Source organism: Cervus elaphus, chromosome 20, assembly GCF_910594005.1.
Source record: "Cervus elaphus chromosome 20, mCerEla1.1, whole genome shotgun sequence".
Classification (NCBI taxonomy): Eukaryota; Metazoa; Chordata; class Mammalia; order Artiodactyla; family Cervidae; genus Cervus; species Cervus elaphus.
In genome coordinates this window covers 104,924,336-105,469,622 of record NC_057834.1, presented here as the reverse complement: position 1 = coordinate 105,469,622, position 545,287 = coordinate 104,924,336, and the positions used below count along the sequence as shown (strand labels likewise).

Sequence of the window (545,287 nt, the reverse complement as noted above, 5' to 3'; positions counted from 1 at the left end):
CAGTGAGTTCAGACCCCAGAAACTTGGTGCAACCACAGAAGAGAAGGAGGCCACCACAGATCAGAATGTACAGGGAGGCAATGAAACAGGGTCAGGTCCCTGCAGCAGGAGCAGTTGGGTCTCCTTGGAGCTGCCAGGCTGTCACAGGAACTGGATTTTATTCTAAGTAAGAGCAGAAGCGTTGCCATGCCCTCTTCCAGGGGAATCTTCCTGACCCAGGGATTGGACCCAGGTCGCCTGCATTGCATGCAGATTCCTTACCATCTGAGCCATCAGGGGAAAAGATGCTCAACATCACTCATTATTAGAGAAATGCAAATCAAAACCACAATGAGGTATCATCTAATGCCAGTCAGGATGGCCATCATTAAAAAGTCTACAAACAATAAATGCTGGAGAGGGTGTGGAGAAAAGGGAACCCTCTTACACTGTTGGTGGTAAACCAAACTGGTACAACCTCTATGGAGAACAGTGTGGAGATTCCTTAAAAAACTGAGAACAGAACTTCCATACAGCCCAGTAATCCCACTGCTGGGCATACACCCCAAAGAAACCAGAATTAAGAGACACATACCTCAGTGTTCATTGCAGCACTATTTACAATAGCTAGAAGCAACCTAGATGTCCATCGGCAGATGAATGGATAAGGAAGTTATGAGACATGTACACAATGGAATATTACTCAGCTATAAAAAGAAATGCATTTGAGTCAGTTCTAATGAGGTGGATGAAACTGGAGCCTATTGTACAAAGTGAAGTAAGTCAGAAAGAGAAAGACAAATATTGTATATTAATGTATATATATGGAATTTAGAAAGACAGTAACGACATGAAGGGCAGCAAAGGAGACACAGACATAAAGACCAGACTTTTGGACTCAGTGGGAAAAGGCGATTGTGGGATGATTTGAGAGAATAGCACTAAAACATGTATATTACCATATGAAAAATAGATGACCAGTGCAAGTTCGATGCATGAGGCAGGGCACCCAAAGCCGATGCTCTGGGACAACCCAGAGGGATGGGGTGGGGAGGGAGGTGAGAGGGAGTTCAGGATGGGGGGCATGTGTATACTGTGGCTGATTCGTGTTGATGTATGGCAAAAACCATCACAAAGTTGTAAAGAAATTAACCTCCAATTAAAATAAATACTATAGCACAGGGAACTCTACTCATTGCTCTGCGGTGACCTAAGTGGGAAGGAAATACAAAAACAAGAGGATACCTGTATGCGCATGGCTGATTCATTTTGCTGTACAGAAGAAACTAACACAGCATTGTAAAGCAGCTAGATTATTTAAAATAAATCAATTAAAATTATTTGCACCTTCAAAACATAATTTTGGCTGATATTGGATGAAGACATAAGAGGATTCAGGGAGACAAGTGGGAAGCCATAGCAGGAATCCTACTGGAGCAGGAATGTGGCTCGGATTTGGTGTAAATAGGAGAAGTAAAGAAGTGAGTACATTCTGGGACTTCCCTGGTGGCCCAGTGGTTAAGGCTCTGTTCTTCCAATTCTGGAGACATCAGTTTGATCCCTGATCAGGGAACTAAGATCCCACAGTGTAGCCAAATAATTTAAAAAGAGGGGGGAGGGCATCTTGAATACATTTTAAGGGATGAGCAGGCCTCACTTGCCACCTTGCACTTTTTCCTACATGGAATAAAGCTGCTACTTTCTTGACATCCCAGATGGTGGCCCCTGCCCACTGCTCTCATTTTGATTTGACTGGATTTTGCCAAGTGAGACTATGAAAACTCAAAGAACAGAATGAGATGCCATCATTGCCTCTGCTCACCCCAGGAGAGGGTTTTATGAAGTCTCACCAAAACACAATGCCTGCCAGGAAGCCAGAAAGCTCCCCTGACTGCTGCTCACAGTGGCCCAGATACAGAGGAAAACCACTGGTGGAGCGCACCCTGCATTTCTAAACCTCAGTGATGGTTTGTCCTGTCTGCTGTGGTCAAAGTGACAGTCACCTCAGAAGAAATAGACAACAAGCTGAGCGAGAAGAAACCTGAGGTCACCTCGAGGGCCACCTCATCCATCTGAAAGCACCTGGGGAATGCTGATTTTCCTCACTGCACGTTGCTGAAAACACGAGGAAGGGCTGTGTACCACCCACAGGTTTAAGTTCCCACTCTACTAATCAGGGGAAACTCATCTGAAGGGTAACGAGGAATGTGACAGGCAGCGTCCTTGTGTCATATTCTCAGGAGGGGAGACAGTCAGTGACATATAAGTGTCTGCAGGTCTGACTCCAGGAAACGGAATGTTGGGCACAAGGTGAACTGTCAGGAGAAAAAAAATCAAGGGAACCCTGAAGAGTTGTACATAACTCATCTGACAGAGCACTGCCCACTCCATCATGGCAGCTGAAATACTACCCCTCACCTATAGGGGAGTACATTTGCATTTAAGCATCCCAGACTGCATCTATTAAGGAAAGTGCTCAAGCAGGAAAGATAACATGGCTCTCTGTCTGAGCCAGTGATTTTGGAAACCCAAGCACCATGGATCAGGTGCATCAGGATTAAAAAGACACATACCTTGACTTCCCTATCCAGTGGTTAAGAATCCACCTGCCAATGCAGGGGACAAGGGTTCGATCCCTGGTCCAGGAAGATCTCACATGCCATAGGGCAACTAAGTCATGTACCACACTACTGAGCCTGCACTCTAGAGCCCGTGCATCACAAGAGAAGCCATCGCAGTGAGAAGCCCATGCACTGCAGCTAGAGAGCAGGAGAGAAAGCCTGTGCCCAGCAACGAAGATCCAGCACAGCCAAAAATAAATAAAAATTAAAAAAAAAAAAAGGTACATACCTAACTCTAGTCTAAATTAAAAGGAAGCTTATTCATCAAATTAGGGAAGGGAGTAAGGGGCTTAGGACAACTGCCATTCCTGACTTTAGGTTGGTTAATTATATTCAGAGAAAAAATGCCATCCATTCTGGGGGTCTTCACACGAAGTGGTCCTATAATTATTCTTGGCTACTTGGCTTTGCTTTCTTCCTAAGGGTAGAATAGGAGATGTTCACCATTTCATCAATAGATATTTATTTAGTACCTACCATTTGTTCCCCTTTCTAGGAGGAACAACATTAAATAAGACAGAACATCATCTCTGACCTCATGAACTTTATAATTCAATCCATTTTTAGGCCTTTCTAGATATTAGGCATGTGTGTGACAGAGGGTTAAATTCAATTTGGTTCAACAAACGTGTTGAGTTCTTATTCTGAGCAAAGTAATATAAGGACAACTTAAGAATTATTCATTCAACAAATATTAAGAAAACAACATGTAGGATATACTAGATTAGCTGTTTGGGGAGAGATGTAGTTGATTTTGATCTAAGATAACTGCCTCAGGGAACCTGATGTGTGGGAGCCATGATAAAACTTGTACATAGATAACTGTCCATAGATAGACATTTAAAAAATGATAAATGTTGTTGAAAAAGAGAAGTGCAGATAAAGAACTTTAACAGGAAGGATGAGGGGATGACCAGCTTTGGGAGCTGGGCAAAACCTATTCTCTGCTTCAATTTCCTAATTCATTCATTTGGTCATTTACTCAACAAACACAGCTTGAATTCTTGCCACATTCTAGATGTTATGAAGGCCTAGGATGAAGATCAAATGAGAAAGGAGAGAGATGCCAGTTCCCTGGCATAAATACCTTGGTAAACACTTCCTAGTCCGGAGGAGATGTGGTGCAGAAGAGATGAGGCAACTTCTACAGTGGCTCGTGGTGGGAGATAGTTAGGAAAGGAAGGCTTTACCAAGTAAATGAGCTTTCATTGGGTGTGAAAGAAAAGTAAACATCTCAGGAGAAAGAAGAAGGAAGACACAACACTCTAGGCTCTAGGGTGATGACAAAGTCTCTCAAGGGAGCGCTGCAGAGAGATGGGAGGCTGTACGCAGGAAGCAGGGAAGGCGGCTGAAGGTGGAAGCTGAGGGCGGAGGCTGAGGGGCCTCTGCAGGTGTCCCAGTGCTGAGGAGACTGGAACGGCAGGTTCTGATCTGGAATTTAAAAAGATGGTAACAATAACCCTATATGCGAAACAGAAAAAGAGACACAGATGTATAGAACAGACTTTGGGACTCTGTGGGAGAAGGCGAGGGTGGGATGTTCTGAGAGAATAGCATTGAAACAAGTATACTATCAAGTGTGAAATAGATCTCCAGCCCAGTTTGGATGCATGAGACAAGTGCTCAGGGCTGGTGCACTGGGAACACCCAGAGGGATGGGATGGGGAGGGAGGGGGGAGGGGGGATCGGGATGGGGAACACATGTAAATCCGTGACTGATTCATGTCAATGTGTGGCAAAAACCACTACAATATTGTAAAGTAATTATCCTCCAACTAATAAAAAATTAAAAAAAAAAAAAGAAAAGAAAATGAGAGAAGATACTACCAAAGAACAAGCAAAACTTTCCTGGCAGTCAAGTGGTTAAGAATTCACCTGCCAGTGCAGAGGACACAGGTTAGATCCCTGGTCCTAGAAGATTCCACATGCCATGTGCCAGCCACAACTACTGAAGCATGCCTAGAGCCCGCACTCCCCAACAAAAGAAGCCACCAAAATAAGAAACCTACTTACTGCAATTAGAGAAAGTCCTCGGGCAGCAACAAAGACACAGCACAGCCAAAAAGGAGAATAAGAAAAAGGCAGCTCTAGGGACTTCCCTGACAGTCCAGTGGTTAAGACTTTGCCTTCCAATGTAGGTGGTACAGGTTCAATCACTGATTGGGGAGGTAAGATCCCACATGCCTCATAGCCAAAACCCCTTATACAGAGTGAAGTAAGCCAGAAAGATAAAGAACATTACAGCATACTAACACATATATATGGAATTTAGAAAGATGGTAACGATGACCCTATATGCAAGGAGGAAAAAGAGACACAGAAATACAGAACAGACTTTTGAACTCTGTGGGAGAATGTGAGGGTGGGATATTTCAAAAGAACAGCATGTATACTATTTATGGTGAAACAGATCACCAGCCCAGGTGGGATGCATGAGACAAGTGCTCGGGCCTGGTGCACTGGGAAGACCCAGAGGAATCGGGTGGAGAGGGAGGTGGGAGGGGGGATCAGGATGGGGAATATGTGTAAATCTATGGCTGATTCATATCAATGTATGACCAAAAAAAAATAAATTTAAAAAAAAAAGAGAAAAAATAAAAAATAAAAAAACAGAAAACACAAGCAATACTGTAACAAAGTCAGTAAAGACTTTAAAAATGGTTCACATCCAAAAAAGAAAGAAAAGAAAAAAGAGGGGAAAAAAAAGAAAAGGCAGCTCTGAAGGCAAAAGATGAAGCATAAGTACTTTGTGGCATAAATCCACATAGGAACCCAGAACATTCCAACAGCACTGAGAAGTCTGAGTTTAAGAGTGGAGGGAGTGCTTCACTGGACAGACGCAGCAAGTGCGTGTTCCAGGGAACCAGGGATGCTCTGTAAAGCTGAGATGACCGACCACGGGGTCTGGCCTCATAGACTGAAACAAAAAGGGTCAAGCTGTTGGAGCTGGCATATCAAATAGATTTCATCTGAGATGTCAACTCCAATTGATAGAATCCTGGATTCCAAAGTTACCTCTGTGCTCCACAGGACAGGATGGCACCATCAGTCAGGAATGTCCTCTAAGGGCATAGACAGGGTGGCAATAGCCAAGCCAGGTATCAGCCATCTCTGGACTAGCGGCCAGATGAGTCTGTGAGAGTGAAGGAGTGAGAGAGCTGAAACAAAATGAGATGGTGGGCAGAGAAGCTACCAGAACTTGAGTTCCAAGAGAGAATTCTCACAGCAGATGGCCAGGCCTGACGCAAGGTCATGGGACAATCTGGCTGAATAGAAGACAAGGCACAATCTAGTGTTTAGATGCCCAAGTGCTGCCGAGTGTCTTGCTGAAGAAGAGACAGGTCTTCAGAAGAGAAAGACACTTGTGACTTAAGAGGAGGAAGGTGGAAAAAGCACTGGGCCATTACCAGAGGGATGGAAGAAAGCATGAGAAGCCCTTATTCCTCCACCCATCGTCATCAGCCTCCCGTGCTTCGCTGCAGACCTGGACTCCCTCCAGACTCGTGGCGCAGACCAACCCCCCTGAACTCTGCTGGAAGGATCAGCCACTGACGGTTTCCTCCAGCAGAGTGGGCAGGGGGCCAGCCAGCAACCTCTCCTCCCATGACCTGATTTCATGACATTTTTTCCTACTTGAGGCAAGAACGCAACTTGAGGTCTACCCTCGTAACAAGTGTTTAAGTGTAAAAATACAGTATTATTGACTACAGTAGAATGTTGTACAGCAGACCCCTAGAACTTACTTATCTTACTTAACCGAACCTTTATACCCTCTGATTAGTAAATTTATTTTCTCCCCTTCCCCCAGTCACTGGCAACCACCATGCTGTTGTTTGATTCTATGAATGTGACAGTTTTAGATACCTCATGTAAGTGGAATCCTGTAATATTTATCTTTCTGTGAGTGCCTTATGTCATTTTAGCATAATGCCCCCAGGTTTCCTCTATGTTGTCACATATGGCAGAATTGTCTTCCTTTTTAAAGTTGAATAATATTCCAGTGTGGGAATAAACCACATTTTCATTAGATATCCATCTGTCAAGGGACACTCAGGTTGTTTCTACAGCTTGGCTGTTGTGAATAAGGCTGCAATGAACATGGGAGTCTTACTATCTCTTTCAAATCCTGATTTCAATTTTTTTGGATAAATACCCAGAAGTGGAATTGCTGGATCATATGGTAGCTCCACTTTTTTTATTTTTTGAGGAGCCTCTATACTGTTTTCTATAGTGACTGCACCATTTTTCATTCCTGCTAAGAGAGCACAGGGACTCCATTTTCCCCACATCCTCAGCCAGATCTCTCTCTGGGTTCTGGAGTGACAGTGTCTCAGGAGTTTAGCAGGGAAAACACCACAACCTCCTCCTCATTCGGTGCCGTGGTGGAGGGCTGAGCTCATCGTTCTCCAAGCTGCCCCTTTTGCCAGCTTGCCCCATGGATAAATGCAGAGATAGGCCAGAGGGGTGAATTCACGGCCCTGCAGAGCATGTCTAAAAGTGTTTGTCAAAAAAAGAGTTAATGACTGCTTCTCTGCGGGAAGCCCGAAAGAAATGAGTGTTCTGAAGTGTAGAACATTGCTTTTACGGTAGGTGGTGTTATTGTTACATGTTCATACAGACAGTGCTAATTAACAATCCTAAAGGCCACATCATTAAATTATTTCTCGGCTTAAAACCCTGCAATGTTTAAAGCACCCAGCAATTCAATTACATCCAAAACACTAGCCCGAACGCCAAGGCATTCTTCTGCCACTGACAAAATGCAATTCGCTCTTAAGAGCAGGTGAGCCTTAAAAAAAGAAAGAGAAACATTTGACACGCTGCCTCTCTCTGTCCCTCTCCCCCACACACATCCTAAATATTAAAAACAACAGTAATCTTCAAAGAAAATTTAAAGGGAACCTTACCTTTGCCGGACAGACAATGAAATATACACTCTACTGATTTTCCTGTATGTGCAGATAGGAAGACTATGATTAAGATTTCCTTAAAGATCTCACCTGAAAAATCAAATCATTGCCCTCAAATCTGTTTAAGATCCTTTGGGTTTCGCTGTTTTTCCTCTGGGTCCTGCCACCCATCCTTTGTCATTTCTAACCACTGTAAGTTGCATTTGGGGTTTCAACCAGCGGCAATGTCATGGCTTTGGGCTGGGTTTTTCGTGGATGTGTATCACAGTCAGCACAGAGCACTCTGAAGAACACACAAAGCCCCTTTGTCTCCCACCTAGTGAAACATCACAAGAAAAGAGTGCAGGGAGAGAGGGCTTCCACGCAGCTTAAACACACACACACACATACACACCCCAGGCTCTGGCTCTTCTGGGCTTCCCCCAGCCTGATCGTCTCTGCAAAGGGTAAGACAGTTCTGCTCACAGGCACAGAGCCCTGATCAGCTGGCCAAGTGGCCTCAGTCCTCTGGACAAGATTTGGCAGGTGACACCATGACAGAACCTCCCACTTGGAAAGTGCTGGTGCCGGGGCCACATCTGGGAGCAGCAGACATGTGATTCCACTGGTTTTCACACAAAGAGGCAGTTTGTGCCAGTGGCCAGCTGGCCAGCTGCTCACTTCTCTGCAGCCATGGAAAGCAAGGGTGGGAAAGCAACCCACCTGATTCTCTTTTTCGTGGTCTCCCCAAACATTCAGTCTCTGCATAAACCATCTCATCACTCTTCTCTCTAATACTTTCCCAAGAGTACCCTTCAAGGAGGTCCCACTCAACTCTACGGGGCCAGGGGACTTATGTATCTCCCTAGATCTATATTATACAGCACAGTTCCTTACACAGAGCACACTCTGCCTAAAGCTTTTCTGGATGCTAAATGGATGATGGGTGAATTATGGATGAACAGATGTGTGGATGGATGGATGGATGGATGGATGGATGAATGGAAGAATAAAGCAACTGAAGATGCTGCTCTGCCTTTCTGAAAGAACTGAGTCCTCCCAATGACAGCCTCAATCTGGACTTTAGATCTACAGAGAGGTAGCACAGGCTGGTGTTAGCAGGGCCATCAATGCACTTGTAGTGCTGCCAAGCCCCATTCGCTCACCCACAGCAGATATCACTAACCAGCCACAGTGTTATTGCCAACAGATTTAAGACTTTTCCTCAATATCTTCTCCAGTAGTGCTCCAGGCAGGTACTCTTTATCATCAAACAAGATGCAACCAATTTTCTTTCCCAGGGTTAGGACATGGGTTTTGGGGCCTAACAGACCATTTTTTAGATCCTGATTCAATCATTTTTTTTACTGTTGCGACCTGGACAAAGCTACTGAATATAAGATACCACAAAACTAAGCCTTTAGCTTTTCTACTTATATAAAGGAAGATAAAGAACTGAATGCTTAGACTTACTGTGTTGATTAATGAGAAAATTTACCTAGTATAGTAAGTGTTTAATAAAAGTTCACTGTTTTTATCCAGAGACTGTTTATGGATTGCGTCGTTTGTTTCTGCGAAAGGTCCTTTCCATCACTGTCACACTTATTGCTCAGTTGCATCTCTCCCAAAGTGATGACAGAGAAAAGACATCACGCTGGCTTTGGTCTGATGAAACTCAGACTGGACTTGGTACCACAAAAGACAGCATCAGTATGGACAGAGGAACCACAGTCTCTAATTGAACTATGATCAGGTCAGGCATTGTTTGGAGACAGAATAGTAAACTGAAAGATCTAGAAGAGAGGAGACTGGGTTCTAGTCAAAGTCTAGCTTGAGAAACAGGGAGAGGTCACCTCTCTCCTACGGTCCCAGATGTCTTCTATGAAAAAAGGCCACTGGGTTCTATAGATACTTCAACCCCCAATTCTACAAGTCTACCTGATCAACATCTTCTCACTCTCCACTAAAGCCTTTCCTGATCTTTCCCATGGGACGTAAATTCTCTCCCTGTGAGACTTTGTAACACTTGTCTGTGCTGAGAATCTGGAAGTTAGTCCATGTCCTGATCCCCTTATAACAATGATACAGTCAGATTATACTAACTGCAGGACCACAGGTGGTTCTAAGGTACACACACACACACACACACACATGCGTGCATTCTAAGTCGCTTCAGTTCATGTCTGACTCTGACAGACTCAGGCTACAGTCCCGTGGACTGTAGCCCTCCAGGCTCTTCTGTCCATGGGATTCTCCAAGCAAGAATACTGGAGTGGGTTGCCACACCCTCCTTTAGGGGATCTTCCCAACCCAGGGATAGAACCTGCATCTCTTATGTCTCCTGCATTGGCAGGCAGGTTCTTACCCACTGGTGCCACCTGGGAAGCCCTACACACACACACATACACACACAGCTCTCTAACTCTGAGGTAAGTAATAGCCCATTTTGCAGATAAAAAGCTGATACAAAAAAAGTAACTTGACCAAAGTCAAATAGTTCTAAATGCTGGGTCAAGTATTTGAACCCAGGCAGTAAAGACCCGCTGTCTGGAGGCTATATATATATATAATAGCTATCTTTGTTGTTTAGCATCTCTCTTCCATCCCCAGGAGCCTCCCTGAGGCAGTGTGTGCAATGGCTAGGAAAGGATCTCTAACCAAGCCTGCTCGTATCTGAACCCCAGCTCTATTTAACTGATTCATGCCTCCATTTCCCAATGCATTATATGAGGACAATAACTGTACTTCCTCATAAGGTTGCTATGAGAATTATATGAGTTACTCTAAGTAAAGCATTCAGAGCAGGGTCTGGTCCACAGTGAGTGCTGGTCAGGCATTTGCTGTCACTGTGTCCACGGACCTAGTCCAGAGCCTCTCCACTAGCCTTGTGCCTAGTAAGTGCTTTTGTGGTGATTCAGTTGATTTAGCTGAATAGCTCAAAATCATGGTATTAGGAGGCAAATAGACCAGATCCAGTCCCAGCTCAACCACAAATTAACTCTGTGACCTTGAGCATATCAAGTAAGTTCTTCTGAGTTTATTTTCTCAGTTTATAAAATGGGAATCCTGTGGGCTGCCCTGTGGATCCCTGAGAATTGCTGTGCTGCTCAATTCAACAAGACTGATGCATGCATAATGCAGACTACTGGATACATGAAAGGGATGTAGTTTGGGTTAGTCTTGAAGAAACCACCTCCTGATGGCCTCTGATGTCCTCTGCTTGAGGGTCATTCTCACCCTGTTGCAAAAGCAGAAGAGAAAATTCTCTCCAGAAGAACCATTTTCAGAACTTTTGCTAAGCCAGATAACCTTATTATAAAGCATACTGCAGAGGAGGTATGGGAGACTTGATCTTGTCACACTGAAGGAACCACGTCTCTATGTCCAAGATGGGCCAAGTCATGAGTTTTCTGACATATATAGATGTTCTCTGAGACATCCAAAGAATTTTGCCATCAGTGAAATATAGATACCCATTCAGATTGTTGGAAGTCAGGCAGAACATGATATTACAGACCAGACAATATTCTGAAGGAGGCATTTATTTCTGTTGTTATTTCCTTGTGGAGTTAGACACATCTATGTTTCACTACCAGTTCAATCGCTTACAAGCTATGTAACCTATTTAATCTCTTTCAGCCTCTCCTAGGACAGGAGTCAGGATTAGAGACCTAGCTGAGACCCTGACACATAAGACAGGCTCTATGAATTTAATAGTCGTTATTGTTTTCATATTCCTCTTTATTTAGTTGTTTCAGTCTGAATTCAGGGATTCAAGAGTCCTCCAGTTCTGCCTTACCTGTTCCTTCAACCATTGTAGACAACCCGAGTTCCATGGTCTGAACCTTTCTTGACAACTGCCAATAAACACCCTTTTGTCTCCTTCCCATCAGATAGGCCAGTTCTTGCTAAGATGTGTGCCTTCTAATGTGTTCCCCACCCAGGTAACATTTGCTAAAAGACACTAACTCATGCCCCCTGCAGTGGAAGCTCGAAGTCTTAACCACAGGGCCACTGGGGAAGTCCCTATGACGGGTCATAAAGACTCCAATTATGCTTATTAATCACATGGCTATGGCTCCCAATCCTTTATAATAGAAAGCTTTCCCTGGTTATTACCAAAGTACTAAAAAGTTTTCTCATGAGCACTCAGCAGGTCAGGCCACAGCCCAAGGTAAAACCCTAGCAGATTAAAGAACAGAAACAGCATCATATAAAAGAAAAATCACAGATTTTCAAATCCAAGAGATCTCTGTCCCTTAGGCAGCTCTTGACCTGAACACTTGCTTCCTACTCCATGAAGTGGGGATGATGATAGCATGTACCTGATGAGCTTATCACAATAACTCAAGAAGATTATGTATCAGTTAGCCTTTGCTGTCCAACAAATCTCCCAGAAACTTAATGCTTTATAATAACAAGTGCTCATTTAACTCACAAGTCTGCAGGTTTGCAATTTGGGCTGGTTTCAGCTGGACAGTCCTGCTGGGCTCCACTGGGCTCTTGAGATCTGGGCTCAGAACTCACACATCATCCTTCCCACCACATTCAACTTGTCCAAACAAATCACATGACCAGCCCAGATCGAGACAGTAGGAAAACATGCTGCCTTTTGACGTGACTTGCTTCAAGTGGCAGTATTGAACTCTACCGTAGGTCATAAATAGAAAATACCTGGCCTTCAAACTGAGTTAATAGATTTCTAGCATATTTTTGGTTCAGAAATTCTTGCAGTGGTCTTTTATATGAAACTTTAAAAAAAATATTTATTAAGCCTTTACTATTCACATTGCGCTAGATATTGGAGAGGAAGGGAGGATTTAAAATATGTTTATGATGGTCTCTGCCTTTAAGGTGCTTATAAATCTAATTGGGGGCAAGGAATGACATGCATACATTGGATTGGCCATAAAGTTCATTTGAATTTTTCTGTAAGATGCTATGGAAAAACCAGAATTAACTTTTTGGCCAACCTAATACAAAGATAAATTACAAGACCAGCGTGAAATATCAGTGCGAAGGATCAGTTGTTGAGGAGAGAGAATGAGACAGAGATAGACATGTATAGAGTCATTGAGAAGCTTATCAAAGGAGACGGGACTTAAGCTGGGTCTTGAAAGATGGTTAAAGCACCAAACTGAAGTGACTCTCGCTGACATTCACTTTCTATCCAGGCTCCCTTTCTAAGGGCCCTTTCCCAGAAAGAACCCTCTGTATCCATCGCTTACATGATGAAGCTGTTTCCAGCTCTGTAGGGGGGAAAGGAGAAAGCCTAATCCTCAGAGCCATTAGTCAAACAAAAGACCTTTATTGGTGATCCACAGAATGACATAGTGGAAAGATTGTGGATTTTTTTAGTTCCAAAAGTTGGCAATGTATATTTGCATGTCTTCTCGAAAGACTTCATTTCTTCATCTTTTATTTCTAATAGGAATTGTTCCTACCACAGTACATGAAACATCACAGAGTATTTGAATACAATGTTTCTGGCATATAGTAGACAATAAATAAAATTTAGTCCCTCTTCAATGCTTCTCCATTGCCTCTGCCATTACATCTAACTTAGTTATTAAATGTTCCATAAAGAGTAATAATAAATATCACAGCAAAAGCACTAGGTTTTCACTATAGTAGTTGGGCAGACTTCCCAGGTGGTGCTAGTGGTAAAGAATCCACCTGACAATGCAAGAGACAAAAGAGATGCAGGTTTGATTTCCTGGGTCAGGAAGATCCCCTGGAGGAGGGCATGGCAACCCACTCCAGCATTCTTACCTGAAGAATTCCATGGACATAGGAGTGTGACAGGCTACAGTCCATGGGATCACAAAGAGTTGGACACAACTGAAGCTACTTAGCATGTATGCATAGTAGTGTGGCAAAACTCATTCCAGAAGACCCAGGTAGAGCACCTGGGTGTTCAGTAAATATTTGTTCCTCTTGTTTGCAGTTCCTGAATCTCATCATGCTCTCTTACATCTCTGCAACTTGCCTACATTGCTCTATCTTTCTGAAATAGCGTTCTCCCACCCCAGCCACCAACCCAGCCAAAGAGCTAACTCCATTCCTCTTAGGCATCCACTTTCTCCTCCAGGAAGTCTTTCCTGCCACTACTTCCCACCCATCCCCACTCTGCTTTAGGTATCTCTCCCCATGCTCCTATAGAAGTAAATGGAACAATATGGGATTTCAGAAAATGGTTATTGGATGGATGGCTGAATAGAAGGATGATTCACTGAGGTATTCCAAATAGAAATCAATCTGCCAAAAGCTCCTTTCACATTTTTGAGCCAGCATATGGGGCCTCTTATGATGCATAAATTTCTTGAATCAGAGATAGAAGCTAAACTTTCTATAAAGAGGTAGGGGTCAATGATTAAGGCTCAGTCTCATAGAATAATAGACCTGACATGGGAAATTCCTGCTCAGCATGTACACACTTTAATACTCACAGGAAACAGCAGGTAAGCACCATAATTAGAAGGATATGCATAAACCCAAGGGAAAAAAAGCCAAGCCATTCCCCCTGAAAGTTTTCAGGGGCAAACTTATGACAAAGTCATTGGAGATGAGATTCTTTACCATCAGATTCAGTAAGCAGAAGACCCCAAGCTTGACATATTTGGGAGGGAAATGCTTTTGTCCAAAGAGACTGAAGTTAGTTATTCTGAGATCCCTAACAGAAATCATTTTCATTTTGTCAAGGGCTTCAGCAAGCCATGGAGCCAGGAGACCCCAACTCTCAGCTTCCTAATCTCTGCTTTCTCTCTCACCCTCCACAAAAGCCTCAGCATCCTTCTCTTCCACCTCATCATGCAAAATTTTCTAAGTGTTTTAAGATTAGAGGAACATAAATATTGTTTATCTAGCTTGCAATGACCATAAAGCTTTTCTCTTTAAAAACTTGTACAACAAAACAAAACAAAGCAATTGATTCAAATGTGAAAGCCATGAAGCACCATCTGAATTTAATAAAACAAAATGTGTATCATCAGTATATGATGTCTGTATACTTCCTCCTCCTCTTTTCTTCTTTCCTTCTTGAAATACACACACACACACTCACACAACATTTATGGATTGCCATGTGCCAGGAAGTCTGCTAGCCCTACTGATGGAAAATGAAAAGGGCACGATTGTTTCCCACAGTCTAGAAGAGACAGGGCAAGTAATGCAGTCACCGTATAGTGTGAGGAGTGTAATGAGAGACATAAGAGGTCGCCAAGAAGAAACGTGCAAATCCATCTAATGGATCACCAAAGCCTTCCCAGAGGAAACCAGTCTGGAGGATAAAGGTGATTTTAAGTATAAAGAGGGATATTCCAAGCAAAAAGAAAGAAAAACAGGATTCAGGTTTCACACAGCGAGAATGGCAGAGAAGGCAGAGTAATGAATGGGCATGTACAGAAGTATCGGTCACTTCATTATGACTATAGGAGTGGGATAGATGAAGCTAAAGAGATACAGAGGAGTCAGATCATGAAATATCTTGTGTGCAAAGATGAATTTGTGTTTTATTCTAAAAGCTAAGGAAGCTAATGGGAGCTAACGAAGGGTGGTAAGCAGCAAGGCTATAATCTGATTCCCATCTAGAAAAGTGACTCCATCATAGAATGGAGGGTGGATAATAGGAAAATGAAACTGGGGGCAGAAAGACCGCCTCGTAAGTACTGGAGTTAACTTCTTAAGAAATGATTAAGCCCTGGTGGCCAAAGCAATGGACCTAGGAAAGGTAGTTGAGGGTCCTTTAATTTTGGATGGAACCTTGTATTTGGGTTCTTTTATTTTTATTTTATAATGGAGTATAGTTGATAAACAATGTTGTGTCGGTTTCAGATGAACAGCAAAGTAATTCAGTTATACATGGACATGGATTTATTCTTTTTCAAGTTCTTTTCGCATTTAGGGTATTACAGAATATTGAGCAGAGTTCCCTGTGCCATACAGTAGGTCTCTGTTGGTTATCCATTTTAAATATAGCAGTGTGTACATATCTTCCCCAATTTCCCTTATATTTTTGGGTGAAACTTCCCAGCAAATAATATACTGTGGTAACAGGCATTACCTGTGGTTCCCTTTGCATTCATTTTCTATTTGCTTTCCATAAGTTTCTGGATTAGGAAAAATATGTCTTTGCAGTTACTGTGATCAGAAACCCATGTTCTTATCCCATCCCAATCACTTGCCAGCTGTCTTCACTTGTTCTCTCGGTGACTCAGTTTCTTTAATAATAAAACAAGACTATAAAGCTTATCTCCTAACCCTGTATGACAATTAAACTACAATAACTCAATATATTATTGTTTAGCCAAATAAGTCTCAAAAGTGCAGTAAATCGTCACATACTGTACTGCATTAGGAATATTCTGGATGCAGAAAAGCTAACCTAAATTGACTCAAGCTAGAAAAATGGACGTCCTGGAAAGTCTTTGAGCAGATTTGGCTTCAGACACAGTTTGACTCAGGCTCAGATGAGGTCACCCAGACCCAGAAATCTTGGCTCTGCTCCTCCCATGATGGCTCCATGCTCAGGCTGACATTGTAGACCCCTTCTCTACTGCCAGCAGCTTCAGACACACATCATACCACCCAACTCTGTCTCTCCTGGTAGGTTCTTCATAAGCTTCTCTCATTGATCTGAACTGGATCATATGCCCTTCCCTGTGGCCAGAAGATGGAATGCATATATTGATTTATGCCCACATCGGGGATTCTACCCGTGGAGGCATCCAAATGTTCAGAACTGAAACTGAGGGAGAGAAAGTTCTTCCAAAACAACAGTGTCCACACTCAAGGCCTCTGGTTGCTAAGCAGCTGCATAGAGATGAACCAACCTTGCTGTTGCCACCACCATTCAGAGATGGAGTACTAAAGAGATGTGGCCCTTCTTTCCACTTATGTCATAATCAGAAAAACGGTTATTTATTGTTAAGCTTTGAAGTATTCTTCCAAATGATCTCATAACACCTACGAGCTATTCGGGGATCACCAGGTTTCCACACAACTCATTTAAGAGGCCCTTCTACTGGTAATGGGAAGCAGAGGGCAAGAGAGTGCTTCTAGCAACAAGAGAGCATAATGGGCAGGAATCAGATAAAAGAATCTGACAGTAATCAATATTTGTATTGTATTTATAATACAATTACAGTTAGTAATTGTATTTATAATACAATTACAGTTAGTAATTGTATTTATAAGAGACATCCTCTTCCTCCTTGGAAAGTTCCTTCTAGCCCATGGGGACTTACCCATCTCTATAAGCTTTAAATCATTTCACCAATCTTTTGCATCCAGCCTCCTTGTGAGTGGACCCCAAGATTGTGTTTCCATTGTGCCCTCCATGGGACAGCATTCAAGGTCAGAGAAACAAAACCAACAACTGCCTGGCCATCAAGAGAGGTGACCATCAGTACTATCTTTCTCAGTTCAGTTCAGTCACTCAGTCATGTCTGACTCTTTGCAACCCCATGGACTGCAGCACGCTAGGCTTCCCTGTCCTTCACCATCTCCCGAAGCTGACTCAAACTTGTGTCCATTGAGTCGGTGATGCCATCCAACTGTCTCATCCTCTGTCATTCCCTTCTCATCCTGCCTTCAATCTTTCTCAGCATCAGGGTCTTTTCCAATAAATCAGCTCTTCTCATCATGTGCCCAAAGTATTGGAGCTTCAGCTTCAGCATCAGTCCTTCCAATGAATATTCAGGACTGATTTCCTTTAGGATGGACTGGTTTGATCTCCTTGCAGTCCAAGGGACTCTCAAGAGTCTTCTCCAACACCACAATTCAAAAACATCAATTCTTTAGAACTCAGCTTTCTTTATGGTCCAACTGTCACATCCATACATGACTACTAGAAAAACCATAGCATTGACTAGATAGGCCTCTGTTGACAAAGTAATATCTCTGCTTTTTAATAGGCTGTCTAGGTTTGTCATAGCTTTTCTTCCAAGGAGCAAGCATCTTTTCATTTCATGGCTGCAGTCACCATCTGCAGTGATTTTGAAACCCAAGAAAATAAAGTCACTCACTGTTTCCATTGTTTCCCCATCTATTTCCCATGAAGTGATGGTACTGGATGCCATGATCTTAGCTTTTTGAATGTTGAGTTTTAAACCAGCCTTTTCACTCTCCTCTTTCACCTTCATCAAGAGGCTCTTTAGTTCTTCTTCACTTTCTGCCATAAGGGTGGTGTCATCTGCATATCTGAGGTTATTGATATTTCTCCTAGCAATCTTGATTCCAGCTTGTGCTTCATCCAGCCCAGCATTTCAAATGATGTACTCTGCATATAATTTAAATAAGCCGGGTGACAATATACAGCCTTGTCATACTCCTATCCCAATTTTCAACCAGTCAGTTGTTCCATGTCTTTCTAGATTCCATATATATTGTTTGATTTGATAGAATAGCATTGAAACATATATATTACCATATGCGAAATAGATAGCCAATGGGAGTTTGATATAAGATGTAGGGAACCCAAAGCCAGTGCTTTGTGACAACCTTGAGGGGTGGCAAGGGAAGGGAGGTGGGAGGGGGTTTCAAGTGTTAGGGGACATGTGTATACTTATGGCCAATTCATGTTGATGTATGGCAAAAACCATCACAATATTGTATAGTAAATATTCTCTAATTTAAAAAAAATTTTAATGTAAAAAAAGATAACTATCAACAGCTTGGAAGTTGGATCCCATCATTTCCTAACTCTAGGAGAACACAGAGGAGATGAAGCTTTTTCTACCCTGGAAGAGGCAACATTCACAAACAGGATTCCCTCTTAAAGAGTAAATCTCATATCCTTTAACTTTATTCCCAGATATGTCTGTAGTGCGTTTCCGTGTTCAAAAGCCAGATTCTCATGAGGAGCAGCCATATCTTTTTCATGTCTTAACCCAACATTTACCACTAGAATTGAGCCATAGTAAGGGTTTCATAAATGTGTATAGAAACAAAAAATTCACTTTGCTAGGCACTGGCAAATTCAAAGATATAAAAGACAGGTTAGTCCTTAAAAGTCTCAAAGCCTGGTTGGGCAAAAAATGAGAATATAATGGATTTGAAATAAGACAAGGTATACTAGCTGTATGGTACCCATGCAAGGACCTTTCCTGTTTGTGAAGCACTAAATCAAATCCAGCTTTTATTTGATTTTCAGGACATCTAATGATATTAGCATAGTAGATTTGCTAGTTTCATTCTGCAAACATAAAATCAGACATAAAAATTACTTGTGATGCACAGGATAGAAAGATTTAAGTTACATAATTATTAATGACAGAGCTTGGACTGGCTCTGAACCCCAGGTCTGGGCTCTTCCTATGACATCTTTGCAGTGTTCCAGGATGAATACTGCTAGCATGTTCAACTCTGAACACCATAGGTGGTAAAACAGACTAAACTGGTTAAAAAAAAAAATGCTTTCTCATTCTCTCTTCTAATCACAACACTGAATTTGTGTAACAAGTTTAAACATAAAAGAATAGAGAGAGCTTATAGGTGTCTCAAGTTTAGACAAATGTAAAGTTAGTCAGTGACTAGAGTCCCCTGGACTGCAAGGAGATCCAACCAGTCCATCCTAAAGGAGATCAGTCCTGGGTATTCATTGGAAGGAATGATGCTGAGGCTGAAACTCCAATATTTTGGGCACCTCATGTGAAGAGTTGACTCATTGGAAAAGACCCTGATGCTGGGAGGGATTGGGGGCAAGAGGAGAAGGGGACGACAGAGGATGAGATGGCTGGATGGCATCACTGACTCGATGCACATGAGTTTGGGTGAACTCCAGGAGTTGGTGATGGACAGGGAGGCCTGGTGTGCTGCGATTCATGGGGTCGCAAAGAGTCTGACACGACTGAGCGACTGAACTGAACTGAAGTTACAGCTAGAATCTAAGACTCCTTGGTTACCACTCCCCCTTTTGCCTTCTCTCTGGCCCTAAAAAAAATGACAGTCATAACATCCTTGGATAGTAAGAATAAAAGAAACCTTACATGGTGTACATTTCCACCCATGCAAATAGCTTTTCCTTATACACCTCCAATGAAAATATACCACTTCCCACACTGAAATGCAGGTCATTCAATATTACCTACTATTGGTCTTTATGTCATAAACAAAGAGAACTATGATTCCCTGGTATGTCCACTCATTGGTTCTGCATTGGTTCGATTATATTCTGTTTTCCTGGGTACCTGACAGATGCCAAGCACCTCATAGATAGGCACTATTGTTACACTCATTTTGCAAACAAAGAAACTGGGCCTTTGAGAGGTTAGAAAACTTGTTCAAGGTCATATCTGGGAAGAGACAAGACCAGTTCTACTGTTCTTAAATATCAGTACAGTGCTGTCTGTGGCTGGCACTTAAGAGACACACAGAGAAAACGCAAGCCTTCCTCCAGACAGAGCAGACAAGACCAGTTTTGCAGACATGGTTCCCTCTATACCACTCTCCTGTTTGACAAGTCTGTAAATGTTCAGGAGCTCTCAATCCAACATATGAGGTTAATTAATAATATGTAAAAGTTTATAGTTTATACAGTATAATCTCATAAACATTTATTAGTATGCTAATAGAGAATAATGGCCATGTGAGCATAAAATGAGATGGGGGCTGAAGTGATGGAGCAAAAGAGCTGTCAGAAATTCCGTGTTATCATTTTCTCCAGCAAGGGTATTACAGAGGTGATCTCCCAACAGATTCATTTTCCTGATTGCACCTCTGGAAGACCGTGATAGGGTTGAAAAGATGCTGGACTTGGGTTCCGTTAATCTGGGTTCTAGTCCCGAATCTGTCCTTAAAGAAGGAAAGGGAATTGACCTTTATTGAAACCTACTCTTTGCCAGTGTTCTACTAGGCACTTCCCCAGTGATTTCTCCAACTATTCCACCTGGGTGAGCTCAAGCAATTATTTGGCACATTACAAATATTCAAACATATTTATTCAATTATGCTGAGTTGAAATCACTCCCGTTCTCTGGGCTGTTTTCTCACTCTGTCTCTAAGACTCCAAGAAAGTCTTCCACCATCTCTCCCAAATACATTAGGCAAGTGACAAAATTTAAATCATTCCACTTTTTTGAAATCTAATACAGGCTGGTTTAATGCAAGAGACAGGACAGCTAGAGTCTTGTCAACTACTGCCCTCATTGGCCACAGGCAAGTCACGTGATACAATGTACTACAGTCAGTTTCCTCATGGAAAGTAGAGATAAAGATGTCAAGACAGAGAAAGTCATGAACTATGTGGAAGTGTTTAGAAACACAATACGTGCATTTGTCTCTCTGCACAACAACTGACTGAGTACCAATTATAAGCAAGCTCTCAGGCTGGGACGTTGGGGACAAAAACATGACTAAGACCAGATTTCTATATTTAAGATGTTCATAATGTACATGTGATAGAGATGGAAGGGTGTGAAGTAACCCTTAAACAAATAAAGTTATAAATAAATTTCTATAGAAAAGTATAATTCACTTCATTTGGATGGGATTTTTTTCAGAGAACAGTTCATTACAGAGAAGGATTATATTTTTAATTTAGCCATGGAAGATGAGCAGGCCATTTTGCAACGTGACTATTTTTTTAATCTCACCTTATGATTACAATGCATTTAGAGGTTGTCTATTTTAACTACCGTACAGCATCTCATTTTATGAAACCACAGCATATTTTGATTTACAAAGGGACAATTAAGCTGTTACCATTTTGCACTATTAGGTTGACTGTCCCGATCCATGCCTCAACCACATTGGAGCTCTTTCCCTACCATAGACAATTAGGAGTGGAATGACTGACTGGTATGTGTTACTTACCAAGTATTGCCAAATGGCTCCCCAGTGGATATGGGCAGATTAATACAATTATGCAAAATATAAAATCACATAAACAGTGTTGTGTATTATTTGTGGATACATTTAAATATAATAAAATTGCATTGGAAATGATTATATACCAGCTTCACCACCGTGCTTACCTCCAGGGTAAGGGCAAGGAAAAAGAAAAGGATTTTTGCAAATGCCAACCTCTCTTGAGTTTCTGGTAAAGAAATTCTGTATTTTTCTGGATGGAAATCTGAACTAGTTCATAATTAATCCTATTTAAATTAGAAGAGCCACATCAAGGTGAGAAGTGGGGTGTAGTAGGCTTTCTAGGCTGAGGAAATGACACCCCCAGGAGCAAAGAATAATGTAAGCATAGCCGGTCCCAGGAGTGGTCCCAGGTGTAGCAGAAACATCACTGTGACTGGAGTGAAAGATGCTGCGCTGGGAAAGAGAACGTGACAGGTCAGTGGGATTCAGCCACTCCAAGGTGTCTGGACCATGTTCGGAAATCAATAGAGAACCACTGAAGCTATTTGCGACCCGTAAGCCTGCGTGCTTCTAGCCGGTCTCTGGCATTATCTGGACAGCACCAAGGTCGCCCACCACCCACCCCTCCGCCCCTCCCCGCCTCACCCCCTCCCCTCCTCACCCCCTCCCCTCCTCACTCATCTTCTGACGTCTCGCGAGATCCTGCGGTCAGAGCCAGAGAGCCAGGCGCTTGGGAGCCGGCGGGGCCCCCTCCGTGGCAGCCTTTAGAGATGAGTCAGCTCAAGGCTGCTAACGTGGAAAATGCACATTGTCTCATGCACAGGTGTGAGAATTGGAGGAGCTCTGAGCCAGAGCCGTCCTAAGCTCGATGAGAGTTCAAACAATCCCCAAAGCCGGCGAGAAGAAAATTGTCTCATAAAACTTCCCATTGATTTTAGTTGGATCCTTATATTTAAATTCCCGTGGGGCCAGATTGTTTTTAGCATGATTAATACCCCTGCCTTCCCTGATGCTCCTTCTTGCTTGCTCGCTCTCTCCCTGTAACACACATACACAGACACACTGCACACTCACAGCCTCTGACACATTCAGCCCTCCTCTCCAATGAGGACGTGAACACACAGACCCAGCATCTCTGCCTGAGTGCTTCTCACACTCCTTCTACAGGGGGTTAAATGTTTCCCTTGTCAGGAAACTTCCAGTCGGTTTCCTTTTGTAATGTATTTTTCACACTTATCTCAAATCTGGCTAGGCTTTGCCTTATGACCAAAATTTTCCCTTGAAAACACCCCGGCTTTTCTTAACCCAGAGCACAGGCCCTGCATCAATCATGGAGCCGATGACTGGTGGGTCGGCTCCACGAACCAAAACAATCCACTCAGCAGCTTGTACTCGGCCCTGCCAGGACTCTCCAGGGTTCACAAGGGGAAGAAGACATCTTGCACCCACCCAACCGGGTGCAAACCTAGGGGCCTGAGGCAGGAGGGGGCTTCTCAGACTTACAAAGGATCCCACACAGTGCCCAGGGAAACGCTGGGAACCAGGAGGGGCGGGGTTACCTGGCACGCCCTGCAGCTGGGAGCAAACTCCAAATGAACTTACATGCGGAAAATGGTCCCTGAGGATCCAGTTTCCCAGCAGACATCAGCCTTCAGGACTTGTTATTTTGGGGGGAAATTAGTAGATGTAATAAGAAGGGAAAACATCCATAATCATTCTCTTTCAAAGGCGCCCAGCTTAGCACAGACATTAGCTCACGTTTACTACCATGCGAGAAATCCACTTCTCAGTCAAGGCACCCTCTCTGCCAGGTAACACATACTGCTGCTCCTCAAGCCTTCTCCCACCCCCAAGGCTTCCCATCCTCTCTTCCAATTCTTAGTCTTTACCTAAACCTACCAAAAGAAGAGAGATTCCAGGGGGTAAGAGAGTACTGTGGAAAAGGCCACAGTGTCCAGAAATGATACAGGATCCCTTGAGCAGTAGAAACCAAAGGCCAAGAAGAAGAGTTGGCAAGAGTTGACTTAATGGAGTCATGTAGAGGAGTGGGGCTCCATCCATCCCATGGCACTTTGGAAGATGTGAGCCCAAGCTCCATCAGGCCTTCACCTACCACGGGGATGGCCATGGCCTCTCCACCTCAGCATTCCTATAGCTCATTCCAAACACCTGTGTCCTTACTGACCTTTCCTTCTACAGAGATCCTTTCTCCCCATATGGGGTCGATGGAATTTGAAAGCCCAAACTTTTCTTCCATCATCCCCGCAGCTCCAAGCACAGTTCCCAGCACATGGTAAATGCTTAGTAAATTGTTTGATGGGTTGAAGTGCTTTGGAAATGAGGTGCGAACAAAAAGATGGTCCTGGGATGTTTGCTCTGTCTGAAAGGGTCTTATAAAGCATACAGTCCAGAGTTGGGTTGTGTCAATGAGCTAATCCCCCATTGCAGTAGATCAGATCCAAACATGGTGACCCAGGGTGGACCTTCTCTTGCGTCAGTGATGCCCCTGAGAATGCCATTGAACATCTGAGGGTCTTTAATGCACCATCTCTTGCAAAGCAGAGTGGTTAAGAGCAGGGATAATGGGTGTCAGGCTGCTTTGGGTTCAGATTCCAGCTTTACCTCCTACCAATTGAGTAACCTTGGGGCTCACCTATCTCATTGCTAAAATGGAGTGATGAAGAGTTTGTACCTCATAAGGCTAATGTGAAATTAGGTGCCTTGTTACATTTAAATCTGTAAATAAATATGTGGGTATTCATATATATTCATATGTATGTGAATATGATATATATATATGAATAGTGGCTGGCATAACCTGACAATAAATATCTACCATATACCAGGCACTGCTCTAATTGTTCAAAATACAGCAAGGAATAAAAACAACAGACAAAAAAAATCCATGTCCTCATGAAGCTGATAGTCTATTGAGGACATCACCCTAAAGCATTATCAGTGACCCTCTTGATTAGTTTTTTTTTTTTCTTGATTAGTTTTTATGATTATTTCTATAGCATCACACTTTGTCTCCCCTACTGGCCTGTATCTCCAGACCTGGCAAGGTTCTAGGCACACAATGGTTACTCAGTAACCAACTTTCAAATAGGCAGTGACTAGGGGAATCCATAATTAGCATATTGCCATAGTTGTGTTAGTTTCAAAATTATATTAGGCAACAAGTACTGAGCCTTGGTCTAGGGATTTAAACTAATTGAGGACTCAGGCCTCACAGCAAACCTACAAGGCCAGGACTATTATTATCCCTATTATACAGATGAGAAGACAGACAGACATAAACTAGAAACATTGCTCAAGACCACCTAGCCAGAGCTCACACTAGTAGGCTCAGGCCAACCTGCTTCTCAGTAGAACAGAATAGGCCAGGTTTTTTAAATGCACGGTAGACGCTCTTCCTGTGACTAGGAGGAACCAGCCAGCACTTGGACAGTTGTAGCCACTGAACTCACCTGCCTGGCCTTGGTCCTACCCCACCCGCGCAAAGTAGCCAGAGATGACCACCCTGAGTGACAGAACTGATCTAGTCACCTGGTCATGTCCATGTTTGAACACCCATCACCACCACCACCCTGAGTGACAGAACTGATCTAGTCACCTGGTCATGTCCATGTTTGAACACCCATCACCACCACCGTCCCTGTGAGTCTTTGTTGTCTTTAAAGTGTTTTTCAGACTTTTTATAAAAAATATTTATATGTTTGTTTGTTTGTTTGTTTGGCTGTGCCAGGTCTTAGTTGTAGGACTTGAGGTCTTAAGTTGCAGCACGCAAACTCTTAGTTGTGGGATATGGGACCTAGCTCCCAGACCAGGGATCCCCCTGCGCTGGGAACTGGGAGTCTTAGCCACTGGACCACCAGAGAAGTCCCTAGATATTTTTTTACCTTTATCCACAGTAAGAAATGCATTTCACATGGTAACTCAGTACATGTGCTGTGTGCTCAGGCGCTTAGTCGTGACTCTTTGTGACCCCAAGGACTATAGCCCACCAGGCTCCTCTGTCCATGGGATTCTCCAGAGAAGAATAGTAGGTTGCCACTTCCTTCTCCAGAGGATCTTCCAGACCCAGGGATCAAACTGGCATCTCTTATGTCTCCTGAATTGAAAGGTGAATCCTTTACCCCTAGTGCCACCTGGGAAACCCCAACCCAGCCCTACCCCAACGTACAAATGAAATAAAAGCTTCTCCAAACAGTACCTGGCCCTCTTTTGGCCATGTATCTTAGGCTGGGTATTTGCATTTTCTCTTTCAGACCCCCTCTGCCCTCTCCATCCTGCCCTGCTCTGGCTTGAAAAGCCTATCCCAACAACTTAGTGGCATGTGACCTTGGGCAAGTTATTTAACCTCTCAAAGCCTCAGTTTTCTTCCCTGGTTTAAAAAAAAAAATGGGGATGGTAATAATAACACCCAGCATAGAAGACAAAATGAAATGTTACATAAATTCTTAGAATATGCCAGAATATAGCCACACTCAGAGAAATGTTAGCAAGGGCTATAATTATTTTGAGTAGACACAACCATAAATGTGCATTAATTTTCATGAAGTTGCTTTAGTGCCTTGCTCTGATTTAGCGAAGAGGCCTCAGACACAGGCTGCTGTGTCCACAGTCTTAGAGCCACATGATCAAAATGACCGTTTTAGAAAAAAAGCCACCATGTTGTTTGAGCCCATTTTTAAAACAGATTCAGATCGATTGCCTCACAGATCCCAGGGGTCCCCAGCTGCTTGTTGGAAAATGACTGAAGAGCAGTTTCTTCTCTGGCAGTGTCTCACTGTCCCCAGAGTCAGAAATCTAAGCCAGTGATAATCCTAACAGACTCACCTGATGACGTGTTTCGGGGTCCTGGGGAGCGAGGCACCCGTAACATGGTCTCCTGTGTGAGACGTGCTTCTGCAAGAACACAAGCAAGGGCTTTTTATTCTCCAGAATTTGGGTTTATTCCCCAAAGGCAGACACCCAGGTTAACAGCCAAGTTCCAAAAGGTGCCAAAACAGACTATTAGGAAAAAAGAAAAATCCCAGGTTACAAGTCACTTGGAAGGCAGTTTAATTATAAAATGTGTGAAGCTGAGTTTTAAATGTGAAGGTTCATATGGGCTGTTTCCTAGGACTCTTTGAAAAGTGTTAACTAGTTATCGTTACATGAAATTTATGAATGTACACACCCCAGGGCTGTATGTTATTTCCTAGGCCCTTCAAAAATTTGCAGTAACAAGGAGCTGGTATTCACTATTTAGACATTTCAATGCCGGCATCAAATTCAACACAAAGACCCTGAATGCAAACATTTATATCAACAGTCTGATCACCAAAAAACTCTTCTAACTTTGGACAGTGCTTAGCATCCTTAAATAATATTTACAGCCACCTTCTTACCAGACCAACAGTGTGAACTTTCTTCCTATCTACCCAGCACACACACACAAACCCAATTCCATTTTGAAAAGATAATTTTTGCTAATGGAAACTGCCGGGCCCAAGATGCATTGGTGCAGAAGATTAGCCACCAAGTGTCCTGAAAAACTCCACCCCAACCGAAAACCAACTCCCTCCAGTCACAATAGTGAGGATGGGATTACAGCCCTTGCCGTCACTCACCCTCTCACCACCTGCCACCCTGTGAGATCAAGGGAAAGGGCCAGGAAACTTTGGCAGATGGTACCAGAGCCCACCTTTCTGTAAACCCACATGTGAGTTTTCATCCCGCAAATAGTCTGGAGGCAGGGCAGCACAGCAGAAGGGGTGGGGAGAGAGAGTGTGGGCATCAAAGATGAATAGATACTGGTCCCAACCCTCAACCTGGTCACCAAGCAATAAAAGGGACAAATTAAGGCTCCTCCAGGGGAGAAGCCCTAATTTTTTGTTGTTGTTGTTTTGTGTGTTGTTTAGTCACTAAGTCAGGTCTGACTCTTTGCGACCCCAGGGACTGCAGCGTGCCACGCTTTCCTGTCTTTCACTGTCTCCCACAGTTGTTCAAACTCATGTCCATTGAGTCAGTGATGCCATCCAACTGTCTCATCCTCTGTCACCCCCTTCTCCTCCTGCCCTCAGTCTTTCCCAGCATCAGGGTCTTTTCCACATCAGGTGGCGAAAGTATTGGAGCTTCAGTTTCAGCATCATCCCTTTTAATGAATATTCAGAAGTTGATCTCCTTTAGGATTTGTCGCTCTTGCCAATTTCCATCATGTAAATACTCCCACTATGACCAATTTCAAGCTGCCAACATGACATCCCAGAACAGAGAGTTGGGCAAAGATGCTCAGTGGCACCCCAGGACGTGGTACCTCCACCATACAGGTGCAATAACCTCAAGACTATAGATCTTAATAAATGTAAGCAGGGCAGTTTCTCAGATTTCTGTGGCACATGGTAAAATGTAATAAAATAATTTGGAAGCAATGAATTTTGAGTACTTATTAACTCTAAGTGTTGTATATCTGATTGCAAATTGAGATGATTTAAGTTTTAAAGGTGGTTATGTTTAACAACCAGCACACAAAATTCCTGCAACCTTTAACAATTGGCTTTTATGGGTGGTAGCACTCTACTCCAGCCCATTGCTGGATGGACCTCACCAGGGCAGAGGGTTGACCAGGATGCCTCAGGGCCAGGGCAGGGATTCAAGAGGCCAGATGTGAGCAGAGAACTTACCTGAAGCCATCTGAAGTGCAACAGCTAGGAGTGCAGTCCAAGCCAAATTTTACAGAGCAGAAAGCCAGACATAGAGGAGACAAAGTACTAACAGCAGACCAAAAGAGCCAGAGGCCAGCTCCACAAAGAGGGTGCAGAGCAGAGTTGACTTGGGGCCAAAACTTGGTCGGACAGAGAACAAAGAGAATGATTTGGGAACAAGTGAGGAGGTTTTTGGAATGCAAAAGGAACTCTTGAGAGATGGTGCCGCTCACATTTATTAATGAAGGCTCTTGATCATCATTCATGAGCACTTTGTAATCATTATGGGGCCCTTCACATAGACAAGGTGTTGGTGTAAGTGCTTGGCATGTTTTATCTCACTTCTGATAGCCCCATTTCACAGATGAGACAGACAGCCCAACTCCAGAGTCTGTGGTGGCCCCTCCAATGCTCTGCAGCTGCACGGGTGTGCTAGGCTTCTTTAAAATGTTCTTCGGAAAAACAAACAGTACGTGGAAGAAACACTAAAAGTAGAACAAATATGTGTTTTCCAGCCTGTGTTCAAATGGGTGGTGGTGCTTTAGTTGGTAAGTCAAGTCCAACTGTTTGCAACCCCCATGGACTGTCTCCCGCCAGGCTCCTCTGTCCAGCAGATTTCCCAGGCAAGAATACTGGAGTAGGTTGCCATTTCCTTCTCCAGGGGATCTTCCCGATCCAGGGATCAAACCCATATCTCCTGCATTGCAAGCAGATTCTTTACTGCTGAGCCCCCAGGGAAGCCCCCTGTGTTCAAATAGTTGGTTCAGTATAATATCTGTGTACGGCGGTATCACCACACATTGCCAGTGGGTGAGGAGGAGGATTAAATTAAGCAGTGGTTGATCTTGCCTTTTGGTGAACCAGAGGCACTGTGAGTACTCTGCAGGGAGGGGTGTCAAATATAGTTCCTGCCCTCCTGAAGCTCCAGTCTTTACTCCTTCACTCACACTTTCAGCCCCTTGGATTTGACACCATTAGCAGTCCTTGCTTCCTGAGGCTCCTTTCTCCAAACACAACAACTTTGGTTCCTCTTGCTCCAAGGCCCAGTGCATACAAGTCAGCCCACCTTGCAGTCTGGGCCCACTTTGCAGCCCAGACTGGGAAGACCCTGGGTCCTAGTCCCAGAGGGGAAATTCTAGTTTGTGAGCATCTTGAGACTGTACAGATTTTTTCCAGAGGACCTAGCAAAATGCCCGGGACCATAAATAGGTGCTGAACTGAATACAAGGCTGCTGAAATAGAGGGAAGACATTACCACAATGCCTTCTCATTTTATGAGTCATTGCATGGGACATGGGCCAATGGCCCCTCTTCCCTTAGGAAGTAACCTTCTACTAGAATGACACAGTACTGCACATTCCCCACTGGGAACCGCAGAGGCTTCACAAGTGTCTCAGTCTGGCTTGAAGCATTATACTGAGTCTCAAGCAGAGTTTTCCCTGCTTTTGTCTTTGACTGATGGGGCCACGTGAGAAAGAGCTATCAGGAAGGGCCAGGATCCCACATGCAGGGCTTCAGGGAAGTTCACGATTGGGTCTCACCCGCTGACCTGGGAAAGCCTCCATGAATTCATTTTCCTCTCACCCTCAATGATGCTCCACTGGCAAACCCAGATGAGGGAAGAAGTCTGTTTTCAATTAGGGCTTCTCAAAAATGTGTTTTTAAATAGCCTGTAAAAATAATCCGATTGAGGCCGTAGAGGTGTGAGCTGTTGTCATCATCCTGTTTGGAAAACGTCACTCAGAATACACCCCAGAGCCAAGGAGGGGGGTTGTGACGCCTTCAGAAATTTAATTTGTGAAAGGAACCTGCCGGATTAGTTGTGCCCCTTTGTGCCAGCTTTAATGTGTCCTCCACCAGGGAAATCCAAGGCTTTGGATGATTAGCCAGGTTAGATCACATTACCCTGTTTGGCTCTGCAGAAATCACACTTTTCATTTTGCCTTTAATCCTAAAGGTCACCGGGAAGGTTAGCCCCCAACACAAATGATACTTTGTGGTCTTACTTTCAGACAATTATCAACTCATAAATCTTGGTCAGACAGTAATGAGAGTGTGAGAAATAATTGAATTCAGTCCAGATGAGCGGGATTGGAGGGAGGAGAGGACTGAGTGGAGGTGAAAGACAGAAGGAGGGGGTCCAAGACCCGGGAGCCAGAAAGTCTCTGTTGACTCCTGCTTGTCTTTGTGGAATCACTGCATTTGGAGGCTTGCATGGATATGAGTAAGGACATTAAAGATGGTGATGGTCCAGTGGGAGCTCAGAAAATAGAGAGTAAGATCTAAACAAGATCACTACTGGCTCTAAAGGTAGCCAGTAAGAGAGAGAATGGAAAAGGAACCAGGCACTAGGGAGCTGAGAGTTCCAGTTCAGTAAATATCCATGCTGTGTGGCCCAGGGAGAACCATTTGACCTCTCGGTGTTGGAAATGGGGCTTTCAACCCATCTTACATCACAAGAATGTCATAAGGATCACATGAGATAACACACTGAAACATGTTTAAAAACCCTCAATAGAGACCATATTCTTAAGGCAAGTTAACACAGTTTAGTCAACAATGATTTGGAGACAATCCTGTTGATTCTACATTCCAAGAATGTCTAGAACTGACCTATTTTTTACCCATTCCACTGGTCCCATCTGGATCCAACCCAGCATCTTCTTTTCCCTGGATTATTAGAAAAGTCCTCAATAGTCTTTCTCTCCATGAGTTCCCCTTCTCCAAAATTCATTCTTTATCCATCATCTAGTCATGATTCTTTGAAATATGTCATGTTACTCTTCTGATCAAAACCCTCCAGTGGTTCTTCATTCCACATGAGTGTCTTAGTGGTGAAGGAGAGGAAGCTTTGCACCATAGTGCCTTCCTAACCAGCCTGGCTTCCACCACTGTAAACCTGCTGCAAATACCTACAAAGCTGGCAGCACCCATAAGAGAAAGGGAAGGAATCAAATTTGGCTTGAAATAACCAGTATTTTTGTTTTCAACACCAAGTGCTGCCAGTAATTAACTAGGATATAAAGGTTGCTGGGTTATTTAACAAGATTATATATATATAATATATATATATAATATATATATATATATATATATATATATATATGGCACCTGACACAAGGAGAATGCTCAATAAACCTGTATGATTCTATTATTCTGAATGAGGACAGGGTCATAGATTCAAGTTACATGGGCCACCAGGGTCTATACCATTCCAGGGACTTGGTCCATAAGCTTCACTCAGCTGGTGATGCCAGTCAGAATCATACGGTAGGGAGAACTAAGAGTAGACATGGCCTGATTTGGGCTTTGCCACTAACCTAGTCTGTGACCTTAGTCTGTGACCTCATTGCTATGTCTCAGAGTTTCCCATATATTAAATGATAGTTCAAAAAACTCCACATGTGTGTGTATGGCTGAGTCCCTTCATTGTTCCCCTGAAACTATCACAATATTGTTGTTGGGCTATGAAAGTGAAAGTGTTAGTCACTCAGTCGTGTCTGACTCTTTGTGACTCCATGGACTAGAGCCCACCAGGCTCCCCTGTCCATAGGATTCTTCAGGCAAGAATACTGGAGTGGGTTGCCATTTCCTTCTCCAGGTATGTTCCCAACCCAGGGATCAAACCCAGGTCTCCTGCGTTGCAGGAAGATTCTTTACCATCCGAGTTGATTGGCTATACCACAGTACAAAATTAAAAGTTCTTTAAAAATTAGATAAACTGAATGCAAATAATAAAATAAAATAAATAAATAACCTTTTCACCTACCTCCTAAAATTATGAGAATCAAATGACATCAAGTATCTGAATTGACTTTGCAAGGGTGATATAACTTATTAACTACAAATGAAATATCACATTGATGAAAAAGGGACCTTTCAGAATGATGGCTAACATTTTGTAGAGCTCTGCTCTATGCCCAACACTGTTCCAGGGCTTTTCCAGGAATTAATTAACTTGCCTAATCCCTAAAACAATCTTTTGAAGCCTGAATTATTATTATCTCTGTTTTTCAAATACAGAACTGAGTACAAGGAGATTAAGTAATTTCCCAAGGTCATGTGACTGGTAAGAGGTAGAACCAGGTCTCAGGCCCAAGTTTCCCTGGCTCTAGAGCTGGTGCTCTCCACCTCTAGCTGTGTCCAGCTTACCCCCATTTTGCAGATGAGAAGACTCACAAGACCACACACATAAGACAGCGGGAGGCAATGACATGTAGCAGGAGAGGACCGTGTGAGAGGCCAGTCCTCATGCTTCCCATGTGCTCTGTTACTACTCACGGTAATCCCGTGAGGCAGGAACCACACCCATGTTACTGCTGGGGAAACACAAAGCATTTAATTAACACAATTAACTTGCCTAAAGTCACCAGCTTAGTAAATCATAAAACTAGGATTTGAGCCCAGTCCCTTCTGACACCAAAATCCCTGGTCTTTCCACATACCATGCCCGGGTAAAATTTACCCTGATGCCAAGAATAATTTACACACACAACATATTGATGCGGTACACTTATACCAATGGGTTCTAAGTCTCTTCTGATATTAAAGGGGCAGCTTATTTTTGGCCCCTCAGACCAGAGATTTGCTGACACACTGCCAAATACTTCTTTTAGCCACTGAGCAGGGACAGGCCAATGCAATGATGAGTTACACATCACAGAAAGACAAAGCCCTTAATGACGATGCTGGCATGGTCAGCCCTGGTGGAATATACTAAGAGCAGGTGGTGCTGAAACAAGAGAGTAACTGGGAAGCAGGGGAAATTGTGGCATACTTCATTTGCACTGATAGGCAATTTTGGGTCCACTCCCATGGAAATCACTTGGGGATAACCTAGCAGTTATTAAATGCACCAGGCTTGTGGAAAGACCCATTCATTACTGAGTCCCTGCACCAGAGCTCCTGCTTAGCAAAATGTCGACATCACAGAGCCTGATTTAAACCTAATGCAAGGGGCCACGGTAAATCCTGTCACTTAGCAAAAGGCAAGAGAAGACAGCACCTTCTGAGAGATATAGTGGGGCTGTGGATGCGGCCCGCAGGTGCCCGGAAATATCTAAATATGGAAAATAGACTGAAGTGACTTAGTTACTCGTATTTTCCAGAAATGAAGGCTTCCTGTAATGAAATTGCAAATCTTCGACCCTGCGGTGGGAGCCGCAGGGCCATGACGCCACTCCCCAAGCATCCCCTGAATCTCCTGGGTCTCTCCATTCATCCCCTTGACACCCCACACTTAATGCAAAGTCTGCCAGGGACACTGACAAGCAGGTTATAGACGCAGAAGTCTTGCTCACATCAGTCAGTGGCAACCCTGCCATTCTACTGCACGGGCCATAAACCTGGGAGCCATCCCTGGCTCCTCTCTTTTCTCACAATCCACATCCAATACAGCAGGAAATTCTATTACCTCTACTCCTAAATATGCCCCAAATCCAACCACTTCTGCCACTCTCACCCGCATTCAAGCTGCCATCATCTCCCACCTGAATTAGGCAAAAGCCTCCTAACTAGTCTCCCTGCTTTCATCCCCGCCACTCTACAGTTTTTTCTCAACACTGCAGTTGGCATGATCCTATTAAAACCTTAATCAGATTATGTCATGTCTGTGTTTAAACCCTCCAATGACTCTCCATCTCAATTAAAGTGCAAGGTCAAGTTCTTTCCCTGGCCCATGGCGCCCCTCATGGCATGCCCTTTGTCTCCTTCCCTACCGTGGATCCTAACTCCCCTCCTCCCACTCTCTCTGGACCCACTCCCTTGTTTGCCTGCTGTCCCTCAGATGGCCCGGGAGTAGTGGGCCCCAGGAGCAGAGCCCATGAATGGGCTCCGAATGGGCAGAGTATCTCATGGAACTGCAGGAAGTTCAGTCTAGTGGGTGGGACCCGATTTGACTGGAGTATATGCAGAATGAGAAGACGGCACGTTTTTAGAGAGCAGGGGGTTGAGCACAAGTTCAGGTCTCAGCAAGCCTGAGTGGGCCACACTGAAAGGTGATAATAAGCGTGCCCATCTCCTACTGGCTCTGCATCTAACTTTTAATCCCCTAGCTCAGCACACAAGGCCCCCCGTGTTCTCTCCCCTACCTTCTAGTTTAGGCTGCCATGCCCTCCTAAGTCCCTCCCGTGTCCCCTGACTCCAAACCAGGCTGCTAAGAGTTACGAAGACTGTCATGCTGTTCCACACTGGAGAATCTTCACCTTTGCGATTTCCCCAAACTTTCCTCCCTCTCTGCATGTCTCCCTCACCCCCGGTCCACATACATTAGCCTGCACACACACACATACACACTCCATGTGACCTCAGGAGTCTTCTCTGCTGCTACAATGCCACATGCTCACACTACCACACCACTTCATCCTCTGTACTGTAATTGCACATTTGTCTCATGCCTGCCGGATTGTGAGTTCTTTGTTGGGAGGGACCAATTGTTGTGCATTTCTGCATCCCCAACATCTAACACGGTGCCAGGCACATGGTATTGCCCTCTCAGCTCCACAGACCAGCACTGAATGAATGGAGGGATGAAAGCTGGTGTCCCATCCACATAGAGAGGTTTGACAGCAATAAAGAACAAGACCCATTCACAGGTCTGGAGATCTGAGTCAAGCCCCCAGCATTTGGGAGGCTGGAGAAAGCAAAGCAAGGGTTAGTCTCACAGGAGGTAGAACATAGATCGTCAAAGTGGACCTTTGAGTACAGGAAGAAGTCAGAGACTTGAGTGCCAAAGGTGGACGAGAAGAGATCTTCTCGCAAGGGCAGGACAAAAGACCCCAAGATACGGAATATTTCTGATAGCTGATGGAGCTGCTGAGCTAGTAGACTGAAGACAGAAGTAGTAGACAGAAAAGAAGTCAAATGTTCCTGTTAATGAGAACAAAGGGTGCAGGAAGCCTGGTTGCTCCGTACATGGCAGTTTCCATGGTGTCTTGATCACCCTTCACGCTCCAAACCCAGTGGCACAACCAACCGGGACATCCCTTGGCACAAACTAAAATAGGTACCATAGTATTCCCACATTTCACCTTAACAGCTCCCTCCCTCTTTTCATCACTTCCTTCCCCAAAGTACAGGTGAAAAAATTCAATCACCACATTCACATTTAGCAGTTTTGAGTCAGATTGCCGGAGTTTAAATCCCAGCTGTGCCATTTGCTCCCTATGTGGTCTTCAGGAAGCGGTGTGCTTAGCTTTCTCTTCTATGAGATGGGGATGGTCATCATAGTACATACCTCACAGGGTTAGGAGAGGAGGAAATGAGGTGCATGAAAAGTGTTAATCGTAGTGCCTGGTGTCCAGTATTCAGTGACTGTGCATCAGTATTTTTTAAAGTCTTTATTGAATTTGTTACAACATTGCTTCTGTTGTTTATGTTCTGGTTTTTTGGCCTTCGGGAATGTAGGATCTCAGCTCCGCCCCCCCCCCAATCAGGGATTGAACCCACATCCCCTGCCATTGGACCATCAGGGAAGTCCCCATGCATAACTACTGTAATTCATGTTGTGCTGTTATTGATAGCATAGTGACTATGAACACGAACTACAGAACCAGACCTTTGGGTTCAAAATCCGTCTCCACCTCTCACTAGCCCTGGGACCTCAGACAAGTTACTTACTTCAGGCACTTACTTCAATTTCTTCATCTGTACCATGGAGATAATAGCAGACATACCTCAGGGGGCTATAAAGTAGTCAATAGCTATAAAGCACTTAGAACAGTGCTGGAGTTATATAACAAGTGCTTTCTAAAAATTTGTAGAATAAGTACCTTATTATTTTTAGGAACCAGTGTTTCACTGTTTCCCCTCTCCTGAGATGCAGTGGGGCCTCAGTATCTGAGGATATGAAACCCACGGATGTGGAGGACCAACTGTATTAATTGAACTGCAGCATTTTTTAATGCTTTGGGATTGTCAGAAGCCTTATTTTTCACCACATGGACCAGAAGAACACTGGAAGCCAGTCTGGGGCTGTGCGGGGGGTTGGGGGCATGACAATGTCAGAGCAGGGCAGGGGACAGAATGAAAGAGACAGGCAAAAAGTAAGAGAGATGAGAAGTGGAGAGAGAACCTAATGGCTTTTGTGTTACAGCATTTTATATAAGGGACTTGAACATCCTTGGAATGGCTCTTGGAACCAATCCCCCATGGATACTGAGGGATGACTGTACTTGCAATTTTTCAAACAATCTTAAGGGAAAGAAACCTTACGTGTCAGCGGCCAAGACCAATGACTATGGGCAAAGGTAATGCTGGAGCTTCCTGGCATCTCCCAAGTGTCCTGAGAGTGCCGGCCCTTTCTCTCTGCTATACATCTGGCTTCACAAGACCCAAAGCAGTCCCAGACCTGCTGGGAAGGTCCCCCGAGTCCTGACAACATATGACAAAGTGGTGGGAGGGAGTGGAGCGCCTGCAGAAAACAGCTGACCCAGTGGACTGGCTGCTGCCACTGGATCTATTTCCCAGCGTCTCGAAAGTTGCTGACTTCAGCCTTTCCAGAGTAAAGCACCGTCCATGGTCAGAGACAGCGCCGAGGCGAACACGCAGCACAGCCGTAAATCTGCAAGCCATATTATTTAAGAGACCTGACTTTCTTGTGTTGCGATATTAAAGCAAATCTGCCTCCTGCTCATAAATCAGCAGGGCTATTTCCATCCTCAGCCACTCTGCTCAGCCATCTCGAGATGCACACAGCATACATTTCTCTCACTTGGGAGGTGCAGGTTGAGAAAGAAAAGGAAGATATGTATTTACACCCTCCCAAAACTCTGTCCTCACGACCCTACCTACGGCTCCTTCCCCACCCTAGGAGCTTAGACCCCCAGCACCCACTGGAGAGTCACAAAAAACACAGCATGAGCCCCTGGATATTGACGCAGGTTACTCTCCCAGCACTCTGGGTAGATAGGGCGGGTGCAGTTAATCCCAATTTAGAGGTCATGAAACTGAGTATCAGAGATATTAAGTGACTCTCTTGCAATCACGTAGTGAATAGAAGCATATATGTGTACTAAATTGCTTCAGTCGTGTCCAACTCTTTGCAACCCCATGGACTGTAGCCTGCCAGGCTACTCTGTCCATGGGATTCTCTAGGCAAGAATACTGGAGTTGGTTGCCATGCTCTCCTCCAGGGGATTTCACAAACCCAGGTATCAAACCTGAATCTCTTATATCTCCTGCATTGGTAGGCAGGTTCTTTACCACTAGCGCCACCTGGGAAACCTAGTGAGTAGAGGAGCCTGGGCTAAGTCAAGTCTCCCAACTCCTGGTTCAGTGCTGTTTCTACAGCGTTAAATGTCTCATCATGAATCACTTCACATGCATCAAGCACAGATGTGCAGGGACTCTCCTGGGAAACAGAGAAAATGATGTCAGTTCAAAATTGTAAATGAACGTTGATTGAGAGTCAGCTATGTGCCAGGTACTTTCCAACACATCAGCAAACCTTATCACTATACCAGACCTTTCTGTGGCTTCCCATCACCCAGAATGCAGCCCAGGTTCTTAGCATAATAGCCAAAGGTGCTGTGATTTTGGTTTCCTCCCCAAAGCACAGGACACTGCCTTCACTTCATCTTTCTGTCTTCCAGGAAGTCAGTTTTGACCCTCCCCACCCCCACGCCCTGGCTGGGCTGGGGCTCTTCCTCCTCAGCCCTCCAGCACCTGTGCTTGCTCTCACTGCAACGCTTTCCACATTCCATCACCAGGCTCTGTTTATTTCTGACTCTTCCTCAGATTCTGAACTCCTTCAAGGCAAAGATACTGCATAGTTCCAGGTGAGATGGTGGGTGTGCAACCAATGTTCCTGGACTGAATCCTCACCATCATCCTACCCAATGTACATAGTTATCTTCATTTGACAAATGAGGAAACAGACATTCAGACACACTGCCTGACTGTTTGGCATCAGCCTTTAGGAGAGTCCCCAGCTGGGCCTAACACTCATCCATGCCCTGGTCCCCTTCCCCTCCCTGCCTTATTCAGCCTTAGATGGTTCAACTGACTTCTCTTTTTTAATATTTATTTATTTGGCTGTGCTGGGTCTTAGCTGTGGCACACGGGATCCTCAATCTTTGTTGCAGCATACAGGATCTTTAATTGCAGCATGCAGCATCTTTTTTTTTAGTTGTGGCATGTGAAGTCTTAGTGGCAGGATGTGGGATCTAGTTCCCTGACCTGGGATCGAACCCAGGACCCCTGTGTTGGGAATGAAGTCTTAGTCATTGGACCACCAGGGATGTCCTGCTTCAATTGATTTCTGCTTTTCCATCCAGAGAAAGTCCACAGAACAAGCCCTGCCATTCACGGCCATCAAGGCAGAAGGGAGAAAGCATGTGTGCTGGCTTCTCCCTCCTCCAGTCAGCATGGCTCAAATATCCCTTGAAAAAAAGGCCTTCATGGGTCACCTTGGAAGGAATGTTGTCCTGTGGGCTTCCACACATGGCTGACCAGGACCCATGGGTGAAAACCAGAGGGTAGAATATTCACATAGTTCACAAACATGGAGCACTCACTCTGGGTCAAGCATTTCTCAATAACTAGGTCTATCAGAAACGAGGAGAGACCATTGACCAGGACTGGAGGGGGCACCTAGAGTCAGGATGAACTCTCAGGAGCAATGTTACAAGCAGAGACAGAAGCATTTGCTGTGGGTGGGGGTAACCTGAGCTGACTCCCATAATCTCTTAATGTGGAACCCTGAGCCCATAGGCCTGGGGTCCCTCTCAACCCCAGCCCCTCCCCAACTCTTCGAAGCACTATAAAAAGCCAAGGCTTAGGAAATGTAACTAAACTAATTTTGTGAAAGATTCTAAAATGTTCTTTAAGTATGGCTCTAAATGATTTTGTTTCCAATACTTCCTGGCAGAAAAATATTACCCCTGCATTTCAATGCAGAGGAAATAAGCAGGCTGCATTTGGCCAAATTCATTTATTTAAGTTATTTCCTAAAATGAGTGTAATTTGGAAATCACTGGTATTATTTTCTCCCAGTACAGGTTAATGCCTTATCCGTGGCCTCTGGAAGGGACACTTCTTGCAAAGAGAGTTATTAGTTTTTTATTTAGAATGTACTGTATGGGTGATTTGTGGGTGTAACAAACCTGAATAATTTAAAGTAGTCTTTATTTGCTGAGAACTGCAGTTTTTTTTTTTTAAGTAGATTTTAAATCTTTAAACTTTCAGAGATTAAGAGAGATCGGCCAGGGGATTTATTTGTAGCAGGAATTCCTTTTTCTTATGCTTGCGTCTTTCCCAGCACCCATTCTTCTCTCCTGCCTCCATCTAGAATCATGTAATGTCAGCGATAAAGGAGATAGTAGATGGCCATCTTTTAGAGCGGTAGGTTTCAGACTCCTTTTATGGCCAAATCCTTTATGCAAAGAAAAATTTTAGCCCCTCTAGCAATAAAACAGGGAAAAGCTGAGCTGCTCTGGTGGGGCTTGGGGGTGGGAATCATCCTTCTCAGCTGACCAGTCCATCTGCATGCCAAGACTCACAGAACTCCTAGGAATACACTTTGAAAACGAAGACCCCTCATTTCATAGTAAGAGAACAGAGGCCAGAGGGTAGGGAATGACTTATCCAAGGTCACTCAGCAAGGACAAGGCAGAGTCAGAATTAAAACAGTGTCTCCCGTTCCCTGGTAGTTCAGATGGTAAAGAGTCTGCCTGCAGTGCAGGAGACCCAGGTTCCACCCCTGGATGGGAAAGATCCCCTGGAGAAGCAAATGGCAATCCACTCCAGTACCCTTGCCTAGAGAAATTCCTGCTACAAATAAATCCCCTGACCCCAGACCATGGGGTCGCAAAGAGTCAGACACAACTGAGCAACTAACACATGCTTGCTTGCTCCTGACCCAACATATGTGCATCCCATCAGATCCAGCTGCCTCCTGCACCAGGCTTTGCTGTTTGCGCAGAGATCTGTCAACCATCTTCCAAATCCCCATCTCTTGGTGGAAGTGATAAGAAGCAACTCAGCCCAGGAGCACAGCACAGAATCACACTCATGCATGTTAGCGGCAGTCGTAACGGTGGTCCCAGGCCACATCCTCCTGACGTGTGCACTTAGCAGCCATCCTCTGCCTCCAGCAAGGCTTGGTGGCTCATCATTTCTAAGCAGGGCACGTTTTTCTGCGGTCCCCTTTCCAAAGAGCAAATGGTGACAGCAGCCGGGAATGCAGAGTCAGCAGAAAGGGAGCCGCTTTGCCTGCAGAGGCCCCACAGCGACCCCGCACTCTGTGCCAGTTTTCCTTATACCTGGAAACCCAGACCGTCTTCCTGGGGTCTGGGGCACCCTGTGCCAGCCAACACTCACCAAAGACCTCATCTCAGTCCCATACCCAACCCAGATTCCAAATGAACCAAGGGCAATTTTTGTTTGCCTTTCTGCTTTTTATTTCTAAGGAGAAAAGCATCTTGCTACATAAAAGGTCTTTTGTTCTGCTAAGGATCTTAGTGAGTATAGGTGTGAATTTAGCAAGTAGAGGCTTAAGAGAGTTTAACTTCACTGCATAAAGAAAGAGACAAGTTCATTTTGTTTGCTAGAGATGCTGGAGTGGACAGGAGAGAGATGGAGTGGGCCTGGCAGGCTCTGCCACCTGGCAAGAAGCTGGAGTCCAGTTTGCCACAAGGACTAGAGGGATTTCAAAAGCAAAAATCTGTAACATGAAATTTTAAGTTATCTGTGCTGCTGCAGTCAAAATCCCTCCCCTTCCTCTGCTTTCGGGAAGCCGTCTCTAAACTCAAATGCCTTGTTGTAAGTGGCTTTCCTGAAGGAAATCAGGAGAATGAACTGAGTTCATATCTCAGTTGGTGAGGTAGAGAACCAGACATGTGAGTGGAACAGTGAGAAAATCCCTATAGGCAGTGATTGAATTAAAACTGGAACTCAAAACCAGAGCTGAATCACAAAAACAGAAGGTTCTGGGCAATGCTTCATCATCTTGGGGAGAGTTTACTACTTACACACTCCATGAAATGGGCATCCAAGTCTGTCTTGCTTTCATTTTAATTCATGGGAAGATACCATCTGATGTTCAATTTATATGTCAGGCAGCCAGCACATCTAACACTGTAGAAACACAGATTTTGCCTGTTGCTGTCAGGGCACCTGGTGAGTTAAGATATAGTAACAGTTGTTAATTCAAGCCGGTAACATTTGCTGACTCTAGTTGAGAGTAACTTTCTTTCTGTTTGGTGTATTTGTCCTTGCCTGGGTTTGAATACTACCAGAAATCCTTTAGTCCCACCTCCACAAGCTCTCGCAGAGCCACATGAGATTAAGGCAGTCATGAGGTTGAGGCAGAATGATTGCTTCATTCCAAAGCAAAAAGCATAAAAGAGGTTCACAGAGTATTTAGCCTTTGCACTTTCTAGTGATCGAGAACAATAAGACAAGCATTCTCACTCTTCAAAAAAGGTCATCTGAGGTGCTGGAAAGTCCTAGAGACAGACACAGATCACTGCTGAGTGTGAATAAATTAGATCAGATCTGAAAGGTAAGGGAGAATTTGAGGACACCCAGGAATTTGGGGAAACAGAGAAAGGACCTTGGTGTTCATTTCCAATGTCCTTCAAGTTGGGAGAGAAAAGTCTTCCCTGAGGAGGAAACCTTAGGCTAGAGGTGGAGAGGGGCTAAGCAGGTGGCTGGGATGAGGGTCAGGGAGGGACATTTTCTCTGGGAAGATCAAAGGAATGAGCGTGTTTAACCAAGCAGGTAGGTTCTCAAAGTGTGGCTAGTTTGGAGCATCCCAAACTTTAACCCTTTGTATCACAAGGTTTCTTCCAATAGGAATCCAGTTTCCCTTCCCACTAAACCACATCCCTGACTTGCCATGAGCAGCCCAGGGCCAAGACTAGAATACTAGCTTAGACCCCAGAGGTTTGGATTTCAGCCTCAACTCTGGCCTTTTTGCATTGTAAGTCAGCTACCCAAGCGTCAGCTGGGGCATTATTAAATCATGAGGTGTCGAGTGCTTTCTATTTCAAGGAGCAGAACACTTTCTTCAAACAAAATCTTATTCAGTAGCTCAATAGACAAAAGAGATCAAAGCAGAGTTGTCTAGAAGAGAGTGAAGGTGACTGTGGCCCCCCAAGGGACCCTCAGACACACGGTGCTGTGGACATCGCCTTCACCTAGCAGATCACGTGGAAGGTGCCCGGACTGTGCGCTGGAGCAGTACTAAGGGCTCCACAGAACACAGTTCAAGCGATCACAGGACAACCTAATCCCCTTCCAGTTCCCACAGACTATGGGGATCCACTTTCTCCAAAATAGACCGGTCACAGGGCTAACCCCAGTTCTTTGTCTTTGTCCCAACTCAGCCTGCTTGCACCCCAGGAGCCTGGAGGCTGGGGAATTAGAGATGATAAAGGAGGAGAAAGGCAGAAGTGGAGAGAAAAAAACAAAACAGTGCCCACTTAAGCAGAAGTGTATACGAAAAGTGAAAGTATAATTGCTCAGTTATGTCCAACTCTTTGTGACCCCATGGACAGTAGCCTGCCAGGCTCCTCTGTCCGTGGAATTCTCTAGGAAAGAATACTGGAGTGGGTTGCCATTCCCTTCTCTGGGGATCTTCCTGACCCAGGAACCGAACCTGGGTTTCCCGCATTGCAAGCGGATTCTTTACCTTCTGAGCCACAAGACCTCCATCTAACTGTAAAACACACTGAAGAAGGAAGTTACCATTATGAATAGAGTGAATCTTGAACCAGAGTCGTGGGGTCTGATTTCTCGAGCCAATTCCGTCACTTCCTAGCTGTGCAACCTCTGACAACTTATCTGAGAGAAGGGAGAGAAACAAATGCCTGCCATACATGTCTGTTTTGAGGAACCGAAGAGAAATATGTGTTAAAATACATGTAAACTATAACATGTATGTAATTTAAGATATTATTATTGCCTTATTAGTTTAACACCTTTGTGGGCTTCTCCTGCCTGGGAGCCACAGGAGCCACAGGAGACTTGGGTTCGATCTGCAGGTGGGGAAGATCCCCTGGAGGAGGGCATAGCAACCCACTCCAGTATTCTTGCCTGGGAAATCCCATGGTCAGAGGAGCCTGGCAGGCTACAGTCCATGGGGTTGCAAAAAGTTGGACATGACTGAAGCAACTTAGCACATCCAGCACCTTTTAAGCTGTGCTGGAGATTTTAGCCCAATCCTTTATACCACTGAATCTCAAACTGTGATTCAGTTCATGTTTTAGGAATTCTGCAAATAATGGAATCACATTTCAATTCTGTAATAAATTTGAATATTTTTAAACTGATTCAGTGTTAGAAAAGAAAATTACAAGATGCCTGGAGAACATTTAGGAGCTTGGGATTGGTGGAGTGAGGAAGATTTACTGAAGAAAGTTATGTTTGGGAGTTAAAGGATGCAGAGGTGTGGGGAGACCAAGGGAACAACGTGAATGGAGATCCTACAACAGGAAAAAACATGGGGTAACTAATGATGTGAAAGAGGGAATTCCCTGGTGCTCCGGTGTTAAGGACTTTGTACTTCCACTTCTGGGGGCATGGGTTTGATCCCTGGTGGGGGAACTAAGATCCCGCAAGCCATGCAAATGGCCAATAAATAAACAAATATACTTTTAAAATACAGAACTGGAAGAAAGAAGGCCCGTGTGGCTGGTGGGAAAGGACAATGGTGAGAGTCATGAGATGAGGTTAGTGAGGGGAGGTAAGCAGGGACCAGACCAAGCTTTTATGATCAAGCTAAATCTTATATAGAATTCAGAAAAATGTTTATAATTTTATTTACTTATTTTTGGCTGTGCTGGGTCTTCACTGCTACACAGGCTTTTCTCTAGTTACAGTGGCTACTCTCAAGCTCTGGTGCACTGGCTTCTCATTGTTGCAGAGCGCAGGGTCTAGGGCGGGCAGGCTCCAGCAGTTTTGGCTCCTGGGCTCTAAAGCACAGGCTCCATAGTTGTGGCACATGGGCTTAATTGCTCTGCGGCATGTGAGATCTTCCCAGACCAGGAATCAAACCCATGTCTCCTGCATTGGCAGGCAGATTCTTTACCACTAAGCCACCAGGGAAGCCAGGATTCAGAAAATTTTGCTCATTTTTTTTTTCTCATTACCAAATGTATTTTCATTTGGACACTCATCAGGATAAGAAATAAAAAATATCAAGATACCGAGGCACACTGGCCAGCCTGACTAAGAACGGTCACAGGGCAGGACATGAGGAGGACCCAGCACATCAGGAAGTGGCTGAAACCCTAGTTACATGAATGAATGACTGAAAGAATAAACAAATGACCTTCAGTTTAACCATTCATTTATCAACAAGTATGCCCAAAGAACTGGAAACTAATTCATCAGATCCTTAGCTGGGGCCTAGACCTTCATCCACTGAGAACTACCCACCCCATCCCATCCTCCACAGCAGAAACTAGATTCCTAGACTTTAGTTTTTGTTTTAACTTCCTGCCATACATCGTGCAAACACCCAGAAAATCTTCCTAAATCATAAGAGGCTTTTTAAAAGCACATTGTCTAAAGCCTTCAGCCTCCCCTCTCAGATCCCATACTTGAATCTCTTTACTCTCCGTACCTACAGATCTCTGCTCTCTTCTAACAGCTCCTCCTGCTGTGGGCATCTTTTTGCCCCTCAAACAACTGTAAATGTGAAAATGATTCTTCTGAAAGCCAAAACCTATCTCCCTGACGCATTCATTCATGATTTTATTTCTTCTACTCTTTGAGGATATATAGATTAAAGCTACCTCCATTTTCAAGTAAGAGCCTCTCATAAATGTCTTTCCTCCATTTGTTCCATAGAAATCATGTCACCGTTTTAGATCAGAAAAGCAAAATTCTGTGCCCACTGAAGACTCTAACCTAGCAGGGTCATGGACACAAAACCCAGCACTTGTAGGTGGTGTCTCCACGTCCTTGTTATGTCCTTGTTATGTGCTTTGGGTCTTCACATGGGGAGTTCAGGAAGATAAACATCAGGGCTTTGGCAACTAGGGCTAAAGATTGAGCTCAATTTGAAGTCTCCTGTGAAATATGTTGGTGGCTTGAACTCTGACACTTGTGAGTATTAGCTCACACAGTAAAACTATCATGACTAATTCAGCCCAACTGGAGGAAGTTATTGGCGGGATGCAGGGTAGCTGGGGTGACTTAAGGCGTTGCTTTTTGAGAAAGGAAACTTGCATGAATGAAGACTGAATGATTTGTTAACCCCCAGAGAAGGTGTTACATATAGGTCAAACCTGAGTTCATTGCTAGGGCAGCTGTGCTAAAGGGCTCTGGCTATAAATTCACCTTATTTCAGCATTTATAACAATAGGTTTAAGAACTTCGAAGAGTGTCCAGAATAATTTAATAAAGCTTATTTTTGTTATATGGGTCTACTTGAAATAGGGCCATGATCTTTATCTTTTTTTTTTTATGACTAACCACTACATAGAACAATTCCTTGCCTTTATTGTCAGAAGTAAGAACCTCCTCATTCTCTCAAGTGGACATTCATGGAGCAAGGGAGGGAATTCCATGACCCCTGGAAGGCTTTGGTCAGCAGTGTAGCACACCATGGCAGTAATCTCTGGGCCACCATTTGGCTTAATGAATCCTCTTGACTTTAATTGAAACCCAGATGTAATCTTTTATAGCTCAATGATTTTTTTTCTCCCAGGCACTCTGATGAAATATAAACAGTTCCCTAGTATCCAGTGAAAATAGTTTCTATTCCTCATTCCTGTTTCTAATTAATTGTTGAGCAATTAGATTGAACCTTGATCTGTAGCAGTCACTATAAAATTGCACCATGGCAGAGAGTCTTAATAATCATAGGCATCACCACAAAAGTAAGATGTTCTGGAGGTAAAAAAAAAAAAGAGGAAAAATGTTTCGAGGGCCTTAATTCACTCAATTAAAAATATAATAAAATTTATAATTATATATTTATATATATATATTATATAATTATAAATTTATAATTAAAAATATAATAAAATTAACCTGAAAGAATATCTATCGCCTGAACTAACGAGGTCTTTCAGCACCCTGGTGAATGAGACAGATACAGAAAGATAATGGAAAAATGCTGAGTTTAAGTGACTAGCTGGTGGCTGACACGATGGAAAACCACGGCAGAACTCAGCAGGGGACCCCTCCTGCTAACCATCATAGACCAGAGCCAATAGTCACAATCTAAATTAAACACCCCTAGCCCAAGAGAGTCGCAGAGATGTCACGATCATACCGGAAAAATTACAACCAGGGCTTGCCTCAAAATTCCAAACGTGTATCAGAGGAAAAGCATACTGTTCCCCCACCCCACTCCAATTTCCTCCCTTGGAAAAATGACGGCAGTGCCATTTCTAATTCAGTGTTATGCTGGGAAGGTTGCAAATTAATTACAATTATGCCTTCTTTGTGCCAAGTGATAATTTACTGCAATTAATTATCAAAAGATCTACTGCTGTCAATTATGATACTTGCTCTTGAGGGGGGAGGAGCTATTTGTGAGCCTCTGAAATCTGTAAGCAAGTTATGTTTTGCCCTTTTTCTTTTCCATTTCCAATTAAGCTATTATAATTTGTTTTCATTATGCCAAACACAATGGAAAAACTAACAATGTTACTCTAACCTTTTTCTTAATCTAAACATTATCTAGACTTTCATTGAGTCAACATGCCTATTGTTACACCTGCAAGTCGTACATGGAGGGAGGCATACTTCAGAATTAATGAGCGCAGCTGCGGTCTCTCTTACATTCAGCACTTGTAAAATAGACCTCTTTAAAGTGCCATTATCACAATATTGATAGAGTTATTTATAGCATTGCAAACGCTCCCAGTCATAACAGAGGACTTGTTATCCACAGCGAGTTCATGCTGCTGTCATCCCCTGGCCTCTATCCAGAGCTGGGGAGCAGGCACCAGGTGGACCATCTTTCAAAAATGAACTCTAAAAGACGTCCAAAAAACTTGTTCTTAAAGTGAATCTGATCGCCAGCAGTAATTCCAGTGACGGAGTGACTACCTGTAGCAAACATCGTAAGTGGGCCAGAGCCCATGCACATAAGATATGGCACCTATGGCCCAACCCAGCACAGTTCTGCAGGGAAATGGGAAAGCTGAGGTACAAGGCTTGTGCCATTTCTTCATAAATCAAAGAGGTAAAAAAAAAATAAAATAAAAAAAATTAAAAAATAAATAAATAAATCAAAGAGGTGCCCGTGCAGGAGGGCAATGTCAGGAGAAATTGTCTGTTTCCACACCCTGGCTTGTGCTCTTCCATTCAATAGTGGATGATCACCCTTTCTTTTATTCTGTGAATGAACCTCCTTATTTGCATCTTCTCCCCATAAAGTTTAAGTGCTTTGTGGATTAAGCATGCACCTTATTTGTGTCCTGATTAGCCCAGTGGGAAAGTACTATACTCTGTAATTAGCACCCTGTAAATTTATTTGAGGCTCCTTTGTCAGACACCAAACCCTGTGTCAAGCACAGTATTGGCCCTGTAAAGCAGTACAGGTCCTAGATAAGCCATCATTTCTTCCCTTAAGAATGTCATCGTCTGGGACAAGGGTCCTTTACCTTTCTTTGAAGTTATAAGATCCTTCATTAATCTGCGGAAGTAAACACTTCAGGATCTGTCTGGGGAGAAAGCAAGATGTCCCTCAAATAGACGCCAGGACCATGGCTCTTAACAGAGGCTGCCTCAGAAGCCATCTGTCAGCACAAGGTAGAGGGCACTGAACTCATATATCCAGACCTTTTTATAAGAGTTGAAGATCCCCTCCAGATGTCCTTGGATGTGTATGGGGGGACTGAGGCAGGGGACCAGGAGTGACTTACAAAGCCTCTGTAAAGTAAGTGACTGTCTGCCAGGGACCCTCTGAGAAAGTGACAAGCTTCTCTGCAACAGATGGCCCGATTCCCTGTCACCTTTCAGGGTGCCTGTGTGGGTGAGAAATCTCTAGGTAGTGCACCTAATTTTAGCAAGTCACAGCCTTATAAAGCCCATCCAGGGACCACCCTCACCCCCACACTCACCCCCTACCTCATTCCATCCTGTGACTAGTGGCAATGAATTACAAGAGTTGTATGCTGGCTGGGCAAGCGCACGCTTTGCCTGGGAAAAAAGACTGTTTATCAGCCTTCCTCCCAGAAGCACATTCTTCCTAAACAGGTTGGCCTGGCTTGCTTGAATAGTGAGGGCCAGTCAGTTATCCCAATTTTTGTAAGTTTATGTTTGGACAAGTAGATCTGATTTCTTTTTCCTATCTGTATTCTGATTGAATCCACCCACCTCCCCCACCCCACCCACATGCTAGACGCTCTCCTTGCTGGCGGTGAAGATGAGCACGTGTTGATCAAACCTGCCAAGCGAATAGGTCAGCCCCTCTGCCAGCCTCCACCAGAGAGCCCTGGGATAACAGAAACCCAGCTGAGAGGGAGAGATAAGCCCTAATGCATAATCTTCCCCACCCATCCACATCTGAGTTTGCAAATAGACATTCAGAAGTGACCCTGGCTCCCAGGGTTTTCACCATGTTCTGTTCTCGCCAGCCAAACCCTGCCCTGAGCTCCATTCCACAGACACCCATCTCTCACCTGCATGGACGTGCTAAAGGGAGACAGGTCACATGGCCATCCCATGGGAGTAGCCTGTCACTTATCTTGGGGCACAAGACCAAACTATCACATAGCTCGCAGAGACCTTTCCCTCTGAATCCCTTCACCTGCATTTATTGCTCCTAAAGGGAACTTTTCCCTTTGCACAGGTAGCTGGAGATGGCTGCTTCATGCAGCCTGAGTGCGCTATGTTCACAAAGCACTTCTCTGAGAGGCAGCCCCTGTCATAGGAAGAGCCTGGTGAAGTAGGGACCCCAAGATACTAATCCTAGCTCTGCTGTGTTATAGTCACTTTTCCCTTCAAGTCTTCACTTCCTCATCAAAGGAAGGAATCAGCCTAAATCAGAGGCTGCAACCTCAACCACCCTCTTGGACCAAGAAGGTCACATAGATGACGGTAGCTGCCAACAGGTGGTGTTCAGAGCCATGGTGAACAGAGAAGGCCTGCCCCACCTATAAAGGCATTTTTTTTTTCTAAAATTGTTAAATGCGCTTGAACAGTAAAATATTCTGCATTCAAAATTCGTCCTATGACTACAAGTTGTGAGCGTGGGCTGTTGCTTGCAGTCAAAGCAAAATGATACTATTGGTATTTCAGAACTTGTTTTTAGTGGATCTCAGAAGTATTTAAGAGCTTTTAAATAGAATCAGTGAAATTAAATAGATTTCAAATATGAAATTTTAGGAACTTCCCTGGTGATCCAGTGGTTAAGACTTCGCCTTCAATGCAGGAGGTAGAGGTTCAATCCATGGTCAGGAAGCCGAGATCCCACATGCCTGGAGGCCAAAAAACCAAAACATAAAACAGAAGCAATATTGTAACAAATTCAACAAAGACTTTAAAAATGGTCTATATTAAAAAAAAAAAAAAACTTAAAAAAAATTAAGAAATTTTAGCTGAATCTTCCTTGGCCATTACTGGTTCTGTTGCTGTCTTTGACATTAGTCCGTTCTGCCTGGGGCAACTTAGAGAAACTGTGGGTGATGAGTCAGTCCAGGTGGGTTCCAAAGTCTCCTGCAGGGTCTAGTTCCTAAAAGCGACCTTTAGGACCACTGCTACTCTGGGCAGCTCTTCTGCTTTGTCCACGAGTTCCTAACTGCAGCACTCCTTCTCTCCCCCCCATCTGTCCAGGAGAAATGACCCTGCCTGCAGCCCACCCTTCTCTTCTCATGTAGGACAGGAGGTAGGCAGAGGGGCAGAGTTCCACGCAAAGCTAGCTATCCTGAGGGAAAATTGTTCATGATGTTATTCACTTTCTCCCCATCCCCTGTGGAGGAAAGAAGGATGCTCCCCTGCTCCAGGCTCCTCTGGCTGCACCTGTGCTTACCTCTGTCACTACACTTTTCTGCTGTATTACTTTTTTATATCATTCACATGTCTGTTTCTCCCACTAAATCTGTAAGGTCCTTGAAGGTATTTTTGTGTCCCCGGTATCTGGCACAGTGTCTGACATACAGTAGATTCCATATATTTTTTATATTATTCCTTACTTCTTATTTATTGCAAGGATGTTGAATTTATACAAACAAAATAAAGAAGATAGGGCACTCTGGGCTTGGGGGAGCATAAACATAATCTATCATTATTTGTATTTCTTCATAATGTCTGCCTTTTCTACTCCATTGCATTGCCAGAACCTAGGGCAACCCCTGACATATAGTATGTGCTGGATTAATATTGTCTAAATGAATGAATGAATGAGGGGAGAAAAGCCATTTGCACAATTTCTATTTCCATCAGCCTTCCTGGAAAAATTGCTTTTCTTCCTTGCTTTCCTGAAGCCACATACCAGACTCTCCCCTCTTAAGCCATGTGTTGATAATTTACATCTTTGCATTGGTTGAGGGTCTCGAAATCTTGAAAGAAAACCCTATACAGAGCTCATGTTCATACACGATAAACCAGACTGACAGTTAAATCAGAAAGGCTGTTTCATAATTTAATTAAACTCCCTTAAATGTAGACATTAGTCAAGGACAACTTTATTGATTGAGTCTAATTGCATATATTTTCTTATACTTTTACTGAGGCCTATTTTTCAAGTCACTTGAAAGACTACTCCCATTTTTGAAAGAGGATACGACAAAGTGAAGTTTTAATTCATTACCTTTTGGACGTACTGTCATTCCCTGGCTATAGCACCAATCCGTTACAGAATGTGATAGTGTAATTACTTATAGGACTCCTAATCCACCTTTTTACAAGTCTTAGCTTTAGAAAATGCTGAAGATCTGTCTGACTTTCATTCATTTAATCAGTCAATCAGTCATTTTACAAACATTTATTGACATTGTGCTATCTAAATAAATAGTATTTATTCTATTGTGCTAGAAATACAGAGATGAATGAGGCACAAAACTACTCTCCAGGAACAACCAGTTTGATGGAGGAGGCTGATAAATAAATAGTTAATTTACTATAATATGCGCAGTGAACTAAGAGATTTGCATAAGACACCAGGTGCCCCAGAGAAGGATGGGGTGACTCATGAGAGAGAGGTCAGAGAAGGCTTCACAAAGTCATGTGGGAGCTGGGTTTCATTAAACCTTATATAATAAAGGCATTAGGAGTGCTTTAGACAAATAAAGTGGGGTAAGGACATCCCAGGCAACGTCACCACTAGAGCAGATGTATCCACAAGAGGAAGTAAGGAGCAACTAAAGCACTGAATGCCTGAGGTGGAGGAGGAGCAAGTCACCCTAGAGAAGGAGCTGGGGGTCAGGATGAAAAGTTTTTCTGAAGACTGGGGGCATGACCAGCTTGACACTGCAGAAAGATGACCCTAAGCAGTTGCATAGAAAATAAACCACAGAACAGTAGGTTTCATGCTTCTAGCTGAAGTCACCCTGTCCAGCACCTCCTCCCCCAACTTTCTATAGACCAGCAGTGAGAATCCATTCCTTGCCTGTTCTGGAAGGCTACCTATAGCCCTTGGTTCCTGGTTCCTTTCTCCATCTTCAAGGTCAGCAGCATTACTTGTGTCTGATTGTACTTTCATCCCCATATCTTCTCTGACTCTCCTCTTCAGCCTCCCACTTCCACTTTTAAGGACTTTCGTTTATACACTGGATCTACCTGGATAATCTAGGATCATCTCCCCATCTTAAAGTCAGCTGATTATCAACCTTAACCCCCCCTCTTGCCATGTCAGGTGATCTATTCACAAGTTTCAAGGCCTGTGACATGGTCATCTTTGAGGGGCCATTATTTTGCCATTACAAGGAGGAAACAGACAGAATGAGACAGGTTTGCAACATTTGTGAGGAGGAAAGCACCTAGTGTGATGGAAAGAGCCCTTTCCACTGTGGCTTTGAAACTAGAGACCTAGGTTACATCAACAACTCATCCGCATGCTCACCCATGAATTAGAACAATTCAGTTGATATTTCTGAGTCTCAATACCTTCATCTATCAAGTGAGGATAACCATAACTACCTCCCAAAAAAACTGAGGGAATAAAATTTTCTTTAAAATTAAGGAAGCAGTGCTTGGCCAAGAGTAAGTACTCAGAAAATGAGGAGGAAGAGTAAAAAGTTGGTTCCAGCGAAACTATTAGGAGCTAGCAGAGGAGTAAAAAGAAGACAGGGCTGGACAAGTAAGCAGAATCCATACCATAAAGAGCCTAGAATGCCAGAATTTGACTATGAAACGCTATCGAAGACGCTGACTAGAACAATGAATGGCCAGAATATTCACCAAGCAAACAAGAGTGTCAGATGAATTAGAATGAGTAGCTTTGGCATGAAGAGTCCCTCAGGACAGGTAGGCTAGGCTCCCACACAGCTAGACAGCACATTTTAAGCCAATAAGCAGAAAATAAATCCCCCTTTCTGCTGCTGCCCATGGTGAACAGTGTGTTGCCCTCTAAGTGCTCAGTTCATGTTCGCACATAATTTTAAGTCTGCTTTAACCTCAGATTCATAGATTTCCAATTTACCCAACATCTGGAACACCAAGGACACTGGAAAAGCCACTCTGGGAGCCTGCCGTTTAGACAGTGGTGCCTCAGTAAACATTTGTTGATCAAAAACTGCAAACATAGGAGAAAGAAGATTTGGAAACCAAAACCAGGTCTTTTGAAGTGGAACAGAATTTGAAAAGTTTTACCTGTGACATATTGAAAAACATATTTTGCACATAAGCAATTGGGGGAAATTATCATCTAAAGTCAGCAAAAACATCCAAGGGAGAAAAAAGAGAATCTAGAATATTTGTGCATGTGAAGGGAACATTTTGGACTTATTTTCCTTTTTGTCCAAATCATATGCATACACACACTCACAACCTGGGGCAATGCCTAATTGCAATCATCAAGCAGTAACTTTGAACATTCAGGAAGATTCTTCTAAGTTCCTATGACTATTATACCATTAGATATCCCTGACTAATATTTGTTAATTAGCAATAAGAATTTGTTTTGTAAAATTTTTCTGCAATCGACAATATACTTTGTATGGCTTTTCTAGTTGATTAGCTAGTTAGGTAGTTCTATATAAATTGATATACTTCTGATAATAAAAATAATATTTTTTGAATGACTGTTTTCCTCTTGATTATAGGCTAACAAATGAACACTGTGCTTACTGCACTGATCTCTGCCAATAATATGAATCATTTTAGGACATGTGTAGTGAGTTCCAAATGTGTCAACTTTGGCTTCCTGATTTAGAATACTTGTCAGAGCATTCATCGTAGACCAATGTCACCATGTCTCCAGAAGTGTCCTTTTAAAACATAGATTTGTTCAGTGGCACTAGTGGTTAAAAAAAAGAAAGAAAGAAAGAAAGAAAACCATCTGCCAATGCAGGAGACACAAGAGAAGTGGGTTTGATCCCTGGGTTGGGAATATCGCTCCCCTGGAGGCAATCTAATCCAGTATTCTTGCCTAGAGAATCCCTTGGACAGAGGAGTCTGGCAGGCTGTAGTCCATGGCGTCACAAAGAGTCGGACATGACTGAAGTGACTTAGCATGCAGCATGCACACAAGGCAAGTGAAGCAGAACTAATATTTGTAGAACTCCTCTCTAAGCTTTTTCATGGACATTATTTCACTTAGTCCCCACAGCAACCCTGTGGTGAGCAATTATGAGTCCCATTTTATAGATGAGAGGGTGAACCTCAGAGTTTAATGTCTTGCCAAAGATCTTTCCACCAATAAGTGGCAGAATTAGGATTTAGACCCAGTTTTCTCAGCCAGCTTTACTTCCAGCTGCCAAGACAATTGGAAAGTTAAAGCAAAAGTCACTGATGAACCAGAACAGATGCTGAAACCTCTTCCTAGAGGCCTGAAAAAGAGTCACCCTGACTCTTTGACTTATGTTAAAGAAAACCTCACTTAACTAGGAACTACTAATTTGTCCCTAAGAAGAAGCCAAGAAAGATTTCAGTCAATAAATCATCCCTGGATGGCAGTTGAAAGCAAGGCAGATAATAACAGCTATAGTCATAATAATATTTATTCATTCATTTATACCTACTCTATGCTAGGCGTTCTTCTAACACCTTAGAGATACAAACTCTTAATCTTACAACATCTCTGTGAGGTTGGTACAGTTGTCATTCCATTTTATTGATGAGGAAGTAGAAGCACAAAAGACCACAAGGTAAGTGACAGTTAAGAATCAACCCAGGCAAGTCTGGTCTCAGCACCCACAGTCTTGTCCACTAAACTTCACTGCCTCCATAAAGGAGATATAATATCAATGAACACAGAATCACACTGATACCAGAGGGTTTTTAGCCACAGAAGTAATGATGGATGCATGTTTATAAGCTTTGCAATTTATAAAAGCAGCTTATTCATTATCATTCATACCATTCATTCACTGTTATCTCAACTGATTCTCTTAAAAAGAGACTGAAAGTATATTTTTTTTTATCCACACTGTACTGATCCTTTCATTCATTCAACAAATTTATATAAAGTGAACACTTGTCTTGAACAAGCTTTGGAGATAGAGAAGTACTCAAAAAGAATCTCTTCTTTGCCTTTATGGAGTTTACAATACAGTAGACAGGATATTCTTTAATAAATAATCATGCGAGTATGAAATTACAAATGGTGCTAAGAGCTTTGCACAAAAAGTATTGGGGATTATGAGAGCATATAATAGAAGATGACCTAGGTATTCAAAGACTTGCTAATAGATCTAGGCTGGAAGACATCCCTGAGGAAGTTAATTTGAGCTAAATTCTAAGAAATATTGAGAATTAATTTAAATTTTACCTTGTAAGTAAAGACTTCCTCCCTATTCAAAATAGCAAGCGCTTTTCATAGACCTTACTCCTCTCTAATCTTCTCTATCAATTATCATCCCCTAACAAACAATTTACTTATTTATTATGTTTCTTTTTGGTCTGAGTACCACCTAACACCCAGCTACAATATGAGTTCTATGGGGATGGTGAATCAGTTTCATTCACTCAAGTCTTTGGCAAACATAGGACCTCAATAAATATAACAAAGGAACTACTGAAAGGGGCTTGGGGATGTCATAACTTACAATAAAGGGGGAACATTTCTCAGTAGATACATCCCTCTCTCAAAGGACCTGGGGTAGGAGGGTGTGTCAGTTTTATTTTTTGGCCATACCACATGGCAAGTAGAAATCTTAGTTTCCTGACCAGGGATTGAACCCGTGACCCCAGGAGTGGAAGCTCAGAGTCTTAACCACTGGACTGTGAGGAAAGTCTCCATATCGATTTTGAAAGAACTCAAGAAGGCCATCAAGCATGTTGAGCAAGGAAGAGAGTGGCAGAAAATGAGATGGAAAGGGCAGATCAGACCATGTTGTGAGAAAAAGGAAATTCAGAGTGAATGATTCCCCCTCACCAAAGAAAAGGAGCCATATGTGTATTTCAAGTAAGATCTAGCCTACTTTGTCATCTCTTAAAATTCTCTAAGAGGAGTAGAGAACTACATGCTCTTCACACAAAAATGTGTGAAGCTTAAGCAGATGACATGAACAATGACAAAGAATGCTCAGATTGGGAAAATAATTAATAGATGGTTAAAATATGGTCATTTAACATGCCTGAGGCAGAAAAGCTTGATGGATGTGGTTGATTTATGAGCAACTGGATATTAATGCACGGGATGTCAAAGTGTGTGAATTTTGTAGAGTTTCCTAATTCTGCTTTGTTAGAACATAATATTAAAAAAGTGGTATCCTAGATCATTACTGTCTCAGCTAGAGATAATTGATATTGTGGCAGATAGCCAGCATTGTTGAAGGAAAGAGAACGTTTCAGGAGGCCAGCAACACCAGACATTCTAGGACCCATGGAGATTCCTACTTGCCTGCCCCAAGGCACCATTGACCTCTTACAGGAAGGAATGTCTTAAGGAAGTCTTCCTTAGGACAAGATGGCAGAGGGGGGACTCCTTTATGTCCCTCCCCCTGGTTCAGAAGAGAGAGATTTGTGTCTTTTAATTAAAGTGCATCTTTGTCAAACTAGTGTTCTTACTGCTAAACTAGTGTTCTGACTGGAAGCTCATTTCATACAGACTCTGTGGTAGGACTCTTGAAACCCTGTGGCACAGTATTACAGGAGGAGCTTGGGGCTTGATTCTGTCAAACAAATTAAATGTCTGCACTTCATACGCTAACAAAGCCAAATTAAACACTCATCAAAAGGGAGATACCTTTTAATGTGCAATGTCTGCAGCCTCCTTGACACCAGCTAGCTTTCTCAACAAATCCCAGACTGTCTTCACTGGATGCATGAAGATGGCATTTTATTTCCAAGGTAGTTTTTTCTAAGATTTGTCTTCCCTAAAAGGATGATTCTTATTCCAGCTACTCTGAAAGTCTAGTTAGTACAGGAAAGAGTTTAACCACCACAGATAATTTGTTCTCACAAATAAACATTGCCATAGGTGTCAGCTATTTATTTTGCCCAGAAGGTAATTTATAGTAAATTAAACGGGACCACCATTCCACTGACCCTTCCTAGAACTTTAAGAATGGCTATTTACAAATTGAACTATGATAACTTACTCTGTGATTCCATTCTCTGACATGGTCACTGCCAATTCTTTGGCTGCTGTAAGCTAGAGATATGCAGCACCTCGTTTAGATGAAAATCTAGTTAAAACCTAACATAAGCATGTCTGGCTGTGGTTTTGTCAGGCAGCTATTGACCTGGGAAGCGCTTTAAAGAAGTAGAACCTTGCTCCAAGTTATTTTCTCATCTTTCCCAGTCTCTATATTCATTCTGGAATGTTACATGTTGAAAGCTAAAAGAGACCTTGAAAGAATATTTGGCCAAGTAATTCTCAAAAAAAAGTCAGCTAAACAGCTGCATTAGGATTAACTGAGGTGCTTATTAAAAATACATTTTTCCAGGTTCCACCCCAGACCTGCTTGAACAAAGGCTGTGGTTGTGGAACCTAGGGATCCAGGTTAGCAATAAGTCCCTCAAGGGATCTAGGGGCGCTTCCCAGGTGACTCAGTGGTAAAGAATCCACCTGCCAATTCAGGAGACACAGGAAACTCAGGTTCGATCCCTGGGTCGGGACAATCCCTTGGAGGAGGAAATGGCAACCCACTCAGTATTCTTGCCTGGAGAATGCCATGGACAGAGGAGCCTGGGATCTGGGGGACTGCAGTCCATGGGGTCACAAAGAGTCGGGCATGACTCAGCATGCAAGAGATTTTGTTCCTTAACCACTACGTTTGGAAACCAGAGTTATATTCCTCTCTTCACCCCATAATCAGACTACATAACCCTCTTAGCAGATGAGATCTTATATAGAGAAATGACAAATATTTCCCATGTACACTTTTTATTATTATTAGGAACAGAGAAAGGCCTCAAGTTATCAACACGAATCTCACATTTTCATCCTATTATCTGGGTTGGTTAGGATACTGCATTATAAAGAAGAGTCTAGCAAGTGGGTTACAGTGGCCAGAGTTTCCAGGTGAGGTTATAATCAACATCAAGGACCTGCTACATCTGGTTGGAGTAGGACTTCCACAAGTAGCTGCTCTAATAGGAAATCCAAGACCATCACGGGAGGGGATCAACTCCAAGACCATCACAGAAGGGGATCAACCAAGGTTGGATGAGGACTCAAATCAAGCACTTTTCATACATTAAATTATTTAATCTGACAGTGACCCTCCTACACAGACCCTCCTATTATTAATACCATTTTAACAAGTGAGAAAATTAAGCACAGATAGGGTAAGTCACTTGCCCAAGGTCACACAGCTAGTGAGTGGCTTCAGAACCAGGCAAGGTGGCTATAGAATCCACATCTTTAAACATTAAACACACTGCTTCTTCAGAAGGCCAATAATAAGGAGTATGCTCTAATCAACAGAGAAGTGGAATACTCACTCAGTAGGCAAGACAGCCAGAGCTTGGCTGTAGCACAGGTCAGCCTACCAGTCATTAAAAAAAAAAATAAACTTAAAAACTTTTGCACTGCAAAGGAAACTATAAGCAAGGTGACAAGACAACCCTCAGAATGGGAGAAAATAATAGCAAATGAAACAACTGACAAAGGATTAATTTCCAAAATATACAAACAGCTCATACAACTCAATATCAGAAAAACAAACACCCCAATCAGAAAGTGGGGAAAAGACTAAACAAACATTTCTCCAAGGAAGACATTCAGATGACTAACAAATACATGAAAAGATGCTCAAAATCACTCATTATTATAGAAATGCAAATCAAAACTGCAACGAGATATCACGTCACACCAGAACGGCCATCATCAAAAAGTCTACAGACAATAAATGCTGGAGAGGGTATGGAGAAAAGGGAATACTCTTGCACTGTTGGTGGGAATGTAAATTGATACAGCCACTATGGAAGACGGTATGGAGATTCCTTAAAAAATTAAAAATAAAACCACCATATGACCCAGCAATCCTACTCCTAGGCAAATACCCTGAGGAAACCAAAATTGAAAAGGACACGTATCCCATTGTTCATTGCAACACTATTTACAATAGCTACAACATGGAAGCAACCTAGATGTCCATTAACAGATGAATGGATAAATAAGTTGTGGTACATATACACAGTGGACTATTACTCAGCCATAAAAAAGGAACACATTTGAGTCAGTTCTAATGATGTGGATGAACCAAGAACCTATTATAAAGAGTGAAGTAAGTCAGAAAGAGAAAGATAAATATTGTATTCTAACACATACATATAGAATCTAGAAAAATGGTACTGAAGAATTTATTTACAGGGCAGCAATGGAAAAACAGATATAAGAGAATAGAGATATAAGAGATATCTCTATATATCTTATATATATATCTTATATATATCTTATATCTATATAAACAGATATAAGAGAATAGACTTATGGACATGGGGAGAGGGGAGGAGAGGGTGAGATGTATGGGAAGAGAAACATGGAAACTTACATTACCATATGTAAAATAGATAGCCAAGGGGCATTTGCTGTGTGGCTCAGGAAACTCAACCAGGGGCTCTGTATCAACCTAGAGGGGTGGGATGGGAGGGAGACGGGAGGGAGGTTCAAAAGGGAGGGGATATATGTATACCTGTGGCTGATTCATGTTGAGGTTTGACAGAACACAACAAAATTCTATAAAGCAGTTATCCTTCAGTAAAAAAAAAAAGTAAATTAATTTTAAAAAAAGATGATATAAATTCAATACTAATTTACATGAATTACATTAGAAAGAATATTCTTTGGATTTCAATCATAGAAATCTTGAAGAGAAAAAAAGTTTTCCAAATTCAATTCAAAGGTGTACAATGTTAAATAAATCTGTTCCTATTGTAAAAAGATAAAAAATGAAAGCTGCATCTTAGTGGCCATCAGCACAGTTCAGGCACAATGACTTCTAGACTGTACAGCAGCCGGATTAATTCCAACCAACCTCACCTCCAGGGATGGTGTAGGGGCACCTCCTGTTATCTCTGCTCTAGAGGGAACCAGCTTAGGAGAGCAGGGTGTTGGGCATTGCCTTGCCTCCCGGGCTGCCATAACAGCACGCCTTAGACGGCTTAAACAGCAGAGATGTACTCTTGCAGTTATGGAGGTAGGAAGTCTGAGATCAGGGTGCCAGCATGGGTGGTCTCTTGTAAGTCTTCTCTTTCTGGCTTGCAGGCAGCCTCTTTCTCTCTGGGCTCACATGGCCTTTCCTTGGTTTCTCTGTATGAAGAGAAAGAAGACTCTCTTTGCCTCTTTTTAGAAGGTCACCAGTCCTGGGACTTCCCTGGCTAATCCAATGGTTAAGACTGAGGATCTGACCCCTGGTTGGGGAACTAAGATCCCGCATGCTGTGCCTAGTGGTCAAAAATGCATACATATATGTGTACAGAAAATAAAAGATCAGCAGTCCTATCAGATTAGGACCCCAACCTTATGATCTCATATAACCTTAGTTTCTTCCTAAAAGCTCAATCTCCAAATACAGTCTCATTGAGGGGAAGAGGGGCTAGAGCTTCAACATATGAATTTTGGGGAACACAATTCAGTCCACAGAAATCACTTAGATATTATGGGAAAAGGCAGATCCAACACCAGTAATGACGATATTGATTTCTGCCACTGAGGGTCTCCCATGTGCCAGACTCTGAGTTAAGCACGTCCTGTATGTTACCTCATTTAATCAGTGCCCTAGAAGCTCAGGAGTAATAAACGCAGTTTTTAGATGAGAAAACCCAAAAGATCAGAGATTTGGGGAACTTCAGATTTAACTAGTGGCAGAGCCAGGCTCTGACTCTGTTCAGTCTGACTCTCAATCCCTATGCCAGAAACGACACTCTGGATCACGGATCCTTTGGAAAGTCTAAATCAAGTTATAAACCCTTTCCCTAGGAAAAAACACACAAACACAAAATTTGCATATAATTTTAGGGAGCCTCCCAGCAATCCAGATGTTAAAGGAAGTGAAAGGATAGAATAAACAAGGGTTTTATTTTTCTGGAGAATCAGAATCTCAAGTGTGTGCTACATGCATGCTCAGTTGTATTCACCTCTTGCGACCTCATGGACCAAAGCCCATCCATAGGATTCTCCAGGCAAGAATACTGAAGTGGGTTGTCATTTTCTCCCTCAGGGGATCTTCCTGATCCAGGGATCGAATCTGAGTCTCCTGCATTGACAGGTGGATTCTTTACTGTTGCACCACCTGGTAGCCATATTATAGAGCAAAGGCAACTTTTGCATAAATTTCTAAGCTAAAGTATATACATCAGAGAAACTTACATGCTACACGGGCTGCAATGGGCTTAGCCTCAGGACAACAAGACCACCATCACCTGACTGGAAGTAACAAGGCAGCACCAGGCTCCCTCTTTCTTTTTCTGGGAACAGATTTGATGCAGGGAGAGGGAAATGTCTCTTTATGATGTACCAAAGAAGCAAGCTAAGGTCACGTGAGAGCAGGAGGCCAGGGATCAACAGATAATAGAGACTGAAGCAGATCTGGTATGATAGAGCAAGCAGCACTCATCCTAAGGGGCTACCCCACAGCAGCCTCTGTCTGCCTTCTCCATGAAGAGTGTAGGTTCAGTCGGGACACATCTTTATTTTCTTAAAGCAAAAACTCCAAATTTTTATGTAAAATCTCCCCATTTTCAAATGTCAACTCTTACAGGACATGCGGCCTTAGAATAATCTCATTCTTCATAGCTTATAGTTTCTCCTGTTGGTAACATGAGATCTGTAGTAAGATTAGTCTCAGGGGATTTTTTTCAAAGATCAAATGAAATAAGGTATATAAAAATGCTTTATAAACTATAAAGTGCTATATAGGTGTTAACAAAGAAACCTGTAAAAAGCAATTTCTCTCCAGCGGTAGTGATAGTATATTTAATAGCTGGGCATCACACACCTATAGAGTCTGAGCTATAGCAGAAGGGACCTTTTAAAAATGTAAATCAGATTATATCCTCCCTCGGTTAAACTCTCATCCCACTTAAAGTAAAATCAAAGCTCTGTATGGTCTGGGTACTGTCAACCTGTCTAACCCAATCCCTGACCTTCCCCTCACTTAGGATGCTCTAGCCACAGCTTGTTTCTATTCCTCAACCACAGGAGGATTCTCCTCTTAGAGTCTTGGCAAGAGGCTCCTCGACTAGCACACTGTGTCCCTGACCTTCTGCACGGTGGACTCATCATTTAACTCTCAGATCAACAACCCCTTCTGAGGGTGGCATTCCAGTCCAAAAGAGCCACCTGATCACCCTCAGCAACCACACTTGACCTTATTCTTAGCCCTTCTCACTATTCGATATGGTTCTTGATTTTTATTGGTTTCCTTTTTTAACAAATGCGTCCTCCCATGAGACACAAGCTCCAGTTAGAAAGGTCCTAAATAATCTTTTTGTTTATTTGCTTTTTATATTTTGTAAAATTTACTCTTAATTGGAGGATAATTGCTTTACAAGTTTATGTTGGTTTTTGCTGTATGTCAGGGGCTTCCCTCATAGCTCAGTTGGTAAATCATCTGCCTGCAATGCAGGAGACCTGGGTTCAATTCCTGGGTTGGGAAGATCCCCTGGAGAAGGAAATGGCAACCCACTCCAGTATTCTTGCCTGGAGCATCCTTAGTAAACACCTTAGATGGGTGATTCTGGTGCAGGTGACCTCAGAACACAATTTTTTTTAATACAGGATTTAGAGGACAAAGACTGAGTTCTAGAGCCTACTTATTTTGCAGGGTGTTCATGAGGCCTCAAAAAATAACACAGCAGGTAAAGCTCTTTGCCTACACCCAGACTTGGAGAAACACAGGCTTTTCTTCCCTGGCCTTGCTGTCAGGGGCCTGCAAGGTCCACATTCAGGGATAGAAGCTTGCTGTGCCCTCAGGCAGCTCCCTCTTTTCATGGACCTGAGCAAGCTCTATGCCCTCCTCCACGAGGTACATCTTTAAGGATTGAAGACAACTCTACCAGCTTCCTTTAGCATTTCTAGCTTGTTAGCCATTCTCAGACCTTAGCAACCTGGATATATTTCAGCTTGTCTATGCCATTTTTAGAGTGTAAATTTTTCTAAATTAATGAAATAGTCCTCTACAGTCTGTTCAGTATAGCTACATGATAAGAATATTATTTTTTAAATGACTGGAGTTATAAGGTCAAACATTCAGGAATTTGACTTTTTTTTCTCAGCTTATTAAAAACAAAGCAGACTTTTATAGAAAGAATCATCTGCAGAATCTCACAAAAGACTGATGGGGAAACAAAAACCCAGAGTATCAACCTACAATGAAGAGGAAAATATAATAGTAATAACTAACACATAAGAGCCCCAACTCAAGCCCAGCATCATCACACACTCATTTCATATGCATAACCCTATAAGGAAGCATCGTGACTCTTCCCCTTTCAGAGATGAGAATTGTCCAGCATGAGTAACTTGCCCCAAATGACATAATTAGATCTTCGCATACTTGGTATAAGAGCCCAGGCAGCTGGTTGACCCCAGAACCATATACTTATCTGCTGACTATGCCCTGTGAAAATGTCTCTTCTGACACCAGACCAGTCAGTCTGCTCTTGCTTTTTATTTTCTATGCCTCACTCTAACCAACCAGTTCTTCTTACTGACACCTCTCTTTCTAGAACAGTACCATGGATGATACCACAATCAAACTCCATTGGCTTTTCCATTTTCTCCTCTTGAGGGTATTTCTGCAGCCATTATCCATTATATGTTGATTTTGTAATTTAAGTCTTTGAATTTGGATGGAGGGAGAATTCCTTACTGATGCCTGTAACTTCCTTTAATGACCAACTAAAACTTCTAAATATTTTTCCAGACTACTGGTCTAAAGCTAGGCTTGTATACTTGCGCCACTGATTTTTTTCCAACCCAAATACAGGACTTTGCATATCTACCTGTGGGATTTCATCTTGTGGTTTGGGGCCATTGTTGCAGCTTGTCAAGATTATTTTAAATCTTGATTCTATCATTTGTGGCATCAGCTACTCCTCCCAGCTTTATGTCATCTGTAGACTTTATTAAATGAAGCATCTATTCCTCAGGCAAGTAAGTGATAGAAATGTTGAACGGCACAAAGCCAAGCATAGATAGTATGACAGGAGGGATTTTTAAAAATGAGTATTGGTATTGTGCTGGACTGAGCATGAAGATGAACATTTCGTCACTAAATTTAACCCTCAGATGCACTATTGAAGAGAATGTAGTTTCAGCTTTCTCCCAGTCTTCTCCACAATGCCACATTCTGGAAGTCATACAAATAGCATGATCATCACTTTTGATGTACCTTTTCATATACTTCCTTACCCTTTATAATTTATTGCCTTGATGAAGTAAAAAGCTCTGTGCATATGTGCTTTGGTTACAAAAATGAGGAAAATAAACAATTAAGTTGATCATCTGGGCTCTTAAACCAAGTGTGCAAAGTTCTAATTATGTCATTTAGGGCAAATTACTACTGCTTTGGCAATTTTCATTTCTAAAATAGGGAGAAAATTGTGATCCTTTCTTACAGACTTCTGTGTATGAAATGAGATAGTGTGTGATGGTTCTTGGCCCTGAGTTAGAGTTCATGTGTATTAATTATTACTATTTTTCTCTTCACTGTAGGTTGACACCCTGTTTTTTTTTTTTCTCATTAGCCTTTTTTTGGAGGGGGGCCACTCCATAGGGCATGCAGGATCTTAGTTCCCCAACCAGGAATAGAACCTGTGCCCCCTGTAGTGGAAGCACTGAGTCCTAACCACTGGGCCACAAGGGAAGTCCTCTTCATCAATCTTTTGAGAGATTCTGCAGGTGATTCTTTCTACAAAGTCTGCTTTAGTTTTGACAAATTGGGTGGGAGGGGGTGGAAAATCAAATTCCTGAATGTTTGACACTGGAAGTCCAGTCATTTTTTTTTAAATAATATTAACATCACAGGGCTTCCCTGGTGGCTTAGTGGTAAAGAGTTTGCCAGCTGATAGAGGAGACATGAGTTTGATCCCTGATCTGTGAGGATCCCATATGCCACGGAGTAACCAAGCCTCTGCACCACAACTATCAAGTCTGTGCTCTAGAGCCCAGAAGCCACAACTACTGAAGCCCGCATGCCCTAGGTCTTGTGTTCTGCAACAAGGGAAGCACCACAATGTGAAGCCCATGCAGCAATGAACCCAGCACAGCCAAAAACAAATAAAATTATTTTTAAATGATATTAATATCATGTAACTATTATGAACAGACCATGGTGGACTATTTCATTGGAGAGATGATATGGGAGAAAAAGAGGAAGACACATTTCTATGATGAGAGATCAAGAAAGGCTCCCTAAAGGAAAGGGTGTCTGGGTTAAATCTGAAGTTCAAACGTGGATTGGCCAAAAAAGGTTTGGATATGGAGTGGTTGTCATGAGCTAAGTTCACAAAGCATCTATGCCATCTTAGAAGACTGGATTTTATATTAATAACATTAAAAACTTTCATTGTAGTTTCTGCCCAAGAAGTCTCCCCCATACACTTCAACTGTTTCCAATCCCTCCTGCCTTGAAAATCCTACCAACGTTTTTCTCCAACCCAGGAGCAGGTTGCCCTTTAACATATACTCATATTTTTACCTCAATAATGTGTACATGTATCTTTCATTCCCCAAATCATGGCAGGGCATTGAAAACTAAAACTATGGCTCACATCCTCATTCTGTCCACAGTTTAAAGCACCAAGATGGTAGTGAACAAATTCTTGATCAATAGAGGCAGCAGAGATGAAAGGCTAACAACAGCAGGGGGAGATCAGGCAAGAGGCTGATAACCAGGTGAAATGGCACAGATAGTGAGGATGCCTGGAAAACTGGGGCGGAAACTCTGCACAGACAGGGATCATGTTTGTGATGTTCCCTCTTTGTGCCAGGTGACCAGTGGAGCGCCTGACTTTATCTTTGGATAAAATAAACCAATGAAAAGTGTTACATTCTTCTCAGAACTATGTCATATTTATGATTTGTATGTTCAGTCCTACTTTACAAGGACAGCATATGGCATTGGTATCCTTTGTAAAGGTTCCTGAGTCTGTAAGGTGGTATTAAATTTTTTCTTTTCTATTACAATCTATTACAGGATATTGAAAATGGTACCCTATACTATACAGTAGGACCTTGTTTTTTCTCCATCCTATACATAATAGTTTGCATCTGCTAGTACTGAATTCCCAATCTACTCCCCCTCTTCTGGCAACCATAAGTCTGTTCTCTATGCTTGTGAGTCTGTTACTGTGTCACAGATAAGTTCATTTGTGTCATATTTCAGATTCTACATGTAAATGATATCATATGATATTTGTCTTTCTTTCTGATTTCACTTGGTACGAAAATCTTAGGCACAATTTCATTATACATGTCAAGATATAGTGAGATTTTGGAGGGTATGCCAAGCTCACATACAAGCTTTTACCTTATCTGATAAGTCAGGATAAATTGACAACAGGTGGAAAATAGATTGGAACATCCATGACCAGTCAGGTTGGTTGAGAATGGCTGTCTGGGCTCAATGGGAAAACAAGGCCTAAGCTATTGATCATGTCTGTTGGCCATGGGTAAAGGATGTGGTGATTGGAAAACACAAGGGCCATACATATGCCAATCCCTGATAGGTATTGTCTTTAATGTGGCTTTCTTAAGTATTTTTGGCACAATCTAAATGGTCAGTGTCATCTTTCACCTTATCAACTGGTGTGCATGTGACTCTAGCCTTTTCTTTAACCTTATTACTATGAAATAAAATATATCTAAATAATTTATCAATCCAAAAACACATTACTAAAAAAAATTTTTTTTAATTACTAAAAAAAAAAATTACTAAACAAAAATATATATAAAATACACCTAAACAGTTCAAAAATTTGTCAAGAGTGAACATGTGTTACCACTACCCAGGACAAGAAATAGAACATGCTCAGTCTCTTGCAAACCCCCTCTCTTTTGCTCTCTCCAGGACGCTACCCACCATTGTCCTGATTTATAAGGATATCAGTTTCTTGCTCTCTTTCATAGTTTTATCACCCAAGTATATTTCCCTAGGCACCATAGTTTGGTTTTGCTCTGCTTCTTTTTCTTTTTGGTGCATGTGCGCTAAGTCATTTCAGTCATATCCGACTCTGTGCAACACTATGGGCTGCAGCCTGCCAGGCTCCTCCGTCCTCTGCAGACCTAAGAGACACAGGTTTGATCCCTGGGTCAGGAAGATCCCCTGGAGGAGAGCATGGCAACCCACGCCAGTATTCTTGTCTGGAGAATCCCATGGACAGTGGAGCAAGGAAATAGTACCTTAAAAATCAGGACAGTGGTGGGTAGTATCAAATCATACACTATGCTTTCTTTTGTGTTTTTTTAACTGGTATTAGGGGTGTGAGCTTGATTTTGCTTCAGGTAGCTGTGGCTCATTTATTTTTAATTTATTTTTACTGTAGTATAAAAAAGTGTGACTGCATGACAGTTTTTTTAATCCAATCCACAGGCGAAGGGTATTTAGATTGTTACCAATTTTTAACTAGTCTGAATAATGTTGGTATGAACTTTCTTATGTACATTTCTTGGAGCACATATTTCTGTTGGATTTATGCCTAGAGAGTAATTGTTGGGTCATAAGGTGTTCATATGTTCAATGTTAATAGATAATGCAAACTGCTTTTCATAGTCACTGCATCAATTTCACTTCCACCAGAGATGCATGAGAATTTTAGACCTGATATGTGTGTGATATTTTATTGTGGTTTTAATTTTTATTCCCTGATGACTAGTGGGCATCTTTTATATATATTTTGACCATTTGAATACCCTCTTTGGTGAAGTGCCTTTTCAGGCCCATGTATAAGATTTGCCATTTTCTTTTATAGGAGTTATTTTTATCTATTCTGGACACAAGCCTTTATCAGTTATACCTATTACAAATATATTCTATTTGGTGGCTTTCTTTCCACTCTCCTAATGGTTTCTTTGGAGGAAAAGTAGTTATAAATATCATACAGTTCATATTATTCAACATTTCTCTTTATAGCTCATGCATTATTTTGTCCAATTTATGAAAGTTTTGCCTAGTTCAAGATTGTGAAGATATGTTACATTATCATCTAGAGCAAGGGTCCCCAATCTCTAGGATCTAACGCTCACGATCTGAGGTGTAGCTAACATAATAACAATAGAAATAAAGTACACAATAAATGTAGTGTACTTGAATCATCCTGAAACCATCTTTTTGTGTGGTCTGGTGCAGAGAAGTAAGTCATTTCATTTTTTCCAGAATGATCAGCAACTGATGCAGTTTTAAAAAAAAAAAAAAACTGCTCTGAAGCAATATCTTTGTTTTGAGTTATGTTCGTATATGCATGAATCTCTTTCCAAAATCCCTATTTTATCCTTATTCAGGTAGCAATACCAAACCAACTTCTGCAGCCGTCACATCCAGTGCAGTAAATCCTGCCACTATTCTTCATCAAGTATCTTGGCTATTCTTGGCCACTTGAATTAACATATGCATTTAGGATAATCTTTTCAAGTTTCATTTAAAAAATCTTGCTGGGATTTTAACTGGGAATACATGAATCTATAGATCATTTTGGAGAGAAATAACATATCTATAATAATGTATTGTCCAATAGGAACATGGTATGTCCCTACTTTTATCTAGGCAGTTATATAAAATATTTTTTTTCTTAAGGTTTATTCCTAAGTATTTGACAGTTTTGACATTATTTTAAAAACATGCTTTTTCAATTTTATTTTATAATTGTTTGAGACTAGAATATAGAAATGTAATGTTTTGTGTATTGATCTTGTATGCAGTGGTCCACTAAACTCACTTATTAATTCCAACAATTCATACGTATTTTGGATTTTCTACATAACCAACCATAGCATATACAAATAATCAGAGTTGATTACTTCCCTTCCAATCCTGATAGACTTTGTTTCTTTTGTTGCCTTGCTATACTAACTGGGATCAATACGATACTGAATAGAAATAGTGATAGAAGTCACCCTGCATGTTGATCCCAATCTCAAAGCTTTCAACATTTTGCCATTAAATATGGTGCTTGCTGCTGGCTCTTGGTAGCTACTCTAGTCCTGATTAAGGAAGTTATTTTGTATTCTTAATTGTATAGAGTTTTTAAAATCACCAATGGATATTGAATTTTATCAGATTTTTTTCTGCATGTATTTAGATAAGCATATGATTTTGTCTCCTTTACTCAGTTAATGCAGCATATTGTTGGGTTCTGAATATCAAGCCAACTTTGAGTTCCTGGAAGAAAGCCACATTGGTCATGACTTATTATCCTTTTATACATGTCCAATTTTTATTTAGAATTTTTACATCTATGTTCACAACAGAGAATAGGATATACTTCTATAAACTGTCCTCACCAAGCTTTGGTATTAAGGTTGTGCTGATCCCATAAATCAAATAGGTAATACTCCTCCTTTTTCTATTCTCTGGAAGAGTTTTTGGAAGATTGGCAACATTTCTTCTTCAAAAGATAGGTAGAACTTACTATGAAAGACATGTAGTTCAAGTTTTCCTTTATAAAAAGGTTTTTAAGTATAGATTCAATTTCTCTAATATTTACCAAATTATTCATACTTTCCCTTTCTACTTTTATCCATTTTGGAAGTTTTTTTTTTTTTTTTAGAGAATTTATGTATTTCATCCACATTGTCAAATATATTTGCAGGAAGTTACTCATACTATCTTTTCATCAAATGTTTTTAATGTGCATAGTATCTGGAATCATGTCCCTTTTCCATTTGTAACATTGGTAATTTGTGTTCACTATTTTCTTTTCTTTTTCTCCTTTGACCAACCTCATGAGGGATTTATCAACTTTATTAACTTTTCCAAATTAACTTTTGGATTTGCTCATCCTTTCTACTCTATGTTTATTTTCTATTTGATTTGTTTCTGCTCTTATTTTATTGCTTCCTACCTTATATTTCATTCAATCTTATTTTCAGCTCTGTCTTTAAATTATTAGAACAGGTGATTATCTCATTGATTTTCAGCCTTTCTTCTTTTATAATATATGCATCTGAAGCTATAGATTTCCCTGTATACATGGCTTCCATTGTATCTTATTAAGACTTTTTTTTTCATTAAGTCTTGATACATATTTTTCATCATTTTTCAGTTTATTTTCTGAGTTTCATTGCCATTTCTTCTTTGAACTATGAGTATATATATTTCCTAATTTCTAGTTTTTAGGGTTTTCCAGTTATCTTTCTGTTATTGATTTCTAGCTTAATTGTATAGAGAGAATTTTTTTGAAAAGTTTTGATCCTTTATGGTATAGAAGTTCTATATGTGCTTAACAAAAAAATATGTACTTGGCCATTATTGGTTGTCGTACTCTACATATGTCTATTAGATCAAATGTGACCATAACATTGCTCAAATTCTCTATCAGTTCAGTTCAGTTCAGTCGCTCAGTCATGTCCGACTCTTGGCAACCCATGAACCGCAGCATGCCAGGCCTCCCTGCCCATCACCAACTCCCAGAACTGAACTGAACTGAGAATTTGAGCAATGTTATGGTCACATTTGATTTAATAGACATATGTAGGATAAGACAACCAATAATGGCCAAGTACATTTTTTTTTTTATATTCTGACTGATTTTTGATCGCAGGCTTTGTTAGATATTGCAAGTGACTATTAAAATTTCCTGTTATGTTAGTCTATTTCACATTCTAATTTTGTCAATCTTTGCTTTATATATTTTTTGTGTCTGCTATTAGGAATAAACAAATTTCCTGTGAATTAAATATTTTATCAGTGTTAAGTGTCTCTCTTCATTAATAGTGTTTTATAAGCATTTAAAGTATGTAACAGTTAAGTTTGGCTAGTACTTGTTTATGTACATTTTTACTCTCCTTCCAATTTCTATATTTTTATGCTTAGGCATGCCTTTTAAAAATATGTTAAGCACTGTAATTTAAAGTTTGTGTTTCATGACTCCTCTGTTTGGAATTCCCATAGGTCTGTCTCTTTTGCCCACTGGATTTGTTAGTTTTCATTCCTGTTATCTGGTCACCTCGTATTCTTATTTCTTTCCTTATTACATGATGGTCATTGTGTTCAACAATGTGTTTATAGAATTAATTTGAGGCCTAAGATGAGGTTATCTTCCCCAGAGAGGATTTACATTTGTCTCTGGCCCTCAAGCCATAATCACTTCAATTCAATTTAAAGATGATTCAGAAATGGTCTTAGTCCTTCCTGGGCCTGTTTCTGGTCCACCCACTCCCAGGACTCATAACCTTTCTAGGGTCACAGCCAGCACTCCCAACCTGGGTAAATCCTGATGTCCAATCTCTCCCTCTCTTGAGAAAAATGGGCCCAAATGCTGAGCTCACCTATTGGGCCTCACTCTCTTCTTGACCCTAGCTAGGTCATTCTTCAGTACTTAGTTATCCAGTGCCTTAAAGCTGATATTTTTATATTTTCACCAGTTTTTCTTATTGTCCTCAGAGACATAAATAGTCCAAATTACCCAATCCACCATAATTAGATAAATGTACATGTCTGCTCTCCATTTGTTTTTTAATGTTTAGTGATTTACATTATTTTCTTGTTATGCTTTCTTTCTTTTTATTTTTTTGCCACATGGTTTGTGGGATCTTAGCTCCCAGACTGGGGACTGAATCCTTGCCCTCTGCAGGAAAACTCTGAGCACAGAGTCCTAACCACTGGATTGCTAGAGAATGTCCTTATTATGCTTTCTTATCATGGTTGCTTTTTTATTCCGAAAGTTGTACATTTCCACTGTCAAAAATTTAGAAAATACAAACACAAGAAGGAAGAAAATTTAAAAATCACTTAAAATTTCACCATTTCCTATTTATCTTTTTTCTCATATATATAGACATTTTTAACAAAAATGAGATCACACTGTAGTTATTTTAGAATAGAATGTATTCATTTAATAGATCACAACATCTTGACAGCTTTATGGTATTCTAGTATATGTATATACCATAATTAATTTAAACAGATCTTTAGAATTGGATATAAAATTTTTCCAATTATAAAATCACTATCACAACATTATTTTATCAAATATTCTAACAGTTCATGATATTTTTCTTAGGATAAATTCCTAAAAATGGAGTTGCTGGTCAGAATATGCATGGCACTGTATATATAGCCAAGTTGTCCTCCAGAAGAGTATTACCAATGTACACATCTACCAGCAATGTGGGAGAATGATAGTGCTCAACTCCTAAAATCAGATTAGAACTTCTGAGCAATTATTTCCTTACCAACATAGGTGAGATGTATCATTTTTAAAACAAGTAAAAAGCATTTTAAATGCTTTCTATCCTGCTTTTGCCATCATTGTGACTTTGATTTCTTCCTAGGTATATAAAATAAGCCACTAGCTTGGGGATTGGAGGATTTAGGGGCTTAGCACTGGAGATCAAACATTTCCTCTGCAGAGGGGTCCAGGGCCGGGAGGGGAGAAGAGGGAGGTCTGTATAAAAGCTGGTTCACTGAGGATCACCAGGGATGACCACTGACATTTAGCCGAGTGGCCAAAGTAGGGCTCCTCCTTCTGGTTGATAACCTCATACCTTCTATTAAAAACCAAAGTAAATGAGTATAAAACTTCTTTCTGGTAATCCAGAAACTAAGCAGTACTAAAATAGACAAGCTTTGAATTCCCCTGTACTAAAGAAGTCCAAACTCTTTAGCAGACTTTTTGAGGTCTGATCTGTTCCCCACCTCTCCTGTCTATTCTTTCTCCTTCCTGACTTTACACCTTAATAGCCAGCAATGCTGACTTCCCCTAGGTTCCCAGACAGAGTCATGCTTTCTCTCTTCTTCTCCCCTTTACCATGGATACAGTGTCCTTTGCATGGAATTCCCTTCTTCTTGTCTCTATCAAGTCCAATTTATCCTTCAAAATTCATCTCAAGGGAATCTCCCATGACTCCCACATCCTGGCTAGGAGTAACTCCTATCTTATAGCATTTTGCATTAATCTCTGTCACAGAACCTATCAGTCTGCTCTGTACTCCTCTGTTTACTTGTCAGGGTCGCCTGCTATCTTTAGAACTTGTGATGTCAGGGACTATTTCTTATTTCTCTTTACACTCTCAGCACTGCACCTAGAAAATGCTCCTTAAATTAAGTCTTCCCTTCACCTACAGATATTCTTTCATTTACTCCCCAAATCCAGGACTTTGTTTTTATAAAAGATAATACAACTTAAACATCTCATTCCCACTAAGGTAATAGTAGGATGTAGTTGCATAACATTCTAGAATGATAAAACAGGGAGGGATGTAGGTAATCATAAGCCATGTTCTCTATTTTTATGGCAAAGGAACTGAATTTCAGGGAGACAGAGTGACCTGTCCAAGATTATATTGCAAGTTCATGGTCAAACTACACTGCCAATGCCAGTCTTTTGATTTCTAAGTCAATATGCTTCCCACTAAATCAAGGAGCTTAAGAGCAGAATCTTAGAGGAGATGGTCCTTAACTCACAGAAAAGAATCTATACTTGTGGGATTTCAGATGGTAAGGCTTCCATAGGAGGGAAACAACTCTTGGTGTCTCTCATCTTATGCCACCTACATCTACCCAAAGTGAGGAAAGGGGAATTTCACAATATTAACATGGAGAAAAAAACTATATTTCACTGTATACTTAATAAGGAGGATTTTATGTTCATTATTGTATATCCTCTTCAAGGTGTTGTAAAATCTTTCTGAAGATGAAGAAATAGAAACATGAAGCCACACATGTTTTTTAAACTAAGCCTTGATGTAGTCAAAACCAAGTTTCAAAGGTTTATTTTGCTTGACTTATTTACTGTTCTGATACCACGTTATGGAAAATAGCAGGTATCTATTTCTGAAATGCATTATGACTTAAACTGATAAGCTAAAATCAATTATGCTATTTTAGTTTTATTCCTAATTATTATTAGAACATAAAATAGTAAGAAACATTGTTACAAAGCCCTAGTTTAGCCCATGGGGCAGTATAACATGGTGGTAAACAGCATAGGCTCTGGAGCCAAACTGAGTTTGGATTAGTGAGTTCTAACTAACTTCGAGCAAATTACTTAGCATCTCTACCTGAGCTTTTTCATCTCGAAAATGGGGATGTAAATAGACACATTTCAGATGGCTATTTTGAGGATTAAATGAGATAATAACTGTAAAGTGCTTAGAAAAATGCCAGGCGCATGGTAAGACTTAGAAATAGTTATTACAGCAGGGGCTCTGTAAAGAAATGTTAAGTTGAAAATAATCAACAGATCCATAGCGGGGGAGGCAGGGGTGTTACCTACTCCTGCCCCAAAATGCAAAGCTCATGCTTCTGGAAATAATTTTAGCGAATGGAACATATCCCCATTGACTCTCTATAATATTATGCTACGGGAAGTCCATGAAAGAAAACTCGATAAAATACAAGCAGTAAATGTTATCCGGTAACTATTCAAAATTTCTGGATTTTCACAAAGCAGTTCTTCTGAATCGTAATTAAGGGTTTGAAAGTCAAATGATTTAAATGCTAGTTTTAATTACCGCTTGGTGAACTTTAGTGTGTTAGAATTGTCACAACTTTCCTTAAGGATTACTCTGAAGCCAGGCGATACAGTGGGAAATTATTAACTCCTACTTTGGTACAGCAATTATCTGCATTACAAGGTTTATGCAATTAGCTGTTTAAGATGTCATTATATTTTGCCATCTGGTACACAGGAGTTTATGCATATGAACAGGCACGTGTTGAAGTGATTTTCACTATATGACTTGTTCTCAACCCAAGTCATCTCTCTAATGAGGGGAAGTTACCGTGCACCGTACATTAGTGGCAGGTGCACACTATCAAGCTTCATTTTCATCGAAGACCTTCATTTTTCCATTTTAAAGTATTCTGCACAAGTGCTGGAAAATTAATTAGTCGTTTGCCATTGAACGACGCCTGCAGACGTGTTCCTTAACAGTCAGACGTGGGGCACGGCTTCAGTTAGGAGCCGCTCCTCCGCACCCAGACGGCTGCGAGGAACCCGCGTTGGGTGAAAAAAGCCAGGGCGTGAACCACCACAGTAGACGGCCTCTCGGGACCTGGGAATGGGGGTAGGGGTGGCTGGCGGCGGGGTCCCCAGCCCCAGCCCGGCTTTCCACCCAAGAGGGGGCGCGCCGGGCTGGGGGCGGTGCGGCGGCTTTCAGTCCGCAGCTCCAGCGGGGCCACGCGGGTCCCGACCGACGCGCATTGGAAGGGCGCCCTCTGCCGTCGGCTCGCGGCCGCCGGGTAAGAGGAGAGGCTTGGAGCGGTCGGCTTAACTTTACACGCGTTTCGCACGCGGAAAGCCCGGCTCTCCGAAGGGGCTTGCAACCCTGCGCACGCGCGGTGCGCGGACCGCCCCCCGCAGTCGGGCGCGCTCGGGTCGCGCGAGGACTCGGCCCCGCGCCCCCGGGGCTGGCCTGGGCGCCAAAGGCCAGGAAAGAGAAACCCCAGGGCGGGACGGCGGTGGGGCGCGGGACAGCCGGAGATCCGGCACCTGTTCCGGAAGGTGGCCCTGCGCCGCCCGCCGCAAGGCCTTTGTTGGTTGGTTCCGTCTGAATCGCCGCGGGGCCCAGCCGTCCCGCAGAGGCGCGCGGGCACCTCGCCGAGGCTGGCCCCGCGCTGCCACTGAAACGTGACACTGACGAACGAGCTGGGCCCGCGGCTTTCTTTGGGAGAATTAGGAGTCGCCCGTCGCGGAGAATGTGGATCTCTGGTTCCCTGGGAAACGTTCTGCCTCCTCGGCTGCTGCCATCTTCCGTCTCCCCGCGAATGCCGCCGCAGCACGCACGTGTTTCCTCTTTCCCAGTCCGCGTGCTAGGAGGAGAGTCCAAGTTCAGCTCCGAGAGTTGAGCAGGGAAGGACTCTGCTGAACACGGGGAAGTGGGGTTTGATGGGGGCCCAGGCAAGAAGGTAGTTCCTTGAGCCTTTTGTTTTAGGGCGCTGACTGCATGTGTGCTCAGTCGTGTCCGACTCTGCGACCCCGTGGACTGTAGCCCACCAGGCTCCTCTGTCCATGGGATTTTACAGCAAGAATACTGGAGTGACGGAGGAGACTTTGGCCTTTTGGAGGAGGATGGCAAGGGGACTTAGGGAGAAGACCCTGGCTGAAACTGTCTCCCCTACCCTTTTGTCACGTGTCTGCACCAACCTATGGGGGGAGCAGGGCGGGGGGAGTGAGGAGTTCCTTATTTAGTTATCTATTTCCAGATAGACAACAATGTGTGAAGCACTGAACCAGGAATTAGCAGTTATTTAGAATCAAAATGGGAATTTGCAAGCTGATTAAAGAATAAAATTCATAAAAGGGGGGATAAAATGGTCTCATTAAAAATTAAAATGGTGCAGCCAGGCTGAGTGTACAACTGAAGGGTGGGTAAAATTAGAATTGGCTGTTGGAATCTCAGAACTTATGTACCTGGGCGACCCTGCAAGTAAACTGGTCAGAGTTGATTCAGTGTCCTCACAGCACGGGAAACAGACAATAAAGATGGAGGTGGTGGTGGCGAGAAAAAGCCAATCATTCGCGCTGGAAGAGAAAGTTGGACAAGTAAATCAAGGCCAGATTGGAGAAGGCTGACGGGCCTGGGATTGAGTGGATAGAGTAGGAAAACCTTGTGCTTGAGGGCCAGCCTAGACTAAGTCTAAATCTCCTTTATGCCTCTTAGAAGTTGTAATTAGAAGCCTCTGTTCACCTCTGTGAGGCATTAATTATGCCTCAATGCTATGAGGATTATACAGGGTTATATGAGATAATGTTCTTGGCCCTAATACAGTTAGTATTGATATAACCCTTTCAACTATTTCAAATGTTGCCATGATCTCTAGGCTTCTTCAAGGCATCTATAAGGTTATTTAAACAACCATGTCTGTGCTCTTCTTAAGTCCAGTCAGCTCTGTTGCCTCCAGACACTAAGGAGTCCATGCTATACCGCTGTGTTTTATAGCGTCTAAATTATTTGAAAATGTTTAATTTCTACCATAAGCTTCTAGTATAATCAACTTTCTGAGCAACTATCCCATCAGATTGGTCCATCTGATGCCAGTCACACATAACATGGGTTTATTAGACCCTCACCAGTGGTTTTGGCTGAAAATTCAATTCTTCATGAACAGGAGCAGCAGTTCAGTTTCTCAAACAACCTGTGTGGGCCTGCAGCCCACATTCAGAAGCTCTGAGACTGCAACTTAGGAAGGTCAGGCTGTGATTCACCATAGGTGATATGAAGAATACTAATGAGTTTCAAAGTGACATATAGACTGGATCCCCACTCTGTCCTTTCATTACTAAAAAGAGCCCTGGATTGCTCACTATTGCTATTGGGCAAAGGTACCAAAAAAGAAGTAGCTAAGATCTCCAGATACATGCCCAACACACCCCAACCAATATGTGTTCCCATGATACAGAAGCACAATTACACATCAGAGAATAAAACAAATGTCTCCAAAGTACAATGCTATCTGTTATAAAATCCCATTATAAAATGAGGCCATAAGCTATAGTTCCCACTTGTCTAAAGTCTTCAACATTCACTCTTTTCTCTAACCATACCTGAAGATGATGAAATTTGTAACTGAAATTCTAGGATGAAGATAGTAATTTCAGAAGAGAAACATGTCAGCTTAATGTATGAGGTGGAGTCTGTGTTCTCCAAACATTAACCCCATCACTTTATTATGATAGAACTAAGACATGGACCTAGGAGTGGGAGAGAGCAAGAAGTTTCTACGTTGAAGTTTAGAATGTAAATCTCAAGAGAAATACTCGTGCATGTCTTCATATTCCTGCTAGCACTCAGAACAAGGTGGAACACACAAAATAAATTCCATGAGTAGGTACTGGTTTCAGATCGTTTTTCTTCACAAAGCCCTCTTACCTAAGTACCAAACTGGTCCCCAAAAGCTGACCATCCAAAGCCATCTGACCTTATATTTGATAAATTTATGGTGTTAGTTACACAGTGGGGTTTTTTCTGCTAATGAAGCTCCTGTGGCATCTGTTTTTAAAAATGAAAATCTATTACATTATTAGAAATACTCTCAGGGTACAGAATCTGTATAGAAGCGAAATGCAGTTAAGGTCTGAGCTTTTGACATCTCATTGGCAAGCAGAAGCACCAAGACTGGACCCAGTTAAAAAAAAAAAAATAGAAGAAAGTAGAATGCACACATTTACATCCAATACCCCAACCCAAAGCTTCTTTAACTTCCCTTTTGCTATATTTGCGTGCGTGCAAAGTCGCTTCAGTCATGGCGGACTCTTTGTGACCCTATGTACTCTAGCTGACCAGGCTCCTCTGTCTGTGGGGATTCTCCAGGCAAGAAATGTTTGCTACATTTAGTTATTCTCAAAAGTGAAAAGGGGGTATTCTGGGTAGGAATGCACCATCTTCTACCACACCTTCAACATGGTTTGATTTGGTGCTTAGGTAGATAAGAAGAAGGGGAACTAATGAGTAATTGTTGTACAATTTGAAAAAACAAAAGCACTGAAAGGAGTATAGTTTTCCTGCCAAATAATCCAGTCCTTTCATCATGAACTGTTACTATTTCATGGATGCAGATATCAGCAAAAATATTTAATGTTCAAAATTACTTATTGTAAATGATTTTTGTAACCAAATCAACAAAGGACCATCACTATAGGTCAGATGCCAGGATTTTGCCATAGCCATATTATACAAAAATTTTCAGTGTGATAGCATGCTATAAAGAGATTTGGTTGGTTTGGTTATTAAATACATTATTCATATTTATTTAAGTATAGATCAACTCATTGTTTGGTTTCTCCCATGCACACATGCCACCTTCCTCCACCATCAGTATTTCCTTATGAAATGTTGTAATACTGGACCATTGCTAAAGGCTATAAACACCATCTTATACCACACCTTCAACATGGCAAAACCACCAAGGTGCCTCTTCTCCAGGTGACCTTTTCCAATAACTTGTAGCAGAGTACCAAAGCTAGTTGGAGCTATACTAAGTTATGGTACAACAGAAGTCACCTGGATGTATAATCAGAAGAGCTGGGCTCTCCATGACCTGGCTCCACCACTTTGCTGAAGGATTTTAAGTGACCCCCTGTTCTCCCACCCTCCCACCCCCCAACCCCCATCGACCTGAACCAAGGTCTCCTCTTCTATGAAGAGTAAACTTGAAGTCCTACTTCATGGAAGTGTTATGAAATCACATGCACATAGTAGATGCTTAATAACTTGATGTTAAAGGTAGATTCTGAAATACAGATCTGAGTTGTTGACATAGGAAAATTGCTTGTATCCTCTTGTCTTTATTTCCTCATATTCAAAATGAGAATAACATAAACAATGAAAGGTGATAAAAATTAAATGAGGTAATAGTGTGTGTGTGTGTGTGTGCTCAGTTGTGTCTGACTCTTTGTGACCCTATAGATTGAAGCCCACTAGGCTACTCTGGCCATGGGATTCTCCAGACAAGAATAACAGAGTGGTTTGCCATGCCCTCCTCCAGGGGATCTTCCCAACCCAGGAATCGAACCTGTGTCTCTCTTTAGTCTCCTGCATTGGCAGGCAGGTTCTTTACCACTAGTGTCGCCTGGGAAGCCCCAAAATAGCAATAGTAAGTTATCCATATTAGAATGTTATTATTTGTCTATGAGGAGGGGATTAGCTAGAGAAGTTATCACAACTTCTACTAACGGGTCCTTCTAATCAGACACTCATCTCCCTCTGGCTCTCTCTACCCTCTTCTAAGGCCCTAATCTTACAAAAACAGAAAACAGTAGACAAGGGCTTATAAGTTAGATTTGTTAGAGTAAAAGACAGTTTTTTCTTATTAAAGATCGCTGAAAGCTCCCTCTAGAAGGCATCTCATAGTACGCCACCGTTTAACTCTAGAAAGGATCCTGTCAGGTATCACTATTCCCCTTTTTAAAGGATGAAGAAATCAAGATTCAGATAGATCAAGTAACTTGTCCAAGGTCACACGGCCACTTAGTGAAACAAACTGCACTCCCTCGGACTAGTCTGGAGGAGGGATTTCTTTGATCCACGAATTCCCGGATTCCTGTATTTACTATCCCAATTCCCCACTCCCCCAAAGTTCATTCTCAGTGCCCTCGGGACTCCCGCTTCTTCTAACAGATCCGTAATTCTGGAGCTCAGAATTCAGACTCAGGAGCAGAGAGACGGCCCCCTGGACAAAACCGGGCCCTGCTTCTTCCCTTGGGTCGCTTTTCTTGACCGGCAGTTTCTCCCCTTCTCGCTTCTGCAATCTGGAACTCGCCTGTAGGTGGCGCCCTGACTCGCTCGGGGAACTTGGAGGGCGAGGACACCGGTCACCAGCGACCTCCCCTCAAGGCCATTTTAAATAGTCCCTTGGCTGGCGCCCGGCACAGGAACCCTGGTAATGTGGACATGCCCCCCGCCCCCGCCCGCTCTCTCTTCCTCTCCCCCACCTCGGCCCTCCCCTCCCACCCCCTCCCCCTCGGGCTGGTGCGGCGCGGGAGCTGAGTGTCTGCGCTTCCTCCGAGGTCGGCACGGGGAGCGGATCTCCAAGCGCTCTAGGCCGAGCCTGGCGCCCGAGGTGGTGCTCCGACCCCGGAGCCTCCGCCGGCCCGCCCCCTTCCCCACCCCCCACACCCGGTGCTGCAGCTGTAGCGGGGGTGGAGGGATCGGGGGAAGAGTGTGACCCGTGAATGCTGGGCGGGGCGGGGCAGCTTGAAAAACTTCTGAAAGGCCACGTTCAAAGCCTCCAGGGACCGAACTTGGGCCGGAAGGCGGTTTCCACCGAGGGGGCCTAAAAGGGGGCGGAGGGTGCACCTGCAGGGCCGGGAGCGCGCTGCTTGGGAAGAGGGTCTGGGTACCCGGGAACCCTGAAGCCCGGGCCCGGCACTCGCCACCTGGCCCCAGCCTCCTCCGCCCCAAGCCCTCGCCCCCTCGGGGAGCCAGCGGCCCCTCCCGGGACCTTGCTTTCATCCTCCCCGCAGGATGGCAGTGGGGCGGGGTGGGAGCCTCTTTGGGCCGCGTGTTCCCTGCGGGGTCTTCCTTCCCTCCGGCCCCTCCTTAAGAACCAGAGGTTTCGCAGCAAAGTTGAATTCCCGGATTTTAATTCCAATCCACCCGGGTGGGAGACGGCTGAGGAAGCGGGCATCGCGATGGAGGAAACGTTACCATTTTACTTCCTACCCCCATAAAAATCACTGGGGAGGGTGAGAAGGAAGATAAAACGGGAGGAGGGGGCCCATGCTGGGGGTGGGGAGGAGGCTAGAGGGTGGCCAGGGTCGCATAGTGGCGAATCGGATAGTGGTCCGGGCGGGCGGCGTCTGTGCGCCCCGGCTGTGCCCCATCTGGGGGCACATCGGGAGGGGCAGCCGCTGGTCAGGGCCGATCTTGGACAGACAGCTGACGCGGTCCCTCGCGGGGCAGAGGAGGACTAAAGGGATTTTCACTAGCATGAGGATCTCCAGGCCCAAAGTCCTTCCTATAGAGGCTCTTGAATGAATTAGGTAAATGATTTCCTCCATTGGTAGTTTCTGAAGAAGACATTTTCTTGTATCTTCTGAAATTGAGCGCTTTAGTCGGGGAGCAAATACAGGAAGGGTCCCCTTAGGACGGTGTCCACTCCTGTGGTCTCTCGGGGTGTGAACTGATGGGTGGATTAGTGGGAGCACTTGGGGATACGTGGACATGGAATTGAACAAAGCTCGTGACTTAGTTATGGAAGAAAAAGAGCTACAGAAAATAGAGTCGCTTGAAAATAAACAACCTAAAGTTTATTATTTTGCTTGGAGTCCTTTTCCTTGATCTGAGAAAGTAAAATAAGTGAGAGTTCTGTTTTTTTTCCCCCCAATTAGCATTTATTACATTTTCTCAAAGGCTTTGAAAGAATTATTTTAGTAAATTTTAAGAACAACAGTGCTGGCATTACAGAGATGAGGCGAACCGATCGCTAGACTCCAGGAGAGTTTAGCTGCAACACTAACTCTTCAAATTTAGTGTCAACTTTATGTATTTTTTTAAAAAATAGGGCAATGTTTTTATTAACTCATAACTTTAGGAGGTAGGGAACACTAAGAAGGAAAGAGACCTAAGGAAAAATAAAGCAATGGAAAGAAAAAAGAAACGAGGTTAATTGTAACAGTCTGATCTTCATTGAGTTCCAAGTTGGCATTCTAATACAGTGCTTATTTCTGGTAGCCTAAACTTTACCCGGAATATTGGTGGGCCCGGTCTCTACGTGCTTCCTAAGAAAGAACAAGCTTAAGCAAAACGTGTTTTCTTTTGTGAAGGTCTAGCACTTACTTAATGAAGTTGCTCCAACAGAAAAAGGGGTCCTCCTGCTCTCGGGTTCCCTGAGCCGATTTCACTGCTGTAAAATCGGCAGGTGTGTGCAGCATCCGCAGCGCAAGAGCCTGGACCTGGTGAGCCAGAGAAACAGATGACCGGAGTACCTTGCCCTGGCGTTTTAGCAGACAAGAACTGGCACGTTGAAACTGTCCATGTGATGGACAGAGATCGAGTTTGCTACAGACAGTGCCCACTTTGCAGTCCAACATTCTCCTGTATACAGGGTGAAAGCAACATTTTTATCCCTTAGGACTAAAATGTAACCTTTAAGACAAGTTGAAAGCATAGTCAAGGGCTCAAAGGCAAGCCTGTATTCCACACAGGTCAAGTGCAACTTATCTGGTTAAGAGCAAGAAGCTTTGTAAAAGTTGGAATTGCCAGTCAAAGAGATAGTTTAAGATGCTACAAAATAGCCTGGTCACCACAAGAGAACTAGAAATACTTGGGGGTGCATTTGTGTTTGTGAAGGGGGCGGGTAATTGAGACTTGTTTTGCTATTGTTTGAATGATTTGAGATTTACGGAAAGCAGACTTCACTCTCATGAAGCTGGAAGGCTATACTTTCTGGGCAAAATACTCTTGGTGATTTCACCCTCAGAGTTGTAGGGTCTAAGACCTTTGCAAGCACCCTTGACCGGAGAAATCACACATCTAGCAAACTGCAACTTTTCTCTTGAGTTCATTATACAAAATGCACAAACCTTGATTGCTAAATAATTTAGGTGGTGTTTTCTCTCAGAAAGAAAACTCAAGGGAGAATATCTGGAGATAAGGGCTGCATTAGAGCCCATTCCTTAGCAGTGGGGCAGGGGGTCAGACAACATACTGGCACAAACACACATCTTTGCCTGAACCGGCACCCACATTCCCACCCTGGGTGCACACACTGCCAGCTGAAGAACAAGAGTTTATCCACCCCAAGTGGATAAGGAGTAAGGCTTGACACCGAGTTCAAACACATGTCCACAAAACACTAAAGGCTTAACTCTGAGTGTTATGAAGGGTTACCTCCAAGAAGCCAGGGACTTCTAGCAAGCAGTGAAAAAGAGCCCCAGAGGTCTGCAACCTGTCAGCTCCAGGGGTAGTCCCACCAGCCCCACAATATCAGTGCTGTGGTTCAAAAGTTGGAAACTGCGGTTTTTAATTGAGTCTGGGTCCTGCCTCCCCCTTTCCTCTAAAGCGGCTCCTCTCTGTAAGCGGATTTGCTTTTCCATGCATCGCTGGCAAGTCGCTTTTAGGAAACCTAGCTTCTGCGAAACGTTTTAAACATGATAATATATTGCAGCCTTATGAAATCCCCCTCCAGAAGTGCGTGAAAGAGGTTCTGTTTTCCTGAAGGATTTGGGATCTTTACTATCTGAGCAAAGGCTGGCTCAGAATCCAAGGAAGGCTTGGATTCACTTCACATCCACTTACGTGAAGGCAGCGTATTTTGTTTTTTGGTTTTGTTGTTTTGTTTGGTTCTTAACACCTAGAAGATTTTAAAAATCACATAATACTCCCTCGAAAAGAGGTGGGGGGCGGGGGGAGCATTGAACGTGTTTCCTTCTCTCCTAGATACCCTAGAAGGTATCTGTCTGAGAGAAGCGGTGCTGAGCTGGTGGAACCACCAATTAATATGGAGAACTAGGCCATCTGGGCCAAGTTCCCCAGGCATGGAGACGCGGAGGGGAGGGGACAAAAGTCTCTCACAAGTCGCCACTAGGAAAGAGGGTGGCAGAGCAGAGAGCCCCTTCAAAAGTTCAGCTGTGCTGGGCGTCTGATCTTCCTTCCAAGACCGCTCGCCAGGGAGCCCCGCGGGTTTCAGCTTCCACTCAAAAGTAAGGGTTGGTTCTGCGGCGTCGCCCCCCTCCTACTCCTAGGGACCTGCCAGGCCGGTGACCGAGACCCGAGCGGCGCGGGGTCAGCCCCGGGGCCAGAGGGCGGCGCCGGCCGCTGCGCGCCTCGGTCAGCAGCCTGGCGGTCGTGACCTTGTCGGTCAGCTCCTGCGACTCCCGCTCGGTCCCTCCGCCCGCCCTCGCCCCCGCCCCCTTCCAGGACCCGGAGCGGGGGATCCTCGACCTGTCGTTCCGAGCGGTGAGGACCGAGGGTGGAGCTGAAGGGATTTATTCTCAAATTCCCCCAATATCTCTGCAACAGGGGAAGTCCGCGGGCCACTGGGGACCGTGATCCGTGAGGTCCTCGCGGGGACTCCGTGGAGGTCTCCGAAAACTATGCGAGGCCAGGCGCCGGCGGCTCCTGGGGCCAAGTTGCTGCGGAGGCGCGGAGGAATGAAATTCGCCAAGGTTCCCACCTTTGCCTCCGGAAAAATTTTAAAGCATATAAGTCCCTATATACTTTATATATATGCAGGGACCTTGGGTTTCCTTTCGGCACCTTACAGCGCCTCTTTAGAGGGAGTGTGTCCATGATGGAGAGAGTGGGAGTCCCCACGGCAGAAAAGGAGGGGGGCAAACAGGTGTTATGAAAGGCAGCACACCCTCTTGTATTGATTTATTTATTTAGGAGATTGTGTTAATCAGATTGACAAAGTGGAGTCGAGCACGCACTAGCTAGCGCTCGGAACACAACTTTTGTTCATGCGCTTTCAGCAAGACGTCGTCTGGCTAACGGAGACCTGAACCCGGCGCGTACAGCCCCCTCAACTTGAAGTTGGACTTCACCCCCGGTGCCCCGGGTCTGCCAGCCCTGGATGGGGCGGTCTCTTCCCGGCTCCTGGTAGAACAGTTAGTGCACCTGGGGCTTCAGGTGCCACGGGAAGAAAGAAGTGGGACCTTACTTTCCAATATGCAGTGACCGACGCCTGCCAGCTTCCACCTGGTTCTGGAAACACCTAATCTCCACTTCCTCTATAAAGCTTAACTACAGCTCGCCTCCAATCCCCAAATGCAAACACTATCGGGATTGCTCCCTTAAGCATTGCTTGCCTGTGACCCTTCCTAAAGCCTGGTTCAAGTCTGCACTCTAGGGGGTCATTAAGAGAGGAGAAAAAGTCAAAATGTTGCTTTTCCCCTTTAAACTAATAATGACACGCAGGGAGCACGCCAGAGATTTGCAATTGTTTTGACCCCATAATTCAATGACAGAGACTAGGCCTGAGGTAACAAATTGTGTAGGAAAGAAAGTATCACAACAGAACAGGCAGGAACTGATTCCCTGCAAACTTCTACCCAAAGAAAATCTTGGCCTCCTACCACCTGGACAGTCAAGACACTCAACATACAGACCCAATATTACACATTTGCATTGACCTGGTCAAGTGGAGAATTCTCCAACTTCACCACTATTGAATGCATGGGAATGGAGTTTGGTAGGGAATGTTTTGGTTTATTCTTAATAAAGACTGCTGTGCTCCCTGCTTTAAGCTGACATCATAAAAGCCTGATAAAGTGCTTAGAGGCCTTAGGTGAAAATCAGGAGCAGTTCAAAGATCCCTCTATTATATCCCTTGCTTTCCCTGTATTTACACTGGAGTAATAATAACCTCTAACATTTATTGAGCTGTTGGTTACATGTGCCATGCTCTGTTCCCAGCACTTTAATATGATAACTCATTTATCCTGACAACAGCCCTATGAATTAGTTGCTATTATAATCCCCATTTTATAATGTGGGAAACTGAGGAACAACTAAACTAAGCAATTTGGCTGTGATTACTCAGCTGGTGCCTGTGAAAATTAGTTAGTGGTCTGGCCCTAGCACCAACACTCCTGACCACTCATAACACAGACAAGAGGAATGTCAAAGAGTGGTCTCTGCCTGCAACCCTGCTTGGAGTTGTTTTCCGAAACAGTAGACAGAGTAATTAATCTCCTTAATTCAGTCAATCTTGACAGCCAATATGGCACAGAAGAACTCTTAGACCTACTAAAAACTTATTTTCTCTAAATTATCCAAGTAATTTAATGCAATTTCACAAACAGATTATAAACAAGAATGTTGAAAATTGTTCCAATCCCAAAATTATTTTGGCTGATCCTTGAAAATAGTCTCTACCCCAAAAAATATAATTACAAGATTACAATGTCATTCTCAAAGAGCATTCATTATATATTATCTATACTTCAGAGCTGGGACAATAGCAGTTCTTAATATAGACACAATCTTTATTGTTAAGGACTCAGGCATACTGGACTCATCACTTTCATCACCACTAGTTTAAATAGATGCCACCTGAAGAATGTGACCTCTTTTTCTCTCTACATTAAAACTTCTTCCTCATACCCCATCATTATTCCCTCCTAGCTAGAATCATGTTAGTGCAGAAAAAAATATCTTAGAAAGCATATCATTTACCCTCTGCGATTTTACAGACGAGAAAAGAGGGCCACAGCAAAAGAGACCTGCTCAAGTTCACAGACCATGGCAATGTCTGGAACCCAGGACTCCACTCCCAGTTCAATCCTTCTCCCAACCCGAATTCATCTTGAGAGTTCATAAAGGTATTTTCACTAACAGCATACTTAAAAAAAAAAAAAAAAGTTTTAACAACTCTTTTTGACCCACAATATATAAAGAAGGGGCTGTCTTACGCCTTTCTTCCTTTCAGATGTGTTCCTGGAATGTCTTCACCAGATGTTTACCCAAGAAATTACAGTTGCAGAGTCTTCAACATGTGCGTGCATTTTGATAGCAGCATTTAAGATCTGAACTCAATTAATGATCTTCTTGTCCTTCTTTTATTAAAAAAATGAAAGGGTGGGGGCATGTTAGTTTTGCCTGCAAGTGAGTCTTTACCGAGTCTGCGTTAACGTCACTCACTCACTCTGCGACGTGCTAGTCTCACAGTCTAGTTTTGTTCAGACTTTATTTTGCTCCAAGCTGCCTTACAAGCCACTTGTCCACGCTGCAAAAGGTGGGGGTAGTGGTTGGGGTGAGGGGCTCTTTGGCTCTTTTTTCCCCCGGTTCCTATATGTGATGCAATCTGGAATCATTTCACTTGCCCTCCGCGCGCGCAGAGACGCGCGCGCGCACACACGCACACACGTGTACCATGCATGTGTGGGCCCCTATAGAACGGTGTAGACGCGCGTTTGTGATTTAAAGTGGCAGCACCGAGAGCCGGACTGAAGTCGTGAATTATTTTGCGTGATCAATCAGCCCGATCGTCTGCATACTGTACTGGCATTATTCACCCGAGTGCTCGGCGGTTACGGCGGACGTGCACTGCGGCAAAAACGTCCTCGGAGCCGCTAATTTTGTGGCCACTGCGGCGGCCGCGGCGGCGGCTTGGGGGCGCGAGCACGGATTGATTTTTCAAGATCACGTCTCCTTCAGTGCGGGTCGCCAAATCGAATCGAGTTGAAGCCTCTCTGGATGCATGCGGATTAGGTTTTGTACCTGAGATTGTTAAAATCCTTTTTTTTTTTTTTCCTGTAGAAAGACGAACAGAGGCGTTAGTGCAGGAAAGGAGATATACCTTTTCTGTTTTATTTTCCTTTTACGTTTAGGGGGGAAAAAAATGAAAATGGCTACCACCGCTTCTTGAGCACAGGGGAGGCCAGACCTTTGCAGACTGGGAGATGATGCTCGAAATCCTCTTTCTTCCTTCCATCCCTCCCTCCCTAGCCCCCATCCTCTGTCTGCTCTGAGACAGCCTCGGGAGAAAAATGGTCATATGCACTTGCGCGGGTCATTTGTCCTCGCTCTCACTCTTTTCTTTCGACAAGTAGTTACCTTTTTTGTTTTGCTTTTTCTTTTGACAAACTGACCCTTTTTATCTTATCTGGTTTCAAATTTTTAATAAAACGTATCCGGAACATGTTTGATTTGTCTTCTGCTTAGACACCCAGCCTTGCAATGGTTGCACAGCGGCAGGGTGGGGGTGGGGGCAATCTCCGACCCGACCTGTAGAGCTCACCTGGGCTGCAGACACTGCCCAGTGGTTACCCAGACTTTTGCGGAGGGGAAGGCGGGTGGGAAGGCTAATTAATAAATTAGTTACCAGATATGCACGGATGCCTGGGAGTTTTTAAAAAGCACATCCAGAATTTCACGTGCTCGTGACTGTATTGCTCTTCCGAGCATATGGATCACCCCAGACCAATCATTTACATTTAAAATGTGGGGTTCGAAAGACTTGAGAGACGGTTTGGCGTCCCACTTTGTTTGCAGGATAAAACCTAAGTATCTCTCCAGAGGGTGGGAAACCTTTTCCATTCCTGAAGGTGGCATGGACCTATTTATCCCGGATTTTTACTTTCCCCTGAAGCTGCAAAGCGGGTCGTATTTGCCAAATTGGGAAAATAATTGCGGTGTCGATGTGTAATCACACAATGTTGCATAATAATAACTTAAGCAACTGTGTTTTTGTTTACGATGATGTAACTTTCCCAAAGTTTGCTTGTAGCTTTAAAGGGTTTAAGTGCAGAGCAGAATGCCAGTGAGCAGCTGCCCTGAAGAAAGTGAGCGTGAGTCAGCCCTCCGGTTTGGGATCTGCAGTTCCCATCTTTAGCTGCAATCCCAACTTGTGGGTCCCGGGAGCAGGGTGGAAGGCAGAGGCAAAGCGGAAGACTTGGCTTTACCTGATAAAGTCTGCCTGAATTGTCCACGACTTGGAAGAATACTCCTGTTCAAAGCAAATCAAAAAGTCAGAGGCAGCAGTGCTGAGAAAATCCAGCTCAGTTAAATGGGAGCATATAACATAGTTGAAATACAGCTTTTTAATGAGCGTGTCTCAAGTAGTAAAAATGAGTGCAAATGAATTCAAAACCAACCACCCCATTTGCTCCAACATTTCAAACATACTGAGTCTGTCATGTGTTCCGGCTGCTGTTTCACAGCCCATGATGTGTAGACAGTGCACAGTTTCTACGTTATAATGACTTGGAGATAAATGAGTGTTTTAATTCAGTCGTTAGAGACAAATGAAAGTAGGTTATACATCTAGGTCCACAGAAAAGCGGCCTAGCAACCCAGAGGAAGCCCACACTCTCCCAGGCAGCAACACCGCCACTGTCCTTTTTTCTTAAAGACCCGGATTTTGGGGCCTCTGAGTTGGGCATGAGTCTGATTTATAACTATAAAAGTGATAGACCAAAATGTATTGGTTCACACATGGACATGGATGTATGAAAACTAACAAATAAAGAAGTCTTTGTTAGCCATTAGGCAGGGCTGTAAACTTGGGAAATGCATCCCTAAAGTTTATCTTAATTAATACTTTTTGTGATTAATATTCTTCTGTACAACCTTGATTCGCATTTACAGAGACCCTATTCAGGCAGGAGAGTTAGCTTTTTAGAACTTTTGTGGTATCAAACTTTTAAAATTTTTTTCTAAAGGGGAAAAATCACAAATCAAGCTCTCTTATATGTTATAGGAAAAATTAATAAAATTCTTAATGTGTTGCTGCTTTAGAACTAAAGTCAACAGGCACCTCCTTTGATGAAAATAGTAAATACCTGAACACTATTTGCATTAATTATGGTGTTTTCTTAGTTGATCATGTTTTTATTTTCAAAGCAACTATTTCTGATTGTGAAAAACTTCAGATTTTCTCATAATGGGACTGTGGGATTGCTCTATCAGTGAAGTGCTTTTTAATTTTCAATTTAGATTGTTATGTTAAACTTTCATATCATGAACTATGAGAACAGAAAGTTTTTTTTGTCTGTTTTTGTTTTTAATGTCAAAATTAATTCTAACTATTTTATCTACAGTTCATGGAAGTCTATTACTATTGTACCTAGCATATTCATTAAGACAAATAGTAAGTAATGTTATATCATACATTTCTTTTAAGAAAAATTAAAGCAAAGGACATGAGCAAATTGAGACAACTGGAGTGATCAAGTAACAATATCACAGCAATAACAATACTTGTTAAATTATGTATTTGAGTCATTATTTACATTCAAATTTACAAAAGAAAAACAAGGAGGATGAGTTTTTATAAGCCTTTCCAATTAACACTTAGCTGGGGAAATAACAGGTGTCTGTGTCACTGTTATCCACTGAGAAAAACTGTTTTCCTGGTCACACTACACCCTCCCCCCAAATTCAAATAGTATTTTAACAAGTACTGATATTGACCTTGCAATGAGTCTTTCTTTCAACTATCTGTAATATAAAATCCAACTGTATTCTCAAATTTTGACTTTGAGAAACTAAACTGAACATGAATTGTTATGTTTTTAATACACTTTGAAGCAAGTGTCATGCATATTATGTTTTCAGGACTTACTCAAATACTATGCTTCCACATAAGAATGTAGGGTTTACTGCAATCTGATATTCAAATAGAGGCTTTCAAAAGTTAGTTCTACTAACATAAGGATTAGGTTTGGAAGGAGAGCAGTGAGGTAGGATGTGCTTTGTTATTTGGTACAATGTCATGTGTCATATGATTTGAATGACCTGGAGAAGGTATTCTGCTCTGGCCTTCTGGCAAATAAAGTAACCCAGTCTTGCCAAGAGTCACTTGCCTCTTTGAAGACCAGATCATCACTTACTTGTCCTGAGTTCCTAGAACATAACAGAGTGCCAGGATACCGTGGCATCCCATAAATGTTTCCCAACCTTGAATTTATTTGATAACTCTTAATTTTTGACAGTAAGTGTAAATTTGGGGAGTGGATAGGGTTAGTAGAAATACTTCGGCAGAAAATAATTTGTTTCTATGTGCTATCTCGTGACAAAATATATTTGATTTATTGTTAACTTCATAGCTCTTGGGTGGGCTAGCAAACTAACAGGAATAATGTTAAAACCAGAAACACTTACCATTCTTTGGCTTCTTTCTTGAAGCACTTCTTTTTTCAATATACCAAAAACATACCACGTACCATACAAACTTTAATTTCTCGGCTCTTGGCCTGGCCCTGCTTGCTACAAGCTGGCCATTTCAAGCATCCTCGCCAGACTAAAGCACTCTTTATAATTGGTTCTCCTTGCTCTCATTTTGGTTTTCTTTAACACAAAGTAAAAATTATGCCAAACTGCCAAAATTTATTGAAGGCAAATGCCATTCTTTCCAGCATTACTTTACTAAACAAGGCATGAGTGATTGAATGAATCTTAATATCTGCAGTAAACCAAGGCATTATTCTTGCATATTAAAACTCAGAGAATTTTACCAAACAATTTGTTTTGCATTTGTGTGATCTAAGATAGAACTAAGATCTAAGAACTCCTTTTCTTCACCCATTAAAAATAATGGCCTTCAGGGATCATTCGTTGTCTTCATAGGTATATAATCTGCTGATGCAGCACAACATATAACTTTCAGAGTGAAGAAAATGAGGTATATAAAAAAAGGAAAACAGCATCACTGTGTATTTTTATGATTTTAGAATACTACATTATTTATATAAAGAATATTATGTAAAGCCAGAAGTAGACTATTTGCATCCCAATTAAGGAAAAACTCCACTTAATTAAATATGAGTTTTCTAAAGTTTTCTCATGAAATATACGAGCGATATTAATATGGTGATATTTAATTTTTTTAACATTGTAGATAAAAGGATAATAATTCCTGATCAGAACATCTTTAAAAATTTCTTTAATGTCATAGTCCTATCGTATTAATTGGCAAGCTAATGACCTGAAGACACTACATGATGAGTAGTTTTCATGGTTCAGGGGAAACAGTGGACAAATACTTTTCAGTGCAAGAAGTTCAGTACAGTATTGTTTACCAGGATGAAATAAGTTTGATCTAAATGTCTTTTGTTCCAAATTAGGTTCTAGGACATCTTGACTAATTTTCCCACTGTCAAAGAAAAACACAACAAAGAAGAGAAAGAATAGGTAACTTGTTTTGAACACCTATAGTCCATTCTCCACATTGTTATTGGTCAGTGTGATTTTCTAAAACAAAGACTGATCTTGTTACTGCCTTCTTTAAATCCTTCAATAGCTCCCCATTAATGTCAGGATAAAGTGCAAAATCTTAAAATTCGGTCATTCTGCCTAAAGAGTTCTGACCCATATTTACCCCTTCAGCCTTCTCTTGGTACCTGCCTTTCCACTAGTTCACAGTCCATTTTATTTCTTCTTTCAACTATTACCCCAGCCTCCCTTCTCCCCATTCCCATTCCCCTTGGATAACTCCTATTTATCTTTCAGAGACAGAGAGAGGAAAAAAACCCAAACAAACCTGCTCTGACATTCAAAAAGCATTTCCAAAATGAATGAAGAAAGGAATGGATGAACTCATATACCAAAGAGAATATGCAGAATTAGAGACTTTTAGAATTTCAAAGGACCTTAGATATCAACTAATTTAAAAAACATCTTTTTTCAAATGAGCAAACTGAGAGTGGTACTGAAAATTCAAGAGACTTTAAAGATTACATAGCTAATAGGAGAAGTGAGAACAGAATCCAAGATTCGTGATGCTCATGAAAGCAACTCTGTAAATGAACTGTCATTAAATAATTTGTTCAATTTTTCCCCAAAGACAAACTAAAATTCCCATTTCCTCCTCAAAAAATTAAAAATAGAATTACTATATGATTCAACAATTCTGAGTATATACCCAAAAGCATGGAAAGCAGGGACTCAAACAGAAATTTATACACCATGTTCTCAGCAGCATTATACACAAAAACCAAAAGGTGGAAACAATCCAAGTTTCCATCGATGGATGAATAGATAAACAAAATATGGTACATACTTACAGTGGAATATTATTCAGCCTGAAACAGGAAGGAAAATCTTATACATGCAGGACCACGCATGAATTTTAAAGACATTATGCTAAGTGAAAGAAGCCACTCACAAACGTACAAAAACTGAATCATTATTCTTATATAAGACTCCTAGAGTAGTCAAGTTCATAGAGGCAGAAAGTAAAACAGTGCTTGTAAGGGACTGTGGGGAGAAGGAAATAGGGAGTTACTATTCAACGGATACACACCTTCAGTTTGGAATGATGAAAAAATCCTAGCGATGTATAATGATAAGGGTTGCACGATAATGTGCATATACTTAATGCTACTGAACTGTACATTATAAAATGGATAAAATGATAAATGTTATATGTTTTACCACAATTACCTTTTAAAAAAGATTGCCATTTTCCTAAGGGACATACCAGTACAGTGTCAGATTGTACCCTATCTCCCTACCCTTGATGCACACAGGCTTTTTTTTTTTTTCTGTGATGTTTTTGGTTAATTCATAATCCTGATTCTTGGCCTATTAACTGCACTTTGAAGCAAGTCACCTACTTATTACTGCTAGTGTATCCAACATAATAACAACAACCCCAACTCTATACATTTCTTTGCTGGAGTTCCCTTTGCTGATCCCAGTTTTAAGTCACTTTATGAAAGAGAAAGAAAGGTCAAGAGAGGCTGGAGAGCTCTGCAGGGACAGAGGATGGAAGGGAGAGTGAACTCAGTGTCCATGCCAACTGGATTGTCCAGTTTCTATTTCCTTCCTATCCATACTATCCTGGGGGGGAATGGGATGTTATCTTAACAGCAAGTGTAAAAAACCCTAGGGTTAGGACTTCCCTGGTGGTCCACTGCAGGGGATGTGGGGAGAAGGAAATGACAACCCACTCCAGTATCCTTGCCTGAAGAATTCCATGGACAGAGGAGCCTGGTGGGCTACAGTCCATGGGGTCACAAAGAATCAGACATGACTGAATGACTTTCACTCACTTTGGAGATATATATATATATATATTACTATATGTGTGTGTGTCTACATATAATTAGACAGAGATAAATAGACAGAGATACACACACACATCCCCACTCAAAAACATTTCTGAATAGAGTCAGGATAAATACGACCAACTACATATCCATGTTCTTTATTCTGTGCTATATGATAAACCACTGTAGGTGGTACAGGGCCTTCATAGAACAGAAACCTAAATTTTTGTACAGTTTCACACTCATGATTTCATTGAATCCTCACAAAACTTCAATGTGTAAGCAGGGCTGGTGATACTTACACATTTTCAGAGAAGGAAGCCAGAGGGAGAGGTTGAACTGTCTAAGGCCACAAAGAGCAGAGACTAGAGAACCAGATCCATTCATAGCTCTTCACACGAATTTGCAGTTCTAAACAGCTGCTCTCACCCCACCCGCGTTTATTTTTCCTGAAAATTATCACTGAACTGTCTGAACACGTTTAGGTAAATCTTTTAGGTACCCGCCTGGATTTTATAGTCGTCCATTCGATTTAGATAATTAACCATTTTCTTTCTCCTATCAGATTCAAGAGCAGTATTTCTTCACTTTCCCAGGCCTCTTTTCAACTTTGATATCAGAGCTAGTTATTCACTCCTTTCCCATTCCTGCAAAATATCCTTTGCATGATGTAATGAAACTGGCACTGAACTGGGGATGAATTCTTTACCAGCTCTAAGACTATGAGCTTCACTCGGCTGGTTTCAGTTTTATCATCTGTAAAGCGTGGTGGCTGGAGACTTCTGAGTCCCCCTTCACCTCTCCTTCTGTGAACTGGGGACTTTGCTACCTTCACTTTAGTTATGACACAGATTTCCTCTCTCTGGCTAGCCTAGCAGCTCAACTGTGTGACATCATCTTTGGTAGTGGGGGATTTCTGCAGTTTATCACGGTGTGTATCCGTGGTGCTCAATTGCATGTGTGCTCAACTGCTCAGTCATGTCCAACTCCTTGGCAACCCCACAGGCTGTAGCCTGCCAGGCTCCTCTGTCCATAGGATTCCCTAGGCAAGAGTACTGGAGTGGGTTGCCATGTTCCTCCTCCAGGGGATCCTCCCAACCCAGGGATTGAACCTGTGTCTCCTTGCCTTGGCAGGGAGACTGTACCACTGAGCCACCCGGGAATAAGAAGGGTGGGTCTAGGGTGGGGGAAAAGAGGAGCTGTTATTCAGTGGGCGTTAAGTTTCAGCTATGGTAGACGAATACGTTCTAGAGATTTGTACAATACAGTGCATATAGTTAACAATACTGTACTGTGCTCTTCAAGATTTAAGAGGTTAGACCTCAAAGTAAATGTTCATACCACAAACAAAAGTGGGGGGGGACAAGGAAACTCTGAGAGGTGTCGGATATATCTATTACCTTGATTGTGGTGATCGATCATGGGTGTTGGTATATGTCCAAGCTCATCAAACTGTATACATTAAATATGTGCAGTTCTTTGTATATCAATTATATCTCAATAAAGCTTTTTTATTTTTTTAACAATGGATCCACGTGTTTGCCTTTGATTACGATTAGAGCCCACTAGTACTTAAAAAAAATTGAAGCCTGAACTTTTTCCTAAGTTAGAAAACATAGCTAGAGCTTTGGGGAAGAATGGTAAATGAATTGCACTGTTTTCAACCACTCGCAGTGTGAATGACCTTGAGTAACCTCTATAGTTTCCTGAGCCTTAGTCTCCTCAGTTGTGTGGTTAGAATGACAATGGCTGCCCCAGCCAGGAAGAATGATAAAGGTGAGAATATGTGTGGAAGGTCTGTGATAAGCAAACTCAATGTCCTACTATTTTATTATTTAAAATTTCCATCCAGTGATAATGCCATGTTCTGTATCAGCCATGCTCCTGACCTTGTGTTTTATCAGACTGAAAGGTTGGAATGCTAACCATTTGTTCATCTGTTCATTCACATGTGAATTCGCCCAACATTCATTGAGGATCTACTATGGCACTTTGCTTATAGGAATCCAAGAAGGTATGAAGTCGTCGCACTTCCAAGGAGCTCATAGTCTAGCAGACAAACAGACAAATAAATAATTGATATACAAACTGATGGGTCTTCCTTGGTGGCTCAGACAGTAAACAATCTGCCTGCAATTTGGGAGACCCGGGTTCAATCCCTGGGTCTGGAAGATTCCCCAGAGAAGGTAATGGCTACCCACTCCAATACTGTTGCCTGTAGAATTCCATGGTTAGATGAATCTGGTGAGCTATAGTTCTTGAAATGCAAAGAGTCAGACATGACTGAGTGACTAACACTTTTATACAAATTTATATACAATGTGAAGAGAGCTGTCCTAAAAATGAGTATAAGACACTGGAGATCATGCTGGAGGGATGCATGGATTCTGCCAGGGGGATTAGGAAGTAGAATTTGGTTCTTGAAAAAACGAGTAAAACTCATTTTTTAAGGGATTTCTGGACAGAAAAAAAGCACACAGACAAAGGAAGAGAGGAATGAACATGTATGCTGTGTTCAGAAAATGATGAGAGGAGACGAGTTGTTCAGTGTGTATGGGATGAGCAGGTCACAGAGAGAGTTGAGGCAGGAGGAGAGTCTGGAAAAGAAGGCTGATAATAAAAACAAATGTAATCTGTACTAAATTGGGGAAAAACCATAACATCTTTATAGAGAAAATTATCCAAAGATCTCATGAGATTATTTTATAATCTTGATTATTAGTTGTAGTAAATGCTAGGCTGCTATATCAGAGTCCTCAGAACCAGAAGTTTAAATACGATCTAGGCTGCAGGAGCAACTTTGCTCCCTGAGATCACTTAGGGACCAAGGTCCTTCCATCTTGCCACTCTCTTGTCTCCGAGGGCTCAGTCCTGGTCTTTGTCATTGAAGTTTGGTCTCTAACATGGCTTCATGGAAGCCCTTAGAAAGGCCAAAAATTTAAAACAAATTTCTTTTAAGCAAGTAACATGGAACTTGCACTCAGCTATCCTGCTTCCATCCTATTGAGAAGAACTTAATATGTGTCATGCCCATCGGAAATGGAGGCTGGAAAATATAGACTCCAATTGTTCATCTATGTATCCAAAAGTAGAGAACAGATTTAGCCGGGGGAGAGTAGACTGCCACAACTTGCTTATTTGGAAGCCTCTTCAAATCCTAGATTTAAATTTGCTTCTAGTATTTATCCTTTATACTGCTGTGTTATTTATTATCCTTTACATTGCCATGTTAGACCTCTAAATGCCAGTGTTCATTACTTACCCTAAAAAGTTCTTTGGATGATCTAGGATTTACCCAAGCAAATCAAGAAAATGTGAAGTATACCTTTGTGTTCAACATTCAATTTAGTACAGAAATTTAAAGTTATTATTAGAAAAATATAGTGATTCTGAATTATGTTTCTATTCTGTAAGACTGATGTTCTAGTCTCCATATCAATGCCCTGCAAGAGGATTAGGTTTTTTATTTGGGTCAACAAAGCAAAATTCCTGGAAGAGCCTACTATTTTCAAGGCATAAAGCCAGCCTATGTGGAAACATGAGGCTCTAAAATGGGTTGATAACTCAAAACCACCCTATTTAATGTACAGCTGTTTTTCAATGGGGCTGAAGTTACTAGAATCCAAATTCAGGGAGTGGAAAGAGCTAATAGAGAATAAACAGTCAATCTATGTGAGCTATTAGTATGGTTACTGTTATTATTTTTAAATTATTTAATATTGTAGGTTTAAGGATATAGAAGTGGCAGTTTGCGGAGCAAGAAGAGCTTCTTTCACTAACAGATCTTATTATACATAATGTGGATATCTGGACTTTGGGAAGAGTGTGGAAACACTGCACTCTTATGTTGTTCCTATTGATCAAAGTCCCTGAAATGAAAGTCAATGATGTGTCTCTCCCTTGCTTCCACGCCTCTCTCCTACCCTCTTCTCTTCCTTCCTTTTTTCTCTTGCTCATTCATTTCTGCTGTGCTATAATTCAAGACTTCATCTTCTCTCACCTTGTTTTAACTGGTCTCTTTGCCTCCACTGCTACCATGATCTTTCTAACTTGCACGTCTTATCTTGCCTATCTTTTGGTTAAATACCTTTGAGGCCTCCCCAGTCCCTCAAGCAAAACTCATAATGCTCTCCACCATCTTGCCTCAGTCTGCTTTACCAACTACATCTCTAGTTACTGTAACACAAGCTAACACTAGCTAGTGCAATGAGTCACAGTCGAACCTCACCCCATTCTCTGGCCCATTGCATACACTGATATCACCATGCTTTCCTAGACAGGAGTACTCTGCCCCTCAATTGTTCACCTGACAAATGCATACTTTTAGCCCAACACTAATGTCACTTTTTTTTAGCTTTTTAATCTGTACATCCAAACAAGATCAGTCATCTGTATTCCTACTGTCCTTTATGTATATCTAAGTTAGAGATAGCACTTACTATATTGTTATTTACCTTTATGTCTTGTCTCTGCCATTGGACAGAAAGCTTCTTGGAGGCAGGGATAATATCTTATTCTCTGTTTCCTTAGCTTTTAGCACATTCAGTGTACCTAGAATGTGTGTGTGTGTGTGTGTGTGTGTGTGTGTGAGTGTGTGTGTGCACACACTCAGTCATGTTTGACTCTTTGCAACCCTATGAACCGTAGCCCGTCAGGTTCCTGTGTCCATGGGATTTCCCAGGCAAAAATCCTGGAGTAGGTTTCCATTTCCTCCTCCAGGAAATCTTCCTGTCCCAGGGATCGAACTTGTCTCTCCTGCATCTCCTGCATTCGCAGGCAGACTCTTTACCACTGAGCCACCTGGAAAGCTCACCTAGGACATTATACATATTAAACAGTAATAGTATTATTATAGCTATCTTTATTGACTACACATAGTGTACTCAGTAATTTACACATGTTATCTGAATATGTACCATTTTTCAAAGGCAGGATCTAAAGCTTACTGACATTAAATAATGTGCCTGGAGTCACATAGTAGGAACTTACCTGGTGGCTCAGTGGTAAAGAATCCACTTGCATTGCAGGAGACTGCCTGCAACTCAGGAGATGCAGGTTCAATCCCTGGGTCAGGAAGATCCCCTAGAAGAGAAAATGGCAGCCCACTTCAGTATTCTTACCTGAGAAATCCCATGGACAGAGGAGTTTGGTGGGCTGCACTTCCCGGGTCACAGAGTCAGATATAACTTAGCAACTGAACCACCACCACCACACATAGTAGGACCAACATTAACACCTAAATTGGATTCCAAAGCCTATACTGTGTTGTTGTTGACTAGACGAAGATATAAAAGGTTACTTTGGGACTGGTGCTAACCTACCACATTAGACCAAGTTAATGAAGTAGAGACATTATACAAAACTCAAAACTCACAAAACTACACAAAACTCATTGTTACCACCTACTGACAAGGCCTGGTTTGCTTAGTATTAGGAATTATTCAGGCCACAGCATCTACAGAGCAATGCAATACAAGTTGATACCTCTTGTGCATTTCAAAGGCTCTTAGCTCTTGACAAAACAGTCCTCCATTCTCACAATAAGTCCATGTCCTATTTTATAGGTGTTATGTAATTGTCTCAAGATCACATAGCCTAGCACCAGCCAAACTAGGCCTAGAAATTTTTTGATTACTTAAAAAATTATTTTTTCTTTTTACTTAAGCCACTATATCTCATCAAGTGTGTTTCTAAGGTGAAAGTGGTACGCCAAGTGGAAATGCTCAGTGGATTAAATGCCACAGACTTTCCAGAGCTAGACAATATTTGAATCTATCAGTCAGACCAGAACAGCAAATCCTGCGTAATACCAAGGGCAGCCACAGTACTTTACCTCCCAGCAATGCTTCATCAGTTAGCTAGTTGTAAAGTGTTTAAGTCTAAAGCCAAAAATGTGGTTCAAAATAAAATAGGAAATTTCTCTAACCTCTAATTTAACTGTGCAAGGTCCTGTTATTAATTAATTAGGTAACTTCACCAAGCACAGTTAAGAAAATCAGACAACTGCCAGGTTGCTTCCTATTCCTCTTGACTTCTTATTGGATAAATTTTATCAAGCAAGCTAAGCACACAGTAACTCAGTTATTCAGCAAAAAATGTATTAAGCTACTTAACTGATGCTAAGCAAACACATTTAAAACAAAAATAATAATAATAATAGCCCAGTTGTGAAGCTTTCCACTTAAAGGGACACCCCACCCCATACACACACCGCCACTGAACCAATGGCTTGTTTGTTGCTTGAAACAAACACATAAAAGATTGACATTGAAATAACCTGATTACATGATCTTAAAGAGTCGGGATTAATGATATAAGATGGATCAGTAAGACGGAGGACTTAATAATCCAATAACTGTGTTTTAACGCCCCTCCCCTTTAAATATGAAATGTCTTTCAGCTCTTCTTTTGGGGGGGGGATGGGGGGTGGAGGGGTGTATTAAGCTTTGTGGAACCCCCCCCTTTTTAAAGGATATTGACAAATTAGACCCTTGCAATTAAGTTAGAATTTCACTGCATCTCTTGCTTTAAAGGAACAGCTTTATTCTTGAGGGAGCCCACCTAACAATTTTATGTTCAGCCATCTGCAGGGCTGAGCCAATGCCTTTTTCTTTCTGAATCTGGAGTGGAAGCTTTATTTCATTGCGAGTTCTCTGTGACATTTTGCACTCTCTTGATTTAATGAACCAAAGAGGATCTTTAGCTCTTGGTCTACACCAGTGCAAATAAAGGTTAAATCTCTCACTAACCATCCTGAACTAGCCTAATAACTCACGAGAGACTACAGAAAAAGAAACCGAGAAGGCAGGTGTGCAGACTTGATTAAAACGTGCGAAACCCGCACAACCGCAGGCAAAGGTACTATATCGTCACAACTCCCGAGTACCAGCTGCGAGGTCCTCAAGCGGGGGAACTCCTACTGCGCCAAAAACACCATCCCGAGAGCCGGGCCTAGTAACACAGGGGCTTTCTTCCGAACGGTGTCCCGACCGGAGCTTGCGCTGAATGCCGGGACTCCTATTGGCCACACGCCGTGGGGGAGGAGGAGACTGGAGGGGAGAGAGACAGGAGGAGGGGAGAAGGGGGCAAGGCCTTTTCCCTGCCCCCTCCCGGCCCCCTCCGCCGCCTCGTGCGTGGTTACTATGCAAATTGCAGCGATTGCGGAAATAAACAAGGGGGTAGGGAGAGGATAGAGGGACTGCGAATCGATTGCAACTTCTGCAAAGTCTCGTACAATCCAAAGCACACAAGGCAAAACCAGAGAGAATCTGAGAACCAGCCAGCCAGGGTTGGATCGCTTTCAAAAGAGGAGAGAGAGACAGTGAGAGAGGCAGAAAGCGCGCATTGCAATTGCAAAAGCCTCCTGATTTGGAGTTAAAAAAAAAAATTCTCCAAGAAGCCTGCAATTGGCTAACAGCTTTAAAAAAAAATCTCTTCCGGGTTTTCAACGGTTCCAAGTTTATTTAGATGTCTTTTTTAATGCAAAAAAAGGGGGACAACTAATGAAGCAATTCGTCTGAACATTTTAAAGTTTCTCAGTTTCTCACGTACTCTTTTTACATTGCAATGGTACGTGGTTCAGCTTTAAACTTTCTATTTTGCGTTTATATGCTACGCGTTTTATAAACAACAATAATGGTAGAATGATTTTGTTTAATGGCTAAGACTTTAAAATTTCTCTAGCTTGCATATGCATTGGAGTGATTGCTGGGTAAATGTCTATTGTGATGGTTTTGTTTTAAAGATGTAGCTTTGTGGATGGCTTTTTTTCTTTTTTTGTTATGTACATCAAGGACCGGGTTTCCTTTTTTTTTCTCCCCGAGATTTGAAAAAATTGCTGAGCTTGACAGATTTTTTTTTTTTTCCTCCTAGCGCTTGCTCGGTTCCAGAAAGGGGGAAAAAAAAAATCCTGTACGTGCTCTGTTCTGTAAAAAGACGTCTGGCCTCAGCAGTCAACCTAACCCGAAAAGAAATGTCTGGACCGGGAGAATAATTGACGATTCGATCCTCTAATCAATGGGACTACAGGGGAGATTGACAAAAGGTTTACCCAATCATATCCAAGCTTGGGTGTACAATGGTTCGCAGTAGCCAGAGGGGGCGGGACAGAGAAGATCTGAAGTTCTCTGCGGCTCTGAAGGGGATGGTGTGGTTCAAGCTGTCAAAGCTACAAGCTCTTCCGGATTTAGCAAGCACAATAGGAAAGAGTTTTTGAATTTTAGAAGAAAAAAAGAACCTAATTAACGTGGGGGGTTTTTTGTTTTGTTTTGCGTGAATCGTAAGCCTTCATTGCCTTTTAGAAAAAGTTAGAAAAAATCTTTAACTTTGCATGAATGATTATTTGTAAATTCAGGGAAGTTGTTAACGGTTCTGGAAGATGAGGTTCAACTTTTAAAAATGTGTGGCTGATAAACCATGGGATTGTAGTGAGCTTTGGAAAGTAATGTATTGCATGCTTAGCAGGGCAAAACGTCTTTCTCTGTTTATCTTAGAAGCTTTGGCTTTTCAGGTACTTTGAAGGAATAGGCAAGCCTCTCTTCTGGAACTCTACACAACAGTTTAAAGGAGAGAGACTGTTTCACAGGTGGACAGACAGCTGTTTTGTACATTTGAAAGGAAGAAGGGGAGAGTGTTTTTCTTGACTTTTCTTGAATTCTGTTTAATATATGGTCAGTAGCAAATAGGATATTGAGACTGGCCAAGTGCACATTTCTTCTTGTTACCACAACAACCCCTGTGGAGGGTGTGTGTGGAAGATTGCTGACTTGCTAACTCTCTGCTGGAGTCTGGCCTCTTGAACAAGTCTTTGACACCAATCCCGTGGAAACCAACGGCAGCAGCTTGTCTTGGAGACAGTAACTGGCAGCCTCTGACTAAAATATATCCATTTTTCCTTCCCTCTGAGCAGTGTAGACACCTAATTCTGTAGGGAAGTGAATGGAAAATAATAGAGGCTCTTTCCCATCTTTGGCTTAAACTCCCATCCAGCTATTTCCCAAGGCTTTAGGCCTTCTAATCAAATCTGGCCTGGAAATCTGATGTAAGAATCTGCTTAGATGCTCAGCTCAGCAACATGATTCAATTTAGGAATATATGCATATAAGAAAAATCTGCACACAAGTGACTGCGGGTCAAAAAACTAGAGAAGGAAAACCTTGGGAAATGTGAGTAATAAAGTTAGTCTTGGTAAGAACTATAGTAAATGGCATTGTCACTTCTGAACCCCAATTTTATCTTCACTGCTTTATACATTAAAATCTAAATCATATTAACAAGATCTTCCTATTAAGTAACCTCCAAAATGAGAGGTATTCGAGATGTACATATAAGTGAATCCTTATTGACGTAATTTATATATCTAAGAGGATTTCACTAAAACTGGCAAGGTAACATTTCTGCAAATAAAACACAGCAAATGCAAGGCTGGGCTCTGTGCCAGGAAGAATATGGATAGCAGAGAGCATGACAGGAGCCTCCTTTGCACAGAGACAATCCCATTTCAAGGCAGCCTCCTAGCACTTGCAAAATAAATGATTGGAGTGGTTATTTCCAATAAGGGGTTTATCCTTCCTAACAATGGGTCATTTATATGATTGCAGTAAACTAGTTTCTGTACTTCACCTGTGTTTTCTATACTGTTCTCTCCACTATCCTTTCTTCCTTCCCTTCACCCTTCATCCCTGTTCTCTTTCAAGGGTCTCAGTATCTTTGTGAACTCTGGACAAGGATTTACTTTTGTAACTTGGGACCAGGGGAGAGAGTTGGAAATGTTTTTTACCCCCAGACTGCCCTTTGAGGAACATCTGTTTCTTTGTGTGTGTGTTTAAATTTATGCCTGTTGGAGAGAAAGTTACCAGAAGCCTCTCTGTAACTGTAACTCTTCTACTGTATTTTTCTCGGTCCGGTTTCCAAAGGCTGTCGTTGGAGCTGTGCTTTGTAGAGCTTCCCCCGCCTCTCCACCCCACCCCCCTCCCCGCGGGGGAGGGAGCGGGAGCTGGCGGAGATAGGAGAGAAAGCAGGAGCGGATGTGAAGGGCTTTGGTGCTGAACTTGGATCCAGCCCTTGCCTAGAGGGCGCAAACAATCGTCCCATATCCAAAAGTCTTACGAAGGGCGCCAAAAGTTACTTAAGATAATATTGCTAACCGCAGAAAGCTGGAAATCGCGGGCACATCCATTGCTGCAACAAAAGAAGTTTTTAAAGTAGAAATATCAGCATTAAATTACTTTTCCCCATTAAAAAACAACAACAACAACAACAAAAACCAGGGCGACGTGCCAGTGCTTTTTAAAAAAAAAAACCCTTTTCCTTTTTCTTGAGATGCAATTAAAAGTCAGAATCTTTGCTGTTTTGGGAAGTGGCAGATGTGAGGTCTATCTTTTAATACACCAAAAGAAAGATTTTAATCTTCTCTGGAAGAGAGCTTCCCAAGAGTACACACTCGGAACAATAACTTCTCACTGTGCCTCAGTTACATGTTGGAACTGTCAGCCAGAAACTTCTATCGAGGAAACTTGGAGCGCGTTGAAGTTATAGATCCCAGCAAGGGTTCTCGTGGCCAGGAATGTTGTCTCTGTAACTCGGCTTGCCTTTTAGGACGTTTTTCTCCTACTGAAATCTAAGAGGAAGCAAGGGAAAAAAGCAGTTGTGTCGTTTGGGGAAACGGGGCTCTTTCATTAAGGTTTTAAGTCATTATTTCCCCTCACCCCTTAATAAATAACCTGAGAGATTTCCAAGGATATTTAGAAGCGGGGGAGTGTGAAAATGGTCTCCTGAAAAGCCAGGAATTATTTTGGCTATTAAGTAACTGGAGAAAAAGCATAAAATCACGTTAGAAAGATGCAGATTGTTTGAGGACTTCATTTTCTTTTCTCCAGGAGCATATTTCTTGCCCCTTACTTTAAAAAAAAAAAAAAAAAGAGAGTGGGGTGGGGGAAGAGTCTGAATGAGGGTGGCCTTAACAGGTCATCTCATCCACACATGCAGAGTGGGCATTGCTACAGGAATTTCCTCTTTTCAGAGGCTCTCTAGATGGGCAACCTCCACCAAGGTGCACATTCCCCTGTGTGCTAGAGCCTTTCATCGTCATATAGTCGTCTTCCCTTTTGGAATTTTGAGGACTAGAAAACGCAGAAGGCTGCAAACTAGAGTGAGGGAGATGAGAAGAGATGGCATGGGGGTTTGGAGGAAGGAGGTATACCTTTTTCCCCCCCCTTTCCCAGCAGTGAGGAGAGCCTAGAGAGAAAATATGAGGTTTAAAAAAAAAAAAACAAACTGGAAAAGCAGGCTTATTGGCAACTTGCCAAACCCTAAAAACCACCCCCCTTTTCTGCCAAAACAATACTTTAGCAAACCTAAAATAATTGCAGGAAGCTCTTTTCCATTTTAAGAACTATTACCTGGGGGAGGGAAAAAGAGGGGATTCTTAAAAGGCACCCTTCCAGAGGTGTCCCGGGAACAGGGACGGTAATGACAGGCCTGCGTCCAGTTCTGGGCACGCGTTTGTGGACGAGAATATCTCCCTTCCCTGAGGGGACATCCCTTTCACGTTTTTTTTCTCCCTCCTAAAAAGAAAAAGATGTCACAGCTAAACCACTGTTGTTTCTGAACGTGATAGAACTTTTTCTATGGCGTCTGTGTTCAAACCCACTAGTTTCACAGTCCTGGGAGGGAGAATGCTCGTTAATCTCCGCCTCCCTTTCTCCAGACAACCCCCCCACCCCAGCCCCCAAATCCGGTGAATCTTCCTTGTGAAAATTCCCCCCACCGTCCCCGGTTCTGGAGGCCATAGGACTGAAGCTGCACAAAGTTTGCAGGATTTTGTGCATAATTACCTCTGCCGACGATCTATTCCCACAAAAAGCTTCGTTGGAGAGATTACAATGCTTTGAGCCGTACCGCATTTCAGAAGGGAAAAAAAGTTACCTAGGAGGTCTGATTCTTTTAAATTTGCATACATGCAAATCTGTTGCCCCCCTCCCCCCACCCCGCTCGGCTTTCTCCGCGGTTCTCTGCGTGCCCACGCAGTGAATCGAGGGGTGCAGGGCAACCTGGCAAAGTTGCCCAAGTCCTCCACCGAGGTCCGCGAAGGTCTGCGGCGGGGGTTGGGGGATGGGGACGAGGAAAAGTAGTTTTGTTTGCTTAAGCACATCCTGTGGCAGCCTATAGCTGCCCGGGAGTACAGACTGTAACTGCTCCTCACTGCGTTACCCAGTAATGCGCTGAGCGGGGACGGGGGGCGGCGAGGGGGGGCCGAGCGAGCGAGCGAGCCAGGGAGCGAGAGAGGGAGCGAGCGAGGAGCGAGCGCGAGCGGCCGCGGAGGCTCGGGACCCGGCTGGCCGCGCGGCGCCGCAGCCGCCCCCTCCCCCACGCCCCCCCTCCACACCGGCGGCGGCGCGAGCGGGCGGCGGCCGTGCGGTGCGGTGCAGAGCGGAGGCGGAGGCGGGCGCGCGGGCAGCTCGCGGGCACCCGGCCGGCGGGCGCGGGAGCGGGAAAGGGTGCGCTATGCCTTTAACGCCCGCGTACAGTAGACATGTATAGTGGAGTGTAGGGAAACTCTAGGCGGGGTTAAAGTTCAGCTCATGGAGCGGCAATAGCGCTGGCTGGCTGCAGTTGAGCCGAGTTGGAAATGTGAACGCAAGAAGCAGGCTTGATTTTTTTTTTCTCCCCCCTTCTCTCTCTCTCCTCCTCTCTCCCTCTTTCTCCTTTCTCACCCGCACTCACGCACACCTCCAAACCGCACACACCAGACGCACACGCACACCCCACCGCCCGGCAGTGATGTATTCTCCGCTCTGTCTCACCCAGGTAAGCAGCTGTTTGGATGCGGAGGGGGGGTCGGGATGGCTGGGGCAGACCTGGGGCCGGGCCGGGGGTGCCGGGGACCCCGCGCTAGCAGGGCCCGGGGCATGTGTCCCGGGGTGTGCCCATATCTGCGCGTGTTTCTGTGTGTGTGTGTGTATGTGTGCGCGCGTGTGCTCGTTGGCGGGGGGGGGGGGGGCGGAGAAATACAGCTTTAAGAAAGTAACTTTGTTTCCATGCGGGTGCATTCCTCTTGCACGGCCATTTGTGTGGGCACATGGCTAATGGCGCCCTCTTATTAATGCGTTAATTAATATCGGGGCGATTGACTGCGGAACGGTGGTGTTTTCGGACGCCCCGCACGTGTTTCGGCAGGGTTGCAGCCCATGTCACGCTGAAATCTGGACTCAGCGTTTCTGCAGGCGCGAGGCCGGTTTCTGTAGTTCCGCGGCGCCCGGGGAGGGGGCCGCCGACGGAGCCCCCCGCACGCCCCGCACGTTCGGGGCCGCTGCACCCCCGGCTGCGGGAGAACTTGGGTCCCCGCGCCCGCGGCCCGCCCGCGGAGCCCGCGCCGCCGCAGCCGCCCCAAACTCTTACTTTTGTTTATTCTTTGTCAGCCTTTGGGGTCCGGCCGCGGGAAGGACGCGGGCCAGCGCCCCGGGCCCCGGCCGGGACAGCGCCCCTCGGACCCGGGCGGGCGGCGGCGAGCCGGCCCCGGGGATCCGCGGAGCGGGACTGCGGGGCTGCGGGGCCGCGCGTCCCACCGCGTCGGCCGGGTGGAGCCTGCGTCCTCGCCGCCTGTCGCCCGCTGGCTTTCCCGAGCGAAAGTTTCCGTGCCGGGAGGAGCCCACGCTGCGCAGGACGGCGAGCAGCCGAGGCCGCGAGCCGCGGGCCGGGGCGCGCCGGGCGGAGTTGGGCTCCCAGCCGCGAGCCCGAGCGGCGGCCCGGCCGGACGCGTCTCCCCCCGCCGCCGCAACGCGACTCGGGCCGCTCCGCGCTCAGGACTGGGGCAACTTTTCCCCTTCGACTTAACTGGGAGCGTGGGGCTCTCTCGCCCCGGCTCCTCTCCTTTCCATGTCCTCCCTTTCCATCCCTCCCCTGTCTGCACCACCCCCAGGCAAAATATTGCTACTTCAAGGCTCCAAATCTGGTCCCTTTTGAATATATTATTTATTTATTTATTTTGACCAAAAGCGTGAAGTCAAAGTGATTTTGCGCCTTTTTTTTTTTTTTTTTTTGAAGAAAACTGTGAGCCTTCATACTGTTTTGGTACATTGCGATCTGACCATTAATCATGTACGTGAAGTTTGTATGCTTCATGTAAAATGTTTATTCACCACTCCCTACAAAAACCTGCTACCACTTCTTGCTTTCATTTAGCAGGAGATAACGGTTTATCCGGAATACTTTCTGGAAGACTAAAAAGTATCCATAGTTTCTTCTCTCCTCTCTATAGATTCTGGATTTATTTCCCACACGACATCCCTCCTTATTGCAATATCTAACAGTCATCTACCGGCTATTTGATCTCAGAAGACTCTTAAATATATCTTTTATGTTGAAATGGTCTGTTTGGGATTTAGGCCTAGCATTAATAATGGATAGCAGTTGCTTTCAGTTATTGTAAAAGTTTTTTATTTTTCCCTAACAAACTTCCAAAGTTACTATTTTAGTAACTTGTGGAAGTATGGAATGAAACTTTTCCAACCACTTTTGGCAAGGTTCACAATTGCATATGGATAAGATGCAAAGTGTAAGATAATTTGAATGAGTTATGACTACAGTGAAAATGCTGAGATTCAAAGGCTGAAGTTCTAGCTGGCAAAAGTTTGCAACACATAGAACTGGTAGATAATACCAGTGGTGCTGCTGTAGTGAGGAAGGACCTTAGCAGACACATTAGCGACTTCTCCAGTGAGCTCTCAATAGATAAATTTATATTTTGGCATGGTGCATATATGAGGATACCAGTGTATGCATATAGGCCCAGGGCATAGTCAGGTATTTAACAAAGTTAAAGGATTCTCACAGCTCATGAGCCATTATCACATTAAGAAAGTTTTTTTTTTAAAAACCTATTTGGCCCTGTGATGGATACATTCAGTAGGCCTTCTTCTGGAAACACCACTAAGAGAAATGCTTACTTAGTGTAACAGTTTGTAAAGAAAATGTACACTAAATAGTGAATGAGGGTCATATATTTTATGAATTCTTCTTTTAAAAAATTGATTCACAATGTATTTAACTTTCCAGAATATTTATAAAGCTTTAGAGCCAGTTTTAAAAACAAAAAAATAGTTTATTGGTCATTAAAGAAAGTCCAGTAAAGCCTAGTGATAAAAAGACTCTAAATGAAAGAATAGACTCCATATGCGTGAATGCAATTTTTAAAAACTTTGTTAAGAAAATGCCAAACATCATATTTTAATCCAAGTGGGCACATCTTAACCAAATCATGTACCTGGTCATAGAATGATAACAGTAGAAATTTATAGGTGAACCTTTCAAAGAAGTAGTTCCAGAAATATCAGCATTCCGTGGTTCTGAAACTTGGCTTACTTGCAAACAGATGAACATTGAAGATGCTGATTCAAAGTCCTGTTGCTTTTGAAACAGGTTTTCAGGTTTGTTTTTATTGCTGGCCTGTAACTTTCTCAGCGAGTACATACGTAAAATATTCTTTTTGTTTTCTCTTGACTATTTTGAAATATTCCACAGCTTATGGCGATATGTGCAACATCATGATTTATAAGGGCATACTGTTTTTTTCTTTAAAAACTAATTTATGCTATGCCTGGACATTTCCTACATGTGAATGATAGCCTTTAGTTTTGATATTCTGGAATATTTCTAATTGTGCGTTGAGAAAGCACTTTCATTGTGCATGTGACTGAGTCATACAAAATACAAAATATTGTGCACTTTTATTGGCACGTTCTTAAAACCTTTGGGGAATAATAACTTGTAAATACTTTTGATGCAAAATTGGGACTTAGATTATTCTTAATGATTAGTTGACATAGTTGACCTCATTTAAGGATTTTTATGATGAGATATGTGGGCATTTGGTTGGCAGGTAAACAAAATCCTTTTGAACACGAATGAACGCAGTTCGCAGTTCTCTGAGAAGCATATTGGGGTATCTTTGAACACTTAAATGTCGCATTAGAAGATTTATTTTAAATGTTTATCATTATTAAAGTGCTTTAATAAGACTAGGTTTGGACATAAATTTGAATGCTTGGAGCTAAGTTATTCTTTGCATTTTAAAATGGGGCTGAGACTTTAAAATGAAATCCTCCTTTTGGTGAAAGCTCACTTTGTAGTTAAGGTAGACTCTGGGCTTTCTTTGCATAATTCCAGAGAGCCTTGGTCCCCCGCATGTCCTGTGTATATAAAAAAGTCAGTCAATGTGAAGGACTGTTTCAAACCATAAATTTATGTATTTTAGAGCATTTCTAGGATGAACTCAGAATTTAGTAATGTTTAAATGCTTTGCGGTTTGGTGTATACCTTACTAGATAAACTGTAACTTGAAAAATGCGCCCCCCACCCCATTTCTCTCTTTCAAAGTATAGTAGTAGGAAAGATACCCAAACACCAGAAATTTTAAAGTGCAAATGGTATATAGGAAAGAATAATATAATTCTTGAATTTTTCTCTGTTTTCTCTCTACTTAAAGAATGTACATGCATTATAAAGGCTGACTTCTTCGCTTTTGGATTCTTTTATTGAAAAAGAGCAGTTTTCAAACCTAAACTTGAAATACAAAGTCTGAAATTTGTTGAGAGAGGAAAAAATTAAATGTCAATTATTGAAATGATTTATTGTGTATTATATTAGTATAAATTTACGTAAAAAGCAGCCATATGTAGTGTTTAAATGATTGACTGTAATTTATAAAATTTTAACAGGCTTGATTTTGTTAAAATATTCACCAATTTTAAGCACTCAATTTATATTTTAATTTAAAAATTAATAATTGGTTTGATAGTATTAATATTTTGGACATTATAGTTACTTGTGCCTCCAAAGTATATATTTAGATGGATATTACAAACTTAAATAATGCATTTTATATTTGTCCTCCACCCTTTAAAAAATCATCAAATATCTCTTTGGCTTCCTTATCCTCATTTATTTGAAAGTAAATAATTTATCTTTTGGTGGGGGTTGTGCAGTGGAGAGAAGTTATGTAAGATTAGTGTGGGTTGGTTAATCAAAAGTTAGATGTACTCAGAAAGCTTTGTGGAGGTTACTGTTTAATTTTCCTTTAATTTTATATTTCTGTTTCCTAAGAAAATGTCAAGTAAAAGAATCAAGTATTTTCAATAAAAGAGTAAGAACATTTTAAATGTTTTAGATTCAATTTTATTTTCAGATTACTTGAATTTTAAGAGGCAAGCATGAGGGTTTTCCTGTAGTCTCATAAGCATTGAATATACCAGGTTTTCTGTTTCCCTGTGAGAACAAAAAACCTGAAATACTATTTTCAAAATTTAAATAAGTACTCTGTCTTTTAGGGATGATTCTTACTGAAGGTATTTCACAATCACATCAGTAAATTGAATGTATTTAGTTGCAACCGTGTTCTCACAGTGACACGTTCTGTTTACTATCTGGCTTGAAAGCTTTTGTTTTTGTTTCCCCCTTTTTCCCTTTTTGTTTCATTTCCATAATATCAGCAATTATGTCTTGGACATAGATCTTTTATTCTAGTCCGACAAATATAAAATCCATTTCTTCTTTTATATATGGACCTGCCAAATTTTTCTAAGTTTTTGAGTAAAAAAAATTGGTGTGTAACTGTAATACTTAAAAAGGAATGAAAATGTTACAAAAATGACTAAGAAGCAGATCAGAGTCTACATGCACTACTTTTAGAGGGAAAGTCTTTGTTTCCATTGAGCGTGGAGATGATTTTTGCTCCTAGACTTCCATAAACACTGACTGGCATCTAAATCTTTAGGATTTGCCAATCTGGCTGCGGAGCCCTGGCTGTACTACAAGTAGTGAGGTCAAGGCTGGAGCAAAATTAGATATGCCTTCCTTGAAATAGGGTTAAGATTATATGTTGTTATAAGCATTTCGATAAACTTCACTGGCTGTCTAAAGGCTTTGGGACGTAGGCCCGACAATAGAACCTGGTACAGTTCCGTGAACATAACAAACCATTTTTTACTTTTTAACAGTTCTTTTCTTTGAGATTGTGAGACCTGATACTGATAGTATTCCCCACCGCCCCCAGACTTCCCATAGCAATCCCATGTATGATTTTGGTAATGCTTGAATCAAATTTCAAGTGAAATAAGGATTATATATACATATTTTAAAGGTGAGCATCTAAAGAAATGTTGTTTCCTTTTGTTTTCATTTTAGTTATATTTTTGTCTTGATTCATTTTCCCAGGATGAATTTCATCCTTTCATCGAAGCACTTCTGCCCCACGTCCGAGCCTTCGCCTACACGTGGTTCAACCTGCAGGCCCGAAAACGAAAATACTTCAAAAAACATGAAAAGCGTATGTCAAAAGAAGAAGAGAGAGCTGTGAAGGATGAGTTGCTAAGTGAAAAACCAGAGGTCAAACAGAAGTGGGCATCTCGACTGCTGGCCAAGTTGCGGAAAGATATCCGACCTGAGTACCGAGAGGATTTTGTTCTTACAGTTACAGGGAAAAAGCCTCCATGTTGTGTTCTTTCCAACCCAGACCAGAAAGGCAAGATGCGAAGAATTGACTGCCTCCGCCAGGCAGATAAAGTCTGGAGGTTGGACCTTGTTATGGTGATTTTATTTAAAGGTATTCCGCTCGAAAGTACTGATGGCGAGCGCCTTGTAAAGTCCCCGCAGTGCTCTAATCCAGGGCTCTGTGTCCAGCCCCATCACATAGGGGTTTCTGTTAAGGAACTCGATTTATATTTGGCATACTTTGTGCACGCAGCAGGTAAGTGCGATGGTGAGAAGTCGGTCCACTTTCTCGCGTGTGCGTCTTTCCTGATGACCTCTGCGTGTGCTGGGCCATTCCTGAGCTCCCTGTGGCAGGCCACGTCTATATGGACAGCGCGGTGTCCAAGGTAGCTCAATATCAGAGTAGCCAGAAGCTGCAGAGTTTGAGGTTCCACCTTCATTCAGGTGGAAAAGCATAGCTTTGAGAGCATTCTTGTTAAGTTCAATTCTCTTGGCAAGCAGTGTTATCAAAGGTGTTGGTAGTCAATTATGAGATATTGTTTAAATCACGTTTTTTTGATGAGGGGTGCAAGAAACCTCAAAAACCCTTGTAAGAAAGAGTCTATTTTAACTGGCAGATGATCTAGTTAAAAAGCATTTAGTTTGATAGTGAGGCAATATTTTTAGTTGCTTTTCTTCTGGGAGTGTTTTTAACCTTCTGGAGCCTCTTGAGCCCCCTTTTAATTAAGAAGAGGTTGGAGGTAAGATTGCTATCAAATTGCTGATTATTTATGAAGAAAAAAGAATCACACTAATACAAACTTACTAACTTTGTATTAGGAATACTTGGTGTTGTTTAAGATCACTAAGGGAAAAAAAAAAACAACAACAATCCAACTCTTTAAGCAATTGATGGAAAGGTTAATCTTAAAAGTAACCAAACCTGTATAGTGCATGAACAAATTGAGAAATCGATATTGAAAATTGATTTAGTGAGTTGCTTTGATTCATAATAACATTCTTTATTGTTCCAAGGCTGTTTTAAAGACATGCTTTTCCTGTGTCTATTACAGCAGGTAGAGTAGCATTCGGGATAAAACTATTGAGGACTGGATAAAATAATGCATTTTTACTTTGTTCCTCTTGTCTTGTTTTAGACAAAAGGCTCATTGTGTTAACGTGAAAGCTCAGGTCTTGTGAAACTTGTTGACTTTTTATATGTACATATCGGTCTTGCTAGATTACCTTCATGGCAGTTACTTGAGCCAGATGGAAGAACGAAGGTTGTGGAATCCTTCCAGTAGGTTGTTTTGGGGTGCATGTATGTATGTATTTTTTTCCAAAGGGCAGAGAAGATGATACCTGTAAAAGGGAACACTCCATTGTTTTGCAAAACATTTTTAATTCTAAAAATGTGAGCAATTTTTTAAAGAAGTCATCTGATAGCCTATTCTCTATATTATTTTTCTCAATATATGTTTTAGAAAGAGAACTTTTGTTATCCATCTGTCCTTACATAAGAAACTGGAGAAATTTACTTTGCAAGCATGTCACATCATCATTTGCATTCTGTTGGCAGGGGATAGATGAGTATTTTAGAGGATGTGATCTGTAAGTGTTTCAAATATTTGGGTTTTTGAAAATGTATACTTAATTATAAGAGGCGCCTGTTGCTTTAGCCAGTTATGGGTAGCAAAAACGAAAAGGCAACATCTCTCAAATGACCTCTAAACAGGAACAAGTAGCCCTTTATTAACTCTCGGTTAACTCTATTGTTGTTACTTTGTCTATTGAAAAAGCAGAGTTAAAATTTTTTATTTATATATATATATATATATATATATATATATGTAGAGATTCTGCTAGGCAAGGTGCAAAAAAGGTGTGGCTATTAGAGGTGCTTTGGGAGCACACTCTTCAAAAACCGTGTGTTTAATCTCCTATATTTGGAGAAGTAAATAACATAAATGATAATAAATGCTCTAACAGACCAACATAGGAAATTGCAGGTGCCAACGAGTGATGCCCATCACGGTGTGTGCTTCCTTCCAAGGTAACATCACAACGGAATACCTGTTCTGCGCTTATTGGTGTGAGCAGCGTCCCTTCTAAGTTTTACGTGTAAACGTTTCCTTTAGATGCACAGAGATGCAGCCTTCTCGCTCTCGCCGTTTCACGTTGGATTCTCTTTCACTGTTGACGGTTTTTGCCCGCTTTATGGCTCCAGATCCTTGAGCCAACACAGTTGCTGGCGGTTTCAAGGACCGGAAGGTTGATGTTGGTAAAATGGCAGGTAGAAGGTTGCTTAGGAAGAGTGAGCATCCTTATTGCTAATGAAAGATTTATTGCCAGCGCCGTGGATCAGACTACCTTTCGGTTCGGTTTCCCTGCGCCTCCCAGAATCCCTCGGTCGCTTGAACGCCGGCCAAGCGCAGGCCATTGGCTCTCCTTGCGCAGCCGCGGCGCCTCTGCGCGCACCGGGAAGGGTCCGAGGGATGCTCACGGTCTTTTGTCTGAAAATATCTCCAATTTGATTTCAGAGATTTAAAGGCCTGTTATTTGTGGAAGGGAAGCTGCCAGTACAAATAGGAGGTAGATCGGTCAACTCGCATACAACTGATTTGACAAGCATCTGTTATAATACTGAAGATTTGTAAACACTAAACAATGTTTTTACCTCCTTAAAAGTTTTGAGAACTTGCCAGTATTGGCAGGAGGCAGAGACTCTGAAACGTGCTTCAAGAAACATGCCAAAACCATTGTGGCCTTTTCACCTATAGTCTCCCCCCTCCTTTCTTTTAAATGTATTTTTTTCTCTCCCCAAATGCCGTTTCCCCCTTTGAATACCACCAGAAGATCTTTTTTTTTTTTCCTTCTAAAAATGCATACAATAATTATTGCTTCATGCCTCGGCCTATTCTTTGGAAGGAAGTTGAAATCTTAGAACACACATGTAAATACTGGAAGCTAATGCAGAATCAGTTGTTTTTTAAAAGTGTAGGAGATGCTTTTTTTGAGTTATTGAGACGCAAAATACAATACATAAGCTGCATTCCTTTTTTTTTTTCTCCCCTCTAAATCAAGGGGCATTAGAACTGTGAATTTTGTGGCTGATACACAGTAACAAGTGTAATGAAATCGGAGTGATTCCAGAAGCCTGAGAATTTCATCTCGTTAAAAGTACAAAAGAGTAAAACCATTTTATGCCCAGAATTTGGTCTCTACTTGAGTCGTCCTTGCCGTGTATCGCATGACAACTTGGAGATGTTATGGTATGGTGGCAAATGGCTTTCTTTGTGGGCGTGTAACAGTAAAGCTAATTTATGACTAGTCTTTACCAGATGATCTGTATCAGAATCTACAATATACCCGGCACGTGGCAAGGTCACAATTTAAGTTGTTAAGGTCATAACCTTAGCCACCAGGCATTTGACCTTTTAGATAAAGTTAACCTTTGTTCATTAGTAGGCACTCAACCGAGAACTTTCTGGAGAGTTTTTTTTTTTTTCTTAAACTGCTTCTGTATAACTTCTGGTAATGTAATCAGATTCTAGAAAGATTCTCAGTTGAGTTAGTTAAATTTTGTAAGGGGTTAGATTTTTTAAGGACTCTTCTCTTATATAGAGATAGGTTGCTGTATCTAGGCCATAAAATGACAGTGTCACAATTTACTTTTTATAGTTATTACCTGCTGGGGGATAGAATGAAAGCTGAGGCAGCTGTGTGGAGATGTTTAAAAGCTAAAGTTAAACAAATAGAATTATGTTTAATTCAGCAAAGGCCTTTGCTGAGTTTTGAGTGGCTTTAGGCCCCAAAGCGATTAATCACAATGAGCATCTTCAGTTTTTAGTGGATGAGGAACTTTCTAAGATTGAAAGTATTTTTAGTTGCCTTAACATTCACTTTGAAAGACAAATACATGACAGAATTTGCCAGGTAGTTGCTGAAATTGTTAATTCGCCAGTGACAGGGCAAATTGAACTTGTCCTAGTGGTAGCAGGAGTACTTGTTAGTTTCACGGTAGAAAGTGACCGTATTTGCACAGGAGTGTGTTCAGTATAGTGGTTACTGATTGCTTTCCTGCTCCCATCGTTGCTACCTTGACTTAGCGTTGCTTGAACCAGGAATAATCTAGATTTGCTCACTTACTCAAAGAGTTGCGGTGCCTGGGAAGCTTGGTACCTGTCCTGGAAACCTGCCGGCAGGGTTACTGATGACCGCATTACCTGTGCTGTATTGTTCACTTAATTATGCCGTCCTGAACGCTCATGCAAATTATTTCTGTTACTGTTAGTTTCTGCCTGATAGGCCACATATTATTCCATTTCAACGAAGAGAGGCTCCCATTCAGGTGCACGGTAGTTGTATTTTGGCTGCGTGACTGCCATTCCTTCATGTAGTAATAGAGAAAGCCGTGATATGCAGATAGAGCAGATGGTCATGTTGACAGACTGAGAATTCACTTCCTACTGCTTCAGAGCAGGTGTAAGATGAGGAGTGTCTGTGTAGGGGCGTGTGTGCGCTTCGTGTGCATGTGTGTGCACATCCAGGCTGCACACAAAGTGCTGGCTCAGGTGGGGGGGCGGAAATGCTTTCTTTTTCTAAAAATCGGGTACCTGAAATACAGTGTAATCATCTGTGGAAGGTTGTCAGTGCATACCGAGTAGTAGTAATAATTATAAAAAAAATTTTAATGGATAATGTTATATTGTTACAGTTTATAATTTTATGCCAAATTAATTGTGATAGTTTTCAAATTTTAGGTAACTTACTATGTTTGTGGCAGGATTGTGTATCTAAAATATAGTTAATATGTCCTGTTAGCAGGTGCTTGTGTGTATGTATGTTTACACTAAAATCTAAGACTATACATTAGTCTTAATAATAGTACCTTAATAAACTGCCTAGTAGAAATAGTTATGTGGTTAGTTTCTTTGATTGATAATAATAAACTGTATTTGGAAAAAGAATGGGGTAAGATTATATACAGTGATATTTAATGTTAGTACCACTCTATTTCATATTGTAACCCTAACCTGAAACCAAAGGTGGATTTCGTGGCTGATTGATGTACTGTAACTTACTGGTATATGCACAGGCTTTTAGAAGATGTCATCTTTTTACTTATCTTTTCATTCCTTAAGGGAGTTAGCACAATCAACAAACTTGAGATTAAATATGGCTTTTGTATCCTTGAGTGTTTTCTACATAACTTGAAGATTGTAGCAGTATCCTCTATTTATAATGCAGTGACAATATTCTTTATCCTAGAATGTGGTGAGAAAGAAGATGAAAGGCAGAGAGAGTAGAAGGAATAGGGAAAAAGGGTTGCTCTGGAGTAAAACAGAGGTCAGCTCATTTATGGCTCAGAGGTTTGAGTGTTGGTAAGAAATTTCCCAACGCTGCTGGCTTGGATTTGCCTTGTCTGCTTTTCCACCCAGTGATGGATAGCATTAATTTAAACCTATTTAGGGCTAGTGTGGGAGAAACCACAGCCTTTGTTGTGGTCACTGCTGTACACAGTAGGACTGGGTGTTTTACTTGGTTAAGGCCTCAAGCTGCTTCCAGAGGATGCAGAACAGTCTGTCGGTTTTTTAAAACTTGCACAGAAGCAGCAACAATTCTAATTGCTCACAAATGTTAATATAGATTATTAAAAACAATTTTGAGGTTAGAATAGAAGGAAAAACATAAAATACAGATTGCATTCAGTGAATGTGCTAAACACCAATTTGTTGTCATCTCAGCAATTATTTTCCCATGGTCATTTAGAGGTTAGATCTTGCTTTTAAACATAAAATTGTAAATCCTTGGGAGGTGAGGTCAGGGGAAGGAAGAAGTCAGGTGGAGGAGGAAGAGAATGAATGAACTGGCATGCTTTATTAAGAGAAACATAAAACTGTGAACTTAATTGCAAATGGAGATGTTCTAAAAAGTGTTTTGGTTTAAGTAATGACTGTAAAAGGATCCCAGGCAGTAAGACGTCAGGTGGAGAATTTTATAATCCATCTCACCATCAGTTTTTGCATTGTATGTTCTAGACTGAGAGACTGTCGGGGCTTTTGGAATTTCTTTTCAGATTTTTAGAAAGAAAAGTTTTGCAAAAATTCTCTGTAGCATTTAGGGTTTCAGTTAAGGACACTGTGGCATGCATGAACTTGGAAAGGAGGCTATTGAGATAATCATTATTATTATTACCATTTTGCTTTTCAAGGGGGAAACTTACAGTGTTGTCAACATTTTGGCCATTTCCCACCGAGGCAACTGTTAGAAGTGATTGATCCAAACTTTTAGAATTTATCAGAATTCTCTAGCTGCTGTTAAGATAGAAATGGCTTTTTCCCTAGGCATTTCCCAAAATATTAGAAATCAATAGTTCTTGTTTTGTTATGACAATTCCACAGAGTAAAAGTGTATTTTATCTAACAGGATTAGTCTTCTTATTAATATTCTGGTGAAATAAACATGGCCTTTGAGCCAAAGGAATACGTCCACAAATGACAAATTGCGGCAGGTTTGGAGCAGAGGATATTTTTGCTGTTTTGTTTGTAAGAGATACTAAATGAGATAAGATTGAGAGAAATAAGTTCATTTGTGTTATACATTTTGGCAAGTGTTGTTCTGTGAGATATTGCTAATCTCAACCTGAGAAATGGTTAGGATGATCGTAATAACTGGAGATTGAAGTGGTATAGCTTTCAATGTTTTTTGAGAGTTTTAAACTTATTTGTCTTCATATCTTTCACATATTTTTCTAGTGGTAAGTATTTTGGACCTTGATAGATTGAGAGTAGAGAGAAGGAGGGGCTTCCCTGGTGGTTCAGATGGTAAAGAATCCACCTGCAGTGTGGGAGACCTGGGTTCGATCCTTGAGTTGGGAAGATCCCCTGGAGGAGGGCATGGCAGCCCACTCCAGTATTCTTGCCTGGAGAATCCCAATGGACAGAGAAGCCTGGAGGGCTACCGTCCATGGGGTCGCAAAGAGTTGGACACGACTGAGCGACTAAGCACAGCACAGCACAGAGGAGGAGAGAGGTGGAAGGAAGGAAGGCAGGCAAGCAGGCAGCCGGGCAAATATTAACAATACATTTTATTCAGTGTCTGTTTTGCAGCAAGTGCAGTACTAAGTTTTGGTGTTCATTGTGGCTTTCTTTTTTAAAACCTTCATTGGAGCATTGTAAATAAGCAATGCACTGTCCATTTGTACAGGTGAGAATCAAGTCTCAGAGGTGCTTAGTGACTTGTGCAGAGCGAGATTAAACCCAGGCCTCCTGATCCTGTGTCCTATGCTTTTAAAAATAAAATTCAGATCCGTCTGATATCCCTCTTTACATCCTGTTGTCTGGATTTAAAGAAGGATTGGATGTCACTTAAATGGTATCGCACACCTACCTTAAATCAAAGGGGCAATAAAAAGTCAAAATCCAAACCCTTCCCACGGAGATATTTTACAGTGAAGTTCGGGTTTTGTCCGCAGGATGAAGCCACACTTGGTTAGAAGAGGGAGAGATGGTCTCATGCTTGTTAGTGTTGGGGTCAAAAATCTGGAATGACTTGTTCTTTCTTGTTTTTAGAATGTAGAAGTTTAGTGAATAGAAGCATTATAACACAGGTTTAAGAATTTGTTTTTTGTTAAGATAAAGTTAGATGAATTGATTTTAGATGCTTTGGGAATTAAAGCAGCCATTATTTTAAAAATTGTAATTGCATGTAATATTTTACTGGATAGATTTTTGTACATTTTCAAATATGCACAAGATATGTATTTTTAAATTTCATTAGATTTAAATGTTTTAAATTTACTTTGTTCCCAAAAGATCTTTTGTATAGTTATTTTAAAAACAAAAAATGGAATTTTATTAGTTTAAAAAGTAGATTTTTAATTTTAAAGACAAAGGAGGAAAATTGAAAATAGGAACGTTTCATTTTAATGCCCTTAAGTAACTGATATATTTACTGATTAATTTATTTAATGCCGTTATTTTCATTTTCTTCAAACTTTAGCAGGATTAGTTCTTAGTGACTTAAGTGTAAAAGTTCAGAGAGTCACTCAACATGAATTTTATAATTGTAAATAGAAAAAAGGTAATAATTATAATTTATATTACATCTATTCATTGTATATATGAATCCTTCTAGTATTTATTTAAAAAATAAGCTGTTGAATTGAACTTACATAGAATAAAACAGAAATGTGACTTTCTTTTGAAGTTTCATTTTTTTAGAAATGCTAATAAATTTAAAAGTTAGGGTGTTGAGTATGTCACCCCAGAAAGGGAAAACTGAGGTATGTGTTAAAAGTGATTCAATTGGAAACAAGAGGATTGCGATAAAAAAATAGGACTCACACCCCACTGTCTTCCATCAGGTTCCATACTGCCTACCTTTGATGTCTCTGGTGAGAGTTTCTGGTGGGACCAATAGCCTATGAGTTTCCAAACAAAAACTGTTTTCAGAGCATATATATTCATGTAAATATTTTAATGACTATTTTTGAAATGCTCTATGGGTTATAAAAGCAAGATGAAATAAAAGTAGCAATAAAACATATTTTAAAAATGAATAATATTTAGCAGTTTTGTCGGTATTTCTTTGTAGCATCTGCCATTGTCAGGCTGTTGTCTTTGTTGCTATGGTTTGGGTGATTTTATTTCCTTTTGTAATTTTGCCAGCCAGTGATTGGCTAGTGCAACATGTTCATGCTGTTGGAGAAGATGTGTCTGTGGTGAGTCATATAGCTTTATCCGATTGGTAATTTTTGGTAGGGAAAGGTATTTGTCAGTGGATAAATAGGAACTGTGGTGCTACAACATCAATATTCATTTAATCTTCAAGATTTGGGACCTATTACTTAATATGGGAAACTCAGAACTGTCTTTTCTGTGTTACATCCCTACCTTTTTCCTCTTCCCCTATTGGAAGCGTTTAGAATTCTGTGTATTTTAATTTTGAAGAGAACAGTGATTTAAGTTTAAGTTCCTACATAAAGTGAATATTGTATGTATGGGATCCCATCGTCACTTTCAAATATTCCTTTGCCTTTCACAGGAGCTGACATCACAAGTCCTTAGGTTGACAAATTCTCATCAACTTTTGTGAAAATTTTGGCTGCAAAAGGAGTAAAGTCAAAAGAGGGCCATAGACAGATGGATTTCAGTGTTGAGATGACATCAAGCCCTTCTTGTGGCATTTTTAAACATTCCAAATGAATGAGGAATGGAGATGCTTAAAGAGCTTACTGTGGAATGAGTAATTAAGATACTGTGCATCTGCATGTAAACCTTCAGCAGAGCTGTTGGGCTCAGATATAATTGCAGATTAAGAATGAAAATAGTAAACATCTTTTATGCTGAGTATAATTAATAGATATTAGATATTAAAAGTGTTGTTGATGGAAAACAGTGTACACCTGAGAGTATATTTTTAGCATTAAGTAATTGAAAGTTTAAGATAAGTGGGTTACGGACACTTAAGATGAAGCAAGGATTTGGGATAAGGATTTGGCAGAAGCTTGTCTGCATCTCTGTAGAACTATGGTAGGATTTTTGCATGGATGCCTTGTATATAAAAATTACCGAGTTACAAAAGTTTCTGATTGATTTATTTAGCTGGCTTTTTCTCCCCTTCTTTTAAATGGTGGAGGTTCTCTTTGGGAAAGTAGTTTCAAGTAACTTCTGAGAATGAAGTCTTTGTAACTTGATGCTGTTCAACAGCGTAACTATTGTTGTCTGTTCCTGTCAGGGAAAGATAGTCATTGCAATACTTTTATTGTATGGCCTCTTAATATGTGACAAGGACTTTTATCAAGAATTCTCTTTTCTTTTAAATGGACTTTTAAAGTCCCTTACCCTTCCGACCCAATCAAGGATGACAGTGGTTTTTAAGAAGATTCAAATGAATTTTTATTATTTTTTTCTGCTTATTTACTGTACAGACAAAAGTCTTATTTTTTTAAAAAAAAATGGGACTCTGAAATCGTGTGTTTTAGATTTTCTGTAAAATAAAATAGGAATAGAAATTAACAGAAAAGTGCCATCTCATTGGGCCCAGGATGTGTATAGTTCTTGGAGAATGAGGGTATTGCAGCCTGAAATGTTAGCATTGAAAAACTAATTGTTCTGAAGGTATTTGCCCCTCATCTCAGAAAAGATGGCAAACATGCAAAATGGATAAATGTAATCCTTTGTACTTTTACCACCTACATTTTTAAACTACAGTGACTCTGATTTCTCTAGAAAGGTCAGAGGTTTCAGACAGAAAGCTTTGTGATGCTTCAAAGAGAGACAATTTCATTTTCAATCTAAAGACTGATTATGCATAGCTTTTAACTTTATTTGCAGTTGAGCCTCGGAGGTGCTGCGCTGGGGTGGGTGATGCTGAGTAAGTGAGGCCAGGTCATGAGACAGCAGAACTGGAGGCAGACAGATAGATGGGAGAGGAGCACAGATGCACATTCAGAGAGGCGCATGTTTGGCCCTTTATTACTGACACCTTTTAAAAAGTGTGAACAGAGCAGCTGAAACAGTGTGTTTTGCTTTGTGCTGGAGCATTCTGTGACAGACTCTTTACACGCTTTGGGCACTTGAAGGAGTTTACATAGCTGGGTGCCATTTCTTAGGGTTGGCTTTGTTGGTTTTCTAAATTGTGGATATGGGCTTCTTGGGTTTTATGTGGGTTGCTTTGTTTCTGCTTTGTTTTCCTTTTGGACTTCTCCAAGTTTTGGAGAATTTTTCATGTTGGGTGGTGGGGGCGAGTGGAGATGGTAGATGCCTTTTGTTGTGGTTTACTCCTGTTATTCAGGAAACTGAGGTTCAGAGAGTGTTCTTAGCTCACTCAGTGTCAGGCCAATGGTAAGTGGCAGAGCCAGGATGAAAGCCAGACCCGCTAGACTAGTGTTGTTAATTTCTATGGTATTTAAGTTGGTTCTTATACATTATTTTATTAGCTCTTCATGTAAATCTTTCCTTTTAGATAGGGGAGCTTTTATAAATGCCTTAATGTTGCTGAGAAACAGAGAGGCTGAGAAACGTGTCCATGGTACATGGTTAGGAAGTGGATAGGGCTGGTTACCAGGTCTGACCTTTCTACGGCCTGTTTTTATCTCCCGTGAGTTCCCGAGTATATCATTCTCCCTAAGGGCTGCTTTGGAATTTATGCTGCTGCTGCTGCTAAGTCGCTTCTGTCGTGTCCAACTCTGTGCGACCCCATAGACCGCAGCCCACCAGGCTCCCCCATCCCTGGGATTCTCCAGGCAAGAACACTGGAGTGGGTTGCCATTTCCTTCTCCGTTGGAATTTATAGATGGGCTTAAAATTGTTCTCTGGAAGTACATTATAGTGCTGAAAGCTATTGTTTTCTCTGAAGTTAAAATTAAAATTTTTTTTTATTTTTGGCTGTGCTGGATCTTCGTTGCTGTGCGGGTTTTTCTCTTGTTTCATCTAGTGGAGGCTACTCTCTCGTTTCAGAGCGCAGGCTTCTCTTGTTGCAGAGCACCAGCTCTAGGATTCCTGGGGTTCAGTAGTTGCAGCTCCTGGGCTCTAGAGCACAGGCTCAACAATCGTGGTCCATGGGCTTAGTTGCCCTGTGGCATGTGGGATCTTCTTGAACCAGGGATCGAACCAGTGTCCTCTGCATTTGTAGACAGCTTCTTTACCACTGAGCAACCAGGGAAGCCCTTCTCTGAAGTTTAGAAAGTGATGAGCAAGTAGTCTTTGTCCTGGTTTGTTAATAGAGTCAGAATTTTATACTTTGAAGGAAGCTTAGAGGAAACTTTCATTTTGCAAGTCAGTGCATCCCAGGAGCTCTGGAGATAGAAAATTCTTGTGTAGGTTGAGGAGCAGTTGTGGTCTGTTGTTACCATTTGCGTCAAGGTGAATGCCCTTGGTTGGTGTCGTCATAGAAGATGTATTTTGGTTGCCTCTGTTGACAGTTTCAACCTTGTCATTGACAACTCAGTTCAGCAAGCATGTTTTGAATGCTCATTACCTATTAGGCACTGTGCTAGGTGCCAAAGATAAGGAAAAACTAGGAGATGAGTTGATGCCATCTTAGATGAAATTTCCTCAGAAACTAAGATTTTAAGGTTTTCAATGTTTTAAAATTAGGATTCTCCCAACTAATAGCCCATACGAGGTTTTAAACATTTGCACAACCAGTTACTGATACCGCCTTTTCCCTGTACAATTGGTCTACGTCGAGGAATTCTGTCATCTGATGACATCACTAGTAAGTGTGAAATTTTTTGTTTTCTTATGTCAGAAATATCTACATAAATGGAAGGCAAATCGAAGTAGTCAGAACAGGGCACAGGTGGTTTCTATTATTTAATAGTTCACTGTAGCTTGTCTTCTCTAGAGAAATCTGGTATATAAAAAACCTTTTGCTTCTTTCTTTAAGGCCCTCCTTTGAGGAATGCTGAGGTATAAAACAGTTATAGGGAAACTAAACAGCAGGAGAAATGAGGGCGTGACAAACAAAAAGGAAGGGGAGGCCTTGGGAGCAAGCGTGGTGAATTCACTTGGCAGCTGCAGGTAGGTCCTAAAATACGGCCAAGTCCCAGTAGCACAGCCATTTCATTCTGTCTTGCTCCGTCTCCGAAGAAAGTAAGTAATCTTGGGACTCTGACATGGAAGTGAGTCTTAAGTTGTCCGAGGTCTCAAACTGCTCTGCCTTTCTTTGTCTTGTGAAAAGAAAACAGGCAAGTATTAAGGGGTCCTGTGTGTGTGAGTGTGGTAATGGGGCAGCTGTGAGGGTCTTTTGGGGAAGTGTGTACAGATGGTGATAGAGAGGAGAGGAACTATTGCATGTCTGATAAATGAAGTACAAACAGCAGCAACACCCGCAACAATCTGGTGGTCCCAAAGACTGGAAATTTTGTGTTCTCTGTTATATCTGCTTGTTGTTTAACCTGAAAATGAAATCTATTTCTGCAGCCGTTCCTACAGGTGCCTTTCTTTGTATAGTGCAGAGAACAAGTGATTTGTTCTGTAATTATTTTCAAAAGGCACATGAGAATGGCATGGGATTATCATAGAAATTCACTCTGAACACTGTAAATAAAAATGGTTGGGATTAGTCACAGTGACACGGGGTACATCTTGGAACTCAAGACAGATTTCTTTGTTTGACGGTCAGGGTGAAGAGTGAGGCAAACTCGGTAGAGTTCATGGAATGTTAGCAGTTCATTTCCTCCAGGGAAAATCATGTTGACGTCAGATGAAACAAGCCACTTGGATACAAATATCAGAATTTACTTGATGAGTTTAGGAATATTTGATGTTTCCTTTAAGAGTGTCTTATTTCCAAATAATAAAAGTTTTGACGCCTTTGAAAATTTTTCCATTTTTGCTACTAATCTTTAGAATCTCCCCGTCTCTCCTCTTTCCTTGCCCACACTTTACTTACTTGTAATCCTGGATGGCATTTTTTCAGATCTGGCCTTAATTCTGTTTTCTTTGGTCTCCCATTTTTTTTTCATGAAATATGAATAAAACTGAACACGTTAATGATAAACAACGCTCATTAATGCTATATATTTTAAATTATATGTATTTAGGAGAATTATGATTCTATATTTGTGAGTCAATATAATACTCTTTGCTATTTTTTTTTTCTTTGCTATTGTTTAATCACTTATTTAGAGGAAAATTGTTTCAAGGGATTCTCCTGGTCTAAGTCCGACATCTGGAAAAAGGATTGCTCATCTTTAAATTTGGAATGAGTCCCCAGTCGCAGATTCCCACCAGGGTGATGTTTCAGTAAACTCTGATGTCTTAGCCTTGGATTCTTGAGCTTTTGGAGGCAGGGGCTGAACTCTGAGAAGGGAATTCAGGACTTAAGGAACTTAGTGTTATGGAGTGACTTGTGCTTCTGACAAGGCCCCTTTCAAAATGCTGTGCATTATTGAAGGTTCTTATTTGTTATCAAAACAATAAATGCAATGTTTAAATAAGGACAGGGTGTATTGAGACAAATGTGGGATAATTAACCCAAGTAAGTTACCTTTCTGGGTTGAGTGAACCAGTGGACATGACTAACCTTGAAGCTGGAGAGAGCACATGCAAAGACATAAATGAGAATTTTAGTGCACAGAACATATAGGGGCAACCTGTTCCTCTGCCAAGTCTTTACCCACTATACACACACACACACACACACACACACACACACACACACGTGCACATATATACACATATACACGTGAGTGCATGCTTGCTTAATTGTGTCTGACTCTTTGCAATCCTATGGACCGTAGCTTGCCAGACTCCTTTCTCCCTGGGGTTTTCCAGAGAAGAACACTGGAATGGGTTGCCAATTCGGAATAAATAAATTATAATCCTGACAATAAAGCTTTGGTGATATTGGACTTATTTATAGAAATTATATAGGCTATTTGTTTTTCTGTCTGAGATCTTGGTGTTCTCTTTTACCACAACTGTTTACCTAGAAAAAATGATTTGGAGGTGATAGAGTAGTATAGCCATTGCTCCACTGTGTATGTGAAGAAATTCATTTCTATATTATAGCAATAGTGATTTATCAAGTACCTACTGTGTTCTAGCTACTCTGATAGGAGAGGGAGAAAGGATTTTAATTTCATGGTGTTAAATTTGTGAAGAGCACAATCTTGATTAAAAAGGGAACCCTATCCTCAGGATGAACACACATATTTTCTGGTTTTGAATCACATACAGTTCTGTTCTACAGGGAAAGTGTCTGTCAATCACAGCCTTATCTCTAGTGAGCATTTGCGGGTTTGTTTGTCTATCCTCGCTGAATAGGATAGATTTTGGCATGGTTAATTCTCCTAAGTTGGGAGAGGCCAAGGGCAGTAGTGGTAGAAAAGGTAAAGATCCAAATTAAGGAGCTGGGTCCAATTATATACGATGAACTCACACATCCCCCCGCTCCTATCCAATACTTTACTCTCATTAAAACTCGTAGACCAATTTCATTAGCTCCAAAATGCACCAGCATATGTAAATCTTCTTTGTTTAATTGGAGACCTATTGATTGTAGGTAACATAAGCCTCTCTAAGGGAAACAGAACCCAACTGAAGATAAGAGTTTCTTCCCCCCAACACATACAGCATTCACAATTTTATTTCTCTAGGCATGTTCATTATCAAAACCATTCCACTGCAGACTTTACCAGAAAGTGTTTCTGTCTGGCCCTGTTTTCATATCTAAAAGCTCCTACTGGTTTCAGCAAAGGATAATGGAAAGATTTTGATGGAATATGCATTTCTTTTTTTTTTTAACTGACACTTTAATAATAGAAAAACTTATAAAATCATATGAAAAATAATTTGCTTTAAAGAGACTGAGAATAAGTCTTCTTTTGTGTTTTCATATACTACTAAAAGGGACCGAATTTTGACTGTCTTCTTTGGTGAGAGGCACCAGCAGTATTCCAATGAGGAATGGAAACTAGAATGTGCTTTTCCCCTTAACATTCTAATTGGATCTCAAAATTACAGAGAGGATAGCGTACCAACCTGCACTTTGCAATGTGATATAAAGTATGGGATTTTCCCAGTGTGCTTCAGAGGACTGGGGCATCTTGTAAATGTTTAAACTATAATGAGAAAATGTGCATTTACTTATATATGTTCCCGCAATTCCACTTTATTTCTGAAGTGTAGGATTCAGGTCAAGGTCAATGTAGGGCTAGTTGCTTACAGGGAAGTAGGAATCTTGGGAAGGAGAAATATCTGTTTAGATATTGTATTCATACAGTAACTCAAAAATTATCTTTAAATGACAAAAAGTAAGGTGTCAGAGAGGTAAATATCTCTATTTTTTTCCTTTCTTAAAATTATGCTAAATTTACATTTAGTGTTAAGACCTTGAATTAAGAAGCACTCTAATTTTTCTATTCCTTAGAGTACTATTGATCTCTAAAGGAGATATTTAATTAGTGAAATTATAGCATCTTGGGAAAAAATTCTTCTTTTCTAATTTTGTAAGGTAGTCGATGCTGCATCGCAATACATTCCTGGCCTTTCTTGTACTCGTCATTTTCTTTCTTTCTCCTGTGTAGCTGCTTGAACACCTCCCAGTGGGTGAGGAGTGTTTGTTCAGGTGGCACAGAGTAGAGAGATCTTGACTGGTAGAGAGTAACTTAATATCAGCCTCTATAATGCTTATCAGTGAAATTCTAACTCATTTAATTATTACTTAATTCTCTGATTATTTTTTGTATCTGAGAGAAGATGATTGTCCTCACTCTGGGGAAGTATGGATGGCTAGATGTTGTTATTGCAGTTTCTTAATTCACTATACCTGGTAAGGTGTTTCAAGCTAGAGCACCTTTTTAAAGAATAGGGTATCTATGTACCTACAAAAATGGTGAAATTATGGCTGGACCTGTGATGAAGTAGGGAATCCTCATGTTCACTTCATCTTTTAGTAGTGGATGCCACTCATGTTTGGTCAGGTTTCTAAAAAATTTGTTTCGGAGATTATTCATAGGAGCTCCGGTCTATACCCAGGTATTGAATGTTTATCACTGGAAGGAAGTTTTATACTCATTTATCATTTCCTCTCTGCCAAACCACAAAAATCCCACCTTGTTGATCTTTTCTCATATATGTGATATATGGTGTGTGTGTTTGAGAGAGAGAGAGAGAGGCTGCCTAGCTCTTTACAGCAAACCTGTATCATCATCCTTTCTTAACCTCTTTCTAGGAATAGAAATTTCTTTGAAACCAAGCATAATTGAGAAATGAAATAGATTGTTAAAAGACTGAATGATGCATTTTAAGTCGAACAGACATGTGAATTATCTGCTGTTTCAATTTGTCCATCCTGCAGTTCCCTCCATGATCACAGTATCATCCATTTTTGCATGGGAATTGGAGATTAGATGTAAAATACAAATTATTCACACTAATCAAGTAAAAAGGAATGAAGATTTTTTTCTAATTTGACTACTCATATATTTTCTTGGAGGAAAAAGCATTATTAAAATAATCCAAAATAGAAACTCAAATGTATTTCTTTTAAACTGTTTCAGACCTGTTGCTGGAGGTTCTAAGATATTGTGAAAAATCCTTTTAATAAACAATACTGGTTTGATTTCTTACTGAATTTCACTATTTTTCAATGTGAAAATATATGTAATTTATGACACATTATAATGAAGACTAGCTACCTACTACCCAACTCAAAAGAAAGAGTACATTAGCAATACCTTGTATTTACTTCCATGTTCCCTAAAAATAACACTCTGAAATTCCCCCCATTATCATGAGTATTGTGTTTATCAATCCTCTCCTTTAAAAGAAAGGTTTTTAATCACCAATGTGTACTAAATATATTTCAGTTTTGCTTGTTACTAAATTTTATAAAAGGTAAAGTATATGACACTTCTTTGGTGGCTCAGACAGTGAACAATCTGCCTGTAATGTGGGAGACACAGCTTTGATCCCTTGGTCAGGAAGATCCCCTGGAGAAGTGCAGGGCAACCCACTCTAGTACTCTTGACTGGAGAATTCCATGGACAGAGGAGCCTGGTGGGCTATAGTCCATGGGGTTGAAGAGAGTCAGACATGCCTGAGCGACTTTCACTTTCACTTTATCTAAACACACACATACATATAGACATTGGTGCTTCTGTAAATTGCATTTTCACTTAACATTATGTTTCTAATATAATGTTTCTAATGTCCTGTTGTTAAAGGGTCAACTGCATGGAGAGTTGATCCTTGAACAACATGGGTTTGACCCATACCAGGTCCACTTATATGCGATTTTTAAAAAATAAATATTTCAGTACTACATGATCCAAGGTGGTTGAACCCAAGATGTGGAACTGTGGACATGGAGGGCTGACTTTAAAGTTTTATACAGATTTTCAGCTGTGTGGGGGTCAGTGCCTCTATCCCTATGTTTTTCCGAGGTCAACTGTACTGTGATTTCTTCTTCTTTTTTCTTGTATAACATGCCATTGTGTAATGGAGCAAAGTGATGTTTCCAGTTTCTTGTCATTCAGTTCGGTCACTCAGTTGTGTCCGGCTCTTTGAGACCCCATGGACTGCAGCACACCAGGCTTCCCTGTCCATCACCAATTCCTGGAGCTTACTCAAACTCATGTCCATTTAGTCGGTGATGCAGTCCAACCATCTCATCCTCTGTCGTCCTCTTCTCCTTGCACCTTCGATCTTTACCAGCATCAGGGTCTTTGCTAGTGAGTCAGTTCTTTGCATCAGGTGGCCAAAGTATTGGAGTTTCAGCTTTAGCATCAGTCCTTCCAATGAATATTCAGTACTGATATCCTTTAGGATGCACTGGTTAGATCTCCTTGCAGTCCAAGGGATTCTCAAGAGCCTTCTCCAACACCACAATTCGAAAGCATCAATTCTTCGGCACTCAGTTTTCTTTGTATTCCAACTCTCATATCCATGTATGACTACTGGAAACACCATAACTTTGACTAGATGGACCTTTGTTGGCAAAGTAATGTTTCTACTTTTTAGTATGCTGTCTAGGTTTGTCATGGGTTTTCTTCCAAGGAGCAAGTGTCTTTTCATTTCATGGCTGCAGTCACCATCTGCAGTGATTTTGAAGCCCAGGAAAATAGTCTGTCACTGTTTCGATTGTTTCCCCATCTATTTGCCATGAAGTGATGGGACTAGATGCCATGATCTTAGTTTTCTGAATGTTGTTTTAAGCCAACTTTTTCACTCTCCTCTTTTACTTTAATCAAGAGGCTCTTTAGTTCTTCTTCGCTTTCTGTTATAAGGGTGGTATCAACTGCATATCTGAGGTTATTGATATTTCTCCTGGCAATCTTGATTCCAGTTTGTGCTTCATCCAGCCTGGCATTAGGCATGATATACTCTGCATATAAGTTAAATAAGCAGGGTGACAGTATGCAGCCTTGACATACTCCTTTCCTGATTTGGAACCAGTCTGTTGTTCCATGTCCAGTTCTAACTGTTGATTCTTGATCTGTATACACATTTCTCATGAGGCAGGTCAGGTGGTCTGGTATTTCCATCTCTTGAAGAATTTTCCACAGTTTGTTGTGATACACACAGTCAAAGCCTTTGGTGTAGTCAATAAAGGAGAAGTAGATGTTTTTCTGGAACTCTCTTGCTTTTTCAGTGATCCAATGGATAGTAGCAATTTGATCTCTGGTTTCTCTGCCTTTTCTAAAACCAGCTTGAACATCTGGAAGTTCACAGTTCATGTACTTTTGAAGCCTGGCTTGGAGAATTTTGAGCATTACTTTGCTAGTTTGTGAGATGAGTACAATCATGTGGTAGTTTGAACATTCTTTGGCATTGCCTTTCTTTGGGATTGGAATGAAAACTGACCTTTTTGACTCCTGTGGCCACTGCTGAGTTTTCCAAATTTGCTGGCATATTGAGTGCAGCACTTTCACAGCATCATCTTTTAGGGTTTGAAATAGCTCAGCTGGAATTCCATCACTTCCACTAGCTTTGCTCATGTGTTGCTTCCTAAGGCCCGCTTGACTTCGCATTCCAGGATTTCTGGCTCTAGGTGAGTGATCACACCATCGTGGTTATCTGGGTCATGAAGATCTTTTCTGTATAGTTCTTCTGTGTATTCTTGCCACCTCTTCTTAATATCTTCTGCTTCTGTTAGGTTCATACCAGTTCTGTCCTTTATTCTTATTCTTTATTCTTCTTGTTATAAACAAGTGTTATGAACAGTAGCATGTTTTCTAGACAATATGTGTAAGAGCTTCTTTAGAGTAGAGTTGTTGAATCATAGAGCATGTAAGTATTAAGTTTTTTATAAAGATAATATTATTTTATTAAGTAGTTGTACCTATATACACTCTCACTGATAATTGTTGTTCAGTCCCTAGATTGTGTCCAACTGTTTGTGACCCCATGTACTGCAGCATGCCAGGCTTCTCTGTCTTTCACTATCTCCCAGAGTTTGTGTAAACTCATGTCCCTTGTGTTGATGATGCCATCCAACTGTCTCATCCTCTGTCACCCCCTTTTCTTCCTGCCCTCAATTTTTCAGAGTCAGAGTCTTTTCCAGTGAGTCAACTGTCCGCATCCCGTGGCCAAAGTACTGGAGCTTCAGCTTCTGCATCAGTCCTTCCAATGAATAGTCAGGACTGATTTCCTTTAGGATTGACTGGTTTGATTTCCTTGCAGTCCAAGGGACTCTCAGGAGTCTTCTCCAACACCACAATTCAAAAGCATCTGTTCTTCAGCTTGCTTTGCCTTCTTTACAGCCCAGCTCTCACTTTCATACATGACTATTAGAAAAACCATAGCTTTGAATATACCAATCTTTGTCAGCAAAATGATGTCTCTGCTTTTTAATATGCTGTCTAGGTTTGTCATAGCTTTTCTTCCAAGGAGCAAGTGTCTTAATTTTGTGGCCATGGTCACCAACTGCAGTGATTTTGGAGCTCAGGAAAATAAAATCTGTAACTGTTTCCACTTTTCCCCCATCTATTTGCCACAGAGTGATGGAACTGGATGCCATGATCTTAGTTTTTTGAATGTTGAGTTTTAAGCCAGCGTTTTCACTCTCCTCTTTCACCTTCAGGAGGCTCTTTAGTTCCTCTTCACTTTCTGCCATTACAGTGGTATCAAATTAGAAATACAATCAAATATCAACAACCTGATATCTGAGGCGGTTGATATTTCCACTGGCAATCTTGATTCCAGCTGAGTCATCCAACCCAGCATTTTGCGTGATGTACTCTGCATAGAAGTTAAATAGTAGCAGTGTTTAAAAGATTCTGTTGATATTCATCCTTTCCAGCACTTGAAAAGGGAAGTGAAAGTGAAAGTCACTCAGTCACATCTGACTCTGCGACTCCATGGGGTATACCGTCTATGGAATTCTCCAGGCCAGACTACTGGACTGGGTAGCCATTCCCTTCCCCAGGGGATCTCCCCAATCCAGGGATTGAACCCAGGTCTCCTGCATTGCAGGCAGGAGCCACCAGGGAAACTCAACACTTGCCACTATCAAATTTTTACTGTTTGTTATTCTGGTGGTTATAAAATGATAGTTCAGGATGGTCTTATTTTGCATTTCTAGTCTGATTGCTAATGAGATTAAGTATCTTTTTTGTATACTTAGGAACCACTATCTTTCCTTTTCTGTGACATAAACACTCATGACTTTCACTCATTTTTTCTGTTTTGTTGCTTGTCTTTTTTTTTTAAATTTGTAAAGTTCTTCATACATTCTTATTTCTGTCCCTTTGTGTTTTATATTTGCAAATATCTTTTCATAGTTGTGGCTTGTCTTTCATTTTCTTTAAGGTATCTTTGATGACCAAAAGTTCTTAATTTTAATATAAATTTTATTAATCCTTTGTTTTACAGTTAGTCCTTTTGTGTCTTAAGATATCCTTTGAGTTTAGAGATACATTGTATTTCTCATGCATCTTTAAATATTCATCTCACATTTAATTTTGCATTCCCCGTGGAATTTATTTTTGGTGTATGGTATGAGGTAGGGATCTAATTTCATCTTTTTCTCTGAATAATAGTTTTCACTTATCATTTATTAAATAGTTTCTCTATTTGTAAATGATCTTCAGTGTTCTGTCATTTATTAAGTTTTCATATTTGTGTGGGTCTGTATTTAGACTCTGTTCTGTTACAGTGACCAGCTTGTTGGCGTGTGTGCAGGGGTGTGTGTGTGTGTGCACGCGCGCGCTCGGTTGCTTCAGTCGGATCCGACTCTGTGACCCCATGGACTGTAGCCGGCTAGGCTCCTCTGTCCTTGGGATTTTATAGGCAAGAGTACTGGAGTGGGTTGCCAGACCCTCCTCCAGGGGATCTTCCTGACCCAGTGACTGAATTGGCATCTCCTGCATCTCCTGCATTGCAGGTGGATTCTTTACCACTGAGCCACCGGGGAAGCCGGATCAGCTTGTCTTCTCTGTATCAAAACCATGCTGTTCAGTTACTAAGCCCTTATAATTAGTTTTGCTATTTGATAAGGCAAACCCTTTACAGTTTATTTTAAGGAGTGTTTTTAATTATTCTTCACCTCTCTATTTCATATATATTTTAAAATCATCTTGTCAAGTTTCATGAAAAATCCTATTGGGATTTTGTTTAGAAATGCATTAGATCTACAGATGAATTTGAGGTGAATTGACATCTTTTACTGTCAACCTTACTGCATCTATGAACATGGTATGTTTCTCCATTTTTTTACATCTTATCATCACTAAATTGTATTATTTTTCACCCAAATCTTGACTTTTTTTTTTGCAAAGCTGATTTTGTAAATTGAGTTTTGAAAAATATATTTCTGTGTTTCTAGTATAGAAATACAGTTTATGTTTAAATAGTGATCTTTTGTGTAGCTGTATTTACATATTTTTCATCCAGAAATTTGTAAATTATTTTGTGTTTACTGTGTGTATAATCATACATTTTCATTTCTGCAGTTCTAGTGCTGTGTTTTTATTCTCCTTAACCTTCTTACTACCCCGGCTCCAGTTCCAGTTCAGTTCAGTCACTCAGTCGTGTCCAACTCTTTGCGACCCCATGAACCGCAGCATGCCGGGCCTCCCTGTCCATCACCAACTCCCAGAGTCCACCCAAACCCATGTCCATTGAGTCGGTGATGCCATCCAGCCACCTCATCCTCTGTCGTCCCCTTCTCCTCCTGCCTTCAATCTTTCCCAACATCAGGGTCTTTTCCAATGAGTTTGCTGTTTGCATCAGGTGGCCAAAGTATTGGAGTTTCAACTTCAACATCAGTCCTTCCAATGAACACCCAGGACTGATCTCCTTTAGGATGGACTGGTTAGATCTCCTTGCAGTCCAGGGATCTCTCAAGAGTCTTCTCCAACTTCACAGTTCAAAAGCATCAATTCTTCGGTGCTTTCTTTATAGTCCAACTCTCACATCCATACATGACCACTGGAAAAACCATAGCCTTGACTAGATGGACCTTTGTTGACAAAGTAATGTCTCTGCTTTTTAATATGCTGTCTAGGTTGGTTATAACTTTCCTTCCAAGGAGTAAGCGTCTTTTAATTTCATGGCTACAGTCACTATCTGCAGTGATTTTGGAGCCCAGAAAAATAAAGTCAGCCACTATTCCCACTGTTTCCCCATCTATTTGCCATGAGTGATGGGACTGGATGCCATGATCTTAGTTTTCTGAATGTTGAGCTTTAAGCCAAATTTTTCACTCTCCTCTTTCACTTTCATCAAGAGGCTCTTTAGTTCTTCACTTTCTGCCATAAGGGTGGTGTCGTCTGGTATTCCCATCTTTCAGAATTTTCCCCAGTTTGTTGTGATACACACAGTCACAGGCTTTGGCATAGTCAATAAAGCAGAAATAGATGTTTTTCTGGAACATTCTTGCTTTTTTTCGTGATCCAGCGGATGTTGGCAATTTGATCTCTGGTTCTTCTGCCTTTTCTAAAACCAGCTTGAACATCTGGAATTTTATGCTTCACGTATTGCTGAAGCCTGGCATGGAGAATTTTGAGCATTACTGTACTAGCCTGTGAGATGAGTGCAATTGTGCAGTAGTTTGAGCATTCTTTGGCATTGCCTTTCTTTGGGATTGGAATGAAAACTGATCTTTTCCAGTCCTGTGGCCACTGCTGAGTTTTCCAAATTTGCTGGCATATTGAGTGCAGCACTTTCACAGCATCATCTTTGAGGATTTGAAATAGCTCAACTGGAATTCCATCACCTCCACTAGCTTTGTTCATAGTGATGCTTCCTAAGGCCCACTTGACTACCCTGGCTAGCACCTCCAATTCATTGTTTAATTAACATGTGAGGGTGGGCATTCTTGACTTTTTCCTTGATTTCCTGTTTATTTTTTACCCATGAATGAGACTGAGTTAGTGCCTTACTATTTAAATATGTCATTTGCCGATCACATTTTAATTAGAGAAAGGTCAAGTGAAACCTTACCTAGTTTTGTTAGTTTTACCCTAATTTTTCTTACTAGATTTGCTCTATGTTACCAAAAATCGAAACCTCAAATTCTCTGGGCAAATTACTTCATGCCAAATGAAGTAGTAAAAATTATTAGGTGAGTGGTGTTTTGAACATTGTGGTCATCTAAAATTTCACAATGATAGGCTAAAGTGTGTATATGCATCATTCTAGATATTTCAGTAAAGACAAGGACTAAATTTTATGTTGACTTGAGATTCTCTGTTACCTTGGTATGTGGATCAGCTTCTTGAGTGTTTAATTTGAACTATAGAATCCTTAAGTATCATTTTTCACAGTTTGAAATGCCTGATTTGGGTGGGTTTACCACCCCACCCCCCCATTTCCTCATGCAATTTTTGTTAAGACTTGAACAGATTACTTGTAATCTTGTGAGCAGACTGCAGGAAGACAACTATTAAAAGTAGAAGGCTATTAAGCAGTCAGGGGTTTATTATGCTTTAGTGTTTTGTTTAAGTCTGCTCTTAATTGGTTGATTAATGTATGTAAAGTCCTTTTCCCCCCTCCATCTCTACAGATGGCAAATGGTAAGTCCCAACTGTCATTGTTCGCAAAAAAGGTTATGGTTCAAAGTCAAAGATTCAGAGATACCACAATAATCAATCATAGGAACTTGTCTCAGAGTGCCCAGCCAGGCAAAAGTTAGGCAGAGGAGTATTTACTCAGAATCCCTTAGGAGCATTTTTTTTTTTTTTGGTGTGTTCTTGATTTTATTTAGGAAAGATTGTTTAATTAATAGCAATATCTCTCTGAATTTAGTGGCAGGAATTTAAATAAATGTGAGAAATATGAGAAGGAATGGTAAACAAGTTTTCTGCTTACTGATTACCAAATATTGCTGGAATTTAGGTCTACTGTTTAAAAATGAGTGTAATAGAGAAAGTAACATTCTTGATATATTGAGATTAACAGAAAACTTTCAAAGAAATGCTTTTTTTCCATTTTCATGTGAGGATGATTTGTAATCGTTAACTTCCTTTTTTTAAGAGGAAGAATAGAATTATGTTCTGGTATTGATCCATAAAGAGGATTTGCATTTTATTCATACTATAAAAGTACCTTTAATGGATACATTGTGGTAATTGAATCTATACTGTGTATCACTATCAAAGTATCTTTTTAATTATTTTATGTTATATAATTCAGTAACTAAATTGAAGTCATGGGGAAGGAGATGACTGTATTACATCTTTTAAGTATAATGTATAGCCTTTAATATTCTTAAAGTGGATGGCAGTTAAAGACATTTTTAGTTGAATGCAGAAGAAAGAGGGAGAGAGGAAGAGAGGGAGAAAGAGAGAGAGGGGGTAGAAAGAGGATTCCATTACATTCAGCACAGTATGAGACTAAGTCAAAGGAGTTTTGTTAATTAAATTCAATTGCCATCCATTAGACCAGTGGAATGAGATGGCTCTGCCAGGACGCTGACACAGCATAGGTACGCAGCTTGGCTAAATGGCCATTTCTAAACCATAGCAGACATTTCTCTACTTGTTCACGTTTTCTTTTTTTTTTAAGTGAGAGTTTTTACTCTTAAAAAGTCAAAGAGTAACCAGTGCTCGCTGAAGGGTAAAGGTATCATTTTTATGTAGTGTATTGAAAAACGATTAGTTTGTTGACTTGGAAATATGTGGTTCACATGGAGACTATTTGGGAGCAAATGACTTTTAAAAATGTATGCAGTATCCTCAGGCAAGCATACTAACGAGCTTAATGTGTTAATATAGACACGTGTGTGTTTTAAAAAATTTAGTTGTCTTTTAATCTAAATCTATTTGACTCATAGTCATTCCTTGGATTTTTTAAGTATCCTTGATTTGTAAAATTGATTATAGCTATATTTGAGACTTTTATTTAGAGGAAGTTATAATAATTGTGGGAATTATAAATGAAATTTAGGTGGCGGGTAAATGTATCTACATTTTGGCATAAATCACTACTTTTAGAGGCTTTATATGTCAGACTGATGAGTTTCTTACCATGGTGAAATGACAAGAATACCACTCCGGCATTGGCTGACACATAATTTTGACAGCCAGCAAGATTGCAGTGTTGCTGAGTGCACAGATTTCCACTTCCTGCCAAGATTAAAATTGGCAAAAACCAGAAAGGATATTAGGGATTGTCACTTTAAGGAGAAATAACATGTTAGTGTTCTCCATTTGCTTAAGAAATATAAGAGTGATCTCCTGAACTGTATAGTCTGTTGAATTCTAGAAGTTTGCAATCAGTGGAAGAGTTTGCTTAGAGTGAACATCAAAAAATTGAATAAGTTGAGGTTCTTTGACATTTGTGATAATAAGGCTCATTGTAGTTTCACTCTGTAGGACATTTTAATTTTTCTTCTGTGTAAATTGTTCACAAAAACTATAAGATGAGTTTCCCAAAAGTCCCTGAAGAACAAAGGCCTACCTTAAGTTAGTGAATTTGAAGCCAAAAGGCCTTATTTCCAGAATTCTCTTGATTTTTTTTTTTCCTGTATGAGCAGATGGTTCTTTTTTTTTTTTTAATAAGATGCCAGATATTCCCTACAACAAGAAATGCCATTTATTGAGAACCTACTATGTGCTGGGTTCTGTACCAAGCACTCGAATTTTCCATGTTTTTTCCTTAGGAGTTTTTGTTTCAATCCAGGCGTAAAAATGGAGAAAAAAAAAATGATATCCTCTGTTGTGAAAGAGTCAGACTCTGAAATCTGCTTATACTTTGCTATTTACAGTAAGTACTTTTGAAACAGCTGTAGATGTTCAAATGAAAGTAGCAGTGTGGAGTGGGAAATGTGGGAGCATTCATTTGTGAAGACTATGCGTTTCTCCAGCTTTATGGCCAACAGAAAAGGAGATTGTTGTGCATTCCATTAAATACTGCCAGTATGATTAATTTAAAGGGTTACATTTTATTGAACCCTGGTGTAGATGTTCTTTGTCAACCCACATTCACAGCTAGTTAGAGTGTGTGTAGCATTTATCAAAACTTTCTGGAGCCCCTCTCACCTCATTAGCATCTGAATCTCTATTCAGCAGTTAATGTCCGTTACTGCTAGAGTGCTCAATTCTTGTTTTCAATAAGCCAGTTGTAAAATGTCAGACTGTCACTTACAATATAAAAAACCAAAAATGATGGTATTTGTAAAAATGTTATCACCTCATAAAAACAAATTGTAAAGACATGAAAGTGATCTTGCTATGCTGGGCTTTCAGAAGGGAGTTAGTACAGCTACTTTAAATACCAGTTGTGTAGATTCCCACACTTTTCTACCAATGGAGAGGTTTACACAAGCATAATTTAAGTTACAATTACACTAATTAACATCTCATTTGCATAAATTGTTGAAGTCAAAACAACAAAGAATTGTCTAAGAAGCTTAATCCTATTTGTCCAAAATAGATTTTTTTTTTATAAAAAAAGCCATGCTCTAAAAACTGGCAGCTTGAGTATGTCTTTAGTATGTTGAGCTATGCCATTTAAAAAATAAATGCTTTGTATTTGTTTAAGAATATTTTCTGTATCCTTTTTAGAATATTTCACTTTTAGTATGCTTTGAAAGTTAAAAACAACCCAGTACACTGTGGTTCCTAAATCATATCCCAAAGTGATAACAAGATATTAAAGAGATTAACAAGAGATTAAAATCAAGGTACAGTATCATTTATATGTAGTAGTGTAGAATTACATAACTCATTGGATGTATGATGAACATGTGTGTATGTGTGTGTGTGTATAGAATTTATTAAGTATCTTTGTAGATTTTCCATGGTCAGTTAAAATTTAAAGTCTTGGCTGGTCTTGTTCATATTGCCCAGGTGTTTTCAGTGTCATGTATTTGCCTTTTTATTGTTGTAGATTAAGGGTATGTTGTATGTTTAAGGTAGTTTTTACCCAGGTCTTCTACATGTGTGATAACTCACAACTCTAGTCTGAAAACTTATTTTTTAACGGCCACCCAAATGCAGTTAGTTTCCTAGGGGATGACTTAGTACGGTAAACTATCTTCTTTTCTATGACTCATTTAAGATCAGGGACATGTTTGCATATAGTGGATTGGTGGAGTTTTCAGACCAACCCGCAAAACTCTGCTGTACTCTTGTCTGTAGGTATAACATTCATTTTTTTAGTATGCAATTGTTGTTGCCACTGAGTTTACATTAATTATATTGTGCATATATGGAAATAAAATGTCACCAGCAAGGTTTAGGATTTTTTTTTTAATTTTTATAGTAATTTTGGGTCGAGGAATTGAAATTAGGCTGCTTAGTATTTCCAATGCTCTATTAGCCCTAGAAACATGACGAGATCAGGCATAAAATTAGAATGATAGTTTCACTTTAAAATTGTATGTCTTAAAGTATTTTGTTTATAATACATAGTTTATCTTAATTCAGTCATTATAGTCTTACTTTAAGTATATTCTTTAACTTGATCTTACAAGGTAAAGTTTATAAATTACTGTCTTAGAAATATTTAATTTGCAAATACGTTTTGAGTGTCAACTGCATTGTGCTGGATTTGGTGAAGGGTATAATATTATATATGAACAACATAGTCCTTGCTTGTGTGAAACATATATTCTTCTTGTGGATATGTAAATAAACAAACACCAAATGAGAATATGTTTTGTAGAAATGTAGAAGAAAATGCATGAAGAATTGAGATGGTCTAGAAGGCTTTTGTATCAAACTGAATTTGACCAGTAGAAGGATTGTTGGGAAATGAACTGATGAAGAGGGGTGATGGTGGGGATTAGTTAGAGAGACCTGGAGAGCCAGGGAGAGGCGTGAGTGCAGTGCAAGAGCAGGGATATGCAAGATTTGTTCCAGGTCAGGTGAGCGGACACATTCAGTTGGAATGGGGTTCGTCTTGGGAAGGGTGCTGAGTGCCCAGTTAGAGATTTAAGCGTTAGGAAATCTTGCAGAGTTTTTGAACAGGGACGTGTTTTAAGAAGTGTTTTGCCAAGATTATTTGTGATTCTCAATTCAGGGAGCCTTGAAAAAGAGGATGGAGTGAAGTTAGGAACAGTTTAGTTGTCCCTACACAAAATTATAAATCATAATGGCTTTTATTTCGTACTCCTTGAGTAATATAATGAACTAAACAAATGAAAAAGCAAGGGTGCTTTGGAAAAAATAAGTGATTTCTGATTCTGGCTGGTACTTGAAACTGAAAAAGATATGTTTTGGTATAATAAAATTTTTAATTTCTTTTTCTATTTAATATTGATTAATTCACTCTATATGTTTAAAAAGATCAATATGGGAAAATGAACATTATTTCCATTCTCCTTTCAAAGAAAAATGATTTCCAGATCATTTTTCCATCTGTTGTTTTTAAGTTGGTTTTTAAAGAACACAGTTTGTTTCTTTTGAGTATGGCCAAATCGTTTCATTGTTAATATTTGATTTTTCTTGGAAGTTGAGGGCATGTCAGAGTTACTCAGGAGAACGTTCTGGACTTTTCTTCTTATCTTTTAAAGGCTTATCTTTGATAAGGTTGGACATGGTGTGTACATGGTGGCTTTTATCATTCTTGTCACTTTTCTATATTTACCTTGTTCTTAGTACGTAATCTGAGAGTGCCTTCAAGAGACTAGAAGATATTTGACCTCAGACACCACGTTTTGGATATTTTAATATAATCAGGAGAAAATTGAGTATTATATTCCAGTAGGAGGATAGAATGCATTGGCATTGGTAGAAGTACTCATCTTAAGTATTCAACAAATACTTATTAATCATTTACTAGAAATAAGGTAACATGGTATATGTTGATAGCAGAAAAATAGTGAAGATGGGGAAGCGTTCTTTCCTTCCAGACGCTCAGATATTGGTAGGGGAAAAGGCAAAACGTGTCGAGTGCTCTGTTAAATGTAGACCACAGAGGACCCACGTGGCCCGCGAGAGGACTGTGCAGCCAACACCTTGGAGATACGGCAGGTTCAGTCTCAGGCTCCCAAAATAAAGCGAATATCACAATGAAGCAGGTCTCGTGAATTTTTTGGTTTCCCCGTACATACAGAAGTTATGTTTGCACTATACTGTAGTCTGTTAAATGTGCAGAAGCATTATGTCTTAGAAAGCAGTGTACTTGTCTTAATTTAAAAATCCTTTTCTGCTTGAAAAAAAAAAATGCTAACCATCTTTTAACAACCAGGGTGGCCACAGGCCTTCAGCTTGTAAAACATGCAGTATCTGTGAAGCATAATAAGGCAAAGAGCCATGAAACGAGGTGTGCTTATACTGATTCTTGGTTGAGGAGATTGAGGAAGATTTCTGTGAGGGAGGTGGTGTTAAAGGAAGGCAGTGCAGACTGGCAGGGGAAATGAAAGGACAGAGCATGGGGCTGGGAGCCTAGGGTGTGTGTTCCAGAAATGGCAGGTGGTTGAAACGGAGCCTGGGGTGCACAGTGATGCCCCCCTCCTCAGTCATTTAGCAGGCCAACTGTGGAGCGAGGCTGCTCACCTCACTCACGAGGAGCTCACCAGCTTCTTCATGGATGGGTGGAAAATGTTTGTCCAGTTGCCTCTGCCTCAAAGAGAGAGAAGGTCCACATGCGGTGCCTTTGATGTATTATCCCTTGGCATAGCTAAGAGTTTGGTTCAAGTGTTTATTTGAAACTTCACAATCCTGTAGCTAAAGTGTGGATATTTTGAACCTCTAAAAAGATGGTGAAAACCGTAGATCTCCCTGTTCTTTCCCTTCCCTCCAAGGGTGACCTGAGGAATATCTGCCATATCTTCTTGTCTTTTCCTTTTTTCTCTCCTAAGAGAGTGTGATGCCGGTTTCCTCTGCTTCCAAGGCTGCTCAGTTATAACAGAGTTCAGTGGTATGACTGCAAGGCTGAAGTTAGAGATCCCAAAATAATGTTTTGGAATTCTCGTGTATCAGTAGAATTGTGTTATAGATTTGAGGAAGGTTTGTATACAGTGAAAGTGAGACCCCTGAGTTAATTAAAATAACTTCACGGGACATATCTACCATTACACGTGTAGCTATAAATACTTGCAAAGTTAAGAGTTTTAATATCTGCAAATATGCAGAAAACATGGGTGTTAGAAAGTTTAGATGACCTTAATGAAGAAACAAGTCAACTTTGGAACTTTGCCTAACAGGAATGAGGTTTGTGAATTTGATAAACACTGTCGGTTGTTAAGGCATCTTCTGATAGGTGAAAAGTGGTTTTCTGATGCAGTACTGCCTGGCATGCATCTTCTCTATGGTCTATTATCTTGTGGGAATGACATTCGTTAAGTTGGTATCTGTGTGCATCCCACCCAAATAAAGAATGTTTCATCAGCAAAGTGAATTGCCATATAGTCATCAGACTCTGGAAATAAATTATCAACCATGACTGCAGTGGGTGAGGCTGTTTGTTTATCAGATCACTTGAGAACTGAGTAAAGTGAATTTCATATTTTCCTGAGTCTTGAATTCTCATTTTAGACATCTGTTCGGAAGTTTTGTAAGCCATGGAGTATTCTAAATGAGCATTTTGTTAAATGGATGAAGGAAGACTTAGTTTTCCATTGTTAGGTGAAACCTAATTAAAAATTAAATAATGACCTGTGTCGGCTTGTAAATTCCTTATTTCCTGCATGTATGAGTGTGTTTTGTTAGAACATTCCATTTTAAATCGTGCTTTTTTTTTTTATTGACAAGAAATACTTTAAAAATACTATTTGTTATTGGCCTCACTTTAGAGTAGCGAAGGACAGTCTTTTGTTGAAAGTGGAGAGGGTGGTAGGTGTTAGAGGCATGTAGCTTTAGGAACTGGATTTTCTGTGAATATAGCAGAGTAAAATGTTAACAGAGGCACCATTATTTGCATTATATTAGGAATTCTTTGTAAATTTTAATAAATGAAAATGTTTTCTCTTACAGGCCTGGTTCTCTAGTGGACTTCTGGTGAATTGTGTGGCTACCTTCCATTAATGTTAATGGAGGTTATGGATATAAATCCCTCCATAGTGATGGATGGATGAGCCCCAGAGAAAAGAATGCTTGTAATTATTGGGTTGGGATACAGGATTCACTTGGTCTCCCTAATACCATTTCTTTTCCTCCTAAAAATTTAAGGTCTTACATTTAGGAGCAAGCCTTTTTCTCCATCCTAATCCTTTGTTGTCAAGTCTACAGTGATGTTAAGAACAGAAAAAATAGGGATAATTTTTTATTGGTAGGCATAGTTTCTATGTTATATAATGTAGAGTGTGTATATATATATATATATATATATATATATATTATTTATGTATATATTATATATACAATTTTTATATTTTCCTCCCACTTAATATTTTTTGGTAGCCATAACTTGATTGTTTTAGAGGTCATAATATTCTTCACTAATAAGAGTTGCCTAATAATTAATTGGGCTTCCCTGGTAGCTCAGCTGGTAAAAAATATACTTGCAATGCAGGAGACCCCACTTCGATCCCTGGGTTGGGAAGATTCCCCTGGAGGAGGAAATGGCAACCCACTCCAGTATTCTTGCCTGGGAAATCCCATGGACAGTGGAACCTGGTGGGCTACAGTTCATGGGGTCGCAGAGTCGGACATGACTTAGCGACTAAACAACAGCAACAAATAATTCATTATCCTGACAGACTGCAGTTTATCATTTAGTTATTAAAGCTCTCAAATATATTTATTGACTCCCTACTGTGTATAAGACTCTGAACTTAATGCATATGGCATAGCCCTTATGTCACATTGCCTTTCATCTTATGATAAAGAAGTATAGCCAGTCCCTAAGAGATTGTCCCTTGGGCCACAAACTATGAAAGTTGCCTTGGTTAAAGAAAGGGAAAGAAATTCAGAATCAGTAATATCTCTTCTGGGAATCTGAGTAGAGAAAAGAAGTCTATATGTAACGATGTTTTCAGTCAGTATTGTTTCCGGTGGTTGATGTGTCCAGCTAACTTACTATTGGTGTTCACTATGTACCGGCACTGTGCTAGGTCCTGGGAACGCTCCAATGGGCAAGGCGGGTAGAGCCCTGCTTTCATGGCGTTTAAAGTTCAGGGAGGTGGGTAAACACGTAACTAAATTCTAAATGTGGTAAATCTCTAAAGGGAACACATGGTGATAGAGAATAAATGAAAGGCCTTCTTTAGATGGAGATGTGGAGAATCAGACTATGGACACCTGAGCATCCAAGTAGAGAGATGGTTACATGCAGAGAACTGGGTGGAGATGGGGGAGAGAGAGAGAGAGAGAGTGTGTGTGTGTGTGTCCCAAGGACTGAGGACAGGAAGACCATCGTGGGTAGTGGTGTGTTGGGGGAGATTGATCTAGAGAGAGATAACTAAATTCCTTGGGAGAGGAAGAGTAGCTTGCCGTGAGATTACAGAGCAAGTTAGTGGTGGTGGAGGTAGCATTTGAATCCAGGTCTGTCTGACCTGACTCTGCTGCTGTCCTGTGACGTGTTATAAGCACCAGAGGGTAAACACCAAAGAGCAGTAGAGGAAATAATTGCTACAGACATTCAGATAAGAGGAAAATCACTTTCATCTGGCAGATAGCGCAGGATTCCCTCTTAAAAAATGTCCAGAATGAGAAAAATCTTGTAAGTCTTTTCCTCTTATAATCAGAAAGTTATTCAAGCTAATTTTTGGATAAATTATTATCTCTAATTGAAAGGAATATTGTACACAACCTTTTTATTTGGTAACTTTTCCCATGAAATTTTAAATATTTATGCATATAATTCGGTGATTTTGCTCTTATTTATATATTTTTCTCCCTAGTGACACTTGCAAAATCTTGCTTACCCAACTCCTAAAGTCCACACCGCTAGTAAACCCTCCAACCTCTGTTCCTGGGCCAAGTGTTCTTCCTTTGTTACCAGGTCTACACAATTAATGGCTTTATCATATGAAGTAATTCAGTTACTCAGCAAAACAAATGATATACACTTTTAGAAATAGCTCTAGAAAGTAAACTTGAACCTAAAAGTGTTTAGTGAGAGGAAATTTCTGTTTGTCTTTAATTAAAAGAAACTGTATGGAAATGTAAGCTTAGGATGCATTAATCAGAGAAGTTGGCGTTGCACTGTGTTCTTCATTTTTATTTGGCATAGATTGCATGGGTGCTCATTAAATGATTTGGCTGAAATAACTCTTGTGATATTTCTTGTTAAATTTTTGCATCTATTCAGACTACAACTCTGAAAAGTGAAAAAATTCAATCTTTAGGGTTGAAATTTTGAGCCATTTATTGTAACTGAAAATCTTTATTATGGAAATACATATTCATCATAATATTTGCTTGCCTCATTGTTGGGGAAGAAATGTATATTATGAGATTATATATAATTTCAATGAGAAACTAGTACTCATGTAGCAAATTTATAGCTGGTAAGTAGATACTTGTACTTAATGCCTTTGAATTTTAACAACTTTGCCTCTGCTCACCTTGTCTGTGAATTTGCTAACTTTGGTATTGTTTTAAATACACATGTGTTTAATACACATTTGAAGGAGAAAACCTGCATGTCTAGAGGCTTGGTAGGGTATACTCACATCTCAAAGGGAGCCTGACCTTTAGAGATAGCATATTTGGATAATCAAGGCCAAAGAAAAGGGATTTCCCCTTTCACTTTTATTTTTTGGTTCATGTAGATCAAACCATGATTCTTTGGCCTATGTCAGGTGGTGTAAACTTGGCCATAGGTTTGGCTTGGGCCCCCTAATATTTGTAATTATGAGAGGACAGGATTGAATTAACTTAATTGTAGAGTTTTACCCAGTGTCTTCACCAACCTCCTAATAAAGTAATGTGAAATTCAGTAAGTTATGCCAAGTGGGACAGTGCTTCAGTCACATAAGCTTCCTAAACGTGATATATTCTTATGGCGCTTCTCCAGAGTGTAGAAGAAACACATTTATCTAGGTGATTAGTATTCTTTCTGTCTGCCAGATTTAAGGATTGTTTGGAAATATTGTTAGAATGAAAATCAACATTTGTTGCTACACAGGGCTGGGCATTCCAGGCAGACTCCGGTCGTTTTTGAGGGTGTTACTCTCATGTCCACTTAGGTCACGTCTGCCATGACAGTGACAGGTTTCAGTGACACAGCTGCCATCAAGAGTGATAAGCTTGTAAGTGAAGCCTTTGGGAAAGTAATAAAGTCATTTCTGGTCCCATCTCAAAGGACATTATTGAGAATGTCTTTAAAAGTGATCAAGATAACATCTATGAGGCTGTGTAACATTTGGGTGTTTAAAGTTACTAACAGTCTGCAGTTAAGTCCATTTCAAGCTGAAAAGTGGCTCTTGCACAAACTCCCTTTTAAACACCATAGCTGGTTCTAAATTTTAGGAAAATATGAACATCAGAAATTAATAGTCAAAGAAAGTTCTAGGGCAGAAGATAACTTTTAAGTTTGTAACTGCCTGGATCAGATTTAAACCTTGAACATGGCAGTGCTTTGCATTTTGTAATGTCTAATGAGTGCCTCGTGATTTATTTTGTTAATAGTATCTATTAGCTGTAGTACAGGTCCAGTTTTTAAAATCTCAAATAAATTTACAATAAATATATTAACAAATTGCAAGGTCTTACATTGACCTCCAGGACATTAGGAAATCAAATTTAAAACGTTGCATTGTCTGTTACTCAATGCAGTGCACTGAGGACAGCGTGTGACTTGTGTACTAGGAATGATGCAATCGCTAAATATTCTAGTGTGAGTTAAGGTTGATTAAATGATCGTCTTTAACTCTGCTCTTCCTGGGGCTTTTTGAACTCCTGTTTTTCAGGTGATATTCCATGCTGTATTGATTGTTCTTCTAAAAAGGTGTTCTCTTTGGGGCAAGAAAACATAAACGCTCTCTTGGATTCTGGATGGAAATCAGCAACCTCATGTGCAGAATGTAAACATACACTGAGTTACCGCAAACTGACCCTCCTCAAAAAAAAAAAAAAAAAAAAAATCCGAGGAGTGAAATATAGAAGCAGAAACTAGAAACCAATCTACAAAGTTATAGATTTGTTAAGAACTTTTAAACATTTTTCCCCCCCTCTGGAGTGAATTTTCTGTGAAAACTAAGGCATTTTTCTACTCATCTGGAATCAGTTTTTACCCCATTAGCAGGAAATAGTGAATATATATTCAACACAAATAGAGTTTGCTTTATGAGGCAAAGAATTTGCACTCCATAAGTAGATGTGTACAATAAAGGACTCTTTTTGCTGTTCTTAAACAGCATTGTGGAGGAAGGATAGCAGTAGATATCATTATTCAGGTAACTTTCAATGGTGTGATTTTTTCCCCCCCTATAAATCCAAAGTAAGGAGAATTTTTAACCTAACCTGTTGGGAAATATTTTAGTTCAGCCTTTAATATATTGGTAAAATGAAATGTTCCCTATGCTGGGTCTTGGTGGTGATAGCGTGTGGGGCTAGGGTAGGACTCTCTTTTCCATTTTCTTTTGATCTTAAAGTTACATAACTGTGCATTCAGCTCAACTTGTGTTATTGCAGTAGGAAGATGTGTAGGTGGAAAGATATTCTAAAGGGAGGCTAAAGCTACCTTCCCTGACAAGAAGAAATTCAAGTGAACAAATAAAAATAGACTCAAAGAATCATAGAATGTTAGAGCTGTAAGGGACCTGAAGTTTCGTTTAACCCAAATTTAAGCTTCAGGGTCCTGGATAGCACTTAAATTCTGGACTTGTGAATGGGACATTTCCACATTTAAAAGTTAAATTTATTATGTCTCCACTTGTTTACCATGATGTATTTGTGGCTCTTTTTTTATATTGCTAATGGGAACATTCTGTATTATTGCTTCCTTTATTTGTCTGGATGCTTGTATATGCCTGTTAGTCTACTAATATTCTCACATGTGCAAACATACAAGAGAAAATGGCAATCCAGTATTGTACAATGGAGAGAGTTATAGTGCAATAAGACTGGATTAATTGTGCTTTTGGCAGTCAAGTTGCTGTAAGGGTCATATTTTACAGTTTTAGACTACCCCACATGCATCCCTGAGTTTGTACAGGGTTGTTGAGTGTGTCATTAGACATACAATCTGCCTGCTATTCTGTCCTGACATATAAAATGGATGTCATTGAACTGGCATCTAGAAAGCGTTGGTAGCACTACAGATTTTATCACTCATTCCAAACATAGGAATTGCAAAACACCTTTCTTTAAATATTTTCTCTTCATGGTGCAACTCAGGAGGGCCAAATTCCAGGCTTAAATAAAGTTTCAAGCTGACCCGGTGACAGAAATGGCAGGGTAATAAAACTTTTGGTCAAGGAACTGTTGCCTGAACTGTATTTAAGATTAGACTGTGAGTTTGTGACTATTCCGGTGGGTTCCTATTTAGGACCCGCATCCTTCTATCCAGGACAGTAGTGGGGTCAGTGCAGAGTTCCACCTTTGATTTCTTTTTCTAGAGATATTGCTCTTGGAGACTCCAAGAGCCTAATCAGTATTCTTTTGTTGATGATAATCTACTTAAATGATATCCTATCATCAGAATCCCTTGATAGAATTATCTTTGCATTTTTGCACAATTCTTTCTTCCTGGCTTCTAAAAGTGTTTTTTTCCCCCTGTAAATCATTTTTCTAATGGAAATTACATATAAACATACAGGACAGAATCCATAGTTATGGCAGGAAACCTACGTAGTAGGGCTGGTTTTGATACACAGTCCACCCTATTGGCAACTATGGACACTTTGTAGGATGCTTCATATAATAATGTGTCGGGTACAAAAAGAGACCTCTGCTGTGATTTCTTTGATTTATATATTTTGCATTGGAATTGTAGATTTTTTTTTTTTTGGTTGGAATTTATTTGAGATGATTAAAGACATTTTGCAGAGTACTCAAATATAGGTGAAAGAATTTCAAGTTTGCTCATTTTGGCATAATTTTACAACAAAAGTGTTACTGTTGGATCTGGGCATGTGATGGCTGAATGAGTGTTTCAATGAAATGACATAAGTCTGTATAATTTGGAGGGTAATGATGCCTTAGAACAAGAATAAATCTGGAGCGATGGAAAGGCTCCATATTCTAGATGAATGCATGCTTCCTCTTATGGGTCTGAAAAATAAAATTAAATTTTTATTTATACGAGTCCACTGGGGAAAAAAGCTACATGGACTGGGTTTATGATATATTTCAGAACAGGAATATTAGCCTTAACCTCTTTCCTCACATTGCATATGATATTTAATCCATCATCTTTGTTTTAAACAAACAATGCGCAAGCTGTTGCTGGCATTGGTATAAAGCTGATGGTCCATCTGGAGAGCAGGAATATAGATCAGGAAAATAAGAGAATTGAAATTGGGTGCAAGGGCAGATTTGCATGTGCAAAACCTTTTCTGTTTTACCAGCTTTTTATCAAATTATTTAATACTAGGCAAAACAGATTCCTTTTTCTTGAATCTGAGTGCCTTACTGGAAGAAGAGTTGCTTCAGTGTTGAAAGAAGGACAGTTGGGCTTTGAGAGACAATAAAATCCTAAGCCATTCCTGTCACTTTTCTTTTAGCATGAGAGAGTCCATGTGGAAGAGGAGACAGAGCCCCACTGGGGGATTTAGTTCTTGTTCTGGCTGTGTGACCCTTGGCCAGTCATTTTAGCTTCTTGACCTTCAGTGTCCTTTGATCCCACTTAATTCAGCAACCGTTTATTGGGGCAACTGTGAGAATTTTCTCTGAGCCAGCCATTCTGCGAGGCATTATGGATCCATAGAGGAATAAGCCTGGGTCTTACTCAAGAGGCTTTAGGTCTTGCAGTGGAGACAGACCTTACAACCGAACAATGGAGTGAGTGTTGTATAAATGGGAGGAAGGGGAGATTTATTCTGTCCAGAACACACAGGGAGATGTGTATTACGAATCCTTCACAGGGCTTTTCTATTTTGACCGGGTGAGGAGCAGACATTCCAGGTATCTGAATGGTGAGAGGTTCAGAACAAATTATCAACAAAGTTCTCTCCAGTTCCACATGTGTAGCGTTATCAATGTAAAATTCTTTGAATAGCTTTCCACTGATGAGTTACTTGCTGAAGAGTGTTGATTGTCATGGTTGGAAGAGAGGAATAATGAAAGAAATAATGATTTTTCTTTTAGTTATAAAATTGGGGCTGGATGGGAGGAGGCAGCCAGCCTTTGTTTTTTATTTTTTTCTCGCTCTCTTTTTAGTTATCACCCTTTTTGACAAAGCCTCTTGCATGGAGGGTGGCAAACTCTCTCCTAGGGGCCTTCCTCCTTCCTTGCAGAGAGCTGCACGGATGGAACCGCTGTAACCTGGCCTCCCTCCATGGGAGGAGGGAATCCAGGTGGCCGTGTTCAGATGTGTGTGTGCAGCGAGGCTTCTGAAATGACAGCAGACCCCGCGGCTTCCAAAGCAGCTGTGACTCTGGATCGCGCCCACCATTTCTGCTTCTCACCATGAGAGGAGTGAATCTCTGCCGCCTTAAAAGGCGTGGAGCCTGGGACTTTTCTTCCTCCTGAAAAATTTTTATTTGATTTTTACTTTTTTTTTTTTTTTTGAGTGGTGGATGATGATTTCCTGACAAAGAGAAGATTTCCTCTTTTTAGACTACGCTAATGAAAGATCTTGCGTAAAGTCCTGGGTTAGGAAGAAAACTAGAATACCTCCTTTTTTGTTGTTGTTTATGAACGACCAATAATGTATTCACATGTGACATTTGAGCTGGCATTTTTTTTTTTTCCCTCCTAAGATGACAGCTTTCACCGTGGTTGTATCCTAAAGCAAAGTCAGAATAACCCTTTGCTTCTGTCCCCCTTGGTAGTTCTATTTTACCCTCTTGCCTTTTTCATTTAGACCTTATGGTGTTTCCTAACCCTCAGACCGTTTTGAAAGGCTTTGATTAAAATATGCTGATAAAAGAATTTGATAACCCAAGTTAGGGACGACAAGGCTATCTGGAGAAGACCGAATGATTTGGCAGCCTAACAAATTCTATTCAGAGCGCACAAAGAGATCCTGGAATGTTTTATAGGGACTCGTGTTTGGGGAATGGTATGAACTCAGGTTACCTGCAGAATATGGTGTCATATGGAAGCATTTAAGGGCTTATGGAAAATTCTTTGAAATAAAGTGGAATGAGCCAGCTAGCATATAATACCTAAGAAGAAAAACAGGAGCATTCATTCTGTTTTTCAGGTGGCTGCTCAAGGAAGGGAGAAGGACAAAGTAAATCATTCTCAACATCATACACATAATGTAGAAGAGATATCACCTAAGAACAGTTTTGCTAAACAAACGCTAGACTTAAAAGGATATTAGAGGCCATCATGTCTAATGGCCTTCCTCTGTAAGAAATGCCTGTCTGATGCCCCCAAGAGCCTCTGCTTAAATACTTCCAGAGAAAAGAGAGAGGGGGAGTGGGGAAGAAGGTTTCAGGCTCTCATGTTGAAAACCCAGTATCTGCAAGATAATGTAGTAGATACTTTCTCACTGTCTCAGTTGACTTTGTGTAGGTTTTATAAATTCCGGTTTACAGATGAGGAAACTAAGTTATATAAACGCAAGGCGACTTGCCTGAGCTCATGTGTCTAGCTTAAGGCAAAACTGAAATTAGAACCTAGTTCAGTCTTCTTGCACTGGACCAACCTGCCCCTCCCCAGGTTGAAGAAGAGCTCCCTTTCTCACAGGGCAGCCTCTTCTGTCTTAATGCACATTGTTTGAAAATGCTTTTATTTAGTTGAAATCTGCCTCTCATTAACATCTCTCCTTGGTCTCCATTTTACCTCAGGAACATCACAGAGTTGATGGAATTTTCTTTCCTCATTCAGGTATGTTAACAACCACTGCTGCCCAGATGGTCTCTGCCATCTTGTACGTGGTTGATTTTTTTAAATGAATACACACTCACTCACACACACACATGCACACACACACACACACACACACACAAATGTCCTCTTGCTGACTGCACTGTACCTTCCAACATATGGAGCTCTTTTTGAACCCTAGGGGTCTCGACTCAAAGATGAGTGTTAGCAGACATCTTAGTTTCATTCCACTGTGCCTGATTCAACAATCAGTTGTTAATATGCCATCATGCAGGTCATTAATACAAATAATGAACAGGACGAACAGGCTCGGTTAACTTGTGGTCTGTGTATTAGTTCCTGAAATTGCATGCTGCCTATGAATTTTTCTGAGAAGAGAGTTGGTAACAATTGTCAAGATTTTAAATGATTCCATTATCCTAAAAAGTTAAGAACTACTCAGAATAGAGAACTTCCTCTAGGTTGAATTAACTAACCTCTTTGAGGAGGGCTTCCCAAGAGACCATAAATTCATAAAACCATCATCCAGACCATTTACTTTGTCTGGCAGACATGGGAAATAGTCTCATAAGATGCCTGGCTAAAATTAAAGTTTGCGGTGTTTTCTGCCTTCTCTTGATACTCCTGGATGTTGAAAAAGATTAATTATGCCCTTAAAAATGGAAAAGAGACTGTAGTGTTTTGGTAGGAAGTGAGCCTTTTTTTTAAAAGTGTCCTTTAAAAGGTAAAAAATATAAATCTTTTAGAAGTTTGCATTTATTTTCCATTTTTCTTTGTTTTTAATTATAAGCCTAAGTACTCTTCACTAAAACCTTGCCCTTTACTCTGCAGAAACCTTGAAAACAGGTGGGATATTGAAGAATATCCTGTCTACACCTGACTCTTACCTGCTGTTGAGTAGCTGTTGGTGTCCTCAGTAACCTGGAAGCTCCTTCAGGGCAAGGATCTTAGCAAGGCCCTGACTCCCATGCACAAAACCCAGTGTCTGGCAAATTTTAAACTCTGAAGATTTCTGAACTGAATGGAATGATTGAGATGAAACTACCTGTTATGTATTGTTTTAGTATCGGGTTGTTTAGTTTAGTCAACCTTATTTCATGTGCCTTTATTTTGGGTGAATGAGTTAAAAATGTAGTTGTACTGAGCACCTAATTAATTTAATAAATAATGAAGAGGAAGAATAATGGGCCATTATGAGTTGTGATCTACAGGGATGAGAAGAGCCCAGTTACAAATGAGGAGCTTTATTATGTGTGAAATAAAAAATATGTAGCTGAAGTGAAAGTGTTGATGAGCATAACCCCCTCATATGTTGCTATTTAAAATGGGCATTGGCCTGCATGAAACGGCTGCTGATAATTTTACATATATAGAAAGAGAGTTTTCAATATCTAGACTTCAGAGAAGTTAGTTAATACAATCCCCTACTATTTATAGATAAGTAAACTCAGGTCCTGATGATAAAGTGGCTTTCCTAGGGTTGCACACTCAAAACAGTAGTACTCTTTCCTATAAACAGTGCTGCTTACCTACCCCATACTTTTTTTTTTTTTTTAAATCTTCTAACTGTTGAAAGTATAAGATTAAGTCAAGGTCATTTCTGGACTATGTAAGTAGCCTCGTTGTCCCAGCTGTTGTGCTCTGCTCATTTCCTGTCCAACTTTTTGCAGCCCCGTGGACTGTAGCGCACCAGGCTCCTCTGTCCATGGAATTTTCCAGATGAGAATATTGCAGTGGGTTGCCATTTCCTAATCCAGGGCATCTTCCCAACCTACGGATTGAACCCACGTCTTTTGCGTCTCTTGCACTGGGAGGCAGATTCTTTACCCTTGAGCTACCTGGGAAGCCCAGTTTGCCCCAGCAGTAGTTTATGTCTATCCACCATTATCTCGGGCTTCCCTGGTGGCTCAGAAGCTAAAAAACCTGCCTGCAATGCAGGAGACCTGGTTTTGATCCCTGGGCTGAGGAGATCCTCTGGAGAAGGGAATGGCTACCTACTCCAGTATTCTTGCCAGGAGAATTCCATGGACAGAGGAGCCTGGCGGGTCTGTGGGGTTGCAGAGTTGGACAGGACTGAGTGACTAACACTTTCACTTTCCCCTTTATCTAGTGGAGTATAGAGCAAGCATCCACACAATTTGGTTTTAAGTTCCTGTGCAAGTGAGATATACACAGAAAGACAACAGTCACATTTTCTCATCTGAAGTTTTGAGGTCTCTGCGGTATTTCACATTAGGGACACTTTTCAAGGGAAGTTTAGATACTGAATATGTGAAAGCCATCTAATAAAGCTAAGAATGTTGAGAGACGTTCAGAGCCCAGCTCTCCCTTCTTACACACTGCCTCTTGGGGGTCCCATAGGAATTAGAATCCTGGCTTGGTAGACAAGGGAGCTGGCCCAGTGTAATGGTTCTTGCAGTGTTGTGATGAACCTTCGATGACTCTTCTCTAAAAAGGCAGTGTTTTGCTTCAAGCATACAGCCTAGACTCTAACTTTTCTGATGCTCCCAGATTGACTGCTCAGTAATTACTTCTACTCTGTATTAAAACAAAGTTCTTGTTGTTGAGGTAGGAAGAAGAGGAAAGACCAACACATTTCCAACTTGCTCAGGCTGCATTCAGTTACATTTCAGACTGCTAGTGAAATAAGAAAGGTTCCTGATTTTTAAGACATCACAGATGCCAAATGTATGATGAAGACATATGTTACCTTACTCTTTTAGAGTAATGGATAAAAAGGCGTACTCATTGCCCTGTAACTTGCAGATCTTTTGTAACCTTTTTAAACAAAATGGAAGAAGTTGCTTCTTGTACCCAAGGGAAGAGAAAGTTAATGAATAGAAAGACAGAATTTACCTAGGAAAACAGTGGAATTAAGCTCTGGACAAAGCACGCATCAGTGATGCATAACATTTTTGTTAATTGGGTCTTAACAGGTTTCTGACTCGTGCCGTAATCATTGTAGAAGTGGGTCATGCTAGACCATGCCAGTGGCATATCTCGCAACTATTAGAACTCTTTGTACACCTGAGTTTCTGGAGGTACATTTCTATAGCTTAATTTAGGTTCCACATACACTTCAGTGGTTAAACCTGAGCTAGACTCAAAGAGTTTGTTTCCATTAAGAAAATGAATCTTTTATGTGGACCAAGGTCAGGTGAGTTAATTTGTTTGCTTTTATTGGAATAACTTTTCCCATTCCAATTCATCACTTAATTTTAAGTGGTTCTACTAAAATACCCATTAAAGTCCCTTACATTTCTCACAGACTAGAGCTATGACAGGTTCATACAACTTTTTTTTTTTTTTCAAAGTACAAAGGTAGCTTTTCCAGTCATCAGCCTAGTCTTCCTTACCTGTAATTTCCCAACAACGAGGGAACATTTTATTTAATAGCAGTATGAACCTTAATTGCAAACAGACCAAATGAAGTCTTCAGGAGAAACAAAATTAATTAAAATAAGAAAGTGCTCTCAACAGTGATAAACATTTCTTTTAAGAAAGTAATATGACTCCCTGCACCCCCGCCCCCCAACAAATTCTCCTTTTTCTGCCCACTTCACTCTCTTCCCCACTGATGCATTTTCCAGCAACTCAAATTCAACTCCTGCTAGTAAAGTAACTAAATGTGATGTTATCACTCTAATTAGTGGTGACAAAAGATCAATTAATGTTATAATTAAAAACAGTGTCTAGATCTGTTGTTTGTGGTGAACAAATTTGACAATGACTTTGTTGGTTGACATCGATGTGTTGAATTTCTTCCCTAGATTTTAAGGGGATGCATTTTAGCGCTGATGTGCACATTTAACTGTGGACAGTAGGAACAAGGCAAGCATATTAGGGGAAGAATAGGGCCCCTAATGTCTAAGCTAGAGCCATATTTTAACATACTTGACACCTTTTCTTGGTGCCTGGTGCTATCTCAGCAACTTGTACTCACTGGGTCTGGAGCCTCATGCTTTTAATATTTTATCACTAAATGCTTAAGTGTTTATGTTGCAAAAAGAAAAGGGGGAAAAAAAAAAAGATTCCCGCTTGGACTCTTTGATCACATGAACAGGACAATATGTGATAACTATGTCATTGATGATTTTGGTCCCATGCATGGCAATGACTTTTAAGTTGATGGAGCGGAGTAGTGTGTATGTGATTTTCACAAATCTAGTTGGGATTTTTTTTCTGGTAGGGAGCAAGCTGTTTTTCATACATTGAAGCCTGGGAAAGCTATGTTACTGTAGAAGGAGTAACTGTAGCTCTTTTCTGAGTTGTTGCCAAGCAGATGTAGACTTTTGGAATGTGCCCAGAAAACTTCCACAGCTGATACATGGGTGACTTGTTCCTACTTCTGGCTTTATTGGCACCTATTTCAATAGCAGAGGAACACAATTCCATGTCGGTAGGTCACAGTTTTATACATTTGTTTGGAAGCAACTAACTGTAGGTAAGTCAACTGATAGACGTGAAGTGAACCTAGTTTGCTTTTCAAGAATAGCAGTGAAGATATGACCAACTTTGGTTATGTCATTTTGGAAGCATACCCCCAAATCAAGAAGATTCGTCTAAAAAGTTGTCTGAGAGATTAGCACTGAATGTCAAATAAGGCAATCCAGTACAGTTACTAAAAGAATCTCACCTTTTAACTGCATCTCACGTGTGTCTCATGCTTAGTGGATCTACCTGAATAACTCTGGGTTTGAGTTTAAATTCTTAAGTTAGTGGCTTCCACCATCATTGTTTGGTTTTCTTCCCATGGTTTTAATGTTGTAAAAGCTCTTAGAAATGGGTAAATAGCAACAGTGTCAAGTTGACAAATTTGTCAAGAAATGAGCCTTTTTAAAATTGTTGCCTTAACAATATCATGTTAGTTTCTTGGTGTACAGCAAAGTGAGTCAGTTATGCATATGCGTGTGTCCACTCTTTTTTATTTCCTTCCCATTTAGATCACCGTGGAGCACTGAGAAGAGATCCCTGTGCTATACAGTATGTTCTCATTCAGATCAGTTCAGTTCAGTCGCTCAGTCGTGGCCGACTCTGCGACCCCATGGACTGCAGCACGCCAGGCTTCCCTGTCCATCACCAACTCCCAGAGCTTACTCAGACTCATGTCCTTCGAGTCGGTGATGCCATCCAACCATCTCATCCTCTGCATCCCCTTCTCCTCCCACTAGTTACCTGTTTTATACGTAGTAGTGTATATATGTTAATAGCAACTTCCCAATTCATCCTGCCCCTTTCTTCCCCCCAGAGATTGTCATGCAGAGTGAAGTAAGTCAGAAAAGCAAATACTGTGTAATACCACTTACATGTGGAATCAAGAAATGAGCCTTTTCTGTAACATAAGCTCAAAACAACAGAGGTCAATACCACTATCTCAGACAACTTTGTAGCAATTGAAATCTTGTAAACCTCAAAGGTAGTGTATTTTTGGCCTGTCCCATAAGAGGAGGAGGCCAGTTGAATCCATTGACTAACTCTGTCACTGGCTAAAAAGACAATTAAACAAGCAGAGAAGGGGAGAACAAAGAACCAAGTCTGTTCCTCTTTTAGAAGGAGTTGGAAGATGAGGAGTAATACAACACTTTAGATGTGTATGTTAAAAACTTACAAATCATAGATCATACTAAAGGATTACTGAAGTTCAGAACATGGCTGAGGGTATAGATGTCAGATTTTCTTACACAATAGTGAGCCTTTTGTTTCAAAGTTCACTCTTGGCAAGAAACTCGCTACCTCTGTGTTAATTTCCTGTCGATCTTTCATTCAGCAACAGAACTAGAGATGGGGAGCAGACACCCCCCCCCCAGGCTTTTTAAGACTGCGCTTTGTGTAGATTAAAAAGAAGAAAGAACAAACTTTTCCCAAACAAGATATCCATGTGCTTTCTTTAAGATCCTGTGTTTGTGCCTAAAATGAGCCTTAGAAAAATCCCTCTCCATAATTTTGAACCTCTCCTTTTTCTAAAGACTTTTATAGCCATTTTTTTTCTTCCCAGCATGTGAACAAACGTGTAACTCGAATAGACATTACTTTGCTATTTACTTAGATTGTTTTAAAAGGCTAGCTGTGTGGAGGAATGAGGAAGGAAGGGATGTGGGAGTGGCTGAGGTTTATTTGTTCTGTGCTGACCTAATGAGTGCAGTTCTTAAAAAAATAATAAATATTTATATGTGATCTTAATTTTTAATGAGTCTCATAAACGGGCTGGTATAGAAAAGGGTATGAAAAGCCATATATATTAAACTTTACATATTGTAAATATGTGCATATGTACACTGGCATGTTTTAGGAGGGAAAGGACATTATTGGTCTTGTTCACTGTTTTTCTTCCTAGTATCTAGAAGAGTACTTGACACATAACTGGCACTCGGTAAATGTGAGTTTGAGTTGAGTTTTAAGAAATGAATGTAAATAGGCAGCATCGTTTAGTGGAATAACATTAGATAATTCAGGAGACCTGGAGTCTGCTTCTAGCACCGCCATTAACAAAGTACGATGTGAAGTTGCTTAATTTCTTAATGGAAATTTATTTGCTTCACTTAATTTCTTTGCTCCTCCATTTCTTAAAGATTGGAAATAATAGTTGCTGCCCTCCTTGCCTTTGAGTTTTTTTTTTTTAATAATGATTAAATGATATCTAAAGGATACAAAAATGCTTTGGAAACTACAGAGTGATTTAAAGACGTGTGTGTGTGTGTGTGTGCGTGTGTGTGTACGTACAGAAAATCCTTTATCTCTTGCTTCTCAATTTCTTTTCTTAGGAAAATCAGATTATTTAAATCCCATTATGCACAGCTCTCCTCTGTTCTTCCTAAGCCTCTGTATTCCATTACTTCCAGTAAATCAGAAAAAGGTGGTGAGTCAGGCTGGAGTGGAAAGCAAGGTCTGCTGTTTTCTGGTGTCCGTTTCACTCTGTGGAACTCTAAAATCTTGAGTGCACATATCTCATGAAGTTTCTTACCTGTTTCAGCTTTACAAGATATAACATAGGGTGTAGAGTAGCTTAGATGACTACCTCAAGATTTTCTGATGACCAAGCTAAAAGATTTATTAGTTGTTAATACTAGATTGATAATTATGAATTTAACATGGAGTCTGCCTAAATAATGAGTATCATGTAATTAGCTATAGAGTTTGTTTTTAAAGTTTGTGTGTGCATGTATGTGTGTTAAAAATAATATGTCTGGAAGCTGCACACCTGGAAAGGAAAATGATAGGAAGTAAAAAGTAAGTAGAATGGTATTAACAAAGAGGGAAGAGATCAACATCAGGACAATTGTGTCTCATTTTCAAAACTCTTCAAGACTTCATTTACTCTCTACAGTTACTTTTTGAATTAGGATTCTTAAATTTCAGTATTGGGTAACAGTATAGGGTGGCCATTCAGATTAACATACTGCCTTAAATTTGGAAGAAGGTGTGAAGATTGCAGTAGACTTTAACAGCATCTTGGAACTTTAGATTCAGAAGTAAGCTGTAATAGCATCATCAAAGTTTTAGATTTTAAAAGACCGTTTAGTCCCAACTACTCTCATTTGGGGCTTTGAAGAACTGAGGCCCAGATGGCCCAGGCCAGGAATCTTTTGGAAGGTCATGCGACCAAATTTACTTTAGAGTCAGGACTATAGCCCTAGGTCTTCAGATTTCCATATTCCTACTGTTCCTTCCTGTTACCCAACTATTCAACTTTCACAAAATGAAAACAATCATATAAGCCCCACTTAGAAAAACGTTCCAAAATATTGTAAAGGTTGAGTGCCTTGCTTTGCGTTACCTGCGCTAATAACAGTCATTTAGGTTTACTGAGCCGGAAGCCTTACTTTCAGATTAATGAGTGATATTGAATGTACCATCACTGGCCAAACATATCCATAGATCACACATTCTAAATCTGAAAGAATGTAAGTAATCTCCATCCCCCCTCCCCAACCCCCAGCCACTCTTTTAAACTACAGGGGTTATTGAAAACCTCCACTGTCTCTTGCATCCATGTGGCTTAAAATATATGCTGCTTATTGAAAGAGTTGTTCAACTTAAACTCAGCAGATATATTACAGCGTGTAATATGCCTGCATTTGTCCATGCATTCTTTTTGGAAACCTGATCTTATTTATGTCTGCTTTTAACAGATAGGCTAGGTTAAGTTATGTTAAACATGTTGTACTGAGGCTTGATTCACCGTGCTGCCGCCTGGCTTTCTTCCTTGATTAGCTTTAATCAAACTCTCCACATTCCATGACCTTAATAAAGCTATTTTTCCTGACAACTGAAGACTGTCTTAACAAGCACAGCTCATCTGTGCTGAAACTAAGGGTGAGTTAAGATGGGGTTTAGGTCCTCATTAAAGTCCACAGCATGGAGTATGAGAGGAAATGATGAAACGGTGCTCCCTGAAACATCTCTTCTTTAAATTTAATTAGACAAATTATACGCAAACCAGTAGATGCCCTGGGAAGGCAATCAACATTAGGGCTAATAAAAAGCTTGAATAGTATAAAAGGGCCAGGGGGAGGGGCTCTAGACCCTTTCTAACACTTACGAGAAGTAAATTAACACCAATCGCTAAACATAGAAACTAGATGAATTTCAATATTGATTTAGAAATTAATTTTATGATGCTGTTCAAAGTGCAGAAATACAGTTTATACTTAAATCTCTTTGGCATGTGCACACATATCCACAAGGTATTTTATGAATACATACATTAAGTATACATACATGTATACTTTAAATATGAAATATTTTATACACTGGGAGATACAGTTATGGCCTGACTTTGGAGTTTTTGAGAGACCTGGGTTCAAATTCTAGAGAGTGTCCCCATTTGCTTTGTGCATGTGTGTATATCTGCATGTGTGTGTGTCCAAGTTACTTCACCTCTTGTGAAATTCAATTTCATCACCTACAAAATGAGTGAAATAATTCTTTCCCTGGAGAGGCTTTATACGAATTAGTTAAGATTCAGTTAGATTAAACACACAGAATGCTTGGCACAATGCCTGGCACATAATAGGTGCTCAAAAATAGGTGCCCACATTTAAAAGAAACTTCCACTTAGCTAAGGGTAGCTTCAAGGGACTTATCCCATAAATATGTGAGAACTGGATTAAGAATGTAAATATTCAACACAGTCTTATGGATCAAGATCACTATAAGGGTCCTTCATGCTACAGGACAGAAGCTCATAGATTTGGAAAGAATGGTGACTCAAACATAGCAAGTGAATTATTTGAAGCCTAGAGTAACCAAATGGAGAGACACTTTGGAAAGTTGAAACACTGAGGTGCTAAGTGTCTTATATACCTTGTTATCTCATTTAATACTGAAGACAGCTCTGCAAGGTAGGTATTATTGACCTAATTTTATGGACAAGGAAAAAGCGATTCAGAAAGATGAAGTGAGTTGTGTGTTACCATGGTGGAACTCAGGATTGACTCAGCTCAGAGTGCATGCTTTGTTGGATGGCAAACTAGTGAAGACATGTCTATCACTTTTGAAATCAGATTTGTCATGTAACTTACTGCATTACCTTCTCCTTTTTCATCCTTCTAATGCCCTTACTTTGTGTTGTGTTTAAGCCTGCATTCCGTTGCTTTGGGACAGTGGTTCTCAGTCTTGGCTGCCCTTTTAGCATCGCCTGGGCTGGGATCTGGCGTGAGTATTTTCTAAAGCTGCCCTGGTGGTTCCTCATGTGCAGACAGGGCGCTCAGATATATCTACCTTCGTCAGGGGTATTTTGGTTGTCCCCAGTTTTAAGCCTAAGTGTCAGCAGTGATTTGTCAGAGTCAACTATGATCCCCCTGCTGGTTTAGGGGAAGATATACGGAAGGCCTAACATCTCTTCTAGTTGTGATAGATGTTGCTTATGCATTAATTAGCATGTAAAAATTAAATGTTCTTACTCTATTAGCTGGTTTTCTCTTTTTTCCGGTTGAAGAAGGCGAATTAAATGCAATGAAGATAATGGGAAAAAAAAATTGATTATGGCAACTTTTCCCCTCAAGAATGAAAGAGTATAAGGCCATCCTTTTCTTAATTTTTAGTAAAGCAAAAATTATTTACAAAATACACTGACCTTTACCCTTACTCCCTTGAAGGTGGGAAGAGTCTTTGTGGTCAGACTGATCTGTGGTCAAACGCTGCCTCTCACTTTCTAATAAAGAATTAGTCATTTTAAACTCTCAGAGTTTCGGTTTCCTAATCTGTAAAAGAGAAATAATTTTGAACTCATTTAGTTACTCTGAGGATGACATGAAGAAAAACAGTTTGCAGAGGCTGGCCCTGAGCCTGACCTGTTGTCAAGAGTCACAAGTGTCTTTGGATATTTGTCAGGTTGGGGGTGTCCTGAGAAGGCTTTGTGGGACCGGTGGGTTCTCAGAGTGTGGAGCCTGCAGTTGACTCTTAATTGTGGATGCTGCTGTTCAGATAGATCTTCTTCTTTCTCTTAAGAGATTCCTGGATATCTCTTTTATAGACCAGAAAAGAAGGAAAGAAATTAGGGTATTTCCTTGCAAGCTGGTCGGGGATTTGGTAGCTAATAGGAATCAGCTATTCCCTAACTTCAGATTTCATAATATTCTCTCTGTTTCAATTCTGAGTCATTGGTGCCTGCTCTGGTGGCATTGTTAATGAACTCAGCCGGTTACTGGAAAGTTATCTTGTCTTTCCTCTTGCCTTCAGGCACAACTACATCTAAATTACCCCAAACAGATGTATTCCATTCTTCTTTAAAAGACTATGTAATAAGCTTAACTATTAAGAAGTTCATTCTAATTTCTGATGTTGATAAGCATCAGGTTAAGCATATTTCTACTCCTGCCATCTTCCTTAGAGGTATAAAATTGTTTGCATACCTCTTACTTAGGGATTTATACAAAGAAAATGTTGCTGTCTGCTAATAGTTTGAAAATGCAGGATGTTTTGAGAACCCAGTAGAAGAGTACTCTCCCAGCACATTTAGAACCTGGTGAAAATCGAGATGTTAGGTGGGACCAAACTGGATGATAACTGATAAATGGTAGCAGAAATATTCAGAGAGGTAGAAGCCTGGAGACCACTTACTCCCTAAGCTTCAGATCCTTATATGACCCTACGACAGCCAGGCAGTGGGGCTGCAAGGCTGAGATAAGTCCTGAAAATTGGCTAGGGTACTTTTTTTTTTTTTTAAACATAGCTCCCTCCTTTACACTTTTCTGTACCTCTGCCCTGAAGGCTACACAGCCTGTTACATGCTGATAGCTAAGTAAACCCAATCAACATTCCTTACTACTGTCTACAGAAAAGACTTAAATTATTTACTGGCCTCCAGGATGTTGGTAAATATCTGGCTTGTATTTGTTTGGGGGTTTCTTTTGAGGGTTGTGGGGGGGCGGGGTCGGTGGAAGAAGACTAGTGTACAGTATCTAAATTTACATTATAAAAATAGGAATTTTGTTCTCCAGAATAAAAAATCATTTGTAGTCGACCTGCACTGTTCCAAGGCTAATGACAAATTATTTTGTTCTTAATTTGCAGGTGCCTCCACCACCCCTATGGCTTTATATATTTTCTGTAGGGCAAAATGCAATTTATAAAATAACCTGGGGTAGGGAGAATCCAGTGATAAAAGGGATAAGAACATTTTTGGACTGTTATTTTGGAAGGTGGCATGGGAAAGCTTGGCTTCCCAGGTGGCTTACTGGTAAGGAAACCACCTGCCAATGCAGGACATGCAGGAGATGCTGGTGTGATCCTTGGGTTGGGAAGACCTCCTGGCAAAGGAAATGGCAGCTCACGCCAGTATTCTTGCCTAGGAAATCTCATGGACAGAGGAGCCTCGTGGGCTACAATCCATGGGGTCGCACAGAGTTGGACACGACTGAGCTACTGAGCATGCACGCAAGGGAAAGCTCATTTTAATAGTTCATACCTCTGGGCATCCTGGCAAAGTTGGAGACAGAATTAATAAGAATGAAATGAAAATAGGATGCAAATCCCCAGTTTCTGTTCAATATAGACAGGCTGGGAATGGGGCATCCTGAATTTAGAATAAGTTTCCTTATACAAAGGAGGAAACCTAATTTGACAGTAGTCCATGTGAAAACAGTCTAAGAGGGTAAGCTGACCACAAGATTAATAGGGGCCAGCAGTGTGACAGTACGATTTCCAAAGCTGATGCCGTGCTGGGCTGTGGTTTGACCACAGCGGTAATTTTTTGCCCAGTTTTGGGCACAAAATGTTTAAGAGGAATGCCAACAAAATGGAAACCTGGATGCTAATGGGTCAGGAAATCATATCATAGGAGGGGAGGGGAAGAAAGCATGGTGGTAAAGTCTGGAGAAGAGATTATTTAGAGTGACCTTAAGAAAAAGCTTAAATATTTAAGTGTCCTCTGGAGTATTCTCTGTTGCTCTAGAAGACAGGCTTAGGAGTTTAGGTCTTTCTCTGGAGCCTCTCATATGGGCACCTGCCTGCCAGTACAGGAGACGTAAGAGATACGGGTTCAATCCCTGGGGTGGAAAGATCCCTTGGAGGAGGGCTTGACAACCCACTCCTGTATTCTTGCCTGGAGAATCCCATGGACAGAGGAGCCTGGCAGGCTACAGTACATGGGGTTGCAAAGGGTCGGACCGGACTGAAACGATGTACCACACTTAGCACCCTGGAGCTTCTCATATACACAGTATGTGTGAAAAAAATGGAGACAAAAATCTGGGTTAATGTCTTGCACTGCTTGACCCATTTTCCCAACAAATCTGCTAATCTTCCTGTGTTTCAAGATGAGTGTCTGTCACCATTCTTCACCCTGTCATCCGAACCAGAAATTGAGCATCATCTTTCACTCATCCCTTTCCCTCAGGGGAAACAAACAAACAAACAAAAAATGTTGCTTATAAAGTCAGCACCCATGGTACCCGGGTTCAGTTTATCTCCAGTAACTCACTTGTTAATGGCTCTTGATAGGGAGGCAATACTGTTAAACTGGATAATTCCTAAAGAGTTTTGAGATGCCAAAGGAAAAGAATATTAGCTACTTGCAGCAGAGGGAAAAATTCTGTATCCTTTTTGGGGGCCAAGGTTAAATTCTGTGTGACTCATCACACTGACATTCTATGTGACCCAAAATCCCTTCTGTTTCCTGGTCTGCTTGTCTTGACCTGTTACACGTCTACACCAGAATAGTTTCATTAACACTGCGATCATGCACAGGAGATAGTAGCTAACTGATGTAATTAACTGATGTGTCAAAGGCTATTGGCTTACTGCATATGCAACTGTCTTTCCTGGTGGGGAGATACACTTTCTGCTGACATAATAGATCTACACATATACCCAATTTGCCAGATAATCTGTTGGGTTATCGTGAGGTGTTTGTAGTGATTCCGTTTATATACGCACAATGGTGGGGTCAGTTACTCTCTTCTCCCAAAAGGCACCTGGTCGAAGGTCCTACTTGTTCAACTGTTAGTGCAGAAGAGGAGAAAGCAGTTTAGTTTTTGGGCCTTAGTGAGGTTCTTTTCCTTTTCTTCTTTTTTTTTTAATCTGTGCTTTTGGCATGCTAATGCACGCATTTAGTCTCTGCAAGAAATTTCCGTTTAAGAAAGAATTTAAAAACATGAAGTGCTCAATCCATATCTCCTAAACAACTAAAAAGACTGCAATTTCAAATGAGAAATTATGTTGCAAAGAAGAAAAAAGTTGTTTATTATGGCTCAAAATTTTAATCACCCAAGGGCTGTAAAGTTAAAAATAGACAATTCTGCCTTCTGTTTATGGTAAACTTGGCTGAGTCCCGGCAAATTTCAAAGCTGAACATACTGTATGTTATTTTTGCTTAATTTTAGATTCCACATTTTAAAATTATTTCTTACAAGAAGCATATTTCAGGATATAAACTTAGCCTGAAGAACGGTATTCTTGATTTCTGCCCATATTGAAACTCCTTTGAAAATAGTAAACTATGGTTTTGGGATTTTCCTATTCCCAAGAGTCCAAATGGGTACCTTTCTAAGTCTTTTACATTATGAATGAACACAGAAATAGGAAATTGTAAAGGTTACTTTCTGCTGTCTGGTTCCTTACTTGTGATTTTAGTTTCCTTAACAGCATAATGCAATACAAACATGCTAACTTGCACCAAGTGCTTCATGGAGGGAGGGGCATTCTGTCTTGGCTTTCGAGCTTCAGGTGTGGAGGCTGACACAGAGAGGCTCTTTGGCATGTGGAGGGTGTCTGCGTGGGTGCCAGAAACCTAAGAGAGTGCCCGGGAGAGAACCTCCCAGCTGCCGCTCCCGGACAGCGCAGCTTGTCTTCTTGATCCGCTCGCACCTGCCCCGAGAACCGCTCCTGTGGTGGCTGCTTGGCCCAGGAGCAAGTAGGCTTGTTGATTCAACCCTCTTCGTGCCTCCAGAGGGAGGAGGCGCACCTGGCTTCTTCTCTTGACATGGCTCTTGTTGATTCTTGCCCCCGGAGCTCTTCACAGAGTGCGCTTCTGGGCCTTTGCTCCTAAGGTTTTCAGAGCAAACCCTTTGGGGTGGCAAGAAACCTAGGGGAGGGGATTTTATCAAACTTCTTACTTAATGTGGCATCAGAGAATCAAACCCTCCCCACAGAGTGAATGGCATGCTTAGTAACTATTTGTCAAATATTGCTGGGTGAACGACTGTTTACTGAAGATCAAGATTTCTGTGATGGCTCTGACAGAGGTGTGTTGGTGATCACGTTGATCATGGCTACCATTGAAGGATTCCTACACTTTGTGTATGTTGTTTCTGATCTTCCCAAGAACCCACTGTATAGGAGGGAAGACTAAGCTTTGCTAAGTCGGGGATGTGCCACAGAACGTTGAGCAGTCTGGAATGAGCTGTGTAGAATTTATACTTATTAAGTGTAGAATTAGCACTGATTCCATGTTCTGTTCAATATGCCGTATCACCATGATTGAGAAAGGTTGAGATAACAGGACCCGTGGATGGACACCTCTGAGTGGCTAGAGGCTTTGTTACAGCATTCATTAAAGCGCTCACACCCTTCATCATGAGATTTCCCAGGCCCCGGTCAGAACCTGTTAATGCTTAGTTTACACACTGTTTTAATAAAGTTGGCTATCTCTTTTTCAAGTACACAGCAGATTTATTTATTTAGTAATTATTTTCTGAACAGCAAACCTGTGCCGTGTATTCTTTTAGGTACAGAGAACAAAAAAGACAGAAGTCTTGGCCTTAGAAATCACATTTGCAGATTTATCCATCAGTGGTTCTCAACGTATGGTCCCCAAAGCAGCATCATCAGCCTAACATATGGACGTATTAGAAATTCATATCTTTAAAAAAATTAAAAAAAAATTTTTTTTTGGCCACAACATGCGGCATGCAGGACCTTTGTTCTACAACTAGGTATCGAACTCATGCCCCCTGCAGTGGAAGCACAGAATTTTAAGCCATTGGACTGCCAGAGAAGTCCCGGAAGTTCATATCCTTGATCTGAATTCTAGACCCACAAAATCACAAACTTGTGAGTTAAGGCCCAGTAATTTGTTTTTAAGCAAACCATTGTTCTAGAAGGCTTAAAACAACATTTTTGTGTTCCTGTGACAAGCAACTCTATGGAAAACTTTTGTCTTTAGAAATTTCCCGATTAGTATGTATGTCTGTGTCTGTGTGCTGAGGTCTGAACTCATCCATTCTGTGATGCGCTTTTGCTGGGCAGTGGCACTGGGACATTTGTCCACAAAAATTTGAGCCCTGGAATCACATGTGTCTGAATTCAGATTATTTCTTTGCCAAGCACTGGCCCCATGAACTCATGATACTACTAAGCCTTCGTTTTCTCGTTGTGACAATGAGGGTTATGGCAATGGAACTGCACTTGGCACGGCTGCTTGAAAACAGAGAACATGCCTGAGAGCTAATCAGAATGTTTTTCTGTCTCTAGGATCTAGCACTTGGCTTGGCACAGGCTAGGTGCTCAGGAAATGTTCTTTGAGAAAATAGATGGATGTTTACTTTTCCCTTTGTGTTAGCCACTAGCCCAAGGCCTGCAGCTGTTTAACTCCTACCCTCTGTCCATCTTTAGTGGAAGAAACCAGAATGATAAGAATCGGCATCAGAGCATACCTGACAAGAAGGTTCTTTGGGAAATGCGCGCTGCTCACCTCTGTTTAGCTGCCATGCTGTTGCTGAGTCGCTCAGTCGTGTCCAACTCTTTGCTACCCCGTGGACTGCAGCCCGCCAGGCTCCTCTGTGCAGGGGGATTCTCCAGGGAAGAATACTGGAATGGGTTGCTACACCCTCCTCCAGGGGATCTCCCCAACCCAGGGATTGAACCCAGGTCTCCCGAGTTGCAGGCGGATTCTTTACAATTTGAGTCACCAGCGAAGCCCAGGAATACTGGAGTAGGTAGCCTATCCCTTCTCCAGGGGATCTTCCCAACCCAGGGATCAAACGGGGGTCTCCTGAACTGCAGGCAGATTCTTTACCAGCTGAGCCACCAGGGAAGCCCCTGTTTTGCTGCTCTTGTTACTTAATCCTCGTTGGTCTGTGACATGTTGCCTGCCCCTCCGGCCCTTCACTTTGGGATATTTCAAATGCCTATAAAATTTCATTTAATTAAGGGGCTTCCATTTCTGCTTGTAGATATTTTATTCTTGAAATGCTGATGGCATTAATAGTAAATCTAAGAGAATCAAACCTCTGCCTGTTTTGTGCCATTTCAGCACTAACCCAAGGAGAAAAACACTCAAGGAAATTAATGCTTCCCTCAAGCACGGTAGGAACACGGAGCTAACACATTGCCACATAACCTGGTTTCACTGACTTTCTGAATTTTTGTTTTGCCCTTTTTATTACATGTTACACTGTATGGCTAAAACCAGAAATGCAATTAGGAGGATGTTTCCTCAAAATCTGCAGAGTCTGGCCAATCAGATAACCTTGCAGTAGAAACATTATCCACCGGAGACTTGCTTGTTATTCACAAATAGGTTATCTTTTATCTCCAGGCTTTCATTAGTTCACTAAATGTTACTGAACACCTACTATGTGCCACGCATTGTTCTAGTGCTGGGGATAGAGTGGTGAAGAAACAGAACGAAATCCCTGCCCTCCAGTTACTTTTTCACATAAGGGGCGTGTAGGTGCCTCTGGAGCAGTGAGTTTTGTGCAGAGTCTGAGCCTTGGGGTGGGCTGGCCACAGCAGGGGCACTTAGATATGAATTCCCTGGATATTTGACGACTGCTCACTTTGAGTTATGTAAGCAAGTTGAGCCATTTGTAGTGTTTTGCTCCTGTTTTATGTGTGGAGTTACGGTTAGTGTTCACTGTCATTGTTTCTCTGCTCTGGCCCATCAAGGTGCTTGGATTTGTGGTGTAAAGTCAGTGCTGATTGAAGTCATCTCTTCTTCCTATTACTGCCAGCCCTGGGCTTGTTTCCTATTCCTGTTGCATTATCACAACCTAATGATGGACATGGATTTGAGTAAACTCCGGGAGTTGGTGATGGACAGGGAGGCCTGGCGTGCTGCGATTCATGGAGTCGCAAAGAGTCGGACACGACTGAGAGACTGAACTGAACTGCATGGTTTAAAACCACACAAATTTATGTTCTTACAGTTTTGGAGCTGGGGAGTCTAAAAACCAGCCTGGTGTCGACAGGGCTGGACCATCCAGGAGGTTCCAGGGGAGACCCTTCCCTGCCTTTTCCAGCTCATAGAGGCTGGTTTGGTATCTTTGACTCATTTCTACATTGCTCCAGTTTCTGCCTCTCTCTCCCAGGTCTTTGTCGTCCTGCCTCTCTCCTGTAAGGAACCTTGTGATTACTTCGTTGGGCCTTCCTGGATGATGCAGGATAACCTCTCTACTTCCAAATCCTAAACTGGATCACCTTGTGTTGTAGTCACAGGGTCTGGAATTAGGATGTAGCCCTTTAAAGGTGCACATGGGGGGTGCAGAGGGCGGTCATTCAGCCATCCACGCCCTATCAGGGAGTCCAGAGTCCCTGGGTTCATTGGCAAATAAGTCAGTTTTGTTGAGTTGACCCTTCTGTTCTATGAAACCCAATCCAACACAGCATACTCTAAAATGCAGGTGTTGCTAACCTGGCAAGGTGGATTATACTGCTTTACTACCTGAAAACCTCCTTAAGACTCAACTCAAAACCCCCTCCCCCTGGAAACCTTGCTGGGCTTCTTTGATGCTCTTCGTTTGTGATTCCCTGACACCCCGTATGTGAGTGACTGCGGGACCACGTCTTCCTGTTGTAATTGTGTGGGTTTACTTGCAGTCCACTGCCCCCCATCCTCTCTCCTTCCTCTAAATGGTGTGCTCTTTCCAGGAAGGTATTGTGTGTGCTGGACACACGGAAGATATTTGTTTGTTAAAAGTTTCTCTTTTAAAAATGATTGGAGATTCTCCACTCTCATACATTGAAAAGAATTGTTTTCAGTGTGTTACTTAATTCCATTTAACAAGCTCTTCACTAGAAGTTGGAAGATAGAGTGTGGCCGATAGAGTGTGGCCAGCCTGGGCTCTGGACGGACTGACATCCAGTGGCTTGTCTAAATTGTACGTCACACCATTAGGACACCTGACTCTGAGTTCATGGATCTTGGGGGTGCTTCTCTGCAGGTGAATGTAATCCTGGAGTTACGCGCTGTTCTTTCCTCTGTGTCACTGTGCATGTGCATGCTCAGTTACTCAGTTGTGTCCAATTCTTTTCAACTTCATGGACTGTAGCCTGCCTGGCTCCTCTGACTGTGACATTTTCTAGGCAAGAATACTGGAGTAGGTTGTTGCCATTTCCTCCCCCAGGGCAGCTTCCCAACCCAGGGATTGAACCGACATCTCTTGTGTCTCCTGCGTTGGCAGGCGAATTCTTTACCACTGGCACTACCTGGGAATCCTTAAATCCATATTTCCAAATATCCAGAAACAGGGTAGGTTCTGAATATTTGGAAATAATGATATACATAATGGTGAAAGACTGAGTGAATCTTAAAGTTCTAAAATTAGTTTCACTCACCAAAGAACTGTGGCCTGGTCACTTTTAGGATTAGCTTCATGGAGTCAGATTTCTGGTGGCAGAGATATTTTATGTTAGTTTTCAAAAGGAGCATCTTCCTGTGTAGAAAAATCTTTGAGTCCTATATGGTTGTGGTTGGAAAATCATTTTGCCTTTTTTTACAGTATCCAGGCTGATTTTTTTTTTCCTTTGTAAGTGGACCTTGGGTTTTCTGGAAAGCATGTAATTTTCATTTTTTTTTTCCACCTAGTGGTGCTTAATGATACCATGTGAATTTTTATGGTCCCAGCTGCACTGAAGTGTGTGCCCTGAAATTTCAGCTGGATTAAGAATGTACCTTGGTGTGAGGGCTGAAATTGGAGAAATGGGAGAACACAGGGTTGGATCTATATATGCTGCAATTAATATTGATGAGTGGGCAAAAGTCCAGCATTATCCTAGGGGGCTTGGCTAATGTTCATTGCAAACCAGTGCAAAGGAGTCCTTCCCCTGCAGGTGTGGATAGTTTAATTTAGTAGGTGGATTAGGAAAAGCTCGGGGTGTTTTCTTGTGTTTCCAGTTTACATCACACAGTGAACACTAACCTGCTACATCAGGTGCAGCCCATCCCTGAGTGGTGGTAACCGGTATCCTGAAACTTCGCTAACCCCCCTGAGTATCTCCAGGGTCTGGCATCATGCCTGGTACATAGTACACACTCAGTAGCTTTTGTGAAATGAATAGGAGAATGAAGCAGTGGTCACTGAGGCAAGGCCCCTTAGAAATACTGGCCTCTGCTTACCTCTAGCCCTCTTACCCGCTCCCACCTTCTGGCCATAGTACACTATTTGTAGCTTGCTAAATAGCTCACATTCTTTCTTGCCTTTGGAACTCTGTACTGTTCATTCCCTCTGCCTCTGACTACACCCTCCCTAGCCCCTTAGTCTGACGAATTCCTGCTGAAGCTTTATGATTTAGCGCCTTCTAGAAGACTTAAGAGGCGTCCCTGCTGGTATCTGAGTGAAGAAGGCCTGCTTCATTTTTCATACCTCTGTGAACCTTTGGATACCAACAGGAAGCTGCTGACTAGTGGAACTGTTGAGATCTGTGTCTGGGCCTTCTTTTCAGTAGAGTGTGAAGCACTGGCAGGGGCTAGAATCATTTGGATTATATCTCCCAAACTCTACTTTATTGGTGCTTTCCATTTCAGAATGGCTAAGACGTGACTAGGATAACAGAATGGAAGTCGTCAAGTTAGCAGCAGGCTCTACTGTGTCTGCAGAGCATCAGAATAGAATGGATGATGAAGGAGAATGGTCGATGAATTACCTGTACCATAGGGTCTCAGTAGGCAAAAAGAAGTTGAGAAACTGAAGCATTCCCTTTCTAATGAAATCTAGAAAAGTTTAGTGCATAGTAGATGCTCAGCCAACATTAGCTGAGTGTGGAAGAATAAATAAATCAAGTTACTTTTTTCTTTCTTTGGGCTTTATGTTAAGATTTAAAAACAGTCCTTAGAGAGTCTCTTCCATTCTGCTTCTTTTTGTGCACATAGTCCTAACCTCAGCCTATACTTAATGTTTTTGCTAAGACTGACTCATCTTGTTTCTGATTGCCTTAGTGATATGAGACTCTGGTATCCACGGGAATGGTGTTAAGGCTGTATTGCTTTCATGCTTAGGAAAATGTAAACCAGAAGGGCCAGCTGTTGGTACTGGTACCAACTAATTCCTGAGAGCTATAGGGCAATCTCATTCTTATATTCTTAAGCCAGTGTGGAAAACAGCATAATCTCCTGGGAAACTAATCAGCTTTCGTGACAAATAGATGTGATTCAAATCTTGGGTCTGCTGCTGACGGGCTGTGTGACTTTCGGCAAGTGGTTTAACCTCTCTGAGTTTCTTCATCTCTGTTTTTTTTTTGTTTTATAAAGTCCGGGTGGGGAACCGTATTAACTCTACAGGGTTGTTTGACAAGTAGAAATGATTTTGTAAGTGTCCCAGACTGTGTTCGATTTTCAGTAAATAGTAGATATTAAGACTGCTGTTACTGCTATAAACCAGGTTGGCTACAGGCCCTCCAGAGTTTCAGTAGAGACAAGATTAGGGCTTCCCAGATGGCCCAGTAGTAAAGAATCCGCCTGCCGATGCAGGAGACATGAGAGATGTGGATTCAATCCCTGGGTCAGAAAGATTCCCCTGGAGGAGGAAATGGCAACCCACTGCATTATGCTTGCTTGGAGAATCCCATGGACAGAGGAGCCTGGTGGGCTACAGTCCATGGGGTCACAAAGAGTTGCACACGACTGAGCGCGCGTGCACACACACACACACACACACACACGCACACACACCCACACCCACACACAGGATCAGGGTGGGACAACTGGGTTAGATTTAGATATACTCTGTGTGTGTGCGATGGAGATTTTCCTTTTTTCCTTTGAGGAGAATTCAGGTTGTTTTAAGAAGGGAACTGACGGTGTCTTCCTTATATTCTGGGTGTTTCAGAGATGGCTAAACATTGGTACTAGTTACTAAGGAAGAACTTGAAAGATATGGATGTGAGGGGCCTGGGGGTGTTAGGGTACGGGCGCTGACCTGTGCTCCTTGGGGCTCAGCTCCGAGCTTTCTGCCGAGTCCCTTTCTTGCTGTGCCCTTCGTCTCCTCCCTGGGAGCTGAGCAGACAATTATCTCTGCCCTCTCGTGTGTCTCCTTTCCAGGCAGGTGCTTCTTTCTGACCAGGAGTTGGCATGGGTGGCCCCAGCTGGGCTGGTGTTATTGTTCCAAAAAGTGTCAGCAGAGAAATGGCTGGATGTTGGAGTGTCCTTTGTGATTTAACATTTTGGGGGATCCTTCTATGATCCAGAGTATCTGACCGCAAGGTCTTCCCGCTGAGAAATTCTGTGAGTGGAAACACTTTGAATAAACGTAAAGCCAAGAAGGGATCTTCAGGATAAATTTAAAAAATTCTCATCTGGCTGGGCTATAGCAACTGCTTATGCCACTGGACTTCTTCGGGGTATTGATAATGCTTGTCTTTGAATGGGGCATGAATTTCCCAGCTTCCTAGGAACAACAACAACAGCAGTTCCCCCAACAAACCCCAGGGTGTCTGAAGCGCCTGCTTTCTTCTCGAAGAGCCGATCGAATACTCTTCTGTGGGCTCAAGAGCTATCAGCGGTATTGAACAATGAGACTGGAAGGAAGGGTTGTGAACAGTTGTTCCCTAAAGGCTTGGAAATTAACAAAGGCCATATTAGTAAGTCCCGGGAGGAGGAGTTGAAGAGAATGGGGGCTGGGAGGAACAATTCACAAGCGGAGAGGGTGATTGGAGGGGTTTGTTTCCCAGATAGTTTTCAAAGAAAAGATTTGTGTAGTTTGCTGTGGGACTGAGAACGCAGTGCAAAACCAGTTGATGTTCTTTTTTGTCCAACAATTACTTTCTCGGGCATCTTCCTTTTAGGCTAGCAAAGTGTCTTCCTTCCTTTTGCCTGGCCACTGACAGTCAGAACTTCAGGGCTTTTTGCTTCCCAGGGCTCAGGGCAGGGTAGAGAGAAGGACTTGCTTAAGAGGGAATTGACATTTTGCAAAATTTCGTGAATTTTGGCACAGACAAGGAAAAACCTTCCAGTGCATAGTGAAGATTCGGGTTTTCATTTTCGGCTCGGGGTGATTGATTTCTTTCTTTCACGGGGCTGATGGAGGAGGTCAGTGTCTTAGAAAGGGAAGAAGCCAGGGAAAGGGAGAAAAGAAAGAATGAGATTTATGACCTTGTGGATCCCCGCTTTTATGTCTCGTAACCATTCCCAATACTGGAAGTTCATGACACCCTGAGAAACAACCCTGGAACTCGGAGCAGTGATCTGCATGCAAAGGAGAAATTGAAAAGTCCAGCAACTGCCTTGATTGAGAGTCACAGACAGTCCCGCTCTGGATCCTGAGTGTTGCTTTTCTTTAGTTTGTCCTCTCTGCTCTGATTCTGGTGTTTCATGGAGTTACGAGACAGACCACCCAGGGCCACTCACGTTATACCCGGGATGGTTGACGATGGTGCTTAGAGAGGAGTTATTTCAACAATGGGACTTTTCCATTATTCTCTCTGTAATCAGCCCTTCACGCTCAGCACATGGAAACCTTCACATCTGTCACCAGGAGTACAAAACTGATAAGGTGTTGCTGAGAGCCCCTACCCTGGTCAATCCCCTGAGATAACAATAGAAGATCTTAAAAAGTGTAAGGATCTTCTTCCATTTTTATTTCATATGGCCCCTTAGGTAACATGACCCAATGTGGCCATTAAATGACCCTGCTTACACTTGGATTACTCGGTACAAAGCAAATTTATGGTTGTTTATTCTCTCCTCCTATCAGCTATTAGTGCCTAATCATATGGTCTATCGATCATGAGATTAATCGCCTGCTCAAAGAGGCAGCAGGTCTTGTGGAATGCTGCACTGCGCCAGACTGAACTTCAACCTTTTATACAAACTGGAGGAGTCAAATCATCATTCACTGCCTGAAGCCCGTGGTCCCTGGGCCTCCTGAACCCCAGGAGGTAAATCCCTGCTTTTTCAAACAGTGTACTTTGCACTTCCTTTCCTGTGTAAAACTTTACTTCATTGATTCAGGCAGGCACTTGTAAATAAAATCCTTTGCAAGGCATCCTAAAATAATGACCTAAACTGAAAATATGTGGGCTTTCTTACACAAAGCCCCATAGTGCTGCCATAATTAAAGGTCTGTCAGTATTTCTATTAGAAATTCTCATTTTGGAAGATTTATAACTAGACCATTAAAGTTTTGGGCTAAGACTTTCCATGAGTATCATGATTTGAGACCTTTTTTCCCCCCTCCGTTTTGTGGAATATGTTTCTTTAAAGATATAAATTATAAAGCGCAGGAACATTATGCCATAGTAGTCTGTATCTGCAGAGATCGAACTCTTTAAAACTTGAGTACGGCACCCTCTAAAGTGGCCACTGTTCCCCTTCGCTGTGTTCTCATTTGCAGTTGATGAGAACAGAGCATCGTTGTCCTGTTTGTTCTGTATCATCACGTTTGTTTCCTGGTCTGTCTCCTCCTCTACGGAGAGTGAGGGCAGGCTGATCTTAAAGCCATTGGTCTTTCTAGCCTATTTATCAGAGAGCCTAGCTGGATGAGCTGGGTTTGTTCAGTAACTGCCTTGAAGGATGGGAATCTGGAAACTTCCCTTCCAGTCCTGACACAGTTGGTCAAGGTGGGGAGTAGATACAAGCAGTGAATTTAGGCAAGTCACTTGACTTCTCCGAAAACAAGTTTTCTGAACAATGAAATGGGTGCATTGGGTTCAGGGCTGGTAAATCAGTGTTCTGTGAGTTGAATGGTGCCAGCCCAGTTTTCAATCATTTGAATCGGAATGCCTTTAGGTGAAATCTGATCTTTCTAATTTGCCATAATCCCCACCGTTCCCTGTTGTATTATCCTGTATCAGCAGCCTGCTTTAACCTGCCTGCTAGGTGTGTAAGTGTTTAAGATTCCTTGTAGTTACAGAGTTATAATGTGATCTATTGTTGTTCCAGTGGGGTTCGAAATCTGAGATGCAGGGGAGCTGAGGATGCCTTTGACTGTAATTTTACTTCTCTAACTTCTTTTTATCAACAAGAACCTCAAATACTACTTTTTATTTCATTTTGGAAAACTTCTGTTTTCCAGACAGACTGTATTGGTTAATAATTAATTTGCTTTCCCATTTTTAAAGCAGATGGACATCTGTAACTGAGCACGCAGATACAAACGAGCGGAGAGTATGAAATAGTTTTCGTGTGATGAATTGGATGATGTTTTAGCAAGCTTGTGCAGTTGTTCTGTGCATAAGTATATAGTTTCTCTTCGAGGTTTTGATATACTAAAAATAGCTCCTAAGCCTTCCTGCCATTTTACACACCCAAGGGTCCGCGGGTGAGTCCCGAGCACTTAGCTGCTGCTTCTGTGTGTTTCTGGGCTACTGTTGTGCTCCGAGTTTCGAGTAACTTGCTTGTCTCCACATGCAGTCCATATCTTCATTGTCTCACTACAGGTCAGCTTAGAGAAGTCTCTATAAAACCTGGTTTTTATTTTCCATAAGAGGAAAAGAGCGTCCTAATAGGAGTTTACCCAAAGGCCGTCGTTTGCATTTTCTCCCGTTTGTCAAGAGCATTTTGGAAGATTTGTCAGCAAGAGAGGGAGACAGTTTGATACTTGACTCCCAAGCTAAGGAGAAGCCTTTCTTTCATCTCAGCTGAGGCACTGTTGGATATTGAAGGTTGAGAATTTAAAAGCACATATTTAAATAGAGCAAATTAAAGATCTATAGCATAGAAATAATCTGCATAAAAACCAGTCTTGAGGCTTGACCTTTGATGCTTGAAGTTGTCAACATCTCACAAAAGTAAGGGGCTTTTGAAGGTAGCAACCGGGTTTAAACCGATCATCATGTGGATACTATTAATAAGAGGAGGTGGTGTCTGCATTGTGGCTAAGAGCTTAGGCTCTGGAGTTCCACTAATTTAGGTATAGTTCTGTCTTGGTTCCTTTTCGATTCTCACTTTGGAGAGGTTCCTTAACACTCCAGCAGCCTCGGTCTCCTCATGTGTGAAGTGGGGATAGCTTGTTGTGAGGAGTAAATGAGAGCACTTCACACAAAAGATTTATCTTGTTGGTCACAGAATAAATAATGCTAATTATCATTATGCTAAGACATAATTGAAATCTATTTCTGAGCTTTGAATTTTTTTTTAAACAGGTTGAAGTTATGCTTTTTTAAAAATTGGCTGCACCAGGTCTTAGTTGCAGTCTGTAGGGTCTTAATCATAGCAAAATCTTTTACTTACTTTTTTTAATTGCAGCATACAGGGGTCTAGTTACCTGATCAGGAATTGAACCGCAATACCCTGCATTGGGAACGTGGAGTCTTAACCATTGGATGCTGGGGAAGTGCCTAAAGATGATGCTTTCTTAGGTGTGTTCACACATGCCAGGTCACCTACCTACATTTCCAGGAAATCTTATGTTTTAGCTGTCCTGCTTTCAGTGTTTTCAGGAAACAGATGATGTTTAACTTTAGAAGTCTAAGGCTGAAATCTTCTCTGTTACATTTTCTTCTCCCTCCAGATCAATCCAAATTAAAGTTTCATTGCAGGAGTTTCATGGACCCTTATTATCACTAATTATTGTTGGTGTGCTGGTGAGAGTCCTAAAGTGAGTGCATTAAGATTTAAAACCCTTGAGAAAACTTTAAACCCTCATAGACTGACAGAGCTGGAAGGGACTTAAGCCATCATCTCCTCTAAGCCCCATTCTACAGATAAGGAAAGTGAATTTTACAAGGTAAAATAGGTTTTGAACAGGGACTAGCCTACCTAATGGCTTTTTAATTTGTACTCTCCCTGGAATCTGCACTCATTTGGCATGTTATGATTATGTTCTTATTGTGGGAATTGTATGTATTTATTAGAGGCCATTGAGATGTAGCATTGGGCATTACTTCTGTGGCAAAGGCATGGGGGCAGTAATCATTATTAATGGATTCCATTATTTGGGAGAGCATTTTACTGACTAGAGAAAATTCATTGCATTGATCCATTGTGCCACATTTGTATTATACCTGGTAGTTTAAAATGATATCCTCCAAACTGGGAGGCTGAAAAATTGTCCAGTCTTGGCAGTCATCCCATCGGCACGACCTTCCTTTTACTACTGAAAATACATAGTTCTGCTGAAAGAGACCTTTTGACTGGTCCCCAGTGCCCTGAATGTGTTTAAATCCCTCACTGCTGAAATAGGAGGATTACTACTGCTATCATTGTTCTAAAACAAACTTCCCTTTGGACGATAACAGCAGCGGTAAGTCAGATGTTGAAGAAAGTACCAGCTTAACTTCAGTTTGCTTTAAAAGGGCTTCCTCTTTAATTGACAAGTGTCATGTGTAATAGAGCATGGCAACTCACATAGAAAACCATGGGCTGGGCTTCCCGCTGGGGTTGGAGTTCTTAATGAACATACAAGTGAATACACTGAGGCAAAAAATTAAAGCGCCCCAACTGTGGGCTATTCATTCTGTTCACTCTGGCCAGCGTGGCGATCGGCAGCAGCTACGTCAATGGCCAAAGAGACCTGTATTGGTCATGTGGCTGTTTGGTAGTCGTGAGCTAGGGTGACTGTGGTCTTTACTAGTGATATTTTGAATAACAGCACAGATCTAGTGTCATTGCTAAGGGATAAATATGTATTTTTTGTTCTAGTTTTTTTTTTTTTTTTTTAACGTTAAGATAATAAGCTGTTTTTGGCACCTGCAACCTTTTCACAGAGTGGTGGTTTTCTGGAGCTCTGGACCACTTGCTATCATTTGTAAGTTCTTTCACTTAGTAATTCCCTTTTCCTTCCCTTCACTCCTTCTCTTCACAAAGAGAACAGAACCGATTTTTCAGAGGTGATGTTTACAGCAGTTCAACACACTCGAATAAGCACTTAGAATAATGTCAACGGCGGGGAGGGCATATTATTATCAAATTAAGTAATGGATGGGCAGTGATATTTTATTTATTAAAGCTTGTCTGAGTACCACTGGAAACAGAGTATGTTGGTTCTGAAGTGCACAGATTAGAAAGGAATGTTGAGTTTGGAAACGTGGCAGCCTGCAGCACTGTGTATGGTTTAAATTAAACCTTTTTTTGGAAAGCAGATTTGCTCTAGGCCACATTTAAGGGAAAAGCTACAGCAGAGTGAGCTGGCTGTGGTTTTTCTTTTACTCTGTAACCGGCCCACTTTCCCTTGTTTTAACACAGAAAAAAGACTTTGGACTCCTTCAGACCAACCACAGAGCTTCTCTGCTGACCACAAAAAGGAAGCTTGGCGTAGAAGCCATAGGATTAATACCCACTGTCTCTTAACCCAACAGAGTGTGAAAACTTTTATAAGAGATTTCTCTGGGCAGGCTGACACTGTAGTTGGACTTGAAACATTTTAAATCAAGAACAACTTTGAATTGCATTATGCCACACTGCTCTGTAAATTGTTATGTGCGATCTCACTGTTAAAAGTTATTTACATGAGCCCCCAGGTTTCAGAGGGATAAACCACTAACAGCTTTGTGTATCTTGAGGAAGAAACACAAGGAGAATTAAAGATAGGCCTATGCCAAATTATCTCAGCGTAGGTAGATCACAGTCAATCAGATTTTATTGTTCCTGGACAAATGGAGACAATTGGCTCTTGGTGGAAAAGCCTTTTAATCTTTGAAAATAATAAGATGAAGATTGTGGATTCTATTAAATCACTTGATCAGCTTTATTAATTCATCACATTGTTTTTCAACTAGGTGAGAAAGCTTCCTTTTAGTAGATGTGCATCTTTCTAAAATAATCATTTGTGCATTGCAGAGGTGTTATTTATTATGCTGACCTACTCAGGGATTATGAATGGTTGTTTCTGCGTCCTCAGTGTTCATTTTAATGATTGGAATCTCACCACCCCGATTAACTCATCGTGTGTTTGCACATAGCCACTCTGAAATGACCAAACAAACAAAAACAAAACCAAAAAACCCTCGTGTGTTTTTCACTCCTCCCAATTCCTAGGATTGATATATTTTAAAAGAAATCATTTGCATTTACATTTTGCCATGCTGAATTAAACAGCTTTTCACAGGTACACTATATCAGCGGTCTGGTTTCTGTTCAACAAAGAATCTCAGTTGAAATAATGGATTTTGAAAAGTTGAAGGGAAAACTGGCATACGTGTTTCAGAACTGTGGTCTTACAGTAACCACTGAGTTAATCCTTGGTTGACGGAGTGTCGCGAGAGGGGTTTCTTTGCTGTCATTAGAGAAATTGGTCTGTATAACACTTCCTGTGTGTGAAGAAATGCAGTTGTCATCTTGCCTGGACCATTAAAACAGTATTTAAATACTTCCAGTTGTGAGGAGCCTTGCGTTTTTTGTGGTTATTTTCCCAGGTGCCTTAGGAGCAGCTGTTTTGTGCTTTCCTGAACTTAATAGTTGAAGAATGTGGGAAAGAAGTGGTATACTCCCTGGGTAAAGTATTTTAGCCACCCTGGAGTAGTTGCATTGCATCTTGATCATCTGGGTAGAATTCTACTGTAACTAATTGAATCCATTGATCACTGTCTTGTTTTTTTTCCATCTTCTTCTCAGAGGATTCATTTCATAGGGGTCTATACATCAGTCAAGAAAATGACTACAGAGGAATTACCAAGACTGGTAATAAAGGTAATTTAACCTGGTTTAATATATTTTTTTAAGGCAAACGCTCTTAAGCGTCCTTTCCCTGGTGAGAGTTAGCTTCTTAATTAGGCTCTGTTAGAAAACAAGTCAAAATGGGACACTGACCAGTACTTTCAGAGAGGGAGAGAAAAGGGGAGAAAAGGCATCGATCTTGGAATTAGATGACCTGGTTTCTAGGCCTGTCTATACCAGGGCTTTTCAAACTTTAATGTGTATATGAAATCAACTGGGGAGATTGTTAAATTGCAGATTCAGAGTCAGTGGGCCTGTGGTGCACCCTGCGAGTCTGCAAGTTTCTCTGCAAGAATCTAACAAGCTTCCTGGGATGTCCATGCTGGACCCCAGACAACACCTTGAATGCGAAGGAGCTGATCCGATGGAGCACTTAACTAACTTTGTGGTTTTGGATACACCATATAACGACTCTACCTCTCTGCTTCCTAATCTCTAAAATAGGGAGGTTAATTTTTACTCTCCCTGCCTCATCAGATTGTTATGAGAATCAAATGAGATAATGTAGATGAAATTTTAAAAGGCTGCGTAAGTAGAAGACATCTAGGATCTTTGTTTATAGATAAAGGCATTCTTGGAATACCTTTCCTCAAATCAGTGCGAGCTGCTCTGTGATGAAAAGCGCCCTGAATTGTGAGAGGGGCTGGAATCCTTCCTTCCCTTACATCTACTCTGTGCTGCCTTTGGCCACATCAGGCTCACCCTGCAGGTCCCTCACAGTCTCATCTTTAAAATAAGGGCTTGACCTGGATTAGCGGATCTCTCAAGTATGGTCTCAAGACCAGCAGCATCAGCATCCCTTGGGAACTTGCTAGAAAGGTGGATTTCCTGTCTAAGTTTTGTGTGATCTCATGTCTCATAGGCTCAAAGAAGAGTTTGGGGTTCCCCCACGGTGTTCACTGAGACTGTGGGAAGGTGGGATGAACACCTGAGGGTTTAAGCTTTACCTCCCTAGAGGTCAGAATAGAATATTGCTGTATTGACCTATACCTTTTCAGCTAATCCCAGATTTGGGGCTGCTTCAGTGACCCATGAAACCTGATTGAGACAGAGCAGAACGTGTAGACCCAGGAGTTCTTGTCCATCCTCCTCTTTGCTCTCCTGCTGCCCCGATGCTTGTCAGCCTAACCCAGTACTGTCTTAAACACTTTTCAGAGTTTTTAAGCACTTTCACAAAGGTGACTGCAGTCTGTTTGCGAAGGGTAGATAGGCGTGAGATGAGAACCGAGAGTAAAATACATGATTGTCATAAAGTCACTTACAGTTAGACTTCACATACTTGCAGTTTTAGAGTTTGTTTGTTTGTTTTTATATTAGGAAATGCATCTGAAAATTAGAAAAAAGCAAAACCGGCTTCCGGTTGTCCAAAGTAGATTTTATCAAGTTCAAACTAAAACTCATGAGCTTTATGCTCAGAAGAGACTCTCAGTGAAGCCTAACAATATCTGTACAAGTCTCCACAGCAGCAAATAAAGCATAATGGGTAGCTGCTTGAGTCTGGTGAGTGGAAACAAACAAGAGGTGTTAGCTGGCAGCTGAGCAGTGAGGAAAGAACTTGGAGACTCTGTCAAAAGTAGAGCAGACAGGAGGGTGAGATGCATAGTAGCTTGAGCCCCTCTTTCTATGTGCATATAGATATACATGTGTATGCATGCATGCATGCTAAGTTGCTTCAGTAGTGTCTGATTCTTTGTGACCCTGTGGACTGTAGCCCCCCAGGCTCCTTTGTTCAAGGAATTCTTTTTTTTTTTTTAATTTTTTATTTTATTTTTTTTCCCAATTATTTTTATTAGTTGGAGGCTAATTACTTTACAATATTGTAGTGGTTTTTTTCCATACATTGACATGAATCAGCCATGGATTTACATGTGTTCCCCATTCTGAACCCCCCTCCCACCTCCCTCCCCACCCCATCCCTCTGGGTCATCCCAGTGCACCAGCCCCGAGCACTTGTCTCACGCATCCAACCTGGACTGGCAATGTGTTTCACACTTGATAATATACATGTTTCGATGCTGTTCTCTCAGATCATTCCACCCTCGCCTTCAAAAATATGGAACGCTTCATGAGTTTGCGTGTCATCCTTGCGCAGGGGCCATGCTAACCTTCTCTGTATCATTCCAATTTTAGTATATGTGCTGCTGAAGCGAGCACTGTCCAAGGAATTCTTTAGGGAAGAATACTGGAGTGGGTTGCTATGCCCTCCTCCAGGGGATCTTCCTGACCCAGGGATTGAGCCCGCATCTCTTTACATCTCCTGCGTTGGCAGGCAGGTTCTCTACCACTAGCTCCACCTGGCATATATGTATGTGTGTGAGCAATATAGGAATAAATATGTATGTACAGTGCATATGAGTATGAAAGGGAAGTGAAAGTGTTAGTCGCTCAGTCATGACTGACTCTTTGTGACCCCCAGGGACTGTAGCCTGCCAGCCTCCTCTGTCCATGGAATTTTCTAGGCACAAATACTAAAGTGGGTAGCCATTCCCTTCTCCAGGGGATCTTCCTGACCCAGGGAATGAACCTAGGTCTCCCACATTGCAGGCAGATTCTTTACTACCTGAACCACCAGGGAAGCACATGAGCCAGACATCCTGGAACGTGAAGTCAAGTGGGCCTTAGGAAGCATCACTGCAAACAAAGCTAGTGGAGGTGATGGAATTCCAGATGAGCTATTTCAAATCCTCAAAGATGATGCTGTGAAAGTGCTGCACTCAGCATGCCAGCAAATTTGGAAAACTCAGCAGAGGCCACAGGACTGGAAAAGGTCGATATTCATTCCAATCCCAAAGAAAGGCAATGCCAAAGAATGCTCAAACTACCACACAGTTGCACTCAGCTCACACGCTAGTAAAGTAATGCTCAAAATTCTCCACGCCAGGCTTCAGCAATACGTGAACCATGAACTTCCAGATGTTCAAGCTGGGTTTAGAAAAGGCAGAGGAACCAGAGATCAAATTGCCAACATCCACTGGATCATCGAAAAAGCAAGAGAGTTCCAGAAAAATATCTATTTCTGTTTTATTGACTATGGCAAAGCCTTTGACTGTGTGGATCACAATAAACTGTGGAAAATTCTGAAAGAGATGGGAATACCAGACCACCTGACCTGCCTCCTGAGAAACCTGTATGCAGGTCAGGAAGCAACAGTTAGAGCTGGACATGGAACAACAGACTGGTTCCAGATAGGAAAAGGAGTACATCAAGGCTGTATATTGTCACCCTGCTTATTTAACTTATATGCCGAGTACATCATGAGAAATGCTGGGCTGGATGAAGCACAAGCTGGAATCCAGATTGCCGGGAGAAATATCAATAATCTCAGATATGCAGATGATACCACCCTTATGGCAGAAAGTGAAGAAAAACTAAAGAGCCTCTTGATGAAAGTGAAAGAGGAGAGTGAAACAGTTGGCTTAAAGCTCAGCATTCAGAAAACTAAGATCATGGCATCCGGTCCCATCACTTCATGTGAAATAGATGGGGGAACAGTGGAAACAGTGGCTGACTTTATTTTTCTGGGCTCCAAAATCACTGCAGATGGTGACTGCAGCCATGAAATTAAAAGATGCTTACTACTTGGAAGAAAAGTTATGACCAACATAGACAGCATATTAAAAAGCAGAGGCATTACTTTGTCAACAAAGGTCCGTGTAGTCAAGGCTATGGTTTTTCCAGTAGTCATGTATGGATGTGAGAGTTAGACTGTAAAGAAAGCTGAGTGCTGAAGAATTGATGCTTTTGAACTGTGGTGTTGGAGAAGACTCTTGAGAGTCCCTTGGACTGCAAGGAGATCCAAGCAGTCCATCCTAAAGGAGATAAGTCTTGGGTGTTCATTGGAAGGACTGATGCTGAAGCTGAAACTCCAATACTTTGGCCACCTGATGAGAAGAGCTGACTCATTTAAAAAGACCCTGATGCTGGGAAATATTGAAGGTGGGAGGAGAAGGGGACGACAGAGGTAGAGATAATTGGATGGCATCACCGACTCAATGGACATGAGTTTGTGTATACTCTGGGAGTTGGTGATGGACATGGAGGCCTGGAGTGCTGCAGTCCATGGGGTTGCAAAGAGCTGACACAACTGAGCGACTGAAATGAACTGAACTGAGTGCATATGTGGGCTTCCCTGCTGGCTCTGACGGTAATGAATCTGCCTGCATATATATAAAGATAAATATATATGGTATACAAATGGATATATATGTATAAATATATGCATATTTTTCTGAATTCTCCAAGTTTATTTTTTACTCTCAAGTTAAGCGGAATATTTAATTTTATATACATACATACATGTATATTCTGTATACTAATATTCCTAAATAGTTCTTTTGGTATTTACTCTAATGAAATACTCTCATGTAACTCATATGCTTAATATCTTCAGGAAGAGATCAAATTATGCTCTGTATGTAAGAATATCAGTTTAAATTATGGAAGGTTTCTCCTCAAAGTGAGTTAATGTAGAAAACAAATAGTCATTAGTGGAAACAGTGGCAAACTTTATATTTTTGGGCTCCAAAATAACTGCAGATGGTGACTGCAAGCATGAAATTAAAAGACGCTTACTCCTTGGAAGAAAAGTTATGACCAACCTAGACAGCCTATTAAAAAGCAGAGACATTACTTTGCCAACAAAGGTCTGTCTAGTCAAGGCTATGGTTTTTCCAGTAATCATGTATGGATATGAGAGTTGGACTATAAAGAAAGGTGAGCACTGAAGAATTGATGCTTTTGAACTGTGATGTCGGAGAAGACTCTTGAGAGTCTCTTGGACTGCAAAGAGATCCAACCAGTCCATCTTAAAGGAGATCAGTTCTGAGGATTCATTGGAAGGACTGATGCTGAAGCTGAAACTCCAATACTTTGGCCACCTGGTGAGAAGAGCTGACTCATTGGAAAAGACCCTGATGCTGGGAAATATTGAAGGTGGGAGGAGAAGGGGACGACAGAGGTAGAGATAATTGGATGGCATCACCGACTCAATGGACATGAGTTTGTGTATACTCCGGGAGTTGGTGATGGACATGGAGGCCTGGAGTGCTGCAGTCCATGGGGTTGCAAAGAGCTGACACAACTGAACGACTGAACTGAAACTCATGGACTAAACTGAACTGAAATCCTGCAGTTATGAAGAACCTTGTAGATAATTTTTATCCAGTGGTTTCAGATTTTTCTTAAACAGAGAGCTTATCTTCAGAACCAAATTCATTGGGGAGTGCTGTCTATCTGTGTACACACATACATATTGGTCTGTCTATCTGCACACATCTTACTATATATAAAACTGGAGAATGTTGGGGTACTGGAATCTGTTGGCTTTGGCACTTCTCTTCCAGAGCAGCTTCTGTTTGCATCGACCCCTGGGGCAAGGAATCACCTGGGAAACTTGTTACATGCAGATTATGATTCTGTAAGTCCTGGGAAGGGTTTGAGACTCTGCATTTTTAAAAAATTAACTCCGGAGGTGTTACACGATACACTGACGTAATTTGAGTAGCAAATCCCTAGGGGTTCTGTGTGGACAGTTTGAAATCCTTCAACCTCTTCATTTTACAAATGTGAAAGACTAGGACTTAATAATGAGTTTTCAAAAGCCACATGCCTGGTTAGGGTCTTGTGATTTCTGGTAAACCCTCTGCTCTGTATGCTGCCTGGGAGGGATGGCTGTGTCCTACCCCTTCTGGCTGAACAGAGTCGCTCAGGACCAGGTCCCATTGGCCCTGTGAGGGCCCAACAGAAACCTACTGTTACTACAGATGATGCTGGGAGTGTGTGCTCTTCCAGCCCACTATCTGGCCCATGGAAAAACAGTACTTTGAATCAGACTCCATTTAGACTGGAACATTCTGATTAGCCAGCACGGGCCGTTAGGCCAGTCGCTGTGGTGTCTGCTGCCACAGCAGAATGGATAAGCAGTTCTCAGCCCCCCCAACACAATCCATAAAACTCTTTCATCCTTTTTTTTTTTTTTCATGATGTCTAGTGTGCGCAAATGGAAAATGGCTGAAGAGAAACAGAGTGAAAGTTTATATAAAATATTTATACCTTAAAGATCTTTTATCTTGTGTCATTCAAGAGATAGAGAAGTGAAAAATGTATTGGGAGTACATTATCAAGAGTACATTATAAATTTAAATCTCAGATTGAATAATACCAGCTGCTAATGTGTGGAGCTTTGGAAATGAGTCACTTTTGAATCTTGAGAGTTTACTGCACCAGGTCAGTTACACTTAAGAAGGAAATGCCTTTTGAAAAAGAATTCTATACCGGAATCAAGACTGATACTAATGGGCATTAAAAATCAAATACTTGACATAATATTCATTTTAGAATGTAGTTACATAGAAATGAGATGTAGGGTCTGAGAAAGTTTATGGAGCATTTCTCAAAAAGAGAAAAAATCAGATATTTTTGGTTCCATCTTTGTGGAACAGTGTAACCTGTGGTTAACAGTATGTGTCTTATTGTCAGAAAGACTTAGGTTTAAATTCTCTATCCACTGTTTGTTAGCTGTATGATTTTTGGATCAGTTATTTTCTCTGAGAATCATTTTATTTAAAAAATAAAAGGAATAGTGCTGCCTAATACTTTGTTTTCAGGATTAAATGGCATCATATTTGTAGAGCACTTCACCCATTGCCTAGACTGAGTGAAGTCCCAATAAGTAGTATTCATATCAGTCAGTATTATTACCATTATATTGTCTTTCCTTTTTGGAAACACTGGTAGAAAATCCCGACAGATCCAGGAAGGGCACGCCAAGCTCAGGAGGCCTCCTGGCCTCTGCAGGTGCAGCAGCAAACATGGCTAGAACTCCGAGCTCTGGACAGGCCCAAGCGCATGGCCAGTGGTGAGAGCAGAAAATCCTAACCACTGGACCACCAGGGAATTCCCCCAATTATTATTTTTAAGAATCTGGAAATCCACATTTCATATGTAAATCAAAAAATGTTTGAAATAATGGCAGCTGTGTCTTGAGAATGCTGTTGGCTACAAGAAACAAAGAATAGTGGTCTCAACACAAGTTTATTTTTCTTATGGCATGTAAGTTCAGACGCAGCAGTTCATGTGGGTTTATTTGTTCACTGATGCCAACAGGAATGGGGCTTCCCAGGTGGTGCAGTGGTAAAGAATCTGCTTGCTAATGCAGGAGACACAGGAGACATGGGTTCGATCCCTGCTTTGGGAAGAGGAAATGGTAACCCACTCTAGTATTCTTGCCTGAAAAGTTCCATGGACAGAGGAGCCTGGCAAGCTATAGTCCAAAGGGTTGCAAAAGAGTCAGACCCAACTGAGCGACTGAGCACGCACGCCAACAAGAATCTAGGCATTTTCCATTTTTCTTCCCCTGATATTCTTTATCTGTTGACTTATTTTGTAATTCTTGCCATGTTACGGTTGCCATATGTATGTTCAGGGGAGGGTAGTGGGGGAGATGGGTCACGCTAGACTAATTTGTGCCATTTATCAGGGAAGGAGAAAGTTCCCCAGAAACGACACAGGTGGCCTCTCCTTATTCACCGGTTAAAACAGGGTCACTTGCTGCAGGGGAATTTGGGGAAGTAGATGTGCAGCTTGCCAGTCCCTGTAGTGGGCCGTGATTGTAGTGGGCAGAGGAGGTAGTAAAGTGGCTGTGGTGTTTACCAAGGAACAGTGCCTGCCCTGGCAACTAGCTCGACAGGAAACCCAGCTGCAGGGCCTGGAGACCCCGTGACCTCCAGTGTGTATCAGAAATCTCCAGATTTGAGCATTGTGAAGGGAAAGTATCCTTTGGGGCAAGGCCAGTGCTTTGTTTTTTTATAACTCAGTGGTTTTGTATTGTATGAGATAGATCATTGCTAGCAGTGAGGAAACTGCTGAGGGAACATAGCAAGAATTTATTTAATTTTTAGAAAGGTTATACACTAGGGCTTCCCTGGTGGCTCAGTGGTAAAGAATTCGCCTGCCAATGTAGGAGACGCAGATTCAGTCCCTGGGTCAGGAAGATGCCCTGGAGGAGGAAATGGTTACCCACTCCAGTATTCTTGCCTGGGAAATCCCTTGGACAGAGGAGCTTGGCATGCTACAGTCCATGGGGTCACAAAAGAGTCAGACACAACTTAGTGACTAAACAACAAACAACAACACCCATGTGCTAAGGACGACCAAATCTATTTGACTCTAGTCAATCAAATCTTTTGTAATATTTTTGCTTATACTTTTTGCAGCTTTGCTGCTGAGTTAGCTGTTCTTCAATGTCCTTGACAAATTTGAGAAGCCACCATGTGTATATAAATTGAGAGAAAATATTTTTGCCACTTCGATCCTGATCATTTCTTCCCAGGGCTATAAAATTTGGGTTTTCATGACCCTGATGTCAATTAAAAACAGAAAAGGAAAGAAAAGAAAACACCCAAACAAAACAACTCCTGATAGTCTGAAGGGTTTATCCTCATTGTAGGAGGGTGTTGTAGAGTCTAGGGACTGTGAATGGCCACCTGCCAAGTATCTGGAAGCATGGAAACCAAACTTTACAGCATTCATGTAATTCCAATGTATAATCACTTTGTCAGGCCCAGCAAGTCAGTGAAATCTCTAATAACACTAGGATAATTAAATATTTCAGTAACCATACACTCTAAGATAAAAAGCAAAACTTTTTTATTAGGGGAGCTATGCTGAGACAACCTTTTGAAATGATTTAAGGGGATCAATAGATAGGTGAATAGGTGAACCAGTCCACTACTCTAAATAATCTGTTTAAGTTTAAATATATTTACCAGATGTTGTATCAAAATCTAGAAGTGTAGTGAGGGACAATTTTATTTTTTAAATGAATTTTCCTTTTTTTTTTTTTGACTGTGCCATGTGGCTTACAGAATCTTAATTCCCCACCAGGGATTGAACCTGGGCCCTTGGCAGTAAAAATGCAGAGTCCTAACCACACTGGCTCAGCAGTAAAAAAAAATCTGCGTGCAATATAGGAGATGCAGGTTCGATTCCTGGGGTGGGAAGATCTCCTAGAGGAGGAAATGGCAACCCAATTCAGTATTCTTGCCTGGGAAAACCCCATAGACAGAGGAGCCTGGCGGGCTACAGTCCATGGGGTCACAAAGAGTTGGACACGACTCAGCATGGCCTAACTACTGGATTGCCAGGGAATTCCCAGTGAGAGACTATTTTAGAGACACAGAGAATAGGAGACGTCTCTGTATGGGCAAATTATAATGCATTTCTGTTTAGTAGACAGTCTAAATGTGAGAAGATTGCATGCTGGATGTTTTAAACTTCCTATCTTTACTCCTCATGTCAGTCATAGATTGGATATTGCAGCCTCTGTTTCCTTGCCGTGGACACCAGAGCTCTGAGTCCTTCAAGTAACTCACTTGCCTGGCACACACATAGTGTTCTGGAATGAGCTTTGGACGTAGCTCTGTCTGTGTGCCACACTCGTTCTCTTTCCCATGTTGTACCTGCATTGAGTGAGTGAGCAGAAAAATAGCAGATTAACTTAAATGTGGGTTAATGTGCTTAGCAAAGGAGCAATCCAAACTACTTACAGGATATGGGCTCTGAGCTACTAATTACACGTGGTGAAGGAACCCTGGGGCCTCTGTATAGGCTGTCACCCGACCTGACTGCTGCCCATCCCTAAAGACAGTCCATCCAGGATCACTGGCTGAGCACTTGCTTTGCATGGAGACGTAAAGAAAATGTTTTTGCCCTTGAAAAACTTACACCTTTTTTTCATAGGACGTTTCTGATGTTCTTGTAGTGAGAAAAGTTCCCTGTAGAAGCTCTCTAAACAACACATCGGTCTGTATATGGAAAGGAGAGATAAGGGTGCACTCCTTTAATGCCATGTACTGACTCGGAGCGTGTTTTGGAAACCAAGACTAGAAGTTAGAGTAAGTTTACTTTGATCTAAAGGAAGCATTTTCTTAGCAGAGTCATTATTATATTATTTCCTAGCTATTAAAATTTGCCATCTTGATGCTTGGTTATTCACTGAAAGCTATGAAATATTTATTAAGGTCATATCAGTGTTGCGTACAAAGGCAGCCATGGAGTGGTTTTTATTCCATGCTTTTTGGTAGCAACGTTCCTGCTGGTTTGCCTCAACGACTGTAAATTTTATTGATTATAATTAAGTCAATGTGCATCGTCTCTAAGAATTTACATGGGTTTAAAAATCAATCTTTTATGTATTTATTTGAAATAGTTTAAAAAAAGGTTCTTGGAGTAAAAGAGACATACCTGCAACTATTAATCCTGTTATTTCTGCGAGGCAAAAATTGTGTTATTTTCCATGAAGACATTTGCAGGTTTCAGGTGTTATGATCCTTTTAGTTTTCTTTTAATTTCATTTCCTCTGTCTCCAATCTTTCAGAAGTGTGTCATAGCTTATCCTTATCTCTAGTAGATTTCTGGGTGTGCCTGGAAAACCCCCCAGCTCAAATCCTAAAGGTTATTTAAATTCCAATGTTGGATGCTCTCCACATATACAGATTCTGTTGTAGAAATAAGATTATGAAGATTTCATGACAATTGATACTTGCATTTACATGATGGATCAAAGGGCTATGGAAGGACCAATGGGAGATTGTGGGGTCAGAGCTTTTTACTAAAAGATTTCTGGGTTTCCTCATGTATCAACCAAGTTTAACAAATGCATTTATGATATTAAGGCATTAATAATTATACAAGGTTGTGGAATTAACTCACACTGATAATATGTGAAGTCTTAACCAATACAGAGACCAACTGTAAGGCTTTTAAAAAAGTGATGTTTTTGTGGAGGTACAAGAATTGACTTATATTTATATAATTTTTCATAGCAACTAATTTCTGCCTATGTAGAAGTTTATCTACTGTGTGTGCATGTCTATTGTAGGTATATATTGAGAGAGAGAGTTGGAAAGATTATAGTGTTTGACACAAAAATAATGAAGTAAATTGTACTTTTACTTTAAAAATCAAATAAAAGCATTATTTATAACATAAACTAAATACATAGCTGGGTGAGCCTTTAAAAAAATATATTTTTTTGAGATCCCTTTAAGAGACAGTTTTAGTTTCCCACATTGGAGCTATGTGGAGATTATGGGCCCTAATATCTTCCATGGCTATGATTCTTATAGATAATCAGTGAAAATTTCTCTTGTTATACTTCTTTAAAACGGCATTTTATTTGTGGTCCCTGAGACTAGTGCATGCCTCTAGGATGGAGGTGACCTATCTCTTTTCTAAGGGTTGAAAAATTAAGCCCTGGCTATAGCAGTTTTGGGTGTTTTCTGTAAGCCCATAGCTTTGATCACAGTTTTTTGAAAGCTTGATTATGAATGGCTGAGGAGTATTTTTTTTAACCCACTTACCAGCTTTTTTTTTTTTTTTTTTGCAGCAAGACTAACTTCCTTTGCTTATGGAAGGCCCCACGTTTGTTTAGAAAACAAAGTCTGCCTTATCCTAATTTTGCTGGTGACAAAATGTGGCTATAAAAACACAAAGAACAAACCTGTTGCTCGTATCAGACCTCTGTTTGGGGGAAGCCTAAATTAATAAAATGGCAATTTGTTAAACTTAACTGGGACTCTGTTTAAGGAGATCTTTTATTTACAAAATTGAGTTGATTCCTCCCTAAAGAAAAAAAAAAAAAGATAATTTTAGTGGCTCCTGAAAGCTTTTAGATAAATACTCCCAAGTCATTTTTCCCAAGCTTAAAAAGCAACATAGATAGTCTGAAGCCTGGTTTTTCCAGCTGTGTAACAAGCACAGAATAGAGGATTCCAAATATTTATCTCCCCACACCCCAAATGATTCTGTGTTCCAGTCAAATATGATTACTTGTGGTGTGTTTCTAGGACACTTTACACTGTGCTCTCTCGGTTCATCCCTCTAGGAATGCTCTTCTTTTTACCCTCACATCTCTGTCCAGAGGAATCCTGTCTGTCCTCAGTCTGCATTTTTTTTTAGTGCCAATTCTTTCTTGACGTCTTCACGGACTCCCCAACAGGATGTGGTGATTTTGGAAAGGGGTCCACACTTTCCAATTCAATTCCCTCTCTTACCTTGTGATTGGGTTCCATATTATTGTTTTTCTGCCTTGCATTTTAGGTATTTACATACTGAGTAGTGTTCGGTGGTCGACAGATATTTATTAAATGCCTACTTTTGCCAGATGTGTATTATTTACTGGAGAAACCAAAGGTTTGAAACATGGCCTGTGATGTCAATACCGCTTGGTCTTTTCTCTCCTCCATTTGGCTCTGAAATCCCAACGGGTAGAAACAGTCTTAGAGTTCTTTGGTATTCTCTGCAAGCCTTGGGTTCTTCAACATAGTAGCTGCTCAGTAAATCTTCAGGGAGTCAAATTGGTTTACTAATTCAGTTTTCTTTGGATTAAATTTGACTGGAAAGGTCAGCTTTCCTCTTTGGGATCTGAATAAAAGTAGTATTATTTATGCCATTGGCAATTACACTGATTTTGTGTGTGTGTGTGTGTGTGTGTGTGTGGTATATAAAGGAAGATTTTCCCACTACCTCAGCCATGTACTCTTTGGGCATTTACTATGTTTCTTGGAAGGTATGGTGACAGTTGGTATGGGTCAGACAATCAGGACTTTACCGAGTACCAGTGGATACCATCTTGGCCTCCTCATCCTCCCCCATAGAGATACCCTGGGGATCTTCATGCATGGTAGCTGACTGACTACAACTTCTGGACCCTGTCAGCTGTAGCTTTCTCTGAGTTCCCAAAGGCTTCCCTGACCCCAGAGAGGCTGAGTGAGTGAGTAAGTTCACACTTGTCTCCCTGAAAGATCTAAAATGTAGGTGGGATTAGACGGGTTCACAGCTCTGATCCATAACAGCGTCCTAAAATTTCCTTTTACGTTGATGGGATAGGAGGAAGATCTGTAAATGTGAGTATATGGTAAAACTTGAGGTGATCTCTAAGAAGCTGTAGGGCTCCTGGGCAAATGATGGCCAAGACCTACACTATCGGGATAGCCCAGAAACCCAGCTTGGCAGCCAGTGCTCATAACATTTTGCATTTTCCCTGTATTCTAGCCACTGTGGGATTTCTGGATGTTAAGACTGTAGCCTGACCTGCACTCTTGCCTGAGTATCCCCACTGCCATTGCTGTCTAAATGACGAGGATACCTGTTAGTAACATTTTGAACTTTCCTGAAAAATTGTGTTCTTCATTGAGTGCTGTAGTAAATTTCTTTACTTTGGTACTTTGATGGTCTGAGCAGAGCAAAAATTAGTGTCACTGCCTTTTTAACGGCTGGACACTTATCATAAAGCTGTGCCAACATCAGTGATGGTGCACTACAAAGGTGTTTGGTCTTGATAAGCTTGGAAGAAGCAGACTTTGTTGTTGTTGTTTTTTAAAAAAAATAGCTACTGGACTGTTTCAGTTTCCTAAAAGAGAGGAGAAAGAGAATAAAGAGGTATTCTTCCCTAAATAGAAAAGACAGAAAGTTTATAGAAAGTAACACCTAAGTTGCTAATGCAGTATTTACCTTTGCTCTATGATTTTCTCTGTGTGTGTGTGTGCGCGTGTGTGCGTGCGCGCATGCCCGTTCACAGGGACACATGACTTTTAGTTTCCCTACATAGTACAAGGCCTTTGCATAGATACCAGATTTTTTCTGTAACCTTGGAAGATTTATTTACTCTCTCAATTCCTTTTATTCCAAATCTTTTATCAAACACTGTATATTATGTTCTGTAAAATTGTTAAGTAAAAGGGAGTGTGGGAAAAAATTCCAAAATACTAAATTTATTCCAGGCTCAAAGTATTACAATAGGAAGATGGTGTCTAACCCATCCATTTGAAATAAAAAGCCAAGCAAATGGAAATGTTATATATTTAAGAGGGCATTTCTTAGAGGGAAAAAAAACAGGTTTGATCTTCTTTCCATATTGACACTATACGTTGTATTTTAACTTAAACGTAATTTAAAAAACATGTTTAAAATAACTATAGTGACATTTCTTGTCTGGTTGAGCCAAAGGATGGTATGACACACATGTTATCTATAATGCAGGCTACATTGAACCATTAAAGCCTCATCTTTGTTAAAACACTGAATATATGATTTGGGAGGAGGAGTTCCTTATCTAGGAAGAATTTTTGGTAGGTCCTCTTTAAAGAAATGAGGGAGATGCCCTGCTGATCTATTTTGAGAAGGAATAAGAAATTGTACCTTGCTGTGGCCACCATGCCAAGGTCCTTCGCTGGTGTGGGTGTGACGGTGACTGTGCTTTTGAACACTTTTAGGCCCCTCATTCTAAGCTGCTGTCCTCTTAGGAGCTGTGTGCCCTACTGGAGGCAGCAGCATTTGATCCTTGAAAAAGGGAGGATTTCCTCTGCACCCCTTAGAGACTTGCAAGGGCTTGGTGCAAAGGGTAATTTCAAAGGATTTACCTTAGCAGCTTCGTCACTGAGTGCAGAGAGGGGGATTTCTGTGATGATTCCAAACTTAGAATAAATGCTAGGGAAGAATCCATAGAGCTCCAAGGACTTCAACCTCCAGGGGAGAAAAGCAGTAATTTATGGATCTCTCTAGAAATTATGGTTGGGTTCTTTTCCCTCTGAACCCAGTCTTCCTTAGTCATGTGACTGGAATTCAATTATCAGTGCCGTAAATAATCTTGTGAATGGAAGCAGTGTGTTTGGCAGTGAATTTCTGCTTCCTAAAGAGAAAGGAACCTTTAGAAGTTATTAGAATAATGCTGGACTGGCCACGATTCCGAAGGCAAATGGTCAGAGAGGTACAGGACTGGGTCCCTGAAGACAGCAGGTTTTAGATGAGTCACATGTTTGCTGGGGACGGATGGCATGAAGGTGGGTATGTTTTTATAAATGCACATTTAAAGCAGGCTGTATTTAGAAGTTTATTTATAATTGGTTTTAGGATAAAGCCAGCCTGTTGATGCATAGCAGAGTTGGTCTTTTGGTTCCATTAGCATCTTTGAAATATTTAACAAGAAGCTGAGTTTAGCACATGAGCTCTTAAAACCATTGTTGGAGATAAGGCAGCCCATATTGGATAATTCCTGCTGTAAACCCAGCCGGCATCCCCTTTGTTTTTCCATCTTGCCCTGCGCCTGGTGTTCTAGACTAAGGAAGGTCAGCTTTTTATAGTCAGAAGTATGTATGCCTTTGAAAATAGCCATTCCCCTACCTGTCCTCAGCCAGTAACAATTTATGTCCTGAAGATAGCAAAGAGTGCTGATTTAATTCATTTTACAACCAGTGTCCTTTCATGGGAGCGAGCAGGCTGGTAAAATTGTTTCAGGAACTAGAACATTTTTCTTGGTTATTTATAACATAACTTGACCATCCAGCTACACAGGGCTTCGTTCAATTGAGAAAGTCTATTGAATCCAAAAATAATAATCCTTTCTATTTGTCTGGTATTTGCAGTTTTATAAGGAACTTCACATCCATTCTCTCATTTGAGTTTTCCGACAACTCCGTGAGGGCAGAGAGGGCAGGTATTACCTGCAAGTCACAGATGAGGAACCTGAAACTTCAAGTGCTTCTAAGTCCTGCCCAGCGTTTCACAACCACTAAGTGACTGGGCCACGAGCCCCCTAGATTTTATTCTGGCTCAAAGGCCAGCGCTCTTTCCACTGTTTGTTTTGATACCCTTGGAAGGTTCGGCGCTCATCTAGGAAAGAAAAATTGGCAGCTCTTGCTGAGGAACACAGAAGTCTGCTGGGAGAAACAGATCTGAGAGAGCTGTGCTGGCTCAAAAGTAAAATGAGAAAAGACCAAGGGTGTCAAGGGCCTTGGCCACCTGCCCTGGTTCACTCCCTGTGTGATTGTGGGCAAGTCACTTCACTTCTCCACTGAGAACTCACTCTTAATCTGGCCAAGGATGACCATCTCTCGTCGGCCGTGGCCACCCTGCAGATGTGTGGTGAAGACAACAGAGAAGTGATTCCTGTGTGGGATTCCTTGGGTGAAACACAGGATACAGCAGAAAGACGCTCTCACTAGGGGTGTTTTTCGTATTTGGCTTTAAGGTGTGAGGGGAAAAGCAATCATTTTCCACTATGCTCAGTCGATCAGTCATGTCCGACTCTTTGCAACCCCATGGACTATAGCCTGCCAAGCTCCTCTGCCCGTGGGATTTTCTAGACACAAATACTGGAGTGGTTGCCATTTCCTCCTCCAGGATTTTCCATTAATGGGGGCCTCAAATCTACCCTCCAGGCAAGAGTGAGGGATTGCTTTATCTGCCCGAAGTCAGTTCCTCACTCTTCCTCACTCCCCTTCTTTTCCTTTCTGTCACCTCTCTGGGCAGGACTGTGAAGATGCCCCTCAGCATCTCCTCTGTGAGATAAGGGCCCGCAAGGGAAGGAACATGAGATTTGTACCCAGATATCCCAGCCTGGGTGCTTTCCAGGTGTGTGACCTTCAATACATGCCTTCTCTCAGCCTCAGTTTCTGTTCTGTCAGGCTAGGATCAGGGTGATGCCTGAGGGGATTAGCATTAAGTGAGGTAATGGAAGCAGAGTGACCAGCACTTAGAGGGCTCTCAATAAATATTCTTCTGTGTTAGAGATTGATGATTAGGACAGAGAGGATGAGAGAAGTCGATACAGAGAGGGATGGCTTTGAGATTTGACTGTTTTCTTCCCTGGAAACACTGCTATATTATCTTTCAGCTTTCATTTTGTCTCTCATTTTTTTTTTTTCCTCTCTCAGATGTGAGGTGTCTTAAAGGAAAAGACAAGCTAGAAGGTGACAGTGTTATGCAGATGGAGAGGTCCGTGGCTGACTGTACTTGCAGAAGTCTCTCTTCCCAGCCGTCCTCAGTTTAGAAACAAATGCCCTCTCAACAGGCCAGGGCAGTTTGCAAGGCTGTGGGGAGGCTTCACCCAGGCAGTGTTACTTGCTCTGAAAGCGACACCGGTCCCTACACACTTCACAAAGCAGATGGTTTCTTTTGTTTTCCATGTGGTCGAAAAATGAAATGGAACTTTAATAGAACGTGTTGGGGGTTTCCATACTCTGTTATGACTCTGGTGCACAGATAGAGATTTGGTGGTGGTGGTGTTCAGTTGCTAGTCGTGTTCAACTCTTTGCGACCTCATGGCCTGCAGCACGCCAGGCTTCTCTGTCCTTCACTGTCTCCCGGAGTTTGCTCAAACTCACGTCCATTAAGTTGGTGATGCCATCCAACCATCTGATCCTCTGTTGCCCCCTTCTCCTCCTGCCCCCAATCTTTCCCAGCATCATATTTTCCAGTGAGTTGGCTCTTTGCATCAGGTGGCCAAAGTATTGGAGCTTCAGCTTCCGCATCAGTCCTTCCAATGAATATTCAAGGTTGATTTCCTTTAGGGTTGAGTGATTTGATTTCCATGCTGTCCAAGGGACTCTCAGGAGTCTTCTCTAGTATCACAGTTTGAAAGCATCAATTCGTTGGCGTTCAGTCTTTTCATGGTCCAACTCTCACATCCGTACATGACTACTGGAAAAACCGTGGCTTTGACTAGACGGATCTTTGTTGGCAAAGTGTATCTCTGCTTTTTAATACCCACAGCTTTAGGAGAATTTAGAGACTTCTACTTTCGACTGGCAGTAGGGTGGGGAGATGAGAAGGAAGTGAGTGAATGATGGTGCTATCATGTGGTCCAAAACGAGTGAGCAGCCAGATATCTGCCATCTGCATGAAAAACTGAGAAGACAGGAAGGAGTATGTTTCTACCTTTGATCCCACATGACAAAGTGGAAGGGAAAATTGGTTTGGTTCCATTTGATAATCTTTGAGTGCCTGTGATGTGCCAGGCACTGACTGTGATGGGTGTCTAGGGCATGAGAAGGAAAGATACAGGTCTTGTCTTTGAGAAGGTTCGCTTGAACCACATGTGATGGAGCTGAAGTTATGCTTTGAGTTATAAAAGTTAGGACTTGGGGATGGACTTCGGTTCGGGCACTGTCAAGGGATGACTTGCTCTTTTGGGGTGCACCTTGGCATGCAGCGAGTAGCACCTTCTGTATCTGGAATGTATTTAAGGATTGGTATTCTTGAAAGTGTGGCCTTCTCCCCAGTGCTGATATAAAGGGTTTCAAAAAGACATGTCTCAAAATTTGGCATTTATTGGGTATTAACAGGCCAGTCCCCAAGACATTATTCATTGTTAACTTTTCAACTAAGCCTTTCTGTATTGATGTTTGTCATTATTTCATTTCAAGATTCTGAGAAATGTCATATAACTGCAAAGGAAAAAACTCTTACTGCGATTTCCTCCCATCATAATAACTGCTGGAGGAGGGCACCAGGTAGTATTTAGTCATGATTTGTCTGAATCCTTGTGATTCCATATCTCCTCCTCTCCCTCCCCCTAAAAAAGAGAGTATTAAAAACTTGTGTGATAGAAAGCCTTATTCTAGTAAATCAGTGTTTATGCAGAGGATTCTCACATTTATTTATTGTTACACGACCTAGTCTTTGTAAGCTGGTTATTTCACTGACAGTTACATCTTTATGCGATTAGCTTCTGTCAGGTGTCTTTCTTTCTTGGATTCCGGTTATGTATTCAGTCATTTCCTCACTTATTCTACCATCAGTGACACCTACTATGTGCCATGCACATGTTAGGCAGGTTCCCGTCATCACGGAGCACACTGTCCAACAAAGAGACACAGCAGTGAATAGAGTAAAGTTAGATTTATGATTGACTTAAATGCAGAGTATTCAGGGCTGTCTTTCTAAGAGAGCTTTCCTCTTAGCTGAGCTTTAGAGGATGGGTGGGTTGATTTGGGGAGGAGATAGAAGGAGTTAGTTAGCACGTGTGAAGACAAATGGAGAGCTTGGAGAAAACAGGGTATGTTCCAGTAGGTGCGTGGGTCAGCCTGGGGGTGTCTGAAGCCACACGATGTTTCCAAGGCCATGGCTGACTTGAGTGCCCCACAGTGGAAAGCCTCCTGGAGACTGGTGCAGGGCTACCTGCAGGGCCATAGTGACCCCTTCCCAGGTACTAATAACCTTTTTCCCTTTTTAAATTTTGCCATCCTTTTTACTGTAAATGTTGCTGTTTTAAGATGGGTCAGAAGCTTCACAGGATGATGGGGACAAGCATGAATTGGTGAATGACAAAGGTCTTTAAATCTCCTTTGAAAAGTAGTCCTACCAAGTTCCTCCTTTCATCTCAATAGATGCTTAATAGGTTAGAGATAAAATCATGACCTTTTCTCCCTTCTAATTGCTTACTTGCAGTTAAAGTTGTTTTTCATATAGAATGTGTTGATGTGAAAATAACTTATTTCTAATTATATCTACAATATACAATATCTACAGTATAGAATATCTAGAAAGAAATAGGTGAATATTAAAACTAACTCTGCCTATTTTTCAATTTTTTCTTCCAGTCTTTCTTGGTATGCATTTGAAAATAAAAACAGGATCACATTGCAATGAAATAATTTTTAAAAATCCATTTATTCAAGAGAGAGTTGTATTACTACATTTCTGTAGCAAAACAAACCTTTTAAATCCTCTGTAGGGAACTCTGACAATTATTGGGACTACCAAAACTGGAAAAGCAGAAGTAACTGTAGTTCTCCCCTCTCTGTATTTGGTGGTTTAGTCACTAAGTCATGTCCGACTCTTGCAACCCCATGGCCTGCCGGATTCCTCTGTCCATTGGATTCTCCAGGCAAGAATACCGGAGTGGGTTGTCATTTCCTTCTCCAGGGGATCTTCCCGACCCAGGGATCAAACCCAGGTCTTCTGCATTGCAGGCAGATTCTTCACCAACTGAGCTACGAGGGAAGCCCTCTCTATATTTAGTTCTCTGTATTTATGATAAAGTTCAAAAGAAGCTTATGAGGAGTTAGGTCAAATATAACTTCAGATACATGTTATAGGGTCAAGTTATTCCAACATCCTATACCTTCTATATTATCTTAAACAGTAGTGAATTCATGGTGATGGTAAAAATATCACCTGATTTTAAAAAAGTCTTATTTGTATAATGCCATTTACCTAATGATGAAGTGTACATTATCTTATTTAATTCTCACAACTCACTATTGTTATCATAAATTCTAAAGACCAGAATATTGAAGCATGGAAAAAAATTACCCTGTGCTGTGGTCCTCAGGTATGTTCTGAATCCTTCTTTAAAAAAGGTTATGTTATACATAGCATAGTGTTTATAGTAAGAATGTTTTCTGTCCTCTGTGTGTGTTTTGGAAGGCCATGCATGACATACAAGTCTCTTTTGATTTTTAAGCTAGTCAGACTACCCCTTCTATAATCCCCCTCCCCGAATTTAAGCCATCCTGAATAGAGGAGCTTTAGTCAACCAGCTCTATTATTGGCTCTGTAAGACCTTGACATTTGCAAACTTTATTTTCTGTCTTTTGTCCCACACAGTAACCACTCTTGCAAATCAACCTTGGGAAGTTAGCATTCTTAATGAAGATCTATAGGAGACTTTCTCCTTAGACTGTAAATCAGCTCTTTCAAGGCACCATTCATCTCTTCCTTTGAGCGCATGAATTGGTATATGGCACCTTACAAGAGCTCATTTATCTTACGTGGGTTCCTAGTTATTCCCTCTGCCCACTTCCCCTGGATTGCCAGAGATCAAGGCAGAAGTGCAGTAGAGGATGGCTTTGTACTTTGAAAGTTACCAAGGTCAGCTGAGGTGCCTATGGCATTGGCTTACAGAGAGCTGGTACTGAGTATCACCCATAACTTTTAGGGTGATATCATCCACACCAGCAAAGGAGTTAATTTGCTAAAGCATTCACGTTACACTTGGTTAATTAAAGGTGGCTAGAGGATAGACAAAGCAGTAGGAGAAAGTTTGTCACTGTACCCAACCATTAGAGAGTCTTTTTCCTCTTTAACATTTGTCCAAATTATACAGGCCTCCTTTTGACTTCATAATTAATGTTATACTGATGAGAATGATGAACTTTTGTGTACCTCAGCTATATCCTAGGTGCTTTTACAAATATCTTATTTTTTTTCATAACAATCCTACCATGATATAGGATCCATTATCCTCATTTCTCATATGACTAGATGATCATTACTGAGGTTGAATAAGAATACATAACCAGAAGAGCAGAATCAGGATTCAAAACTAAGCATCTCCAACATTTGCCTTTGTGACCATCCTTTGGCAAGGCTGCGGCTTTATTGGAATCACCCACTGTTCGAAGGATGTGGCACACTATACATCACATTCTGCTAGCAAATTAACTGAGGCAGAATGCTGGTATGAGGTTGCAGTTAGCAGTGGACTCCGAGGCTAAGCTTACATGGCTAATAGTTGTTTTTATAGTTTGGATTTCCTCACAAGCAGACTCTAAGACAAAGGTTTGGGTACTTTATTTGGGAGGCGATCCCCAGGAATATGGGGAGGGAGTAAGTCCAGTAAAAGGTGCCTTAATGAGCAGACTACTGCTGTGAGCAGCTGGGTCTCAATCCTGGGCGACCCCCACTGAGAGACTAGAGCACATGCCTCCAGCTTGTTTCACTGAGGGCCAGCTCTTGTCCTTCATTGGTTGAGATTGCCCCTGGGCACATTACTTCTGCTCTTCCAGCCTGTCCCCCTCTGCCCTGTGAACAGAGAAAGCCCTGAGGCAGGGGGACTCAGGTGTCTGTGTTTGAGATGGGAAGGCTGTCCACCCCAGCTGTAGGTGACCTCCAGGGTGGGAAGGGCACCAATAGTTTCTGCTACATTTGCTTTTGAAGCTAACACTTGGTGCTGATAAGGATGCGTCTAGATTGGTGACCTGAACTGGAGGGCTGACACCTTGTAGGAGCCAAGCAAGGCAGCAACCAAGGCAGTGAAGCTGGGATTAGTCCCAAGGGAGGAAGGAATTGAGGAATCGGAGTCAGGCAGACCCAGGCTTTGGTCCCATTTCTGCCACTTATTAAATGTGTGTTAGCAAGTCACTTAATTGCTCGGAGCCTCAGTCTTCTCATCTATAAAGTGGACATGACTGCCTTACAGGGTTGGTAAAAAAGGCTTTGTAAATTACAAAACAATATGCAACCTCCTGTTGGTGCTCCTGATGGAGGCATCTGATGGAGTACTCTGTGCTAGTGGAGCTTTGATCGAGGCTGTTTGTTTTTTTGTGACGCTCCTGAAGAGCGAGTACCATCTTAACGCCCCAGGAAGCCTGTCCTCAAAATATCCTGACCGTGGGGAAGGCAAAGGTCAGTGAATTCAAACCCTTGTATAGGTCCCTCCTCCTCAGCGAGGTTTCTGGCCAACTGAGATCTGGTAAGCCCTATTCTGCATCAGATTGAGATTGCATTTGCCGAACCTCCCTATGGAGTGCTGATTGTTTTTCTGGTGAGAGTTGATTTGGATTTGAATCCTGTCAATCAAGCACTGGTTTTCCTAAAGGTCCACCAGCCTTTTTAGAAGATGTCAGCGAGGCTTTCCTCTCTCACACTCCCAGTTTGGTTTCTGACCAGGGGCTGACTCTTAAACCAGGTGGTTGACATCAAGTGAATCAGGACTCTCTCCATGTGTGAATTTGGTCCTAATATAGCTAAGAACTGGGTGGATGGCTCATTTTGGTAGCCACCCTTCAGTCCCCTCGGCTCCTCAGGGAGTTAAGACCAGGAGGAGACTGCATGGCCCTGGTGGTACCCCTGTACATCCAGCATCATGCCCGGGACTTCAGCCCACCCACCCCGTCAGCCCCTGACTTGAACTCCATCACTCAAGAGGGAGCATTAAAAAACCCACACCTCTGACTCATGCTTTGATTTTGCGGCCTAAAGAGGCAAAGACACTGTAAGGAGCTTTTAGGGGCCATCACCATGGAGCCTCTTTATTGCCTAGCAAGAGCCTTAAATGATAATGGGAAACCTCACTATTGATTGGCTGACTCTTAATTCTTCCTCTTTGGGTTTTGAAGTAGAAGTGATGGTCCAGAATATTTATATTACTCATTGGATATATTAAATTAAACATACGAAAGTCCAGAAGCCATTTAAGATGAGGTTGCAGCACTGGTGAATAGGACTTTATTACCAAAAGAGGGAATAGTAGCTTTTAGTTGTGGCTTAGCTGGAAAGTACATTGATGATAAGAATGGTTCAGCAGAGGTCTTGGGACTCTCAGAAGGAGCTCAGAGTGTGTTTCCTTTTAAGAAAGTTCTTCAGGCCCATCCTCTATAAATGTGATGTGATGGGGCTATGATGTGATGGAGGGTGGGGTAACGAAAAGTTAACTTCTGTCCTGGCTGAAGATAAGCCCTGTTGACATCTTGACAAAGGCTGTTATTGGGCTGTTAAGGACGAGTGCTTGAATTCTGGGGCTCCAAGTCTCAGAAGAAAATGTCCACTCACTGTAGGTAGTCACGTGAAGTACAACCTTACTGGACATAGTGGGGTTTAGACTTTATTTCTCTCTAATCTTAAACCTGGTGGAAATTAGAATGGATGAGAGGATTAGGCGATTCTGTTAAAGGCTGGTCAGGTATATTAGGGCTATAATTTTTGTTCTAAAAGATTTCAACCCCTAAACAAAATGCAGAGCTGTGGCCGTGAAATGGTTAACATGACTGCCTCTCTTACAGGTTTCCCCAGATATGCTTACTTGGTGTACAATGGATAATTGTTAGCTCTTGTTGTGCAGATGCTGTTGCAGATGGAGTCCTGTACCTGCATGCATAGCAAATGAATTAGACTGGCAATCCCCTTTATAAAGCATAAATATGTAATTTGTTCAGCTGTTGTAATTAAATATGTATGTGTGAAACAGCCACCATTCAGGTCATTAATGATGCGCCATGCCAAATTAGAGCTTACAGACAGTAATGTACATTGTTGTGCAATGAGGGAATTGCAAATAACATAGCTAAGCCTTTCTTAGTAAAGTGATGCATTCAGCAGCTTTAAAAGGAATATTTACAGTTGTAACATTATTTTTATTTAGAAGGTACTTTTTTTGCTCAATGTGAAAGTCTATAAGATGGAATTACTTTTATGACCAGTTTAGTTTTATTAATGTTTTAACGTTTTATCGTACAAAAATGCCAGACTTTATTAAACATGCTGCTTAGTGATAAGTCTTAAGTATCTACTTACATATAAAACAGCAGTTGCCCCTGTTTTTCTACACGGTTATGATAGAATTGATGTATCATAGCACCTTGGAATGTCTTGATTATTTCATTGCATTAAAAAAAAAAGCCCTCATAATATTTCAACTCTATTCCCCACTGATAGATAAAGAAATTCCTCTGACAGTAAACAGTCTTTTTATTTCCATAGAAATTGAGCTGAGAAAAATGCCGTTATCAAAATATAAACAAATAAAAGTGGTAAATTTGCCTCTTGTGCTTCAATTCCCAATGAATTACTTGTGAATCCAAGGAATTTCCTAAGAAAAGTATCATCCATGGGTCAGAATGGTTGTTTTTAAAATTTTAAGACCCAAAATTTATGAAGTTAATGCACTTGGGAAAATTATTGTTCTGTCCTTTTTCTCCTTGGTTTCATGTTCCAGTCTTTAAAATACTTGAAGCTGAAATTTAAATATATTAAAACTATTTTTATTTTAAATTCTTTCTGCATTTTTCTGCATTTGTATTTTGGTTGCCTACAGACACTCTATTTTTAACATGCATGTTGTTTTGACGGTTGGTACTGAGACTGTAAGAGCTAACCATCTTGACCTTTCTGTCCACCAGGTCAGCAGGAGGAAGCGTCTCAGAGTTAATTCTGTCTTGTTCACAGCTGGGGACAGAACATTCCTCTGTGATCCGCTTGCCCATGATTTGCTGAGATCTCTTGGAAGTCAAACTTGATACTATAAGTCCTGGGCTTCTGAGGTGGAGCACAGATCAACCTTACTGACACATTTGGTTAAGAATTAGATTAGACAAGACCTCTGTGGTCTTTAAAAGTTTCACAAACAGTTGAAAATGGAATTATTTGGTACATTATCTTAGTTTTGCAACAAGTTCCAATTTAGAAATTTATTTAATGTCAACCAAGATTCAGGACCTTGAAGAATTTTCAAAGTTAGGACTCTAAAACAGTGTGCATGAAGGTAAAATTTTATTTTCAACAAAACAGCAAATACTTCAATTAAGCAAGTATGTATTATATTAGAAAGGTTTGAAATGATAACAACTTGGCTTGCTTTATATAAATTATTCTGTAGTATCAAAAATTTTTACTTAAGAGACGCTTTTATCCTCATATTCTGATTTTTCTGTACCTTTTCAGTTCAACTAAACAGAAACATTTGATTTCAGCATTGAAGAAGTTTGATTCATGCATTATTATTTATGAAATAGAAATGTTATATGGATGACAATAATTTTAAAATATGGTGACTTATCTTGGTTGTATTCAGATTTCCCTGAATACTGAAGACCGAAATCCATGAAGTCTTTGACCTGCTAGCTTCTTGCTTAGCATAAACTATGAACTCATAACCTTTCTGAAAAGATTTTCTTGAAGATCCTTTTCTCATTTAGATCCTTTATCCCAGTTAGAGACCTTAATCTTTTGATGGGCAGCTGCTTTTATTTCTACCTGGTTCAGAACTGTAGCACGGGTGAAATAGCTTTAACTAATGTCAGTCCATGCCGTTGCAAAAGAGTCGGGAAACGACTTAACGACTAAACAACAACAAATGTATATTTTGGTATTTGGAGAGAGAATTTGAAGGATGCTTTATTTAAAATACCCTATTGCAGCTATCAGAGGTCTCTCCTAATTTATTTTCTTGCAGATATTTCAAAGATGCTCAATCATCACATGGTGATTGAGGAATTTAATGATAGAATAGATAGGAATGAGAATTGGGAGGTGCGAAGGAGTCATTGGATCTGAGAAATGCCCGTAGTTGGGCGAGGTGGGACTGTGTGAAAAAGGCATAGGCCCTACCGAGGTAGCTTCAAGAAGTGGACGCTTGTTTTGGAGTAGTGGTAGCAGGTAGATATGGTTTGGCTCATTCAGGCCCCTCTCTCCGGAGGGACACATGTAAAACCATCGGCACGTCTATTGGTCTTGTATTAACTGTGGCAAGGTTGTGCGTTAAAGAACATAACCATCACCAAAAGGGTGGGAACACCCCAGTGGCAGCGGCTAGTGACCAGGTGCTTTAGGCGAACACCGCAGGCAGGCCTGGCCAATCAGATGCGCTCTCTTGCTGGCAGTTGCTCCTTTGGCCACCACTGCAGTAAACACTTTCCCTTGGATGTTGGTTTTCTGTTGTGTCTGGCAGCCACACAGGGCTGCTTGAACTTTAGCCAGAGGCAAATATTTATACATCAGAGCGTGCAGTGTTCAACTGGTCAGGCCTGAGAGGGAGAGTGAAAGACCTCCGTGCCTTCTGGCCAAAAAGGATGTGTTTCCCCCCGGTGCCCCCATCCCACCCCCTCTCCAGCGAGTGACTTGGTGAAGTGGGACCATCCTGGAGGTCGCAGGAGCTCGGGCTGCCTGTGCTGCTTTCCCAAACGCATCCAGGCACAACCTGGGGGTGTGCTTTCCGAAGGGAGGGCGTCCTGACATTGCTGCCTGCTCCTTTAATTTCTCTTGGAAAGTTTACAGTTAATATTTTCCCTGGAACATTGTCAAGCTTTTGACAGAGCCCGAGTGTATGCCGAACTGTGAAATCGAGCCCGAGAAGCAAGTTGTGAGAAATCTGTTTCTACTCAAATCCGTAAGGTTTCGTGAAAAACAAAAACAAAAACAGAAAACTTCAGGGGGGAAGCCGGGAGCGGGTCCGGGCCGGTCTCTCGTGGTGCGGGCTCGGCCGCCATTTTAAGAAGCCGGCGCAGGGCGACGCTGGGCTCCTTACATGGCGGCTGTATTTACTCGGCCGCAGCCAATCACGCCGGCCGGGCCGGGCACGTGACGCGCCACGAGGGCACGCTCAGCCATTTCCTCGCTGCTGAAAAACTTGCTACCTCCACAGAGCACTTTACCTTGTTTTGCATGCCAAATGTTCCTGCAGAATGTGTCTAGCAGACTGGCATTTGTCCATAAAGTTATTTTAGTAGGTAAAAAGTCTCTGAGCACTTGAGCTTTGTGCATTCTTTATGTAAAATGGATTTCCCTTCTTGGCCAGAGGCCAAGGGTACAGCACACTCGCTGGGTGAGAAGAGAGCTTCTCTGCTGAGAAACTGGTGGACCGACACACTCTAATTTTTTGGCTTCTGACCAAACAAGCTCGATGGATGCCAAAATTCAACAAAATAACACATTATTGTGTGATAGGAGCCCTACTCGAAGAGAGCAGGAACTCGGAAGAACTTCATACGGTCCCCCCTCCCCCCATTTTTTAAAGCATTGTCACTTTGGGGAGCTTGCTTTGGGAAACAAGAGGAAAATAGCAAAATGCAGCCCAGAGACTAAGGTGTGATTTGCACATAAACGTGAAGGAAGGAACTGCAAGAAAGCAGAGGAGTTTAAAATTGCTTTTATGAACTTTTCCCAGACATAACACAGTTCCATGACTTGACTCTTACTCGGATTCTTAACCCTGTAGGCTCCATCTGTGTGTCTGGGCTGAATGGTGGGCTACTTAAAATGCAAATAAGGATTTACGTGAAATTTAAGCACTTTAAAAGGACTTAAATCTAAGGATACCTGTAAATGCCAATAATGGAATCTTGGCAGGCTTATTAGGAACAGCAGAAAACTTCGTATGTTTACATGTTTTATTATGCTTTTGCCCCCTGACGTCTGACTTTGAAGGCTATTAAATTACTTGTGTAAGTCAGGTGAGCTCGCTGTACCTCAGTTTCCACATAGGTAAAACGAAGACATTAAAGGAGATAGTTAAGATCTTTTTGAGCTCCAAGGGCACTAAAAATTGAATTTGAATAAACAACAGGCAGAAGTATTAAACAAATCCTCAGTTATTGTATGGAAAATTATCAATCCAAAGGGGAAAGGAGGAATATGTCTAGTTCAAACCACCATCATCCTTCCTCGAAATACTTCTGTAATCCTCAGTGTTCAGGCTTCTTCCCATCTTGATTCTTCACGCAGCAGCGAGAATGGCATTTAAAGAATTGAATTAGTTTTTTTTTTAATCATCCCTCTGCTTAAAAATCTCTTGTGGTTCCCCATGGATTTAGAATAAAATCCAAACTTGATGCCATGGCTTACAGACACTGCCTGGTCTCTTCCAACCTCATTTTATATCAAGGGGCTCTTGGATGGCTTACTGACCTTATTCTGATTTTTGGAACCTGGCAACTGCTTTGCTCCTTGTTGTCTGCTTAGAATACTTTTTTTTTTTCCTGACTCTAACTGTGGCTGGCTTATTCTTACCTTTCAGCTCCCACTTCAAGTGATACCTCTGTAGAGGAACATTGTTAGCTAGAATCAGTCGTCATATTGATATTTTCCATCATACTTTTAGCAATCTGGAGTGGTCTTGTTGATTTATTTGATTACTCATTTGAAACCCATTTTCAGTCCCACAATAATAGGAGTCATCTGTATGTACTGTTCTGTTTTCTATTTTTTGTACCACACGGAAGCACATTGGGAATGAAATGGTCAAGTTAGAGTACTCCAAAATACATACTTCATTTACTTTAAATTTCACTGAAGAGTCCTATATTTTATTGCTTACACTCTGAAAAGTTTTATCACAAAATGCCTTACTAGATTAAGGTTTTCACTTCTGTTTGGAGAGGCAGTAGAACACATTGGCTCAGAGGGGGGACAGCTGGGAGCCCTCAGTCGGCCTGTCCTTGGATCTTGGCTCTGTCACTGACCAGGGGGGTGAACTCTCTACTTAGTTTCCTCATCTGTAGAGTTCAAAATAAGTTCTTTCATTATAGGATTATTGTGCAGATTAAATGCAATATCATATGTAAAACTCTCATCACAAAAACGTTGCCATTTACTACTGTTGTTACTACCACTGCCATTAATTAAGAACACTGTGACAGGCTGAGTCCTGGCAGCAGGAGTGAGTGCCCCTGTTCTAAGAAGGAGGCCTCGCCGTTCACCGCGGACGGGACGTCTGTGTCAGTGATCTGCTATAGGTGTCTTACCTACAGTATATTGGGCCAGGAGCTGTAGGGATGTGTGAGCAGAGCATTAGTGGATACAGAACGGGAGCATCTCCCTCCCCGAGGACAGCAAAGATGCCTTGGGAGAAGGAGCATTGGGCTAGACTAAGTTGTCCTTCAGATAAAATATGTTCCTTTTGTTGTTGCTGTTTAGTTGCTAAGTTGTGTTGGACTCTTTGCGACCCCATGGACTGTAGCCCACCAGGCTCCTCTGTCCATGGGATTCTCCAGGCAAAAATACTGGAGTGGGTTGCCATGTCTTTCTCCAGGGGATCTTCCTGACCCAAAGATCAAACATGCATCTCCTGCATTGCAGGTGGATTCTTTACTGCTGAGCCACCAGGGAAGCCCCAAATATGTTGCTGAGAGATAATAAAATAATGGCTGCTAATACCTATGTAATTCTTTCACTAATGCACCCAGGTAGCAAGACACTCTAAGTGTCCTGTATTATCTCATTTAATCTTCCCAGCAGCCCTGTGAAGCAGTATGATTATCCCCATTTTACAGAGGAGGAATCAGAGCCAAAGAGAGGTTAGGTGGCACGCCCAAGATGGCACAGTTGTCCAGCGTCAGTCCCAGGATCGCATAGGTTTTTGCTGTTAGAACGTGATGGCTACCCTGCTCAGTCACTCTGGCATTCCGTGGTGCTCTGTGATTGCTTCCGTCGTGTGTGGAAACCCTGAAAGGATTCTGCGAAGAGCCTGTTTCACCTTGTTAGCCCCTGGTGCCTTCTTGGCACCTGTATGTCAGCTGTGACAGTATCCACCTACCTTGTAGGGTGATTACGAGAATTAAATGAGGTAATTCAGGTAAAGGGCCTAGCATATTGCTTAGCATATGGTAAGCATTGAACAAATGTTTGCCATAACTAGCATTGTTGTTTGTTTAGCCACGCTGAAGCGAGCTCTGTGATCCCCTGGGCTGGGTCTGAGCCCTCCTTCTCCTGGTAGCCCTCACAGGGAGGATAGACCCCCAAAGAGAAAAAGTTGGCGGCAGCCGAAATGGCCCGCCACCCAGGTTGTTCGCGTCGTCCCTCAGCTGCCTCTCCAACTGCCATGACTGCTTTCCTAATTTAAAAATTACTCTTCCCATTTTATATTTCGGCTCAGAAATCGATGCATCTGTGAGGCAGTTTGTTTTCCCGGGAAAGTGTAAGGAGCCCCTGGTGGTGGTATGGAGACGCGCTCCGTTTAGACTCAATATTGCCACCCACTCCCTCTGCGGTGTCAGAGAACAGCCTGGGGAAGATCTGTTCCTCCCCCTTGCACAATGGGGACCGCAGACCGTCCCATCCTCCAGGGCTCCGCTTATCTGCGGGTGGAGGGAAGGACAGATCCCCTGCACCTTGCCTCTGTTTCTCCTTCCTTTTGTGCCTCTCACGTTTCCCTATCTCCAAGACTTCAGCACTGGATAGACGCCCCTGTGTCTCATAGCCCAGGGTTCCATGCCCGCTAAAATCCAGGGCAAGGCTCTTCAGAGCCGGAGTTCGCGTTTCCTCTTGTGGAAGTGGGTTTCTACAAGAGTCGACGATGAGCCCTTTGTGCCTGGACCGTCCTTCACGGGGGAGGCTCTGCCGCCTCTGAGTCTGCAGTTTTAGTGCAGGTGGGCCCTGTGTGTGTTGGAGAGGTGGAGGGCTTGGTGTGGCTAGCTGTGTAAATGAAACGGAGTGGGCTTATCCTTGAAGTTTTCTTATGTGACCGTCTTTAGATTTCAGAGAAGGAAGAACACAGTCCCCAAAGCACTGAGAGTCACAACATATAAATAGCTCTGCTGAGTTGAACAAAAGCGCCTATTGTGTGGTGCGCTGCAGAGCAAGATGTATACTGGGAACTCGGAACAAGATACTAGAGATTTCTTTTCTTTCTTTTTTTACTTGAGCTTGAAAAATTTGTTTTCCCTATATGAATTATGCATTCAGTCTTGGATCTTGAAACAGACTAATTTAATAATGTGGGTTCGAATCCTGGCCATGCCACTTGGCACTGTTTGATTTCAGGCAAATTATTTAACTCTGTGCTGCTGTTGTTATTTAGAGGAATTTTATGATTAATCTTCTAGGGCATTTATGGTGGATGGGAATCTGTTCTTTCAAAGTTGGAAATCAGCCATTCGGTGTACCTGAACTTTCCTTCATTAAAAGTTGGGGCAGGTTTTAGTCTTTATTTTACCATTGAACTGTTGCTACAGGTCCATACCTAATTTGTATTTTTTCTAAATTAAATAAATTGCTGAAATTCATATAACTGGTACTTGAGTTGATATTCAAAGCCTTGTATATCTGATTCCATCTGTAGATAAATTATTTAACTTAAGTACAGTAAATATTACCTCCTCTGTGAAACAAGGATAGTAATACCTACCTAACAGGCTCTTTGTGAAAATGACACATGATACGTGTGAAAAATGGCTGGTTAGACGCCTTCATAAATTTGAGGACATCATGGCTAGTCAGTCATTCAGGCTCATCAGCAACCAACAGATTATCTGTGATCAATTCAAAGTGGGTGTAGGCAAGGTGAGGGGGTCAAAGAGATGGGTGGTCTTCTGCGGCCAGGAGAAGGCATGTGAAGGGCAGGCAGGGTGAAGAGGAGGAGGACTGGGTAGCTGAGGCAGGCAGAGCAGGAATCCTGAAGGTGAGGTGTGGGGTTGGGCCTGATCTTTGGGCGACAGCTGGAGCTCTGCATTTCTTTCTGCTCTATGTCTAGGTAGCACGTGGCTTCAGAACCTAGAGTGTAGGTATGGAGAGAAGGTTCTAATGTGGTTCAAGGATAAGCCACAGGTCGCTTTCTCTGTTTTCAAATAAATACTGTGTATCTAAATCGGTAAGTTAACTACGAATGTTTTATTATACAGGATCTATTTGCCTGTGTTAGAAAAGACTTCCTTGTCTTCCATGTAAGGAGAGCCGGCCAACAGGAGTGCTGGGAATGTTGGATCATAGGCCCTCATTAAATACCTGCTGATGGGTTGATCACATCCATCGATCACATCAGGCATTGGGGAAACTCTCGTTCACATCTACAGTTTTCGGATAAGGGAAAATGTCATATCTGGCTATGTCTGATTATAAGGCTCTTGAGTTTTAGTAATGACAGCATTTATTGAGTGCTTCTTGGTGGCGGGCAGCGTTCTAAGCTTCTGTATCAGTTATTTAAGCCTCACAGTACCCTCTGAGTGAGGTACTATTATTCCTCCGATTTTCTGAGTGGAAAATGGGCACCAGTCAGGTGACTCCAAAGCCACTGTCTTAATCACCCCACATGTCTGCAATCAGAATAGTTCCATCTTCATGGTACTTTGGGCTGATGAATCCTCACCCCAGCACCACGAGTTTGGTGAATTCCTTCGTTTGTTGGGTAGTTATTATTTCTGTGCTCCTAGAATTGGGCTCGGCACAGGATGGAATGTGGGATTATTCCTGGAGGCTAAGTCACTTTCCTAAGTAACGCTGCTGTCAGAGTTGGAATTTAAAGTCCCGAGTTCATGGCTCCCAGTCTTGTAATACAGACACACGCACTCTATCCTATTTTTCTGGTTATATCACAGGAATGATTTGCGTTTATTCAGTCACAAATAGGGCAGAGTGGTAGCTAATCTGTCTCAGGATTTGTTGCAAATTTTCTTATTTACACATGTTAGGATGTAACTGATTGGATCTGATTTCAGGCATCTTCTGAAACAAATAAAATGCTTTATGACCTTTAGGTATAAAGTTTGGAATCAGAATATGTGTGAAATCAGAATCCAGGAACATGAGTCGGATGATATTCTTAAAATGTAGACTACATCTGATTGCCCTTACATCTAGGATTTTAGTTATATGACAAAGACTTGGGTTTCTTGCAAGAGTAACTCCTTTTCTTTCCTTCCCGATGGCAGGCTTTATATCATTTTTGGTACTGAGCACCAAACTCTCCTGGCAGATTTTTAATTGAGGTTTTGTAGTTTTAATAGTCTGGTATTATAAAAAGCCAAGTTTGTGCCAGAATTTTTCCAAGACCAGACATGAGCTTTGACACCACAATAAATTAAAGATAAATAAATAAAGAAACATGGCAGTAGAAATGTGGGAAGATTTAAAAAATTTTTTTTTTGTTTAAACTAGCTTGTGAGCCCTACTTGTAAATTTCAGGCATGTTTTCTTAGTACTTCAGTTCAATGTTACAATGCTTAGCTACATTAATCTGTTACTGGGTAACTCCAGAAAGAATGCTAGACCAAACTATTAGGAGATTGGTGGGGTTTTTTTTTTTTCTTGTGTGCATTATTGAAATTTGACAACATTCTCATAGTCTCTGCTTTCATTTAACGATTGGCTATCAAAAATCGGGGTAAGTGAAAGGAACCAAGAGAAACTAATGACCAAATGAATAGTAGTATTTAAAGTCGCAAGTTGCTATGATACAGGCTTCACTGTGACCTGGATGGATAAGGGCTAAACAGGATTTGCTTTCTGGAGAATCTGGGTGCCTGTTCCACCAATTCTGTGTGTCTGCTGCCTGCCTTGTTGGCCTCCTCCTTTTCCCAGCACCACTTATTTCGGTTCTGAGAAACAGCTCCCTCCCATTACACGTACCAATTCAATCAGGCAGGAGATAGTGCTGAAGGTTTTTTGATGCCATCAGCTTCTGGTGTGTAGACAGTAGCTGTTTGAGAGAGCCTTGTGAGGGTGGTCGTGGTGAGCATCTTTCTGGAGTCCGATCCCTTCTCAACTCAAGGCTTTCAAATTGATCAATTTCTCTTCCTTCTCTCGTTCCCCCTCCCACCTTCTCCCTCCCCCTTCTATTTCCCTTTCTCTCTCTCTTCCATAACACAAAATGGGAATGATTGCACTGATCAAACCCAAGACCTGCCTTGCTTCACAAATACTGGTAAATCATTTGGAAGCCATTACTTGTCTTTCAGATGCTCATTTAGGCACTGGAGTTTGGGCTTGAGTTTGCTCCTGAAGGAACCTGCTTTCTTTTTCTAAACTGTGTCTTAAAATTTACAAAAAAGGCCTTAAGAAGCTTTGAAGCAGATTAAAAATAACCCAACAAAAAACTTCCTTCTCTTTCTTTAGTCTACTAAACTCGGTCTAATTTTAGGCCACCATGCGGAACTAAAGCTTTTATTGAGGTTTGAAATGTCAAAATAAGGAGGGATTTGTGTATATTTTCACTTTTGACTTCGTTTACTGGAAGTACTGAAGCACCAAGTGGGAGGCAGTTTTGGAAGTATTTCTGATCTAAAGAGGAAGTGCCATAAATCACCCATGGTAATGTCTCTTTTGGTATTCTGAGGAGATGTGGGTGATTTCTGTCATGACTCCTGGTCTTTGACCATGTACCTGGCCCTAACTTGGATTTCATAATTTGAACATTTCAGTTGTTCACTCTTGAAAATGTTAATACTCAGATTCTTAAGGTCTTCTATTAAATATTTTTAAGATTTGCCTAATACAGAGTTCAAAACTGGCAGGCACTGTCAGAACCCTGTGCTTTGCTCGGTTGCTTAGTCGTGTCCAGCTCTGCGACCCCGTGGACTGTAGCCCATCAGGCTCCTCTGTCCATGGGATTCTCCAGGCAAGAATACTGGAGTGGGTTGCCATGCCCTCCTCCAGGGGACCTTCCCAACTCAGGAATGGAACCCAGGTCTCCTGCATTGCAGGCAGATTCTTTACCATCTGAGTCACCAGGGAAGCCCAGGAATACTGGCATGGGTAGCCTATCCCTTCTCCAGGGGCTCTTCCTGACCCCGGAATTGAACTGGGGTCTCCTGCATTGCAGTCGGATTCTGTACCAGCTGAGCTACCAGGGAAGCCCGTGAGAACCCTGTGACATGGGAAAAACCATTAGGATTGAGTGTGCCCCCAGAACTATCAGTGTTGGCCATGTGTTTGGTTTGGACCAATTTATAAAAAGTTCATGTGCTTGTGAAAATTTTAATCTCTGCTCTTCAGAATATATTGTTTAGTTGCTAAGCTGTGTCTGACTCTTTTGTGAGCCTGTTGGGTTCACAAAAGAACCCAATGGGCCTGCCTGCTTCCTCGGTCCAAGGGAATTTCCAAGCAGGAATACTGAAGTGGGTTGCCATTTCCTTCTTCAGGGGATCTTCCCGACCCAGGGATCAAACTTGCTGCCCGCCCGCCCCCCACTCCCACCCCCACCCCCCTGCCTTGCAGGCAGGCTCTTTACCACTGAGCCATCAGGGAAGCCTGCCATTCAGAATAGCTGAGTATAAAATTGAGAAGAAAAGTATAAGAAAAGAAGCCTTTCAGTGACTCCCAGTATCTCTCTTTTGGTCACTGAGTGCTATGAAAAGGGTCTTTTTCATTTCCAACTTTTCTGCTCTTAGAAATCTCTTTCCTAGGATTACATCTAGTGATAAATGGAACTTACTCTGCCTCCTCCACGACCCCCACCCCTCTCCATCTAGAGAAAGATAGAGTAGCCTCTGAATGAGGTGTAACAGAAATAAGTGGATTCTAATAGATAGTCAAAATTAATAATTCTCTATTGACAAAGGTGCAGTAGGAGCTTTTCAGTGTTATCCTGCAAATGTTTTTCTCTGATAATGTGGTAGAAAAGAGTTGATGAAGGATCATCATCTGTAGTCAGTTCTGTTTTGCTTCTACCAAAGATGATAACACAAATATGATGTATTTCCCAGACAAGCTACAAATTCCCTGTGTCCCAGAAAAAATTTATGCTGGTTAATACATTTATTTTATAATCTGCCCACTTTTTCCTTTAAAGATCCCCCTATTAATGTCCTTGTTACCAGAAGGCAAATATCCTAATCTCATAGGATGGATAATTGTAGGACAGATTCTTCGGAGTTTATCTCCTTATACTTAGCTTTTTATTCAGGGCTTTGTCTACATGTATCTAAAGTCAGCTTAACTTTTTGACCCAATTAACTGATTGGCCTGATGAATTTAATTAAAAGAGGGGAGGTATTTGTGCGGAGAGGACCAGCATTAGTGTAATGTGGTAGTTAAGATTAACAAGACTGATTTAATTTGGTAATTAATTCATTTGATAATTTGATTAACAGGATAATTTAGTGTCAGTCAGAGACTGGGGTTCAAATCCATTTTAAGTAGGCGATCTCTTCTTAAACATTTTAAGTGTATTTCCTCCCACCTATAGCACATATCATCATATGGGTGCAGGGAGAATTGGTGAAATCAGTCATGTAGAGTGCTTAGCCCAGCACTTGGCACAGAGTCGCTGGTGGACAACGGTACCTTTTGTTATGTTCTAGGATTTTTAGATGTATGTCCTCAGAAAGACACTGTGTCTCAGACTGCTGTCAGATTTCATTCTGAGTAAGCAGAACGACTTCTTTTTCAGAAGACATCAGTAGCACAAGTATCATATGGTCTCTGAATTTTCTCCACCTTTTTGCAATTGAGGCTTTCCTCCCTTTCTTATTCACATCGAACTTTAGGTCATAGTAATAGTCCCTGTATTTAAAAAAGCATTTAATAATTTCTATACAAGCTTATCTTACTTCATTTCCACAAAACCCTACAAGGTGGTGAAGGCAGAGGTTAGATGGTAGAGGTACAGAATTTTAGAGGAGGCAGGAAGTGTGGTGGCCTGGACTGTGTCTCATTGTTGGGTTGGTACAGAAGCTGTGTGCTCAAGTGCTCCGTCATTCGTGGCAAAGCTGGCAAAGCAGGTCTGAGTCCAGTGCCCTTTCCACCACACCATGTTGATCAGTTCTCTTAAATGCCCTATTCCTGGCCCGTTATTGACAAGTCGTTCATAGCTCTCAATTTCTGGGGTTCTCAAAACTGTTTAATGAGCATATCTGGATTAAATCCAGATACTCTGATGATAAATGGTGCTCCTTTCAAGATACCTATCTATGTAAGTACAGCAGAGAATCCATAAGTTCCCCCTCAGTTTCCCCTTTTTAACATCATGGCTCTTTCCCCGTAGCCCTCTGAGAAATCCGTTCTATATGTACCTCTGCTTCTTCCTATCACCATCTCTTGTCACCGATGCCCCTCTGACTATGGATGCCACTTTTAAAATAATGATGGCTAGGGATCAATACTGAAATATTTTCAATTAATTCTTATTTATCCTGCAATATCGGCATTACAGAGTTTCTAGTTATGCATTTAACAGATTTTCCTTTTCTATTTTATGGAATGTTAATTTTGTTCAACTGAGATTCCTTTGTCAGACTGCTCTAATTACTGGATCTTACATGATTATGAGTATGTATCCCTGTTAGTTAATATTATCTTAGCCACATAAAAACATAACCAGTGCATGCAGCTAGTATGAAATGCAGTCCGATGGGCTATAAGTCTTTTACTTACATCTTCATTGTCTTGAATTCTTTGTATTTCAATTCTTATCTATAATTTACTCCCATAAACGATATTGTTCTCCTGAGTTTTCTTCCATACCCTTCTCTGTACATTCTCCTTTTTCTTATTTTTGGTTACATTGTATCACTGAAAGTTAAGAAAGGTGAAAATATAATTTACTGTCTTATCTATATTATCTGTATTTAAATGTTTTACTTTTATTTTATATTTGTGAATTCTTTTATCTCCTGACAGTTCTAGCCTTTTCAAAGGTGAGGTTTATTTTCTGTAAATGTTCTGTAATTTGCCATTCTATGAAAGACTTATAAAAATTTACAAATAATTAACAGCATGTATTTTTTAGAATTATAAGAAATATCTCTTTTAAATGCTACTTATTTATAATATTATTTCAGAGACTAGGAATTCAATCGCAGTTTTTATAACCTAGTTTTTTGATATCAGAAAAAAATACATGTATAAATAAAGCAGAATAAAATAACAGTTTTTAATTAGCTTGGTTTTTCTTACAGTAGCCGAATTTTTCATAGCAGAGACTTGCTCTTTTGGGATAGATTTTGCTGTATTTAATATTGATGGGAAAGTGTATTTTTTAAAGTTAGAGTATAGTTGATTTACAGTGTTCTGTTACTTTTGGTGTATAGCAAGTGATTCAGTATATACTGAAAATAATATATTCATATTATTTTCCATTATTGTTTGTTACAGGATATTGGGTATAGTTCCTTGTGCTGTATACAATAGGACCTTGCTGTTTGTTTATTTTGTAGCTAGTAGTTTGCCTTTACTAATCCCAGACTTCTGATTGACCCCTCCCCCACTCCCCGTCCCCTCTGTTTGTTTTCTGTGTCTGTGAGTCTGTTTCTGTTTTGTAAATAGCTCGTATCATATTTTAGATTCCGCATTTAAGTGATATCATATGATACTTGTCTTTCTCTTTCTGACTTGAAAAGTGTATTTTAAACTCTGCAGTTCACACCTTTATAAGTTTTTAATTTTATAAAGAAGACTAAAGGTAAATTTGCTTAGGAGGTTATGTTCTTATTTTGTGAGTAGGTGCTTTTGGTGGATTTTAAATGAAATTCAGTGGTATCTTTTGAGAAAATTGTAGCTATAGTGTGCGACTGAAAACCTAGGGTTAGGAAGCAATACCTAACACTTGATTTGGACAAGAAATTTGTATAAATTTTATAGAGGAATTTAGCAGGTGAAAAAAGTACATCCCCGAGGCAGTATCCAGTTCATGTAGTAAACGCCTAGGTCTGCGGAGCTCTTTCTCAAGTTAAAGGAATCTTCACTTGAACCAGTTATTAATAAAAGCTAATTTAAGATAAATTTGGGAAGCATCTATCATTGAGAATATATATGCCTTTGTTTTTCTGTTGCTCATGAAGTTACATTTTACTGCATTCTTGGTGTAGAGCAAATTTTACAGGCGATATATGACCGACTAGTGGCATTTTATTTCAAAAAATTCATGCTACAGAAGCTCATACAGGAGACTATGATATTTGTTTTTTGTTTGTTTTATCAGCATGCTTTATTTTTTTAAGAGTAACTGTATGCAGAATGCATATTTGCCGTTCAGACGAGCTAATGGGCTTACAACTGGAGGGTATAAATTCTAGTATCTGTGTTTTCCAGCTTGCAGCAGTGTTGTCTGAAGCCTGAAACGGCTGATGTTAATCTTCAGTTTGTTTTGTTGCTTTCCAAAAATTAAGTTGAAGTAAAATAAAATGTGATGTAAATCAACTTCTCTGAATAATAATAACAATACAAATAGTAAGATATAAAGTGAAATTTCCTATGTGTCGTACTGTTTAAAAACTTTAAAGGATTGTGTGTGTGTGTGTGTGTGTGTGTGTGTGTGTGTTTAATTGAATAGGAGAAGCAGTAAATTGCTGGCTTTTCATCAAATTGATGAATTTTGAATTTCCACTTCAGTGATAGTTCTACCTTAAATTCATTTGTCTGATTTGATAACAGTATTTGGAGCGAAAGAAAGAGATAAGGATTTGGACCCTATATTTACAATATCCCAGAAGAATTTCCTTGCTGTTGGCTAGAAATTCAGCTTTCCCACGGAGTTGTAGATAGTGTGATTTGGCATATACCTTTACATATTCTTTACAGTCAAAGATTTATAGTTCAGAAGGAGTCTGTAGGTAGAGAAGGATCTAAAGAATGGTTTTCTTAGTATTGCATGGTTTGGCTAGGAAACCTTTTTATTATTCTGTTTGCTATGCATCTAGACTTGCCCAGAAACAGCAGACTACTATCCCCACTTCAAGCAGAATAAATAAGCAGAGTGGGGCCAGGAAAAGCCAATGAAGAAGCCACAAGGCAATTCATTAACCCATTTGAAGACATTTTCAGGCAACTTGTTAAGCTTCAAAGGTCAAAGTGACCAGCATTGAATTCATCACCGGAAAAAATTCTGGTAGAACAAAGTTAGCCAACTTGACCTTTAATACTTAACAAGTTGTCTTAAAATGTTTTTATTCAATCTGGATACTTTGCTAACATGATTCATCTTCTAATCTATGTAAATGTGACTTTTACATCACATCGGGTTTTCTGTAAGGGCTTCGTGTGGTGGACTTTCAGAGCAGGTAACAGGGTTTCTGACTGCTCTGCCCTGCCGTGCGTCCAGTCACGGTGGCGGGGAGAGGGCCCCCTGCAGGGGCGACCGAGGGAGAACGTTCTAAGTCACGAGAAGTCAGTGCTTAGGCTGTTGTGAATGTTTTCCTGCTGGAAGCTGAGCGTGGGAGGTGGAGGTGTAGCCTCCCGTGTGTCTTTGCCCTGCTCTCCGCTCTGCTGGGTTGCAGCAGTGGCCCCTGGCAGGCAGGCCTGGAAGCGGCGGGAAGGCAGTGCTGTCTGCGGGGCGATGCTGGCCCAGCACTTTGCAGGCTCGCGAGCGCCTAGTGCACAAGCGGAGAACTTCGCTCCTGCCAACTGTGACTTCAGAACCCAGGTCTGTTCCTGAACCTGGACGCCCAGCTGTCAATGTGTCGCCATATGTCACCAGCACATGGCACCCTAATTAAAATTTCAAATTGCATGCATTTGTGTTTGCTGGCTGGCTTGCTTAAAAGGCAGAGACCTCACCACCCCAGCCTGCCCCCTCCTCCATGGCTCTGAGGTATTATGTTTGCCATCCGTAGGCACGGGTTGGCAAACGAATGGCCTTTCCTCACTAAAAAACCATCACTCTTGTTCTCTCACCTCCTATTTCGAAGGAAGAATAGTCCCTATTTTAAGAGAGGTGAAGGGCTGTGAGAAAATGTGTCTGGTGCCCTCAACAAGATCTCTATAGATCAGAAATGAGGTCCCTGGTTTTACCAGTGGCTTGTTCAGACTACTTTTCAGTCTTTACCTCTCTTCTCATTTGAAAGAAAGTGAATATTACTATCCCTTAAACATCGTTTAATTTTTTTTAATGAGACGTTTATTATGATACATATTTGTACTTTAGAGTTAGACCCTGAGAGCTGGTGTTAATGAGTACACCATTGTTTTGTGCTGTCCTCTCTTTGTGCATAGTTGTAGCTTTTTGTATGTTTACATCTGAAAATTTCTAAACAGGATTACATTGATCCCCCTTGGAAAATAGTAACAATGAAATTCTATGAAAGTAGGTCCTTCTGTTCAAAGTAGCCAAGACTTACTGCTGCTTGGAGATATCATCTATTAATAGCTGCCCTTTATTGATTATTTACAGAAGGGTAAGGAAAATGCAAATGGTGTATCTCTGTTACCTTATTCTCACACCACTCCTACGACACAGCAGCTGCTGCTTCTGGCATCCTCATTGCAGAGGTGTGTATGCTGTGGGTTAGGGCTTCCCTGGTGGCTCAGTGGTAAAGAATCTACCTGCCAATGAGGAGTCATGGGTTCAATGCTTGGGTTGGGAAGATCCACTGGAGAAGGAAATGGCAACCCATTCCAGTATTCTTGCTTGGGAAATCCCATGAACAGAGGAACCTGGTGGGCTACAGTCCATGGGGGTCTCAAAACAGTTGAATACAACTTAGCAACTAAACAACAAGAAGAACATGCTGTGGGTTACTTCTAAAGCTTTTCTAAGATAACACACTCATTGGGTTATGGAAATGAGATTTGAACCCAGATCAGTTTGACAGGAGACTATGCGTATTATATTGCTTCCTCTCTGGAAAGAGAATGGAAGCTTTTTTCTGGTTCATTCTAATACTAGCTTCTTGTGTATAGCTTCTTCTAATACTAGCTTCTTGAAAACAAATTGCTGATGTTTTCAGAAATTTGAGCTACACTTCATACAACTCATTTCTTATCAACCCTTGTCGCCGTTTGCAGTCTTGACAAGCAAATACAAGGGTATTTTCTTCTACAGACAAGGTGGAATTATAGTGCCTCTTGGTGAAATATGCTTGTGGTTTATATAAATCCATAACAAACTCTAATATTGAGCTCCTTGAAGACATTATTGCCAAAGATGTCACTGCCATGGCCTAGGTGGTCTGGTCAAACACATGACATGCAATTTATGTCATTTATGTGTGCATGTATGCTAAGTCACTTCAGTCGTATCTGTCTTTGGACAACCCTATGGACTGTAGCCCTCCAGGCTCCTTTGTCTATGGGATTCTTCAGGCATGGATACTAGGGTGGGTTGCCATGCCCTCCTCCAGGGGATCTTACCTACTTACTAACTTCTGGTGGTATGATCACTCACACTCACCTAGAATCAGACATCCTGGAACGTGAAGTCAAGTGGGCCTTAGGAAGCATCACTACGAACAAAGCTAGTGGAGGTGATGGAATACCAGTTGAGTTATTTCAAATCCTCAAAGATGATGCTGTGAAAGTGCTGCACTCAATATACCAGCAAATTTGGAAAACTCAGCAGAGGCCACAGGACTGGAAAAGGTCAGTTTTCATTGCAATCCCAAAGAAAGGCAATGCCAAAGAATGCTCAAACTACTGCACAATTGCACTCATCTCACATGCTAGTAAAGTAATGCTCAAAATTCTCCACGCCAGGCTTCAGCAATACATGAACTGTGAACTTCCAGATGTTCAAGCTGGTTTTAGAAAAGGCAGAGGAACCAGAGATCAAATTGCCAACATCCGCTAGATCATCAAAAAAGCAGGAAAGTTCCAGAAAAACATCTATTTCTGCTTTATTGACTACACCAAAGCCTGTGACTGTGTGGATCACAATAAACTGTGGAAAATTCTGAGAGATGGGAATGTCAGACCACCTTACTTGTCTCTTGAGAAACCTGTATGCAGGTCAGGAAGCAACAGTTAGAACTGGACATGGAACAGCACACTGGTTCCAAATAGGAAAAGGAGTACATCAAGGCTGTATATTGCCACCCTGCTTATTTAACTTATATGCAGAGTACATCATGAGAAATGCCAGGCTGGATGAAGCACAAGCTGCATTCAAGATTGCTGGGAGAAATATCAATAACCTCAGATATGCAGATGACACCACCCTTATGGCAGAAAGCAAAAAGTAACTAAAGAGCCTCTTGATGAAAGTGAAAGAGGAGAGTGAAAAGTTGGCTTAATGCTCAACATTCAGAAAACTAAGATCTTGGCATCTGGTCCCATCACTTCATGTCAAATAGATGGGGAAAGAGGGGAAACAGTGGCTGACTTTATTTTGGGGGACTCTAAAATCACTGCAGATGGTGACTGCAGCCATGAAATTAAAAGACACTTACTCCTTGGAAGGAAAGTTATGACCAACCTAGACGCATATTCAAAAGCAGAGACGTTACTTTGCCAACAAAGGTCCATCTAGTCAAGGCTATGGTTTTTCCAGTGGTCATGTATGGATGTGAGAGTCGGACTATAAAGAAAGCTGAGTGCTGAAGAATTGATGCTTTTGAACTGTGGTGTTGGAGAAGGCTCTTGAGAATTCCTTGGACTGCAAGGAGATCTAACCAGTCCATCATAAAGGAATCAGTCCTGAATATTCACTGGAAGGACTGATGCTGAAGCTGAAACTCCAATACTTTGGCCACCACATGCGAAGAGGTGACTCATTGGAAAAGACCCTGATGCTGGGAAAGATTGAAGGCAGGAGGAGAAGGGGATGACGGAGGATGAGATGGTTGGATGGCATCACCGACTCAATGGACATGGGTTTGGGTGGACTCCAGCAGTTGGTGATGGACAGGAAGGCCTGGTGTGCTGTGGTTCATGGGTCGTAAAGAGTCGGACACGACTGAGCGACTGAACTGAACTAAACTGGTGGTTATTGATGAGGCCACTCATCTGCAGAAGCAGGAGTGTGTGTGGTTTTCTTTCTCACAACCTAGAAGAGTAGTGACCAGGTCAGGAGGCTGCGTGGTCATTAGCTGAGTGCTGGAGCCTGACTGCATGTTCAGATCCCAGCTTCTTCTTTCCCTAACATAATAATCTCATGCAAGCCACCTGATCTGTCTGTGCCTCAGTTTCCTCTCTGTCTAAGAGGGATAAAACTATTATGAATTAATCCATGTAAAACACTTTAGAATGTGGCTCCTGGAACATTGGAAGTACTTAATCAATGTTAGCTAAAATTAGTCATCGCATTTAACACTTTACCTGGAAAAAGAAGTTATTTTTCAGGAAGATTAATTGATCAGTTTTACAGAAAATTCTAATATTAAGACCCTGTCTTTTAAAAGCATCTGAATAAATAAGTCACCTTCTTGATTGGGTCTGCCAATCAATAATCATTGATGATGCTTCTGCTGGGAAATGGTGCATGAAATCTCCAAAATAAAAAGTGTTATCACAGACCTTAAAAGGATACCAGTCATGTTGGATAGAAAAGATATCCACTTACTTATGTTTCAACAAGTGCTCTGGAGTGTTTACATATGTAGTACAGTGAATTGTCACAACTACATCATGGAATGTGTGCTCAGTCCTAAGTAATGACAGAAAGGATGAAGAAAAGCTAAACAAATAAACCAAAAAAAAAAAATGCCTACAGATTTTAATAAGGTATATAATACTAATAGTAGTACTTCTGACAATGATAATAACAGAAGTAGAAGCCAACAGTACACATAGAAGCTGCCTCTCATGGCTCTAGACAAGCTGTTTACATACTTAGCAGAGTTATGAGATTCTATCAGCTCGAATCTTTTCCACCACAAATTATTCACTTCTTGTAAAACTCCCATGTATTCCACAGGGTTGCTGAAACACAGCAAAGTGTGAAAGAGAAAACAACTAACTCCCTCCACATATTGTTTAAAAATAGAAAATTCTGATGAGAATCTGAGACACAAGCCAAGATATACTTTCTCAGATTTGGCTTTTTTTTAACCCCAAGTATCATATGAAAATACATTCTGATATCTTAAAGAATCAATATCTTTTTACTACCTCTATGAAAAAGGTAATGACTGTTGATAATTTTTGTAAAATTCCTTGTACTCATTTTAATCAACACATCCTCTCACCTATAGTATCATGCCTTCAGATAAATATGGCAAATGACCCATGAGCCGACCTGTTTTCTTTCTTTCCTCGAACTTTAAAACGTAATAGTCTCCCTGGTGTTCAGAGAGATATATTTGTTTGAGCCTCTGTGTATATTACATGTCATTAAGAAAATTATGAAGAGCTTGATGAAAGCTTGAGGCAAACTCTTAAAATAGAGTTTGTCATGTCAAATTCCTGTCTCTTTTGAGCTGAAAAAGAAAGAAAGAAAGAAAGAAAGGAGGAAGGGCCATTAGGAGGATAGCAGGTAGTAAAAGCCTATTTAATGTAACATCAATTGTGGAGAAAATATTAGGTACAATTACATAAGGATTGCGTGAGAGGGAGCACCTTGAGAAGCATAATTTAATTAGAATGAATTTATGAGGGAGAGGTCCTGTGCCATTAAACAAAGGGAAGGCAGTGGTAGCGTGCTGTCTTCGTGAGAGCACTTAATGAGTTTCCGCACAAAGTGCTTCAGGTACAAGATTTGCAGCAGGTGGGCATAGAAACGTAGCGCAAAACAAAAACTCTCAAGTGTCCTCAGTGGCAATTTCTCAATTAAGAGTATTTAGGAAACTACTTGGATAGTAGTATTTCTTGATGATGATTTCAGTGAACAGCTATCACAGGCAAGATAACCCTTTTGTCTTTTTAAAAAATCAGATTCCAATGTGTTCTTTAGTTGGTCAGTGAATATCTAAGTGTAGTCCTGGCCTCACTTGACTCCTGTCTTGCCCCTGTGTTAGATCACACCTCATTTAGCATTGCAGAGAATGCTAAATGACAAAGTCAATATCATTGACTGTCTTGATATTCCAGAAGAATAGTGCCAACGGTGACTTTAGATTGAGACTTTTGTCTTTATGGTTTGTTTCCTATTTCTGGTCAGAGGGAATTAGGGTGTTATCTCCCTATACTGTAATTGTGATCATAAACTTTATCAGGATTCTTTGAAATAAAATCCAAGTAGGTGAAAGGGAAGGAAAACATAATTGTGAAATTGGGGGAAGGAGGCCTTAATAAAGGTATGACCTTAACCTTGGTCAAAACATGTTCCCTGAGACCCTAGGAAATCTCATATGCGGAGGGTTTAAACCGTATGGAAGGTTTAAAAAATTGGCAAGAGAATAATTCGTTGTTTAAGGATTTATTTGTGTCTGTTCCTCAGAAGATATGTTTTTGGGATTTATTACAAATAATCCTGTTAATCTTTTCCTAGGTATCCCGACAGGCCAGGTGGCTAAGGATGATACATAACACGACTATGGAAATGCCATAAATTATTACATAGTATATAAGTATCTATGGTATCCATGACTAACTTTTAAAATGGCATAGTTATAAATATCTGTAAAGTCTGTGCTCAATTGTACTGATTACTGTGGTACTAATGTGTAAAGAACATGTATTTTGGTTTTGTTTTGTTTTCCACCCTTAGGTTTTATTTATAAAACAAAAATTTTACATTTGCAGAAGAGGGACATTAGCAGGGTGTAAATTAAAGACAAAAAAACCCCAATAGGGGAGAATATTTTAAATGTCTTGCAGGGAGTGGAAGAAAGAATTTTGCTTAAAAATTTCACCATATGCTAACTATATACAGCACTTCAAGTTTATTTATTGTTAAAGCCTCATGTAAATCACGTCATTCTGAAAGTCATGGAAACTGCACATTTGTGCATTAAACTATGTAAACAACAAAAACTGGTCATCCATCCAATTGTTGCTTCACTTATTTTGAGTTATAGTGTAATTTTGTGGAGGATGAAATGGAGATTGCACAATATAGCCATTTCCTGTAACACCTACATTTTTGCTGATCTAGCAAGGTCTGTTGGTATGAGAGCTTAACCTTTATTTTATTTCAAAATGTGTTTTTTATTCTGAGTTCCATTGGTGCCTATGGTTTCACTTTTCTGTGTGAACCACACGTTAAACCCGCCCTGACTAAATGAAGGAGTCAAGTGGTAGAAAAGACCTTGTAGGCAGGCGGATTTTATACTGGAATGAGTTCAAGAATACTTTGAACCTATCAGTAACATTATTAATAGGGGGAAAGTGTAAATGCTAACACTTCAAGTGCTCAAGTGTACATGTCAAAATGAAAGCATAAAGTTACATAGGACTGCTCACCAGCTTCCTGTATTTATAAAGCAGATACATCCCTTGCACATAATTTGTCCTGTTCACTTTTGTTTATGACTGTTCTTCTGTCTGGGGTGCCTAGTTCTTCCTCTGCTTGTTGGGGCTCCACTCATCCTCTCAAGCTGCCTCCAGTCTTTTGAAAAATCAGGCAAAGAATAGATCTTTTTTCTTCTGCCCTGGCCCCCTTGATTAACCTTCTTCCCAGTCCTTTTACCCATTGCGCATGGTTTAAGTTGCCATATGGTTTTTAAGTCTGGATTGCATTTGTACTTGGTTGTATGAGAGTTGGTCTTCTTCATGAGCTTCTGTTTTCTTAGTGCTTAAAATGGTTCTTTCTAACAGTAAATACTCAATAACTATGGATTGGACTGAATTAAAGGAAAAAAACAGAAGCAGAAGATATTAAGAAGAGGTGGAAAGAATACATAGAAGAACTATACAAAAAAGATCTTCATGACCCAGATAACCACGATGGTGTGATCAGACATCCCAGAATGTGAAGTCAAGCGGGCCTTAGCTTAGGAAGCATCACTACGAACAAAGCTAGTGGAGGTTTTGGAATACCAGTTCAGCTATTTCAAATCCTAAAAGATGATGCTGTGAAAGTGCTGCACTCAATATACCAGCAAATTTGGAAAACTCAGCAGAGGCCACAGGACTGGAAAAGGTCAGTTTTCATTGCAATCCCAAAGAAAGGCAATGCCAAAGAATGCTCAAACTACTGCACAGTTGCACTCATCTCACACACTAGCAAAGTAATGCTCAAAATTCTCCACACCGGGCTTCAACAGTTCATGAACTGTGAACTTCCAGATGTTCAAGCTGGTTTTAGAAAAGGTGGAGGAACCAAATTGCCAACATCCTTTGGAGCATGATAAAAGTAAGAGAGTTTCAGAAAAACATCTACTTCTGCTTTATTGACTATGCCAAAGCCTTTGACTGTGTGTATCACAACAAACTGTGGAAAATTCTTCAAAAGATGGGCATACCAGACCACCTTACCTGCCTCTTGAGAAACCTATATGCAGGTCGGGAAGCAACAATTAGAACTGGACATGGAACAAGAGACTGGTTCCAAACAGGAAAAGGAGTACATCAAGGCTGCATATTGTCACCCTGCTTATTTAACTTATATGCAGAGTACATCATGAGAAATGCCAGGCTGGATGAAGCACAAGCTGCATTCAAGATTGCTGGGAGAAATATCAATAACCTCAGATATGCAGATGACACCACCCTTACGGCAGAAAGCAAAAAGTAACTAAAGAGCCTCTTGATGAAAGTGAATGAGGAGAGTAAAAGAGTTGGCTTAAAGCTCAACATTCACAAAAGTAAGATTTTGGCATCTGGTCCATCACTTCATGGCAAATAGATGGGGAAACAATGGAAACAGTGAGAGACTTTATTATGGGGGGGCTCCAAAATCACTGCAGATGGTGATTGCAGCCATGAAATTAAAAGATGCTTGCTCCTTGGAAGAAAAGCTATGACCAACCTAGACAGCATGTTAAAAAGCAGAGACATTACTTTGCCAACAATGGTCCATCTAGTCAAGGCTATGGTTTTTCCAGTAGTCATGTATGGATGAGAGAGTTGGACTATAAAGAAAGCTGAGTGCCGAAAATTGGTGCTTTTGAACTGTGATGTTGGAGAAGACTCTTGAGAGTCCCTTGGACTGCAAGGAGATCCAACCAGTCAATCCTAAAGGAAATCAGTCCTGAATATTCATTGGAAGAGCTGTTGCTGAAGCTGAAACTCCAATACTTTGACCACCTGATGTGAAGAAGTGACTCATTGGAAAAGACCCTGATGCTGGGAAAGATTGAAGGCAGGAGGAGAAGGGGATGACAGAGGATGAGATGGTTGGATGGCATCACCTACATGATGGACATCAGTTTGAGTAAGCTCTGAGAGTTAATGATAGACAGGGAAGGCTGGCGTGCTGCAGTCCATGGGATATGAGTGAGCGACTGGACTGAACTGAAAGGAAAAAAAATGAGAGAAGTCTACTTCATTAGGATCCAGGCAGTAAATTGGTGAGGATACATTTAGGGAAATCTGTACCTCTCTAGGAATGACCAATTGCCTGGCTCCCAGTAGACTATGTGACAGGCTGGTCCCATGTTTTACGGTAGATTTTAAGGTGTATTATGTATGTGTTGTGGTATTTGAATACTGATTTTTGATCAAAGAAGTTTTTTCTTTATAGATAATCCAATAAACCCATCTTCTGTAAATTCTGAAGGATTTTTTCTTGGGAGGGGAGCAGTTACTAACTGCCTAGTGATTTATGAAATGATGAAGTGGAACAGAGGTATGTCACCAGCTGGATTGTTCTCATCAAAGTGACCTCCCCTTTTCCTGTGGCCTCCTTGAAGTGGATCTAGTCTAGAAGAACCTCTGATTATTGTCTTAGGATTCTTGTCTACCTAGGCATAGGTTCAAGAGACCAAAACTAAGCTGAACTTGTGATTAGTGACTTGGAGCTGGTAAGTGAAGGAACTGCAAGTTACTTAGGCTTGAATTGTTTCACACCTTGTTCCTGAGAGGTTCTCCTGATTCACAGAACTTTCTATTATCAGTCTGACTCACTCATCTATTTGGATTGATAGCATGCATGTTAAATGACTGTAAAGGTAGTGCCTGATATAAGACATAGCAGGAGGACCTATCTTTAAAAGAAAAGCCTTTACTGTGTAGTGCTAGATAGCTTGTTAAGTGAGTTTCCTTTTTTTGTAGCCATCCTCATCCTTTGAAAAGACAAAAGGGCAAAAATGCACTGAAATTTGATTTAATTTCTAATTGTGGATGTTTGACTGTATCTGCCTTAGTCTGCCTCATGGCCCTGGGGTGGATGCCGAACGAAGATAATGAAGCTCTCTGGAGATTGGATGTTGAGCTTCTTTTTAGTAGAACAGACTTCCCTGCCATTCTTACCTACCAGGGATGGTGAGTCGAGGAAAACTCCATCCTTTGTTTTTGTTACTGTGTGAGCATTCCTGATATATCCTGGATGACATGGAGAAACATTTAGGTAGAGCTTTTTTCTCTCAGAGCTTGCTCATTCATTCACTCAACAACTGTTTACTTTGAACCCACTCTTCTAGACCCTGGGCTTGTCTTCCGTTAGCTCAGATATAATTGTCTCAGTCGAGAGGGCTTACCACAGTGCTAGGACATGTTGGTTAATTTAAAGCCCGTTGCCAATTATAAATGTATTTTGCTGTCGATTCGAGTAGGCCCTAAAGGCTAGCCTATAAAGGAACACTGCTTCTTTAAATTTTAGATTATTTTTTTATTTTAAACCCTTTTGTTGTGGAATCAAACATTTAGGAAGAGAGGATACACTGTAAGTGAGCAAGTTCAGGAAACTTGATCATGAGAACCACTTGTTGCAACCACCTCTCAGTCAAGAGGCAGCATTGCCAGGAGCCCAGAGGCCATTGTGTTCTTTTCCATATCACAGTTCCCTTCTAGAGATGATCCCTTTCTTGGCCCTTATTGTAACCACTTCCTTGCTTGCCTCTTTCAGTCAGAGTTTGTCTTTATTTGTTCAACTCCGTGCTCAAGATTAATCTGTTGTTTCAATGTGGCTGTAATTTGCTTACTTTTTAAAAGAAAGCTGTGGTATAGTCATAGGATGGAAGCCTCTATAGCACTGAAAGAACACTATTATTACCCCCTTTTTATAGATGAGGAAATTGAAGCAGAAGGAGGCGAATCAATTTGCTTAAGGTTCTGCTGCTAGGATATGTTATAAAACTGGGATTTGAACCTAACTAGTCTTAATGTCTGGAGAAGGCAATGGCAACTCACTCCAGTACTCTTGCCTGGAAAATCCCATGGACGGAGGAGCCTGGTAGGCTGCAGTCCATGGGGTCGCTAGGAGTCGGACACGACTGAGAGACTTCACTTTCCCTTTTCACTTTCCTGCACTGGAGAAGGAGATGGCACCACTCCAGTGTTCTTGCCTGGAGAATCCCAGGGACGGGGGAGCCTGGTGGGCTGCCATCTATGGGGTCGCACGGGGTCAGACATGACTGAGGCGACTTAGCAGCAGCAGCAGCAGCAATCTTAATGTCTGAGTTGTTCTCTTGTTGTAGTTTTGTTCTCTTAATATTGTACTAAGTTGTCTAAGACTTTTAGCAAGACTTCACCTAAATGATGTACAGCATTTCAATTTCTCTGAAGGTTTATTTAACAGATTTTCTTAAAAGTGCATTCTCAGAGGCAAGACTTTCTCATAGATACTATAGTGATGATATAAAAGTATAGACATTTCTAGACTTAATGCAAATTGACAGCCCCTGGAAATAATCTAGTCACTGTATTCTTTATTTTAAAACTTTGAAAGTAGAAGGTCAAAAAGTTGTGAGACTGGGCAGAATTCAGACACCTGTTTATCTAAAGAGGCAACACCAAAAGGTTTGTTGAGATGAACTGATAAGAACTGAAGTGGTCCCAGGTTTACTCCATGTTTCAGTCTTTTGGTCAACACGCTGAGTCTTACCCAGTTGGATGCCCAGTTTCTTGCTGAGATCATTTCAAGGCTTGGTGTCAGCTATTGCTAGAAAGAAAAGCTATAGACAGTGCCTTGACAGCTAACAAAGTTTCAGATAAGACCAAGTGGACAGGACAGAAAACTGAACTTTGGTGGACTTGAAGCTGAAACCAGTGACTGGCACGTTCTCTCAAAGTCATAAGCATGATTAGAAGTCAATGTAAAGGTGTTATTCTCCTAGTTTTGACAATTCTTATGTGACCTCAGAGACATGTATTGCCTCTTTTTCTGTGTATCCTTTGACCAAATGAATTTCTCCTACTTTCGATGTTACCCAAAGGCGTTTAAAAGATGAAAGGTGTGTCCTAGATAAGTAGAAATTGATCAAATACTAACTGTTGAACAGAACCAAAGATAGTCCCGCCATCCTTTCCCCTGTTGTCAGAACTTTTTTTATTTCTGCCCATCATTACACTCCCAAACCCACTCTTTTGCAACACATGCACACACTCACCATTGTATTGTTTCAAACTTTTGCATTGACATCAACATCCCTGTTGTTCTGAAGAACTGTTCTAGGAAAGAATAAGTGAATTCTTGATAGCTAGGGTTAATACATGGGACCTAGAGGTAAACAGAAGTCAAGTCATTATGAATCAAGTCATTCTAATCATTGAAGATGTCCAACAGTAGACTGGGTTTGTAGAGAGGCTAGGGACCCCACAAGGGGAGGGAGCTGGTCTGCTGAAGTGGTTCAGGGACTTTGTAGCTGAGATGGATTGGGAAATTGCACAAGACAACCTTCAAAATTTGTACAATTTTAAAAAAGATTTTGAAATGAAATTTATCGAATTGTTGGTTTGGGCAGCAACTTATCTTCTTTGATAATTTTATTTTTCTCAGATTTAAGTAAATACACATGGGGAAATTATTCTTGAGTAATAAACAGTAGACCTTGTTTACATATATCCATATTCTTGCCCCATTTGTTTTCATTAGAAGATATATTTTCAGCTTGGATCCAATTTTTGGGGAGTGGGGGTTCATTGCTTCACAGTATTGTCTTAGTTTCTGCAGATTCACAAGGAAGTGAATAAGCTATATGTATACATATATCCCCTTCCTCTTAGGCCTCTCTCCCTCCTCTATCCCACCCATCTCCATGTTTTTTAAATATGAAAATGAGACTATAAGGCAGTGTTAAACTGCTTAGCCAGAAACTGTGTTGTACATGGTCATCTTTCCTTTCTTTTTCTTTTCTTTTACTTTCTTTTTAACTTCATGATTTGATTTTGTCCTAGAAAATTTACAAATTCCACGTACATGCCCCCCCCCCCGCCCCCCGCCCCAGCCTGGTAGCTATCATTAAAAAGAAACTTGGGTGCTCATGGGGCATGTAGAGTTCGGCTTGATAGTCGGAAGTGTGGGAGGAGTTCCCGGGAAACCTGTAGCTGTAAGCATTCATCTTTGATCAGAGAAGCACTGTTAAGATATGCCCAGATGGGATTCCCATGAGTCTCTCTTCTGTGAAGTGGGACTTTTGTGGCACCAACAGCAAAGCAATTCATGAACAAAAAGCCTTCTCTAGCATCACCATTGCTGATGTTCACTGTTTCTTGCCTCCCTCTGCTTTTGTTTGGCGAGAGGTTTTTTTATTTATTCACACACACGTTTTTACAAGATTAGAACAAATGTCCATGTTAATAACATCCCGAGTTATTATTTTGGGGGGAGATGTGCACATTTCATCTTGTTGGTGTGGGGTTTTGCTGAGGAAAGCAAACAGAGAATTGAATGAAGTTTCACTCAGCCTGACTAGATGACGGTATGCCGTGTAAATGTAGCAAACATTTTTTTTTTTTTAATTCACTCAGGAGTGGATAAGGAGAGGCACTATTTGCAATGTGTGAAGTACTTTTAAAAATTGAGAACTCCCTGTGAGGTGTGGTTGTAGTAGGAGTAGGTCAAGTGTTTCCTTCTTTAATGTTTAGCCAGAAGAGACCACTTAGCTCCTCTGAAGCCTTGCTTATAACTGATCATCCCTTGCATATAACTGATCATCCCTTTCCTTTTTTCTGTTCACAACATTATGATCCAACTCTTGTTCTTGTACACTAGTGAGATCTTTCATTCTGAAAATCCTGCTACAAGCAAGTTCTGACCAATTCATCATTCTTGCTGCCATTCTCTACTGAAGTACATCTTGGTTCATGCCAGTTTGAGAATGAGCTCAGCAGAGAAAGGAGAAATATATGTGGTTTAAGTATGAAAAGAAAAAGAATACTCTGGTAGTTTTTCAGCTTGTGTTTGTTTTGTTTTTTAGTTTTGAAAAGACCCAAACTCCCACTTTTTAATTTTTTTAATTCAAAAGAAAGCAATTTGATAAATTAGAAGCATTGTCTTTGGAGTCCAGGAGACCTGAGTTTGGAGTTGCACTTTGTGACCTTGGACAAACTACTTACTCTTTCCGAGGTTCAGTTTGCTGTCTGTAAAATAGGAATAATAGTATATCATAGGGTTGTTACATGGATTAAATAAGAATACTTCGTATAAGGTGTATGGCACAGGGCTTTACCCATGGCAGGTGGCTTGCTATTATTCTTGTGTTAACAGAGCTGTCCAGGTATTTCTTCCCATTAGTAATTTTCATAAAATACATATTAAACTCTGTAATTTAATATGATTTAAAACTTTTAATAAACATGTCTAGAGTTTAAGATTTAAGACTTTAAAAAGAGTTCACACAGGATTGGTTTCTTGGTGATTAAGTAGTGGGCAGTCATAAGATTTTTATTTTATGACATGTTTAGGAGAAAGTACTGAATGAAGCTTGTAATAGTAACAGCCCCTTTAATGAGAGGACCAGATAGAGAAGTCATTTCCAGTGCTGCCTGGGAAAAGGGTGGATTTCCTGTGGCATCATAACAGTTCTGAGTAAAGGACCTCAAAGAATTCCAGAATTAAAGGAGCTTGGAAACTAAAAAATGCAAGGTTGTTTTTTTTTTTCCCCTCCCATAAATTGATCCTAATGATATTAAGTAGAAGTTGATTTTTCAGAGGAAAGAAATACTTGAGAGAATTGAATTGTCTGTCAGACTCACATATTTCTCTTTGGAGAAACTGAAACCTGTTCGTTCTGTAAAAACAGTTATTTGTGTTTAGATTTGCTCTCTTGGAAACCATAATTAACCCTTTAGGGTTAAATAGTTTTCTCTCCCCTAAATGGCTTCTGTTGATTATTTATTTTTTAAAGATTCATTTTCCATATAATCTCTTAGAGGCCAGAAATCAGATAGCCTTCAAAGTACGTATCACACTGTGCACCTAGGCTCAAAATTAATATTTTCATCTTTATTTAAAAGATTTTTTAAATAAAAGTAATATGAGCTTATTATAGATCCTTTGGAAAATACAGAAAAATGGAAGAGAAACCACACACAGCTCCACTGTCTAAAAATAATCATCGTCACAGTCTTGGTGCATTTCCTTCTGGATGTTTCTCTGTTTGCACAGAGCAGCATGGTGGATAGTCATGACTGAATATATATGTGGGGTCTTCAAGGATCTTCTCATGAGGCCAGGTGCTGCTGGACAGGAACTGGTGGCAGCCAGGCAAAGTGTGTGGGCCTGCTCATAAGGATGACAGGATCACAAAGGATAGCAGACTGCCCTTGGACCCTCAGCCCAGTGGGACGCGTGGTTTTTCTCAAGTGGGAAAAGATTCTAAAGGGAAGGTGGTTGCTGCAGGCGAACTCAAAAGAGATCTTCAGATTGTCCCTATGGTAAGTAACAAGGGCCAAAAAAGTAAACCAGACTTTTGCTCTGCTTTGGTATTTCTGTATTCAGGAAAAAATCATTAGTTTCAGTAAGTTCAGGTTTTAAAGGTAACTTCTTTCTCTTGAACATTTCCCAGTAGGGATTAAATTATTGTCATTAATTTGAAATGTGGAGGGGGAGACATAAACATGAGAGAATTGAGAATTGTTAGCACATAACAAATTTTTACAGCATCTATCCCTGACCTGAATCATGACTATTTTCTTTTGAGTTAAATCTTTCTTTATAGATGCTTTCTGGTCTGTCCTATGCAACCTCTGACTTTTCTCATGCTGAGTCATACTTGGTTCTGTTTTTTATATATAAATATATATCCGACATCACCGGCTCAGTGGACATGAGTTTAAGCAAACCCCAGGAGATAGTGAAGTACAGGCAAGCCCTGAGTGCTGCAGCCCATGGGGTCACAAAGTATCAGACATGACTTAGCAACTGAACAACAATGTATACACATTACTGGACAAAGACTGGAAGACAAAGACTGGAAGAGAGCATTGGGAATGTGCAATATATCCAGAGATCACTTGTATTGAGAGATGATTTCATTGTAATCCTTCCTGATTGAACCTCTCAAACTTTTTATTCTCAGCTGCAATGTGGATGTTTTATTCCTTTTCCCTTGGCTCTGTCTCTGTCTGCATGCAGTCCTCAGGTGGACTTCTTTACTAAAGAGAAGAGCATAATATTCTTCAAGTTTGCCTAGCTCTTTGGCATTTAAACAAGCTAGAGAGATGCACAAATTTAGCAAAGGATCGGGGCCAAAGTGATGGCTGAACTGGCATCATTTCACATTTTTCATGCTGTGTATTTATAGCAATAAATTTCAAGCAAGGAAATAGATTGCATGGAGTATGCTGTATTAGGAAGGAAGTTTGTATACTTTTGTGGCTTATTAGTATCTTAGTATAACCTTCTTCCCACTTCGCTGGTTGAGTGAACTGAAACGGATAAGTTCAGGGGCTTTTTGGTTGTTATTCATGTGTCTGGCCAGTTAAAGGGTAGGTGTTTTTTTAATTAAAAAAAACAAGAAAACCAAACTGAACTCCCAGAATTATTACTTGGTTGTTGTGGCTTTCCTTCTCTTTCTGTGTCTCATTCTAAGAGTCTGAAGATACCTTCTCATGACTGCTGCCCTCGTAGCTGCTAAGTTCTAGAGCTCTGTGATGAAATGCATATGTTAACTTAAAAAACAAATGGTACCCAAAAAACAAACAGTGCCCAATTTTTTAATGAGATAACAATAGTACAGTAAAATTGTATTTCCCAGTCATTGAATTCTTATAATCAAAAATACTGAGAAAATTTTGCTTCCATGATTGTCTTGCTTTTTGAATCAGCGATGGGTTATATAGTTCAGAAAGGAATTGCCCAAATATTATTTATTTAATAACTATAATGTATAAATGATGATAAGGATAAATAATATCACCTTATTTTTTTTAAAAAGATAGATACTAGCCTAAATGCTTTCATGAATTATCTCATTTAGTTGTATCAACAAACTTTTAAGTCATAATATTATCATTCTCATTTTATAAATGAAGAAACCTCGTTTTTTGAGAGCTTAAATAACTTCCTTTAGAATATAGATCTTAAATGTCTAGAGTAAACAAATGATAACAAAAAATATTCCCCTCCACTAAATATGCTTTCTCCCACATAGTCCATTTGTTAGAGAGCTTTGGAATAGGGGCTTGTTGGTTTTTTTTTTTTAAAAGAGAAAATCTTGGTAGGCATTTTAGTTTTCATTAATCATACAGAGTTATGATGTGAATTTGAGTGAGCAAAGCCCTTGTTGGATTTGTGGCTGTAGGGTAATAGGGTTGTTTGTGGAAGATTTAAAGGAGGGGTGATGGTGAGAAAGGTTTGTTTTTACAAAATGGACAAGCAAGCAAACTGACTTTCTGTGCTCAAGGTCATAGGATGGAGTAGAACATCAAAGACATATTCCATCTACTGCGAAAGTTTCACCTTTTACCCCAATAAAACTTTTCTCATATGTCACCTTTGAGACGCACACCAGAGCTTATTGTTCTATAGAGCTTCCAAGTAAAGTGCATTTACTTCGAGGACAGAAAATGTAAATCTAGAAAAAGTATTTTAGATTTAGAAAGCATGACTTTCGAATTCTAAATATTTATTATCCAGCAGGGACTGTGAGCCCATGAGTAGGTACTGAATTATCTTCATCTTTACATCTAGAGTGCCTGGGACAGGGTCTGACAGGTAACATCGTTAAGAGTCCATAAAGCTGTTTGAATACATGAATGAGTGAAGAAATGAATGAACAAAATTATAGAGTTTTCTCCTATCATCTGCTAAACATTTGCCTATCATTGTAAAGACCCTCCTTTTAAAAACATTAAAAAGAGGATATGTAACCTAGTTTTATTAATAATATTGAGTATTCAGTCATATATACTATAACTGGACTTACTTTGTAGTTAGGTTCATAAAAGAAAATTCACAATTCAGTGGCATGGGGACCACACCTTCAGACACAGACACTTCATTCAGACGTGCAGACCCGCACCCTGCTCAGCGTCTGGGCTGCAGCCCAGACTGAGGTTGGACAGCGGGAAGAAGGAAGCCCTGTGGTTAAACCACTTGGGATAATCGAAAGTCGACCATACTTATTTTCAATTTGGCAGCTACATGAGCTTTTTCCTCAAGTGTGCAGTTTTCCCTGGCTGTCTCCACTCTGTGGGCCGCTCACCACTGGTGACCTGGCAGAGGCATCTGAGGAGGCTCACCATGGCTCCCTCCTGACAGTTCCTCCGCCTGTTCCAGTGCTTTCCCTGACTTGGCCATGCTCTCTGGTCTCAGGGAGTTAATCAGTTGCAGTGAGTGCAAAAGAAGTAAAAAGACAAAAATCAAGAAAGTGTGACCTGAGGATAATGATAATGGAATGTTAAATTTAACATGACCTGAGTTTGGCTGGGTGTAAATATTTACAACATGTGAAAATGTTCCTGGCTACTCCTACGGTTTCACTTTGATTCAGATCCTTGGAAATTTCTGGTGGGCCGTTGATATTTGAGTCCACCAGTGTATCTGTCTTGATACTCCAGATTTGAATACCATCTTAGTTAGAGGCATGGTGTGGTAGTTATGATGTGTGAATGTGTGAGTGTCTCAGTGTCCATAGGAGACGTGTGATTGTCTCGGTGTCTGGGAGAGAAAGGTTGTGAAGATGCGTGTTCTTGTGGGACAGACCTGTATCTCCCAGGATGAGCTAGTGTATGTAAGCTTGTTCATTTTCTCTTTCCTGTTTCTTTCAACCTATGTTTTTTTCTTTTCCATTTTCATCTCAAGTTGATATGTTATTTAAATTTGCACTAACACCCGGGTATAGTTTCCTACCCACATTGAATCTCAGTTAAAAGAACCTCAGGCCTTTGTGATCTTAATTTTAACCAATTTCCCTGGATAAAATGCTCTTGATACCAAATAACTGTATGTTGAATATTTATTATTGCTTGAGAGCAGTGTCTTGGAAAGGATGTCAGGGGTTTCCTAAAGGAGTAGTAAAATTCAGTTTTCCCTGTAGCATTTACCAGCTGCCTTGCAATTTGGGTAGCCTGAAATATGGTCAGAGTGCATGTTACCCAACTTTCCCTGGCAGTTCTGCCCTCTCATGCTTCACGCAGATGATGTCCCATCCCCCTGCCGACCATCAGGCACATGTCGGGACCTGGTTGTATCTTCATGACTCTAGCAGGGAAGGGTGGATGCCAGGAAAATAAGAATCAAGCTAGTAACCTACTTGACTTAAAGAAAGCACCACTGCATTTTGTTGGAAGTATGGGAGTTTGGAGGTGTCCCCCAATCAAACCTAAATCTGTAGGTGGTCAACCATGATTGAGTTGCTGTTTTCTTACAGGTGTGTGGAGGGTATCATTTCATGACTCCCCTAGGCCTGAATGGATGGACGATTAAAATATATAAATTCATGGATCATATCAGAGAGAAAGGATTCTAATTTGTGGTCAGAATGGGTCTACTCTTGTGTTCTGCTAGGGTTTATCAGGATATTCCTTGCTGAAAGTTGCTTGTTCAGTTTGGATTGAACCCCTTAAATTTAACAGACTTTAGCCTTGCAAGAAAAAACCAGAAAATCCTAGAAAGTAAGAGTTTGCTAATATCTTGTGTAGAATTTCAATAATGGGAATCATGATGAAAAGCCAGTGTTGGCTGATGGAAGTTAAAAGTTGGGCTCATAATAAATTGTATTTGCATTTCAAACTGCCCTACATTTATTATTTTATTTGAGCTTTGTCATTGTTCCCCAAGGGAAAATGTCTATTATTATTATCATTATTATAAACATCACCTTCCATTTCACAAATTATAAAATGGAGGCTCTGAGAATTCAGAGATTTTCCCTAAATTACTGAACTGACCTGCCAATGCAGGAGACATACGAGATGCAGGTTTGATCCCTGGGTTGGGAAGATCCCCTGGGAGAGGGCATGGCAACCCATTCCAGTATTCTTGCCCATGAAAAAAGGAACCTGGTGGGTTACAGTCCATAGGGTTGTAAAGAGTTGGACACGACTGAGGCGACTTAGCATGCATGCACATACTGTAGCTAAGCCTAACTTTCTGAGGACTTCTCTTTTATTATCTCATAGTTGGCATTCTAACAGAAATAAAGCTGTTTTATAAATGCATATTTTATAATACTGCTATAGCCAATATAGGAAATGGCATTGAAGTTATATACTTTGCCTGCTAAAATCAACACAATTTGTGAAACAGGCCTTACCTCTCATAAACTGCCTTAGTTCCTGCACGATTTACTACTATATTGTTATAATGAAATTTGCAAAGCACTGCGAAGACTCAGATGCACTTTTCCTGTCCCTACACCAGACAGTGCTATGACGTGGTCTGGAGACTTCAACAGAGGATGTGGGCCTACGGTGAAGTACTTACTAAAATTTAGGTCTTTCTTCACGAACATGCTTCTTTTTTAAAAGATGTAATTTTATTTTTATTTATTTATTTGTTTTCGGCCAAGCCACTGCGTGGCCCTGTGGGATCTTAGTTCCCCAACCAGGGGTAGATCTTGTGCCCCCAGCAGTGGAAGTGTGGCTTCTTAACCCCTGGGCCACCAGGGAAATCCCCATGAATATATTTCTTTTTAAAATTGAAAAAAAATGTATCTATGAATTTGTATCATTGTTTTAAAATGTGTTTCTAATGAAGAGAATTAAAATTACATTTTATGGATTCTTCAACATTGATAAACTGTTAAAAATGATTATACTGTAATTTTGGGTATAAAATCTTTTATATCACTTAAATGAATAATTCATTATATGTAACACAGCTGGAAAATTCTGATGGGGCCTTGTCCATGCAGTTACTGATTGTGTAATGCTATCAGTTTTTGATAAACTTGTTTCATGTTTCTCTGCTTTGCACACATAAGCATTAAAGTCACCCACTGTTTGAAGACAAGAGATTGTCACTTTTTAGGAGTTAGCATCAATAGATACATCTGGAGCTAGGTAAGAAATTAAAAGACCAGAGCAAAAATCAGACTAACCCCACTGATAAAAATTCAGTTCCTCAGGAGCTGACCAATATAAGGTCTTTCCCAGACATGACCACTGAATATAAAAGGCTTTTAAAATACACATCATCATTATTGTAGAAATGTAACTTATTCAAGTAGGTGAGATAAATCAGCTCCTCATCTATCAAGCTACAACTGAACAAGGATGATAGTATCTGATTTGTAAATGACTTTTCTTACTGCCTGTGCAAATCAAGTCACTACGAAATCACTGTTTATTAACTTTTTTCAGTAACATGATGGTCTAAGTATTTCAAGACTTGTTTATCCCGCTTCCACATGACGTGGAATCAGATCCTGCCCTCTGCTGCGCTAAGGTTTTTCTGCCTGAAACAGGTAAACTGAACAAGAACCCATGACGATGCAAACTTATGTACATGTATGTGGTCATTACTCATGTACGTTGCTTTGGTTAAATAAACCCTTGATGTCCTTGATGGCTTGTTTGCCAAGAACTTGATAATCCCCTCCCAATTGCTGCTATCAAATGCAAGGAGAAATGTGAGTGGTTATGAACTTGTATGATGCTGGTATATGCACATAGTGATATTTGGCACAGTTAAACCTTGTTTAGTAGCTTCCTGGTTCATTTTCTTTTCACTCCATCAGAGAGTTTGGGCCTTTTTGGACCATCACTGTATGCAGTTCGTAGAGATATATGGTTCACATTTCTCGAAGTGCTATGAGGTTTAAGCAATAATCTAGTGCCATCATCATATGATCTATTCCTGGAAGGTGCATCTTCAAAAGCTTTGACTTTTTTTGGATGCCCAGTGCAGTACCGTGGGTTCCGCTTTTTGCCTGCCACCCCCACAAGCCCTAAATTTTACATACACACACACACACAAACATGAAAAATATTAAGCTAAGTACAGGACTTTCAAAGAAAGGGATCTCGTTCTTGTTATGATGGCAGGTAGTGTTAGGGTGAAACATAAAAGTTGTTCCAATTGGTTCCTGAAACTTGGAAAAGTTTCATTGTTTCAGCTGAACTGAATCATCATCTTAGTTTTTTAAAGCTGATTAATTCAATAAGACAGGACTGATTGCTCAGGCAAATTAACTGCCTCTGAGACAAGCATTCAGAATAATTCTTGTACGATCTTCGGTATTGGTATGTAGCAATAATCTTTACTCTCCTATTTTGTTTAATTGTCTGTGTAGATATCTCTAGAAAGGAGGTTGATTAAACTTTGACATAACTTGAATCTATTGTATGAACTATATTAACATACATAATTATGCCTGGAAGAGAACTGTACATAATTTTAAAATTTATGGTTAAGAGATCTACACAATTTTTTCTCTGTAGCTTTCCTTTAGCTGTGTGTTAGGAGGTGTTCAGGAATATGAGTTTAGGTTAATAACCCACGACAGAGCTAAAGTCAGAAAGAGGTTGGTCCCAGGGGACCCGAGTTAGCTCTTGTTGGGAAAAACTCAAAATTGGGAAATAGGACTTTGGAGCCATAGGTCAAAGGAGGATATGAAATATTTGCCCCACAGCCCCTACACGAATAACCTTTATTTTGGAGAGGAAAGGTTTCTTAGACTTACTCAATGAGGATTAAAATGAGAATAAACCTATATTCCCTATATTCTCTCTCTCAGTGGTCTATAAACTCATAAATGAAACAGAATAAAGACTTAAAATCTAACATTGTATTCAGTCTGAGCTCTTCCACTTAAGCAGTTTTGGGACTTCAGGCATGCTGCTGTTCATCTGTTAGCTTCAATTTCTTCGCCTCTACAAATGACAGTGTTTATATTGTGGCATTGTTATAAAGAAAAAATGAGATAATATTAAAAAGTGTTTAAGGTACAGATACTGGCACATTGAAGATACATAGTAAATGTTGATTTCCTTCTTGTTCAGCAAAAGCTTCAGGAGGAAAGCTGGTGGTGGGAATGCTTATGTGTTTCATTACTTCAGTAGAATTTGCCAAACATATTTACCTCATTAACGCTGAGTAGTTAAAACAGAGACGCATATCTAAATATGAACACAGAGATATTTTATAATTGAGCTATTGCTCCTTTTTTGTAATGCAGTGTGGACTCTTTCTTTACCTCTGTGTCTCTGAAAATCTTATAATTTTAAAATATAAGTTCTTCTGGGAGTCTTCTGATTGAAATGTTGTTCGGTCACTCAGTCATGTCTGACTCTTTGTGACTCCATGGACTGCAGCACCCCAAGCTTCCCTGTCCTTCACCATCTCCCCGAGCTTGCTCAAACTCTTGTCCATCAAGTTGGTGATGCCATCCAACCATCTCATCATATGTCGTCCCCTTCTCCTCCTGCCTTCAGTCTTTCCCAGCATCAGGGTCATTTCTAATGAGTCAGCTCTTCTCATCAGGTGGCCAAAGTATAAGAACTTCAGCTTCAGCATCAGTCCTTCCAGTGAATATTCAGGACTGATTTCCTTTAGGATTGACTGGTTTGATCTCCTTGCAGTCCAGGGTACTCTTAAGAGTCTTTTCCAACACCACAGTTCAAAAGCATCAGTTCTTTCGTACTCTGACTGAAATAGGCATTCTTCAACTCCATTCATATCCTGGCTTTATAAGATAACTGAGAATCCCCTGAATTGACAAAGTGGTGTATATTTGTGAGTTTATATGTTTTCTTGGGAAGCCAGCGTGTGGCTTTCATCATTTCCAAAGAGTTAGGGAGCCCAAAATATTTAATACTGATTGTCATGATGACTTTCTGCTTACATTTTTTGGCCCGAGAATATAAATGTTGCTACTGATGTATGTTAAAGACTTATTGTATACTGGGTAAGCTTGTTAAATGTTTTATCACATTGGAACCTGAGCCTTTATGAGCCTAGATCCATAGAGACATTTTCAAGCACTTAGGAATAGAAAGTCCAGGCACAGTTTGCCCTAGCCTGGCAGAATACCAAAACCAGGGATGGACAATTCACTCAGCTGTTTATTTTGTACATAGTTTCCCCCAAAATGTGAAAATTGTGATTTAATAATAGTACTGTGTTTCTACACCATGTATTAAAGGTATGAGAGGTTTTTTTTAAAGCATTGAAAGGGCGACATTAAAATGATCATCTCATGAATCATGGTGTGTGGAATACACTTTAGACCGTGAACCTCAGTTTTGGGGGATTTTATTTATTTTCTATGTATGTATGAAAAGTCTATAATTGCCAGAAAGATTAGCTCCATCTGTTCCTCATTCCCTCTATGGGACTGGGGAGGGGGAAAATTTATGGAAGGTTCAGATTGGTTAAAAAAACCCACAGCAGGAAGCCTTTTGTCTTACTGAAGTATCCTGGTTACATGGCTTCTCTGGTGACTCAGCAGGTAAAGAATCCACCTGCAATGCAGGAGACACTGGTTGGCTCCCTGGGTCAGGAAGATCCCCTGGAGGAGGAAATGGCAACCCACTCCAGTATTCTTGCCTGGAGAATCCCATGGACAGAGGAACCTGGCGGGCTGCAGTCCATGAGGTCGCAAAGAGCTGAACATGACTGAAGTGACTTAGCATGCATGCATTCCAGTTAACAGCTGGGAAAATTAGGGATAACCTATTTGCCAGATAGCTGGACATTGGCCAGTTTGAAGAAATCTTCAGTACAGATCTTAGCAAATTCTTAGTTTGTTGTTGAATTAACCCATCATGATATAAACATATCGGTTGTATTTGCCTCGATGAGAGTTAATTGTTGTCCAGCTTTACTGGACATGTCCCAGTGTAGCCCTTTTGTACCTGAAGTTTGTTCATGTCTATTGGGTTTTAAGCATTGTTAATAATACAGTCAGAGCAACACTGAAGAGTTAGTTTTAGTGGTGTTTGCCAGCTCAACCAGCTGATTACTTTGTTCTGAGCATAGTTCATATACCTGGTAGAGTTCTCTCATCTATTATGCATTTCTTGTGGTTCCTGTAGACTTGCCTTCCAACTTGATTCATTCACTTTATCCACCCAGTGTATAAGTATTGAACAACTGTTATGTGGAATACACTGTTCTGTGGCTCCAAGAATTAGTTCTTTGCTTTAAGAGTACACACTTGGGTGCTGTTTTGGAGAATTGTTAGCTATGTTTTATCCAGAGGAATAAATGAGAGAGAACAAGGAAATTCAGTAATTTTGTCAGTGTTTCAACATCAAAAATGATGAATATCAAATATAAACACACACCTGGGTATTCTTTTTGCTGACCACATGATCCTCTACGGTTTTATGTCCAGCACTATGTAAACAGCAAAAGTGTTCACAATAACATTGCTGTTTTTCTATAGCCATCTTTAGAAGATTTTTCTAAGGATTTTGAAGTTTTAGGGGATTTAGAAGGATTTTGCCTCATTTGGGCTGGAAATTTGGTGTCTCCATTGAATCCTGGAAACCAAACCAGACAGTTTGGGGTTCTCTTTCATTTAGAATGTCAGAGAACATAAAAGTGAAACAGCCTATTTTGTCTTAATTCTTCATATTCATTATGTTTTGTTTGTTTTAAATTTCTACTGAATATTACTGACTTTTCTTGCTTCTAATAAACTCTGTTTCAAATAAGTTACGTAGAAAAACATTGGGAGAAGATAAACCTGAGCCTAATGATCATAAACTTTTCAACTAAAGAGTGTTGACTAAATTGTGAATCTTTTGGCAAGGTCACACAGTCTTTCTGGTTCCTGGTCTACCTCTTGACAGTTTTTAAATTTTAAGAATTTTCCTTCTACCTAGTTTTTCTGTAAAAGAATTTCATGATAGTAATCTAATAGCAGTCTGTGTCTACTGTTTTTCTGAACTTTTCTTTCTTGTAGCATTTGGGAATTTAGCAGAATTTTAGCAAGTAGTGATTACCACTACCACACACAAAAAATTGCTAACATTTCTAAAATACACTAACTATGAAGATTGAGTTTCATAGGAGTGATTTAAATGCCTAGAACACAAATGTTTGTGTCATAACATTTTTTAAAAAACAAGAGACGCTTACTTCTGTTTATTGCTATAAAATTTATATGCCATCATCATAATTTGCATTAGACACCCTGGTAAAAAGACGAGAATAAAATCACCTCTGGGGAAAAAAAAATCACCTAGGGAAATCCATGTAAAATTTTGCCATTTTGGGAGGTAGGCTTTTGAATATATGTATGTATTTTTAAAACCCTTTTTAAAAATTTAGTGCATTATCACAAACACCTTTTCTGTCATTATATAAGGGAATATTTAACACATGTGGATTTGTATTTATTTGTTTTATACCTGCAGCATCGTTTTAAAGACTAACATATGAATGGACCATTATTTGTGAAATCAGTTCTACACTGGATACTGAGTTTGGTTGCAAGCTTTTGCTATTATAATTAATATGGCGATTGATATCCATATAGCACAATCATGATTGTGTATTTATAGATTTCTTTTTAAAAAGCAATATTGTGATTTTAAAACATTTTCTAGACAAAACTAAGTGATATGGAATTGTTTAATTTCTTCCTTATATGCTTTTTTTTTCTTGTATGCTTTCTTGTTTGTATACTTCATAAAAGAATTAGTTTTCAAACTGCTAACCTCAATTATTTAAAAACTGCTTTTATTTATTTATTTATTTATTTATTTATTTATTTATTTTTTCCAGTGGGTTTTGTCATACATTGATATGAATCAGCCATGGATTTCCATGTATTCCCAATCCCTTGTTAGCTATATAGTTTTGACATGTTACTTAAGTAATCTAGTTATTAAACTTATAAGTTATCTTATGTTTAAGGAAATACCAATTATCTCACATTGTTTTCAGTAATAGAACAGTGTATGATAGCTTCCATTTGGGGGTTGCCTGTAAATTAGAGCATATTCCATTGGCATTTTCCACCAATAATTTGAGAGCATGTCTTATGCCACTGTCTCCTTGGAGATGGGAAGTGAAGAATTTCTTGGATCTTAAGGAAGAAGAGGGATTACAAAATCCACAGTATTAATGTTTATATTTTTAAAAATAATCTTTTACTTCCTGGGGTTTTAACTGTGTGTGTGAGTGTGTGTGTGTGTGTTCCTCTGTATTCATCATAGAATATCTCAAATGCCATTGGAATACTTTACCCAGTCCCCTCCAATTTGTGGGTTTGCGGGCTGGTCCAGCAGCAGGCTTTGGAGAAGTTTACTTGCTACCTTATTATAACATACTTAAACTCAATAGCAATTCAGGCCTTACTGGGTATTTACCTAATTTATTGTGGCAATGCGGTATTTAGACCACTGATTAAGTGAAGTCTGTCAGTATAGTTAAAAGAAATTAGAGACACTATCATTGCTAAATCACTTTACAATTCAAAGAAGAATTGTAAACATATGAATCCATTTAATTATAATAGTGCCAATTATAAGAGAAATTGTAACACTGAGAACAGTGGCTTTTATGTAATCATAATAATGGCATGTATTTATCTTGGTTTGGCAAGTTAGGCCTTTCTTTAATACTTGGCTTTGCCTAAATAGAATGTGGTTTGCTGAAACCCACAATAACCCCACACCCTCCAATTTGTTATTGCAGAAAATACTGAACAATAATCATGTGGTATGAATGATTAATGTATGCATGGGTTAGTAAGTATCTTTGAGGTTTAAAAAGTGTTTTTATTTACATTCTTCTGTTGGCTGCAGGTATAAAACAAATAAATACAAATCCACATGTGTTAAATATTCCCATTCCTTTTCATACGAGTATTTGCAGCGTGTGTACAATCATAGCCTTTTCATTGTTTTCTGTGCTTTTGGTTTTTGTTTATCTAATGCATATCCTTTAGTAATATTTTAACTGCAGTGTTTGATATGTAATCCATTTTTAAATTTGCTAAGTGCTTTGAATTTAGCTTTATCCTAAATATAGAAATAATTTAGTAATATTTGAAGATTGGCAGATTTAATTTATAATGTGTTCAAAATAATACCTATTAGAGTCACACTTATTTCTAGAAGAGCGTATGTAAAAAGATTACTCATATTTTCTGTTTAATAGGATTACTATTATCATGGAGGAAGAGGTACTATCTAGTGGTATAAACAAAATTACTGTGGAGTTGGAACATTTCTACACTTTAATCTCAGGGCTTTTATTTATTTCTACTTCCTGCCTTCAGAAAGATAATTTGCAGCAGTTCCACACTGTGCATTTGTAGATGTGGAAGGAAATCCTATTTTCCTATGCAAAAAAAGAAGGAATTTAAGTTTAATGAGGGCTCTAATAAAAAGAAAAAACTTTTAAAAACTCGGATAGATCTTTAAGAATAAATAGACCTTCAGTGAACATGTAGAATTCATTGTAAAACCTATATATTATAAAGAACTACATTATAAAGAATTATTAGAAATCCAAACTGTTGATTTATTGGTACGACATAGCCCAGAAAGTAAAGATAAACATATAGTAGATTTAAAAACTTGACATCTGGAAAGGGTTAATATTTTTATTATATGAAATTTGATATAAAATTGTGGGCAACCCATGACACGGTTTGGAGTACTTGATTATTCTTTTCTCAATAAATAAGAGTGGCATACAGTTAATTTCAGCACTGTAATTGAGCAGTGCATTCTGGGAAGTCGAAAAGCACTGTAAGATGAGGAAATGTTTTAGGGACTAATCATGAGAAGAAAGAAGCCTTTCATAGCCCGTATGATGCTGTTGTCAGAGCTAAAGGCAGATAATGATTCGGTAATAATGGCACATTGTGAATATTTAAGCTGAAAAGATTTGGGCAAAATGAACAGACATTGTTGGTTTGTTAAAACTGAACAGTTGGTCCCTGGGCTTCAAAAGCGCTCTGAACTCAGTACAACATTTTTATTCGAAATTTTTCCTAAAACACGACACTTTTTTGAAAGTTATATCAAACACCACCACTATAAGATGTTTTAAAATGATCTACTTGTTTAATTTTTACTGTAGAAATAAATAGTATGGGCTCTTTCTTGTTACTGAGAAGTTTAAAAGTTTTGTATGTTTCTTCTATGTCTTCTAAACTTTTCTGGCAGAAGCAATGCCTTCAAAGAACATTCTGATAGCAATGATGTAAAATATTGAATATGAAACCAAGAGTGTCAGAGTGCAAAGAAAGTGAAGTGATTTGCATTTTGTTTCTAAGGTTTCTGATACACCCTTAAGAGTCTTGCAGCTGGGTTTCTATGTACCTTGTCTTTGCTTCTCATTAGTATGTTTTCAACCTTGTTTGTTTGCGTTCTGGAAACATCTGTTAAATGCAGATTTATATAGCTCTGGTTACCCATTTTTGGGTGAATGTTACCAGAATCTTAAGATTGGAGTCCTCATAGCCTTCCTTTAGCTTAGAACGGGAAGAGAACTGTACTCTGAGCCAAAAGCAGTATATTTCAAAACTTACTAACTTTAATGGTGTGTTTTTAGAGTTGGTAGCACATCTGGGAAAGAGCTAGATTCTGTTTTGCTAAACTGTAGGTAAACACACCAGTACCTATACTTTAAAAAGCATTATGGAAAACCTTAGGGAAATAACGCTTTTTAAAATTTTTAAAAATCTGATTCAATTAGAAAAGAATACTTTTTAGTGTAAGTTTTAGGATAAAATTCAACCTTTATGTGTGTAAGATATGTATATCTCCAGTGAGCTCTCATTTATTATATGTATGTTACAATGACATAAATAATTCCAAGTCTGGTATTTCTTTTATAAATATACTTTTCATGTGCAGTTTTACACAAAGACTGAAATGAAACAGATTTCTGAGGCTATACAAATGTTTTTTGTTGAGTAAAAAAGATTACTTATTAAAATGGTTTCAGAATTTAAACCAAAATAACTTTTTTTTTTTTTTTTTTGGTTTATTCTCTGAGATTGTTTGAAGGGAAAAAAATGTTGCCGTATGTTTACACTAACATTCATTTTTACCCATATGCTTTAAATCTGTGTATTTATTTAACCAAATATTGTTTATTTTTAGAACTGTTTAATTTTTCTTTTTAACTGGAATTTTTAAACAGCAGCTCTTTTAAAATTAAGTTAAATAAAATTACACCATTTCAAGGACATTTTCTTCAGGATTTTGAACTAAGAAATAAGTCCTTTATTACCATTAGGTGAGACTAGTCTTTGGGCAGGAAATAGGCAGAGTCCAAAAGCAAAAATAAAGCAGAACAAATGTTTACCAGGAAAATTTACTGTAACCCAAGCAGATTCTTGTATCACTTTTCTAAAGTAGCTTTCATGAAGGGTACTCCATGCAACTATGAACCGAAGAGCCTTTCCTTGTACTTCTGCAGAGAAGCATAATTTGAATTTTGACACTCTACCTGTACAGATTTACATTTTTTTCAAGTTTGAGAGGTGGGAATTGAAAATATAAAATGAGATTGTTATTTACTTAGAAGCTCCATAAAATTGCTAACTTATTTTAAGAACAGAAGATAAACATTTCAAATTATATTTTGAAAAAATTAGTTTCTGTAATCACTTTTTGACTTTTTCTTAGATTCCATGTAATTCCAGAATTGTTTGTTCTAATTTTTTTTTTTGTCTGGAAATATGGATTTCTCATTTGGTATTAAGCAGTAATTTTCTTTAAAATGATAGTTATTATCCCCTACTCCATCCTCTGTATTTCTGTTTGTTCAGATTAGCATTCTTTTATCAGACAACTGTGGCCATAATCAAGGGAATCAAGGGTGCTAAACTTTCTTAACATTTACTTTGAGGTTTTCTGAGGATATCATCTAAGCCTTCATCAGAGGAACCGTCCCGGAAAATTAACCTTAAATTTTGTTCTAAATAATTTAAAGCCCATAATCAGAAATCACCCTGTTTGAAAACCGGCCTCTCCACTTACAAATTACCAGAAGACTCTTGCCTAATATGAAGAGAAATGTATGAGGTAGAACTTCTGTGGAGATGAAGAGAGATTTTTTTTTTTTACCACTAATAGAATTACATTTTATTTACTGAGGAATAGAACAATAAGGTCAGACAATGTGCTTAACATAGGGTATTTATTAAAGAATTTCAGTTTGTTTTAAAAAATATTTTTGTTAGTTCATTGTCTTAGATTCAGCTATTCAATTTAATTGTAAACAATTTTACTTAAATCTAACAGCCCCAGGAGCTCAGCGGTGAAGAACCCACCTGCAGTGTTAAGAGACTCGGTTTGATCTCTATGTTGGGAAGATCCCCTGGTGAAGGAAATGGCAACTCATTCTAATATTCTTGCCTGGGAAATCCCTTGGACAGAGGAGCCTGGTGGGCTACAGTTAGTGGGACTGCAACCAAGTCAGACATGACTTAGCAACTAAACAGCAAACATTTTACTGTTTATACTGTTTTATACTAACCAAAATACATGTTTCAATATTTGTATCTTACACTCCATGGAAATAGGGTGTTGGGTTTTTATTGTGAAATATATTTAAAATATAAATGCACACTATTGTCTCTCTTGAAGAGTCATGGTATACATTATTAAAGAGTCTGAGAACTTTTAGCAGTTCCCAAATTTGTCAGTGGAACTGTTTTTTGTTTTTAACTCCTGTGAATCCCCCTAAAACACACTTTGCAAAATTATGTCTTGAGTCTTTTTTTTTTTTTAAACTCTTTTTAAGTGAAGAAATTTAGGATTTTTGGTCCCTTTTAAAGGTATAAAAATCATCTTTCTGCTCAAGGGGAATCCTTAAAAATGAATATGTTCTGGTCTCCATTTCGATATCAAGTGCTTCTTGGAGGGGGGCTTTATCTCAAGCAATGTTGCTTGATTTGGCTATCCACTCCCGTGGCCCCCATCCATCCAGTCCATTGCAATTTACTTTAAGTACTTCAAACTGTGTCCTTGGAAGACAGATTTGCCTGGAGCCATTCCAAGTTGGCAAAGGGATGTTCTAATAAAGCTCTAAGTGGTACTACTTGCTGATCAAGAGGAGAGGGGAAGGGTGGTGACAACGTGATGCTACAAAGGTCATTTCATATGAATCTAAAGTCCATTTTTAAAAGGTCTCCTTTCTTTTCATCCCATAATTTTGTGCACTGGAAAGATTTGTTAGTGAAGCACTCTTTTATTATGTTATGCCTCCCAAGAAACAGACTTCTAAAAAGTATTAATTTTCAAGATTCCTGACATAGGAATCCATTGTACACTTCTGCTTTAAATTTGTCCCATGTCTCAAAAAATGTTTTATCACTTCCAGTCTTTTTTAGGAAAAAAACAAATCCATTGAAAGGAAATTGACTTGAAGATTTTAGCCTAAAACTTAGTAAATATTCAGTGTAAAACCATCATATAAATTTTTATGTACCTAGTATCTTTTTGCCTAGAAAAGAGATGGAACAACTGTGGCAGGAAATTTTATCTTTTATTACCAAAAAAGAAGTTTGCTGTTCTCATCTAGTTGACGTCTTCAGTATTTGCTGAATAAGCATACATGATTCTTTTTCTATCATAATATGTATCTAAGAGATCTTAGATTTGTTAATGTTTGAGCCCTCATTAGTATGAAAGGTAAGTCTGTTTTAGTGTTTGAGCTAAAAATCTTAAAAAAAAAAACCCACATAATACAACACCAACTCTATAATCTTCTTACCAAATAGACTGTAGTAATTCCAAAGGATTTAACACATTTATTAGCTAAATGATGTACAGTTTGAGAGACCATAAACATACATTTAAAAACTGTTATAAGTGAAACAGGCTCTTGACAATAATTCATATAATCTAATTAGCTAATGTATCAGTTGTTAATACTTTTTAAGATATCCTGTAAACAAAAATGAAATGTTGGGCACCCAGCAAACATGTGTGATAGAAGAAAATCCAACTCCAGCAGGAAAATAGTATTTGTGGAATATGTAATGTGGTACTGTGGTAGCATTACAAGAGATCAGTGACCAGCTGGGGTTAGTAAACCTTTGCATCTTGCTATCGACATTAGGCAGCCACTTGGTAAAGTCTGGAAAGTAACATGTGCCTCAACAGTTAGCACTTAGAGACTGTGTTTTAACAAGTCTGCGGATATGTATTTACATGATAGACCATACTAACACCTTTTAGTGTTATCTGTCAATCAAGATTTAATACTGTTCTTTGATAAAATGTATCTGGTGTTCATTTTCATTAAGTTATCCTACTTACTTTGTGTTTTTACGTATTCTGTAAGAATCCATGACTGCCTGACCTCTTGGCAGTCTTCTGTAAACTTCACGTTAACCCTGCTTCCTAGGGATTGCAGGGGTCATTTTCATCCTTGTGAAACTGAAAGGTCCAAATGATTGAGTCCAAAGATGCTTGGGAAGGGATCTGCAAAGTCTCGCCCACCTCCAAAAAAGAGAAATGCTTTAGTTTATGCATTTGGCAACCACGCCTCCCATCTTTTTATTTTTATTTTTGGTGAAAGGATTTTACATCAGACAGATATTATTAAAAGATTTTATTTAACACTCAGATGCATTTTGTTCTAAAACGAATGCTTGCTCAAGAGTCTAAGAAGGCTCCACGGGAAGAGCAAAGCAATCTAAGCCATATGTATTGGGCAGGTTGCCAGTTGTTTGCCAATATGCCCAAGCCACCTGGCTGTGCATTCAGCCAAGTATGCCATTCCGACCAGCCAGCTTTAACCTCCCGGCTGCTTTTCAGAGCTTAGGAAACGCGGAAGGCCGGGAGCTGCACTTCATTTCTCCCATGCCAATAGATCTCACTCAGACAAACGGCACAGCTCCACTGACCGGTAACTCACAAACACCCATTTTGAATGAGCTCTCCTTTTGTTTAAAACACCATTCACTGGTGTTGAACCAGTGCCATAAGATGAGTCTGGAGATAGCAGACTGAAGCCTTTACCCATATGCCATAGACAGACACTTTGACTGACAAGCAGCATTTTATTCCCAAGTCTGCAGCGATAGGGTATTGTGATTCTGGTTTGCTGAGATTTGGGTTGACTATATTTGCCACTGGTTTCAATTTTTATTTTGGGTGCTTCTAACTTTTAAATGTTTGGAAACGTTTGTTCATTTGGTTTTTCCCTTTTTGTTTAGTTTAGACATTGGTTCTGCTGTTGCATAATTTATGTATCAAGCCTGATTTCATAATCTTTGGCAATCTAGGTCAGGGATTGTGCAGAACAGGCAACTTTACAATTCTGGTTGGAACCTTGAAGGCTGGTTTGTTCTTTACCAAAGTCACATTAGGGGAAGTCTTACTACTAAAAGGTGGTATTCTTTCTTTCATCTGATCATAAGAATTATGTGATGTGTCTAATTTCCTTTTTTGCCTTGGCTCCTAAGAAACTCAGAGATAAATTTAATTCTTAGCCTCAGTAGATAGTTCACCCTAGGTTTCTGCCCCTGTAACTTCTCTTCTTAGCCTCTGTTGTTTTGTTCATATTTTTCTTTCATGGCTTTAAATTTGCATTTGTGTGTGTATATATTTGTGAATTTAATACATGAATGTGAACCATCTCAAATCATTTTGGGAATGTAGGTGTGATAATGGATAAGTAAACATAAATTCAGTGTAGAAACTTTAGTCTATTCTTAATTAAAAATTTTAAATGAACTTTTCTAGTATCATTGCAGGTGTCTCAGATTAATCATCCCATGTTTTACCTAAAGGGAGCTGTGATGATTTAAGCCTAGAACTTTCATTGCTATAAATAAATTTCTGCATGAGACTTGGACTGGCCAGTTTATAATTTCCCATCAGTATTTGTGGTCTGTACATTCTTAGTGGATGCCATTTCCCTCTTCCTGGCTCAGTGACCACTATCTCTCAGATCTTGAAGATCTGTTTTGGCTTGGCTCCAATTTAATCAGTCTGAATGGATTCTATTGAGTAACTTGACTCATTCACCCTGCTGAAGAGAGTCTGAATACACTATTTCTGAGGATTTAAAAAAAACTATTATAATGTTCTTTTTGACTAGAATTGTCAGTCATTTCAGGAAGAACATGTGGTCTGTGTTTGTGTGTGCCTGCGTGCATTTGTGTGTGTATGTGTATTTGGGGGGCCCATTTTTCACTCCACTAATAAGACCCATTCGAATTGTACCATTTTGGCGTAAGTCCTAGGACACACTCAACAAAGCCCCGAGAAGGTGGAGCTGCACCAGCTCGCAAGATGGATAGACTGAGCTGGGGGAAGTGTCCCAGCGGGCTTCTGCAGTCTGTCAGAGGAGCCGCAGCTGTAACCACCCATCTGTGCATCCTTGGCTTGGGCTGGGCTTCAGTGTTGAACACTTACCCTGAAGAAAGATGTTCAAAAGGAATGGATGGTATGGTTCAAATAATAGTGGCCAAAATGTGACAGGGCTAATGCTTGAAGAGAACTATTGTATTCCACAAACTGTAAGATTGAGCCTTTTGGCATTTCTAAAGTTCTAACATTTCTGCGATGTTCATTACACTGCTTGTTTTCATGGATCCTCCTAGGAAGAAACACTGGGTTTTAAGTTTATTTTTTTATGTGTACGTGAGGATTTTCAGCGTAACGTTAAATCCAAAAGAAATCTTGACAGCCATATTCATAGTGTCTTCCCTGATTCATATTTTTAATCTTATGAGTTAAGCTTTCTGCAGTAGGTAGCCATCTTTCATATCTTGGTTCCAGAGCATTTGTTATCTTCTCATTCATTTTGAAATAAAAATTTTTCTTTTGAAAACATTTGTGAGCAACAAGAAGCTCAATAATTCTGGACAAATAAAAGATTGTTAATTATTTAAACTTTTTAAGGTTTTTTTTTATAAGAACCATAAAAAAATCTTAAAAGGACCCACTAATAACCAAGAATGTAAATACCCCCAAAATAATACAAAAAATTTCCCCCTCATTTTGATATAGAAAAATGATATAGATCATTTATATTTAAGAGATTTATACATATGCTTGATATAGGCAGATGAATGCATTTCATCCATGTCATCTAAAATAAGTCATTCATGGGGTGAGAATAAAAAAAACCGATGAGACTTTCTTTTTCTTTTGTTGGATCAAAAATTTCATATGTATATATACTACATATATGGTGTGTCAATTAGATTGAATTAAAAAGTATATCACTTAAAAAGTGTTCTTGGAAAAGTAAACTATTATGCAGTTTCCCCCATTATCACCCCTCGAGCCAATTACTCAGCCATATATTAAAGAAAAGAAATATCTTTTGTGTTTATGCTTGAAAATTTGTGATGTGTTTACAGTGCAGTGAAATTTATATTCCATCTCTTACAAATTTTCCTATACTCAGACCCCCTCAAACATCATTTCTGCCTTAGAAAGGATTCTTAGGCAGTTTTTTTTTTTTAAAAAGTCTCTTTATTTGATTTCTCTCAACTATATGAGCTTATCAGCCAATAATGGAGTGTTCAATCAGATGTCATCTCAATGAATAATCATTTATGGACTTATTTATTGAGTGCCTACTACACTTGGTGCTAAAAATCCCATCCTTGCCCTATGGAAGATTAAAGTGTGATTAAATCAGGAGCCATGTGTCTTTGCTTCTTCCCCAACATTCATTTATTACCCATTCAATCTCATTTTCTTGGAAAATTCTTAAATGTTGAATTTTCAATTAAAACATAGGATACAGGTGTAAAAACAGTATTAAAAGTGATTTTGGGCAAAAAAGATTTCATAAAATTCGACTGTGATTTCAAATTTTTAAAAAGTTTTGATAACCAGTAACAAAGGAGAACAATATCCTTAACATAATAAAATTATCTACATCAGAAAAAATCATACATACTGAAAAATATTTCATCAGTGAGGATGAAATATTTGAGTCATCCTCACTAAAATTAGGAACAAAGATGAGTGCTATCACCATTATTATATAATGTTCTCCTAGAAATTATGTCCAGTGTAATAATATATGATTCAGAAAGGAAAGAGGAGACAGAATTATCACTCTTTGCAAATAATGTAACTACTTATACAAAGAGTTTGACAAAAAACATGTGGAATTAATAAGAAAATTTAGCAGAATATCTGATTAAAAGATAAATACCTTCTAGCAACAAATTTTCATCATCTAATCATCTCTAATGAGAAGCTATGATGGAAAAATGATCTCATTCAATAAAATAATAGAAATCACAAAATATCTAGGAATAACCTTAAAATAACTTGGCAGTGAATTGATGAAAAGGCCTGCTCTGAAGTTGGTGTTCTGAATCGTGAGGGTTATAGGAATGGGAAAGAATGGCACGTAAAGGTCGTGTCTCTTATGCATTCCTCTTATATTGCAACCTGGAAGTTATATCTTTCTCCTCTTTCATCGTGCCTCTTAACTAATCAGCCACCAAGTTCTGCCAAGTCTGCTTTCTTTTTAGCATGCAAGTCAGTTTCCATCTTACCCCATGCTTCCTTTAGTTTCACACCCTTATTATTTCTAACCTACACTATCTTTTGCCTCCTCTTTTTTCTCTCATTCTTTCTGTGTCATCCATATGCTATTGCCAGGGTGATATTTCCACAAAGAGAATTATCACTGCTTTCCTGACATCTCTTTAATAGCTCCATCGCCTACTATAGAAATTCTGTATTTACCAGCAATCCAAACAGGATTCGTTATTCTCTGCGCCCCCTGTCCCCCACATACCTCTAGTGTCATTACTACTCCCACCTCCACCTTTCACAATTGCATACGTTGTAATTCAGCACTCTGATCAGGCTCTGCTGAAATGCTTGCAGTTTACCAGGGTTCTGTGCCTTATCAGTGCCTCAGTTCTGCAAGAGCAGGGTGGTGCCATTGCATGTTCTAAGTTACTAGAACATGTCACCTCCTCTCCTGTTACTCTCCATCCATATGGCTTTGCAGCCTGGAAAACTCCAGATCCTCTTAACAGCATTCAGGGTAAGCACTGTATCATTTGGAAGACTGTTGCATACACAGTCTTGCAAAGTTACTTACTTTCCATGTTCCTTTAGCATCTTAGTATGTAATTCTTTCATTTTATGTACCACACTAGACTGTAGCCATTCGTAAACCCCTAGTAGGGTAGGAATTCGTTGTTATCTCTAACATCAAGCACAGTGGCTAGAACTTGGATGCTCAATATTATTTGCTGAAATGACAATCAAGAAAATTTTCTTTAAGTTTGAAATTCATGAAGTTTTATGTTTTTGAGATAATTTTATAGTTACACAATTTTTTTTCTGGATTAATTGCTTTAAAATTTCTTAGTTTTGTGGCATGTTGGAACTCAACAATAGCTGCCATAAAATATAAGTACACAGTTTTAATGTCACAGCTGAAGTTTGAAAAATACTTAATGTTTTTTTTTGCAGGAATAAATTATAAAGTTTTATGAATTAGGCTATAATTTGTGTTTATGGTGTTAGTGATAATCATTTCTTTATTAAATGCCTAGGTTAAGGTCATCAGCTTATTTGCTAATGTTCCCAATCAGGTAACATGTTTTATTGAAACTAATAAATGATACAAAATCATAGATGTATAAAATTCAGATCCATTAAAATATTTATTCAGATTCTTTTATACGTTTAGGACTGAACTGGGTTTTAGAAAAGTATAGAACAGCTCAATCTTTAAGAAGATTCTATAAAGGAAATGACTTGCTTATGTAACATTCAGACCATGATGAAAACAAAAGAGTATTTCATCCTGCAATACAAAGTATTGTCACCCCCATTTTCTAGATAAGGAAACTGAGTTTCAAAGAAGTTGGTGACTTTACTATCATTACAAAGCCAGCTGTTAATGATGGGTTTCAGGCCAGGACCTAGATTTTTCAGTCTCTGATGAAGGACTCAAAAGAGTTTAATATGCAAAAAAGGAATTTGATGAATTTGAAAAATGTCAAGCAAGTCCACAAAGAACAAGAAACAGAATAGTAATTCATGAGTTTTCTGTTTCCCCTTTTTTACTTATGAATTTATAGAAGTAAATATTCAGTAGGTTATATCTAAATAATAAAACATGGCATTTGGGTGGCTCAATATTTTGTAGGCATTCCAGAAACACTAATTAATCTAAGTTCACAAATATTCCTCTGAGTGATGGGACTAGACCATTTTAACTAAAAGGGAAATTAAGCCATATATATTATATATGTACATATTTATGTAAAGCATAGTAGAGCAATATTACATTGAAATTTTATTGCTGTGAGTTTGGGATGACATCTTATAAGTGGCAAAGCCACAAGTGAGTTATGCAGGTCATCTCAACTCAATGCCAATAAAATGTTTTTACTGTACCACATCATCCGGTATTCTGCCTATGCTACAAATTTAAAAGAGAACCAATTTTAGAAATTTCCAGAGTTGTAAAAGTTTTTATTGTGACCATATTTCAAACTTGCTGGCTTGTAAATATTAGTTCCATTAATTGTGGTACAAATTAGTGCATGCATATGAATGCATGCTCAGTTGTGTCCAACTGTTTGCCACACTAAGGACTGTAGCCCATCAGGCTCCCCTGTCCATGGGGTTTCCCAGGCAAGCATACTGGAGTGGGTTGCCATTTCCTTCTCCAGGAAATCTTCCCAACCCAGGGATCAGACCTACATCTCTTGCATTGGCAGGATTCTTCCTACTGAATCACCTGGGAAGCCCCAAAATTAGTGCACAAAGTTAAGGAAAAAAAACACTCATGATAGGGATCTTATAAAATATTTCTAGTTTCATTTTTTTTCCTGTTCTACATATAAATGCTGTCTTCTCACTTCTCTTTATATATAAAGTTTTTTCCCTTTTCAAAAGCTACTTCAAGCCCCATCTCAAGGAGCTCCCCATAGGTCCTTCACATCACCCCTAAGTTTGATCTAATTTTTCTGAACACTTGCTTTTACTTATTGCCCATAAATTCATTAGTAGATGTTTTTATTGCTTTTAAATCACTGTTTTGTTGTTGTTGTTTGGTCTCTAAGTTGTGTCTGACTCTTTTTTGATAAAGTAGCTCTGTAGCTCATGAGGCTCCTCTGTCCATGGGATTTTTTCCCAGTTTAAGAATACTGGAGTGGGTTGCCTTTTCCTTCTGCAAGGGATTTTCCCAACCCAGGGATTGAACCTGCATCTCTTGCACTGGTAGATGGATTCTTTATCACTGAACCACCAGGGAAGCCCAAATTACTGTTAGCTGTAGTTTATAATTAAACTATTAATTTAAAGTTTATCATTATTAAGCTTTTAATTGAGTGTACGGTGGCACTAGTGGTAAAGAATCCGCCTGCCAACGCAGGGCATGAGACACAAGAAACTAGGGCTTAGTCTCTGAGGCGGGAAGATCCCTTAGGGTAGGAAATGGCAACCCGCTCCAGGATTCTTGCCTGAAAACTTCCATGGACAGAGGAGCTTGGTGGGCTATAGTACATGGGGTCACAAAGAGTCGGATGCAGCTGAGTACGCACGCATACTGTCTTTCCCAAATAAATTCTAAGCTCTTTGAGAGTGTATTCATTGCTTTATGTTGTTCTTGGTCTTTAGGACAGTATTTTTATTTGCTTGTTTATTTATTTGTTTTAATATCCTTTCTTTTCTCCTTCCCTTGTGTTCTTCCACAGACAATGATTGAGTGCCTACCATTTATTTTCATGCCTTAGTATGCATTGGATATTGACAATGAAAGACTGCCTCGAGAAGAGCTTATAGAAATGATTCTCAAATTATGGTGTACATAATAATACCTTAAGGAGCATTGTTAAGGAAGTCTTTTCCCATACCTTACACCTAGAGACCCAGGGCTGGTACCAAGGATCTGTACTTCTTAACACCAGGTGATTTTCATGCTAGGAGTGCACAGACTTTGAGAAATCCCAGTTATAGGTGAAGGGTGAATGCACCATAAGCTGATCATCGTAATGCTCTGCTATTTAAAAGGTCTTGGCACTTCCCTGGTGGTCCACTGGCTAAGACTCCGCAGTCCCAGTGCAGAGGGCCCAGGTTCAATCCCTGGTCAGGGAACTTGAGCCCACATGCTGCAACAAAGACTTGACACAGCCAAATAAATATTTTCTAAAAAATAATAATAATAATAAAAATTCCTATGATGGCAACACGCTCCAGGTATTCAGGAAATCCAGTGGAGAGTCACCAACTGAAATTAGAGAAGTCAGAGGAGTGATGTCATCATTGCTGCTGATGAATAAATACTTGCTCTATGAATAAATGAATGACTATTTCAATTTAGAACTGGACTGAGGTAGTGGAAGCCCTGGGGCTCTGTGACCCTGAGAGCAAGTTCCTAAACTTCTCTGAGCTTGAGTAGAGTGACCACGTGTTGGGGTCTTCTCAATGCTGGTGCCATTAGATTGGTTTCTGTAGCTACTTGGCATACTTTACTACTTTCTGTCAACAAGCCATAGGTGAGAGCTGTGAAACAATCTTTGAATTCTTAAGTATTTTTTTCATTTCAAATAAGGTGTGCAGAAGGAGAGTCTGCCCTGATTCCCAGGGCTTCAAAGGGTCTGTTTCACAGGGACCTAATCTAAATGCATCTGGACATGAGTGTGAGCAAACTCTGGGAGACAGTGGAGGGCAGGGTAGCCTGGCATGTTACAGTCCATAGGGTCGCAGAGTCAGACACGACTTAGCAAGTGAACAGCAGCAACAATCTAAAAAGCAGTTTCTCAGTTGATAACTCTAGCTTTGCAGTTTTGAATGCTTGATGTGGATCCATCCTTGCATCATGTGGGTACATGACTGCCTCCTCTGCCTTCTGATTGCCCCCTCTTTTGTGAGCTGGAATGTCTGTTCTCTTCTTTGTCTCTCTGCATACCCATCAGGGTACTTTTCTCCACGTAACATTTCAAAACTATGGCATGTTAAAGAAATGCACCCCTCAGAGAGGCCCCAGTAGCTAGCTTGAGCCCCAGCAAGAGATGCGGTATCTAGCCATTTTGACAGAGAAGTTCATATTATCGTAAAGCTGACCATATTCCCACCTTTCTAGCTGTACTGTTTTAATGGTCAGAGTTTGGATGACTTACAAGTTTTTTAAGAAGACCGAATATGTATGTTGGCTTCTGGCACTTGCAGAGTGGGATTTTTATTTAAAAGACATGAAAAAACACATTTTGGTTACGATATTTTTGTTTTTTTAATTTGTTATTGGCGATGACCACAACTGAGTTATTTCCTGGAAATACAACCGTAATTGTGACGTCCATGCTAGCTTTCTACAAACTCGTGGCAGCTGTGACATTTGGTTTCCCTGGCTTCATGTTTCATTCTCTCTCTCCCTGGTGGGTCCTGTCTTGAACCAAGTCAAGCCTTTTTCCCTTATACTCCACTCTCAAGAAAGAAGCTATGACTAGAAGAGGAAGTTGCAACATGTGATAAAAGGCGTAGTAGGCAGCAAGAGTAGGGTGTGTTAATGAATAAAGGAATGAAACTACTGCATTGCAATCAATTTTAAAAAGTGAAAAAAAAAGTGAGTTTATCAGCTTGTCATTCACTTGTAAGACAGTAAGAGGACTGCATTGCCCTCCTCCCCTCCCCCCACTACACTGCCCTGAGTTGAAGATTGGTTTGCTGTTGTGTAGACTCATTGTTTTGTTAGGTTAGTGTCTAACAGTGTAGATGATAAATCTACGCTGGAAATGATATTACCCCAAGGAAGTTTCTGAACGTCCCTTTCCTCCCGTAGTCCCACCTGTGACAGAATACTAGGGCCACTGTTACATTCTAACTCTGATTCAAAACCCGTTAAAAACATCCCAAAACAGAGTACTTTCTGCTAGTCCAGTGGTTAAGACTTTGCGCTTCCACTGCAGGGGTCGTGGGTTTGATTGCTTGTTGGGGAATTAAGATCTCATGAAAAGAAATCCCCAAATAGTCAATTAATCTGGGTCCAGTTCAGGATATACTTATCATTTCAGAAAATGCCCGTATTTTGAGAAAAAAGGGGAAAGCAGGTAGAAGTAATTTTTTCTAGATCAGTGTTGACATGGGAATAGCTAATCTCTTTAGAACCGGCCAACATAATCATCATTGGAGAGAGTTCTTCAACTAAATAGGTGTGACGAGTAGGGTGTATCTTGAGTGTGTTGCTAGTTAGGGTCCCAAAACATATGGCAGAAGACAAAATCACAGACAGTGTATGCTCTGTGCTTTTAAGGCAGATGCTATATATGATTTTTACATGGTTTCTTCGATGTGAGTTGTCACTATGTACTTCACCATATCCAAACCAAAAATAGTGACCCTTACCTACAAAAATGACATATAGGCATTTTAACATACAAAGAAATAGAAGAAACCCAAAGTTCTAGGACTAACAAAGAGCTTCCAAGCTGCACCTGGCCTAAGAGTCTAACTCGGATACATTTTAAACTGTTACTGGAGCAGAATTTTCCTAGAAAGGATAGCTTTCCTGTTTCTCATCATCCCATCTCATTATTTTGTGACATCTTTCTTTTTCCTGTTGTCAGTTAGTTTAAAATGACTCAGTGGATTCATTTGTTGTATTAATGTGTGAAGGGCACAACCAAGGACTGTGTGCTTTTCAGTTCATAGCAGATACAGTCCATTTCTCTAATTATATCTAGCCAAAGAGCTTTGGCAATCACTCTTTTGCTTTTCAACAGTGAGAAAACTTTAAGCAAATTAACCTTTGAAAAAAAGAAAACAAAGCAAATAACCCCAAAAAGTCATAGCCAATGACTTTTTCCATGTTTTTATCCCAGTGCCTAAGGTGTTTAATCATTTTTGCATTGATTAATTAATACATATCTGTTGTGTGCTGAGTCGCTTCAGTCATGTCTGACTCTTTGCGATTCTATGGACCATAGCCCACCGGGCTCCTCTGTCCATGGCATTCTTCAGGTGAGAATACTGGAGTGGGTTGCCATGCCCTCCTCTAGGGGTCTTTCCCCCTGTGGATCAAACCTGTATCTCTTACGTCTCCTGTATTGGCAGACAGATTCTTTGCCAGTAGTGCCACCTGGCAAGCCCAATATATATCTAGAAACTTTATCTTCAACTCCAGTCTAATATAAGCTCTCCAAGAGCAGACAGTTTTGTCTCTTGTGTTCACTCCTGTATTCGTGGCACCCAGAATGCTGCAGGGTACCTAGTATGTGTGTTTTTCATCTCCATTCCTAGTGTTGAATGAATGAATGAATGAGTTAAAAGCACTTCTTAACTCTCACAACAGTCAACGATGTGGTAATTTGTAATTCATACTATCAAGAACCTCAGACTAACCTCAGCCATGTTTCAAGTAAAAGCGTTCTCATAATTCTGCAAAATATACACTTATAATAGTCAAGTAGTTTTATTAAACCAAAGGTAACAAGAGAACCTCATCTTTGTTGGGTTATATTAACAGTAAAAGAATTAATTATGTTGACAATTAACATAAATTCTTAAATCTCTATGGGGGCAAAATATTGTGCTTAAGTATATTAGGAATGAAATTTAGAAAATTTACAAACTAGTTTTTCTCCTCATGAGCAGCATAGGTGAAAGGAAACACACAAGACTCTTTTTTTTTTTTTTAACAACAAAGTCAACAGCAGTCTGCTTGTTTTTTTCATTAGTTCTATGGGGTTTTTTCTTTTCTATCACTGTCTTCAAATATAACTATCACAAGGTGGAATATTTGGTAGGTTTCCCACATTCTTGTGTATGCTCTTGGATTGTGATCTAGCCTTCCTAGTCTGCTGTGTCTCAGCTTTCCCAGGTGTAAAATTGGCCTAACAGAGCTCATCTACTAGCAAGGAGGGGTCTGAGACTTAATTAGCAAACAGCTGGAAAACCCCTTGAGATAGCTCTGTGAGTCAGAATGGAAGTGCTTTGTTATTAATCATTATTATTATTGTTATTATTTTTAAATGGCTCAGAGCCATCTCTAAATTTAGTAGTAAAATGAATGCATCTAATAATTCTTCCCATGTACATGATCTGTGGTCATGCATTTCACAAATTAAATGGCAGAATACTTGTAGGATATGATTATAATGATCCAAGTAAATGATCCTCAACCAGTTCAGAATTATGTGACAGGCCCCAAGGAGCTAAAGCAAGCACTTTGCTTTGTTACCTTTCAGCTTCTTGAATGACCCATTTTGTGTAAATTCATATGAAAGGGAAAAGAAATTAGTTTTGTTTTGTTTTTTTTTTTCTATTAACTTGGTCTTTTGTGTGTAATTAGCTGGGAACTGGGGATGGGTGGGTCACCTCCTAAATTCCAAATACGTCAGTCTGTGGCACCTTGTCCCATTCTAAACGTGATTGTCTTAACTTCCTATCAGTTATTGAGTCAAGTTTAATTTGTGAACTTTAGAAGTCAGAGAGTGTCAAACATCCTTTGAAAAGATAATCATGTGAATCATACATGTGTCTTATTTTTTTTCTAGTTGTTGTTCCCTGGTCTCTTCCGGTACCCTTCTGTCAAGAAACCCTTTTGGGTCTGAGGTTGTGTTGCAAGTCGGCGGAGAATCGGTTTCCACTGAGATCATATGCCTTTAGCTTGAATTATCTCAGGCAGACATCCTGGCTAGGTGCAATGCAAAACTCAGAGGGTGCAAGGCTGAGAAGACCTAACCCTGGCAGCCCACTAAGTTGGGGAGGAGGAAAGAAAAGGGAAATTCTATCTTTTCTGGTGCTTTTCCCCTCTTGGTTTCCCCACAGAAAATCAATAGCGTGGTCGATAGTTGGTTTTGAGTTGTTCACTACATGCTGGAGTTTTTCTGATGTAAACCTTTGGTGTCTGGACTTCAGACATTATAATGTGTCAGGGAAGATTTGATAGCTGCCACAGCCCTCCTGGGTTACATTTTATTCCCTGTGACAGCCTTTGTAATGTGAGAGGGGAAGTACAGATCAATTTTTACACCATTTAGTTGTTGGGGGAAATTTTTTTTTCCCTGTGAATTGATTTAAAAAATTTACCCTATTTGTTCTAAACAGCAATAGAATGAGACCTTTTTATTAAAGAATATATTAATAAAAAAAGAATATATTCAAATATAAAGCAATCCAAGCCTTGCTTTGAGTTGTTAAGACTCCGTTGTATCCTGTTCAGAATTCCTCAAATTCCTTTTGCATGACTTGGAATGACACTTTTAATTTTAAATGTATCCATTTGGGAAAACCTGGTGTCCTTCTTTAGCAATACTGTGGGATGGTGATATCATAAAGAAGATGGCACAGTGTCAAGTGTAATGCTTGAGTGGTTTAATGCAGCTTTTGGTTTCTTTGAAACTCTATGGTGTCATTTATGGATATTTAATAACTACAGATAATTAATAGTCATTATAATTTTCTGTTAAAATGTCTTAATTTTCATTTAAATCCTTTCTATTAAATCTCTTGCTATTTGAATTTGAAAATCATTACGTTTTTCTTCCACAAATGAGGGTTTAAGTTGCTTACCTATATTTTTCTTTCATTCTAATATTTATTTTCCTTCAACATAATAAGTCTTATCAGAATTACCCTTGAGAAGCTGTAAGGTAACCTCTGCTATATTTATATTCAGTGAATACAAGATGAAAAAAATTGTGTTTGTAAGATGGCTTCAAATTTTGAAAGATAAATTTCTAAATGGAATGAAAATGTTTCTGTAAGATTATGTTGAAACAGCATCCTACAGAGGTGCAAATGCTGTGTCTTTAAAATACTAAATACATTTATTTGAAATAATGGCCAAATATTTGAACAGTGATATTTAAGCAGGAATACTAGAATCAAGCTTCTTATTCTCAGTGTTAGATATCCATCATGCTGTATTAATTGAAAGGATTTGGTATAATCTCATAAAGAAACAGGCAAACTCTGGGCTTTCCTCTCTAGTAAAAATATATCATTCATGTCTTCCATTACCGTGCTATAATTATGGTAAGTGAAGCAGAACGGAATCGATAGAGCAATTTATCAATGCATTCCAAACTATTCTAGCACCGTTTACGTCATCTACTGCAGATACTGTCATTCAATAAAGAGACATCTAATAGTATCAGGATTTTAGACTGATCCATTTCAGCATAATGTTTTCCTATGTCATGTTCTAATTTGGATCATCATTTAATTAATTGTTTCACTCTGTATGATATTATGTGAAGTAAAATAGTTCCTGAATTGAATTTCAGTAGAAATTTTAAAGTTTAGTCTTAAAGTTTAAAAAACACTGCAATATTATAAACTGTAAATTGTGCATAGATTTAGCCTTTTAGGTGCTGTATGGAATTATATCACAGTTGAAACCAAAATAGAAGCCAGGTATCCATCATGCCCTCAAGATACTTTAAAATTTAAATAACAGATATTTGGTTGGGGATATTATTTAATGACTTAAAAATTTTTTTGACATCACAAGATTCAAAATATTTTAAGTTTTATCATATTTATTATTTAACAATAATTATAGACTCATAGAAAATTTAGTTCATTTAGATTTTTTCCCATAAAACCATAAACAATAAGGTCTTTTTACCATAAATGATCCTCTATAATATGATACTAAATACTTACAGCATTGAAGGGAAGATACTAAATTGTATATTAATGTGTTGCTTATTTTAGTAAGGAAAATATATTTCAGATTATTAGATTGCTATTTTCCTTTTCTATATGGTGGTAAAATTGCCATCCAGTGTCATGTAGTTAATTCAACCTTTTACAAAATGATATAAATCTGGTAATGATGCCAGAGTCACACCAATGCAAAATTATCACTTTTATTTCAGATTTGTAGCCATCAAGAAATGTTTTTAAGGACAGAAGTTATTTTTGGTTGAGTCAGAAACACTGAAACTTATGGAGAAAGGGTGAAGTTGACTGTAACAGTAGTGTCAGAAAATACAACTCTTTCCTAAACTCTTAGTTTAGGAAAAATGGTATTATGTACAAGTTTTCTCTTTTTGCTTTCCTTTAGGCTAGTTCTTAAGATAACATTTGTTCTTGTCTTTTGGGTGATTACATATAAAGGTCCTTAAGATAGTGTCCATGAACTCATAGAACATTAAGTGGGACACAGTCTGACATTTTGGAATCATTCTCTAGAATTGTACTTCATGGGGTGTGATGACAGCCCTTCTCCCTTCTATTTTATATCTTGAAATTGAACCGGCTTGTGACTGTTTTGACATAAATTGTGGCTATGTTCTTGGCCATCTCTCTCCTTCTTTACACCCTCCACTTTCCTGCTCACTGGTGTCCCTCCAGGATTGATTTTTAAGAACTTGTGTGCTAAAGGGTTAAAGAATCACATTTTGAGCCGCTTCAGCGTGATGTATTTAAGTGAAGAAAATTGGGGTGTCATTTACCTTGGTGAAGATGTTATAAATTGTTTGGTTGGCAAGATTTATTGAGGGTTAGTCTACCTGATACCACACTGTATTGTTGAGTGTGGACTATTTTTAACTAGCCTTCTATTTAAACAGTGTCAGCGAATTCTGAGCGCTTGCCAAACACATTCTCAAAGTGGTTGCCAAGCTGTAAGATGGCTGCCAAGCAAGGTCTGAGCACACCGAACAGGTTCAAAATGGTGACCAAGTTCATAGGATCTGTTGGTCAGATTCCCCCACTGCCACTCTTAACCACCCCCCTCCCCAACACACAACTACCACCCAGAAAGGAAGGGGAAAAAAAACCCCGAAGATGCAAGACTTGGCACCAACGCCTTGGCACGAGTGGTTGTAGTATCATCCAGAGATTCAAGTAGTCACCGTGTACTCCTTGCTTCCCAAGCTTGGCAGAAGACTATTCAGGGGAATACGTGAGGTGAAAACACCACCGTAAAACAACATGGCCATTTTCTCCACCTGATCTAATATGCACCAAATAATTCTTTAGAAAGGGGTTGGGTGGGGTAGGGGAGACTAGACGAAGCAGTGCTTTCAAAGAGCTTTCTAGCCGAGATCCAAGAGCGCTAACCAAGGCTTCGGGCTGTGCCTTTTTGTACTGCCTGCCTTAAGTGGCACAAACTTTATATACAACAGGTTTAAGATTTATTTTAGTTTTGCATTTGTTTACTTAAGTTTATAGCAATTGCTTTCTGGCAGTTGTGCTACTTAGCAGATTGAAATAAAATCATAAGGGTGAATTAAAACATACTGCTGTTAGTGCTGATTAGAATTTTAGCTTAGTGTAAATACCGGATGCAGGGTCCAACTTCTCAGACACTTGGCATGAGCTCAATAGGGATCTCCAGGCTACACAGGAGACAGTGTGCCTGTACTTGGATGCTTTTAAAATTCTTGGAGAGGTGGAGCATTCTACTTCTCCTGGCATGTTAGTTCATTGTGCTGCCTGCATAATGTGCTTGGGTTCCAAGGTAGACAGAGACGCTGGGGAAATCACAATAAGAGAAAGGAGCTGGAACTTGGAAAAACAAAACCTGGACAAAGGATGTTAATTAGACCCTGTGAAGTTATTACTGTGTGTTTTGGTTATTAGATATAAATAACTAATGCTGAACAAAGTAGAACTGTAGGGTTTGTGGCATTTTGAACAGTGACCTAATGATGAGTATATTTCTACAACTTGTTAAAATTCTTCTCTGTGTGACACTTTAAAAAATATGCTTGGTGAATTAACTTCTCCAGGCCGTCAGTTTACTCAGGGAATTCCTTAAATGGGTCTTCTGTTTTATATCAGCTGTGGGCTAGGTTTTATATTCTGATGAAATACTGAACTCCTAAAGAGAATTTTTAATTGATAGAGCATTTTATTAAATACTTAAGTAGCTATACAAAAAAGCTGGTTGTCATGAAAGTTGTCTTTTGTTTTGGGTCAATCAGTAGTGGAATTGGCTGGTGATAGTATTATAGTGATATGGTTTATATAGTTTGAGCTCTTGGAGGTCAGCATTTTAGATTTGTTCAGTCATGGAGAACTGTTTAGTAGGCAGGTTACACTTGGTATATACTCTATTGTAAGAGGTAGCCAAGAAATGTGGCTTCTCGGTTCTTTTATTATTTTTTTTTTAAACCTGTATCAGTTAAAAAAAAAAAAAAAAAACCCTTGTGTTTAGTTAACAATGACTGTAGCTAATGCTCTTGTAGTTCTTTTCCAGTCTTTTCGCTCATGGTAGGCATTGTCAACCAAGGCCCAACCATTCAATAGGTGAAACCAAATGTTATTGACAGTGCTGAAATTTGAACTTTGCATCTTTCAGTGTAAAAGATCAATGCCCATTAAGATGTTTCAGCTCTGGAAGTTTCAACATAGAGCTACCTAGGCTTTTAGAGGTTAGCTGGGCAAATGTGCATGTGATATGAAAATTGCATTGCAGATGCCTTAATATATATTTACAGAGTGCATTTGCAATGTTACATATTACAAATGTAAGCTAGTTTAATTAAAAACATTTCTTGCTAATTCTTATATATCTTACTGTGAGTTAATGACAAGGAACTTGAGTAAAACCTTTCTTTCTGAATTAAAAATCAGGAGTTCATGCCTCTTTACAATGAATCATAGTACATGTGGTAATCTTCAAATTAAGAATGTATAAGTAGTACTGATTATTATCTGTCAAATTTTCCCATTCTTTTCCATTATATATTATTCATGGGCAGTTTATTTAGGTGAATGATATTGTTGTAGAAAAGTAAATATGAAATCCCTAGAAATATTCTATTTTTACTTTGCTCATATTATATCCATGAATATGTAAGCAAATAGAATTTTTTCAGGTTGCCTGAAACATGAGGTAATTCTAAATTTTGTAGTATAAAATGCCATTCAGGCAATGTTTAGGGAGGTAGAATAAAGCAGAGTGTTGTAAATTCACAGATAATTCAGCATTCTTGCTTCTGTGAAAAACAGTACTTTTCAATATTTTTGAGAAAAACTTTGCCATTGTAAGACATAGTCCATATTTTCTGTTAGTGAAGTACAAAATCATTTCTTCAGGAAATTTTTCTATTAGTCCTTCCAAAGTGAGTATTTTAATTTAACAAGATTGTGTTTTAAACTTACGTTGTGGTCTATTTGGCATTTTACCCTTTTTGTGCATAGTATACATGTATAATTAGTACATGGGGTGTATGTGTATGCTTGTTCTACCCAAGTATGTATAGAGATATAAAATTTACTTTCTATATAGTAGCTTTCTGCATAGGGCAACCCAAACAGCTGTTATTCCTTTTTATAGCTTCTTTAATCTATGTGCCAACAAGTCAGTTTACAAAATCTGTTTTGTTGATGACTGCTGCGATAATAATTGTGGTGTTTTGTGGCTTGGCAAAAGGCTGGGGTCTCCTCTGAGGACTCGTGCCAAAGGCTTTGAAGGGGTTGAGGTGGATTCACTGCCAAAATGAGTCACCACTCTCTATTTTATTTAGTGTCCTTCTGCCAAGGCCTTAGACACTCTCTGTTTTCATTCTTTTGTAGGCTTTCCTCCCCACATTGTGGTTTTCTTCACAGCCAGAGGCCTGGGTCTGCCAGGATAGGTGAGAGAAACTGGCCGCCCTTCACTAAACGCCAGTGTGCAGTGGAGCTGGAGGGATGGGGTTAGCTGTTGTGTTCCTTGAATGAATGTGAGTTTAATTATACAGTTATGAATCCTAAATAAAATGATGGATAATCTGGTTCACTCTAATCACCTGGATTTGGGTTAGAAATTCTCAGAAGAGTAGTTATTATTTATTTTAAAGTAGCACCCAAATAACGTGACAGTGTTTTAATGCTTTTCATAATTGATTGTTGAAAAACCTTAGATTATTCACGAGTACTGGCTGCAGGCCCAAATCTTGAATTTTTCCTCAAACAAAAGAGTACCATCCCCTTCCTTTTTAAATGCCATAATATTTTGCTTCAGATAAACTATTTTATACACATGCCCAATAGTTTTCAAGGAATAATCCTAAAAATTTTTATTTCTACCTGTCTAGATTTAAGTTCTCACTGATAAGTGGACTCTGAACTATCAACTGCTAGTTGTTATCTAAGATATATTAGAGATTTAAGTATTTTTCTCTTCCTTAAATTCTTTTAATAGATTGAGATACGTTGGACTAAATATCCTCTTGCTAGATTCTTCTAACTCAGATATGTTATGCATATAGAAAGATGACTGGGATAAATCTGAAGCTTCAAAATATAAGCAAAAATGGCATTTTGTACATTACTGTTGTTTATGTTTGTTCAGTCCCTAAGTCGTGTCAACTTTTTGCGACCCTTGGACTGCAGCATGCCAGGCTCCCATGACTGTCTCCCGGAGTTTGCCTAAATATATGTCCGATGAGTTGGTGATGCTATCCAACCATCGTTACTATGAGGAGGACTTAATTGAACCTTTGATTACTTTGGCCCCAAAAATTCAGATGACTTTTTTCTTAACTAAACTTATGACACCATCCTAAAAGCGAATAAACTGTATATGCAGAAGTAAATTGATGGGAATAGTTTTTGCTTTGTTAAGTACCCATTCATTGTGTTATATCTTTAAACATGGTCTACATTATAACATCCCCTGAAAACATTTCCATAACTATTAAGTATGTTTTTCAAAGTTCAAAGTCCTAGCTGTAGGACATCAAAATACTTTCCATGTATTGTGGCTTAAGCTTTTGTTCCTTAGGAAAGAAAAATGCCATAAAATGACTTTGACACTTTGTTTACAAAATAACTACTATTAGTAATTGATTATTATTCCTTATAAATATTTCAGTTAAAATGTATAATTACATAAATGAGGAGTCTGAGATAATATTAGGATAAAAATTGATGTCATCGCATCCTGCAAAGGTTAGTGGTTAGTGTTCTGATAAGTTAATGTATGTGAAAGCCCTTTAAACTGTAAAATATTATATAAATATCAAAACATTATGGTTTTTTTTTGTTTTCTTAAACTCTGGATTATCAAACCCTTTTCTCCATGTATCTTCTTTACATTTCATTTTCATTTAAAATAGCAAAAATAAGTAGAAATAGTTACTAAAAACCTGTTGTCATTTTGTGATATCAATTTACTTGGAATTTAAATACTTAAGAGTTCATGGCAAGATTCCAAGACAGAAATTCTTTTGGATGATCTATAAACCACTCAATCCCTGCTTAATGTTAACCATGTGAAAAGTTCCAGGTGACATTCACTTGAGCCTTGTCTGAACCCCATAAACTGAGTGAAGTCCTGTAAACCCTGTGCAAACCCCAAAGAATCAAAAATAACTAGCCCTAGTGCATTTCATTAAACCCACTGTTTTCTAGTGGCTGCTTTAATGTGCCCCAAATTTGAAGACAAACTTTGCATTTGGGAAGTGAGCTGTTTTATTTTGGAAGGGTTTTGAACTGTGGTGTTGGAGAAGACTCTTGAGAGTCCCTTGGACTGCAAAGAGATCAAACCAGTCAATCATAAAGGAAATCAAGCCTGAATATTCATTGGAAGGACTGATGCTGAAGCTGAAGCTCCAATACTTTGGCCACCTGATGGAAGAGCTAACTCATTAGACAATATTCTGATGCTGGGAAAGATTGAAGGCAGGAGGAGAAGGGGACGACAAGGATGAGATGTTTGGATGACATCACTGACTCAATGGACATAAGTTTGAGCAAGTTCAGGGAGATGGTGAAGGACGGTGAAGCCTGGCAGGCTGCAGTCCATCGGGTCGCGAAGAGTCGGACACAACTGAGCAACTAATCTGAACTGATGAATCATAAGATGCTTAGTACTTAGATATAGTTATCCCATCATGAAGGTCTAATAATAATGCTAGTTCAAAAGAGGAACAGGCGCCTCTTTAAAAGTCTCAATATTCCCAGGATCCCTCAAAAGTCAACCTGGAATCGAACTGGAGTCTCCTGTATTACAGGCGGATTCTTTACCAACTGAGCTATCAGGGAAGCGAAAGACATAAATAGGGTAATAGTAATGGTTGTCATCCTAGTCATGGTACTAATAATAGAGATTTTCATCAACATTATTTTGAAAGAGTAATGTTGTCTTGAATTTATCCTGAATCTTTGCATCAAATACTTATTTATCCTTTATTATGACAGTGTAAGTTGATGGGAGCTAAGTATTATTGGTCCTTTTATGCAAAAGGGAACAGAATCCCTGATCAGGGAAGTTACTTGGCTTCTAATTAGTGGTGTGACTTAAGATACAGGTAGATTAATCTTTTGGGGCATTGATTTCCTCTTCTGAAAAATGATTTATTAGATTCTTTTCAATTCTTAAAAACATCTGGAAATGCTATTGCTGTTGTTTAGAAAGCCTGTCCCCAAAAACAACAGTCTTTGTGTCATTGTTCATTAAATCTGTTTTGAAGATGAGATGACTGATCTATTGAGGACACATTATAAATCACTGGCCTCTCTTTCCTTTATTAATCACCATAATCAGAAGTATAATAGTTACCACACACCAAATGCTTCCTCTGCCTTGAACATCATGTGCTGGTCTCTGTCCATCAGTTAGCTCACTGGTCTTTCTGTAGTTCTTCATTAGTAGCCTTAGTGTCTTACTGTATCAGCGATTCTATTAAGTTGACTCCACGTTTTGTGTGACTATTTTTACAGGCCAGTGTCCTTGAGTATTCAAGAATTCTGAAATCATTCCTTTTGCCTGTAAATGTTGACAGCCACCCAAAATGAGGACTCTCTTTCAATCTCCTAACCAGTTTGCTTTGACTATCAGTCTTATGATGAGTTTGGTAATGATTAAGTGATTTTCATACATTTGTCTGTGCATTATTTCAACCATCCATCTATCTACTTGTGTACATGTAAACTTTTTTTCTGGCGAAAGTTAGATGAATGAGAAATCCTCCTTGTCTTCAAGAGCTTGCAACTTCCAAAGTTACAGATCCACCATGAAAAGAGTGTCAACATGCACCTTAAGTTCCTCACCTAAGTGGCACTGGGAAATATTTTCAGATAAGCAAATGTTGAGTGAAGTGTGTGCTTTACAGATTTTTGTGTTTCATCTCCAAGTAAAACATGGCACTCTGAGGAACTGGGCTTTAAGAGGGTATGTGCTTAGCTTAGTTCTAGATGCTAAAGAATGCCATAAATAGCTGCTGAAATAGTCCTGTGTCAGCCACGAACAGTACCTTTGAAGCAGTCACTGCATGCACTGGGCTCTGTCTGTTGTAGGATCTGCTCATTAAAGCTACTTTCTGGGTCTTTGTTCATGTCATGCAGACCTTGTGGCAGGTGTAACAGCTGCCAGCCTGGCACAGCCCGTTGGGTGTGTGTTGTAATTGCTCTCGATGCCACCCTTAGTGGGTGGGGGAGGAAGGCAGCACCATGGATGATGGGTGGTGAGAGGATGCCCTCAGGCTGTTTCTGACATACGGTCACCACTGCTGTTTCACTGCAGTGTCTGCTTGGGGCCTACAAATGTTGGACCCTTGAGTTGAGTTTGCTGCCACCATTGGATTCCTTGCAGCTCTCATTGTTTCACAGCTGGGCAATGATTTTTAGCTTAGAAAAGGATTATTCATCTCAGGGCCAAAAATAGTGCACTGCCAACATGACCCTGAGAACTTTCTTATGTTTGTTAAATGAGAGAATAAGTATCCTCATGACCTCCTTTTTAAAGTGTTTCCTGGTTTTGAACTTTTTTTTTTGCTAAAATGTTATCTTCATCATTATTTCTAAACTTATAAAGGATTAAATTTCCTCTTCAAGAGTTTCACATATTTCTTTTATGTATACAAGGTGATAAGTAAACATTGATCTGAGGAAATTCTGAAAAATCTTATTCAGCCAGCATTTACCATGCCCTTATCTGTCAGCTCCTGAATGAGATGCAGGGAAAAGAGAGGCCAGACTTCAACTCGCTCTCACTCTAGCAAGAGAGACAAACCTATGCACAACTAACCACAACATTGGACTGAGTGATTCAAGTGAAAATGAGGTCACGTGTGTTCCAGTGTGGGTATGGTTGTGTTTGTGTGTGCAATAATGGAAGACAGTCCTTTTCACTGAACGCTTGGGTGAGACGGATTTGAGAAAACTTCATCCACAAAACTTCTCAATGCACAAATTAGGCAAGTCCCAAATATGAATACACTCTTACGAGGGAGGATTTCAGGCTGTCTGGAATCTCCAAACTTGAGTTTGTCCACCGTACTGAATTAAAGGGGCTTTCCAGATGGCTCAGCGGTAAAGAATCCACCTGTCAATGCAGGAAACGCAGGTTCGATCCCTGGGTCAGGAAGATTCCCTGGAGAGGGAAATGGCAACCCACTCCGGTATTCTTGCCTGGGAAATCCCATGGACGGGGCAGCCTGGCGGGCTGCGGTCCATGGGGTCACAAAGAGTTGGACACAACTGAGTGACTGAACATGCATGTGTGAGGAACGCTAAGACAGCAACCGCATACACGCCGAGCACCCAGTCTTAACGCACATGGAGAGAGAGCATTAAGGCTCTAATCTGACCTTAGTGATTTTGCAAATATAAAGATAGCATTTCACGGTCCCTGAAGTGATGTGTTATTGGAAGAGCATTCATACCATTTTGTTTTAATTGATTCTGTCTCTTAAGTATGCAACCAATCTGCGTATATCTCCTTTTAATTATTTATTTGAGCTGTGAGAGAGAAGTCAGTAATCATTTGGTGATCCATTCAGATACCTTCAACGGAAGGTATCCATCTTTTATCTGACAGACATGCTGAAAGATGTAAAACAAAATATTTTTATTTAGCAATTTCATCAATATTCTTTGTAGTGCAAACCGTTTAAAAACGCAGTTTATGCAAGATGCTCAGTAAGTATTTTTGATTGAAAAACATGGCCACAGGAGAAAAAAATGGTCACAAAAATTAAATTTATGAAATTGAGGAAAAGGCTAGAACATAAGAATGGGATAAATCAATGAATAAATTCTCTTCAGAAGGAAATCAAATATTATAGTTAGGGTGAACAATGAAATAAACCCACTGTAAGAACATTAGCCAACACATTTAAGTGTCTTCTCTATGCTTATTATGCAAAGTGTGACAGAAGGAGGTGGAAGAAATTTATCAGAAATGAATGATATTTATTACCATGTTCCTGTTGACAAGTTTCAGTACACAGGCACACTAGTGAAATAGAGGTTGAAATTATCATGGATAGAAAAAGCTTTAAAAAATACACTTTCTTTTCTAGGAAAATATTTGTAAATTGTGTTTGGTTAATACAAGTACATAGAAAGCATATAGAAGTTTTCGATCTGTTTCAAAGAGTTTGTAAGATGCTGGGTAAGATGTACAGGTCCTTGTCCTAGTCCTGTATGTTGAAAATGATTGTTTTAATTGGATTACTTCTTTGGAAAAAAGACAAAGAGCACATTGCTAAAAGCTTCTCGAAGCCATTTTCCATATTTGTAATAATATAAGTGCTAGAAATGTGCTTCCATTATATGCAAAGGCAATAATGCCTTCTGTAAGCATAGAGTCTCTATAAGACTTTTATAATATTGTCAATTTAAATTCAAGCAGACAAAAATTATTTTTAACTTCAGATAAGAGGACCAGCTCCTTTCTGCTTTGCATTTTTTTGGCCACTCTTTCTAATTCTGTTCCAAAGAGCAACTTAAAAGTCACTTTTTATTTAGCTAAAAAAAACAATTTATTTATTTAAGTACTGTGTCAGTTCTATATGATCTGGATGGTGTGTGTCATAAATGTAGTTTCTGCATGATTGGCTGAATTTTTCACTTTTAGCTAAGATGTCTGCTGTAGCCCAATACTTGGGAATGTTTGTGTTGAGAGATAACTTGGAATTTATTACCTTACTTTTAAGAATACCTCTGATAATATAGATATAACAGCTTAATTATAATGTTCTATCATCTGTATATAGGCGTGTACATGAACAGAAAGGAAATGGCCTATGCTATATAATATGTTTCTTTTCATGATTTTATTTTAAACTTTACAGTGTTATTTACATGACCAGACAAAATTTGAAATTGTAAGAAAACTATGGGCCAGTTAAGTGCCTTTGGAAATGTCCTTTGGGATAATGAAATGTTGTATAGAACATTATGAGTGTAAAATGAAAAGGCTCTCTTTATCTCCTTTCTAAAGCCATGTCAAAACTCTTGCTTTCATAATATGCCTTTGAAAAACATATTATACAAATATATTATAAAATCTTACCGTGAAATTTTTTCCTTGCAAGTAGGAAATTATGCACCCTACCAAAGGATAATTATATTTAATATTGAGAAGCTCATTGAAAATCTGTGTGGATTTGGTTCATATGAACTATAGATTGATGAAAGCTATTTTACTTTTGGATACTCCACAAATTCCAGACATCTCTTTCTGTCTTTTCTATGTATGAGAAATCCATACACAACAGAGAAAGGATGGAAAAGATGGAGAGCTTTCATTTCCCTTATTTTCACTTTTGTTTCATCCTCCTGAGCTTGTTCTTCGTTTATATAAACTTTTGTGGTATGTCTTTCACACATCATCACTCCTTGCTTCAAAGGCTTCTTTTAATAACTTAGCCCTGGCTCACTTTTTTTTGCATATGAAATTGATTTAACTAAAGTGTGTGTGTGTGCACACGTGTGTGCATATATGTGCACTCCAACATGTACACACACATCTGTACAAATAAAAATTTCACTGGAAAGGAGAGTCTATGCTTTCTCGTTTACTTTAAACACATGCCCACAGACCCTTGTTGAAGTGAGAAAGCCTAAGCTTGGAGTCAGTCTATTTTTGAGATCCAGATTTTTCTCTTAGTGCTGTTTCAGTTTCTTCAATCTGAAATAAGGACAATAATATTTGCTTTGCAAAAGTTTCTGGGAAAGTTACATGCATGTGAATAACTTGGCTCCCAGTGCTGACCATTCTTATTCAAGCAGTTGGTAAATCCTTGCTGTTTCCATTATCATCATATAGGAATATACTTAAGTAATATAAGTTAACTGATAATAAGCAGAAGGTTGAAGTTAAGACTTTTTGTTGCTGAACAATTGATCTTAAGTACAATCACATGAAAAGTGTTAGTTATATTAACCTAAAATGATTGTTTTAAATGACAGTATTATCTATGTGATTTTGAATTGTCAAACCAAATTGTGTTAAAATGGAAATGAAAATTTCTATTAACATAGTGTCCCTAATTTTTAAAAAATGTTTCAATAAATACAGATTTAAATCAAGAAAGAAATAATGACATGCTGATGGTTTTACAAAATAACAAAAATATAAATAAAATTTATAACTTGAAAATACTATATTAGGAGCTAAACAGTCCAATTATTTTTCCTGTTCTTTAAATAAAGTTAAATCAATTTAATTATTTCCTAAAGCAGGTAGATAGAAATATCAACTGAGTAACTCTGAGAAGTCCTAGTTATTTCTTCCATTATTAGAAATTGGAAGTATACCAGAATTCAGAGAAAGGTGTGTTTTTCAATCTTATGTCCCACCAACAAGCATTATACATCAAGCATCAATGCCTTCTCATAATATCCACTCAAGGACTATTTGAATTTTATTTTCATTGGGTTGACCCTCACTGGAGAAGCTCTGTATTAACCAGTTTGCAAGTCTGGCTAAGACTTTTTCTCTTCTTCATAACATACCAACTGATGCCTGGAGCATGCTGCATACTAATGGCCAATCGTTACCTGCTAGCACAAACTTGCACTTTTGTTTTTAGTAGTTGTGTGCCTACCAGAAGTTAGTTTTGTTATCCTCAGACCTGTTTATACTAGTATTATTGGTATTGTTATAATTTAATTAAATTTATGTGATGACATATAACTTCAAAAAGAAAAAGGAAGTTTTATTTCTGTGAAAATAAGCCATAAGCTTATTAAAGGCGAGTTACAAAAAATTTTTGTCAGATTACGTGTGGCTGAGTTGTCTCAATTGTAAAGGGAAATTTGTAAAAATATAAAAGGATCCTGTGCTTAGATTATCTTAGAATTATGTTTAGATTCTCCCTGCACTTAAAAAACAACCTGAAAATCTTATATAGGTGTGGTTTGTATAAGAAGGATGCTGCATTTAGCAGATATTAAGGCTGTATCTCTGTGTAGAAGGACTGCCAACAAATGTGCATGTCTTTAAAGTTAAATTGCTTAAGGTGTGTATGTCTCATCAAAATTTATTTTTATCCATTTAAAAAAACTAACCAATCAACTACTAGCTCCTTCCATATTGAGAGGCAGTGCTTCTATTCTATTTCTTGTTAGAGATATTCTGTTTTTTTTCCCCAAAAAGGAAAATCAGAGGGAATTGGCAGATAGGGTTCACATCTTGGGCTGAGAGACTTGTAAAGGGTCAAGACCTGAAATTTTTCTGTGGGAGTTGATATGCTGAGGTTGGTCAGTTCCATTAAAAAAAAAAAAAAAAAATCATCCCAGCTAGAAGATGTTCCAGATGGTCTAATTATAGACTTTGGGAGGTAGCTTAGTGAAGCAGTAGATGACATGGAGGTCTAACTGGCAGAAGGTGAGTGTCCCAGAAGTTGGGCAGAACCAAGAGATAGAGTCTGTGGGTCAGTGGTTAGCATCATAGAACTCTGTCAGGAGCTAATAGGACTCCGTGTGCTAACCTGAATTTCAGTGCCAAGAATTTTGTTCTTGGGAAGCAGGCAAGGAAAAACAAGTCATCATCTCCAGTTCCAGATGAGTCAGGGTACTTGACTGAACACTTAAGGTGGAGTTTACCTGCTGAGAACACTGCACAGATTGCTTGTACCAAAACTGGAGCACAAGGTCAGAAGCTAGGGGGAAGCTTAATGCGGAGGTTCATGGTAAAATGTGTTTCTCAGAGCCCCTCCTGTCTCCTGAGGACGGTTGCACTTACAGATGGGTACTGTTATGCAATTTGACATCGAATGGCTTACCTGGGGGTGACAGAGAGCCAGGTGAGGACTTCATGTGTTTAAATAGGGGAGAAAATAAAATAGCTCTGTGTCTGTCTAAATGAAGACAAAACCCAATAGCCAGAGGATTGAGAGTTTTCCTGAAAAAACTCCTATTTTTGAAGGAAGCATCTGCTTCCAGGGTTAGAATAACCATAACTAAGTAAGACAAACTCTTTGCCTTTCTTTGTTGTTGCTGTTGTCTGTCCTGGCATCTAGTACTGCCTGACACCAAAAAAAAAGCAATGAAATAATGGTTGTTCGTTTGACTTATGGGCTTCCCTGGTGGCTCAGCTGGTAAAGAATCTGCCTGCAATGAGGGAGACCTGGGTTCAGTCCCTGGGTTGGGAAGATCCCCTGGACAAGGGAACAGCTACCTACTCCAGTATTGTGACCTGGAAAATTCCATGGGCTGTATAGTCCATGGGGTTGCAAAGAGTCGGACACTAGTGAGTGACTTTCACTTTCACTTTCATTTGGCCTATCTGGGTCACATTTTTAATTAAGATTTATCCTTCATTAAAGCAAGCTTTATTATTATTTTTTAAAATATTTACTATTTTTATAAATTTGGATTTCTGGGTTTTTTTAGTTATTATTATTTTGTTGCTGGAGTGGTGGTTCAGTGGTGTTTTACAGTGGGGCATACTTATAGCTGAACTGAGGTGTTTGCGTCAGACTTTATACACATAAAAGTACTTTGCACGGTTTTATTTCAAGTGTATCAACTTACGTCATCTGTGGCACTGAAAGTGAGCTTGTAATTCCCAGAGCACTGGGACAGTTCATTCAAAGGTTAGCCCACCTATGTTTGTAGTAGTTCTCTGTAATATAATTATAACTAATTTCCACTGTTGTTTTTGGAGAAAACTGTAGACTGTAATTATGTGTTAGCGCTTTTTAAACAGCTCCCTGCATTGTCATATTATTTTAAATGGGCTCTGTTTTAAAATAACCTTTCATGTTTTGATTGCAAGAATATAGCTTACATGGGTCTGTAGTTAGCAAAATACAAGGATCTAGCAAATGATAGAGCGTTAACACAACTCTGGAAGCATTTGTTAAACATTTCTAGAAGTGCCCTGGGTTTACAGGGGAGAATAAGCAAGGGAGTAGAAATTTCTTCTCCTTTAACCATTGACTAGCCCTGTTAGATAGGCAAAATATTACACAGAATAGGTAAGCCCCCGTGTAGAAAAAAAATACACAGTAATACAAATGTGAAAGTGCTACATGCGAAGCATATTGTATTTCATTTTTGTGGTCCACTCAAAGGCATCTCAGAGCAGAATTAGAATAAAGTCCCATCTCCCAGAATTAAGGGCAGCAACACCATTTTATGTCTTGACAAATGTTGCCCATATCATCCCCAAATGGCAGATATCTGCATATAGTTAGTCATCTGGACACACCCTCCCCCTGCTACATTTCATGGCCATATTAGTAATAGAATTTTAGCGTTGATTTAAAAGACAGTCTGCCTTAAAGCAGATTGCATAGTTTGCACACTGTGAATTGTAATTAAAGTGTAAGGGGTGCTTATTATGTCAACAACTGGCATGAGAACCCCTGAGCAGCAGGTGACCCCGCGCATGTGACGTTTGTGACAGCTAGGATCCCCTTTTCACTGGCTTAGCAATCTGAAAGTCCAAATTGAAAGAAGCCCAGAGGCTGTATATTTCATTAGATCCCAGGGGAAGTGCAGGATACAGCTTCCTTCTGTTTTCCTGGGAGGTCGCCAGAAAGTTTGTGGAGCTCTGTTTCTGTCAGGGGCTCAAAAGAGAAAAGAAAAAGCACACACAAAACAAAACAGCATACACACCACAAAACCATCCACCAATCACCCCCAGGACCATAAATTTGACATTTCCCACAGTCTCACTGAGACCACAGCGTTGCTGTGTCAGCAGTATACCCCTTGCTTTGAGTTGTTTGAAAGGAAGACTCCGTGTTCTAGCATTTAAAAAATGCTTAATCTTCCATATGCAGTGATTCTTTTCATATAAAACCATGAAAAATTATCAAGTACAGATATCATATGATTTGCTCTAAATGCTTTGGCATTATGCATTGCATTCTCCTCACCTCCTAGGATGGGGCAGAAGTCTGAATTTAGAAAGACGAAACCACACGAATAATAAAGGAACAGACCAAGAAGTCGAACTGTGATGGGCAAACCATTTGAAATGTGGTCACATCAAAGGTGTGCTACTTGGGGCGGCTCAGATCCTTTTAAAGTAGATTTTTTATGGCATTCCATAGTGAGTACAGGCCCTCACTAAGGTTTTGGTTCTGGTGAAAGTTTTCGGTCTTTAATCTTCTTGAGACCTGGCTGGCAGTTGCTGGAGTGAATAGGAAAGGTGTCTCTTTTTTTTCACCTCACATTCGGGGGTAGGCTTCTTCCGTCACGGAGTTTCCATAGCACAAAAATGGAAGCTATGGTGCTTTGTTGCTTAGCTTTGATAACTCAGATATTTTGGGAGTTGATTTTTAATTTGGTACTCAAGCTTCCTACATGAACTGATGTGACTGTAGCTGCTCTGCTCTCAGGAAGGCCAAATTTAAGCCTAGCAGGAAGTATTTCTAGCCTTATAGATCCCTAGCATAGCTTTTAGTCCCTAAGTGTTGTTAAATTTAAAACAGAAAATAAGAACTCTGTGAACCCAAACTCCACTTTGTGTGTGTGTGTTTTATTTTTTGGCCAAAAAAGGAGGGGTAACAAGTCACTGTTTGTATGCTTATATGTGGCTGTGTGTGTGTTCTTATGCTAGTCTGGGAAGAGAACCTCAAGGCTTGAGAGAAAAAGATGCACCATTTTTATAAATATGGTAAATAAAACCTTCCAACTTTAGAGCTGCATTCAATCCCTTATTATTATTAAGGGAGTACCAGTTATGTTTAAAATTATAGTCCACTTTGCAAATTTAGAAAATTTGCAAAGAATTAATTTATTTGTATTTATATTTTTCAAGGTAAGTTCCTTTATTCAGCCAGAGGGAAATCCAATATCCTTGCAGAATTTTACCTCAGTTACCCAGAGAAGAATAGATTGGGGGTAGAATGTGACAGTAATTTGTCTGTCTCTGCTGCTGCAGGTTAGCAAACTGATCATCAATTTCTGTGGCAAAATAAGCATAGTGTAGAGCTTAAAAACAGAAAACAAAACTGTCCCAGGTCCAGAATTTTCCATTTATTACTTAGCTCCTAAATGAAGCTTTTTATTTTTTCTCTCATTGTGTAATGTGAATACTACTTCCTTAATCTTTATTTTTAGTTTATCATCCTTTATTATATGTGCTTACCTGCCTTGAAAGTATATATTATACTGTTTTATCATCTGTACAAAATCATGTCACTTTGTGGGTATTATAGTATGTTAATACCTATCACCTGATAAAGGGTGAATGCATAGAAAATAAGCCATTTTCAAAACTTTTGACTAATTTTAGAAACTTTTGGCTAATTTTGCCTATTGTGGGCACTAGACAAGTCATTTGCACATCTCAAATAGGAAGAAGGAATTTTCTTCCTTGTGTGTAGCCATTTCAGGAATTTTAGCCTTAATTGAAAAACACACCTTGTTTTCTGATTGTACTTTGTTGGTTCTAGGAGATAGAAAAATCCATAGGCAGTCTCTGGGATAGGCCTTGCTTAGAAGTCTTGCCCAGAGTAGCCTCTCACCTCTATTCCTCCATTCAAGGTCACTTATTGAGCATTTCCTAAGTGCCAGCCCATCTTTAAGTGTGTGCCCTTAAGGGCTTGCAACTTGTTGGTAGGGCAGATGGGGATTCTGCTCACAGAGAAATGAAATAGAAGCTGAGCCCCGTTCTTAGTAACCAGGCTGTAGGAAGCCAGAGGAAGGAGGGATTAATTCTGCGAAGAGGAAGGGAAAGGATCCTGTCTTCATCCTCTTCTACACTGAATTATATTCTAAATTCAGGGCAGGGATCTGCGCTGTATAAATGTGACTAACAGGCCTCAGAAAAGAATGCAATTTTTCCTTTCTGTGCCTAAGTGGAGTGTGGACAGAAACAGAGGGTAAAAGCAAAGCCAGAACTATACAAATGAACCAAAATCTTTTCAAGTATTTGATAGGAAGCTTTGGGTAAAATGTTAAAAGTGTTAATTAACGTATTTTAATGGCAGTTGAGGGTTAATACACCCAATGGGCACTTACTTATCCTAGTTGTCAGTGTGTTGTTCCCGTAGAGTTGAGAATAGTAGTGTGGGCTGGTCTGTGTAATACCAGTGGGATAATTAAACTTTGCAGTAGTCTGTCACTTATTCCTCAGGCAGAGGGACTTAGGAGTTGGCAGTAGGTCATCTTGCGTTGCAGTTTTATGTTCTAAATGTAGCTAAGTCTGAACTTACAGAAAAAAAGAGAGAGAAAATGGAAGTGGTGAGTTCTTTTTGACTGAGGAATTTGTTCAATCGAGGCAAAGGGCCAGTTTGCACAGCGTAAGCCTGAGACATCTTTCACAAGGGGCTCTGTGTGCCCGTTCAGCGTTCTGCTTTGCTTTGCTTCTGAAGACATGACATCTATTTTCCATATAATCTCCCAGAAGTAATTGTACCCATTGATTTTATTTTCTCAAGGAACTTTCCAGCAGATCTTGCAGTGTAGCGAGCACACACACATTTTCTCTCCACGTTGGTGCCGTCCTGTCCAGGGCCGCAGGCGGACTTGCAGCAGCTCCCGGGCCTGCAGGCTTCCTGGAACCTAGACGCTGGGAGCCCGGAGCGCGTGAGCCTCCTGTTCAGGGCTCCGTCTCCAGGGCTCATAAGAATGCCGGGCACACAGTAGGTGCTCGATCCCTGTCTGTTGGCATTATTTATGGAATGATATGCTGACTAAATGATTAGAGTGTATTATTAAGGAATTTCAGTCGAGCTTCCATTTCCTCGGTTGCTAGATTTGTAATATTTTGATCAGCTTGTGTCAACGTTTCTAAAATTATTTCAGGTTGATCAATGACATCTGAAGTTCCACTTACTCTTTTGCAATCACTCGTTTCTTGGGACATACAATTCTTAGGAAAAAATGATTTAGACTTCAAGAATTTAGGAATTTTAGGAGAAAACTAGTGCTCATTTACTTTAATAGCCTTAAAGATGAGGAAAACGAGACCCAGGTTTACAGAGCTTTTAACGGTCGATTCTGGATCCCAGATTTCCTCATTCTGAACCTGGTGTTCTCTTTTTGGATATTCAGCCAAATACCTTAAAGCTTTTCCTCTCTGTTGCTCTCACTTTTGATCTCTCATTTGTGAATACTTTCTTTAGACCAAACAGGGGATAATAAAGTACTCCAGGGGAGAGAAACTCAGAGGTGAACCTCACATGGCAATGCTACAGGCCTGCTGCAAGGTGCAGCCAACAACAACAAAAAAAGTGAGCTGGTGATCTGCCTTCCACGCAAAGGTTATTTTTCTTATTACAACAAAACTAATTAGTGGATTTTCTAATGTAAGAAAATGTTGCTGTTAGTAAAAGTTTTCTCTGTGCCAGAAAGCAGATGGTGGCAGTGAACAGTGTTTTCTTTTGCCAGGTTTTGTATATGCTTTTCTAAACCTGCAAGAGATTTTGCTTCTCCAGATTCAGATTTCTGATCTTTTTTATTTTTAAACAGAAATAGAAACTTATATTTAAATGTACTTGCATCATGTGGTCTGTTTGACATATCATGGTTCCTTGAAAATGTTGAGTAACATTTGATGTTCTGCATGAATTTCTTCTCAAAGAGTCTTGGGACTTTTTAATGTTGGGCTGTACTTTTCTCTCCTGATGGAAATCTAGAGGTTGTGCCTCGAGGGTACTGCCGCAATAGGGAGTTTTGATGGGATTATAAGGAGCAGTGTATGAGATTTTCTTTATGTGGAAAATTTTTTATTTTGTTTTGTTTTGCTTCCAATTACTGTGTAAATACCAGCTTTTCTCAGTAGGGTTCCTTAGAGTCTGCCTCTATGCATGATGATGTCAGGGTTTGTATACAGTTTTGAATAATTCATTTCCCTATCTACTGCCGGTGAGATGTTACACTCTTCCTGTTCGTTTAAGAATTTTTTTGCCTACTGTTTTTGATGAAATTCCTTTCAAATAGGTTTGTTCAAAGTCTTCCCCTTTGAAGTCTGAGCATGTCAGGACAACACAAACATGGCGGCATTAAAACAAAGTGCTTTCTGGTTTTAAGACCAGGTGGGGGGACACGTGACTACAGTAGTGGAGATGTCAGGCTATTTTGTATGATAAAGACTTAAAACTGTGTTGACTAAGTCTTTGAAAATTTCCTCTTTCTAGAGGGTTTCCATTTAGAGGAGAAAAGGAAATCATTAGATGAGTTGTTAAAATATAGAATAAAAATGGAAAATGAAAACCAGCCCAGTGATGTTTTTTTTTTCCTGAGATCGTTTGGATAAATATAACAAGAAAGAATTGCCCTAAATTTACTAAATGGAAAAGAATTATGAAATTTTATGTTGTTTCTGGAGGTGGTAGCCAGAATCAAAAGAAATAACAGAGGCCTTCATCCCTTCTTTTACATCATTCCCCTGTTAAACTCTACTATGTTCCATCTGTCCCTCAATACAAACCTGATAATTCAGAGAGAGCATGCAGGTATTATGTCACCTTTAATTCCTGAATAAACTCTGATCTTTTCTTGTAACTCTCCCTAGGTCTGTTGTAAATAAAATTTCCTGTCTTATTTGAAGAACTGAGATTTCTGACCCCTGTTCAAAACAAACCACTTGTTTTGTTACTGTGATTTTTATTTTTTAAATACGTTTTCTTTGTTTTTCTCACGTATAATTTTTAAGAAGATATTTATTTCTTTGGCTGCACTGGGTCTTAGGCAACATTCCGGATCTTTAGTCTTCATTGTGGCGTGTGGGATCTAGTTCCCTGACCAGGGAGCCAACCTCAGCCCCCTGCTTTGGAAGTTGGGAATCTTAGCCACTGGACCAGCAGGAAAGTCCCTATAATTTGTTTTCAATCTTCTTTTCTAGTAACCAAGAAATAAAATAGGACAGTTTAGAAGGACCAGTGAGCGATTTCAACCAAAAATGCTTTAGTCACCTCTTATTCTTTGCTTACTATTGTAAATCTAAAAAGACAGAGATGATATTGAAATCTCTCTGAACCCTAGGTTAAGGCCGTGGCTGTGTGAATGCTATAGGGGGTTAAACGTGCCTTCTTGAAGCCCAGCAATAATAGAGTGTAGGGGTGAGGTGGGATATGATTGGCAAATAGAGCTGCTCGATTTTTTCCCCTTAATTTATTTATTTTCAATTGAGGGATAATGACAATATTGTATGGTGCCATCCTGCCATGCATCATCATGGCTCAGCCGTAGACACACATATGTGCCCTCCCTCTACCTCCCACCCCATCCCACCCTTTTCTCTTGTCACAACCCCAGTTTGAATTCCCTGAGTCATCCAGCAAACCGTGGGAATTTGCTGTCTGACTCAATTTTGTTTTACATGGTGGTGCTCCAGTTTCCCTGTCAGCTTTTCCTTGTCTGTAGGCTTCCACCATGACCAAAAAAATTGAAAAAGCTGAGAAACTACAGAGATTTGTTATTTTTGTTAAACAGAAAACAATCAGATAAACCATTTCCTTTTTGTGGAAATCTCCACCTCCATTCTCCTACCCTTATAGACTTAGGAAAGTGTTCTCAAAAACTCCATGTTACCACCACTGGTGTTAACTGGGGCTGTGGGGGAAGTAGCTACTTTTAAAAAACAAGTAATATACACGTTGGGGCTTCCCTGTTGGCTCAGTGGTAAAGAATTCACCTGCAGTGCAGGAGACACAGGTTCAATTCCCGGGTCAAGAAGATCCCCTGGAGAAGGGGATGACTACCCACTCCAGTATTCTTGCCTGGGAAATCCTATGGACAGAGAAGCCTCTTGGGTTACAGTCCACGGGGTCACGAAGAGTCAGACGTGACTTAGAGACTAAACAACAACAATATATACTTTAATAAACAGTCCAGAGTTGAACGAGTGGAATTCTTAGTCAATATTTTGAGCACCTCAGAATTGAGTAAAAGTGCACAATGACTTGCTCATAGTAGATGATCAATAAATGTTTGGTGAACTAAAATAAGCTTTTTCCCCTAAGAATCACTAATTATTAGTCATTCTTTAGAGTGATAATGGTTCTTGAAAAGTGAATCAAAATGAAGTCCCGGTCACCACTTAGACTTTTTATGAGGAGCACTTATTGAAACAGTACCTCTATTAGAAACTTTCCAGAAAACATGATTTTTTAAATCAAAATAAATCCAGGTGACAAGAAGCTTAAAAAAACAAAAAGCATATCCTGTCAAACCTCAACATGAATCAGCCATAGGTATACATATATCCCCTCCCTTTTGAACCTCCCTCTCATCTCCCTCCTCTGTAAAGCAATTATCCTTCAATTAAAAAAAAAAAAAAAAAAGCATATCCTGAAGGTAGTTCATTTGCCTAATCCTACATAAACTATTACTAGTAATTGTATGGGAGACAGTTTAATTTTAGGATTATTACTAAGCAAATTACTCATCCATATTGAGTTACTGAAAATACTTTATCCCCCCTTTCAACATGACCACAGAAAAGAATATAGATTGCACCTTAAAATGAAAATAAAAATGACAGATAAAATGAACTTTAGATGAAGATAGAAGCAAATAAGTTCAACTGGTACCTAACTGGGTGTAAGTGGGTAAGATCCCATGATCTGTGGTGGATTTCTGAAAGCTTTTCTGTATTCAGAGCTACATAAGTCAATTCATGTATTTTAATTATCTAGGTTTGTTTTTTTCTTTTTTTTGTAGGATGTTTGTAGTTTTCTCATTTGTATCAACTCACACATTTTTGAAATTTTATAATTTAGTATAGTTTTGGTTATAGATTAAAGTTCACTGACTAATCTTTTTAGCATGTTTAACTGCTGCAGGGTATAAAGATACACAGAACTTGATGGCTTCCAAGTGTGGTTCAAACATCCAAAGCACTCGAGATTAGCACCATGTGAAGAAATTTTAAAATATTGTACTGCAATTAATTTTAAATAACTTAGCACTGCATATGTCAGGGAGAAAGCCACGATAGAATCCAAATGGAAACTCCTAAAAGTGAGATGACTCAGTACATTTAAATCATTTTATCTATCATAAAGACATAGAGGCAAAACATATACCATTAATTCTACTTGCAAAAAGCTTGGGTGAATTTCTAAAGAGTCATTATCACTTGAACTTCGTTATGATGCTGTACCATTTTTTGACTGACCAAATGATAGCTCCTAGATTCATGCGTATTAGTTAAAAGTGCAGAAACCAAGTTATTGTCAACATGAAAATTGAAAGCACATGGAAATTAAAATATATATTTAATATAAATATTACATATTTAGGGATTAGAGGTGCCAGTGCTCCACACAATCAAAAATTATTGTATAGCTTATAGTCATTGCTCAGTGTATGTGTTTCCTTTATACATACAGTTGCACATCTGCAGATTCAATCAACTCTGGATCGTGTAGTTCTATAGTATTTACTATTGAAAAAGTCTGCTTGTATAATGGACCCACACAGTTCAAATCTGCATTGTTCAAGGGTCAACTGTACATACATTTATGGGTATATACTTATAAACGTATGGTATATACATATGCGCACACACACACACACTATGTGTCAACACTATGTGTGTGTGTGTGTATCTGAAATGTTTTTGAAAAAGTATTGTCCTCAATGCTAGTCTAGGACCTAGGACCGAGACTAAATTCTTCAAGGATACCTTATTCAGTAGCTCTGAAAACAAAAAGTTTTCTGGTGTTCTGAATTATATGATACACTAGGAAATAAAGAGAAAACTCTGCTTATTGGCTTCTGTAGTGAGGATTGGTTAAGTCACTGAAGATAAGCATTTACAATTCATAGCAGTGTATTTGTTGTCATTCATAAGGTAAAGAAGAGACAGTCTGTGACTTATGATGGTTATTGAACTCATGTTATTTCTAATTGTAATTGGGATCAGCAACTAATATCCCCCAGTCCCTTTTGATTAAAATATGGGTCCCAGCCTTGAATGCAGCCAGAAGACCAACAACTGGATTGCTAATGATCTGTTTCAAATTAGAACTCTAAGGCCGGAAAGAACCTTTACAGGATACCTAACTGCCTCCCCCACATATCCATTCTGTTCCTGAATCTAGGACCAGAAAGCCAAGCCAATGACTCCCATAAAGTCTATTCTCACCACGTGGGATATACCACCATCCAGCTATGTAGCCTCCCAAAGCCAGAAAATTCACCCTAAGACATCTGTTGACATCTCCCAAAATAGGCCCTGTTGTATGTCCATGGCCCTGAAATAGCAATTTTTTCACCTTCTGATTTCAATTCCAACAAGTATCTATTAGTACCTATATGTTCCAGATACCCTGTTCTGTGCGGTAAGAAGAATGAGACAAGAATACAAGTAAGAAGTCAATGTGATTCTTCAACCAGTTTCTGTGTTAGAATACCAGTGACCACACAGTGTACAGTTAAGAGTTACAGCTCCTATAATTTACAAGGCATTTCAAATCATGCCATTCAGTTCTTAAAATTCCTAAAGTCAGGCATCTGGAAGACGAGTACATTGAAGTTCAGAGAAATGAAGGGGCTTGTCCAGTTCCACAAAACAAATATAAATGGCCAAGAGGAGACTCAGACTCAGGTTTTCTAATACCAATTCCTCTGCTTTTTTCAATGTACCGCAGCTACCTGTATTAAACTGTCATTTCTCTTAAAGGGAGTATACCAGGCCTGATTATGAATAGCATCATGAAATTATGTCTAAGGGAGAAAATCCTGATTTTTAAAAAGTTTTTTTACATTTTGCACCATTCCCAACAGTGCAGTAATAAAGGGCTCTGCCTAAACCTTTGTGTATCTTACTGGAAAAGTTAATCTCAATGATTCCTATCAACAGTTAGCATCCAGGCTACTGGAAATCGTGTTACAAGGCTACAGTTAGTGGTACAGTACAGATTGTGAATAGTAAGAGAATAAAAGTCATTACAAATGTGCTCAGTAGCGTGTTGCTGGACATTAATTTCACCAAGAGACAGGACTTAATCAAGAGGAGATGCCACAGAATCTTGGTTTTATTGTCATTATCCTGATTGACTGAGGACTGTAAGAGCAGAGACCTTGCCTTTTTAAAATTTGTATCTCCAGGTATGCAGGGAGAAAGAAGGCTCACAGCAGATGCATTGATGAATGCCTGAATTAATAAATGGACTAAGTGAGCCCAAAGACAAGGACGTTAAAAGGAAGCAGTGTCTTTTCAGGAGACTGTTCCAGTATCATTTTCCCCTTTGATTAGGAGTACTGGTGTGAACATTGCTAACACTGAGGAGTCCCAGGCTTCTCCAAAATCTCGCTCTCACCGATGCTGGGACTCACAAAACATCTGATAGTCCTGTATTCTCTGCTTGGCGGGGAAGGGGTAGGAAAGAAAAAAAGAAACGAAAACCCCAAACTTCCTGATTTACCTAACCACAGACTCTTCAACCTTCTCATTAAGGCGTCTGCATTTTTTTTAGGCAAATTGTTACTATGCCATTCTCATCCTCTTCTTTGACAGCATTATCTTCTGGTTATGAATATGACAGGGTCCAGTGGTTTGATTTGTGAGAGTTTGGTTCTTTATAGTCAGTGGATCGAAATCCTTTCCACCATGCTTTCTCCCTGCCTCCCATCCCTCCCCTTCCCCCACCACCAATTCTTAATTCCCTTTCCTCCTTTTTTCCTTTTCAAGCAGGAAAATGTCACAGTAAACCCCACCATCTTGTCATCCAAAATTCCATGGGCGCTTTAGCTCAAGGGGTCTTCTTCTCGAGGCCTTCACCTTACTTTTAGACAGTTGTCATTATCTTTGTCTAAAGGTCATAGCTAAATTGAATAAAAGGAAAGCTGTGTTTTCCTGTCGATGCACAAAGGCAGTATTGACTTCCCTAATCCAGTTTGCTGAGGGGTGAGAGAATTAAATTAGATATCTAAGCACAGAAATTGAGAGCCTTTGAAAACAAAGATAAGGAGACAAGACTGTATTTTCCCTTTTCCTGGGAGCTCTGGGCTCAAGATTTTGCAGGTGTGTCATCTGATCCATGGCTTGCATCGATCAAAACTGTGCCAATGCATATTTAATTAGCAAGGGGACCCTAGATGCATTATAGCCATCATCCCTATATTGAATGGACTGTCAGACTTTCTGCACACTTCTCCACCCCCACCCTCCCCTCCACCCGTGCCCCCTCCCTTGCCTCCTTGTTTGGGAAGCTTCTGCATTTTGTCTGAGCAGCTAAAAAGTTTCTTTGTTTTTAGCTGCTGATGCATACAGCACCACTGAGGAGAATACAAACAAGTAGAGTCCTAAAGTGTTTATTTTGTCTAGGAAGACAAGCTCAACCAATTTGATGCCTTTGGTAAGATTTTCAATCCCTGTAAAAAACCACCCCACCACCACCACCAACAAAAGAAATACATTTTTCAACTCTGTAGGTATAGCTTTTTTTTAAAGGAGTCAATTATATTAGGATAAAAAATGAGGATCCTGGGATAAATACTTTAATAATAAAATTAAAGAATAAGTAGTTATCTGTTATAATAGAAAAAGTATTTTTTTTTTTTTAAATCTCTGGTCTTGACCATTAGATAAGGCATGTTAGCAAATTTTTAATTTATCAGCCCAAATTGCGTGATAAAATTCATTCTGTCCTGAGTCTGTCCTGCTATTAAGGAATTCAATGAAAGTAGAAAAATTAAGAATTTTTTCTACTTAAGAAGGTGGGTAAAATGTTAGAATTGGATGTATTTTTTTAATTTTTTTTTTTTTAAGTTTCAAAGGTTTCATAGGAACATCTATTGGTGGGGGTTCTTAAAGTGATGGGAAGTTCGGAGTTTTGCCTTCGACAGGTTATTTCATGGGATTATAGTCACCGTTGATTTTCACACAGGTTACAAAGCCTGAGTACCCAGACAGAGTGCTGTCTGATAAACAGATGTAAGGCACCAAGTCTGCTTAGAATAAAGAGCAACAGACTGTGAGCACATATTTAGGACTCATTTAAACTCATCAGCATAGTCTAGCTCAGAGTGCTGTGTCTCTAGTCTACTTTTGAGGTGGCTTCTTGCTGGTAGAGTAACAAGAAATTTTTTTTCTTACTACAATTTGCTGTGGGGACTCATGGGAAATTCATTTGCATACATCTTGTTACCAAGACTGACTACTTCCTGGCTTAGACAAAGTGTTGCCTGATAAACAGACTTAACACACAAATGTCTGTCTGGAATAAACAACGGCAAGCTGAGATTTACATTTCCATTATCAGAGATAATCTCTTTCCCAGAATATGGGAATTAAGAACCTTTATTTTAAAACCAGGACTCTGACGCTGATGTTTTATACCAGAATCATGTCATGTGTAAGTTTGGCTTGAGTTTTTTTTTGAAAGAAGCAAAAATGTATTATGGATGGGAAGATTTATATTGCAGAGGTAAATGTACATTTCTTTGTGGGGGGGATCTTACAGTTTCAAAACTGGGTTTTCTTGCATTATTTGATCCACATGATAACTCTATTAAATTAGGCAAAATAGTCATTAGTGTCCCCATTTTACAGATGAAAAAACTGAGATGCAGAGTAATTAAATTATATAGCTGAGATTTTTTAGGGTTCTGTCTTTTTAACATTTCATACTCTTTTCTATAGTGAAATATGAAGAAAATAGCAAAAAAGTTAATCCTTAGAATACTAACTGAACTTAAATAATATAATTATCCTCAAAGAGATCATTTTATTATTTTAATAAATTTTTGACAGATACCCAGATACATGAAAATAATGTGTATAGACTATAACTAAATTATACATCATTTTCATTTGACATGTTTGTTTTTATAGCATGAAAGTATACAGGGAATTTTTCTACTTCCAGTTGTATAGATGACTATATAAGTACTCTTTAAGTATGTTTTCTTCTGTTGAAGAACTCCAAGAACTTACTGTTATAATTCATTTTGTTTGTGAAAAAACTGACTCAAGAGGAGAAATTGAGCACAGTTCTGATATGCAATAGTGTTATAGTTGTGGCTTTTTAGGCAAGTCTTTGTTTACACATGAGTGGGTAGGTAACCAGGTTGACTCACTACTGTGAGTTCTGAAGTGATCAACGGGTCACTATCACATATTAACATAGCTCCTATTATGAGAAAAACAAAATTCAAAGGTTACCTCAACATTTTAGTTTGTTTCAGTCATGGCCCCTTGTCAAAGAAGACATGAGAAATTAGAAATTGTGTTCAAGTATCACACTTGCACATCTTTATAATCACCACATTCTTGCCATTGACTTCATTTATAACTTCACTGAAAAAGCCCATCATGACTTGAGATCAGTCTCATGCGAAGGTTGAGGTTTGAAGATTGAGTCATTTGGTCTTTACTTTCAGAGTGACTGAAGTTGTAATTTTCAAAGCTTAGAAATGATTCCCCCCTCAGTGTCATAGCACAACAATGGTGAAACCATTTTACTTTTCTCTCAATGTGTTAAAACTGTGTATCATTCCACAACCTCCCTGTGCACGTAGCCAAGTAACACGTTTATGAGTAGGTGATAAGACAGTTGAATCACTCTGCAACCTAAACAGTCTCATCATCATACACAGCCCCGACTAAACAGATGGGCCTAGAATACCAGCATTAATGCCAAAAAATCTAATTCCTGCAAATTTAATATTTCACATATTTTTCTTCAGAAAGACACGTAAAAAAAATAAGTTTCAAGAAGGAAATTTGTAGTCATCTAGATTATGTAACACTTTTAATCCCAACCCTGAAAATGCCATACCCGGAAGTGGTGAGGGGGTGAATCTCCTGAGCAGCTGGCAGCCCCTGGGGTGGTCTGGTGGAGCCCTTCCAAGTCGCTGCTACATGAACACAGCCTTCCTGCTCCATCCGAATCCGGATTAGAGGATTCAGGGACCAACGTGTGCAAACTAGCCTGGTCCTTTTGGAATGAGGGCTTTCCCTCTGCCCCGTCTCTACCTCCCTTCTGGTGAAGAAGGATTTGCCGTGCATCCCTTGATTACTGTGATTATCATAACACATGCAGTTCTAGCTCACTGGGAAAGTTACACAGGCCAAATTTTGTATTTTAAATACAGTTAAGACTTCCCATTTAAAGAACCATGAACTGTTTCCATTTTAAAAGATAAGAAAACTTTTACGGTGTGACTCATCTCATAATTTGTTTGTTTTAAAAGCCAGGTTATTGTATATTCATTTTTCATTAAGTGGACCACAGTTGTATACATTAATTGCCATTAAATATTGGTTTGGTTGTTTACTGAGCTTAAAAGATTTATATCCATTCTCTGAAAATGCTGGTGGTAATTGAAGATTTTTGGTGGTCTAGATTTAATGATGGTATTACAAAATTCTGTTTGTTCTTTGCCAGACCATGATGGATAATGTTATATTTAGCAGATAGTATTGTATTCATCAGCGTTTACTTGTAAGCTGCAGATTGTATATACATATGTGCAACTGTGCAGTGACATTCTACATTCTCAAAGATTTTTAAAATATTTCCTCACACCTCTGTCTTTAAGGTCATGGTGATACTGGAAAAACATAGACAATATTCCTAAAGATTATAAAGTGCTACAATAATACTTCTTTTATAACTGCAGCTATAAGACTGATAAGCAAAATGCATCTATTATAGCCATTTTTCTAGATTTTCTTACTGTAATAAATGTCTTATGGTACTGAATGATCAAAGTAGAGTAATTCTAAGCCTTAGATTACCAATCAGAAATAGGTTTCTATAACATCACAGATGTAGAAAAAATGAATCTTGGATTCTTTGGTTTGACTCTTTTGCAAACTACTTATCTTTCCAAACCTCTGTAAGAAAAAAAAAAAAAAGCCTACCTAAATTTTGAAAATCTTTCAGGGCCACAATCCTAGAGGGTAACCGTTTTTTATATTCAGAGTATAATCACCCTATACCTCATTTTCTTTTACCCCAGGAGCATTCCTAACGCTTCATTTGGTTGGAGGAAAGGATTCATTCCTGACTTTGCCTTTCCTTTTTCACACTATAAACAACAACTCCATCTCTTTTTTGGCGGCATTTTCACTTTCTTTCTTTCACTCCACTAACTCATTTTTGTTTCTGGATGCCTTCTCATTTCTTCTTCGTATCACCTTTTAATTTGGGAGATTTAAAACCAGACACAAAACTCTAACAAAGCCTTTTCAAGCTTCGTCTTTAGCCAAATCAGTATGCATGTAGGGAGCTTGAACTTAAGCGAAATTACTTTTCCAGTGGAACCTGGATTTGTACTTTTGGGGTCTGGAGACTTTTGTTGATTTCATGTTGACTGAATAGGAATTACACTGGTTTGTTTCAGGGTGGGAAGTGCTCCCCACCACTGTGTGGCTGCCCTTCTTTTATCAGCTATTCACAACAGCAGTTGTTAGGATATTGAGGTCCTCTTCGGGCCTCAGAATATGGCAGAATCTCTCTTATCTTGGGATTTTTTGAATGTGTGAACTATTTCTGCCATCCATCATTTTAGCCTGCACACATTTCTGGGGGCCTTTCATGTGTCAGACACCATCCTCAGCTCTTATTATTCTGAGAAGCCTCTTGCCATGTGTCGGCCAGGGGATCAGAGGAGGTGATTGTCTGCAACTTCTAAATGTCGTGCAAGATTTCCCAGCCATGAACCAGAGGGATGTGCCTCTCCTCCTTGCCAGGTCCCACGAAGGGGGACATCAAGTGGGAATAGAGACCTTTTCTGCCCTCCTTTTTCGTTTTGTAAGTCCCAGTCAGCTTTTAGGTGTAAACTTAGTGTATTTTCAGTCACTGGCAGTGGTTCAGCACTAGAAGGCTGAACAAGTGAAAATTCATCCTTTTAGTTCTGTGGTTATCAAATCCTTGGCTGGGCCAGGTACTCTTGGAAGGTATTGGACCTAAGACTAGAATAAGAAAGGAATTATTTTCTCACGGAGTTCAGATTCTCATGCAATATCATTGAGAAATACCTTAGTGCAACATAATGTAAGTCACACTGTAAGAGATGTATGGCCAATGAGAGAGGAGAGAGGAAAAGTTGAATTCTGGGTTGGGCACCAGGAAGATTTAACAACATTCCATCTTTGCTTCATGCCTGGAGAAGAACAGAAAATACATGGAAGTGATGTCTGTATTTTTGCCCAATCAGTTTTACCCTGTTGACCTGTTTTTGTCACTCTTCACCATCCCCAAAGGAGTATTCTTTTGAGGTTCCAAGTTGAAGGGGAGCAGAATTGAGGGGAGGGGGACTGGATCCGTGCATAAGTAGTAAATCCAGTACAAGATTCTGTTCCTGCACTGCACAAGCTTATGGAAGCTCAGGCTAGTGTGTTGGCATTAGGATTTATTTTATTCCTTTCCCAAGTGATTATATTGATAGTGAAATATCTTTGTCTGAGTACTCCAGCAGTATAGCTGTAGGCGCCATAAAAATGCATAGATAGATGACTACCAGTTCAATTAAGAGGTCTCAATCCAGTCTCCTATATGAAAACCCTGTCTATTTTAGGTTTAAATTTCTGCTCATAAATTTTTTAGAAACCAAAAGAAAAATTGCTTTTCAAGGTTAGGTTGAAGTCTAAGGTTCCTTAAACAAAAAACAAATCCCTGGATGGGAAAAAAATTGATAACCCTAATATACTTCCTCACAATGGCATTTCCAACTCCATCATTTAAACACATTTTAAATAATATTCTCTTCATTGTAATATACAAATCTTCTGGCTTTCAATCAGGAAACCAGAGAAAGTTGCTGCCATGGGGGACTCAGGTACAAGAAAGGCACCCAATTCTATGCAGGTGAATTTTTTTGTGGGCCTCTAATTATTTCAGGTGTTGGGAATCAAAAGGCCATGTGATAATTGTCCCCAAAAGTAAGATGTGAAGTTACCTTGGCTTCTGACAGGTCTCTACCAACTATGCACAGGAGAAAATTAAATTAAGTTTTTGCCTTCATGATAGTGTTTTAATGTAAATACTTAAGAAAGAGATCTTTCCTTTGTATCAATTACTTATGGGTAGAAATTAATTTATAATTCTGGTCACCTGCTTGGCTCCATACCTAACAGCATCAGTGACCTTTTGTAATACCAAAGAGTCCATGCGTCCTCAGCAAGAATTGCACCAGGACTGGGTAATTTTGTTCCTCATTGGTTCAAAAAAGAAATGGCATTAAATGGCCCATGGTAGAAAATAATTAAGTTTTAAGATCATTTAACTTTTCTTGTAGATCTTTGGCTTTTCCTGTCTGTTACCAGGATGGTGTATTTTAGTATGCAGTCCTCTGGTGGAGAACAGTATCCCCAGCTTTTGAATAAAACTGGGAAATTAAATTCCGTTTTCAGTTTGGCTAGATGCCTCTTCCAGTGTTTGTAGCTGAGCTTTCACAAGAATGCTGCGGCCCCTTTCAGACCAACTCTGAGCTGTTTTCCTGCCGCTCAGCCGTTTGCTGTTTGTTTGCTTGCTTCTTTTTCTGTGGCTTGGAATTTTAAACTTTCTTTGAACATATCTATTGCCATCTTCTGTTGCTATTCATGTTTTCTGTAATTATGCTATCTTTCTATAAATATAGGGTGACAAATGTAAAAGAAAATTTCAAAGAGCAAAGAAGTCCACTTTTAGATTATTAAGACAGTTGTTTGGATCTTTCATTATTTCTTTTTTTTTTTTTAGCAGTGATCCTATTTTATTGTGGGGAAATTGAGTTACACAGGGATCTTTCATTATTTCTTTTGCCTTAATATTGATAGATAAAATTCGGAAAAGTAATTGGCTATGGTATATTTAAATTAATTGAGATAAAAAATTTTTCCTTGTGTTCACAAAGAAGTGAACATTATTATTCATATATTATTATCATATATTATTATTCATAATAACATAATTATCATAAAGACATTAATACACCAAAAAAAAGAACACTGACTAAGCTCTCAGATAGAAAGTTAGGTTTACTAGTCTTATTCCAAAGAAAATGTTCTGTTTGGCAAAATTTTAGGTATCTATATTGGCACATGATCAAGAAGAATTTTAACTTTCCCTAAGATAAACTTAGATATTTTCTCTGATTTCAATTGTGGATATTAATGGTTTAAAATTTTCCAGTACACAAATAATGAAGGTATGCCTTTCTCCTAAAACATGTTGAATTACTTATATGAATGTTTAATTTATAATTTTTAATTTCGAAGTTACAGAATATTCCCTTAGAAAAAGAGAAGGTAGTCATGCCATATTTTAAAATCACTTGCTATAAATGGAATATTAATTGATTGAGTTAAAATTTCAAAAGTGACCCATATAAATTTATATTCCAATTTTCAGTGCAGACTTTGTATTTAACTTTGTGGTTCATTCTGAAGAATCTCTCTAAAGTTTTTTGAGAAATACTGTAATACTTTTGGTTTGTGTCTTCACTATGGCTATTGTTACATTATGATAAAAAGCTATCACTTTGCCAGAGTTAAATAAAAATTCAGATTTTCACATTTGAACCTTTGCATCAATCTAGAATTTTTGCTCTATGCACCAGGTTAAGAGCATCTAAAAAATTTTAAATAGACATTTTTTAAAAAGTGCTTTCCAATAATTAAAATCTGCATTTGCCTAAAAGCAGGGAGTCTTTCTTACAGTAATAAATTAGTGCTTCTCGACCTAGGGTCACTAGTAGTACTACTTCTTTGTGCAGTATCTCCAAGAAAGAAAATGCTAAAGCTATAACTCTATTGGTGAAATAGAAGTAATATTTTCAATTTAATCACAGTTAAGTGTAATGACCTTTTGATCTTGCATTGAACTTCTTGCTGAAATGTGGTCAGATTTTAGATAGCCCGTTCTAACCCTGTGAAGTCAAGGTAAAGTGCAGATCCAGGCTTTCCATAGATACAGAGATTTTTCTAGAAAATTTTTTGTTTTTCGATAATGTTATATACTATTTCAAGTCTCAGAAAAATGCTTTAGGTAAAAAAATCTCTCCTTGAAATAGTTTGCCTGACTTTTTTCTCCTCTCACCAAGAAAATGTATCATAAGTATGCTTCTAATTCTGTGAAAGTTTTTGATCTAGCTTGTTTATCTCATCTTACAATTAAATGTTATTTTACTTTAAATTGTCTCATTTAGAAGTTAAATTGATTGGATTAAATTTTTAGTTTAAAAATGATTGTGTTTTTATCAGTAAAATAAAAAATAAATGCGATCCAATAAAGGTGTGCAAGAACCTGTTTTTGCTCACAAGCCCCTTTAGCATGTCCCAGATGCATCAGTACAAGAGGAAAATAATACTTACAAAGTGGGGGGAGATGTATACCTTTTAGAAAGATGTCTTTGAGTGATCCTGTTATTTTAAGAAAAGGCGCTAGAGTATTAGGATTCTAGTATTTAATGGTGTTAGTCTGCATAGTCTGTTGCTGTAATACGGAGCTAAATATCAACAGAACTTGTTTCTGTTGTTTGGGTTGCTTTTATATACCAGCTTCAAAATATGTTTTGACACTTTATTATGTTCTGAATCAAGCTTCAGATGTGTGTAATGAAGGATGAAGTCTTTATCAGACTCTAGTGTATAAATAATGGAGAAGAGCAGTTTGGAAAGGGTCTCTGTGTAGGAGGATGGTTTCTGAAGAGTTTTAAGTTATGATCTGGCGCAAGCCAAGTGCTGCCGGAGGTGTAAACAGATCCGGGAGTCCTCTCTGAAGGCACGGGCTGCTGCGGCTGCTGCCCTTCTCCCCCTGTCTTTTCTTTCTTCCTTTTTTGATCATCATGGCACTTCTGTAATGTTCTCACTCCTGGTTTACATGCTGAACCTTTTGAGAAAGTCTGCCACCTCTGATCCACTTTCTTTCACAGACCCTGTAATTTTTGGCCGTATTTTTATGTTTTTCAGATTCAAGTCAATCTGAAAGTCCCAGCCAGCCAAGTGATGCTGACATTAAGGACCAGCCAGAAAATGGTAAGTTTAGTTTGGGACTCTGGTTGCTGCTCTGAGAGTCCATGGTAGCCAGCAGCCAACCAAGTAGGAGGATTTCAAGGTCTGCCCGAGTGGGTGGCCCACACATTAGGAACAGTTTTTGAGAACTTAAGGAGTTTTCTGGGTCACTCTAACAACCCCAAACCCTTCCCCTCAGCCACAAACTCTATCAGGGTACTCTTAAGAACCTTCGTTCCCAAGAAAGTTGGTTACTGTTTGAGGCAGCGTTGATTTACCTGATCAGTATCATTTACAGCATAAGTGAGAAGCCAATGCCTTTTTATTTCAGTTCCTTTTAATGTGGCAAGTGATCCACGATCTTCTTCATAATGATTTAAGTTTATTGACTGACAAGTATTTTTTTTGAGGCCTTTTGGAAGATTTTTGCTTCTGCTAAATAATTAGTGTAAGAAAGTGATGTCTGCCTTTGAAAGATTTTCACCTTATGTTGTCTAAAACAGTAAGGGTACATGACAGTATAAAATTTGTCAATTGCATAAGTGTATAAGCTGTATATTGCAGGAACTTGATTAACCTAGAATACACACTTTATATATAAACATAATAGTATCCACTAAAATACTAAGTGTATAGTATATGTGTTCCAAGGACGAAAACAGTTATCGTAGGTTAGAATTTGAGTAAAACCATCGGTTTCAATAAAAACTGAGAAGTGAACTAGTGGTACTCATCACATGCTAAACACTGTATTATGCACTTTCATGGATATAATCTCATAAAATTCCATAGTGCTCTTCCTTGATGAAAGAGCTGAAGCCTCTAATAGTAACTTGACCGTGAAGGACCTTCGAAGGGAATATGGCACTATGTCTAAAAGCTCAGGCGGTGGTGTCAGACCTGTGTTTAAATTGTACCTCAATTCTTTCTTTCCTTTGTAATTTTCCTTTGTAATTATTTACCCTCTCACAGTACTGATTTATTTCTCTTTTGAAGTGGTACAGTAATAATATTACTGACATGTTGAAGAATTAAATAAGATAATATATATAACATGCTCACAGTATTATCTTTCATAGTACTTTACACTAAATAAAAGTTGGCTGTTGTTCAGTATTCCTTGTATTATTTTTCTAGTTAGTGTAATCCTACCATACTTTGTTTTTCACTTACTTAAAATGAACTCATTCCTCCCAACTGTCTTATTTTTGTTGTTCTATTTTTCTGTTTTGATCTCCACCCAATCTTTTGGAATAGATAGGTAAACTGAATTATGTCAGTGTTGTGGGGTGCAGAATTGATTTTATCACTTTGAATAGCCTATCACTGATTTCTCAGGATTTGTTCATTTCCCAAGCCTCAGAAATTCTCTACAGTGTTGCTGGGCTCCCATATTAAATATACACTGTCTTGCTATTCCTCTCCTCATCCTGGTATTTTGGTGGTATTTTACGTATCAAAGTTGTCTTTTCACAGCAGGCATTAAAAAAGAGAGAGAGAGAGAGAAAGAGACCTCTGAAGGCTTGTTTTTAGTGTCATAAACAGCTACATCTTATTTTTTGTTGACATTTTAAAGAGTGATATTTATAGACTAGTTTCACTCTTTATTTCCCACTTGACTTATAGGTGATGGCTTATATATCTCTTTTTTACATACAATATATTTATGTATAATCTGCTTGAAGTTGTGTCCGGAGATATTCATTTTATTTTCACTGTTAAGAACTGGTGGGCTGCTGGGGTGTGTGGCTTTCGTGTTTGGGTCTGGCCGCCCCTCTTGCAGGCCTGCGATTCATCTGTCTTCATAAAATGGCCGACAAGCTGTTCACATGCAAATATAAATTGAGAGCATGAGAGGCCTGGCATGCCTTTCTGGAGCTGCTGTAATACCGATATTGTGCATTTCCCATTCCAAAAAGCAACCAGGATTGAGCCTGAATTTTTCGGCCAAAGACGGGGAGAGACTAGCCAAGTTCATTGTTAACCACAGATCTCTTGGTGCCACCTCAAGGATTCACAGCACCGTTTGGGAAGGATCATGTGAGTTCAAAGAAAGAAAGTATTAATATCCAGGAGAGACAATAATAAATTCCTGTGTTTCAAATTTCTATTTATTTCAGAGAAAGAGATGTTGCTTCATCTTAGACAGTTCCAACTGGAGTTCAGACTAGAGGAACACCAGCCTCTTCAGTTTCCTCTTTCTGCCTTTTGTCAATCTCAGATAAAGTTATTTGAGGAAAAAATTATTATTTTTTCCTCTTTTTTAAGGATGTATAATCCCTGAAGGAAAATAAATGAAGTTTTCTGGACTAGGTATTTAGATGCATTAGATGACTTTCTGGGGTTGCTTTGACCAAGTCTTCTTTCATTTTCATTACCCCAGGTTATGGAAGATGAGTTCCTGAAAGGTTTTTGCTTGTTTGTTTGTTTCATTTTTGTTTTTAAGAAGAGAACACTCATAAATGTATCAACAAAACTCTTAAAAGAACTTTTGAAATCTTGGTGGATGAAGAAGTGACAGACTCTGATCTTCAAATAAAGTGGGAACTCATTATTCCTTCTTTATGTATATATCGAGGGGAAATAGTATTCTTTTTATCCTAGCTCTTGAAGAGAAAGGTAATGGGAAACGAATGGTATTTTCCTAGTAAACCATGGAGAATGAATAGACAAATGGTAACATGCTGTTTCATCCAAAACCATAAACTAGGCCATGTAACTTTACCTAAAGTGGATGCAGCTGTTTCTTCCCTGCCCAACTAGTTTCTTTATTTCTACAGAATTTTTGCTTTCTTTTCTTGTACTCCCTTAAGACTCAACTGTAAAAGAAAACAAATCTTTGTCCAATTAGAGTATTACATGGGAATTTTGAAGGAATTATCTGAAACCCAGAGATAAAATGTCAGAATCACTGAAACTCAACACTGGTATAATGTAATGAATGATTCAGAACTCCACCTCTAGAGTCAAACAGGCCTGAGTTCAAATGAAAGGAAGGCTGGGTGACTTTGAGTAAGGTTTTGCCCCAATCTCAGTCTTCTTATCAGTAAAATAGGAACACTGAAAGATCCTAGCTCCTGAGTAATAAAATGAGAATATGCCTGTGAAACAGTGTAATGTGGGTTCATAGTAAGCATTCAAAGATAACCGACAGTACTCTCCAGTTAAAGCTCGGATCTGTAATGAGATGCACGTATTCAAAAGGAAGCAAGCTGGGAGACTTGGAGTAGAAAGAGGAAGAGTGTCGGCAATAAACCAAGACCCTATACAGACATCTTTTGTAGATACCTACCCTGTTCTGAAATGTCAGGTTTAAGTCTCTTAAATCTGTCCATAATCCCTATAGTGGCATATCTATTTTGTTGTTTAGTTCCGTTCTTCACATTCTATTTACCTCTCAGGAGTTGAGAACTACAGAAGTGATGCAGAGTTGCTAGGGCCTTCAGAATGAATGCCCAAGAAGGTTATTCTAGAAAGAAGGGACTTCACTTAGATGTCTTTAATTTTGGCTGAATTTTTCCTTGGAACAAACCAAATAGAATCTGCCTTATTAAAAACTATAAGCTGTTGATGGATGGAATTCATAACCAATTTCGGATGCTTTGAGCATGACACATACCTAGTATTTATTAAAATTAATAGGTAGACAAATAAACTGTCAGTATCCCCAAATGGTTTTTGAGTATTTGCTCATTATTGATTTACCAAGAGGCTTTTAAGGAAAAAAAACAAACAAACCCTGGAGAAGTTGAAAATCTAATTTGAGTATGGGGGAAAGTTTTACAGTGATACATAGTTTTTGAGTATTTGCTCACTGTTGATTTACCAAGAGGTTTTTAAGAAAAAATAAAAACCCTGAAGAAGTTGAAATCTAATTTGGTGGTGGGGGAAAGTTGTATAGTTGTACATGTGTGACAAGTGAGCATACATACACAGATATGACTAATAGTGCTGGGAAGCCAAAGCTCGGGGCTATTCTAATGGACATAGTAGATCAAGTTGTAACTCCACCCTCACCCCACGCTAATGAGCAGGTGTGATCAAAGATACAAAATACCATCAGGTTGATGGTTGATGACCATAAAGAATGGAATCCAACCAAGTTTTCAGCCTGACTGTTATTATTCATTTAATCCTTTTGCATGTTACAGAAATCCCCTTTCTGGCTTTTCAAGAGCTCCTGAAGGTTTTCAGCCTTGTATGTTAGACTTTGGCTTAGAAGATCTACTCATACCACCTTTGTGAATTCCCAGGAGGTAATTTGGCTACTGTTAAGAGTATCTGTGGCAGGGCCTGGGAACAGTCCTCTAAAGCTTGCGTTCTGTGTGGCATCAGGTCAGGCATTCAAGAGGGAGAAGCTCATGTGATAGCCCTCCTACTTCATTCCAGGCACACTCCGTGGGGCCACGCTGAGGCAGTGGCTGAGGGCATAGCATCGTCCAGCACTGGCATTCTGAAAGCGTACCCCCAATCGGGGCTCCCTGTGCATGCACCCTTAGCTAAAACCAGAGAAGACAATGGACAGTTCCTGCCAGAAAAAGAAAAGCTGTGTTCACATGTATTTGATTGGATTTTGTTTTTCCTATTTACTATCTCTCATCACTTGTACAAGCTGCTAATAATAATAATCTCATCTTAGTGGTTTTTAAAAGGTGATATTTATAGCAGGAAATCAGAGTTGGTGTTTAGATCATTTTCTTTAGGTTTAATCATGTTTACTCTTCCTCATTTACCTGGTAGTTGCATATGTGTTGGTGGCATCAACTCTCAGATGGGCCACTTGCAGTCAGTAGAAAGCCATTAATCATGATGTTTGCCCCAGATTTTGAAAATTTCCAGCTCTATCTGCCAGTTCAAAAATCACCCTGGAGTATTGGTTGGATCTCGCGTTCATGTTCAGCATCTTTGTTTATGTCCTTCCCATCTTGTATCATCAAACTAGGTATTGTTGCTAAGTGTTGCTGGATGAACAGGGAATCTCAATTGTTAGTATTTCATTGGTTATTAGTAACTCGTTTCTGTATTTTGAGTATTTCAGTACAAATAACTTCCAAGGATACTAACTTCCCGACTTAAGATTTGTATGCAGGATTCACTCTGTAACTTGGTGGTGAGATAAGAAATATAAATTTATATTTCTCTTTTGGACAAACATTCTTTTACCTGATAATATTTTCATTACAAATTTCAGGCCTTCTGCTTTAATGTTTTTCTCTTTACTTCCTCAAATATATAGGAGATATATTGCAGTATGATATTATAATATTAGTACGTAGTTGGAAGGTAAAATAAAATTCATAATTCTAGATGCTGAGAATTGTTTCTTACTACTGAATGGACTGCTGTTTCAGGAACTATTTTGATTATTGGTCATTTTAGTTGTGTCATTTTAGGAATTTTGAAGGCAGTGCACAGCTGAACAGTTAGCATTTTATTGGGAAAGCAGGAGCACTCTAGCACCATTGACTTGTAAATAAAGCTTGTCAATATTTCATAATTTGCATGACTTTCTCTTACAATTACCTAGCAACAGTTATTCTCAGCGGCGTTCTTTCCAAAAACCCTGCAGGGACAGACACAGTAGAGTGACCACCAAAATAGCAGCAATAACAGTAATGATCAATATTCTAAATATTGTAGAGGTCCCAACTCAGGGAAACATTAAAACCTAAATGCCTTCTGGTTTCCAGATCTGTGTAATTAAATTCTGACTGATGAATTTTCAGCAATGAGATGGAGCTAGTCTATCTTGTTTTAGAGACCGGGGAACTAGAATTTGGTTTAATCTAAAATGTCAGTCTGAGACCAGGTGAATTGTGCTTCCTTAAATATTGTTAGCAAATGTGACCCATCATTGTTTGCAGGGGCTCTTTAGAAATGCCTCCAAACAAAGTAAATTCTTGAATCTTGAGTTTAGAAAGATGAGGTACCAGGTGAGACTGGAGGCTTCCCCCACAGGCTTAACACAGTATAGAGTACCCTGAGCTTTATTTACCACAGGATCCAGGGTAGTAAAAGAGCCTTTTCAACTGAAAAAGAGAAGGAGGAAATCTGTCATTTTAAAGAAGTAGTTTACTTCTCACATTTGGGGTATTTTATTGTCTACATATACAGGTTAACTAGGTGAACAGACTTTAAGTGGTTGGCTAGTAGCCAAAATAGGGAATGTTTTAGACTCCTATTCCCCTAATTTCCAAATTCTGAAATGGACTGGCTGGGTGGTCTATTTCAGACACAACCACCCCTACCCCCATCCCCGCAACTCCATCCCCCGCCACCAATCCCTCACGTGCAAATTGTATAGAGGAAAGAAGACATAAAGGGGTGTCTTTCTTGTTCTCAAATTTGTTCTGTGTCTATGACTCGTGGTCCAGGAGAAATAATCGTTTGGATGTAACATTGCAAATAGAAAAGGGTTTTTAAGTGTTTGTTTATAATTTATATGGGATTGTGTAAATATATCCATCGATCTTGATTCTCAAAACAGGAAGCAATGCTATTCATATTTGAACTGGGCTCAGAAAAGAAATCAAATGAGGGGCCGTCATCAAATCACAGTGGCGTGGAGAAGTTGTGGTGGGTGGTGCACCTGGTGTTCAGGGGTAGCACCACCTGCGCTGTTCTCTGTTCCCTGTGTTTGAACCCGGGACAGGCCCTGATAGAACCCTTTGGCAGATCTTCTTAGAAGGACCTGCAGCGCGCTCCTAATGGTTGCCTTCATGCACCTCTCTCTGTCACTGAAAAATCCACATGGTGAATTATCAGGGAGGCTAGTTTGGGTCAAGAATAGTGTATAAGGTCTCTTTGCCACACATAATAGGGTCTGATTTGACACTTGAGGGTGAATTTGTTGATTTAAATCCTGTATATTATTTTGGGGAAAGAATTATCCATTTGTGGATCATGTTAGTAAACTGAATGCAATATAAATAATTTATTTGGGGATTTGGAGCTGCTAATCCAGATTGATTAGTTGTCTGCTAGAAAAATTCATGTGGCCACAAGGATTTTTGGCACCTTTTCCCTCTACAGCTTCCTCATTCTTTTTCTCTTCTTCAGGTTTCACTCAGCTCCAGGCAACTCTGTTCCCTTGGCATTGCCTTGTCTTTAAGGAAATCTACTGGGTTAGCGCAAATCGAGGTGGGGGGAGGGGTAGTATTTACTGCAGATTACTCTGCCCCTTCTCAGTTATTAAGTTCTATACTTGGTTGATTTTAACCCAAAGAGAACAGGGGAGTCTCATATGCCTTATCCACAGGCATCATATGGCGAATATCCAAAGAGAGAAGTATAAAGGATGTTGTGGTGAATCCTAGCAAAATAGGAATAGATTTCCAACAATCTCTCCATGAAGGAAAGTCAGTGTTTTCTTAGATCTCTGTAGGTATTTTGCAACCAGAGAGCTTCTCAGCAAGCTGCATTTGTAAACTCAAGAGATGAACAAATAGAAGCCAAATCACAGCTTACGAATAGGTCAGATTAGCAAAGGAGAGCGGCCATTATAAGCCTGACACTGAGCATCTGTTAAGGAGAAATCAGTTGTCCAAGCCACTTAAAGACCTGCACCTCAATTTTCTTATAAGTCATCTGCTTGCTCAGTCACTCAGTCATGTCCAACTCTTTGCGACCCCATGGAATGCTGCCAATCAGGCTCCTCTGTCCATGGGATTCTCCGGGCAAGAATATTGGAGTGAGTTGCCATTCCCTTTTCCAGGGGATCTTCCCAACCCAGGGATTGAATCTGTATCTCTTGCGTCTCCTGCATTGGCAGGCAGATTCTTTATCACTGAGCCACCTGGGAAGCTCAGATCTTTATTAAGAATCTGCTGGGTACATTTGGACTATGTACAGGATGCACTGAGGGACTACAGACATGGATCAGACTTCCTGTTCTGGAGGACCTGGTAGTCTAGTAAGGGGGAAGAGGCTTCATTCATTGTTTCAACAAATATTTATCAGACATATTCTCAGAACCAGATTTACTGAGTAAAACAGATAGCATCTCTGCTGGAAGAAAACACACATAATATAACAAGTGGTGTTAAATACTATGAAGAAAAACAAAGCTAGATAAAGGAAAAACGGGGCTTTCTAGGTGACGCTAGTGGTAAAGAACCCCCTGCCAATGCAGGAGACAAAAGAGCCATGGTTCCATCCCTAGGTCGGGAAGATCCCCTGGAGGAAGGCATGGCAACCCACTCCTGTATTTTTGTCTGGAGAATCCCATGGACAGAGGAGCCTGGGGTGCTACAGAGTTGGACACAACTGAAGTGACCTAGCACACATGCACACACAAGGGCTAAACAGTGGAGTGTAGGGCACTATTTTACAGAAGGTGGTCAGGGAAGGCCTTTTTGACCTGTTGACTTTTGAGCTAAGACTTGATGATGGTAAAGAAGAGAACTATGCAGATATTTGGGACTTCTTTTCTAGAAAGAGGGAACAGTAAATGGAAAGATCCAGAGGCATGTTGGAGGAACAGTCAGGGTTAGGGTGGCTTGTGGTACATAAATGAAAGAAGACCAGTTGGCGACAGGGATAGCAGGAAGCCAAATTATGCTGAACTTTGTTGGCCAAGGAAAGACATGGCAAATCCTTGATAAACTATAATATGCTCGACAAGGGAATGCACATACCAAATCCATTCATTTCTTGATGTGGTGGATATGCCCTGAGCCCTTGTGCTGTGTTAGATACTTAATGTTGAGTGGCGAACAAAGCAAAAAGACCTAATTCATAGCATTGTCAAAGGAGACTGTCATCTGCCATGGCGGTATCTTTTAGTATCCCCAAAGGTTTTCCCTTATGCATACATTACTGAAAACAGAGTCACTTGCATACGACATTTGGCTTCACATATTCTCTCATGCAAACAATTCTTTTTTTCATTTAATGGACATCTAAATCTGTGGGGCTGCAGTTTAACCCTTATCTCAGGACTCTGTTTAGATTGTAAATCCTCAGGTCTCAAGTCCATGACCACGAAGCTTGATTTTTTTTCCCTCCCAATTGTTGCTAGATTTAGCAAATAAAAACACAAGATACCAAGTTAAATTTGCTTTGCAGAACCACGACAAATAACTATTTTAGTATTACATGGGCTCTATTTATTACACAAAAGGACTTGTTTATCTAAACCAAGTCATGTATTTTATCTGGCCACCAGTCCTCGTTCTCTGCACACTCATATGGAGGTTACATGGGCAGCAGTAACAGCAGTACCAGAAAAGGTTCAGTCAGTCTGTGATGATTTCAGTGATCACAAAGGGTCAAACCACTGGAATTTAACCTGCTGGAAATGAGACCTGGGAAGAGTATCACCAAGTTCTAATGACTCAACTGCTTAAATTCCATTCATTCTGCATCTGCCGGTAGCCCAGTAGTTATCTTGGAACAATAAGCTATTTGTGTGGCATAGTCAGTAGGTACAATACTGTAGTTGAGAGCCATTCAACCCATCCAGGTCAGTGTGTAAGTTTAATTACTGGAACTGTAATTGAGTAAGGCATAGGGACATCATGTGAGTCACTTCTTCAAAGGGAGTATACCTTGTCACAAGTCCTAGTTATTGGCAGACTTTCACCTCATGAAAGATGGTGAAAGTAGAAAACCAGTCACATCACACAGCACTGCAAAAGTCCACATTCAAAAGTGACGTACAGAAAAGACCTTTAGGTTGATTTGAAAATTGACAGAGCTATTTTCTTTATGCTCTACAGGAATCTAAATATATATTATGTTCTCATTTAGGACTGTTTTGCCAGCTATGACAAAACATGTTTGAATGTGTTATAAGAACATGATGTGGTCTTTGTACCCTCCAACTTTAAGAAAGGCTAATGTCCACAGATTCAAAGAAAGCACTTTTGGAAATGAGGGTTAAACTGTGTTGAGCTTTGGAGCCAGGTAATGACAAAAATAATGAATTTGCAGGTAACAGTCCTGCTATTGATAATAGCTCACATTTGCTGTGGGTTTTCCGTGTGCTGGTGTGGTAGTTTAGGTCTCCCAAGAAGAATATGCCCTTATGGAATTAGATGTGCAGGGATTTTGGGGGCTAAAATCTGTGAGCTATGAAGGGAGGGAGCCAGGTTGGCTGCAGAGGCTTCAGACTGCAATACTGATCTGATACCTGTGAAAGGAATGGAAGGAGGACTGGGGAGGAAGAATCCTGGACTTCCGGGAGCTTCTAAGAAAGTTCCGTACAGGCCAATGGGAAGTCTTTGAGCTAAAGTCACTTGTTACAAAGTTTTTTTTTTCTTCCCATAGGAACCAGTATACGTTAGTATCCTCTTCTTTAATCATTTACAGGGAGCCTGGAGGAAGCTCTCTGGAATAAACATGGTGGTAAATCCAGAGGGGAGAGATTGGAGTTGTCAGGCAGTGATGCTTCTTGTCACATGTGATATGAGCAGCTCATTTTTATGGCCACCACAGCAAGGCACTGTGCCAAGAGTTCTAGATTCATGATCTTATTTCACTCTAATACAACTCTTGGAGATCGGTATTATTAGTGTACCCATTTTACAAATGAGGAAACTGAGACACAAAAGAATTTAGGTAGCTTTCCTACAGTCAGGAAGGCAGAAAGAATACTCACAGAACAGAGTTTTCAAACTTACATGTCAGAGGCTAATTGCTTAACCATGACCTTACATTATAGAAAGAACAGTATTCACACTGGTTCTGTAACTTATTCATGACGTAAATTTGGACAAACTCTTGGACTTGTGTTTCCTCATTTATAAGGTGGGATGCCATCACCTTCTCCGGAAATGTATTTTAGTTGCTGTTTTGTTTTGAGCTTAAGCAGTGTTCATTCCTTTCCTCCCCCTTGTTGTTCGCTCGTCTAGGATGAGCATCTCATACTCTTAGGTATCTGCCTCAGCCTTTCTCAGGCACCCACAGGCTTAATTAATCCTCAGAACTAAAAGGACTGCTTCTATGCAGATTATGTATATGGATATATCTCTGTGGATGTGTGTATATATAAATTGCCCAGAACTTGTAGTGATTCATAGGAGATACACAATAAAGTGTAGTCTACCTTTCCTTCATCCACCTTTTTGCTTCATGGAAACAAACCCTGTGCTAGATGGCAATCTGGAATGTGTTGTTTTCTTGTTTTTAATTTTAAAGAAAAAATTACATTCTTTTGGAAAAATAATGTTCTTATTTTTCATATGAACATTTTTACTCTTTTTCCTACAGTCTCAAGCACTATTCCTGTATGGATCAACAGTGAATATTTTTAAACAATGGACTAAATTTTCATTTGATTTTTGTGGTAGAAGTGGAGTGTATAAAAGTAGTTGTAAGGTGTTTATACCAGATGCCATTGTATTTGTTGGATGGCATAAAACAATTATGATTGCCAATAAATTTGAAAGTATTTCACTTGGAAAAGATGTAGGAATGTAGTTTTATTGAAAACATAAAAATAAGGAGTTTATTTCCAGTCCCCATTTTTGTGCAGTACAATAGAAATTTGTACCTCATCCCTTTGATTTTAGATTTCTGAATTATTTAAAAGAATCGGTTAATTCTCCATTTCAAGTGAGTAAGACAAAGTTCATTAGGATATCTGATTCCTAGCATGTCCCCCATTCACAGATCATGTTAACTCCTTAGAGAGATTTATCTTCTTTTAAAATTGCAAATGCTGTCCAAACTGAAAGCTTTCCAATTTAATGCCTTCTTACAGTTTGGGACTATAAGTAAGATCCTTAATATAGAGAAGGGACGAGTCACCTTGTTGTCGGAGCATCAGTCAGTTCTAAAGGTAACAGTGCTAGGACATGCATGTGCAGTGAGTTCTAGTAGATTTGCAAATTGCTGTCATGAAAGATATATAAGTAAAATTCAACACGCGCTAACAGTGTTCCTGACCAGTGGTTACCAACTGGTGGTTCTTGAATGGGGTCAAAGGAAAAAAATCTTAAGAGAATTTGTGCATTTTTCCCTAGATAATAAGATGCATAGGCGGACAATTTTTGCTTTTGACTTTGTGAGCTCACTGGTCGTGTAGTACAGAGACTCTTGTTTGGCAGTTGTAGTTTGAATTCATCTAATAAAAGATGGGGGAGAGATAAATGATCCAGTATTTAGTAAAAATGGTAAGTTAAATACTTTGAGAAATAGGCTCCATGAGAGGAAAATATTTTAAGATGTCTTTAACAGAGAAAAGATACAGAAGTCTCTGCGGTAGACCAGTGGTTAATAATGGCCTTTAACTTTCCCTTTGGAAGGAGAGGGAAGAGAAAAGCAGGTACCAGGAAGAGCCAATAAAGAGGAGTTGTACCCAGGGCTGCTCAGCATCTCCATAATGCATCCTTTTATTCATCCTTTCAACAGATATTGTGAAACTCACTTCTGTCTAAGCAGAATTGATAGTAAGGGCCACTGGAAAAAGCCACTCAAAGCAAGAGACTTGGGTAGCACTTCTCTATATAAATTGACCCAGGAAATCATACTTTCAGAATACAGTATCTTAACAAAGTTTGGGTCACCTAATCATACACTGTTGTGTTGGACATTTGTGTTCTGGGTTCAGAGCTCTTCCTGTATGGATTCTGTGCATCAATAGGAGTGGTGAGAAAACTGACCTCAGTAGAATAATAGTGTGTACTAGGCTAGGCACTTTAAATCGTTGGACTCTGTTGTCTTAATTTGGCCTAATCTAAGAGCTGGAGCATGAGGAAAATGAGGTTCAGGGAGGCTGAGGCACAGATCCACGGTCAGCAGCTAGTGAATGGCAGAGGAACTGCTGCTTTGCTGGGGAAGGCTCTGGCATTGTACAGGTGATAAACAGTGAGGTGCTTTGAAATGTCTTGGAATGCTTTAAACTCAGCAGTGATAATAACCTCAAATAATTTGTATTATTAGTACAATAATTGTATTATTTCAATGTGTTTTCTCTATGTCCTGCCCTTTCTTCCCAGAGAAATGGTAAACATGAGGGTAGAGAATGACAGTGGTGATGATACACCTATGATGGGGGCAGTAGTGGTTAATCAGTTAAAACTAGACAATCCATCACTTGGTTTAGCTGAACATCAACTAATGTAAAGAGCAATATGTCACAATATGCTCAAAATTAAACCAATAAGAAAGATTTGCAGAATTCCACATTTCCCTAGGGATAATGTTATATACCATGGGTCACATGTGACAATCTGACATAGGTACCAAGTGAGGGAGATGGCATTATTAATAACAAATGCATCATTATGTTTTAGAAGATGCAAAATAAAAATAAATAGAAGCCCTAATGTTTTCTTCCAGTCTCCCTAATACGTATTTTGAGGACATTGCTATTCTAGATAATGTAGAATAGACTTCCCTTAGGGGAAGAAATCAATGTTTGCAGGAAGGAATTTCTGTTCCAAACATAGTATCTGGCAATCAAATAAATATTTTGGAGTGAATGAGTGAGTGAACAAATGAATGAGTGGCTCTTGCCCTCAGGAGCTTAAAGTTTTTCCCACTCCCATCCCTATCTTGCCCCTTCCCACATTCCTCTCCCCACTGATAACCACTAGTTTGTTCTCTATACCTTTGAAAAAGTCTTTTTCTCAAACAGATATATTTGACATATAACATCTTGTATGTTTAAAGCTGATTTGATACCTTTACATTGCAATATGATTGCCATTGTAGCATTAGCTGACACCTCTATGGCATTACACAATTATCATTTTCTAGTGTTGGGAACAATTAGGACTCTTAGCAAGTCTAATGTGTACAATATAGTATTGTTGCCTATAATCACCGTACTGTGTATTAGAGCTCCTGACTTACCTTATCCACTAGTTGCAAGTATGCACCCTGAAATAACATCTCTTGCATTTTCCCACCCCTAGTCCCTGATAACCACTATTTTAGGATTTTAAGTCTTTTCAGGGAAATATATATTTAAAAGTAATTCCACCCCTTTCAATTCATCCTTTCTTAGTCATCTGTATATTTATTATCCATAATGTATATACTAATCCTTGTGTTAGGCAGTGGGAATATAAAGATAAATGAGGTGCAGCCCCAATGTTCATCAAACATATATTCTAATAAGGAAGATGAATATTTAAATAGATATTTGCCATGAATTTTGACTGATCTCCTGAAGGTATTTAGGATCCATGATACAAATGATAAAATGATAGTGGGTACAATGATAAAAGTGGGTACAAATGATAAAAGCTATGCAAGAGGCAGCAATAGTTAAGCTACATCATACAAGAGCTTTATTAAACATTTGACCTAAATACTGAAATGTATATATGTTCCTTGACATTACCTATAGCTTTCTTGCCCCTTAGAATGAGCTCAAACCTCCACGCCACACTCTGAGACAATCTGAACCTCACCCAGTGTTTCTGCATGTTTCTGGGAGGGCTTTCAGGCTAAGGTCCCTTCTGGTTCTTGGTTCCCATACCTGCAGTTAGTTTAAGTGACAGGTCTTTTTTCAGGCTGTGCAATGCCCTCTTCCATGGCCTGTGCCCTAGATGTTGGGATGACCCTTTTCTCCATAATTCTGTTCTGTGCACACATAGAACTTATCTGAGTTGCTGAGGTTGGTGGAGTTGTACGGTAATGGAGTGGGGGAGGGAGCTCTCAGAATACACAAGCCACTTCATACTGATTTTACACAACTCTGTTCCTCAAAACACTGGGGCGACTGTGCCAAGTTACCATTGCCCTCTCTTTTTTTCCCTGACCCTCTCCTCTCTGAGCTGCTTCTTGTTCTTGGTGGTGGTTTAGTCACTAAGTTGGGTCTCTCTCTTGCGACTGCATGGACTATAGCCCATCAGGCTCCTCTCTCCATGGAATTTTCCAGGCAAAAATACTGGAGTGGGTTGCCATTTCCTTCTCCAGGAGATCTTCCCGACCCAGGGATCAAACTTGGGTCTCCTGCATTGCGGGCGGATTCTTTACGAGCTGAGTCACCAGTGAAACTCTTCTTGTCTTGTTTAGTTCTAAATGCAGAGGAGTTTCACCGTATCTTATTTCCTTGAATTTTACAATCTGATGTTCTTAGAGGGTCTCCTTTATTAATAAGAAATGTACCACCAATATATTTTCCTAATCAAAGAATGCTAGTGCTCTTGATAATAAAATAAATGGGATTCTCAGTTTCTGTATATGTGAGAGAAAAGATATAGCATCCTTATTAAGCAAAAAGAACATTTGATCCACCATGTAAGGCTCAATTTGGCCAAGGCATTGTGTATCTGAACAGTTTCTAATACATGATAGTCATATCATGTTTAATTCTTGGATGGCCAGTCATCCAGCATGTTTCCCTTGGAGTGAAGCTTGCTGACTTCCTGGCTGACAGATAGAAAGCATCCATAAATGAGAGACAGAGACAAAATTAAAATGTGACTTCTTTGGCATCCACCTTTCAAACCTAGGCCTTCCCCCACTTTACTCTAATTCAATTTAGGAGATGTTGGATGGAAACTAATACAGTTAAAAAGAACTTCATGTAATCTCACTAACATTCTTAGAACATGATGCTCAAGGTTTTCTGGTCAAGGATATTTGCATTTGCATTTATAGAACAGTTAGAGGCAGAATTCTGTGCGTGTGAAAAGCCCTTGCTCTGAGAATGACATTTCCAAGCTGTCAAAATCTGATGCACTCAAAGCTTAACCCAAAATTGCCTTTTATTCTGTAAATATTGAAGAAGGGGCTTAGCATGGCACCACTGAACTTGCTAGCCAAGGAACTAGCCTACTGGGTTGGAATCAGAAAAAGGCTCTTTGTTGAGTTTAAATTGTCACAAAATTCAAGCTTGAAGGATGCAGTGAGCAAGTATTACAAGCAGCCATAGGCCCATGTTTTCCTGCTGGCCACTCAGCCCCTTTGACACTATTTTCTGGTGCATCACTGGGAGTGTAAGAAAATTGCATGAATCTACATTGTTTGACTGTTCTTATCTCTAACATCTTGATGTTTACAGTGAACCACAGAGATATTCACACTAAACCTGCACATATTATCTTCATCCAGTCAACCAATATTTATTTATTAAACATCTGCTGGATGCCTGACACTGTTCCAAGCATTAGTTACAGGACTGATGAAGCCCAGAGAAATAAAGAGATGTACCTGAGATAACACATGAATTAGCAGTAGACCCGAGACCCTGAATATCATGTCCCCTGTCAAAAATTCTTTCTACTCTATTATCACTCTGCCTTACTTAGGCTTCTCCTTCTCCCCACCCCACCCCCAGTCTCCCAAGTAGACTGAAGTCCAATAGTTACTTGAAAGGCTATTGAAATTGTTCTCTTAACTTTCCAAGTTGTAAAGTTTATTTGAAAGTCATTTGTTCAAAATTTTGAATCAAATTATGGCAACTTTCATGTTACACTTATTTGTGTGCTTCTGGGAATAATGTCTGCAAAGGCCAGCCTCATTATAAAGTAGATTGTAAATCCCGTGAAGGCAGGGACTATTTATCCCTGATCACCCACCATTTTCTCTTGAGCACAGTGCCTGCCATCCAGTGTGCGTGTGGATGAATACCAGTTGTAAGTGCAGAACTGAACGACTCTCCCCGATGCCTTAGGGTACTGCTCTTGCCTGGCATGGTGTGCCTGCAGCACAGGCTCTCCAGAGAAGTCTGCTGCTGGGAAGGTGATAGATGACTTGATCTGCATTTGCTGGGCCTCTGCTTAGCCCCGCGCAGTCCCCAGCTCATTTCCTCCTACTTCAGTGCCTTGGTGGTCATCAGGCAACTTGCAGCTGTGCTTGCTGGATTGTGGTTGGAGCCTCTGAGGTTGGTGGTCTGCAGACATAGCAAGGTGCTTTTGCGGCAAGGCACGGAGAGTTTGCTGCCAGTCGGGAAGGGATGATTGTGCCTGGGACTTGGCTGGGGCTGACAGCATCCAGGCTCCACATCTGACGGTCCTCCCTGTTCCCCACCACTGCCGTCCTCATCTGCCCACAGCCGTCAGCTTCCCACACTCTGAAGGAAAATCTTGTATGAGGCCGAGCTGGGTGTAGCTTGTCACAGTGTGAGACAAATGTGTGTTACCTGGCCAAGCTGACTTTGACAATGAAGGGATCTTTGCAATGGGAGATTGAGCAGAGCAAAGGAAAACAAGAATAAGATGGAAGTGGGTTCTTTGTGAGCATTTAAGCAAGTACATGTGTGACAAGAAAGGCCAGTTCATGTGATTTTAACAAGCATCTTAAACTATACTTTATGGAGAAGCCTAAGACCTGGTCTCTCTCTTGTTCACGCTTCTTTTTGTATAGGGTAAAGAGCAAGCATGAAATTTGAAGGAGTGATGAGCTTGACAGTTCTTCCTAGTAGAGGAAGCTGGGTTTTGGGAGGAAAAGTCCAATCATCTGACTTGAGCTTTGACAGGTGCACGGGTGCAAGAAGGATGGGACACCCCTAATTTTGTCATCTTCCTGGCTGTGAAATGTTTTTTAAAACATTTGCATGTGGACTTTCCCACTTCCGAACTGACCCTGGAAATGTACTTAAACTTTTGTGTCTCAGCTTCCTCATCTGTGAAATGGAAACAGGTGATTCTTGCCTTTCTTCTCTCCCAAGGCTTTGGTAAAAGTATAATCAGATGATGTTATCCGAAAGCACTTTATAAGCAATCAAGCCATGTATAATACCATGAGCTGTTGTAATAACTTCAGGTCATCAGGAATTTCTTTATTTCCTTCCTTGATCCCCTGGAAGATGCTAGGAGGCTACTGAGTAGGTTTCATATTTTTCTCCTCTCAACCCTGCAGTGCTCATTTTCAAGTAAATATGGTTTAAAAGCTGCTGCATGGGGAATGAATATGCCTCTCCATGGGCAGTGTATTTGACTATTTGGCACATGGCTCCCCCAGCCCCCGAACCTACAGAAAGATATTCTTTCTGCATTTATGTGGCACCACTTTTACCCTCTATTCTGTTGGAATTATAAAATTTTGAATATCATTTTAAAAAGGTAAACATCCAAAGTTACCTCAAAAAGCCCTAACAAACAGATACATGAAACCCACAGTTTCTGATGATATTCCAGCTGGTCCAGAATGCATCTAAGTCACCTTCAGACTGTATCAATATATCAGTGTTTGATTTCAAATTGACTCAGGTTTATTGTCTTAAACTTCCTTGAATCCCCAGTCCTTTTTCTTATTTGCATTGAGTATATTCTAAAAGTGGGTCTACACTTTTAGTTGGCTTTTGCTTAAACTTTTCTTTTTTTGGAACAATCAGGTCAGAGACAAAATAGGCTCTAACTCTGTGTATTTGTTGTTTTGGTGAATCATGAGAGTTATAGGTATATAGTTGTTTCCAGTAATTCCTATGTGTATTTAGTGGTCTTAAGAGGAAATATTAGCGTCCTTTTTCTTAAGCCACTGGTCTGAAAGATCTGTAAAGCGTAGACTTGAAATTCTCTGACAAATTATCTCTAAGGTTCAGAAAGAATTTTTTTTTTTCAGAAAGAAATTTTAAGCATCTTCTAATTCCACCTTTATCTCTGCCTTTGAGCCTCCATTTCTACCCACTAATAACCCCTGACTACCAGATACTTGTGTCTTCAAGATATCAAAGTTTATTATTATTATTTTTTTTTTGCTTAACATTATTTTTTTTTCCATTTTTTTATTAGTTGGAGGCTAATTACTTTACAATATTGTAGTGGTTTTTGCCATACATTGACATGAATCAGCCGTGGATTTACATGTGTTCCCCATCCTGAACCCCCCTCCCACCTTCCTCCCCATCCCATCCCTCTGGGTCATCCCAGTGCACCAGCCCTGAGCACTTGTCTCATGCATCCAACCTGGACTGGCGATCTGTTTCACCCTTGATAATATACATGTTTTGATGCTGTTCTCTCAGATCATCCCACCTTCGCCTTCTCCCATAGAGTCCAAAAGTCTGTTCTATACATCTGTGTCTCTTTTTCTGTCTTGCATATAGGGTTATCGTCACCATCTTTCTAAATTCCATATATATGTGTTAGCATACTGTATTGGTGTTTATCTTTCTGGCTTACTTCACTCTGTATAATGGGCTCCAGTTTCATCCATCTCATTAAAACTGATTCAAATATATTCTTTTTAATGGCTGAGTAATATTCCATTGTGCATATGTACCACAGCTTCCTTATCCATTCGTCTGCTGATGGGCATCTAGGTTGCTTCCATGTCCTGGCTATTATAAACAGTGCTGTGATGAACATTGGGGTGCACGTGTCTCTTTCAGATCTGGTTTCCTCGGTGTGTATGCCCAGGAGTGGGATTGCTGGGTCATATGGCAGTTCTAGTTCCAGTTTTTTAAGGAATCTCCACACTGTTCTCCATAGTGGCTGTACTAGTTTGCATTCCCACCAACAGTGTAAGAGGGTTGCCTTTTCTCCACACCCTCTCCAGCATTTATTGCTTGTAGACTTTTGGATAGCAGCCATCCTGACTGGTGTGTAATGGTACCTCATTGTGGTTTTGATTTGCATTTCTCTGATAATGAGTGATGTTGAGCATCTTTTCATGTGTTTGTTAGCCATCTGTATGTCTTCTTTGGAGAAATGTCTGTTTAGATCTTTGGCCCATTTTTTGATTGGGTCATTTACTTTTCTGGAATTGAGCTGCAGGAGTTGCTTGTATATTTTTGAGATTAATCCTTTGTCTGTTTCTTCATTTGCTATTATTTTCTCCCATTCTGAAGGCTGTCTTTTCACCTTCCTTATAGTTTCCTTTGTTGTGCAAAAGCTTAAGATATCAAAGTTTATTTTTAAAAAGAAAATGTTAATAAGTTTCATAGAAGAAAACATCCAGTCTATATTGGGAGTGCTATGGTACTTTTTTTGTTTTCATGAATTTTTCTGGTTGAACCAAATTCTCTCACCACACCTTCTCAGAAAAGTCTACGACTCTGCCCATATAGAAGTATAGCAGAACAGGCAAGGTTTAGTCATTGCCAAGACCTTGTTTTTTTTTTGCTGTGTGGTACCCGCTGAGGAGGCTCTTACTTATACTCTGACAAATATGACATAAATTGGTGGAGAAGAACTTCCTTTGTTAAATGGCTCATTCATTTCACTGGCCTGATGTAAGTTATATGAACCACAATGAATCACAACAATTACTAGTTTAATTCCTTTTTTACCCTGGATTCATTTAAAAGGTTTGCTCTCTAAATATAGGACCTGTAGATAAAAGGTTTCTTTAAAAATCACTCTCTTTTCAAGATGTTTTCATTAGTTGGTATTCATTTAAGTGGGTTCTACTCTGCATACCATTAAAGGTGTGTGTAAATGTTTTTATTGGTTTCTTCCCTATCTTCCACTTTTATATTTCCTCCGTAAGAGGCAATGCCATTAACCTTAGCAATGCTGAGTGTGATTGTCTTTCGATCAGCCCCATCATTGCAAACCACTGATCCATAGCTTACATTACTTAAACCACTGGTTCCTAAACAGAAAAATAGCCCCATTACCTTCCTTGGAATGGTGATAGGCTGTCTGAAAAATCCTTTCAAAAAGAAGAGTGAGCAAAAATACTCCCTGGTTCCTTTGGGAATAGTCCTTTCTTTGATAGAAGTGTTTATAGTAGTGGAACCTAAGTTTCCTATTTTAAGTACACATGAAACATTTATTGAGTCCCTGTTACGTTCAGGGTGCTTTTTTGGACACACAGGTGATGCCAAGACTTTTGGATGCAGTCCTTTAAGAGATGTACTTTTTTCCCTCCCAGTGATAGACATGTATGCTCCTAATAATAACACAAGGTAAATATGCAAAGTGCTCTAAGAGGGAAGCAGACAAAGGCTGAGCAGACATAGGCAAGAGAATGCTTCATTTCAGATTTTAGACACAAGGAGCGGTAAGTTAGATTTCACCCAGCGGAGAACAAAAGTGAGGAGGAAGAAGGAAGAGGCATGTTCAAATCAGTGAAATAGCCACTAGAGTCACTGTGTGGTCTGAATGTTTATGGTGAATGTTGAAAGTAGCCATCATCTGGTGTGACTTGTGCAAGGTAAAATGAGCAGTGACAGAAGGCGAAGTGTCTTCGGGGATGACATTCATGTTTTAGCCTCCCCTTTGAGGTTCCCCCTGTGGGGTAAACCAAATACGCTATCAGTTTACACATTTTGGAAGGCTGTCTTCCGAATTTGGCTTAACCGCACCCCATTGCTCAACTAGCCAGAGTGTTGGAGAAGACATTGAATTAAGAACTCGAAAACTGCGCTCCATTCCTAGTTGAGCCACTAATTAGCTAAACTCTTGGATAAGTAACTGTTCTCTGAGCCTTGGTTTACTCTTCCATAAAGTGGAGGTAACAATACCTACTTCATAGTTGTTAAGAGTCTTAAATGAGATAATTCATAGAAGATTCTTAGCAAAGTGCTTGGTATATAGCTAGTGCTCAAAAAATGGGATCCATTAATTTAAAATGATATTCCTATACCTCATTGCCCTTCTTAAATGAATTGAACTTTCTTTTGTGCTCAGTCATGGCTGACTCTCTGCGACCTCATGGACTGTAGCCTGCCAGGCTCCTCAGTCCATGGAATTTTCCAGGCAAGAATACTGGAATGGGTTGCCATTTCCTTCTCCAGGAACTTTCTTTTAGTTATTGATAACTTAGAACATACTGGGAAAAGCCCTCTGTTCAACATGGCTGCATTAATTTGGAAGTAAGATCTGGTTTATTTTCTCCACAACAAAAATCACTCTAAAAAAGTGCTTGAAAGTGAAAGTGAAGTCTCTCAGTCGTGTCCTACTCTTTGCGACCCCATGGACTGTAGCCTACCAGGCTCCTCAATCCATGGGATTTTCCGGGCAAGAATACAGGAGTGGGCTGCCATTTCCTTCTCCAGGGGATCTTCCCGACCCAGGGATCAAACCCAGGTCTCCCGAATTGTAGGCAGATGCTTTACCAAATATACTTGTATTTATAGAGCAGGTATGTTGAGCATTTTGAGACCTGAAGCTTATGAAATTGTAGTTTCATGCATATCTAAAATAATCATGTGTGTGTGCCAAGTCACTTCAGTCGTGTCCGACTCTGCGACTCCTGGACTGTAGCCCGCCAGGCTTCTCTGGCCATAGGGTTCTCCAGGCAAGAATATTGGAGTGGGTTACCATGCCCTCCTCCAGGGATCTTCCTGACCCGGGGATTGAACCCACGTGTCTCTTATATCTCCTGCATTGGCAGGCAGTTTCTTTACTATTAATGCCACCGGGGAAGTCCAAAATAATCATAGAATAGAACTTTTCCCATTGCTTGACACTTGCTCCTTAGTGTCTCAGTGAGTTTACAGAAGCCAAGAGAAGATGGTCTTCTCTAGTTACATACTAAGTGGTGAAGTTTTCCTTTTCTTACACATTCCCATGTCAGAAGGCTCGAAAGATCCCTCAAATCAGTTAGCATTTACTGCTGTTACCACAGTTTTGTGTCTTGATCTTTTCATTGACTAGTATTTTCCCTTCCTTTCCTCTGAACTTTGAAAGACACAAGTGTTTGAAAGCTTGATCTTAGTCTGTCTTAAGCTGTGGAAAAGAGAATTTTAACTTAGGTTCCCCAAATGGGGCCACTATGTCTTTAATTTTTCTTTTAAATTTAATCTCTATGTCTATGCAAGAAAAGTTTTCACTTAAAGCACGACCTTTAATGAAAGCATTTTTGTTAAAGGGAAATCTTAATGGAGAGAACTATAGATAACGAACTGGAAGAAAATGTCTGGCAACACAGACTTCTGCAAGTTTGAAGCTCTCGGTGAAATCTCAAACAGTCGGAATGGAAAATTACCCAGTCTGTTTCCTCAAGATAGACTTGTTTGTACAGCTACCCAAAGTTTAAATGGCAGAACAGTAGGTACACACGCTGTACTTAGGAGCTGTGTTTGTATTACAATGCCGTGTTTTTAACCTCTTTTTAGTTTGGAACACAAGCTGGCTAATGTCTTAGTTCTTTGCTTCCTGGTTTATTAGTGAATAGCATGGTTGTATTTAATAACCAGAACAAACAGGCAAATAACCTCACTGAGATTATGTTTCTCTCTCATCCCTTAGGTTTTTACTTCAGTTGCATATGAAGACTACTTTAAAATTAAATATTAAGTCCCACTCTCAGGAGATCAAAGAGTCTTCAAATATCTGAGGATTCTTAAGTATATCCTTATTTTGTAGAGTCCTGTTAAAGGTCTGGGACTTACAAAAATTTGAATCAATGAGCAGGTTATATTCACAGTTATCAGCATTCTTAGCAGAAATGTACACAGCTCACCTCTGATGATCATGTATGGATAATAATAATTGCTAGCATTTGTATTATACCTTGGAGTTTTACAAAACAGCTTCCTTTGCATTATTTCATGGGATATCTTGTGGAGCTTCTTCCTAGTATAATTACATGATATTCAAATAGATCTAAACCCATTTCACTAGAGTCTGAAGAAAGCATATTGAATTTTTAAAAAGTGTCACTTATCTGAAATTTTTGAGAATAGTGCATTTTAGAAATTATAGACTCCAAGAACTCTAAATCCACATTTGTAAAATAAGAGTACAGAAAATGCCATTAAAATGTGATACAGCTATTTCTATAGATTAGTATATAGCCTACAGAGATTTGTTGTACTTGTTAAAATAATTCTTTACAATGAATAATCCAGTGCAGCTAATTTTATTTCTGCTTCATGTAATAGTTGTTTTTCATGAAAATATACTATAAAGTTGTTCAGTTCAGTTCAGTCGCTCAGTCATGTCCGACTCTGTGACACCATGATCACAGCACGCCAGGACTCCCTGTCCATCACCAACTCTCAGAGTTTACTCAAACTCATGTCCATCGAGTCGGTGATGCCATCCAGCCATCTCATCCTCTGTCGTCCCCATCTTCTCCTGCCCCCAATCCCTCCCAGCATCAGGGTCTTTTCCAATGAGTCAACTCTTCGCATGAGGTGGCCAAAGTATTAGAGTTTCAGCTTTAGCATCAGTCCTTCCAGTGAACACCCAGGACTGATCTCCCTTAGAATGGACTGGTTGGATGTCCTTGCAGTCCAAGGGACTCTCAAGAGTCTTCTCCAACACCACAGTTCAAAAGCATCAATTTTTCGACACTCAACTTTCTTCACAGTCCAACTCTCACATCCATACATGACTACTGGAAAAACCATAGCCTTGACTAGACAGACCTTTGTTGGCAAAGTAATGTCTCTGCTTTTTAATGTGCTATCTAAGTTGGTCATAACTTTCCTTCCAAGGAGTAAGCATCTTTTAATTTCATGGCTGCAATCACCATCTGCGGTGATACCTTTGCAGATAAGTGTAGGTATATGATTTGTGTATGTGTATATATTTACCAAGTTGGCCAAAAGTTTGGATTTTTCCATACAATGTTACACAAAAGCCAAATGAACTTTTTGACTAACCCAACATAATTTAATTTGTATATATATGAACTTCCATTTTATAAAGATTGGAAGGCTTATTTACAAATGGAAAATATAAGCAAGTGAAAAATGTAGATCAGGAAATATATAAATTAAGGTAGAAACACAATTAAATTTAAAAAAGATTCTATCCTACTGTTCTACATTGTTAATAGCATTAAGCCATAAGCTTGTTTCTGAACTTCCTGGCAGCCCGAGGAAAAAGAGAAATACCCATGATTAATTATGTGATTCTCATTACCTATGAGATGATACATATCCATTCCTCAAGGAAAGAAAGATTTTCATGGCTCTTAGTTGTAGTATTTTTCATGTGGAACTTCAGCAGGAGGACTCAGGGGATAGAGGGGCATTCAGTGTTAGGGACATGGATACAATAGAGGACTTGATAAAATAACTTCTTTTAGGGTCCACTAACTAGAAGCTGAGAAACTAATGCAAATGTCTACTTTAATGAAAATTATTCAGGATAATTTATGACAAAACCTGCTTCTAATCTATCAGAAAATTTGCAAAAGCTAGAGAAATTGACGTTGTGATCTTTACAAAATCTATGGCAATAGGTAGATCTCAATGTCTTCACATGGTTTTAAATGTTTCTCATGGCTAGGCACTTGGTTAATTGATGTGTTTTAAGAACTGATAATTGCTTAAAGGAGGCTACCCTGGTGACTCAGACGGTAAAGAAACTGCCAGCGTGCAGGAGACCCGGGTTTGATCCCTGGATCAGGAAGATCCCCTGGAGAAGGGAATGGCTACCCACTCCAGTATTCTTGGCTGGAGAATTCCATGGACAAAGTGCTTAAAGACTGAATCATTATACTTCACAGAGAAAACAAGCAGAGTCTGCCTCTCAAGGTGGAAACTGTGGCTCCTTAACATGATTGTTGCCAGGATGTAGGGAAAACAGATATTTGCCCTTGTGATTATTTTTTAAGTATTTTTAAAAATTATCGTCTCCCCTTAATTGCTTGAAGATTCTTTTAGCAGTGGATCATGTCTATTGTTGGTTAAAGGGAACCAGAACCCTGAATGCAAAGCCTTTTGAGAGAGAGAGTGAGCACACACTGATTTAATTCTCCTCCAAATAGAAATGATTGATATCAGATTCTTGTCTGAAAGCACTTTCCCTGAGTGGAAAGAACTCTGGGTTCTTCAGGGAAAGTGACGGCAGGTTCTGTCCAAGCCAGGTCACCTACAAAAGCCAAAGCCAGTGCCTCTTGGTAAAGTGTGTGTTGGCAGAACGAAGTCACCACTGGCTGGTGACCTTGCATTTCTGTCTCATCCAGACCCCTCGCTGAGAGAGAACTTTTCCACTTAAAATATTACATGCACACACTACTGTTGCTTAGGACTAAAAGGGTTATTTAAACATGGGATAAAGTGGTAGGTGTGAAGGTGTGTATTTTGACAATGGTGGTTTCCTCTTGCAGTGATCAGATTTTCTTTTGACCCTGTTCATTCATTGCAGAAAGGTGTAGGCTGGTACCCATATCCTCACCTGGATACTTGGGATGGGAATTCGAGAAGTCTTCGCTTCTAGTAGAAACCACATGGAGTGTGGTCATGTTAACAACTTGAACAGTAAAATACTGAACAGTATAGCCTGATATTCTCCTGTGAAGCATAACAGTACAAAAAGAGAGTTTTGTTCTCCAAATACCAATTCCTGGCTATAGTCATTTTTTTAATGTGTAACTTCAGATTTATTTCATCAGAGAACAACTGGGAGGTCCCAAGACAGTGACTAAGTGGGAATATGCAGCAATGACGAGTGAAAGCTCCGTTTCTAAGAATCTTGGTTTTGTGGAAATCCCCCTTAGACTAATGATGGAAGAGAAAACATGTGGTGTGTGTTTGGTAGATCATTCCCCAACAGGATGTTTTATTTTTTGTGTTTAGTCTTTGTCCATAGTAACAATTATAATGAATGCATCAAAAATAAAGCATGCAGACCTTGTGACCTGCCTTGGAATCAGCATGAATTAGTTTGGGGGCAGGAAAATCCAGCTGCGTATTAGCTTTATTAGATGTTCCCAAACATTTTATTGCAATATTTTGGAAAAAACAGCCACAAACAAATCTTAAGTTTTCAATGTGTTTCCTATTCAATATGCATTTTGTTTTTGAAGAATAATTAAATTGGATGTTTATAATTCCTTTCTTCTTGATTCATTAAAATGCCGTCTTTAGGGAGAGCAGTTTCAACACAGGAGGATTATTCCTTTTCCCAACAACCTGTTCCTAGAAAGGGGAGTATATCTTTAGTGCCCCCTGGTACCCCTCCAAATGTTCTCCAAACTGAAGGAAAAAAAAAGATTTTAAAAGTTCAGACTATTACTTTTCACTTGGTTCTAATGTTATTGCTTGAGCTTTTTTCCCCCTATTCTGATGATCAGAATTGCTACTTTTAATTACGTGACTAAAAAGCGCTGAGCACTGTGTAGGGCTTTTCACCTTACTCAATCCTCTTTTTTTTAGCGCTTCCCCAGATGGACTTCCCTGATAGCTTGGTTGGTAAAGAATCTGCCTGTGGTGCAGGAGACCCTGGTTCGATTTCTGGGCTGGGAAGATCCACTGGAGAAGGGATAGGCTACCTACTCTAATATTCTTGGGCTTCCCTTGTGGCGCAGCTGGTAAAGAATCTGCCCACAATGGAGGAGACCTGGGTTCTATCCCAGGGCTGGGAAGATCCTCTGGAGAAGCGAAAGGCTACCCACTCCAGTATTTTGGCCTGGATAATTCCATAACTACAGTCCATGAGGTTGCAAAGTGTCAGACACGACTGAGCAACTTTCACTTCATTGAGGTGGTGCTAGTGGTAAAGAACCCGCCTGCCAATGCAGAAGACTTAAGAGATGTGGGTTTGATCCCTGGGAAGGGAAGGTACCCTGGAGGAGGGCATGGTAATCCACTCCAGTATTCTTGCCTGCAGAATCCCCATGGACAGAGGAGCCTGGTGGGCTACAGTCCATAGGGTCGCAAAGAATCAGACATGACCAAGTGGCTTAACATGCACAAATCCTCTTTTTTATCAATGAGGAAACTGAGGCTCAGAGAACTTAAACATACTGCACAGGTGACATGACTACTAATGGCAGAACACAATCATTCCTCCCTCAACATTTGATAAATATGTATTTCTTTGTGCCAGATGCCTTTTTAGTGGCACAAGATATATCGGTGAATGAAGCATCTAAACCCTACCCCTCCACCCTGCAACTACATTCTAGTTGATGGAGACAGAGAATTCAAACATAAATCAGAAAAAGGTATAGTGTGCCATCTGGTGAGAAGTGGAGAAAAATTAAGAAAGGAGATGGGGTGGGGAGTCAGGAGCAGTTGGAGTTTTAAGAAGATGGCCACAAACACCTTACTGAGAAACTGACATTTAAACAGATGAGAAGGAGGTGATGGAGTAGGACAGGAAGATATCCGGGAGAGGACTAGTGAAGATGGAATGGAGGGAGTGAGGTGGAGAGTAGGAGAGGGACTCAGGTAAAGGGCTGGGGATGAGGGCAGCTCATACAGGACAGTGGTTGTCAAACTTGAGCAGCATCACAGTCACTCGGAAGACTGTTGTTAAAACACACATTGCTGGGCACATTGCCCCTAGAGTGTCTGATTCAGAATTTGCATTTCTAACAAGCTTCCATGCGCTGCTTCTGCTGCTGGTTCAGGGATCACACTTTGGGATGCACTAAGGCTATTTTCAGACTCTGGCTTTGACTCTCAATGCATGCACACCATTGGCAGGATTTGAGCACAGAAGAGAAAGATCTCGTGCACTGGAGGGTAGGCTGTAGGAGTCAAGGGCAGAAGAAGGGAAACCAATTAGGGCACCACAGTAGTAATCCAGATAAGAGATCATGGTGACAGCATTAAGCTGTGTTATCTCTATTCTGAGTTTATTTGAGCTTGACCTCTAAAGCAAAAGCATACTAAGCATTAGTTACATTTAACCTAAAATTCCTTTGGTTAAATCTCTAGCTAGAGTGAGTGTGTGTATTCCTTTTCAAAGAACTGCTGGTTTAGAAGTATGGGAAAAAGACAAAATATGGGGAGTTCAGAGTTGAGATATTTTTTTAGTAGGGCTGACAAGGATCTGCCCAGGAAGACAGGACTTTGTGGAGTGACCCTGAGGAGGCAGCAAGGGTGATCAGCAAGACTAATCAATCTGAGAGACTCCAGTGTTGACCTTCAACTGACCCTCTCTGTATAAGCTGATCCTTGGTAGGATTAGAGAGGTGAAAGTTCCTAGAATCACTAGAAATATTGTCTGTAGCGCATACACTGTTTCCTTGCGTGGGTGCATGTGTGCTTAATTGCTCAGTCATGTCTGACAACCCCATGGACTATAGCCCGCCAGACTCCTCTGTCCATGTGATTTCCCAGGCAGAATACTGGAGCGGTTTGCCATTTCCTTCTCCAGGGGATCTTCCCAACCCAGGGTTTGAACTTGCATCTCTTGCATCTCCTGCACTGACAGGCGGATTCTTTACCGCTGAGTCACCTGGGCAGACAGTGTTTCCTGAAACACTCACATCTGTGAGGAACTGAAATATGGCGTGACCTTTGCTTCCTTCCTGATAGGAAGCAAAGAAGAGGGAAGCGATGAGGCCAAAGTTGATCTTGGAGTCACCAGAACCCAGTGAGTAACTGCATCTTTCTCCAGGTCTCTTAATCTCATCAGAAAATTGGAATAATAATAATGTTTGTGTCACAGCAGGGGGTCAGATGAGGCTACTTGTCAACGTTAGTTGTAACCGTCATGACCGTCACAATGAAATTTAAGTAGATTTCTTGGCTTTTCAAATCTGACACTTCCTGTTCTCTTATCCAAATTCCTACCACACACACAGAATAATAGTGTGTTGTTAGGGCAGAGGTGAAATGGTGGAAATGGCGTGTATGTTAGCGTGCATGGTGGGCCTGGGAGAGGGAGGAGCAGAAACCCCTTGGATGGAGTGAAGAGGGGAGCAGGCAGGTAGGAAATGGAGATAAGGTGGAGAAGCAGAGGAGAGAGACTGAGTGGAGAGCAGCGGCCCCAGGAAAAGGGGAAGGAGAGCAGGAGAAAGGGTGGCAACATAAAAAAATGAGAAGTTCCTGGAACTGGATATCAGGGCCGAGAATAAAGGGCCCGCAGAGCTATTGGGGCAGAAGATAGCTTCATGGCCCCACAGGCCAAGTGCACCTTACCAAGCCTCTGTTACTCACAAGATGGCCATTGCTGGCCCTGCAGAAGTCTCTGCACTTTTGATGGGCAGCAGAAAACAAGAGAAATATCAGAGAAATCACAAGTTACACTTCAGAGGCTTACTTAGCGGCAGGGTCTGTGACAAGCAGACTCATGAAATCTGATATCCATGCAAACCTTTTAAGCAGATAATCTGAGAACCCAGACAGTTGTTATAAGTCCCTGTGAAAGCATCTGAGGATTCTTTCTGCGCATCCTGGGGCCAAACCCAGTGTGACCTGCTCCTCCATTGAGATAGAAGCAAAAAGGACAGCCATCATCTCTTCAGTACCCACCTGCTTATTTTATTCTCTGATGGGCAGAATTAGTTCCATTTAGCAGATGCAGACTCTGAGACTCAGACTGTAAACAGGTATGGTGGATGTCAAAACCTGGCAGCTGGCTCTAAAGGACTGTCTTTCTGTTACCAAGACACTGTCTCCTGAGTGTTTTCAGGGACTCACTAGTCGGCCTCTTTGCTTTTCTCACTTCTGTGGCTCTCTGCCTGCATGCCTGTCTTTTGGCCGTTCCATCTCTCATCTGCAAACCCCAGAGTCGTTCTTGGATCAGGATTTGGCGAAGAGTTCTGTAGGATTTGGTACGGAGTTTTTCTGTTTTCTTGGCTGTTGCTTCTAGAATGCTTTCTCACACCTGCCTCTTACCATTATTGATTTACAGGTTCAGTTCAGTTCAGTTGCTCAGTCGTATCCAACTCTTTGCGACCCCATGAACTGTAGCACACCAGACTTCCCTGTCCATCATTGATTTATGAGGTTACCCACAAAATGATGTTGGCCCTGAATCACCTAGTTCATGGAGGGTCTTTACTAGTACCACCCCATCCCCACTCACACACAGGCAGTGCCCACTTTCTGGCCTGGGAGCCCTGGGTGAGTTGTTCCATAGTATCAGGGTTACCTGTTCTGCCGCATCCAGGTATGCACAGCCACGCCCTGGCTGTCCTGCGCACTGAAGAATGCAAAGCTCTCAGGATATAAGAAGAGTCACCCTGTGCCAAAGTTTGGGAACCACTCTGCTCTAGCACGTCTCTCACAGGGTCATCCATTTTTGATCCATCTTGCCTTCCTCTGCTACATCTCACAGTACTCTGCACATGGAAGGGTTCAGAAAGCCTTGGGTTGATGAACGGAGAGTAGATTACCCATTTCAACCTAAAGCAGCGTCTTTAGGAAAAAAAATCCCATGGTGTGGCGTGAACATGGAAGGATTTAGGCCTTCTACAATGACCATACCACAGTCCAACACCAGAAAGTGTGATTTCTTAAAAACCGTAATGAAATCCCGTCACCTGGATGAGTGTGCCAGTGATCAAGTGTATCAGCCAATAATCTCTAAAGAATCATTTCCAGGACCCACATACGACCATGTTTCCTTTTTGTGTTTTCCCCAGCACAAGGAAGTTGGCAATTGAGTTACCTGTTTGTGATAGCGAAACTTTTATGAACCTTTAGCAGATCCATTTATAGGCATCTTTTAAAGACTCCAGATTTTCCTGGGTCTTTTGTGGTGATAACTGATGCATCTGAAGTAGAACTGGGAGCTATTCTTTGTCAAGAGATAGAAAATATAGGCAGTCTTGTCTTCCTTATAAATGTAAGTTGTTGTTGTTATTATTATTATTATGTCAGCGGTAAACTGCTCCCGGGAGAACTGAGATACAGCATCGCAGAGAGAGAGTGCGCCTGGCTGTGAAAATGGGCAGTAGGAGTATGATGATATTATCTTGTGGTAATGAATTTACCTTTATGACAGATCATTATCCCCTTCTGTAGCTGAACCGGATGAAGGACAAGTCTAGCAGAATAACCTGGTGGTGCTTGGGATTTATTGGCTTTAAATTTTTAAACTGGAAAAATGCAGTTACAGCCAGGTTATCTCTATATGAATGTTGCAGAGGGGGACAGAGATGAAAGAAGTCACATTTGCTCTCTGGTAATGGTAGAAAGCAGGTGGTCATGACAGTCTTTAACAAAACAATGAATGCAGTTCCTCATATGCTTTGTCATTTTAGTGCTTGAGTCAGGGGATGAAATGAGTGGTAAAAAATCCATAGGACATCATCATCATCATTGATAATAAAAACGACTTAAGGTTTCACTGAGTGTTACACTATAGGAAAGAGCAAAGATTTATTTATTTTTTTTTTTTTTTTCAAAGATTTATTTTTTAAATGAATGAGATGAGATTTCCCTCCCAGGTGTGTGTCATTCAAGTTCGTGATTTCAAGGCTTCATGTAAACATGGGACTGTCTTATGTTAGTGACTGTGGGAGATGGTAGATTATAGTTTTGCATAGCGGTGAGCTGGGGTATGATGAGGTAGGTGTCTCCATGGGGAGAGGATGGGTTTGGAATCATGTAGTTTGACATCCTGGCTTTGTCTTTTACTTATCCTGTGACCTCAAGCAAGTCACTTAAAATGTCCTAGTTTTCTGTTTGGAAGCAAAGAAGTCAACACCTGACTCTCAAATTATTTTTATGCTTTAGTGTCAAGTACCTAGTAGGTCTTCAATACGTGATCTTTGTTGGTGTTCCTGCTGTTCCTATTGTTGTGATTGTCTTGATTCAGGAGCCCTGGTGGTAAACACTCTATGCTGTATTTTAACTAGGACCCACACCTAATGATTGTGAATGACTGAGAATCAGTGCTGATGTAAAGCTCCTCAAACCCTGGTTTTCTACAGGAGTTGTAAGAAATCTATCCCGCTCTTTAGTAATCTATACTGCAGGGCCTGACTCTCAAACCGTTTTCCATTTGCATGATACCAGAAGAGAGACCAAGTGTTCATTCTCTCTTTGTGAATACCTTGTAGAGTTTCCCCATCTTTATCCTCTTTCCTCTGATTTTCCTTACAAGGCCTTTTCTGCTTTCATCTGAATTTCTGATACTCTGTACATTATGATAATCATGTGGAACCCAGGACCAGGCAGCCCATATAAAGGGGCTTCATCAGACTTGAATGTGAAGAGACAGTTAATTCCTTTTCCCTAGATTCACTCCTATCAATCTCAAAATCTTGAATTCTTTCTTCAATATCAGTACCCTCTATCTTCTATTTTGGGCAAAATGTGATTGTGTCCCCCTACCACCACCACCACCACCTCCCCTAATAGCCCCTTGACCCACCAATCTGTACTTGATTCTTCCTTAACTTAAAATTTTCCATGTTTCTGGGCATGTTCACTTTACTGTCTTCCTGTTTTTTGTTTTGTTTTGAAATCTTGCTTTCAATAGTGAGAGGGAAAGACAGGAAAATTCACATGGAGGTGTGTGTATGTAATACCTTGGGTCCAGATTCTCCTCAATTCAAGGAGTGAAAGAAAACCTCAAAGGTGTAAGAATGTAAGTTAATGCTTCCTTCTTTCTGTTTCTTAGAATGATTGCATAGATAGAAGCAGTTGCTTCTTTTTTCACTTTTTAATACAATGGGATTCTGCTTTTAAGTCCATTTGCTTTGAGCATAGAGAAATGCCTAGAGTTTCCCTGTAACAGAGATGTTTTACAAAATAAGATCACATTGGAGTTATTCAGTCAAGATGTGTCTCAGGTGAAATGTTAATCCATTCAGCATTTCTTTGTGTTTTGGAAATGTCTTTAGTGTGCTGGGCTGGTGGCCACATTTTCTGGTAATATAGGCTTGGTGTTAGACTTTAGCAAGTCAGATTTTAACAAGTATGAGGCTGTGGGGCTGAGGAAAAGACCACTAGAAGTGAAAGGACTCAACCTCCCTCCAGTCAGAACCGCCGTTCACCTTCTCCTTGACTGTATGATTGCAAGAGTCATACGCTGCAAGAGCTTTTCAGTACTTTAACCAACTCTGGAGTAGAGGCTTTCCCCCTTGTCGAAATACCCGGAGAGGAAGCATCTTCCTGCCTTTCAGTGTATGAGGAGTAATGAAAGGGGGAATTAGGGATGCTAAATATCTTCTCATGCTCTGGATAGTTCCATCTAATGAAGAACTAACTTTCCTAAAATGCCAGTAATGTCCCTATTAAGAAAGGGCTTACCAGACGGTTTGGTCATCCTTTTGGAAGTGCCTTTGAAATATTAGGTGCCTAATATAGCATCAACTATATATAGCATCAACTGGGCTTCCCTGGTGGCTCAGCAGTAAAGAATCTGCCTGCCAGTGCAGGAGATGCAGGTTCAATCCCTGGGTCATGAAGATTTCTTGGAGAAGGAAATGGCAACTCACTCCAGTATTCTTGCCTGGGAAATCCCATGGACATAGCGTCTGCTGAATATTAGGGAATGGTGCCCACTACACTGGTCTCCCATGTTGACAGGTACTATGCTGGGGTCTATGCGTTATTTCATTTAGTCCTCACTCCAGCAATAGAAGGGCTTTGCTGTTGGCTCAGGGGTAAAGAACGTGCTGGCAATGCAGGAGATGTGGCAGGAGCTGCAGGTTCGATTCCTGGGTCAGGAAGATCCCCTGGAAAAGGAAATGGCAACCCACTCCAGTATTCTTGCCTGGAAACTCCCATGGACAGCCCATGGGGTTGCAAAAGAGTTTGATACAAAATAGAGACTGAACAATGACAACAAGTAATAGAATAAGAAACTGAGGCTCAAGGTGGCGCATGCACTTACCTGGTGGAGAAGGACTGGGATCTGAGCACGTCTTCCCAGCAGCAAGACAGGCTCTGTCCTGTGCTGCCTGCCTCTCAGGTGACTCATTTCCTCCAGTGGGGAAGAGAGGTTACCCACTTCTGTCTAGGAGTTGACTGCCGTCGAGGCATGGAGGGCCATATGTTACCTGTTCTTTGCAGTGACACCTGCATACTTTATAACACTGGCAGCCCAATAAATATCTGATAATGATAATCCTGGCTGTATAGACTTGTGGGCACTCAGTTGCAGGACACCTGTGGGTACATAATTGGCCTGTGCTTTGACTGTTAGGAAACAGAGTTCACTGAGATGAACCATGGCCAAGCAAGAAATTTATAATCTCCCTCGTCTTTTGTCTGTATCAGACCTATGTAAATCCAGTGTTCCTGTTCCTTAATGGGCTCTCAGGTAAAAATATAGGTATCAGCATTGCTCCAAGGTTGTTCTTTACTAGAACTCTTGATTGCCTAACTTGATTTTTATTACCTAAAATTGTGGTTCTTAGTGGCATTCTGTAATTCACTGCTGGTCCCCCTCCCCAACATTTTGACTTGAAAAAATTTTCAAATTGGAATTTCTTTACAAGTTTATTCAAAAATCTCAATTGATAGAAGGAAAAGAAAAAAAAAAAAACCTTGTAACTTTTCAAATATTTCTCTCCCGCATGTGACAGCTAGGGCTTCCCAGGTAGTGCTAGGGGTAAATGCAGTAGACTTAAGAGAAGCAGCCTTGATTCCTGGGTCAGGAAGATCCCCTGGAGAAGAAAATGGTAATCCAGTATTCTTGCCTGGAGGATCACTTGAACAGAGGAAACTGGTTGGCTTCAGTTCATAGGGTCACAAAAAGTCAGACATGACTGAAGTGACTTCACACAAACATGTGACAGCTAACTCATAGCTTCCACTGTGAAGCTGGTGTGGCTTTAAACTTGAATGCATGCGCAAAAATACAGTAAATTAAGTAGTAGTCAAGGATGGGTCAAAATCATATTTATGGGGAAGAGGTTGGAGGGAAGTGGTGTTAAGGGATCCAAAGTGTTTTGAGAGCTCGTGGTTTTAGTGGTACTGATATGGAAGAAATAACCTTCCCACAGGGCTATTTGGTGAAGGACACTTCCTTTTGACTGTAAAGCTGGAGTTTCAGTTTTTGGTTAGAATCCACTGAGCCCATCATCTAGTGGGAGGAAAATCTATTGTAGTTAGATCTGCAGGTCAGATATTTGTATGTATACACCGGTGACAGTGATGGTGTTCTCATAATCATGTTGTCATCTGCCAAACCCTTTCTCAGTGCCTGGGCCTGTGGAATAGGTATTCTTATCTGTGCAGTTACGGAGCCATGGTTGAGAGTGTGGGTTCTTTAATTAGACTGCTTGAGTGGAGATCCCAACTCTGTCAATTACTATCTGTGTGACTTTTGGCTTAGTTGTACCTCAGTTTGCTTCATCTGTAAAAATGAGGACAGAAGAGTGTCTGCCTCATAGCACTTTGAAGATGATAAGAAAATAATGCATGCACAGCTGGGATGAATAGCTGGTACATAGTGAGCCCTCAGTAACACTCGCTAGCGTCACTCCTGAGTTACTTTTCTACCCACAAAGAATCTGTGCAACTCTCCCCACTTCACAGTGCTCACCGTGCTGGTCTTGGGGGACAGCACAGGCCATCACTGCCTTCCAGGAAGCTTTCTCTAACACTCTCAGACTAGTCTAGGGCCGCCCTCTGTGCTCTCAGGGTCTGCTTCTGCTACCAGGCCCTTCATCAGGTTGTAGTGTAATTGTCCTGACATTGGCCTGCTTCCCTGACTAGACTGCAAGTATCTGAAGGTTCAGGATATACACCCCAATGCCTATCAGAGTGCCCGGAACAAATGATGTTCGATAAATGTTGTCTGAATTAATTAATGGACGTTTAATTGGCTTATTCAGGGTCACAAACCTGGTAACTGAGAACCACGCCTTATAAAAATAAACTATGCATTGTTCTTACTGTTGTTTAGTTGCTAAGTCATGCTTGACTCTTGTGACCCCATGGACTGTAGCCCATGTAGCCATGGTTGTCTGAGGAGCCCTTACAAATAGCTGAGAAAAAAAAGAGAAGCGAAAGGCAAAGAAGAAAAGGAAAGATATACCCATTTGAATGCAGAGTTTCAAAGAATAGCAAGGAGATTTAAGACAAGCTTCATCAGTGATCAGTGCAAAGAAATAGAGGGAAACAATAGAATGGGAGAGACTAGAGATCTCTTCAAGAAAATTAGAGATACCAAGGGAACATTTCATGCAAAGATTAGCACAATAAAGGACAGAAATGGTATACACCTGCCAGAAGCAGAAGATATTAAGAAAAGGTGGCAAGAATACACGGAAGAACTGTACAAAAAAGATCTTCATGACCCAGATAACCAGGATGGTGTGATCACTCACTTAGAGCCAGACATCCTGGAATGTGAAGTCAAGCGGCCCTTAGGAAGCATCACTACGAAAAGCTAGTGGAGGTGATGGAATTCCAGTTGAGCTATTTCAAATCCTAAAAGATGAGGCTATGAAAGTGCTGCACTTAATATGCCAGCAAATGTGGAAAACTCAGCAGTTGCCACAGGACTGGAAAAGGTCAGTTTTCATTCCAATCCCAAAGAAAGGCAATGCCAAAGAATGTTTAAACTATCACATGATTGCACTCATCTCACACGCTAGTAAGGTAATGCTCAAAATTCTCCAAGCCAGGCTTCAATAGTATGTGAGCCGTGAACTTCCAGATGTTCAAGCTGGATTTAGAAAAGGCAGAGGAACCAGAGATCAAATTGCCAACATCCACTGGATCATCAAAAAGGCAAGAGAGTTTCAGAAAAACATGAACTTCTGTTTTATTGACTATGCCAAAGTCTTTGACTGTGTGTATCGCAATAAACTGTGGAAAATTCTGAAAGAGATGGGAATACCAGACCACCTGACCTGCCTCCTGAGAAATGTGTATGCAGGTCAAGAAGCAACAGTTAGAACTGGACATGGAACAACAGACTGGTTCCAAATTGGGAAAGGAGTACATCAAGGCTGTATGTTGTCACCCTGCTTATTTAACTTATATGCAGAGCACATCATGTGAAATGCTGGGCTGGATGAAGCACAAGCTGGAATCAAGATTGCAGAGAGAAATATCAATAACCTCAGATATGCAGATGACACCACCCTTATGGCAGAAAGCAAAGAGGAACTAAAGAGCCTCTGATGAAAGTAAAAGAGGACAGTGAAACAGCTGGCTTAAAACTAAATTTTCAAAAAACAAAGATCATGACACCTGGTCCCATCACTTCATGGCAAATAGATGGGGAAGTAATGGAAACAGTGAGAGACTTTAGTTTTTCAGGCTCCAAAATCACTGCAGATGGTGACTGTGGCCATGAAATTAAAAGACGCATGCTCCTTGGAAGAAAAGCTATGACCAACCTAGATAGCATATTAAACAGCAGAGGCATTACTTTGTCAACAAAGGTCTGTCTAGTCAAAGCTATGGTTTTTTCAATAGTCACGTATGGATGTGAGAGTTGGACTGTAAAGAAAGCTGAGTACTGAAGAATTGATGCTTTTGAACTGTGGTGTTGGAGAAGACTCTTGAGAGTCCCTTGGACTGCAGGGAGATCCAACCAGTCAATCCTAAAGGAAATCAGTCCTGCATATTCATTGGAAGGACTGATGGTGAAGCTGAAACTCCAATCCTTTGGCCACTGATGCGAAGAACGGACTCATTTGAAAAGACCCTGATGCTGGGAAAGATAGAAGGCGGGAGGAGAAAGGGACAACAGAGGATGAGATGGTTGGATGACATCACCGACTTGATGCATGTGAGTTTGAGCAAGCTCTGGGAGTTGGTAATGGACAGGGAAGCCTGGCATGCTGCAGTCCCTAGGGTTGCAAAGAGTCGGACACAATTGAGCAACGAAGCTGAACTGAACTGAACTAGACTGTAGCCCACTAGCCCAGCAGGCTCCTCTGTCCATGGGATTTTCTAAACAAAAATGCTGGAGTGGGTTTCCATTTCCTTCTCCAGGGGATCTTCCTGACCCATGGATAGAACCTGCATATCCTATATCGGCAGGCAATTCTTTACCAGTGAACTACCACCCTTTAAACTATAATATTCCCCTAATAATAATAGTACATTAAATTATGATTTAAGACTGACCATTACTTAGAGAATGTTGTCCAGATTGAAAACTCTCCAAATTTTGGCCCTATCATCCTTGCAGACCTCTATCTAGCAGTAATACTTGCTATCTCCCCTGCTCCCAACATACATACTTGGCTTCCTAGCCATAGGCTTATCCTTGATCCCATTAAGTTTGATCATTTACGTTCCCATTGTTTTCTGACAGTTGTCATTATTTATTGAGCGTGCAATGTAGAGAGGGCTATGATGCTCTGAGGACACAGATGAAATCAAAAGGTGATGACATTTGAATTGAGAAGGAAATGGCAACCCACTCCAGTATTCTTGCCTAGAAAATTCCATGGATGGAGGAGCCTGGTGGGCTACAGTCCATGGGGTCGCAAAGAGTCGGACACAACTGAGCGACTTCACTTTCACTTTCACTTGCTGGCGTGAATCCAGTCTTCTTACTAGTTCTTCTTTGAAAAGTGTTTTTGCTAAACTGAGGACAGGGAGTATGTTAATGTTTGATCCAAGTCTATCATCTATACTTAGCTCATAGATTGACATAGATTGTTGATGAATGAAGCAAGCTGAGAGAAAACTTTAGGTTTAGAATTAAAGCACCTTAAAAAAAAAAAAAGAAAAGAAAAACCCCATTTAACTTCTCCTTATCTCTTTTGATAGTAGTTGGAACTTCAGAAATTGACCTGTTGAGCTTACTGATGTAGTTGGTTTGGTGTTAGCAATAGGGACTTGGGACATTTTGGCTCTGTGTCTCTTATTTCACCTACATTCTTTCTCTGAGAGCTGAAAACAGAAAAAAATGTTTATTTTCAAGCATTATATGTTATTCCACATTCCTATAGAGTCTGTGGACTTCAGGTACAAAGATGATGTCAAGAACAAACAAAATACTATTTGTGGGGTTCCTGGGAGTTTATTAACAGTAAACATATCTTCTCGGCAATAAGAGATCAGAGAGGCTGGGCCAACGTGTTCACATACACATAAAGACCAATGAATCAATATTTGAAATTAAGATCTTCCAGAAAGGGCAAGATTGAGTTTTATATTTATGAACTATATATATATATGAGAGCCCCCCAAACAAAACAGAACTTTGTCATTTTGAAATGCTAACTGTATTTCTACAGTTGAATTTAAAAGTTTTAACTTTTAGTTTAAAGTTAAAAACATCAAATTCTAACTGTAATATCTGAAGTAGATACTAGGGTAAGGGTGAGGGGTAGAGGTCATGACTGAGGAAGAAGTGAAATCTCAAAAGAATTGTAAGAAACATTCCCTGACTTAAAAGAGTTTGCATTCTAACCATAGAGTCAATAAGTCAGTTCAGTAGTAGGCAGAATTACCTGGTATCAAAATTACCTAATGAGATTTGTAAGACAGTGTTTATACACTTGAAAGAGTTTTTCACCGAAGGACCAAATGACCCCTCTGCGCCTTAAGTGAAAGTGAAAGTCACTCACTTTGCCATCCCATGGACTACACAGTCCTTGGAATTCTCTAGGCCAGAATACTAGAGTGGATAGCCTTTCCCTTCTCCCGGGGGATCTTCCCAACCCAAGGATCAAACCCAGGTCTCCCACATTGCAGGCAGATTCTTTACCAGCTAAGACACAAGGGAAGCCCAAGAATACTGGAGTGGGTAGCCTTCCCTTCTCCAGGGCATCTTCCCGACCCAGGAATTGAACCGGGGTCTCCTGCATTGCAGGCGGATTCTTTACCAACTGAGCTATCAGGGAAGCCCCTTCTCACCTTGCGGGGAGTTGGGCAGTTTTGGTTGTCACAAAAAGAGGGAGTTGTCGGCGTTCAGTGGTGGAGGTCAGGGATGCTAAGTGTCCGATAGCCTACTGGGTAGTTTTGGATATTGGAAGGAATCCCTCTCAAAATGCTGATAACCCTGCCAAGAAACATTGCAGAAATTCTAAAAACTCAGTGCTCCAGCTTAGGTTAAGCCAGGTCTGAAACTTACTGGTTCACTCTGCAAGTCATGCAAATGCTCTGTTCCCTAAAATCAAGGAAATGGCCTGAATCATAAAGGGCTTCACTGATCAAAGTCAGTAGAGTGAAACATGTCCATTCTTCTGCCTAAAACGGCAAATTCTTTTAGCATTGATTTAAAGCTATAAGGAGTCAAGACTGTCTTTATTGATGCTTTCTCTCCATCCATGGTGAAGTAAGGAGCTCAAGTGTAGAGGCCCTGGATTGAGTGTAGTTCATTTCAAAAAGGTATTTCTTCATTCAGTGTTAATATTCCTATTTTTTGTAGACATTTTTATAGTATCCTAAGTACTGTAACATCTTAAAAAGTTTAAATACAGTGTTCATCTGAAAAATACTGAAAAACAAAATTAGATTTCTAAATACCTGTTTTCTAGAACCTAGTTACCAGTAAGAATTTTCAGCAAATCAAATTCTTTAAAAAAAATAAAACATAACTGGCAAAATAAGTATGCTATCTTTCTCTGCTGCTGCTGCTGCTAAGTCGCTTCAGTCGTGTCCGACTTTGTATCTTTCTCTAAATACTCCTAAATATTTTATTGAAAACTTAGGTAAAACTTAGTCTACTGAAAAAGAAAATTGTCTGAGGGTCCTTTTCTTGGTGAGTATCTATAGTTATCACCCCTAAAATAGGAAACCAAAATTTTTATTTCCATACCTACAATAATGCTTGACCCAGGTAGATAGTTAATGTGCATTTAAAAAATAAATCTGTATTTAAAATTATTTTAGGAATTATAACTAATTGTATTTTTACAAAAACTCTGAATAAATATATTTATTAGTAAATATAGGAATCAGATTACTAAAATACATGCTCAATTTATTTCAATTTGGAGACTAAGTACTGTTTTTATTTCACTTTACAAAAACCTAAGAAATACCAGAATATTTGTTTTTAATGATAAGTTTTGTGTTACTTGCTTTAGAAAATAATTTCATTTTTACTCAGAAATTCTTTGTAAATAAAATATCATTATTGTATATACAACTTTTATGTAGATATGACATTATTTGTTTTTTCACATCAAAAGATTGTAGTTATTTCTACCTGTTTTTTAAAATTTTTCTATTGATTTAACATCTAAAACATAATTTATTATTATAATAATAGCTATCATTTTTTGAGCACATTCTATATTTAGGTTCTTTGCCAAGTATTTTTATATTATTATTTTATATGGGAATAATGTTTTTTCTCTTCCTTCTTATTTTTTATATTATGAAAGTATGATAACACATTTTCAGGAGACTTAGAAGATACAGAACAAAGTTACATATATTTCCACTGTATAATTATTTTTTTAAGTAGATAAATTAAAGTTTTTAATTGGAGTTTCAATATCAAACTTTCAAAAATTAATAGAATGAATAGACAGAAAAGAAGAATATAGTAGACCTGAAAAGCACTATGAACCAATTCAACATAATTAAGATTTATACAGTTTTCACACAACATCAGGATACAAATTCTATTCAAGTTGCCATAGACTATAAACCAGGAGACATTGGAATATATCCAGGGACATAAAACAGGGTGCACAAGTTTTATGGTCTAAAGATATTAAAATCATATGGAGTCTGTTCTATTATCATTATGGAATTATGTTAGAATTCAATATAAAAAGATATTTGGAAAAAAGCCACATATTTTCAAGTGCAACATGACATTTACCAAGAGAAATCTTGACTTTTGGCTAATTATTTTAAATACATTATCTCTTTATTCCTAGCAACAAACTTTAGAGGTAGGTACAACCATTAGTGCCATTGTATAACTACAGAAACTGAGGCTTAGGACATTTGGGATTCTAATTTCTGCAGTATTTTCCCTACCACTATATGATACATAAATAATAGCTTGCAGATATAATTTTTGAAGGACAAGATAAGTGAACATGTTGCCATATTGATCTCTTTACAAGAGAAAAGACAAGTATATTGCAAGTTCACCTTAATTTATACTAAGTCCAGAATGTTTTGTTTTTCTGATCACAAATAACTAAAAACTATGAGACTGAGTTTGTTTTATAATTTCTTATTTTACATTAGATATATAACTTATTTAAATGCAGCAGTAAGTCTGAAGAAGTTTGATAAATGAGGCAGAATTAGCTTCCTTTTGAGTGAACTTTCAAAGCAATGGTAATAACTCGCTAAGAAGAATGGACACTGGCAGGTTTGAATCCTTGGTTGCAAGCTGACACTTTGAGGGAATGTTCTTAGCAAAACACTCACTTCAAGGGAAATTAGGTCAGGCTTCTGGAACATTTATCATGGGTACCTGTCACCAGTAAGACCCAGTCCTTAAAGTGAACTGCGATCGCAAGAACTGATCCCTCCTGCTCGGGGTTGCAGAGGACACTCTAAACCAATAGTTCTACAAATATGTGAGCTTGGCAGAAATTCCCATAAAACTGAAGCCAACGCCCATATAGTTGCTGTGGGAATTGAATTCCTTAATACTCTGTTTATAGAATTTTGAAACGGCAAATGGATTCGGTCTGTTCCAAAAAACAATCTGTCCCATGGCTTGTTTGGAATAACATCTAGAGTTGCTATAGAAGGACGTAGGCAGACAACCCCTGTCTGCTTTAGAAGTCAGTTTCACCAGCCTCTGCTTGTCTCATACCACACAGCCAGGTTGGTTTTTGCCCAACTCAGAGTACTATTTGCATAAAGGAAAGGCCACCTTCTACTGAAACTAAGGAGTTGCTCATTTGATACAGAAACTAGAGTAGTTAGCAAAATCCAGAGCTAGAGGAGTTAACAAAATCTGGAGCAGTTGAAGGTAAGATAGAATGCATGGTAAAACCAAAACAACATAAATGAGTCATAACTCAGTGTCCTTTCAGTAATAGTTGTGGCATCATTTGGGTGGTTTCAGAGCAATGTCAGCAAGTATGGGGATCCCACATAGGAATTTGAGATTGCACCTGCATCGGTTTATGTGCTAATTTTAGCTCAGTGAACATCATTCACTGGGGTCTTATGGATCGAAATGACCTCATTCTCCAAGCAGTCAAATCTCTATATCTACTTGGTTAAGTTACCTTATCTTTGAAAGGAAGTAATTACTCATCTTTTTCATAAATTCTTGTCGAGTAAACATACCTAAAGATGTAACCAAAAATTGCTAATTTATATATGAACTTGGTTGAAGAAAAAGGTGATGTTGTTAAATGTTCATGTAGGAATCTACCATTTTATGCCAAGAAAATAAAAAGAATAAATGGATAAGAATAAATATTTCATTTCTGTGTTCCCTTGTCATATATATAGTGAGGACCCACCATATGCTAGTCACTGTATAAGTGGTAGAATTAAAACGATGAGCGATTACAGTTCCTGCTTTTATTGAACTCTCATTTATGTATGTGTGTGTGTATGACAGATCCTTAGATAAAAAATAATGATTCCCTGTGTAACATGCCAAATAGAGATTATTTTAAAATGCAGGAGACAAACTCAAGAACTTAAATTTTATCTGTAAGAGGTAGCTTTTGAAACAAAGTTTTGTTTTTAACTATATCCTTAAAAAAGATGGGGCTGTTATACATGAAAACCCAGAAGATTTGAGGGGCTAAAAGGGGAGAATGGGTTTGGAAGAAATCTACCAATGATTTCTTGCTGGAAGAATTAAAAAAAAAAAAAAAAGACAAAACCTTTCATTATCACACTCTATTAAGCCAGGACCAGGAAACAATTTCTAATCAGCACTCTGATCTGGGCAGAGATTGTGCAGCCTTTTGTACCAGGCCTCAGATCTGTGTTCTCCATTCACACATGCTCACTTCCAGCTGTTGTCATTGAAATCCCACATAATCTTTCAAGGTCAAAGGGCAGTCACCCATGGCTGCTGCAGTTAAAAGGTTATGCTGATTTCTGTTGTCAAATATTGGCCCTTTTCTCTTCCAATCACTCCCATTCTACTTTTTCTAACAAGAAAAATCCAGCCTAGAATTGTATTACATGACTTTAAAGTCTTAAAAGTGTTCCTCCATTGTGCTAACACGACATGGCCTGAACAGTCTAATTCATTCTGTTATATTTCACAAAGAATTTTCTGCTACTTCTAAAATACTTTGTGTTTGTGCTAAGCCAGCAAACTTCAAAGTCTAGTGGCCTGGACGATTTGTGGCGTGCCATAGTATCTGCAGAATTGTATACTATAGATCCTATAATTTAATAAACGCTGTGAATTATGGCATCAGTAACTAAGTAATTGCTGGGTGAGTAGGAATTGCACAAAGCAAATGACTTTAAAAAAGATGGTTTCTGTTTGTATTTTGTGTTTCTAAACATTAGCTTTATTTTATTATATATTTAGAAAATGACATCCACCTATTTGTAATTTTTTTGTAGTCTTAGACAAGTTATTGTAAGAATTCTTTTAAAATGTATTGCTTCAGTTCATCAGTGATTTTCTTCTTGTGCTCCGTGAACTGAAGTCGGCGTTGAGTGTCTTAAAATTAGCACATGGCTCCTGGTCATCTTCTTTCCTTGTCATTGCATGTGTCCTCAGGTGCTTTAGCATGCAGGCTCTGTGTAAATGGTTTCACAGCCATGTGAATTAAACCTAAAAAGAAAGAACAGAATGATAGGCATTAAATTTTTTTTCCTGTTTTACATCCATAAACCAGGGTAGCCCTCAGGTGATCTAGTTTCCTGTCTATTTCATTTAAGGTAATCAGTTTCTGATGTATTCAGAGAATGCGTTTCCTTATTTTTTCTCCAGTATGTATGAGTTTGAAAGCAGAAACTGAAGCTATTACAAATAGTTTGATCCATTTGCAGATTAACAGTTGGTACTGTCCAAGTTTAGAGAAAACTTTGGTTCAGAACATAGAAACAATAAGTTTGCTTGAAAGCCTCTTTTAATTCAAAACCAGGTTAATTAAGAAATATTTTAAAGTTTATGATGCATTAAAAGATAACATTAATTTTAATATATTTATAAAATAAAACTAATTATATTAATTATATGGAAGTTACTTTTTCCTAACATGAAGCAAAATTTTCTCTTTAAGAACCTTTTTTTTATGGTGCTTTAAAATTTTTTTTCTAAAGCAAGTGTTTCTCTGTTTTTGTACAAAACTAATTTGAGGTTGGGTCCACTTGAAGAATATCCATTTATGCTTATTATAGGTCTAATAAATGTATAAGTCTAAATGTTTAAGGGCAATGGGAAAATTAATTGGCTCACATGACAAAACAGTGAAAGAGAGTATTTAGCCTGAGGAAGAGAAAATTAAGGGCTGAGGACTGTCTTTAAATAAGTGAAGGGCAGCAAAATGGAAGAGAGAGGAGATTTATTCTGCCTGTTCCAGAGGAAAAGTGAAGTGGAGTTACAGCACGGCAAACATATTAATTAATTATTTTAAAAAAATCAAAGCTCATTATTTTATTAGTCTAAAATTATTTAAGATGCAATGATGATTACTTCATTACTTCATTACCGTCATTTCCAGTTCATTCTATGATATTATGCATCCAATATTTCTAAACATACAAATAAGTAAAAATCTTTTTCCACTTTTTATTTAGATGTTTTGATGTCTGTTAGACATAGTCCTTTAATTAAATGCCTAATCACTTGTAACTCAAAGTCATAAACCCTCTTTATAGTGAAGTTGAGCCATCAGATTTAATTTAATGAAATACTACTCTTCCCTTATTAACTGCAGGAATTGGTAAAGGATGTGACGAGGTCTTTGGGTTAGATTGGATAATCAAGTCTCTGATATTATATTTGTTGGATTAAGATGCAATAAAATACATTATATAAAGAGAACTAAACAAACCTGTGTTCTAACCCTAATTCTGCCACTAGGCGTGTGACCTTGGGCAAGTCACTTAACCTCAATGAGCTTAAGCTTCCTGTTCTATAAAATCAGAATATTGCCAACTACACAGGGTTACAGGAAGAATTAGATCTAATATGTCTAAAGTATGTAGCAGAGTAGCAAACACGTAGTACATACTGGATAAATGAAAGCTATGCTTTTGGTGAAAATTAACACTACCTGGCGTTGTTCTATCGATGAATTTTTCAGCTAGGTAACTTATCTTTACAATACCTGTTACTGGCTTGATCCATTTACCTAATCTGGATATTTTAAAGTGATTGCAAGTTAAGATTGGGAATATCCTTTGGCCTTGCCTTAAAGGTGTGAATTAGCTCAAAGAGTTCAGATTCTAATTTCCCCTCAGCACTTTAGTACATAAACCAAATGGGGGAAAAATAGGAAAAGGAGCAGAACAGTGTATGAACAAAAGGACATTTGCCAAAAACAAATGGTATCCTTGTCAAGTTATTTAGGAAATTGTGAGTTAAACGATATTAAGAAAGTTTGTAAGAAACTCTCAGAGGCTTTAATATGTAAATATTCCTTGTCATTCTCTAAGGGTGGTTGTGATAGTGTTTTCTGAACTATTTTTACTATGGAAATCTCTATCTTATATGTACTTGTATCTTTATTTTTAACTCGTTTGTGGTGGAGAATCTGGGGGGACTATCAGGAGGGTCCTTTGGAGAAGGGCATGGCAACCCTCTCCAGTGTTCTTGCCTGGAGAATTCCATGGAGACAGGAGCCTGCAGGCTACAATCCATAGAGTTAGACACAACTGAAGCAACTTAGCACATGTGCACCCACGCACACGCACACACACGCGCGCGCACACACACACACACACATTCTACATAACAGGGTTTGGGAAGCGCTGATATGAATCCTGACATGGAGGATGGAACATACCTGTATTTGGAGAATAACAGGTGGGACATCTCGGTTGCAACACAGAGTATATATTGGGTTGGCCAAAATGTTTGCTGGGGATTTTTGTAACATCTTATGGAAAAACCTTAATGAACTTTTTGACCAACCCAATATTTGGATGATATTGGAACTACTATCTGAAATGCTGAGAAGATATATTAGAGGCCAGATTTTGAAGAGCTTTAAGTACCTAGCTAATACAGCTAAACTTTATTCTCAAAGAAATCATGAAATACTGATGGTTTTATTTTCAGACAAAACACAACAACCAACCATGCGTTCTGTCTCTGCTATGCTAGTAGATGAACATGAAGAGAAGATATGTAGCAGGCGGCATCACAAATTTCTTTGGCTAGAAGGGCCTTACAGAACATTTAAATAAATGAAATACAATAAAGTGTACTGGGGAATGTGGTATATTTGTAAGCTCATGCTCAGTTTAAAAACTTTCATGTGCAAAAAAAAAAAAAAAATTAGTATTCTGCTAGCCAAGCAAAATGTGTTTGCAGACTGGACTGCTAATTTGTGGCACTTTTGATTCTAAAGGGAAAGACTGGCACTTATGTTGGTTAGGTTAAGTACTAGGCTACTATAATAAAGACCAAAAAAATAAGGTGGTTAAAGTACATTAAAACCTATTTTTCTTTTTGTAACTGTTCCAGATGATAGGCTAAGTTTGCAGGGAGGTTCTACTCTACACCATCATTCAGGGTCCCAGTTTCTTCTTCTTGCTTTGCCATCCCATGGGCTCTGTCTTTGTTCACAGACCAAAAATTTAAAATTTGGGTTTAATGGATCAGTAGACATATTTACACCCCCCTTAAAAAAATCAGTTTTCTAAGATATTCCAAAAGAAAAGTATAGAAGGAACATGTGACTGGAGGTAAACTAAAGTGATTAATGTAGTGCTTTAGAGGGCTACTAAATAAGGGTATCTCAAAGTACTCATCTGAATCACTGAATCAATACTTACTGCATACCTAGAAAAGGGATTGTGATGGGATCTGTGGGCAGAGTCAGATCAGAAGACATAGCCTGCTCTTGCCTGGTTTGTTGTAGGGGTGCTGAAGGAGGACAGGAAGACAAATCACTGTCAGATAAAGACAAGGAGTCTACTACAGGAGGCAGGTCAAGCTGACACTCCACTCAGCAGAATTGACTGAGCACAGCTGATAAGTATGGACTGAACCGTGGGGGACGGAGAAGAGGAAGAAGCCACATGCCCTCCCCTTGGGTGGCTCAGAAGCCAGCTGGGAGTTCACCGAAGCAGGAATGAAAATTCCAGGGAGGAACAGAGTTGATGAGATCAGCTTTTCTTCAGGAGCAGGAGAACGCGAGTTCTGTGAGAGCAGTGTCTTCAGGATTTAGTCCAAGACCTGCAGGTCACAGACAGTCCCGAGTACTTGTGGAATGGAAATGGCCTGACCACAAGGGAGCTCTTTCCCTTTGAGGAACTCAAGCATGCAGAGATCTGGTCACTGGCTTGTCTTGCTAGTGATGGAACCACATTTACCATGAGAGGATAGAGGTTACAGTCAACCCTCCATATGCATGGGCCTTGTTTCCAGGACCCCCAAGGATACAAGACTCCTCAGATGCTGAAGTTCCTTGTGTAAAATGGCACGGTTGGTTTTGGTATCTGCGGGTTCTGCATCCCCTTATACGGAGAGCAGGCTGTACCTGTGAAAGGACCTGTTTATGCAGTGTACCTCCATCCATTGGCTAGATGAAATTTGGTAATTTAGAGCTGAGAGCCTTTGCTCTTGTTGTTTAGTTACCAAGTCGTGTCAAACTCTTTGCAGCCCCATGAATTGTAGCCCACCAGGCTCCTCTGTCCATGGGTTTTCCCAGGCCAGAATACTGGAGTGGGTTGCCATGCCCTCCTCCAGGGGATCTTCCCAACCCGGGGATGGAACCCGCGTCTCCTGCCTTGGCAGGCAGATTCCTTTACCATTGAGCCACTACAGCGTCCTGCCTTTGTTCTTCCAACAGAACAAACAAGCATACCATCTCATGTATACACTTTCCTCCTCAAATACATCAACTCTGTTTCACGGATGTTCCAACTTTCTTTAAAGGCCAGCCCTCCGGATGGCTTGTTACCACTTATTTCTTCCCCGACCTCTGAACCGTTCTGCAAGGTTACCTATGTCTCTGCAAATCAAGCTTTTTTTCTTTAAGAGGTAGATAGATATTCAGTTCCTTCATAAGATGAAGGAACTTCTAATAGCATTTTCCATAATAACTGCTGATATCATCAAGATAAAGAAAGCTGCTTTTCCTAACCACCCATAAAAGAATTTAGCTTTTTGTATTTCTGCCTCTCTAGAAAGTCTAATCCCTCCCCACTGTGAGTGTGACAGACTCCAAGGTATTGAAATCTATACTCTAATTGTGAATTCATTGAACAAGACTTCAGTGACTGAACTTTTTTAGCCATTTTATCTAAAATGAAAAAGAATCTGGTCCTTATTTCAGTCTCCTATACAATTGCTCCTGAACAGTAGTTCAGAATTGAAGAGAGTCAGAACAGTGTGCAGTCTGGCTTTTCACCTAAGGCATACTTAACCAAAGTATATGTTTTGCACTCATTTCTGAGAGGCCCTACTCAAAATGTAAATCCTGGGACCTTTTGGGAATGTTTACTCAGCTTCCTATCTGAAGATCTTTCAATGCTAACATCTGAATTCAGAATTACGTACTTAAATTTGCCTTTGTATTGTCTTTTCTATTTTTCTCTCATCTTGCAATAAAGTAGACCACCCAGATTAGTGTTATTTCCCTGAAAGTCATTTTTGTGATTTGGTTTGTGTTAGTAAGAACAAAATATTAATCTGCTCAGGTTTGCTTAGTAATTACGTTAGCTGTGTCATTTTTTCCATCATTTCTCAGGTTTCACTTCTCGTTGTTGTCTTCTAGAGTTCATCAGTGGGTTTCCAAATAATTGGTGAAGGAACAAAACCAGTTTCATAGTCATTTAAAGTTACATGGAGTGTTTACACAGGTCTTTCCTTGGGGACTTATTATAAACATGAAGTAGTCAAGGCAATGTGACTCAGTTTCATGATACTGTGAGGGGATGGTTCCTTCAGGATTTGTGAATACTTCTTTTTTATTTTTCTGGTTTTTGTACACTGACATATATTTCATCTTCTAAATTACAGACATTCCACTAAAATAGACTTTAGGAGGCAGGTTGCTGGAAGGGGAGGAGGATCCAGTTGTTATTTTTACAGTGACTTTCAGGATGATACAAGATGCTAGCTTAAGTGTGGGACTAGACTTTTTTTAGCCCTTTATGTCCATTGAATAATACTGTCCTTTATCCTGTTTTTATTTGGTCTCCCAAAACATGAACTATATCAAAACAATAGGACAACCTAGACACTTCTCCTCAGGGAAACTTCTATCACCTCCTTGATTGGAAGCTTTGTCTAAATGGCTTGTCTGTCCTGTCCTTGTCCTGTTTAGTTTGGAGGGACTGTTTGGGTGGTTCATTTTAATAGTTTTTCAGATGCATATTGGCTTGATTTCACTGCTAGAGATGAGAGAGAATAAGAGACAGAAATAAGATGTTCTGTCAACATTTTTATAAAAAAGGAAAGAAAGCATATTGAGCCCAATTTGAATTGTGTTTGTTCATTCCGAGCCATGTCTGGAGTGCATAAAGAGAGACCTTCCCTGACCACTGTTTCTAAAGCTTTTCCTATTTGTGTCCTTACTATTATTTATTCCCTTTGTTGTCATTGTTCAGTTGCTAAGTCATGTCCGACTCTTTGCGACCCCAGGGACTGCAGCATGCCAGGCTTCTCTGTCCTTCACTACCTCCCGGAGTTTGCTCAGACTCATGTCCATTGAGTATGTGATGTCACTCAACCATCTCATTCTCTGTCACCCCCTTCTCCTGCCCTCAATCTTTTCCAGCAGTGAGTCAGCTCTTCACATTAGGTGGCCAAAGTATTGGAGCTTCAGCTTCAGCATCAGTCCTTCCAATTAATATTCAGGGTTGATTTCCTTTGGGATTGACTGGTTTGATCTCCTTGCCCTCCAGCGGACTCTCAAGAGTCTTCTCCAGCTCCACAGTTCAAAAGCATCCATTCTTTGGCACTCATTTCAGCTGTATCTAATCCTAAACTATAAATTTCCTGAAGGTAGGGACTGTGTCTTAAACCCTTGGCCCAATGTCTGACACAGGGGACACAGAGGAGGTGCTCAAGAAGTATTTGTTGAAAAATGAATGAATCATCAGATTTGTCTGTCAGAGAGACATTTCTGGCTGCAGTGTGGGAAGCAGACTAGAGGAGAAGCCAAAACTGATGATATAGACCGTAGGAGGCTGTCCCATCATGCTGGTGAGAAGTGTGAAGAGCCAGTGCCACAGTCAAGAGGGAGAGATGGAGATACGCATGGAGTGGAATCAGTGGGGGATTCGTTGCATGTGGGTGTTTGCAAGAGGCGAGAGTCAGGGATGACATAAACATAGAAAATGAGATGAACGGTGGATGGCTCATTGAAGTAGGGAATTCAAAGAATAAGAACAGATTTTTGGAGAGAAGGAGAGGAACTCGACTTTGGACATGTTGGGTCTAAGGATACCTGTAGGCTGTCTGGATAGAAATATCTAATAAATATTTTGATTTATGTTTTTGGAACCCAGGAGAGAGATCTTGGCAAAATTTAAAGATTTGAGAGTCATTGGCCTATAGATTCATTCATGCACTCATTCAACAAATATGTGCTTGTTAACTGCTTTGTCCCAGGTATTGAATACAATGATGAACCAAGCAAGTATTTTTCTAGTTTTCACACATATCACAGTCAAGCCTGGTAGCTGGTAGCATGGAAATAAAATAACACAGGAAATATGTAATAAGTAGAGATGAGCACAAATGCTGGAGAACACCAACATTTAAGAGGTGGACAAAAGAAAAGGAGAAGGATGATGGTTTGAATGGATGAACGCTTGGGCTTCCCCCTCCAAAGTCCTTGTGCTAATCTAAACTAAGTTTTCAAAATACATTGGTTGCTTTTTCTGGAGGCAGGATTAAAGTATGTTCACATTCACTCTGCTTAGAAATTCATGTTAAGTCGTCCTTAAAATAAGGAATTTCACAGGTTGGAACTGAAACAAGTATCAGCCCGCAAGCAAGTGACACAGACAGAGATGAGCAGGAGCTGAAGATAAACCCAGATTTTCGCATTCAGCTCTGAATTTCCTTCCTATTGTTAGATGGGTCTTAAGTCAAACTTAATGCAGGTTGTGGTTGGATTTCCTTTGTTATGGGCTGTGGGGTAAATGTGATGTTCACACTGTCACAGTAGAAAGAGATATTATGCTCTGTTTTGCCAGGACTTTGTTGGAGTTTTACTTATTTATTTATTTTTACGTCTCAGTTCTTTTAACCCAAGAGGCAGCAACATCTCAGGCACCTACCAAGTAAAAGTCAACCGAATACCTGGGTGTGGGTTGTTTTAAGAAGTGAAATTTCTTAGTCACTTCTTCAAATGAATTTTGTCTTTTTTAAAAAAAAGGGTGGTGTATATATGTGTTTCTTTTTTTAATTAATATAAATGGCGTAAACATTATGTGCGTTTCAAGTGTACAAGGCAATAATTCAGTTTATGTATATACTATGAAATGGCCACCATGATAAAGTGTAGTTAACATCCATCCCCACATGTGGTGCCATTTTATTTTTATAAAGCAAAGTATGATTATTGCATATTCTAAAAGTTAGAACCACTTCATCTAAAATATCATAGATTGTGTGTTTGATGTAAGAATTAACTGAATATTGTCTTTTAATTCTCAGTCAAAACATCTTTCTTATGCAAAAGTCCAATTTAACCAACAGAAAAAGAATAATTTGTAGATCCATTTATAATTCTCCAAAACTTGGTGATTTCTTTTTGCATGTGTTTATGTGCATGATAGTTAATAAATTTATTGGTGCATAGACAGGTAAACTTGCTTCCTTTTAGTAGTGGGCAAAATCTAACTTTTATGACTATCATAAACCATATTTATGGATTATTTGTTATACATTTAGACTAGTCCATTTTCTTACATTGTGTTTCTTAAAGGTATGTTTCTTATTTCAAAGAATAGTTATTAAAAAAAAAAAAACCCTTCCACCAACTACTTCTCCTTGACCCTGTTTTTAAAACAGATTAACACTAGTTCTATAGACAGATCTCTCAACTAGATTCCACCTGTGATACTCACAATCAGAAAACTTTAGAGGCAGAGAGGGAAATGACATGCAGAAATTATGCATTTCTTGCCATTTATAAATATGTTCCTGAATATACCATAAAAATAAATAAGCAGTGGATAATTAGATGTAATATCAGATATCTTAAGGGAAATTAATTATATCCAGCAAAAATAAAGCAGATGCAAAATTCAGATATTAAGTCATTTTGAACTGTTGATTACCTTTTTAGAAAGTTTTATTTGTGCTAAAAGAATTTGTGTTTATGGTTCAAGGTTTGGGGCTTGTTCTTTGCAGGCTGGCTTTCTAAAGAGTCACTCTGGTGCCTCTTGAAGTGAAGGGAACAGCTTTAAATCTTGTTTGGTTTGAATGAATGGATAGCTAATCCCGATCAGATGTTTCTTTAGAGAATAATGTTTAAAAACTGTTATGGAATTTAGCTATCCTAGCTGATTCTTAGGTAGGGTGTTTTCATCCCAGTTGTGAAGGTCTCAGAGGTCAGCCAAGGTAACCATTTATTTAAATCATCTTTTGTTTCAGATTTCCTGTTGAACTCTCTTTTTTTAACCATTTCAAAAATTACCCAGTTGTGTCATAGCTTTCCATAACCCCTAGATTCAAAGATTCAAACCAAAAAACCATCTACATAACTAAATGACTGTACCCTCCCACATATCTCTAACTAGAACAGAATATGAAATTAGACTTCACATTTTCTAATCACAATGAAACTAATATTTGGAATTCTCTCGTCAAATGTCTTCTATTTATGACACTTTTGTTTCTTTTGTTTTTGTCTCCCCAGGACATTTGGGCTTCCAGGACAGTTTTGTCACATCAGGTGTTTTTAGTGTGACTGAGCTAGTAAGAGTGTCACAGAGTAAGTATAATTTTGCTTTGATTTGATACAGTTTTGCCTTGGGTTTTTGCTTACCTTTTGCCTCCTAAAGACATAAATCGCTTTCAGAATCTCCTTCTCATACACCCATTGGAAGCATTTTACCATGTAGTTTGTTTGACAGCCAAGAATTTAAGTCAGGAAAAGTTAAATATTTTAATGTGAGACATAGAGAAAGAACTGAAATCCTGAGTGTCTCAGGTATTTCCTAGCTGATAGTGTGAACCTGGTTTAAAGAAGTTCTGAAGCTTCTGGATTTCTAAGAAATTCTGCATTTTAAAAGAATTTGGTTTTGACCTTTAAAAGGATGCTAATGCCTTTAGCGTGAGTGACACCCTGCAGCATGATCATTACCAGCTTGTCAATAATCACCAACAACAGTGAATTAAAAGTACCTGTCACCACCCTGTTCCATTGGTCAAAGGGTTATTGACTGTATTTGGCTATGATATAATCCAGACAGTCCAAGAAGAAGGTATAGGATTCCCCCCCATTCCCTGTACCCCGCCACACAGACACACACACACACACTGTTGCCATCCCACAAAGACTTCTCTTTGTTTTTATTTAAAAGTATACCTACAGTACCCTTGAAACTGATGTAGTATCATACATCAACTATACTTCAAAAACCTAATAATAATTTTCATCATATTTCAGATAACTCTGCAGGCCTTGAAAAGATCATATAGGCCTTAGGCATTGTGCCTATGGTGCTTAATGGTTTAAAATAAAATAAAAGTTTCTGGCTAACCTTAAAAGAACACATATCTACACTGACTGTGGTGTTCTATGTCCCAATACTAAGGGAAAAGATACTGAATATTTAAATTTTATTTTTTATCCCCTTTCTACTTTAAAATACCACTTGTAGATAAAATTTGCATTGTTGAAGTTGGTTTCAAGCTGCATCAAATTCTTTGAGGAATGAGGTGGAGTAAAAATAAATATTTTATTTTAAGTTCATACCCTCCATTCACTGTATTACAGTCTTGCAAGCTTGACTAAGTAAGCAAGTCAGTCTCATGACAAGATGTCAGATCAAGCAAGGCAAGCTATCCTGATTCTCACAAGCTCAGGTTCTGTCTGTTCTTATTTCTTAGAAGTCCAGAAAGTGGGATACAAGGTATGGGCAGGGAATGCAGGGGTAGAGGGAAAGAGAATCTGTCTGCTAAGCATAGGTTTTCATGTATGTTACATAAAATTAATCCTTGCAATAAACATGTCAGTTAAGATATTACTCTCATTTTTACACATGAGTTAAATTAAGGATCTAGTTAAATCATTTATCCAAAGTCAAACAAGTGGGCAAAAGGTTAAATCTGTGTAGTGCTAGAATCTGTACTTTTAGACTAACCCAAAGGAACTTGAAGAAATCTGCAGCCTGAGATTAGACAGGGAAACAGCAAGAAGGTAACCATGGTTAGTGTTAGAATTCTAGCACTAGGAGTCCTTGGTTAATGCTGGAATGTTCTGGCGTAGGGATGTTAAACCTAGAGAATGAAGCATTATGAGCAGCAAGTTTATGACTTGGAATGGAGAAGTTGCTGCCATATTATGAAGTGTTCTAGGAGTACTAACAGCGAGCTGGAGACGAGATTATCTTGTTAACTTGGAGGGTATATTGCTGCCACAGCACAGCTGATTAGCCATTGACAAATGATAATGCATTCAAATGTATATTTTTTACTTTTTAAGATTTTTAAAAGGTGATCATCAAAAAAAAAAAAAAGGTGATCATCATCCTACTTTTTTCTTATAATTTTAATAGTAATATAGAGTATATGTATAACTGTCCTAATGGCATTACTGGGATATACATTCATTCATAGATCCCTTACAGGATATCACCTTAGCCTTAATGAGTAAAGAAAACCCTTTTAAGATTGGTGCCCAAGACCTTCTGTAGTCTACCCTGGCTGCTGTGCATCCTTTGAAGTCTTCATTACTGTCCATGTCCTCAGACCTAGGCCTTTGTAGGCCAAGGCCCACACTGCTCACCATCCTCAGAATCGCAGCCTTCTTCCGCGCTCTTTGTGTCCTTTAAGGTCTTACATCCCGAGGCTTCTCAGGGCCCATCTTGACTAGACTTCTATTTAGTCTGCCCCACACGGTTGCCAAGGAAATTCTCAACCTGCCTTCAGGACTGCGAGGGGCTGTGGCTGGTCCTCACACTGAATCTGCAGATGGACCTGGCTTGTTTCATGTCCCTGTGTAGAGGGCGATGTTGCTGATGCCTGGCATCCTGAGCGTCCTTCGGCTCCCAAATGCTTTTTGATTCTGCACTCTGCTGTGTAATCGCTCTAGGATTCACTCACACATGGCCTCATGCTGACTGAAACTGTTTGGCAAGAGTGGGACTGGGCTGTGTCAGCGAAACTGTGGCTTCAGGCCAAAGTGCCATGCAGAGCCCCCTCCCTCCCACAGATCTATAATCCAGGTTTGTCAGGGTCTGTGTCTCAAGATTGCCTTGGCTGCTGGGGGAAGGATCCCCGGCTCATGCTTCCTCACCCACACACTGTTCTGAAAGACTAAACATTCAGGTCACATGAGGGAGTCAACATCCTTGACCGTTCCTTACAGTGTTGCCCCCTTCCCCACGGTAGAGATGCTAAGCATCCATTTAAATGCTGCAGTGGATACTTTTTCCTGATAAGTGGGGCTGGGGTGCATTTGCAACCCTGAGATAGAGATAAGCTAACTGGCATGTAAGTTGATTTCATGCATGATGTTAGTCCTGGAAGGAGCATGATGCTAAACTAATATGAAAAATTATAGTAGCTAGAGTTTATCAAGTACCAAGTACCAGGCCTTGTGCTAGACATCATTCAGTCCTCCCATGGTTGCTGTCATTGTCTCTTTTTATAGATGAAGGAATCAGTGATGCTCAAAGTTCAGAAATTTGCTCTTTTCATTTTGCTGTACTCAACTGCCTGCAGACATTTTGGTCATGACCTCTCCTATAACCAACTGTAGGGCTTCCCTAATGGCTCAGTGGTAAGGAATCCACCTGCCAATGCAGGAGACCCAGGTTAGATCCCTGGGTTGGGAAGATTCCCTGGAGAAGGGAATGGCAACCCACTCTAGTATTCTTGCCTGGAGAATTCCATGGACAGAGGAGCCTGGTAGACTACAGTCTGTGGGGTCACAAAGAGTCAGACACGACTGAGCAACTAACACACACACTGCTATAGCTATTATAGAAGCAAACAATCCAAAGATTCTGTACTTTTACTAAATTACGATTTGTTGTTAGAGTTGATAAACTTTTCAATTATTAATTTGTGCATTAAAAAATTAAAATGATTTTCAGGTAGAGCAAAACAAGTAAAATACTTAATTACAGCTTTTTTCTGGATTTGCTTTCAGGTTTGATTTTTTTTCTTTTTAATGAATAGACTTTAGAGAAGTTTAAGTTTACAGCTTTAGATTAACAGAACATAAAGAATTTCAATATGGCTTCCTCTCCAATTTCCTCTCTTATTAACATCTTTTGTTAGTGTGGTACATTCATTTTAATTGATGAGCTGATACTGATATATTATTATTAACTCAAGTTTGTAGTTTATATTAGGGTTCTTTCTTTGTGTTTTACATTCTATGTGTTTTGACAAATGCATCCATTATTACAGAACAGTCTCACTTCCTTACAAATCACCTGTGCTTCCCACTTCCCCAACCAGGGATCCTTTTGTTTTGCCTTTACCTGGATGTAAAAGGTAAAAATTTCTAATGTCCTCCCTATCTTAGAATTTCTTCCACTGTGTTGCACAGTTCTTATCTTCCTCCTGTCTATCCCAGCCCCACCCAGTCCCCCCAGTCACCACTAACTGTAACCACATACGTAGTCCAGAACATTCACACTGATGGTAGCCTTAGCTTGAAAATTTTTCCTCTTTATGGATCTTTTTAATTTAATTTTTAAATTTGCTAAACAAATATTGACATTCCCCAGGTTTCCAGTTAGTTTCTGCTTTTAGTTTTCCTCCATTTAAACTTAATAGAGGAGGGAGATGCTATTTCAGTGTTTCCTCATGAGGATTCACTGAAATAACTATGTGCTAAGTTTGTTGATTATAATCACGTTACTACAGGGTGGCAGTGGCGGAGAGACTCAAGGGAAGGCTGCCAGCTTGGCCTTGCACATTCAGAGGTGAGGGTCAAGTGACAAGGGTGCGCGACATTTAATTATCCTTCTCACTTGCACACCCCTGGTGGAATCAGAGGCTCCTGCTGCTGTCTCCCAGCAAGTCCCCTCTTACCTTACCCCCTCCTTGTATGTGTGTGTGTGTGTGTGTGTGTGTTAGTTGCTCAGTTGTGTCTGACTCATTGCGACCCCATAGACTGTAGCCCACCAGGCTCCTCTGTCCATGTGATTCTCCAGGCAAGAATACTGAAGCTGGTAGCCATTTCCCTCTCCAGGGGATCTTCCTGACCAAAGGACTGAACTCAGGTCTCCTGCATTGCAGGCAGATTCTATACCATCCAAGCTACAAGGGAAGCCTGCCCCCTATGTATCTACCTTTTAATTTTTTTGCATCATCCGGAGTCCGTGAAAGGCAAGAAAGGATAGTTCTGGTTCTCTTAGCAGCAAAGCAAGTTCTGTAGCATGAAAGTAAATGTACATTCATTCTTTTCCCTCCCTGTGCTCAGACCATCTGAAAGTAGTTCTGGTTATTTATTACTCTGCTCTGGGGGAGGGAGGGTGGAATACAGACCACTAGACACGTTGCCAGAGAGAAGGGAGAAGTCCTCGCTGCTCTGGGGGAGGGGGTTTACAAGTGCTAACAATGAGGTGCAGAATCACTGAAGTTGTTTTAGCATAATACTGTGAGGAAAGAGACAGGAACCATCTGTTGAAATGGCTCTGACATGATGCTGCATTTTCAAACAAAGCCTTCTAGAAGCATTTTCAGATGGGTCTGTCTCCCATGAAGTTGCTACAAAGAGAGCCCACTCCACTGGCGGCTGAATGATGCCACTTAGATAGCGCTCTCTGTCAGCACCCTCTCTTGTTTATTTGGCACCAATGTTTTCCTCAGAGTGAGTGCTTTGAGGCTGTCAGATATTCTTCCTGGTATGAACCCAGAAAATCCTCCTTAAAAAAAAAAAAAATCCACTCCTTCTGCCCATTTCCTTCTAAAGTGCTGACTCTCTTACTTGAAGTTGGTGGAGTGACTCTGAAACCTTAAATACTTCACTGGGAGAAGAGGAAAACCACAAATACACACAGGCCATTGTGACTCTGGCCTGACGGGTTCTAATTTTCTAGCCGTGGTTTGTACACCCGAGCCGGCTGCAAGGGTTAAGTAAACTTCGTGGCTGGGGATGACTTCATGGCCCTGGAATTTTGAAAAGCCTGGGTTCTCAGTACACTGTGGCCAGCCTTAGAATCTTTGGGTGTGAAAACCACTCTCAGTTACCCAGACCGATTTGGGGTTCCCGTTGCACTGCTGCAGAATCTATTAAAATCCAGCAGCTGAACCGTCCTGGCTCTGCCACAAAGCCAGGCTGCTGGGTGGCTACAGAATTCCCGAGGTGTTTGTCAATGGAGAGCAGGCGTGAATGGAGGAAGGCGTCCGCTCAGCCTGGCATGAGGTGGCACCCTAGTGGCTGTTTGCTGCTTTAGAAATGCGCACTCTTCTGTATTCTCACACGGGAATCGTTGCTAAGATCCAACTTGCAGTTCATTCGTAAAATTCTTTTGTAAGTCTCTAGGTGCTTTGTGCGTCTCTGGGGAACCCACATCCACACCCTTGGTTTTCTGGCCAGCAATTTAGTAGGAACTCTTTGGGTAACAGTCTAACCTGCCACGATGGAGCTACTACAACAGAATTAACTCGCCTCCAAGGTACAACGAGGAAATGAGTCTCTTTGACAGGGACAAGCCCAAACTTGAAAATTACAAAATGTTCTTGCAAAGAAAGACTCATGAAGAAATTAGTATAAGATAAGAGATTCTGAATGTCCTCGTCCTTTGGGGGTGCCGTTTTAAAAATTTGCTGGATTTTAGGTCTTCGTTAAAGTGGAGTATGAAACTTTCTTTTCTGAACAAGTGGCCTGTTGGTTCACCTTAGGTCAGGGCTTGGAAATTATTTTTAAAAATAAGGTTATATTCTTACGCAAGTTCTTCTTGTGAAAGAAAGCCTTTGGGCTTGAGCATTAAAGGAAGAACCAGAAAGATTATAATAAAAAATAGACTGCAGCCCTAGCATGAACAGCGGCTGTGACCTTGCCTCTTGTTTGCCATTACACAATTCAATGGCAGTCCACTCAAACTATGCTCTCGATCAATATCCTATTAAAGCAGCACAAAAAGTCTCCATAAACTTAGTGGTTAGCTATGTTTATAAATGGAACTCGGCATAATTAGATGGTCAATAGCAGGCTCTACTAGTAATTTTAAAATGAACATCACACATTTTCTATCTGTAAAAGTCAATGGCACCTCTTCCAGAGTAAGGGTATCATGTGCAGCTCACAAAAGACTAGGAGTTCCTTTAAAAAACAATCATAATGCCTGTCTCCAAAGTGCAGTTTTTCAAGAAAATCTGTTACATTATGAAATAGAAAATACTGATTGGCCTTGTATATGTTTTTCACTTTGCCTGTCAAAGCCACCTTATTCTGAATATATTATGACATTGCAAATGTTTTATTTTCTAGTTTTCATCAGCCCCTCATAGAAAGATAAAGTAATAAATATTGCCATACTCTTAGGAAGAAAAAAATTACCAGTCTTACTGGCTTAATTTAGTGGGTTTCCTCTACTATAACTCAATAAATTTTCAAAATAAATACTGAAATTGAGTTAGTTCAGAAGGATGCTTTGTTGTATAAATTTTTTTCTTTTAATTTTCTTGACATATTTGGGGTGAATATTTGGACAGTAAGGCCGGCAACAAATGGAATGAACTGGCAGTAATAGAAATTTTCATCAAGCTACTCATTCTTCTGAATCCTGGCTCACACTATGTGTGACCAAACATGATTTTTTTTTCCTGTCCTACTCTCCTCACCCACTTGAGAAAGAGCCACATAAAGTAAAAAAGTGTTCCCACCCTTACCTACAAATTGAAATGTGCATATACCCTGTGTTGTTGGGTCCTCTGGCAGTGGTGTTATGATCACCATCTTAGCTGAAATTAGAGCTACAATAAGAACAAGCTCATGACATCAGCAGACCCATCAATCAATGCTGTGCACGAAGGGTGTGTTACACACACACCCCTACAGTCTTCCTGGTTGAAGCAGTGAGTTCTTATGGCAAGATTTAGACAGCCTCTTATTTTCTTTTCTTAGCTGAATCTTCTGCTAAATTTGCCAGACTGTGAATATTTTTATTGTAAAGATTTGACTCAGGGAAAAGCAAAACAACACCTTGATGTACACACTATTTTGTTATGATCTCTTCTCATCTATTCATCTATTTATCATCTTTTCTAGGTAATTCTTTCTTTGGATGATATATTACATAAAATCATATGCAAGATGGCATCATGGTATTATAAAATAGTTATAGAGATAATGGGTAACCTGGCTCTGCTAGGTGACTTTGGGCAACATTTAACCCCTCTCAGCTGTATTCTCCTCATAGGTAACCATCATTTATTCAATCAGCAAAGATTTATTAAGTACCAGTTGTGTGCTGGGCCTATGTCTGAGTAATTGAAATAGAAACCCCCTTCAGGAGTGTTTTAAAGATGAAGTGGAAAATGTCAAGCATCTAGCACATAGTAGATGCTCAAGAATGGTAACTACTGTGATTATTATTAAACAGGGATTCTGTCTCTGATCTTTCACTCAGAATTGATCTTTGAGCCGACCATACTATCAGCAAATTTATTTAAAATAGGTGTGTGTGTATGTGCTGAGTGTGTGTGTATAAATTAACAGGGACTGGTTATAGAATTCATGTTCTAAAAATCAGTTTATTACAAGGACCATTCTAGTGACCCCTTCATAGTTAGTAATTCTGATAGAATAAGAGCATGCCAATACTAGATCTAATTCGTCTACTTTAAGAATCCAAAAAATTTTTATTCCTCAAGCTTTCAGCCAAAGCCTATGTTTCTATGTTATCCTGGAAATTTCTCTTCCAGGGCTTTGAATGGATAGCAAGATATTTAAAAATTCTCAGTCTAAACACTGACATGTTAACAACTTTTTAAGTAGCCAGCCACACTGTGGGTTTTTTCAGGTTTAAAAAGTATTTGGTTTTATAATATTTGAAAATTTCACTTTCTCTTACATTATGGACATAAAAATCCCAGCATGCTGGAGGTCATTTCTGCCAATGTAGTTTTTAGTAAAAATCTTTATTTATGCACTCATAAGCCTTGATTTTTACAGAGCAGATATTCATATTCAATAGGTAACATTTAGGGAACTGAAAGACATTTTGGGGATTTCCAAAAGCTTGACAGTATTCTTATATTACCCCACAATAAGACTTCAAATACTATATTGAGATTTTTGTTGGAATATAGTGTCCTCACTAACTCTTGCTGATTATAAAGACCATTGCTGATGACTCTATAGGCACGTCAAGGACAAGACTGATGGGAATCACACTCAGAAAAGCCACATTTTAGGTCAACTACTGGGAACTGATTTGATCCAATATGTGATTGATATGAGGACATACTAGCACCCAGAATTTTTCAATAGATGGAAGAGGAAAAAAACTAAACAGGTCTTGCTGAAAATATTGAGAATTGTTGGAGATGGCTGAATTTGTAGGTTGTAGGGATGGGAATCTGTTGACATAGTTTGGTTTCCTAATAGCTAATAGTCAGATAGTCCCAGTGCACTCTTGGTTAAGAGGCTTACGTTTAGAAGCCCATCCCTGGTTTATAGATCATTGTGGTGAAAAGACCTCTTAGGCCATCAGATCCATCCCCTGTCAGAAAAGACTTAATCCCATGGCCCAGGCTGTATCGTATACTAAACGGGTACCACGTTCGACCTCAACCAAAGGCTATGATGAGATGATACTCTAAAATGCATATAATCAATGTTGGTCCCAAAGGCAAAAGCCACAAATGCAAGAGATTCGTCAGCATCACTAACCCCACTGTGGGCTGCTCAGCTGGACCATGTGTCTGGCTCTTCACCCAGTGAAGGCACTGCCTGACACTCAGAACTCTAAAAAGAAAGAAGTGAGAAGGGGGAGGATGAGATAGTCATTTTGCCAGTTATGTGGTGGGTGATAAATATTTTTTTATTTAAATCTTTTAAATCTCCAGTAACCAGTGATGAAGGAAAGACAAGGAGAAATGTGTGTTTCACCTCTGTTTCTTTGGCAGGTATCTAGATATCTGGGCTCAAGTCCCCTCTCTGTCACATGTTTATCTGTGTGATCCTGATCTTGCGACTTAACCACACAGCTCATTTTCCTTCTTGTCAATGAGAATAAATACAAATACACGTTCCATGTCCCCATGTAAGGATGAAATGAGATAATTCAGATAAAACACCTATTCCATTGCCTAGCACATAATAAATGCTTGATAAATATTAGTCCCTCACCATTTTTCATTAACAAGCTCATATAATTTTAGTTCAACTCAATAATCCATCTGTTGCATGTGAATGTATGAAGCATCAGTCACTGTGTGCTTAGAATACAGAAATAAGTAGCAGACAGTCCTTTCCTTTATAGAGTAGATATGGAAGTTTATTGAGACCCAAGGCTGGACTTTATGATTATCGATAAAGTGCCTGAATATGCTTTATTTACAAATTGAACTCCTAGTAATTATCTATCAAAGATTAACCATCTTCATGGCTCATACTGGGGAGGAAGGAGGGTATCAGTGAATGGTTCTTATTTTAGTAAAAGAAAAAAAAATTTTTAGAAATAAAAATTCCTGTTTACCTTCTTGCCACCCCATGCACATGTATTCCTTACCGCGGGTATTCAAAACATGAATGTGTGAAAACAGTCCTCTGTGTTAGCGATGCCTTTGAAAGGGTTAAAACATTCTGCTGGCTTTTGGCACTTAATACTTCATTTCATAAAAAACATTGCTTCAATCTTATAATAGCAGGGAAGTTCATTTTCACATAGAGGGAAACCCTTGTTTTAGCTCAGTGCCTCTCTTTTATGTTCCACTCTGGAAAAACACACTCCCAGCCTTCATTGGCCAGATCTTTCCGAATGGAAGAAAGGGGAAAGGAGATCAGCACGTGGTTTACAGACCAGAAATCTGCTTGGCAAAGGAGTTGCTGAGGACTGTGGTGTTGAAGCTGCAGAGAAAGTACCTTTATGATTGATTTCCATTCAAGTCAGACTGACTGCAGTGTGGTCATTTTTCTAACCCATAACTGCTCACACTGCAGCAGTCTGCTATCTGCAGGGTGTCTGAATTATAGCAGTCTATGTCCATGTTCCCTCTTACACAAATTACTTACACTGGTTTCTTTTTCCATGCAAATTCATCAGTTTTACAGCCCCTCGTAGCCACAGTCAGGAAACTCTGGCCGAGAGCACAAATTGATAAAATGAGTTAATTTTACTATACTTATTTTTTTTCTTTCTAAAAGCCCTTTCTCATAGGCAGTGTTCAGGAAGCATATTATGGTAAAAGGAAGATAACAAAGGGGTTGAATTTTCTTGCCATAAATTACTTTCCAAGTTAATTCCCTTTAACGATGATTCCAGATTTGCTTGAGTTTTCATAGCATTGTACGTTTACAACTGTGCCTTTGATAGAAAGAAGACCAAGTGTTTTCCCATGTTCACTCCTTTGTGCCTGTGACATGGACTTTCTTACAAGATCTTTGCCACTGGCATGCAGAACAACACTGAAGTGTGCTGGGCTCTCAGAACTGTGTGCTGTTGTTGGACTTTTTTGTCCCCTCTAGTCTTAGAGTACAAGTTCACAAAGTCTCCGTGAGTATATTAGAGTATGTACTCTAGAGAGAAATGTACCTCTCTTTTCTTTCAGTAGTTATTTTAGAAGTTGGAAATCCACTACTAAATGCTCATAGTCTTTCTCGGGGGCTACCTATTGGCCATTATTCCATCTTCTTTAGTTATCATGCAGATTTGAGGGAGGGCCAGGTGTGATTTTTAATCTTTAAAATGTAAACACCACCGGGGCAAGGGTTTCTGTATATCTTGTCCACTGATGGATCTCAAGCACCTGGAGCAATGCCTGGCACATTAGAGTTGCTCCATAAATATTTGGTGAACAACAACCTCAGTTGTGCAGATGATGCCGCTCTAATGGCAGAAAGCGAAGAGGAACTAAAGAGCTGGCTTAAAGAGCCTCTTGATGAAGGTGAAAGAGGAGAATGAAAAAGCTGGCTTAAAACTCAACATTCAAAAAACTGAGATCATGGCATCCAGTCCTATCACTTCATGGGAAATAGATGGGGAAAAAGTGAAAACAGCTACAGATTTTATTTTCTTGGACTCCAAAATCACCGTACACCATGACTGTAGCCACAAAATTGAAAGATGTTTGCTCCTTGGAAGGAAGAAAAGCTATGACAAACCTAGACAGAATATTAAAAAGCAGAGACATTACTTTGCCAACAAAGGTACATTTAGTCAAAGTTACGGTTTTTTCAGTAGTCACGTATGGATGTAAGAATTGAACCATAAAGAAGGTTGAGTGCCGAAGAACTGATGCTTTTGAACTCTGGTTCTGGAGAAGACTCTTGAGAGTCCTTTGGACAGCAAAGAGATCAAATTTTGATTTCCTAAAGGAAATCAACCCTGAAAATTCCTTGGAAGGACTGATGCTGAAGCTGAAGCTCCAATACTTTGGCCAACTGATGTGAAGAGCCGATTCATTGGGAAAGACCCTGATGCTGGGAAAGATTGCAGGCAGAAGGAGAAGAAGGCAACAGAGGATGAGATGGTTGAATGGCATCACCAACTCAAAGGGCACAAGTTTGAATAAACTCCAGGAGATAGTGAAGGACAGGGAAGCCCGGCATGCTACAGTCCATGGGGTTGCAAAGAGTCAGACATGACTGAGTGACTGAACGACAACAGAATGCAGCCTCTCAGAGAAGATGTGCTTTTAACCATAGACTGGCCTCACTAGTCATTTAAGTGATACTCCCCGCTGATTCCCATTAAACAGGTTGTAAACTCAGTGCCCTGTCATCTCCCAGGCAGAGTAGCTTGAAATTTTGGATAGAAAGAAATTTTTTTCCATCATCCTCTCTTTCCAACAATGCAAGCCTGAGCAGATTGTCTTTGGTGGATGGCAGAAGTTCAATAACCACAACCTTATCCAACTACTAATGTGTACTGAAGAGCAGGTCATTAAGAGGGTTGGCTACTAAAGTAACCCCTTTCTTCCAATAGCCCACATTACTGTAATGATTCCTTAATAGCAAACCATTTATTAAGAAATGACACAAAGACTACATTCTACTGATGACAGGAAAGAAGGGTGGGGGCAGGGGGATGAATGACTTAGGAATAAAATCTAAGAGACAGTTCCCCAAAGTTAACCTTTTGAGGAAAACTCCTCAGTGGAGCAAAAATCCACAAATGCTTTAGGTTGGACTAATCACAGTGCTGATTAAGAGGAATGAGAAGCCCTTTCTCACCATTTATGTGTATTTACAGATTTCTAAGTGTCAGTTTGCACCACTTAAAGTTTGGGGGGAGGGGGTGCAAATGAAGAGAATAGATATTTACTCTTCTTAATTCAAAACATATTTATTGATCATCAGCTGTTTGGGGATAAAAAAGAGACTGTGGGATCTGTAGGATTAAAGGCCACCTGGTGTAATCCTCCAACTTCATGACCTAGGAAAGTTAACTAACCCTCCTCATGCCTCAGTTCTCCCTAGTGGTGTTGTAAGGATTAAATAGGATGAGGTGCTTAAAGCTCTTAGCCAGTGTCTGCCCAGAAGTGATGCTTAGTCAATGTTAGTCCTTGTTGTTGTGATGGTGATGACTGTATCAGTGATATAAATGGTGCTGGTGGCAGTGGTAGTGGATTTTCATTTTTATTATAATTATTACTAGCATTATGAAGTCCAAAGAGCTTAAGTGACTCATCCAAGTTCCTCTGGTGGTTATTGGCAGGGCTAGACTCTATTGGCAGGGCAGTCTCTCCGAGGCCCTGACCAGCAGTTTTTCTATGCCCTGGGATGTCTATCCTTACAGAGCTTAAATTGCTCTCAGTCTAGTTGGGTAGAAAATCTTATAAGAGATCTTATAAGAGATAAAAAATCTTATAAGAGATAAAAAATGATGAAGCCTATGGTCAAGTACCCATGGAGAAAAATCAGTTTCACAATGTACAGAGCAGACAGGAAGTGTTGTGGCTGGCCCAGTCCTTCCTTAACACCCCCGTGTTTGATTGGCAGTGGCCATAATCTCTATGCCACACCAGCAAGCAGTTAGTCGTTAGCTCCAGAAGCCCAGCTTGACATCCTGGGCAGATGCATTTCCCTGATTTGCAAAAAGGACATAATACCACCATTAGCACATTTCATTATATACATATTTTATATTTATTAGAATAATATGATTGTTTGCTTATTTATGCCCTTTCATTGTGTATAATTAGAAACTTGCTTTTTATATCTATTCACTATCCTGGAAGAGGTGACAGATACCAACTGTGAAAATTTTATTTTCATCCTTGACAGCATAGTTTAGGTCTCCATTTCCCTTTGCCAGGACTCCCAAATCAACCTACCAACTGATTTCCCCACCTCCAGAGTTATAGTCACCCAAAGTTCAGCCTGTATGCTGTTGCCTCATGTATGCATACCCAGTTGTGTCCAGCTCTTTGTGACCTCATGGACTGTAGCCTGTCAGGCTTCCCTGTCTGTGGAATTTCCCAGGCAAGAATATCAGAGTGTGTTGCCATTTCCTCATCCAAGGGAGCTTCCAAATCCAAGAGTTGAACCCACATCTCCTGCATCTCCTGCACTGGCAGGCAGATTCCTTACCACTGAGCCACCTGGGAAGCCTGCACGAGGCAACTTTCCTCAGACTCAATCATTATTCTATCACTCCCACACTCAGAAAGTGTCATGGATCCCACAGATCACTCCATCTCCTACCTCCAAACTTACGTTACATACTCCCTTTTGCCTAGGAACCCTCTCCTATCTCCTTCTGGGCCTCTTTAAACCCGCACCTGCCTTGAGAGCTCAGCTTAAGCACCCATTCTTCCTGGAGTCAGTCCTTTTTTTGATCCCACAAGCCAATGAGATCTATTACTCCTTTGAACCTCCCTAACACATTCTAGTCATTTCCCCTGTGAGATTTAACACATTTAGCCTTGCATTAGATATTCAGGTATAATTTTTTTTATTATTCCACTAGGTTATAAACCCTGTGGGGGCAGATACAATGTATACCCTTTTATCATCTCAAGTTTAAGACCAATATTGTACATGAAATTCAGGGTGGTACAGCAGAAAAAGCCCAGCTTTTGAGGTCAGACATCCTTGAATTTTAATCCTGGCTGTCTCTCTTCCTTGCCTTCTGTGATCCAGGGCAAGTGATTTAACCTCACTCCGGGGCTTAGTTTGCCTCATCTAGAAAATGTACCTTTCCTGAAAAGATTGTTTAAGATTTAAGTTAGGTATAATAAATAAAGTGCTTCTCAAAACATGAGCCCCCAGGTACTCAGAAAAACCTACCAAAAGCCCACCTTTTGAATTGTTAGTGACTTGGCAAGACTCTTCCTGTTCCCCAGATTAGAGGCACTGAGAATATCCAGTGCATTGCAATGATACTTTGACCATGACCTCTACCCTCAGGTATAAAAAAGCCTTTCTGTTTGACTGTCACAGTTTCACTGAATCAGAATCCACTCCCATAAGCTGACATGCATACCAAACATACACACAGACGGGACTAGACGATGTTTGCTTACAAGACTCTTTTGAAGAAAGCAGAATTTGGATCTGTGAGTTACTAGGATTATGTAACCCAGGTGTGAAACCCAGTCTCATTTCAGAAATTTAGTGAGGTTTTAAAACTCAAGACATAATCAGTTTGCCAAATCCTGATGTTATTCACCAGAAATCAGTAGGTGCTATGGGAGGTGTCACATGCCGCCAGGACACCCAATGTTGTTGTTAGATTACAGCTACAATGTACTAAGCAGCTCACAGGAAGGAAATAACGCAGGCAAGTTAAGGAGCATTTCTGTGGGCTTAATTATTTTTTTATTCTCTCTGAGAAGTGGACATAACCATATGCACACGAGTATTCTTCTTCCTTCACCTATTCTGGCTCCCTTGACATTTTAAAAATATAATCAAGGCAAAACACATTTTCTAGAGTAGAACATGATTATGTGTATGCATTCTAAATCACCTCAGTCATGTCCAGCTCTCTGTGACCCTACGGATTGTAGCCCACCAGGCTCCTCTGGCCATGGAATTCTCCAGGCAAGAATACTGGAGTGGATTGACATTCCCTTCTCCAGGGGATGTTCCCAATTCAGGGATGGAATCCACGTCTGTTATGTCTTCTGCATTGGCAGGTGGGTTCTTTACCACTAGCACCACCCAGGAAGCCCTAGAGCATGATAGATAAAATGTTAAATGTAAGAGCAACTGGATGTTCACCAGCAGAGAGCGGGCCTCAGACTTCTTTCGTTGAGTCAAGTCCATCTTCCTTACATTTTGCTCTGTGTTTCCTTTCAAGAGGAAGGAGTAGGGTCATGCAGTTTCCACAGTGCTCCATCCAGCTGAAGCCTCAACCAACCCCATCTTGAAACTTGTGAAGAAAATCTAAATCCAGTCGTATCCTCTTTTTTAGTTAATAAGAGATGGCAATCTCTAAGCTCCATGAAGGCACAAACTGTAAGTGCCTATTAAGGGACGTCCCTGGTGGTCCAGTAGCTAAGACTTTGCACTCCCAAGGCAGGGGGCCTGGATTCGATCCCTGGTCAGGGAACTATATCCCACATGCCACAGCTAAGAGTTCGAATGCTGCAACTCAAAAAGATCCTGCATGCTGCAAGGAATGATGGAAGAACTCGTGTGCCACAACCAAGACCCAGTGCGGCCAAATAAATTAAAACAAAAAACAGAAAAACCCACCTATTATGTGCCAGGCTGCTAAGAGGGGTCATGGGTGAACCATGCCCCCATTACAGCAATCCCCTCTGCACCCCATGGCCTATTTAAGGCATAAAGTATTATGAAATCAAAGGGGAAATTATGCAAATAAGTTTGATATAAAAAGCAAATTAGGGAATGACTAGCAAAATTATTCATTAGAACTCTGTTTACACTCATTGTCAAGCCTAACCATTTGTTTTTGAAGTAAAGACCTTCCTCAATTAGAGCCTGTCGTTGAGAGATGTGTTTGAATTTCAGAAAGTCTATGCGAATTTCAGTATTTTCTATTTCTTAGCAGTGACTATTTTTATAGAATGATAGTTGTGATTAAGGTCTAGCCATTGCCATTATCAAACAACTAAGTGTTTATTTTAGAAATTGCTTTGCCCCTCATGCTGTTTCTTAATTCCATAGTTTTATTATGGCTTCACAATCTCCCCAGTTTCCCAGGCATCTGTCCTAGGAATTATCCTGTACCCCTCTTTCCCACTATTACCACACTCCAGAAGTCAATACACATTCTCAATTTCAGCTCCTAAACAGCTGTCTCCAGGCTCCTCCTTTCTATCCCTTGGACTCTCCCTGGTTTTATTGATTATATTCTTCAGTTGCCCCACCCCCCACCCCATACTTACCCTCCTGACAGGTGGCGTGTCTAATTTGTAAGTACAGATTTGACAATAGCATTCCTGCACTTTGTTGGTTTTCCTTTGACTAACAATCAATTACATTTGACCAATGCTTACTGACTGCGTCCTAGTGTAAGGGATTGTATTAGATACTAGCAGCATAACCCCAACAGTTCCATTATACTGGAGTGTAATAAGAGCTTCATAGCTTATAAACTTGAGAACTGACTGAACTCAAATTCATATTCCTTAAAGGAATCTACCTACCCTTCATATTGTTATTGTTTTTTTTCAGTTGCTAAGTCATGTCTGACTCATTTGCAACCCCATGGACGGTAGCCCACCAGGCTCCTCTGTCCATGGACTTTCCCAGGCAAGACTACTGGAGTGGGTTGCCATTTCCTTTTCCAGGGGGTCTTCCTGACCCAAGGATTGAACCCATATCTCTTGCATTGGCAAGCGAGTTCTTTACCACCTGACCTTAAATCTCCCCTCTTTCCCCATGTATTGTTAATATACCACATCCTACCAAGTTATTATAATCCAATACACATTTTATGTTCTCTTACCTGTATAAATGCTATTCCCTCTACCTAGAATGCCTCCATTCCTCTAATGGATAAATCCTACTTGTCCTTTTAACATTCTTCCCAGGCCTCACATTTGCTGAGGCCCTTTTACTCCCTTGAATCTCTTATCCCTTGGCTGAGCTAGATACCCACTTCTATGCAGCCATATCAATTTAGGAATAACTCTAGCAAAGGACTTATCGGACTGTATTGAAATTAATCTGTCAGCCTAACTCTCTAGAGCTGTTTCAGGGTAGGGACCATGTCATTCATTTAAGTGTCTTCCTTACCCAGCATAATTCTTGGCAGTAGCAGACTCTCAGTAATCATTGGTTGAAAGAGTGGAAGTCCCTGGTTCATGATTTTCCTAATTATCCTTTCTTCTTATGGATATGAGCCTCTATTTAATTTATTTATATATCCACTTCTATGGGCTTTAAAACTCTCAAACTAATGCCTTGATACAGAAAAAAAAAAAAAATGCATCTATTGCTCCCGCCTTGTATAATCTTTCAAAAGAACAGATTACTTGCATGTATATAATTACACCACTAATTTTACACAGAATTGTCTTTTAAGATTGGTAGATGTTATTTATTCATTTTAAAATATTTATTAAGCTACTCCTGTAAACAGGATATCTAGAGGCTCCAGGACATATAAAAAGTGCAGAGAATCACATCTCACTCAAGGGTCAGCCCTGAAAATCATGTGTAGTCAAAGTTATTTTTAACAGTCCCTTGAATCAGAGGTCGACAAATTTTCCTATATAAATATTTTCAGCATAGTGAACCATATGGGCTCTGTCACAGCTACTCTGCCCTTGCAATGTGGAAGCAGAGATGATATGTAAATGAAGGGGTGAGGCTACCCCAGTACAACTTTATCTACAAAAATTATGGCTCAGGGACCATAGTTTGAGGACCTTGCCTGAACTGGAAGGTGGGACAGACAGTAAAGGTGTATGCAGGGTGCTGAGGTGTTTGGGAGTAAGGGGAAATCACACGTTCTCATTGCGTGAAATTGGGATTGGGTGACCTGCAAAAGATGAATTTGCAATTCAGAACTAATTCCAAAATACAGATGTGTGGAAGCTATCAGGATCACACAAAGCTAGAAAAACCCAGGGAATGCTGGTCATTCAAGAAAGGTAGCAGACCAAAATGTGAAGGTATTTTTGTTAGAAGCATCCAGGAATATGGCAACCTTAGTGACAATTTACCATTACAAAAAAAAGAGGAAAGATGAAAGGTGTGTTATAAAAAATATATGTCCTTCTGATGCAGAGGATTTTTATTGTCAGAATTCTTTTAAGGTCTGAGTTCATTACTGATAAATTTGGATAAGCTAACCATATAAATTCAAATATAAAATGTGTTAAATGTAACACTGAAATATGCTCTCATTGGTCTTTTATTCACAGACCTTACCTGATATTCCTTTCTTTTTTTTTTTAATTCTAGCACCAATAGCTGCAGGAACTGGTCCCAATTTTTCTCTCTCAGATTTAGAAAGTTCTTCCTACTACAGCATGAGCCCAGGAGCAATGAGGAGGTCTTTACCCAGCACGTCGTCTACCAGGTAACGTTACTGTTGGCTCTGAAAGCGGTCAACCTTCATAGTCTACACACCTTGATGTGTAACTCTGGGCCTACTGGACACTTAGCAGCGTGCCTCTGGTAATAGATAGCAGAAGTGGGTTCAGCCCTAATGGATTTTCAGTGTCACTGAGGAGAGAGAGCAGATGCACAAGGCAGCATGCCTATGTGTACGGGGGAGGAGGGGCGCTTCCCAGGTATCTCAGTGATAAGGAATCCACCTGCCAATTCAGGAAATGTAGTTTCCATCCCTGAGTCAGGAAAATTCCCTGGAGAAGGAAATGGCAACCCACTCTGGTATTCTTTCCTGGGAATTCCCATGGACAGAGGAGCCTGTAGGCTGCAGCCCATGGGGTTGCAAATGAGTCGGACATGACTTAGCAACTAAACAACAGCATAAACTCACACACACACACATATATACACACACATACACATATATACATGCAAACTCACACTTACACAGCAGTCAGTCAGTTCTGTGGCATGGGCTGAAAATAGTTAAAGACAGCTTTATCCAAAATGAGCGACTTGTGTTCAGCTGTAAACTGTAAGCATTAATCGGAATTAATGAGATGGAAAGTCATGGAATGGTGTTCTGGGTGGGGTGAAGATATGAGCAAAGACATAGAGGCAGGATGGAGTATGAAAATAGCATGTCCTCAGAAAATTAAGGACAAGGCTTGACTAGGGAAGTGTTTTGGCTAGTTTGGCAGAAAGTTGGCCCTGGGACAACAGTCCCAGTCTCCATGCCCACAGCAAACGTTACTGCTGAGTTTCAGCTCTTTTCCTACGTCTGCGCCCTGAAAGTTCTCAAAATCCGGTCTATTGGAGTTGCTCTGAGAGATGCAACTATTTGATATCCTAGTGTGAAGATGTAAAAGCAAATGCAGCCCGACAGCATTGTGGGGCCAGATCACAAGCACTGTTGCACGGGAGACCTTTAAAAGAGTAAAGCTAAAAGAACACAACCAGATAACAATTCCAGGGTGCTTGATCCCCTTGAGGTCACAAAGCCAAAATCAGAATGAAGCATTTTGCAAGATCCTGTTGTCTCCAGATAACCTGTACCAGAGGGAAAGGGATTAGGCATTAAACCCACAGAATTCTTTTACAAATTGGCTTTAGCACTGGACTGTGACAACAAAGAAAAGAATGGTGCAGAACGATCTTTAATGTTTGTGTACTTTGCAGAAAAACATTTGACAAAGGTATATTCCTCCTAAAGCAAGTGTATTAGGATTTAAAACAATGTCCAGATGATAGAAATTTTCCCTGATAGAGACTCATTTTTACCTTGACTTTATGTATTTTAACCATCATTACTTAAAAAAATTATCATCTTAGTCATTACCAATAACTTGAAGACAGTTAAAGAAACAGTATTTTCCCAAATATAACCACCAAATCCTACCATCATCTTTCACGTTATTTAAATGTACCCCCTAGTTCACTGGGGTATAAAAAAGTTGTCTCCAGCACCATCCACCCCCCCCCACCCCCCGCAAGGAAAACATTTATAACAAAAGAATGAGATTTTGAACATATTCAGGTATTAATACATTCTGAGGATTTTGAATGTTTGCTGATGGAAGGGACATTGTGTGTAACTACACTTAGTCAACATAAAAAAGCTTTGCAAATACTTGTGGTTAGTGATTAATTTAAAAGTTGATTGTTTGTTTTTCATATGTGCTCTGTGCATGTACCATGGACATCCCAGCTTCTCCAGCTGTTTTTTGCCTTTTGTTTCAACTTTCTGTTCTGCCTGGTTCTTAACGTATTTTAAAAAGCTAGTGTCCTTCCCATATTCTGCAAATAGCTAACCCTGATAAGGCAGTAGTTATACACAGCATCAGTAGTTAATAACTTGGTAATATGTTTGTTTTGCTCTCATTAGGCTCTCCTAAGATGATTCTTTTAAAATTATTCTTTAAATATATAGACTCAGCAGAATTATCTGTGTATAGTTGAGGAACTGTGCCCAGAGGAATACCCCAGATTTCTATATAGAAAAGTTCATCAACCAATCAGTCTTTGTTTATGCTGTGCCAGTATTAATTGGTCACCTGCTCTGTGGCAGCCACTGTATTAGGTGCTTTACATACCTGATAGGAGTTTATCTTCACAGTAATTTTACAGTACAGACTGTTGCAGGTAACAATGGGTCAGCCCACAACTCAGAGAAGTTAAGTAACTTGCCCAAGGTCACAGACCAAGTGACCAAACTTGGAGCTCCAAGACCAAACTTGGAGTTACTGGAACTTTAAAACCATGCTATTTTGACACTGAATCCTCTTAGGAATGGGTCTCACTCTTTCAGGAAGGAACAACAGGAAGCCCCCAGAAGGGATTATCTGGCATCTCTACTTTTCATGGACAGTTAGCATTTGCTATTTTGAATTATTATTATCATCTTGGAGGTATGTGCAGTTCCTGCCACCCCTTCTGGACTGCAGATCCCTTAGAGCAGTGGTCCCCAACCTTTTTGGCACCAGGGACCAGTTTCAAGGAAGACAGTTTTTCCACGGATTGGGGTGGGGGGAGTGGTTGGGATGATTCAAGCACATGACATTTATCGTGCACTTTATTTCTCATCTAATGCTGCTGTTGATCTGACAGGAGGTACTGTTCCACAACACGGTGGTTGGGGACCCCTGCCAAACTCTTCCAGTTCAGCTGCAAACACGTATTAAGTCCCAAGGATATGAGATCTGTAAGGCATTATGGATGTAAAGTCAAGTAACAGGAGCTTTGCAGTCTCACGATATAGACTGACGAGTGAATGAAGATTTTTACTTCAAAGCATTAGGAACACTCAGGGAAGAGGCATTTTGCTGTTCTTTAGGGACAAGATAAAGCATCTAGGCTTTGCACATAGTAGGAATTAAGCAAATATTTGAAACGAAGTTAATAGTCTTCCCTTAATTTCTAGGTAGTAATGCTAAAGACAGAACAAATTCCACACCCAAGAAGAGATGGTGTATCATTACTTAAAAGAGTATTTATCCTCCTTCTTGTGTAGAGACCTTACTGGTCCTTTCCTGTGTCCCTCAAGTGTTTCTGGGAGAATAAAATTTGTGTTAGATAGTCAAGAGCAAGAAGCCAGAATTAATAACTGGGGGTTCCCTGGCTGTCCAGTGGTTAGGACTCTGAGATTCCACTGCAGAGGGCACGGGTTCCATCCCTGGTTGGGGAACTAAGATACTGTATGCCGTGCAGCACGGCCAAAATTAAAAAAAAAAAAAAAAGGGACAAAAGTAATGACTGATTCATATCATTAACTGTAGCTTCTGTATTCCTTCCAATAAATATGTTCAAAATCATAGAAGGGGTAATGTAAAACTTGGGATAAAATATACTTTTCTTATCCCAAAGAACTTCATCAAGATAAACCAGCTGTCAGGTTTATGAAGTCAGTAAACTTTGTCCTGGAAGCCCTCCACCCATCACTTCTGGCACTTCTAGTTTTCTTCCCTCCTGGATGTGTTCTCTCCTCTAGCCTGTATCTCCACCTTCCCAACATTTATCCTGTGTCAACCCCTAACAGTCCTTGCTTTCAAACTGAAGGGTCAGCTAATATCTATAGACTCTCTCACCTTTAGGATTTAATAACCACATGAGTAGGGCTTCCTTAGTGACTCAGATGATGAAGAATCTCCCTGCGTCAGGAAGATCCCCTGGAGAAGAGAATGGCTACCGACCCAATCGGATATTCTTGCCTAGAGAATTCCATGGACAGAGGAGCATAGCAAGCTACAGTCCATGGGGTCGTAAAGAGTCGAATGCAATTGAGTAACTAACTCTTAATGCATGTGTATTTGCATTTTATTCTAGAGGACACCAAGGAAATCAAAAGCATTAGAAACTCAGAAAAATATTGATACTTGGAGGACAGGTAATGAAGTTGGCCTTTTGAGTGGATCTCATTGAATCGTGACACTTGGGCGAATCCTTGTCACAAGCACTCATGTGACTGTTTCTAAATCTGTAGCCCAATTCAGCAGTGTTTGAGCATCTGTTATTAGTCAGATACTGTGATAGGCACTAGAGATTTAAAAAAAAAAATCTTGATAATCTCCTTCTCCACAGATCTCAAGCTCCCATCAGAGAATGTAGGTCTTGCCTTTCATTTGCCAGGGAACATAAGAAAATATTTATTCTGTTTCCAATTTGTATTCTTTCAACTTCTAACTAAAATTATTTCAAGTGGCTTTCAATTTAAAAAATACAACAGATAATATTAAATACAGAGAGGGCAGAAACCGTGTGGAAAGATAGGAGAGACTCTTATATCAGGAACCTGAACCCAGAGTTATTCCTTACATTTAGCCCTAAGATTCCTGGTTTCCAAGGCAAGAAGGGAAAGCACTAGGTTATGTAATGTATCTTTTCTAATAAAAGGAAACTAGAAATTCTTTTAAAGATACACATTTTTTTCTGGTTTTATGTAGTAGGAATTTTTTTGTGTATGTTCTTTGATAAAGTACTTCTGTTCGATGCAGTTTTACATAAAATACAGAAAAATTATTTGAGTGGCTCTTTTTCATTAAACTTCAAGGAAAGCCAAGCAAAGGACATTAAATAAGTCATTAGAGGTTTGTTTCTTTGGATACTAAGCTAGCATGCTATAGGTCTGTTGCTTTCCTGCGATTTAGCTTTCATTAGAATAGAGCTTAAAGGCTAACACTCCTGGAATGGCGACTTCAGTAACTAGAATTTCGTATGTTGAACTGGGCCTTCCTCAGTTTTTTACTTGGATGGCTGCAGTGGCCTCTTAACTGTCTCCCGGGGGGAGGTTCTGTTCCCTTCTTTTCCCTTAGCTTTTCAAAAGCCGTCATCTCTGCAACTACCAGAATGACTTTTCTGACAGATGACCCTGACGTCACTTCCTGTTTAGATCTATTCAGGAAGCCTCTGTTGCTTGTAGGATAAAGTCCAGACATACAATATCGTCTATCACCTTCACCCCATCTTTCTCCTGCCACGTTAACCATAGTAAACACCTGTCAGCTCTCTGCGAGTGTCCCACACTGCTTGTGGTATTGTTTCTGCTTGACATGCACCTCCCTCCTGGAGTGATGTTGGGAATGGCTAATAACCTGGGTGATAGGAGCATACCTGTTAGGACAGACCTGCCCTGCCACAGTGCCAAAGCCTGGAATGCCTCTAATGTGCCATACCTTAACCCTTTAGGTTTGGGATCATGAGGCTGTCCTGGGCCAAAGATGGGGTGACAAAGTTGGGGCAAACATGAGGAGCTTGAGAGTGGCACTTTGCCAGTTGATAAAGTATTTCAGTATCTTAAAATCCAGAATGGCTGCCTCAGGAGTGCATCAGCTGAATAATAACCTGTCCCTGCCCTGTTCTTCTTTCTGCCCCGTCTCCTAACCCCCTCTCTTACAGACAGGTCAGGAACCATCTCCTCTGGGCATCATTTCCCGACCTTCTCTGTGTATCATTGTTTTCTTCCTCCATCAAGGAGCCCACTATAACCTCTATGTGGTTCCACCATCATACCTGTATTTCTCTTTGCACAATTTTGTTTACCTCTTGTTCTTCATCCATGAGATTGTAAACCCCATGAAGACAGGAGTTATATCTTATTCATTTCAATATTCTAGCCTTTAGCACTGTGCCTGGCATGTGGGTGGTGCACAATAAATGTTTGATGAATGAACATATGTTAAATATTCTGTACCTGACATGTGAGGAAGAGATTACTCATCTAGTACTCACACCAGGTATGAAATCTACTCCTTCTGGTATGTTAGTTACATAATCAGTTAATACAATTAGAACAACATTAGCAGCATGTAGCATTTCACTACCTTTTAACTCTTGTAACCTCAAATTGGGAGAAAAAGACCTCAGTTCTTTAACTGGAAGAAATAGAATATATTCTGGAGATTTCCCAACCATACTTCTCCAAAACTAAAACATCCCCACTTGATGGCATAGAACTTCATTTTTGGTAATTTCCTTGTAGAGAAGTGGCATGCAAGTCACTGGGCCACTCTTTTTTCCGTATCCCTTATTCTCACAAGGAGAATAAGTAGAATTCTTCTACTTTTGTCTTGGTTCACCATTTTATCTCTAGAGCCTGCACAGTGACAGGAGGCCAGGTCCCAATCTAGGCACTAGAGATAAAACAGTGAACGAATGAGACAAAAGTAGAAGGAAGGTATTGTCACTGTGCAATAAATATTTTTTAAATGAAGAGATCTAAGTAGAAGATGAGAAAATATGGCAAAAAAACAACAAAAGGCAATTCAGGATTTTCTTCAAGGGTTGTGTGCCCTGATTTTTCTCCTTCCTGGGGTGCCAGAGGGGTTGAGTAGATGTCTAGGATCATTGCTGATGGCAACGCCCCAGCTAACACTCTGGGAGATACACATGTGGGCTTACTACCCAGTCTTCCAGGTGGAGACAGGAGACGGAGCCAGCCAGCAGTTCCTCAAAGGAAAAAGGAACCGGATGTGGCAGCAGCAGCAACTCAAGTGACAATAAAAACCAAACCCAGACACTTGGAACAACATACACCCAAGAGTTTGTTCTCCATCCAGTGACTCACTGAACTGAACAGGAGCCCAGAGAAGCCCACGAAACTACACTGAGTTACCCAATTGCTTCCTCCCTTGGCTTTCTTTCCACCAGAGATGCCACGTCCAGGGGAAGGGTGGTTTGGATGGCTTTTAAACATGTACCCGTTTGTTATTTCAGCTCCACGAAGCGCCTCAAGTCTGTGGAGGATGAAATGGACAGTCCTGGTGAAGAGCCATTTTACACAGGCCAAGGGCGCTCCCCGGGGAGCGGAAGCCAGTCCAGCGGGTGGCATGAAGTGGAGCCAGGTAAGCAGGGCAGGCAGCCACTGTGAAGTCTAAGATGTGGTGGGGGGGTGGTGGGGAGGAGGGAGCGACGCCAGGCAGAAAGCGAAGGGAGTGAGCTCAGAGCAGTGGACTTTCTGACTTTCTCCACATGAACATGTGTTTGTACCTGACTGCTGCTTTTATGAAAGGATGGCAGTGCAAGGATGCCATTCAGCTGAGATGAAAGATTGAGAATGGTGTGTAGGGTTTTCTACTCGGAGATGTTTTCACTGCACCGCAATCCAGCGTTCCATTTGCCTTTGCTTTCATTTTATGCTAATTGCCTTTTGGGTTTGGTTTTATCTTTTAATAATCAAAATAAAAATCCATCAACTTTTTCAACTGCATCAGTAGCATTAGAGAAGAAAGAAGGGCTCCCTGTGCAGCAGCTTGCACTTGGATTTTTATAAAATGAGGAAACTTTTAAATATGCTTTGTCATCACAATTCTTTTTCTATTTAAAAGGAACAGCTAAAAGAGAAAATAAAAATAAAAGGAACAGCTATCTTTATGTCTATCTTTCGTGAACTAAGCAAATGATGACTGCTAGTCTAACCTCCTGGGGTAGTTTAGTCCTGACTCTGGAGTCTTGAGCAATGTGACTAATTCTGATATCAGAAGCCTTTTGAAACTTTTCTCAGCGCCTATAACCTCCAGATTGGCAAGGGAGAATCTCTCTGGTACCTTTCTCAATATGCAAAGTCTAATGATGTAGAGAATGGGCTTTGGAAAAAGACAGGCTGAGTGTAATCCTGGCTCCGCTTCTGCTGGCTGTGTAATAATGGGCAAACCACCTAACCTCTCTGAGACCAAGTGTCCCCATTTTTATCATCTGTCAATAATAGTAGGTATGAGAATTAAATAAGGTAATATACATAACCCAACTAAGAATTATACCTAGCACAGTAAGTTTGAAAAGATCTTCCCAATTCTTGCCTCAGAGTAATTCCCTGCAAAAACAAGCACTGAGAAAGTCTCTGAACCCCTTCACCTTCAATCTTAACTCCTTTCTCTCCCCCTAACATATCTAAAGAGAATCTTCAGAGAGTGCGACTATAGTAGGAAGCAACACAGCAGAGGCTTGGGGGATGATGGAACTGTTCTGTATCCTGATTGTGGTGGTGGTTACAAGAATCTATACATGCGTTAACATTCATATTAATAGAAATGCATGCCTTCCACTTCTGAACCCCTAGGCAGTTTTACTGTATGATAATTAAAAATAAAACCTTGGTCCCCACTAGCTGAGTCTTTTATCTTGTTCCCTTTACCAAAATGCAAAGATTTCATTTTGCCTCCCTTCTACCTAATCTTTTTACCTAACTCATCCATTCATTCACTCACGGTTTCACTGGGAACTCTTTTGTGGATGAGGCACTATGCCTGGTTCTGGGAACTCAAAGCTGAATGAGAAGGTTGTGGCTCCTGCTTTCAAGGAATTCACAGTTGGGGTGGAGAACAGACACATAAGAAGATCATTATGTGGTGATACGGGAGGCATAAGGATGGAGTTTAGCCTCTGGTGCCGCCGTTTTCTAAGTATCATCAACATGGTGCTCAGGATGTGATGGGTCTTCTACAGAGGGCTACACATCAGCTCACCCCACACTGAGATCCATGCCAATTTGCTGATAGCAGTCAAGAAATACATTGTGGCCTAAATGAACGTGCTGACCACCCGTGCTGCCAAATGCACATTAGCACGACCTCAGGATAGTGCCAATGAGAAGCTTGTGTGCTGTTAAAAAATTAAAAGATCTAGATGTTCTTTGAACCCTTTTTAAAAGGCCAGTTAAAGTCCTGGCCAGTTTACCTGCTTCTATGAAAGTGAGAATCAAAATATATAGGTTTAGGACATTATGCTTGAGGGTCATACTAACTTGGTTTTACACAGACTGAGCTGCTTTTTTGTGTGTTGATGTATATGAAGCTCCTCTACCAGGAGACTGTCTTTTGGATCCTTAAGTAGATTCCTTTGGGTCTATGTGGGGGCTGTGGGAGTAGGTTGAATATAGAATATGTTGACCTAGTGACTCTTTTATTCAGAGTAATTCTGTTCCTCTCTTCTGCATGTTATGATTCAACTGATCATAAATTTTAACATTTGAATAACTGTATCCCTTATGGTCATTAAATAACTAAAGTCTAATGGCTAAATCCTTTTTGGGAGGATATATATATATATATATATATACACACACACACACACATATACACACACATATATATACACACACACGGTAATTACACTACATATTATACTATATATATACACACACATGCTATATATATGTGTGTGTATATATATATACACACACATATAGTGTAAGCATATAATTAATTGAAGGGGGGGTTCTCTAAGAAAAAAAATTTATACTTTTAGAGAAATCCCTCACAGTTTTACTGTATTCCTGGACTGATGCTCCGTTCTCTATTGCTGTTTCATTGTTGAAAAATGCAGTTTCATGGTATATATGCAGGGGGTGGGAGGGGACAGTGGATAAATTTACATTTGTCCATATTCAGCATAGGAAGTCATAATTGAAACAGGGCCTGAGGGGACATTAAAACTCAACTGAAGGATGTTGTACATGTTCCTGGTGGCTTTGGTGTCAGTAATTCACACCAGCCATTTTAAATGGATAATTTATGCTGCCAGATGGTCCTTTTGGGGGATTTTCCATCTAGCCCAATCCCCTTTTTGGCACAGAGGACACCCTTATGTTGTTCCCACACTGATCCAGGCCTAGCATCTCCCCAGGGATACAGTTCATTGAGTAGGAGGCTTTTAGTGGTCCACACATGTAAATTACCGTCAGAACGTGTTGGGAGTTTATGCATATCTGAAGGCCAGCAGCCTCTTGGTTGCCTACATTTGGAATAATTCTCACAAGCTAGTACTAAAGGATACTTTGTTTATGTCTCAGATGTGACCCAGGAAGCAAGGCCTGTGCTTACTCCTCCACTTAGAAAGCTTCGCATCTGTTTACCTGCCCTCAAATGCTTTTTCAGCGCTCCCCGGCCAAAAGAGGGCCGAAGGTTGCCAGAAGAGACAAATTTCCTGGAGCAACAGGAAGGCTTTGGAAAGTAAAACAAACCAGACATGCAGTAAATTACATGGGCTCTTTCAAATGTCTTTTGTAGTATCCTGTTCCCCATTAGTTTATCTCAGCACTTTTAGTGCACAGCTCTTATTATCTGGGAAGAAGGGCATAGGAGATTAAAGATGATGTTAGTTTAAAAACATCAGACAACCTCAAGCTGACTTTTGCTTCTCTTACAATGCTGCATTTGTTCTCTCCACTTAGTTCGTTTCCCAGTTATCTCAAAACTGGGTTAGATTCGAAGCTTTGAAGCTAATCATGCACTGATGAAATGAGTCCTATGAAATTCTATCAAGCAAAAGTGCACATACCATCAACTCTTGTTTACCTGGACAAATGAAAAACTGCAGAGGAACTGATAATGCAAATGAATAGGAAGGAAACCAAGAGGCAGGCGCCTACACTGGGTCAGATACTGAGCATGGTGCTTTCATATGTATGGCAAAGATTATGGTTACAATTGTTTAAGTACTTCCTGTGTACCAAGTTTTTTTTGTTTTTTGTTTTTTTTAATTGCCCTAAATCATGCAAGTAGAGTGAGCTTGCTTCTGTAGAGATGAAAACTGAGAATTATAAATGTTAGGTGACTTGCCCAGAGCCACACAGATAGTAAACCTGGGGATCCCTAATCCAAATTTCAGTTCTGATTTTGGAATGTAAGTTTTGTCTTCTCTACCCAGTAACCTCTTTTACTGTAAACATTTATGCTTGTATTTTAAGGTCTCATGTGATAGGCTTGTATTGAAATTAAAAACATAACAGTAAAAAATTTTTTAATTGTTCATCAGAAAGACTTGAAAAATCCCCCCACTTCCTTATCCCAAACCCTTGACGTGCACCCAGGTCAGGGAAGGATTGTGGGTTTATTAAATACACATAGGACATAATACATGAGCCAACAGTATTAACTGTTAACAAAGTCAGATATCTGTCATTTTTCTTATAAAATCATATAATCCTCAGGATTCAGATCTTTGTTCAAATAATACATCATCAGTGAGGCTTCCAGTGATTTAAAATAGCTGCTGTTTCTCTTCCATCATCCTATAATTCATAAACTTTTCCTTTATTTATACCATCTTCTCCTGTTATCTTATGTTCTCCTACTTGGATATACACTCTGAGCAGTGGGCCTGAGTCTGTCTTTTCTGCTGCTGTACCCCCAGCATCCCTGACAGTGTCTGGCACATAATAGGTACTCAGTAAATGTTGATTGAGTGAATGAATGAAGCCTATAAAGCAGGGAATTTGGGTGCTTTCCATAAATCTGAAAGCAGACTTTGCCACCAGTAATTCTGTCAGAATTGATGTTTACTATATTCTCAATCTGTAGGCTATTATTCAGTCAAATCCAATTATTAGCAAGTAGTAAACAAAACAATGGGCTTCCCCGGTGGCTCAGCAGTAAAGACTCTGCCTGCCAATGCAGGAGACAGGGAGACACAGGTTCAGTCCCTGGGTTGGGAAGATCGCCTAGAGGAGGAAGCAGCAACCCACTCCAGTATTCTTGCCTGGGAAATCTCATGAATAGAGTAGCCTGGCAGGCGACAGTTCATGGGGTCTCAAAACAGTCAAACAGGACTGAGCAACTAAACAACAAAAGCAAGCCAAACAATTGCTAAGGCTCAACCAAGGGCCCCGTTGACAAGTGGTAGTATATGGCATTTTATTACAGGTATCTGTCACCTCGAAGGGTATTTCGTTAAGTGAATCAAATCCTTTTTTTCTAAAGGTAATACTTTGTTGATTTTTAAGATAATGCTTTTTTTAAAAAATAAAAGGACAATTCATTATCAGAAGCTCTATATCAACAATTCCAGTAATGAATCTTCTGTAGAATGTTTTCTGTAACTTTCTTGATTTTTGTCTGAATATTTTCAGATTTCCATATGAAATTTTCTCCTATAGTAGCTTAATTAACACCCATATAAGACACTATGCAATCTGTATTACGTGAAGTCTAATCTGTTACTCAAAGTATGGTCCAAGCACCAGCAACATGGTATCATCTGGGAGCTTATTAGAAGTACAGAATTTCAGATCCTCCCCGGACCCATGGACTATTAACAAGATCTCTGGATGGTGCTTATACATGTTAGTGATTGAAAAGCCCTGATCTAGGCTCCTTCCTTGACTGTTCCTTTTTGCAAGCTCTTATCACTCAATTCTTGCCTTATCTAGAGGCAACCTGAACTTTCACTGTTGTGCTCCCCAAGCTTTCTCCCTACTATAAGTAGGAATGCCATCAATGCTCTTCTAGATAGACAGAAATCTTACCTATTTTCAGACATGTCAGAGAAGACGGGACCCTCACACAGTGTGGTTCATACCTCAGTACAAGAAAGAAAATGCTTCTGTCTCTCTCGTCTTCCTCCAGTTGAAGTGCATGAAGAAGAAGAGCTGGTCGTCTAATCAATATAATTCAAGTCAAACCAAGTCGTTGAATCTTTATTAAGTGCTGACTGTGTGCAGTGCAGAGTAGATTCAAAGATGACTCCATTGAGTCCCTGTCTTCAATGGCAAACCAGATTTTTTCTGTTGTCAGTCACCATGTGTGAGATGGGAACTGTGGTTTCTGCTCCATCCCTGTCACAAAGTTCAGTTCCATTTAGTCTCTAAGTTGTGTCTGACTCTTTGCAACCCCATGGACAGTAGCCCACCAGGCTCCTTTGCCTATGGAATTTTCCAGGCAAGAATACTGGAGTGGGTTGTCATTTCTTTCTCCAAGGGATCTTCCCCACCCAGGGATCAAATCTGGGGTCTCCTGCATTGCAGACGTATTCTTTACCGACTGAGCCACCAGGGAAGTCACAAAGTTATGACAGTTAAATGATCAACTTGAACTTCTGCTCCAAGTGCCTAAGTCCTTTGTTAAAATTAATATTCTCTAATTGTATGAACTATTGTTAGGATTATTGAGGGAGACAGACCTTCCCAGCTCATGGTGGTTGAAAGCCAGCAGGATTAAATGCTACAGGGGTAAAAGGAGAGAGTGGTTCAACCTGACTTTAGAATTAGGGACACTGTCTGCAGAAGGAGGCAGTGAAACTGGATTTCCACTGGACCTCAAAGGAAAAACGTTCACAAACTTGAAAGTGATACATGATGTCTCTTAATCTTTCAGTCATTGGTATACACAAATTTGTATTCTCCATATATCTTTTTTTCCTAAAATATATATATATATATATATATATATATATATATATCTTACAAGGCAGTTTTGTGGCTGTCCTGTGAAGCTTCTCAGGTTCTCTGTGTTCCCAAAATTGACTCCTTTGAGGGTTCAGTGAGTTTCATGGATTACTCAGTTGCACCACTTCCTGCATTTGACACATACATACCAGTCAATATTAGAATAAGTGTATTTTTTATTGTGGAAAAATATGTGAAATTATAAAACTTTTTCAGTGAAATTTAATTCTGTGTTTGAAAAGAGGAGGTTCTTACTCCTTAAATTTTCTCCTGTAGAAAAATGTTCAGAACTCTAGCATGGCTTCAATTATTTTGTGATTGTAAAACTTTATTAACAGACACTGTTATTTTAGCCAAGATGCTGGAAGTTCTGCACGGTTCAGTGAAAAGTTTTAAAGTCAAATTTGGTAAGTAGTAAGTTTAGCTGTAGTTCTTTTCTTAAAAACTTTCAGAGATAAACTTCTTTAAGAAATAGATTTCTTCCCAAAGGCATCAGTTCAGTTCAGTTTAGTTCAGTCGCTCAGTCGTGTCCGACTCTTGGCGACCCCATGAACCACAGCACAGCAGGCCACCCTGTCCATCACCAACTCCTGGAGTTTACCCAAACTTATGTCCATTGAGTCAGTGATGTCATCCAACCATCTCATCCTCTGTTGTCCTCGTCTCCTTCAGCCCTCAATCTTTCCCAGCATCAGGGTCTTTTCAAATGAGTCACCTCTTCGCATCAGGTGGCCGAAGTATTGAAGTTTCAGCTTCAACATCAGTCCTTCCAATGAACACCCAGGACTTATCTCCTTTAAGATAGACTGGTTGGATCTCCTTGCAGTCCAAGGGACTCTCAAAAGTCTTCTCCAACACCACAATTCAAAAGCATCAATTCTTTGGCACTCAACTTTCTTTATAGTCTGACTCTCACATCCATATATAACTACTGGAAAAACCATAGCCTTGACTAGACAGACCTTTGTTGGCAAAGTAATGTCTCTGCTTTTTAATATGCTGTCTAGGTTGGTCATAACTTTCCTTCCAAGAAGTAAGCATCTTTTAATTTCTTTGCTGGAATCACCACTGCAGTGATTTTGCAGCCTAGAAAAATAAAGTCAGCCACTGTTTCCTCATTTATTTGCCATGAAGTGATGGGACCAGATGCCATGATCTTAGTTTTCTGAATGTTGAGCTTTAAGCCAACTTTTTCACTCTCCTCTTTCACTTTCATCAAGAGGCTCTTCAGTTCTTCTTCACTTTCTGCCATAAGGGTGGTGTCATCTGCATATCTGAGGTTATTGATATTTCTCCTGGCAATCTTGATTCCAGCTTGTGCTTCCTCCAGCCCAGCATTTCTCATGATGTGCTCTGCATATAAGTTAAATAAGCAGGGGGACAATATACAGCCTTGACATACTCCTTTTCCTATTTGGAACCAGTCTGTTGTTCCATGTCCAGCTCTAACTGTTGCTTCCTGACCTGCATACAGGTTTCTCAAGAGGCAGGTCAGGTGGTCTTGTATTCCCATCTCTTGAAGAATTTTCCACAGTTTATTGTGATCCACATAGTCAAAGGCTTTGGCATATTCAATAAAGCAGAAATAGATGTTTTTCTGGAACACTCTTGCTTTTTCGATGATCCAGCAGATGTTGGCAATTTGATCTCTGGTTCCTCTGCCTTTTCTAAAACCATCTTGAACATCCAGAAGTTCACAGTTCACATATTGCTGAAACCTGGCTTGGAGAATTTTGAGCATTACTTTACTAGTGTGTGAGATGAGTGCAATTGTGTGGTAGTTTGAGCATTCTTTGGCATTCCCTTTCTTTGGGATTGGAATGAAAACTGACCTTTTCCAGAGGAACAGCAGTCCTCATTTTTGAAAGTTAAAATTAAGCACTATAATAATACATTGTCTGTTCTTATCACAATTATTAAGTCAAGGTATACATTTTTAAAGGTATTTTTAGAAGAATAATTGATAAACAGTGGGTCAACCAGAAGCCCAGGACATTTAGAACCAGAGTTCAAGTGTCACAACTGCTAGGAACACAGTTGCATTTTGCAGACTTAGGTTGGTTCATTGTAGTTTTCAGTATTCCATATGAAGTTCACTTGATTCCCAACTCCGCTGGTGCTAATTTGACTGCTAATAGTCATTCATCAGTTGTAAGAGTGGGGAAAGTTTACCAGCTTAAACTTATAGCTGAGACACATGAGCAGAGGCCCATTATCAATGCCAATAAAAAGGCAGCAGACTAGTAACAATAGTCCATTGATCATGGACACTCAGTTGCACTGGCATATATTAAGGTAAATGATTAAGCCTCCCACAGTCTCCTGCTGTAATAGGAAGAGTCACTGTTACAGAACACTGCCATAGGATCAATGTCTTGGCTTTTCTTCTGCATTTGTAGAGCATTGGGAAATCATCCTTGTGTGACAGCATTGTCTCCCATTACCTCTTTGATATTGGCGCCTGCCACGTAGAGGCCAGTGCAGCAGGGAGCACCACCACAGTGGCAAGGGTTCTCGCTCTCTAGTGACCCTCTGTTAGCAGGGAATTTCAGCCAAATAAGGGGCTGTGAGAGATGAACTATATTACAAGATGAGCACTCCTTACCTACCCTTCAAAAATGTTCGTATCTTCTTTATCAAGGCTATTTTTTAAAGCTAAAAAAGGGAGCGAGAATAACATATTCTAATAAAAGGTTACCTATTAAAAGAAAAGAAATACTCTTCCCACGTAAATGCATGTACACTATATGTGTGTGGATGTGTGTTTGTCAGAGATATATAGATATAGATATATGGTACCATATATATATATGGTAAAGCACCATCCAAAAAATAACTGTTGTATTCCTGAAGCCAGTTAAAGCACCTGGCACATGGTAACCATTCAATCAAGATTTGTTGGCTAACTGAATAAGTAATAAGATGGGAACCGCACATGTCTTTTCTTGTCTTTTGAGGAGGGCAAAGTGCTCAGGAAGCGGAGCGCTGCTACATTTGTTCAGTGATTGAGTGCATTCGTCGAGTGAATGAGTGCAGCTCAACGTGCATCAGAAAACTCAGATGCACGATTTTGTGAATACAGAAGCTCCCACGAAAACAGATGCTGCATTTTAGCTTGTCTCGTCTGAATAAATAAATTACCCAAGCCTCCAAATATTTTATTTCATGTTTGAAAACGAAGCTGTGTGAATATTCTAGAAAGCAGGAAGGAAAAGTGTATCTTATACCTTCGATTTACATGGGGAATCGTCCTCCCTCTCCTGTTCCTGTCACCGTCTTCAGCACAGCCCCCGTGCCTTAGGTGGCAAAGAGCTGGCTCATCAAGTGGCCTTATTTAGCACATTGTAAGGAGCTTTCAAGTAAATTTCATTCCAACCACAACAATCTTCCTGTGCTTGCTGGGGAGGGATTAAATAAAAGAGAAATAACATGTATTATAAAGAGGAGAAAAATACAATTGAGATTCAAAATCCTCCAATTCTTCTGTTATGAACAAGCCTTGGATTTTTAGCAAATGACTTCTCTGAATTTTCATTTTCTCATATGTCAACAATGGGTTCTTTAAAACAGCTAGCCTTCCTGACTTGTAGCTTTGAAAAGATCGTATGAGATGATAATAAAAACAGGAGCTACCATTAATTAAGTACCAGCTGTGTGCAAAGTACTGTGCGTGGCACAAAGATAAAGGTGTTTCTAATAAATGTAAAGTATACTTGTAAACATAAAGCTTTACACCTATATATATCCCTTTTTCAAAATGCTGAAGTGCTATGTGAGATTAATATGTGTGCTGTGTACTCAGACACTCAGTCATATCTGACTCTGCGACCCCTTGGACTGTAGCTGACCAGGCTCCTTTGTCCGTTGGATTCTCCCAACAAGAATACTGGAGTGGGTTGCCACTTTCTCCTCTAGGAGATCTTCCCGACCCAGGGATTGAACCTGCCTCTTCTTGCGTCTCCTCATTGGCAGGGGGGTTCTTTACCAACTGCACCACCTGAGATGTTCATGTGAGTTTAAGACACTGTGAAGTTAAATTGAAAGCCTATTATACACATTTTCATCTGTTATATATAAAGCACTGTGCAAGATGATAGAAGGCATATAAAAATAGATAAGACAAACCTTCCACCTCAGAAAAAGAACGGTAACTGGTTAAACCAGTACCCAGTTCTACAAGGACTTGAGTGTGTTAAGAGTCACGTAGTTTAGGAGTTGATTCGTTGGCTTAGACTACTATCCTCCACTGTAATTGCTTCAAGAGCAGATGTATCAGCCATTCCATTATTAAAGGAGCGTCAGTGAACGCTGTCCCCATTTCCTCCCTTTCAAACTATCTTATCTTTCTTTATCTCTGAAAAACAGGTAGAACACTGATGTGTAGGCAACATTCAGAAAGCGTACAGTGCAATGCCATCCCATTCCAGCAAAAGATTTAGCTCTCTGCACCCATGGACTCAGCCCCTTCCTAAAGCAGTTCTGACTTGCAGATAATGAAATTGGGCGGCATCAAAGCAAGTATTTACTTAGAGGAAACAAAATTATTCTGCAGTGAGATTAAATTCACCAAAGGGAAAAAAAACCAGAAAGTATAGTTGGAAGAGAAGAAACAAAGGATACGGATAGACAAACATATAGGTAGATAGATAACGACTTACCTAAGAATTTCCTGTGTTGATTTTTCTATATATAATAGATTTTATTTACCTAATAAATATTAATAAATACTTGTAGAATTCAGGAGGTATGGTTAACCTCTGATATAAAGAGCAAAAAATGCTTCTTTAGTGTCCCTACTTCCTCTGGTCTGTTCTATGAACACAGTGTAGGTATTTCCTAGACATGAGTAATACCACACTCTGATTAATAATAAAAGATAAATTTACCTTTATTTTGTCATTGGAATGCTGCTAAAAATTTAAATACGTGTTTTATTAGAAAGAGCTAATGTTTATTGGGACTTCCCTAGTGGCTTAGGCAGTAAAGAATCTGCCTGCAATGCAGGAGACCAGGTTTGATTCTTGAGTCAGGAAGATCCCCTGGAGAAGGGAATGGCTGCCCACTCCAGTATTCTTGCCTGGAGAATTCCATGGACAGAGAAGCCTGATGGGCTGCAGTCCATTTTGAGCACTTACATATCTATACGTATACACACATATCACTAATAATAATAAGTACAGATCACTAATAATACTATTTGCAGACTTAACTTCCCTCTTGCAGGCCTACACCCTGGTGATTCTATTTAAATGTTAAATAATCAAGTATAATATTGTCACTTTATATGGGGGAAAGTTTCTCTCTCTTTTGGCCATCAGTGTTTTTAATAAAATCAGTTTGTAATACTGAGTTTGAGGCTTTCTATGGGGATGGGAGCAAAAAGGAAGAGAAGTCCTCAGGCGTACACAGGTCTCAGGAGTCGGTAACTTTCTGCCCCGTGCAGTCCAGCAGTTTCTGATGCAATGGTGTGCTTTCCTGCTCAGCAGAGAATTACAATAATGCCTATTTATCCAACTCTATCTACCCATGGATTTCAAACACATCATAAGTTCGTCAATTAATCGAAGACATGGCACCCTTTTGGAGATGATGGGTGAGTTACATCCTCAAAGATGACGAGAAATGCTCACATTGATGTCGTAAATCAGTAGGTACTAAAAGTGGAGAGCGTTCTCTCCTGTACCGAGTCACAGAGTATGTCTCTGGGACAGGAGAAAACTTCAGGAGTGAAAAAATAAAATCTTTAATTTGATGAAATATTAAACCCTGATAGAATAACTGAAACATGTTTAAATACAGTTATTCAGCTTGCCTCTTGAAAGTATTACTGATCTCCCTTTTGTAACAATTAAACCCCCACTCTGAAACGTTTGGATTTTTAAATCCTTGGTTACTTTGGTTCCCTGTTCTCTGGGTCTATTTGGAGTGGGTGACTCTGTGCTGTGGTCCAGCACCTCCAGCCACAGTGGAGACGGGCTTCGCAGACAGCTGCGAATGTCCATTCAGATGATCCTCCACATTTTAATGTGATCCAAACATCTCATTGTCCTTCATTTGGAAGGAACATGCCAACCTCTAGGGATTTTCCACTTCGTATCTACGGAGAGGTGACGCTTTTTCATTTGCATCCTTGGAAACACACTCAAGTCATTAGACTTTTAAGGAATGGCAACCCAATATCCATTTGTAATCTGAAGTGTCCTCTGCAGCACCAGATGATTCTGCAGTGTTAGTTGTCGACCCCGAAATCACTTCGCTGTGATGAGCTTCCAAGATGAATGCATTCTAGGATATCATAATTACTTATGATTTAATGCCCATTAGAATTCGCAGGCTGCCTTTCAGCCATTTCATGAACCTGAGCGAAGAGACAGTTTATCAAAATGGCTGTGCCGTGTCCCTCATGTTTTAACACTCTTTAGGGACTAACATAAGCAGCACTTCATGTTCTAATGTCAAAATACACGTGTGAAGATTAAAAGTAATATGGGATGTATAAGAATACTTTTCAGGGCCAGCTATTCTTTGATATTTATCACTTCATAGCAAAGACACCTGCTTCTAATTTTAGGAGTTCTTTTTGCCAGTGGGTGATTTCTTTTTTTCTTCAAAAATGAAATTGTATCCTCAAAAGACTTAACTGGTCATTTTTCTCCTTTTGATGTGCTTGATATTTTTATGAGTTCGTCCATTGGCATTGAAGCCTTAACATGCCTTTAGTTTAAAAAGAAATCTTTATAACACATAATTATTATATTGGGTCACATAAATTTCTATCCTAGCCACACATTTGGAGACTTTTGCAGAGATAAAAGTTGTTATAAATGTCATTATCTTCCACTTGGACTAATTGATAGTTGTCTTAAGTTGACCAAAGCCTGAGAAATAAACTCTCCCTGTGGGAGAGGTTCAGCAACTTACCCTCAGTACATATATTAGGTTGTTTTTCACATTCAGTTGGTGACAGTTATTATTTGAGGGTTGGTAAGTGGAACCAAAAAAAAAAAAGAGAGAGAGAGAGAGAGAGGATCCTAGGTTTGTCTGTTTAAATACATATGAAAATAGTCCTTTGGCTTGGGAGGTAGCCAGCCTACTTGTAGAGTCCAATGTGGTTTGCTTTCTTGTTTTTATCATGCATGAAGACCTTTTCCTAAAAGGCACTGGGTAAAGTGAATTATTCAAATAGAAAAAGATGCAAAAGATGGTATCTTGCTAGCATCCCATTCTGATTGGCCCATGGAGAGTTGTCTGTATAAAATTGGATCCTTGTGTTGGGTTCCAAAAAAAGGTGTGAATATGAAGGAGAAGTGCTAAATCATGACTCCAGAGAAAATGTCGGCCATGAGCAGTTTTTAGTTTAAGTGAAAACCAAACTTCAGGATTTGGACAAATAAGACAAGGCGAAAAAAGGGTGAATCATTAACTCTAGTATAAAATTGTTATAGTGATCAAGTTTCAGCAGACTTGCATAAGATGCTCAACAAAGACTGTGCCTGAATGGAACTTACTCATTTACTTAATTGATATGAAAAGCTTTGCCAAGCATTTACCCTTTATGTCAGATAAGTAATTTTTAATAAAATATTTCCGAGATATGAAGACAGTTAAGAAAACAGCACGGTTTTTAATAATTGCACTCCTAAGTAAACGGATCTATCATTATGTTGTCACAAAGAATGACAGTGAGCAGAAACATCCTGCTAATCCCTCTCTGATAAGTGTTCAGTGTAATTAGACAGACACCATCTTGTCTGTTGAATGTAGCATTCATCAGAAGTGCAACTTTACACAGAATCCTCTTTTCTGATATGTCATTTTGCTTCTGAAAATGACTCATGTAGTTGTGCGCAGCTATTTCCTTTTGATTTTATGTTTTTGTTTGTTTTAGTAGTTTTTAACGATAATGTGGACCTTTTGTATCCACAAAGCTGCATTTGAGGTTAGCAGTTCATTTTGTTTTGCCAACTGTCAGAATCATAAACCTGCTTAAGTATTTTTTAGCTTGATCATTTCAAATGACCTGTTGGTCACTTCAAATGAAATGAAAGTATGACTGAAATGAAGGTATGACTTTTAGCGAGAGGTCTTCTTATGAGGAAGAAGCCAGTTTTCTGCCTTTAATAAGAGCCCCAAAGAGAACATGTTTCCGTGAAAATGTTTAATGTTAAAATGATTAAATATATTGCCCCCTTCCAGCATCCCCAGGCATAGCTTAAAAAAAAAAAATCCGTTTCCTTTTTCCCTGTGGTTTGTATCCTGAGCTATGAACTACTGCATAGTTATAAAGTGTTATCCACTCAGTTCATTGCATGGCTCTACTTCCCCACTTTCTCAACGACTCAAAGGCCTTTGAAGGCAAAGAATAGGGTTATTGAAGGATGGCAGGCAGATTTCACTAAGTAACATAACAGGTGGAGGTCAAAGTAGTTTATTTGTGGAGATGAACAGAGTGCAGAGATGAAAAATCAAATGCTTTGCCATAATAAGGTTTAGCAAGAAAATGCTGACTACACTAAGCTGAGATTCTAGCTGACAGAACCTTTTCTAGCGTTCATTACTTGATTTCACAGTTCAAGCAATTTGAAGAGACCTAAAATTATATTTCTTTTTTCCCTTATGAAATGTTCACATCAGTTTTCAGATTTTAAATAAAATGATGGGTGCTCTGCTTGTAACCAAGGAACATTAGGACTTAATAGATTCCCAGTGTAGGCATATCCCAAGCATGGAATGTCACAGACTGTGCATCTCTTACAAATTAAATTCTACCAGCAGGCACCTTAAACTCCAAGCTTTCAATCATGTTTTAACTGACAGAGTGAACATATTTTGATAAACACTTAACTCCACATCATCTAAATGAATATTGTGAGTCGAGAAAAGTCTCTAAAAGGTTATTTACCAAGTTTGAGCACTGGCTTACCCTCAGCTTGTTGAAGATAAAGAGGAAAGAGCATTGTTGGTTTTTTTTCCCTTTATGCAATTCATGTATTTGTAGAGTGCATGTGCTTTGCTTTTACAACTTAAAAGAGAGTTAAACATGCTGATAAAATATATCAAAGTAAGATTTATCTGCAGTTCTATAGCAGGACCAAAAAACTAAAAGGTTATTTGGTGGCATATAGACCAAAGCTGTCGAATGGAACTGTGTGCAGTGATGCAACATGTTCTAACTCTGCACTGTCCAATACTGTAAGAGCTAGCCAAATAAGGCCATTGAGCACTTGAAATGTGGCTGTGCTGAGCCACTGAAGTTTTTAATTGATTTAATTTTAATTAATTTAAAAAGTAACCACATGTGGCTAGTAGCTACCATATTGGACAGAGCAGATATAAACCAAACATATGTATGATTGAGTTTTTTACTTTTCATCTGGGTATCTAGATAGAATGAATAAAACATTATGCTATATTGTACTATTTTTTCATGCAAAGAAAATAGTTTAGTTTTCTCAGTAATTTCTTTTTCATTCTCAGTCCTCTGTGAATGTGTGTGAGTGCTCTGTTGAGCCAAAATCAATCCTTCCCTGAATACATGGGAGAGGGTGAGATGGTTAGGGAGAAGATAGGGTGGGTAGGGAATCTCCAACTTGTAACTATATGGAACCTAAAATGCAATAGCTGACTCATTGAAAAAGACCCTGATGCTGGGAAAGATTGAGGGCAGGAGAAGGTGGCAACAGAGGATGAGATGGTTGGATGGCATCACGGACTTAATGAACATGAGTTTGAGCAAACTACAAGAGATAGTGAAGGACCGGGAAGCCTGGCGTGATGCAGTCCATGGGGTCACAAGGAGTCGGACATGAGTGAGCAACTGAACAACAACAAGAACAGAATCCTGACAGTGTGGTATGCGTACTTACCCTGAAAGGAAAGGAAATCTCCTCAAGTCATGAGACTTCATTGTTGGCTCAGGAACCAGATTTTTTTGTATGGCATTTTCCTTGTGTCTATCCTTCACTCTCTCTGGTTGTAAATTTTCACTTAACAAGTGAACATTTGGAATACATTAGAGAACTCATCATTTCTTTTCTCCTGAATCATCCATATAATTTTTAACTCCATTCTCCCATTTTTTTCTAAATTGAAGAAATCACTTGTGTCCAAGCCTTTTAAATTACCTGAACTTCTTTATGATGTGATAATTCTTTGAGGGGTCCTTTCAGCTCATTTTAAATGGTTACGTATAGAACAAGAAGGATACACCTCAGAAGCTGTATTAACTCATTTTATTCTCTCCATCATAAAAATGATTTTAAAAACATTTTTATTCACTGAAAAAGGTTAAAAGTCAAAATAGTCTGAATGTTTTACCTTTTTGTATTGTTGAGTGTGCTAATCATAATAAATTACTTTAGAATGAACCCTAATGGGTTTTACCATTAGGACACAATTCTAGGGTGAATACAGCATCTTGAACTAACTCCTCCTATCGCACAGTATGTGTTGATAGCCACAAAACTGGATGGTCCTTTGACTGTGGGATTAATCTATCCAATCACAGTCTTTATTTAGCATCACAGTTGGAGATGATCTCATATAAAGTCTAGCTGAAATGGCCCTAGAATGGTCCTGTTCTTGCTTGGGGGGCTAGAGACTGGGACAGTGCTCTGCATCGAGAAGCTGAGCGTCTGGGTGTAAATCTGCTGGTGGTAGGTGACTTGCGAAATAGAGTGCGGGTCGTCAGCTTTCGTTTTGTGCTTGAGAAGAGGCACTGCAGTTTATGCCGACAACATTAGTCTGACAGCTATGACTGGTGTATCCATTCCCCACACTTAGACCTGGAGGTAGAAGGGAATCTGAAGACCCGAATGTAGAGAGAACAGTCAGGACGGCAGTTAGCATGTTATTTAGGCTGGAGAAAAATGTTTACGTACCATTAATAAGCTCTGTTTTAAACCAGCCTGTGATCGGTTTGTAGCAGTAATGGAAGCTTTTTTCAGAAGTCGGTGCCTGGGTGAAATAGTACACTGAAGGAGGAAGGGCTTTGGCTAGCTGAGTTGAAATCCTGGCTCCTTCACGTACTAATCTTGTGGCCTCTCACCCTCTCTGGGACTTTGCTTGCTCAGTCATCCTCCCACCAAGACACGGCCTTCTGCCCACCTGCTGGACACTTCCATCAGTAGGCCAGCATGCTTCACTGTCTCCGACTGCTTCCCCCCTTCTCCCTAAAGCTACTACCCTAATTGTCTGCTTCCCTTTACAGACTAACTTCATGAGAGTTGACTATACCGATTGTCCTGCTTCTTCCCTTCCTGTTGATTTTTGCAGGCCATTCTAACCCATCTCGGAGAAGGCAATGGCACCCCACTCCAGTACTCTTGCCTGGAAACTCCCATGGATGGAGGAGCCTGGTAGGCTGCAGTCCATGGGGTCGCGAAGAGCTGGACACGACTGAGCGACTTCATTTTCACTTTTCACTCTCATGCATTGTAGAAGGAAATGGCAACCCGCTCCAGTATTCTTGCCTGGAGAATCCCAGGGTCGGAGGAGCCTGGTAGGCTGCAGTCCATGGGGTCGCACAGAGTCGGACATGACTGAAATGACTTAGCAGCAGCAGCAACACCTAACCCATCTTCCATGCGCCTCACTCTCACAGAGCTCGTTTATTCTCATTATGCTTGACCTCTCAACAGCACTTACCTCTCTCCATCACAACTGTCTCCTTGAAATACTTCTCTTAGTTTCTGTAAAACTGCACTTTCCTATCAGTGAAATACCTCTACTTAGTTACCTACTTTGACACCAATGTTAGTAGCTCAGAGGTCTCCCTTGATGTCAAGACTTACTGAATTTTAAATAATTATGTGTGTTAGCCACATACCTTTGATTAAGTGAGGTATTTCTGCATTATCATAAAGACTAGGCTTGGAGTGTATCAGTGACTCTTAAAAGAAGAATTGTGATCCTTTCTGCTAATGTCTGCAGGAGGCTATTGAGAAAACAGGGTGTTGAATAGGGAAGAGGCCTGTTGTATATATTAATGTATATATTTGCTATTTTAGAGCTTAACATATTTGGATCATTATCTATTAGAAGACTTCTAAGTCTGTGTGATATTTTTCTTTTGGAGGTTCTGTGTTAGAATTACTGGTAATATATTCAGTATGTTTAATAAAATCCTAACTGATTCCTACTAAGGCCAAGTAAAACCTTTGGTATATAAGACAAGATGATTCCTAGTACTGTACTTCAGAGTCATTTTAATATTTTGCATACTCTTTTGAAGCTGATAATCACTTTTCTTTGACTATTTTCTTTGGATATCAGAAAGTTAAACTATAACGATATTTTGTTGCCTTAAATAGGACATTGTTTTTATAGTGTACAAGGGAAACTACAGGAGGGAGTGTGATATTTAACAAAATAATACAAGCTTTAGAACCTGAGAGACCTGGGTCAGAATGATCACTTAATGGCTGTATGATCTTTTAATTTTTATTTTATGTTGCAGTGTGGTCAATTAACAATGATGTGCTAGTTACAGGTGTATGGAAAAGAATGGCTGTATGATCTTAAGCAAGTTGCTTGATATCCCTGATACCTGCTTTCTGTGATACTAAGTTATAGGTAGGTAGGATAATAATACCTACCGTTCTGAGATGCAGACGTAAGGATTTGTAAGTACAGGGTACATAGCAAGTACTCTGTCGTTTGTGGTTTTTATTATTCTCAGCCTGGTTTTTGGAAACGATCAATATGTAGGAATTTGATGACATCTTTTTAGCTGCCTCGTGGCTCTCTTGCGACTCCTCGGTGGATGAAGGCTTCTAATAGCCTTTAGGTTTAGTATAATAGTTGTTCTGGTAAAGCAGTAAAGATAGGTTGTTGGGAATTCGATCATGATAGCAAACAGGAGAATGTCTGAAGTCAAACATGAACAACTGAACTTAAGCAGCATTTTGTGGTCCTCTCTAACCGGCTTATATGTTGGATTTTAAAATGAAAGGGCAGAGTTTGTTGGTTTCCAGAGCTTCTCCCAAACAGATTGTGAGTCTAAATGAACAGTATTAAAACTAACCTTTCTTTCCTTTTTTTTTTTCTGCTGAGCCATGTGTCATGTGGGAACTAGTTCCCTGACCAGGGATCAAACCCTTGCCCCCTGCAGTAAGACCACGAAATCTTAACTACTGGACCACTAGGGAAGTCCCCTAACTTTTCTGTTCTCAACTTTAATACTTTGAAGAAAGAAACATATACCAGTTAAATCTTCTCTGACAACTGGAACTACATCACCCAAACTCCAACGACAGACAAGATAAGGTCCTGCTGTCTTGAACAACATTAAACGGGGAAAGTTTCACAGGACAGTTGGATTTTTGACTAAGTACTCTTAACAAATTAAGCATTGACCCTGACTTTTTACCTCCTTTTTAAAATCTAGCATGTTGTTCTATTGTCAGTGGAATAATTATAGGTTATTGCGATCTCTCCTTCTTCTCTCTTTCCCACTAATGTTGTAGCTCCTTGACTCAAAAATATCTCATTTTAGAAGCTTTCTCAAGCAGAAAACAGCATTATTGTACTTTCTTCTCACTCCTGTAGTATTTGCTTCTTGTCACTATAAAATTCTTGGTCGAAGTGTGTGGTAATCTCATGACTCAGGAGAGAGGGGGAGTTATTATTGATTATGATTTTCCCCCTGTGTATTCTTTTTTTATTTCAGGTTGCAGCAAAAAGTTACCCCCCAAAACTCTTGATTTGTTTAAGGAGACCTCAAGAATTAATTTGAGTTTCTTCATATCATTTGATCACATTTTATTACTGTTATTTCTTGAAATAATCAGGAGAAAATAGAAATTTTCCAAAGTGTTTGCACCACTAGAAATAACTTTAAGCCTCTTTCCTAAGAAGATGTCTTACCATTTCCTCTGGGTGAGTGTAGGCTAATGGACACATCATTACTAGAACAGATTTATTAAAAATACTGAAAGCTTCTGGATTTATAGAGATTAGTTAGTGCATAGTAGGCATCTTTAATGAGCTTCCCAGGTGGCACTATTGATAAAGAACCCTCTTGCCAATGCAGAGATGTAAGATGTAAGGGTTCAATCCCTGGGTTGGAAGGTCCCCTGGAGGAGGGCATGGAAACCCTCCAGTATCCTTGACTGTAGAGTCCCATAGACAGAGGGGCCTGGCTGGCTACAGTCTATGAGGTCGCAAAGAGCCGGACACGACTGAAATGACTTAGCACCAGGCATCTTTAATATACATATTACTAGGGTCAACAAGTCTTATATTTTAATATCATGTTAGTCTGCTAATGCTGTATAACAAATTACCACAAATTTAGCTTAAAGCATCACACATTTATTATCTCACAGTTTCCATGGGTCAAGAGTCAGAGCACTGCTTACCTGGTTCCTTTACTCGGGGACTCACAAGACTGCAATCAGAATTTTGTCCAGGCCAAATTCCTTTCTATAGCTTAGGGTTTTCTCCAGGTGGGCTGGGGCAGGGCGGGGGGGAGGGCGGGGAATGTATTTTTTTTTTTAATTGCTTTGCAATGTTGTGTTACTTTCTGCTGTACAATGAAGTGAATCAGTCATATGTATACATCAATCCCTCCCTCTTGAACTTCCCACCCACACTGCCCATTCCACCCTCTCTAGGTCATCACAGAGCCCAGAGCTGAGCTTCCTGTGCTTTATAACAGCTTTCCATTTGCTATCTGTTTTTTACACCTGGTATTTTATATGCATCAATCCCAACACATGATGATTGGCAGAATTCTATTCCTTGCAGCTTTAAGACTAAGGTCCTAGCTTCCTTAAAGCCCTCTGTCAGTCACAGCCCTGCTTGGCCCCTTGAGGTCCCTACAGTTCCTTGCCATGTGGCCCTCTCACAGATCCTTTTACCATGTGGCAGCTTATTTCTTCAAAGTAAGCAGGAGACTCTCTGACTTCTAATCCTTCTTTTGAAGACCTTACCTGAAAAAGTCACGCTCAGTTCAGTTCAGTTCCTCAGTCGTGTCCGACTTTATGTGACCCCATGAGCCGCAGCACACCAGGCTTCCCTGTCCATCACCAACTCCTGGAGTCCACCCAAACCCATGTCCATTGAGTTGGTGATGCCATCCAACCATCTTATCTTCTGTCATCCCTTCTCCTCCTGCTCTCAATCTTTCCCAGCATCAGGGTCTTTTCCAATGAGTCAGCTCTTTGCATCAGGTGGCCAAAGTATTGGAGTTTCAGCTTCAACATCAGTCCTTCCACTGAACACCCAGGACTGATCTCCTTTAGGATGGACTGGTTGGATCTCCTTGCAGTCCAAGGGACTCTCAAGAGTCTTCTCCGACACCACAGTTCAAAAGCATCAATTCTTCGGCACTCAACTTTCTTTATAGTCCAACTTTCACATCCATACATGACCACTGGAAAAACCATAGCCTTGACTAGATGGACCTTTGTTGGCAAAGTAATGTCTCTGCTTTTGAATATCCTATCTAGGGTGGTCATAACTTTCCTTCCAAGAAGTAAGCGTCTTTTAATTTCTTGGCTGCAGTCACCATCTGCAGTGATTTTGGAGCCCAGAAAAATAAAGTCAGCCACTGTTTCCACTGTTTCCCCATCTATTTGCCATGAAGTGATGGGACCGGATGCCATGATCTTAGTTTTCTGAATGTTGAGCTTTAAGCCAACTTTTTCACTCTCCTCTTTCACTTTCATCAAGAGGCTCTTTAGTTCTTCTTCACTTTCTGCCATAAGGGTGGTGTCATCTGCATATCTGAGGTTATTGGTATTTCTCCCGGCAATCTTGATTCCAGCTTATGCTTCCTCCAGCCCAGCGTTTCTCATGATGTACTCTGCATATAAGTTAAATAAGCAGGGTGACAACCTACAGCCTTGACGTACTCCTTTTCCTATTTGGAACCATGTCCAGTTCTAACTGTTGCTTCCTGACCTGCATACAGGTTTCTCAAGAGGCAGGTCAGGTGGTCTGGTATTCCCATCTCTTGAAGAATTTTCCACAGTTGATTGTGATCCACACAGTCAAAGGCTCACCCAGGATAATAATCCTTTACTAACTCAAAATCATCTGATTAGGGACCTTAATTAAAGTCACAAAGGTTCCTTCTCCCTTGCAATATAACAATTTAATCACAGAATGACATCCGCTTTATTCACAGGTACCAGTCTTATTCAAGGGAAGAGGATTATACAAAGTATGCACCCCAGGGGAACTTTGAGCCTTTCTTAGAATTCTGACTACCACAAGTATTAATGACAATGTTTTTGGCCTATACTTTCACTCTTAACTGCCTCCAGAGAACAGAGTCACTGAAAGATTAGAATTTCATATGTGCTTGCCCATGTCCCCTGAACACTATTTGAAATGACTCAGGTAGCTTAGAAAAATGGCTAAGTGGAGAGAAATTCAGAAAGTCTAGCTGTTAGAAAACCAATGGCAAGCCAAAATGCTTTTTCATTTTCTTTTTTGTTTTTTGTTTTTATAGCATTGTTTTAGTTTCTGCCATGCAACAACACAAATCAGCCATAATTATATTAATACATATATGTCCTTCATCTTGAACCTCCCTTCCCTCTCCCCATCCCACCCCTCTAGGTTGTCACAGAGCACAACCTACTTTCTCATTCGTCACACTCTCTCCCTCCCCAACTGTGTCCACAAGTCCATTCTCTACGTCTGTGTCTCCATTCCTTCCCTGTAAATAAGTCCATCAGTGCTATCTTTCTAGATTCCATATATATGTATTAATATATGATGTTTGTTTTTCTTTCTGACTTACTTCACTCTGTATACCAGGCTCTAGGTTCATCCACTGAATTCAACTCCTATTCTGCTCACCACCACTGGGTTTTTGCAGCAAATCAGTAGGAGGGAATGTCCCATTGAAACAAAATGAAGTGGAGTGAGTTGCTCAGTCATGTCCGACTCTTTGCGACCCCTTGGACTATACAGTCCATGGAATTCTCCAGGGCAGAATATTGGAGTCAGTAGCTGTTCCCTTCTCCAGGAGATCTTCCCAACCCAGGGATTGAACCCAGGTTTTCACCTTGCAAGCATTATGCTAAATTTGTTTCCTATTCTATTCACTTCAGTTCAGTTCAGTCACTCAGTCGTGTCCGACTCTTTGTGACCGCATGAACTGCAGCACGCCAAGCCTCTGTGTCCATCACCAACTCCCAAAGCCTACCCAAGCTCATGTCCATTGAGTCAGCGATGCCATCCAACCATCTCATCCTCTGTCGTCCCCTTCTCCTACTGCCCTTAATCTTTCCCAGCATCAGGGTCTTTTCCAATGAGCCAGCCCTTCGCATCAGGTGGCCAAAGTATTGGAGTTTCAGCTTCAACATCAGTCCTTCCACTGAACACCCAGGACTGATCTCCTTTAGGATGGACTGGTTGGATCTCCTTGCAGTCCAAGGGACTCTCAAGAGTCTTTTCCAACACCACAGTTCAAAAGCGTCAATTCTTCAGCACTCAGCTTTCTTTATAGTCCAACTCTCACATCCGTACATGATCACTGGAAAAACCATAGCCTTGACTAGACAGACCTTTGTTGACAAAGTAATGTCTCTGCTTTTTAATATGCTGTCTAGGTTGGTCATAACTTTCCTTCCAAGAAGTAAGCATCTTTTAATTTCATGGCTGCAGTCACCATCTGCAGTGATTTTGGAGCCCAGAAAAATAAAGTCAGCCACTGTTTCTACTGTTTCCCCATCTATTTGCCATGAAGTGATGGGACCGGATGCCATGATCTTAGTTTTCTGAATGTTGAGCTTTAAGCCAACTTTTTCACTCACCTCTTTCACTTTCATCAAGAGGCTCTTTAGTTCTTCTTCACTTTCTGCCATAAGAGTGGTGTCATCTGCATATCTGAGGTTGTTGATATTTCTCCCAGCAATCTTGATTCCAGCTTGTGCTTCCTCCAGCCCAGCGTTTCTCATGATGTACTCTGCATATAAGTTAAATAAGCAGGGTGACAATATACAGCCTTGACGTACTCCTTTTCCTATTTGGAACCAGTCTGTTGTTCCATGTCCAGCTCTAACTGTTGCTTCCTGACCTGCATACAGGTTTCTCAAGAGGCAGGTCAGGTGGTCTGGTATTCCCATCTCTTGAAGAATTTTCCACAGTTTATTGTGATCCACACAGTCAAAGGCTTTGGCATAGTCAATAAAGCAGAAATAGATGTTTTTCTGGAACTCTCTTGCTTTTTTGATGATCTAGTGGATGTTGACAATTTGATCTCTGGTTCCTCTGCCTTTTCTAAAACCAGCTAGACTTCTTTATTTTTACATATCAAAAGGGATTTTGAAGTAATATTTTGTTTGTTCCAGAGAAATATGTAGCATTACTTTATAATCTTTTTTTTAAAAATCTGATACTTCTAAAAAATATATTGAAATGAAAGTTTTGACTCATTAAGAGAAAGCCAATCAGTCGTTCATCTGTGCAGTAATTGTATAACAGTTGTATAGCTATTTGGTAAAAGAAATTTTAACAAGGAGTTTATTTTTAACATAACATACAGAAACCAAATTTGATTTCAGAAAGAAAAGCTAGGATTAATGTTGTCTAGCTTTAAACAGAAATCAGTTGACTCGCATTTTGAAACTTCATTTGGTCAATTAAGTATACAGAGCAAATTAACCAAAACATACATTATGCATATGGAGAAAATATTAAAATATATAATAAGGAAAAGTGTTCAATATGAGTCTTTAAAAATTGAAAACACAAAGCAATTTTGAGATTCATGACAGTCTTGGGGTTCATATTACTTGGCTGTGATAAATTTAGATTATACAGAGTTTGGCTTGTTCTTGTACACACAGTATTTCTTCTCAGTTTAACCCTTTTAAGGAGGATTTGAATTTTGATCATTTTGAATCCATTTACCACCTTCATCATCTTGATGTGTATTATCTAAATATAATTTCCCTCCCCCCTTAAAAAGTGGAACTGGTGGGTTTAAAGCATCTCAGCAGTTCTGCCCTATTTAGAATGGCATGGGTCGGAAAACATGAACTTTTCAAAGAAATGACAGCTTTTCCTTGAGTCTAACCGTTTGCTTTCTTTAATAAGATTAGTTTGGATACTGCATTTCATCAATTCCATCATCTGAAAAAAATTCTGCCATCTTAAAAGTTTTGACATTTTCATTTTCTATTCTATTTCTGCTCTATGACACATAGTTCAGGCATTTGGCTGAGTTTAAATCAGTGGACTGGTTGGAAGCCTAAAAATTTGTTTGCACAGAAGAAGTTTGAATGAATTGGGAGATTTGTTTACATTTGAAGCTTTGGATTTCTTTCCTTTTATTTTTAAATTTGAAATCTCTTCTCATGACGATACCTTAGGTTAGGTTACTTGCAGTGAATGTTAATCCAAAATCTCAATTCATCCTAATGATGTTAGGACATTGGCATGGCATGACTTTGGTTAGTGATTCAGCGAGCAAGCAAATATAGCTAAAGTCACTTAGTGACTTGTTTCTAATTCAAGTCACATAGATATTGATCTGGAATGAATCTGATCTTGATTTGTCTAGTTTGTGTGAAAATCACACGTCACTTCATTTTGTTCTTGTGTCTGTCTATGCAAATTTACTTACAGTCTGCAGTTTGTTTCTTTCCTGGGGTCAAAACCCCAAGTTTGGCTCTGTCCAGGCATCTCTTAGTAAAGCCACAGATAAAGCTGAGAACTCTAAAAGTGTTAATAGTTTGCATATCTTTTTGGGCCACTTGGTATGTTCTAGACTGTTTATCAGATAGCCTGAAAATAGAGGCTGGCAAAGCAGGCCTGGTCTCTGTTCCTACAGAATCTGTCGTCACACTTGAAGGTTGTCTTGTAGAATCTCATTAAGGAAATCTGTGGTCAGAAATAAGAACATGTTTAGACATAGACTAGCTAAGTTTCTGAACAGATCTATACTTACAAAGGGCTTAAAATAGTAATGATACTTAGCAACTACTTGATAACAGTTACATGCTAATATCATTATTATTTTTATTATTTATTTTTCCAGGTCACCCAAATAATTCTCTGGCCATAGACAGAGCATAATACACATAAATATATAAGATGAAATGAGATTTGGTTCTTTGACATGAAATCAGACCAATTTTGTACTGCAAATTTGAAAGAGCCCAAATTTGTCCTATGATGTGGAGACTAAGGAATCATTTCTTTTATTTTTACATCCAAGTTTTCATGGTTTTAATTGGCACCCTACCAAACTGATAGATGCCTCTAGTTGTGTGTGTCAGTGTGGTTACTGACAACATTACACATGCAGTAATTACAGGGGACCATTTTTGCATGATTTTCTTCCTAGAGCATTTGCTATGCTGGAAATGCTATGAAAAGCTTAGATTATAGTACAAATACTATTTTTAAAAACAAACTTTTATTATATATTCTTAAAATAAAGTAATATATGTTCGTCATAGAAAAAACAAGCAGAAAAAAGCAGGGATAATCACTCAAATCTGACATGCAAAGAGAACTGCTATTATAGTTGATGCATATTTCTTTGCAGTTCTTTCTCTGTACATAGAAATACATTTTAAAATGGCATCACAGTGTAATATCCCACTTTGTAATGGCTTGCTATGTCTTTATCCCATGTCATTAAATACCTTTCCATTGTCATCATTCTTTTACAATATTATTTGCATTGGCTATGACATCTTTAACCATTTAATTTTTATTTTTTAACTTTTACCTTTTCTTCTTTTCTATTATAAATTATTCACTGGGTGAACAACTGAGTTACCATTGTTGAGGGTTTTTTTAAATGTTAAAATAGCTAAATTGTATAAAATGTGCCTTGGTGCTGAAGTGAAGTAAAGTAACAGGCAAGATGAGATGATTGCATATTACTTCTCATATGCTTCTATAGCCTTCTCTGTGAATGGTCCCAGAGGCCCCTGGCCCAGACTAACAACTTTCAGGAAGCACTGGGAAAGTAGTGTTCCATAATTAGAGAAGATCAGTAGCCCTCAAATGGGCTGTGATTTAGGAGAGTAAGTTAAAATCAACTGTATGCTGACATCAGGGGACCCTTCTGTTACCTGTTTGTTTCTATGACAAATTCAAACCAGTTCAAAATAACTTTTCCAATTGCAGGTAGATTTCTTTTTTAAATTCTTTTAAGTTTGATATTTTAGGTTGCGTAAGCTGTGTTCTGTGATTTAAGTGTGCTTATCCATTCATCCTTCCTGCCAGGAATGCCATCTCCAACCACACTGAAGAAGTCGGAGAAGTCTGGTTTCAGCAGCCCCTCCCCTTCACAGACCTCCTCCCTGGGAACGGCATTCACACAGCATCACCGACCCGTCATCACAGGACCCAGAGGTGAGCTGCTCCGCTGGCATCCTTGATTCTGCTTGGTTCATGACCTTGGAACGAGAGTAGTAAAATGAGAGATGACAAGGACTCCCCCAGAGTAGTCCTGAAGGAAATGAGTGTTCCAGTTTCTTATCCTTGGGGACTGCTTTGGAACTGTAGGGACCCAAGAGATTTGGTATCAAACCCTGATCTTTACCTCTTTCTTTGCTGGTGGGATGTTGCAAAGAGGTGGGAGGTAATTTGAATTAACCAAAATAAAATCTGTCTTAAGGGCTTCCCTGGTGGCTCAGAAGGTAAAGAATCTGCCTGCTATATGGGAGACCTGGGTTCGATCCCTGAGTTGGGAAGATCCTCTGGAGAAGGGAGTGGGTACACACTCCAGTATTCTTGCCTGAAGAATTCCGTGGACAGAGGAGCCTTGTGGGCACAGTCCATGGGGGTCACAAAGAGTTGGACACTAATGAGCGACTAACACTTCCTTATCTTAGAAATTATATGAGAGGGGCACTTGTGTGTCTGTGTGTGTGTGTGTGTGTGTGTTAGGTGAGTTTATTTTTGTGTAATAGCTTATTTTCGTTCTCTCACCCCTGCTGATTCCCCTTTCTTGAAACCTGATTTCAATATGTGACATTTTGCGTCGAGGTTGTTTACATCACCGTGTTGACGAGCCGTCTTCATTCTCTCCTTTTGAAGTGGTAGATAGTTTGTCTGGTTTTCATTGCAATGTTTTCATTATTTTTGTCTCGTGTGCTTTTAAGTTTATTATTAAAATGTGTCCACAAGAAATATGATTTGTATTTCACATTAAAGACAAGCTTTAAACCTCAAGAGAATGTCAGCAAATCACTTAACTTGATCTTGTTGCAAGATGAAAATATTTATTAGTTTGTTTATGAAACTCCCACAGTAGGAGTATGAATAATTGTAACCACGTTTGCTTTCTTCCATCAGATTTTTGTTTAGGTAAGTTTGTGATCTACCAGCTGCTATCATAAAACATCCTAGAAAGTTATGGTCTCTTGTCTACTTTGACATACGCCTGGAGAAACTGGTATTTCTTGCATTAATCTCAACGTGAGTCCCACAAGTCTGAATCCCTTTATGAATACTCTGTGTGCATCTCAGGCAAATAAAGCAGTTTAGAGGGCTGGCCAATGTACATGTGTAGAAATCACCTTGAAGAAAATAAGTATTTTGATTATTATATGAAACAGTGTCTTTATCCACAATTATGAAAGCTCGCTTGCCCCGTCTTTGAAGATCTTGTGATCATTGATGGAACTTTCTTAAGTGTCCTAATTATTTCACTTGTGTGTAAGAGTGAAAAATATGTGCATTTCCCCCCTTAATTTGAAAACCTTACATCTGAATGGGATTATGTGCTCCCAGAATGAATCTCTTTGAATGGGGCAGTGTGTTGATATTATTCTCGTTGTCAGCATTCCTTAAGCATTGAAACTGTGGTGGGAAGTAAGAGATATGAAGATTTAGTCAGAAGATTTTTGGTCTTAGGGAGATAAGGCGTGTATGATTCTCAACTTTTTTTATGATCAGACTGACATGTTCTAAATGCTACATGGATCTTAAAAGCAGAGGTTTCTGTAGGACCTCAGAAGAGGGAACTATGGAGGTTCCTTCATCCATTAACCAAGGATTTACTGAGTGCTTGTCACTGGGCAGACACTGGGAATTCAGTGGTTCCTGTCCTCATAGAGCATATTGTCCAGTACAGAAAAATAAACATTTAGAATATGTTGTGGAATGCATAGTTACTTTTCACTTTATATCACCTAAAGAACCTTCAAAGGGTAGGTATTGTCAAAGTCAAATCTTAAAAGTCACTTAGATGAATGGAGGGCATTCCAAGTGAAGAAAAGACTCCTTGTACACCAGGACAGTAAGGATTAGGAAGCAGCAATGCCAGCAATCAGGGTAGTTTGTTAAGTTGCTTCTTTCCATTTCTACTTATCTTCTGAATTTTTTAATGTCCTCTGCAGTAAAATAGGGATAGTAGTACTGTTGAAGGAATTTTTTTTTCTCCCAACCTCACATTCTTACACAGAAACTAAAATAAAACAATATTTGTAGAGACTCTGAGGGGTATAAGGCAATGTGTGTATGTTATCATTTATTCAGTAAATACTGAATGCTTTCTATATGTCTTGCCTTAAAACTATAGATCTAGAAATTATTCTAGCACTTCCTCATAAGTACCATTATTGGGAGCTTCTTCATGCTAAACAATTAATCACATTTGCTAAAATGATCCACACTGGGTTGAACCGGAGGGGACCTTCTTATTCTACAGAACTGTGAGTTTTGGTCTTCTATTCATACTCACGGAATTGTTTATAAGGAAAAGAGAAAGATGCCCAATTTAAAAATTATGGAAGAATTATGGAATTCCAAAGAATTTTTTCACCAGACTTCAATATGGTTCACAGCATCCTCAGTTCTCCTTTCTGGGAAATCTACTCAGGAACCCATTCTTATTACATCCTGCCCAACTTAGCGGTCTGGTGAAAGGAAGTGGGGTAGTTGGGATGAAATACTTCAGCATCTTTGTTGTCAGCATGACAGAGTTGAGATAGATTAACATAAGACCCTGTTGGGCTAAGACCTTTTTAAAGGTTGATGTTTAGACACTTGTTATTTAAGACATACTTGCTATAGGTATCATATTCCCTCTTACCCTTCTATGAACTGGTTGGAAGGCTAATGCTTGGAATGACATCACATCTGGGACTAAGAGTTGATGTTTTAGGAAAATGAGGCTGGATTTAAAAAAGGAGAGTCTGGCAGAGGGAGCCAGTGTAGAATAAATGTGGTATGTACATTAAGGAGAATTCAACCTCACATCTTCTTTTTATTGGAAGGAGAGGCTTGGCTTCCCTGGTGACTCAGATGGTAAAGAATCCATCTGCAGTGCAGGAGACCAAGGCTCAATCCCTGAATCAGGTAGATCCTCTGGAGAAGGAAATGGCAAGCTCATTCCAGTATTCTTGCATGGAGAACCCCATGGACAGAGGAACCTGGCGGGCTACAGTCCATGGAGTCACAAAGAGACAGACACAACTGAGCGACTAACACTTTCACTTTCTCTTACTACAATCTGAAATGGTAAGTCATTAGAGAATCCAGACAGATGATCAGACTTCAAAAAGACAAGGAAGAAGAGAAAGGTGTATCGTTTATGAGGATCCTGGGGCACTGGAGAGGCTGTTAACTGCAGTCTTATTCAGAGTCACATAGCATAGTCACCTCTGGATAGCTGCCTTCCTCTGCTGCCTTCCTTAAAATTTCTCATGGGAATACCTTGACTAGACAAACACCATCAGTAGACAGTAGCTGTGTAATACACCCCAGTGCCCAGGCCAGAGGTAGTATGCTAACAAAGCTACAGAACAGCAAGTCTACCTCAAATTTCAATGAATTCACCACATTCACTGAAAACAAGCAATGGTCCTATTTTTCACTGCAAAAATTAGCTACGTTTGGAAATTTGGTGGCCACCTTTTACACCGGAAACCTCTCTTTGATGATTGCAAAGCTGAGGCAGAAAAAATAGAGCCTTGAGGGGAGTGGATAAGTGCAGAAGCTAGGGTTGAAGGTCGAATGGACTGGTGTTTGAATCCCATTTCCACCACTTTTACCAGCTATGTGAACCTGGCACATAGCTTTGCTTCTCTGAGCCATGGGCTCCTCATCTGTAAATTGAAGATCTAATCTCGACCTCAGAGAATTATATTATCTTAGGAGTAGATGAAATCATCTTCTTACAGGCACGATCAGGTCATGCAAACAGTCAAGTCACCTATTTTCATCAGGGGTTTGAAAGTCTCATGCGGTCATGATGTCCTCCGCCTTTACCTGTCCACACACTGCCCATCCCAAGACCAATTCAGGTACCACTTTCTACCTGAAACCTGCTCAGCTCCAACCAGGCTGCCATCATCTCACGGTCTGCAGACTCTGAGAGCCTCTCACGGCACATTTTCACACTCCCTGTACCAACTTGGTCTTACTTTGTCAGTTCATGTACATGTCTTTTTCTTTCTCTAGAACAAAACCTCTGTGAGGAAGGACCTCTAATAAACACTTTTTGGTATCTTCATTGTTTCTCACACCGTGGGTTTTGTGCTCAGACTTTACTTGAATGAATAAAAAGTACGCAAGTTGTGCATAAAAGGTATAGAAGAGATATTCATCCCATTCCTGAAACTGACAGATTCTCACTGCTTCAGAAGGACTAAGGGTGACATATGACAATAGTTTATATGGCACTTCTTTATAAGGAATGTCCAAGATGAGGAAGAACCATGGCCTTTCATCCAAAGAAAGCTTTTGCAAAATTATGAAGTAAGGTTTATTAAAAGCTATGGTGTTTCTTAGTTGATGCTATTTCTAATCTTCTAGTCTAAAATTGGAATCTAATTTTGCAATTTACCTTGTGAAGGTAGAGACATGTGATTTCTTAAAATGAATCCCCTCTCTGATAGTGTCGTTGCTTATGGCTTTGATAAATTATTTAACTTTGTGACCTCAGTTTAGCCATCTGTATCATGGGGAATAATACTTTGCCACCTTGTGGCTCAGATGGTAAAGAATCTGCCTGCAATGTAGGAGGCTCAGGTTTGATACCAGGTTGGAAAGATTCCCTAAAAAAGGGAATGGCTGCCTACTCCAGGATTCTTCCCTAGAGAATTCTATGGACAGAGGAGCCTGGCGTGTTACAGTCCATAGTATCCCAAAGAGTCAGATACAACTGAGTAACTAACATTTATGTAGTTAAAATTAGGTGAAGAGGTTAAAGACTATGGAATACCCTACTGAGTGAGGAAGAGATTAAGTTTCCGTAAGGGTGTTTGTTATATCATTATACGTTGTTACAGTTACTGTGCACTTTAAACTGAAAGATTGGACTTTCAAAGACTTTCTTTCGGCAGTACTTAAAATTTCAACCATAATAAAGTGTTTGATCATGACAATTCATCTTCTTCATGATAATGAAGACAAATTATTATTATTTTTCTTTTTTCCTCCCTTTGCCTTTCTAAGAGTTGTAGGTTTGCCTGATGATTTAAAAGGGCCTAATTCTTTTTGAGAATTATTTGGAGTACTTATCAGAGATATTTTAGAATTTCTTAAAAGTTGTCTTCTCGAAACTTATGTTTCTGCCTTAAGTCTTTGCTATTTTCAGAAACAAGATAATGGATGATACTTAATTTAAATGCTTAGCACAAGGTAAAGCAACTCTGTGCTTTAGGGATCAAGAGGCAGTAAGGAACCTGCACTGTACGTGTTGTAAAGCAGGGGTTGAGAGTAATTGACAAATAAGCACCAATTGAGCTTTGTCTAGAGCCATAGAATTTCAGAATAGTGCTCTTGGAGTCTTCTGGTTTAATTCTTTTCCTGGATCCCTTAAAAATGTGTTGGGCTGTAAGTAACTGGAAATCTAAAACAAACATGTGGAGTTTCCCTGGTGGCTCAATGATAAAGAATCTGCCTACCAATGCAAGACACATGAGTTCAGTCCCTGATCTGGGAAGATCCCACATGCCCTGGAACAACTAAGTCTATGGGCCACAACTATTGAGCCTTGCTCTAGAGCCCGGGAACCACAGCTACTGAGCCTGCATGCCCTAGAGTGAGTGCTCTGCAACAAGAAAAGCCACCACAATGAGAAGCCCGCATACCGCAGGCTAGCCCACTCACCACAACTAGAGAAATAGTCCTCACAGCAACAAAGACTCAGCACGGCCATAAATAAATAAATAAAATTTAAAAAATAAAAACCAAATATGTGATTCAGAACTGTCATGGTGGCACCTAAGTGCAGTCAAGGATTGAGATTTCTTCTCTTATCCATGCTTTAGTGGATTGTTCTCATCCTCATGCTGCGACCTCATGGTCAGGATGTAGCCACTGCCCTCCTGCCATGCATCTGCGTTCCAAGCATTTTAAAAAAGGGAGCAGACAAGAGCCAAAAGTGCTTGCCAGGTCATTTTGCCACCATTCATAGAAGCTTTCTCAGCATGATCAAAACTATGCCTCTTGATCACCTCTAGCTGCAAGGGAGGCTGGAAAATCTCAGTATTTGACTGAGCACATTGCTGCTCTGTATAAAATTGGGGTTTTATAAGTAGGTAAGTAGGAGAAAAATATTCTGGCTAGCAGTCAACAACATAGTTACCATTACTCAGAGAAATGGGAAATCTGAGTTGGCCAGAGCCAAGACTAGAAATCTAGCCTCCAGTGCTAAGCCTTTTTCAAGCTATTTCTACCTTTTTCTCCACTACTGGGAGAAATCAACTGCATTTATTTCTGTTTTCACAATTTTTATTAGTCAAGGACATGACATAGCCATTTAGATCTTTTGATAAGTATGATACAACTCTTGTTATCACACTGAGTTTTTTTTGTAATTGCAGTCATAAACAGATCATTTGACCTTTTTTTATGAGCCCGTGAATCCTTACTACTGGTAAATGCAGGGTTTCTGGTAGGTGCGAGTCATTTCAAAGGTAGCTTTTGAGGTCACTTTGACTTTTTTTTTAATATTGAAATTAGTGTGCAGACTCCCATTACTGTCTAGGGGCCTGTTAACTTTTCCACAAATATTTATCAAGCACTTACAGGGTACAAGGTGCTCTGCTACTTGCTGAATAGAGTGGGGAATAAAGCTTGGATTCTGGCCTCAACTTGCTTACTTCCTAGTAGATGGCAGACAAGAAAGCCAGCCTTGTGATGGGTACTCCCAGGGTGCTGCCAAGATCAGGGTCCACCTGATAGAACTACTGTGGCAGTTGACACTGGGCAAGTCCAAACAAGTGTGACTTACCCTCTCTCAAAGAGAGTACCTCCTAGTTGTAAGGAGGCAGCAACAGCAAACAACTGTGCTTTTAGACAACTAAGTACTGAGGAATCCAGACACACAAAATGTGAGCAAATGGTCAAAGCCCCACTTCATTATGGGTCAAAACACACACATACACACACACACACACACACACACACACACACACACACACGAAGGGATTTTAGAAGTCAGATTGCCCTGATTTTGAAGACATGTGCAATATGTATTAAAACAGTATAAGCCTAAGATACATTGTGCAGCTTTCAAAGAATCCTGCCAGTTTCTGTTCAGACATTTTCATGCTCTATAAACATCACTAAATTCAGGATCCTCGTGGCCCAATCAAGAATCTTGCCTTTAATGATGAGACATGTGAGGGTATGAAGTCAATAGTATCTCCCAGTTTGGCTAAAGATAATGCACTGTAGAGGTCACCAGGAAAGGTTGGAAGACTGGAGATTCATAGACAATAATAGAGAAGGAAGGAAGGAGAGGAATAGTGGGAAGGCTCAGTTATCACTAGATGGCAGGGCCATTAGAAAGGGACCACATCTTTATTCTTCCTCCCAAGATACTGTATCTCTCAGCCTCGTGGATGGCGTTAGCAAAGCACTTAGTAGGTATTTGTTGAATGAGCACATAGATTTGATTGACAGCAAACAGAAAGTTTGGAAATAACAGGTAATTCTTTCCATCCTCCATGTGTGATAATAATACCATTTTCAAATGCATGTATTTCATGGCATTTAGGGAGATGCCCAGCTTAGTGAATAAGTGCTTGATATACACTTGTTGTTGTTGTTTAGTCACTGTCTTGTCTGACCCTCTGTGACCCTATAAACTGAACATGCCAGGCTCCTCTGTCCTCCACTATCAGTCCCTGAGTTTGCTTAAATTCTTGTCCTTTGAGTCAGTGATGCTATCTAACCATCTCATCCTCTGCCGACCCCTTCTCTGTTTGCCTTTAATCTTTCCCAGCATCAGGGTCTTTTCCAGTGAGTCAGAAAGTGGCCAAAGTATTGGGCTTCAGCAACAGTCCTTCCAATGAATGTTCAGGACTGATTTCCTTTAAGATTGACTGGTTTGATCTCCCTGCTATCCCAGGGACTCTTCAAGAGTCTTCTCCAACACCACAATTGGAAAGTATCAATTCTTCGATGCTCAGCCTTCTTTATGGTTCAACTCTCACATCCATACATTTACTCAGTTTTAATTAAGAGCTTCTATTTTCATGGACATTAAGAGAAATGCTGAGCTCAGAATGATTTGATCCTCTTTTTATGGAATATTTGCTGTGGTATTATAAATGTTTCTGCTCAAATGAAGGACCCTAAAGAACGAAGAAGTCTCTGATGCTCCATCGCTTTTGTGACCTTGGCATCCTTCCTTGGCATGTGCCCCCTACCTAAGCAGTTGTTTCATTTAGCTTTCTTGTATGATATCAGCAGACTCCTTTGCCTCTTAGGAAATCTTTTTAACTTAGTTGTAGAACACGCTAGTGCTCCTTTCAGTGGAGCTGAATTTAATTTGTCTCTCCTGGTTTAGTGCAATTGAATCATCTCAGGAAAATGAGAAGCAATTAAGTACCTGTTGCTAACAAGGTGCTGAAATAATCTGCCAACAGATGCAAAGTGTTTATTTATTATTGGAGTATGTCATTTGAAAAAACATTACGTTGTCTTTCGACAATCAGAATTGCCAGAATTGACTTTCAAATGCAGGCATCACAGACCTAACAAGTACCACCTTTGAGGAGCACTGAAAAGAGAATAAGAGGGCTTATGAACACTGGGCAAGGTTAGCTCAAGTGCTGGTGCCCGGCCTAATGGGAACCGTTGTTGATGGGATTTGAAGGAACTGGATGGTAAAGAGGAAAAGCAGCTTTTTAGCAAAGGCCCTTTAAGTCCCAGTTCAGGAAATTATTAAATTCATTAGCCAGATACTTACAGCCAGCTATTACTACCCAGCCAAAGGAAAAAACAGTGCCAGCAAATGTTTTAAAACTACAACTAAACAAAAGTCAGGAAGCGTGTAATTAAAACTGTACCTTTATTGTATTGTAAAGAGTTTCACTGTGACATGGAAAATATTTAAAGGAGAAGGCTGTTTAGCTAATTTGTCTGCAAGTGAACTGCTTAGTGGAGAAGTACCCTAAATTAACTGTAAGGCCACCCACCGAGCGAGCCTCATAAAGGGCCGTGGCTGCTCAGCTTGGTTTTGTGTAACCGTTCAATAATTACTAGATAAATGCATAACTAAAAGCTCTATTACACTAATAATTTGTACTGAGATAGATGTGTGGGACACCCTGCTGGGTTAATTTGTCATCCCTGCAGCAAACTTCTAAAGAGAGCCCTTCTGCAGTGCTATCTGTTAATATGTGGTCCCAAGGAGGACAGGTTAGAGCAGTAAGACCAATTGGCTCCTTAATCTCTTAAAGAGGCAAAATGCACCCCCGCCCCCACCCCCGCCCCGGGTGAGTGCCTGAGAGAAGAATAGGGTGATTGGTGGTTAACCACGTGGACCCAGATTGAAACACACTTGGACAAAAGGAGCTGCTCTCCCTTGGAATTTCTTGCCCCTTTCTCTCTTCATCTCTCCCTCGCTCTCTTCCACCCCCACCTCCTCGTCCCCCAACCATAAATCCACACATATAGACACAGTGAAGGCACTGGTTCTGGGCAAGGTTTCTTTGAAATCATGTCATTGATAAGACTTCTGGGTACTGCTTGCACTGTAAATCATATAACCGGATAAATCCCGATCAGATCTTTCTATTTGAGCTTAATATAATGTTAATTTTATGTTTAGATTCATTCTTTATTTTTCTTTTTTCAGAGTAGAATAAAAAGTCAGTATTGGACTTGTATCTCCCTTTTATGTGGAATGTTTGCTTCTATCACCCACACTCACACACTTGCTGTTTTAAATATGAAGCTCGCATTTAAGCTTTAATGCAGGGATTTCAACCTCCCCGATTGACAGAACCAATAAATCATGTTAAAGTTAAGTGAATTACTGTAGCATGGAACTGTAGCTTTAACAATGTTTATGTAGTATCAGCTTATCATCCACATAGGCAAAGCGGAGTGAGCACTGATACTCGAAATGGGAAGGCACAGGCCTGTCGATGTGGCTGCGGTATCACTCGGAGTCACCCGTTTCATGCCACATCCTATGTGTTGTTGAAACAAGTGGATTCAATCACTCACGTGACTGGATGGCTTTTTAAACTGTGTATTTCCACGGTAAATTTTACCTTTGCCATTTCTTGGTTTTAAGTGGCAGTTACTTCCTCTCCACCCCAAACGATTCATTTTTCCTATGTACAAAACACATGTGAGGAACACCAGAGTGGACAGGTTGTAGAACAGTAATAAGGGACCTATAAGGCAAATATTGTGAAAGGAAATAAACAATTTGACCTCTGAAAAATAATTCATATGGGAGCAGAAGACTGCAATGAAAAGCACCTGGGCTGTGGAGTCAGACAGAATAGAATTCAAATGCTGCCCAGCCACTCAGGATCTGCACAGGCTTGTGCCAATCCCCTGGCCTCTGCTGGCCTCTGTTTTCCCACCTGTGTGAAACGTTAAGGTGTTAATAGGAGGAGGAAGTGAAATGACATATGGAAAGGGCCACGTATGTGATTCAGTCAGTTCAGTCGCTCAGTCGTGTCTGACTCTTTGTGACCCCATGAACCACAGCACGCCAGGCCTCCCTGTCCATCACCAACTCCTGGAGTTCACCCAAATCCATGTCCATTGAGTTGGTGATGCCATCCAACCATCTCATCCTCTGTCATCCCCTTCTCCTCCTGCCCTCAATCTTTCCCAGCATCAGGGTCTTTTCCAATGAGTCAGCTCTTTGCATCAGATGGCCAAAGTATTGGAGTTTCAGCTTCAACCTCAGTCCTTCCACTGAACACCCAGGACTGATCTTCTTTAGGATGGACTGGTTAGATCTCCTTGCAGTCCAAGAGACTCTCAAGAGTCTTCTCCAACACCACAGTTCAAAAGCATCAATTCTTTGGCGATCAGCTTTTTTTATAGTCCAACTTTCATACATCCATACATGACCACTGGAAAAACCATAGCCTTGACTAGATGGACCTTTGTTGGCAAAGTAATGTCTCTGCTTTTTAATATGCTGTCTAGGTTGGTCATAACTTCCCTTCCAAGGAGCAAGCATCTTTTAATTTCATGGCTGCAGTCACCATCTGCAGTGATTTTGGAGCCCAGAAAAATAAAGTCAGCCACTGTTTCCACTGTTTCCCCATTTATTTGCCATGAAGTGATGGGACCGGATGCCATGATCTTAGTTTTCTGAATGTTGAGCTTTAAGCCAACTTTTTCACTCTCCTCTTTCACTTTCATCAAGAGGACTAGTATGTTACTAAATGTTAGCTGTCTCAGATTCCCCCCATCCCCATATCTTTTGCTGTCTTTTTATGTGGTTATCTTGAAAGGATTCTCTGTTCTCTCATTCCTCACTCCTCAGCTCCAGCTTTCTCTTTTATCTGCTTCTGTGAGTCCAGAAGGTGTGTGTATTTCTCCTCACTGAGAGGAGCCCCTGGAAGAGATGGGGCCTCAGGGACATGAGCCAGCCCATCACTCTTGTTTGGTTGGAAGAACAGGCCAGTGAACCCCCCACCATGATGACTCTAGCCCACAGCCATGGTGACAACTTCACTTTGACTTGTCTTCATTCAGGCATTCATTCTTGCTAAGGGATAAACACCACTGTTATTTACACAAGTCAAATCAGCAAATAATTTTTTAGAATATACCATCTGCCAAGCACTGTGCTAGGCTCTAGTAAACAAACCAGACAAGCCTGTCCTGCCCCTCAACCTGAAAGAACAAACAACCAGAAGAACAAACAATTATTACTCAGATGAGATTCATTAATTAAAGAAATGGATAATATAGCAAGGTATTAAAAGTATTTGTGGGCATTTGGATTTGTTTGTGTTGGTCCCTTCTATTGGTATACAGTATGGATTTAGGAAACCTTCATATCCCTGAGGGATATCTGTAGATCTTCCCGAATCCTCAAATTCCTGAATACCATAATAATCATTGTTGAATTGTTGCATACCCAGTAATGCATCAGTCCCCGACCTTCTCAATACCAGGGGCCACGTTCATGGAAGATAGTTTTTCCACAGACTGGGATATAGGAGATGGTTTCAGGATGATTCAAGGGCATTACATTTATTGTGCATTTTATTTCTATTATTATTACATCAGCTCTACCTCAGACCATCAGGCATTAGATCCTGGAGGTTGGGGACTCCTGCAATAATGAACAGAAGACATGTTAATAAGTACTCTTTCAAGTGAAATATTCTTACAAGTGAAAGAACCCAACCAGATTGCTTAATCACCTCTCCATTCTCCCCAAAAGAAAATAATGGATTGGTTTGTGTAATGGAAAAGTCTGAGGGTTTGTGGCTTCAGGTAGAACTGGATCCAGATGCTCAGGCAGTACCTTCAGAAATCTGTCTTTTTACATTCTCAGATCATCTGTCCTCTGTGTGAACTTCATTCTCAGGCTGAATCTCCTCAGATCATGGCACTGATGATATGAGCAGTTCCGAGCTTAATTCCCACCCTTGTAACAGTCCCAAGGGAAAGAGAACAGCTCTCTCCCAAGAGATCTAGGGAAGCCCAACTCTTTCTTGGATGCTCCAAGTGGCCTAGTGTGGGTCATTTGCTCACTTTTGAAATAATCTTTATGTTTAAAAGATAGTGATCTGATTCTCTGGTGGCTCAGACGGGAAAGAATCTGCCTGCAATGTAGAATGTAGGAGACCTGAGATCAATCCCTGGCTCGGGAAGATCCTCTGGAGAAGGGAATGGCTACCCACTCCAGTATTCTTGGCTGGAGAATCCCATGGACAGAGGAGCCTGGGGTTGCTATAGTTCATAGGGGTCACAAAGAATCAGACTAACTGAGCAACTAACACTTGAAAAGATACTGGGGGAGGCAGCTGGCATGGCAGCCGGTGGCCCCCCAGGGGTTACAGTGGTGGCGACCCTGGCGCACAGGCCAGGCAGCGGCAGCATCTACTTTCAGGCCCCACCCCCGCCCCGGGGCTGCAGGTGAGGCTTCAGCGAAGCGCCGCGGGAAGGTCATGGTCAGGTCTGCCCTCAAGGAGCTACGGAAGCGCCTCAACCTGAGGAGTGGATCCTGGAGCAGCTCCCCGGCCTCTATGGCTGCCAGGAAAAGGGGATCCCGGAGCTGGAGATGGATGTGAATGAACTCCTGGGCGTGGAGAGTGATGAGACCCAGCCACCAGGGTCAAGGAGCTGCTGGTTGATTGTTACAAGCCCACTGAGGCCTCTGTCTCTGGCCTGCTGGAAAAGATCTGGGGCATGCAGAAGCACACCCGGGAAAAAGACAGCCCCTGCCCCCCAGTCTTATAGCAACAGCAGTACTGCGGGCCTGGGGCTGTGAGCAGGACTCCCTGTGCCTCTGGCCCAGAGGTCTCCTCCCTGACATTAAAAATAAAGGTAATAGGTTTCTCACTGGTGTGCCCTGGTTCTATGCCCACCCACAGAGCTGGAGGGAGGGTGAAGTCAGTGACATAGACCGAGGTGGAGGGAAGGCTGTTACCCAGTCTTTGTTTACCCAGCCTTCGAGCTTTGTTTCCAGAAGAACAGGTGAAGCACCGCTGGGTCGGCAAAGCTGATGGCTGTCCAGTCCAGGAGATAAAAGCACAGCTATCCTGTGCCCAGGGCAGTGGGATCGGCTCTCTCACCAGCCAAGTGACTTCATGTTGCAGGTGGGGCTTGAAGAGCACAGGTCAAACCTCGGCCTTAGAAGAGTGACAGTCCATGCCAGGGAACTCCAGGTCCATGGGAACAGTTGAGAACAGTTCAACTCTTTTTTAAAAAGTATTTATTTATTTACTTGGCTGTGCTGTCTTAGTTGTGGTAAGCAGGATCCTTAGTTGTGGTATGCGGGATGGAGTTCCCTGACCAGGAATAGAGCCCAGGCCCCCTGCACTGGGAGCGTGGAGTCTTACCACTGGACCAGTAGGGAGGTCCTGAGAACAGTTCAACTCTTGATTCCTGATGGTCTGGTGCTGCCACATGGCACTGCGTGATCCTGATTACTTTCAGTATATCTTAACATCCTAAGAACACAACTCTAAGGGTAATAAGTAGCCCAGAGTCCAGCACGCTGTCTGGGACACAGCAGATTCTCAATACATACTTTTTAAAGGTGTGAGCCCACTGTGTACTAGGCATCTACATATACTAATTCTAATTCTCAGAAAAACCTCTTAAATTAGTGCTATATTATCCAGTTTTACAGTTAAGGATATGCAAGTTCAAAAATGTTACACAACTTTTCCTAGACTTACATAGGGAGTGAGTGATTTCAAAACCCACACATAGGGAGTGAATGATTTCAAAACCCAAAATAGTTGAGCTCTAAAAATCACACAGACATAGGATTTCCATTTTGCAGCACAGAAAACCAAGGTGCTTAGGAGGTTGACACAGAGCTAGTTGATTCCCAGCTTGGGGTAAACTTTGGTACCCTGACTTTAAATACTGGCCCAATGCGTCTCATACTTCTCCTTGTGTGAAATTTATCAGCAGTAGGAATAAATCCCTAAATCCTATAGGGTGAATTCAGGAGGGTACTTTGAAACCTGTGCTTTAGTAATCATGTTACTCAGAAATAGTGCCTTGAACTTCAGTGTATACCTATCAGCTGGGTGGGGGTAGTGGGAAGAGAGGCCATGAATCAATCATTGCTTTGTTTGTTGTGGGGGTTGTTTGTATTGGTCTTGCATTTTTTTATTTTAAATGTCAGCAAAGACCTGCAAACAGCACAGGTCCCAGCACTCGGTAGGCCTCCCGTGGGCTAGAGAACCTCCATGGAGCTTAGTGTTTCAAATTCCAGGTCGTTTGAGGATTAATTCTCTGCTAACCTATGTGATCATCCAATCTATGGTGGTTATTTTTCCCTTAAATGTTTTGATGTATCTCTTCTTCATCTCTTGACTTATAGTATATCTTGCATGTTACATAGAAGCTCAAGTTCCCTTCATGGAACTGAATCTTGTCAACTTTGCTTATTAAACAGTCTCCCTTCATGTCTCCAATAATCACAGCTGTTGTGTGGTGTTTGTAGGCATTTCACATTAGCCGTCATGGAGGCTTAGTTGATTCGTGCATAAATATGGTCTATTCAGAGAAGAGGCCCTGTCAGTACTGAAAGGCCAGGGCTCTGTCTCACAGAAAGAGCTTGAACTAGTGCATTCACTCAGAGTTTTTTTTTTTAATTGAAGTATAGTTGATTTATAATGTCATGTTAGTTTCATGATTCAGTTATATATTTATATGTGTATATGTATATATATATTTTTCTTTTTCACATTCTTTTCCCTTAAAGGTTATTATTATATTGTTATTATATTATATTAATTATATTATATTATATTAAAGGTACTGAATATAGTTCCCTCTGCTATACAGTAGATCATTGTTGGTTATCTACTACTTTTCTGACTCTTAAGTTTGATTTGACATGATATACACATGGATGGCGCTTCCCCAGTAGCTCAGCGGTAAAGAATCTGCCTGCAAAGCAGGAAACGCAGATTCAATCCCTGGGTATGGAAAATCCCCTGGAGAAGGGAATGGCAACCCACTCCAGTATTCTTGCCTGGAGAATCCCATGGGCAGAGGAGCCTGGTGGGCTACCGTCCATTGGGTCTCGAAGAGTCGGACATGACTGAAGCAACTTAGCATGTACGCGTGCATGTACACGTGGTTGTGGGGAACCAGCACACACCGAAAGCATGTTAATTAGTAATGAAAAGGGTCAATCAAAGAGTGATAATGGCTAGTTAGTGGGGATACAGAAGGCAAGCAGTTTGCTTTGGAAGCCTTCAAAAAGATGAGGCGTCAGCGGGAAGTCCAACTGGGACAAGAACCAGGTTTGGTAGGCAGTGGGTAGGAGGAACAGTGATTGTCTGGTGCTCAGCTCACAGACAGAGCATTGCTGGTATTTGGAGAGTGAACAGGAATTATGTGGGTCTACCCCAGGGGCCATTAGACTATGGCCCACCAGTCGAATCTAACCCTCTGCTTGTTTCTTAAAAGAAAATGTTATTGGAACATTTTATGGCTATGCTTATTTATTTATGTGATATCTATGGCTGCTCCTGCATTGAGTAATTACAGCAAAAACCATGAGGCCTACAAAGCCTAAACTATGTCCTCTCTGGCCTTGACAGAAAATGTTTGCCAACCCCTAGTCTAGACTATAAACCAGGGCCTTTGAGAAAGAAAAATCTGTAAGTAGTGAAAATTTATCTAAATTAAAATTTAAAAAGATCTTTGCTGCCTCTCACCCCTCTCTGTATTTTTTTAATTTACTTTTCCAAAAGATATTGGAATTTGATCTCTATCCTGAACTTCTGCCTTAAATAGAATAGAATATATCAGTTATTTTGGAAGTCTACTGTAACAGAAAGTTACTTTGTTTGGTAGCAAATAATATAAGAATACTGGTGTTTTGCAAGTCATCATGAAATATCATATATTTCTCTCATTTGACATACCCACGTTCTTTCACATGACTTCAGTGATGTTAAAGATGTGTACTATGTGTTTTGAAAACCTTGGTTTGAATCAAAGGTTTGTTATTTAGGAAAAGTTCCACCTTCTAAAGGCTTGAAAACCATTGCCAGTTTCTTGTTCCTTGTGTCTCTGTTCAAGTAAATCCCATAACTCCAAACTTCTAAACTTTTGTGAATAGCAGGTCTGACTCATGAATGATGTATAAATTATAGCCATGGACCAGTAAGATTTCTCAGCTTTACGTAGGCTATCATGGTGTTACATATTGTGGTTTTGGATTTCTAAACTCCATAGTAGTTGACAACCCAAACAATTCAAGTTCTATTTGCCCTTATGGAATGCTTTTTTTTAATGCAATTTTTTTTCTTCCACTTTCTGCTCCTTTTAGAACTGTGCCTTATTAAAAGCTTTATTTTTAAATATGAGTAGTCAGGATTTCTTAATGCCACCTTGTACTTTACGGAAATGGTTATTTTTGTCTAAATAACATCTTACCGCTGAAGACAGATGAGTAGCTTGTTCTTGTAATGGTGCTAACAGAGAGAAGCAGTTTGGAATTTCACCTGTTGCCACTGACAGTGTCAATTAATGGTAAGACTGAAGGTTCCCAAATGCCAGGCCTTGGGAGTGGTCATTCGCTCTATGAGCAAAGAAGACTGTGTAACGCCATCTTACAAGCATGCTGCACCTGAAGGAGGATTTGATTTTATTGTTTGCATTGCTCTCCTAACAGCTTATCTTTGTAGCCTCCCATAGAAGAGAGACTAGGATCTAAGGGCTGGTGCTGGAAAGCAAAAACTAATATGACATGAATCTAAGTCTCTGTCCAACCCGTGAGAGTCTGCAGTCGTTCCTGGAGAAGAAATTAAGTCAGTGTCAAGCCTAAACAGAAGACTATATTTCAATCATGAATTCTTGGTTTGAGAAAAGTGTAGGAGGGTTATTAGAACTTTTAAAGGTTCTGTTTGCGCAAAACTGCTGGCAGTGGTAAAGACAGGTGATTTTCTTTTGTCTCTTTTTTTTTTCCTAAGACTTAGAATGAATTAGAATGAAATACAAGATACCAAACCTATGTGGCCATGACTCCCTGGCCATCTTTGAGCTGGAAAAATTGTTCATAAAGTCTACTCCCTGTAGTGAACTCTCAGACTAAGAATCAGTTGTTGGACCTTAGAAGTCTCTCAGCATACACAGTAACATAGTAATGACTTTGACCTTCTCCTTCCCCAGTCTTAATCAATTATACCTTAAAGAAGAAGAATACTTTTAAGTTAAATATGTATGTATATATACACACACACAATAACATTTAATTTTAAGCTTTTCCTCTTTCAAACTAAAATAAAAGAGTCTTTTAAATGATCGGGGCCACAGTGGGGTGGAGGTGGGGGGCGGTACACAAATGAGTAAACCAACCTGCCTGACCTGCTCTCTTGTTTTTAAGTATCCAGTAATATGATCATTTTGCAATAAATAACTGAACCTACACCTCTGGGAAATTCTGGGTCTCTGCTTCTTTAATTGTGGCTACTTTGTTCAGATGTGAGGCAGTGCCATTCCAGCCAAAGAAACCTGATCAAATTTCCTTCCTCCCCATCTTATTTGTATTCTTTATGAAAAGCCCCAGCAGTTGTTTGAAACAAGTCTGGCCTCTGGTTAAAGTTTAAACTAGTAGTGAAATCCATCTCAAATGGAGTGTTTGTGACACTTTTTGCTGCTCCTGGCCTAGGGTACTAAGAGTATTAGACCCCAGAAGCAGCCAATTTTGTAGTGCCTTTTAATACACAAAATTGTATTAACATCAACATGGATACAGATGGATGCACTGCAATAAACTCTAACCACTTGAGAAAAGCCTTTATTGACTCTCAAGTAAATAATGCACATTTTAAAGGATCTAAATATGCATTTACATAATGTGCTATAATTTTTTATTGTGTCAACTACTCACACACACACATCCATAAGAGATGTTTTTCTCTGTCAAAAATTTGGACTCATACCATTTTTTGTGCATTGCATTAGCACCATGCCAGATTCACAATGGTAGTTTCTCTTCTCTAGGACCTGAGCTGACCATCTCAAAATACAGTTAGTGAATTTTGCTGATAGAATAATTAGTTGGTTAATTTAACCCCAGTGACACTTTCTAAAATAATTTGTGACCACTTGTTCGAAAGCTTAGGCACACTAAAAACATCTAATCAGAGATAAAAGAGAAATGAAATAAAAAAGAAGGAAAACCAGATTTAGACATGGCTAGAATCTTAAATCTGAGCTTTAGAGCAATGGAAAAACCCAATGCAGTCTCATTGTTCAGGGAAAGAATGCTACGAGAAGGTTATCCAGAGAAATCACATGTATTTAATAGTACTCCCTCATGGCGCATGTGAAAAAGAATCCGCCTGCAATGCTGGAGACATGAGTTCAGTCCCTGGATCGGGGAGATCCCCTTGAGAAGGGAATGGCAACGCACTCCAGTATTCTTGACTGGAGAATTCCGTGGACAGAGGAGCCCAGTGGGCTACAGTCCGTGGGGTCGCAGAGTTGGACATGACTAAGCGACTAACACACACACACACACACACACACACACACACACAACATACTTTGTGATGTGTGTAACACAACTGTTTTCTGTTTGAAGAAATGAAAGCACAGGATCTTGAATGATTTATATCCTGTTCCAGTGAACTAGTGGCTGAAGCAGACATCCAAGGCATGAGAAAATAGGGGTTGTGAAGAATGACCCTTTGAAATGCAGACTCAGCAGGTGTCTAGTTTGAATCTACAGGCTAAATGATTTCCTGGTATTAATTAAGAATTAATTGATTCTTATAAATCAACCATTATAGAGTTAACTCCATATAGTACCATGTGATTTCAGGTTTGTGTTACAATAAACTGTATGACACAAGGAAAAGGGGAATAATTTTTTTTTTTTTAGTAACATGTAACAAAGAAACTAAGGTCTACATTTTAGTTGTCAATGGTTTTCTTTTACATGTTTATCCAAAACAAGAACAACAGCAACAGAAGCGGCAAGGGTGTTGATTAAACAATTAAGGGAGGAATTTCATGGTCCTGTTAAATTATTTCCTCTATCAGGTTTCTTTAACTTTTATCTGTCCAGTCTTTGCTCAAGTAAATTTTTCCCTTGGACAGCATTCTCTGCTGGCCACCACAATTTCATAATCTCACAACCATTCATCACTTTCCACTTGAGCACCTGAAGCATTGCCACTTTATTATTAAGGTCTGTTTCCTGTAGGCTCTTGACAAGGGAGGTGCCACCTTTGTGTTTGACATGCTGCAAAAGTTGAGTGTATCATTTCATTGTGGTCAGTACATTCCCAGCCTCATTTGGGAAATGCCACATTCCATCTCTAACTAGAAACTATTTGGTCAAATACAGGCCACCGGGTAAAAGTTTCTTTCTACCAGCAAAGACGAGCATACCATATTAGATGAAAAAATTCCTTGGGTTCTTTAAAGCCTTTTGCATCGTAAGAGATGGCTAGAGCCATTTAACTTTCTAGCTGCAGATTTTAACTCAGAGATTATAACGGATTCCAAGATTTATCATCCAGTGTATTAAGTCCTGGGCTTCCCAGGTGGTGCTAATGGTAAAGAACCTGCCTGCCAATGCAGGAGACATAAGAGAACACAGGTTTGATCCCTGAGTTGGGAAGATCCCCTGGAGGAGGACATGGCAACCCACTCCAGTATTCTTGCCTGGAAAATCTCATGGACAAAGGAGCCTGACGGACTACAGTCCACAGGTTCTCAAAGAGTCGGACATGACAGAAGCCACTGAGCACACATTAACTCCTACGTTTTACCAGTTTTTCTATATGCTCCATGGCTCTTTGCCAGGAAATTTTTTTAAAGTTTATATTTATTTGTATGGCCACTTTATTAACTTCTGATCATTCATTGTACCATCAGCAGATATTTACTGAGTGCCAGACACTGTTCTGGGGATATGACAGTGAATCCATCAAATGGATGGAGAAACTATTTACTAAGATGGTGAAGAGAGAAGAGCCACTACGAATTGGTTTTATTCAAGATGCCCTCAGTTGTAGGACTGAAGACAACTTTGTGTCATTTCAGTGTTGTATCCCAAGCCCATAGTCAGAGCCTAGGAATATTTTTGGATAGATTAAAGGTTGCGTGAATGAAGGAGTCTTATCAAGTCATCTGCACGGTATGGACTGTTGCTCCCATTCCAAACTCCTGTTTCTACTCTTGAAAAACTACAGATGCCACTCAAAACCTCAGAGTTCTTGCCACTCCCAATTATTAGTCAGAAAATGCCCCAGTCCTACAGATACAGTAGAGACAAAGAACCCGTGTCCAGGGATCAATAGAGATGCATCCTTTTTTAACAGTCCTCAGCCTTACTGATCAAATGGTGGTAAGAAGTGTGGCCAGTCTTGCTTACTTGCTCTTCAGTTTTATTGAGTCATTCTCAATGTTAGGAAAGCCTTACTTTCCAAATATTTGGGTATTCGTTTGTTTTCTCTTTGCAGGGGCTCCTTGAGTTTAAAGATTTAAACTGCAAAAAGTAAGGAAAAATAAATGCTCTCATCTGCTTCTACTTGGGAGATGTCTCTCGGGCCCTCTTCGGGAGATGAGAGCTGCCATGTTGGCGTTATTTGGTTTGTGTCTTCAGCCCACATGCTCTTCTTACTCTCCAGCAGGCTTTACCAATCACCCTTCCACGTCAAGGGCAGGAGTCTTCCAAGGCAAAATTATTAAGCACTTCACGTACAGTTTTTTAGCCTAACATAACATTCTTCCTATATCAGTGAAACTCAATATATAGGTTCAGATATAAGGCAGTGATAGTTGTCTGAGTCTTTCATCAGTTTGTATGAGCAGAGGGCCAGCAGTTTAGCAGGGATCACTGCCTATCTCTTCTGCCTGTGGGTTCCCCTGCTCTAACTAACATCTCCGCATTTCAGAGTTTGGCTTTGAAACCTTCCATGTAAAGTGAGGCACCCAAATTGCCTGGGTTCATTAAGTGATCATTTACTACAGACTTCAAAAAAAATTTCATCCTGAATTAGTCCCTAGAAATTTCCTTGAAAGGGGTATAAGAGCTTTAACAATGAATTATTGTCTATGGAATGCTCAGCATGAAAGGGGATCCATATGTGCAAACTAGAATTTGTCATATGTAATGTCAGTTAAATCAGGTCTAATCTACCAAATACATTTTTTATTGCCTGCTTCATTAAAAAGGCTCTTAAGGTAATGAATAATCTTCAGCTTCACCAAGGATTATTAATGCCTTTATAACTCATGTCCACTGAAAATAGAAAGACAGCTTGAAACTCTACCCTAATCTAACCTCCATGTTTGTCTTAGAGCTTTAAGGAAGAAAATCTATCAGACCTCTCCAGTATTAAATGCTGTCACAGGAGCAGTTACTGCGAATTGAGTCAGGAGAAGAAATTTTAAGAGGAAGTTGAATCTGGTTTAAATGCTGTGGCCAAGCAAGTCTTTCTTTGTTAACCGTGATGTTTTGTTTTCCCACAGCAAGTCCACACGCGACACCATCGACTCTTCATTTTCCGACGTCACCCATCATCCAGCAGCCCGGGCCTTACTTCTCTCACCCAGCCATCCGCTATCACCCTCAGGAGACGCTGAAAGAGTTTGTCCAACTTGTCTGCCCTGATGCTGGTCAGCAGGCTGGACAGGTGGGGTTCCTCAATGTAAGGAAAATTCTCTTTTTTTTTCCTCAATTTCTTTAGAAATATTAACCAAATGTAAAAATAACAAGGGGAGACCTTGTGACCATGTGACGTGGTGTTCCAATGTTGTGCTGACTGACTACAGGCAAATGTCATATTTATTCTAGATTGTGGGAAAGTTAACTTACTCTAAGAGGGATTGGCCAGGATTTAAAAACAGTGTTTGTGTTAACTTCTCAACTGTCAAGTTTATGGATATAAATCATCTCAAGGGTGAACTGTATAACCTTCTGAGGTCTGTGGGCAGATAATTCCACCTCCTGCACACTAACCCAAGGGCTCACACAGTTAACAAAATAGAAAGACCAAATAATTTTAAATAATGATTTTGAGTGGTAGGGGGAGGAGGGGGCACAGATGTTTCAGATCAACCAAGTTGATATTTTTTAAAAATAGTCTTCTAACACTTTACATCAAGTTGACCAGTACTTGAACTCAAGATGCTCAAAGTAGTTTATTATAGTTTGCTATTTCTGCAAGTAGTTATCTTTCCCACTTATCTTTGTATAAAGCTAAACAGTCTTCAATAGATTTGAATGAAGATTTAATTTTTTTCTCAAATAAGCTAAATCACAAACTGAAACAATATTCCTACTGTAAAAGTGATTTTTTAAAAACTTTTTATTTTGTATTGGGACATCAGTTCAGCTCAGTTCAGTCGCTCAGTCATGTCTGACTCTTTGCGACCCCATGAATCGCAGCACGCCAGGCCTCCCTGTCCATCACCAACTCCCGGAGTTTACTCAAACTCATGTCCATCGAGTTGGTGATGCCATCCAGCCATCTCACCCTCTGTCATCCCCTTCTCCTGCTGCCCCCAATCCCTCCCAGCACTGGGACACAGCCGATTAGCAATGTTATGATAGTTTCAGGTGAGCAGCGAAGGGACTCAGCCATACCTATACATTATCCATTCTCCATCAGACTCCCCTCCCATTTTTGAAAAATCACAAATTTTGTTTCAAATGTAGAACCAGATGTTTACACTGGATAGCTATATCCCAAGGCCAGTAATAATAAATTGGAAATAATGAACAACATAAAGCCAAATGTAATTTTCCTTTTATTCTAGTAACTACACATGAAGCCACAGATGAACCATAATTATGATTGCCTAATTTAGAATATCTTATCACACCATTCTATCACTGATTTTCTTGCTTGAAGAAATACCTGATTCTGCATATCTGAGGCAGAAAAGGCAGCTTTGACTAATGTCTGGTGATGTGTTAGCAGATACATTTCTGTCTAGACAACAAATCAATATGGAGCCTTTTTTCTTTTTGCTTGTGTATTCATTTGCTTGGCTTATTCTAAAGCATTCACTTATGGACTTTTAGCCCACTCAGAAATAACACACAGGCAAGTTTGTTGGCAGGAAAGCACAACATTCTGACTGTCAGATGAGATTGTCTTTGAGGAACAATACTAAATATACAAGTGAATGTTGATGAGGGAGTGAGGCTTCCTCTGCAGAATTATTAAGCTTAAACTTAAAAGCCTGGGACAGCAGCATCTCCTTCAACTGAATTTTGATTCAGGACTAGAGCTGAAATAGGAGCGTTATTGCTGAGTGAACGATGTCACTGAAGACCGGAGGCAGAAAGGCCACTTGGGAAGCCATGAAACGACTGAAGTGATCACCAGCATCAAGCATCTGACTTTCAGATTTCTATAACTTCTTTTTTAACAGTCCTGACATCATCCTATATAACTGTCAAATGCCCAGTTTTGCATTTTGATCAAAATTTTATAGGGTTTAAGGCAGTCATGGGACTATGTGGACAAACTTGAAAATAAATGGATTTTATTGCTTTCTTCAGAAGAAAACTTTTCTTTTGTTAAAGAGCTGTTACTTGGTTGTTCTAACATCAGGCAGCCAAATAAATATGACTCTTATGGCATATGCTTATATAATTTAAATCAAAATTAGAAGTGATATTTTTCCTTAGCAGAATTTTGACAGCTGAATTCTAAAGTTTCTGTGCCTGATGTTATACAATATGTGAAAGCAATTTTTTATGTTCACTTCACATATTTATTAAATGTTATATAATATCAACTTTGAAGAGTGAAAATAAAATATTTTTTTAATCTCAAATGCATATTTAGGAAACTTCATTATATCTGTATAAATAGGCATGATGGAATAATTCCGCATTCTATAAAACACTTATAAGTTAAATTAATATTTAATAATCATGAGAATGATGACAAAGGTCACAGTTAGTACTGAATCAAAGCATTTCAGGCACAAGTTGGCAGGTCATTTCATAGAATCAGATGCAAAGAAGGTCAAAGTAATTCAAGAGATAAGTTTAGGATACATGGAGCATGTATGCCTAAGACTGTACTTTTGTGGAATGTCTTAAGAACAACCTACAATTCGTCATCCATATGCTCTTATGGAAGAATTCAAGCAGCTAGAATACTTAGTAATTTGCATAAAATGTGCCTAACGCCTAACAAACCCTTTGTTTTCAGAAGCAGCTAATGGTTCCTGTCTGTGTCTTCTTTTTCCCGTGCATGTTTTGTTCTGTTCCCACCCCGGCAGCCCAACGGGAGTAGCCAAGGCAAAGTGCACAACCCATTCCTTCCCACCCCCATGTTGCCACCACCACCGCCACCACCGATGGCCAGGCCTGTGCCCCTGCCGGTGCCAGACACAAAGCCTCCGACCACGTCAACAGAAGGAGGCGCAGCCTCCCCCACCTCACCAAGTAAGTATGGCTGAGACAGGCGCCGGTCACTTACAAAGCTCTGTGCACTTGAATCCACATCTCAGCTTGGCCCCTCACTGCATAGGCTTTAGTGAAAGGCACGATCCCCAGTGATGGTTGTAGCATGAGTTCGCAGAACCAAGACCAGATCAAAGCAGATACAACTCTAGGGTACCACCAACTATACCAAGTGTGAAAATGACTGGGTGTTTGGGTGGATGAAATGGTATAACTACATGCCCAGGACTGATAGTCAAAATATGAATCATTTGGTGTTGCATATTATTTGAGTGGCTTTGAATGCTATCCTCATGATCATAAACAGCATCTACCTGTACGAATCTTATTAGCAAAAATTCCTCATACTTCGGTAGAGCCCTGCCTTCCAGTAACTTACAATCCAAGAGAAATGCGTTTGATGAGCTACAAAGGCTAGGTACCTCATCCATCAAATAGAAAAATAAGTTTAGATCAAAGTAACCAATTCAAAGGTGTGTACATTGAACATTCACCAACAATAAGAGCCTGGCAGAAGATCTGAGCTAGTAGCCATGGCAGTTGCCTAGCTAAGATTGGCAGAGGGAGGAGATGGAAGATGGAATTGGAAGGAAAGAGAAAAGAACTCTTGGCTCTTCTCTGAATACTCTGGGAAGTGTGATCAGACAATATAGGATTACTTGATAAATTAGAGAGAGAACAACTCTCCTGATATTTCCTGATATTTTAAAGATGACAAGGGAATAGAAATAGGTTGAACACATAAATTCGGCTTTTATTATACCAGGAATAATGACAGGAAGAGTGGTGGCTGCAGGCAGAGTCCCCAGGTAATGGATGAGACTACCTAGTCTTGCTAGGGGGTGTGATGACCACCTTCTCTAAAGCACTACAGGGGGATCAAGGCATAGGAAAGAATGGGAACTGTGACAGGGACCCCAAAGAGAGGAGGTCTTCAAGGAAGTGAAGCTGGACACCAGGCATCTACCGAGGAGGAGGTGAGCATAGACCAGGAAAGAAGCAGTAAGATCAAGAACTGGAGCAGCAGCTATGGAAATTGAATGGAAGAAAGCCTAAGAAGAGCTGTTTTCCAGACATAAGCTTTAGGCTTGGACAGCCATTTGGATGAGTATAGTGAAGGACGATTCAAATCTCTCAGTGTTGGGGACAGTGTGGTATTGAGTACAGGAAGGCCAAAGTGAAAAAATGAGCCTCTGTTGATCCTGTGTTCATTGAACTTAATATGGGGGATACTGCTTTCAAATATCTAGAGCCCCTCATGGGTATGGGTGAGATTCAGGTTATCTAGTATGTATTCATTTTGATAATGCATGCAGAAGTGAGTGCCATTGTGCATGGATTCTGGTTTTATAGCAAAAGGATGGAGAGTCTAGAGGAAATTCTGGGCAGGCTTACTTCTCTTGGTAAGAAGTGGTTCAACAAATGAGAAAACCCTGGGTGTCCAATGACATAGGAAGCAAACTAGGCTTGCTGTAAGGATCTTGGAAGCTCAGTTCAGAAAAGAAGCTTCTGAGAAATAGAAGCTTGTAGATGAGTCCTACTTATTGTGTATTCATGTAACATCTTCAAATTAGTCAGAGATAACCATTCTCAAACTCTATTAAAATAATCTAGTCACTGGGGATATTGACTTACACATTGGCAACTACATGCTTATTGTGCTGTTGTTCCACTTAGGCATATTGTACCACTTTTCTGTTCTCTCTACATGTACAGGACATTGACTGAGCTCTCAAAAAACCTTGTTTAATATTCTTCTTATTCTACATAGACTAAGTCTAAAGGATAAGGGCTCAACCCCCCCACCTTTCACATCGGTAGCTATATTTCTCTTCCAATCCCAAGTTTCCTCGTTTGTCGAATGTGGGCAGTAATCCCCAGCTGGGCAAGGTTATGTGAAATCAGCCACAATAAGCACCACACCACCGCCAAATAAATTGGAGAATTATATTATCTCCCAGGGGCTTATCTGTTGGCTCAGGCAGTAAAGAATCTGCCTGCCATGCAGGAGACCCGGGTTCGATCCCCGGGGTCGGGAAGATCCCCTGGAGAAGGGAATGGCAACCCACTCCAGTATTCTTGCCTGGAGAATCCCATGGACAGAGGAGTCTGGTGGGCTACAGTCCATGGGGTGGCACAGAGTCAGACACACAACTGAGCGACTAACACTTTCACTTTCATTTCATTATTTACCAAAACTCTTAACTAGTGGAAGCCTCCCAGTCTAGAGGAATGAAGAAAGGTGTCTGTAGGACATGTAGAAGCTACTTAACCCCTCAATCAAATTGGCACCTTTGAGTCTCTTCCCTGGGCTTCAGTCCATGGACTGAATCTAATGCCTTGTGTGAGAACATACCCTCTGTCCTCTTGTGCCTCTTAAGCCTCAAGCATTCACTTAACATGATGGGAAGAGGTGTGGAGGAGGCCTTGGCAGATCCCGTTTCATTAGCACTGGGTTTAGAGATTTTTAGAAAAAGAATTTCAGGAAAGGGGAACCAAAGTTTGATATTTACATAATAACTTTATACCTACTTTTTGAATCCTAGGATTCTAGGAATGTAGACAAAACCAAGTGTTCTACTGATGGCATAGAAAGGTTTTTACCATCATAAATTTTAGCCCTGGTTTCTGGTCTTTCCGGGGGTTTGCTGAATTCACAGTAATATGTTATTTCGGGGAAATATATCAGCTATCTTCTACTTTATTTTTAAGACAGTGATAGCCTGGGAAACCTGTAATTTATAGTATAGGAGAAGCCTCTCAAATTAAAAATCTAAAAGCCCACCGGCCCACACTGGGAAGACAGCCTTCTTTCATTCATTTATTCATCCTTCATATATTAGGCATCTGTCATGTGCCAAGGACTGTGTTAGCCACTTGGGATACAAAGATGAGTCACCCCTTCTGCAGAGAAACTCATGGTTTGTTGTGGGAGACAGCTGGGGTACAGGCAACTCGCCCAGACAGCACCGGGACAGAGGTGTACATCGGCGCCACTTGAGGACTTGGGAGGGAGTTGGGTCCAGGTGTGGGGCCTCAGGTGAGATTTTTTGGGAGGGAGTGACTTCTTAGCTAGTTCAGGGTAGCATTCTGACGTTTCAAGCCTGAGGGAGAAGGTAGAACTTCTCAGAAACCCGCTTGTGGGTGGAAGGAGGGGGTGTCTGAAATTGGATTACCACTGGATAAAAATTTAGAGCAGAAGTATCATTTCATTAATTCTGTGCTTTCTTAGAAATTACAACCACAGGGTGGTTGGATACTGTTTATCTTTCTCAGTTTGTTAGAGCTCAACTTCAGCAAGAAGAAACATCAAGACAGGGTATTAAGTACAGATGTTCAACATCCCAACAGTATATCTGATATTGAGTCTTTTTCAAAACCACTAATTGTATAACCTGGGACAGTCTTTTCTACTGAGAGGTTTAAGATGATTTGTGATAAAATAAGGTTTTAAAAAGGAAAGTAGGAATCACCTATACTGACAACTCTTCTGGGCCTGGACTCCCGTGTCTGTTAATAAGAATAACCCTAACTGCTCTTCACACTGTCACAGACAGGTTGTCAGGACATAGTGGGATGACAGATGTGCTGTGCTGTAGACAAAGTCCAAGACACCATTTTGAATATGCTCATTTATAAAATACAAATGTGTGCCAGCCTAAAGCAGAGTATGTGTTTTTAAACTAATCAGTTGCCTCTGGCACCAATGTGCAACTTTGCAGCTGTGGCCAGGAAAACGAGGGTAAGACAGATTTGGGGGAAAATAGTTCCTATAAAATAATATGTTTTAATGGAAAAAATCCTAACAGAGGCCTAAAAAAGAGTAGTGAGGGTGGAAATAACAGTTCTGTTCTCTCAAGGAGGACATTCATATTGTTGATATGTTTGGAGGAAGATTGATATATACTATGCCAGATCTCTTTAGGATACCATGACAAACAGAAAGAATAACTGGTAAGAGTAATTCACAGTGGATGGATTCTACTTCTGCTGATTAACTGGGTTTAGATAACCGGTGAGAGAATATCGCTTCTTTCATTCATTCAGTAAATAGTTATTGACTAGCCGGTATGTGCAAAGCCGTCTTGTAGATGCTACGATTCTGCAGGAAATGAAAAAGATGAAAAATCCCTGACTTTGTGGAGCATTCATTTTACAGAAGGAAGAAAGACAATGAATAAAATAATAATAGGTAGGAGTGACGTGAGATGCTGATACAATAGTAGCAAAGTGAAGCACAGAGGGGTTGGGATTAGTGGGGGTTGGATGCAACCTAAACAGGTTGGTCGGAGAAGGCCTGTCTGAGAAGGGGAGGTTTGAATAAAGTTCAGCAGAGGCAAGAGGATGAGCCATGAGACTGTAGAGGGAAGAGCAGGAGGATCAGCCAGCCCACCTATGTGTTTGAGGAGCAAAACCCAGAGGCCAGTGTGGTGAGACCATGATGAGTGAATGAATGAAAGTAGGGAGACTCCATGTCTGAGAGGTCGTGTGGATGAACAAGGATATGACTGGGAGCTGGGGCCAGGGGGAGGCTCAGGCTCATGGAGGCAGCAAATGTTGAAGGTTCTTACGGGCCGTTGTTAGGACTTTGGCATTTGTTCTGAGATGGGCAGCAAAGGAGTGACACAAGTTAGGTTTTAACATAAACTTGTTGAAGGCTTTGCTGAAAATAGATTTCAGGGAGCAAGATTTAAAATAGGAGGACCAGTTATGAGGCTTATTTTTAAATCAATAAATATGAGTGTCTTCTACAAGCCAGCCACTATTTGTAGGCAGAGGGATCCAAAGATGAACGAAGCAGACCATCCACTTCCCTTGTGGCACTTACGTTCTAGAGGGAGGGGACAAACAACAAAGAATAAGTAAGTTAGTAAATTAGGGACCAATGGGGCACTGCTGAGCCTCTAGCACCTGGGGGTAGGGAGGGCAGCCCTCCCAAGGTGCACTGGGTTCTGGGGTAGCTTGCTTTCAGCAATTTCTGAAGTCCTTTTGTCTTTCTCAAAACAAGAGGTATTACATACATTTTCTTGACTCAGAGGCCATCCTTACCACGTCCATTAAAGGGAACAGAATTGCTAAATTAGTCAATTATCTTCCCAAAGGTATCCAGGAAACTTATTAACAGCTGATTAGGACTTCCCTGCCTGGTGGCTCAGACGGTAAAGTGTCTGTCTGCAATGTGGGAGACCCAGGTTCGATCCCTGGGTCAGGAAGATCCCCTGGAGAAGGAAATGGCAGCCCACTCCAGTACTCTTGCCTGGAAAATCCCATGGATGGAGGAGCCTGGTGGGCTACAGTCCATGGGGTCGCAAAGAGTCAGACACGACTGAGCGACTCCGCCACCACCACCACCACCAAGGATAATGGAACAAAGTAACACAGGGAAGGGAGGTGGCATACCATTGCAGCACGGCAGGCAAGAGCTGCTAATGACCTGACCCATATGGGGGCAGTGCCTTCTCAGTCGCTTCAGTCATGTCCGACTCTTTTCAACCCCATGGACTGTAGCCCACCAGGCTTCTCTGTCCATAGGATTCTCCAGGCAAGATACAGGAGTGGGTTACCATGCCCTCCTCCAGGGGATCTTCCAGACCCAGGGATCGAACCCACATCTCCTGCATTGGCAGGCGGATTCTTTACCACTGAGCCACAAGGGAAGCCCCTGTGGAGGCAGTAGGGGTGGTAAGAATATTTGAAAGGTAAAGCTGATAGCATTTACTGACATGTTAGATGTGAGTTGAGAAGAGAAAAAAAAAAACAAAAAAAAACTGGAGATATCAGCAATGACACCTAGATTTTTGACCTGAGCAATTGAAAGGATGGAGTTGCCATAAAGTGAGTTGAAAAAGTTTCAGGAAACACAGTTCTGGGCAAGGGGTGGGGATCATAAGTTTAGTTTGACCGAGTTATATTTGGAGATGCCTATTAGGTATCTTGGGCTTCCCAGGTGGCTCAGTAGTAAAGCATATACCTGCCAATGCAGGAGACACGAGTTTGATCCCTGGGTCAGGAAGATCCCATGGAGGAGGAAATGGCAACCCACTCTAGTATTCTTGCCTGCAAAATCCCATGGACAGAGGAGCCTGGTGGGCTACAGTCCATGGGGTAGCAAAAGAGTCAAATGCAACTGAGCACACATCCATGCATGTTAGGTAATTTCACTGGTAAGACTAATTATAATAACATCCTACCTACTGCAGTTCTTTGCAGTGTACTGAGTTTTTCTACATGTACCATCTCATTAATTGGGAAGGGACTCCTTTTCAAACATGTAATAAAACAAATGGATATTCCTCAGAGTCCTGAGGACAACAGCTCAAGAATAGGCAAATCTCTCATTACATTTGGATCTGTTTGTGGTATGATAATTCAAAATGCACAATTCATTTTCTTAATTGCATTGTAAAATTCAATTTTTTATAATAGGTTGGCACCAAGAACACACTATAAAAATGGACTTTTCCAGAAAAGAAACTGAAGATTGGCATCATAGCCTAGAATTATAATGAAAAGAAAAAAAAAAACATTTTTGAATTATGATGGGAGATAAAACATGAATATTTTCCTTTTTTAAATTAATTAGTAACACAAAAACTCAATTTAAAAATGCATGAAAGACTTATAAACAATTGTCTCCATCCCATCTTAGCCATGAACTCTTGATTTTTTTTAAACTAGACTTCTATTAAATTAGAAGCATATAATAACAAGTTCCCTTTTTTATTTTATATCTCTGATGAATCTTGTATACATTCATTATATGAATGAGTTTGAACCTGTTAACCAAGAATGTAACAATAATCTCTGACCAGGACTGAAATTTCCTAGTATAATAATTAACATATGTTCAGTGCTTTTTGGTTAGCAAAGCTCTTTACACATATATTTTATCTCATTTCCATCTTCTTAAGACTCAGGAAGGCAGGATTTTATAGATAAGGAAAGTGAGATTCAGGAATGAAATCTCGAATTTCCCAAAATTATAATCCCATAGTGTGCACTCAGTCACTCAGTTGTGTCCGACTCTTTTGCAACCCCATGGACTGTAGCCCACCAGGCTCCTTTGTCCATGGGATTCTCCAGGCAAGAACACTGGAGTGGGTTGCCATTTCCTTCTCCAGGGGATCTTCCTGACTCAAGGATCAAACCCACGTCTCCTGTGTCTCTTGCATTGCAGGCTGATTCTTTACTGCAATAAGCCATCTAGATGAAAAAGAATAATCCTATGGTCGCATGGTGCTAGCTCCTACTGTGGCCAAATTACAAAGCGATATGACACGATTTCTGGTTACCAGGGAACCACAACTGCCTATTCTTGTCTGAAATTAGTAACACAACAAAATGTCGGGCTTTTATTAATGCCAAGCACTTTAAAAATTGCTTTTTATGTATTATCTTGTTTTAATCCTCACATTAATGCTGTGAAGTGCATACTTTGAAAAGTAAATACCTTAATGGAGAAACACAGGGTGTGAAGAGATAGATAACTTTCTCAAGATCACTCAGTCAGGTGTAGCAGCGTCGTGACTACACCCAGCCACCCTGAACCTGCAGTTCATACACTTGGCCAGAGCATCCTTTGAGGATCTTCACTTTAGCCCAGTTTCCAAGTTTGCAGTGCAGATCCTATGGGAGAAGTACAAAGGAAGATATTAGTGGTCATTTATACTTCAGTGTGGATCTGTTTCTGTTGCTGAGAATAGCTTTTTGTTATCAGGGAAAGGAAAGAGAGCAGAAGGAGGGAGATAAGCAAAGAATAGCAAAAAGGTGGGAAAACAGTAGCTATTGCTAAAGGCAGAGGTTCTTTGTTCCTTAGGGCTCTCCAGAGCTTGGACTGTTGATGAGTGCTTAGAAGAATTACTCTCTGAGTTTTCACCCAAATAATGATGGTTCTCTTTTTCATCAACACTTTTTTATGTGTTAATTTTAATCAGTAATTGAGTTAGAACAAATCAGTGGGTATGTCATATACACAATTTTTAAATGATATAAGGACTGTATTTCCTCTTTCAGAGACGAGCTAATGGATAATGACAAGAGAGAATTAAAAAAAAGTTAGTGGCTTCCTTTCATAAAATAGTGTTTCTTTACTGGTACCTGGACTCTTCCTTTAGTTTTTAAATTTTTAAAAGAGGTTTTGTTCAATGAAATTCACCCTTTGGTGTACAGTTCTATGAGCTTTTAAAACATCATAGATCCTTCCAACCAACACCACATACAGGATACTGAACAATTCCAAAGAGGTCCCTCCTTCTTCTTATCTACTCTTAAGTTAATGTCTGATGGCATTTAGTGCCAGGGAACATATTTTACTTTGATCTCTCTATTTCCACATTGAATTTTATTCTTCAGCCAGCACTGCTTCTATCCCCATAATATTTTAATTTTTTATATTCTTCTGAATCAGAAAGAGACCAGTTTAACTACAATATTTTAGTATATGATAATAGTGACATTTTCATATGGAAGAGGGAAAAGAATTATTCAATAAAGTATATTTGGATGACTGAGTAGCTATCCACAAAAAATAAAATTCCTTATACCAAAATAAATTCCAGGTGGTACAAAAATTGTAATATAGAAATATTAAGCCTTAAAGTACCACAAAAACACAGGGCAGACTTTTTTGAAATATTGGAATGAGAAAGACCTTTCAAATAATATAGAAAAGTATCTTGACATAATCTTGGTGAGTGTGTGAAAAATAGGCATTCTCTTATACTGTTAGAGGACTGTAAATTGGTTCAACCTCTTCAGAGGACTATTTTATTATATATATATTTATATATATAAGTTTTAAATGTAAGTCATACATAGTGTTGGACATATGAGCAAAGATATACATCAAGTATTCGTTGCAACAGTGATTATAGTAAAAGAGTGAAAGTGAAAGTCACTCAGTCATGTCCGACTCTTTGCAACTGTATAGTCCATGGAATTCTCTAGGCCAGAATACTGGAGTGGGTAGCTTTTCCCTTCTCCAGGGGGTCTTCCCAACCCAGGGATCGAAACCGAAATATCCAAATACCCACTAATATGATGTACATTAGAAAACCCTTTGAAAAGAAGGATAGGGCTTCCCTGGTGACTCAGTGGTAAAGAATTAACCTGCCAATTGCAGGAGACACAGGTTCGATCCCTGATCCGGGAATATCCCACATGCCATGCCATGGAGAAACTAAGTTTGTGTGCCACAACTATTGAGCCTATCCTCTAGAGCTTGGGATCTGAAACTACTGAAGCCCACGTGCCCTAGAGCCCGTGCTCCACAGGAGAAGCCACTGCAGTGAGAAGTCTGTGCACTGCAGCTAGGGAGGAGCCCCCACTTGCCACAACTAGAGAAAAGCCCACACAGCAACAAAGGCCCAGCACAGTCAAAAATAAAAATAAGTAAATAAATTAAAAATAAGGGTGAAAGTGAGGTCGCTCAGTCGTGTCCAACTCTTTGTGACCCCATGGACTGTAGCCTTCCAGGCTCCTCCTTCCATGGGATTTTCCAGGCAAGAGTAATGGGAGTGGGTTGCCATTTCCTTCTCCAGGGCATCTTCCCGACCCAGGGATCGAACCTGGATCTCCTGCACTGTAAGCAGACGCTTTTACCGTCTGAGCCACCAGGGAAGTCAAAACTAAGGACAGGTCTAAATGAATTCATGGAATAACCTTTGAGTTATATTAAGTCAGCAAAGCAGAGTGCTAAGAAATAGTATGTATAGAATATATACTACTGTGGAGTGGGGGATGTATATATACACTTGATTGTGTATTGACGGATAGGCATTGCTTTGTTGGGAGATAGTTCTTAAGTACCTTACCCAATGAGACTGCAAGATATTATTGAGTTTTAAATCCCCTTTTATGTCAAATATAATGATTTATTTAATCTTTAAAGTATTTTTCTAGTGAACTAAAATTTTTCTTTAAATCTCAATCACTAATTACAGTGATCAAAACTCACACAGTGGGGTCGGGTAAGGGCGGGTGATCCAGAAAAGCCTTAGTAAATTTTGTACATCTAGTTTTTAGTTGCACTCACCTGAACTTTGGGTATGATAGCAAAAATATGTGCTCTTTCTGGTGAAGAATTATATTCTTCTTCCCTCCCAGAGAGCATGGAATTTAGTACAAGGATAACATTTTCACCCTCAATAGCCATTATTTGCTCACAAGTTCTGCTTTAGGAACCCGTTGGATACAAATGTACATGTGCTATCTATGAGTTATAATTTTCAGTAAATACTTTTTTTGCAGAGCATTTCTACTTTGTGCACAACCCAAATTTTTAATGTCTAACTGTGCAAAAGAAAATAATTATTGCAAATCAGGCACTTTGATAGGTATTTTCATATGCATTACCTTAGTTGCACTTGATTGTTATTTTAATCTGAAAAATTGGAATCACTAGCCCTCTTTTAAAAAGGGGAAACTGAGATTGAACCGGAATTCGAATCCGGGTCTGTTGGATGCTAAAGCCCAGTGCTTTCTACTCTACCACTTAACTATATTTCAAGACATGCCATAAAAAAACTTTTCTATTATTCTTATAAAAACTCCTGGCTACATTGAATTGGATGAAAAACAGAGGAACTGTTGAGCAGGGAAAAGAGAAGAACTGAACTTTGTCAAGAAGGAATGAGTGACAAAAGAAAACAGACAATGGAGGATTACGTTCATTTGGGTTATTTAAGTTATCATAACCCATTCATGTCTTATTTTGCCTCAGTTTTTTACTATTTCAAATGACAGAAATGACATGAGTTTTAAGATTTTCTTCATGAAGATAATATATGGCAATGCAATGTAGGAAAATTGAAAAATACAGAAAAGCATTTTAAAAATTATATTCTCCTATAACCAACTACTAATTGACATTTTAGTCTGATTTTCTCCCCTTTTTTCAGTGCATTTCTCTGTGTATGCTTATATTTATATAAGATGATTGTGACATACTGCATATGATATTTTCTATGTTATTTTCTTAATTAGTATTTTACATCTTTTCTTACTTCATAAGAAAAAGCTAGGAAATGTTATTTTAAATAATTTTTACTTATTCTCCTTCCATAGAACATTAACTTTTGTCCTTGCCTATGGAATCACTCCAGCAGATCATCAAACATATATTTTTGTCCCCAACTTGAATAATTTTATTAGGATAGATTCTGGAATTGGAATTACTAGTGCAAATAGTATGAATATTTTTCTTGATATACATTACCAAACTGCTTTTCAGAAAAGTTGTGCCAGTTTACACCCTTAGAAATTATATATGAATCTGATCATAAGATTAATCCTGGAGAGATTTAAGTATTATTTTTTTAATTGGTTGAAGGCAGATACCTTGGGGTGTGATGCCCTTAATAGGAATTTGGTATCAGTAGTCCCTGACTGGATGATTTTTCTTCAACTGTCTTAATGTAGAGTACAATGGGATCCTGGATATTTCCCATCTTGTTGGCTAAGCCTCTCCTTAGAGATCACTCTCTGGATTGCTCCTATGGAGAAGGTAGCCTATTAGAAATTCACAGAGTGGGAGGAAGCCCTAAAGAGTTAGGAGTACTAGAACAAATAATGTTTATTATGCTGGACTGTTTTATATAGAGAGAGGCTCAGAGAATTTAACTGGTTTGCCAAGATCCCATTTCTAGTAAGAAACTGAATGGATTCAGTCTCGAATTTTCTGATTCTAGAAAAAAAAAATTATTTTCTATTAACTTCATTGCACTGCTGTAAAAATAAAAATATTATTTGGGGTTTTCAGATTCTGTTTATCTTTATTTAGTATTAAAAATTACTAGAAGATATTTTGAAATCACTCATAATTCCAGTCTTTATAAATAATCAATTTCTGTGTATACTCTCGAGTAATTTTCTGTGCTTATTTTAAACATAATTGATCATATGTATGTGTTTATATATGTATATACATATATATAATTTTATAAACTAATTTTATTCATTTCATATTATAAGCATATCATGGTGTCATTATTATTTTAAAATATTTTTAATGACTGCAGTATTCCATCATATGGATGAAACATCAATTTATCCATTGGTTCCAATTTGTTGCACTTATAAGTAATGCTGTAATGAACATCTTGGAGTGTAAATCTTTATATGTGCTTTTAAGTATTGGTTGAGAAGATAGTCCCAGAAGTGGGTTTCCAAAGTTACACTGCTTTGGAGAGGCTACAGAAGCCTTTCAAGAGGGAAGGATCCAATATATTGATCTTGGTTTCTTTTTTTAGTAAACCCCAGCTGAATCCAGGGTTTATTCCCTGTGGCTCTTCAATATTACTTTCACCTGTGCCTACCATCTACGTGGTTGTTTTTGATCAATAAATATGTTCAGTTGATTAACACCAGCATTCACATAAAAATAAATAACATAGAATGTGAATCAGTCATTAGAAATAATTTGAAATGAACTGAAACAAAGCTGTATTCTGTCCTTTAAATCATTATGAAAAAGAATATTATAGACAGTATAAATAGATTGTTTACAGGAAACACTCATTGTTAAGTGCCTCCTCATTACACAGATTTTGGTAACATAAAATCAAAAGACCTCCAGTTTACAAGTTGCTCTGATTCCCTTCTCTCTGTGTGCACACATGAATCGTCTTATACCTTCCTCTCTGAACGTTTCACTCCAAATCATGATGTCATTTGAGCCCTACCCGCTATGAAGATCCCTAGCACAAGTGGAGAGACCAGCAGAGCAAAGCCATCTGCCAAAACTGATTTCTTTTCATGACTTTTGTGAACTATTGACACATTAAACATTTCATGCAAATTGTTACCATACATGTTAAGTAATGCTAATATATTAACGTTCGAATTATTTAGATTTTCAGGAAGAAGGCTTGTGGGTATGCCATTACATAATAATTTCCTAGTGATAAGTTGGCTTTAATTTCATGCCCTGAAAGCTGTCTTTTTTGTTGTTGGTAACTTGTTTGTACAGACAAAAGATCTGCAGAGATAATAGAATGAGGTAATTGACTGCACATACGTGATCAAAATAATGGAAATTCAGTGTTGGTTATCTTCTAGATTCCAAATATCTGGACAAAACATCCATTCAATCACGTGGGAATTTCTAAACCTCTGAATACTGGGCCATGTGTCAGCAAAGGCTATATGTGCTTCCTTGGCTGTATAATTACATTAATAATGCCAACCTAGGCCCTGTAAATTTGTCGATACCCATAGATTTCTTCAAAGGAAAAAACATTCCAATATCCTCCAGCATCTTTTTGTGTGACCTGGCAAGAAATAGTGCTGTTCAGGTTCCCAAATGAGTCCATTGTAATAGGTTTCATTTAGAAAGTACCCAATCTGTTTTCTAATAGTTTCTGCATTTATTTTTTTTACAAACGAAAGTTTTTTTCACAGGGCTTTAAAAAAAAAAATAGTATTGTAACATATGATAGTGCAGTTAAGATTCCAGAGATTATTTCAGTTAGGTATTTAGTCACCTCACTGCTTCAGTTTGCAACTGCATGCATTCTGATGCATTGTCAGGTGTCACTGATAAACATTTAATAAACTTGCAGTTTGAAAACACAGGGATCTGTTCAAGTCTCCATTCCTGAACTTGTTTGGAGGACTTTGGTCCAATAACTAGCACTTTCCTGGGCAGGCAGTGGAATCACAGCAAGTCTAGCTGAATGAAATTGAATCTTTGTCTAGCATTTTTAAAGAAAAATCCCCACGTGTGAAAATGTCTTGAGTTTCTGAACACGAGACAACATGTGAAGTGCATACTGATTTTGAGATGGGATGGGAAAGGTTTACAGTGTTAGGATGCCTAGTGGGCTTATGCTGTGCTGCGCTTCATTTCTGTTGTGTCTGACTCTTTGCGACCCCGTGGACTGTAGCCCGCCAGGCTCCCCTGTCCATGGGGATTCTCCAGGCAAGAATACTGGAGTGGGTTGCCATGCCCTTCTCCAGGGGATCTTCCTGTCCCAGGAATCGAACCAAGATCTCCCTTATTGCAGGCAGATTCTTTACCATCTGAGCCACTGAGGAAGCCCCTAGTGGATGTTTAAAATTTGGTATCTTTGATTATTTTATAAATTATTTCTTCCTCTTGAAAGAAAAACTCAATGGACTTTTTCTCCTTCAATTTCAAACATTCAAGTCCCCAGTCCTCAACTTTTTATCTTCCAGACCGTATGGCAAAGTGTCATTTGCAGCGTTTGATCTTTTCTTCTTTCTCTCCACGATTGACACCCCCATCCTCCACCTCTGTTGCTTTGCTCAGGCATCTTCCTCCATAACCCTCGGTTCATCTGAACTTGTCAACTAACACGTCTTTTATAGCCCGTCCCGAAAGCCATCTCCTTCTCCTCTACAAAGCTTTTCCTGGTCTCCTGCCAGGTGTCACTTTTCTGCCCTTAAACACCCCACAGGTTTTTATGTATATTACTTTAGGCACTCGTATTTTCACTTTCTGTACTCATCTCTCCCCGCTAGATGCTAACACTTCAAGGATAGCAGCGTGTCTGGCTCATCTTTTTATCTCCCATAAAGCTCGGCATAGAGCCTGGCGCAGAGGAAGTGTTCACATGACAATGAGACAGAGAGAGAGGGAAGGAGAGGAAGGATAGGAATATGTAAGGTGTCTCTCCTTGATGCACCACCGCAGTTAGACTTGGTAGAGTTTGAGGGAATGAGGAATTGGGTATTCCTTCCTTTTAGATTAAGAGAAGGAGAAATGGGGTATTCCTTCCTTTTAGGTAGTTGGCATCTCTCATGAACAGAATACAAACTTCTCTTCAAACTTTGTGTCTGCCAGGGTTTAGGGGACTTCATGGCTTCCTGTGTCTGGAAGTAAATTCAGAATGTCAGAACTAACAAGGACGTAGTGTATAGCACAGGGAATTATACTCAGTATCTTGTAATAACCTATAATGGAAAAGTATCTAAGAAATTTTATGTATATATATGTATGTATACACACACACACACAAATGGATCATGTTGCTATAAACCTGAAACTATTAATAAAACAACAGTGTAAATCAACTGTATTTCAATAAAAAAATTTTTTTAAAGAAATATATCTAAGACACACACACACATAAAAAGAAAATCAAAATACACTAGCTCTCTTACATTATCTTTCCTGCCAAGGTGCCTCACTGGGTCATCCTCTTCCCTCCCAGCTCAGCAGAGGAGCTGGCTGCCTCTATCCTCGGGCCGTTGAGCCCCTGCACTCAGCCTCCTGGTGGCCACTCTGTGACACTGGAGGGGGCTTCCTCCAAAGGGTTGCTCTCCTTTCACACCCTGGCTCTACACAGAAATCTATGATTTTCTCTCTCTTCTGTTTTCCAGTGATGACACACATTTCAAGGGTTGCTAAATTTGAATTAGATCTTGAACCTGGCTGCCTACTTTCAAAGCAAGTTGATGCACTCACATTTTCTAGTTTGTGAGATTTGAGTGGTTTTGCTAATACTGTTTTTTATCTTAAAGAAACCATCAACTGACATTGGTACAGATATTTTAATGTCTTAATATCTTGTTTTGCAGTCATATTTTCCCCCAAAACAGGAAAGCTCCAACCATCTTTTATTCAGAACAGTTAGACCAATTTTTAGCACCATGGTCAGCTTATGATTGTTGGGTCAAGGCCATTCCAAGACTCCAAACTGATTCATCTGGAAACTCTGTGATTCCTCTGTTCAGTCACCTCCCTTATTCCTTCTTATTCAGAGGCAAAACAAAAAAAAACCCAGATAACCTGGGAACAACAAAAGTTGGAATTCTCATTGACTCACAGGCAGTCAGTTACATCCATTTCTGAGAACACAGAAGCTGTTCTTCCAGGGAACACCTGCCCAGTTTTAAAGAGCAGAGCTAATGGGTGATCTCAGTCACTCTCCCTGGCCATCCCACAGTCTCCCTAGAGATAGATTCCAGTATTCACAGAGGCTCAATTGCATATAAAGAAAGAATTGTTCATGAACAGTTTTCCAATTGCTCATACTGAGGCCCGACTTGTACTGCCTAACTGAAGGATTATAGAATTAGCAATGCATATGGTAAGTGGGCAACACAGAAGGATATGGGATCAGATTCTGACTTGAAATTTTGATACTTACCTCTGTGGCTAAGGCTAAGACTCTTGGATAATCTGAAGAAATACATAGGAAGAGAAAAAATATGATCAGATTAGCCCATATAAGAGCTGGCGGGTGCTTATTATAGGAATGTTTTTTCATAAGGCTAAGAAAATGGTCCATGATGCTGCTGCTCATGTAGGTCAAATGGCTGCTAAAAAAAGCAAACACTTTCTGTTTCAGAAGCAGACAACTAATCAATACTTTGATTTCTAATAGTCATGTTTGTCATGAGGACTTTTACAATGAGGTTATGTAAGCAAATTGATTTCCCTGTTGAGTTTATCAGAAAATCATCAAATGCCCCTGACTCTTCCCTCCAGAGTTCTCAAAAATACCTAAGATAATTTCTTCCCAGAAAATTATTTTCTGGACTTACTGATTTCCTGAAGCTCCTCCTGCAACATTTTATTATTGCTGTAAATAGATGAAAATTATTAAGACAGATAATGAATGTAATATAAGAGCATAGTAAGCACAGTTGTATATAATTAATTACCATATAGCCCCCTTTACTTCATTTATATTCATGTTGAAAGCGCTTAACTGGGCATGTGTAATTGATTCACCATGGCATATATGATTGTTTTAACAAAAAGTTTCAACTGAAGCTTTTGTTCAACAGGATAACTCCCTCATTCCACTGATTCTTTGGGAAAAATCAAATTAGCCCTATGTCATATCATCTCTGGAACTGCATCCTGTTATAGGTGAACACTCTGCTTGTTGTAACTACAATAATGGAAGATGAGTCAGACTTTCTTTCTTCCTTCCCTTTTTTTTCCTGTATCCTTGATTTTTCCCAGAATCAACTTTCTGTAGAATAAGTTTCCCTGAGCACCTTTTGTTCCATTCAATGACTTGGATACTCCAAGACTCCCAGATCTTTATAGTTGTCTTATCTTTTTTTTTTTTTTTTTTAAGGCAAACACCTTACCACCTCTCTCAGTATTGCTCTTTAAATAAAATAAAATAAAATAAACTTTGGAGCAGTTTTCATAGCCTATGAGAGCATTAAGGGCCTCCTGGGATGTTTGGTCTCATGACTGAAGAAGAAACAAGAGCCAACTGTTAGTCTCATGTTAATTTTGAGTGGCTCAATTATTTAGATGCTAACCCTCCTTTCAAAATGGCGAAATTTATGTCTGGCAAAAATATTAAATACAGAATGAAATGTAATACAAACCTTTCCAGATTTAGTGCTATGTAGGAGACCTAGGTTTGATCCCTGGGTTGGAAAGATCCCTTGGAAAAGGGAATGGCTACCCACTCCACTATTCTGGCCTGGAGAATCCCATGGACAGAGGAGCCTGGCAGGCTACAGTCCATGGGGTCATAAAGAGTCAGACACAACTGAGAGACAAGCACTTTTATGGTCAGTGAAGACCTATCTTCACACAAAAAAGAAAAGAAAAAAAGCATATGTTTAGGATCAGTCAGCATGCTTGTTGGGATGTCACCAGTGCAGTCAAGTCATCATAGGAAATCCTATGTGTATCTGTGATGATCAATGCAGGCATGCACACCCAGCTCTGCTAGGACCATCACACCAAGGCCTTACAGTTCAGCATTTGTCCTCAGTCACTTACTCTTAGAACCTTAACTTATTCTTCATGCTTTTTTGTTCCTTCTCAACCTACCTACCTATGCACATGTAAAAAATACTTTTTTTCCTCCTAATTGCTAACTGGCTTAACAGGTTATTTTATCTACAAGTTTCCTCCTTATCTCTCCCACATCCTCTTTGTGCCCTAGGAGCAGATAAATTCACTATCAGATAATTATAGTCCATCATTTTCAGTATAAAACTTTCTGTTAAGACTCTTGAAAGCATATCAAAGTGGAGCAATAGGCTGGATGAAACCATTAATAAAGAGTATTTGACTGAGCTTTTTAAAAAGTAAATTTCCCCATAGCAATGAGTGAGAGGCACATACAGAATAACTAAATGTATTTTTCAAATCTGTAGAGGTTAATCTGACAGGATGGGCTGGGGAAGAAATTGGTTGCTAGACAATATAATGTATCATGCAATTAGATCATTTTAGATAAAGCTATTATTGGACAAATTCTTCTCAAACAAATACTACAGCCACAAAAAGTTTCTTCTTAATAGACATCAGGGGACCCTTTTATTCCTCCTCTGTTCCAACACAACCGTACTACATGACCATCACAGCTCTGCGTGGGTGACTTACTTCTAAGACCAATAGAACTTGGGCCAGATTGGTTGGAACTTTTGTCTCTAGATGTGCTTAACAAGGGAAACAAGAAGTCTGAGCAGTTTTCTGTAAAACAGAAAATCAAAGGAAGAGAGGCAGATGATGTTAATGCGGGGGAAAATATCTGGCAAAGGAACTTGATATTATTCCTTCAATTATTTGTATTTTTTAAAAAGTGCAAATCCTTTTCATCTTTTAGATAGTGCTTGCCTTGTGTTAGTCAAGAAAACTTAGGCTTTTTAAAAGTATGGTTAAGAAATTTGAAATTAAGTAATTGTCTAAAAATTCTAGTAAAGAAAGAATATGAATAAATCCTTGCAGTTTGTGATTAAGAAGTGAATTTCTGGTGAAGGACACCAGAAAAAAATGTTCGTTTGGATATATGAGCCAATGAAACACTAAAACTACAGAATTTTTCTCTGTAGAGTGAAGCTCTTTTAATACTTAATATAAGTATTAAAAACCAGCCACAGAACATTTATGTACTGTGAAATGTGGGGTCTTGATGGTTTGTGCCTGAACAGAAAGGTTCTAGGGTGGGAAGACTCCAAATGTTAATACTGTGAGCACATTTTGTGATCGTAGAATTCTAGACACCCCACTAAGCCTGTAAAGCCAGTGTGCTCTAGATGGTTTCCCACCACCTTTCTGGAGAACCCAGTCCCTTCGTAAAGACTCTTCTATTGTATTTACAGTTAGAGGAACAGGAACATCCCATGATCTTTAGGACAGTAATAGTGTAAAAAGCAAGACTGTAAAATGAACTGCTTTCCTCCCCTTTCTACCTAATTTCTTTCTCCTGTGCTTTTAAAGACTAGGATATCTCTTTCTGACCCCAGAACTCATGTTTCACTCAGAAAGTATACTTTGCAAATGTCCTGCATGTTCTAATTTGTATGATGGAAGGAGAAAAGAGCTCATCTGAGCACCAGTCTGACGCTGTTTTTTACTCCAACAGTCTTTGGAAGCCAACCCCCCTTCCTTTTTGACTGTCTAAAATGCCCTCGCTAGCTAGATCCCTCTGCTAGCTACAGCGTTTGCACATTTCCTTGTTAATCAGCTGCGTAGGCTCAGAGACTGTGTGTTTTGGTGTTGTCTGTGTGTGCAATCTCGTGCTGCTTCCTGAACGCATGTGTCCCTTCCCTTCACAGCCTACTCGACACCCAGCACCTCCCCCGCAAACCGATTCGTCAGTGTTGGACCACGGGATCCAAGCTTTGTAAATATCCCTCAACAGACACAGGTGGGCCGCTCTCATCTTTTCTGTATGTGGTGCAGCTTGTTTTATTCATCAGGTGCATTGTAACTCATCTTTCGCCACAACAGGCTGCGTTTCCCAGTCCCTGTTTGGTCCCCTTACCTCCCGACCCCCCGACCCCCTCCACCTCGTCCGGACCTTTCAGCCACCTTTCCATGTGTTCTCAGAAATCATGGAAAACAGTGCCTGCAATTTTTGTTTCTTGTATTGAGGGAGTAGAAGAGGAGGGCTTCTGTGCCAGACCTGCTTTTGCTATGGGAAGAAAATTTTCCCAGGGCTGGATAGAGTGTGCTCCCTCTTTTAGGAATCCGTGTCTCTGCGTGTGAGCAGACAGAAGTAGGTCCCTATTGAACCTGGAAAGTTACACTCTGGTAGCCAGTGACGTCAGAGTGCATGCTGGGAGTGAGGGGCCAGCCACTCTTCTGTACTTGTTATAGGGTCCCCAGGACCCTGACAGTCTTTCTAAGAGAAAGGAAAAGAAAGAGTTCCTGAGCCCTGTTAAGTTGCTGGTATTGGTGCAGAAATAGGAGGTATTTGTTACTGGCTACGCTGGCCCCAGTGGGGTGGGAGGGGATGGATGTGAATTAATGTCATGTTTTGAGGTAGGTGATTGAGAAAAAAAAGAGTATGCCAGGACATCTAGAGTTTGTTTTTCAATAGATGTGTTTTGTGCTAGCATAGGTCAAGGAGAAAGTCTCTCTTTTAAAAGTTTTAAAATAGCTGCTGTGAATTGAGAAACAGTGAAAGACTTTTAGAATTCCAGGGTAGTAGCTATAAAGATACTTAGAGATTTGTAAAATAGCATTAGATACAAGTTTTAGAAGAAGCTCCTCTCTCATTTCTTAACTAGAATGTGACTGTGTATTATCAGAATTGACATAAAGAAAATGTTTTCCCTTTGAGGTTCTGATCAACACAGTGTTTGAAAAAATTCTCCGAGATGTTCTGTGCATGTGCTGTGGTGTGTAATCTCCAGATGCCTAATTTCTAACTATTCATCTTTGTTTGTAACACTATGAGCAGGTGCTTATGAACGAAATAGATTTGCTTTCCTGGGTCCATTTGCTTTCTCTGTAAAGGATTTTAGTTTATTGCTGTGTCGACAGTGTGGGTTAAACAGCATTGCATCTGAAGCCTTCCTACACTGAAGCAGGGTCACAGAAAGTACAGCCTCGGAGGAGGCAGCTGTAAGGAGAGGGGAAGCAAAGAGGGGAGGAAGAAAGTTAACTCTTGAATTTCCCACTTCTGCTGTTTCTTCTGAAACTGGCAAGGGAGGGAAGGGGAGGCGGGGGGCAGGTACACTGGCATCCAGGATTAACGTTGCCTATTCCATACTCCCCACAAAATTGTTCAAGTTTATTGCTTACTTTCCCACACCTTCAAATACTTAACTGCTGAATCTGAAGTTGAATAATTACCTCAGATGCATTAAAGTAGAACATTTCTTGTTGTACATTTGGCTCACATGGTCAAATTCAATGGGAAGGGAAGAATTGGGGACAGTAGCTTTATATTGGATGATTTCTTTTCTCAAAGCACCAGTGGGCTCATGTTACTTCATTAGGAACCTCAAAAATGCAGTTTGGAAATGCCCTGTTTGTATTTTACATAGTATTTTAATATAAGCTGTGATTCACTGCACTGAAATTGTACCCTGCATTCCATTCAATTTGTTTCTCTATAATCAAAACGTGTTCTATTCCAATATGGCCTTGTTTCACAAATGCCTTATTTAACCCACAAACTGAGTCTTCATGATGTTGACCACAAAAATTCAATTCTTAAAATCCAGATTTTCTACGCATCTGGATGAATGATGTCATGTAGGCCCAATATTGGCATCTGGAACTGAATTTTTTGAGTTTCTGTTAAATATTTGGCATCATAGGGACAACAGCTTAAATGTTTCTTATCACAGTGACACCTGCCACATTTGGCTTGGAGAAAGCCATCCCCAATTGTTTTATGAGAAACTGCACTAATGGAGTTATTCTTTTTCCCAAAAAATATATCCTGAGATAAAAATTATGTGCTCTAAATATTTTAATATTTAGATGTATATATTAACTCTTTTTTAAAAGAACTACTTTCTGGAACCATTTGGAAGGCATATATATAGATATAAATAATAAAAATAATATTTTAAAAATAATCTTTCTGAGAGGACATCAGTTAAGAAGAGGAATTTTTATAGGAATTTTTTAAGACATAATCTGAACATGACCTGCAGATTAGTAATTTCCTAGGTAAGCCTACATTTTTTAATATAAATATTTTTGTTAATAGGCATGAAATTTGTATTAATTGCATTATGGGATAAGTTTTATGGGAAACAAAATTTTGTATTCTGCCTTAAAGAAGTAAAAATTGAAGAGTCAGCCAAGCAGATAGGTGAGCTTTATAAATGCAGAAAAGGTATCCTGCACAGAAATCCATAAACAAATACAAAATAAAATGGCCTCTCTTTTCCCCAAAGAAACCTCTTCAAATACTTGGAGCATCAGCCTCTGGAAAACAGATGACTGAGCGACTGAACTGGCCTGAACTGATGGTCCCTATTTCTTTCTAGTAGAATTTGAACTAATGAATAGACATTTGAAGTAGGCAGCTTTCAGTTTATCATAAGACCATTCCTTTAAAAAAAAAAAAAAGTTACTTGATTATATATAGCCCCTATTTATTGAGCATTTTCTATGCACTAAGTACCTTAAGTGCGTTATCCAACAAATCTTGACAGCCATCCATTAGGATATATATAATTATCTCCATTTTATAGATGTGAAACCTGAGATCTAAAGAGTGGTTGATTTTTCCAAGGCTGTACAGTGGGGAACGGAGCAAGAATGTGCCCCCAGTTCTGTCTGACTTCAAGACCTATGTTATCTAACTACTGTATTGTACTTACTGCCTTATAGAGTGATGAGCTACTTTTCCTGCAAATATTCAGAGACTGATGCTCAACTCTCGGAAATACCGCTGGCATATTCCCTGGTTTTAAATCTGGGTTTGCTCTGATCAGAGATAGACTCTGATCATTAGAGTCTTGAAAGAATTGATAGTCCGAAAGAATTGAAAACCAGGTCTCAGAGAGATATTTGTATACCCATGTTTGTAGCAGCATTATTCACAATAGCTAAAACAGTCAAGTAATCCAAGTGTCCATCAACAGATAAGTGGATAAACAAAACATGGCATATACATTTTACTGTGTGTATACCATTTTAATGTGGTATAATACATATTATCCAGCCTGGAAAACAAAAGAAATTCTGCAATATGTTGCAACATAGATGAACCTTGAAGACGTTATGCAAAGTGAAATAGGCTAGTCACAAAAGAACAAACACTGTATGATTCCACTTAATATGAAGTACCTAGTGTAGTCACATTCACAGAGACAGAAGGCAGAACCGTGGTTGCCAGGAGCTGGGGAGAGGGCAGAATAGACAGTTATTGTTTAGTGGTATAGAGTGTTCATTTTATAAGATGAAAAAAAGCTCTGAAGATGGATGGTGCATGATGTTGGTGTTACACAACAGTGTGAATGTCCTGCATGCCACTGAACTGTCCACGTAAAGATGGTTAAGATGGTAAAGTTTATGTACATTTTATCACAATTTTTAAATGTAATTATTAGGTAAACTCTTAATGACCCTTTCACCTCTTGAGAGTCTGAAATTCTGTAAAGCAGCCAGGAAGAGCGGACTGTTTATCAGAAAATAATCCACTGTCATTTTGCGCTGAGCTCTCTGAGAGCACTCGTTCTCATGTCCGACACATAGTGGGTAGTCAGCAAATATGCGCTGAATCTGAATGATTCATAAGGAAGTTCAAAAATAATGACTTTTTCTTATTACTGTCATGATACATGTTAACTGTGGAAAATACAGATGGGAAAAAAAAAATCTCTTGTAGTCCTACTGTTAACATTTCTGTCTAAATCCATCCAGACTGTTTCTATGCATACAAATATATTGCAAAAATGAGATCATATTATATACACTGTTTGGTAACCTGCTGTTTCTTCCCCCTTAACAATATATTATGGCCTTCTTTCCATGTAAATTGGAAAAATTGAATATTGGCTTTTATTGCACCTATTCATCATCTGTAATGATTGGTAGGGAAAGATAACATGGATAATTGAAAGCCATTTTTCCTCCTCCTTCCTTCCAGTCTATTTTTTTTTCTCCAGAGAATTCCTCCCTTTGCTGAGACAGAATTGCCTTCTTTTTAGCCTTGCCCTGAGCTAGTTTTCTTTCAAACTGCCTTCCAATTGCATTGTATTAATATAATTCACCCCAGCTTTGGCTCTGTTGGAACATTCCTGCCAGGTTATCCATCCCATTCTTCTGCCTCACTTTTCTGCTACCTCTGCTACTATCATGACTTGCCTCCCCTTTTCCTTCTCCTCCATTTTATAACTCATCATTAACACGGGGGGTAGCCACCTCCAGACAGCCTTTAGAACACCCATCTGTTCTGAGAAAACACGACTACCCCAAATCTCTTTATTTTTCAGTATTGTCCCATGACAGTTGATAATAACATATAGAAATGACTCTGGGGTATAGAGTATTTACTTCACTTTGGACACTGTAAATGTCCCCTGCAGGCCCACTTAATGACATGAGAGAGCATGCCATCATATCAAACAGCTGAAAGCCAATGACCATCTCAATTGCATCTCATAATTTAATCTGATCTCTGAAAATGAGAGCCATTAAAAGGAGGCATTTATTTAGAGAAAAAAAGTTAATATTTCATCATCAGGTAATAAATAGAAATACCAATTCCCACACAGAAGGACTGAGCAAAGAACTCATTTTCATTCAGGTTCCAGTTTAATCAGAATGTTCAAATAAAATGCTTAACCTGCAGAACGCCAATGAGGACTAATTCTTTAAAATGAAAAATGAGCGCAAACAATATTAAAAACAGGCATTTCTTCCCTGCCACCCAAATCTATCACTGTTCTGCCTCAACAGAATTGTGGTATCTGAAAGGCTATTTAAAACCAAATTACCATTTGGGTTATTAGAAGAATCGCTTGGCATGGCACGGGCCTGATTTGTTGACAAAAAGGCACAGGTGCTGTAACCTTTGCTTAATAAATCATTTAGCTGCCTGACTCACAAGCAATGTGACTGCCTTTGCCTCATGAAATTTACAAACGTGTGCACAAGCCACATGCTTCTCTGTGCCGGAAACCTGCTCACCTGGAGAGGTCCCCGCAGAGCTCAATTATGGGCACAGCACTCGTCTGCCTTTGGTGGGTGTGCACAAGGAACAATAGCGAGGTGGTGGGTATGGAGAGTCTTTGGATCTGTTGCCATTTTATGCGCCATATTCCTGAAGCTCCGCCTGAGAAACCAGTGCTCAGGCGATCTGCAAAATGCAAAACTTTCTAAATCCCTTTCATCAATCACTCATCATTTCTGACTGTATTCCCAACACCTACAGAATGCAGGGAATAACAATTCTCCTCAAGTTGCTCAAAGACTGATAGAGGAAACAGATGTAAAAAATAACAGTAATGACAACAACAACATTAATGATGCAGTGTGATACCAGTTACAGTGAGGATTTGCCTAAGAGGCTTGGAGTTGGGGAAAAGACCTTTCAAAGAGTGGAACGGACAGACAAGGCAAGATAGCTTTTCTGTCCTTGTCTAATTTTGGACTGATGATATGGCTCTGGCTCTTAGACATTTTACCTTTCTCTGCTACTTTTAATTTGACCAGCCATGAGCTGGACAATAAGACTTTATCCCATGTGAAATAGAAAGACACGTTGAGCTCTGTCTTTTTTGGACCAAGCAGATGAAATTATTAGAATCCTTTCCTGCTGCTGACATATCGGCCAGACCCCCATCCCCCACCATCCCTCATTTCCAAGAAGCAACACTCCTTGCGTAATATTCTCACCCCGGACACCAAGCTCACTTGAGATTGCAGTGCAGTTAGCTGAAGCCATTCCCTGCCTCCTCCCCGCCCTGACCCCAGCTGCCTGCCTGTAGGAAGTTGGGTACCACAGAGAAGTTCAAGGAGCAGCTGGAGAGCTGCAAAGGCAAGAAACTCAGACTGCCTTATAGAGAAGAAAATAAACCATCCTCCCCCTTCTAGTTAGAATTGGTCTGAGCATTTGAGTTACAAGCCCATACAGCTGAAAACTCCCAAGATTGGAGAGGAGTGGCAGATAAAATTCCATTTACTTCTATCTCTGAAAAAAGTTAATTGGCTAAATGGACACTCTGTATTAAGCGCCAACGCGAACTGATGCATCTTCGTTTCTGTGCCTGCACTAACTACAGGCCTCAGAGCCCTCTGAGATTGGTGCTATTAACCTTGTTTTGCTTCTCTGATGGTTCATTGGGTAAAGAATCCACCTGCAATGCAGGAGACACAGGAGATGCAGATTCAATCCCTGGTCCAGGAAGATCCCCTGGAGAAGGAAAAGACAACCCATTCTGGTATTCTTGCCTGGAAAATCCCATGGGCAGGGAAACTTTGCAGGCTGTATAGTTCAAAGGGTCACAAAGAGTTGGACACAACTGAGAGAGTAGGAGAGAAATTCCCTGGTATGGGAAGGGAATCTCCCTGTTTTACTGATAAGAAAATTGAAGTTTCAGAGAGTATACTTGTCCCATGGCAAATGAGGTGGCCAGGATTTGAACCAGTCTGTCTCCAGAACATCTCTTTCCTGAATACTGTCTGCATCCTTAACTGTTTATGATGAAAGGTTACTGACCATTTTCTCTTTGTGGCCTGAGATTGACTCTTACACCAAAGAATAGGACCGCCGCTGTACTTGGTTCTTCTGAAGACCTGCCCCAGTTTCCTATTAGCGCCAGCATCTGTGAAATCAAGACTGAGCTCATTCTCTCATCCTGCCTGGGAAAAAGACCTTTACTAATGACATTAGTCAACATCTGTGAGAACAGCCAGGCTCTGCCCAGAGAGCAGAGCAGCTGAGGTTGTGAGCTTTCCTCTCAGATCTTGGTTGGAGCTTTATTTTGTCACTTAAAAGTGGCATGCGTGCTTCATTTTTGGGTAATTTTTAAAATTTTTTCTTGGTAATTCAATTTTTCTAGCCTGGTTTATGAACTGTAAAATGGTGATAACTGTATTTATCTACCTCCTACGGTTGTTTTGAGTCTTAAACTCAGTGCAGAAAAAGTAAATGCTTAACACCTGCTAATACTCAACAAGTGATAGCATTGGTGGTTTGGTTGATAACTAAGTGTTTATATTTAAACATTGTTTTCTGGATTACAAAGTATTTTCTCATGTGGTCTTCAGAACAACCCTTTGAGGTAGGCAGAGCTGTTACTATTGTTATCCCCAGTATATAGATTTAAAAACTGTGTAAAGGTTTAAAGAGAGGGCAGTGACTTCCCCAGAACCACATAGCCAGGGGTGGGCAGAACCAGGACACAGACCTACTTCTGATTCCAGAGCCCACACTTCCTTCAGTGCCCCCAGCAGAAAAGGACATGTGTGGTCTTTCAGCACATCATTGTGTGCTGCTCTGTGGTTAAGGGCAGAACCTGCCTGCCAAACGCTGGATCTAAAGTGACCATCCAGTTAGGACAAAATTTGGACAAAACTCCACAAGTTCAGAATCTCTTGGATTCTTCCATTGAGCTTCTTGCCCTAAAGGTACTCCAAAAGCCTTATTCCGCTGGGCACCTCTGTCCTTGCCCTGCCCCCGATATCTAACCTTAAGATAAGTTGTGCCCCAAGGAAGAAGAGACTTCCCAAGGGGAAATCAATCATATCTCTGAGGATAGTAAAGTGAAGTCGTATCCAACTCTCTGCAACCCCGTGGACTATAGCCCACCAGATTTCTCTATCCATGGAATTCTCCCGGCAAGAATACGCAAGTGAGTTGCCATTTCCTCCTCCAGGGGATCCTCCTGACCCAGGGATCAAAACCTGGTCTCCCATGTTGCAGGCACATCCTTTGCCGCCCGAGCCACTTAGGGAAGCCCCTTTTCTGAGGGTAGTGAGGACTGTGGCAAGTGAATGGACCCCCAGCATCTGCAGAGAAAACAGTGCCTGATCATTTTTCTCTTACATTCTCAGCTCTAGCCGTAGGTGTTGAATAGTCCGCACCGCCTCAGGGAGATGAGTTACCCCTGCCATCTGCTCCCTCCTACTGCGGGCAGGAGTGACTCCTCCAGCTTCCCAGCCCCCTCACCAGCCTGTATGGTCTTGCCACGTTTCTCTTCACAAACACTTGGCAGCTGACTCATGGACAGCCTATGAGACACTCTTAAAATACATTTTTCAATAAACAGAACCGTTGTCTCTCAAGTTTTAGCTTGGCAGCATGTTTTAGTTGTCCTCAGCCACAAATTTCACTTCTGGACCAAGCCAGAGCCTCAGTTCTAGGTACTGGTCGGCTTTTTCTTCCTCAGTTTTTTAACTTCAGAGATACCATCACGTTTAATGGCATGTTTTAGTTTGGTTTTAGTGTTTTTGTTTGTTTTTTGCTTTGCTCGAAAAAGATTTGAGGAAACTCCTTAGTTAAGTGAACTGATGATCACTGAAAGGATTTTTATATGAAAGGTGTTTATATGGGATCTGGCAGGACTTCCCAGGTGGTAGTGTTATTCAGTCGCTCAGTCATGTCCGACACTTTGCGACCCCGTGGACTATAGCACACCAAGCTTCCCTGTCTTTCACCATCTCCCAGAGTTTGCTCAAACTCTTGCCCATTGAGTCGATAATGCCGTCCAACCATCTCATCCTCTGTCACCCTTCTCCTCATGCCCTCAATCTCAGGTGGCTGGATGGTAAAGAATATACTGCCAATGCAGGAGATGTGAGGTTCGATCCCTGTGTTGAGAAGGTCCCTCGGAGAAGGAAATGGCATCCCACTCTAGTATTCTTGCCTGCAAAATCCCATGGACAGAGGAGCCTGGTGGGCTACAGTCCATGGGGTCGCGAAGAGTCAGACAAGACTGAGCATGCATGCCTGCATGGAATCTGGCACACAGTAGGTGCTCAACAAGTAATGGTTCCTTTCGTGCTTGCTTCTTTGCCAGTACTTAAATGAGATCAGTGGCATTGGAGAAGGGGAAGATAAAAGGGAGATTCTTCAAGAAATTTTAGACATCATCGAAGAAGAGAATGGATTAAATGTCTGGCATTTACTGATATTTAATTAGCTGTTTGGATTTTGGGGAAAGTGGGATAGAAAATGAAGTGGAGGGAAAGACTGACCAAAGAAGCTGTGAATGGCTGGACAGAGCTGAGAGGAGTTGAGTCAGAATTTGATGAGAGCCTTACAATGAAGTCAGAAAATTGTAGCATCAAATGCAAAACTGCCATCAACGTGTCCAGCTCTGAAATGGGTCTTGATAATGATGTTTCCAATGAATGGGACACTGAGGGAGATGTTCTTTTTTTAAAGTTGGAATATAGTTGATTTATAATATTGCATTAATTTCTGCTGTACAACAAAATCATTCAGTTATACACATACATATATATATACACCTGCATATATATATATATGTATATATATATATACAGGTTCTTTTTTATATATTTTTTCCTTTAAGGTTTATCACAACTGAGCATCATTAGTTATGATAAACCATAATGTATGTATATATGTATGTATGTACAATGTGTATACACACACACACACACACATATGCTGAGATAAATAACAACCTCAGATATGCAGATGATACCACTCTAATGGCAGAAAGTGAAGAGGAACTAAAGAGCCTCTTGATGGAAGTGAAAGAGGAGAGTGAAAAAGCTGGCTTAAAACTCAGCATTCAAAAAACTAAGATCATGGCATCTGGTCCCATCACTTCATGGCAAATAGAAGGGGAAAAAATGGAAACAGTGACAGACTTTATTCTCTTGGGCTCCAAAATCACTGAGGACAGTGACTACAGCCACAAAATTAACACTTGCTCCTTGGAAGAAAATCTGTGACAAGCCTAGACATCATATTAAAAAGCAGAGACATCACTTTGCTGATAAAGGTCTGTATAGTCAAAACTGTGGTTTTTCCAGTAGTCATGTATGGATGTGAGAATTGGACCATAAAGAAGGCTGAGCACTGAAGAATTGATGTTTTCGAATTGTGGTGCTGAAGAAGACTCTTGAGAGTCCCTTGGACTACAAGGAGATCCAACCAGTCAATCCTAAAGGAAATCAACCCTGAATATTCATTGAAAGAACTGATGCTAAAGCTGAAGCTCCAATACTTTGGCCACCTGATGTGAAGAGACAACTCATTGATGCTGGGAAAGATTGAGGGCAAGATGAGAAGGGGGTGACAGAGGATGGTATCACTGACTCAATGGACATGAGTTTGAGCAAGCTCCAGGAGATGGTGAAGGACAGGGAAGCCTGGCATGCTGCAGTCCATGGGGTTGCAAAGAGTCAGACACAACTTAGCAACTGAACAACAACAATGGTTTATCACAGAATATTGAATATAGGTCTCTGTGATATACAAAAGGTTCTTGTTGCTTACCCATTCTGTGTATAATAGTTTGCATCTGCTAGTCTCAAACTCTCAGTCCTCCCCTCTCCCACTCTGCCCTCCCCCTTGGCAACCACAAGTCTGTTCTCTATGTCTGTGGATCTGTTTCTGTTTCATAAAAGTTCATTGTGTCCCTGATAGCTCAGTTGGTAAAGAATCCGCCTGCAATGCAGGACACCCTGGTTCAATTCCTGGGTCGGGAAGATCCACTGGAGAAGGTAGGCTACCCACTCCAGTATTCTGGCCTGGAGAATTCCATGGACTGTATAGTGCATGGGGTCACAAAGAGCTGGATATTACTGAGTGACTTTCACTCAGATCCCACATATAACTGATAGATGGTATTTGTCTTTCTTTCTGACTTACTTCACTTAGTATGATTATTTCTACTTGCATCCATGTTGCTGCAAATAGCATTATTTCATTCTTTTTATGGCTGAGTAATATTCTATTATATATATGTGCCACATCTTTATCCATTCATCTGCCAATGGACATTTGACCATTTGACATGTTTCTATGTCTTGGCTATTGTGCAGAGTGCTGCTGTAAACTTGGGAAGTGCAGGTATCTTTTTGAATTATAATTTTGTTTGAATATATGCTCAAGAGTGGGATTTCTGGATCAAATGGCAACTCTAGTTTTTTGAGGAACTTCCATACTGTTCCCCATAGTGGCTGCACCAACTTACATTCCCACCAACAGTGTAGGAGATTCCTAAGGGAAATACTCTAGATGCTCATGATCTGATTTGGTTAGGGGAACAAGGCCAAAGTCATGAATTGAAGAGTAGAATACACTTAGGATTGAGTAGGATTGTTTTCACATCCTGTTTGTGCCATTTATCTGAGTGATCTTGGACATGTTACTCTTTAAAATTCTGTTTCCTCATCTATGAAATGAAGGTGATAGTGTTATCCACCTCATAGAAGAAAATCCAATTAACTATGGCTTAAGCCAATCAGATTTTTTGGTTCCTGCATAGCAAGAAATGTCAGTGAATGATTGTTGGCGTTGTTTCAGCTGCTACAGAATGCCAGCAGAAGCCTTGCTCTTTCAAACATTCTGTTGTACCATCCTTAGCATCCACAAGCAGGTGCCTCTGACTACAAAATGACTGCTGCAGCTCCAGACATCATCCCCACGTCATTCCCCATTATTCCTTTTATATCAAGGAACAAAGATCCTGCTGTTTTGGGTTTCATTGACTAAAGCTAATGGTCACATTTTAATCTTTAGCTGCAAAGAATGCCAGTAAAGCCAACACAAAATTATCTTGACTGGCTAAGATCATGACTCATTTACCCAGGGCTGGTCACATTGTCGTCCCTAAACAAAATTGCCCTGAGAAAGAAGGGGCAATAGATAGTGGGGAGGATTCTTAACAGTATCTGTCATCTTCCTTTTTTCCCATGCCCTGGCCGGTTTCATGATGTTTTCACCTCCAGTTCTTGCATTTGACTCCTTTCCTCTTTTGCTTCAGTGCCTTCCCTCCACTCACTCCCTGTGTGTCTAGGAGACCTGTATGCTGTGTGTATGTATGAGTGGATAGTGATCATCTCATTTAAGCCTTCTGTTGGATTCCAGGATTTGGGCAGAAGTACTGGAGTTTTGGGTAAACCAGTTCCCCCCCGGGGCTGAGTCAAGGTTATCCTGGTAAGCCAGCACTCCAAAAAGGCTGCGTTGAAAGACATGTGCCTTTGTAATCACAGGGGAACTCTGGGAAACAGTGCCCTCCGTGCACCCTCCCAGGTGCTTATCAAACACTCAGCAACAGGTTCTGGGTTTCTCTTTTATGACTTGGAACCAGATGCTTCCTTTGCAAAAGAAAAGAGCCTGGTTTTGCTGAGCTTGAGTCAACAGAGTTCAGAGAACAGGAAAATGGATTGGCCCTGCTACATGCTCTGAGGGGAGAAGGGAGTACAGGTGGGGTTCCCACTTCCACAAAGCCCCTGCATGTGAAAACCCTGTATCAGGAAGGCATTTATTTGCTTTACCACATGTTTCTGCATTCTGAATAATGACCAATCACGGAACTTCCATGGTGGTCCAGTGGTCAAAACGCCATGCTTCTAGTGTTTCCACTGCAGGGGGCGCAGGTTCGATCCCTGGTCAGGAAGCTAAGATCCCATGCTTGGTGGCATGGCCAAAAAAAAAGCAAAGAAAAAGCTTTCTGGTTATAAATAATGACCGTTCACATTAGGAGGGGTTCCTTTCAGACACAGGCTTTTCCAGGTCATCTAATGAGTCTAAGACCTTGAAGTTTCCACCAAAGCACAGTTTCAAGGCCAGAGCCTATTGTCTGACGTGAGATCTTTCTCCAGGATCTCATATGAGTTCTCAGTGATTCTTCCTGGCCACTTTCCCCACACCCTCATTTACCTTCCTGTTTGTTTATTAAGGACGAAGGCACATTCTTTTATCAGTGGCCTCTGTTTCAGGGATATAGCCTTTCAATGGAGCCTATTCATTGAGTTACATTCCAAAGTACAGGCCTCCTCCAAAATATTTGCATGAGAATTTTTCCTTAGGCTTCGCATGGCTTCCTTTACTGCAGAGATGAAATAACTTAGCACTTCTAATTGGCTTTTCCCTTTCCAAATGCTTTACACATTAACTAATGAATCACATGAGCTTGTGATAAGCTTGGATCCCTGGGTTGGAGCTGGGACACTGGGTTAGGACAGGCTGTCCTGGCCCTGTGTTCCTCTCCCTCACGCTCTCCCTTCCCCACACCCCCGCCCCCTCCACAGTCTAAATGTGTTGGGCTCAGCCAGACACAAACATCCTCAGCACAGCCTGGTGGGAAGGGCCCAGCACTACCTTCCAAGGCTGGATGTTGTTCAGCGACTAAGTAGTGTCCGACTCTTTGTGACCCCGTGGACTGCAGCACTCCAGGCTTCCCTGTCCTTCACTCTCTCCCTGAGTTTGCTCAAACTCATGTCTACTGAGTGGATGATGCCATCCAGCCATCTCATCCTCTGTCGTCCCCTTCTCCTCCTGCCTTCAGTCTTTCCCAGCAGCAACATCATTTTCAGTGAGTCAGCTGGATGTGCTACATGTTAAAGGAAATTTCAGGCCAGCCTTGGTGGCACACAGCTTCTGCCCTTCTCAAGCACAATTCTCCTTCCATGGATCTGTGGTCAAGTGTGTATGTGTATTGAGGAAGGAATAGTACCAGGGGGGTGGGAGGACAATACAAGAGAAAGGTCCAGTAAGGGAAATGACCACAGTGCCTCTTGGTAGAGTAAAAGGAACACTAGACTAAGAGTCAAAATACCCGGATTCCTAGCTCATCTCTCCCACTCACCAGCTATGTGTTTGTCCTTAGGGAGGGAAAACAAACCAGAATTTACTGTTGTTTTAGTTGCTAAGTCGTGTCTGACTCTTTTGCAACCCCATGGACTTTAACCCACCAGGCTCCTCTGTCCCTGGGTTTCCCAGGCAAGAATACTGGACTGAGTTGCCATTTCCTTCTTCAGGGAATCTTCCCAACCCAGGGGTTAAACCTGTGTTGGCAGGCGGTTTCTTTACCGCTGAGCCACCTGAGAAACCAGAATTTACTGAGTACATACTGCATCCCCAGTATCATACTAGGGTGGAAGGGGTCTACTGCCATATGATCCAATCCCTGCCATACATTACTGACCAACTTCGAAGGAGAAAAGGAAAAAATTTTAGTAAGATTTGCTAAAGGAAACACTTGAAGTATGTATAACCTACAAGTAATGCAGAGAGTAGGTGACTAACCCTGGGGAGAAGCAGGAAATTCATGGAAGATATATTCTAGGGGAGATTTCACATGAGCTCGTTTGCAAGGAGACAGACATAATTGCATTCCTGGAGAGGGGAACAGCTCATGCCAAAATTCGTGGTATATGTTCAGAGAACGCTACTCTGTTTAATATGTTGGTTGTGTGCATGCACACTCACGCTCAGGTGCTTCAGCTGTATCTGACTGTGCAACCCTATGGGCTATAGCCCGCCAGGCTCCTCAGCCCATGGAATCCTTCAGGCAAGAATACTGGGGTGGGCTGCCATGCCCTCCTTGAGGGGATCTTTCCCGACCCGGGAATCAAACCCTCATCTCTACGACTCCTGCGTTGACAGGCAGCTTGTTTACCACTAGTGTCACTTGGGACGCCCAGTATGTTGGTTAATATAAGGTAAATGACAGAGAATGTTGAGTAATGAGGCTGGGAAGTTAGACGGGGTCTACTCTTGAATGCAGACACTTGGACTTTACTCCGTGGGAGATAGGAAGCAGGTGAAGGGCACAGTGGGATCTCTGTATGGGAAGAAACCTTAACCTGCCTTGGTTTAACTCTCAGGAAGTATGAGATTTTACAGGTAGCAGCAGCATTAAGACCTATGGTCATGAGGTACTATCTTCTCCCAGGCAGTATAACTTAGTAGAGAAAATAGAAGCTTTGGAGCCAGATAGACTTGAGTTTGATTTATCTCAGTACATGACTGATATGGATTAAATTGTAACCGCCCCCCTCCCATTTCATATTAAAGCCCTAGTCCCCAGTGTGATGGTATTTGGAGATGGGGCCTTTGTAAGGTAATTAGATTCAGATGAGGGTGAGGCCCTCATGATAGAATCAGTGGTCTTATAAGAAAAGACAGGGAATTCTCTAGTGGTCCAGTGGTTAGGACTCAGCATTTTCACCGTTGCGACCCCTGGTTCAATCCCTAGTCAGGGAACTAAGATCCCGCAAGCCACACTGTGGCTTAAAATAAAAAGGAAGGACCCTAGAGAGCAGGCTCTCTGTCATGTGAGGACTGGGCAGGAAGAAGGTGGCCATCTGCCAGCCAGGGAGAGGACCCTCACCAGACTCTAAATCAGCTGGAACTTTGATCTTGGACTTGCCAGCCTCCAGAACTGTGAGAAGATAAATTTCAGTTGTTTAAGCCACCCAATCTATGGTATTTTGTTGTGGCTGCCTGAGCAAACATCTACAGAGACCTTGGGGTAATTTTTAGCCTTTCTGACCCATAGATATCACATTTATAAAAGTATAAGTTAAGTCCTGCTCTCCACTTAGTTTTGTGAAAATTCAATACAGTTAGAGTGTAAAGCTGCCAGCACCCTCCCCTGGCACACGGAAAGCTGCCGTGTGCTGCTGCTTCTCACCCCTTAGAATGGAACATGCCTCAGCATCAGGGATGAAGCAGGAGGCATCTCCTTCACCTTCAGGACCAGGGACCTGTGTGTACCGGTAGAAACAGAGAAACGTTAACGTAGTGAGATCCCCAGAGGTAATCTGGTAATTTCCCCCCTGAGCTGAGTCATCTCTGCCCCCATCCTCCCACGTCCGTTTTCCATACGTTGTGCCATTAATTCTCTCATTAGCCCGTGGAATGATATTTATTTATTAAGAATGTACTTAGCATACTCCCAGGGAGCAAGTTAAAACTCAGCTAACAGCTGCAGTTTCTGGTTGTGAGGAAAAATACGCTGAGGAATGCATATGGAGAGCATCTATGTATGTTATAATTTCATATTAAAAAACTATTAAACTTTATGCTGGATGAGGGAGAGAAGAAAAAAATCCCAGTGCAAAAGCAAGTTATGAACATAGGAGCACAGTTTCTGAATGTTTACTTTGTCAGATACACAGCTGACATGATGAGCTCTAATGGGGTGGTGATCCTCATTGAATTGCAGATGGGTGTGAGTGACTGAAATACCACCGGGACTTAAATAAGTGGCGCATACTGTGTTACTTAGGCTGCATCCTTTAGCCAAGCTGAAGGCTTCTTTTTCTCCATCCATTCCCAGCACATGCACGCTCACAGGTAACATGCACACATGCGCATGCACACAGAGGCATGCGTCTCTCCATTCCAGAAGCTCCGTGGAGAACATTAATCACCCATCTGGAGCAATGCTGACTTGCCTTCCTTGACTTTTCCCCCTTTGCCCTCTGCCACCAAAGTGCAACCCCACCCCCCACACTCGCCATGGCAGATAATGGTATCTCAGATCTGTCCACTTGCTGCAGCATCAAGACCCAGATCAATTTATTGACTCCATGAGAGTGGCTGGTACAGTAATTGTTACAACAGAAGAATGAAAAGTGAGAACATGTCCACATGAAAAATAAAAATGACGTTTTGTTCTTTCCTGCCCTCCCCCTTTTTTGCCTCATAGATCTTTATGTGTTTACACAGCAGAGAGCACTTTACTTAAGTTAATCAGCTCCTTCTACATTATTAATTGTGACAGTTAGGGTGCTACATGAGAGGAAGAGTATTATGGGAAGCATTGATCTCACTCGGATGGCGTGGACCTGAGCAGGTTTGGTATTCCTCCCCCCATCTCACTGCATTGGGGTCCCATCAAATCACATTTCCCTGATTGACAATGCAGAACGCCTCCCATCAATACAATTGATTCTGTGAGAAAGGACAAGGAACATTTTTCAGCTGGAAATAGATGAATTATGGTGATGGCAAAGAGAACATTTCAGAAATCTTTCTGTCTAGAAACTTTTGTTGGGAGCTAAGGTACTATTATCATCCCAAACACAAGCTTACTTTATATCCTCAGAAAAAATGCAACTATTAGAAGAAACTTACTACAAGTGAAAAACAGATTTAGTTGAAGCCAACAGTGAACCTGAGGATATAATAGATGTTTTTAAAAGGCCATCCACTAATTTTTTGTGGGAAATTTTTGGTTAAGTGCACATCTTTGAAAGACATTTCACTAAAGTTCAACTTTCATGGCTTATACCTGTAGACCCCAACATAAATCCTATGTGAATGGACAAAAGTGAGAGGGTGTCATTTGTGACCTGGAAATAAAAGGTCAACCATTGGATTTATAGCTTTTTTAGTGAAAAGAACATAAAGATTCCTGCCAACTGGAGTCAATCCATATTTTAATGTTTCCTAGTTAAGATTATAAAATCAAGGGACTAGGATCATGCTGTTCAGTGAAGGTCAAAAATTAAATGTGATGGGCTAAGTGTCATTCCCATGGGGCAGAAGTTAATATTTCAAAATCCATTTCTACCACTGGCAGTCAAGAAACGAATTGTCCATGATCATTAACCAAGGGAAGGGGAAATCCCACTACCATTACTAAGTTTAATGATGATTATTACATTAATCAACTATACTGTTAAATTACTCTGCTGTTCTCATATAATGTCCCCAAATAGTGATGGTGGATTGATTGCTATCAAAAAATTCTCATATACAATGGTGAACAAGTCATGATGGGGGCCCATGGATGAAGGCTTATTTGTGGGAAAAGAAGTTGTGGCTATTTTATGGATAAAGAGATATAACATAGAATGTTACACTGCATATAACATTCCTCTAAGACAAGATTCTGTGACACTACAGACCAGCACAAGTTGTGATTCACCAGCACAAATTTTTTGTGTTTTTTTTTTTAGCACAAGTTTTTTAAATACAAAAAAAAGAAAAAGAAGAGTGTGCATTTCTTTTATTATCTTTTCTCTGTTTCATATTTTTGGCATCTTTTTTATTTTTAGGGAAAAAAATCTGTTTGCAGGTCCTTTTCTTAAAATTTTTGGAGCTCTGGCTCCCATCTCCTTTGAATTAAGGTTATTTAAAGTTGTTTATAGGATGACTCAGACACATGTACCCCATGCCATTTTTTAAAATTTATTTCTTTGCCACACTGTGAGGCTTCTGGGATCTTCGTTCCCCAATCAGGGGTTGAACCCAGGCCCTTGTCAGTGAGAGCATGGAGTCCTAACCACTGAACCTCTGGGGAATCCCCCCGCATACTCCCATAGCACTTTAAAATCCATTTTAAGATGCCAGTGCTTTAAGAAGTTACTTTTATTAAAACAGCCCCTGTGAACTAGAGGGCCCAGCCTCAGGGAGTTGAAATGATTTGTGAGGCCATACAGATAATCAGAGATAAGGTCAGCCTGAGAGGTAGGGTATCTGACACCAGGGGAAAAGGGACTGGTAGTTTTGTGGTGTGGCTGAGGATATGGGTGCACAGTTTCTGTTTTACAGAGGTGTTTTATAGAAGCTCATTATCCCTTAGAGCTTCCCTGGTGGCTCAGCAGTAAAGAATCTGCCTGCAATGCAGGAGACATGGGTTCAGTCCCTGGGTTAGGAAGATCCCCTGGTGAAGGAAATGGCAACCCACTCTAGTATTCTTGCCTGAGAAATCCCATGGGCACATGAGCCTGGTGGGCTACAGTCACTGGGGTTGCAAAGAATCAGACACGACTTAGCAACTAAACAACAAATACCCATAGACTGACCCAAGTGCATTGGAATCTTGAGAAACAAAAGGTTCACCTTGCAGAGTTTATCTTCACACACTACCACCTAGTATTGTGGGTGTGGGTGGGTGAGTATTAAACCCGTGCTTCTGTCTGTGCTCTGGGGTAGCTTTCAGTGGCATATTTTTCTAACTTCTGTCCTTCACAGTGCAGACAAAGGTTAAAACTCCCATCTACTTTCACAGGCAAACACTTGAAAGTGCTTCTACAAGAGGCAGGGAGTAGGGAGGACCTTTGATTTAAAGTTCAACATTTACATTTGTAATTTTGACTAATTTCTGTGCTCACATTAATTAAATTGAAATTGTTTAATTAGAATAAAACTGAAATTGATCATTAGGATTAATTTAACCTGATAGGCTTTGTGTGCCTTTCTAGACAAATATTATGAAATACAGTGATAATGAAGCAGTGAGAGGTATAATTTCACATCTAATAATGATCTTAATATCTGCCAGTTGTTCTTTCTGCTATTGGGATAGCTCTGAATGTTGCTGTTTGTTACATCATTACCATTCAGCTAAGACCATGCTGTATCTCTCCACTGGTGTCTTCCCAAATATTTTTTCCTGTGAAAGTCTAAAGATGTACCAAATTCTCTTCAGCCCTCCCTCCTAGTAACGTCATTCTTCCCCTTTCCCTCACCCCACCATCTTCCAGGAAGGCTGTTTGCTTGGCCCTTCCCCTGGGCCTTGTATCACAATGACCTTTGTAAAACAAGAACTGCAGAATGACACTCCTTATGGAATTCACTAGTACTCCCCAGTTCTGGGGTCAGTGCTATCAAATCTGGACTGTCCCTCTGTCCTGTTCCTGGCTGATTGCTACGATTAAGAACCAGGCACAGAGCTAAGCTGCATAGAAAGAGGAGGGGTTGTAACCCCTGAATAACTCTTAAGGGGTGGGAGAGAAAAGACAGCTTTTCCAAGTGTCCAGTGTGCACCCAGGGAATAGCTTGCCATCTTCATCCTGTGCCTTCTAGGTAGCTCCATCCAATGAGCATGTTTCCAAATTTGGTGCCTTTTGTTTCTGAAAGAAAATTCCCGAAAGATGAGATTACTGTTTCGCCATAAGATTTGGCATAAATGAAAGAATGTTAGATCTGCATCTGCCTACCAACACTTTGAAAGAAAGTGAAAGTGTTAGTTATTCAGTTGTGTCTAACTCTGTGACCCCATGCACTGTAGCCTACCAGGTTCCTCTGTTCATGGGATTCTCCAGGCAAGAATACAGGAGTAGGTTGCCATTCCCTCCTCCAGGGAATCTTCCCAACCCCGGGATTGATCTCGGGTCTCCTACATTGCAGGCGAATTCTTTACCATCTGAGCCACTGAAGAAGCCCAAATAACACACTGATGAATGTAAAGCTTTTTGAACTATCAAGCCAACTATCAAATTATTTTGTCTTCAGAAGAATTAAGATCTGCATGGATAAATTAAATCTTCAGGAAAATCTGTAAAGTATTTGAATTTCAGATTCCTCCTATCCACCATTTTGCTAGAGTTACTTAAAAAAAAAGTAACATCAGGAGTTATGTTTCCTACAGCAACCCTTAGGGCAGAAGTTCAAAGTATAGTGGAGAATGAGTTAAAATTAGGTAGATATTTAGGAGTAAGAAAAAAGAGAAACAAAAACTAGACAAAAGAAAGACGACGTGATTCTCAGTATTTTGGGAATGAGTAGTCAATAGGATAGTAGCGATTACTGCATATGCAAATTATTATCTTTCTGCAGCTTGGCCAGTCATTCCTGGCCAAAGACAGAGAAGTTGGTAGAGTTGTAAGCCCTGATTTCATTCAGTCATCATAAGTAAACTGCTGCCCCCAAAGAAACTAATTTTATCATTCGTTTTTATAGAATATCACCTATGTGGATTCTACTTATATTCATGTCTTTATCCAATAGAAGAAACTTACTATGTTCATAGCAAAGGGTTTTATTTGGAAGCATATTCATATTTCATTGGGTTTTTAAAAATCCTTCATGTTTCTCTTGCATTTGAGTTAGGCTAAGTTCAAGAGATTGAGAAAAAGAGGAGAAAGCCAGCATAGCCATGCTGTTATTGTATTGGTCCAAGAAAAGTGATTTTGTGTTATGTACTAGGGCCAAAAAGCTATATGGACTAGCATACAGAGATGAGGTTTCTGTCTTCCTCATGTCAGAAAAGCAGATGCACAGATAGAAAAAGCATCACCTTAGTTTAATAGCTTAGTTTAACTTACGTTAAAAAACAAAACACTTTCATATTTTCATATATTATTTCATCCTCACAACTACCATGCTAGGAAGATGTTCTTAATCAGAGGCACAAATGGAGACCAGAATCATGATGGACTCAGTCCATCCTCCCTGAACCGGTTTCTTCTCTGAGCCCCCACAGCAGTGCTTTCTTTTAAACTGTTTTCTGACTTATCACCTGTCGCTGTGCAGGGATGCAGCTGCTGAACCTGAAGTACTGGGAATGTCACAACCTACCACGCCGGGTACGCTCACCTATCAGGAAAGAACGGCTTGCTCCAGGGCTGAAGATGCTGTAGAGTAATGCTCAGTGTTGCAGCACTGGTTTATCCTTGTTGTACCCAATTTCTTGCTAACTCAAATTCACACAGAAGTTGAGTGGCAGAGTCCCTGGTGTTATTTCTCCAGCTTTCCTTCCAATTCTGTCCACAAAAACCATTGCTTCTTTCACTGAACTCCCGGCCCCTTGCTTAGCAAAGAGATTGAGTCTTAACCTCAGTCAGCCAGGAAACCAGTTCTCCCCAGATTGGTTTCTATGAGCATTTCAGAATCCCTACTTCAGTTCTTCCTGCTTCTAACCCAAGATAGCCATTTCATCCTCTCTAGTATAACTTTATTGACCTGAGATCTTTTCAACCCTTAGATTTTTTTTCATAAACATAATAAGAGATCCCTTCTGAATTGGGGATATTTCTGTTCATAACACCTTTTAACTGCATTTTTCAAGTCAGAAAACCAGCTTATGCAAACCCTAGATCTTATCTTTGAAGAGTATAAATATGCATTGACCACTTTCCACAAAGAGTTGAAAATGGTTGCAAGGAAATCCAGAGTCATGACTATGGAATTCTAGAATATGCATCTAAAATCTTTTTAACTATTAATAGAATGTTAACACTAAAACCTTACTGGGAAAATTAAGAAAATTCTGTTTTCTAGGCCCAGCCTTCTCTTTCTTTCCCTCTTTCTTTGACTTTATAGTACATCTGAGGAAACTTTTAATACTATCCAAAGCTTGGTGTTGCCTGGCCTCTGAGTCTAAAATGCTTGAGAAAGCAGTACAGATTCCAACTGTAACACATTCCTCCCCCAAGCCTTGGAAACTAGCTTACTGAGGCCGGCAGAGTTCAGAGAGAGCACATGTAAATGAGGCTCAGTTATAAACTCCTGAGGAGTGTTTTATTTAGTTTAAACCTGAACCTGAACTTGTAAACGTGTTCCTGGAGAACAACACAGAAAGCTGGTGCAGTGTAACAGGAAGCCATATTTCAGCTCAGACAATTCACTTCTTTGAGAGAAAGAAAAGTCTTCAAGTCTTTTTTTTTTTAACTGAACCGCCTTTAGGATAGCACACGGTGACATCTCTGCAAGAGGTTGTGATTGCAGAATCAGAATGACAGTTAATATGTGTCATTTGAACTTGCCACCAGTTTTTCAAAGTGAATTATAGGATCTCTTAGCCATATGGTGATTTAACAAGAGAAAAGAATATTTAAAAAGCCAATGAACATATAACCGTCATCCAACCTGTAATTGGATTCATTAAAATATAATAAAGTGATAGGAGAGGTATGGAACTATTCCAAATCAGTACTGTGTGCATGAGTTCCGAGGCTGTTCCTAAATCTCAGTTACTAGGAGAACACTGGCAAATAGAACTCATCTGAAAGCAAAGTAAGTGATTTTGTTTGCATGCTTGATTTTATGACATATTCTTAAATATGTCTTCTGGCTTCCCTGGTGGCTCAAATGGTAAAGAATCTACCTGCAGTGAGGGAGATCTGGGTTTGATCCGTGAGTCGGCAAGATCCCCTGGAGAGGAAATGGCAAAGCACACCAGTGTTCTTACCTGGAGAATTCCATGGACAGAGGAGCCTGGCGGGCAACAGTCCATGGGGTCGCAGAGTCAGGCACGACTGAGTGATTAACACTTTCACTAAACATGTCTTAAGTAATCTTTACTTAGGAGATCACCATTTTTGAAGTCATTACTAAAAAGGTAAAAATGAATTAAATTTTCTGCGTTAGAATGATGCTGCCTCTTTCTAAGAAGCAGGGATCTATATTCCTGACAGGGAAGCCTCGTAGCTCTGGTGATCCCATAGATAATGTTCACAGTGATATCATTGATAGGACCCTTGACAGAGACTGTGAATACTATGGGATCTCACCTTTGCACAATTCCCCAACCCATCTCTACCAAGAAGCTTCCCACTCACCTCCACTGGAAATATTCAGGAAGAATCTAATTGTTTATAGTAATGAATATTGCTTAGTTGTAAGTTTAATCTACAAATTTAAAAGGAAATAAATCTGAACATAAAAAGCATTTGCTGTTTCAGCATTAAAAAAAAAAATACTATCATTTGAAACTGCCGACTCCCCCATGTGGGTTTGTTTTGCAAGTCACGTCTTAACAAAGACAAGTTTTGTTGTCATAAAACCCTAAATCCCACCACATTTTCAGAAGAAGGAGTAAAGCATTGTTCGCTTATCCCCGGTCTGTGCTTTCTGGGATGTCACACAAGAGATTTGACTGGGCTTGGGAAAATCATTCCATTTTTATCCGGGGCAGTCGGCTCCAATGAAACCCCAGCCCCTTCTGTGACATCTAGATCACATCAGTGTTTCCTGTGATAATGCTGCTTACGTTTTAGGCCAGTATTTCAAAGTTTTGTCTCTACGTGTCTTATTTCCTCCCCCAAATAACAGAATAATATTATAATAACTGGTATACAAGGGCTGTTCTACAGATAAGTTGGACCCCTGACTTCCCACAGGCTAGAATCTGGTCTCTGACTTTTTCCATAGTCAAGCTCATTCCAACCTCAGTGAGGGGTAGGAACAGTTTTATCCCTGCCTCTCGCATCTACACAGTGAATGAGGAAAAAGGATGACCCCTGCACCTGTAAGGCTGAAAAGCAGGCGCTCCCAGAAGGTGCAGGTATCGCAATGGGATCTTTATAGTGTGAGTCCCAGGGCAGCCGGAGACTGAGCTGAGACTTGAGCCGCGGCCCCTGCCTCGCAGTCCAGTGCCGAGTTGCTTCTTGCTGCTCTCTTGCTCTCTTCTGTCAAGAATCTGAGAGCAAAGATGTACAGTCTCCTTCGCATTCCATCCAAATCCCACCCCTGCACCTCACTTCTTTGGCTCCATACAGAAGCCCCCAACCCCACTGCCAGTTGAGCGTGCTCTCTTCCTTTCCCTTAATCCAGTGAACGGAGTAGGACGGGCAGCTGGTTTGCAGAGTCTTTGAGAGGGTAGAGGTCTTCCCTCATTCCTGTGGGGGCGGAAGCACAGATGTAGAAAGAGAGAGAGAAAGACTGGCTGGAAGGGTGGGAGGAGGCAGGAAAGGGGACTGAAAAGGACAGAAGAAAGGACCTTGGACAGTGAATAGAGGAGGACGAAAGGGGTCAGAAGCAAAGAGCCATGCTCAGGGCCAAGCAAAAAAGCACCTGTTGGGGGGTGGTAACGGGCACAGGTGCCAAGTGCCATCCAGTGCCTAAAGGGGACTCCTTGGCTGGGAAGGTTAGTTTGGAAATTTGTTTCTGGCCAAGTAGCAGATCTTCTGTCATACTCACGCAGGAATGTCTCTGGGAGAGTTTTTGAAGTAACTGGACTTTTCACTTCAGTGTCATTTTCCCCCTCACCAGATTTTATCTACCTGCATCACTGAAATGGTAAATTTGCATGTTAGGTTTCCTGTGAACCTGAGTCATGTTTGGGAAGAGCTTTTCAGCTCTGGGGGAAGAGCAGGAGTAGGGAGGCAGGCCATGGCATGATTATTGTAATGCGGCCACGCTCTGCTGAGCGCCGACCTCCACTCCCACGCCTCTCTTTTTAAATCAGAAAGGTTACCTCCCTGGGCCACCATTGGGCCAGCCCCAAGTGTGACTGTCTGCACTTGTTAGACAGCAGGCGTTTAATTAAAATTGGAATCCAATGTGTAGAAAACATACATTTTTTTTCACTTCATAGCTCTCCGCAGGAAGTCATACTCTCTTCCTGCCCTGCTCCCCTCAACTCTCCCCACCACCAAAAAAGAAAAAAAAAAAAGAAGACAGACTAAGGGAAAGATTATTTCACTGTTGAAAATCAGAAATTACAAAGGGCTGGGCTGCCTTCTTTAATTTTGCCTTTAGGGTTGACATCAGCCAATGATAAAGCCTGTATTGTATCTTCAGCCCAGAGCTAGCTTTTTTTATGGCTAACTTCCCGTGTGGAAAAGGACTTGTCCCATTTCAGAGTGTTAAAATACAGCATTTAATGAATTATAACTAAAATTTTTCACCTTACTTTTGCCCAATCAAAGGAGTTGGTTGATGCCTTCTGATATTTGGCTGGACTTTGTGGAATCAGAAACAAAAAATTGGAAGGGCAAATAATAGACACAGGACCCTAGCTGAACACTCAACCCCCAAACACCCTGGCCACCGCCTTTTCCACCGCAGAGCCACCCAGCGCCCTGTCTGGGCTCCTCCCAGAACATTCCGCTGTGCCATCGTGGCCAAACGGATAGGAACTCTGGACAATTTCATCGGGTCCTTGTCCCCTTAATCTCCATGCTGCACCTCAGATCTGAAGCAGCTTCCGTGGTGCGGGCTCACTTTAATGGATAATCTATTTTTCATGAAAAAGCAGGAAATAAGCTGTCTCTTTCATAAAAAGATTTACAAAATGTAATCATTGTTGAAATATTCCCTTTGAACTGCCGTGTCCACGGGGGTCTCCGGCTCCCAGAGTCGTGCTTCATTAGAACCCCCTCACAAGCGGCTCCAGAAGGGCAGGTACACTGGTGGGGCCCGCTTTGATGTCTTGAATGAATGAAAGAAAAGCACAATAAAAAAGAGCTGTTGATCAAGCATAAAATACTCTTTAAGCTGACAGAATAGCAGCGTTAACACACCCTAAGCTGCTTTTCGTTTTTCCCTTTTTTCCTCACATTTTCCTGTGCTTTGTGTACAGTGGGGGTTTGTATTTTATAAGAAGTCTCTGATCTATGTAGTATGCCATTCGCTAACAAAAACCAAAATAGGATTGTTTCTGTCCCACTTGGTTGCCTGACTACTCCCTCCCTCCCCCTTCCCTCCCCCAACCCCAGATCCCCTCTCCCCCTCGCCCCCAACTTCCAAGGCGTGCAGTTCAGCCTCGCAAGGCAAGGACCCAAATGCCTTTCATAAACTTGAGCCAATTTCTTTTGTGCGGTTGGTTTCGCTGCTCTGATTTTAATACCGCAATTAAAGACAGATTTTTATTTTCTCAAGAACTTTCTCTTGCAACTGGAGAAACGGAACTGACACAGCTGCTACCTTTAACTAAGAAGTTATATCATTAAATAAGAGGAAGCCGCCTTGTTGAGCGATGCCTTTCCAAGGGAACTGATCCTCTGTAGGTCTCCTGTGGACCTTATGGCCTGTACATACTTCATAGAGAGCCCATCTCCCCTGGCTTTCAGGTTTTCTGCACATGTCTCTCTCAGGCATTAGTTCATTCAGTCCCCACAAAAACTGATAAAGTTGTTAGCTCCATTTTGCAGAGTCTAAAACTGAGACCCAGGGGTGCTGACTTATCTAAGATCATTTAGAAAGTAAAGGTGTTAGTTTCTAAATCTAGGGTTAGTTTGTGACCCCATGGACCGTAGCTCACCAGGCTCCTCTGTCCATGGGGTTCTCCAGGCAAGAATACTGGAGTGGGTCGCCATTTCCTCCTCCAGGGGATCCAACCGACCTAGGGATCGAACCCCGGTCTCCTGCATTGCAGGCACATTCTTTACCATCTGAGCCACCAGGGAAGCCCCTTTAACTAGCATGTAATGGCATACTAGTTAAATGATGTGAAAAGTGAAAGTGAAAGTCACTCAGTCATGTCTAACTCTTTGCGACCCCATGGTCTATACAGTCCATGGAATTTTCCAGGCCAGAACACTGGAGTGGGTAGCCATTCCCTTCTCCAGGGGATCTTCCCAACCCAGGGATCGAACCCCGGTCTCCCACATTGAGGGCGGATTCTCTCTGTTAACTCTGACTCCAGTGCCCCACCCCTTACCACTCTGCACGCAGCCCTTCAGTAAGTCAGCAGAGCAAATGTGAGTGGCCAGAGTGCAGTTTTTAATTCAGAAGTCTTTGATTTCGTGAGGTAAAAGATTACTTGACAAACATGTAAAGGGAGGCCAGAAAAAAGAACTTTGCTTGATGGTGAGGCAGACACTAGAGCAAGTTGGAATACGGTAAAAGGGTCAGACTCTGGAACAACTGTCGGAATAATTGGATTGTGTATGTACTCTCAAGGTTTGGAGGTGCTGGATGGCTTATTGGGTAAAAAGATTAGTGTTTTCCCGTCTTGAGGTTTGAACCAAATGGAGGTCTTGGCCGGGAACAGCATGGTCACTCTCCAGGGAGCGGTGGTTTGGACAACTCCTCTGCGCCGTAGTAAGCAGGCAGCTGTCCATGTTACAAAACTATTGCACACGCTACGGCTGCAGTTGGCCCCACTGCAAGAGCTCTTCAATCAGAACTCCCTGGGGTGGCTTGTGGAGACCTGCATGTCTCTGGGGAGAGCACCTGTCATTCAGGGAGATGTGAACGTGAGCCATGAGCATGGATGTGGCACAGCCATTCTAGAAGTCACCCATCTAAACAACTTGTTGGGGTAACTGACACCAGTCTTTGGGCTTCCCTGGTGGCTCAGATGGTAAAGAATCTGCCTGCTAATGCAGGAGACACAGGTTCGATCCCTGGGTCGGGAAGATTCCCATTGGAGAAGGGAATGCCAACCCACTCCAGTATTCTTGCTTGGAGAATTCCATGATCAGAGGAGCCTGGTGGGCTACAGTCCATGGCCTCGCAAAGAGCTGGACACGAGTGAGGGACTAACACTTTCACTTTTCAGTTTTGGAACCTTGGAGATTTCTTCCTTTATTCAACAGTGTTTATTAAGTCACCAGGCAAGACACCGGAGATGTCACACGCAAGAAGACAGTTTGTTTTCTTGGGGAGAAAATAGGCAATTACAGTTCAATGACTGTGACAGAGGTAAACCCAGGAACTAAAGGCCTGGAGAAAGACCCTTAGGAAGAAGGGGCTGCTAATCTGAGAAAGCAAGGACTAGCAAGTGTGAGCAAAGCCAAGGAGAGAGGGATAGCTCTGCCAAGTTCCAGCAGGGAGAAAGCATTTGGCTTTGGGGGACCTGGAAGAAGTGTAACCCAGCACAAATATTGAGCATAAGCAGCGAAAAGATAAGGCCGCAAAGGTGAGCAGGGCTAATCATGGCCCATTACTATTTTAATAGCTTCCTGTATAATAAACAAGTCTTGGTTTAGCATTATTGAAAGCAGGCTTTCTTTAACAAAATCAGACAGGAAAAATGGCTGCAGAGATCATAGCCTGTGGCTGGCAAGACCAATAACTGACACCTAGGTGCAGGGTGTCACCTTTGTCGGAAGAAACCAGTATCCCCATGCCATGAAGAATGGCCCTACAGTAGTCTTCTAGGGGCCCAAGGACAGAGTTGTGCTTACTTGAAGTCACACAACTAGTCAGTGGAAAAGATAGGACTCGGTCCTGGGTCCCTTGGACATTGAATACCCAGCCTCATCAGCTGATGTAAGTTTTCAAACATCCAACCATGAGAAGAGCAGGGTAACTGGTCTCTTGAAGGATACTGGAGTCTAAGATCCAGGACCTTCTTTCTGCAGGACAACTCCTTGGGAGCAGGTACCATATTTGTTGTACTCATGTTCCCGGAGCCTAGTGTTATCAAGCACACAGTAGGATGCTCAACACTTGTTAAATAAGTGAAGTACTCCCAAATGAGGTATACTAACGTCAGAATCCAGGGGTGGACTCCAAGGTCTTGTCCATTTCCATTGAATCAGAGGAGGCAAGGGAGGCTACCCGGCCTCTGGCTGATTTGCCAAGGACAACTCATTTGGACTAAACAGTGGGCTTTCGCTCATCCAAACAAGAACAGGAAGCCAAAAATGACTAACTGGATTAATGACCCAGCAGAGATAGCATCTCCTCCAGAGAGAAGTCAAGATGTTGACCGCAACTCCTGCAGTGCTAGTTGGCAGCATCCTCTTCAGGGGCTGATGGAGTATGAAGGAGTGGAAAGTGGGGGCAGAGGCCTCCCTGTATTTGCATGTTTCTGCTCTCTGTGTGTGAATGTCCTGAAATAACCCACCTTGCCTGGAGAAGAAAGCAAAGTGTCACACCCAGTTCTGGATTCCACATTAACAACCTCCTTCCGCGGTGTTCAACTTTGCCCTTGAGGCCTTTTGTTTAACTTTTTAATTTGAAAAACAGATTCTGCTGCGTCACAGTCTGTTCCGCCCTCCCCGCCCCCCACCGCAGCACCCTCTCTTTTTTTTGGTTAAAGTAAAATACAGCTATCTCAAACAGACTTGCATTTCCTTTTGTTTCTGAAATATGCATCCTGCCCTCTTAGTGAAAAGTGCATATAAAAGCCATTTTAAAATTCATTATTCACATTAGAATGTTTGATGTTAACTAAAGAAATTGAGTCTTCATCTACCATGTTTTAGGCACCCTTATGACCAAATTTTGGAAAATAGCCTCGGTTTCCTAATTGCTCTCCCCTCAGGAGAGGAAAGAGACTGCCACCGTCAAAGGTACCGAGTGCCATTTCAGGCTTCCTGCTTACGATGAAGCCGGATAGATGTTGTTTATGGTTCATAAAACCTGACTACTGTGAGTATTCCAGAATCCTGGCAGAATGGGATTCGAACTTTCATGGAGCTGTAAATTAAGGGGTGGGATGTGTGATAAAACTCCTTAGAAAAAAGTGGGGGTGGGGGGTGGGGGGAGTCGTGCTGCAATGGTTAAATGAAATTTTATAAGCACATTCAGTGTGGAGCTGTTTTGCATTACATGAGTTGAATACCTTAGAGACGCCACATCTGCAGGCACTTTATTAAATCCTTAGTCAGCACTTTCCAACCTGATGAGATTACTTCTTCATTTGACTGGAGAAGAGGAAAGCTGAGCTCTGGTCCTGGACTGCAGATTTCTTTTGATGTTTCACCTTGAACACTGAGAGAGGACAATCAGCCCCACTTCCAGCCCCCTCCTCACCATCTTAGCACATCCCAAGCTGTAGAAACTGTGGCTGTAACAGAGTAATTTTCCCTAACTCTAACCTCCGTGAGAGTGTGGATTTATGGACCTCCAAAACAACTATAGCTGAGAGTTCCCAAGGGAAAAAAAATGAAAAAATAGATCAAAGCTCTATGTTTACTTCCTTAATGTAAATGTATCAAGATAACATCATCTGATATTGTATTGTAATATTGAAATTCACTGTAGATAAGGGACAAGGGGTTCCTTTGTAGTCCATCTGGATACAGTAGGTTAGATTAAAGGGCTATAAAATATGAAGGCAGAAACCATATGAAATCTAAGCTTGTGTTAGTAAATATCTGAAGACAATTTTTTGACTCTCCGTTAATGAATTTTGTTTAATGTGGCAACATTTTCCCAGTGATTTGCTCCTCAACCCCAACAATTTAACAATCTCAGATTTCTTTCATATTTTTCTTGTATGACCCAACAAGAAAATGCCCAGAATTATTCGTCAAGTAATGTTTTGAAACTTGCATTGCTTGAATTATAGATTTTGTAAGAGAATGTCACAAGAGAAAAATGGGCTTTTCCAAACATTATCTTGTTCATTGGACATTATTCATTGTTCATGGAAGTTTTTAAAAATCGAGTGGCTTAGACATGTGCAACTATCACACTCATCATAATGGAATTAAGGAAGGTCTTCAGCTACAAACTGGTCATGAGAACATTTGATGAAATGAATGGATTCTATTTTTTAGTATTATAGTTGCTTATCTGCCATCACTATGAATAAATGATTTAATCAAGGAGCCCTCATTCAAAAGGGAAAAAAATTCCCTGTGTAGTTCCCCTAACCAGCTGACTTCCCATTCTGGAAAGCCTTGGTCAAGTAGCTGGGTTAATTGTCATGAAGATTAGTGTAATGTTGAAATAAGGACTAATGGTCAAATTACAGGAGTGAAAAAGTTTAAGAATAGGTTTTGGTTTGGGCCTGAAAGGGTTAATTAAGTTTTTTTCACGGCTTATTAAAGACCCCCAACCCAGGCCTTCAGGAGTCATATTGACACCCCACCCCAGGGCAACTCTCTCCTCTGGTGACATGTTGCTGGTCAGAGCACAATAGTCTTCTGTGTCTGCAAATCATTGCTAAAATCATCTCAAGGAAAAAAAAAAAGTTTGAAAGCTTTAACGTTAGACAAAAGCCCAAGAGCTGCACTGCGCAGCTCAAAAACCCGGAGTCAGCAACTTCTATTGATTAAAAACTAACCTTTAAAGTAACTCTGAGAGTGTGTGGTTAGCATTTAAATTTAAACATGTCATGAGTTGATTTGTGTTACTGAATACCAACTCAGAAGGAGTAACATTCACATCGCATTTTTTTTCTAATTCCCTTAAGCAGCTAAAGTATTTCATGAAATGTCAATAGGGCAAAAAGAAAAGGGGCGGGGGGGACAGCCAATGCTGGGCCTTGTAGTTTTCTTTCCCATGCAAATATTCACACACACACACATACACACACACACACACACACACCCCCGAAAGAAAAGTGTGGAGAGTGAAACACAATAATTAGTCCTTTGTCTAACTTTCCCAAGTGCCAGAGAAAGACAGATTAATTAAATATACAACAGTGTTGGTTTTTGGAGTGGGGGTCTCGCTTGCTGGGTAGGTCATAAATTAGGCAGAATAAATACTTCAATGTGTTTGCAGTGGGCCTGCTACGTCAGAGCCACTGGAAGGTTGGTGGGAGGAGAGCGGAGGGTTTCTTGCTAATGATAGTCACGTCTGGGTCTGTCTGGTTGCTCTTAGCAACCAGACATGATGTAACACCAGGATGAACTTGAACTTGGGGGACTTGAAAAGAGAACAATAGACCAGAGCAATCAATAAAGCCTATTTCAGTGAAGGATTACAGAGCTGCTCTGGGGTAACCTTGTCGGCAAGGCACACACTGAATAGTAAGATGTGTGAAGAAACTTTTTTTTCCTTTGCTTTGCTTTTTAAGAGAAGTGTAGAGGCACTGCAGATTTTTGTGGTGCACTGAGGTTGTGTCCAGAAACTGTGGAATGGAAAACTGCTCCCCCTACTGACTCACTGGGTCCCAGGCGCTTGCTTCGAGAACTACGACGCAGCGTCAGATTTAAAGTCTGGAATTTCACAACTGACTTAGAAAGTGTGAGAACAGACATTGTCAGCGTGATTCGCCGCATCCAAAGTTTGAGACTGGTTGGTTCCAGGGAGAACTCGCCTCTAACTCGGATCTGCGTCAGCTATGCGGGAGTCCAGCTAGAAATACGGTTTGGAGTCTGCCTCCCGGTTCCTCTCTTCCCCCCTCTTCTTTCTTTTGTCCAGTTCGATTTAGGCCCTGTGTATTTGCCAGGATGATTTCCTTTCAGGACACAAGAGGCTTTATTGTGCTTCTCAAAGCATGTGGTCAAAGAATAACATCTAAAAGTATACAGGATGAGTAGTTTTTCGGTTTAGACTTTAGGTTTTTTTTTTTTTCCCTTCAAGTCCTCTGGAAATCAAAGGTAGCTTGTGTGACCAGGAAATCTTATCCCAACCTCCATGTAGCTATCATTTTGCCATTTATCCTGGGATCAAACGAGTCCTTGCTTTACCTAATTGAATCTCTTGGACACGGATGAGCCTTCATCTGACTGAATCAACCCAAATGCAACCCTTTCTGATAGTGTCAGCTCAGAGATTTCAGAAGCATTTAATTTTGCTTGAGGTTGATGATTTTTCTGTGAATAAATGTGGTGAATTTGGTAGGGTAGCTCTGGAGAAAAGTTGGCAAAAGCCATGTACTTTTTTATTTCACTTGAGAAACTGACTCTGATACTAAACCATAATTGGTCACTTTGTTTAGCTAACAGAGAAAGAAGTACCAGTATATAGAGTGACATATCACCAGACTATTGCCCAAAGCTAATCGCCTAAGGGCTTATGAAAGGAAAAGGTAACTGGTAACTGGGTCCAGCAGTTATATGCAAGGCTGTAAATAAATGTCAAATGAGCAAAAGCATGCATGAGGGCTGTGCATGTGGCCTCATTTTTTCCTTTGGATATTATGGTAAAATCTTTGATACCAGTTGATGATTATATGTCATTTTTTAAAATTTTATTTTAGAAATATTGAGCTGAGAGGAGCATTTTACATCATAAAATCTACTTCATGCACATCTAAGGAGACTGAGTAGAAGAGAGATGCTATGACTTGTCCAAAATCACCCAGGATTCTTGGTACAACACTTGTCCGTACTTGAGCTCTGTTTACTCTTCTATCGCTTTTGATCCTCTGTGCCTGTTACGAGAACATTGTAATAACATCTCATTGAAAAGGAGATGTTGTGAGATTCATCAGAGAAGACATCCATGATGATACAAAACCTCTCCCCTCACCCACTCTCCATTCATTCCACTCTTCTTTGTTTGGAAGCCTGTATTCCAGGCACTGAGCTAGGCACTGAGGGTTCAATAAAAAAACCAGGTGATCGAGCTTCCTGCTCTGCTATAGCTGCCCTCACCAGATTGGAACACCCATACCATGTATGTGTTTCGAGCAGACATAAATACTTGGTCGTGCAAGTTACACTCAGAACACTGGCAACCCCCAACAAAGACACTGAGTTTCAACTTCAGAAGAGTAAGATCAGTTTCAGAGTCTTAAGGTTTACCATTCATCATTCTTTTACTTTTACCAGTGAAAACCCCCCTTTATCCCTAACATAGATCTTGATTTCACCAGTGGAAAGGCCACAGTAAAAATGTGTTATTTTCCAAATTGTAGCTCTAATTGCACTTTTCCTCTTGTCTTCTAGTCCTGGTACCTGGGATAAAAGTCGCAGCGTCCCACCATCCACCAGACAGACCACCTGACCCCTTCTCAACTCTGTAACATGGACGCATCCTCAACCCAGCGCGGTTACAACTTCACTGTCACTGGAAGGGGAGAATCAAATCAACTTGTACATGGAAACAGCAAGCATTATGGTCCAACAGCAAAGGCCATAACCTTTTGGGATTTTTTTTTTAATACTTTAGGAACTGTTGTAATTTTCTCATATGGTGCTGGAAATGGTTGGGCTTTGTAACATTTGAAGTGTTTCCGTGGTTGCGTGAGCATTAGGCAGTGTGGCTAGAGAAGGTCTACCCATGCTCACTGACTTCCTGTTGTAACACACTTTCTTTACGGAGCCCGGCTGTTTCACAGTATTTCATGAATTTACCCACACCGGTGTGAGCCTCTTTGAGCAATCAGGAGGCACTTGGAGAACTAAATCTTTTGTAGTAGCTGAGATCTGCAATATATATAACTTACGGGACAGTCAAAGGGCAATGTTTTTCTGTAACATATTGGAAAAAGAAATCGCAGTTATGTTCCTTTTTTTGTTTTTTCTTTTAGTTTGGTTTGGTTCAGCAGTCAGCCGTTAACTAGATAACATGGCCCGGAAGGACAGTGAATCCACTCACGTTGCAGAATAATTCCGAAAATGGCAAACTACTACTACTACTATTCAGTTTTTTAAAAGTTTTGAAATGCTGCACTTACATTTAAAAAAAAAAAAAACATTTTTTCAACAATTTCAACAATGACACAAATTCACATGGAAATGGGGAAGATGGTCTGTTTTGACAGAAACTGACAGGAATCAATCAAAACAATCGAATTTTGAATTGAGTAAAGTGCAATTTCATTGGATAGCTAAATATCTTTGTAAGATAGAGATTGTTGAAAATTCTATTTTTGTTTTTCAAGTCCTTCCACCCCAGGACTCTAAATTATTGGGGTAAAAAACAGCCTTGCAAGAAAAAGGGGAGCTATTTTTGCTTTTTATGTTTTTTATTGTTAAACTTGTATCCCTTTAAAAACTGAAGGAAAATTTAAAAAAAAAAAACAAAAAAACAAATCTAATGGTGCTTTTACCACAATATGTTAACTACATTAAATGCTAATTAATTATTTTCTGTTATCAAAGCACATAACTAAAATAAAATCATGGTATCTGTTAATTTTATAAGCTAGAAGTCACTAGAATGGATTATGCCAATTCTGAAAATTTTTACATGTATCTGGCAACATAGGATTTATCAGTTATCAGACACTTCATTGTTCCAGAGATTGTCCAGAAAATTTAAAGACCTTTGCGCCCCTGAACTGGGCTATGGGAAAATAATTTTAATAATAATAATGAAATCAATACTGAGACAGATGCTGGTGCCCATTCAGATCAAGGGTACTTGTTAGGGAAAAAAAAGTTTGCACCCCCAAATGTCCTGTATCTTATGTAAAAAAAAAATACAAAAAACAAACAAAAAAATAACAAAAAAAAGTGCAAGTGATTTTTCTACCAGACAGCGAAGCACCCCTTTGCTTCCCATGCAACTTCAAGAAGGTTTCCTATACTATACATATATATACGTTCTGGTTGGCGAGCCCTGCTGATCAGAGAAAGTCTCTGCATGTTCTAGTGTTAGTAACTAATTTTTATATAGTTAATGTAGGATAAAGTAGAGTGCATTAAGACACAATATTGTAATCCCTACTCTAGGCACTTGCCTTTAAACTATGTTTTTCAGCCCTTCAGAAGGGTTCTACTACTGTCCTATACAATCAAGTAACTGAAATTCTTGGGAAGACACTTTGCTCCTCATCTTTCCCCCCCGAAACAATGTTGTTTTGTTTTGTTTTTTTTCCTTAATTTGCACGAAAACAAAAATTCCATATCAATGTGCCTTGCCCTGGATAGCGATTATTTGTGGAATTGTTGCACATGCTCCTCTATTGAAAGGGGTTTTTCCCTAGTCAAGCATTTGGAGACACTTTTTGTAAATGTGACTTTTATGTCAGCCATTGTCAGTTTCAACATCTAGAACTAAATAGAGAGTTAGTTGTCCCGCAGATAGGAGTAGTCTTTATTGTCCTCTGTGGTCAGTGGCAGTGCTATTCTGAGATCTGTAGATGCTTAGAATATCAGTATTTTGGATGTTGCTGCATTTTACAATTTATTTGGAGTCTTCCTTTATTTCCCCCCGACCCTGCCCCCAGATATATGAAAATATGCAATACCTGCTTATATCGTGTAGAAAAGCTTAGCAATGATTAATTTTTCTTTTATTTTTTTTATTTGACCAAAGTCGGTGCTGCACTTGACGCAGTGTGTTTTAGGTGTCTGTCTTTGTACTTTTTTTGTGATTTTTGAATGCACGTGCGCAGGAAGGGCTCCTCTTAGAGAAGCAGTCAAACTGTGAAGCACTAAGCTGACCCTGCTTCAAGCAATTTTGTTTTTACAACTGTTCCTTTCACAAGCAAGCCTTAAAAAAAAAAAAAAGACAACTTCCCTTTTCTTCAGCTCCCACACCCCATTTTTCTTAGCAGACTGCAGTCAATCCACATTCAATACAAAGTATATAATGCCCATTTTTATATGCACGTTTTTAAACTTCCAAGTTCTGAAAATTGTTTACTGGTTATCTCTATTTAAGGAAAAAAAAATAAAATAAAACATTTTGGATTTTCATATGTGTCTGATAAGTGGTTGAATAGTCGTTTGGCGCTGTTGTATGGTGTGATTGTCAGTATATGGTGTCACTTCCTCTAGCCAGCCAGCATACTTTGCCTTCCCCTATAGCACTTAGCTGGGCATTACTTTATTATGACATATGTGCACTAAAAAAAGAAAAAAAGAGAAAAAAAAGAAAAAAAAATAGCAGCTTTCAGTGCTTCACAGTGAAGGGAAAAAAGCCTAGACAAACATTTTGTCAGAACCTTGCGATAAGCCAAGGTATTACCAGTAAATTGGTTGTATATACAATAAAATTGCACCCTTTTTTTAAAGCAAAACAAACTAAGCAATAGTTTGGGCAGTTTTAGTTGTTTTTAGTAAGCATGTTGTAGTCATGACTGCAAAGAGAGAGATTAACTGCCCACTCAGAAGACATGTAATTTGTATTGTTGTATAGTTTTATCGATTACACTGATTTATTCTACCCTATTTTATAATGCAGGACTTTTGTAATGTTGTTTAAATGAGGAAAAATTTCTGTCAAATTAGCCTAGTGAAATTTCTGATTGTTCATTATAAAGGCAGCGTTCATAGAATGGCTTTTCTTTCTTTCCCGCCCCCCTCTCCCTTTGGGAACTGGATTTAAGTTTAAAACTTTCCTGTTTCCTTTTTTTTTTTTTTGTAAGTATTTAAATACAGTTTTTTGGTTTTTTTTTTTTTTTTTCTTTCAATGGTATAGCATATTCCTATGCTTGAGAAGTATAGGTCTACTGAAAAACCATTGTAAATGGACGTTACAGGTATGCTGTATTTTTGAAGGTATTCTGTTGTATTAAGTTTGATGAAGCTAAAATTAGGGAACTCTGAACAGATTTGCAGGAAAAAAAAAATGTTTTAAAGGCTTTAAAACATTAGGGAGGCAGTCTAGGGTGATAACGAACAGGGGTTAAGTATTAAACACACTAAGTTATATTTTTGTTCATGTTTCATTGTCCAGAAAGCAGCAGGAAACTGTAGTTTAGTTGTGATCAAGCAGGAAAAAAGAAACATCAACAATACGAGTGTTTAACCTTTTTAGACTCAAAGTCAAGCGAAGATGTCTGAGGAAGATGTTGCTACCTGGGGTGTGTAGACTGACAGACTGAGGGCCATCCACACTTGAAGGCCTAGCCCTTGATTCTGAGACACATTCGAATTTTTTCTCTCCCTTCAAATGGCATTAACAATATTGGCAAAGATAAGTCCCTCAAATAACTCTCCATTTTTTTCTTTGGGAACTGAAGTCAGAGGCACAAACACTAAATCATATCGTTTTCCTGTATCCTTTTTTTTTTTTCTTCTGGCCCATCCCCCTGCCACAAAAACTTGTCTGACCGTTAACGGGCAGAGGCCCTCTTTCCTAAGCCCACTCTCTCCATCCCACACGTTTTTCTTTCCTTTGAGGTCTGAACTAGGTTTTCTGTTTCTTCACACCCTGGCATGACAGTTACTATGTCAGCTCCTCCCCGCCCCCACCCCACAGCCAGGCGTGGGCCACAGGCGGGCCAAGGTCCACTTCCCGAAGCGTGTATTCTTCACCTTCCAACAGGTGAAGTGCAAAGGAACCCAGACTTCCCAGAGTCACAGTATTCAGACAGCCCACTGGAAGACGCAAAACCCCGTCTCAAAAAGTTTGTCTTTCACTTTTCAAGTCCTTATCCTCACAGGCTTTGAATTCTGTAGTTACAGTGTCATATTTACAAAATCTGGATTGAGAAAAAAAATGCTTTCCTTTTGTTTGTTTTTTTCTTTTTTTGTGGGGAGGGGTTTCTAAGAATGTCATTTAATGTACATGGCATCATGTCTCTGGACGTATCATTTTGTCCATAGTCGTGGTGGTCTCTCTCTCTCTTTCATTTTCTTTCTTTCTTTTTCTTCTTGTCTCTTTTTCCTGGTAGCAGGCCTCCATAGAACAAATTTAAAACACAACTGGCATGGTAATGTACGGAGAGCTTCAGTGGCACCTCACCACCCACCCTCCGAGACCTGTCCTAAGACTTAAGACAGTCTCAGAAAGCTGCACTGCCCCCAGCACAGCTTTCATTCAAATCAGCTTTTCCAAGGCCACTTTCGTCCTGAAGTCAATGCATGTATTTACTGTTTGACAGTAAACCCGCTCTGCCTTCTCCACGTCCAAGGCTGTGCATTCGTCTAATTAGTGTCGTGTATGTTTTCCTTTTATTTTTTCCAATAAAAAAGCAGTGGGATGAAAATCGCTTTGATATATAGCAGGTAACATTGAAGCTATTCCATAGCACTTAACTGTAGTGAATACTGTGTCACCAATCCTGAAATCAATTTAATGTTTAATGCAAATCCATTACATGGTGCTATTACAGGCTGACAAAATGATTTACACAAATGTGACAACTTGGGCTCAATTCACTCTGCTTTCCAACAGTGTAAATGCATAGCAGTGTTTATCTGCATGAGAACTATGCACTAATCTATCTGAAGAAAAAAACTATATCAACTTTGGTATCTACTTTCCGTTTACTTCAATCCTTGCCTTTTTGGTCATTGTTATAATGCCAGCTTTAGGACAGAAAGAATTATAAGAAAACCAGCATAATACCTGATATATTAAAATGTAGTGCCTGTGAAATCTGTATTATATTGCTCTTCTGAAGTAAGATTTTTCTACACCGGTAGCCTTCGCTGTCTGTCAGTCAGGACCTTCTGGTATAGGTGATGTAAAATAACCGAACAATATTAATGCATGCTATTCCATAATGCTTAGTGAACTGTATGAATATTACTCAAGATTATGTTAGTCTTTTTTTCTGACTTGGTTCTTGTCAGCTAGGTTTAAAGGTATTTCACTGAGAACGCAAATTCTGTCTTTTCTTGATTTCGGCAGTTTTCAGTATTTTGGAGGTATACATTTACTTAAATTCAGTATTACTTGTGTTTTTGTTTTTGTTTTTTGTTTTCTTTTTCCTAGGGGACAAGCATGGGTGTTTGATTTCAGAAATCAGTCCCTGGCAAGACTTTTGTCTCAAAACAACCATTTGAATTTCAAGAACTCTGCTCTGAAGACACTGAGGACATTTCAAAATGAGGGACATTTCCCTTCACCCTCGACTGAAGCTTTGCCGATACTGAAGCATTTTCTTAGTGGACAATGTTCAGCCAGGTACCCATGCTTGATCCGTCTTCACACCAGACTTCCTCGTATTAAAAGAAAAAAAAAAATGAAAAAAAAAAGTCTTTACAGAATCACGTGGCTATTTAGTTTCATGCACAGTTGCAATATTTTCTTCAAAAATAAAACTCTGTACAAACTTTGGGCCCGATTCATAAGAAAAAGAAATTGGCTATTAACACGGGATTTTTTCTTTTAATATAACTTTTTTTCTTTTTTGGTCTAAATTTGAAATGACTTGCTTCCCAAATGAAATCTTTTATCTCATTTTTTTTTTCCCTAAGCCAGCACTGATCTGCCTTTTATTCCCCTTTTATAATCAATTAGGGGGATGGGGAAATGGAGAGCAGATTTCAGAAATGCTCAAAAAGATAAGAGAGGGCCACCTGCCCTTGAGCATGGTAACAAGGGAGGCAGCAGCATGTAGGGGCAGGACTTTGCCTGAATGCCAGACACCGTGAGTTCCCACAGGAGCGTCACATTTCCTGATGCTATTCAATTCAAAACACACCATTTCCAAAGTGTGTCTGGACCGCAAGAGTATATGGTGAAAGTGCCACCACTAATCCAACCCTACCACCTTCACAGTGGAGAATACCCCCAGGGTGTTCGATGTGAACTTGTGTCTCCATGGTGGTTTCTGGGACAAACGGTGTCCAATGAATGGGGCTATTTTTCCTGCTGTTTTTATGCTCAGCTTCTCAAAATGACAGAAGCTTTTTTCCCTTTTTGATTCTATTTGTGTTATTTTTAATTTTTTTTTTTTAGTAATAGTCTATAACAACACTGTTTTTTTCAAACATCTCAACCGAAGGTCACAAGGCCACTGGCTACGTTGGGATGGAGGCCTGAAAGAGTGCACTTTCTCCCTAGTCTCCGACTGCCTTTCTGCACTGTGAAGGCATTTGCTAGCATCACTGCTGAGGTACTGGCCTGACCTAGAGCTCGAGGTTTATCAGATTCTAGGAGGTCCTCAAGGTAGACTTTCAAAGGCAAATACACGACCCCCCTCCCCTGCAGCCCTGACCTCTTACCAGAACAAAGTTCACTGGGGACTTGTCCCAGCACCCTTGGAAATCTGTCTGCTCAAGATATCTCCGTTTTTGTTTTTTGGGGTTTTTTTCTGTTTGTTTTTTTCATTTCAAATTGTGGGAGAAGGGGATTAAACACTTCCAATGATAAGAGATCTGTTGTGAAACTGAACACCCCCCGTGTTAATAAGTTGGTTTGACATTTGTTTTTTATGAGCCGGGCCCCCTGTGCCTCTAGTATACTTGTATTGACTCTCATAGTTACCCTTTTAGTTTGACTGTGTTCTGTGAAAATTTGTAATTGGTTGAGAATCACTGTGGGCGTCCATTCTTATTCAACTAAATCTCCACAGGTTTTTTGAGCTGGTGTGGATTAGTTTAACTCTTGTATTCAACCATTAGTGCTACCACCTTCTCACATTACAATACAATTACTGGAAGCAAGTACTGCATTTCCTATGCAACAAAAAAGGAAAATAAAAAATTGCTAATGCTATGGAAGCTGTGTCATCATTTGCTTTAAATCATACCTGGAAGGTGACATTTGAGTGATAGTTATGCGTGTGGATCAGAGTTTCCCCTAAAGACAGCCAGTCTTTGTACCTGTCGCTTGCATCATCCTTGACAGAAGTCAGGCACCCTCCACAGGGTTCTCGTGAGCCATGTTGGCTTTTTTACCTATTTGTGTGTGTGTGTGTGTGCTCAGTCATGTCTGAGAGTTTGCAACCCTATTGACTGTAGCCTGCCAGGCTCCTCTGCACATGGGATTTTCCAGGCAAGAATACTGGAGTGAGTTGCCATTTCCTCTTCCAGGGGATCATCCCGACACAGGGATCAAACCCTTGTCTCTTACATCTCCTGCATTGGCAGGCGGATTCATTACCACTGCACCACCTGGGAAACCCTTTTTACCTACTTAGACAGATGCAAAACTTCACACTCACATAGTGCTTATTGTGTGCTTGAGACTGTTCTCAGTGCTCTAGATTTCTTGTTATTCAATTGCTAAGTCATGTCCAACTCTGCAATCCCATGGACTGCAGCATGCCAGGCTCCTCTGTCCTCCACTATCTCCCGGAGTTTGCTCAAATTCATGTCCATTGAGTCAGTGCTTTAGATAGTGTATCAGTTAAGGCCCAGTCTGGAACCGGGAAAAGGGTCCAGTCAGTTTTTCCAACAGCCACTACCCCTGGAATTAAAGAAACAAAAGTGAAAGGTTGGGTTACCAGACCAGAAGCTCCAAGGAGGGACACCCTACGGATATTTGGATCTTTGCTGAGAGGAGTCACTGTGAGGCCCTCATGAGTCACCACATGGCCCTTACTCAGACCTCTCAGAGGATGTGGGCAGCTGATGCTGGGCCCTCAAGGGGGACACAGCCACAGGTACCAGCACTTCAGAGGCAGTAAAGCGTGACTGGTACTGGGAGAGTTGAAAGGAGCTGGGGTGGTTTGTACCTCTGTCCTCTGTAGCTATCACATTGTGTGTAGGAAATGAACCCAGAGTGAAGTTCCTACCTCCTACTCCTAGGCTTCTGCCAGAGTTTCTCATCGGCTTTATCGAAACAGAGCCATCCAGCAAAGGAGTCTGGGAAAATATCACAAGGAAACCTGGCCCCATGGAACAGCACATAGAAGGGTGGGCTTGGAGACCAGAGACAACAAGTAAATAAGCACCATCTTAATCCAGTTAATCCTCACAAACACCCTATGGGATCAGTTCCATTTGTAATCCCCCTTCTAGAGATGAAGAAATTGAGACAAAGAGAGATTCAGTAATTTACCCAAGGTCATTCAACAAATACATGGCAGGGTAGGATGTGAATCTAAGAAGTCTGGCTCGAACGTCCTTCCTATAATCACTACAATATTTTGACTGAACTGTTTATTCAATAAATATTTTTTGAGTACCTATTATGTACCAAGGGCTAGGGCTAGTCAGTAAGCAAAGACTGGGCAACTATTCTTAGGAGGTGTACAACCTAGTGGGCAAGATAAGAATTATTCCAACAAACAGCAGCAAAGGTAAGTATTTACCTTATTGCACATCTGTCAGCGATTGGGTGCTATAAAAGATACACATAATTGCCATGAAAGTTGACTGAGGCTGGTGAGACAAATCAAAATTAACCAGGCAAAGGGAGTGGGCAGCAGCGAGAATGTTCTAGGCAGAAGGAATAGCATATACAAACAGCCTGTAGTAGCCCTAGGAAGGGGTTGAAAGAAGGCCTGTTTGGATGAAGAGGAGAAAAAGAGGAAATATGATACAAGAAGAAGCTTCATCTTTAGATCACGATATTATGAGGCTTTGCCGGCATATTAGAGAACTTTGTCCTCCCTGCAAGAGCATCATAAAACATGTATCAGTCAGATTAGGCTAGATCTATGCTGTGACACAAACAGGTCCAAAAGTGCAGTGTATTACAACAAACAAAGTTTGCATCTTTCTGTCAAGGGTTGCTGGGGCTTCTGTATAGAATCTCCTTATTCTAGGACCCAGGGTGAAAAGCGACCACCATCAGGATGGTTGAGGGAGGCGTCAGTGTGGGGGAGGAGGAGCATGGCAGGCCACGCACTGGCTCTTAACAACTCTGTCTGCAATTGACACACACCACCTGCACTCACATTTCATTGGCCAGAGCACGTCATGTGGTTCAACAGGACCAGGAAGGATAATCCTCCCTCAGGGGACTAGGGAACAGATTAGTTTTGAGCATGGGCGGTGCAGTGTGGAGAGTAGGCTAAGTGGAGAAATCCAAAGAGAACACACTACAGCAACCAGAGAAAGGACGGACGCCAGGGCTGTGGCACCTGTGATGGAGTGGACGAGAAGTGGACATTTCAGAGAGGTTATGAAGGATGTTAATAGCTCGTGGGTATTGGCCTCTTTTACGTGCTAAGTGCTGTAGGTGATTTATCCCATTAAATTTAATATTTTCTCTCTTATTATTGCAGCTTTCAAAAAGGTAGAGTCCTTCCTCAAAACACATTTGTAACTCAGGTGAATGGACCAGTTTTTCCCATACATGCCTTAGAGTCCAAGTTAGAATCAGTTACTACCTTTCAGTTATTACTCAGGCCAATAGCAGACTCTGGTCTTTATTAGTTGGAGTGAAGACTTAGGAGTTAAAGTCAGTTAACACTGCTCCTTCATTGACATACTCTAGGACAGATTATGTGTCGGTACCAGGCCCAAGGTGAAGGCGAGGTTGAGATCAAAGCATAGGGTCAGGTGCAAGACTGCCTGCATTGAATCTTGGCTCTGTATTTTATTAGCTCTGTGGTGTTGGCAAGTGCCTCAGTTTTCCATCGGTAAGATGGGAAGAATGATAATAGCATACAACCACCTCACCAGGCTGCTGTGAGTATTTGATGAATTAACATTTGTAAAGTGGCTAGCAGTGGCCTGGCCATTGTTGAGTGCTATGAGAATGCTATGACTTAAAAAAAAAATAACTGATTCCAAAATATAGAGTTAAGTCATTCTTTCAGCACACTGATGGTATAAGTTTTCTTCCTTGTCATTTTCAGGTCTCTATTTGGGAGAATTCTGAAAAAACTTTCATCTTCCACTAAATAGGGAGAAGTAGCATAAAAAGTATACTCAAAGGTTTGAGGACAGATATCCTTGAGTTTAAATGTCAGTTCCTCATTTTATTAGTTCTGCTACACTAGGGGCCTCCATTTTCCTATCTGTAAAATGGGCGCAAGGATAGTACATACCTTATGAGGTCATTAAGAGGGTTGAAATGAATTAATGCATGTAGAGCACTCCATACAGTACCAACCATGTAACTATTATTGTTTGCAACCTTGGATTGGTACATCCTAATGAAAGGAAGCCTGACACTGGCAGGGCAATATGGTATAGCGGGAATAAGTCTGGGCTTGAAAACAGAAAGGACTTGGATGTGAGTCCCAGTTTCACCATTCACGTAGGCCATGTGACGTATTTTTTAAGTTTTTAAAAATTTTAAATTAAAAATCTTTTTTTTTTTAATTTTTAGCTGCTCTGGGTTTGCATTGCTGTGCGCAGACTTTCTCTAGTTCAGTTAGTGGGGGCTACTCTCTAGTTGTGGTATACAGGCTTCTCACTGCAGTGGCTCTCTCGTTGCAGAGCATGGGCTCCAGGGCGCCCGGACTTCTGTAGTTTGGGCTCTCAGGCTCACTAGTTACAGTGCACAGGGTTTAGTTGCCTCGAAGCATGCGGGATCTTCCCAGACCAGTGAACCTATGTTCCCTGCTTTGGCAGGTAGCTTCTTAACCATTGGATCACCATGCCCAGGCCATATGATATTAAACAAATTATTATACCTCTCTCTGAGTCTTGACTGAGAGAGAGGCCCAAATGGCTCAAGGACTATGGATGAGAATGTGCAGAGAAGCACAGTTGCAAGCATCAGGCACTAGGGACACTGAATAAAATCCAACTAGAGTCTAGACCCACCTGGCTCTGGTTCCTGTTTTCCTCAACAGTGTGAACAGCTAGGGAAATCCTCATCAGACAGGGAAGTTGGCCAAGAGAAGTGGTGCTAGTCATCATTTTATCCCTTCAAGTTCTGGCTCTTAGTTTAAAAAAAAAAAAAAAAAGCTAAAGTGTAGAGGTCTTACTGGCCTTCAGGGAGAAATAGGGCTTCCCATCCCCTGTGAGGAATGAGCAAGCTTTCTTCTCCGAAACATATAAGCTGGTATGTTCAGTTTGAATTTCAAGTTCATTTCAGGGAAACTTGGTAAAGCAAGCAAAAAGTACATTTATTCCTAACACATTTAACTTTTTTTCTATTATAGAAAAATACCATTATGTACAAAATAGAATTGATTAGTGAACACCCATGTACCTCCTAGTCATCACTTACAACTAACTTCTACCCCCTCTATATTCTGGGCTTGATAGCTGATAGCTCAGTTGGTAAAGAATCCACCTGCAACGCAGGAAACCCCAGTTTAATTCCTGGGTAGGGAAGATCCGCCGGAGAACGGATAGGCTACCTACTCCAGTATTCTTGGGCTTCCCTTGTGGCTTAGCTGGTAAAGAATCCACCTGCTATGCGGGAGACCTGGGTTCAGTCTCTGGGTTGGGAAGATCCCCTGGAGAAGGGAAAGGCTACCCACTCCAATATTCTGGCCTAGAGAATTCCATGGACTATATAATCCATGGGATGGCAAAGAGTCAGACATGACTGAGCGACTTTCACTTTCATTTCACTTTCCTATCCCTCTATATTCCATTCACTTTTTGACCATCCCCAGATTATTCTGAATCAAATCTCGTGTATCATATATTTCATTCATAAATATTCCAGAATACATCTGTAAAAAATAAAGACTCTTATAAATGTATTCACAATACCATTTTCATACCCCAAATATTAGCAATACTTCCTTAATATCAAATAGCCAACCAGTGTTCAAATACTCCCAACTGTCTTATGATTTTTAAAATATTTTGTTCAAATAAGGATCCAAATAAAGTCCATACATTAAGAGGTTTGTACCCATCTTAAAGATTTAAATCTATAGAGTCCCCTTCTTCTCTTTTTTCCCTTGCAATTATTTGCTGAAGAAACTGGTCCATTTGTCCTGAAGAGTTTTTCCCAGGTTCCATCTTATAGACTGTGTCCCTGTGGCATAAACATGTTTGACCACTAAATTGGAAGTATATCCTTTGACCTTGGAAATTGACCTGATGGGATGCAGTCCCAAGGCTGCCTCACACACAGTCATGGGGTTAATCAAGGAACTCACCGTGTGTTTGTGGCTGACTCTGGAAGCTGTGGCCAAAATAACTAGGCTGAAGTGAAAGGTGCCCCAGGAACTGTTCTTCACCAACTCCATCCCAAGGTGTTTTTTTTTTCTTTTATCTCAGACAGTATCCACAAAGGCAAAGCAGTGTCCATCTTAATGTCAAAAAACACCTTGTCCCCTACTACTGATAAAAAAAAAGAAGAAAAGTCAGCTTCTACCTTGATGAAGAACAAGATTGATAATTCTGGTTGGTGGTAAACTCAGATAAGGGTCTTTCTGTTCTTGCCTCCCTGTTCAGTGGGCATCCTCTTTCCTGTGAATGTATGCCCTTGGGATAGAAGTCAGTCCCAGGGCAGGGAGGAGGGGCTTCCGATCAGGCTCTATGGAGCAGTGGGCGTGGCTTCTTAGGGCCATGAGATCGCTTCATCTAGTGCATCTGCTCCCTCCACTTCTACATCCTGGCTTCTGAACGCGGGCCTGGGCCATACTCAGGTCCCTGAAACTACAAAATCTCATATGTAAAGTCATTCAAAAAAACTCGACCTGCACTATGGAGTTCCTCCCCTCTGCCAGAACACAGGGCTGGAGAAGGACATGAATCTGAGATTATCCCCAAGCTGCACAGAGTCTAGCAGAGCAAACAAACATGCAAACCAAATAATTGCGCCTTGGCCTTGTAAGAACCAGGGAAGCATCATACGCCAGATCACCTGGGCTCAGGTGTGCCCAAGGGAGAGGGAGAGGGAGATTGGAGAGAGAGCCACAGGGAGGAGTTTGCACCATCTGGTCTTTAAGGATGAGAAAGAGCTCAAGAGACTGGAGAAAAGATATAAATAGCAATAACATGACAATAGTAAGAACAGTAACATGTAGGGGATGAGCTCTTACTTCACACCACACATCTTTCTCAGGGCTTTACATGTAACCCAACCCCATGAAGGATTTACAACTCTTGTTTCCATTTTTCGGATGAGGATACTGAGGCACCGAGTTTCAGTAACTCTCCCTCCTTATATTAACAAATGCATTCGGGGGTTAAGAGGAGGGGTGCATTTCTAAATCACAATTAGTTCCAAATGTAAGTCTGGTTCACTGCCTTCTTCCTAGTGCCTAGAACACTGCTTGGCATGTAACAGACACTGTTGTGTGACGGAACCAGCAATGGTGGTGTCAATCAGCTTTCCTTGCTCCTCCTGGTCTACCCTTCACCCTTCTCCAAGCTGCTGTCAGCTCAGGAGGCTGACTGTGTGCCCTCATCACTGGGCTTCCTTGGCCTCAGGTTTTGAGTCTGGACCAGCTGATTGGAAGCCCAGAAAGCAGATGTGTGGGAGAGAGGACAGAGATGTCAGGGCGTTTACTTCCCAGGCTCTCTCCCTAGGTCCCTGCTGGCTGGTGGCATTCCTTATCAGAAGGTTACAGCCCGTCTCAGGATGGTCCTTGTTTCTACCTTTTGCATTCAATAACGGCTCCCTCTCCTCACCTCAGGAGGTGGTAAGAGTTTTGGGTACTGCTCGGTCCTTTGTCATTTCTCTACATCTTGCCCAAAGCTTTGTCAATAGCCTCTTTATTAACCTCTCTCAAATGATCTTGCATTGAATATGTCATCTGTTTCCTGCTGGAACCTGGACTGATAGAGTGGTTAAGCCAGAGCAGGCCTCCGGAATCTTCTTTCTCCTAAACTCCAGCAGAGGCTCAGATTTATTCACATGGTGGATGTCAAAGCCATAAATTTTTCCATCTTAGTTTATCCTAGACTCAGAAGGCTGGACTCAACCTTCAAAGGTCGCTAAAGTCCATTTCCCTGCTTCCAGCGAGGAATCCTACCCCCCACCGCCAGCTCTGACTGCTCCTGTCAGAGGGAAGTATATCTTACTTTGAAGATCTCCAGGTAAGAAGATACCATAACTCACACGAGTGTCTCCATCCTCCCTGACTGATAAATTTCCCTCCTGTCTACCACCAACCCCCTCCTGTTACAGGTGAATCTTGCTTCCTTTGTCTGCTCCCTGGCAAGAGCTGAACAAAAGATCCTTCATTCTTTGAAAATAGGCATTAAATCATCTTTACCTTCCTCTAGCTCTGAAGTGCAGATCAATGAAAGCAGATAATCTACCCACGCTGGTCTCAAGCCATTCTGAGAGAACACTAGGCTGTAACGAACACTTAAAATAATGAGTTCTAAAAGGTCTGTCGGGGGAGGGAGGGAAAGATGGCGCCCAAACCTCCACTGAAGACGGCTGACTGGGTTCCTGACAGGAGATGGGCAATTCTTCTTCTCCTTTGATTTACTCATCTCCTTGGCCATTTATTTTCTACCTGCTATCCTCAGTCTGAATTCTGGAGGGCGCTGGTTTGCAGATAGTTACCCGCCTGTGACAGCTGCTGTGTCTAGACAGCTCTTGAGGCCTCTGCTTATTCCCTCCAATCGCCACCCAGCTGGGCTCTCCCTGGACTTGAATGGAGCCAGCCGGGAACCAGGAGCACTGATACACACAGATCTGATAAACCTCAATGTCCACAAACCACTATTTGCAAGTGAACTTTTTATCAAAATTTATTTCCAAAGTTTTCAAAATGTCCTTTCCCCAAACCTGATTTTTAAAATCCCAATCACAGGGGGACTTCCCTGGTGGTCCAGTGGTAAGGAGTCTGCCTTCCCAATGCAGGGGATGTCGATTCAATCCCTGGTCTGGGAACTAAGATCCCATATGCCTCGGGGAAACTAAACCCAAGCGCCACAACTAGAGAAAAGCCCATGAAGACCCAGGGCAGGCAAAAATAAGAGAAAATAACAAATAAAATAAAATCCCAATTACATATTTTAAATCACTTACCCAGATCTTAAAAGGGTTCTCCAACCTGTTATACTGTGTTTGCTCTCATTCCCAGATTGGTAAATATATGCACACAACAGGGCCTTTTTCTCATTCCCATAAAAGCATAAGTGATACAGGTACAGGCCCTTATTTATATTCCTCCATCGGTTAGATGTCCAGCCTGAAACCCAGATCAGCTTGTGTCACTGGGTCATCCCAGTTAGCCACTAATCCTCCCAGTAATTTATTAAGGTAGGTGCTATTAGTCCACTTAAAAGTGAAGAAACTGTAAGTCATAGAAAGGAAAGTCATCCAGATACTAGGGGAGAATCTGAAGAGCTCGTCTCTGACCCCTGAAAGGGGCGTGAAATCTATTTAGATGAGGAAAAGTGCCAGCAACTAATACTATGGGATATTTATAACTGAAAGGTGCTTGTAGGTACCTTACAGGTCTTTCCAGGTGGCACTAGTGAAAAAGAACCTGCCTGCCAATGCAGGAGACATGAGAAGCAATTTCAATCCCTGGGTCAGGAAGATCCCCTGGGGGAGTGCATGGCAACCCAGCTCCAGTATTCTTGCCTGGGGAATTCCATGGGCCGAGGAGCCAGGCGGACTACAGTCCACAGGGTCGCGCAGAATCAGACATGACTGAGTAACCAACACTAGAGCCGAGAGGTAATGCAGGGATGCCTCGTTCAGCAAGCCTGTGTTCGAGTTTCTCCTCTGACACTTTGACATCTTGCTTCATCTTAACCATCTCATCGCTGAATCTCAGAATTCCTCCTTTATGAAAAGAGGAGGAAGGTGGTCTTCACAGAATGATACAAGTCCCTGTTAAACAAAGGAAGTGCACAGAAATGTTGACCGTTGGAATTTAAGAGCTGAGAGAACTGGAACAAGGGTGGTGTGCCTGAGTCAGTCTCGACCTGGGGGAAAGAAGTCATCAGGGTCCTCACCCCAGCTCCCTACCATTTAACGGCCCAGAAAACACTAGAAAGGATCCCCATCCCTGTGGTGTATCTGACTCGCTTCTACTGAGGTTGATTAGCCAAACTCCAGTTGTTGCTTCAGAAGGCGGTGCCTCCAAGCTGAGGCTTCAAGCTGCGATTCCGAGTCCCTCCCCCTCTGCACCGCAAACAGCATTTTTCCCTCTGGACGGCTCTGCGCAAGTGACCCAAGTGTCACAGAACATTCTGGACTCCCGCTTCCTCAGGTCCTATCAAAAGGTCACTTTGGCCTCTTCCAGCTCCTCAACTTCCCACCTTAACCCATAGTATTGAGGCTGGATCCCCAATAAATTAGTTCAATGGAGGGTTTTTTCCTGGGTGCCTAGCAACTCTTTCTTGACCTTGAAATACAAAAAAAATGGTAAGGGCTCTCTGAGGCAAGGGAACTCAGAACATGGAGGCTCTGCTAACTTCTCGGGATGGGAGAAGCAAAAATACCATCCTTATTTCTGCTTCTGTTATAATAATGACAGCAAACCTCAAGCCATTATCTTTATAAATTGGCCTGCATTCATGACAACCAAGTGCCAATTACTGTGCTAAGGGTTTTTTTTCCAAGTGTCATCTCATTTGAATGAAAGGTAATAACGTAAACCGTGCATCTGAATAGAGATGCCAAGAAATATTAATGACACATGCTCCATTCTGCTCCTGTGGGGCCACTCCTTGTTTGCTACCCCCTCCCCCTCAAAAAGAGCCAGTCATAAATTAAACTGGAAGTGATTCCTATGAACAGAGCCCATGGCTGAAGCCAAGACCAGATCTCTTACACATGAAACTCAAGAAGTACAGCTGTCCTCGTCCAACGTCACAAATTTTCGGAAGAGATCAATCATTTCCCTCCTTTGTCCAGGGAGGAAATGATATATAAGCTTTAGAAAGGGAAAGCTAGAAAGAGTTTGAGAAGGAAGAGAATTAGCATTGAGAATTTGTGCGTTTGGTATTCCCATTTGTTCTGAAAGGTGGAGTACAGACGCAGGGAAATAAATACGAGAAAGTCCTGAGGGCAGTGGGGGGCACAGTTTGAGAGGCAACTGTGCCACCCTGATGGAGACATGGACGTTGCAGGCGTGGGCCTGTGTGCCATCCACAAGAGGCCACCTGGTGAGGCCAAGGGATGCACAATGGAGATGAGCAGGAACCAGCCCACATCAGTGAGAGGGGAAGAAGCATCCTCTGTGTGAGTCACTCATACTGGCTACTTCCCTGCAGCCAAAGGTGCCCCTAGATGGAGCAACCTCCAGGCATTATCTGTGACGAGAGAAGAGGCCACGTGGACAGCAGCATCCCTGGCAACATAAGTGCAAGATGCAGATGCAGGAGAGACTAGAGCATACACCCCTCCCTTCCCATTGCTGCCCCTGACATTGGAGCCAACTCCAGGGGGTGGGGGGCACAAACTGAAAGTGGCTTTGAACTGGATGTGGATCTATTCATTCTAAAATTGACAGAAGTCACTGACTGGTCTGAATTTACCCACAAGTCTCTAGATGGAATTACTTGCTGAAAGACAGCTTAGAAACGAAGGATCACAAATGAAACAGATTTGCATTTCTTTTTTTACCACATACTAATGACGCCTGGGAAACTGCACACCCTCCACAGCTGTTAGTCACCGTGAATTAATGGAGCCCTGACCTGGAACGTGGAGGCAGACTCCCTTCTTGTGATGGGAGAAGAGAGAGAGAGAAAAAAAAAAAACTCAATGTTTTGACTTGACTGTAGCAGCAAGGATAAAATACAAATAATATCTGAGTAAACTGTCCCTAAAAATAATAAAGATAATAACAATTGCTACCAAAATAGAGAACTGTGTGCCAGGCAATGTTATTTTGTCTAAAATGATGAACTACTGCTTGCATTACCACAGGGATATTCCACAAGGTTTAGGAGGTGCACAGCTTTTGGTAAATATCAACAGTCTGATTTTAAATGTTTTTTGGGACGGCAAAGTGACTAGAAATGGCAAACCAATTCTTAAAGAGAGGACCAAATTGGAGGTTTCACACTGATTTCAAAACTTACTATAAAGTTACAGTAATCAAGACAACACAGTACTGGCAAAAGAGTAGATACACAGATCAACAGAACAAAAGAGAGTCTAGAAAGAGATTCACACGAATGTAGTGAACTGCTTATTGACAAAGGCAAAGGCAGCCCGATAGAGTATAGCCTTTTTCAACATATGGTGCTAGAAAATTGGACATCCACATGCAAAAGAAAAAAGAGAGAGAGTGAGGGAAGGAGGAAGAAAGAAGAACCTCGATGTATATTTCAGTTTGTACAAATTTTTACTGAGAATGAAGCATAAAACTAAGTGAATAACCCAAATTTATAAAATCACTAGAATTACATACTACTTCGAGAATCTTTGTGATCTTGAATTTTGCAAGAGTTCTTAGCTACAACAGCAAAAGAATAATCTATTAAAAATAATATATTAGTATTCATTAAAATTAAAATACTTTGCTTGTCAAAATATATTGTTAAGAGAAAGAAAAGAAAAGCCAGAGATGGGGGAAATATTTTCAAAGCTTGTGACCTAACAAGGAACTTGTGTCCAGTATATACAGAGAACTTTCAAATGGTAATAAAACAAACAATCCAACTAAAAATAGGCAAAAAGGTTTGAATAAGCACATTAGCAACAAAGAACAGCAAATTTTACTGTATGCAAATAAAAATACAATCTTTTAAATGTAAGAGACTTAGCTAAACCATATTTATATAACATTTTGCACCCTGGATATAAATCTTAGCAAATAAAAAGGCTGAAATCAATGCACTAAAGATCTAACTCAAGAACTTTTTTGTTTATTTTTTATTTAATTTAGTTAATTAATTTATTCAGCTGTGCCACATGACATGCAAGATCTTGGTTACCTGACCAGGAATCTAAACTGTGCCTCCTGCGGTAGAAACATGGTGTATTAACCACTGGACCACCACAGAAGTCCCAAGAACTTTTTTTTTCTTTAATCACTAAATTATGCCCAAAGAAAGTAGAAAGAAAGGAAAGATAAATGGAATAAAATAACAAAAGACAAAGCAAGCATGCAATAGATGTCAACAAAGCAGAAAGTTGGTACTCTGAGACAGAGTAACAGTGAATATTCTGAGGGAAATGACAGGTGAAAGAGGGGTTTAAATACACAAATAAACAATGTCAAGAATGAAAATGGGACATAACTATAGATAAGGTAGTCATTAAAATAATATAGTAAGGCAAGTTTGTTCCTTATCCCTAGAAAATATAGCTAGAAAATATTGGCCGAGTGGATAACTGGACAAATTTCTTTAAAATTCTGACATGAGAACTCCCTGGTGTTCCAGTGGTTAAGGCCGCATGTTCTACTGTAGAGGGTAGAGTTTCCATCCCTGGTTGGGGAACTAAGATCTCATAGGATGTGTGGTTTAGCCAAATAAAAAAAAAAAAAAAATTTAAATCCTGACACTAGACAAAATAGAAAATATAAACTGTCCAATCAAGATGAAAGATATTAAAAACCTACCCAAGAAAAGTCTAGGCCTTAAATCTCCCAACAGTGACTTCTAGCAAACTATTAAAAAGAAGTGATGTTAATAGTTCATAATTCTTTTAGAGACTAGAAAAAGACTCCTCAATTTTACCTTGATACCAAAATGTGACAAGGATACTAGTGTAAGAAAAATCTCATTCACAAGCATAGCTGCAAAATTCCTAAACAAAATTTGTTCGGTCATGCCTGACTCTTTGGGACCCCATAGACCGTAGCACGCCAGGTTCCTCTGTCCTCCACTATCTCCCAGAGTTTGCTCAAATTCATATCCATTGAGTTCATGATATTATCTAACATCTCATCTTCTGTCTCCCCCTTCTCATCCTGCCCTTAATCTTTCCCAGCATCTGGGTTTTTTCCAAAGAATCAGCTCTTTGCATCATGTGACCAAAGTATTGGAGCTTCAGCTTCAACATCAGTCCTTTCAATGAATATTCAGCGTTGATTTTCTTTAGGATTGACTGGTTTGATCCCCTTGCTGTCCAAGGGACTCTCAAGCGTCTTCTCCAGCACCAGAATTCGAAAGCATCAATTCTTCGGTGTTCAGCCTTCTTTATGGTGCAGCTCTCACATCTGTACATGACTACTGGAAAAACCATGGGTTTGACTACAGGGACCTTTGTCGGCAAAGTGATGTTTCTGCTTTCTAATACGCCATAGGTTTGTCATAGCTTTTCTTCCAAGAAGCAAACACCTTTTAATTTCATGGCTGCAGTCCCTATTCACAGTGATTTGGAACCCAAGAAAATAAAGTCTCTCCCTGTATCCGTCAGAAAAATGCAAATCAAAACTACAACACGATATCACCTCGCACTGGTCAGAATGGCCATCATCAAAAAATGCACAAACAATAAATGCTGGAGAGGGTATGGAATAAAGGGAATCCTCTTGCACTGTAGGTGGGAGTGTAAATTGATACAGACACTATGGAAGATGGTATGGAGTTTCCTAAAAAACTAAGAATAAAACTACCATATGACCCAGCAATCCCACTACTGGGCATATACCCTGAAGAAACCATAATTGAAAAAGACACATGTACCCCAGTGTTCACTGCAGTTCTATTTACAATAGCCAGGACATGGAAGCAACCTAGAAGTCCATTGACAGATGAAGGGATAAAGAAGATGTGGTACATGCATACAATGAAACATTACTCAGCCATAAAAGGGAACACATCTGAGTCAGTTCTAATGAGGTGGATGAACCTAAAGCCTGAGTGAAGTTATCAGACAGAGAAAAACAAATATTGTATATTAACACATATATATGAAATCTAGAAAGACGTTACTGATGAGCTTATTTGCAGGGCAGCAGTGGAGATGCAGACGGAAAGAACAGATTTGTGAACATAGAGGATGGAGAGGGTGGGACGAACTGAGAGAGTAGCATTGAAACATATACGTTACCATATGAAAAATAGGTAGCCTGTTGGAATTTGCCGTATGACATAGGGAGCTCAAACCCCATGCTCTGTGACAACCTAAAGGGGTGTGATGGGCTGGGAAGTGGGAGGGAGTTTCCAGAGGGAGAGGACATATGTGTACCTATGGCTGATCCATGTTGATGTATGGCAGAAACCAACATAATATTGCAAATCAATTATCCTCCAATTAAAAATAAATTAATTAGTTAAAAAAGAGGGCTACTCAATTTCTTCTAAGGGATTCTTGCCCACAATAGTAGATATAATGGTTATCTGAATTAAATCTGATCATTCTCATCCATTTTAGTTCACTGATTCCTAAGATGTTGATGTTCAATCTTGCTATCTCCTGCTTGACCACATCCAATTGACCTGATTCATGAACCTAACACTCCAGGTTCCTAAGCAATATTGTTCTTTACAGCATCAGACTTATTTTCACCACTAGATATATCCACAATTGGGCGTTGTTTCCGCTTTTGCCTAGCTACTTCAATCTTTCTGGAGCTGTTAGTAGTTGATCTCTGCTCCTCCCTGGTAGCATATTGAACACCTTCAGACCTTGGGGGCTCATAATCCACTGTCGTATCTTTTTGCCTTTTCCTACTGTTCACGGGGTTCCTGAGGCAATAATCCTGGAGTGGGTTGCCATTTCTTCCTCCAGCGGATCGTGCTTTGTCAGAACTCTTTATTATGACCCATCTGTCTTGGTAGCGCTGTAGTTCATAGCTTCATTGACTTATGCAAACCCCTTCACCACCAACAAGGTTGTGATCCAGGAAGGGGCCTGAACAAACTGTTACAGTGAATCTAGCTTTATAGTAAAAGGACTTATGGCATAATGAGTTTTGGTTTTATTTCAGTAATGCAAGGTTAACTTAGCATTCAAAAAAATCAAAGTGATTCGTCATATCAACAGAGTAAAGGAGAAGGTTTACTCATGATAAATCATTGAGCTCTGATGTTTATTTTGCACACTTAATTGTATTTGTGTTATATTTCACAATTAAAAAGACTAACATAATGAAAACATTTCAGGCAGACCAGACTACTTTGAAATTCACACATCTTGTACAACTAAAGATATTGGACAACAGGCAATTTTTAAAATTTCATTGTGTGGTTGAGTTTTCAGGGGAAAAGGAGGAATCCTCATATTCTAGAAAGATAGTAGAAACTGAGAACCAAGCGGTAGCACATACTGAACCTCCGACAGCCCAGCAGGTGATGGTCAGGGGCCTTGATGCCAAGTGACAGGGGCTTGGATGTTACCATCGGTACGTTCAGGGTGTACGAAGAAAGAGAGCTCAATTGTAAGTCATGGATGCATATAAGACATGGATGTCAAAAAGGCAGTTGGCTGTTAAATGTCAGAAGTATAGGATGAAAAAGGTGAATTGAAAGGAGAGACTAAAAGTCAGGAATCTGGCATATTAGTTGGGTTTAAAGACTGTTTTCAGGGGGTTGAACTCCACAGCATTCTGGGCTTTTTCTCCCTCCATTAATATTGGCTTTTCCCCACGTATGCATCTGTCTATCCCTCTACACTCAGGGTTGGAAACATTTCTGGATCCTCAGTGCAGGATTCAGAAAAGATACGGCACAAAAAAGCTGTTGAGCTATTGGCTGTCAAACAAGAAGCCAAGGGAGGAATTTGGTCAGGTTCCAGACACAATGGAAAAACAGGTGAGGCTGGAAAGTGGGCAGGGTGTGTTGGAAAAGGGAGAGATGGGTCTCTAAGGAGCCACCTGGAAAGCTCGGAGGAAGGAGTGATGCTGGGAACACAGAGGAGCCTTTGATGCAGAGGAGGTTGGTGTCACCTGGGTCCAGACTGCCTCTTCTCTCTGGGGTCTGATTCTGGAAGGTTTGGTTGATGGATTGGTTAGGATAGTCCCTAAGCCTCCTACCACCCGCCCTCCCGCACTGGCCCTGCATGCCAATGGGGATGTGATAGGAACAACCCACACCCTAAAGTAGGATCCAAATTCCTGCCTCTTTTATTATCAGAGCTACATCTGCTGGAGCAAGTCAGGGAGTCCATAACTAAGACCATAAATCTGCTTTCAAATGCCCAGAGCTGCCTCTCTCTGGATCTGTGCAAGATACCCTGAAGTCCCTCCTTCCAGAGGAAAACAATCACCCTGCTGATGACAGAGACATCTCTACTGCAACCACGCCCTGCCCATGCCAGGTGCTTGCTGCAAGAGCTGGTGCCTGACTCACCCTCTTTACTCAATGGCATTTGGCGTCACTGCCAACTTCTAAAGAGCCTTCGGTCATGCACCTGGACATCTGGGGGTGGAGTGGGGGGGCATGTTCCAGGCTCATAGTCCAGTAGGTGCTTCTCAACCTACCTACTTTTAATTCTCATGAATGCCATGTCGCCACCAGAAATAGTACCAAATGTTATAATGCTACTGAAGCTGGAAAAAGATGGATACAAAATAATCCTACCAAGAATATGTTGCAGTCTATAGCAAGCAAATAGCCTCTGCATAGATAGACAAGAGAGGGGAAAAAAAAAGACCTGGGAGAAATTGGTCAAGGTATTGCACTGTGTCTTTCAAATAATCTATGGTGGGCATGTGTGCTAAGTCGTTTCAGTCATGTCTGACTTTTTGCGACAAGGCTCCTCTATCCATGGGATTCTCCAAGCAAGAATACTGGAATGGGTTGCCATGTCCTCCTCCAGGGGATCTCCCTGACCCAGGGATTGAACCCACATCTCCTGCATTCCAGGCAGATTCTTTAAGACTGAGCCGCTATGGTGGGCATGCTTATCCTATTTTCCAAATAAGTCTACAATGTTTATGTACATCTCTTCTACATATATTTTAAAGAATACTAATAGGCATTTTTTAGAGAAATAATATGGACATACTTATTATCCTATTCTCTAATTTGACAGACTGAGCTGGCATCTCTTACTCAAATGATTACAACAGCAACTCCTTCTACACCAGCGCAGTGCCTGTCCATGCTAGGCATGGTGTTGGCTGGGTTGGTAATGTGAAAGTTGTCTGTAACGTTGGTGGCAACTGTCTCTTGAAATTGGAGCAGAAGTCAGATTGCCGTGGGAGGTATGGTGAGATGGAGCAAGAGAAAGAAGGTTAAATTTGGTGTCAGAAGGATAGCCTTGGAGAAGGTTTTGTGTAAGGAGGTTGCATTGCTCTGCTCTGGTTGCCATAACAAAACACTACAGAATGAGGGGCTTAACAGAAATGTGTTTTCTCCTAGTTCTGGAGTCCAAGACCAAGGTGTTAGCAGGTTTGGTTTCTCTGAAGGCCTCTCTCTTGGCTGCCTTCTCCTCATGTCCTCGTGTTGCCTTCCCTCTGCATGCATGCATCTCATTCTACGGCCAAATTCCCTGTTCTTAGAAGGACACTAGTCAGGCTGGCTTATGGTCTACCTCGAAGCCCTTGTATAACTCAATCACTTCTTCAAAGTCCCCATCTCCAAATATAGTCACTTTCAAAGGTACTGGGGGTTGCTGAAGCTTCAATACAGAAATGTGGGGAGGGGACACAGTTCAGTCTGTAACAGATATCAAGGAATTTTTTTCTTTTACCACACAAATGACAGCATTTTTAAAAATTAATTTTTATTGGAGTGTCGTTGCTTTACAAGGTTGTGTTAGTTGCTAATGTGTAGCAAAGTGAATTAGCTATACATATACATATATCCCCACTTTTTTTTTTTTTAATTTCCTTCCCATTTAGGTCACAACAGAGCACTGAGTACAGTTCCAATATAGTTGTTTCTCAGTTGCTCAGTCGTGTCCTACTCTTTATGACCCTGGGGACTGCAGCACTTCAGGCAGGCAGCCCTGTCCTTCACTATCTCCTGGAGTTTGCCCAAACTCATGTCCATTGAGTCGGTGATGCCATCCGACCACCTCATCCTCTGTTGCCATAGGTTCCCATTAGTTATCCATGTTATACAAGTGTCAGTAGTGTACACATATCGATCCCAGTCTCCCAGTTCATCCCACCTCCCCTCTTCCCCCTTGCTGTCCATACATTTGTTCTCCACATCTGTGTCTCTGGTAAGTGACCACGTTTTCAATGTGGAAGGAGCTCACACAGAAAGAGAAGACAACTGAGAGAAGAAAACGGTGAGGCCAGGGGAGGGCAGGGATGCAGAGCCCCAGGGAAAGGGAGCCCTGGGCAGGAGGAGGGAGGTTCCTGCCCCAGTAAATGGAACTAAGTAAGAGGGTGGATTCCCTGGTGGCTCAGTGGTAAAGAATCCACCTGATGCAGGAGATGCAGATTCTATCCCTGGGTTGGGAAGATGCCCTGGAGGAGAAAATGACAACCCACTTCAGTATGCTTGCCTGGAGAATTCCAGGGACAGAGGAGCCTGGCAGATTAAAGTCCATGGGGTCACAAAGAGCGGGACCTGACTGAGCGACTTACACTTTCAAGAGGGTGGAGCAGGTGTAGTTTGAAAGTGAAAGTGAAAATCCCTCATTCATGTCTGATTCTTTGCAACCGCATAGACTATACAGTCCATGGAATTCTCCAGGCCAGAATACTGAAGTGGGTAGCCTTTGCCTTCTCCAGGGGCTCTTCCCAACCCACCTTTTTGGGAAGATGTAGTTTGTGTCTCTATAATTTGACTGTGGAAAGCTGGTGAGTCTTCTCATGACAGAGAAAATGAGTGTCTGGGAGATGAAACTGTCACCCATTTTGTGGGCAGCTTGGCCACATATGTCAAGAACTTTAAAAATGTGCATGTGGATTGACCTAGCAATTCCATTTCAATGAATTTACCTCAAGAAAATAATCAGGGTTGTGAACCAAGATCTATTAATAAGAATGACTAGACAAACAAAACCAGCAATCAATCTCAATATCCAAACATGGAGGGCTAAACAAGCAAACTCATGTATGTTCTTAAAATGTAACCCACGTGCTAGTAGGACACTGAGTGTGTATGCAGCCATTTAGTTATAGAAGTGTGCTTATTAAGATGGAATGAGGGGCAGACAACTACACAAAGAAACATCATGCTTTTGTAAAAAGTGATGGATAGGTATAAAAGAGAGTCCAAGTGTGTGGGAGGCAAAGGTTAACTCTGGTGATCCCTGGGTGGTGGAATTTAGGGAGCTAATTACTCTCCTTTGGCTTACCTATAGTCTCTAATTTTTGCCACAGTGAATATATTATTTAAGCAATGCAGGGGAAGCAGTAAAAATATTTTTAATGCACCACTTGGATTTCTTTTAAGGCTATCTTCCACAAAGAAACCAATTTTTTATTACCTCTTAAGAGTTGTTGTGTAAATGATGCTGGCAAGTAGAAAACAATAAAACTGATATGAACATGCTCCCTGAAGATTGAGATGCCTGTGCATCCCTGGGGCTGAAGATGGCATTAGGCACACAGTAAGCCAGGCAAGTGAGTGGTTAAGGAAAAACTGTTGGATGCGTGCTGGGGGCAGGGCGGAGGGGGGTTAATAGGCATCCCCCAAAGAGAGAAAAATCACTCTTACAGCAGGCTCCATCGTACCTTAGTAAAATAACAAACGATCACAAGTCACGAAGCCCCAGTATAACTCCAAGGTTGTCAAAATCTAGAATTTTTTTTCTGTAAAGGTCTTGAGCCTGTGGGAATGCGGTCTCCAATTTCCATCCACGACTCAGACTGCTAACCAACCTGGGCTTCAGCCCGCATCAGAGGTGAAGCATTTGCTTCCCAGAAAGCCTTTGAGGCCAAAAGGCTTTGGTACTGGTGATGCATCATCTTCAGAAATGTTCCTTCTTCTTCTTAGGTCTATTGTCTTTACCACTATAGCCTGAAGGCATTACTTAGATGTTGTGAAACAACAGCCTTTTAAATTCATGTGACGGGCTGGTCTAGCTATTTAATCTCGTCCTTAGGTGTAAATGTTTCTGATGCTATGGAGAGGAAGAGAATGAGAGAATATTATTAAAACAGGGGATGAGTCTAATGTCTTTTATCTGCCAGAGACAAGCCAAGACTGGAGATATTTATTGGTTCAGCACTTCAGCAACATGGTATTAATTGTCTTTGAGTGTTTTGATAGGTAGTTCGTGCAAGGGTATTAATGAAAACAGCCGCACTTCATTTTAAAATTAACTACTTGGCCATTGAGCAACAGGAGCTGATAAATGATGGCAATAAATTTGTGATGGAGATTTATGTCCTTGTAACTCAGAGCAGGGCCGTGGGCATGCTCAGATGGAATGGGGAGATAAGAAGTACCAAAAAGTAGAGAATATTTCTCTCAAACCCTTGCTGAGCCCATTAGTGGTCACCTGGGGGGTCTCAGGTTCATGAATATTTGGTTTCCCTGGTGCAGTGGGGAAGGTCCCAGGTGAGGTCTCAGACCATCTCGGTGGCTGAGATGCTTCCTGATGTGTGAGAAGGTGTCTCCCAGGTGCTTGTCTGGACTCTGCCCATTCCAACCTGGTGGTTGTGTTAGGCGAATCACACTGACTGAAACCACCCACCCTGGTCAGGCAGCGTAGTAACCATTTGTGTGAGTTATTTTATGACAGGAGGTCCTGGTAAGGCTCAGGGAACTAACAAGCCCCCACCAATTTGAAGAGTTCAGGAAAGGTCAAAAGGAGACGCCACGTGTCCAACCACCTCCCAGAATCCTTCTTGGTGGCATCCATCTTGACTGAGCAATGTGTGCGTCACCAAGAAGGGCTCTGATTCAGACTGATTGGCCAAAGACCACCAGGAAACTAATCCCATCACCACAAAACTTGAGACTGTGAGCCACGTGGCGGAGCAGCCCTCCTGGGTTTCCTTACCCTGCTGCTCTCTGCCCAGGCACCCTCTCCCCGTCTAGCTTTGTCAGCCTATGTGTCTCCTCAGACAATTCATTTCTGAGTGTTGGACAACAGCCCACTCTCGGGCCCTGGAAGGGGTCCCCCTTTCTGCAACAGTTGGGTAAAAGAGCTTTCATCCACCTGCGCTTCTCAAAGCAGCTCCTCCCCAGCTGGAGTGGCTGGCACACCCACTGTCTCCTCAGAGCTGACCACCTACTAAGACCATGGGAAAATTTGCCCAGTTGGACACAGCCAGGTGGGAAGGAAATATTTCTTGCACAGTTGTCAGGCTCTAGGCTAGATGCCTAATTTACATAATTCTATTTAATCTCTACAACCATCTTGAGAGGCAGTGCTTACGAACCTATTATTAACTCTGTTTTAGATAGGAGGAAGTTGAAACTCATAAAAGCAAAGGGATTTGCCCCGGCCCTGGGCATTGCTCTTGCCTGGAGACCATGTGACAGAGAGAACATGAGTTTCAAAATCACAGAAGCCAGGTTTGAATCCCAGCTACCCCACTCACTAGCTTGGCTATTTTGAGACAATTCTTTAACTTTTTTAACACCCATAGGTGTTTTGGGTTTTTGTTTGTCTATATACAAAAGAAAATAACACAATCATCATGGGATTCTGAAGCAGGTTAAATTAAAAAATACAATGAAAGTCAACTGGGCTGGGATTCCAAGCCAGGCTTTTCAGACTCAAAGTTCTTGTAATTAAACCATAAGGATTCACAACCTCGGAGAGACACAGAAACCAAGGCAGGATGGCACATCCAGAGCTGCCCAGGAAGCAAGCAGGGCACTGAGAGTGGGACCCACTCAAGTGCTGCATAGGGTTTGAATCTGTAGAGCAGCAAAGCTAGAGCAGAGTTATCCTTGCTGACAGTGGTCACAGAGGCTTAGCATCCAGGCATACGTGAAGATAGACCAATATATACGTGCTGTATACATCTTCTGATACTTTGGCCATCTGATGTGAAGAGCCGACTCATTGGAAAAGACCCTGAGGTTGGGAAAGATTGAGGGCAGGAGGAGAAGGGGATGACAGAGAATGAGATGGTTGGATGACATCATTGACTTAATGAACATGAGTTTGAGCAAACTCCAGGAAATAATGAAGAAGAAGCCTGGTGTGCTGCAGTCCATGGGGTCACAAAAATTTGGACACTGAGCAACTAAACAGCAACAAAGGGAATGACAGAAAACTACTCCCTAAAAAGTTGAGAAACCTCATGGTCTGGGAGAGGAGGAGCCTCTGGAAGGAAGATGGGGGAATAGCAGAGAGCCAAAGCTGTGGGCATGGGACACCCCAAAGAGCATTTCCTTGGGATGAGCAGAAGGATGCTATCTGTTACCTAACGCTCTGCTAAAAGTAGTCATTGACACAAACCACTCTCATTGGACATTTTCTAAAGTGGAAGTCATCTGGCTGCTGGAAGACTGGTGGGAGACAGTGATGAGGTTCTGGGAAAAGAAGTTCATTTCCAGGCTGCAAGATTTATGGGCTCTCGGCACTAGGGAAGCTCCTGACAATATATTTAGGGCCTGGCAGTCCATCTGAAGGTTGAGTATAATCTAGAAAGTTAAAAGTGAAGTCGCTCAGTTGTGTCCAATTCTTTGAGGCCCCATGGACTGTAGTCCATGGCTCCTCCATCTGTGGGATTTTCCAGGAAAGAATACTGGAGTGGGTTGCCATTTCCTTCTCCAGGACATGTTCCCTAATCAGGGATTGAACCCAGGTCTCCTGCATTGTAGGCAGACGTTTTACCATCTGAGCCACTAGGAAAGTCCTGATCTAGAAGCAGAGAGAATATGGTCCAGCTGAAGATCATGAATGCAGCAACCCCTGGGTGCAAATATTTAGGATTCTGGAAAAGTGATGTGTAATTGGATGCTACAGATGTATATGTGCCAAATAAATGATTCCTGCCCTCAGGAAATCTCATGGGGAAGACAGTGAACAGCCATTTATGACATGGCTTGGTCAGTATTCTTTCCCAGAGCAGTCCTGAGAAGATGCCCCCAGTCATCAACTGGTGTTGGTTCAGAGAAGCTAACACCAGAAATGGGACATAGAGACAACAGCAGCTACTCTGGACAGCAGAGCGGACATCCCTGTTACTGTCCTGCTTCAAATCTTGTTCTATTCAGTTGTGTGGCTAATACGATGATCCACATTCATGGAACTTCCCAGGTGGCACTAGCTGTAAAGAGTCTGCCTGCCAGTGCAGGAGATGCAAGAGACACGGTTTGGTCCCTGGGTTGAGAAGATCCCCTGGAGTAGGAAATGGCAAACCACTTCAATATTCTTGCCTGGAAAATTCCATAGACAGAGACGGGTAGGCTACAGTCCATGGAGTCACAAAGAGTCGAACACGACTGAGCACATAGGCACACCATATTCATGATTCAGCTCCTACCTCAATCCCCAAGCTCATTTCTCATCACTCCCTGCTTCCCACTTGGGTTACAGCCACATCGATTCCTTGTGATCACTGACACAGCCAGGCTGCTTTTTGCTTTTGATTTTGAACTGTGGTGTTGGAGAAAACTCTTGAGAGTCCCTTGGACTGCAAGGAGATCCAATCAGTCCATCCTAAAGGAGATTAGTCCTGGGTGTTCATTGGAAGGACTGATGCTGAAGCTGAAACTCCAATACTTTGGCCACCTGATGTGAAGAGCTAACTCATTTTAAAAGACCCTGATGCTGGGAGGGATTGGGGGCAGGAGGAGCAGGGGATGACAGAGGATTAGATGGCTGGATGGCATCACCGACTTGATGGACCTGAGCTTGAGTAAACTCTGGGAGTTGGTGATGGACAAGAAGGTCTGGTGTGCTGCAATTCATGGGGTCGCAAAGGGTCGGACACGACTGAGTGACTGAACTGACTTACTGACTGATATACTCCTGTTCTCTTGAAATACTCCACCACCCCTGAGGGCAGCTAAATTCTATTCATCCTTAAGAGTCTTTTAGGACAGAGGAGCCTGGCAGGCTGCAGTCCATAGCGTTGCATAGAGTAGGACACGACCGAAGCGACTTAGCACTCATACACACAGGAATACTCACCTGTCTGGTATTCAGTGTCTCTCATGGACATCCCTGTCTTCCTCATTGTCCTCTCCACCTTGTGTTAGATTTAACTATGTGTTTCTCCCTTGCTGGACGGTTTACTGGTTGGTGTCAGGAACTATATATTCTTTTTTGTTATCAAAGTACCCAGCAGTTAGCTATTGCTTCATAAATACATTTTGTAATAAGCACTTACTGAAAGGTAGGCAGACAAATTTAAATGAAGTACTTCTTTTCTCTTTAAGCTCACCAGATAAACACAGGTCACTCAACTAAATTGGAATTGAATTCAAATTTGAGTTTCAGAAAAGCAGTGAATAATTTTTTTAGTGTAAGTAGGTCCTAAATGTTACATGTAATATAACTAAGTAGTATGTGTCTCAAATATTTCCTGGGACATACATATACTAAAAACTTATTTGTTATTTATCTGAAATTTAAATTTAACTGGGCTTTCTGTTTTTGTTTGCTAAACTGTGTGGCCCTATTTCTCTCATTAAATTTCTAAAAAGTCAAAGTATGTGAGTAAGGATATTCTCATGTGACTGATGGAAAAATGTTAAATCTGGCTAAGACTTTGGCAAAATATTTTTGAATATAATTGGATAATTGTTCAAAAATACTGGGAATTAATTCCAGTATTTTCAATGACCCAAAGTTTGAAGCAACTTAAATGGACCTCAGTAAGAACTTTGGTAAAATAAAATAGAAATTTTTTTGCAGTATAACATCAAGATTAGGAGCACAGGGTCTGCAGTCAAAAATGCCTGGGATACAGGGTATGAGAAGCTGAGGAAGGTTACTTAAGTTTTCTGTCTCAATTTCCACATTTCTAAAGCAAGAATAATACAAATGTCTGGCATAGGTTTTTGTTATTGTTCAGTCACTAAGTTGTGTCTGACTCTTTGCGACCTCATGGACTGTAGTATGACAGGCTCCTCTGTCCTCCACTATCTCCCTGAGTTTGCTTGAATTCGTGTCCATTGAGTTCGTGATGCCATCCAACCATCTCATTCTCTGTAGCCCTCTTTTCCTCCTGCCCTCAATCTTTCCCAACACCCAGAGTTTTTTCCAATGAGTCAGCTCTTTGCATCTGGTGGCCAAAGTATTGGAGCTTCAGCTTTGGCAGCAGTTCTTCCAAAAATTATTCAGGGTTGATTTCCTTCAGGATTGACTGGTTTGATCTCCTTACTGACCATGGGATTCTCAAGAGTCTTCTCCAGCACCACAGTTCAAAAGCATCAGTTCTGCAGCACTCAGCTTTCTTTATGGTCCAGCTCTCACATCTATACATGACTACTGGAAAAACTATAGTTTTGACTATATGGACCTTTGTTGGCAAAATGATGTCTCTGCTTTTCAACATGTTGTCTAGGTTTGTCATAGCTTTTCTTCCAAGGAGCAGCATCTTTCTGCCATTACAGTGGTGTCATTTGCATATCTGAGGTTGATGATATTTCTCCCAGCAATCTTGATTCCAGCTTGTGATTCTTCTAGCCTGGCATTTCGCATAATGTACTCTGCATAAAAGTTAAATAAGCAGGATGACCATATACAGCTTTGTTGAACCCCTTTTCTAATTTGGAACCAGTCAGTTTTTCCATGTCCAGTTCTAGCTATTGCTTCCTGACCTGCATACAGGTTTCTCAGGAGGCATGTAAGGTGGTCTGGTATTCCCATCTCTTTAAGAATTTTCCACAGTTTGGCGTGATCCTTTTGCGGTACTTACAACAGGGCCTGGAGGAGAGTAATGCTCAAATAAAGATCACTATTATCATCGTCACCACTATCCTTATTGTAGAATACTATGGTGCCACTGAAAATGACATTATGGATTGATGTTTATTGATGTGAAAAGATGTTTCCATTATACAAGTGAGGAATAATAATCAAAACAACATATATACAGCATTCATTTAGCAAATAGTTTTTGAACACCATCTCTCCATTAGGCCCACTCTTCAGAAGTCAGCAGCTTCAGACATAGCAAGGAACAAAGTAAAAATGACCTCTCCCTTCATGAAACCTAAAACATTTCTTGAACAGACAGACATTACTGAAAACATACACAAATTAAAATGTAACTAACATTCTGATAAGAGCTATAAAGAAAAATAAAGAGAAGAGTATAAAGTAGGGAAGACCTAATAAAAAAGGGTTGCATGCTAAGTTGCTTCAGTCACATCCAACTCTGTGTGACTCCATGGACTGGAGCCCACCAGACTCCTCTGTCCATGGGATTCTCCAGGCAAGAATCCTGGAGTAGATTGCCATTTTCTACTCCAAGGGATCCCAAACCAGGGATCGAACCTGCATCTCTAAAGTCTCCTCCATTCTCAGGTGGGTTCTTTACCACTGGTGCCACCTGAGAAGCCCAAGAATATGGGGGTGGGTTGTCATTTCCTTCTCCAGGGGATCTACCCAGCCCAGGGACCGAACTGGTGTCTCCTGCATTGGCAGGTGGATACTTTACCACCGAGGAACCAGGGGTTATTGTATCTGAAACCTGAAGGATGAGGGGGTTAGCCAGGCCATAGCTGGAAGACTACTCTAAGCAGAGGAAATAGCATGCATGAAAGCTATGAGGAGAGGGAAATCTGGACAAGGTTAAGGAACTTAGGCATGGTCAATGTGGTTGGAGCCTAGCAGATGGGTGAGAGAGCAACGACAAAATTGGAGGGATAACTAAGACTTGATCATCTTCAACTTTGTAAAATATCAAGTCATGTTAAGTAGGGTTGAGTAGTTGGATGTTTATGCTAAGCTTCTCAAATAGTCTCACCATCCATCATTTTTATTTTACTTGCTTGAGATTTGGGGCTCTGCATATTGAAGGAGAAGAGCAAAGTTGAAGGACTGACAGTACCAGGCTTCAAGACTTTCTATAAATCTACAGTAATCAAGACAGTGTGGTATTGGTGAAAGAACAGACAAATAGGTCAATGGGACAGAATAGAGAGCCCAGAAATAGATCCACATAAATATAGTCAACTGATCTTTGACGAAGGAGCAAAGGCAATACAGGGGAGCAAAGATAGTTTTTTTTTAACAAATGGTGTTGGAACAGCTTTACATCCACAAGAAAAAAAGTGAATCTCTATATGGACCTTTTGCGCTCCACAAAAATTAACACAAAGTGAATCATAAACCTAAATGCAAAGTGCAAAACTTCTAGAAGATAACACAAGAGAAAACCTAGATAACCTTGGCATTGGTGATGACTTTTTAGATACAACAGCAAAAGCATGATCCATGAAAGAAATAATTGATAAACTGGACTTCATTAAAATTAAAAACTTCTGCTCTGCAAAAGACAATGTCGAAAGAATGAGAAAGCAAGGCGGCACAGACTGGGAGAAAATATTTGCAAAAGAAACATCTGATAAAAGATTCAGAGCTCTGGGTAGGAAAAATCTCATTGACTTAATTAAAGCTACATATCCTCAGGGAGGGGACAAGAGGAGTCTCCCTTCGGCTTCCACTTCTGCTATTGACAAGCTACTGCATGACGTCTGCTGCCCTAGCTTCCTTCCACCCTCGCTGAATCCAGGGACCCCATGTAAATCGAGGCTCCCATCAGTAGCCCCAGGCTTAAAGATAGCAGCGGCTACGGCAAAGATGCTGGTGTGCCCCTCACCGAGGTATTTCTCAAGAATTTGGCAAAGGGAATGTCCTTTGCACTCTCCTGGGAGACATAGTTAGGGAGTGAGAGGGTAAGTCATTCCTGATAAATTCCCTCCAGCCTTTCTATCTCTCAAAGTCTTTGAATTCTTTCCTTTACTTGATATCAAGGAATTTATGACATCTCAACTCTGTTTAGTGTTGGCCACCACTGAGTCCAGATTTCTGTCAACCAACTGAACAAACAACGGTATCTACTCCCAGCTGTTCAAACTTGCAGCAGAATCTGGAGTCTCTGCGGAGTGCATCCACATCAGTGACTTCAACTTGGTCTGAAATTATGTTCTTCTGTCCTTAGTCAAGAGTCTACAGAATTCATTCCCACACATATTCCCCAGATCCTTGAAGGTGTAAATTAGCAAAGTTTTGCAAGTTACTTGTTATATGCCTTTGACTTTTTACCACTCACTTCCCTAGTGGGTATTCTAACTCTGATCCTGAAAATAAGGGAGGGTGTCTGTAAAGCAGATCATAAAAATAGACTCCTTCGATCAGTGTAATTCTTATGAATAAGGGAGTTCTAGTGTCTTTGAGCAAAAAACAAAAAGTCAAAAAAAGAGAAGAGCTGCTATTCTCTGAGCTGAGTTCTCTGAGTCTTTCCTACATCCTCATTCCATCCATTCCTTAACTTTCTTCTAAGAGGCATGACAAGGCTAAGAACTCAGTTGATATAATTCTGTAAACCTCAGATCCCACTTTAAATTTGTTTTCCAATCTCTCATATATGTGGCTTTTAGCAGCTGGATGTTCATTTAGCACTTCCATAATAAGTTGCTGGGTTTAATACATATTTTAAATGAGAATTTGGGGGAGGGGGGTACTTAAACTTGTTCTCTTTTAATAAACTAACCACAGCCAGTAGAAGCATCCACTCCATCCTAAATCCTTGAACTCCTCCTGTCTTGTACACTGTCTCAAGACCATGGTCTTAAAACCTTGCTTTTTGTTGAGCTCTTCATACAAATGACCACAGGTAATAAGATCTGCTGCCATGAACCATGGGCTTAGTTTCCTATTCTCTGAATCCTAGAAAGATGATCATTGTCATCAACTCAACGCTGAGGCAATGTAATCAATCCCAGATATTTTTCTGGTTCCCCTCCATTTTTTTTTTTTTTGGCTGTGCTGGATCTTTGTTGCTATGCAGACTTTTCTCTACTTACAGCAAGCAGGGGCTTGCTCTCTAGTTCTGGTGTGTGAGCTTCTCATTTTGGGGGCTACTCTTGTTGCAGAGCACAGGTTCTAGGGCAAGTAGGCTTCAGTAGTTGTGGCACATGAGCTCATTAAGTGTGGCTTACAGGCTCTAGAGCACAGGCTCAATTTTATGGCCCAGGGATTTAGTTGCCCTGTGGCATGTGGGATCTTCCTAAACCAGGGATTGAACCCATGTCCTGTGCATTGGCAGGTGAACTCTTTACCACTGAGCCACCAAGGAAGCCTAATCCCAGATTGCTGCCTTAAAGCCCTTCTGATATGAAGAACTTGCTGCAAATTCCTTGGTACAGATCTCTATACTGGGAAATAACAAGAACAGAAACAGAGTCTGACTCACTTTCGTTTAAAAAAATTCATTAGAAGACATTGGATAACTCAAGGTTTGGAAAACTGTTAGGAACCAAGCAAGGCTAGGCACCTGGAGAAGCTGGCCAGGATGTAGCTATAACCAGTAACAAACAGAGCCTTCCTGCGGCTGGCCTCATCATCCCTTGTCTTTGCTTCACTCACTCAAGAGTCAAATTTATGGGTAGAAGCATTCGATTAGTGGCCATAGGTCATGTGCCCTCACTCTAGTAGGGGAGGAGGTGGTGGAGAGAGGGAACGCTTCCTGTTAAGGCTTCCACCAAGATCCCAGAAAGGCAGACATGAAGGGGACTCTGCCCCTTGGTCATTATTCACTTCCCTTGGCTCACTGAGATGTTGCCACCTCTCTGTGATCTTATGGGCTTCCCTGGTGGCTCAGTGGTAAAGAATCCGCCTGCCAGTGCAGAAGACGAGGGTTCCATCCCTGGGTTGGGAAGATCTCCTGGAGGAAGGCATGGCAACCCACTCCAATATTCTTGCCTAGAGTATCCCTTGGGCAGAGGTGCCTGGTGGGCTATAGTCCATGGGGGTGCAAAGAGTTGGACATGACTGAAACTACTTAGCACTCATGTGATCTTGTGTCATGAGCCCTTGCTGGGCACCATGGAATCCACTTCCTCCCATCAGCAAGGGCCCACCCCCCTACCATGCTGTGCTGTGGGAAAGTCTGCGTGTCCGTGGCAGCGTTGTATCCCTGGATAATCCATAGGGTTATTTCTACTCTGGTGTATCTCCCCGCTTCATAGATGCTCCTCACAGGAGAGAAGCCTCTTGACCTTCTGAAACCTGTCTGGAATTGATGCTCTCTTCCCTCACTCAGAGCATGACCTCAGGTGGGTGTGGGAGGGGCGCAGGCACCCCACTATGTCTAAGCTCTCTGTGTTTCTTCTGTGACTTTCCTACCTTCTCCAGTCTGGAGAATCTTTTTGTTGTTGATGATGCTATTTGCTCTGAAGGTAGGATAGTCTTTCTTGATATCTAAATCCCTAAATCTATTACTTAACTCCTGATTTTCCTTTATTCTCTGCTTGGCCATTCTTCTTTCAGGGTAGAATACATAGAACATACAAGCTGTTTGCCAAATCAGAGGAAGGTTTATAAAGTAACAGGAAATACTGAGAAGAAAAAAAGTTAAAATATAATAAATAAGTCAAAAGAATACCAAATATTATTCTGTAAACTTTCTGGTTTTGGTTATCTGTATTTTTAATTTTTCATTAATTAAATCAGAGTACAGTGTAATTTAACGCCAAACTGGCTACCTTATGAGATAGTGAGCTCTCCATCAATGGAGGTATTCAAATAGAGGTAGGATGACCACCTGTTAGGAATGTGGTAAAAGGAACTTCTTCAATAGTGGTAAGTAGGATAAAATGATGTCTAAGGTCTAATCGAAAGTTAATATTTTATGCTTTATTTTTTATCACATTTCTTATTTTTGTTCCACAGATTTTGACATCTTAATGAAAATATTTTGAGGTCCCAACTAATTATTTGAAAAAATAGCCTCCCTGGTTTCTAACAAATCAATCAACATTTATTTTAGAACTTGTTCTGAACGCCCAAGATTGGCCATTCCCAATTCTGTTGGTTCTGTTGGCTTTAGTACAGCCCTTTCTGTTACAATGGCCTTATTGTTCTTTTCAATGTCTTCTGGCCTTTTCTCTATAAATCTTCTGTGGAGTGGTTGTCTGCTTATTTTTCCCGGGTAAAGAGGAAAAAACTATGGCTTGACCCAAGTTTGGGGAAAGCATCTTTTAAAACATTGAAGCAGTCATAGACTTGAGGTAAAAGAACATTATTTCCATCCTTTCTAACTATGGGGACCTGATAAGTTATTCAGCCTTTCTGAGCCTCAGTTTCTCATATGTAAAGTGAAGATGCTGCTGTTGCTGCTGCTAAGTCACATCAGTCGTGTCCGACTCTGTGTGACCCCATAGACGGCAGCCCACCAGGCTCCCCGGTCCCTGGGATTCTCCAGGCAAGAACACTGGAGTGGGTTGCCATTTCCTTCTCCAATGTGTGAAAGTGAAAAGTGAAAGTGAATTTGCTCAGTCGTGTCTGACTCTTCGCGATCCCAGATAAACCCCACTATATTAGCTCAATCAAAATTAAGCAAAAGTGATATGCTTAGGTGTGAGATGATCTAGAGGTCACACTGTCATGGCTTCATCTTCCTTTCTCTGACATTCCCTCCACTCTGCCCTCTTCTGTGGGTCAGCTTCCCTTCTCTTCCCCTTTCCCGAGCTGCCTCCTCTGTGGTTGCAAGAATGACAAGTGTTTTCAGGCCTCCTTTCATACAGTATATGCTCCAAAGGAGGAAGACTAGTCTCTTCCAGTTGTTACTGTGGATGAAAAAAGAAATTTAAATTCTTTCCTGGAAGTCCCCACAGCTGTCTTCTCACATCTCACCAGGCAGACTGGGTCCCATGCCCATCCTGAAGATCCTGGTGGATTGGAGTGAGATAAGCTGAACTACTAAAGCCAATCAGAGCCCCCTCTGGAGATGAGGAGGAAGTGACCTCCCCTGCAAGAGAGGGGGTCTCAGCCCAGGAAAGAGCTGCTCTCCACACCAAGATCTGGGTGCTATTCCTGGGAGAAGATGGAGAAGTGGAGGCTGGGGAATCATCTGCCAAGATGGTTTCTATTCCTATAAAATTCTATTATTGTTCAGCTGCTCAGTCGTGTCCAACTCTTTGCAACCCCATGGACTGCAGCATGCCAGGCTTCATGTCCATTGAGTTGGTGATGCCATCCAACCATCTCACCTTCCGTTGCCCCCTTCTCCTCCTGCTTTCAATCTTTCCCAGCATCAAGGTCTTTTCCAGTGAGTTGGCTCTTAGCCTCAGGTGACCAAAGTATTGGAGCTTCAGCTTCAGTATCAGTCCTTCCAATGAATATTCAGGGTTGATTTCCTTTAGGATTCACTGGTTTGATCTCCTTATTGTCCAAGGGACTCTCAAGAGTCTTCTCCAGCACCACAATTGGAAAGCATCAATTCTTTGACATTCAGCCTTCTTTATGGTCTAACTCTCACAACTCAATACAATTCTCTAGGTTAAGACAGAAGTCACACATTTGAGAAAATGGCAGTGCCTTATATCTGTGAAAATGCCAGACTCCAATAAGCCAAGTGGCATCAGGTGACTGATTTGATTTCTGACTCTCACCTACCACTTTAGAAAATTTATGCCATTTCTTTCAGACTTAGTTTCCCCATCTGTAGAATGGGGGTGCCACCTAATAATGGGATATGCTCATGAATATTCATTCATTATCAATTGTTTTTAATTGTGTCCACACAGGAATTGAGCCAGCCGTCCTAAAACAACTTTTGGGCTGGTAAATGTGGAGGTCCTGTTTGCAACCTCGAGAAAACCACCCCTGAGCAGATCAGTAAGTTTCAAGTAACTATGGCACTGAGGTTTCAGAGGGAAGGAATGCTTTGTGAACCAAATTTTTAGTAACATATAGAAAATCATATTCATATGTGCATAAGTCATCATGCCCTGAACCCTTAATCTCCATATCTCTGATGCAGAAAGATTAATCTTAGGAAGAATAACTGACAACCCATTGCTTCAGGCTGCAGAGAAAAATGAAAATGTCCTCTGCCAATGTGATTCATATTACAATACTTATGCACGTCCTGTGTTATCTGGTCTTGTTTGAATGAAAGAAACTTGGTCAACGATTCTGTTGGAAGATATACATGTTCTTTTCCTTTTTGTATCACTCTCAGAATTGTTAGATGCTAAAAAAGAGGCCTGTTTCTTGCTCACACAATCTCGTCTATGAGTTAGGTATTCCTAGGGAGGCAGTATGGCTTGGTGGGATTTTGTGAGATTGTCCTGTTACCAAATTCTGACTTGACTATTTTCTTAACCTTTGTAAGCTCCAGTGTTCTCATTAGGGAAGTTGGGGTGAAAACAGCATCCACCTCATTGTAAGAAATAAATGAGAGGGATTCCCTGGCGGCCCAGTGGTTAAGAGTTCACCTTCCAATGCAAGAGGTGTGGGTTCAATCTCTGGTTGGGAAGCTGGGATCCCACATGCCTCAGGACCAAAAAAACCTGGCAAAATATAAAATAGAAGCAACACTGTAACAAATTCATTAAGGCTTTAAAAATGGTCCACATAAAAAAATATTAAAAAAAAAAGAAATGAGATAATGCTGGTTAAATACATTAAAGAAAGAGCCTAATATTTAATGTATGTTAGCCATCACTGTTTGGGGATTTCTGAGAAAGAAGTGTACTTTCATTGGGAAAAGTCTGGTAAGCTGATACTTACTCTGATTTTGGGACTGTTCCTCATTGCTGGTATGTTCTAACGTATGAGGATATGGGAATAAGAGTAGAAATAAGGGCCACTGAATCAAGGCTAAACCCCCTTCTTTTCCTGCCTCCACTTTAGCCCTGCACTGTGAGGAATCTTATGCACATGCCTGGAAAGCCCAACCTCAATGTTCAAGCTTTGTCTACATGCCCACCTAAATGCATAGAGCAGTCCCTAGATTATACCCTCAAAATTATAAGTATGCACACCTGTGACAAAGCCTGCCCTCATCAAGAGACTCTGCAAGCCATAAAAGCAAATTGGGGCCATTTGTTTAGGAATTTCAGGGTGCTAAGTACCAATAGAATGGCCTACAAGGGGCAGTGAAGGATCTTGGTGGACTTGTTCCCTTAGCCTGATGGGCATTCAACCTGAAGGGAGGGTACAGTTATAGGAGAGCCAAAGACAGGGATCTCTAATGTTTGGGGCCCAGGAGAAGAGCCTGGGGCTGGAAGTGGTACTGAATTCATCTCTTGGAGGGTATGGCAACCCATTCTAGTATTCTTCCCTGGAGAATCCCTGTGGACAGAAGAGCCTGGCAGTCTATAGTCCATGGGGTCACTTTATTGAGACATTATTTGTATACTATGCAATTCACTCATTTAAGGCAAACAATTCAATTGTTTTAAGTATAGATGTAGAGTTAGGCAACCATCACCCCACTCAGTTGACTTCTGCTTTGGTAGTTGGTGGAGAGGGTGCAGAATTTACTCTCAGTCCATTCAACACATCTGCCTGTGAGGAACATGAGAAGGGGAGACTGGAATTGGCTCTTTCTCAGGGGATCTGTCTTCCCCATGGCCTCTTATAAAATGTGTTGCTGCACTGAGTTTGATTCTGATATTTAAAGATGTGAATTTCTGGTACCACATGGCCTCAAAGTGCAGTCCAATATCTTTATGAGGATTCAATCAAGAAATGGTGATTTATTTTTTCCCCAAACTGAAAAAAACAAAAAAACAAAAAAACCCTGCCCATCATGGACTTACCAAAAGATGGTTCATCAACCTCCAACATAGTATTTTTCTCAGGGATCTTTAAGGGAAATTTTGATGACACGAAATTTTCACCTTATACATGTATCAGAATCTAATTTTTAAGAAAGATGCAACTTCACTCTAGACAGGAACACAAAGGCAGCATTTTGCTTGGTCTGGAGCTATTAGATGACCCAGGGTCTGGCAAGTCCAGCCTGTGACTCAACATCAGACCTATCAATGTGGCCATTTCCTAAATTCCATTGACAGTGCATCTTAGTTAAAAAACAAAAACAGGGCTTCCTTGGTGGTCCAGTGGTTAAGAATCTGCACTTCCATTGCAGGGGGCACGGGTTCAATCCCTGGTCAGGGAACTAAAATCTTGTATGCTGCATGGTGCAGTTGAAAAATAAGTAAATAAAAACCTATAGGGGTGTGATCGGGTGGGATGTGGGAGGGATGTTCAAGAAGGAGGGAACATACATATACCTATGGCTCATTCATGTTGACATACGGCAGAAACCACACAATATTGTAAAGCAATTACTCTCCAATTAAAAATAAATTTAAATTTAAAAAAAATTCAAAAAACATTAAAACAACAATAGCAACAAACCACCTTTGGCACCTCCATGATTACACACAACTATCCTTCACTACCCATTTATGTCAGCTCCTGAGTTGGGATAGTGTATTTGAATAGTGAGTACCAGTTTATCCAAGTCAATTTGGATAAGACTCCAAGAGCAAGTAGTAAGAGTTTAGATAGCAAAAAAAATTTATCCTGAAATTCATTTGAATTGATTTGGCTCCAGCACTGTGACAGCAAGTGTTGGGTAGTAGAGATAGCTATATGTTTATTTAAGATTATATTTGTGTTGTTGTTGGTTAGTCACTTAGTAGTGTCTGACTCTTTTGCGACCCCATGGACTACAGCCCGCCAGGCTGCTCTATTCATGGAGTTCTCCAGGTAAGAATACTGGTATGGGTTACCATTTCCTTCTCCAGAGGATCTTCCCCACCCAGGGATCAAACCTGAGTCTCCTGCATTGACAGGAGGGTTCTTTACCACTAAGCTACCAGGGAAGTTCTCTGTACTAATACATGGGTAATATTAAAGAATCACACAAAAATAGTCATTTTAATAGATGAAATGAAACAAATGCAAATAGCAATTCCAATCACTATGCTAGATCCCTGGAGTATGTGTCCTGCTTTGGAGATCATTCTAACTGGTCAAGAACCAGGAGTGTCCTCGGGTCACCATGCAGAGAGGCCATAAAACACTGTGATCTATTTCACTGGTTTTCAGAATAATTCTCTGCTCTCTTCTATATTCACAGCTATTAGCCTGCCTCATGCTTGGGGTGACTGCCTTTTCTTCATGTCACTTCATTTTATCACTTTATAAGTTTTGATGGTATTAGCAAATTTGTAATAGCTTCTCCCTCTTCTGTTTCACAGTAGATCAAACATTAGCGTTAAATGGGCAGTTTCTGATTTCTCCTTAAAATAGAATCCTAATTGTGTTTAAAACTACCTTCTCCCTGGGTGGTTTCTCAATAATAATTGCCAAAATGCTGAAAAGTTTCTGTCCTTCAAGAAGGAGCAAGTTACATCTGGCCTACTCTTGCCTCATCCTGAATTCCAGATAAGCATCTGGCTTTTGCTGACCCTAAGAGAGGCAAGCAGGGCCTTTACTCATGACCAACAGCTGCCAGTGTATGTGAGACTTTCAATTCAGTTTAATCAATATTTCTGAAACCTTACTGTGTATAAGGTTCAGTAGTCTGTTTGTTGTTCCAGCTTATGTTAGCATTGGGTCAATGAAAGGGATTATTTTTGTGAAAAATAGCTATTATGTAAGAGCCATTCAGATTTTTCATTTCATCTTCATATCCAGTCATCAATAAAAAGAAAGTTAGTTTGTCTATGATAGTAGTATTCAAAGGTATTTGAGAAGCCCAAAGTCTTTTCCCTAAGATTGTACTTGGAACTGTAGTGTGCAAAAGAGAGGGGAAGGTTCTGGTTAATCTAGACACAGGAGCCCCAGGTCCCACCTACATGGCCTTCTCTTGCCACCGACTCCTAATTCTCTTCTTTGTAGAAAACAAGGAAAGAGCTGGGGTGCGGGAGAGATTGAAACTCACAGACTAGAATCTCTGCTCTGTAAGAAACGATATGAATGTGTAGCTTTGAGATGGGTATACTCAACCCCTCTGTGCCTCTGTTGGCTTGTTTTAAAGATAGAATTAATAATATTTACTTCCCGGAATGACTATGAGTCTCCAATGAAAAGCCTGGCTCCTTGCTCTGCTACAGTCACTTTGCTCCAAGCAGGCGCAAATTTCCTGAGCAAGAAAAAGCACAGCCATTACAATTGCTCTCAACCCAAGCCAAGGTACACAGGTGAGGAGGAAATTCTGCCTGAGGCTCTGTCTGGGCAGCAACACCAATGGGTAAAAAAACAGACTGAAAACTTGGATGTGTGGCCATAAGATTTATGATCCATACTGACTCCTTCCTGTCAGGGAGAGAAACCACAGGTCTGCAGTACCGCAGGTGTTCTCCATAAGGTCTTCCTGACTAGCCCTCTTTCTCCTAAATGTATTTATAAGTTACTTTGTTTCTAATAATTACATTTTAGTTCTTTCCCTCCTCTCATATCAGAGTCCATCTCCTTATTCTCCTTTGGATCAGTCCTGTCCCGCTCCATGAAAATGATTGTGAATGTGCTTTGCAGTGATCACAAACTGTTCACGTGTGAGTTACCATTACTGTCTTTTATACAAGTTTCTTCTACTCAAACATATTGTGCTTTCTGATGTTTATTAATCATTGTCTTGGATCATCTTTGTTTTTCCTTTGTCTTCTTTCAAAATAACTGACCTCTGCCCTTGAAATCTGAATCTGAGACAGACCTAGAACTGGGGCCTCTGCAGGGAGAACCTGACTTTCATTGTTTTATCCTTTTCTGCCCCATAAGTTAATTTTGTTTTCCCAGAGTAGAAGAAAGATGAGGCAAGATGCCACACCAGATATGCTGCTGACTGGGGTTCATTTCATTATCAGCCCATTCGCTGCTTGGAATCATCCATGGCTGGTGGCACAGAGATGCCAATGCCCTTTTCAATCATGAGGGTGGTAGGCGTTCCAATCCTGGATTCAATTCAATTCATGGCCCCTCCCTCCTCTCCATTCCCACTGATGTCTTTCAGTATCTGCACTGTTTTGAGAAGAGGTCCTAACTGGAATTGTTTTGAGGGGCAGACACAGGGAGATGGAACCCGTGATCAAGGAGGGTTGGCAGCTCGTGGCCAGAGTTGTGGATCTCTCTTCAACCTGGAGGGACCTTGGACTACACAGGTGGGAGGTGTGGGCGAAAGGAGGTGAACGTGGCAGGCAACTCATTGTTCAGATGTGACACTTCAACCCCTACAGCATCAGAGGTGTTTGCCAAGAGCCCCACCCTTCTTTGGAAAGGATGAGTTATTGACTGTGAAGGAAACACAAATAATGGAGGTTATTTCCGTGCAGAGACAACATGAGCCAGGGTGCTCTTTTAGGTAGTAAGTCTTATCAACAATGGCTTCCCTAAGTGCCTCCAAAGTGTCTATCCATTAGGGCCCAAGGAGGCGCTTTGATTCTCCCTCGGAGGGGAGAGCAGTTTAATAAATCACCCAGTGAATGGAGCATCTAAATTCAATAATTGTGAAGTGCAGATAAATCACTGCTGTCAATGCTGACTTAGACTTTATTCATTCAAAACAGTTAAATTCAAACAACATCCAGCATCCAGACATTCATGGCTCACAACCCCTGGCTACTGGGCTAGAATGTCTTCCCAGAGTTGGGCCTCCTTCCTGGTTGTCTGTTGGGAAGTGGGGAAGGAGGAAGCAGGCTGAATTACAGCCAGAGAGACGACCATTCAAGCAACAGAGATCGTGGAGGCTCAAAGTTAATAATTCATTGTACTGTTGGCCGTGTGTTAGGTTTCATCCTTGGAGTTGCTGACGGAAAGGCGATCAGGCTCTGGCATCTTATTCCAGCTGCACAGCTGGGCCTTCTAACACATTATCTGTGGTTAATTTGCTTACCAGCAAGGTGAGGGCGTGACACAAGGATACATGATAGTAGCTGGAAGTTTCATAGATTCAAGTTGAACCAAGACTGGGAGGCTAATTCCATCTCCTCCCCCAGATTCTTCCCCATAAAATATGGGGCATTTCTAGCCCCTCCATTCAACCCTAAGTACATTTCATATAAAATGCAAGAAAGTGTAACTCTTATATTTATAAACATGCCAACTTGTAAATGGTTGGATAGGTATTTGAATTATTGTTTGTTAAATATTTAAGCTGAATCCCTCATCCATCACTTCTCACAAGAAGGCAGGGGACAGATTTATGATGCTGGAGGTTTTCTGGTTAGTTGGCAGTTGGCATCTCCATTAATTATGGCTCACACAGTAGGGTCTGTAGTGATGATCATAGCACTGAAAATCAGGGTCTCTATTATTCCTTTTAAAGGGGGCTAATGCAACAAGAGCTGCTGACATGAAAAGGAAAAGGAAGATGCCATCTCTGAATGGTTGCTGCCACTTTCTGAGGCTTTGGTGGGTCTGATTATTTCTCTGACTAGAGCATAATTTAAAGAGCAACTTTTAAGAGACAGGTAGACCTAGATTTCAGTTCTAGGTTCCTTGCTTTCTGATTCTGTGAACCTGAACAACTTACTTTATTCCTCTGAAACTCAACTTTTATCTAAATAAAAGGGAATGGGGGAGAGATAAATTAGGAGTTTAGGATGAACATATGCACACAACTATACTTAAAATAGACAATCAACAAGGACCTATTGTATAGCACAGAGAACTGTACTCAATATTTAGTAATAACCTATAAGGGAAAAGAATCTGAAAAAGAATATACATATATAATTGAATCACTTTGCTGTACACCTCAAGCTGACACAACATTGTAAATCAATTATACTACAATAAAAAGTTTTAATAAATAAAAGGAAACAATCATAACTAATGATATAAATATATTCATCTATATGCACACATGTAGAAAGATAAGTGGTTAAAGTGTAGTATAATACCTAACAAATCATAATAAATAGCCATAATTCTTAAGCAATAAAACACACTTCACAAGGGGAGAAGTTTTAGTCCTGTGTATTCACTGTTAATCCCCAGTGCCTAGAACAGTGCCTGATACAGAGGATAAATTCAATAGACATTTGAACTTATTTCAAATGTTTGTTGAATTAATCAATGAGCACATACCAGGTTCGAGACACTGGCACAGGTGCCATTTAATATTATGAGGACCCGGGAAGCCAGGTATTACAATTTTGGGGATAAAGTCTCTGAGACTCTGAGCGGTTAAGTAATTTTCCTGATGTCACCCAGCTAGTATATGCCCGAAGAATGTCAGTTTCTAGCCCCTCTTCTCCTGCTCTCACTAAGAGTGGCAGTGGGTCCTGAGATCTGGCTCTTTTACAGGTTACAGGCCCTATGACTGTGAGGTCATATGTGGAAAGACAAGCACTCTCTCCCCACAGCAGGGAGAAGTCAGAGGTCCCCTTCCCCTTTGGATTTCACAGATGAAGGCTGGAAACTGAGAAAGTGCCTCCAAACCAGAAGAGGCTGCAGGAGAGAAGATGGATGCCAACTTGTGATGCTCATGGGAGCTCTGAGGATGGGGCTCAGCAAGGAAGGTTCACTGAGGTGCCCAGGGGAGGAAAGCCCTTCTTCCTTCTATAAGCCAAGTCTGTGGCTCAAACACCACGTTGTCCTCTCTTTCCTGAAGATGAACTCTTGGCTGGCAGGGAGAGATGAGGGGTTGCTTTTGGACAATCCTTTTCGCCAACTGGATCCATGAGAAGGGTCTGGGGAGGGGATACTGTTTTTTCTGATAGATGTTAGGATGGGTGTGTGTGTGTTTGTGTGGTCCCTGCAGCAGAGAGTGTGGTGAGAAACAGATTGTGACCTGCTCCCCAGGCCCTCCAGGCCCTCTGGCCTTGTGCTGGCAGGTGAGCTGGGGGTGGGGGAGGCCCAGAAGAGATTGAGGGCTGTGTCTCAATCCTCAGCCCTCCCTTCAGCTGCCCCTGGCTGGGCCCAGGCCTTGAAGCAGCAGTGAATCTCTCCCCATGCCCGCCTACACGACCCATGGAGGCCTCAGCAACTGGAGTATAGAGTATATGGATGCTGCCATTAAGGACAATGTTGGATCTCACCAAAAAAAAGATAGCCCATGTCCGAGGGCAAAGGAGAAACCCCAACAGGATGGTAGGAGGGTGAAATCATGTTTAGAATTAAACCCCATACCCACCAGAGACGCTCAGAGGACCCAAACAAAACCTTGTGCACACCAGGACCCAGGGACCCCACAATAGACTAAGCCAGACCTGCCTTTGAGTGTTTGAGTGTCTCCTGGGGAGGTACGGGTCAGCAGTGGCCTGCCACGGGGACCGAGGCTCTGGCTACAGCAGACCTGGGAGGCACAGCTTGTGAGACCCACCACACAGCCACAGAGCAGACAACCCACAAACCAGAGAACTATTATACCAAAGAAGCTCTCACACTTTTGCAAAAGTCCTAGGGCCCACAACAGATTTCCCAACCTGAGAATCTGGCAAAGGGACTGAGAACCCCCAGTCTTTGAAGGCCTTGACTTTGAAGGCCAGTGGGATTTGATTACAGACCACAGGCCTGGGGAAACAGACTCTTGGAGAGCACAAACAAAACCTTGTGTGCACCAGGACCCAGGAGAAAGGAGCAGTGACCCCACAAGAGACTGAGTCAGACACACCCGTGAGTGTCCAGGAGCCTCCCATAGAGGCCTGGGTTGACAGTGGCCTCCTGTGGGATCAGGGGCACTGAATACAACAATCTTTTTGAAGGAGGTCACTATTATTCTTACCTTAGTTTGGCCTCAGGCCAAACTACAGGGAGGGAACTCAGCCCCACCCATCAACAGAGAATTGGTTAAAGATTTACTGAGCATGGCCACAGCATCAGAGCAAGACCCAGATTCCTCCAAAGCCAGTCCCTCCCATCAGGAAGCTTCCATAAGCCTCTGCCCTCCATCAGAGGGCAGGCAGAATGGAAACCACAATTATAGAAAATTAACCAAGCTGACCACTTGGAACCTGGAAACTAGTCAGAATAGTGAACTCATCTACTCCCTCCAGACCTACTGAGTCAAACCCTGGGGGTGGGAGCCAGTGCTCTATTTTAACGTGTCCTCTGGGTGATGCCTAGGTACCTGTTGGAAATTGTTTACATGTATTTGTCTAATTTCATCTTTAGAACTGAAGAAAGAGAGGTCCAGGGAACTTAAATAACATGCTCAAAGTCATACAGCTGGAAAATTACCGAGCTGAAAGAGAACCCAGCTCTTGACTGGTGGATTGGAATCTGCCCTGAGGTCTTCCAGATATCCCAGGGGGAATCCCAGTTGCTGACTGGCCCTCCTCTTTGCACTTAGCCAGAAGTCAGAGTGCGTGGTGGCCATGGGGTGGTAGGACCAGCACTGTGCCCCCTGCACTCTTTTCTCTCCACCTCCACCTCCTGCCTCACTCCTGACCTGATCTGGTTTGCAAGTACAGAGTCAGCAGCATTTCCATCTTCCTTCTCCTCCTCTGGCTCCTCATTCTCACTGAGGCTTTTATACATCCCTAGTCTCTCATGAGAGGTAAATGAGATTTCATGGTTAGGAAATGCTGGATTAAACAAAGTAGATTTCTTTACCACAGGTCTTCTCAGAGCCTTTACTATGTAATATGTGATGCTCCAAAAACAGGATATAGCAGGCAGCATTCATCAACTTAGATGATCACAGAAACTTTTTTGTTTTTTAAAACTTGTGTTTAGTTATTTATTTGACTGTGCCAGGTCTTAGTTATAGCACGTCGGATCTTTAGTTTCTGCATGCAAACTCTTAGCTGTGGCATGAGATCGCCAGTTCCCTGACTAGCGATCAACCCCAGGCCCCCTGCATTGGGAGCATAAAGTCTTAGCTACTGAACCACCGGGGGAAATCCCCAAACCTGTTTTATTCAGAAGACATTTCGGAAGACTAACGTTCTGCAGGTCCTTTTCCCATGGCGAGCAGAGCATGAGCCCTAAGTGGATAGGATATGACATAGTTAGATTTTGAGGGTTGTGGTAAAGGATGGAGAAAGTTCCAAAATACAGAGTTTTCATTCTACGAGTCTTTACCATCTCAGCACATCCTCAAGAGTAGCCCTATCAGAGGTCTTTCTAAAGTACCAAGTTTATTGGGTTGAAATGAGTTAATGCTAGGGAAATATCAATTCTTGGGGTTGAGGCCCAATACTCGGTGCCCCACAGCATTGTTGGGGTTGGGTACTGGAGACTCCACTGGGCCAATTGTCCACCCTTTAGTTTCTGGATCTTGGGAAGGTGGGATACTGGGTCTCAGATGAAGGTACAGGAGGATTTGAGTCAGGGAGGTGTATGTGGGTATTCTGAAGGCTCAAGGTAAGTGTTTTGTCAACTATGGAATTATTTCAGTGTTTGACAATCAATATGGCTATTCTGGTTCATGCCAGCTAAATATTAGCCCTGAGTTTGGGAGCAGGCTTCAGATAATCAGTGTCCCTTTAAGGCTGTATATCCAAGATTTTCCTGGTGGCCCAGTGCCTTGGACTCCATGTTCCCAATGAGGGGGGCCTGGGTTCGATCTCTGGTCAGGGAGCTGGATCCCACATGCCGCAACTTATGAGTTTGAATGTCACAACTGCAGGATTCCACCTGCCTCAACTAAGACTTGACATGGCCAAAAATATACATACCTAAATAAATTTTTTAAAAGGTTGAATTATCCAAATAAAACAATATGTATAACACTTGGGAACATGATAAAATACAAAGCATAATTCTCCACAAAGCAGTGAAACTAATCAAACTACCTTCATTATTAAACACCAGTTATGGTTTTATCGTTCTATAACACTGTTATCTCTCAAATTTTCGATGATCAGTTCTGCTTCATTTTGGGTATGGCTTGCTTCCACTGATATTTAGTGGACTCAATAACCACATCTTTCTATAGGAGGGGTCACAGCCCAGCCAGAAGCCCCTGACTTGGTTGGTTGCCCATAAAAGGACAAAGAATATAAATATTAAACTTTGAAAACCTTAGGGCTGGTTCTGGCTCTGCTACTAGCTGTATGGACTTGGGAAAGTTATACACCATCTCTCTGCCTTTGAAACATGGAGATATGTAATCATAAGATGATATGCATGAAGCAGCTGATTAATGAATGCATGGCACATAGTATGCTTTCAATAAAAGTTGTAAGACCCCCAAAATTGTTGGCAAACCTGGAAAACTAAAAGAGTTGACTAACTAGTTAACTAATTAAAGAATCACATGCACACACACATACCAGCTCCTTCTGGGTCACAGGTCTCATCTGAAGAGTAAACTGCTGGTTTGAGTTTGAATGTGGCAAGGAACTTGAGACCTGAGGCCTCTCCAACTCTGCACCCTCACCTTCAGTTGAGGAAAAGCAGATGTACAGAAAAGGAGGTACCAGATCAAGTGGCCAAAACCTGAGTTGGAGGAAAGCACACCTAATCCCCATGGGCAAGGGCTTATGACCTGGCAACTGAGTGATAGGCACATAGTATATTAGAAGCATGTATCAGTTAGCACTCCCCAAAACTTAGTGGCAGTGGCCACATATTTAGCTCATTGTTCTGTGGATCAGAATTTGGGGTTGGGGCTCCTGTGGTTTTGACTGGGCTCACTCATGCATGCACAGTTAGATGCAGAGTCAGCCAGGAACTAGTGGGCCTATGTTGGCTTTAATTGAGATGGCTTATCCTTGTTCCACATGAAGTGTCATCCTCTAGCAGATTAGTCTGAGCCTATTCACATGGCAGCTGAGTAGAATTCTGTGAGACAATGAAAGTCCCCAAGAGCTATTAGATTCAGAATTGGTACGTCATCATCACTTCCACTCACTGGGCAAAGCAGGTGACAAAGTTAGCACAGATTCAAGGCATAGAGAAACAGGTCCCATCTTTTGATGGGAGGGACTTGACAGAACTTTTGATCAGAGTCTCCACCTTTCCTAGCCAGCAGATGTTATGCAACCCAGTAGACCCACCCACGTGCTCTTTGCCCGGAAACTGAACATTCAGTGAAAGGAACCACTTAGGAGCTTAGATGCAAACTATACACACACATACACACACACATTTATACATATGATGGATAAACAAAAAAGTCTTATAGTATAGTGCAGAGAATTATATTCAATATCCTCAGATAAACCATAATGTAAAAGAACATGAAAAAGAATATATATATAACTGAATCACTTTGTGGTACAGCAGAAATTAACAAAACATTGTAAATCAACTATACCTCAATAAAACAAAACAAAAGGACATCTAGTAAAATTATTCCAGAAAGAAAGGAACAAGGGAGACATAGACATAGAGAACAAATGTATGGATACCAAGGGGGAAGGGGAGGGTGGGATGAATTGGGAGGTTGGGACTGACATATATATACTCCTGATACTACGTATAAAGTAGGTAACTAATGAGAACATACTATTCACCAGGGACCTCTCCTCAGTGCTCTGGTGACCTAAATGGGAAGGAAATCCAAAAAAGAAGGGATAGAGAATGGTGCTTGATCCCTGGGTCGGGAAGATCCCCTGGAGAAGGGAACAGCTACCCACTCCAGTATCTGGCCTAGGAAATTCCATAGACCGAGAAGCCTGGCAGGATACAGTCCATGGGGTCGAAAAGGGTCGGACACAACTGAACAACTTTCACAGGACATGTATGTATGGCTGATTCATTTTGGTGTACAGCAGAAACTAATACACTGTAAAGCAACTATACTCCAGTAAAAATTAATTTTAAATAACGAAGGAAAGGAACCAGGAAAGTGACACCGTGACTTCCAAAAGGCTCTCCACTTGCTCTTGCCACCTTGCTTGCCCAGTGCAGCTGAGTCACTTCCTTTCTCAAGCTTAGCTGGTAGTTTTACTTCAATTTTGTATGTTACCTCCTACAGTGGATGTGTTGGCGCACTGTCCCCATTGCCTCCTGGGAGTGGAGGGTGTTGCACGCTGATGGCCACAGGTAAGCCTCATCCCAAGAACTGCCCTCTGCTCATGAGTGCCACCTCACAAAGGCTATGCTCCCTCCCTAGAGTGGCCTCCCTTGGACTAATCCTGAAAGGCCATCCCTGTGGGATCACAGTTGGCTTCTCCCTCTGCCTGCGCCTTCCTCCCTCCTGCCTCCCTCCCTGCCTGCCTCATGGGTTTTGCTACCAAGAACACTGTAGAAAAATCTCTAAGACACTACCCTGCAAGCTCAAGATAAGATATCCTATATCCCCCTGAAACTATCACAACATTGTTAACTGGCTATACTTCAACACAAAATAAAAAGTTTTCTTTTTTTTAAAAAAAGAAAAGATATCCTATACCCCTTCAATAAATTTCATGTTTGCCTAGATGAGGCAGTCGGATTCTTGTTACTTACAATCCAAAACTGTTACAAGATATTTCACTCCCGGATTCTTATCACTATACTGCTTTTTAAAATATTTACTTATTTCTATTTATTTATTCATTTGGCTGTGCTGGGTCTTAGTTGTGGCATGCAGGATCTTTCAACTACCTTGTGGCATGCAGGATCTTTAGTTGAGGCATGCAAATTCTTAGGTGCAGTATGTGGGATCTAGTTCCCTGATCAAGGATTAAACCCCAGTCCCCTGCATTGAGAGCACAGAGTCTTAGCCACTGGACCACCAGGGAACTGTCTCACACACTATTTCTAATTCTCATTTACTACTAATTGAGTGCCTACTAATCGACCTCTCAAAATCACCCTGCCATGTGAGTACCAGTATCCCTGTTCAACTGTGGAGATAAAATAAAGCAGAAACAAAGTGAGAATGTTAGTTTTCAGTCATGTCCAACTCTTTTGACCCCATGGACTGTAGCCCACCAGTCTCCTTTGTCCATGGGATTCTCCAGGCAAGAATACTGGAGTGGGTTGCCGTTCCCTTCTCCAGGGGATCTTCCTGACCCAGGGATTGAACCTGGGTCTGAGCCATCAGGGAAGCTAGAGTAGTTAAGAAACTTAACCTTGGAAACAGGCTGCCTAAGTGTGATTCCCACTTCTGTCACCTAGTACCTTTGTTGCCTTGGGTAAGTTCCTTAATCTGTCTATGCCTCAGTTTCCCCCCTCTGTAAAATAAGGGCAATAAGCCGTCTCTTTGGGTTTCTGTGAGGATTAGATGAGTTAACATAGATAAAATGTTTAGAACAGTTCCTGATGAACAAGAAGCTTTGCATAAGTGTTTGTTATTGTTATTGTTGATGTTAGTATTATCAGTAGTAATGGTACTAATGTTGATCTTTCTGATTCCGAAGGCTGTGGATGTTGTGCCTGCTATCTTCACCACTTGAGAACCCTCTTTTTTCCACCCCACCCCCACTCCCACCAGTCCGTCTTGCTGCCAGAATGCCAGAACTCAGCAGAGAGTCATGCATCTCTGATGAAAGGGAACAGCCATGCCAGCTTTGCTGACAGGGCTCCTCTTTGCTGGCCTTCACATTTTTCTTTCTTGCAGGTTTGAAATACTGTCTCCTCCCCACTCACTGGCTTTGCCGTAAGTAACTGTCTTCCTGGAGCCACCTGAGAGACGCTCCTGTCTGGGGAGTCCTGGCCTGACCAGGATGTAATTTGTTAAGGAGTATTTAAATGCAACAGACTCCCAGAGTAAATGGGCACTGTGCTACCCAAGGAGGTGGTTTAATTATTAGGATCATTCTCCAGGCCATTCTTAATCTCAGGCCTGCCTCTCTTATCTGTGCATCTTGTGATGGGATACAGCGTAAATATCAGAATCAATAAATTACAAGTTTGCAAGGATGGAGGCCAAACAACAGTAACCTGGTTACTGGGCACCAAAGCCAGCTTCTCCTTAGAAACCTAAACCCTGGAATAAGAAGTCAGGGCAGTGGGATGTATTCTTGTTATAGGGCACAAGCTGTTCTGAAATTAAAAGAATGGAGGTTGGTCTTAAAATCTGGGATCCAGTTATGGGGACAGCCCCCATCCAAGAGAGGGGCTCCAAGGCCCAGAGCACATGTAGCCCCCATGGGAGGCTGGGGGCCTCCACCTAGCATCAGACCAACAAGGAAGCAACTCGAAGTGATGGAGACGTTCCCAGTACAGAACCAGCCAGAGCAGGTGTGTCGAGGAGGCGCCACTCAGGGCCTCTCCGAGCAGCCTGTCCTCATTCAGTTTCTCATCAGATGCTGGGTGAGTGGCACCCAGCCCGGTGGCCTCTCCTGGTGCCGTTCTCACCAGGGCTACTAGGCCTCACCTCCAAGTTCCTGGCAGCCTGGCCCTGCTTCAAGTTTACCCTGGCCACTGCTGGGGGCTCCCTGAGTCTTCTGCATGATTTTGCAGCCA

At 40.5% G+C, this 545,287-nt stretch overlaps 2 protein-coding genes, 1 long non-coding RNA gene, 1 other non-coding gene and 1 pseudogene across 7 annotated transcripts; 2 read left to right on the top strand and 3 right to left on the bottom strand.

Annotated features, from left to right (window-relative positions):
- Positions 1 to 74,560: 74,560 nt before the first annotated feature.
- Positions 74,561 to 87,294, bottom strand: LOC122676794 (translation initiation factor IF-2-like). Its single transcript, XM_043876368.1, has 3 exons — positions 86,464 to 87,294; positions 81,887 to 82,002; positions 74,561 to 75,419 (listed from the first exon to the last, which is right to left on the bottom strand). The coding sequence occupies exons 2-3, from the start codon at positions 81,979 to 81,981 to the stop codon at positions 74,561 to 74,563; spliced, it is 954 nt and encodes a 317-aa protein (XP_043732303.1). The 5' UTR covers positions 81,982 to 82,002; positions 86,464 to 87,294.
- Positions 87,295 to 100,985: 13,691 nt separating this feature from the next.
- On the top strand, positions 100,986 to 497,302 carry NFIA (nuclear factor I A). 4 transcript variants are annotated; one of them, XM_043877837.1, is made up of 11 exons: positions 100,986 to 101,112; positions 111,754 to 112,285; positions 303,634 to 303,699; positions 357,934 to 358,008; positions 376,756 to 376,873; positions 383,614 to 383,741; positions 411,260 to 411,388; positions 433,397 to 433,575; positions 436,169 to 436,334; positions 455,856 to 455,947; positions 489,907 to 497,302. In XM_043877837.1, the coding sequence occupies exons 1-11, from the start codon at positions 101,110 to 101,112 to the stop codon at positions 489,922 to 489,924; spliced, it is 1,506 nt and encodes a 501-aa protein (XP_043733772.1). In that variant the 5' UTR covers positions 100,986 to 101,109; the 3' UTR covers positions 489,925 to 497,302. The 4 variants fall into 4 exon arrangements, with proteins under 4 accessions (XP_043733772.1, XP_043733771.1, XP_043733773.1 ...); XM_043877836.1 differs by lacking the exon at positions 100,986 to 101,112 and adding an exon at positions 105,725 to 106,350 and having other exon boundaries at positions 433,397 to 433,560; XM_043877835.1 differs by lacking the exon at positions 100,986 to 101,112 and adding an exon at positions 105,732 to 106,350.
- LOC122677639 lies at positions 103,182 to 107,566 on the bottom strand. Its single transcript, XR_006335870.1, has 3 exons — positions 106,942 to 107,566; positions 104,943 to 105,107; positions 103,182 to 104,161 (listed from the first exon to the last, which is right to left on the bottom strand). It is a non-coding gene; the product is annotated as an uncharacterized LOC122677639 (long non-coding RNA).
- On the bottom strand, positions 184,039 to 184,145 carry LOC122678462. The gene has a single exon (XR_006336134.1). It is a non-coding gene; the product is annotated as a U6 spliceosomal RNA (small nuclear RNA).
- LOC122678290 lies at positions 424,242 to 425,056 on the top strand (annotated as a pseudogene).
- Positions 497,303 to 545,287: the final 47,985 nt, after the last annotated feature.

What these genes read in the sequence shown, in the direction of transcription:
- NFIA (XM_043877835.1), top strand. Translation starts at nt 106,324, where the DNA reads ATGTATTCTCCGCTCTGTCTCACCCAG. An exon ending in CCCAGCACGTCGTCTACCAG is followed by an intron (nt 376,874 to 383,613) that starts GTAACGTTACTG and finishes TTGTTATTTCAG; the next exon opens with CTCCACGAAGCGCCTCAAGT. An exon ending in AGCCTCCCCCACCTCACCAA is followed by an intron (nt 436,335 to 455,855) that starts GTAAGTATGGCT and finishes TTCCCTTCACAG; the next exon opens with CCTACTCGACACCCAGCACC.
- LOC122676794 (XM_043876368.1), bottom strand. Translation starts at nt 81,981, where the DNA reads ATGCTGCACACACCTGCCGATTTTACAGCAGTGAAATCGGCTCAGGGA. An exon ending in TGTTGGAGCAACTTCATTAA is followed by an intron (nt 75,420 to 81,886) that starts GTAAGTGCTAGA and finishes CTCTCCTCCTAG; the next exon opens with CACGCGGACTGGGAAAGAGG.